We start from the raw sequence: 550,014 nt of genomic DNA, 5'->3' as shown, positions 1-550,014 counted from the left end.
GCCTGGGTACCCGCGTGCCATGGGTGTGGCTCGCTGTCCCTTGGAGTGGCACTTAGAGCCCTTAGATTGAGGCCTTTCTGCAGCCCGAGCCAGCTTCTAGCTCCCACTGTAGCAGCTTCTGCACTGAGCTCCAGGTTGCAGTCGCCTGTGGGTAGTTACAGCTGCCGGCTGGCTGCAGGCCAAGGGAATCTCTGCTCTTAGCACAGCCAGCCGAGCTCAGGGCTCAGCAGTACCCTGGGACTGACTTGAATGTGGGCCGGGAAGAGTGTGAGCTGGGCCACAGGTTTGCTCTGCGTCCAGCCAGTTAGGGCTGTCTTCCCCCTCCTCCTCCTCCTCCTCCTCAGAGCTTCCATGGGGGGGGGGGGGGGGCAATTTCTGTCTTCTTTCCACTAATGGTGGAGCTTTATAGTGGGACTGGGGTTATTAAACATGATTTATACAAAGGCTGAAGGTGGGTCTGTTGTGAAATGCCAGGTCCCTAAGAATACAGGTGTACACAGGAACAGACACTGCTGTTTGTATGGCTTCTTACTCTCTTGATCCTAGGTTATCTACAGTACAATAAGGAATAGACAACATAGCCTTTAGCTATGGTTAGGTGGTGGTCAGGTAAACAGCAAGGTAGAGGAGAGCTTAGAAGTCTGACTTGTCCTTCTCACTGAGCAGCAAAATGCTAAGTCCCTATGTGCTCAGAAAAAGGGTGGTGGGGAAGCATGGGCCATGTGCAAATTCATAGTGGCATTCAGTTTTGAAAGAATTAACAATGTGTCACCATTTCTCCCTGAATTTAGTATCTCATGTTGATCTGGTTAGCTTTTTTAAAAAAAAAAAAAAAAAAAAGGCCCCTGAACCTCTTGATTAATTGTAGGTGCTTTTCTTTAAAATACTGTCTTGTTTTAGAGATAATAGTTTCTCACCCCACACTTGTTAAATCTTGATATTTCCAATGTTTCAGTACAAATACGCTACCTTATATTGCATATACACTAAGTGCTTTTCCTTTAGGCAGCAGTATGAATAGAGCAGGACCTGCCTATGCATTCTGCATATTATATTTATTAATGTGCAGGCTCCCCTGCTGCCAAATTGCAATTTCTATCTTGCCAGTGATTTGATTTGTATTATGTTTCCCTTATGTTTATTGCACAATCTGAACTAATCCTCTTCATGCATTCCCACTCTCCCTCAACCCTCCCACAGTGACCTCCTGCCTTATTTTTGGAGTCTTCAGGGTACTCTTGCTATTCTTTCAAGGCTACAGCTTTTGGGTTTGGGGGTGCTGCTAAAATGTCTGGCATGTTCTACTGAAAGGTGGTGATGTTCCTGTATTGGTATCAAGCTGCCACCAGTCCAGATGGGTGATGCAATGTCTCAGAACTATGTCATCAACCTCTACGCACTCTTTGACACCTCCCAAATCTCTTTTCTTTCCCCACAGGACCTCACTTCTCTCACTCCCACCCATGATTCATTGCCATTCCCTATGGATTTAGCATTGCAGATTATGAACAGCCCTGGCAGGATTACCCATAGAAATGTTCATCTGGTACAATCAGTAATTTCAAACCCAGTTTATTATCTGCTCTGCAGAAACCCACTTCGTACCATGTCTCAGGTGCATTGCTTCATTAGGGGATATTCCAATGTTATAGATGCATCTGTTTGCCTTTCACAAATCATCTTAAACCAAAGTCTCGACACAGAGAAGAGAATAAATTCTAAAGATCATTCAGATTGTACAGCAGTTGAGATAAATGCTCTTTATCTAGTTTATAAGTGGAGCATTATGAAATCAAAAAGGCTGTGGGGAGAAGGTATTGTGGTGGTAGTGGGGGGGAAAAAGTATATGGAAAATTTCAGCAGTTACTTGATTACTCAACCTCTTGAACATGGCACATGTTCACTCACCCACCTTTTTTGTGACCTGTTGAAGAGGGTGTGTTCTGTGGTGGATTTGAAATATTAATGCATTGGGTCTTTATTTAGCTTGCTGTGTGCACTGCTATGTAGCAAACCTTTCTAGTAAGGCCATAATCATAGTAAATGTGTTATTTAGGAGCAATCAATTAAGCTGGACAAAGTGTGTATGCCATGGAATTGTTCGTTTCATTGAAAAAGCTGGGACACAATAGGATGTCTTCCCTTTTTGACTGCAGTGGCTACGGTGCTGAATACCTGCTAACTTTCATCTACTTAAACTCACTTATACCTTGTACTGATTAGTCAGTTTCTTCTGTACTCATAGGCTGCTCCATTTCTATTAGATTACTTCCAGGGTTGCAAGATCAGCCATAGAAACATCCTGTCCTGGTCACAGTGGTTGTATCATGATGACTTTCAGCTTTCTTGTGTAAATATTTCAGTTGCCTGTCTAGTCTGTGACATATCTTCATTTGACAATAACGTTTGTCCAGAGGGTATAACTCTTGATTTTTGCTCTCTTTTGGTTAACTCGTGCTTGGTTATCTCAAACAAGTCACAGGTTCTAAGAACGATCTGCACAAAGCACTGTGCTGGCACTGAATGCAAACTTCCCTGAAGGCATAGAGACACCTGAAATGCTGCTGAAAAACCCAGCCATCTGTTCCCTGAATAAGTGTGTTTGTATTTTTTATGCATAATTTCTACCTAAGTAAAAGAACTGAAGACCATAGACATTCCAGTGAGATGGAAATAAATATCTCTTGGGAACCATCTTTGTAATTACTTCTGCTTTCCCCATCATGCAAATTGTAGTCTCATAATCTCTGTGCAAACACCCTCCATTGCAACGGAAAAATATTCTTTGCCTCTCTGCTGAGACCAACATCCCAGCTGTTAATGTTATGCCGATTGTTGGGGTAGGTGATATTTATTGTTTGGACATTTAAGGTGTAATGTGCACAGGAATGAATGGGCCTAAGCAGTGGTCCCTGTAAACCGAAAGCTTGGTCAGCCATTCAGGAGAGATCCAAGTGCTACCTAGCTGATTAGCAAAGTATCCATGGTGCTGACAGCCAGCAGCATGTGTTTCTATTGATGTGCACTGAGGTATATGCAGATGTGCACTGCAACAAAATTTATTCTGTATGTGGATCAAAAAATAGAGGGAGCATTGGGCCTAAGCTCAAAAGTATCTAGGTGTCTAACTGCCACAGGTTTAAACATAGAAACTGACAGATCTCCTCTTCCCCATAATCTTGTCCCATCCAGGGCAGAGTTCAAGTACACTAATTGTGCCGTGTGGAGGAGTTTTCACCACAGCTACTCAGGACATCCTTTTTGGTGGGTAGCTTTTAAGTGTTGCCATGTGACTCCTTCCAGATCCCTAAACTCTCAATGTGGAGTAGATCAGCACTTGTGTTGGGGACCACAAGGAATGGATTGCTCTTCAATAAGCTACGGTGCTGTCACTGGTTATTGTCGAGAACACAGTCCTCTATTCCATTTTAGGGAACGTTGAGGATCACCCACTTCAGAAACCTACTTTCTCTCTTCTTCCTCTTCACCCTTCTCCACAATAGCCTGAGTCTGCTTGTGGCAGCTATTACAACTGTATTTTGGGTGGAACTTACTGTCTTAAGTTCAAGTATCCCTGTTGGCCACAGATTGTCAATCTGATGGTGTTCTGCCATCAGAAGGTTGCCACAGCTCCGTTCGGGAGCTTAATACAGTGCGTGAGGAGAAGGCTGAGTTAAGTGAATCGCATTGTAAATACTACCAGAGAGGTACTAGCAGCAGGGGGAAGGGAGATTTGCATCTGCTAATTCAAATGAGGTATCTAAAGACTAGAGAAACAAAGAAAGATTTGTGACTTTACAAGCTGGCCTTTTAACCACAGGGCCTTCTTTCTGCCCCAGCAAATTGATAAGACTGTCTGTCCAAGGGGGCCCAAAGCCTTGTTGGACAGACTTTGCCCTTCTAGAGCCCCATAAGAATTAAGAGTGACATCTGGTAATCTTTAGCATGCATACAAGACCTTTTTATTGTTCTTATATCTGCTGTGTAATGCTGTTATATTAAGAATAAATGTGGTTTATTAGAAAGAGCTATATGGTAATATACTGCTGCTGGCAATGCACTGTCCATAGCTCTTGGGAGAGAGAGCAAAACACAGACATTGGCCTTTGGGCAGATTGGATTCCTGGGGATATCACAGTGCAGCATTAACCCCTCCTCTCCCTCTTTCCCCTATGTCCAGTCAGAAGGGAGTGGAACAAGGGTCCCTATCCTGAGACGGGTGATAGCACGAGTTGAGACCTAGGTGTGCACTACTGGAGTGGACCATGGTGTGGCTAATGTGCAAATGCAATTGCCCTGAAGCTGTGACCATTAATTTTTGCAGCATGTTGCAAGATTTTCTATGTATTTGGGGGAGTTTGTATAGGAGGATTTGATGAGGTTGAGGTTGTGTGCATGTGGGTAGGATGGTGTGTAACTGCTGTGCTGAGGTCTGCTTTTGGTTTCAGCTTGTTATTTAGCTTTCAGTTGTTGTCAGACATGCCTGCAGTTCTATTTAAGTGGAGTCCTGCATAAATACAAAATTTGGATCCTCATATGCAACTGCAAAAATGACTTGTAGATACCCGTATGCCTATCAGCAGATGTAGGAACCTATGGATATAAAGCAGGTGTCTGTGGATTTGCCGGGCTCTGTACATAAACACCTTTTGTAGCACTGTAGAAAAGGAGTTAAGAAAATAAAATAAAATCTAGGAAAAGAAATTAAATGATTTTGCTAAATTCTGTACAGTCAATCCCCTCCCCACCCGCTAGCTATGAACATAAAACTCGGGGTACGTCTTCGCTACAGGGATTGGTTGATTTTCTGGAGTTTGATTTAGTGTGCTTAGTGGGGATACGTTAAATATAAATTATAGGGCACCTGCGTCAGCACACCAGTGCTCCTGCCTCCCATTAGGAGTAAGGGAAGTCAATGGGAGGCCACCCTTAGTGGAGATGGAATGGAAGCCCGAACTAAGGTACATTAACTTTAATGTCGCTAGAATTGCATGTCTTAATTTAACCTTCTCCTATGGTGTAGGTCTGGCCTTAGTGGCAAACTTAAACACTAGAAGCCAGGGAGGTTGCTTGAAAGTCAGAATTCTAATTTAAGGCACTAATTCAGCAAATATGTTCACACCTGCTTAATTTATTCCTCTTGGCTTGAGGGGAAATACTCAAGCCGTGTTGACACATCAGTGAGCTTCTGATGTGTAGACTTTGTCATGCAGTTCTGAAGTCCCTTCTCTCAGTTCTGCCACTGGGTAGTATAAATCGGTTGTATTTTGGATGCCAGTTTTGTCATTTTGTATCCTCCAACCTAGTCAGCTGTCATTTCCTTTCAGCTTGCCTAAAGAAGGTCATAAGCTTCAAGCACAGAGCATGGATGTGAAATGAACTCAGTAGTCGTTCATGTCACAAAAAATAGAATCTTCTAAAATTGTCACCACTTTTCTTAGGCTATGTCTACACAACAGTGTTATTTTGAAATAATCCATTTCAAAATAGCTATTCCAAAAAAAGCCTGTTTTGCAATAACACAGCTACACACAAGAATGCATTTCGAAATAGCACCACCTGTGACAGCAGTTCCCAATCTTTTCAAGATGGGGACCCATTTGACAAGTCAGTTAGACTTCGTGACCCAAGGCAATTCAAAACGGGCCATGGGGGAGGGTCTCCCCTGTGAAAAATGCACGCCCCACTGCACTGGCTTAAACCTCTCTCAGCCCCAAACCCCCACTACCCCCACTTCACACAAGCACTGTGCGCTGCTGCTGCTCCTTCGTTGGGCCGCTGGCGCCTCTGCATGGCTCCCCTTCTTACTCCCTTTTCTCACCTGCAGTGTGAGTAGTTCCCTGCCCTGCCACACTGAAATGGGACTCAATTTAACTGGCCTGATGGCCGGATCTGTCCTTCCAGCCGTTAAACCAATTAAACTGAGTTCCATTTCAGCACGGGAGGGTAGGGCAGGGACAGAGAGCTGGACAAGTGAGCAGCAGCGGGAACCACAAATGGTTCCTTGAACAGCCACATGTGGCTTGGAGCTGTCCTGCCAGTGACCCTTAGAAAATCTAATGTCAACACATAAGTTGAGAATCCCTGTGCTATAAGCTATTATGGCTTATTTCAAAAAAGCACTTTTCTGTATGCCTGTGTCTACACTTGCATTCCTCTTTCGGAAGAGGTATGCAAATTAAATTAAATGAAATAGGCTGTGTCTACATGTGCATTCCTCTTTTGAAAGAGGTATGCAAATGAGGCAAATCAAAAATGCAAATTAGGTACAATTTTGCATATCTGACACCTCATTTGCATATTCTTATTTTGAAATAGCTTCTTTCGAAAGAAGAAAACCAGTGTAGACACTGCTCTTTCATAAGTAAACCCCATCTTTGAAATGCAAGGGTAGACGCAGCCTATTTCAAAATAGCTATTTTGAAATAGGCGTTATTCATCCTGCAGTGAGGTTTACAAAATTCCAAATAATGCACCCTCTGTATTGAATTTTTTTAGGAATTGCATGTGCATAGTGTAGATGCTCAAAGTTATTTTGAAATAGCAGTTGTTGTTTTTAAAATAACTGTACTGTGATAGTGTCCTTTGGAGAGTATTGTTTCGTTTCTTGCCAGATGACCTAAGACCATAACACATGAGATTCTCCAGTGTGAGTGAATGGATGGATGGTAAGCTTTTTAAGGTGGCAAGCTGTTTTGCCAGTCAGTTATATTCTTTTTTACAGCAGTGCAACTCTGTGTTCTCCCTCATTATTTTCAATAATACATGCCATTATTGCCCTCAGCCAGGAGAAATGCCAAAGCAACAGTTAGATTAAAAACATTACCTGAAAGGCCCTCTGGTATGGCAAGATGCGGCGTACACAGTCTAGGGAATCTGTCTTGCCAGTACTTGGACTTTTAGCAATGATCTCATGGACTGAAAATGTAGGAATTTTTTGAAGACAAAACAACTTTGTTCCAAAAAAATTAAACTTTGTTCCAGCAATGCCATTCCACTTCATGACACTAATTGCTAAAAAAGTGCAGCATCACTCTAATGTGGGAAAAATAGCCTCACTAATTGCATCTCATCAAAAAATAATCTGTTAGATAACATTGCTGCACAATGATCTTTTTTCCCCTTTAAATATGGTCATGTAAATTGCTAGTCTCATGAAAGAATATTAATGCTAATGGAGTTAGTAATGATTGCAAACTCCATTGGTGCTGCTGATAATCTTTTTTCAGTTACGTGGCGGGGTGAATTTAATGCCTCTGAAAGGTGCCATACTGTGAGTCCTGTTTCCAGCTCTGTTACAGATTCCCTGTGAAATATCTGTCCATCGCCCCCATCACCATAGGTTCTGAGCACCTCACAATCTTTAATGTATTTATCTTTACAAGTGTCCCATGAGGCAGAGAAATGGAATTGTCTCCATTTTATGGATGGGGATCTCAAGTACAGTGGGATGAAGTAATGTGCCCAAGGTCATACAGAAGGCCTATGGCAAACAGGAAACTAAATCTGGGTCTTCCAAGTAACAGGCTGGTACCCAAACCATTGAACCATCTTTCTTCTCTGTGCTATAGAAGAAGTTGCTCAACACCTCACTTCCCCTAGGTGTAAAATGAAAATAATCCTTCCTTTCCCCATTTAGATATTAATAGTTACAGGACGGTCTCTTACTACATGAACAGAGAGCAACTAGCACAATAGGTCCCAGTCTTAGATCTAAATAATAATAGATACCAAACTACTAGCTGCAACAGATTGGGCAAATGACTGGGAGAGCTGAATTACCCTAGGGCCAAACTGAAGCCAGATCTACACTAGGGTTCTAAGTTGATTTCTAATATACAATTCTAGCCATTAATGTAGCTAGAATCCACGTATCAGAATCAATTTTCTTACCCTACATGTACTGGGGCTCTTCAGGCTTTCACCAACATCCCTTACTCCATGCAGTAGCATGAAGTACCAGGGTCAATGGCCAAGCTCAGAGAGATTGATTTTCACTCCGTTTTAACACAGGTGGTAAAATTGAACTCTGTAAGATCTATTGGGGTGGGGTCAATCTGAGAGCAAGTATAGATTCACCATAAGCAGGAGCTGGCAGGGGATAAAGAAGGGATTAGGAGGACATTAATAAAGACTCAGGCCTGTGTGCTTAGTACACCCTAAAATTAGGGGTGTTTTATAGGGTGATTAATAGGTATGCAAAAAATGCAGCTCCAGGCCTTCAATGTATCCTTGGAGATTTTTACCCCATGTGGATGCCCATTAGAAACAACAAGGAACCAGGTGAAGGCAATGACTTTGTTTTTGGAGACAAAAATTCTCTCAACTCTCCTGAAAATGAAGGCTGTTCTGAGGGCTGACAGTACAATATACTGTACTTCATTATACTTAACGCTCTTCTTCAGCGTATTCTCATTCCCAAAGGTGTAACAATGAAAAATTATAGATTCATATAAATGTAAGTTAAGAATGGACTGTTATGATCATCTGATCTCCTGAAGTACACAGGCTCAGCCCATCTTGTTTGGGAGTCAAATAAGGCTGCATCGTTGGCTCATCACTGTTTTGCATCATCATTGACGGCAAGCTTCAAGATGGCATGAAGATTGTCTGTAGAATGAATGGGAAGCTTTTAAATCTCAGGAGACAGAAGGTTAAAAGCAAGATCTCCATGACCTCAACCATCAAGCTCCAACACACAGATGACAACATGGTTGCTGTTCTTCTTCCCATAGCCCTTCAGACCATCTTAAGTGCCTTCACCAAGCATACAAGAATCTTGACCTCACACTGAATGTCAAAAAAACAAGGTGTTCCACCAATCCTTGTCACCAGGATAATCTCACGTACCTTCTATTGAAGTCAGTGGAGAACTGCTGGAAAATGTGGAGCATTTCACATACCTTGAAAGTCACCTTTTCGCTAAAGTCGGCATTGATTTGAAAATCCAGCAATGCCTGAGCTGTGCAAACTCTGCTTTAGCACATCTGAAACAAAGGGTTTTCAAAAATTGGGACATCTATGCCGAGACAAAGCTCCTTGTTTGCACATGCGCAGATTTGGAATAACCACTGTGTGGTAATCTACACAACATACAAGCATCATTTGAAGGCACTTGAACAATATCAATGCTGCACCAGGCGAATCCTAAATATCTCTTGGGAGCGTAGGCACATGAACGCTAGCATCCTGGGAATGTCGAATATGACCAGCATCGAAGCCATTATCCTTCACCAACAACATCATTGGATTGGTCATATGGTACTGATGTCTGATCAGCACTTCCCAAAACAGATTCTGTTTTCTGAGTTGAAGGAAAAACGGAGGAGCATTGGGGGCCAGAGGGAATGATTTGAGGACACACTGAAGGCACACATGAAAAAATGCAGCATCAGTGTAGATACTTGGCAGAACCTTGCCCAAGACCATCCCCAGTGGAGAAGGGTAATATGGGAGGGGGTGGCACAATTTGAGAGGTCCTGCTGCTGTGCAGACAAGGAGAGGTGAAGAAGAAGGAAAGAATGGCAAAAACTGCCCTGCGCCCCTCCAGCAACTACCACCGCCTGCACTTTTTTGATAAGACCTGCAGCTCCAGAATTGAACTGATCGGCCATCAGTGGACTCACAAATAGGAGGGTGACTTGAAGATGTGCTACTCATTATGGAGTGACTGCCCAGAGAGAGAGATGATGGCTATGCTGCAGTCTTCCCACTTTAAAACAAGTCCCTAACAGGCATCTTCCGATATGCAAGTTCTCTGCTAAAAACATCTGATGAAGCGGGTCTTTGCCCACCAAAGCTTATGCTCCAAAATATCTGTTAGTCTATAAGGTGTCACAGGACTTCTTGTTGTTCTCGAAGATACAGACTAACACAGCTACCTCTGTGATACTTGCTAGAAACATATTACTTATCAATATTAATAATCATTATGAAATGTATTTAAGAATAACACAACTATAGTGAAAAACTATGCTTTATGTTTGTGGCATAAGAGTTATTCACCAGGGAACTGTATGTCTCCATGATGAGCTGTTGCAGTGGGGGGAGTTGTGACCCTCCCTCAGCCAGTGGCGAAATGCAAGATTCAATTGTCTGTCCTTGCTCAGTACTTAAATGGTTAATAGAAAAACAGACAACTGCAAACTATCAATATCGCTGGGAGGTAAGAAAGGAATATTATAGCAGATGGGATTTTCCTTATCTGTGGAGAAAGACAAAAGACTGATTCAGTGGGTCAGAGGATGGAGAAACACACCTGAATCAATTCACTGATGAGAAAACACCTTGGGGAGTGGGAATGTTTAATGAAAGTTAGGCTCCTGATCCTTGGGAAGCCAGCCATCTCTGCCAACTGACCCAACTGGGGGAAACCCTTTTTGTTTGCATAAGAACAGTACCTATTAATAAGTGTGGGCCCTAGTTTGCATTTTTTTTATTTTGTTTTATATTGTAACCATCTGTTTCCATCATTCTCTCCTGTGTTTCTAATGGAACCTCCATTCCTCCCAGATAAACTTTCTTTTGTTATGAGTGCTTATAAATGCTGTTATACTGGAGTAGTGATCTAAGTAAAACTGGCAAAGAGGAGCACATGGCTCCTTTGGGAGCAGAGGAGCCAGGATTTCTGTGAATAGCCAGTGTCAGGGGCTGAATATCACAGGAGAAAGCTTCAAGGGGATTAAGGAACTGGGGCACACCTCTTGTTAACCTGAAAGACAAAGCCAGGGCTAGCATAGCCCGCAGAAGAGTGCTTGAGAGGCTGAAAGCTGGTAGTATTAGGGAGCTAGCTCCCACCACCATAGGCAAGTCTTCCTCTCATAAACAGCCAGAGTGATGAGGTGGCTCTCAGTTCCAGGTACCCTGAGAATGGTCTCAGAGATATTATGGAAAATGCAATTGGCCCATGAAAAGTGAGTGTGTTAAAGCTGGAATGCTTTTATTTGAATAGCTCCAATTCTCCTCTCTCACATACTGTACAGTAAACCCTCGAGTTATGCAGGGGTTGTGTTTCTGCAACCCTCGCGTAACTCAAATATTCATGCAAGTTGAGGGGAGACACGAACCAGGCTGCAGCCTGGTTCCCGGTTCCCCTGGGCTGGCAGGAATCAGGAAACTGACCAGCCCAGCAGGACTGGTCAGTTTTCTGGCTCCCAGAGTGGTAGAGAGCTGGGAACCAGGGGCAGCCTAGTTACCATCTCCCCATCTGCCACTTGCAGGACCTGGGAAGCGAACCAGCTGGTCAGTTTCCTGGGTCCTGCAAGTGGTGGGGAGCTGGGAATCAGGCAGCAGCCTGGCTCTCAGTTCCCCTTGACTTGCAGAGAGGGGAAACTGAGCAGGGCAGCAGCTTTATTCAGTTTCCTGGCTCCAGCTGCTGGAGGGGAGCTGGGAATCAGGAGCAGCCTGTCTTTTGGCTCCCCTCTGCTCCTTTGAGCCAGGAAATTAACCCAGGCTGCTGCCCTCCTCATTTTCCCCATCTCTGCAAGCAGAGGACAGCCAGGACCCAGGCTGCCACATGGTTCCTACCTCCCCTCTACTCTGGAGATTGGGAAACCGTTCCTGTCAGGGGTGACAAGGGTCAGGCTGCTGCCCCTGATAGGGGCGGTTTCCCCGCTACCATCAGGGAAGGCAGCCTGACTTGTGGCTGCTGCCCCGACAGGAGTGGTTTCCTGCTCTTGTCAGGGGCGGCAGTTGTGTTAACCCGAGACATGCACCATTTGATTGCTCTGTATCTTGAAGGTTTACTGTACTGTAAATCAGGTGTAATTCCTCTGACCCTAGCAGTGTCAGTATTGTCAAAACAGTGATCAAGAAGCTCTTCAGAGCCATAATAGCATGTAAGAATGGCCACACAGGGGCAGACCAAAGGTCCGTCTAGCCCAGTATCCTGTTTTCAAAAGGAGCCAATGCCAGGTGCCCCAGAGGGGATGAAGAGTGATCCATCCTGTTACCCATTCCCAGCTTCTGACAAACGGAGGCTAGCGACACCATCCCTGTCTATCCTGGCTAATAGCCATTGATGGACCTCTCCTCCATGGTTTTATCTAGTTCTTTTTTTATCTAGTTCCGTTATTATCTTGGTTTTCCAGCATCCTCAGGCAAAGAGTTCCACAGGCTGACTGTGTACTGTGTGAAGAAATGCTGCTGCTTGTTTGTTTGTTTTAAACGTGCTACTAACTTTATTTATTACTCCTAGCTCTTGTGTTATGAGAAGGCTTAAGCAGCACTTTATTTACTTTCTCTACCGCAGTCATGATTTTATAGATCTCACTTTTATCCCCCCTTCATCATCTCTTTTTCATGCTGAAAAGAAATTTACTGATTTTAACCCTGGGATTATTAGTATTCAGTTTAATAAAGAAAGGAATGGACTCCATTCATCTGAGCAGAAAATCCAAGACTGTGTAAGAGCATTTGTTAATGTCTCATGACACAGCAAAGATTTTTCTGCATGGAAGTATTATTCACTGGTGTAACTTGATGGATTCAGAATGTGGTACTATGGGCTACATGAATTCAGAAGAGGCCCAAAATATGGCCTGACAGAAGATTGATTAGGCTATGAATGTTTAATAATTGCAATTCTAATTAAATAAATAGACTCTCTTTTTGTGTACTCAGACATCAAACAATTAGGAAGTGACTAAACTTTGAGACTGATTAGTTGGTGTGATTCACAGTGTCATATTCTAACAACGATTAGTATATTCCTGTAGCTGATGTATTGTCGAAACCGACCAAGCTATGAACTAACCTGATACTACAGAAGGTGAGTCCACTACTTTTCTGTAGTTTTGATGGTTCTTTTGCACTAAGAAGACACAGGCATAAGAAGTGTTTTAAAATGATTAGTTGTTGAAAGCTATGAATAATTCTATAGGTAAGGGGGCCGTACCATTTAGCTCTTTATGGGAAAGTTGCGTACAGTAAATATCACCCCAAGCTGGTCACATTCACCATTTTTCATCACTGGGAAGCCATTCTTTTGCAGGACACTGCAATTTCACCTCCTGCTGCTTCCATAATGGCTAGCACTGCTCCACGCACAAAACCATGAGGGCCAGTCCCCCTATCCATTCCAGCTGCATCATATTTTATGTGGTTGATTTATCTATCCATTCGCATGGACTTATTGAACTTAAATTGGCTTGCATGGTTGTGTTTCCCCAGCCACATACTAAATTCGCCAACAGGTCATTTTCCACTTTGTGTTCTCTTGTTGCACAAACCTAGCTCTCCTCTTGCACTTTTCTGGCTTAACTCCTTGAGTTCCAATGGATTCGAGGTCATCACTAAGTGAAGCACTGCTCAGACAAGCCTCCCTTATGCACTGTTCCCCAAATGTATCCTCCCTTAAAAAGTATAGCTGTGGGTGATTCCATTGCCAAGGCTGTAACATATGCAATGTACATTCTAGGTTCTTTCCTCCCCTGGAATTAAGCAGCACTGTGGTATGAACCTTACAAAGATCATGCCCTTTGCTGAGCCTGTTCTGTGAACCAGGATTTTATCATTTCACCAGAGATGCTTGATTTTTGTTGCTGTTGTAATGGAGAGTTTTAGGGCTGGGCTTGGTTGAGGTTCCTCAGTTATTAAGATTGGAGGGAGGGGACCCAGGACTTCCCACTTCACAGGGTCCCAGTCTACAGTGCTGTGTATACCAGCCCCTGAGTAAGGTACTTTTCAGCAGGGAATCTACATCCAATGCTCTGGGCTACTTGTTGCCAGTGTCCCCTCAGTTGGGGGCATGGCCCCCGAATCCACATTGCTGGGGTGGCTTGTCTCTAGTAGCACCACCTGTTGCTTTGGACCATGGGCTGGGGTATGGGAACACTTTGTAGCATCCATAAGGGCGAGTGATAAGGAAAGAGAAGACTGAGGAGGAGGGGGAAGTGGAGCAGGGGGAGGGCCCCAGGCGAAGGAGTGAGTGGAGGAGTGGGGCAGGGTAGGGCCTTGGTTTAGGCACCTGTGGGGAACTTTTAGGGCACTTTTGCCACTCCTGCCTCAGTGGTGAGGAGAAGACAACAGAAGAGGGACAGAGCTGGGGAAAGCGCATGCTTCTTCCCCAGTGGACTATGTTTACCACCCACTGGATAGTTATGGACTTTGCACCACATCAGGCTGCAGGATGTACTCTGTCTCTACCCCTGTAAACTTTGCCAGGGACAGAGACTCTTTCTGCTTCAGGGGAAGCCTCCCCAAAGCCTCATATGGACTGAGTTTTTTAAAAGCACCCACCCACCTCCATCCGGGGCAATGCATCCCACATCTGTCACCCAAGAGAATATGCCTATGTACTGTGCTAACCCATTCGTACCACAGCTTGCATATATTTGGGGCAAAGCAAGACTAAGTATCTTTATTTACTATGTAAATTCAGTCTCTAAACATGATGCGATGTGAAATATGTAAAGGGTCTGCAGTTGCCAGGCTTGCACACTGTGTACCTGATCCCAGGGATCCCTGTCCTCCTCCCCCAACCCAAAGCTTGGCCACAGATTCCCTATCCCTTTGCTGCCTTTTAAACCCCTGCTGTAACTTGACTTTGAAACATTCGCCACAATAAAAGCCTTTCAATCTGCGTAGTAAAACATCCCTGGAAGAATTCCTGATACGGCTCCAGCTGTCATGCCTCCATACCTCTCATTCATCCATACAGCACTCTTTTTCAAGGTGATTTAGGAGCTCTGTTATCGCCTTTGCTTTAGCTTTCTTCCTTGTTATCTGTCCTAGCACCAGCTGTCTCACTTCCCTCACAGTTCCGCAAGCTTTTGTTAATATCATTTAAACACTCATCCACCCTCGTGTGTGTTCTTTCTTCAGTTGCTGCCTTCCATCTTATCTCCAAAGTCTTTGAATTCCACTCATTTCCTTGCTCTCTGCTTCTGTAATTCAGTTAGCACAAAGCCTCTGTGTGATTGCCATCCTCAGTTTGGCCCATAGCTAGTACCAATATTTTTTTCCTTCACAAGTAGTGCCAGCCAAGGTCTATTATCCCTCATTGCCCAATTTTATCTGGGACCTGTCATCATGTTCTGTTTGATACCTTCTCTGTTTCTCTTTCCCCTTCTCCTCACAACTGCCTTCTGTTTGTTAAATGCGGTTGAATGGCTTCACTAAGGGCTGGTGCACTCCAGTTTCGTTTCAAGCAAGAATCTTTGTTATGATTTGCAGCATTTTCCAGCTTAAGTGCTCAGATCAAAAGTAGCCTGAATGCCCACAAAAGCTTATGCTCTAAAATAGCTGTTAGTCTGTAAGGTGCCACAAGACTTCTTGTTGTTTTTCAAGTGTTTGAGTTTCGTTGGTTGGTAAACGGCAAAGACCCACTTTGTCAGATGCACGAGTGGGAGGTTCCAGAGGAGGGTCTTTGCTCACGAAGCCTTATGCTCCAAACTATTTTTAGTCTATAAGGTACCACAGGACTTCTTGTTGTTTTTGAAGATACAGACTAACTCGGCTACCCCTCTGATACTCAAACACTTGAGAGGGTAAACATGCTGAACAGCATAACAACTACAAGGTTTTGTCCTGTTCTGGGTTTTCTGAAAATACTGCTATTGGTTTTAGGCTTTAGGACTGGGAAACAGAATTCCAAGGATGAGTTAAAAAAAGGTACAAAGGAGGACTTTGTTGCAAATTACACAGTTTGAACCATTTAAAAGCAGGTCTGGTTAGCGTATGGATCTGAAGCAACATGTAAGGCTTGGTCTACATTAGACCTTACAGTGGACTGCAGATACACAATTCCAGCGATGGCAATTGCATAGTTAGAATTGATGTATCTTCAGTCAACTGCATTTCTCCCATCAACCTCCCTTACACCTCATGATAGCACGGACTACAGGGGGTGACTGCCAACCCTGGAGAGATTGGTCTTGTCAGTCTTTAGAGAGGTGCTAAATTGCACTTCTGAAGATTGACCCTGAATGGGTCAAGCTCCCAGTAAATATAGACAAGTCCTAAGACTGAGGCTGTATGCCGACCTTCTGCAGAACCCTGATGGGCATTTCGCATTATTTCCCTAATTAAAGTGTCTTTACAAAGATACAGACTATAGCCACACATCAAACCTTAGGGATTTTCATTCAAAGTAAAGTTCAAAATCTTCCTTTGTAGCTGTCATTTCACATCTCCCGCATCTCCAAATTTAACTCCTTACCTACAAAGACTCTGATGTAAGGCTAGGAGGCTGTGTGGATGTAGGAAACAGCTGAAGTAGTTCCGATGGAAATCAGTATAATAATCTGTTTTCCTCTTCACTATAGTAATGCATTAACAACAACTGTTTGCTAGCTTGTTAGGCACAAAAATTGGAACATCTGGTGGCTATGGCATGGTGAATGCTTAAATCATAATGTATGTTAGGCTCACTGCCTTTTTGAAAACTGTATATCTGACAGGAGAGCTGGGTGAATACTGTGAGAGAAGCAGCCATGAATATTCATTTGAATTTTTACGACAATTTTTCCTTGATTGTGTTTGCGTCCCTTTGGGTTCGCTTTTGAGTGAATGCTTTATCAAATGAGTTTCCTGGCAGGATTGTTTTCTTTAACAGTCAACATTATTGCAGAACATTGGGAGAAAGTGAACTTCAGGTGCACGACTGACATGTGTCAGGGGGCAACCAAGTTACTCTTTATTTTCAAAAACAACAAGAAGTCCTGTGGCACCTTCTAGACTAACAGATATTTTGGAGCATAAGCTTTCGTGAGCAAAGACCATGAAAGCTTATGCTCCAAAATATCTGTTAGTCTATAAGGTGCCATGGGACTTCTCGTTGTTTTTGAAGGTTCATGACTGTGAACATTTGCATCAGAAACCTGATGCTAAGAGATTATGCTCATCCAGTCTGGAGACAGGAACATAACATGGGATCTCAGTCTGTGTTCAGAAAAAATTCAGAGACCCAGGCATATTTTCAAATGTGTTTTTGGCATGAATGATCAGCAACTTTGAGATCTGAAGAAGTGTTTTGTATAAATGAAGGCTTGTCTCCTTCCCCAGCAGAAGTGTCTCCAATAAAAAATATTGCCACACCCATCTTGTCTCTTTAATAGCCTGAGACGAACACAACTTCAGCAATGCTGGACACAGTACACTTGAGTAAAATAAAAACCCAATCTATTCCTGGGCAATTTGCAAATCAAGATAAAATGTGAATGAATTTCTCACTGTGTATTAGAGGGGTAGCTATGTTTGTAGCCCCACAAATCACAAGCAGGCTTGTAGCACCTTTAAGACTAACAGATGTATTAGTTTGTGAGCTTTCATGGGTCAGATTCACTTCCTCAGATTATTTCTAACTGTCCACTCCAATAAAATGAGGAAGTGGGTCTCACCCACAAATGCTCATTACCTAACAAATGTGTTAGTCTCTCAGGAGCTACAGGACTGCTTGTTCCTTGTATATTATTTACCTTGGTCTAGCAGGCAGCTCTGTAGCTGCATTCTCAACCCCCTTATTTTTAACATGCTACCTGCACACAAAAATACCTAAGTCCGCATTGATGTAACTAGAATATATGCCACATGAGCTATCATTTTACTGGCAATTCTGAGACATTCCTTCTTTGCATGGTCTTAGCCAAGCCAAGCCAGGCTGCTTCCATGCTAAAGCTACTGCACCGCCCCCCCGCACTCATATAAACAGCTGTTTCCTAATTAAAAGAAGCCTGAGGAAGAATTTGGCTTCAATGGGATGTGTGTTAGGTTACCAAATTGGTGATTGATTGTATCTGCACCAAACCCATTCCTTCCCTAAAACTTGGGTTGTATAGAAAGCACCCATTGTTTAATACCTTAGCAAAGAGCAGCGTGCCAATGAGTGGGATGGAAATTTGTGTCAAAGGAAAGAGCTAATCAGGATCCCCTGGACACCACAGAAGATGGCAATAATGAGGATGCAATTTGTGCCTTGCTGAATAAATACATTGTGAAGCATCACTATAGCTTTGGGCTTGCATGCTCCTGGAGCTGAAAAGCCCTCCGTACATTGTAAGTGTTTAATTTTAAAAGCCCTCCAGAGGTCTGGCCTCTGACAGCATGAGGAAAATGAAAGGTTCTGGATTGCACAGAACAGAGGGGGGGAGGAGCACTAAACAAAGCACCTTAGAAGTCCCTGAGGGGCAGTTACCCTCTGTCACTATCCCAGCCTGAAGAGCTCAGACAACTCATTAACAGTCGATTCAAATAATTAACATCTGTGAGAACAGGCAGCTTTGCCTGAGGACCTCTGAGAAACAAATTCAAAGCTGAATGGGACAGTAGGTAAGCGCCTGACAAACCCTCATTATCAAATGATTAAGCTCAATTGTTAGGCATGTGGGTATTTATTTCACCATTGGATGCCAGTGTGATTTAAAAAAAAAAAGACATTGTCCTTCGATGAAATCTGGGACGTTATATTGAGGATGCTCGTATTTTAAACCACATTGGTTTCTGCTTACTGAGCCAAACTGGTTTCTGATGATCATAAGGAAAAACAGCCTGCAGCAGTAGTGACCCACAGAAAGGAAGCAAACTCTGCACATAAATAGCCAGTTCTGAAGCAGTGGGTCTGTCCCACAAAAGTTCATAACCTGTCAAATAATGTTTCTAAGGTGTGGCAGGACTGCTTGTTTTGTTTTGTGATGATAAAGACTAACATGGCTACCCCTCTGAGTCTGTACATAAATATTTATGAAGGAAGTTTATATAAAGGTCTCCTCGCTGCAACATCTGGGACTTCCCAGGGGTTAATCAATAATAATCAATATACCCTCTCCTCTGTTGGATTAATGGCTGAACCCACATGATCAATATCCTCGCCAGCTCTTTGTGGGCCTGACCCTGAACTTGGACAAAAGTCTCACAGGGACTGGGCCTTTCATTAAGAAAAGCCTGATAAGAAACATACATGGCTTATACTGTGCCAGAAGTCTGTCAACAGTGGACTCTAGCGAATACAGGGATAGATAGTATTAAACTCTGTTTAGTCTACCTCACCAACTTGCTGTGAGGAGATCCCTTTGCTTTGCTGAAGGGTGATACAGAGATACATCTCAGTCAGAAATGGGAATCAGCTCTTTCCCTCTTGGAGTGAAATCCCTGGAAAGGGACAAAGCAGAAGGAAAATCCCAGCATTTCCCCCTCCCACAGAATTCCTCCAAATTGTTCTGTCAGGGGCAGCAGGGTTTGTTTCTCTCCACAAAAGAATTCCTAAACCCCGTTCCCAAGTCTGGCTGGTCAAGGAGAACTGTGAAGTGGGCTAGTAACACCATGACAATCCCAAGACCCCAGTGCCTCCCTTCACTTCCTGTGACTCCACTGGAGACGCAAGCAGTAGGTCATGCAAGCAGTGGAAGGCACTGACCTGCCTAGGTTATTCAGTGGGACCTCTTGCTGTCAGCCAGAGGTGACTAGTGCGGGGATGGAAGATGTAGGGAGACATCAGCCATGTTCCCTACCCCACACCCTCCCACTCCCGCTTCACCTATGTTCTGACCCTTCCCTCCTCCACCCCCACCTTCCTTCTTCAATGGAAGCATTTGAGGGCAGACCCCCGCCCCTCCCTTGGAGTGGCGCTGCTGGAGAGCAGCAAGGGCTGGGAGGCTTGGGCTGTGCCACTCCAGGGGAGAGATAAGACCACCCCGCACTCCCCAGAAGTGGCACAGTGCTGATGGTGAATGCAAGAGGAGGGAAACTGATTCTCGGGATGCACCTGACCCACTGTGTGTCCCTCCCCACACCTTGCCTCTGCAGGCCACAGACAGTTTAGTGGAATTTGCTCAAGATGAACAGTAACCAAGTGTACCTCTCTGCGTGCTTGTGCAGTACCATGCAAGGCTTAGCACTGACAACTGCAGCATGTTGACCACATGACTTTCTGCACACCTGAATGACTTGGAAGACGGCACCTCAAGTGTTTGTCACTTCTACGGGTTAATGCTTCTGGGCAGATTTAAACAAAATGATAGACTTGAAAGAGAGAGTGTTTAGACGGGCTGTCAGCTCACGTGGAGCTCTGGCATTAAGGCTTTATTAATCAAAGTAGATACACACCGTTCCAGGCTGTAGCAGACCTGAAGGGTCAGAGAGCTGGATTCAGCACTTGGCCAAGCTATTCATCACTGTAAGCATGCAGCCTACTCATGGGCACTGTCTTGTGTGTCTCAAGCAAGCCCTGCAATTGGTTTTTTGCTTCAGTTTCTCTCTTCATTCTTCAGATGAACTCACTGCAGCCTTTGGAGACTATAAACAGCCCTTTTTCATGGGGTTATTATTACCTAGCATCCCAGTACTATAAATCAGACACACGGACCCCAGCCACGTCCAGAAAGTATGTTCATCCCAGTAGTCCAACACCAAGTTGGGCACCTCCCACCATACCTCATCCCAGCTGCCAGGCGAAGCTTCCACACCTCCCACCACACCTGTCTCCAGTCCTTCTGTTGAGGAGGTGTTTTTCCACCCTGTTTCCTTCCCCACAATGCTCCAGCTCTTGCCTGGTAAGAGTGAGCTCACCGCTCCAGCATTCACCAGACTTCAGCCCTCTGTGACTACCCCCCTCAGCACACCAGCAGTCATCTCAGGGGGCTACTTGCAGGTGTCAGCCATCTTTGGCCATAGCTCTCTGCTGGGGTAAACGTCCAGGTGACACCCCCAGCTGTCCTATTTTCTGCTTTCTCTTTCTTTTCTTAATTCTGGTTTCTGATGTTATCTCCTAAGTGCTCTCTCCATTTTCCTGGATTCTGACATCTCCTCTCAGGCTTCTGAACTCATTTATAACTCTTATGACAGCCTCCACCCTCCTGAGTGCACCAAACCAGGGCATTCCTGGACTGGAACAATTTCATTTAAGGAGCCCTCTGACAATCATCACATTGTCTGGGGTATGGGTTTTTTGTGTGCTGGTTTATTTTTTCTGTCATTCCCCAATGAGCAGATCAGGGCTCCAGAGCACAGCATTTCCTACTTGACTGAATAAACTTTCATTTGTGTGGTCATTACCAGAGAGCTGGACAAACTGAGCCAGAACCACATGGTACCAAGTGGAGTCTCTCTCAGGCTGGCAGAGTGAGCTATTTAAAAGCAAGTACAGGCACATTCATATCTGAACCTCCCCAAAGCCTTGCTGGGTGCAGTTTCATTCTGGGACCATCTATTTAAAAATAAAGCAGTTAAAGGAGACCAACAGCAAAAACGAGTACTTAATATTAAGGGCAACAGCCATATTCTGCTTCAGACTTAGTTCCATGGACCTATGAACGAAGGAAACATGACTGGCCTCTGCAGACACCTACAACAAACTGTATGGCCTTCAAGGGCTAGAGGAATGTGGCAGAGGCAGGTGTCAGGCACAGTAGGACTCTTCATTTCTAAATCTGTATTAAAATAAAGGTCATAGTTGGCAACTTTTGTGAACTTGCGTGAAATTTTAATGAAAGAGAGGCATCTTAAAAAGTCATGTATGTCAACTGGAGAGATTCTGCTACTTTAAGAAATGCCTTAAGATTAACTTACACTGTGGGAGTCTTTTTCCAGGTGAGAGCAACATGGCAAGTCAGGAAACATTGTACCCAGGGAGGAAACAATGTTCATTTCCTTAAAATCTGGCCTGGGCTAAGACTGGGAGACATGTTTCCTGTAGCATGTGCAACCTTAGGTTCTGAGTCTCACTGAGTCAATAAGTCTGTGAAATGAAGCTTTTAATCTTAACTACAGAGTAGACCTGTAGAAATACAAATTGCTCTTTGCATGCTTCATGATCATGTAAGGTAATAGAGAAGTTCATTTTCACTAGTTTGTGAGTGGTTTATGAGATGAGACAAAGATATGTTTTCTTCTTAGCATACTGTACTTTGCAAATGCTTGCAAGGTTAGGTAATGATATAATTTTCTTATTCTGCAGACTTGCAGGGGGTTAGAAATTTATCATAAGCTTCAAGGCCTTATTGTGTTTCTCAAATGCAATATGCTTCCTTTTTCCAAGTCATATGCATGCATCTGCATTTCATTCACCCAACATGTTTCCCATCTCCTAGTTGCCATCTGCTGATGACCTGTTTGGTCAGATGACTCAAGCATTTTTAATAAAGTATTAACAATAAGCCTGTGAGACTGCATTAATGAGAGCAGATCTCTGTAAATAGCTGAAAATTCATTTGAAACGGGGGGTGTGGAAGGTCTTTATAATTCTCAGTAGGGGACTTACAAGCTGTAGTGACAAGCAAACATCTCTTGAAGAAAGGAAGGCCTAGTGTTTCAAATAAGATATGAGATTAAATGATTTTTAATGATAACTCATCCCGATGGATTTTAGCAGACATGTATTTCCCGTGTAGCATTGCCACTGTGCAGCGTGGTGCAGTCAATATTACACTGTTCCAGACATGGGGAGACCATATTCATGTCTCTGCCTTTAACATTCTGTCTGACCGTAAGCAAGTAACTTTGTTTTCCTGACTTGCAGCTTCTCTGTGTGTAAAATGGGTGTAATTTCTCCTGTGTTAAGCACTTTGAGATCTACAATGCAGAGAACTGTACACAAGTTAGGTATTATTTGATCATCATGCTACCACGCACCACAAAACAATGCTATTCCTTAGATACATCAATGATATTAGCATCCTCAGAGGCTTTACACTCCTTCACAGATTTCCACCAGTGTTCCCTGCAAGCTGAGCGCATGGGCGGTCACCCAGGAGAGAGTCAGGTGCTGCCCAGCTGATTAGCAGAGCATCCACAGCTGACGGCATGTGTTTCTATTGGTGGTGCGCACCTACACATGCCTCAGTGCACATAAAATTTATTTCGCTCACAGATGGAAAAAATTAGAGGGATCCCTGATTTCCACCACAACTTCAGCAACCACCTCCCATCCATTAAGCTTTCCATGTAACAGTTCCCCATTAGCAGGCCATCCCTAGGGGGCACGGGGCCCTGGGCAACCAGTTTGTGCCCCAGGCCTGCCCCCGCCCCCGCCATCTCCTTCTGCCTCTACGCTGCCCCCACTCTACTCCCTTCCCACAAACCCTGCCCTTGCTCCAACCCAACCTCATTTCTTCCTGTCCTTGCTCTGCCCCCTCCTGCTCCTCTTGTTCCCCTTCCCCTAAGTCCCCTCCCCTGAGAAACACAACCTGGGTGGTTACTGGGGGAGTCTGGCATAGGATGGCAGCAGGGACAGGCCCCTTTGCCCTCACTGTGGTGGTGGGAGCCCCAGGAAACAGAGTAATTCAGTGGCCTGCTCCACTCAGCTGCCATCTCCCATCTTCTACTGCAGCAGTGGGAAGCAGAGCACCCCACCCAGCCCCAACCCACTGCACACATCCTAGCAACACATTCTTTTGCCTTAGACCAGAGTAGTCTTCTTCACCGCCATGGAGCTTTTGTGGGCAGAAAATGGCTCAGTTGCTTGAATCAAGCTGTTGTGAATGAATTCCTGTAAAGGGTTAAACACAGAGGCTGGGTCTACCTGGCACAGCAGCCTCGAAATTGCAAATGGCTGCTCATTAGCATGGTCCGGTGGCTCATTAGCATAGCCATGCAAGAGCTTGGTCTCAGCAGAGGGAGTGCTCACAGTAAAGAGGCCGTGTGGACGTGTCCCTGCCGGCAAAAAGCCCCTCTGCCGCCAGACCCTTATGCCAGAAAAAAGCAAACATGTCTTGAAGAAAGGAAGACATAAGGGCCTGGCGACAGAGGGGCTTTCTGCCAGCAGGGGCACATCCACATGGCTTCTTTACTGCCAGCACTCTCCTCTGCCAAGACCAAGCTTTCGTGCAGCTATGCTAATGAGCCATGGGACCACGCTAATGAGCAACCATTTGCAATTTCGAGGCTCCTCATTAGCATGGATCTGCTGGGAAAGCTGCACCATGTAGACCCAGCCAGGGAGAGTGCGTTCTTTGTTGACAAGCAGCCAGATAAGCCAATGGAAAGAGAGAGGGATCGTTTGAATTGAAGCAGGTACCTGCTGAGGGGGTATTTTCTTTTGTCTGGCCAGAGGAGAAAAACCAGTTTTCGAATCCCGAACAGGCTTAATGAAGCCAGGAAATATTCAGGCTACAACACAATCTGGGCATACAGATACGTAAGTAGAAAAGAAATGTTTAGTCAGATGAGATCAGGCTATTTTCTTTTGTTTGTTTGTTTTGGTTTTGCAGGGAGGAGCGGCAGTGTTGGTGCAGGACTTCTCAGGCTGGTTTATGCATCCACCCCACTCCCACTTTCTACCCCATGCCTGTACACTGTAACTTCTAACCTAAATCCCAGGTTAAATTCTCTGTGCTTTTGCTTTAAGTTTTTTTTTTTTTTTAAAGTGGCTCTGCAACTCCTTGCAATCAAGTATGCTAAGTTGATCACTTTATTGGTATATTTTATGTTTGGTTTTGTTAATAAATCACCTTTTTTTCTTTAAAGGCAATGATTTGATTCCTGTATCCTAGAGAAGGGTCTGTGTATACCCAGGCCTAAAACCAAAAGGTCATCTGTCAGATTCCAGCTTAATTTCTTCCTCTTTGTTTTGAGCTATTTCCTAAGCAAGGATTAAAAGCTTGGGGTTACCCCACAGGGAGACCTCCCAAGTGCATCTTCCTGGGCTTTGAAGGGGGTATTTCTTACCTGAGTGGTTGTAGCTACCTCCCAGGGTCTGGGAATCTGTGATCTTGAGAAGCTTTTAAAGCAGAGCCTATAGACATAAGGTATTTTTAAGGTCATTTGTGGGCCCCCACCTTCTGCACTTGGAGTGTCCAAGTGGGGATCAGCCTTCACACAAGCCTAAAGTGTGTGTTTGAGAATGATAAATAAACCACCTTTCTGCAGTAGTTATATGAACCTATTTGGAAATTTCTTGGATTCAGTCACTAGGTATTCTGTGGCTTAGCAAGGCCTCTTCTCTGATGCCAGCAGACCTAGGCATTCTCCACACACTGAGGTGGAGAGGACGACTGGGCTAAAGACTGTAACGTAAATGTGTATTTTTAAGGGTAATGAAAAAAATATTCCAGAATTACTACGTTTCCCTTCAGCCTTTGAGATCTATGACACTGGTCTTTTGGCTTTCAGTTTGGTACTGTTACTGGAGTGCTCTGAGCCTAACTATATGGAAATAGTGACCATAAAATGTTTCAGTAGGTGTGGCTCACAAATAAATTGCACTATTCATGGGTTCAGTACATGCAATAAAGGTCATTGTTGTGGTACATTGCTTAAGGCTCCCTTTTGCAGCTCTCTACATATGCTCTGAACAGCTGTATTTCATGAGTACAATATGCACAATAGGAAGAAGCAGTCATGGGTTACTTATTAGGGAAATAATAAAACACGGCTTACATAAATAGAGAGGGCCTTTCTGGTTACGAGCTATGGTGGTTAGTTTAGTGATGATGTATCTGTGATCTAACAATTCTCCTATTTGCGTGGTGATCCACTACAATGAGGAAGAGACAAGTGGCAAGGTGAACATTTGCCTTAATAGTTCATGTTCTTTTTCATGTTTAAGCATTTTAACATTTTATAATTTTGGATTTAGTTTAAGTTTTGTCGTAAATCTCTTTTGCCTGAGTCATATTCACAAGTGATTGATTGATGGCTACTCCAGGAATATTTACTGTTTTATCATTTAGCCTTTTTTTAGGATTTACTGCTTTGATGGCACTTCCTCTTTCCTAGAGCAGTGGCAGCTCAAAGAGCAGGGCTGCATGCAGAACTCCTATTGAAATTATCGGGAGCTTCACGTATTGATCAAGTGCCAATATGGACGCACAGAAAACTTATTAGTTGCTGTGAAGATGTATTTGTTTTCCAAGTTCATCTCTGTACTAGACTGAGGTTATTCCATAAGTTATATTTTCTTGTGCTTTGCCTTGCTCAGTTTTAAGTATCTAAGAATATATTTGGTTCTAATGACCCATCTAAAACTACCCTGTTCTTCAGTCTTAAACAAATAGAATACAATTAGCTTTCTGATACATCGTAACTAGGGTTGCAGGATTAAAAACAGCTTATTCTCATTCATGGAGGGTTCTGGTTTTGATCAGGTTTATTACTTTTACATTACTCTATTTTTTCTAAACTATATAATGGCAGTTTAATCAATAGACTGAAATCTTACAGGACTCCTTGCCCATAATTAATATCTTGCATCCTATATTTTACAACGTTGCATTCTGAGAATCATGCAAATGATTCAATTCAGGAAATAGCCATGGGCGTGTTTCAGACCGATCTTCACTATGATGCTCATGATTTATGTTCCACTGTATTTATGTCTCTCCCTCTGGCTGTTGTTCCTTTCATATGAGAAGTTTTCCGAATACTGTATCAGCTCTCCTGGGAAGTGCAGGTAGGGCCGGGTTCCCAGGGCTCTCCTGCATGCAGCAGGCACGTGAATATGGTTGGTGGGGGGCACACTCCATGCGGGTCTGAGACTGCCCCAGCCCTGAGCCCTGCACTAGGTGCCCTTTAGGAAGGGCAGGAGGGGCTGAAGCCTTTCTGCCTGTGCTGCTTGTTGCCTCCCTCCCATTGATCTCCAGAGGTGAGGGAGGCTAACAGTGTGCTGCATACCTCTCCCTCTGGGCTGGTGAGGGGCAGGGACGGAGGAGTCAGTGACTTTCCTATGGCTCCCTGACCGAGATGGAAAGGAAAGAGCAAGTAACAGCAGCATCAGTCGGAATGGGGGTGTGGGGGTTGTCAGCCCCCTCTGTGCCCCTTAAAGGGCCTCCTCGCCTCTCCATACTCCACTCTGCACGTCTCGGCACTGAGCAGTGTTGCCTCTAATTTTTTCCATTCAGGGGTAGAATAAATGTTGTCACGTCCACCGAGGCATGTGCAGATGGGCACCATGTGGAAGGGTCTCCTGCCCCGCCCCGCCTCCAAGGACTCTCACGCTGCCCTCAGGGCTCCGCAGCCCAATGGCCCAGTCAGTATTCACAGGCCCCATGGCCTGGTCACAGTTTACAGGCTTCAGCGGCCCAGTCAATACATGCCAGCCCAGCAGCCTAATCAATACACACAGGCCCAACAGCCTACACACGGTTCCCCCTTCCTTGGGTCCCAGGGGTGGGGGTAGGGGAGCTTGGGTCCTCCCTCTCCGCCAAGCTCCTGCCCAGGGCCCAGTCGGTGGTGGGTGTATCCTCCCAGCCACCAGCTCAGCAGGGATCCCAGGTGCAACACATTGAGCTCTAGGGTCCCCTCCCAGTTCCCTGCCCTGGGCTGTTTCCTACCCTGTCTCTGATTAGGTACCCTGCTCCAGCTCTGGTTGCACCTCCCCAGGCTACTGCTGCTGCTGCTGCTGCTGCTGCTGCTGCTGCAGTAAGTCCTTGGGAGCGGGGAGGCAGCGGCTGTTGCTGCTGCTGCTGCTGCTGCTGCCGCCAGACTCCATCAGGAGCTCTTTCCCCCCCATTGGCCAGCCCCAACTGACTGGCCTCCCTGGCCTTTATACATGGGCAGCAGTTGGAGCATGCCCAGCAGGGCCATGACGTGGCGGGGAGGGGAGAGCTTTTCCACCCAGCAATCCTGGCCCCTGCCCCTCTGGTTAGTGGGGGGCTGGTACACCCCATCACAACCATCAACACAAACGCATGCTGCCTGATATGGGCAGCTGTGGGTGCTCTGCTATTGAGCTGGGTGGCACCCACATCTCTCCTAGGCAGCTGCCCAAGTACTCCGCTTTTAGGGAACACTGTCCCTAAGCCCCCCACCTCAATTCCTGCACTTCTCCACACACACCCCAATCCTCGCGAGGCTCTGAGCTTCTCCTCACATCCCCATCCCTGTACCACCCACACATCTTCATACCCTGCCCTGAACTCCCCCTCCATACATATCCTCACCCCCTGTACTCCACCCTACACTTACAAACATTTTTTACTGTACTGCTGTCATATCACACACATGTACACAACTCCTGCCCTGAGCCCTCCCCTGGTGAGGGGCAATGCACCAGCACCTGTAAGAAATGTAAGTTACTTTCACTCCCGACTCTCACAGCATCACTTTAGGACAGGGGAGTTTCACATCCATGTTCCAAATGGGTAGATTGAAGTTGAGATTAAGACCAATGTTTCCAAAGAGACCACTACTTGTGGGTCTTTTCTGGGTATCCAACTGCAGATACCTGAGTCTAGGTCGGCCCTCAAAGGTAGTTAGACACTTCATGGGAGTTAGATACTGTGACGGAATGGACTAGTTCCTGAGGTCCCTTGCGAGAAGCCTTGTGGTCCTGCCACATCCCACCCCAGAAAAGGGCAGTAGAGAGGTCCTCCAAGCTGCCTAGAGCTGGTGTTTGTGAAGCAGCCAATTGGGGTTCAGAAAGTGAATATAAGGAGAGCTGCTGGGCCAGAGCAAGATCGGTTCTTTGCTGGATCCCCAGGCTGGCTGCTGAACTCCACCAGCACAAGGCCCTGAAATAAGTGAAGAAGGTAGGTCCATCCCTACCAGTGCTAGTACCTTACGCAGCCTGGCCCCAGCACCCTGCTCCTATGAGGGAGTGGCTGCTCCGCAGGGGAGAACTGTGGGAGCAGAAGCCGTGAGGGCAGGAGATTTCTCATTCTTCCAGATTGGATGGACTGGGTGCCATTTGCTGCAATGGCATCTGGCCTGGAAGAAGTGAGAAGCTTGGAGCAGGGTAAGGAGGGAGGGTGGCTCACCTTCAGCCTCAGGCCAGCAGGTGGGAGGTGTGGGCAGCAGTAGGTGGCATCAGGGCAGGCTGGAGACACATGGGGAAGTGGCCCAGGGAATTATAGCAGCAACACAGTTGTTGAAAGAGACGTTGCACACAGCTGCTATCTGTGGGGTCCCTGGGTGGGTTCCTCCCAACCACCCATCAGCCACTGGGGAGGGGAAAGTGGCCTGGAGAGTGGGAAAATAAGAGGACATCTACACTCCCCAGAAGATTGGCCAAGTTATGCGTCTAGTGGGGACACGCAGAATCAAACTATCTGGGGTCAACAGTTGACCTCGGTACTCCTCACTTTTGAGAAGTATCTCGGTTTGATTTTAAGGTCTAGTGTAGACCTGCCCTGAATTACAGAGACCCAGCTGAAGGGCTAGAAAGGCCCTGAGGGGTGACATGTCACCTCCAGGGAAGGAGCCCAAGGCCATGCTCTGCTCCAGAGTGGGGACAGAGATGTTACCAAGGACACTGAGAGAAGCTCCTGTTGGACACGTACCCTGGAAGAGGGTTGCCTTGTTATTTAAATCTCAGATTGTGTGTGCCTGAACATGGATCACCACCAAGCCCCTGCAAGCAGAGCGACCAAGTGCATGTGCACGCGCTCAGCCTGGTGGTAGGAGGTGCTCACAAGAGGTGAGTGCATCTTATACTGCTAAGGCCCCTGCTGCCCCCCCTTCTCCAGCGGTGTGCAAAGAAGAGCCAGCAGCTGGCTGCTTCTGGGAGCAGCGTGGGGCCATGGCCTGCAGCCTGCATGAGCCCTTCTGCACCACCAGCTGGGAGCTACCTACAGTAAGCACCTTCCGGTCAGAACCTGCACCTCACACCTCTTTCAGCACAGGTCAGAACCCCCTCCTGTGCCCAGACTCCCTCCCAGACCCCACACTCGCTCCAGCACCCTAATCTCCTGCACCAGTCCCGAGTCCCCTCCTGCTGCAAACTCCCTCCAACAGGCTAGTTTAGTCCCTCAGCCATTTTGTTTATTTAAGTCAGAATTTGCTTTGTCATCTGCTATAGATCTGTTATATCTGCATATGTGTGCAAGTAGCTTTGTGTGTGATGCCGCTCACCAAATATTTTGGTCAAAGACAAACACAGGATAATGACGCCTCTACTGTGAAAGGTTGCTACCCCCTAGCCTAGACCCCGGCTTTGCCTGAAATCAATTGGAGCAGTCAGTGCTCGGTGTCTCTAAAATCAGGCCGTAGGTAGCTCAAGTTCAGCACCTAAAAACGGTAGACAGGTTTGAAAGCAACTTATCCAAGGCCACATTATTCCTGGATTTTCTCACGGTGCTAACTGGCTAATTCCATGGTGTCCAATGCGGTCGCCACTCGCCACACATACCAAGTGGGACAGCACAGTGTGGCAATTCCAGCTATGGAGCTGCATGTGGCTCTTGGAGCCTTTAAATGTGGCTCCTCCTAGAGCCATATGTGTGTGCCGCCTGCTGTGCATGTGACCCCACCTCTGGCTGGAGCAGCATGTGGCGGCTCCACTCTGGCATCCCCCAGCCCCGATGGCAACAGCTCCAGTGGCTCTGGTGAGTCAGTGGCATTAATTTAGAATAGGAGGTAGGAGTGACTGGCTCTGGGGGAGGGGGAGGGTATTTATTTAGAGGGGAGCCTGGCTCTGGGCAGGGGGCATGGGGCGAATATAAAGAGATGATAACCACAAGTGTGGCGATCTTTCAATTCCCACTGGACACCACTGGGCTAATTTAAGGGTGTCTTTGAGTTTATTGGAGTTGACAGAGTGGACAATCTCATCTTTAGCACAATTGAAATCAATTCACATCATGGCCAGCTGCTAGCAATGGCTTGAGAAGTGGCAGTCAATACCTGCAATATCCACAGGCTCAGTGGGTCAATGCCAAATGAGGGCTCCATAATAAATAAGAGGTTATGTTAAGAAAAAATCCCCATATGTGTAAATAGATGACACAGCCATTAGATTTCATGGAGTATTAAGAGGAATCGTTCTAATGGGGACAGCACTCTGAAATGGAGAGAAGCTTTTTCTTGAAATTGATACTCTGGGATCAAAATAGTTGTTGTCTATAAGAGCTGAGATAAGAAACAAAGAACAACTCTAGGTGCTGACTCATCGCACTTGGAAGGAGAGCGAAAACATGAGGGTGGTTGAGAGCAACCTATGCCTAGAATAGAGGTGGGACTTGATTTTACTGCGTTAACTGCTGATGCAATATTTGACCATTTGGTCAACACTCTTACAAGTCCATTGGATTCTTTCAGAAATTTGTCAGAAAAGGTTGATCCCATTAACTTGTGCTTCTTTAAGCTGTGTCTACACGTGCACGCTACTTTGAAGTAGCGGCACTAACTTCGAAATAGCGCCCGTCGCGGCTACACGCGTCGGGCGCTATTTCGAAGTTAACTTCAACGTTAGGCGGCGAGACGTCGAAGTCGCTAACCTCATGAGGGGATCGGAATAGCGCCCTACTTCGACGTTCAACGTCGAAGTAGGGACCGTGTAGACGATCCGCGTCCCACAACGTCGAAATTGCCGGGTCCTCCATGGAGGCCATCAGCTGGGGGGTTGAGAGATGCTCTCTCTCCAGCCCCTGCGGGGCTCTATGGTCACCATGGGCAGCAGCCCTTAGCCCAGGGCTTCTGGCTGCTGCTGCGGCAGCTGGGGATCCATGCTGCAGGCACAGGGTCTGCAACCAGTTGTCGGCTCTGTGTATCTTGTGTTGTTTAGTGCAACTGTGTCTGGGAGGGGCCCTTTAAGGGAGCGGCTTGCTGTTGAGTCCGCCCTGTGACCCTGTCTGCAGCTGTGCCTGGCACCCTTATTTCGATGTGTGCTACTTTGGCGTGTAGACCTACCCTCGCAGCGCCTATTTCGATGTGGTGCTGCGCAACGTCGAAGTTGAACATTGACGTTGCCAGCCCTGGAGGACGTGTAGACGTTATTCATCGAAATAGCGTATTTCGATGTTGGCTTCACGTGTAGACGTAGCCTTTGTGTCAAGACGAAAACATGGATAGAAATCTAGCAACAGCTGTGAAGTACACCATAACAAATGGAAGCATCTTTCCCTTGTAATCCTAGACCAGGTCTACACTAGACCTTAAAGTTGATCGTAGGTACGCAGTTACAGCTATGACAATTATCAAAACAAAAAGCAGTCAAGTAGCACTTTAAAGACCAGCAAAATAGTTTATTAGGTGAGGTTTCGTGGGACAGACCCACTTTTTCAGACCAACTGGTCTGAAGAAGTGGGTCTGTCCCACAAAAGCTCACCTAATAAACTATTTTGCTAGTCTTTAAAGTGCTACTTGACTGCTTTTTGTTTTGATAGTGTATAGACTAGCACGGCTTACTCTCTGTTACTATGACGATTATGTAGCTGTATCTACGATCGGCTTATCTGGGTGTCCTCACAGAGGGAAGAGAGTTTCTCCCATTAACCTCCCTTACACCTCATGATAATGAATACAGGGGTCGACTGTTAACCTCTGCTAGTTCGATTTCACGCATCTCCACTAGGTGTGTGAAATCAGACCTCGGTAGATTGACCCTGACTGGGTCAGTCTCCTGGGTAGTGTAGATGTACCCTGAGGATCTACCAGACAGAGATGGCAGCACTGATATTTTTTTACTGTATGACACAGTTGGTAACAAAGCAAATCCATTATAAGCAATTTTAGCAATATCCCTAGCATGTGATGTACAGATACCCTGCAGCTTCACTAGGATGTACTATGCTGGCATCATTGCCTGCTTTGATATAGTATGTCAAGGTGCTACATTTCCTAGAATATGCTGACCTTACTACAATATTTTAAAACATTTAATGAAGGTACACAGCTCCAGTGTTTTTTCTGTTTGTAGGTTGGTGGTTTTGTTTTGACAGGAATGCTGGTACTTACTTTTCATCATGTAAACACAAGTGTCTGTTGCAAAGGGGGAGTACATTAACCTACTGCCTTAGGGTCTTTGCTGAAAATGAATATCATTCATGCTGCATCAAATAACACTGAGACTGCATTTATAGTGAAAAAAACGCCCATAGTATTTTGGTCTTAAAAGATTCTCTTAGAGTGTTTTGGGGAAGTACAAAGGCAGAACTGAAAGCTAGGGCTGGTCTCATAATTCCCATTAAAATTACTGTTCAGTAAAAGAATAGAACTTTCAGATCAAACTTTTTTAAGCAAAATATGTCTCCTTTCTGTGGAGAATTTCAATTTCTCTTTGAAAAAAGGAAAACCCAAAGCATTTCAGCTGACAAACCAACTATGTTGATTGTGAGAGGCACCCACAGAGCCTTAAGTCTGCGAGAGCCTTATGCTCCCGTTTTCTTCTGTGGGCCAGACTCCCACACCAGAGTTCAGTGCAGCTGTATTTCAGAATCAACATATTTCTGGTTTGGGTCAAAATATTTTGGTTTTCAATTTTTTGCAGAAAACTCAACGTTTTCCACCAGTGAGTTTGGGTGGGGAGCAGTGTTCTCTCTAATATTTTCCATCCAGGGCAGAATAAATTGTAGATGTGCACTGAGGCATGTGCAGATGCGCTGTACTTATCAGCTGAGCGGCATCTGAATCTCTTCTAGGTGGTCACCCAAGCACTCTGCTTACCTGGAACACTGGGGAGGAGGAAATTTTTACTCCTGCTTCTGCTGAAACCCCCCGAACTTCTCAGCATCCCCAAAAAGTTGCACTTGACAGTGAGATGCCATTGCTATACTTCTGAATACGTTACATCACCTTGCTTCAAATTCCTTTGCAACTCCATTTTATTCTCGAGTATGTAAGGTCCACTCTCATTGGCCTCCTTGGGAGTAGCATGTGCATAGCAGATTGCAGGGCATGAGTCAAATTGCGCAAAATAGAGGAATGGACCAGTCAAAATGCCTTGATAAAGCATGCGCCAGCAGCTCTGTATCAACAGAGAAATCTGGTTGTGAATCTTACATCCGACACAGCTTTTAACTGAACTGAAATTACGAGCTTGTTGTGCTCCCGTGAGAAACTGTCAAATGTCCTATTCTGCAAACTCAGCTATTGCTGTTTAAGCCAGGGGCACCACAAAACATCTATTGAAATCAATGTTGTAACTGATGGGCAGTGAAAGGCCTTTTTGGTTTACAGCATTATTTTAAATCCCGTCAAGCAGAGTCAACAAAACGTAAAGGATTGCAGAGATATGTCACAAGGCTGAGATTTGCAACCCCTCTGATTGTATATCACCTGTCCATTTTGGTTATATATTATTCATTGCTTCCAGATTATTCTAGCCTGCTGCCATTTGGGCAAATTTTATGTTTAAGCCTCTGGTGCAGAAGGGTATATTTTACACTTGTACTTTGTAGGCTTTGACATATGAAGAGAAAATTGTATCGTTTTAAGGGCTCTTGCACAATGCGACAACCAAGATGAAAAATGAGCACACTTGTCACGACGTCGTCAGCACATTCACTTTTGCTATGAAAACCAATTGTGTGGCTAATTTTAAAGTAAATTGCCACTGCTTCTGATGAGGAGATGTTTTGACATATACACTGGCAGTTACCCACTTACACAGGAATAGTTTGGCGATATTTGAGGGTAAACCAAGCCATGGATTTCAATGGCCTTCTTAACATAATTTCCACTAACACTTCTTTTTTTTTAAACACAGCTGATGTGGTGCTTTCTCCTTTGGGCATCCAACCAGAAGTAACTCATTATTTTTGGTGTAGATACAGCTTCCAATACAAACAGCAGCTTGTGGAGTTGCCAGAGGCAGAATGTAATCTGTCTCATAAAAAAAATTAGGTTCCCCAGAGAAAAAGGTTTTGTGCTTTGGCTATAACCTTTTTTGCTATTGACAAAAACAGATCCTTGAACACTTCAGGGGGGATTTTCAAAAGCTCATCACTGACATAAATCTGCTCCCATTGGGCCTTTGCCCTTGATACCTATGGGAGAGCAGTTAGTGCTTTCTTCTTTCTTTGGTCAGCCCATGGTTTTGGATGAAGAGCTGAGTACAAATGAGCTTTGACTTCAATGTATAGAAACTACTGTTTGGACAGGGGTGAAAGTAGCTTAAAATTTCTTACAGGCACTGTCTATTGTAACCCGAGTCCTTGCCAGCTCCTTAGTAGCTCCCTGTTGGCTTTCGCTTCCACTTGCTGGAGCTGCACACCAGGGTGCACCCGCTTTCTTTCACCTCTGGCACAGACCGACCAATACCCAAATAAAACCTCGGGGATGGCAACGGGAGTTTCATCCTTTCAGGTCAAGATTGAATTTGTCCTTTAAATTGTAAGACTCATGGTGGAAATCTGCACTCAAGAGATAAGTGGCTATATTAGAGCAAGAAGGGGTCTTGCACTTGATTCTGCCTCATTGTCATACGTGGCTGTTGCTTCTGTTTTTTAAAAAGGAAGTCCTTGGGTTTGTGGAGGAAGGCCATGCACATAAGCAGTATTAACAGTCAGTACCTGTGAAAGTGTTGTGAAAATGTACCTGGAAATATTATTTTATAACTTGGCTTGGTGTCTCCTTCTTAATGAGTATGGTCTCACTTCTTGACTTTGAAATATAACAATGTCTGGACTGTTACAGATTTTTAAAGATGTGAGCTCCTACTGCCAGAAAAAGATCTGGTTAATATTAGCTTTCTACTTCAAGCAACAAGGTATGTGCGCATAGCTCAATGAAAGCAAATTTAATAGCATTCTTCGCTATCATGAGGTAAACGCTTGGTCCACTGTAGCCTTGAAGGTGATATTCAAGGCGTGTTGAGTACTGAAAGTCTGTGTCACGCTTTGCAGGATCAAGTTTGAGACCATTCTAAAATTGGACCAGGGCTGACCCCCCAGCCCCCTTTCAGGCAGAGCCTGCAGTCACTCATCCCTCAGGCATGCTACAGCAGCCTATCCTGGAGCAGGATCCAGGTCAGGTGACCGACCTCAGACAGTTATTTCATTCTCGGCACCAGAATCACAATAGCGCCACTTGGCTAGAACTACCCTGCAGGTTAGCAGTGTTAGACGTCCTAGGCTTCCTGCACTTGATCTTATTCCTTCCCTAGTCTTTCCTTGTTTTAGCCCACTTCAGCCTAGACTGTACCTTATTCTGACCTCACTACAACCCTATTTCTTCTCTCTCCAGCCCTGAACTCCCCTCCTTATCTCAGATCCTTGGGCTGATTCCAAACTGGCTCCAACCTTCAGTCGGCACCTGGGCTCCAATTATGACCCTGATTTGGACTGTGGATAGATTCTTACCCTGGTTCTGACCCACAGCCTGTCTCTGGACTGCCTTTGACTCAGGCTATGTCTACACTACGAGATAAATTCGAATTTATTAAAATCAACTTCATAATGCTGTTTTTTAATTTGATTTTGAGTATCCTCACTTCCCACAGACTCCTGACAAATCCCATATATGGCTTCCACACAGAAATCATCAACCATTGATTGTTGCTGAGGTGCATTGTGGGAACCTATCCCGCAGTTCCTCAGCCCCACATTCTGAGCCAGGAGCCATCAGTTTCCTGGATCCCTGCAGCTTGGGGGACCTGGGAAACAGATAGCAGAGCAGCCCTAGTCATTTTTCGGACTCCTGCTAGTAGCAGGGAGCTGGGAGCCAGGAGCAACACATAGCTTTGTGGGATACAGGCGGGACACTTGCAGAGGCTAATAAATTCGCATGAAAGACATGGTGCTTCCACACTAGTGGCGCTTCCATTCAACATTTTAAACTTGAGATTGATGCTATATCCGTCCATTAATATCAACATTTTGTTATCCATATTAGGGCAGACTCAGTTGAGCTCATGACATTTACAGTGAAGACAGTGACGTTTTAATGTCAAGCTAACGCCTTTACATTCAGTTTTATCTCATAGTGTAGATACAGCCTCAGTCATGCATCAGCATCCAGCTTCAACCCTTGGTACCTGCTTTCTACCACCACTCCAACCACCAGGCCTGACAGTCTGGATCCCGGAGCTTGGAGTCAGGGCTGCCGCATGCAGGAGGTTGCTGTTAACTAATGAACAGTGTGATGATAAATATTCATAGCAAACCGTGTATACAGCTCACCAGGCAAGAAATATTTTCTGAAGATTTTTATACATCGGACAATAAATTATTGGTATTATTTGTATTATGATAGCACCTCCCAGCCCCATTGTGCAAGCAGATAAGGATCTCTGCTTACAGAGCTTGCATTCTAAATAGAAGTTGCAGATAAAGAAGAGAGTAAGGGAACACTGATCTTATTGTACAGATAGAGACCTGGAGAGATTGAACCTTGCCCATGGTCACACATGGAATTTGAAGTACAATTGGGCCATGAAATCAGAACTCCTGAGTCTTACTCCAGTGCCTTCATCGCAGCATCCTTCTTCTCAGTAAGGTTTGCAATCTCTTAGGCAATAGCTACAATGCAGCTCTATTTCAAAAACAGCTATTTCAAAATATCTTATTTCAAAATAACACAACTACACACAAACTCTATGTCTACACTTGCATTCCTCTTTTGAAAGAGGAAAGAAAATTAGGGAAATAGAAAATGCAAATGAGGCACAGATTTACATATCTTGAGCTTTATTTGCATAATCTGTTCTCGGAAGAGATTCTTTCGAAAGAAAGAAAGAAAGCTGTGTAGATGGGGCTCTTTAGAAAATAAATCCCATCTTTGGAAGAACCCTTCTTCCTGAAACAAAAAAAAAATTTCAAGTGTAGATATAGCCAAAATGTATTTCAAAATAGCACCCAGCTATTTCAAAATAGAATGTCCGAGTCTATAGCAGTATTTTGAAATAGTTCAATTGGAGCCCCTTATGGCTTATTGCAAAATAGCACTATTCAGTATATTAATTGTGCCTATCTCAAAATAGAGTTTTCGAAAGAGACGTTATTCCTCCTGCACTGCAGATTACCAGTTCTGAAACAATGTACCCACTCTTTCAAAATAACTCTGCAGTGTAGCATAGCCATGGCCTTAGCGACTAGTTCACAAACAAAGTGGAAATTCTTCCAAGGTTGGTGATTTATTGTTGTGCTCTGAAACAGGGGGTTTCAGTGTTACCTTCTTTCTGTACTCCTTGGTTTTTTGAAGGGACTTTTTTTCTGAGAGCTAGATAAGGGACTTGACCTTTCAGAGACAGATTTGTGCCAAAAGTATCTCTTGATGCACATTAGAATTCTTTGGTTTCTAATTTAGGGAAGACCCATTATCACTCAGGATGAAACGTCATGTTTTTCAATTGGCTTCATCTGCCAGCATTAATTAAGCAACAGCTAAAGGCTTGCTGCTGTGTCCATTGGGAATATGTGGTAACTTCATGACTCTATTTCCCTGCTGAACTGATGAATTGTGAATGCTCAGAGTCTGTCCTGGTCAGTTAAGCTGTTAACATTGAGTCTGTGAAATACTGGAGTGGAGGGAGAAGTAGCACAAAATCCTGAGACTTGGATTAAGATGTTTTCTGCTGCAAGCACCCCGGTAAACTAAGCCCTGGGGCAGCCACGCAGAAGAGAGTCGGAGCTGCTCAGCTGATTGGCAGAGCACCCACTGCCGGCAGTGTGTGTTTACATGGATGGTGCACATCCACACATGCCTTAGAGGAAATCAGAATTAGGGAGAACACTGCTTGCTGCACCTTTTTTGCTGGAAATTGGCTCCAGTCAATTAGGGCCAAATTCTCTCACCCCTGTACAAACAAGCTTCGCAGGGAAGAGCCAGAATCTAGACAGAAGCAGATACAGATGAAATCACCTCTCCCAGTCTGGAGATACAATGCACAGCAGTCACTGGGCCAGGGGTGGGAAATATTGTTTGGGTTGGGAAGAGCCACTGACCCACTTCCAGCCAATCAGAGTAGAAGGGGAGAATCCTCTCTAAGCAGCACTATGCTGCTGTTCCCCCAGCCAGGGAGCAGGTGGGGGAGCAGTGTGTGGAGCTACATCCTTCTCCCACCAGGCAGAGACTATGGGCCGGTTCTGGCCCTGGCTTGCCTGACCCCAGGATTCAAGGCTTGGGGCTCCACACCCCCTATGCTGCTGTGGACCAGATGTTGGGGAGGGGAGCCCCAAGGCTCAGAGGCCAGATCCGGATCTCTGGCAAGGGAGTTCCTGACCCCTGCTCTAGGCTGTAGTGGCCATAATCTGCTACGCTACTGGCACTGCAGTTTGGCCAGTGGATTCAAGTAGCTTATGTAGCCCATACACCTATGTGTGATTAACTGTCCCATGTAGTGATTCCTAGACCACTCCACAGAGAGAGACTATGTTCTCTACAGCCTAAGCTGAAAATCAGCTGGCCTTCAGCTCAAGCTGTAGTGGTGCCTGCCTGAAACTCCAGAGGTCCCAGGCTCAAGGCTGCTTGAGAACAGTTACAAGTGGGGGCTCATCCAGGATTTCAACTGGGTGTCTGAATCCTGGGATGTGCTTCCCTCAGCTAGGGGAAGTATGTAACCCACATACCTATGTGTGGTTAACTGTCCCCTGTGGTGGTACTTAGATCACTTCACAGAGAAAGGATGTGTCCTCTACAGCCTGAGCTGGCTGACCTTCAGCTCAAGCTGTAGAGGTGCCTTCATGAAACTTCTGAGGGTGCAGTTTTGAGGCTGCCTATGGGTAGTTCCACTTACGGGCCCTCCCCCATCACAATGATGGAAAGAATAGCCCTAGAGCAGTGTTTCTTGGTAAGCACAGTAATGGAACCTCCCCTTCTTGCCCCTGCACTGACTCCCTGGGCTCTCTCTCTCCTAATGCAGGGGAAATTCATCCAAGTGTAGCTAAAAGCACAGGCCTGTGAGTCAGGCTCTTTCAGTTCTATTGCTTGCCATGCTATTAATTTCCTGCGTGACCTTAGGCAAGAAGTCTGTATGCACCTCTGTTTCCTATTCTATAAAGCTTCCCTATCTCTGGGATGACTTGAATGGTGTCTCGTGCGCTCATAAGATCCTTGGGTGGAAGGTGCTATTCAAGTGCATGTACCTGAAAGACAGCTCTGTGTAGGCCCAAAAAGCTTATCTCTTGTACCCGCAGAAGTTGGGCCAGTAAAATACGTTACCTCATCCACCTTGTCTTGTAAAACTGCAAGACATTTTTGTGGAGGAGGAAGGGATGTATACATATGCAAGAGGAGGTGAAATATGTGCTTTAATTCCTTTGATACACCCAGATCACTTTCCCCTCCTGAAGAATTTGTAGTGCAAGCTCAAAGACTATTAAATGATGGAAAGATTCAGATTAAACTTTCGGTCAGGATTTTGCTCCTACCATTTGGTTAACATTTACTGATATTAAATCTATGATACTGTGACCCTTTCACATTCAGGTATTAATTTTAAATACTTTTCTATAAACAAGAGACATTCCTGGGTGGACTGGTATCTCTCTAGTCACTTCTTGGAGCTACTCCAGCTCGCTTTTCTACATTAATGCATCCAGAGTAAATAGCATCACCCACAGAAGACTAAAGGGGAAGGCGAGCAAAAGATTTTTGGTTTAAAACAGGAGAGAGAAGTTTTGTTTTTCCTTGACATGTTGAAAAGTCTGATCCTTTAAGGATTCTATCAGTTCACCAGTCGTAATCAAAACCTTTTTGTATATAAAATGGAAATACAAGATCTTGTCCCCATGGTTTTCTACATGATGAACCAAGACACAGATCCTTAAGGCTATTTTTGTGTGTAACTCCCATGCGGATGAACAGTGCTGTGTAACTGCACTGTACCAGTGTGAGTAACAATTGCTCAGTCTGACTCCTAAACTTTGGGCCCAAATTGGCTTAACAAGGGCGCTTCAGCAGAGTAATAAGGGGGAGGTGGCATACAAAGGTCACTTCCAGTTGTGCTAGCGGAGGCAAAGGTGCACAGTCATGAGAAGAGCAGCCAGACCTATTGTAGCTGAGGACAGAGTCAGGCACAAGGCCTCTAGGGCCATGTGGCAGGAGAGCCTTATAGAGAACCCCTCAAGATGGATCTGGAGGAAATATTGACCAGTCAGGAGCCAGGAGGCTGGATAAAAAGGCTTGCTTGCTTCTTCTCAGTGGCAGAGATGGGGAAGGCAGGGATGGACCAGGACCTCCAGCTCAAATACCTCCGAGCTCGGCCAGAATCTGGATAGGGCTTTCCCTTCAAGCTTTATTTGCGGTTGTTTCTTTATTTTAAGGTGCAGACAGCCACACTTTGGATTTATTTTGCTATCTCTGCTTAGAGATTGATTCTGAGCTTATAGCTAAGCCCACCCTGCCTCAAGCAGGCATCCCAGAATCTACAGACTAAAGCAGAGAAAGCTCAGTTGCAGAGAGTCACTAAAGAGCAGCCCCACCTGTTTCATGAGATCAAATGGCATGTTGCTAGAGTAAGGGCGATACAATCCATTCAGTCCTGCCAGGTAATCTACCATGGCAAAATTGTCCCTTACGAAATTTTAAATCAGCTACTAATTTCCTAGAAAAGCAGGAACTGAGGGAGAATTAACTGCACAAACAAGCCAGTGACCACATCAGTGACAAAATTATACTATAAGCAGTAACACATGGCAAAGGCCAATTCATAGCTTCCAATACTGTTTTCATTTCTATGGAAGCCTTCCATGAATCATCTTGACTGGATCGTATCTTTTTTTCAGGCCACTCTGTTTTATCAATGCTGCCCAAGGTAAACAAAATTCTGCCAGTGTAATGAAATGGCAACCTCTGCATTCCTAACCCCAATAATGGAAGAAAACATTTTTCTGTTGTGCAAGCAGAAAGCAATATAGCACAGCATTTCCCCCCTAGGAATAGCTCGCCCTCTTGCAATGTAAAGTGTTTTGAAAGCATTCATATTGATCTCCACATTTTTTTTGTTGCCCAAAATTCATAAATAGGACACTTTGCGGAGTTTGTACATCTGTTCAATACTGGTTATTCTAACACATTCAAAATTTTTAAAAAATTCCCAATATTTTGAAGAACACAAACCTAATTTTTTTCAGAAAAGTAAACAGATTTGCAGCATGTTCACCAAATACATAATGAGGTCCGATCCAGCACTCTTGAATTTGGTGTAAAACTTCTACTTTACTTCAGTTGGAGCTGGAATTTTTGGGAAGAGTTTAATTGACTAACTCACTTTTGACAAGGGGATTTAAGGTTCTAAATCACTTAGGAATGTTTGGAAATTATGCTGGGCCCTTTAGCTTCAGGAGGACCTATATAGTCAAGGGAGCTTTTTTCTGTAGCCATGTGTGAAATCTTTGTACCAATTCCTGAATCAACATTTTGCCTTTGGAGGTAGATAACATAGCAGGGATAGTCCTAATGTTTTCTACACTTAATATAGGAGATCCCACCAGCACCACTGTAACATTTATCCATTGTCACAACTGATTACTATTGTACAGAATTACTGGGACAATCTATCCATAACTGGAGTTGCGTAGGCTTGTCACAAGTACTTACAGCAAGATCTATTTCAGGTTATATCACCATGATGTTTAACGTAAAAGTGGACAAACAGGGTCCTGATGGCTACAAAACTGAGGAATCGTCATCTTTATACATCATATTCTAGTGTTATGGTCTGTGGTTTCTTATAAATATACCTTTTACCTCATGAAAGAAGAGGGTGTTAAAAACATTTAAATAAAGTCCATAACATAGCACTCTGAGAGCAGGAGACAGTAAGAGCTGTATTTTAGCTAGATATTAGTTACCATCTGATGTCAAGTTGCTGAACTTCCCCTTTATGTGAGAGCTTTATTAGAGGCTACCCATCTGCCAGCCTTCTTAGCTGTTGTGTCATCTGCAATGTCATTAGTATTCTACTCTTGCCTAGAAGCCGAAGGATCAATGTAATTAAAATGCAATGGGACGGTGCAGGACACATAAAAAGGGTCCTTTCCAAACAAAGTCTTTGCTAAACTCATGGGCATTTCTTTATCACTTACTTACGTTGCTATCTAATATTAATAATAAAATAATATTAGTAAAAGGAAGTCAGAACTTTTTCAATGTGATTTGCCAATCGCATTGTAATTAGTTTCCTGGCAATTAATATGCCATATGCTATGGTTTCCTTTATCATTATGAGAATGGGGCAATTGTCTATCTATTATTACATTTAGTGTCTGGATGCCCTGTGTAATGCTGCATTGGTCCTGAGCACATGCATGGCCTAATGCATCTGTTTCAATGCTGACCCCTTAAAGAAATTTCTGCAAAATAAGGGAAACAGGAGTTGTGAGTGTGGCAATCACGTAAGCAGCCAAAGAATATGAAGAGAGCCAGTAGCCCTAGTTCCCAAGCACAGAGCCTGAAGGAGACAAGCAGGAGAGACTTAGGATAGAGAGTTTCTCTACTGGGGAAGCAGGCAGAAGGCTTGTAGCAAAGGGACAAGGCAAGAGCTTAGATAGGTATGGGCAGATGGCTGAGGATCCGTAGAGGAAGGTGGTGTAGAGTTTTATCTTTCCTTTCATTGTTTTGGTTTTTTTTTTATCTTAAGGTGCAGACACACAGGCTCTAAGTTTGCTATTTTGTTATCTCTCTGTTTAGAGACTGATTCTGGGGAATTAGCACAGCCATACTGTTGTCGAGGGGATGCAGAGTGACCCTAGCCCAGACAGCTGAGCTGCTGAGCCTAATGGAAGGGCAGAAGGTGGAAGACAGACCCTCAGAGGAAGGCCCACACACTGACAGAACCTAAGGGGAAGGAGGATTTACTTGATTTGCGCACAACACTTGCATTATTGTTCTATTTAAGTTCGTAAAGAGCTGAACTCCGTGGGCTAGCTGGAGGGCTAAGGTGCTTCTGTGATATACCACACTGAAGGCTCCTGCATAGGAGCACCAGAGGCCTTGCCTCCTGGGAGTGAAATGCTGAATGAGAGAAACTGAGGCAATAACAGGCCTGCTGCCAGATGAGGGAAGTCCCTATTACTCTCTGCATAATTGGCAGGGGATTACCTTATGCTGTTTCCACATGAAACACACCATGTTTCTGTGCTTAAAGCTGTCAAGTATATTAAAAAATGATGATCTAACTGAGTGATGACATTTGTAAACACTGCCCCCGCAGCTACTGTACTGAACTCCCCAGGCCTTGGTTTGGTTCCTGACTTTGTCAGACTCCCTTTGTGTGCTTAAGCTAGGATTTTCAAAGGAGCCTAAGGGAGTGAGTGTGGCGCTAGTCAGAGGGGAAGCAAGAAAAAAACTGAGATTTAATTGAAGCACTTGAAGCATCCCAGATTCCTATTGATACTGGGGCAATAGGTGAAAACTCCATTACTGAAGAGGCAGATGAGGGAACAGAAGCCTCTAGGATCAGTGCCAACAGAATCATTGCAGGCAATAGTGATGACCAGTTCTCACCATGTGCATAGACAGACAGAACCATAAAATCCAGGTTGCCCAAATCCAGTAACCTGATCGCTGAAGCCACAAAAGAAGTTCTTCTCTGGCTGGAGGTGGAGTAGTAACAGTTATAAGCTGCTGGAGCAAGTGGTATTACTTATCTGTCAATGATTCTAGAAACCTGAAGAGACTTCTATCTAGCTGAGTGATCATACAGTTAATTAGAAAGTGCCATGCTGTCTTGCCTGATAAAACAGATACTCATTAGTTTATTAAATACCCCAGAGAACAGCAAGCCAAACAGGCAGCAGTCTGCATAGCAATTTGTCAGGCATTTTAGGCAAAGACCGAGAACACAGAGCTGATTTTCTTAAATTCCAGCAAATCTGCATAGAATCACTAATGTGTCTGGGAAGCATGAAGTGAGTGCAAAAAATGAACTAAGCAAATCAAGCTGGAAGTATCTCTGGTAATATTTGTAAGACTTCTACAATGGCCACGTCCCAAAGAGTTACAAAAACCAGAATCTTAACCATTTTGTTCACAATCTCCTTTTTACCATTAAGTCAATGCTATTAATATAGTAATGTGACTGCTGCAGAGGCCAGAGACCAACAGTTTGGCCAAACCATGGAAATACCTAGAGACACGGGAATGGTTCCCTCATATGCCAGCCTCTTCCTGGATACCTGAAGAAAGAATGTTGGGAAGAATGCAGCACAAAATTAAGGATATATATGAGCACAGCAATGATATTTTTATCCTCTGGCAGATGAGCTAAATTTTCTCATACATTAGCACCACAACTTCAGCAACCACTCTCCATCCATTAAACTCTCTCTAGAATGCTCCCACAGAACCATAAACTTCTTCGACACTACAATTAACTTTACAATGACTTTATATAGTGACTATATACATGACCTCCACAGATGCAGCAACTACTCAGATGCCCCAAAAGTCTGTTATCTACAGCCTGATACTCAGATACCACAGAATTTGCTCTGAAGAGAAAAGTCCATGAGACACGCATAAACACTCTTAAAACCACTGTCACTGAACAAGAACACTCCACCAGAGAAGAAGGATCACTTTACAACATGGGTCACTAAAATACTCTGGGAGAACCTTCTTTAAAAGCAGAAAAAACACAAAAAAAAACCCAACACATTACTTGCCACCTCCTGGTCCACACTAGAACCCCTACAGGGGTATCATCAAATAATTAAACCCTATAGTTGATGGGGGTCACATCTTAAAAGAACCCCCCCATCCCCTTATGGCCTTCAAACAACCCCCTAACTTGCCCAGCTCATCAATAAACACAAGCTCCATGCACATCAGGACGTAATCAACTCAAAGCAACATCAGACCCTGTCAGAATAACAAATACAAATCCTGTAAACATGACTCTATTGTCTTGACTATCAACCCTCCCCCCACAAAAACAAACCCTCAAGATCCCAGGCAGAGCCATCCTGTCCATAGGACAACATGAGGCGGCTGCTCCAGATCCCTCACAGGACAGAGGGAAGGTGTCCCTTTGCTGCTGCTTCCACCAGCCCCCCCAGCTGCCAGAATCCTGCCCCAGGTTGGTCAGGGACGTGGGTGGGAGTCAGCGTGGAGCAGGGGAGGGTCAGGGCCTGCAGTGCAGCTCAGCCCCGGCTCCCCTGGCCCTCCCCAGATGGCCCTGATCCCAGGGTCCTACACATATCTTTCACAACATGTGACACACCTCCTGAAGTGCATAAAGTGCCTCAACCACACTTGTGAGATGGCAACCAAACAGTCACTATGCTCAGAAAAATGTCAAAAGGCAAAACCATCCTCTCACCCACGGCCAAACTTTTCACACAGTGACGACTCCATACCTGACCTCTCATTCTCAAAGGAAACCTGCATGTTGCTTTTAAAGATGATCCTTTGACACTAAGGCTTTGTCAAAACTTGTAAGATTCAAGTACAGCTGTGTATGGCCAGGTGACCAGCACGGGGGGGGGGGGGGGGTGGGTGTGGGGTGTGGGGGGGTGTGGGGAGAGCTCTCTCAGCACTGTAGGTAAATCACTGGCATGAAGGGAGTAGATAACAGCACTGGGGTGTGGCTCCCACTGCTGGGATCCTGTTTACACCCGCACTTGACAGCACTGTTACTTGCTGTGCTCAAGGGCAGAGGTGTTTTTTCACACCCCTGAGCAAGAAAGTTACAGAACAATAAAGTGGCAGTGGAGACAAGCCCTTCAATTCACAAATCTGTTGGATACTAAAAGCTGTGAATTTAACAGACCCTGGGTTATGGTTCGTGACTGTGACGCCCTCTACAGTCTGCTAACCCTTCATTACCTCTTTCTTTTTAACTGGGCTCCTACAGCATGTATGAACCACTTCGGTTTATCAATCTGTCCTGCCTTGTATTTAGGTTGGACACTCTGGCCGGAACTGAGGAAGAGCTCTGTAAAGTTCAAAAGCTTGTCTTCTCCGCCAACAAAGTGGGTCCTATAAAATAAGTGAAGAAATATGTCTTGCCTCTCAACAATGTCAGTCAGCTGATTTCAGTGACACTTAAAATCACTGCAGATGTATGATGCCTTATCTTTGTCAGTAATAACGTCCATGTTCTGATTATTTCATCGTTTCCAGATGAGGTGCAGGGAGCTAGTACTCTGTAGAAGTGCCATCCATAGTTTTATAACCATGGGCAGCAGGTAAAGTAGGCAAAGGAAGGCATTGCTTTCCCAAAATTGCCTACATTCCCTGACCACCCAGAGAAGGCAGAGGCTATGGCCGGGCTGTCCAGCCAAAGGTGGGGCCAGGGCCTGAGGAGCAGCTGCCCACTGAGGTTTAGGAGCAAGGTCCCCTGCATGGCAACCTGGCTGGCTGGCTTCCTTGGGAGGCCTGGAACGTGGGCTTCAGCTGTCCAACTGTAACCCAGACACCTATGTGTCAGTAACTGTCCCATGTAGTGGCACCTAGATCACATCACAGAGAAAGAATAAGAGTCCTCTACAGCCTAAGCTGAGAGCCAGCTGACCTTTTGCTCAAGCTGTAGAGGCACCTGTACCAAGCTCTAGAGGTCCCAGGTTTGCGTCTGCCTGTGGGCAGCTACACAACCACCTGGGGCGGGGCTATGACCACAGCTGCTGCTCTAGGGTGGCCTGGAAAGGGCTGGGGCATGGCTGTCCGGCTGCATGCTGAGGGCTGGGGTCAGGGCAGCAGCAGCTTGGGGACTCTCAGAACCCAGGCTGCAGCTGTCTGGTCACCAGGGAAGTGCTGGGGCTGAGCCTGGGGCTGGAGCCCTGGCAGTCTGGGAAGGGTTGGGGTTGCATCTGCAGTTGTCCAGCTACTCAGGGAAGGCTGGAGTTGGGGCTGTGGCTGTCTGGTCACCTGGGAAGGAATGGGGGGAGGTGGTGCTGCTTGCTAACCAGGAAGGGCTGGAGCGGCTGGGGCTGCCTGACACCTGGGGATAGATGGGGGGCAGCACCTATTTGGCCACTGGAGAGGGCTAAGGTATGGGCTGGGCCAGGGCTGTCTGGTCTTCCAGCCACCAGGCACTGCAGCCAGCCAGGGAACTAAGGTATCAGGGTCTAGGAGCAGTAACCTGGGCTCAGGGCTGGGCTTGGCTCTGCGGGGGCGGAGGAGGGAGGGAGGGACACGGGGGTGGGGGTGGGGTTACAGAAGGGGCAGGGCCTTGGGCAGAAACCTGGGACTTGCTTTTCGCAGATGGGCCTTCACCCATAAATAGGTTTGTGCTGTGCACTGCACAGCCAGCTGTGAGAAGGCTTTGCTTTGCGAAGTGCTGAGCCTCTTAACTCCTGTCATACTAAGGGATTCTCCCAGCGATGTAAGCGAACCGTTGGTTATAAAGCTGTGTGGATGATCTCGTCTTCCTGCCAGAGCAGAAAGACATCTTCCATTGCAAGTACTGAAGGGAAGAGGTAACATTTCCCCTCTCGATCACTTTTCCTAATATAGTTTTGTATGATTTTACAAACAATACTTAAAGTTAGTGTCAGCCCGACAAAACTCATCAATTCCACACTGTGACAGGGTCAGGTCAGAGGGCTAATGAACAGAGGGATAATTCAGGGCATCCAGGACCACCTGACCTGGGGAAGCAGCCAAGGAGGGGTTGCTACAAATCAATGAGAGCCAGCTGAGCTCACATGAGGCTGCTATAGGACTGTTTAAAAGGCCTCTCCTGCTGGGAGAAGGAGAGGAGAGAGGAAGAGGAAGCTGGAGGGAGGTGGTGAGAACAGAGGAGGTGAGAGTTAGGAAGCAGAAAAGAAGACCAGCATTGCCAGAGACCATGGGGGCGAGGGGGAGGGAAGGGGAGGTGAAGTGAAGAGCTCCCACAGGGAGTGTTTAGACTTCCCCCCCCTCCTGGCAATCAAGGGGCACTACCCTAGCCCCTTCAGACAAGAGGCCAGGGCCCAGGGGTGAGGCTGACCCTGCCACAACACATACATAGACATCGATTACCAGACATCTCAGTAGTATTGGAACCATCCCAATACTAGGGGCTTTGTCTTACAGAGAACATTATTCTTCCCCGGTCCTCTTCCTCTATCCCAAGATTTCATCCTTGCTCTCTGGTCACCTTAACACTGCCCTATGTCCTGAGACTCAGAATGGACTAACACGTACCAGCTGTATTTACAAGCTATGCGGATTTAGAATTTGTTGAGATACAGGCCAGACTCAGGAAATTACCTTGCTAACAGCTCATTGACTGTGTCTGCGTATGGTGTTTATCACTGCTGCAACATATGAATTCATGGGAAATTGAATTATGTTCTCAAGAAGAAACAAATGGCTTTTTATCTATTAAGCACATGGGCGAAGTTTATTTCTGGCACGTGTCCTTATTGTGTAAAGGTTTTCAGTGCATTATTTGACCCTGAGTAATCGTGTTACTAAATTAAGCTGGAGATCTACATTAGCTCACTACATACCATAGAAAATATTGATAATTTCAGTTGCCTGAACCTGCACAAAGGGAAGATTTAAATATGAGCCTGTGGAGAGCTGTTTCTTTGTTTGTTTTGTCCCTGTGGATATTTTACCCCAGCGATGGTCAACCCAGGGGAGTGAGAGGGCTGCAGGAGTGGCCCTCCTTCATCTCAGTGGGCCACAGCAGCCTGTTCCGCCTGTGGCCTGCGGATCCCTTGCCTTCCTGACTCCCGCATGTCCCTTGCGCAATGGGGCCTTGGAAACCTGCAGTTCCTATTCTTCACCCTCCTTTCCAGCCTTTCACAACGCGATGGATCAGCTGATTTGCACTCTGTCTCTGCTCCTCTCCTCTCCGAGCTTGCAGCCACAAACAGCTAGAACAGTTGGCTGCAGGTTCTACACACTGATGGTTGCAAATTATGCAGTCAGCAATGGGCCTCTCGGCAGCCTCCCCCAGCCGTGCATGCAAATGTTCTTGGAAAGAAATTCCTGAAATAAAGTTTGGACTAGAATGGAACAAATAACAATAACTATCAGTGAGAAGGGTCAAGATGAGACCCACCAGCTAGCTATAGAATGTAGAATCTTCTTCTCCAACACGGGACATGTCAAAAGGCACCATACAGATGCAGGACAGGGTGGTCTTATTTTGACAATATAGTCACTTCCCTCGGTTGCTTGTTTAGGCAGAGGTACAGTACAGTCCTCAATCTAGAAGAGCTGAGTTATTTGGGAGTGGTAAGCAAGAGTAATGCATCTAAGGTTTTTTGCAAAACCTTTATGCATGTGCATGCAATCTGTAACCTGACTGGAAGAGATAAAAGGTGAATTTGCAACATATTGAGATGGCTATGAGATGGACACACAGGATATATTACTGCACAGTTCCAATGTGGGCCAGCAACTTCCTGTTCCTTTGATCATACAAACTAAGCTCTAATATTGCCAGCTTTTCCACATGGGGAAAGAGATTTCACTGGGGTTACACATGGGCCCCACGCAGAGAGACCAGCTTGCTGGGTTGGGGCTTGTTTTAATATATCTTTACCCCAAATGAATGCTGTCCTGGTATATAAAGTTTTAATGTTGTATAATGGATGGGAATTGGTCCATTTCACAGTATCTGGATGGGAAGAGGCTTCTGATAATACCACATACACTGCATCTGGCATCTTTACAATCACCCAGAAACTGAAGAAGTGATATCTGAACAGTGTCAGGCACTCGTCCCTCACAGCCATCCTTCTCCATAACATAAAAATGGTTGCCTGCTTGGAAAGTGGAGTGTCATGCTATGAGTATATTAAATCAGTATTCTGAGAGCTGTATTGACTGCTTCTGAGTTTCCAAGTGCAGTTTAAGGTGCAAAATTTGACCATTAAAGCCCTAAATGGCTTAGACCCTATGCCACACATCCACAGCTGAAACCAACAAAGGTGTTTGAGCAGAAGCCCTAGCAGTGTAAGAAAATTGCTACTGGCTAGGGGTATTTTGGTTTAATTTTCGGGGCCTTGCTGCATCGCAAGTCAGTCTCTGTTCTGTACCCAGTTTGTCTTAAATAGCTCAAATCTGATGACCTTTCAGGGAATTTGCAAAGCTTATCCTTCTCACACAGTTCAGGATGGGAGATGAAGAGGTTCTCTTACTAGATATGCACTGTGTCGTATCATAAGGTGATTATGTGACGGGGACCTCAGAATATGTTTTCAGAGTTTTGCAAGTCCCTTACAGAATTTGGGAAAGCCCTATTAAGTTCAGAACTATCTGATAGACTCTGAGGCTTGTTATTTACCAAAAGCTAAGATTCCTTTTACAAATTCAGTCGCTTGTTAATACCCAATGGATGTTCAAATGTTTTACTTCTCTGGTTTTTTTAACACAGCGATGTGTGTTTCTGACCCATCTATTCATAGTTAAAGTGTTGCATTGTGTGCTGAAGACCTCATGCCAAAGGTCACAGATGTGCCATAAATCATGACTATTTCAATTATTTCAATTTAAGCTTGGCTAAATTAGCCAAAAATCAACTGTACAACCTGTACCATGGAGACAGCTTGATTCCAAACAAGGCCTTAAAATGAAGATAATGACACAGTCAAAAAGATAAGGGTACAACAACGTTAATTCCTTGCAGTGAGAAAGCTCCTCTTACATTTCTGGACAGTTTACATCCTTTTAGGGTGAAATAATCACCTATTTAAGTGAGAATGTGAACGCCTGGTAAAATCAGATTGTGGCCTATGATGAAAATGCCAAGCTAACTCTGATAGTTAGAGTAGCTCCCAAAATATGCAGTCATATGCAAGAAAATCCAATGTTGTGCTGCTTACAGTCTGTCACACTTAATTACATTAATAATTTGTTTGAAAGTAATTGATGTTCCGTTCTCACTCTCACACTCTGGGTTATTTTCCAGCTTGGTTGATGCATTTACTCGGAACTGGAAAGTTGTTTGGAAAGTGGTTTAGATACAAAGCAAAGAATGCAAATCTGTTGGGCTGTTTTGTTTGTTTTGCTTTTGCGTGTTTTAACATGAAACTGCTTTCAGCTACTGCTGACAGATTTTCCTGCGCTGTTTTGGGCCAGGTAAGTTCACAGGATCAATCTTGAGTACGTGCTGCCCTCTGCAGCTTGTCTCTGCAAATGGCAATCATTTCCATGTATGTAATGTAGAAGATGAAATGTTTCACACCTCTATATTCAGAACAGTGGTTCCTAGGTTGGGAGGTGTGGCGGCGCATATTTTGGTTAGCTATTTTATGCTGGTTGTTTCTCCTTCTTTGCATTAAAAGACAGCTCAAACTATGTTAATGCTTTCTGACTATATGCTCCCAAGTAGCTGACATATGGCCGTCATTTGGTCACACGTGGGAATGGAAGTAGTCATGCAATCACAAAAGAGAAAAAGGAGAAGTATCTGCAGGACTATCAGTTTGTCCAGTAACTGTGAACTGTGAGGAGCTTGGGAAGAACAGGCATGGAACATATGTAGTGTTAGTGGATAGGTGATCAGTCTTCTCTAATTTAAAGCAGTTGAACGCCAGAATCAAAGGCCAAGTCTTCACTCTTAGAGGGGGGTCTGGACTCTCTAAGGATCATAGGATTTGGACCCTGCTATACCAACCAGCTTCCAAATCCTGCAAACATTTAGGTTATGTCTACACCCCCATGGCCATGAGTCCCAGAGACTGAATCAACTAGCTCAGGCTTGTCTTTCTTGCACAATGGGGCTAATAATAGCCACATAGAGGCTTTGGCTCAGACTGGAACCTATGCTCTGAAACCTGGTGATGCGGGGAAGGTCTCATAACCCTGGATCCAGCCCCAGTAGGAACATCTCCATGGCTGTTTTTAGCACTGTGGTGGGAGTCCTGTGAACCCAAGTCAGTGGAGCTGGGCTCTGGGACTCAGTTCCACTTTTTGTTTTTATTTTGTTTTTTTGCTGCATATGTGTAGCCTTAGACAAGGTGAGCTCAGTGGAACTACCTGCTTGCTTAAAGATAAGCATGTGTACACTGCTTTGTTGAATGGGAATAGGCTTATTTGCATGCTCAAAGCATGTGTGTGTGTTGTTGAAGAATTGACATTTTTCTACTTTCTGTCTTGCGGCACTTTTAGTGGGTGGGTGGGGTGGGACAGGGTGGGGGTGTGAACATCTACACCCAGTGCGATAACTTAAAATCTCAGTGCTGAACATCCTAGACCCTAGGACAGCTCAGACCTGAACCTTTGGATTTGTTATGCTGTTAGCCCTCTAACAACTCTTGAAAGTGTTTTACATTAGAAGAATGGCACTTTTGTATTTGAGTTGAGAGTCATTTTGAAGCCACTGTACAACCCAACTCTGCCCTGTAACTGTTTGCTTTCATCCAGAAGACTAAAAAATTGAACAATTAAATGAGGACCAGACCCATTGACGTCAAAAGCTGGATTTGACTTCACTGAGCTTTGGAGAAGACTCTATCCAGAGTAATTGGCACTTGAAATGGCTGTGCCCACACAGGTCTTTAAGTGAAGATAATTTGATGACACAGGGCTGCAATACCAGTCTTCCAGCTACCCAACAGGCAGTTTGGGAACGGAGCCTGGGTTTAATATTAACAAAAACAAATATGATATGTAGGGGGCACCTTGGGAAAGAAATAGGGCCATTCATATACATGAGAGGTTCAGGCACATGGCAAATCTTCAAAACTGGAGCCAGGGTTCCCCCTACAGACCATAAGAATGAGAAATGTTTAAGAAAGGATTGGAGGCAAAAGAGATCCAAGTCCATCCCACTCCTGGAAGAATAAACAGCAATGAACAGCTGATGATGAATTGGACATGATTAGCGAGACATTTTCTGGAAGGTTGCCCGGGTTCTCATGCTCTCTTGCACACATTCTCTTTGATATTAATAACCCGGCTATTTTCTATGTGAGCAGAGTTTGGGTTACTCTGCAGCTACTAAACAGATGAAGTGCTTGCGCTAAACTGTCTCCCCACATCCCATGAACTGGCCAGTTGGCAGCCCCAAAGCTGCAAGCACTCAAATGTACTTTGTCTAACTTGATCTTGCACATTGCCTGATATTGATAGTGGAGGTTGGTTCAAGTGTGCTCCCTAAAAAGTTGTGTGGCAAACACACCTGCCACCTTGATTACTATTTGGTGTTACTCTTCCCCTTAGATTGTCTAGGAACAGTCTTTCCAATGAGTGTCCCCATGTGAGAGAGAGCTAGTTTGAAAACTAGATCTGACTGGGGTCTTGTTTCTTTATCTCTCTGCAATAACTCTCATTCAGGGATTTTTGTCAGAAGCCCCTGTTAGGCAGACATTTTAGGACAGGACTTCATCAGAGCCCAGAAGACGGGGTGGAGAAAGGCGTACTAAGTACCAGAAGGGGAAGGACCCAATTCCCCATCCCCCCAGCAACCTATGGAGAAAGACAGTGACAAAAGAGGGATCTTTAAATGAGCTCTTCTTCTAACACAGCAGTTCTCAAATCTTATTGCACCACGATCCACTTCTGCCACCAAAAATTATGTGAGCCTGGCTGTGGGGGTGGTTGGAGACCGAGCCTGCTGCAGTGGCCCTGGTGAGCCCATTAAAATGGGGTTGTAACTGTAGCCAGACAGCCAGCCCCCTCTCAGACCAGCATTGCTGGGAACACAAGGAAGCCAAAACAACAGGGCACTTAACATAAATTCCAGCACAGCCTTTGAAGCTGTGAGAAGCACAGGTGTGCTGCTACAATGTGCCTATGGGAACATATACAACGATTAGGCTCACAGCAGACAGAGAAGCTGTGACAGACATGGCTCTTAGCCCCTACTAAATAACGTGATGCACACCCCCCCACATCCTAGGTGGGAAAATATTTACCCTAATAAAAGAATGTCCAGTAGTTGAAACTTATTGTTTCTCTCCCTTGCAAGTGTAAACTACTCTTGCGAGAGCTGGCGTCGCCCAGACAGACCAGCCCCAATTTGGCATAAGAAAGGAGAAAGAGAATAAAGGAGTACAGAGGTATAAGTATGGGACCTACAGCACCATGATTTTTGAGTGCTTTTCACTATCTATCTGCTGGTCAGATAAGTGACAGCCTCCCAAGGCTTCTGCAGCTAAGAGGGTCCCTGAGCCTTGTCCCTTATTCGTCTTTCCGCGGAATTGAGTGACCGATCCTGGCTTGGCACCGCTGGAATCGAGAGATGCAAGGAGGGTAAGAAGCACCCACACCTGATCTCCTATCTTTAGTGTACACATATTTTGAAATAGAGCTCTATACTTTGTTTTCTTTCTTTGGGATTGTGGCTTCAGCTTTGTAACTTGTTTGTGTGTGTGTAACATCTATACATTTAAATAAGTAGGCACTAGCAATTTTGTAACCACATGATTAGAATCTAGTTTAATAAATTTTGGTAACCATTTGTGCATAAGCCTGACTTGTTTCTCTGGTTTACTGTAAAGCAGCCAACACAATTAAAGAACCTCAGCCGTTTTGGCTATAAAGCCTGGCCATTAGGTGAGAGTACTAAGAGCCTAGCGTTGAGTTGTGCCGCCTCCACGGGGCAAACTCTTGGGGCGCCTGTCAGTCAATCCTGACTGCCCACTGCGAAGGAGCTCTGAGCTCTAGCAGTTAAAGTCACGGGTGTGGAAAGGCTCTTAGTGCTGCCATTGGGGCACCTGTCAGTCAGTGTTGACTGCCCACTGCGAAGGAGCTCTGAGCTCTAGCAGTTAAAGTCACGGGTGGTTAGGACCTTGGGGCATCTGTCAGCCTAGCCCGGGCTGCCCGCCGCGAAGGGACAGTGCGTCCTAGCGGTTAAAGTCACGGATGGTATAAAATGGGCATAGCTGGCACCTCACCAAACATCCTTGGCCATCGGCTAACAGTAACCCATTTTAGGGTCCCGCTGTTCTAATATTTAGAAAGAAGAGGCTGCTGTAAAAGGAGGTGAGAATAAGTGTGGAATTCTGACTGATTTCAGGGAACATTGTGATTCCACCCCACTCCCATTTTGATCCACCCCAGCAGGTCTACTAGACTCTCTAGCATGGGTACTCTGCCTTTCATAGTTGGAAAGCTCTTAGCACATTGTGACCACAAACAAAAATCCACTTGTGTACACAATCCTAATGTTTACTTTTGTGGCTGTTATGCTGACCTCCTGTTACATCAACTTATTCAGCTTCAGCACCCAAAGCATGTGGTCATTAGTAATCTGGTGAAAAACATAACAAGGTTTGCTTAAAAATAAAAAAAGGAAGTTATAAATAAATAAACTGAACATGAAGAAGACAATACAACATCTCTGGTTGGAATCAAGACTCAGTTCAAAAACAAGTGGGCCCAAAACAGGGCATATTTAATATTTTCCCTAATATGTTGTGCCCTTACAGGTTCCACCAGCTGGAGGAGAGCAAAACGATTGTAATAAAAGACCACATCGTTAGGTAAGATGCCTCAATTCGTAGTGTCACCTCGTTGCTTCTGCCCACACAACTTCCCTTTCTCAAGTCACAATGGTCAGGGAGATTTTGTTTTCTTTCACTTTCTCAATAGGTCATGGTGAGCTCATAAACAGGAGATTTTGCACTGGCTCACTTTGAAAATTGGAACTCAGTCAAGACTTTGTTTCTGTCTTTATATGTTTTATTTGTTCTTACTTCAGTGGATTCAATGAAGGGAACCTCTCCCTGTTAAGCTAATGATACCAGCTTACACTTCTTGCTGGAAAATGTGTTATGTGGGAGGATGGTCATGAGAAATAGTGACCCCCACCATGAGTAATTCTGACTCATAAGAGTAATCACACTGGCTTCACTGAATCCCAGGGAGATCAGAAGCTCAGAGCAGCAGTCTGCAAGTTCAGAATGATTTTGCTTTGGGCTGAAAATTGTGTGAAATAAGAGAACTAATGCCAGCAGCCCAGAAAGATGTTTATAGCAACACTCATATCTATACCGGCTTAGACCCACCTTCACTGAGATAAAATAGGCCAGGCAGATCTTTCCATATTCAGTGAAGAAATATGAGTCAAAGACTGCATGAAGTCAACTACAAACATTTCAATGGCCAATCTGTTAGTGGAAGCTAGCCCGGGGCAGTTTGCTACAAAACCCTGAGACAGAACTTGCCAATGGCACATACTTTTAGGGCAAAGTTCCAGATAATTTCCCACACATCAGGCAAGACCCCTAATTTTTCTGATGTTCTTGTACCAATTAACAACCCACTTCTTATGAAAACAGCAAAAGTTTCATAATATCCAACATCCACACCAATATCATGCTGACTCCGTATTATGGGTTGATGTGGTAAACAATGTTGCCTAAGCACTAAAGGAAGGAAGCACATTAGAAATGCCAGGATGGATATGATCTGAGGTATCACATCACTGATGTCTGAGAGTGAAAAATCAGGGCAGTTCAGTCCAAAATATGACTGGTGAGGGAGCCAAAATAGACTTGACTCAGATAGGAAATGACCGCAGTTAATCTCTTAAAAATGTTGGAAGAAAACAGACATGTGCAACATCCGTGCAAATCAGAATATGGACAATTAAATTGAGCTAAGAAAATGTATACTAAATGGAAGAAAATGTAAGTCAGATGAGCTAAACTGCTAAGAAAACCAACACACAACTCATAAAAACAGAAGGAAACTAACAGAGAAACATCCACCTAAAGCAAGTTTCACCACCTTTGAGCTCATTCCATTGTGTACAATCATGGCTTTCCAACCCACTCACAGTGGTTGAAGGCTCTGAATACTAGCTTCATGATAGGCTGATCTCATTCAGTGGAAAAGTCTGCTTGCTGCAAAAGGCAAATAGTTGTGGGTTGTTTTTTTTTAAAAAAAAGCTCCAGTGGGGAGATGTGGAGCTGCTAAGAGATGGACACTCACTCAGTGGAATGCCCCTGAAAGTCCTGATTCTTGGCTTCTCTGGATACTGCTTCATCCACCCACTTGACTCCATGCAGTCTGTAGGAACTACATAAGTTCTAGAGTAGTGTATGGAAAGGAGAGAGTTGGACTGAAAGCTCAGAAACTACTTTTTTCAAGCTCTTATGGAGCTTGAGAGCTCTGAAACAAATTGAGAATTTGGGCAGAGGAAAAATTAAGTGGTGATGGTGGGAAATCCTGCTTTCTATTCATCGTCAAGCAGCGTCTGGAGGTGAGAAGGCTATGCCCTGCATTATTGTCATAAGGTTATCAGTCTCACCTTACTCATGTTCAAAGTTTTCCAGTGTTAAAATCCATCTCTTCACCTACAGTTACCTTATTTTGTCAGGATAAATAATCTTTAGAAAACACTGCATTCTACTTCCATCTGCCTGCCCTCGAAACAGAGCTACAAGCCAGAGAGATCCTGATATTTTTAGGTTGGGATCCATTTTGGAGTTCTTCCCGGGCTCACTGACTATCCCTCCTGTCCTTGGCGGAAGTTTCTTCTGTCAGCCCAAAGATGTCACTCTTGTGAGTCCAGCTGCTGCAGGTATACAGTGATTGACTATGACTCCACGCCTTGGAAGGGAGTAACAGCCTTCTCTTGAAGTTGTAGGGAAGCACCTGCCCTCACTCTCTACAAATATGAAGGAAGTGACATGGAAGCTTAGGGACTGGAAGCTACAAGTGTGACAGACTCATAGAAATGAAGGACTGGAAAGGACCTTGAAAAGTCATCAAGTTGAGATCCCTGCGCTGTGGCAAGACTATGTAAACCTACACCATTCCTGACAGACATTTGTCCAACTTGTTTTTAAAACCTCCAATGAGGGGGATGCCATGATGACCGTGGAAAGCCTACTGCAAAATTTAATTACCTTTATAGTTTAATTTTTTTTCCTAATGTCTAACTTAACTCTCTCTTTCAGCAATTAAGTCCATTAGTTCTTGTCCTCCCTTCAGAGGATATGGAGAACAATTGATCACAGCCTCTTTTATAACAGCCCTTAAAATACTGGCGGGTATGACTATACAACAGCCTTATTTTGAAATAAACTATTCCAGAATACAGTGCTGCTACATACACAAATGCATTTCAAAATAGTACTTAGCTATTTCAAAACACAGTTTCTACACTCACAGCCTATGTCTACACTACAGAGGTCCTTCCAGAAGATCTTTTTCAAAATAAGGTCTTTCGAAAGAGTGCATCTACACACACAAATGCAGATCAAAAAAGTGACCTGCTCTTTCGAAAGGGAGTGTCCACACAGTGCCTGCTCTTTCGAAAGGGAGTGTCCACACAGTGCCTGCTCTTCCGAAAGGGAGTGTCCACACAGTGCCTGCTCTTTCGAAAGAATGGGCCAAGGATCGAAAAATCAGACCCCATGAGGACTGCTCTTTCAAAAAAAAAAAAAAGGGCCTGCAGAGTGTCTACACACCAGAATTCTTCATCTGGTTCATTCTACACTGGGTTCGTATTGGAAAGATGGTAGGCTCCAAAACAGTAACACCTGGAAGTAGTGGATTGATGGACCCATTTCAAATCTAGTAGCCATCTGGATCCAACAGGATCAGGAAACATTTGTCTGAATATTTTTTCAAATGGAATTTTAAGTTGTCTTTATATAAACAACGAAGTAAAGGATGGGAAGAAAACAAACAGGAACATTTTCTTAGTGTTCAGGATTCTAAATGATAATACAGACAAAACACAACAGCTTCAGGCTAACATAACAAGCTTCCCTCTTCTCCCCAGGCTTGTCCCTGAACAGCATGTGATCTTGCATCTCCTGTCAGGGCTGTGATCCCTGCAAGTGAAACTGACTGTGATTTCTTTGCCCCTGTGTTCGTGTAGTACAGCTCTATGGGGATTTGAGGAGGCCACTGCACAGTGAAATGGGTATAATGTACTGTGAGCTATGGAAAAGTCCAATGTCTTAAATGACTGCAGGAAGGATAGACTATAAACAACACATCCAAACACTTACATTTAATATGAATTTTTACACTATCAAAATGCAATTGCCTATAAAAATGTACTCCAAATTTTAGGTGAAGAAAATTCTAATTGTCTTTTTTAAACTGGGGTTATTAAAAACAGCACTTTAATTTAATCCAAGTATTGTCATAGCAAGAATGGCGCACCCAGGCCCACAGATTCGGGGTGAGGGTGGAAAAGAGGACAGTCGCACCAGGACCTGATAATTCAAAAGAACATGGGGCTCCTGGCTATTGCTACCACTATCCCCTACAGCCCCCTTAAATTGCCACTGGAGGGCTGTGTGGCACAGTCCAGATGGCTCTCAGGACTGTGCAGGGGCCAGCACAGTGCATTGTGGGTGGTGCTGACAGCTGGCTGCCCTGCCCTTTTCTCCAAGGCCCCCCGCTTCCGGAAGTGTGGAGCTGCCCACCCACCCATCTTGCCCAGCAGCTCAATAAGTCTATTGGGCCCCCTAGGTGCATCAATGTAAGGGGTACTTTGTGCAGGTAGTAAGGATGATATTTAATGGTATGTGATACTTCTGCTGAAACAGCTTAATGTGTGGTTGTTTAAAATGATCTATCTGCAAGTGGTACGGCATTTAAAAATGAAGCTGAAATATCTCTGAAGTGCAAGATCGAGGGCAGTCAATTGTTTTTGTCAAGGTCCAAATATCTTGGTCAAGGTACCATCCAGTTCTAGACTCCAGAGAATATAATTACAAAATTAACAATAAGCAAATAAAAAGATTTCTGAGTCCCTTCAAAAGCATCTGGTGACCACCCCTGGCCTAAGGTTGTATTTGATGCTATACTTTTGCCCTGATTAACTGCAGATAGAAGCACTCCAGTTCACCTTACTAGAAAATGACACTGCATAACAAGCTGCTGGCATCAACCGCATCACATGAATTGTGTTTAAACAGGGCAATATTTGGCAACGAGGACTGCAAGCCTCCTGATCAAAAATTCAGTGAAAAGAGGAAATGCAGTGGTTTTGTTGTTTCCCCAATGCCTTCTAAAAAAAAAACAAAAGAGAGACTAAGACTCAGGAACAAACTATGTCTTTAATAAGCATCACACAAGCTTTCCAGCGACTTTGCTCTGATCTCAGAAAGACTCTCCCCTGGACTCCTTAATGGGGTCTAAAGTGTATTTATAGCCAGCCTAGGACTGTGAGTCTAATTTGGCAAATACCCTACTGACTTAAAAGGGAATAGGACCGGCCCTGTGACTCCCATTCAGCAAAGTATTTAAGCTAGTGTTTAACTGAAAAGTTCATTGAAACTGCTGAAATCAGTGGGATATGAGCACAGGCTTAAAGTTAATCATATGGTTAAATGTTTCAATAGAGAGGAGCTGCACATTGAGGGCTGATAAGAATAATACTGTAAGCTTCCATGTTTGTTTTCAGTCAGTGATTTCCACATCACATGTATTAAGAGATGTATTTTTCCCTAATGTGTCTGAGCCTCCAGAGTCCACCAAAGCTATGCCATCTTCTGCCATGGTTATTAACGAAAAATTGGGAATCAACTTTATTGAGGATTGGGGGTGATGTTGGAGCCAGAACAGAAATCCGCTCACGCATTATTAATGGTCCTAGGTGCTACTGTAATAGAAACAGTTAATTATAGTTTCTATCTCCACTATATTAAGACATGTTTTACATGATTAATTCTTCTGACTGTATCTTTATTTTTAATGGAAAATACCATTTTGGATCCTTTGTGTTTTGTTATTTTAATCATTTTCAGGTAGAAAAATGATATTGCTAATATTTTCCCTCTGTTAAGAGCCCCTGGAGGAATAGAGTGAAACATTTTGATTATTTGCTGTGTATCTTATGAACAGTTTTTGCTACAGTTCAGTGAAAATATTTAGAACACAGATGTGATACCGAGATTGTTTTCTCAATGCCAAGAAGTGCCAGCTACAGTGGATTTTGCTATATATGGACAGTGCATAGAATTTCTATTGAATTTATTTTATTTTCTATTGGTTTAAAGTTTGTCATAATCTCTTCAGGGCCTGTCCAACTGCCTCATAAGGTAACAACCCCTCAGTCTGCTACCCCAATACACACAGTGTGCATGTTGGGGTGTGGAGCATATAGGCAATTAATTTGTAGAACTGTTTCCTGGTGTAACCAGCTGGTAAAAAGAAAACACGGGAATGGGAAAAAGGAGAGGAAAGGTTGTACCTAGATTCAATTTCTTATTATGGAAATGGCTGTTGTACATTTTTAATTATCTCTAGCACTCATCCACAGTATAGTCTTTTAGTCTGTCCTGCCACATTAATGGTGCTAACTTCCTGAAGACCAGACAGCATGAATGCCAAAACTTGGTGTCTTCACTCATGTAGCTCATCAGAAAGGAAGATAATTGATGTTATTCCACACATCGAAACAAGCAACCCAGTCAAACAACCCAGGCCATTCCAAACAGTCTGTCTCATTTTCACATGTTGGCCCATCAAGATGTGTGTGAATGGTTAAGTACACTTATTTATTTCATTGGTTCAGCATTTTAGAATCTTCTGCGATGGCCTAACCTTTAGCATGCAAAAAGAAGCCTTCATATCAGGGCTTATTATATTACTGCCAAAGAAAATCTGATTGTCTAAGCAAGCAACACCAGAGAGGGCTGCTCACCTGAGAATAATTGGCCACAAGGCCACCTGTTACACTTCAAGTTTATATTAACTATCCTCCAAGGTTTGGAGAGACCTTTACGTACTAGTGGTTGATAAGATGACAGGATAGAAAACAGCAGCTTCATTATCAGAACATGCAAGGGCTCTGTAGCAAATACTGTGAAAATTAGGGTTCAAACCATGACCTGCACACTCAGAGTTTATACATCTCAGAACTCAGAGGGTTCAGCCCAGGGATTTGGGTTGAGAGAATTACAGGCACAGATGGGCCATATATTAAATTTGGACCCAGACTTGGAGTTTGAATGGAGTTCCAGTACTCAGGTCCGGTGGAGTCTGGGATTCAAGTTCAGTTCAATTTGTAACTAAGCTATAACTAAGTACTGTTATTATTTTTATTTATTATTTGTTTTGTGGTAGCTCCTAGGAGCCCTAGTCATGGTCCAGGACTGTTGCACTAGGCACTGTACAAACAGAAAATAAAGACAGACCCTGACCCAAAGACCTTACTGTCTAAATATAAGATGAAAGATAGTAGATGGATATAGACAGAGGAGTTCCAGGAAACAATGGGACAATACCAGTGGTAGGTTGTGGTCTAGGTGTACCATCTGCTTAGCTTTTGTTAAGAGTTTTGCAGGCCAAGTTTTGTACTGAACTGTCAAACCCATTCATTGGAATTTAGACTGGGAAAAGGAGTGCTCTTTATTAATGAGAATGTGAATTCTTCCATTTTTATTCCAACTGACCTGACTAGTACCACATAAGCAGATCTTTAGATGTATCACTGGCTTGTGAAACTGGTGCCTTCCTTCTTAAATTGCTGGGGGCAGGGTTACACAAACCTACCTCACATATTTCAAGTAGCCTATAAGTCTTTCATTGGTCTGAGGGTTTTTTCTTTCCTGTCAAATCGTCTCCTTTTAGGAACAAAACTCTCGGAAATATTTCGCTCTAGGCAGATAGAGAGAATTGCCACAGGCTTCCATTGCCTCCAGTCAGATCAAACAGAAGCCAGCTGAGAGAAGAGTAAACATGTATTAAATCTAGAAATCTTCCTGACCTAGAAATGTATTATGAGTAAAAACACTTCCTTCACCTCTTTGAAAATAGTTCTCTGTGTAGACAATTCCACTTACAAATCTTGGACCATAGCCTAGCCATTTTATACCCATTTACGCTCAAGCACTGTGAATGTAAAATGCTAATAGCCTCTTCTTCTGTGTCTTATCAAGCACTGTGAATGTAAAATGCTAATAGCCTCTTCTTCTGTGTCTTATCTACTGTTTTTAAAAAATGTCCAAATGTATCCCCAGGGGCGCCAACTGAGGTTACTCAATCAGGGCCATGTTGCAAAGAATGGGGCAGGCAACCCTCCAAAACTGGTGGTTATTCCAGTACTTAGATTTACCACGCCAGCACAAAACAACTTCTACAATATCTTACTAGCTCCCCAGAAGCCAACAATGCAGTCTTTTAAAGCAACGTGGCCTTAGGCCTCCATCCAAACACCCAAGCCCAATATGATGAGACTCACTGAAGATCTTATTCATCATATAAGAAAGCTCTACCAATCTCAAAGGACTGGTCACATTACGTCCTAGGTTAATGAATATTTCACCCGTTATCCCAGATTTATGCTCACAGCCAATTCTAATTCACTAAATTAAATTTATTAAAAAAAGAAAAGAAAGTGAGTATTGGTTAACAGATTAGTGTACATACAGGCATGAGTACCATTCTGAGATCAAATTCATAGTAGGAATGGTGAGCTTTGTAGTTGCAAAGAGTTCTTTCAGAATTAGTCCATAGTTCCAATGTCCATATTCATGCTGAATCCAAGCAGGCACAGAGATCTCAAATCTTGTGACTTGAACTTTCCCTGATGAAGCTTAAGCAGATGTGAGCGAAAAAGGTTCATGCCCAAGGGTCTTTACAGTCCCAGTTCAGAGTCTTTAGGAAAACAGTAGGCAATCCTGGAGACTTCCAAATAGACCTATTTCCCAGGCATCACTGGGAATTATTTATATGGATTAACATAAGGCAATTGCTTTTCACCATTCACAGATGATTTGCTATACACTTCAAAGAGAGATGAATACAGTATAGACAGGAACCATTTGGTTACATTGTTGACTTCTAACAATGTATGTAAGCACAAAAAACACAAACATTGCCTACTAGTATGTCTCTAAAGGTTGAATCTGAGTCACTTATTTCTGCAAGCTGCTTAATCGTTTTGGCCATGTGTTACAGGAGTGTCACAATAAAAAGGGATTGATGTAATTTAGGATTTCTGCTGTCCTTCCTGCGAATGTGTCTCATATCAAGTTAAACTCCCTGGATTGTGACATCACAATGAGTTGCCGTGGAGATACTCAGGAGGGAACAATGAACAGGATTGTGATTTCAGGTGATGTCTTCAGAGATCCCCAAATCTATTTGAGCACCTAATGCACATTTATTTCAGTACCTTTAAGGATATGGGCCTTAGACTTCTGGGAAGGAACCATCTTCAATCTGTGCATGTACAGGACAATGCCCCGATCCCTGCCTTAGCACTGCAGGGCTACAGTCCAAATAATGTTGTTGTTGTTCATTATTTCAAACTCTAAGGCTACGTCTACACTAGCACACTATGTCGAAGTAGCCTATTTCGATGTAAGAACATCGAAATAGGCTGCTTCGATGCGTATCATCTACACGTCCTCCAGGGCTGGTGCCATCGACGTTCAACGCCGAAGTAGTGACAGAGAATGTCGAAAGGAGTTGCCCCGGCAGGAAATGCGGAGCGTCTACACGCACAAGTGCTCCCTGTCGAAATAAGGGGCCAGCAAAGCCCCAAGCCGCTCCCTTAAAGGGCCCCTCCCAACACACACGCCCTGCACAGCATGAGATCCACAGAGCTGACAACCAGTTGCAGACCCCGTGCACACAGCATGGACCCCCCAGCTGCAGCAGCAGCAGCAGCAGCAGCAGCAGCAGCAGCAGCCAGAAACCCTGGGCTAAGGGCTGCTGCACGCGGAGACCATAGAGCCCTGTGGGGGCTGGACAGAGCATCTCTCAACCCCTCAGCTGATGACCGCCATGGAGGACCCCGCTATTTCGATGTAGTGGGACACGGATCATCTACACACGCCCTATTTCGACGTTGAACATTGAAGTAGGGCGCTATTCCCATCTTCGGATAGGAATAGCAATTTTGACGTCTCACCACCTAACATCGATTTCAACATTGAAATAGCTCACAGCACATGTAGACGCGACACGTACTATTTCGACGTTGTGCCAGCTACTTCGAAGTAGCCGGCTAGTGTAGACGCACCCTAAAACAGATAAACAAACCAGACAAACAAACAAACCAGACAAACAAACTTGTAATGAAACAAGTTATGAAGTACAGGACATATACTATGTATCCAAAGAATTCCTTCTAAGTAGAAGTCTTTTCAAAGTTTTTACTGAAAACGTCCTTGGTTCTTCATCCTAAACTGTTCTGGAGGAGGTCTCACCTTCTGCAAATAGATTTTCAGGTACAGATTTAGACCTAAGTGTTGTTGATGTTAAAATGACATGATTTATCATGAGAGCTAAGAATAAATCATTTGAGAAAAGAACTCCATAGGGTGATTGGGATAAACCTGATTCAGCTGGTTGCTATAAGGCAGCTGGCCAATCAGAGCTGTCATTGGGGACACTGAGTCAAATCTTCATTCCTCTGGAATCTTTGTTCCTTGAGCTTGTTACTTGGAATGCTTACAGCCTCTCATCTATAGTACTTGTACCAGTTGAACAAAATCAATTTATAATTGTCAAAATTGTCATGGCTATTTTCTCATTTAAACGCAATCTATATAAGCTGGGACAAACACATAGGCTATGTCTACACTATGTGGATCTTGCAAAAGAAGTCCTTCAGGAAGATCTCCCTGAGAGAGCTTCTTTCCAAAGAATGCATCCATGCACAAAAAAGCAGATCAAAGGAGTGATCTGCTCTTACAAAAGACAGAGTCCACACAGCCCCTGCTCTTTTGAAAGAACAGGTGAAGGATCGAAAAATTAGGTGTCATGAGGACTGCTCTTGTGAAAAAAGGGCCCATGGAGCATCTACACGTTTTCTTTTGAATGAAGGCACTCTTCCTGAAATGGGGGTGGAAAAGCACTTTGAAAGGAGGGCCATGTTCTTTTGATTTAATTTTGAAAGAACGCTATTTGTGTGTAAACATTCCATTGGATATTTCAAAAGAGATCCCTTTTTTTGAAAAATATTTCAAAAGAACTTACTAGTGTAGACGCGGCCACAGTGTGGACACACTTAACCCAGTTTAACACTTGCTTACGTTGGTCTAGCTGGCACTGCAAGTTACCAATTTAAGCTAAACCAGTTTAAGTAAGGGTTAAACTAGCTTAAGTGTGTCTAAACTAGACATGTGCTCCAGTTTAATTAGACTGGTTTGAAATCAAGTGATAGCAATGAATAGGATAAATTGTTATAGCAGAGGTGTATGCCTCTCTTTGTTTTATAGCCTGCAGAAGTTTCATCTCCTCAGATAATGGCCTAAAGGTGGTGGGGATTCTCTATATTTTCCATATCAGGATTCTCTTTTCATACTGGGAATGCAGTCCTCAAAACTGTCATCAGGGTCAGGCTCTGGGACTTTCTTGCTTTTGTATAATGGGAAGACCTGGGAACAAACTTAAGGCTTCTCTCTCTCTCTCTCTCTCTCTCTCTCTTTTATTACAGACTAGAGTTGTTTACATTGGTGTTTATTATAGTAGAACCTCAGAGTTACGAATCCTACAATGATGAACTGTCCTGTCAACCACACACCTGTTCATTTGGAACTGGAAATGCATAATTATCATCATCAGAGGCCAATAAAAATATGCTATAGAGCTGTGTTAAATGCAAATTTCTAAAAAAAAAAAAGTTTTATAAAAAGATCTGAGGGAACTATTTTTGTTCTTGTTGCATTTAAATGTAGGCAGTTAAAAGCAGTACTTTTCTTCTGCGTAGTGAAATTTTAAAACTGTATTACATCAATGTTCAGTTGTAAACTTTTGAAAGAACCACCATAATGTTTCGTTCAGACTTACAGACATTTCAGAGTTACAACCAACCTCCAGGCCTGAGGTGCTCATAACTCTGAGGTTCTACTGTATTTGTTTTAAATCAATAATGAATTTGAGGCAGATCTCAAGCCAGTCAGAAAGCAAACAACATGCTCACTCCTGTCCATGAATCTGCTCAGGTGAACATACAATAAAGACTTAACCGTGGCTTCAGCGACCCTGTCACTTTTTTATGCAAAGGAGCAGCTGCAAAGATATTTATTTTTACCTTTGACATTCCCCGTATATAGTGCAGGATTAATACAATTCCTACATTAAACTTGACAATGAAATGTTGATAACTATTATGCTGACCAATCATGTTTCATCATCCCATTGTGATTGCCAGTTCACCTGGCTGTTTCCACTTGTCTAATAGATTGTAAGGTGTTTGGGGCCTGGACTGTCTTTTGTTCTGTGTCTGTACATTTAGCACAATACAGGCCTGGTTGATCCATAACCTGGGCTCCAAGGCTCTGCTGCATTTTGTATTACTGGAACAGTTTTAAAAGTGGGGGTGCCAAGAGCCATTGAACCAAACCGTAAACACTTTACATAATGGAAACCACTGCAAGTCAGGACCTGCTGCAGCCCCGCCCCCTTGCATCTATACTATGTCTACACTAGAGAGGTTTGGTGACAACCCGTGGAGTGTCTACACTAAAAATGAATTCTGAAGACAGTAAATCGACAGAATGTGGCACTTTTGTTGACAGCCTTCTGCTTCTCCCCCACAAGGCAGAATGGCTTTTTGACAGAATCTGTCAACAAAAAAGCCAGGTAGATGCTCTAGGGGGCCCTCTGTCAACAGACGGGGCCTCTGGGTCACTGGGCAGCCCTGTGTGCTGTGCTTCCAGTTGGCTGTTCTGTTGAGAGATTGGCTTGATAATCCAGCCACTCTCTGTTGACAGAGGAGATTGACAGAGCGATCTGCTTTCGTGTGTGGCCACGATCTGTCAACAGAAGTTTTGTCGTGAGGTATCTTCCGACAGTAACTTCTGTTGACAGATTGCTATGGTGTAAACGTAGCCCTAGTTCTAGCATCTATGTTAGTGCTGCAACCTCCTCGAAGGTGCTTATATTTATTCACGTAACAGTCATTCCCACCTGCCCTGGAGGACCAAAGTAGGATGTGGTCTAGTGAGTTGACTATTCGACTAAGAACCAGGAATGCCACAGTTCAGCTACCCCTCTGATACAGTTTTATGATACCCCCAACACTGACTTTAATGGCTTTGGCCAATTTGAGGTACTTCTGTCTAGGTTTTCCCATAGGGAAACTGTTTCACAGACCATTGGGAGAATTATCCTTTGTAATGTATTTTAGTCCAAACCTGCAAACAGTTAAGCATATTAGTTACTTGGGAGCATGCCCATTGTCTTCACTGGCGGACTCATGTGATGAAAGCAGCACACAGGCTTAAATGTTTAACGATTGTGACCATAGTGCAAAATCTGCATTAAGCATTAAGAGATCAGTGTTCTACTCTCGGTTCTGGCACTGATTTACTGCCTGTCCTTGGGCAAGTCAAGTATATCCCTTGTTCTGCTATCTGTCCAGTGATGGGAATAATCCTTAGTCACCGTCATAAACCATTTTGAGATCTATGGCTAATAGGTCCTAAGTATTAGTTATAAGTAAATCCAAAGAAGACAAAGAAAAAGTCAATGGCTAGTTCTTTGCATCTGTATCACCACTTACTATTTCCGTATTGCTAAAAATAATTCTTGCATTTTAAGGAGATCTAACTGCAACGTTGTCATAGTATAATTTACCTCCGGGAATCCTGTTTGTTCAGTGGTATGCTCAAGTATAAATAAGCTACTTAGACACAACAGAAGCCTTCCCCCTGAAAGGCTAACTAGTAGGGAACTATAAAACAAATAACACCTGCTGTATGAAGGGAACACGACTCAGCAAAACAGCACAAAGATACCTGATTATCCAGGTGCAATGAAAAATTGCCATGTGTTTCAGGGAAAAATTGAAACCATGTATTAGATGTAGCAGAGAAGAACCTCCTGTTTGTGCACCCAAAAATACACGAATATGCTTCCTGCAGCATCATGAAGAGTTCTGATTGTTTCCTTACCATGGTACGGAGCCTCTTGTCCAATGAAGAAACAGTGAATTAGAAACGTTTGCTAAAAACGTTTAGCCACCAGCCTCTGGTGACTCAGATGATAAATATTGCATGTGGTTCAATAATAGGGTACGTTTTATTTGTTGGGATTTTTTATGTTCTTTTGCCAAAAGCATCATTAGGGATCCTTATGTTAAATCCGTCGATGCCCACAGCCTGCCAATACAGAGTTTCACCCGGCAAGAAAGTCCTCCAATCAATTTAAATGATGCATTAATTAAGAGCCTTTATTATTGCAATCATCACAGACGGATAGGTTCATGAAAAATAATAATTACAATAATACTTAAGGGCCTAGTTCTGATACTCTTACTTGGTCTTGCTAAGACAAAACTCTCATTGACTTAAATGAGCCAAAGAGGTGGATTCTTCCTGCTGGTATGGCTATGCTATCCCAATTCTCAGAAGTGCCTAGGAACTCAGTGGGATCATGGACTTATAAGTGACCTAGTATTTTGAAAATTGTAATACAGAGCCTGTATTTGGTCCTTCTGGTTCCGGTTGCAAGGGGTGTGTCCAGAGTCTCCATTTTCTGGCTATTTCTAGCTGCCAGAACTGCTCTTGAGGACTGCTGCAGAGCATCACTGACAACTGCCCTGAAGTTACTCTTAACTTATCACTAGGGCCCAGGCCCACCGATGGAGAGGAGGGGAAATTGCCCCCAGGCTTGGCATCTGAAACGGTCTTGGAGCGCCAGCTACCACTGCCAAAATAGCAGTGGTGGTGGCTGAACTTCTGGGTCCCTTTGAAACGCTGTGGCTCACTCCATGCATGCCTCTGACGGAGCATGGGGTGGCGGGCAGGGCTGCCTGCCTGAAGCCCCACCCTTCTATCCTTGGCTTTGCCCCTTCTAGGGGGAGAGAGCCAAGCCTGCTCTCACCCATGCCCCCAGGCCCGCAGTGGCTATCAGCCCCACTGCTAGGGGCTGAATTGGATCACAGTCTCATTTCCTCACCCTGCATTAAGGGCCGAGAAAGCCATGTCACCTTCACTCTATTGGGCATGGTCCAAGTGTAGGGCTAGTATAAAAGGGAGCAATTTAGCTCACTTTGGGTGGGATGTTAGAGAGAAAGTATTTGTTGCAGAGTCAGGGAAGAGTCTTCAGGACTAGTGGAGCCCTGGGGAGACATGGGAACTACAGAACCCTAGGACCCTGAAACCTGATGGACAACTGTGTTGCCAGCGATGGTAGGAAGTGACCCAGGGAGGATGTGTGAGTGGTTCCTCCCACCCCAATGTTTTGGTGGGAATCCCTGCTGAGCTGGTGGTGGACCACTCCACCACTGACTGGGCCCTGGGTTGTGGTGTGGTAGAGTGTGTGTGTGGGGGGGGGCTGGGCCCTCCTACTGGGGCTGTTTCCCCACCCCTTCTGTTCAGCAACAGTCACATGGATTGGGGCCTTGCTGCCCTGCAAGTCAGGGTGATTAGACTGACCATGGACAGTAAGACACACCTGCACCCTGGAGGGCACATATGTAGGGCAGGATTGGGGTGATGAGCCAGAGATTTGTAGGCATGGTTAAATAGAATATGTATCTAGGATGATCTACATGGTGCTTGGTTCTGCTGTGAGAATGGAGAACTGGACTTGACCTCTTAAGGTCCCTTCCAGGCTAGTGCTCTATGAAGAGCCAGGGATTGTGGGAAGGAGAAAATCCTAATGTATTAATATTGTTGTATTTTATTTACTGTAGTGTGTAGGAATCTAGGTCGTGGACCAGGATTCCTGCCGCACTAGGCACTGTACAAACTCTGAACAGAAAGGCAGTCTCTGCCCATACACCATTACAATCTAATGGTTCAGAGCAGGGGCCCTCAAAGGGATAGGTGACTAAAACTTTGATAGGCTGTGAGCTAGTGGCATGTTAATGAAATCACCTCAGAAAACTGGTTCTGTTAGCATGGTTATAAGGAGAAAGACCTTGACGAGCTAACTGGTAATGGGAAGCTAGAATAAAACCCCGGTAGCAACAGATTGTGGCCAGAACAATTTCAGCTGACCCTTAGTAAATAAGTTTCCATTCCAACCAATTTGTGTTACTTTTGAAAATTGTGAACCCTGCCATTTCTAATACTCCAGGAACCAACCTGCTTCATTCCGTACACTGATCTGGCCATGAGCCATTGCTGATTACATCATCAGGAAGTTCCGAAGGTACTTCTACGCAGCACTCTATGATTAGGTGTGGGGCGGGGGTGCTTAAGAAAAGCTATTCCATTAAACATATTTCAGAGCAATATAGATAAAGGGACTCTACTCCCTTTTTTTTAAGCCAGAATGTGATTTAAAAACAAAATTAAAACAGATCTTTGGGAGATGGCCCCACAACATCAGTACAAACTGAAAGCGGCTCAAATGTGAGTCTGTTTCAAAGTTCATTTTTCTGGCCAGCTTTCCACTCCTAAGCATGGTCTTCTACTCTCACTATAAATTCATACATTTTAAGGTTAAAATGACCCCTACCATCATTCAGTTGGACCTCCTGCATAACAGGACCTGGAGTTATTCCAAGAGGTTCACACATCAAGTGAATCACTTTTGATTGAGCTAAAACATATCTTTTGGAAAGATTTCATAGCTTGATTTTTTTTAAAGACTTCAAGTGAGGAAGACTCCATCACATCATTAGGAAAGTTTATCTAATGGCTAATGGCATTCAGTGTAGAAAAAGGTACTCTTTATTATTTACTGTCTAGACTGTAAGTGCTATGAGGCAGGGACCTTGTTTTTATACATATATAGGACAAAGCAGTGGGCACACACCAACCATGTTCTATAAAAGAAAATCAATCATCAGGCTGGGCCCCAGGTTGTCAGTGGGATAAGTGGTATATTAAAAAGCACTACAAATAATTAAAACCGAGTTGTTTCCTAAAGGCTTATGCAATTTTAAAGCATTGTTTTTAAACCAATGGTAAACTTGTGAGCTGCCATATGGGTTTATATGAGGAATTTCTTTACTCTGTAAACTTCACTATTTGAAGCCTATCCTGGCATCACACACATTTACTCAGAAGGGATAACCTACACCTTGTTCTCAATTTGAGGCCTGGGGATCCCTGGGAAGCCTCAAGCATGTTTCAAGGGGGTCTGCAAAAATAAACCAGAGAGCAGGGCCAGCATTAGACTCGCTGAAGGTATGTCTGTATTTACTAGGGGGCTGGCGTCCCGCAATTGATCGTCCGAGGATCAGTTTTGCCACGTGTGTGAAGATGAAGCAAAATTGATCTCTCTGCGCTTGGCTGTCGACCGTGGTACTTCATTCTGATGCATAGAGTAAGAGACGTTGTCACAAGCCCAAAGATGCCCAATCTACACCAGGGAAGAAAGTAGATCCCGAAAAGATGATTCTAGCTACATAAATGATTTGGCTAGAATTGCATACTTCAGATTGACTTTGATCCCCAGTGTAGACCAGGCCTCAGGTCCAGGGCAGAAAGCCAAAGCCTGAGCCTTGGCATCTCAGGACTGCAAGTCAAATCCTGAACAATGTAGCTTCGTGGGGTCCCTGTGGTGTGAGGCCCTTGGCAACTGCCCTGCTTGCAACCAGCTAATGCAGGCCATGAAGACAAACAGTTGTGACACAGATGGGCCATGCAATTTTTATAGCATGCTGGGAAGTGGCAGGGTTCAGAAAGAAACAGGTTAAGAACTCCTGACTCACAGTCCAGGCAAAATCTGTTAGTGCATACCAGTCAGCTGTCATCTCCTCCAGGTTTTCCATTATGATGTCTTCATTCAGTTATGACTCTGGCTTTTACCAACCCTATGCATTCACCAGCAAGTACTTATAAACCAGCATAACTGATAAAGGAGATTCTCTGGGGATGGTCTGGAGCTGCTGGATTCATTCTTCCTGGCAGCCCACAGCTCCAAGGGGAACATTGACAGCCCTAATAGCAACTTATCACTGAGCTGCAGCTTGAACACCTGGATGCAAGAAAGACTCTTAAAAGTACTTTTGCCTTGCTTTCCATTTCTTCCCTGAATGCACTCCAGCAGGAGGGAGAACTAGGCAGCTAGCCATCATGCAGGATTGATTGGCCTCTTTTCCCTTTCATCATTTACAATTGGTCACACTGCACACAGTGAAAGCCACTGGTGGGTGGAAGGGGAAACTTTTGTGAGCCTAAATAAGCATTTCATTGCGCTTAATTGAACATTAACCACCTTCAGAGGGGTTGCTGAGTTAGTCTGTATCTTCAAAAAACTGCAAAAAGTCCTGTGACACCTTACAGACTAACAGATATTTTGGAGCACAAACTTTCATCAGCAAACAGCTGCTTCAATGAAGTCTTTCATGGTCTTTGCACACCAAAGTTTATGCTCCAAAATATCTGCTAGCCTGTAAGGTGCCACAGGACTTCTTGTTATTAACCACGTTGTACTGCAACACAATGTTTTCCTTGCTAAGCCAACTAACTAGGTAGCACCTGACACAAGGATTTTGCCTTTGTTTTTGTTATCCTGTTCATCATCCCAGTGTGATGCACCCCAAAAGCGAGCTCCAATATTGCTGAGGAGAAGTCTAGCACTTTAAAAGCTCATCACCGAATAAATTATTTTGTTAAGTCTTTCAAGTGCTCCTGGACTGCTTTTTCGTCTTGACAGTAGATCGCCTAGCCCGGCTTTCTCTCTGTTACAGTTTCCATCACCGACTGGGTTGTGAAGTAGCCTGGCTGCAGCACACGACCCAGAAGGCAGACCCCACTACAGGAGACCGTGCAATGGAAGTTTTAAAGGCCCTTTGTAGGAGGGCCGAAGTAACACCCTGGTGCCTTCACGCTGCAGGACTGAGGGGGGAACCCCCCCCAATCACACGCCCTTTGCACACCAGCAGCGGGTGAGGCAGCCGCGAGCCAGCAGGCCAAGCTCGGGCGCCGCTAGACCGGCCGCCTGGCGCTCCAGAGGTTCAGCCTCACCCCCGGCTGGCACCTCGGGTCGTGTCCTACCGCCCCCGACAAGGGATCACCTGCCCCCGGCTCTCAGCCGTGAGCTGGGCAGGGTCCCGGGGGCTGCAAGCCCGCACTGCCCCTCTGGCAGGCTCCCCCCCAGCGGCCGGGGACCCCAAGGCAGCCAGCCCCTCGGAGCGGGCGATGCGGGGGCCCAGCACCTCGCGCTCCCGGCGCCCTCCCTGGTGTGCGCGGCCGCGGCTGGGGGCCCCGGAGCGGCCTGTCCTGCACTGCGCGGCGCTGTGGCTGGCGGGACCCCCACGGGGGTGGCGCGGCGCGGGCGCAAACCAGCCAAGGCCCCGCGCGGCAGGCCGGGCGCTCGCTGAACAGCTCCCCGCCCCGGCCACCGCATCCTCCTGCCGGGCCTGGCGGGAGTTGTAGTGCGCAGGGCCCGGCGCCGGGCGGGCGGAGGCGGGCGGCCCGGCCCCCTGGCGGACTACAAGTCCCAGGCAGGGCGGGGGCGTATGCCGGCCGGGCGGGCAGCCGGGCGAAGCGGGCGAGCCGCGCACTCGCACACGCCGCCGGGCAGCACCGGCGCAACGCGGTGCCTCTCGCTGCCAGAGCCGGGGAGGATGCAGGCGGAGTCGGGGATCGTGGCGGACTTCGAGGTCGGCGAGGAGTTCCACGAGGAGCCCAAGACCTACTATGAGCTGAAGAGCCAGCCCCTGGCCAGCAGGTGGGGCAGCGCGGTGCCCTCCCTGCGCCCCATCCGCCCCCGTCCCCATCCTCAGCCCTTCTGCCTTCTCCCTGCGCCCCCGACCCCATTCATTCCCCGTCCCTGCGCCCCCTACGCCCCTGCCCTCGCCTCTTCTTCTGTCCCCTTCCTGTGCCCGCCACCCTGTCCATTCCCACTCACTCTGCCCCCTTTCTGGATCTCCTGTCCATTCCTCATCTCCACTCCCACCCCTCTCTGCCTTCCCTTCCTCTGCCTCCTGCCCTTCTAGTTTTCTGGTGGTCTTTTATTCCCCTCCTCTGCATCTTTCCCATCTTCTCTGTTCCCAGGAGAGATGCCCACCCTCTTGCTTCGGCCCTGGGTAGGAATGGGGAAGGGCCTTCCTTTCCCCCCCAGGCAGTGCCCCTGGGGTGCTGCCTGTGCCCTGAAATCACAGGGCCTGCCTGCATTTGAGCACACTGGAGCTCTGGGCAGGAGCGTGTAGGCTGTCACTGACACACAGCATGAGACAATGTGTCAAAACAGGGGAAATGTTGCAAAGGGTAGCCTGGTAATTAAGGGACAAGGTGGACTGGTGAAGCCCTGTGGGGGTGCCCTGATCTGGGGAGGTTATTTGTCATGGGGTGGGGTGGATTGCTGGTTTGTTTTTTTTTTAAACCACGTCTCTGGTTGAAAATTGTTACCGAGGGAATAATTGGGCAGCCATGTGTCTGCTGTTTGCATTCTGCACTGCTGAATCAGCCCATTTGTAAAGGCGAAACAAAATATATTGAAAGGAAACATCCTATGCAGTTGGGGATCATAAAAGCAGCCTTTTAGTTAGCGTTTCCTGTAATAATAGCAGTTTTGTTCAGAATGCGTTTTGTGGGGAGAGGGAGGGTCCAAGTTCTGTGTAGTATTATGTAAAGGGTATTGTTGGGCATTATCCAGTCCCGGCCAAAGGATATCACTGTCCTTGGAGAGGCCCAGGCTACCACTAATGCTTGACTGTGCATAAAGAAAATAAAAAACAAAGTGAGATTGACCAGCACCTGTAGTAGTGCTCTAAATGATTGAAAAAGCTGGATTGTTAAGAGTGCTCTGGTGGGCTCACCTACATAAAATTGGACAAAATTAACACTCTTTCCAGATCTGAAGAAGTGGGTCTGCCCCATGAAAACTCATCACCTAATGCATTATTTTGTTAGTTTTTAAAGTGCTACAGGACCGCTGTTTTGTTTTGTGAAAATTGGATAAGTTTGTGGAAGAATAAGGAGAAGACATCAGCAGATAAAATAAATGAGCATGCAACACTGATGGAGAATAATAGCTGTTTCTGCTGTTTGAAAATCCTTGACCTCTATTTCTGGGGTGCAAAAGCAATCATACTTGCTAATCGGACCAAGCTGGGTACCTGGGAATACACCATTTCACACTTGTACATGAAACAGGTGCAGTGCACAATTTGGGAATCAACCCTAAATTAAAGAGGTGTTGGAAGGATTGGTGGTGCTGTTTATTGCCTGATTGTGCTACTTGAAATCAATGAATGAATTTAAACTTGTGAATAGATATGTCAAGTTCTTGCAATGGTGTTTACCACAGTTACCTGCTATATTATCATCTCTATCTGTTATGCTATTTAGACAGCTTATGGGCTTGTTCAGCATGTTCCCAGTCCTCTTAGACCTGTATTAGGGCGTTTATTTCTTCTAGGAACTCCTGGAGGAAGAAAGCAAACACATCTAGTAGTTCAAGTCATCTGTCCCTTGTGGGCCTGGCATGTTTTACTCTGTCAGCAAAGTCTTTCTTTTTTTTTTCTTCTGTGGACTTTCTTCCAAGATGCTTTGTCAACAAGAAATCTTTCATCCTCATCACAGTGCTCTCTAATGAAATGTTTTTGCCATCTGTGTATCTCATGTATAATCTAGCCTATTGATAGCATCTAGTTTCACTTATTTTCAGATTTTAAGCGTGTTCTTTAGACACTTCCACATAATAGTGCATAGTGAATATTAAGTGGAGTCATCCCAATTTTATTAAGTCTAGAAATATGTTCCTTGTCTCTCAAAGTCCAAGTATATACATAGATATTGAACTGTGCCCTGCCGGCTTAAGTAAAAATTGACTTCTTTTGGACCAGTGAAGCCCTGCCACTAACATCCAAGCTTGGGTTACTTGGAGCTTGTTGTCATTGTCATTAGCTTGAGTTATAACTTATTTGCCATGTCCACACACTCAACCCCTTAGCTAAATGTAGTAATGCTTTTAACTTTATGTTGACTTGTTTGGATGCATGCTAAAACTTGAATTAGCCTGACACCCTTAGCAGCTAACTCAGCCACTGTATGCAGCTTGTGTTATTTGGCAGCATGGCTGCTTTCGCTTGAGCTAAGCTAACTTGTGAGCAGTGTTGACTGCACAGTGAAGTCCCACCTATAGTGTGAGGACTTGAATTTAGATCCACTGCTGTGGTGGTATATGTGGAGACAAGTGTTTCTCGTGTAGCTAGGACCTAGTCAATACAGGGCTTCAGAGTTCAATGTCAACACCTTAAATTGCACCTGGAAATTGGAGCAGCATATAGGGCATTAGTGTTTCTTATGATCTGTCTCCTCAGTGATCAAATGACCAGCTGTAAGTTTTGGTTGGTTGTCAAGAGTTGTCCTGTGTAGCATGCTGTACGTTATTATACAGCACACTTTTTTTCATATCTGGCATTCTTTCAGCTGGAACTCTCAAATAACTGGCATTTTAAGCTCAGTAAATTTTTGTTAAGTGCTCCATAGGTACACTATAGTGAAAGTAAATACAAATAAATACAGCAAATGCAGTGTACGTTTACAGTGTACATTACTACTGTTGTTCGTAAATAAAGTACTCTGCATACACTTTTGTTTCTTAATATCTAATCTTGTTTTTCAATTAGTGCTAAGCATTGCTAGCCTCTGTTAGCCAGAATATATGAGTATCTGGCAACCTTCTGGTCCCAAGGCTGCCGGATATGAAGGAGTTTACTCTAGTCTGTTTCAGCTGTCAGAACGAGGAATATAGGGTTTAGCTCCTGAGCTGAAGTGAATTGTTTTCACTTCCCCATCTTACACGCCCCAATGCAAATACAGTTCTTTAAGCCTCCAGGACTCTGGGCTGTAAATGCACTCCTATGCTGTGAACCTTTGTGAGGCTGAAGAGGGCAAATCTACTTGGGAATCATGACCATGTTCTCAGTGGCTTCCTGAAACTGACCAGCATTATATCTAGTTTACCTGCATTGAGCGTCAGCCAGCTTGCTGTCACTGAGTGCAGGTACTTACTTCATCTGAGCCAAGCACCTGGCATGCCAGCTCTGGGGACTATCTGTGTCCAAAGAAACAGAGATGGAGTCATCAAATCATGGTGGTATTGCAGTGTGGACCACGCCCCCATGTGCCCCAGCAGCTTCATGTCCAGATTCATCAGGAAGGGTGACGGAGCAGAAACATGCAGAATCTTTCTTGCACACCCTACATCTCTGCAGCATGAGAGTGTCCTTAGCAATGATTCCTCTAATTTTTTCCATCCAAGTGAGAAATAAATTTTATGTGCACCGTGGAATGTGGATGTGTGCACCATCCAATAGAATCATATGGTGCTGCTCGTGGGCAGCTGTGGGTGCTCAGCTAATCAGCCAGGGAGCATTTGCATCTCTTCTGTGTGGCCGCTCAAGTGCTTAGCTTACAGGGAACACTGGCCCTCAGGTAGAATAACTATTACCTAACCTGGATGGGATCTGTTTGGCAGGAAAGAATGGATAAGGTTGGCATTGACACAGCTAGTCCAGCATGTAGCCCTGGTCTCCTGCAGTGTGCAGAGCCCGGGGCAGGCCAGGCCAATGCAGGAAGCAGAGTCTCTGGTGGACTAAAAGCCTAGCCTAGATAGGGTCTACAGTCAGGGTAATAAAACCTAGGGGATAACAACAAGGGCTGCTGATAATCTAAGTTTAATGTTGATACAGATGTGCTAAGAACAGTGAAAATTGACTGGATTGGTCCATTAGATTCTTTTTCTTCCCAGTAATACAAGTCCATTTTGTTTATATGCTTGGTACAGTGAAGGCCTGCAAACTGTCAACTGTTGTAGCTGATCAGTTCAGTTTCATAAAAATTGCACTCAGCAAGAATTGCAAGCTTCTCCTCCCGCCCCTCTCCCCAGAGTATGTTACTTCACATTTGAGCAGAAAAAGATCAGAAGTGATACAGCAAACTCTTCATATCTGGCAGCCCCAGGACTGGGAGATAATTGTCCAGAATGTTTGGCAGAGAGGTATGCCTAGCAATGGGTAATACTAAAGAAAAACCAAGATTAGATATTAAGAAACAAACAGATGTATGCAGAGTGCTTTACTTACAAATAACAGTATTGTACACTGTGAGCTTACACTGCATTTGTATCTACTTTCACTATAGCATATGTATGGAAAACCTAACTAAATTTTAATTATGTTTAAAATGCTGGTTATTTGAGAGTTCTTGGATAATAGACTGTTGAATGTGAAAGAGTTTCTTAAGAATCATCCTGCAATGAAAACTGTGTTTAAATGGAAAAAAAGTTGATGGAAACTCAGTTTGCAGGGTGACTTTTTTTTTTTTTTTTTTAAAAAGGAGCTAATGCATATTATATTAGAAATAACTTTGAGACTTAATTTGTGACTTTTACTGAAGTTGTTTCTGCAAAATTATCATTGCTGTAGATAGTCAAGATATAATACATATATATTAATGTAAATCAGTATCTCGCATCTAGCCAGCATTCAGTTCTTCGCTTATTTTATGTCCTCTTGTGCTGCTCGCAGTGTTGGATAATGAGTGACCAGTTAAACGAATTTTCTGTCCCTTTATAACACTGTATATTATCAAGGTTAGTATCTAATTAGGAAAAACCCAAACCTTGGTGTACATATTTTTGTAGAGAATACTAACTGGAAAATGAACAGGACTGTTCTAAAGTTCTTTACCATTCCTCTGATAAAATCTAATTTGTAAATTAATTTTGCAGTGTGTTTTAGATTTAAACTTGATTAAGATTTTCAATATTGTGCTTGTTCTTTTTTTCAGATTACTGCTATTTATGGATCTTATTTCAAGTGTTTTATATTCTTGTAGAGTTCTGCAGTGCAGTTTGTTCAGGCAGTTTATATCTGTTCCAGTTGTGCAAGAAGTGGAAAATATCCTTTATTTAGAACGGGTCACGTGTGCTTACATCCAGGAGCAGTCTCAGTGTTGTGGGGAGGGGGAGTGCTTCTCAGAGGAAGAAATTTGAAACCACTTCTGAAAGGTATTTCTTTCTGTAGAAAATAATATTAACATAGTTTTAACAAAAAGAAAGTAAAGTGCACATAGACTGAAACATACAGGGTGAGATTTCCAAGCACTCAGCCTTGGAATAACTGGTCTTATTGGTTTAAATGGGAGCGGAGTTAGGCCAGTGCTGTGTATCTTTGAGGATCCCTCCCATAATATTTTTGTGAGAGACTAAACTGCTTGGTGGGGGAAGCTGTGACTTTATTTTTTTATGGAAATATGTTTTGACTTTGCATAATTCAAATATGCTTTATGCAAATTGGAGCATGAGGATTTTGAAGAGCTTATAATCTCCTGAATGTGTATTCTGTTTTTGTGCACATATCAGTCTTGTATAGCAAGTTAAAATTATGAAGTACAAACACATTTATGTAACTAGATGTGCTAATGAAGGCTATTAACAGTGCTCAGGAAGCTTAATGGCTGGGTGCTCAAGGCAATGATCTGTGACTAGTCTTGTTGTTCCTGTAAGCCTGGATTGTGGTTGGTCCTACAAGATATGTGACCATGTAACCTGGTGCTGGAATCCATCTCAAATTTTGTACTTTTTTTGCCGGAGTGGGAAGAATTGAACAAAGACTTGCTGCTCTAGGGAAATTCTGTATAAGCAATGGGAAGCAAACAATGATTGCCTTCAGTGGGGCCTCAGAGGCTGCTCCTTACCCCAAGAGGATACTCAAAAACAAAAAGAACTCTGACAGGGTTGAGAGAAGCTGCTAGATCCATCTAAAAATAAAGGTCAACTCTGGCCTGAGAAGGATGTCACTTAATTTCTCACATGAATTCTTATTTATGATTTGTAATGACTTCTTAGTGTATTAGGATTAGTTAGTGTGTTTTTGTTTTATTTTCGTGTAGTAACTTACTTTGATCTGTTACTACTTGCATCCACTGATATCCTACTTTATACTTAATAAAATCATGTTTATTATCAAAGCCACTGTAAATAATTATTAGCGGTGTGTGTGGTGACAGAAGCTGTGCATATCTCCATTTCATTGATAAAGGGGGCAAAAATCTTAGGAACTCACTCTGTAGAAACTTGATGTATAGTGAGAGCGATTTATTTGGGGTCTTGATCTCGGCTTCTGTGTCAAGTCCCTGTGACTTAGCTTTCCAGAGGTGAGTTGTTTTCAGTGTTTTTGTGTTGCTTTTCTGGGGATTGTTATGCCAACTCTCTGCATTTTCTGTGGGAGATCAGAACTTGTTGCTTAGCAGGACAGGTTGCTTGGGCAGCCCTTGAGGTGGGTAGGTGGGTGCTGATAAGATCTGCCCATCAGGTGACAGTCTCAGGGTGGGTTGCTGAGGTCCCCTTGTCACACAATCTTTCCACTGCACTGAAAATCCACATTACTAAACAGAGAATCTTAGCGCCAGATAATTTCATGATATATTACTTATTTTGGAAACACAACAGAAATAAATGTACTTTAATAATACAGTTCTGAGCTTTACAGAGTGCTTTTCATCAGATTTCAAACTGCTATACAAAGATGAGTGATTGTAACTGGGACATGAAAATCTGGAGAAAGTGTAACCATTTAAAATATAAAATATAGAAATTTGTAGTGGTGCTGTATTTTGGCACAGTTAATTTAATGCTCAAGGTTGGAAAATGAAGAAAATGTTACTGAAAGCCAAGTTGATTATAGCCCTTTTTGTTTAAAGCTTAGTGAATAAGAGTTATAGGGTGAAGAAAACAATATACTTGATTGAATTCCCATTTAAAAAATTAAATGGAAAACTTTTAAATCCTTTTCAAAACAAATAAGAATAAACCTCCTGCTATTTCTAAAAAAATTAAATGAAAGATGTGCATTCTTCTTTTTACTTGAAAAGAAACACACACCTTATCTGAATTAAGAACCCATGCAAATCTGATAGTTTCCTATCTAGAGAAAGCTGGTGGTGATGCTTCTATTTAGGTTGCCTGATCTTGTCCATTGTACAAGATTCCTGTGACCTTGTTTCTGAGAAGGTACCAAACCTCCACTGTTTGCTGAAGTCCTTTGAGATTTGGCAGGGGGCATATCCTTAGGATACTACAGTGCCTTTTCTTTGTTCCATGAAATTCTGTTCAGCTTCTACTGTGATGTAACTTTTAAAGATGATTTGTTTTTTTCCCCTCTTACTTGCATTTCTCAGGCAGACTGCCAAATTAGTGAGAATACATTCTAAGAGCAGGCTGCCAGTCCTGCCACCAGAGGATCTAGTGGGGAAGAGAAAGAGGCAGGGTATATATATATTATGTATAGGATACAGTCTTTAATGATAACATACTGATGTGTTCCTCCCGCCTCCCCACCGACACCTGGCTCATTTAATTTCCAAGATCAAAGCACAAGTGGGCAGACTTAAGGTTGCAAAGGCAGCTATGAATCTGACGTGCCAGTTTTTGGCTATGTCTACACTAAGGGCACTATCTATCGTGGGCTGCAGTGGTATCCTGAAGTAGCTGCCTGCGTCTAAGAAACATGCTTGCTGTCTTGAAACAGTTTTTGAGATAATGGGTGTGCTATTCTGGCATCCCTGTACATCTCATCACAGGAGGACTACAGGGATGCCTAGAAATAGCCCTTTATTTCAGCATGTGGCACCGCTTAAACAGTGCTACGTGCCGAAATAGTCTAATTCAAAATAAGCTACGCAAATTGCATAGTTTACTTCCTGGTTAGGATGTCATGTAGACACAGCCTTTGAGTGCCTGACTATGCAACTTAGAGAACATAGGTTACTAACAACTTGTAAGATTCTCTTTTTTTTTTTTTTTTTTTTTTTTTTTCATTTAAAAAACCCAAGCATCCTCCTCCTGGCACAAATTTGGTTGATTTCATGATAGCTGAAAATCTCCCTAACTTTTCCTCCTCTTACTCTCTGTTTGGATTCTAACAACATGAAATTGACCAGATTCTTGCAAATTCCCAGCAGCCTAGGGACTTGTGTCCAGGGTCTGATGCTGCTGAGGGCACGCTGAATAGAAGTGGTGGCGCGGAATCTGGCTTCATATTGCACAGTGCATCAGTTTACATTCACTCACGTTTAGAAGGTCATGTTCACAGCCCAAAGGGGAATGTCTCTCTCTTAATGTTTTGTTTACATTTGACACGATGTAGCCTCTCCTCAGATGTTCCTGTAATTTAAAACGTCAATAAGAAAAGTCAGAGATCTGCAGAGCACTTAGGTTCAAAATATATTTGCTCTCTGGATATGAATAACGTGTAGAGAGAAACCTATAGGTTTAACTTTTGGGGGAAATGTTACATTTGTCCCTGCATGTCAAATGAAACTACTTTTTAATTTTAAAAAAAAAAAAAAGCTGCACCTTTTTTCCTTAATTTCCAAAATACTGACTTTCCATGTTGACTGAGGTCAGTCTCTATTACCATCTGATATGTCAAAACTACAAGAAAAACTGGAACTTACCTAGCGCTCCCTACACTTTGTCCATAGGTGATGGTTTTTCTATTTTAGATATTCATATATTTTAACATGCAAAGTAATAGCCTGATTTTTATTATCCTTGTTGATTAAAACTCATTAAATCTTGTCAAACTAATCTGATAGCTTTCTTTGATAGGATAACGGGCCTTGTGGATAGGGGAGAAGCAGTAGATGTGGTATACCTAGACTTTAGTAAAGCGTTTGATATGGTCTCTCATGATATTCTTATCAAAAAACTAGGCAAATACAATTTAGATGAGGCTACTATAATGTGGGTGCATAACTGGCTGGATAACTGTACCCAGAGAGTAGTTCTTAATGGTTCTCAGTCCTGCTGGAAAAGTATAACAAGTGGGGTTCCGCAGGGGTCTGTGTTAGGACCGGTTCTGTTCAGTATCTTCATCAACGATTTAGATATTGGCAGAGAAAGTACGCTTATTAAGTTTGCATATGATACCAAGTTGGGAGGGGTTGCAACTGCTTTGGAGGATAGGGTCATAATTCAAAATGATCTGGATAAATGGCCTGAGGTAAACAGGATGAAGTTTAATAAGGACAAATGCAAAGTGCTCCACTTGGGAAGGAACAATCAGTTTCACACATACAGAATGGGGAAAGACTGTCTAGGAACGACTACAGCAGAAAGGGATCTAGGGATTATAGTGGACCACTGGCTAAATATGAGTCAACAGTGTGATGCTGTTGCAAAAAAAGCAAACATGATTCTGGGATGCATTAACAGGTGTGTTGTGAACAAGACACGAGAAGTCATTCTTCTGCTCTACTCTGCGCTGGTTAGGCCTCAGCTGAAGTATTGTGCCCAGTTCTGGGCACTGAAGTTCAAAAAAGATGTGGAGAAACTAGAAAGGGTCCAGAAAAGAGCGACAAGAATGATTTAAAGGTCTAGAGAATGTGACCTATGAAAAAAGGTTGAAAGAATTGGGCTTGTTTAGTTTGGAAAAGAGAAGATTGAGGGGAGACATGATAGCGGTTTTCAGGTACCTAAAAGGGAGTTATATGGAGGAAGAGAACTTGTTCTTCTTGGCCTCTGAGGATAGAACAAGAGGCAACAGACTTAAACTGCAGCAAGGGAGGTTTAGGTTGGACATTAGGAAAAAGTTCCTAACTGTCAGGGTGGTCAAACAGTGGAATAAATTGCCAAGGGAGGTTGTGGAATCTCCATCACTGGACATATTTAAGAACAGGTTAGATAGATGTCTATCAGGGATGGTTTGGATGGTGCTTGGTCTTGCCATTGGGGCAGGGGGCTGGACTCGATGGCCTCTCGAGGTCCCTTCCAGTCCTAGTGTTCTATGGTTCATGCTGACTCAGGTAGCCTTGTCAGAAGAAGGCTGTGTGGTTAGGTGCTGTCACAAGAGTTAACTTTATACTAAAACCTGTCACCTTGCATTATATTATTATTAGACTAGGTTATTGACTTGTTCCTTAGTGGTCAATGCAGTAAAACTGGAACAGTTGCAGGGTAATGATATTTCCACATAGGGCCAATGCAAGTAAATGGAACATATTTTGTTCTTCATTAATATGTATTCCTAGAACACTCTTGCTTGGTTTGCATATCCGTAGAATTCTAGATTACTCATCTAAGCATCTGATTGGAAATATATAGACTCCCTACAATCAAAGGCCGGGATCCGGGCAGGGTCAGCTTAGCTTGTTGCCCTTTTGCTCATAGATAACTTGAGTTCTTTGCAGATTACTATGTAGGGGGTCTTTTTTTCAGACAACATCCTAAAGTCCAACAACCTGTCTGCTTTGCGAAGGCATTAAAGATTCCAAGGTGCCTTTGGAACAGCAGAATTTGGTCCATATGTTCTTGACCAGAATTTCACCTTTTGCCCCAGTCCAGTGTTGATGTGTTCTGCACCCGGAGATGCATGATGAAGTGATTCTCTTGATGCCTTATGTGTTTACAGACCAAATCCTGTAAAGTGGTCCATGGCTACAACTTACTGACGTCTCCAGGACTCCATGAGAATCAAATTCTGAGCTGATAAATCACTCATTTTCAGAACACATTAAGATCCTTCAGGATAAAGTTTATATTGATAATACATGGCCTTTCAGTGTAATTATAGTATTGCTAGGAGTAGAAACTAATATTAAAACATTCTCATGTGTATTGCTGTATGCTGCAGGAGTTCAGCTGCCCTTTATTAATCACTAAATCTCTTTAAGTGCTTGTTACCTCTAGCTCATATTTTATTGTAACCAGTGACGACATTCTGATAACTTGTTCAGTCATATCTGCATCTTTCTATCCAACTTTCTGACAAAGATTCAAGACAGTCCACTGGTATTGATAACCGATCATACAGAAACAGGCTACAGAGGGTCCCCCCTCCCACATTGGTAGCAGCTGCTGAGGAACTAGAGCTGGCTGGTTGAGGCACAGAAATGTGTTGCAGCCGTATCCAATTACCTTTTTCAAGCATGAAGTGACAAATGCATGAAGTGATAATTGTTACGTTTAACGCTGTGTAAAGAAAAATAAAATTTGCCTTAGGAGTTCACATGGGCATCTTAAAAGTGCATGTCATAGCCTTTAACAACATGACGTTCTTTTAAAAAAAGATTTCCTATGAAGATTTTGCTTGTACAGTATAATGAGACAATACAGGACAAAGAGGAGCTCATATTAGTACATTATGTAATAGGTTATGTTGGGGAAAATAAAAAAAAATTGTGGGGGGGGCAATGAAGGATCAGAAACAATGGGATATTATAAAATGCAATTTAAAGGGTTGAATGCGCACTTCATATTCCACATAAATAGTCTTTACCAGCAGAGACATCTAAGTCAATGAGGGAGCTCCCTGAATAGGGAGTACAGCATCACGTCCCAGTTTTGTATAGCCTGTTAAAATATCCATGGACCAGGTTTATCAGTGTGCTCTGGGGATGCAAAGCAGCTGCAAACCTGGGTTAACCAGCTAGTTAGGTTGTTTTTATCAAAGTGAAGTCCTGTGGCACCTTATAGACTAACAGATATTTTGGAGCGTAAGCATTCCTGGGCAAAGACCTGCTTCGTCAGGACTTTTGTGCCACAGGACTACTTGTTGTTTTTGAACATACAGACCAACTCGGCTACCTCTCTGGTACTTTATTGAAGTGCTATGAAGTAGCCATAATGCACAGCAGCCAGACCATGTCAGGCAGTCTGGCCCTCTATCACCAATCATGCAGCAGAGTTAAAACATAATTACAGGGCTAATCAGTAGAACTGAACAACATAAATAAAGATATATGGGCCAGGAAGAAGGATCAACGTGGGTCACGTGTTCAAAGTTACCTGTAGCACCCATTAACTTGTAGGTGTGCAGAGGTGCCAGCATAGTTTTCTTTGCATACTCACTTTCACACAAAAATGACAGTTTATATGCATGCAAGCCTTATTTCTACTGGTCAGTTTAAGGAAAGGAACTTTACATGGTGTCTACATCTGTACGCATCATAGAAAATGGACCACTCAGGTTTGATCTTCCAGGGCACCGTTTTGTGCATGGGTGAACTGGTGCGTTCTGGGGTCAATGCCAACCTCGGAACTCCTTATGAGCTGTGAGGATTAAGGAAGGTTGATGGGAGGAGTGCTCCTGTTGATGTTCTACCATGAAGACAGGCACGGCAGTCAATTGCTGAAAAGTCGGTGGTTTTTTTTTTTTTTAAAGGTACACAACTGGCATACCTAAAATTGCCTATCAGCTGTTGACTTCCAGGTGAGTGTAGACAAAACCATGTACAAATGCAGCTTTGTTGTGTGCAGGCAAACCTTGGACAAAGCGTTAACAGATTTCTGTTTGGCTTGATGTCATTCCCGGACAGTATATGAAGAAGTGGGTTTGCCCAAACAAAAGCTCATAATTAAGAACACAATATATATTTTGTTAGTCTTCAAAGTGCTACAGGACTGCTTTTTTGTTTTGTGAAGATCCAGACTAACACGGCTACCTCTCTGTGACTAGGTCTCTTTTAGACTTCAGTGGTTCTGTAGGTGCTATTCTGATCTCTAGGGCCATGATATCCAGCTAGTTCTGAAGCAGTAATTACTATAGTGGCTATTCCTATAGTAAACTAGTCATGTTACCTTTAACATATATTTATTTTTCAAGCTGGTTAGGCACACTCAACTAGACAAATAGTCCCTCGTGGCTGGCGTCATGGATCCCACAGCTCTAGGGGTTAGTTAAAAATCCTATCTCCTTAAGTGTTAGTCTATCGAAGCTTGCCTGTGATACCCAGAATGCTGAGGTGGCCTTTACTTGCAGCTTATATTCCGAGTCACATTGCTAGTAGTTAAAATCTAGCAAAATACATTAGGATTCAGATAAGGACCTGGCAGAGTTTTGGATCTAATGGGATACGCAGGAATAGGAGCCACTCGAATGAAGGGCTGCAACTAAAAGAAAGAAATAGGAACAACTAGCATGGTCTGAATTAAGGAGGCAGAAGAATAGTAAAGGAATGATAAATATTTACTGCAAATATTGTAGTAATGCTGAAAAGGCTCACCAAGGGCTGGGACCCTGTTGTGCTTGCCCTTCTAACCTTTCATAGAAATGAAAATTGTCGTGATTACCTCAGTGGTAGCGCAGTGAAGCACACACTGGGAGTAAGGTGGAGTCAAAGCAAACAGGGAGCTGTTTCAGGGCAGGAAGACTGAAGCAGAAGCTGCGGGGGAACATTCAGGTTTGTGGGGTCAGGAGCAGTGTTTACACCTTTATTTAAAATCCTCCAGGTATGGAATACATTTTGTTATGTGCACCAAGGCATCTGTGTATGTGCACCACCCATAGAAACACATGCTGGAGGCATGGGATGCTCTGCTGCTGGGTGGCACCTGAATTTCTCCTGGGAAGCCGCCCAAGTGCTCAGCTTTCAGGGAACAGGAGAATAGGAAAAGGGGGGCACAGGAATCAATGGTGGCTCAACCTAGGGAGGGAAAACAATAAAGCTAGTGAGAAGATAAAAGGCGCCGTTGGGGTGTTCTAAATGGAAAGGCAGTGGGTGAATCAGCAGAGCCTGGCTAAACTTGTCTCATGCAGATTTTTAATGTATTTTATTGTCTTGACTTTCTTTTCAAGGTTTTTTAAGTGAGGGAAGAGCTTTTTACATGAATGCTCAAATGCAAGGAAAACTTCCAAAGCAAATAGCCCTGCAGAATAATTTAATGCAATATACAGTAGAAATTCAGAACAGAAAACAGTACCACTCCCCCTCTTTTGCTGTTTGAAAGGTTCAGCATGCCCTAATCACACACTGGTACAACCTGAGAGAATTTTGAAGTGAAACAGGATGATGCTGAGAGGTGGAATTCCATGAAGCGGGAGCTGCATTGTGCAAAAGAGCAGGCCAAAAAACAAGTTTTTTTGCAGCCTTCAACTCACAGGAAGAGTTCATTGGGAACACTGTAGCCCACAACGTGATTCCCTGGAGATGTCACAATTTGGATTTCTGCTCACTCTAGAGGGCATACTTGCATTCTTTATTCATTCAGATTGGGAGATTTGCCTTTCCCAAAACCTCAGCCAGACTAGGGGCATGCCTCTGCTGTCAGTTTATCTGACAAAGACTATTGTTAGGAACAGTTGTTGGGTGGTTTTTTGCTTGTAAAGTGCAGGCTGCTGTTTGTTTTTTTTTTTTTTACTGCAGCTCTAAAAAATGCAAGGTGGTGTTCCACTAAGTTGCTGCTTCTGTTTGTTAAACTTGTGCAGAGTGGGTTTGGAATACAAGATAACCTGTGTATGAGGTGCTGTATTGTTGGTTGTGGGGTGGGTTGTTGGTGGCCGGGCTAGATGATCTGGTGTTCCCTTCTGATCTTACAGTCTATCACCATCTGATACAAAAAGGTAACTGTCCAGAATGAGGATGAGGAACCTATGGCTTGCAGGCTGGACTGGCCACCATCTTACTTTGATCTGGCCTGACAATAAGGCTCGGGGCTCCTGCCCCCTGGCCCGGTGAAGCAAGCTGGTGCTTGAGTTTCATTCCTGTGGCAAGTCTCTTAGCTTTGGTGCTTGCCCTGTGGGGAAATGTGAGAGGAGTCCTAGCACCTCACGTTCAGTGAGATGAGTGTCTATCTTTTTTTGTGTTTCTCTCTTGTGTGTGGCCCCTGAATGACTTCTCTGTGGGTCACTGGTCCCCAAACAAAAAAAGGTTCCCCACTGTGGTTGAGAACTTTGAGGGTGGCATGTCGAAAACCCTGAATTCTGGGTTGTCTTGAAATAAGAGTTAAAATCTTTGAGGGTGAAGCTTACACAAGGAAATAAGAGCCAAGAGGCCTGAATTACTGCACGGTTGGGGGTGGGTAAGTTTCTTCAGAGGTGTTGTGGTTTTGACATTACAGCATGGTGCACATAAATTCAGGAAGCCATCAAGAGAAGAAAGAAAATCTAGAAGCTGGTGAACTGTGTGAATTTGCTGTTTGAGAGGACTTCAAGGTCAGTGATGTGGAGTGCTAGAGAGTTTGAGGAAGAGAGGCTTAGGATGCCCATATGTGAGTGGATTATTGGTGAGGAGTTGTAGGAAAAGATGGGACTCAAGCATAAGAGGTTTTTGAACTTACGCAAATTATGAAATCTTATTTCATGCTTGAGGTGTGTGTGTGGGAAGAACATTGATTGCTTTAGAATCTCTCTTTGAAATTTATATAATGACTGGTCTGTTTCTGACTGTTTAAAACAAGTTACAGGTTCAATTCAGCAGTAAAGCTATTCTGCCAGTGATCAACTGATGTCTGGGTAGTGTGGTGGCACCTGGGTACCAAGGTGGTGAATGCATTAGCATTGTACATAGGGCCTGATTGGTAGCTTATTGCAGTCAGTGAATGGGCTCCCGTTGGCTTCAATGGGCTTTGGGTCTTGACCATAGAGAGAGAATTTATTTTACAGCAAAAGCTATATTGTCAGACCTATTGATTCTGAATGGCGGTAAAGCTACATGCTGTATGCTCCTGGCCTAGAGCAATGACTTTCCACTCTTTCTCGTGTACATCAAATAAAACAGAGGTGCATGGAACAGTGCTATCTATTGCAAAGATCCTTATATATGCTGAAGTAAGTCTGGTGGCAATGATATTACAGCTCTTTCATACAAAAGCCTAGCTACAACAGTCAAAAGTTTGGTTTCTATTATGAATTCTAAGGGGCTCAAGTCACTCCAGTGCAGAGGGCCCTTGGCTCTATGCTCCGCTTAAGCCCCAGAGTTAGTTATGTTGTGTCAGTAGGACATAGGTCTCCATTTTAAAGCATAGGAAGGCTGCTCCTGGCTGCCTCTTGTGTACCTTCACAAGTGCTTAGCACTGTGAAACAAGGAGACCCGGGGCTGTGAGCTCAATCCTTGAGGAGGCCATTAAGGGATTGGAGCAAACAGATGTCAGGGATGGTGCTGGGTCCTGCCAAGAGGGCAGGGGACTGGATGAGATGACCTCCCAAGGTCCCTTCCAGCTCTAGGAGATGTGTATCTCTGATTACATAAGGGACTGTGGTGATCTAACCTTCCTATATATGATTGTAGTCATTCATGTTCCCCACTTCCCTGTCATAAGTAGGCAACAGTTACGGCTTGCTTAAGGAGAACTGCCTTGTGAAGGATCCTTTTAATTATCCGAGTATCTATTACTTAGCCTTCCTTCGGAAGGGTCTTGTGATGATTGTTCTAGAGCAGCTGTGGTCTCTTGGTCGTCTGTCCAGAAGCTCATTTTCTGAGGTGTTTCAGTGTGGCTTTTCTGCAGGCCATGTTAACTCTGCAGTGGTGAGTGTGTGTGTTGACCTCCTCTGTCTCTGTCTGGCATGGTACCAGTTTTAATTTTAGTTAGACCTCCAGTGACCTGAGTTTGATACTGTTGATCAAATGATCTTTATCTTCCCTTTGAACCATACAGGTGCAGGGTTAAGTTAGTCCATCGATAGATGAACACAGAAACACAGCCAACCATCTTGTGATTCTAAATGCTGTTGTAGTCAGCTCGGCGTATTTAACTGAATCTGTCATAGTTAATTAGGGTGGAATCCTGGGTGATTATTTTTGTGCCCCATTCACTTCAGCACCTTCAGCTTGGAATCTCACAGGCTGCCTGTTGATAAGCATGGGCCAAACCAAGGCTGTTGGAAGTTCAGGTTTGTATTTTCTCCCGCCTTCTTGTTTGTGCCTTTTTACTTACCAGGGTGTGTTTTCCCCACGTGTGGCGTTGAATGCTTGTTTCAGTGAAGGTGCTTTGGGTCAAGAAGATGGTGCACTGTGCAAGAGCTGAGAGCCTTCCATTAAAATGCCTGTGGTGTATGCCTCTCCCGCCCTGAAGCATTTCACTCTCGGGTACCTGTTGCATCGCTGTTCTTGTGATGGGGCTTAGAACAAGAGATGTTCTTTAAGAGCTGATGTTTGATTCCTGCTGTCAGTACCACATACATTTATTATCTTCTATGAGATGATCCGTATGATGTAGCCTTGGCTGTGCCATTCTGGCTAGCTAAAATGCAAAGTTGAATGTGAAATGAACAATCATTTTTTCTTGTCTTTTGCCACCACGATGGTAAGCTATGAAGGAGGCAGGAGAGGGAGAGAGGTTTGCTAGTTTATACTAAATACATCTACTAAATCTGTAGAGTCATTGAATGCTAGAACTGGAAGGAACCTCAAGAAATCATAGAGTCTCGTTCCCTGCCCTCTTGGCAGGACCAAACACCATCTAGACCATCCCTGGTAGGTGTCTGTCTAACCTGCTCTTAAATATCTCCAGTGATGGAGATTCCACATCCTCCCGAGGTAACTTATTCCAGTGCTTAACCACCCTGACACTTAGAAAGTTTTTTTTCTAATGTCTAATCTGAACCTACCTTGCCACAGTTTAAGCCCATTGCTCGTTGTGCTATCCTCAGAGGCCAAGGAGAACAATTTTTCTCCCTCCTCCTTGTAACCCTCTTTGAGGTACTTGAAAACCTCTGTCGTGTCCCTTCTGTCTTCTCTTTTCTAAGCTAAACAAGCCCAGTTCTTTCAGTCTTCCCTCAGAGCTCAGGTTCTCTAGACTTTTTAATCATCCTTGTTGTTCTTCTCTGGACCCTCTCCAATTTCTCCACATCTTCTTTGAAATGTGGTGCCTAGAATTGGACACAGTACTCCAACTGAGACCTAATGAGCGCTGAATAGCTCACACCACTCTTGTTTAATGAATCGCAGAATTGTTTCTTCATAAGTGGAGTCCTTTGCATTTGTCTTTATTACACTTGATCCTGTATACCTCAGAACGTTTCTCCAGTTTGTCCAGATCATTCTGAATTATGGGCCTGTCCTTCAAAGCAATTGCAACCCCTCCCAGCTTGGTACTGTCTGCGAACTTAAGTATACTCTGTAGGCCAATATCTAAATTGTTGATGAAGATATTGAATAGAACTGGTCCCAAAACAGATCCCTGCATAACTCCACTTGTTATGCCCTTCCAGCATGACTGTGAACCATTAATAACTATTCTCTGAGACTGTTTAGCCAGCCATTTATGCACCCACCCTATAAGTGGCACCATCTAAGCTGTATTTGCTTAGTTTGTTGGCAAGAAGATCACGTGAGACCGTGTTGAGTGCCTTACTGAAGTCTAGGTATACCACATCCACCACCTCTCCCTTATCCACAAGACTTGTTATCCTGTCCCCCCCTCCTCCAACACACACACACATTGGTCTGGCATGATTTGTTCTTTACACATCCATGCAGCCTGTCACCTTATTTTCATCCAGAAGTTTGCAGATGAGTTCCTTGATTATTTTGTTCCATCATCTTTCCTGGCAAAGAAGTTAAACTGACTGGTCTGTAGCTTCCTGGGTTGTTCTATTTTCTCTTTATAGATGGGCACTGTGTTCACCCTTTTCCAGTCTTCTGGAATCTCTCCAGAGTTCCAGGACCTATCAGAGATGATAGCAAAAGGCTCAGAAACCTCCTCTGTCAGCTCCTTAAGTATTCTAGGATGCATTTCATCAGGCCCTGGTGACTTGAAGCCATCTAATTTTGCTAAGTAATTTTTAACTTGTTCTTTTTGTATTTTTTTTCCTCTAAACCTACTCACTTCCCACGAGCGTACATTTGTTAGGCATTTCTTCATTGGCCTTCTTGGTGAAGACTGAAACAAAGAAGTCATGAAGCACCTCTGCCATTTCCAAGTTTCCTGATACTGTTTCTCCCTCTTCACTGAGTAGTGGGCCTACTCTGTCCTTGGTCTCTCTTGCTTCTAATATATTTATAGATTGACTTCTTGTTACCCTTTATGTCTCTAGCTTGTTTTGTGCCTTGGGCTTTCTAATCTTGCTCCTGTATACATGTATTATTTGCTTATATTATCTGTTTACGCTTTTTATATGACTCCTTTTTGCTTTTGAGATCATGCAAGATCTCCTGCATAAGCCAAGGTGGTCTTTTACCATACTTTCCGGGTTTCATATGCAGCAGTATAGCTTGCTTTCGGGCGCTTAATAATGTCCCATTGAAAAAATGCCAACACTCTTCGGGGGTGTGTGTGTGTGGGTGTGTTTTCTTTTAATTTTGCTTCCTACGGGACCTTACCTACCAGCTCTCTGAGTTTACCAAAATTTGCTTTCCTGAAATCCAATATTATGACTAATCTAATTACCAATTACTAGATCTAATACTATCGTTCTTTCCCTTTTGCTTTCTTATAGCTGCTGCCTGACTCCTAAAATGTTTAACACGACTTGTCATGTAAACTGATGAAATATACACTTGTGTGCTTGGGGGTGCTCTTGTCTTACTCACCAGTCTAGTCAGGTTTTCTGGTATGTGAACTGAATACTCTGCTGAGGTACTTTTGTTCATGTCATTATCTGACCAGTACTTTACCCCTTGTCCCCTAACCATACTTCATGGACTCTCACAGTTCCCTGGCTTTCTGCTAATAAATAAGACATTTATGAAATTAGTTCAGTTTGTGCAACTGCACTGCCTCCCTTTTGTTGTGCTTTTTCTCAGTAGGTTTTCTCAACGTGCACTGTTTTTTAGCTGTTCGGAGATCTCAGTTCTGTAGTCCTTAGTTGTTTGAGGACAGTTTTGCCATTACATAGGAGCACTGTTTGAGGACTTGTTACCAAACCCAAATCATAATCTTCTAAGTGCTGGGCTTACAAACTCATCACGGCTACGTCTACACGTGCACCCAACTTCGAAATAGCTTATTTCGATGTTGCGACATCGAAATAGGCTATTTCGATGAATAACGTCTACACGTCCTCCAGGGCTGGCAACGTCGATGTTCAACTTCGACGTTGCTCAGCCCAACATCGAAATAGGCAGAGCGAGGGAACGTCTACACGGCAAAGTAGCACACATCGAAATAAGGGAGCCAGGCACAGCTGCAGACAGGGTCACGGGGCTGACTCAACAGCAAGTCGCTCCCTTAAAGGGCCCCTCCCAGACACACTTTCATTAAACAGTGCAAGATACACAGAGCCAACAACTAGTTGCAGACCCTGTATATGCAGCACGGACCCCCAGCTGCAGCAGCAGCATTCAGAAGCCCTGGGCTAAGGGCTGCTGCCCACGGTGACCACAGAGCCCCACAAGGGCTGGAGAGAGAGTATCTCTCAACCCCCCAGCTGATGGCCGCCACGGAGGACCCCGCTATTTCGATGTTACGGGACGCGGATCGTCTACACGTCCCTACTTCGATGTTGAACGTCGAAGTAGGGCGCTATTCCCATCCGCTCATGGGGTTAGCGACTTCGACGTCTCGCCGCCTAACGTCGATTTCAACTTCGAAATAGCGCCCAACACGTGTAGACGTGACGGGCGCTATTTCGAAGTTACTGCCGCTACTTCGAAGTAGCGTGCACGTGTAGACGCAGCCCACAAGTGCATGGAATGCTTATTTCCCTTGCTGCATGGTTTTGCTTAATGGAGTAAGAAATGCTTGGACTGTTGGGACTTGGAAATGGAAAACTGATTGGTGGTAGTTTTTTTTTTTTCTTTGCAACAAATGATGTATTGTGTAACTATGTGCACAAATGTTTGTTTAGACTCCTAACTGCACAGCGGGTTGGGTGATGGAAGGTGCTACGAAATGCAAGATTGTATTGATTGTATTGCAATTTGGTTGGAACAAAAATACAATATGCTCAGCATTTACTCTCGGGCATTGTTTTCTCCTTTATTTTGCATATTTAGAAAATGCCATGCTCTGCAAACTGCTGACTCCGTGTTTTCTGTGGAATGAAAACCATCTGGACAACTTGACTGAATTTTATTTAAGTCCGTAGTAACAGTCTCTGTTTTGTTTGCTGGTTAGATCAAGCTCAGAATTTTAATTTAAATGTAAGTGGTTACTATAAATTTAAATATTCTCTATTCTCTGGACTTTTAATAGCAGCTTGACTATTGTAGTGATTTTTTTTTAAAAAAATATTAAAATACTGATTTTGTACATAAGTATTTGTCTTCACAGTCGCATTTATAATTTGCTATTGTAATACAGTTTGTCCCAGTTACCCCAATTCAGCAAAATGTTTAAGCACGTGCTTAGGTATCACTGAAATTAATGGGATTTAAACACCTGCTTAAATTAAAAAAAACACTTGAAGCCCTTGCTGTATCTGATTTTTTTTTTTTTTTATTTTTTTTTTTTAAAGGGTGGAGAAGATCCCAGTTCATCAAAGGACTTTAAAAAGGGTTAGATTCTGCAATGTGCTGAGTACACTTCTGCTTATCTTGCCAGAATTTAAGGAGATATAACAAGAAGTCCTGTGGCACCTTTTATAGACTAACCAATATTTTGGAGCATAAGCTTTCGTGGGCAAAAACCTGCTTCATCTGGTGCATCTGATGAAGCAGGTCTTTGCCCATGAAAGCTTATGCTCCAAAATATCGGTTAGTCTATAAGGTGCTACAGGACTTTGGTTTTTGAAGAGACAGACTAACTCAGCTACCCCTCTGATACTTAAGCAGATATGTAACTCTTAAGCACATGAGAGAGCTTCCTCATGTTTCAGGGTTTTGTTAGTCTGGTACAGGTGTGTTTTCAGCACTTGGCAGGATAAAGCGCTGAATGAGGAATGCTTTTGAAGCTGACGTTTCTGACTTGAGAACATTTCATTTTCATTGATGAACTCAAATTAAAAACAATATTGTCTTTGGAAGAGCATGAGATAGTAAAAAAGTAAGAAATCCTTTCAAGAGCACTGACATGGAATCTTGTTGCAAACACAGGATAAAAATGCTGTATAGCAGAACTTCACTACTATCTGTTTTAGGCAGCAAGTGTGCTACAAAGCAGTTGTTCAAAAGCACCTCTTGAGCTTCAGTAGTCTTCAATGAGGAAAGTATCTTGCTTTGCAGGGGGAAGAAAAAGTAGTTGAAAGGATGTGTTCTCAATACTGGATAACTTCATAGGTTCTGGAGAAGTGTAACTAGGTTTGTGCATGCTTAAGCTGGTGTTCAGTGATTCTCTGACACGTCAGTGAACGTTTAAAATGGACAATAAATTCATTCTCTGTAGTCTTGCACTGTTATTGTCAAACACTATGTTAACAGTCGGGCATTGGGTTTGATGTTCGAGCTGTGCAAAGGTCAGAGAAATTCCAGGTTACGTTTTCCAAAGCAATCTTAACTGTGTCCCACTTTGAATATGGATTGGTAAGAGAGTCTTCCATTAGGAGAGACTGCGACACAGAATGATTCAGGACATACTATTTGGCTACTGAAATACAGCAGCCTAGAAATGTGCTGCTCGGTTTTCATTGTTCTTTCAACAAGATTGCTTCACTAAGCTGAGTTTTCTCCAGTTTCTTGTCAAAACTGTGGTCTTCTCTGAAACCTCTTGCTAAAATCCAATTTTACTTGGGCCTTTATGGGGTAGGGTTGGGGCCTCGGTTTACAGGCCTAGCTTACAGGGTAGGCAGGAGAATTTGCTTGAAGCCTGTATTGTCTTTTCCCTCAGCTTGCAGAGATGCCCTTGTTTTTTAATGCTTGTGTGGCTTCAAATTTTTCTGCTCCAGGTGGTCGTTCAGGGCTTTCTAAATCAATTTGTTTTGTCACTTTGTTACAATGTGAAACACTATAGCACGACACTGTGTATGTACTGCATGACACCCTTACTACATTGTGGAGGACGTTCTCAGGCCAGCAAAGCTGTTTCTTTATAAGCAGTGCTACAAAGCTTTGTTCAATTTCTTTGCCAGCCCTCATTTTTTGTGATGTTATCTTACTGCTCCATATGTATAACAACTCAGTGTTGTTGATTAAAATGTTCCTGTGCTTTGATGCACCAGTGCTAACTTGTTTGTCATACCTCTGTACAGGAAAGCAGGAATTACTTTTAGAATGGCAAACGTGGACTTCAGCCTTTTGTGTGCTATTGGGATGTTCCAGACCAGTGATACTCCAATGGCTCAGGAGGCACATCAGCAATCAGAAGACCTAGAGTAATGTGAATTCATTATTTAATTTACTGTACACATATATGCATACTATATAAACTTTCTTCCAGAACAATGACTGATTTGGCATTATTCAATTGCAGTTGGCTAATAACATATCCTGCTTCAAAGAGGTACAGGAGATACTTTTGTATACAGGGGCCAGGAATCTTTCCAAGGCGGAGTGCCAAAATTTGACCTTTTGACCTGTGTGTGTTGTCTGAGTGCTGGTGATACTTCTTAAAATTGTCGATAGTCCTACTTGCATTAGCTTCATTAATAAATTAAGATGGAGGACTTTACTGTTAGTGTGTTTTTTTTTTTTGTAATCCACAGGCAGCATGGCTTTGAGCAAGCTCCCGGCTGCATATGGGGTGGAGGGGAGGGGGCGAGGCTGAGCACCTGCCTCATGTGCTGATGAAAATTGGCTCCCACACGAGTCTTGGCACCTGTGCTGGGGTTTGCTGACCCCTGTTATCTGGCTACCCTGGAGCTCATGAGCCTCAGGCTGCGTATCATCGTTCTAGACTCAGTATTGCAGCGTAATGTCAGCAAAACATGCCTCTTTGTAATTTGGGCAACAATTTCTAGGTCAGATGGCATAATGTTTGGCAAAGTTGCTTGAGGTTAAGCAACCCATTATTGCACTGCTAGAGGAGGACGGAGCTTTTCACATCCTTTCCCAGGTTCAGACTTATATAGGGACTCACTTCAACTTTCTTCAGACTATAGGTAAACTTCTAGTTTTGTGCCACCTTAGTGGAGTATGAACTAGACTGTCCAGAATGTTTGAAAAGTGAACAGTAAAGAAGCTGGTTCAGTTACTTCAGGGGAGGCTTTTACTTTTTCCAGTCACTGTAACTTGCCAGATATTGGAAATTCGACACAGATTTTTGGCAGCTTCCTCAGTTATCCCTGAAAGAAAAATCCAAAGAGATTGTATACCAAAGCACAAGCTAGTTTGCTGTTAGGAATGGATATGGAAGTATGTCTGCAGGGACTCTGCCTGGCATCCTATTAATGCAACTCATTGAGTGGCATGAACTTTTCTGTACACTCAAGCTCTGACATGTTGTTTGGTCGTCCTGGTCAGTTGCCCATGTCTGCTATGGAAAAGAAACATCAGATAGAGATCCAAGGTTTTGTTCTCTGCCATGTGCCAGTAACTGTTGAGAAACAAGCAGAAAGCTAAAGGTGTTTTGTTTTCTTCCCCAACACAGAACTGTTTAGGGGAGGCCCTGACTAATCATAACCAAGAAGCTCCCAGCAACAGTTGATAATGGGGAGATGCTATAATCTCTTTTCGCTTCGTGGGTTGAGATGGTATCTGTGTTTCCGTCCGTGAGCTGCTGGACTGTTTTCTTGGTCTCTCTTGTTTCTAAGCAGGAGTGTAGCTGTGAGTGGTAAGCATGAAGTTGCAGTTATCTGCAGGTCCTTCTGCCTACTTATCGGAGTGTTGTGAGATGCTTTGGAGATATATAAAAGTAATTACTAGTCATACAGTGCCCTAGTGATGGCCACAGGAGTATTCGGTTCTAGCCTTCCTGCGCATGATTAGATATAATGAGGATCTTGTTTCCTCTGAGTCATGCTTCTAATCTCGCTCCCTTTAGCCAGGGCTCAGCAATTGGTGTAAACGGAATGGCGGAAGAATGTTAAAACACACTGCAAGGCCCTTGATGCATACCCAGGAGCATGTCACTATAAACAAATGGCTTTGGGACTTAGTAATTCATGGGACTATTTGGACTCCAATGATCTTCTCTACACAAGGAAGTCAGGATTTATTCTGTAACTGGAACATAGCTGACAGGTGTGAGGGAATGTCCGCCCGTGCAGCGTAGCTTCCCTGCATTGCATGCATCCCGGGAGGAGTGTTGGACCCAAGAGAATCCCTGTACTTCACCCTAATCCGGTGAGAGAGCTTGCTCTCTTGGCAAACTGTGACTGGGAATGAGCCGCATTCTTCCTCTCCCTCATTTCTCCTCCACCCCACCCACACTGATAATACCGTAGATCTACCTGGAAGCAGTCAACCTTCCTGTTGTGGGGTGACGAACACCTAGGTGGTAATTACTTGGTTAATGATGTAATTGGAAGGCTATAAACTGGAGGAGCAGGATGTAAGGGAAACTCAGAAGAAGAGCGCAGGGATGAGTTTGGGCTGGGGAGTATCCCCTTTGCTTTAAGCTGCACTATGTTGTTACTTTGCAAGAAAAGAATAAATATATCCTCTTCCACCACTGTGTGTGACCTGATGTGTGTGACCACGAGGCCACATGAACAGGCCAGGCCAGTTGAGTGCACTGGATCACAGTGGATGTGCCCTGTGATGCTAACCTTAAGACTGTCATGGGCACTTGAACTCTGCAGTGCTTCATCGTTGTGCAATTAAGATTTCTACCTTTGTATTGCTGTAGGCTCTTGATAGACTTTTTTGCTCTCCAGTTAAGATAATGATGTAGTCATTGATGTCACTTATTTGCTCTGGAGTTCATAAGATGCTAGTTTGCAGCAGCGAATCTAATTCCATGAGAATTAGAACAGGAAAGATGTTCAGTAGTGGGTGATGTTGAAATAAGTTGGTGTAGGAATAAGATTAAAGGTAATGAGCATTGCACAACACTAGATAGTGGTGGAAAAGCTTTGAAAAGGAAATACCTTATTTCTGTATGTGCACGGGTAAGGTGCGTTCTGTTTCAGAATGGGAATTAATAATTTAGATTGTCACTTGTGTAATGACAAGCCAGTTTCCTCTCTGTTTATCACAAATGTGTTCAGGGCGTTTGGAGGTTTAGATATGTGGAGGGGGTATTGCTTATGAGTGCTGGAAGGTAAGAAGTATTGACATGGGATGGAAAGAGATTACAGTGACCCAGAGATGAAGGAATCCATCTGATGTATGTCATGAATTGACACCTGGATTTAACTAAGGGCCACAGGCAGATTCTAGGCCAAGTTACTGAGCTGAGTGCTGGGGAGATGGACTGAGGTGTTGAGCAGGAAAGAGAATGTTCCTTGTAGGCTGCGCAGCTGCTGCCTGGAGATGGAAGTAGCCAGCGTGGAACGTTGACCTCTCCCAGTGAAGGGGAACCAGAGGAGCTGCAGAGACAGAGCTGCTCCTCTCCTGTTGCAGCTCCTCTCCTGTAATTGCTCCATGATCCTACTTCTACAGTGTCCAATAACCCCCTTGCCACATGTGGCAAACAGGGAAGCTGATTGTGGCGAATGCAGCTCAGAAGAGCCACACATGTGGGCACCCCTCCAGCTGCTCTGTGCACACACCCCACAAAAGGGTGCGACAAGCCTGTGGCAGTTCCTCTGGTCCCGGTGGTGTGGCAGCTCAGGCGGTTCACGTGGTTTGTGTGGCTCGAGGGCTGTGGTGGCTCACACTGTACAGCTCTGGTAAGTAGTCTGGGGTAGCCTGGCTGGAGGGAGGGCTATGGAGGCCACACCTGGCTGTGGGGCGTGGCACCTGGCCCAGAGGGAAGGTGGCCTGTGGTGATCCAGTGAGTTACTTTCGGACATGTTCAGTTCAGTTCAGTTCTTCAGTTACTGCTGCTCTGAGCACATCCCTGCATCTTTATGCTTTCCCTGGCTTCTTCAGGTTTTCTGTAAAGAAGTCCCCGTCCTTATCTTCCCATTCAAGCCTTTATATGACTGACCCTACTTCCTTCTCTTTTGACTGTCTACCTAGTTCCCTAGATTACTTTTAAGCTACTTTTCTAGCACCACTTTTTCTCTTTCCTATTCTCTGCTTCATACCCTGTTAGCCGTACCATATTACCTTTTGTGCTTGGATAGACTCCCAAGCCATTTGAATTGAGAACTCGCCCTCTCCTTCAGACTCCTTTTCGTGAGCTCTTCCAGTTTGACTGTCCCCCCAGAAGGTCTGGCATAGTATAACAACTGGGAAATGAGTAAGCTACATGACTTTGTGCGCTTGCAATGGAGCTGAACCAAAAGAGGCTGTTAAAGGAACCAGGTAGGATGGGTAAAACAATGATATGCAGATTCTGAAGTTAAAAGCAAGGAATCTCTTCCTTGGTGAAAGCCCCCTACCTGGCACCATGCAGGCTGGGAACGATTTACTCTTGCAAGGCTAAGTGTAAAAGAAAAAAGAAGACGAAAACACCCATTCAGTGTGCAGCGGCAGTCAAAAAGCAAACAATATTGGGAATCACTGAGCGAGGGTTAAAGAATAAGACCAGGAATACCTTATTGACTCAATATAAATCCATGGTATACCCACATCTTGACTATTGTGTGCAGGCATGGTCACCTCACATCTTGGGGATATCTTGGAAATGTCAAGAGACCCTGGAATTGGAGAAGGGTCAGAAGAGTACAACAAAAATGGTTAGGGATATAGAACAGCTGCCATATGGAGAGAGATTAATAAGAGTGGGACTTCGCAGCTTGGAAAAGAGACAACTAAGTGGGGATATGTAGAGGTGTATAAACTCATGACTTGTGTGAAGAAATGGAATAAAGAAGACTTATTTACTCTCTTATCACACACCAAGTAGGGGGTCACCAAATGAGATTAACAAGTAGCAGGTTGAAAACAAGGAAGAGGAGGTACCATTTCACATAATGCACAATCTGTGGAGTTCCTTGCTGGAGGATGTTGTCCAAGCCCAGACTCAGAGTTCAAAGAAAGGTAAATTCATGATCGATATGTCCTTTACTGGCTATTAGTCAGAATGGTCAGGGACGGTGTTCCTATCCTCTCTTTGTCAGAATTTGGGAATGGGTGACAGGATGCATCACTTGGTTAGCTATTTGGTTCACTCCCTTTGGGGCATCTGGCATTGGCTGCTGCTGGAAGACAGGACACTGGGCTAGATGGGCCTTTGGTCTGACCTGCAATGGCTGCTGTTAGGTCAAACATTAGGGGTGTGTCTCCACTTGCATTCCTCTTTTGAAAGATGTATGCAAATGAAGGAAATAAAATGCAAATGAGGTGCATATTTGGCACCTCATTTGCATATTTTGAAAGAGCTTCTTTCAAAAGCAGAAAACCAGTATAGACGCTGCTCTTTTGAAAGTAAAGCCCATCTTCAAAAGAATCCTTCTTCCTGTTAAATAAAGGGAAGAAAGATTCTTTCGAAGATGGGCTTTACTTTCAAAAGAGCAGCGTCTATACTGTTTTTCTTCTTTTGAAAGAAGCTCTTTTGAAATAAGAATATGCAAATGAAGCACCAAATACATAAATATGCACATCATTTGCATTTTTGATTTCCCTTATTTGCATACCTCTTTTGAAAGAGGAATGCAAATGTAGATGCACTCTAGAAGACCCTGGCCTTAGAAAATGGTGGCAGTTGAGAGAGTGACCAGCGGCCCAGGATGTGTCAGCAGTAGCTGACAGGCTGTCAGGGAGACACATAAGAGGCAGCGGGAGCATTCTGTGAACAAGGCTGTCTGCTTTTTGAAGTCACAGAGGAGTTGCCTTCACTAAATAAAATGTATCTAAGCTTTCTGTGCAAGCTATAGGTAAGGGGTATATGCACGTGAAGACCTGTTTTTTGTTTTTACCCTTTGCTATACCTGCTTTGAGTGAATACATGCTGCTTTGTTTAGAAGGTGGTGTTTTTCAGTCGCTGTAGCCAGCTTTCTGGGCACCAGTCTGCAGAGTGAAAGAACTGATAGGTGGGGCTGTTCCATTAAAAGAGTAGGGGGGCCAGAGGAGCTGCAGTCCAGAGATCTAATCTGAGGGTTGGACCACAGGGTTCTACCCAGAGTGAGATGCAGGAAGCCAAGAGAGGAACTAAAAGAAGGCTGAAGGTGCTTTTCACTTGCTGTCTGTAACATAGAGCAACTTGTGCTTTCACATTTGCGTGGTGTTTTGCTTGTAGGTGGCTGTAAGGTTTTTAGTTTTTCTTTTCCTTGTTTTGTATAATAATTCCGTGGCTAGAGCCCTGCAAATTTGACCAGTGCTTTACAGGCCAATAAAAGGCCATGGGTAAAATCCTGGATTTACTGGCAGGAATGTGGATGTTGACTTGAAATGACCATGATTTCATACCATATCCTAAGAGCATTCAACTTCGGGATCCTACATCCTGGCTAGTCAATGGCAGTATGTGCATGTGTAGAGATCCATGCTAGCAGATCCTGATGCAGGACTAGGGCCCAAGGTGCAACGTGACAAGGGAGTAGTGTCCTTTGTGGTAGAGAAGGGATAAAGTGTCCATTGTATTGAAGATAAAGAAGGATCTTTATCGATGCTGCTGGACATAGACAAAGCCTTTTGAGCTCCCTCTGTCTCCCAAGCTCTCAAACGATCTAAACACAACTGCTTAGTGTTGCCTCACAGGGTCTCCTGGAGTCCAAAGGGAGTACAAGGCTTTCAGAAATAGGATCACGTTGTTTGCACTCTTTACTTGGGCACATGATTGAAGCTTGTGTAGTTGGAAGAAAATAGATGCTGTTACTATGATGGCAAGCAGTCCTCTAGCATCCTGAGCAATGGCTACACTATATTTGCTATTTCAGGATACAGTTGCATCCCAAAATAGCAACTCCATGCCTAAACACAGTGGTTGAAATAGCAGCACTGTTTCGAGTGTAATATTCCCCTTCCGGTATCCTTTGTTGTACGAGCGTAGCGGAAACTTTGAAACAGCCACTTATTTCGAACTTCAGTGCCATGTGAATGGCACCAAATTCAAAATAAAGTATGCAGTTTGCACAACACAAATTGCGTAAGTTTTGTGTTACAGCTACAGTAATGGTACCGTCTAACTAATTTATTAGGTCATGAGCTTTCGTGGGTAAGGCCTGCTTCTTTAGATTATTGGAGTAGACAATTAGAGGGAAGACTAAGGATTGTTCTGTTTCCAAGTATACTGTTCTGTGTGTTTAATTTTGTACCAGCTGCTATATCATGGAGGAAAAATGATAAAACAAAGTAATGAACACAGAATCCTTTTTTCAAAGCATGCAGTATGGGGTGGAGTAACAGGTATTGGCCTGCATTTTGATGTGTCTGTGGTCCGAATGCTTGCCCACAATGGAATCTCATTTTCTACCTGAAATCCATTTGGAATGGACATCATGCTGCATTAAGTCAATGAGAGCTGCAGGTGATCAGCCACACTTAGGATCTAGTCCCAAAAGTGTAACTGGGAGAGAGGAGCTATACAGAACACGTCAGTGCTTGTACCAGCACATCAGGTACTATATAACAGTAACACAGCAAATTTTATGAAATTCACCACACACTGTTTTTTTCCAGCTGGAGATTCAGGGTAAAGGATTGTTTATCTTACTGAAAAAGTATTAAATATCAAAGTCAGACTATACCAGGGTCCACTGATATTAAATGTAAGTTGCAAAAAAAACAAACAAACCACTTTTGAGGGTGGGGGCAGGGAGAGCGAAACCAAAAGAAAATGATGTTCATTTTAAGAAAAATAGAAAACATCTTGGATTTGTTAAATACAAAAAAAGCAAGGTTTTCGGTAGTTTGTAAAAAGGGCTAGGCTTGAACATAGATGTTGAAACGTACACAAAAACTGGAATTGACAAGATCCCTGTGTTAATATCTACTGATGAAAATTGCTGTATAAGTTAAGTATTATCATCATTTCCTTGAGCTCTCAGTTGGTAGGCTGTGTTCTGTTCTCCCCCACTTCCCACACAGATGTAGTTTTTCTATATATGAAGCATGTGTGTGTGAAGTTTGGAAGCTGGTTGGAGCAAGAACCTTTCTTGCTCCATTTCTTTGTACAATGCCTAGCACAAAGGAGCGACTTGCTGAAAGGAGTATTTGGTTAGTAGCTTAATAAAAATAACAAGGAAGTTAGGGCAGATTTGACACCCCTAGTTCCTTCTCATTTTATGCTGGTTTCAAAACCAGATCTGGAAGACGGTTTATTAGATGTTTGAACCGTTCCTCGAGGCTAGGGTAATGAATCATAGCAAATTCTCAGCATGTTGGCAGCAACATGCCAACCTGCTTCACATTCTGTTCTCCTGCCATAAATGGAAGAAACAGTTGGAACCGTGCCTGCAGAATCTTTCCAAGATTTTTGGGAATTGATATATAACCATGTCTCCATTTGCTTGTATGAGGCTATTTGGATGATCTCATGATACTCATGGTTGCAGCAAGGCAGGTTGTCATTGAGAAATCCAAAATTGCATGCCTGTATGCTGTTTGGGTAAATGAGCCATCTAATCCAAACTGATGGAAAAAGCGACTTTAGCTGGGACGTGGCATTCAAAGAAATATATCTCAATTCTGAGGCTGTGTGAAGGAACTCCATGATGTCTTGCTTTAGATCTAGTATTAGTCATCCTCTGTGTTACAATGGCTGGCTTTGATTTGGCATTGTCTCGGTATGTCACATGCAGCAGGAGGCTTTTTAGTATGTAATACTTCTGTACGTTGGATTGTAAGTGTTTTTAAGTAATTAGTACCTTCATCCAACATTTGTTATCTGTTTTTATTTGTCCCAGGAAGGTGTTTTATTTTGGATTAGCTTTTTTTTTTTTTCCTGACCCACATACTAATGCAGAACTTCTGTAAAGTGCTTTTTATACTTCTGCTCTGGAACAGGGAAGAACACTGTTCTGCAGGCACTGTTTGATCTTTTCGGTGCTCCACTGTGGAAGAGAGTGGGTGATATCACTCTTTTATGGGGGAATCTGGGGCAAAGAAGATGGGAGACTTAGTTGATTTCCACAAAGGGAGTCAGTGTCTGAGCTGTGATTAAAAATTAGTTCCTGACTTCTAATATTGGCTTAGATAACTGGAACATGTCTTTCTCCCTACCCTTCATTAAAGTTTTGTTAATCTAGTGGCGGGGCTAAATCAAAGGAAAGTTAGAGAGTAATCAGGACACCTCTAAGACACTCCAGGAATGTTCTGTCATGTTCACAATAATAAAAATATTCTGTGAAATGGAACATGGGGATACATTCAGAACATGAATATAGATGCTGTTCTGGTTCTTTTTCTGGAAGTACAGTACTCCTTTGCAGTTATATGCAGCAGTATTATCCCAGACCCTAGGCCTTAATTGACATAACCAAGTTAAAGCTCACAACCATGGGACTTAGTATTTAACAGCACATACATATGAGAGGGAGCAGAAGAATGATTTTTAGCATGGAATCCTAAACCAAGTACTTCTTCTCAGTAGGAGGGCTCATTACCATCTTGCACAAACATAATCTATTCTGTTTGCATTTTGGACAGGCTGCTTGATAGTCTGTGATAAGATTTTTTTTTTTTTTTTTAAATTTGTGCAGTGTCAGGAAGGAAAAGGCAAATCTGTAATCCAAGTGATACTCTAACCGTGGAAGTGTTTAAATTTAAAAGATGAAAGATTTCTGGTTGGTCCAAGTTTTTGTAAGCAAAGGAGATGTATTTGAAATGGTCAGAATTTGCAGTCCTTCCAGAGGCTTGTGAAATGTTTTGTTTATCTGTTATGCCAAACATTCTGGTCTGAAATTAAGCTTGCTGACATGTTCAGGTTACTGACTTTTTTTCCTTTTTTGACAGTTGTGAGAATGGATTAGCAGAAAAAAGTATTTTCTGTTTCTTCTAATATAGAATGATTTTTGGTGCCATCAGCTTTTAAACCAAATTCTGGGCTGAGTGCAGTGGGGACTGTGCTTTAAACATGAGTGCTGCAGTTGGCTTACCGGATGCGGAGATGGAGATTAATGTTCTCTGTTTTATATACAAATATTTCAATGAACTCTTGAATTGACTGGAAAATTGTTTCCTCAGTTCTTTGACACGTTGGCTGCCACAATCTACAGGCTGAGCCTTTCTAATCCGGCACCCTGGGGACTAGACTGGAGCCAAACCAGAGAATTTGCCAAACCACAGGAGGCCAGTGTTGTCTGGTAGCATTACCAACACTTACACTGGTTATTGGGCTCTTAGAAGACATAGAGGGGTAAGTTAGAGCTTAGTAACAGCACGGAACACTGACAGCCAAGACTGGCGGCTACACCAAACTTTATGGGACCACAGGAAACTTGGCCACACTTATCATAAGTGGACATCTGGCTAACTAAAATCAGCATGACCATGTATGTTGCCAGACCAGAGAGTACTGGACTAGAGAGGTTTGGCCTGTAGTAAAGTGGGGGAGATGTGCATTCAAATAAGTATGAACTGGCCAGTAATGAAGTCAATGAGAATTAATCTTTAAAGCCAGGGAACAGCCTCCTCATCACACTGTTTTTTTTGCTCCAAACTCCTCAATTTTCAAGCAGTTAGTTACAGTTTTAGGGCAAGTTTTAAAACCTTCATAAGTGATAGTGAAAGACGGGTTGCCAGGACACTAAGCTCTGGGTCTGTGCACTGGACTTGTGGAATCTGGCTGCAGCAACAATGTCTCAGGCTTGCTCAGGAGAAATCCATCTGCACAGATGAGACTAGTTCATTTTCCATGTCCATGTGCTTCTTGGCTTCTCTGATGCGGTGACTGCTGGTAACGGTCTCAGTGCCAGTTGTGCTGGTAGCTTGCTGAGGGAGGTGCCTGTCTGCTAGGAGTTAGGCTGAGACCAACTGATTTTGCAACAGCGACTATTGGGTTTGAATCAATGATCTAAATGTGAACTTTTCCTCCTCTACTGCTCTGAGCTGGTTTTCATAAGACTTTTATCATGCATTGCATGTTGCTGTGTGCTGTGGGCAGTGTTCTCTCTCCATTTGGCATGACCGTTGGCAGAAATAGTTTTATTGTGGTACCATCCAAAGATCTCAACCAGGGTTGGGGGCCCAGTGTGCTTGGTGCTGTACAAACATAGTCATGATGAGCTTATGATCTAAAGAATGTGCTTTTCCTATGATGGCTGAGTCCTTTGTCCAGCCACTGCCTTAAGTCACCAAAGGTGCCCCAGTGTGCTCTGAGGAACCCTTGGATTACACAGTAGCATTTTCCACTGGAGGGTGAGAATCCTTCTCTCTTACAGCCTTCTTTCAAAACTCTTGATTCTGTACCTAGCTGTCATGCAAAGTGGTGTCTCTAAGGTCTGCTAATATGTACTGAGTTGTTGGCCTCCCCTGTGGTTGTCCTTCATCCATAATCCTTGCAAAGGCCATATTACAACTGTAGCTCTCTGGTCTCCTCCTCCTGGGTGTGTCCATACTAGTGTGGCTTTCTCTCCTGATTCTTGGCTTCCACTGCAGGCGACCCACATTAGGCACATTACAACTTCATTTTATTTCCTGTCATGGAGTGTCCAACCATTGGGCTATCGCAACATTTTCATTTCCATAGTGGGGAGCGTACTGACTTGCATTCTTGTGACTGGCCTACCATGTATTCCATATATCAGGAAGTTTCAGATTACAATTTTTTAACTTGATAGACATTTTTATCGCAGAGAACAGGGTTCAACTTTTTCCATTTTCACAAGCAGGTTTGGTATGTTTGGGCACCATTGTTAGTAACTACTGATTCTAGGTATTTAAATTCTTTCACTCTTGCAAGCTTTTAGCCTATAATATCTTTGATGGCAGATCCTTCTCCTTCAGTTTTCAAAGCCAAAGTCTTACTAACGTTCACGTTAAGTCCTGCCTTCTCAAAACTGAGTTGCTACTGTTTTAAAGTTGGCTGGTAAGGTCTCACAATTGCCCATTCGTATCACTAAGTCATCAGTGAACTTTTGTCCAAGACAGCTTCCTCATATGTGCTCACTTATAACGCCCATGGCAACAACAAACACAAACACAAAAGAGCTCACACATGACCCGTGATGCAGACCAAAGTTTAGTAGAAATTCATGCTGGAGTCCCATATCGCTTTGATTAAGCCGAGCAATTCACTATACCTGTCTGTGTTAAGGCAGATATATCTTTGACATTTTTCTCACAAGTGCTACCAAACTAATTATCTTGGTACATCATTGTGCACCTTCTCCTGGTCCACAAATACCATACGATTACCAACTTTTTCCTCTGACCTTTATTCCTGAGTCTCTGTAGAGCAAATTATGGCATCATTTTTACTTCATTCCAGCATAAATCTATACTGAGCCTTCCAAATTTCAGCAGTCCCATGAAGATAATCCTCTGTCATACATTTCCTAGAATGTGATGTCTATTTTTGGGGCAATAGTTAGCATGCAGTATAATCTCCTTTTATGTTTTTTAAAATGGGCACAACAAAGCTTTCATATAAATAAAATTCATGAATTTTTTCCTTTCAATAACTATACTTAATGCAACATTTTAAAGAAACAAGAGCAAAGAAATAATAACATGCATTAAAATTATTTTACATCTAGAATGCCTGAGTTCAGGCAGCTGCTCGGCTGTTCCATTGCATCACAGCTGAGGAAACTTCCTATGTGATTCTCCAAAACATGCTTAAACACATTTGTGCTGTGTCCCACACTTTCCATCCAAGGGCAGCTAAGTACCTTACCATTCTTTAAAGAAGTGCCTGTCTTGAAGTATGAGTATTCACCACATTTACCATGGAGACACAGTAAAGATCATGTGTCTGTCACCCAAAGGCATTTAGGTTCCATTTTGGTAAAGCATTCAAGCACAATATTAACTTTCACCAAATCTTAAATTCCAGTGAAACCCAATCCTTGAGTTTTTAAGCATGTGCTTAAGTGCTCTACTGACTAGGGATAATGCACTTGAATCAGCGTCTCAGTGATTTAGTGACACAACCAGCAAAGAAACTCTTTTCCCCGCCCCTCTAATTCCCACTTCCAGACCTTATTCCTTCCCTGCTATTGGCATGGCAAGCTGACTAAATGCAGAATTCCCTTGGTTTGGTTGTCAGTTTAAGAGAACACCAACAGTTTGTTTACATAAATCTTGAGAGAAATTTTTTGATTGTTAAAACTCAAGTAAAAATGGTTGTTTTTGCACAACCATAAAGCATGCATGAGTTAAGGTACTTTTTAAATGCAGTGCCAGGGAAGCTAAACAACCAGAAACTACTGCTAAGAATAGTTTTGGGCACTTATCTCTCCACGCATTTTCTCTGCAAGCATTTGGTATATGCTTATCTATTCTGCAAAATATCTCTCTCTAGTTCTTCTAGGAAACAGAATACAGCTATTCTGTTCTCAAGACATTTATTTAAAAAAAGCACTTTTAAAAAGTTATACAGTTGGGTTAAATGAAAGACCCAAACTGTTATTCTGGAGGAGGGCCTGGATGATTCCGAACAGACTATTGCAGCTGAGCACTTTTTTTTATTGTTCAGTTTGAGCTATTTCACTGGTAAACAGCAACCCTTGCTGGCAAGAGCGAGAACAACAGACTATCCATTTATTCTCTCTGGGTTAGCTATGACTGAGTTCTTATGATGTTTTTGATAACCCTTTCCCTTTATTGCTACTGCTTCCCCACATTATATTGCTTGGTCAGAAATCAGTTAACCTTTTTAGCTAGAACGTGATAGCCACACATGAGACACGTCTTCATGAACAAGCTCACCTGGCATGGTAAGCGTTGAGCCACAGAAAAAATTAGGTCTAGAGCTTCTTTGCTTTAACTGAGGCAAGTTCAAGTTGAGTTGTTCCTACATACTTATTGTTCTGTTTAGTAGCTATTATATGAGCAAAACTCCCATTGATTGTCATGGTGGGAAGCCTTCTTGAGTAAGGAATAATGAACAGAGCTCTGAGTATTGTTGGCCAAACAATAAAATAAAAGTTTTTAGAAATCCCTATATCAGCTGTGCGCTTCAAGTCATAAACTGAACGAACCAAAACAATTCAAAGGGGAGGGGTCATGAGGAGGACAAGTGATTTTTCTTTTGCTATTCTGGGCTGGGACCAAGTCTCCCTGAGAAGTGGGGAGAAAGGTGATAAAATATTTTTTAAAGCCACCTTCAGAACACTGGGGGATCTAGATCCTGGCTTGTTTTGATCCATCTGAGTTAATTTCCTAGTGTGACAGGCTGGATCATTAAAAATCCCTTTGAGGTGCTGATCAACCCACGGATGCCTGCCTTATTTCCCTTTGGCACCTCTCACCATCCTGTCTTGCTAGGCTAAAAGCTCTGGTCTCTGCCAACCAAGGCAGAGTTAGGGTTACCACTCCCCTGTAAAGCAATACAGACGTGGAATCTGATGAAGTGAGTCTTTGCTCATGAAAGCTCATGCTCAAAACTTTTCTGTTAGTCCATAAGGTGCCACAGGACCCTTCGTTGCTGTTACAGATCCCTCTACCCCTCTGATATGGCTACCCCTCTGATATAGACATGGAACTGGTTCAACTCCAGGAGGTCTGAGCTATAAGGTCTTTGCCAATACCCAGGAATGCCTGCCCCCCAGCCCAAGGACCAAAACCCCAGATAAATTCATCTTATCCTGCATAAAAGTTTTACATGGAAAAACCCTCAAAGATGTGAACATCTTTTATCAATGAAAGGGAGATAGAAACAGTAGTTACTCCACCTTCCCTCTCCCCCATGGCAACAGTTATTTACACTGGAGATGAAGATAAATAAAATATTTTAACTATAAAAATAGATTGTGGTTTTAAAAACGTTACGTGATGCATTTTGCTTGAAGCATCTTTGAGTTACGCAAATTCATACTCGTAAGACAATTTTCATAAAGCACGGGGGGGGGCGTGGCACCTAGCACCCCTGTAGGTGTCAGATGCGAACAGGCTAGATTAGAACACAGGTCTGACTTTGACACTTTGACGATATCTAGATTACAGGGATTTGTCAGCAGAAATTTTGAGTTGGAAGATGTCTTGCGATAAAACTTAAGTCAACAGATGACATCCAGACCGCAATGCGGATCAAAAGAGCGATCCATTCTGTTGATAGTGTGTGTCTTAACTGCTTGGCTGCTCTCTTGGCAAAACGGCCACCTAGAACCACAGCAGACGTAGTTGCGTAGGTTCCTGGAGGTCTTTTTGATCAACAGAAGGCACTCTGGAATGTCCAGACCAAGGTTTTGGTGACAGATCTCTGTCGACAGTGGCATTCTTCCTCATGGTGAGCAGGATATACCTATTGATGAAAGCGCTGCATTCGGTCAATTTAGTCGACCGAACGCATTTGGCGTTCTGGATGCTCTGTAGGTTTTGGGGACAAAACAGCCATTTTGTTCACAAAACCCTGCAGTATAGACATAGCTGTAATGACTCTCTGCCAATCTCAATAGAAGAATATGTGGAGGGGGCTCTTGCCACACTTTAATTTTAGATTTAGCAGTAGAGATTGCACTATGACCCGATCACCTGCTTTCAGTTAGGCCCTGGATATTTCTTTAGAGGACGTTCTTCACCTAGTAAGTATATGCCAAGACATGTTGTTTACATCTCTGTGTAATACAGAAAAATCTGTGCCTACCTGTTCTGAAGTGACAGCTTTAAATAAGTTGTAAGGTTTAAGCTCAGGAGAGGAGCTTTGTAACAATCAGCCTAAAGTATCCCTTAGTTACAAAGGGCTGCAAAAAATCAACTGCTGCAGGGTCTGGGGGAATTGCCTGCTAAAGACTACTGTACTATAATGTCTTGCGCATCCAGTGTGTGGGAGACCCCAAGAAGTTAGAAAGGGAGTTGCAACCTGTGAAAATATGGACTCGACAGAGAATGTGCAAAGTCCTCTGTTAGGTTTGAAAAAAGCTCTAATTCCTTACAGTGCAAATGTTGCTTGAACAGCAGTGATTTGCTCTCTGTGGTGTGCTTCGTACTTTACAGAAATGTAATGTGTGCATCTCTAGTTTTCAGAAACACGTGTGTAAACAAACTGGTGTTTTGTGGCTCCCAAGACAGCTGAAAGCTAGAACTGTGTGTGCTGCACTTCAGCCTGGCTGGTAGCTTTGCTGAATGGCAGTGAAACGTTGGGATACCACAGAATGTCTGAGCATCTGGGGGTTTGATCGTTGCTTTTGGAGATCTCTGCTGTGGTTTTCAATCATGTGGATTATCAATGGATGTCATGGCGTATATCTCTGTGTTGTGGGTTTCTTTGTCTTTTTTTCTCTAGGCAGTTTTCTTTCTTCTATGCTGTTTTACACAAGAGGATTTTGTACATCCATAAACCCAATTCGTCAGTGTGTATCTGTCTAAGTACAGAAGTATAAGCTAGCTTTTTTTTTTTTTTTGGGGGCGGGGGCTGCACTTCCTGTCTTCATAACTGTTGTTTTGTCTTTTGCTCAAGTGACTTCAGCATTTAGTAATTTTGCTATTGGGTTCTATAGTATAAAGCTCGTTCTAGGTATGTACATTGACTCGGTACCACCCAAGTTCATTTTAATTGTTAGGTGAGATTTTCACACAAAAAGATTGAAAATATTGCATTAACACAGAAAGTTGTCAGCTGTCTGATCTCTGTACATACGTACATGGTGCATGGTGCATGATGCAATGGGGCTCTGATCCTTGCTCTGCAAATGAGTCGCAATAAATGTTTTTGTGATCCTGGAATACTGACAATCAGGTCCTGCCCCTTTCTATCTTCTCCTTTAGTCCTCTGTCTCATTTTCTTTTCTCTGTAATTCTGGAATCTGCTTTTTAAGGGCAACATAACATGTATTTCTAGTAACTGAAAAGAACATCTGTTGCTTAGCAGCAGTCAGAACGTTGCAAAAACTTCTAAATATCACAAACTTGCCATTTTGAGTGGGTTGAGTGCACACTACTTACCATTTATGTTCTTCGCTAAACTAAACCGTTCATGATTTAGAAACAGAATTGTGGATAAAATAGTGGATGTTGCTTCTTCTGTTTTGTATGATGAGAAAATAGGGTATGATATTAAAGGCAAATTAAAATGGGTGAATCTTGCTATATGTGACGGTATTTTTTTAAGTATGTGGAACTCACTGCTACTAGCTGTTGAGACTAATAGGTAGTGGCAGTGTCACACCTATGTGAGCTAAGACAGAATATCTTTTCTCGAAGGTATGCAAACTCACATTTGGATTCCCAGTCCAACCAATATACAATTGGGGTGGAGGGGAAGGTTGGGAAGAAGCTTTCTTTGTAGGTGGGTTTCTCTGTATTTAATAGTTTACTATGGAGTTTCTGGAACTCTTTCGTTTTGTAAAGCATCTGGTACTGGCCATGGTAGTGGGAGGATACTAGATTGTGTTGCTGTAGCAGTTTCTATTTTCTTAATCTAGATGTTTTGTTTTCCTGTTCTTGTTTCATAAGGTGCCACAGGACCCTTCGTTGCTTTATTCAAGGGGTGAGGGAGACTGCCAGAGATTGGGACTCTAATCCAGCCCAGCACTGAATCCCCTCTGCCCCCCTCCAGCACGGAGTGTGGTGGGATGAATTACAGAAGTCCCCGTAGGGTAGAACTTTTGTGTACTGATCTGACCATTGACACCCACTTTCCTGCTCTTTGAGGCACCCCACCACTCTGTCCTGCTGGGCTAGATTCTCTCATTTCTCCCAGTCAAACTACAGGGTTGGGGCTAATGCCCACCAAGGAAAACAACCCCCAAATGGGACTAAAACACCAAACAAATGTGTCTCTCACCAGGAGACAGCCCTTAAGGGGACTTCTGTGCTTCACCCTGCAGATATTTAGATCTGCTCCTCTGGTTCATGTCTGTCCCTTCATAAATGTCCCAAAGTGGAGTTTAGGAAAGTACTATTGGCCAAAGGGATAACATCTCAATCAGTCCTCCCTCATAGACTTACGTCCCTGAAAGCCGAGTGCTTGGGTGGCTGCCTGGGTGCTGCCCAGCTTGTTAGCAGAGCACCCACCGCTGCCAGTGTGTGTTCCTGTTGGTGGTGCACATGGCAAAATTTTATTCTGTTCATGGATGGAAAAAATAGAGAGAACCCTGCTAACATTAGTAGATTTAAATTGTGTAGATATAAGTTGCATATGTGTAACTGGGAGCAAAATTTGTCCCTAAAATTGTGTGGGATTTTCCGGTTTGAAAGGGTGGAAGAATATTGAGAGAGATAGGAGAGCCCAAGACTTTCTTTTCTTGTGGCTACTATAAACCACCACTTCAGGCTGGCTGGGTCAGAGAGCTTTTGTGAGACACAGTGGGGTGAAGTAATCTTTTCCAGTTCAATGTCTGTCTACTGATATGAGTTACAATACCAGCATTTTCTTTTTTTTGTGCCAAATACTTTGAGGTAAATGAGGATGAGAGGGCATAACTCTTCACTCTTGAAAATCTGCAAAGACCTTGAGTGTTTTATAAACTTCTCTAGTTCTTAGACTTGCTTGCAAGATGTCCTGAACACCACCTTTAATTGTACACTATGTGGATGATAAATACAGAGGCCAGAAACAATACTTTTGTCAATAGTATAATTGTTAAAGGCAAGCTTTTCTTTTTATAACAGCAGTGCCTGGCCAGCCTCCAGCTCTCTAGGTAAACATGATATTTTCCTTCTCCAACACAAGGCTGTTTATCTGTTTTGTTCTGTCAGAAACTGTGATGACACATGGTGATATTGATCTTTTGGCCTGCGTGCTGTAGGTCCAAGATAATGGTTTAAAATCTGAACATTCTTTCTGCAACATGACACATTTAATAATTTATGAAGAGCAGACCTAGATTAGCAATTTCTTGGTGAGTCACAAATTGCTCTGCAGCTCTTTCCTTTTCTTTAACGTGTCACAAATATTTAGGAAGCTCGTTCATACCGTATCGTTTGATTTCATGGATATGCTACATAGGGAACGAATTTATGAAATGGAAACAAAAAGGCAGTTTTATGGAAGGTCTGCTGCTATGCTCACATCAAAAGCCTAGGGCATGGGAGGAGGAGGTAGAAAAGTCTATTCTAGCATAATTTCTGGCAGAAAGATTCTTTGAAAATTATAAATCTCTTTGCATAAAACATACATTCGTTACACGTGGTCAAAAGAGCCATGGATAGCAGATCTGTTCTTCTGGTAGGAGGAGTACGAGGAGGCTGAATGATACAGGGAGGTGAGGTATCCTGTAGGGGGTTTGTTGTCACAGGTGAGCATCTGGTGTACTCCTCCATGCTGCAGCCAGAGGGAGGGGAAATAAAAAGGGACTGGCTTTGCAGAAATGGAGGCTAGGCAAATAAGCAGCTCTTCTAGGGCAGAGAGGAGGTGAGTGAGAAGTGACATAAAGGAGAGTTGTTCTGTCCCTTCTTCCCTTTGTTTCCTTCCATCAGCAACCTCTACACCTCTCTGCTGCATACACTCCTCCTCCTTCTGGGACCACACTCTTGTTTGGCTCCTGTACTCTAGGTCAATCTTTCTTGAACTATGTTCCGTGGTACATTGGTATTCCATGAGCAATTTGCAGGTGTTCTGCGCGCATTTGGAAAAATACTGGTGTACATTTTCTGTTTTTTAAACCCAAATGCAATGCTTCTACTTCATTGCTGTGACACTTGATTAAATCACTTAATTTTGTGTTTGCTGTATACATTGCAGTTTGGGTTTTTTTGGTCTGACAATTTTTTTTGGAAGAAAGCTTTTCACAGGTGTTCTGCATAAAAATGTTTGGTTTGTCCATAGTCTTAAAGAGCCTAAGAAACACTGTCCTAGGGTTAAATAAATGGCATGAGCGTGACCATCTCTTTCTCACTGGATGAAAGCCAAAAGGCATGGTGCAAGCTCTGCCTTGTGTCCTATTTTTTTTATCTCTAAACAAGTCTTACTACTTTCAGTCTTCAGCTCCTGCTCTACCCTCATCACATCCCCTAGAACTGGGAGGGACCTCAGGAGGTCATCTAGTCCAGTCCCCAGCCCTCATAGCAGAGCCAAGCACTATTCCTGGCATCTGTTTACCCTAATCCCCACATGGCCTCCTTGAGGATTGAACTCACAACTGTGGGTTTAGCAGGCCAATGCTCAAACCACTGAGCTATCTCTCTGCTGTCCTGTTTGCTGTTGTCCTCTATCTCTTCTTATGAGAACCCAGGGCTCTCTTCACTTTCTCTACCTCTCTGTCCATCATTCCTTCAGCAGCCCTACCCTTCTCTCCTTCAGCAGGACCCTCTTGTTCAGTAAAGTGCTGCTCACTACCATGACTTCCTTCTTTCCTAGGCCACTCCTAGGACACTGATTCAGATCTCTGTGGTTGCTGTTACGACAGATCCCCTTGGTCTGGACGCTCTCTGCTGGTCCAGTGGCACAGATGAGCAGGATGCTGGTGATTTCTCCTTGTGCAGAGATGCTCAATCAGCAGTGAGCTGGCTACGCTATATTCCTCATGCTGGGGCTGGCGTCTTGCACTCTAGCAATCCAGGATTGCTGGAACAGTGTGTGTGTGTGTGTGTGTGTGTGTGTGTGTGTGTGTGTGTGCGCGCATGCACTCATGGGGGGGGGAGGGGAGGCAGATGTCATTATAGCCTGCATAATTTAGGCTTGTCCTGAGGCTTTTTTGACTTACTGGCAGTCTTACTGCTCCCAGGATTGAGGGTAGGCGGAAGGAAATGTAGAGCCAAGTGCCACCTTTATTCTTTCCCGCAGACACGTTACTCTCAGGTCCTATGCTGAACGTAGGTATCATCCAGACCAAATGACCTGGCTGTTAGATTTCATCTCCTTAACTGAACCTTTTGTACCAGTCTCTCTCGCTTTCTTTGCTCTCCATTTCACTCTCTGTTGCCGGCTTTCCCTTGACTCCTCATTAGTTGTCTTCCTTATCATTTTATCTTTGTGTGTACTTTTCTATGACAGAAAGAGACAGGTTTTCAGTCTCCCTGAGATCCAATGCACGCTTTCCATCTGCCTCTGTCTTCTCTGTTTCTTCTCCAAAGTTCGTATTTCCAGCAGTTGAATTGGACAGTGACAATGTCATTTGAGATAGGGTTTCACACAGCAAGCTTTTTCCTCTTGAGGCAATCCATAGGTCAAGTTCTTTGAAGAAAGTCCTGCTGAGGAAGAGACCTTGGCTGAGCAGAACTTGTCCTTTAGATGCAAACACTTGTATGACGGCCTCAGATGAATGTGTCCAATAGTCTCTATCATGAGAAAAAGCTGATAGCTGACTCTGCAACTGTTTAATAACTTCTGTTTTTTGGCTCCCCCTTGCTTGAAATAGCAAACCGACCGCTGGCTAAATGTGGGGGATCAGCAATTTGGTTTCTCGTGACAGCATGCTCCATTCACCATGGAAGGAGATGATGTATAGCAATAGCAGTCTACTTAGGCTGTTGTCTGTATTACCCTTTTTGTTGGTAAAAACTTTTGTCCATCAGGGTGTGAAAAAATGATTTCCTGCCAAAATAGCTAATGCCACTTGCTGAGGGCGATTTAATTATACCAGCAGAGAGCGCTGTCCTGCCAGCAAAGAGCAGCTATGTGAGCCCATACAGCGACACACCTGCAGGAGTGCGGCTGTAAAGTCCATAATTTAATCATAGTCTTAGTTTAATATTAATGTAAATATTTGTATACAATCTCACCTTAAGTAGGCCACTTTGTGCATGTGTGCTACAAAAAGAACAATTCCATATGTAGCATCTTAAAACAAAAAAGCAGTAAAGTAGCACTTTAAAGACTCACCCAATAAATTATTTTGTTAGTCTTTAAAGTGCTACTTTACTGCTTTTTTGTTTTGATAGTATATAGACTAGCACAGCTTTCTCCCTGTAGCATCTTAAGTATTGTCTGATCTCTCCTGAAATACAACAGAATGCTTCGTCCACTGATGTGCCTTTTTGATCAGGGGTTGTGTGTTTGTTTGGTCACACTCAAAATATTTCTAAAGGGATTTTTCTTTTGCAAGTGCTTTACGAGCAATAAACTCCGTAGCACCCAACTGGGGTGAGTACATACTATAAATCCAAATGGTACATAGAGATAGATGGGGAGAAACATTTAAATGACTTGCCAAGAGTACTAGTAGAGCAAGTATCTGGGCAAGGAAAGGCAGCTGAGGAGTTTCCAGCTCCAAGATCTGACTACTAGATAACACCTCCTTTTAGGCAGCTTTGTTTTTGTTGGAGCAAGAAATAAGAAATAAATACTAATGTGTGCCAAAGCTGCCAAGAGCTTATAACATTTCTGTGCTGCTTTATTTATGTAAGTGTACACTTGTTTCTGCATTTATGCAAGCATCACGTGGGTTATATAGGGCCAGACACATCCACTACAACCAAGTGCCCTCCTAATATATGAAAGGAATATGTGCTACTGGAAACCAGTCTGTATATATTGGACCAAATATGCACTCACGTAACAGAATATTTTGAATAAGTTCACTTCTTTAGTGGAACACCAGATTCTCTCGTAATTGAGAGCAGAATTTTACTTCTATTTTACTTGAAGTGCACTTATGCATATTGAGTATTAAGTTAGTTGTTTCAGCATTGTTTTATTAGTATGGACATATTAAAAAGGGCATAAAAGATCTGAGCTGAATACAAGCTGGCAATTGTACATGACTTTGTGGCCTATAAATAATGTGGTTTTGATTCAGTGAGATTTACCTTATTATTTTTGGGTAGGAACATTATACAGTACAAGCAAGCTTTATTATCTGGCATTCCTGGGGAGTGAGCTTTGCTGGGCAATAAAATGTACCGGTTATTTAAACTAGGACTGCCAGCCCAGTTCAGCCAGCTTGGCTACCACTGGCCCCACTGCCATAGGCCCTGTCCAATCAGCCTGCTGCCTGGCTCTCAGCCCCAGCTGTTTAACTGAGGTGTGACAGTTATCCAAGTGGCGGGTAACACCGCTTTCCCTGTGATAGGGATTCCGTCAATGAGAAGTAGCAAAATATTAATACATTGCTGAATGTGCTTGCTCTGGCTTAGTTAGCTGTCCTCAATGATTAAAAACCCAAAAGCAACTGCTAATCACTTGTTTCTTAAGCTTTTCTCACATTTAATACAAGATGGCTATCGCCACACATTTAAGCACATGCATCTCTCATACTTGTAATAAGAATATTTTTACTTTGCGTTGATAAGACCTCAACACAAAATTAAGATATAATGTAGCAGTAAGTCACAAGTTATGACTTCCGCCTTTTCACTTAGTTGTCACATCTGGGGGGGCGGGGCAGGGAATGTATAATTTTACGCCATAAATAGGCGCAGCTGTGTCAGGAAAGCATATGAAGTTTCCTTGGTGGGGGGTTTTCTAATAACATCGCAGCTGCTTCAGTTCACTTCTGACTAATGCTACATAAAGATTGAGAATATTAAAGGTATTCCGAACTACATTTATTTTTATCTAAGCGAGTAATTGTTGATCAGAAAGGGTGAGTGTTTGTTTTTTTTGGGAAGTACCTCATTAGAAACTCTGTATCATTAAGCCTGATCTGTTTTTACTTAACTAGTTTCATTTCACATCTGGACCAGCACTGGAGGAAACTTTACATTTTAAGTAAGAGAGCATATGTCTCTCCATTTTAGACATAGCATTTACAATGCTCCAGTGGTAGTGGTCTGAACTGTAAACCTCAGCAAATAATGATGAACTCTTCACTCCACAAGCCATTAGGTGCATGACAATTTTTGTGTTCCAAACACCACAAAGCGCCAAATGAAACAAAACAATCAGGAAGTTGGCTAAAAAAGCAGTGGGACCCCTGGACGATAGAGATATAAAAGGAGCAATCAAGGAAGATAGTGCCATTGCAGAGAAACTAAATGATTTCTTTGCTTCAGTCTTCACAGCTGAGGATATTACAGAGGTTCCCAAGTCTGAGCTGTCCTTTGTAGGTGACAAATGTGAGGAACTGTCCCAGATTGAAGTGTCAGTAGAAAAGGTTTTGGAACTAATTGATAAGCTAAACAGTAACAAGTCTCCAGGACCAGATGGCATTCACCCAAGGGTTCTGAAAGAACTTAAATGTGAAATTGCAGAGTTATTAATCGTGGTTTGTAACCTATCCTTCAAATCAGCTTCGGTACCCAATGACTGGAAGACAGCTAATATAACACCAATATTTAAAAAGAGCTCTAGAGGAGACCCTGGCAATTACAGACCGGTAAGTCTAACGTCAGTACCGGGCAAATTAGTAGAAACAATAGTGAAGAATAAAATTGTCAGACATGTAGAAGAACATGATGTGTTGGGCAAAAGTCAGCATGGTTTCTGTGGAGGAAAGTCGTGTCTTAATAATCTATTAGAGTTCTTTGAAGGGGTTGACAAGCATGCGGACAGGGGGATCCAATAGACATAGTATACTTAGATTTCCAGAAAGCCTTTGACAAGGTCCCTCACCAAAGACTCTTATGTAAATTAGGTGGTCATGGGATAGGAGGAAAGATCCTTTCATGGATTGGAAACTGCTTAAAAGACAGGAAACAAAGGGTTGGAATAAATGGTAAATTTTCACAATGGAGGGGGGTAACTAGTGGTGTTCCCCAAGGGTCAGTCTTGGGACCAATCCTGTTCATCTTGTTTATCAATGATCTAGAGAAAGGGGTAAGCAGTGAGGTGGCAAAGTTTGCAGATGACACCAAGCTGTTCAGGATAGTCAAAACCAAAGTAGATTGTGAAGAACTTCAAAAAGATCTCAGCAAACTGAGTGACTGGGCGGCAAAATAGCAAATGAAATTTAATGTGGGTAAGTGTAAGGTAATGCACATTGGGAAAAATAACCCCAATTATACATGCAATATGATGGGGGCAAATTTAGCTACAACAGATCAGGAAAGGAATCTTGGAATTATAGTGGATAGTTCTCTGAAAATATCCACGCAGTGTGCAGCGGCAGTCAGTAAAGCAAATAGGATGTTAGGAATTATTAAAAAAGGGATAGAGAATAATAAGAAGAAGATCATACTTCCCCTATATAAAACTATGGTACGCCCACATCTTGAGTACTGTGTGCAGATGTGGTCTCCTCACCTCAAAAAAGATATACTGGCATTAGAAAAAGTTCAGAAAAGGGCAACTAAAATGATTAAGGGTTTGGAATGGGTCCCACATGAGGAGAGGCTAGAGAGACATGGGACTTTTCAGTCTAGAAAAGAGGAGATTGAGGGGTGATATGATAGAAGTATATAAAATCATGAATGGTGTGGAGAAAGTGAATATTGAAAAGTTATTCACTTGTTCCGATAATATAAGAACTCGAGGACACCAAATGAAATTAATGGGTAGTAGGTTCAAAACTAATAAAAGAAAATTTTTCTTCACACAGCGTGCAGTCAACCTGTGGAACTCCTTGCCGGAGGAGGCTGTGAAGGCCAGCACTCTAACAGAGTTTAAAAAAAAACTTGATAAATTTTTGGAGGTTAGGTCCATAAATGGCTATTAGCCAAGAGTAAAGTATGGTGTCCCTAGCCTTTAGTCAAAGGCTGGAGACAGATGGCAGGAGACAATTCGCTTATCATTTTCTTTGGTTCACATCCTCTGGGGCACCTGGCACTGGCCACTGTTGGCAGACGGGATACTGGGCTGGATGGACCTTTGGTCTGATCCAGAACGGCCATTCTTATGTTCTTAATCAGCCTCATATTTTCCATTCTGTAAATGCCATTGGAGAGTACAGCACCACTGACTCCTGCTTACCTCAGATGTCAGGTGAAATTCAGATGTAGCTGCCTTGTGGTAAATCAACCTATGCCAGTTTATACCATGTGCAAACTTCCCCTCTTGTTTTAATCTCAGAACTCTTCATCGTAGGAATTATCTTTGCTGCCTGTAGAGGACCAAGCATGATGGGACAATGAACAGTCACTGGGTCCCCTAGGTGCTACACTGTACAAACACATAATGGTAGTGCAAAAACTTTAACAGTCAAGTAGAACTTCAGATTTTAAGCCCTTTGAAAACACAAATGCTATTCCTAGCATGAATTCTACCAGATGCTAAGGCTGTTAGGCCAGCAGGCAAATTAAATAGCCATACTAATAACAGTAAATATACCCCAAAGCTATGGGAAATGGGAGTCTTCTGTGTCCATCTCACACACAGAGATTTCCCAGGGAGCCTGATCTTCTCTTCCCACGGCCCCATCTGCTGGGCCTGAGAGTTAGAGCTTACACTTCTTCCGTCCTTCTGGAAATTGTCTCAGGTGCTTTCAGCTGCTCTGCATCCCAGTAGCCTGCAAGAGCTAGGCAGGGGAGGAGACTTCCACTCCCTGCCTGGATTCGGGTGCCAGGGTTTGCAGCAGTTGAGCTAGGTGGGGGAGTAGTCCCTGTGTCCTACCCGGCCAGGCTCTCTCAAACAACTGCTGGGCAGGGCAGCAGAGCAGCAACCAGGAGGAACTGGTGTTAAGACTCCCTTCTGCTGCTTGCCTGGGCTCCTGCCTGCTCGGGAGAGTGGCAGAATGTGCTGGGAGGTGGGGAGGGCAGGTGCAGCAGGAGGACAAAGTGGCACTCCCCCCGCCAGGTAATGTAGGGTGGGGAAACCCCAGTCATCCTGGCCTGGGTCTCCTGCCCCATGTTATCTAAAGGGAGGTGATTTTTCGTCTTCCTGAGCCTGATGGAAACCTTTTGATTGGGCTCCTCCCCGCTAGGGGTGGGCACCAGTTGTATATGGGGTACCCTGGCCCGGGGAGGGTGTAGACCAGGGATGGGATGAGGTGAGATGGGGGTAGAACATTGGGGGAAGCATCCTAGGATGGAGTCGGGGAATTGAGCATCTCCTGGGAAAGACAGAAGTTGGCCCCCATGCTCCTAGACACGCTCCAGGGTGCAGGGGTTGCAGCGAAGGTAGCTGGGTCGGCAGGGGAAGCCCTGGCTGTGCTGGAAGAGCATGCCCAGTGGTGCACCAGTGGGGGCCACTGACTGTTCTGCCCAGAATTGCTGTTGTCGTACCTGAAGCCAGCTTAGGCACACTTGTACTTACCAGCATGCACTGAGCAAAGGCGCACCCCACTTCACTGTGCTTACCTTGAGTCCCTTAGGCATCATTCAGTCTTGTGTTGAGAGCAGGCCGATGGGCCCCAAAGATGTAGCTGACCCCGCTATGCACCTTCACTTTTGGTTCCTTCTGCTGTGTGCCTCCATGGGCAGCGCAGGGACTCCAGTCATAGCGACTCGCTTTATCTGTGTTGCCATGATAACACTCAAGGAGAATTTGCCAACTGAATTAGAAGTGGGAGCTTAACTACATGGAATTTTTCTTTCTTGTTAATAAAGGCTTCGTTATTTTGCCTTAGAAGCAATACGCATAACTAAGCAGAGACTGCGTGTATTTTAAGAGCTGGACCTTTGTAATGTGTTCTGAAAAACAACCTATTAATGTTTCTACAGTTGAAGTAACTGTTTAGATGAAAGCCTAATTGCTCTGTAACAGCAAGGGTTTTCCTTGTTATACTGCCACTGCCAAAATCTTATCTCTTGTGCTGCTGCCGCTTCTTCTCTCTTGGCAAGTTAGTAGAGCCTGAGTTTAACCTTACTTTAGATGTGGCCTACTGAAAAACTACTGGCTCTCTTTGTAGTACTACTTTTTAATTTAATTTTTAAAAGAAACTCTCAAAATTGGTAGGGCTAGAATGTGACCTCTTTTTTCCAGAATTGTGCATTATCTTGCTAAGCCAAACAGTAAAGCAACAAAGCAGCGTATGTGTGGAAATGGAAAGATGTGTGTCAGAAGGGGAAACGATTACAATTTAGAGCTTGGAAAGGATAAATAAGTGATTGATAGGGTTCTTAAGGGAAATGATCCAGTGTGGGGAAAATGCCTCAGCACAGTGCTGGGTTAAACCTGAGGGGTAATGTGTAGTAGACTCTCAGTTGTCATGACATCAGTTAGTGCAACAGTAAAAACAGGAAGCTCTAACAAGGTAGTATTAATTTGTAACTCGTAGGCAGATTCAGGGTGTATTGGTTTCAATAAAGGCGATTTTAAATCATGGATTTAAATCAAGTTACCAAAAAAAGCTAAGACTGACTGTGCTTAGAGAGCATTTAATTTTGGAGTAAGCTCCAGCTGAACTCACTGGTATGTCTCTTCTGTGAGAGAACAGAAATAGAATGGTGTTTCCTTAGAAAAATTGAGTGATGCTGAAGTAAAATGGGGAACAGACTTAAAGGCATCACCATTATGGTCTGTGGCCATGATGCTACAAAATAAGGGGGTTGCGTTATTTAATACATAATAAGAAAATGACGCTCGGGGCAAATGGCAACTCTAGGTTTCTCTTTCTGCATTGTATACTTTGGTGATAGTTTCTAAAGCTAGTTAACTAAGCAAACAAGCCATAAGGATTAGCTAAGCTAAACTTTTCTTTTCTAGCAGCAGCCAACAGCGCTAATAGCTTGCAACTTTAGCTGTCAAATCACACTGACACTAAAAGGCATAGAGCTATATCCACATGTTGATCCACATCGGTTTCTCCCCATAAGTAGTTTTCCCTTTGATCTTTACTTTTTTGCAACTAGACCCTGTATCATCCTCTTGTGCTGCTTACACCATGAATTGTGTCAGATTGGCTCTACAAATTCCTTAACGCATTTACATGGTACCGTTACAAGAAAACTGCCAGTGACCTAATTTGTGTATCGTTACCAAAAAGTGTGCCATTTTTCCAGTTGTACTGTAAACATTCTGTAATTTAACAACTTCTTATTTTAATGCCCATGAATGTCACCACTAATGGCTATTGCTATGCCTTACTTCATAACTGGAAGCACTAGAATGTGCTGTTTTGTTCCATGAGAGTGGCGTTTCTTTTGGCCATGTTCACGTTTCAGATTTTGGTCAATGCGAGTGACATTGGTGGGTGTGTGACTGCCAAAGGAGTGTGAGTTCCTGGCTGCTTGCATGGGTACTGCGTGTATTCACGAGGAACATTTGTGTCTGACATAAAGCTTGTATCCCTATTCCACGAGTACAAATACAATACAAAGGCACTGAATGTTGGCATTTTTTTTCCAGGCCTGCTGATGCGAGGAAGGTTTTGGGGAAGGGGGCAGTTGCCCTGTGGCCTGTTGATTCAAAGTAGCTCAGGGTTCCTGACTGCTGCTCCTTTTCAGAATGACATTCTGTGTTTTACTAAAGAAGAGGAGATAAAGCATCCATCCCCAGAAACCTTTGTGTGACATTTGCAGAGCCATGAGAGCTTCCTCAGGATATCTTGGGACGATAAAAGGCACATCTGTAGGCACTGCTCTGCAAGCCTCCTCTCCTATCCCAACAGGGGGGATGAAAAGCGTGTGCTTCTCTGCTCCAGTTCGTTGTGTGGACTGAGTGAAAAGATGTCGCCTTTTTGTCTTACCTTTGTGATGGGCCTGGTGTCATTTCTAAACTTACCTATTGTAAGGAAAATGCATGTGTAACTGCTCAAGGTGGATCCAAGTTCCCTTCCCCTTTATCAGACTCCTCTGCACTAGCTTGGCTAAATTCTGGAATGTCAAATGAGCCACAATTTATAAAAGCTGAAAAAGCCATGCCAGCCCATCTCTCCCCCACACCTTATCCTCCTCCGTGTTGGTTAGAGCAGGGATCTTTGTCTTGGGCTCTGAGAAGTATGTCATGTAGTTGATTTTAGAAGCACCAGGTCTCTGGTGCAACACAAAGTCTATTCTTGTGATCCCTATTGCATATATCCAATAATTTCTGTCTGCCACAGGCAGGCGTGTGTTTAGTAACCTCTTTGTTCATGGAGCTAACATGGTTGGGTAGTTGCACGTAATAAAGAAGTGCTGCTAGATGTGTGTTCCAAGGTGAGTAATCCAGGAAAAGGCGTTTGATAAACATGGAGGGTTTTTTAAAGCGGGGCCTGGAGTGGGTGAGACTTCTGGTCTCTGACCGCTAGTTAATGCAGTTTAAAAATGTGACCAGATTTGTCACTATTGCAGGAAATAGGACACGTTTTGGAGGACTGTCTGAGTTCACACAAGTCAGAGTGTCTACGCTCCCATTTTGTCGACCTTAGTAGGTTGTCCTTGACACTATACAGTCCGGGGAGTTTCTTATTGTGTCACTATGATGAGCTGCTTGTTGGCCAGAAAAAAATTTTTGACTAGGGGCACGTGCACAAATAGGTCAATGCAAGGGGACTTATGCTGACTTAACTTTGTAGTGTAGACTAGAATTTTGTGATTAAAATTTCTTTTGAAAAATTACAGCACATAGAATCATATAATACTAGAACTAGAAGAGACATAAAGAAGAGGCAGGAGAGCCTTTGTCTAGCCTGAAATGCCGAGATGCCTCTGACGCTCAGAAGGGATAAGATCAAACTAGATGGATGTGTGATTCCCCTGGACTCCTTTTTATTTCTCCAAAGATCAAGTAACCCTTCAGTGCTGCTTAATGGGACAGACAGTGGCTAAAAAATTGCTTTGTGAAGCTTGTTTTTTACATTTCTGCCATGTTGGCCCTGAAGGGATTAGATGAAAAGTTGTAGGTGTAATTCTGGGAGGTGGGGGTGTCTCAGGAGGTCTGAGGCTGTGGTTTTCTGATTCACCATGACTGGATTGCAGAGGGCACAAAGGTCACAGCTACACTGCAGTTTTTTTGAAACAGCTATTTTGAAATAACAGGATGACACACACAATGCATTTCAAAATAGCATCCAGCTATTTTGAAATACCATTTCCAGGTCCATAGTGCAATTTTGATATGGTGCCATTGGAACCCATTGTGGCTTAATTTGAAATAACACTGTTCCGTGTCTTAACTGCTGTTTTGAAATATCAATTTTGAAATAGGCATTATTCCTCTCACTTTGGAATAAGGGGGCTTTTGGAAGCTGGGGCGGGGGCGGGGGCGGGGGGAAGAGTTCCTTCCCAAAGGCTCCAGAAGTGAAATCTCATGGAACGATGCAAATAAGGTGTGAGATGATTTAAATCCATACCTCATTTGAATATTCCCCCTTGCTCATTAATATGCCCCTTCTGGAAGGGAGGGGGCTATGTAGATGCAGCCTTTGAGAGTTATCAATTTGAGAATAATGTACTTGCTATTTTGAAGTTATTTCTAAATAGTGTGTGCATAGTGTAGCCGACAGCTCCGTTATTTCAAAATAATTGCTGTTATTTCAAAATAAATAGGTAGTATAGCTATAACCGAAGAGAAGGTTGGACTCTGCGAATGTCCCTTACATACAAACACTGAAAAATGGTGCCTGCACTCTGCCCAAACCCAGGGGTCTTGGAAGCAGGTGGATCCACTTGCAACTGACTTTGATCCTCCAGGTAGGAGCTGGGCCTAGTTGTGACAGAGACCACTAAGAAAATTGAGTTTCTATAATGCATACACATACAGATTCAGTGGATGTGTTGAAAATCTACCCTTATATGGTATTTAAAGAGGGTAGTTGATACTTGAAGTGTCTGTCTCATGTTTGAATTTATGGGATTTGGAAGAAAATGGAGTGAGTATTGTGCTGGGTGTGGAATGGGTGGAGTAGGGGCATAGTGGGACTTCTATGGCTGCCCTGTGTAATTTTTTTTTGCTTGCTAATGTCTTCATTAACAAGTGCAGCGAGAAATATCCAGTAACAATTCTTTGTGGCTCATATCATGAATGGAACTTTTCTCAAAATCCTGAATGTCATTTTTTTCAAGCCAAAGTGAAACTAATTCTTCAAAGACTCAATTTCCTAAACTGTTAGCTAGGCTTATTTTCAGAATGCTTTGAAATGTCACTCAGAATTCGATTATTTACGCTCTGAAAGACTGGAGCATCTCCCTTTTAATACTTCTTACTGATAGAAAGGGCCATGCAGCTAGATGGGCTGTGTTGGCTTGGTATTTTATCTTTCTAGTGATGTGCTTATATTTTATGGTCAGACTTAAAAATTAGTCACAATAATTGAACATGGTGTCATCACCTGCTAATCAGGTTTTGATGCATCAAAGTGGGGGGAAAAATGAAACCATGCTGCAATCACTCATAACTTTTTTTCATGAAGCTTACAAATTTTAGGGGCAGAAATTTTCAGTGCTTGGTCTCTGCCAGCAGATGAGTTCTTTTGTAATGGTTGAGCCATTTCAGTCTTACAGACAAAACTGCTTCATCTTTAAAGGTGTCTTTTTGGCATGGAAATAGCCATCTTTGAGGAGTAATCTTTGACTTTTGCTTTCTTTGACAAGTGATCTTAACCCTTTGGAGATGTTGCAGTGAGCATGCTTTTTGTTAGTTTCCCTCTAGAGTCCTAAAAGGTCAAGCTAAGAGTCCTGCTGCTGGGAGAAGTGCTTTATTAAGGTTGTGACTTTCTGCAAGCTACAATGTTGTAATGCAGCAGTTCCCAAACTTTTCGGCACCACGCCCCCCCCTTTTTGCTTTTTGAGAAGCCCTCACGCCCTCCCCCACCTCCTTTTTTACTGCAGGTCAGCTCGCCAAGCTGCCTGTTAGCTGCGTGCCTGAGCCCCTGCCTTCTCCCAAAAGCCAGGCACCACCAGCCCCTCATTTAGCTCCATCCTCCTCATCCCCCTTTGCAGGAGGCAGCTAGCTCCACTTGGCCTTTGCTGGCTGCCAGCTTTTATAGAAGCAGTTGCCCATGTGAAATGACAGGGGCTGAGAGGCAGAAGCAGGGTCTGGCTTTTTCTTCGGGTGTGGGGAATGACTGGGGGGAGGGCTGAGTCACCTCATGCCCCCCCCTTAGAATTTTTTCATGCCCATCAGTTTGGGAAACCATGTTGTAAAGTCAAGCTTTCAGAAGTTAGCTTTCATTCCTTAAGGTCTGATTTGCAGCGATGTTGAGCGTGCACAATTGCAGCTGGAGTTATGGGGAGCTGTGCTTTGAACATATACTGTGCTATAAATGTACATACTGTGAAAAATTAGGTTGTAGGTGCTCAAAATGGGCACCCAAAATTAGTGACTCACTTGACTGTAATCTGCCTAAATTCCCCATTTTTCAATTCCCTGTGCTCACTCGTCTCACAGGAGCATTGTGAGACTAGATTCATTACTATCTGAGAGGCACTAAAGGTGCTGTAGTGATGAGCACCATTGAAAATCCAGTGAGGAAATTTAGTTCTGCCTTCAGTGCATGGTTTGACTAGGGTGCAGTAAACAGGCCTGGGGCCACACTTTGCAGAATGAAATGGAAAAAATACTGAATTGATGTTAATTCAGTGAGTGATGTCCTTTTGTCCTCACAAAGAGACCGGCACCCTGTGGGAAAGAATATGATGATGTAATTAAAGATTGTATCATACTGTGTATGTGCAATGGGGCTACATTAAGTTTGCTGTGGCAATTTCTTCTTGCATTTCAGAAGTTTTGAGAGGTTAAGTTTGCAACTATAATTTTCTTTCCGTGTAGGTTTTTTTGCGTATAATTTTCTAGTTTTAACTTCTCCCTTCCTCTGGAATAAAACCGATACTAGTGCCTGACATCCCACATGGTTCCTTAGTAGGACTGGAACCTTTAGATCCAAAACAGAGACATTTGTCATTTTATCAAACGAAGTAACTGATAGCTGTAGTATATTGTCATCTTTGTGGACTGGCACTCGAGGGGAAGGAGATACATTGCTAGATACTGTCTGAGAGCAGAGGAGTTGTGAGACTGGGACCTGGGTTCCGTTGCAGGCTCTGAAGGATGATGGCTCTGATAGGCATGGATTCTTTTTCCATTTCCCCTCAAGCCTGAACTTTTTCTGTCACAGTTCTGTGCTCTACCGCACCACTGTCTTCTCCTTCCAGTCCCATTGTCTTCCCCTAATTACTCAGTCTCTACTCATCAGTCTCCTTGTCTAGTGGGTCCTAATCACACCCCTCCAAGTTCCCAGTCTCCTCCACTCCAGTGTAGCCTGTGGCCCTTTATCTTCAGTCTCCTTGCCAGTCTCAGTTCTGTCCCTCATTCCTTGATCTGCCTCCCCCACAGTGTTTACCACTTAGCTCAGTCTCAGTCTCCTTCCCTGGGCTTCTCCATATCCTCTTCTCCTCCAGCTCCTTGTCTTCAGTCTCTTCCAAACCAGCTTCAGTTCTACTTCACACTCAGCTCTTCATCAGATGTTCCTTTTCTTGCCAAGCTCCTCTGGCTCGCAGTCCCCCACATCTACCCCCCTGCCAGCCGTCAGTCCCAGTCTCTGCCCGCCTGCAGGCTTTCTCCCTTGCCCACACTTTGTTCCATTCTAATCCCTTAATCCACCTCTGCAATGCTGTAGTTCTGGCTGTTGTCTTCTCTGCATTTGAAGCAAACGGCTTCCTCTCATGCTGCCTGTTTGCCAGAAAGAGGGACATTGAAAGCCCTGGAGAGATGGGCTCCCGGCTATCAGATCCAGTGCCTGGCCTGGAGCAGCCATTAGAGAAAGTCCAGCTTCATCCTGGAGCCCTGGGCTAAAGGGAGCATGCTCATTTTCTCCGTGGGGGTGACATATGCACAGTTTGCTCAGCTCAGTAGCTGTAACTGGTTCAGTCATGGTTCATGAGGCTGGAATCTTGGGAGAGTTTAGCTGTTAAGAGCTAGCCAATCTCGACTGGGCATGTCCAAGCTGTTTTTTTCATAGGCTTATAACTTGAGTGGATTTTCACAGGGATGCCAAAAGGCACATCCCTGCCACAAAGGTCACGTCTGCCCATTTGAAGTCCCTCCTCTGCAGTGTAAGGGCACTCAGGGTTTCCAGAGAAAAGGTGGCTAGAGAATAGAAACATATATGGTCTTTCACTAATCTTATTTTCAGACATGGATGAAAGGTTTTGACTGAAAATATCCAACAAAACTGCCAGAGATAGACCCATGGTATGGTCTAATTCAGCTCAAACGGTTAATGTTTGGCTACAGTATAAGGAAATGAGAACAGGTGCTTAGAATGGAAAATATTGGGCAGTTTTAGTAACATGCCCAGCTACTTAAAGAGTAACTAATGCCTGTAACATACAAGCAGGCAAAGAGTATGTTGCAACAGTTAAACATGTATTTCCAAACTTTGGAACACTTAGTTGTGCAATGGCTAGTCTGTTCATTTTATTGGTTGGTGTCTCGGTTGCCATAGTGTGCATGCTGTCCAGCCAGCAGCAATACTTCTAAAACAGCCGGTGATCAATAGCTGCTTTTTACTTCGGCTTGCACTTCATTTGATGGTGTGGTGAGCAGTGTCCAATGAGATGACTGTTCTTTGCAGAAATGTTGCAGAGACCTGCTGTCAAGATGGATATATTGCAGTAGTTGGTATTTTGAGTGATGTTGCCACATGGACTGTACGCTCAAGTGGCTCTGACTACTGGCTGGGTAATCACATAACTAAAGTCTGAGTCACCTTCAGGATTATGTGTGTGTTTGGGAGTTCATTTTTCTTTTCAGTTTCCAGAGCAGACCTACTGAACTACTATTAAAACACAGGTTGTTTTTTTTAACGTAATAAAACAGTTCAGCAACGCTCGTCGGATAAAAGTGCACTGTGAGAAATGCTCACCTTGTGTTGTCCTCAGATTGCTTCTTCGTTCTTCTGCTGACATGTACTGCTCAAGCTTAGTCTTGAACTGAAGTATGTAATTTAATATGCACATTAAAAGAGCATGCTGGAGAGTGAAATGGTTCATTTGTTTTTTCAAAATGCCAAAGGATATTCAAGGCAGGAATATCCAAGCTAGACTCATCAACAAAAATAAACATGACATTACTACACTAGAGGTGCCTGCAGTTCCGACTTTTGTAACTCAGGTTGTGTAAGCCAAACGATTAAAGCCTAGACCTGCTAAGGGTGTCTGATTCAATGTTACTGAAGATGTTTAAAATTCAGCTTCATGCTGCTTCACTGGTTAAGACTAGTCTTGCTCAGAGTGCAAGCACTTCTCTTTGCCAGGGATTGTATTTGTGTCTTTGCATCTTTTCTTTTTCACCCGTAAAGCTGCCTCCTAATCTTATGCTGCTACAGAAAACCAAATGCATATGATTTGTGAGTGCAAATATGCTCACTTAGCAGCCTAAGTGGCAATATCCAAATTTCGTTGGGAATGTATTAGGGTTGCTCAATATTTTCCACTTTAAAAATTTGTGACTAGTGCTACTATCTCCATTGTCTGCAGCAGGCCTTTGACATTCATCAGGGTCAAATCCCCGGGGGCACAAGATACCTTTATTTTGTCCCAGGAAATTCTATTCAGGTTTTGCTGAGTGTTCAGCTATTGAAAATTGCCATTTCCCTTCTCTGTTTGCATTTCTCAGGAAAGTGTTGGTTATGTGCCAAAACATGAACTGATCAGAGGCAACATATGGGGTTGCAGGGGCACATGGGGTCACATGCCCCTTGCCCCTCCTAGTTGCTACTTGGCTTGTAATGAGCTTGCTCACGGACAGCATGCTGTCCTAGTTAAAACCTGACTTTTACTGAAGCAGCTATGTCAGAGATGGGTATGGGCGAAAGAAGGATGTGAGCCCCCATGGGACCCAACCTCCTCGCCCCAAACAAAAAATGTGAGAAACCCAATGTTATTGATGCACAGCCATCACTTATGCATGCTTTCCATGTATGGACATAAACTATGTTGAAAGACTATTTAGGCAGGATGGTCAAATACTTGGGGGAGGGGGAAAAACAGGAAATGCCTGAGTTAAGTTTATCCATGAACCCTTAATTCTGACCCCTTGTACATAATAATATGGGCTCTAATTACCTGATGACCTTTTCCCCAGGACCCTTGTCTTGTTCAATGTGCAGTGTGGCTATGTTAAGGGATCAGAATTCAGGTTCAAAAGAAAGTTGTACATCTGGCATATCCTAACGGGAGTTCTTGATATGGCAAAATAACTACATGCTTTTAACAGACTTGTGTGTGTACAGAAAAATATATTTCCATAATGCGTATACGTAGACTGTCTATCTTAGAGGAGAGACGTGTTTCTGGAGCCACACCTACAGGTTGAACGTCTCCTGTCCGGCACCCTTAGGATCCGACCAGTGACAGATGAGAAAATTTGCTGGACCACAGGAAGTTAACATTGTCTTGCATATTACCAACAAGTCCACTGCTTACTGAGTGAAAAATGGGGTAAATTAGAGCTAAAGGACAGCAGAGAACACTGAGAGCCAGGACTAGGGGCCGTAAATGACTTTGTGGGACCATGGGAATCTTGGCCACACCCATAAGTGGTTGTCTACGTAACTTAAATAATGCCCTATTACAGATGTTGCCGAGTGAGAGAGCTCTGAGTTAGAATGATTCAACCTGTACTAGGAAGATTCAACTCTCATTTTTATTTTACCAAAATTAACTGTTTGGATTTATTGGTCAGCATGACCTTCCATTCTAATGCTGGTTAAGCTTTTTCTGCCTTCTGGAGAGTAGGCCCACGTCTGGATCTGTATTTTGCTGCATATACTTTTGTTGTGAAACAAATATCTACATGAGTTGAGAAGATAAAAATGACTTAGTCACGTATGGTATTAAATATTAATTTCTGCATTTGAAAATGTATTGAGTTCCTCTCTAGATATACTGAAACATGGAGCCATATGTGCAAATTTACATCCTATTTCTAGTTTGGGATCACTTCAAGGAGAAAGAGTTGAAAATGTACTTTTAAGGAAATACAACGAATTGATTGTGTTCTCTCTAGTTTTATGTTTCTTAACTAAGAAACAAAATTCTATACAAGTTAGTCTCCTGAATTACTTATGGCACTTGTTTTACAAAGCTGGCTGTTGCCAGCTGTCTCTATTCACGACTGTATGAAGAAACATCAGGCATATCTGGTCATGTAACTAGAGGAGTTCTGGAAAAGCCCCTGGAATACTTGGAGCACATTCTTACACTACTGAAAATACACATTGTGTCACATTTTTGTTTCCTTGTTCCTTTCTGCGCAAAGGCTAGCGAGTGATTATTGCTGGATAATCATTTATCTTCTGTGATAGGGTTTTAAAGTGAATTTAAGGTCATGACATGTGGCAGACTGGTAGTTGAGATGACTGTAAATCCTTTCCTTGACCTTAGAATATGTGCAGAATGGACAACAGCAATGCAAGACCATCTTGAATATCCCTGCTAGGACTGATGGGATGCAAAATCCAGGGAAAGTTTGTGATAACTATCTGCAAGACATCTGGAGGTAGAAAGGTCATTAATGCTTTTCTGATGGCCTGTGTTCTTACCTGTGCTGGCCCAAGCGTCCCTGTGTTTCTCAGCTGACTTTGGTACACTTGAATATGAGGGTTAGGGTTAGGGCCCGTCTCCTTACCTGATAGTGCTGTGTGAAAGCTAGTGATGTCCTTGTTTTCATAAGGAAGCTCAGTCACTGTATGTGTATGGTCTGAATGCACTGAAACGGAGTTCTGGCACCTTTATCGATTTAGAATAGCAGAAAAATTTTCATCGCTGGTCCAGCAGCAGCACGAGGACCAGGGCATTAAAACCAAATGCCCTAAGTCCTATGGGGTATCATTATTACTTAGTCCTGTTACCCCACCAACTAACCTGTTGAGCCTTGGGTGCTGGTTTTGGAAGTGGGCCTATATTAATTCATACGGTTATTGCATTGCGGAAACAAGGTGGGTGAAATCAAGCATGGTTTGTCTGATGCTCTTCCAGGAAGAAAATCTTGCAACAAGTGATGATTGAAGGTCCTTGAGAACGCCTATGCTAAGGAAGAAAACTTCTACCAAGGACCTCAGGAACTTGCAGAGTTTGTGAATGGGGATTTGTTCTGGTGTGGACCACTCTGGTCACCTGTTTACTTCCCACATTGTAGGTAATACCTTCCTGGTGGAGGGTCTGCTTTCTGTTTTCCTAGGTTTGCTGTAGGTTTTCCAGATAGTTGAATGCACTCTTGAGGAGGCAGTAGTGCATCTTGTCAAGTAAGGCCCCTCATGAGAAACTCAGTGTGGGGAAGTGGGATTAGGAGGGTAACTAGATTAGGTCACCAGGGTGAAAACAGAATGTCTGTGCTATGATAAGGAAATGGCTTAGTAAGCAAAAAGACTAAGTCTAATTAAAATAAGAGGGCAAACACCCAGAAAAACATTTTACCAAGAACACAGTAATCATGGGCAAGAGAAGTTGAGAGCATGAATGTAATATAAAGAATAAAGTCTAATATATAGTGAACGTAATAGTGTTCCTAAAGTAAGGGGATTTGTGTGTAAATTTGGTTCTATGATGTATACTGCATCTACCCCACCCCACCTTTGAGTCTGATCAACTCAGCTTAGTGTTGCTATATGCCAAATAAAGATACCCGAGCAACCATCTGCAGTTGAACTGAGTTCTTTGGAAGCCAAGTGGAAAGAGGTTTTGAAGGGAATATAACACATGTGGATGAACACAGGGTGTACATTTAGTTTCTGTGCGGCAAGCTTTCAATTACTTGTGGTGTGTGGGGTTTTTTTGTTTGTTTTCTGTATGAAGGGAGGTAATTTCTATTTGTTAGTGATGGAGCTGGAGACTTGGAAAAAAGTTCAGAACCAATATATTTTTGTATTTAGTTTAACAACGAATAACCACAAATATGCCTCACAATTCTGGATGTTCTTAAATTGAATTTACTTGCCACAAGGAGAATCTTCTTGCTAAAACAAGTGTACCACTCTGCTTTTTGCATCTACTCCATTTCCTTGCAACTGGTAAACAATTTTGCGGTTGAGCACTGTTCCTACATAGTAGGTGGGTACAATTCTCTTTTAACTACTATGCCACTGAACTAATATATTTGAGAAGGAAAGGCTAGATTCCTGTCAAGTACTCTGAAAACTGTGTTGCTTAAAAACTTTTTAGTTGCTTACTAGGCCTCTAGAGCTAGGTTGGTTTATAATTTGTAAGTAAAATATTTTATGCTTATCCTTCGGAGCAGGTATGCGGGAGACTTGAACAAAATGTTCTTATAGGTCAACCGTTATATTTTGACTTCCTTGATAAAATGTGGGGTTGGATTTTTTTTTTTGGCCACATAAAGATTTTGCTATAAGGCTTCAACATAGTTGACTGAGTTCTGTTAATGAGTTGTGAGTGGTGGTAAAGGAGGCCAAACCTGAGAGTCTACAAGTGATTAATGGTTCTAAAGATAAGAATACTTTAGCATGATACCTGAAGGGTTGGCCCTGTGAGAAACTGTCATGTGCACACAATTTTTGATATCTTTGTGGCTTTAAGTATACTTACATTGTTGACTTGCTACTAGTCAATATAATCTCTGTACAAATAAGGATTCTCAATGGTCACCTTGTTTTATAGGTAGCTGAAGCCTTTTAAATTTGGATTTATAAAATATTCCTCCTTCTGTGCTTCGGGTGAATGTATTAATAACTCAACACAAATTTTGTAAATTTAGACTGAGCTGATCTCCAAAACCAAACTTTATCTGCTAGCCCAACCCATTGTACCCAATCACTTCCCCTCTTGCCCTCTTCTCATCTCCTTTGTAAACACATGAGGGGACTGTCTAAGTAGTCCTTGCAGTATGACCTGAAGGTCAACAGTCTTTGGGAGCTGACCAGGCCTAGTGGAGAATCAAGGTCCAGAGCAGAGGGCCACTAGCTTTTGATTTTTGTCAGAGCATTTTTCCAGTTCCCCAAAGGAAAACCTTGCTTTCAAGCTCAGCAAATGTGATATATCTTGGCACAGAAGAAAAATTATTTTGGCCTGTCTCCGGGAGTTGAGTTTAGGTAATATGGTTATGCTTGAGAGTCTTTAATCAGTCACTGCTGAGCATGTGCTTCACTTCCAAACTCTACAGGACTGTCTGTTAACTCAGGAAGAGTGCATTGAAAAATGGAGCTGCTGTTGTACATCTTGGAAAATACAGAACACGTATAACTGAGGCCATACTCGGATAAGTTCATTATAATTGGTGTCCTTTTTAACAACTTCAATGCTATGTAGTTTGCCACATTCTTGATTCTGGAGTATTGACGCTATTTTTCCAGGACCATTTTTTTCCAGCTACACTTCGGGTTGAAATAATACAGGCTGTTTTTTTTTTTTTTTTTAATTGAAGCTGTGTCAAAAATAGGAGTTTATCCTCCAAAGAGGAAACAGATTTCCACCAGCTGTGAAAACTGAAGACTAATTTTTCAACCCTAAAGATCTCACTTAAAGGCCTAATACGCCACACTTCTGTGTGTGTGTGTTTCATATAGTGGATGTCCTAGCTATACGATGCCCTTCAATTTTTGGATGCATCAGAATAAAGTAGCTATGAAGCTGATGTAATTATATTTAGATCTTGGAAACATTGCAGTGTGGTTTTTTTTTTGGGGGGGGGAGGTTTATTTTGTTTTGGATCAGGCATGAAACAGTCTTAAGAGCTACTAATTTTTTTTCTTAATCTTAAAATCTAATTGGTAGAATCTCTGTGTTCGAACAGATTGCAGATAACAATTTGAGGCTTTGCAAAGCTGACTACAAGCTCTACAACGAACGCATTTTGTATTCTCTCTTGGTTGAGCCACTTGTGACATGTTCTGCGTTGGTTGAAGTTAATTACTTTCAAAATTAAATATGCCAAATGATGCAGCTGAGACAGTTGTTGTCATAGGCAACAGTTGACAAAATCTTTGCTTTTTTTCTCTTCAAACTGCAAAAGTTTTTCCAGTGTGTAAATATTATTCCCCAGTGCACAGTTATGTTGTTTCACCTAGATAATCTGTTTGTGGCAGACTATTTAATGAAGAATGTTTGTTTGTGGCTGTTGCAATAAAACCTGTGTCTGGTCTTGCCCTCTCCCCCATTGATTTTTATTGGGCTGAAAAGTTCACTTGGGCTTTCTGACCTTCAGCTGCCTGCTCTCACCCTTTATATACACTTCCTCCTAGTCTGAGTCCTGTCCATTTCTTCTGTGTGGGCTGCTCTTGTACTTTTATGCAATTTACCTCTGAGTCACTACAGTTCTTTAAAATTCTTGCTTTGTCACCCACCGACAACTGAATGTGGAGCCCCAGTCTCTTGATTGTAACTAATCTCAGAACATATTTCCAGGCCTCTTGACTCCTGAGTATATTTTAACTTTATCTTTTTAATTCACATAATCTTCCTCCATTTTTAATTCTCTGTCCCCGCCCACTTTCTGCATCTGCGAGTCCTTTTAGGGAGCTCTGTTAAGGTCAATTTCCATTTCACATTCGCACTTTGTGAAATGTTTTCAAGAGAGCTGGTTATCAAAGTATTCAATGGTTCATCAAATATTCAAATTTCAGGTTCATCAGAATCCAGTTTTTCATGGGAATATGTTGATTTTGATTGAAATAATTTTATTTAATTATTTATAAATAATTTGAACATATTCAATACAAAAGTTTGTTGAAAATAAATTGAAGCAAAACATTGCTAGTTCTGAATGAAAACTCTTTGGAACTTTCACTTTCCAAGAGATGTCTACATTTCAACTTTTTGTTGTGATCTGCAAAAAACAAAAATGGGAAATGCTGGAATTTCACCTGGAATTCCAGTTCGGACCTAAATTGCAGAAGGTTTTGTGAGGAAGGCTGCAGCTTTTTTAGGCATTCCCCCCTTCCCCTCCCCCCCCCCCAGGAATATCTTCAAATTGTTTTCCAACTTCAGATTAGGAACTGTGTGAGGAAAAGAAGGCTCTGAATGTCTGTTCAGATCTCGTGCTATCTTGTTTTTTAAAGCACAGCACAAAACATTTAGGGGCTAGACTGAAAGGCACTCGATACAGTAGGCAAATGATGACTGATGTGTAAACACTCATTTACGGGTCAAAATATCTGATTCTAACAGCTGTTGATCAATAGGTTAGATGTGAACAAGTGTCTACCCTTTTTAGAATAATTTCAGTACATGTTGAGCAAGCAGTCAGGTTGAACCTCTGAGAAGAACATCCTTGGTAAGAGGAATGTATATAACTTTATTCCCAGTATTGTCTTTCTCTGTGGTAATTTCTGTCTATTACTTGCTCATTTAATAAATTTGAGTAAATCTGGCTGGTTGATGGCAGTACCTTCCTCTTTTCTTTTTATGTTTTATGTTGAGTTGTGATGATTCTGTTGTTATTCATCTTGTTGGCTCTTCCCTTTTTTTCTTTTTTAGACACAAATCTTTCCCACACTAGTTCTGTTTCCAGAGTGAATAATGTGTCTCTCTTATTAGTGATTCACTTTTAGATTCTTGTACTATCATACCTCTGGGTTTTTATTGATCATATTTTGGTCAGTATTAAAAATAACTGTCTGCTATGCAAGTCTTATTTAGGTGCTATGTCCCAGCTGATTTTTTTCACCTCAAACAGATTATTGTAACGATGTCCTGGCATCTTATGTCTTTTTTTTTGTCAGCAGTCCATTCCCAATTATAGTACTGATTTGTTGGTTTTCTGAAATTACTGCCATTCTGTGCTTCCCCATTCATTTCTACAGATACCCATTTGTTGGTATTGTAAGACCTGAAACTTGAATTTAGTTCTTATAGTAACTAATACTTGATTGTATACCGAATATGTAATTTAAAAATCTCACCTCAGGAGCTAGCTGATACATTGCTATTGTTGCACTTCAGTTACAAGTATCGTGTAATTTGGTTCCATCCTGGAATAGATTTCTTTTTGAATACTCTTATAACAGCTTCCCTCGTCTGAAAAATAAATCCAAAACTTTCCCACTGCTTTTATGCTCTTTGTGCAGTAAATTTTTGGTCTGCATGTTTGGCTGATTTTTTTTTGTATATTTTAAAGCATAATGGGAGGTTTTGTTTTGTGCTATATTGGTAGTAACCAGTGAGCTAAATGCCTTAAGAAATTCATTAGGCTCCTGTGGAGTGATACAGGAATGCATTTGGCCCAATAATGCAGCTCCCTTTTCAACAGTGTTGCTATATTTTCTCATTGTACTGTTAAGCAACAAAAAAAACACAGTTACAAATGAATTCTAGAATCCTTTTATGCCTCAGTGGGAGTTTAGGTGTCTTTATAGAAGGTGTTTGAAGACAATGTCACAGTGTAGACATTGCACAAGTGTATTGCTATTTCCAGTGGTGTCCAATAGTAATTCAAGTATCGCCACACTTGTGGTTGTCACCCTTCCATATTCATCACAACCCCTCCCGCACCCCCGCTCTAAATAAATTCCTTTCCGCAGAGCCAGGCACCCCACCCCCCATGCAAATTGAATGCTGGTGACTCAAGCCAGAGTCCGAGCCGAGCTGTCACGTGTGTGTCCCACCAAGAGCAAAGGCTACTCCATGTGTATGGCTCTGAGGAGCCGCATTTAAAGGCTTCAAGAACTGCATGCTGCTCAAGAGCCCAGAATTTTCACGAGTGGTGAACGTATTGGACACCTCTGCACTATTATGTTGAACTGGAGAAGTATATATGCCCGGCTTGTGCATTTGTATTAATATGATGTATTATGGAAAAAAACAGTTGTATCATCTGTGCGTACAGGTATGTGGCTCCACCATTGCTGACAGGCCCCCTAGCAGATACATACCAGGTTATGTGTGGTTTTCTTTTTTTCTTTTTAAAAAAGAAAAAAAAAAGAAAAGGGGGGCGGGGGACGGGCAGCTGCATCCTCAGTGTGTTTTTCTTTGAGGTGTTTCTTCTGAAGGGAGTTTGTAGGTAAGAGCAGTGGAAGGTTACCAGAAGGAGAACAATAGAGGCCAGGTGACCAGGAGAGATTTTAAATGAAAAGCCACAAAGGAAGGAGCAGGGGGCAGAGATGAAGAGGAATCCTGGGGTGGAGGAAGAGCAAGGTCACAGCTGCTAAAGAAGCTAATAGCTTGTGGGGAAGTAGGGCTTGCCTATCTTCTTGAGCCCAGATGGCCCCCAAGAGCTCTGGACCAGCAAGAGACTTGGACATCAGCCCAGAGAATGCCCTGGAGTGGTAAGATGAAGGCAGGGACAGCTTCATCTCTATTGCTTTCCCTTGTGCAACGTTAAATTATAAACCAGAAGCATCATAGCTTTTTCAGGTGAAGCTCTGGGAGAGGGGGGTGTGTTGGGAGCTGGCATAGACAAGCCGATTTCAGGCAAGGGTTAACACACCAAGCAGAGCAGACTAGAAATAGAATGTTTTGGGCCAGTTACTCCAGGCCCTGAGCTTTGGAGACACACTGTGCTTCATGATGGTGTGGGGTGTGAGCGGTGCAGGTACCAGGACAGTGCTACTGGCCTCACTTCGTTTTCACCTCTCTGCCTAAGAGGGATGCGGGGCCCAGGTGGTGCAGGAGCTGATGGCAGTGCTTCTTGCCCTGCTCCGCTCAGCCTTGGCAGCTCCTGATGCCCCTCTCTGGAGAGGAGGGCTGGGGCTTGGGGCAAAGGATGGAATGGGGGAAGTGTGGGGTTGGAGCAGGGGTGGGATGAAGTAGGGCAGAGGCTTGGGGGAGAGTGGGGATTATCCCAGGCCTCCACACCCTGGTAGGCAAGGACAGTGCCTTTAGGAATGAGGCTACGGAAGGAACCCAGGAAATCCAAAGAGCAGAGGCTTGTATTCCTCTCGCACAAATCCTAAAGGGAGGCCAGGAGAGGGAGCTTGCTACCATCTGTGACAAATAGTGGAAACTTAATTAACTTTTAATGAAAGATAAAGGTCAACTGGATCAATAGTGACACATGATCTTGAGTGTCTCCACTTTCCACTTGAGTGTCTCCACATTTGAGAGACTTGTTTAAGTAGCCTGATCTTTCCGAAAATGGTGAGCATGTTCCTCTCAAAATTAGTCCTTTATAGAGAGTCAATCCGAGTCCCCAAGATGAGAAGTAGTTCTTAATTCATCTTGTTCAAGGGGCCTGAGACCAAAACCTGCTGCTGTCAGAGTCTTTCTGCTGACTGCAGGCACCTTAGGACTGGTCCCTAAAACAATGGTGGACAACCTATAGGCTATGTGGGGAAGTCACTGCCAGACAGGTTGTTCAGCTTGTGGCTGCAGATGTGGCCACCTGCAGCTCCCATTGGCTATGGTTTGCCATTAGCAGGAGCTTTACAAATAACATTTGGCCAGTTTGTGTGACTTGGGTGCTCAAAGGGCAGTTATGTGATCCATTGCAATTCAAGAGAATGAGTTTTGTACAGACCTGAAGGCGTGTAAGTATACCAGAAGTTTTCTCTGAGTAGATAGGCATGCACCATGTTCTGTCTTTATTTGAAAATAAAGTTAGGTCGATATGAACTCTCTGTAGTGTGCCTTCATATAATTGTGCTCCAGTGAGAGAATTGTTGTCTGTTTTAAATCCTCTGAAGAACCGTGAAGAGCAGAATTCCACAGCTCTAAGTGTGCCTTTAAAGCACTCCCAGTTCCCTAAAGGGGTCACAGTAACAGTCTAGAAAGACCACTTGAAGAGCTCCTGCCTAAACTGGGAAGGTGTCAAAAACTTTCAGGATGAATTGCCCAGGTCAGCAACCTTTCTGAGGTAGAGTGCTGAAATTTGACCTGTTGACCTCTGTGTACGGGCCGAGTGCTGGTGATACTTTTTAAAGTCACTAATAGTCCTTCTTACAGCAGTTTCATTAATAAACAAAGAAACTTGCAGAACTATACCATTTAGGTGGTGGCTGGTAGCACTAGCTGGTCTTTTGTTAATCCACAGGCACCATAGCTTTGAGCAAGCTCCTGACTGCATGGGGGAGGAGAGGTGGGGCTGAGCTGCCTTACATGCTGATGAAAATTTGGCACCTGTGCCAGGGGCTGCTGACCTCTGGCCTAGGCCAATAAGGGTTCAGACTTGTAAGGAAAAAGGCTTGCTTGTAAGGCACATCTGTTTTATTATACCCAGGAGTTCCTGGAACTGACTTGGGGATAATTTTGTATGGGTTGAATGAAATGTTTGTTAAAAGTGATGAGTCATACTCAATGTTTGCGTAAGAAGGGCTTTTGCTATGGTTTCCCCACAGTTGTATCACCGCTGCTCTTCTCCCTCTCCACCCCCAGACCCCGCATTTCACAGCTTCTCTCCTCCCCACCCCCGACTGCTTTCTGGTTCTCACACAGGATGATGATGATGATGATTTGGAGGGTGGGTTTAGTCACTTCAGTCTTTGTTATTGTTAGGCTGGACAAGGTGGATTAGGTAATACCTTTCAGTGCATCAACTGTTGTGTTCTGGGGTGAATCCAGAATGGTGAACAGTTATCTCTTACCTTAATTGTTATAAGTATCTTACAACTTTTCTACTGTAGCTTTTTGCCTGAAACACCCCTAGTACGTAACAAGCATGCACTTTACGTCTAAGCATTGGGCAGCACTGGTCCAATTCCTTTATATCTGGGAGCCTGACTGCAATGCAGTGTCTGGTAGGGGGATATCAGCTCACCACCTTGTCCGTCTGATATAGTGAAACCAGCCCAGTTATGAAAACATTGCATGGGTTGCTTTGTTGGAGAGTTAAGCATACCTCTTATGAGCAGGCTGGCAGAGTCACTTAAAATAATGCCTTATGTTTTCCTTTGAAAATTCATTATTACTGTTTTATGTGTATTATCAGTGTCTCGAAATTTCCAGACGTGGGGTGGGACCATATCCTGGTAGTGCTATATAATCTCTTTGTGGGATTCCAGGAACCAGAGGTGCCTGAGCGGGAAAGTTCAGATCTGAGGTTGGATTTTGCCCATGTTTATGGATTACTAATGGATGAAAACAAGAGTTTAAGCACATCCTTTTTTCCCCTCTCCTGTTATCCCTCAATGGGAGCAAACCCTAGTCAACGATCCAACGAATGCACGTGAAGTTAAGTATATGGGTAACTGATGTGTCAGGGCATAATATGGTCAAGGAAAACATTACTGTATCTATGCAAGCACTTCAGCTTCTAAACATTCTTTGTAGCAAAAGGAACAGAGCTATTATTAGTGATGTTGAGTGTGGGACTTTTTTATAAAGCAGCCATCATTACTCATCTGTTTTCATTTGCAGAAGTTTTCTAACACAAGCAGGCACAAATGTAACAGCAGGAGCTAGGAGGTGGATAGTAGGAGGGGAGAAGTGCTATCTGTTTTTGAGAGCTAGTGCTTCATAAGACCTTCCTGTGTAGCTTTGGTCTTTTGGCCATCAGAACCACAGCTCATTGGGAACTCTCTTGCTTCACTGGGCCAGACTATAAAAATGAATTTGCAGGGTAAGCGTTTTTTAAATTGTTTAAAATATGGTGCTTTGGTATCAGCTTTGGATTTAGGGGAAGCCATTCCAGCATGGTATTGGTTTTACATGTCTCCTTACAGTGGGTTTGGAGGAAATGCATTTAGAACTGGAGTCTGGCTTGTATTGTGTGTGGAGTTCAGATAAGGACTCAAAAGCAGTTTCTGAATGGAAAGATAAGGGTGATAAAACTCTCTTAGAGGTGCTTACGATTGAATTGGTGGCTGTTACGTAAGTAGTTTCATTAAACTGCAGATCTTTCCTCCCTCACCCTTTTTCTAAAACGAAAGTGCTCAGCAAGTTTGCACAAGACCTTTATATGATTTTAAATGATCAGCTGTTTGAGTTCCATGTTTGACTAGACATTCATTATTACTGCCTCCTAAGGAGGCATATTTGGAGAGATGTGGTCTTGGGTTAACCATTTCAGTGTAGACTATTCCATTATATTAGCTAAAAATTTGCATGCTGTATTAGTCAAAATACATGTGTGTGCATGCATACACAAGTATACCGAAGAGAACTGGTCTAGGTTATGGAAAAGGTGAAATACTCTCATTGACTTCAACGTAATTGGGCTTGGGTCTCGAGTTACTAGGTTATTTGCTGAACAAGGCACTGAAAGTTAGTTTTAAATTTTCCCCAGAGATTTGAATATAGGTTGTGTGAATCCAATAAAACAAAATTTAAAAAAACACTTTTTTTCTTTCCCTGTAGTAAAATTAAGGCTTACCTTGCAAATTAGATTAACCCATAGGGTTATTATGCCTTTCCTCATGAGAAAGTTACTCATTTTTCATGGGCAACATGAAATTTGTGAACTCATTGCTATGTTTTGTTTGTTGCCAATATAAATATTCTTTGTTTCAAAATGTCTGCTGAATTTTTGTAGTGGGGCAGAGAAGTGTTAAATTAGAAAAAAACAATGGAACGTAACAACTCTAAGGCTATGTCTAGATTGCAGGCTTCTGTCCGGAGCCCGGAGGTCTCCTGGCACAGGTCTGCCACTCTGGGAGCCTTCTACAGACATGCTAGTCATCCTCTTTCCAGGAGGAAGAAGGGATGTGTTGGCGCTGGGGGTTTTCCCAACCTTTGGCCCCATGTGCACTGGCTGAATGTCCAGAGAGCCTCTCCCAACAGAACTGTCAGCAGGAGATATGCAAATGAGTTGCACAATTGGCATATCTTTTGCCGACAATTCTATACAATTTAGACATAGCCTAAGAGGATGGTTCCTATTGTTTCTTGTAAGAACCTAATAGGTTGCAGTTACTATATTTAAAGTCTCAGCTAATGCCAAAAGTGCTACTTTTCTTTTCCTGCTAAAGAAGAAGATGGAGGAAAACTAATCAACGTATAAATCAGTAGGCCTGCTCACACAATTAGGAGGGCAGGATTTGGCCTGTGCTTATTGAACTAAGACCTCTTCCTGCTCCTATTTAAATCAGTAACAAAACTCCTGTAGACTTTTAACCAGCACCATTAAAAACCCTAACTAGCAACATTTCATTTTGATTGAAAAATGTCAAAGTGACAATCTTAAATAAATTTATTTTGTATTTAAACAAACACATACCTAAAATTGAAGTAAGTGCACTCTCATTAATAGCAAGCTGTTTTGTGTTTGGGAGCCAAATAATGGCTTGCTGGCTTGTTCCTTGCTTGCTAAACTCCAGGGCGAAGGATACTGAATGGTACAAATGTAACACTTCGTGACTTGCTGTATTTGACCACTAAAATACCTTTTCCCCCTGTATTCACAGCACTGACCTAATTATACATATAGATTTTAATAAGTCTAGGTCAGAGTAAGATGTTCAAAATGACCTGATTTCCTGAGTGAATGAAGAAATCTCTGCTCTCTGGAAACAGGAGTCTGTGCTACAGAATTTTAATTTGCTTGTTTTTCTCGATGGCAAAGATTTTAGGTTAACTCTGATGGTATAACTTGTACAAGCAAGATGTCAAATGGGGAAGGAGGGTTATTCCCAAGAAATATACTGTCAGTTCAATATTTCAGGGCATCATGTTAACTTCCTGCACTACAGTTCTCACAATTTTTTTCTAGACATATTCTTCTAGTTGTGGTGGTAGATAGTTAAAATTCAACTTTCCAGTGGGTTGGATTGAGAAAATTTGACTAATTACAATATAAGATGCCAGACTGGATGCTGTTCTAGTTAGAAGAATTCAGGTGATGCTTTGGGTATATTGTTTCTTGGTTACTACATGCATAAAATTATTTGTGTACCTCGATTTTGCAGGACCAAGCCCCTTATTTTGTATCTTGCATTTACATTTTTGAGTCATTACTCTTAATTTTATTTAAAAAAAGGTAGTTACGATTTTTTTCTGACTTTTCAGTGTAATACAGTTTCTTTAGTTTTAATCCCTCATTCCAAAAATATGTAAAGAATTTCAGCCAGTAAAATTGCCACTCTGCTCTAGTTAGGTGGGAAAAGCATTATTATAGAAAAGTGCTCTCCAAGCCACAAGTCTTATTTCACATGGGTGTGTGTGTGTTCTGACTGTAATGCTGTTGACCAGTGGATCTGTTATTACTGTAATAATTGAGAAGTGTGGAACCAGAAAACATTTGAGGGGGAAAAATCTATATTTAAATAATAAATTTAGTTGCCTTCTGGGCTTTTAGTCTCTAGGGGATCCCTTGGTTGTTGAGAAGAAGCTTGAAATATTTGACACCTGATTTGTTGTTTTAGTGAAGTCAGAGTTCTTATTTGTCACTTGTCTCTAGGAGCTGATGATTTAAATAAACCCAGATATAACAAGAGTTGATCATGTTAGTATGTGGTGCCTGTGTATTTCAAATGCATTCCCAGAACATCTTCATAATTTGTTTTCTGTGAGCACTTCTTGTTCAGGCTTTGACTCTGCAAAGACTTAAATGGGGCCTGATTGTGCTGTCATTGAACTTGGTAGAAGGACTTGCATTGACTGCAATAGTAGTTGAATCAGGCGAAAGGAGTATTCCTGAACTCTGTCTGAGTCTACTCACATGAATAAACATATGTGCCCAAGTGCTTTCTTACCCTAAAAGTATATGTTCCTTATTGTAGAATGACCTTTCATCACTTCTGTTTTATTGACATATGCTTCTGTTTCACTTTAGAGTGTAGAGGGAGAAACATAAAACTCCTAAGGAATTAAGATAAAGATTAATTAGATGTAATCTTTATTTCTAATACCAAACATTTTAAAAGAGCTGCCGTGCAATTAGCAGCACAGCTGCTATCATAGTTTTGTATGTCTTTGTTGCTAGTACTTGCTAATGCTTCACATGTAATTCTTTTCAAGGCCATTGCTTCACCATAGTCTTTGGCCCATAGAAAACGCTTTGGCATGTGAACTGTATTTTTCTGGCTGCTGCTGAAGTTGCAATATCCATTTACTTACAGCTGCTGGTCCTGCTGTTTTACCTAGAGCTTTTTTGCTCCTTTCTTTGTTTCGGGGAAAATTTTGCATTCAGTATTTCAGACTGTCCAGACTTTGCATTCAATGGCAGGTTGCAGTTGTTGGAAATACTTTTCAGGTTTTTTTTTTTTTTTTTTTTTTTTTTTTTTTAAAAAAAAACAATCCACATGTATACGATGTTGATTAACTGTATGGTATGCAAAGTACGGAACTGGAACATAGTTCCTGTAAGCAATTGGTTAATGTTATGTATCAGATGGGTAATTTTGTTAGTCTGTATCTGCAAAAACGACAAGAAGTCTTGAGGTGGGTCTTTGCCCATGAATGCTTATGCTCGAAAAAAATCTGTTGATCTAGAAGGTATCGCAGGACTTGGTTAATGTTATGTTCTGTTTGAAAGCTTACAGTCTGTATTTGACATCATTATTGCTCTGTGTACTAGCCTCATTTAAACACCTTTTTAAAAGGTGATTTTTATTTTGTAAATCAAATTCTTGACAAAGCTCTGACTGCAGTAGGCATGACTTTGCAGTACAGCTTAGGGGGAAAAATGCAGGTTCTTATTTTTCACTGTAAAGCAGAGGTTAGCCACCTTTCCAAGGCTGAGTGCTGAAATTTGACCTTTTGACCTCTGTGTATGGCATGAGTGCTGGTACATTTTAAGAAAGTCATTAATAGTCCTACTTACAACAGCTTAATTTACTAATGAAAATGCAGAACTTTGCCGTTTAGGTGGTGGCTGGTAGCATTAGCTGGTCTTTGTTTAATCCACAGGCAGCATGGCTTTGAGCAAGCTCCCAGCTGCATGGGGGAGGAGGGGTGGGACTGAGCTCCTACCTTGTGTGCCAGTGAAAATCAGCTTGCCTGCCACTCTTGGCATCCATGTCTGGGGTTGCTTACCCCTGGTCTAGATGTTTCCTCAATCACTGACTTTTAAGCCCTCACCTGTAAGTTCTGGAGACTAACTAGCGATGAAGCACTGGAATGTGTTACCAAGAGAGGTGGTGGACTTTCCATCCCTAGAGGTTTTTAAGTCCTGGCTTGAGATAATTATGGCTAGGAAGACTTAGTTAGAGTTCATCCTGCTTTAGGCAGGGGGCTGGACTTGATGACCTCCTGAGGTTGCTTCTAGCCCTAGAATTCTGTGATAAATCTCTTTGTCTGTGTAATGTACATCCTGCAGACAGCGAAGGCTTGCTCTTTATGGTCTATCAGTTTGCCAAAATGGGCTTTGGAGGAGCTTAAAATAAGAGGAGAGAGAAGCTCATTGTGACTGCTCTGGATAGAAGAATACAGATATTGTTGATTTTGTTTTGGTGGTGTAATGGCTTGGGAGGACTCTTATGCTGACCCACCCTGGTAAAGTGTTGGTGGCTTCACCTACGATTCGACAGTTGTGGTATATCTCTTTTGCAAGTGTGGCTTGTTAACTTTACCTATGGTAATGAAAGAAACGTGGGTTTGCTTCATGACTATGGAAGAAGGATGAACTTGTAGTTAAAACCCAGGGCTAGCACTACGGGGAGAGGTTAAAATCAAGTTATCTGACCTTGAGCGAGTCACTTGAAGGAGACTTTCAAAAGCACAGGTGATAGTGGGGTGTCAATCTCTCCTAGGATAGCAAGTGGTGCTGCAAACGTCTTGCAAATTTGCCTTGGCTCACTACCTGTAAAAGGAGAGCTAATTCTCCCTTTCTCAAACACGTCTGTCTAGTCAAGGTAGAAAGCTCTCTTGAGCTCAGGGACTGTCTCTTAATGTATGTGTGCACAGTGTCAACCACAGAGAGAAGCCAGTCTTGGAGCCTCTGAGCATGAGGTAATAAATGCAATGTGATGAACAGTAAAAATGTCAGAGCAACAGTCTTGCAGAGTTATGCATGCAAATATGACAAAGGTCTGAGAGTCTTTGTCATGACCAGGAAGAATGGACACTTGGCACTTTGTGAAAATCAAGGGTTTGTTTTAAGATGCCAACATAGTGCCTCGACTCTCTGTTGTCTAAAGCAGTGGTCCCCCCAGACTTTCGAGTGTTGAGCCCCCCACCCATACCTTGTCTGCACCACTCCCCTGCCTGGGCTAGCCATGGGGCCACAGCTGGGGGAGGGTGGTATGCAGACATGGGTAAGAGGACTGGGACTGAAGGAGGGGATTGGGTCTGGGAATGGAGCTGAGGCTGGGAGCAGGAGAGAGCCATGCTAAGGATGCAGATGGTGCCAGACATGTGTCTGTCAGGGGGGATCAGAGCAGAGCTGGGGTGGAGAGGGCTTTGGGTGATGCTTGCTTACTGTGGGAACTGGCCTTTGTCCTGTCACATGCCACCTGGACCTTCCTCCATGTCCCCATGCAGGGGCGCACTCCGGTGCTTGAGGACCTCTGCACTAAAGTTTCTGTGAACTCTAGAATATCTTGACCTTTATGTTTATATATAACCATTAACTGCAGAGGCAATCCCTGAATCCTGGCTGGAAAATTAGTGTCCACATGATTATATATAATCTTCTATCATGAATTTGGGTTTAAAAAAAAAAAAAGTAAAGATGCTAGAATTGAGGTGGAAGGCAAGAGTGTTTGCACAAATGTTTTGATGACAAAGACATAATGAAAATGTTTGGCGCCTTTTCTTTATTTTGCAAAGGAGGAGCAAGACTTGGTGACAGTTGGGAGGTGCTGATAATAAAACGTATAAAAACTAATCCAAGGTGGCAAACTACAGTGACAGAAAGGCTTGTGTGCATTCAAACTTCAGTGGAGAATTTTTAGAGCATTCCATCCAGTGTCTCACTGTCAGAAGTATTCTTGTGTATGGAAATATTCAAACATTGAACAGACAGAGAGAAGAGAGTATGACTTAGTTTCTTCCACAAACTTGTTTTGTTAATACCAGGGGAGATTACAGAAAGTATAAAATATAATGTGTCATTGTCTAATGCTGCTCTGTAAACTCTCTCCTTCAGGGAGAAGAATTCAAGTCACTTAATGAAATTTGGGAAGGTTGATAAAGTGGATAATCTTTGATTTGTTTCATTCAGTATTATTGTGCAAGTTATATAATGTTTAACACTTCTAGCAGCTTGATATTGAGCTAATGTATGCACAGACAGAACTCTTCAAAGACTAACAGATCCATAATCAACAACTATTATTAGTGCAAATAAATATTGGTATAGTTAAAAGTAAGTGATAAAGACTTTAGATAGACCCATCATATGGTGGATGCTTATTAAACTGTCATTTTATTTATTTATATCTATATAAATTAAATGTATATACTTAAAAAATACACTTTACCCAACCAGTCTTATGTAATGTTGGCCATATGGATGCGTTGGTGAGAAAATGTGACACCTGCTTGTTCCTACTGAGCTGTCCTTACAGGCTTCAAAGTTTGGTTTCAGTATCAGTTTCCCAGAATGAACTTGCTCATTGTGGCTACGTCTACACTAGCCCCAATACATGAGGGCTCGTCCCAACGGGGCTCCTTTTCGAAAGGACCCCGCCTACTTCGAAGTCCCCTTATTCCTATCTGCTCATGGGAATAAGGGGACTTCAAAGGAGGCGGGTCCTTTCGAAAAGGAGCCCCGTTGGGACGAGCTGCGCAGTGGCGAGCCGCGTCAATTTCCAAGCGCCGTGGACGCTCGCATGCTAATGAAGCACTGAATATGTATTTCAGTGCTTCATTAGTAAACTTCGAAATGGCCATTTTGAAGTTTGGGGCTAGTGTAGACATGGCCTGTGATTGAGGTTACCACACCAATTTAACTTCTTCCTGCCTCAGAATATTGAGGAGTATATCTTAACTTCAGAATGGATGTGTTTTGGGATATTTGCTGCTTTAAGAGACAAACAAACAAAAACCCACTGGAACTGCTCTTATCCTCCCAAGGGTTTCAGTTGATGGAGCCACAGTTATGTGGGTTGGTTAGATTGTTCAGTTAGTTCGTGTTATTGCTTGTGTTCCCTGATGGGAATATGATGTAAGCATTTCTCCTGTGAATACCCATGATGGAACGTCAAATTTGGCTTCTGTAAATAGTCACCAAAGTGAATGACATTTGCTTTCCAGTAAAGCCAAGTAACATGAGAGATTGAGGAAAGGAAATAAAAGGAAGGAAGTATTTAGTAAGTTAATATTTTAAAATGTGGGTGAACATTAGCCTCTTACCTTAAAATGTTTTTCTTCCTCTTTTTTCCAGTCCATTCATAGTCTGTTACTGTTAATCATAAATCACTTTAATCATATGAAACTCCCATTAAGTATACTCTTAGAAATGCTCATGCTTTAGTTCTTTGTATGGAAAATAATGTCAGTGGTCTTGTGTGGTTTAATTCCAGATTCAATATTTTTCATATTCTGATTTATTACTCACAGTCTGCGTTTGCAACTGCCTAATATTAAAGCGACATGGTGTTTCTTGACCAATGCAGATATTAACCATCCAGAAAGGCCCCATTGATAATGAAAGTGGCGAGGAAGTAAATCTAAAGATCTTAATTTAGGTGACCTTTATGAACTGATACAAATAAAATAATGGAATTGTGGATGTCCTTAGCATGGACAGCTAACGAAGTGGGCTTTGCCTCCTTTTGTGCTGGCTGGATTTCTTGTGCGCCTAAATGAGAGCTGAGATCTCTTGAAAAATCTTACCCCAAATGGTTACGTCGATATACATTCTCGCTGAAGTGCTCTTGCTAATGAAAACAGTGACTGTTCTTTTCTATCCAAACAGACATACACAGTTCTGCATATTGGTCCCAATATAAACTGCAGAAATTTCAGGTATAATCTTGACACAGTTAGTCAGAGAAAAGGAAGAATCGGACAAATCCAGTAATAATGAAGCAGTAACTAAAGGATTCACAGAAATCTGGGCACACAAGTTCTTTGTAAGAACAAGGTGTCACACTGGAGGTATTTTCTCCTTTGTTTCAGTTCAGTGCTTTTGATATTTGGGTCAGTCAGCTGGACTAATACACAGACGTACATGGAGCAGCAAGCAAGTCAACACGGAGAAAGAGTTAAAAGGAATTGCAGTACAGTAGATGTTGATGTTTTTCTCAAACAACATATTGTACCAAATTCTGTATAAATGTTCTTACAATCTTCCTACATTAATATTTCTACAAGTAAATCTGCATTTATTGTGAAGTCACCTAGTGCAATACTCCAGTCATGTGTTTCTCAGTTATTTTCACTTTACAGCAAGTCTGGAGTTTCATAAATGATGGAATAATAGAATTGCAAGGAACTTGGGGAGGTCCTCAAGTCCAGTCCCCTGCACTCATGGTAGGACCAAGCAACACCTAGACCAGGGTGGGCAAAGTCTGGCTGGCGGGCTGAATCTGACCCACCAAGACACTAGATCCAACCTGTTGGGACCCTCAGGCAGTCTGCCTCTCGGCTGCAGCCCCAGATTGCTCAAAGCAGTCTGCACCATGTGCCCCTTGCCGCGGGAGAGGATGTTGCACGCTGTCCCTGTCTGCAGCACAATCCTAAGAGCTCCATTTGGGTACAAGCAGATCCACATCCACATCATTTTCACTCAATAAGCAAAAAAGCAGTCCAGGAGCACTTAAGAGACTAACAAAATAATTTATTAGGTGATGAGCTTCCATGGGACTGACTTTTTGTTTTGACAGTATGTAGACTAGCATGGCCATCTCTCCGTTACCTCTCCATAAGCAGTTTTCCTTGTGGTGTCTCATTCTTGCAACTAGACCTGCATCATCTTCTGGTGCTGCTTATCCCTGACGTGTTTTCTTTTGTTTGCCTAGGGCAGGGTTTCCCAAGGTGTGATGCGCGTACCGTCAGTGGTACGCGCAAGGGTTTCAAGGGCTACAGGGCAGAAAATAAATTACTAAAAATCAGGAGACAAGCATTGGGATGGCACTGGGAGAAGGGGGTACACCGATAATAAGACTGAAGCCCCTAAAGGGGTATGTGAATTTAAGCTTGGGAAGCATTGACCTGGGCAATGAATTTCTTCAAAATATTCCCAGATATTTTTTTTACATTCAGAAGGCACGATAGTTTTTTCTGCGGCAAAAGTGTAGGGGAACATAGGAAGCTGTGTGTCTGCTGAATTAATGTCTTCCCTTTTTCTTTCTAGTCCACTCCACTGTTCCTTTCTATGTTGCCTCTGTCCTTTTTTATATATATTCTCCCTCTGTCTTAGGATAATATCTTCACTAACTAGTGCTGTGCTTGGCCAAGGTCCACCACCACATAAGAACAATCCATCTTATGTAGCAAACTAGAGCTATGAATTAATTTCTGTGAGACTGGATAAGTGTGCATATGTGGCACCTTTGCGATGAGATTTAATTGTAAGTGTTATTTTTAAAGGAAGAGAAATAGTATTTTAAGGATAATTTTTAAAATAAAGTTGAAGCCTGTTATATCCTCTGGTGTGTAGGGCAGCAATGAAGGTCCTCTACTTCTGTCTGTCTTTGGCCATTTTCTCCTGTGTCCCAGTTGTAGTTTGTTCTCTTCATGTCTGCCTCAACAGAATGCCACCATGTTGTCTTGGGCCTCCCACATTTCTGTCATCCATCAGGCATCTAGTGAAGTGCTATATTTACAATGACATCTGTCTCCCTTCTCATCATGTGCCCTATCTTTCTCCAGCATTTTTTCATGATGATAGTGGTCTTGTTCTCCTGGTGACATTTCAGGAGCAGGTCATGGTTGGAGGTTGTTTTCCGCCAAAAGGCGCAATGTATCTTGCGAAGGCTAGTAGTATGAAAGGATGAATGAGCATTTGGTAAGGTCACACTCTGTCACCTGCCGGCACGCCGAGCCATATAGTAGTGTTGATACGACACGGCTCTGGTGCCGATTAAGCTTGGTGAAGACCCTGTACTGTGTAGACATCCATACATGGCTCATACTTCTGAGACCATTTCTGGCCTTGCTGGGTCTGCTCTGGGTATTGTTCTTGGTGCCTCCATCATGGCAGATGATGCTGCCTAAATATATAAAGCTGTCTGTGCTGGGTAAGTCTGCATCATCTATCTTGATTGGTGCTAGTGAATCTACGTTGAGAGCCAATTTTTTTTTTGGTTAACTCTTAGTCCAACCTGGCATTCAAAGGTGCATTGGTGTTGTCTTTTGCTGCAGGTGTTGATGGGTGTGGGGAAAAATGAAAATAATAAAATCCTATTTAAATTTAAAATAATCTGATGTTTTTCATTAAATCATATTTTCTAGACTTTCAGTATATTTTGTTGCTCTTCTTTGGACCTTCTCCAGTTTATCCACATAATTTCCAAAATTCCTGTTAATACGTCCCAGAATAATGTTTACTGCTTTTTTTTTTTTTTTTTTGACTTATATTTAGCTTGTGGTCCACTGTGACTGTTAGATCCCTTTCAGCAGTACTCCTTCCTAGGTACCCATTTTTATATGTGCAGCTGATTATTCCTTCCTAAATTGAGTATACTGCCTTTGTCCTTATTGAATTTCATCTAATTTACCTCAGACTATTTCTCCAGATCACTTTGAATTAAAATCCTATCTGCTGACGCATTCCCAACCCCTCCCAGCTTGGTGTCATCCACAAGCTTTATAAGAGCATTTTCTATGCTCTTATCTAAATCATTGATGAAAATACTGAACAGAACCAGTCCCCAAACTGATCATTAAGGAACTCCACTTGTTGTGCCCTTCCAGCCTGTCTGTGAACCATTGATAACTGCTCTCTGGGAATGATTATCCAGCCACTTATGTATCCACCTTTATGGTAGCTCCATTTACTCTATATTTCCCTAGTTTGCTAATGAGAAGGTTGTGTGAGATTGTAGCAAATGCCTCAAATTCTAGGTATACCACATCTACCACCTCTACCTTATCCACAAGGTTTGTTATCAAAGAAAGCTGTCCGGTTGGTTTGACATGATATGTTCTTCAAAAATCCACGTTGACTATTACTTTTCAGCTTACTGTTTTCTTTGTTTGCAAATGGATTCCTCAGTTATTTGCTCCATTGTCTTTCCTGGTACAGAAATTAAGTTTACTGGTCTGTAATTCATTGTGTTGTCCTTTCATTTCCCTTTTTGTAGGTAGACACTGAATTTGTCCTTTTCTGGTCTTTTGTAATCACTCCGGTCTTCCATGACTTTTGAAAGATGAGAGCTAATGGCTCAGATATGTCCTCTGCAGCGTGTTCCACATAAACTGTGTGCTTGGGCAGCTGGTCGGAAGAGATTCATACGCTGACCATCCACTTAGAGCACTTACAGCTAGGTTTTTTGTTTCTACTGGTGGTGCACATTTATGCTGCTGTGCATATAAGAATTATTCAACGCATGGATGGAAAAGTCTATACATGAATGGAAATGATTAGAGTGAACACTGGTCCTCAGTCAGCTCCTTGAGTATTCTAGGATGCATTTCATCAGGCCCTGGTGACTTGAAGATCTCTAACTTTTCTAAGTAATCTTCCTATTTTAGCGTCTGAATCTACCCCATTTTCATTGGCAATCAGCATGCTAGGTATCCAATCACTACCAGCCCTCTTGGTGAAAACCAAAACAAGTAACTAAGCACCTCCACAATTTCCATGTTTTCTGTTGTTGTTTTCCCCTCCTTCATTGAGCAATGGGCCTATCATGCCCTTGGTCTTCCTCCTGCTTCTAATGTATTTGTAGAAAGTTTTATTGTTACTCTTTGTTTTCTAGTTAGTTTGATCTTGTTTTGTGCTTTGGCCTTCCTAATTTTGTTTCTACATATGTGCGTTGTTTGTATTCATCCTTTTTGTAATTTGATCTATTTTCTACCTTTTGTAGGACTCTCTTGACCTTTTTAATTTTTCAAAATTTCCTGGTTATGCCAGGATGTTCGTTTAATCATACTTCCCATCTTTCCTATGCAGTGGAATGGTTTGATCTTGGGCCCTTAATAAAACTGCCAACTCTCTTCATTTGGTGCCAATTCCCTGAGTTTGCTGAAGTCTGCTTCTTGAAATCCATTTTCTTTTAATTTTGCTGTTTTCCCTCCTACCATTCCTTAGCATCATGAACTCTGCTTCCTTCCACTTTAACAAAAAGGGGGAACTGGTTGAGAATTTTAAAATCAAGTCTAGACCAGCCTTCTCATTAGTTTCACTGCATTTATAGAGCTCATAGATTCCAGTTTCAAATTATTCTACCAATACATATTGTCTATCCTGAAATGTTGTGTTTTTTTTTTTTTTTTCCTTCGAGCCTAATCCAAAATTCATTCAACTCAATGGAAACTCTTTAAAATTTCAGATAACTTTTCCTGTACCTCACTGGGGGAATATGGGCCAAGCACATCATTAAATTGGAATGGTCTTTGGTTAATTTACACTCTGAATTTTCATGTGCAGACAAGGGGGTAGCATGTTGCCTGTGGTATTGGTTGACTTCAGATGACTTTGAGCCCTCAGAGGATAACAACCTGTCTGTTTTAGGGTACATCTGCTTTGCAGCTGGGTTTGTGAATGGCAGCTTGTGTAGCTGTCCGAAAATGCAAAGTGAGAATGGTGCAGCACAAGCTTTAGTTCAGGTTGCATAAGCAAGAAAGTATCTGGAGGGCTCACATGGGATTGTGTAACTTGGATTGATGTGCACTGCAGTGTGCCCCCGTCTCTTTTTAGCAAGCCCTGTGGCTGGCACAGGTGCATCTACATGAGCTGCGTATTGTACCTCGAACTGCAACATGAATGTACGCTTAAAAGTTTTGAGTAGGTTGTTAGAACGATCTCATTCACAAAGAAATTAACCCTCGCTGAATAACCAGTGTCAGTATGGTGTCGTCTTGCAGAACGATCCAGGTTTCATAAATTGTTTTAAATTTGTTGCCAGCTCTCAAACTGTTCTGGAATGTTTAATTTGTGAAATGAATCAGCTTGCACTTTTCCTCTGCTGCACTTATTTCTACATCCACTCATCAGCCAAGGATCCTGTTGCGTGCTGAAAAATCCTAGTGGAAGAGTGCCAACTGGCCAGAAGTTAGGTTGGCTTTGTTCTGCCATTTTCCCATTAAAACTATGAGATTCATGTTTGCATAGAGTGAACTGTTTGGTTTGTTCATAACATGGTTTTTTCCCTCCAAACGTGACTGAGGGAAGATTGATGAGGTACTGTTTCTGCAGTCTCGGTCAAACTCTTCATTTCTCACTTGACAAAATTCCCACTTACTTCCACCATAGCTCTTGGCTGTGAAATATTTGGCTCTGGGCATGTTAGCAGAGTCAAAAGAATCTCAAATGATGAACTGGGGCATAATCAATCCATTAATGGTGATTCTTCTTAATTTAATACTCAAGGACAAAAATAGCAGTGTTGGACAGAAACCAAAGTATTAGCACTCTTGAAACAGGAGACCCCGGAAATTACTAAGCACTCTAATTCTTCCTTGGATAAAAGATTAGAACAAATAAGAAAAGAATTGAGAGTGCTAATTCACTTAAGAGAAAAGGAGAGAGATGCAAACACAAGATGATAATAGCACAAACTAACTGTAGAGTTCTACAACATGTACTCGGACTGTGATGGTTTGTAGGTGCAGTAAAGGCTAGCTAGATAGTAGACTTGTGTCATCTCAAGATCTTGGAGCATTCTGTATTTCGGAAATGGGATCTGCTGTTGGATGCTACGAAGCCTACAGAGCAGTGCTGTGTTAAGGGTAACTTTTTGCAATCTTCAAAAAAAATAATTACTTGAAATGTGTGTTTTATTAGCTTGTTTTTTTTTCTTTTAAAAAAACACCCACCCCTGCTGAAATCCTACCCTTAGCAAGGTCAGTTGATATTTACCCAACTGAGTGTCTTCCTTGGGGCCAGGATTTTACCCCTCACTAGGACAAAGCTGGATACACTGCATTTACTCACTTCTCGCAGGGGGGATTCAGAGACAGAGCCATGCTACCCTGTATACTATCAAAAAAAAAAAAAAAAAAAAGGCAGTCCAGTAGCATGTTAAAGACGAACAAAATAATTTATTATATGATGAGCTTTTGTGGGACAGACCCACTTCTTCAGACCACAGCCATACCAGAGAGACTCAATATTTAAGGCACAGAGAACCAAAAATAGTGATCAAAGTTGACAAATCAGAAAAATATTATCAAGGTGAGCAAGTTAGAGAGTAGAGGGGCCAGGGGGCTGGTGGTGGTCAAGAATTAGATAGAGCCAGGTATGCATAAGAGCCCGTATAATGACTGAGAAAATTCCCATCCTGGTTCAAAGCACATGTTAATGTGTCGAATTTGAATATAAGAGAGAGTTCAGCAGCTTCTCTTTCCAAACTGCTGTGAAAATTCCTCTTCAGTAAGATGCAAACTTTCATGTCATTAACAGAATGGCCCATTCCATTAAAGTGCTAACTGACAGGTAGTGGAAAAATGTTTTTATAAATTTCTTGTCTAGTACACATAGTGGAAGTTTGGAAACTATTTTGTTAGTCTTTTAAAGTGCTACTGGGCTGCTTTTTTGTTTTGGGGAGATCGTTCACTCACTCCTCTTTAAGCCATTACACCAATGCCCCTCACCTCTTACCCCTGAAAAAATAGCTAAATGAAGTTTGACAGGTTAGATGAAATATGAAAGAAGGCTCCATCTAGTATATGAGAGTATGCAGTTAGACTTGGTTAGAATTCTTTTATCAAAGTCCAGAAAAACTCAAAACCAGCGTGGCCACCTCTCAGTTTACCAAACAGGATTAACTCTGGGTATCTAGTACAAGTACATTTAACAAATATGTGTGCAAGTATATAATAATGGAGTAGCTTTGCCTTATGGTATTCACTCATTATACACCATAGCATGTTTCATGTTCACTTTACATCAGTTCTACCTGTAAATAGTTCATAATAACTTAGTTAGTAAAATAAACAGGTTTGGGTATGAGAGTTGGCACTAAGTTACCAAACATACTAACTAAAGGCACAAACAGAAGGCAGAACGGCAGCCATAACAGCAGGTAGTGTTAAAGTGCAAAAAGACGTAGACACGTAAGCCATTTCATGGCACATGTGTACGTTTGCTAGTATAGTCTAAGCTATAATATAAGGTGGTAGAATGGGATTCCTCCATTTTACTTGCATTGTTGATACCATGGTTTGTGGGTTTTGTATTTGCTGTGCCAAGGGATGCTTGCTATTAAAAGAGGTGATAAACAAGTGGGAAAAGTTGTGGATGGTACACATACCAGCTGGAGAGAGATGAAAAATCTGTCATTGTAAACTCTTCATTGAACAGCCAGATGCATCCTTTATTAGAAGCACTTCCTTGAATAGCTAGTCAATAACACAAGCTGACAACAACCATGGCAGAGTTATAGGAGTAGCTTTTCCATAAGGATGAAAGATTTTTTTCCCCAAGTATTAGACAGGGACAGGCTGTTGAGCTACAGGCATGTTCTAATTCTTTTTTTCTTGCAAATATTCATAAATTGTAAGGCCAAAAGGACCATCATTATGATGACCTATTCTGACCTCCTGCATTTTTGTAGACAAATGAAGGAAGTGTAATCTAATTAGATGGAAATGCTTTGTCCCGCCTACAGTAACCCATCCCAGTCATGTAATACGGGATACTGTTATGAAAACATGCCTTTTTTTTCAGAAGAGCAGTGAGAGCAAATTGTGGTATTTGGTGACTGATGGTTTTTCAGGGTACGTTTTGGGCTGTTGAACAGCTGCCCTTTAGATTCTCCAACTTGGGGTACCTTTTAATACTGCTTTCACTGTGAGACAAACCAGTCCTGGTTTGCTCACATACAGCTTCCAGTGTGTAAATAATTGCTAGATATACTTTGAGTACTGTGGTCAGCTACTCTTGAATTACACAGCACAGCAGCACCCCAAATTTCCAGTCTCAGACTTTCCCCAAGAAGTATGCATCCTGTATTGCAGCTCTCTCCTAGACAACAGAAGCTCATACAAAATCTGTCGTTTCAGTAATGCAAAATGATATCCACAAATCCTGTTGTCTCAGATAGTTTTTCAGACACTTCAAGTATGTTGTTTTTCTATAAAACAAGTTGATTTACTTCAGAAAGATTTTTAAGTGATTCCAATTAGGGCATAAAAGTCAGAATTGGTTACGAAGAAGTAAAAAGATAAAATGTAACTACAGGTTGAACCTCTCTAATTTGGAGCTCTCTCGTCTGGCAACATCCATAATCTGGTGTGATTTTTAGTTAGCTTGGATCATCACTTATAAGTGTGGCCAAGTTTCCTGTGGTCCCTCTCACCACATTCTTCAGCAGTCAGACTGGCTGAATTCCTTATAGAAAGGTTCGCTCCCTCAGTCCAAACCAGTTTCTTTGCCGGCCTGGCATTGTGGCTGCATGGGGTAGAGAGAGAGGGAGGAACAGCTTGGGACAGTTTGTTCCCCATTCTTTATACTACTTATTATTTGGGTCAGCGCCATGTGAGATTCAGGAGGCAGTCTATAGAATGTGGACCTCCATTTGTATCTTTGCCAAGATATGAATTTCTCACTTACACCCTTTTTCCTGCCAAAGAATGGCTGCTTACCAGGTGGTGATCCAAGATTTCACTGAGACCTGAACAGGCCCAATGTGGGGGAGGGATCAGTTGCCCCAGAGCCTGATGATTCAAAAGGGGCTGAGGGCTCCTGGCGGCCTCTGCCACTCCAGCCCTTTGAATCACCACCGTTACGCTATGTGGTTTGCTCCAGGCAGCTCTGACAACTGGATTGGGGGGTGGGGGGGCGAAGAGTGGGAGGGAGGCCAACAGGCCACCCAGCCCCACCTCTTCCACCCAATGCCCTACCCCTTCCTGTCTTGCCCCTTCCGGGGACATGAAGCTGTTCTTCCCATTTTACCCAGGAGCCTAGCTAGTCTTTTGGTCTCTGCACCTGACTGATGCATCAGTTTGCCTTTTTCGCTGGGGTGTGGTTGCTTTTCTAAGCTTAGTATGTATCTCACTAATGTTATACATTAAAATGTTGCATTCAGCTTTGCTACACACATTTAACCATGGCAGTAGGGGCCAGCAAATCCCGACTGTTCAGATGATATTTCAAGTTTGTGATTTGTACAAAATGTCAGCCTTGAAAAAGGGGTAGTAGGCAAAGGGATACAGACTGTCACGATAACCATATCCAGTGATATTCTCATATCTGTGTTCATGGAGAGAAGATGAGGGGATTCTAGTTTTAGTCCTTCCTGCTCCTCTATGGCTGAGAGCAGGAAAGGATAGAAAATATAGGGATGAGTGAAGATGAGATCTAGATCTTGGATAGCAGAGTTAAGGGCACAATGTGCATACTAAGAAGATGGCAGCTGCTTTCCTGTCAGAAGGAGAGTTTGTGACGGGGAAGCCATGGGACCTTTATGACCTTTTCATGCTAAAACTGGTGCTTGCTTTTGCACAGAAATTAAGGTGTTCTAAACCCCAATTTGAGAGTCCCATGCTGTTTTGTGGCTGCTCCTGCAGATCATGAGCCTGTGTCCCAAGTGCGAAATGAACATGATTTAAATGATTTAAACTAGTTAACCCTGTTGTGAGAGTTCAGGATTTCATGATGAAGTCCTTGTGGGATTTACAGCTTTTTTTTTTTTTTTCCCCAAAATAAGTCCCTCTTTGCCTTTTGTCCCAGTAACTAAGGCAGATGTAAACTCCAGAGTCCAGTGAAGTGTTTTCTGGCTCTCATACCAGAGCTTTTGTTCTGGAGTTGACAACCTTTCCCTAGCAAATATACCTCTGACTCTGAATGGAAATAGACATTCAAAGGTGATACTGTCAGCAACCAGAGGATCAAGTGTCTAACAATAGGCTTGTCAGTATATTTTGTTGGTTTTGTTTGGCTGCTTTTTAAAACAGTCAGTAGCTGCATGCCCTTTGAAGAAGGTTGAGAAGACATGTTCCTGCTCCAAATTGGCTTCAGTCTGTGTAAACCCGAGAAAGATATGAAGACAAGCCTGAAATTGGAGGTCTTTATATTTTCCTAAATCTCCATGAAAGTGAATCAATACTATGATGAAACTGTTAAAATCAGGGTAGTTTTTTGCCTCATAGCAAGCTTATTTTTGAGCTGAACAGGAATATTTTGAAAATTTAATTTTAGTAATCAATTTTTTTTTATTCAGTGTGTTCTAAAGTTCAAGTGTTATAAGATGTAAACTTATCACACACATGCTCTGCAATCAATCTGTTTGTGTTCTGCAGGAGTCCCAGAATGAAATCAAGAAATTATTCATATACAATCCTATTTCTGCTTCACTGATGAGCAGGTGTTGTATAACTTTAGGATATCCACTTAAACATTTATTTTCTTAGGGTATATCTACACAGCGAAGCTATTTAGAAATAACAGACATTATTTTGAAATAACTTTGCTGGCATTCACAGAACACAACCGCTATTTAGATATGGCAGTTGGCTTATTTCAGTTAAGTAATTTTCATTGCACGAGGAATAGTGCCTGTTTTGAAACAGTGACTTCGAAATAGGGCTGCGTAGACCAGGGAATAGGAGCTATTTCAAAATAAGCCATAGTGTGTCCATAGATTGTATTGTATGCTATTTCACAATGCATTTTGTGTGTAGGAGCATTATACTGAAATAAGCTATTACGGAAAAGAGATTCCAGAATAGCCTTATTATGGAATAACACTGCTGTGTGACGTACCCTTAGTGTTTACCAGAAGCATAATTCAGAAACTTTGCTTTCATACACTTATTGAAAATGTGGTATTTCCTTTAAATTCATTGAGCCAGATGTGGGTCAAAATTATATTTTATAATTGGATGCAGTTGTCTTTGGAGTTGGTGTCTTCCTTATGGGTATGAGACTAGACAAACTCAGGCTAGAAGTTCAGAACAGTTACTTGTAGCCTTCAAGTCAAGACTTCATGACTCCCTGAAAGAGATCCCATTGTTCAAACAGAAATTACAGGTTTGCAAACTGACTGAGGATTTTTTGGGCTGTGTTTAGGCAAGAAGTCATCTGAACATGAGTCTGGATATTTATTATGGTCCTTTCTGGCCTTCAGATTTAATTTATATGTTAGCATGGTGTTAGGCAACATGGCTACTGTATATTTTACATGTATTTCTCTCAATGCAGAAAGTTCCGCTAACATCCAATGAAACTTTCATTAAATATATGGGAACCTGTTAACTGATTTGAATGGGAGATCGTTAAAGTTAATTATCAAAATGTATTTCCTTTTCCTAGCTTACCACCAAGGCCTTCTAGGCTAGGGCAGTTTCTTTGTTTTCCTTTTTGCCTCAGTATAAAAAGAATCACAATTTCCAACTTCAAACATCTTAGTTTTATTGGTTAGCAGTTGTCATCTTTTCATTGCTTTCCCCGCACCCCTCTTGTAAAGCACCTCATTAGTTCCTGCTATGGGGTAAGTAAATAATAGGAATTAAAACCTCTCCACAAAAAAAATTTTTTTTTTTGGCCCTATTCCTGCACCCAAGGCCCCTTAGCTAACTTTTGTGTTTTCTCTGTTGCTGTGTGAAAGATGCAAACAAATGGGATACAAGACTGTAGGAGAAACAATAAAGCTGATTAAACAAATGGCTGCAATACACTTAAAGCAAGCCAAAAGCATTATGAAGCTTTTCCTTCAGTCTCGTCCAGTTTATAAATATCTAACCTGTAGGAACATATAAGTTAAAGGAGGAAAGTTGCACACTCAGGTTACATTTAAGTGGATAGTGTCCCTTTGATGAAAGTTTGACAAGTAGATGCCCCAGAGACCTTAGCCTGATTCTGCATCTCACTGTGATCTCTCTGTCCTTTTTGGTGACATAAAATAATTGCTAAAGGAAGCAGATCTCCCCACAGTAGGAGCACTCCCCAGCTGGCACAAAGCTGGCTGAACCATATTATCAATGTTCTCCTGGTCCCCCTACAACCTTGACCTCATACAAGGGAAGGAGGATGTGTGACAGGTGCAGGAAGACCTGTCCAAAGTAATTTAGAGTAGTGTGAGGCTGCTATAATCCCCACTGGGCACTGAAACATACTCGCAGTGGCATCAGGTTTGCTGAGGTTCTACCCCCCACACACTCTTGTTTTTTGCAATAGACATAGGAATGAAAGGAGTCTCATACAGAGATTTAGAATTTGCGAAATTGCCAACTCAAATCCTTCAAAAGCAGCACCCCGACCCCACCCCCAAATCACGAGTGGCTTAAAGGTATTTTTTTAAAATAACTGGGTTACTTGTGTTTGCTGTCTGATTGTTTTTGTTTGGGTTTGAGTTTTTAATCTTCTTACCTTTTTTCTTGGCAACCAAGATAGAAAATTCTTGGTTTAATATTTTTTTCCTTGATGACCTGCTTGTATAATTGCTTGCCTCCAGGAAGTAGGACCTTAAGATAAATACCAAATATCATAGCTAGAGTTGACAATGCTGAGTTTGTATGTTGTATAATAAGGATCACTTTGACCTTAGAATTGTCCCTGCAACATGCAGAGTTTTTCTCCCTGAGTGTAACATGCATTACTGTTATAAGGTATACGTGTTTATGGGAAAGCAGACCTAAGAGTATAAGAGCACAGAATTTGCATTGTGATCTTTCATCATTGTGTTTATTTGTGATTGTTTACACACGTCTTATGTAAGTATTTTCTCTTTTTGCTTTTAAAAGTCCTGTTTGTTCAACATAGTTGAACCAGGATGTCATTTGTATAAAGAGATGAGATTTAGGGAACCTTTGAATTCTTTAAAAATTACCATCAAACAGTTGTAACAAGTAGAGTCAGTAAACACAGAATCCAGGATGAACAGAGGAATTTAGTTCCTGAATAACTACACCAGTGTAACTCTACCCCACATCCCCCCCCCGAGGTAATACGATTAAGTGAAAAATACGAGCAGAAGGCAACTTGAATTATTCCTAAATAACAAGAAGTCCTGTGGCACCCTATCAACCTAAGAAGTTTATTTTGTCATGAGCTTTCCTGGTTTTGTGGAGCTGTTTACAGGAGTGAGTTTACAGGTCCAAAGTGTCAAGTGATAATTAACATAACTTTCTTTCTTTATTATTATAATTAAGTGACATGAGGCCAGATTTCTAGGGCCAGCCAGTTGTAAAGCTGTAGTGTAGTGAAATTAACAGTTTGTCTACCTCATTGGCGACAGCATTATCTTCCTTATTTATTTAACTAGATAAAGAAGGTAAATTTTACATTACAAAACTCCTAAAGGTAGAGATTATCAAGGCAGTGTTATCTCCTCCCTGCTCCATTTTACCACCTTTTGACTTTTATTGTAGCCTGTCCTCTGTTTATTGCGAACAATGTTTTTTTTAAATCAGTAAGTACTGATAACAGGAAAATAGTGTCTGAACTGCTTGGAAAAGTTTTTGACAAGGTGACTAATAAGACTTTCAAGTGAGAGTCAACTCTTTAAAGCTAGCTCATATCAGCTACCAGTGAAAGCATTGTTTGCTGTCTTGGTGCATGGGCGTTAAGAATTTATTGGAGAATATTAAGTGAGCTAAATTTTTAAACTGTTTTTGACACCTTGCATTTGCTGGAAAGTTGGAAGCCAACATATATATTTAAAGGCCATCTTCCCACACCCAAGCTGCATCTGCCTAATGTTTCCATAGGTGGTTCTCTCTCATTAGTACAGTTTGGCCCAGGGTAGACACAAGAAGGTGTTCATCTCCCAGCAACCAGCAGGCTTACTGTTGCTCTCAGTTCCTGCGAAAATCTTAGTTGCTAGGAGAGCCTTTGTTAATCAGTGCTCGTGAACAGCGGAGTAAGGGAACATCTACAGTACCTGAGAGATTAACCGGGTGAGGGTTGATCTTCTGGGGTTTGATTTTTTGCGTGTCCCGTGGGGACGCGTGAAATCAATCTTTTAAGTATCAACACTCAACCCCCGTAGTCCTCATTCTTGTGAGGAGGAAGGGGGGTTAAAGGGAAAGTTTCTTCTGTCAACCTCCCTCAGTGAGGACAGCCAGATAAGTTGATCAGATATATCGATTCCAGCTGCACAATTAATGTAGCTGGAATTGCGTATCTATGATCTGAGGTCTATTGTAGACCTGCCCAAAGTGAGCATTGATGGTTGTGTGACTTGGCCACTAATTTGTGAATGGGATAGCTGCTTTCAGTAGCATCTCTCCTCTCTCTGCCCTCCCACCCCTAATATGTAGCTAAAGTTTAATTCAGGCTCGGTCTACACTAAGCCTTTAAGTCCATCATAGATACACAATTCCAGCTATGGCAATTGCATAGCTGAAATTGACATATCTGAGATTGATTTATCTAGCTGTCCACTCTGAGAGAGGTCAGTGGGAGAAATTCTCTCATGGACTCTCTTACTCCTTGCAATAGTGAGAATACAAGGGTTGACTGAAAACCCCAATAGTTGGATTCTGCGCATCCGCCAGTAGGCATGTGAAACTGAACCATGGAATATCTGCCCTCAATGGTTCAGTTTCCCAGGTAGTGTGTATATATGCCTGAAAGCGGTGGGCCTGCTCGCAGTGTTGTTACTTGTATGTAGGTCTTGGAGGATTGAATCTAAAAGCTACAAATCGTGTTTTATTTGTTCACGTTTTGGCACAGCAAATGTATCTACTGTTCTGGGGTGTTCTGATCAAATACTTCAAGTGCCGTAGCTTAATATGTTGCTGGTAAGAGATAAGTATATGTCACCCTGTGGAACCCTGACTAAATTTCTTCCCATTCACTTTTTTAAAACAAGACTTTTCACGTTATGTTAGTATTTCATTTTGCTGTGACAAGGAGCACTTTCCCTCCAGGTAGGTGCTGGATTAAACAGGTCTGTTGGTGCAGACTGACGCTAGGGCAGCATTCTGGCACAGAGCTCTGTTTGGATTGGAGTTGCCAGGGCCTTATCTGGAGCCACCCCTAGTGACATATCCAGGGCTTAGTTTGACTTTCACTCTTCTCCAAGGGCTTGCAGAACACCTTAAAGAGGTTGGGGGGTAGGAAGATGGAAACTCTTAAAGTTCAGATGTTCATGCCATGCTCCTTTGAAAGCTTCTATCTGTAAGTGACACTTTGAGAAACCACACTTTGAACAAATTGTATGATTTATTGTGATGGAGGTTTTTTTCAGAGAGTTAAAAATACTGTGTTGTTAACTTGTTGTCTACACCTCCCTTGAAGCTACAACAGCTGTGTCTGACTGGCTAAGACAGAGAGATCAATGTTCGGTAGGGGAAACCTAGATATGTTTTTTAATTATTTCTAATGACTTTTTAAATTTATATTAAACAAAACATGCTGGCTGGGCTCAAGTAGGGGTTGATAGAAGATATGCATGTATTGTGCAGGCTGGGATAACATGACTGGTTGTGCTTCTGATTTATTATACTGACACTCCTTTCTTAATGCATCAATACAGGGACATGTAGGGCACATTTTCCTTTGCTGAAATTCTTGGTTTTGTCTCTCTAAGCTTTTTTTTACTGACATCTTCTGGTTAAATTGAGGTATACCACATATATCTCAATGTAAAACTATCTTACAGTGGTCATTTTTAACCCGTATAACTGGAAGTCTTTTGTATGTATTTTGAACTTATTATCCTTCGAGCTTTTAACAGACAAACTATAAAATCCTTTATTACTGTGACCTTTGCAATTTCTAGGTACTGCCTCTTTACTTATACCTGGCTACTTAGATAAGGTGGTAAAGCTTTCTAAACCGTTCTGAAACCTGTGTCTCTAAGTGAATAGGCATTCAAGCAAATCAACTTATGGCATTTTATTAAGTCAAGACTCCTGCAAAAGCCACTGCCACGGCTTAATAATTATTTACTGAATGTGCTCAGGTCATGAGAGAGGTTTTCATTAAGATGGAAAAGCATTATGTTCAGCAGCTTGTGAAGGGGTTTTTTAGGGGCAGGTAGGGAAAAATGGAAAAATACCAAATAGTACACAAGTACTTAGTAGAATGTTTAATTTTTTTTTTAAAAATTCATATTTAACTGTTGGTTAAAGACAATGGAATCTTGTAAAGTCCATCCATTGTTTGTGAGACTCTTTTTTGTGTCTTTTTATAAAAAGTTATTTTGATTCACTTGCAGATTTTTCCCCCTCTCCGATGTGGATTTTCAAAGGTATTTTAGTCCTGTAACTGCTGACAGAACACCCAGGTGCATTCACTATAGAATGACCATTTTTGTTGCATACAGTCCTCAGAGTATATCCTGCCATTTGATGGACTTGAAATGGTATACTTAGAGGTGAGCAGCTCAGAGCAAGTGTAAGTTAGGATGAACTAGGAAAACACTGGAGGTAGGGGAAGGATATGTTCCTTTTGAACTGCTTGCTCCTGTATTTGCTTTGTTGCTATCTCCATGAACGTAGATCACTTTCAAATGTGGAAAATTTCAGTTTCCTGCATCAAAGCAGCAGGAAATATATGGTGTGCAGACCTATATCAGCCATTACAAGAATAATTTCGTCCGGTTTACTGCTCTGTCCTTGCCAGGAAAGGACATTGTAGAGTGCCAAGGGTTGTTTTTTCTTTTTGTCCCCAACCCCATGTTGGTACTTTAAGCCATGGCAGCCAATAGATTTATGGAGTGAAGTGTCACTATAATCCACAATCTTTTATTAAATTTTAGAAATTAAGTATAAAGAGCTACAGGGGTAGGTAGGCCCTTCTAATAATTTGTTGTATACACAATCACTCTTCAAATTATTTTCTCCATTATTTTAATTTTTGTAAAGTGCTTCCTTCCCCCACCCCCATGGGGTATCCTTCAGTATGGTGACCAACATTCACTGGCATTTGACACAATCAGAAGTGTCACTGTTATCAACAGAGTAGGGAATGGGTGGAACAGTGTTTGTTGGTGTGAGTGTGGGGCCAAGTCTGTCTGAAACATTAATGCTGGTTTTTTTATTTTCTTGTGTGGAGAGATGGAAACATACAAATTAATTTGTGGTGCTGAAGTTTTTAATTAATCAAAAAACAAAATCCCAGAGCGAAGTGAATGGGATAGGTTTTCAGTTCTCTTCTGATAAAAACCTGTGGCTGAAACAAAATAATCCAAAAATGTCCAGATTCAAATGGATGTATTTAAATTTGCTATCCAAAGTATAAATGTGTGAATATCTACTGTGTGCTGTGCTGATTAAGTACACAAGTCAGAGTGGACTGCCGAAATGCAAGATCTTCAACACCAGTTTTTCTAATTGTGCATTAGTGTGGTTTGCTCATTCTCTTACCTCTGGGCCTCAGAAGGAAACAAATCCTGGTAGATTTTGTGGAATGTTGCATCTTTGATCAGCTCTCTTGCTTTCTGTTGGCTTGATCCCTTGTACATTATGGGTACATCTACACTAGTGCCCCCCTTTTGGAAGGGACATGTTAATGAGGCAATTTGGAAGATGTTAATGAGGCGCTGACATGAATATGCATCTCTTTATTAGCATAATGGCAGCCATGGGCATTTTGAAAGTGCCGCTTCCTATATGCTTTTTGAATGAATGTCTTTCAAAGTCCTGGGGGTCCTTTTGAAAGGCTCCCATCTATGTGGGTGACCTGCGTTCCAAAATTAGCACTTTTGAATCGCACATGGCCACCATTATGCACATATTCATGTGAGCACTTCATTAGCATCTTCCAGACTCTCTCCTTCAGAAAGGAGGGGGCTAGTATAGATGTAGTTTATAAGTTTTGGCTAGGCTGACCGATTGAGTAAATGTTTAATGCTGGACGACTTTAAGTTACCACAGGAACACAGGGTGTGGCTTCACTTTGCGTGCGTGCACGCACGCACGCACGCATGCTCACTCCACTTAAATAGCTGGGCTTTAGTAAGATTTTTCTCAGGCAAGTGAGGTTCTTGAAAGCCCCATCTTTACTGTCCGGGTTTAAAAAGGGGCAGTAGCTTCCTGGTAAGCATGTGGAGTCAGATATTTATCCCCAAATGGGCTACCGATCAGTCTACCTGTGCTCATTCTCTGAGCTGTCGCCCTCCTGAGTCTTCTCCCTTGGTAGAGTAATGTGGCAGGGATAATCTTTTGGCATTTAGCCTTTTAAAGCTTTATCCTTTCTTTTATCCAAAAGAGTGCGGAGTAACATTTCAGCACGGAAACATGCTGGATATGTCTACACTACATTGTTAATCTGGATTAGTTTATTCCAGAGTTATTTCAAAATAAGTAGTTCCAGAATACAATGTCTACACTACAGGGGAGTCCCAAAAAATATGCAAAACTTACTCTGCAATAGTGTGCCAAACACACTATAGAGCCTATTTCAGATTAGAGCCCCTGCTTAGAGTGCTCCCAGGGGCTCTACTCTGAAGTACTATCTATATAGCAGCTTTATGTCAAAATAAACTATTCCAGAATAGCTTGTTTCGAAATAGCCCCTATTCCCTGTCTACGCAGTCCCCATTTTGAAATATGTACTATTCCTTTGGAATGAGGTTTACCAATTTCGAAGTAATCATCAACAAACATGGGCTATTTCCTTACCTCTTCTCCTAACCAACGCGTAGTGGCTTGGTTTCTGTAGACTAGCTCTGTGCCAATCTACTATTGCAACTACTCATTCTCTTTGGGGTCTTCCTCTCCGATTTGAACCTTCCATTATGCCAAGTACAAGGGTCTTAACTTTTTCATTCATCGTTCATTCTGCAGATATGTCTGAATAGCTGTAACTTTGTTTCTATAACCTTCTACAGTATGTTTTCTTTCAGCTGTGTCTTCCTATATAATTCCTTGTTGGTGACCTGCATCCATCCTGTTCTTGTGATCTTTCTATAACAATTCCGCTCTGATGCCAATATACTTCTCTTCAAATCTTTTGTTATCATCCATGTCTCACATCCATACAACATGCTGCTGAATACACAAACTTTCAAGATACTTTGCTTTTCCAGATCTTTATTCATCAACTTCAAACTCGCTCTTGCTTTCGCTCTTCTAGTTGCTATTTCTTACAGTTTAGATCATACATCATGTTGTTCCCTAGATACGTGAACTTCTCTACATTCTCTAGTTTGAACCCATTTACACTGATCTTCCTGTTTTCTTATGTCCAAATACTATTTTTATCGATGTTCATAACCTGTCCATACCATTTCCCTTTCTTGTTTAGCACCTGCACCATTCTTGCTAGCTTCTCTTCATCTTCCTTAATAACTACATCATCCTTGAACCTCAAGTTGTTAACTCTTATCCTGTGCACTGATATCCCTTCTGTGTCTTCCTTGATCTTGTCCATTGCTCTCTCTTGGTGCATGATGAAGATAGTCGGTGAAGTAAGCTGACCGCTATTTCAAATTATTTCCAAATAGCGGTTGTGTTGTGTAGACACTCGCAAAGTTATTTCGAAATAGCGGCTGTGTGTAGACGTAACTCAGATATACTTACATTGTTAAGAGGCAATGGCTATGCCACTACTACTAGGTTTTGCAAGATTCATGTTTCTTCGTTTCTATCAATCAGTTGCTTGATTTGAAGAACTGACAACTCAAGAGCCAGCCCCAAATTAGCCAGGCAGTCTGGAGCTATTACAAAACAGAGGGTGCTGCATCAAAAATAGGTTTATTTTTAATTCCTTGGCTTAGGGGGTATCTTCACCCAGGTTGATCCAAATTTTAAATATGAAAGGATAATGTAAATATTATGCTTGTAGAAGTTAGGGGAGCTCTTCCAAAATTCATGCACTCTAGCTTTTTTGACTCTAAATATTTTGCTTGTTTGGCTTTGAGCTCTGTACATGTTTCCCTAGAGCTGGGGTGGGGCCAGAAATGAGGGGTTCCAAGTGCAGGAAGAGGCTTCTGGGGAGCAGGTTGGGAGTGTGGGTGCAAGGTTTGGGCAGGGGGTATGGTGCAGTAGTCGTGTGGAGGAGGAGCGCAGGGTCTGGGTGGGAGGTAGACTGCAGGAGTGGGCTGGAGGTGCAGTTTCTAGTAGGATGGTTTAAGAGCAGGGTGGGCTCTTTTTGTGAGTAACTCAGTCAATGACTTGTCTTGAGCAGCTAATTAGTACGATTATTCCACAGCTGCATTAGTTTCACCACAAAGGCTTTCTCTTGTTTTATCAAAAGGATCAGTCTCTCTGGGAATGTTTCAACCTGACAGGTCTTAAATAGCAAGACAGTTTGTCTCTCTCTCTCATCCCCTTCCCCCCCAACAGCTTTTTTGGAAATTAAAATGAGCTTGTGCACTCTTGGAAATGTGGGTTTAATTTTTTTTAACCAAAACATCCCATTTCCCTTTTCATTTCTATGGACAAGAATTGAATTTTAATGTACAGGTTCTAAACATCGCTTGGCAGATTTGCAGGGAGCTCAGCTCCCACAAAGAGTCCTGGGAACTACTAGGTGTTGAGCTTCACATTTCTCAATGGGAGATGTTGGATCTCATGGAGCACTTCTGAAAATTTGCGCCTTTGCTTCCCCTCCTAGAGTGGATGCTTTGCAAGCTGTTGCTATTGATTGCCCTACTTGCACCCACATCCCTCTCCTCACTTCAGGCCTGCTAGTGCCCTTGTAAGTAAGTTGATCTTGTTGGGAATGAAGTTTGCCTCAGTGCTACTAGCAGGTCTGCTAGAACTGTTAATGTGATGCAAGAAGCTACTGCTCCAACACCCTTGAACGCCAGGTTAGCCAGGAGGCATTTCCATGTGCTTTCCCAGAGGTGAGGACGTGTGGTGTTGCTCTAGTCCCTACAATTTAACCTCATTAATGTTGGGAATCCTCCCCAGTGCCTACATAAAGGGTTTCATGGAGCTCTGTTAAACTTAGGAAGATATTAAATACATTCTTTTGATTTTTTTTTTTTTTAATTCATAAAGGTGTTGCCACTGTAAATGGGCATATGAAAGAAATACAGCATCCTATTGAGTTCTACATAACAGCACTATAATTCTATGAGATGTTAATGAGCATTAAATGTGTAAAACTTAAAAATTCCCTCTTCTACTGTTTAGAGATTGGCATTAAAAATAATGGCTAGAGGTAATCAGGTTACTTCAGTTTCTGAAGACCTAAAGTAGATGAGCTCCAAATTCCAATTTATCCTGGGCAGCACATCTCTTATGTGTGAGAACCACTTTGTTTCACACTTTGTGTAACACTGAAAAAGTATGAAATAATTATTCTAACCAGGGAAATTGAGATGTCTGTGGCTTTGGTCTTCCCACAGCAATTCCGAGCATCCTGGAGCTTCCAAGCCTCCCTTAAGCTCCTCCAGTATGACATCACGGATTTTGTTACGACAACAGCTCATGCGTGAGCAGATGCAGGAGCAAGAGCGTCGAGAACAGCAACAGAAGCAGCAAGCAGCACAGTTCATGCAGCAGAGAGTACCGATCAGTCAGACAACAGCCATCAACGTCAGTGTCCCTTCTAACCTGCCCCCTCCTACCCAGGTACCCATGGAAGTCCTCAAGGTAAGTGTGTGTGACTGTTCGATTCACTGGTTCTCCTATTGTCTAAATATAGTGTATGTCATGGTGACACTGTTATTGATGTTCATAGCAACTAAACTTCACAACTGAGCTGCAGGTCTTGTTAATTTTTATCTTTAACTCCGTTTCCCAGTACCAGGGAAATATCAGAGGTTTTTAACTTGATCTCAGAAGCAAGCATTACTTGCAAAATGAGTACAGATTTCAACTGAAAATCTTGCATGTATTTGGAGATTGCCTCTTAAAATAAGTAATATTTCAAACTAGCCACCCATTCAAAACAAATTAATTACTGATCAATAATTGGTTGAAACACTGAATCAAACCCCTTGTGAAAGATCTACTCACAAGGACTTAATGTGAAATTTGGTTGAATTTCTAGCCTTTTGCAACTCCCATTGTAATCCTTTTTTGCTCAAATGCTTTGACTGCTATTAGTAGCTTTGAATTCCTTATTAGACTAGAAGCTGTAGGAGCTTGTTAGTATCTTGTGCTGGAGACTACATCGCTTGCTAATTACGAGAAAAACTGCAACAAGAACAGACTAAGATTTTTACGTGGGGGAAAAGTTGAGATAGAGTAGCATAGCATGAAATTCCTTGTAAAAGGAATATATAAAATGATTGATTGAAAAGATAAATGAAATAAATTGACATCAAAGTAAAATTCATTATTTGCATGCTTTGTCTACTACATGCAACAAATTCTTTCTTATTATTACAATGTGAAGATTAGTAACTCTTCGGACAGTGAGCAAACAGCAGCCAGTAAATCCAAGTGAAGTTGGATACAATAGAGCAGTGTTTCTTAAATTTTTTGAGACCACAGAACACCAAACAGTAGTATTTTTATGCAGAATACCTATGAAAATTTTCCTTAAAAAAAATAACCTGCCTCCCCTTTCCTCCACACAAAACCCACCCCCATTTCTACCCTCTCCCCTCAAGAGCAACATATACAGCCAAAACAAAATGAAGTAACGTTGTATCTGATTTTAATAACAGAAAATATGTCCCATCTGTGTATTTTTCCAAATGCTCCCAGCATACCTACGAGTTGTTCACGAAACACATTAGAGTTCCGCAGAACGTAGTTTAAGAAACACTGCAGTCGAGTATTTTCAGAGCATGGTGTAGTGCTAGCTGTTTTGTGTATTGGCTCCATTTTAAGATTTGTTTTTTAAGAATAATTTGGTAGATTTAAAATAAATATTAACCCATGCATACGTAGTTTGCTTTATTCTACAAGTTTCATATGGGTGCTTTTAATTATTACTACATTACTGTGTATAGTAGTGGTTAGTATTGTCATGTTACATAAAAAGAATGTTAAAAACCACCATTATTGGAGTTCTGCATAAAATCAAATAGGATCAGATTTGAGCGCAGCATTTACATGTTTTGACCATGAGAGGGAAGGACCTGAGAGAAGTTATCTGAATTTCGACTCTGGCTCTAACTTCTGACTCTTTTCTCTAATACATACAGAAGCCATTAAAATGGGCAAAGAATAATTAATTTTCCAATGAGACAATTGTGATGAACAAACTCACTGAATTTCTTGCCTGAATGCTGCGGTGTACTGTAGTTATAATGTCACCTGATTGAAAGGTATAGACTGTAACATGAAATATTTTCCTATTAAATTTATAATTGAATTAAGAAGGAAATTATGATGCATTCAGTCTTAGTGAAAGAGCTGTATTTCCGAATCTCCATTGTGTGTGCAATATTTTATACCATCTTTGACATTTTATTATAGCCGTGTATTTGACTTATTTCTACTAAATTTCATCACTGCTGGAAACGTTTTTATTTCCTGTTTGTTATTTGACTGCCAGAATCATAGCAGTAAATTTAGTAATATGCCCTAGATTATTCTTGTGTTTGCCTTCTTCCATGAGAGAAGAGGCACTTGCTCATTTTTGGTGGCACCTCAAGCAAAGGTTCCAATAGAAAGAAGCTAATAGGTGGTAACTGATGGGTAGGTGTTAGATAACCTAAAACATGAAGGGGTAGCTTCTACTTGGTCCTCATATGTGTACATGTGGAAGATGCCTGAGGATTTTTAAGCAGGATATCTAGGGATAATGAAGAAGTCCTTGTGCTTGGAAAGACCCCCTCACCATTTCCCTAAGGAACACTCTCTGCTGCAAAAATGGTGGGAGGAGGGGTTAGCTTCCATCCTGTTTGCTAGCCCAAGTGGAGTAAGGCCCATCCCTATACCACTGTGTACCAGGAACTGTTCCCCTCCACCCACTGTGCACCAGGTCTCCATGTGGTGCAGGACATTCTACAACATCCCTTACTCTTGGCTATGCCTTGAAGGCATAGTCTTTCTCTAAATCACTAAAAGCAGTGGAAGAGGAAAACTTGTGTCTTCTAGGGAGACTCATCGCTGGAATCTTAACCATGATAAATCAGTCCGTTACATCTCAACAAAATAAGTATCTGTGCTAATACTATCTGCATGAGTTCAGCCATTATGCAAAGCCCTGTACTCTCAATACCCAGTGAGTGAAATGATGGACACTATGAAGAAGGTGAACATCTTTTTTTTAAATGTATGGAACTTGCTAGACTCTCATCAGTTTCTATTACTTTTAATGTGGCTTGGGCTCTAGACAAAAATAGGTGCGCGTGCACACACACAGAGATTCAGGCATGACATTTTGCCTCTGTAGACATCCATGGTATAAGTCCCAAGGATATCAGTAGGACAAGAATTTTATGACAGACATACACCTAATGTTTTAATGAAACAGGCAGATTTAACTGTGAAATTGACACCAGGATATCTTCAGATAAGAGAAACGGACAGTCAGGTATATATTGAGAAACTTTTTCCTTTGCTGCTTATTGGGCTTGTCTACACTAGCTCCCTACTTTGAAGGAAGGATGGTAAGTAGGATGTTGGGAGTTTATTAATTGAGTGCTGCGGTAAATATGTAGCACTTCATTAAGCAAATTTACCCCCCTCCCCACACACACACCCTGCAACAACTTTGAAGTGTTAAAATTTTGAGGACTAAAGGGACTTTGAAGTTGCCCAAGCACTTCAGAGTACTGGTGGGTGAGCTGCGGCTAGATGCGAGCCAGCATTTTGAAGTTTAACACTTTGAAGTTGTCATGGGGGGTGGGAATTTGCTTAACGAAGTGCTGCATATGCAGTGCAGCACTTCATTAATAAACTCCCAACATCCTACTTACCATCCTCCCTTCGAAGTAGGTAGGTAGTGTAGACACAGCCATTAGTTTGTTGGAGTTGATATTTTGTACTTCTTCATCTGTTTGGAGACGTGGACCTCCTTCCATAAGGATGGGACATAAAATTTAATTAGATGAGTAAGGCATTAAAATAGGTAAGTTTATTATCTTGATAGTCTGGGTTTAATGACCGAACAAAATGGTAGACTAAAATGGAACTGACGTGCTTTGATAAATGCTGATCTACAAAGTCATTTTTTAAGCAGAGTTGCTGAAATTGTAAAGTTTAAGCTAATAGGACTTGAAAAGTTAGTTTCTATCACAAAATACATAAAAAGATTAAAGTTGTCTTAGATAAATATTTGATTAAACATGTTATCTGCTTTACAGTGAAGTTTTTCTTTGTCTGAGTCACTTAACACCTATGCTTTATCCACCTAGTGAAAAAGGAAATGCATTTCAAAGTCACACATAGTGCTGTGAAATGGATCATTTTTTTTAAAAAAAGAATTGTTAATAAACAATAATACAAACCATTAATATAATGTGCTGTATCAAGCGCCTTCATAAGACAAGATGAGTAATTCATGTTAGCCCACTTTGTATACTGTAACATTCTCAAAATTGCATACTCTAATGTGATATGTTCACTACGCCCACACGAATAAATATGGTTTAATGTGCCTACCTATAAACTCCTAATTGCAGAGTTGATTTCTGAAGTGGAATAACTTAGTCTAGAAAGAAAACACCCATCAGAATCAAAATTTCTATGATTTGAAGGGTTATTAACTGATATTCTCTGGGAGAAGATATAATCCAGCTGCAGAAATCTCTTTTAGGGTACTTTGTTATAATAGGATTTGTTGTGGTATTCCATTATGCTCCTGCAAAGCTGAATCTGTCTGTACAGAATAGATGCAGGCTGCTTTAAATTTGCATGGGGAATGCATCTTTTAACCACTTCCTGCTATCTATTTCCCATTGGCCTGAATTAACACGGAGTGCTAAGACTGCAGAGACGTCAGAGTTACTTGAGACTGATGAAAAGTGATTTAGACGTACTGCATGTTGAAAATAGGACAAAATAATTTAAAAGGTGTTAATTAAATATGTTGTTTACTGGAGGATTTCTAAGGCCCTGAATTTCATACTATGTTAATGTCAGTTCTGAACCCATTTTTAAAGTGTGAAACACTAACTATTTTTATGTATAGAGAAACAGAAGTTTAGCATTTTTGCAGGCAAGTCTACATTTCTTAAAATGGTTTCAGTGTGTTTTGGCTAAATGGTGTAGATTTTCTTTTTTAATGCAATCTCTTCTTTCATCCCAGTGTTCTTTAATTTTGTATATCCTTTGATATGTTTTTTTCTTATTTGAGTGATTGCTTATATACATTTCAAGATGCATGTACTCATGTTGCGTGCATTGTTTCCAGAAGTGTGGGGGAGGGCAGTTTTACCCATGTTGGCATGTTCACAGCCTGGTACAACAGGAAGTGCAGCCAGTTCTGTTCTTTTCAGAGCCCCAGCAGTAACTGGAAGGCAGATACCTGCCATCTCTTTATGGCTGGACAGACTACTGTATACATTTCCCCTCCTTCTATTGATCCACAAGTTCCTCCTCAAAATCCATCAGGACGTCCTTATCATACCTACATGGCCCAGGCAGCACTGGTTCACCACACTTCTGACTCTATTGATGTACAGGTCAATGACTCTCCCTCTGCTCTTCGAACTCAAGATCATGATCAGCTACAGTACTTGACCTTGGAATTCCTTTGGAAACTCCATGCTCGAATAGGTTTGCACTGCCTACTTGGCAAAATGGAAATGCTTCTTAATTTGGTCTCTTCACCAGAGCAGGTCTCTGCAGCCAGCTTCTATCTCCTTGCTGCTTATCTTCTGTACTTGAAGCACAAAGGCCTATCTGTGTTATCGTTTAAAGTTCTCCTAGCAGCTCTCTTGGCATTCCATCTTGGCTTGGAAGGCAGATCCCCCCCTTTGGTAACCCAATTGTGAAATACACTTTCTTAATGATTTGGACAGACGGTACCCTCAGGTATGACGCACAGTTCCACAGTGGGATCTTTCTGTTCCTTCTGAGGCTCATGGGACCCCAATCTGAGCCCCTGGCTACCTGCCCCCTCTTTTACCTCTTAAAGTGGTTCTCCTGGTAGTCTCTTGCTTATACATAGATCACAAGCCCTTTAGGATAGGGCTGTCTTTCTGTTCCATTTGTACAGCGCCTAGAGGAATGGGATCCTGGTCCATGATTTGGGCTCCTAGACATGATGGTAATATAAATTAATGTTGCTACTGTTAGTAATAATGATACCTGGCACACTACGAAATCTGTGGTCTTCCTATTCCATGTTTGTCCGAATATTTATGCTAGCTGTCAGGGAGCTGAGAATGAAGCTTTCCTGCTGTAAGTTTTCTGGGCATCAGTGGATTCTTCCCCATCCCAAGAAGCTGGGTCCCAGGCCGTTTCAAGGGTTAATGGAGTTTCTTTTCTACTTGAAATCCCCCTGTCGAGCATTTGGGTGTTTTTTGCTACTGATTTTGTTCATTCAGTGGTTCTGATCAATTTCAGGGCATTATGCAAACAGCGTCCTGGTAACAAAACACGAACATCCCATCAGCTCCTTCATTCAGGTCGTTAAAATTGTCCCTTGTCCTTTTTCTGCCTGTTCCCGGAGAATAGGAACAAGCAGTTACTTTTGCTTTTGGAGACTAACAACAAACAAGATTCTTGGCTTGGCAGCATGCAAAATGAAATGGCTCTATTCATGGCAGTTTGAGGAATATACTCTCCTGCCTTTGGCTGCAGGATAACATATGTTCTTCCTCACCAAAGAGCACTAAACTTGAAGTGCTTAGTCAGTCATGTCTGCCACTAAGGGTACGTCAGGGCTAGTCTATGTGGCTGCAGCTTTGCTGCTATTGTGCTGGAGGCAGCTGTGTCTTTAGGGTAGCCACACCTATACTCCAGCTAGGTCTGCTATAGTCACATCTCCCATTGCATCCTGGCTGTATCCTGACTGAAACCCACTTAAAAGGCCATCCCTTTTATGCCTATTGCTTCAGGAAGTTACTCCAAGATAGAGCACTAGCTTTTTCTTTTTTTGTGATGCAGGTCCCCATAGTATGTGCATGTGAAAGGAAATTTCTTCCTGTAAGCTGTTGGAGATGTACACACTCCACCTTGTGTGATGTCCTTTCCTATTTTCAGACAGGGATCCAGATCAGCCCTTCCACATTCCAAGCACACTGGGATTTGTGCTCTACACAGCTTAGAGCCAAAATTTTGTGGCTTGAGGTCCCCCTCTCCCTCGTCTGCCCCTTTTTTTCTTCCTCCCTTTGAAGCATTCGCTGTTGGTTGCTGCTGATGCTGCAATAGATTAATATGTTTCCTATCCTAGCAGAGCGTGCATCCTAATACAAACAGTTGAAAAGATAATCTTGTAGCTGTGAATCAGTGATGGACAATCTAGGCAAGTGAGTGGGCCATACGGGAGGCTCTTCATCTCAGTGGGCCATAAGATTGTTGTAACCAAGGTGGTCTCCCAGGATAGGGTAATTTTGCTGACTACATTCGCATGCCTAGAATGTGCAGGATGTGCTGACTAAATAGATAGCTCAGTGGTTTGAGCATTTGTTTGCTAAACCCAGGGTCATGCATTCAATCGTTGAGGAAGCCATTTAGGTGTCAGGGCAAATAGGTGTCAGGGGGATGGTGCTTGGTCCTGCCAAGAGGGCAGGGGACTGAACTAGATGACCTCCCAAGGTCCCTTCCAGTTCTGTGAAATGTATGTATCTCCATGAACCATACCAGCACTTTGATTGGATGCATAGGGAGCACACAGCTCTTAGTCAGTGCTGTGCACAATCAGCATACAACTCATTTTATGTGCTCTTGCTTTATGTGCTTGTTACTTAAATAATACCAGTCAGGGGAGGGAGAAGGGGGGAAAAACAAACAAACAAACTTGTGGTCAGAAACCAGAAGAATAGGGCAACCCAGGGTGTGAGCAACAGTAAACAAAATGTCTCACGGGCCACACGGAAGCTCATCACGTTATAAATTATTAAAGTGCTAGTGGACTGCTTATTTGTTTTGGTAGAACACCAATGGGCTGCATGTGGCCTGCAGGCTGACCATTACTGGTGTGAATGCGAACTGAACTGCTAGCTGCTTAGTTAATCTCATGCCTGACACGCTGCCTACAGTAAATAATTATGGATCATACAGATTTTTCTCTGTTGCAGTTATTTTGAAAGTAATTATCGATTTACTCCAAAAGGTGCCCTTCCTTCTCATCTCTGAGGTAGCCCTCGTGTCTGCCTATGCATGCATTGCATGTCATTTAAATATGAAATCGTAAGTTCATTGGATCAGACACCAGGTCTGTCTTGGCCATTTGTAAAATTCTAAAACACCTTTTGGGTGGTACAGATGAACTACATTATGTGGCTGTGTAGAAACCGACAGGGTCTTTTACTGTTCCTGTAATATGCTCTGTACCAAGAAATTCTGTGTATGCTCTTAAGATGCTCTCTACTTAAGTGGAACATTGCGTGTCCCATTAGAAATTGAGAATTGAAACTGTCATGTGTTTACTTACAGGAGAGCTATTTTGCAACCCAAAAGAACGGGAACAATGACATTTTAGTGACTGCCATAAGTATTGATGCACTTGACAGTGTTTCCTGTCTTTTGTGTCTTATTGCAGATTAATTCTACAGCATGCATGACAGCAAGATGTTTTTGTGCATTTTGAGTTCCAGTTTTTATAGACGGTTTTAAGTAGTTAGGGCAATAAACATAATGGACAGTCTTGACATGAAAATGATCTTTTTGCCTGCTCAGTTAGTACAGAGACACAAATATAACTGTTAAAGTGAGAGACCAGTTTGTCACTATACCTCCAGTAAATTGTAGCAAGCTTTATCATAGTAGTTTGTGGGAGGGAAGGTAGGATTATTTTTTAGATAAACATCTCTCTGGAAAGAATGTTCTGCAGGCTTAATTTTTAATTTTTTTTTAAATAAAAGTGTCTGTCCGATTAGCTGTGGCCTGATATAATTAGATACTTGTGTCTTGGGCAGAGGTAATTGAAAAATATTCACTGAAGACTTAAGATTAGAACTTCTGGTTAACTTTGGAAACTGCTCCTAGTGGGAGCCCTTGGTCAAATGGTATAGAGAAAATACAGAAATTCTCTGTGGCAAACTGATCACTAGTGATGATAAGTACTTAAAGGTAAAATCATACACCCAAATTGCTGCTTGTGCAAAGCTTAAAAGTATAGGTATACACTTGACTTTGATCAGTTCCCACAACTTCTACCAATAGTAGCAGATACTCTTTTATTGCAGGTGATTCAGCTCTTTGATGAGCTGCAATTTTAAGAAAAAGCTGGCACTAACCCAAGACTGAATCTTACCATTCCAGAGCTGCTGTAGGAGTGACTTGGATGAAAACTCCCCTCTTTGGGGTGGAGGGAGAGAGGCACTGAAGAAAGGAGAAGATGTAGGGGACAGAATTCAGTGGAAAGCTTATTTGTGGCTGTTTGATTACTCTGATTCCTTAACCCTAACCCTAGTGTGTTAGAATAAATCCAGGGAGAAATAGCTGAGTGAGCAGAGAGAAGTTGAGGTGAGTAAAGGTCACATAATGATTCACACACGTGTCCCATAAAAGAATGATCTAATGCTAAATGTCAGCACAGTTGTGCTGAGAAATAGCTGGATCTACGCAATACAACCTGACAGTTCCAGATTTACCTGTGATCCCCGAATAACATCCAGAAGCGATAAGAGAAATTTGATGTTCTCACAAACAACTGCATAACCACCTGAAAGGCAAGAGCAGCTCTTACTGATAAAATGCCACTACTCCCAGATTCCTGTGTTCTGTGGCCACATGGGTTGGTGGCCAATAAGCATGTTGTAGTAAATCTGATTCTAGTTGTGGTCACAGGTGACTGGACTGAGTGAGATGTCCCTCAGGAAGAGCCCAGTAATTTTGCCTCGCTGCTACTTTAAAATAGAAGAGGAGGTAATTCACATCAGAATTGGAAGTACCTTCTGAAGCTGTGGATCTTAGCATAGAAAGGCTTCCACTACCTGACATTAAGTTAACTGTGATGCAGCAAGCCTTTGCTTCAGTCAGCAAAAATGTCTAAGCAGCCTGCTAAGCTGATAATGGATGAAGTGTGTTACAAGTGTATCAGTTTATGTACATGAACGCTGGTGGGCAGAATCAAACCTGGACCTCCAAAGCTTAGTGTACGAGCCACTGCAACATGAATTAAACGCCAACTGACTGGTAGCTAAGGCTGTAGAGCAGACTCATTATTCTCTCTCTAAGTGGGCTAAGTGCCAACAGATGGGACAGTCAACCACACCCAGAAGGTGTATGGATTACATACTTCTCCCTACTTGAGGAAGTGCGTCTAGACTACAGCTTCAGAGACATCCCATTTGAAATCTTGGACAAGCTCCCACTTGTAATGCTGGCAGACCCTGGCCATCTGTGAGCATAACCCACATCCCTTCTGGGTATGGCGCTCTTACTCCTTGCTTGTCTAAGTTCCCTCTGGGGCAAAATTGAAACACGTTTCCAGAAGAATCTGACCGCAGCACAGAAGGTGTGGATGAGGTCACAGGAGCAACAGTAAAATGACCACTAAGCAGAGTGAGTGATCAGGCATGTGGTGTTACGTGATCTGCACAACAGAAAAGACCAGAGGTAGAAGAGAATGAGAGGAGAATGAGGGTGCTAGAACTGCACAAGTAATAGAAGTGCCTGTGGAACAAGGAGAACACCATGAGGGATGGGGTCCCTGAAATGCATTGAAACCGAGGAAGAAACTAAAAAAGACAGTTTTAAAGCTTAAAAAGTAAGGGGAAGTTCTTCCTCAAGTGTCCCCGTGGGTGCTCCACGATAGGTGTCGGGCTCACCCTGGCGCTGCAGTTCGGATCTTTTCAGCAGTTTCTGCCAGGCCGCACATGCGCCGGCGCACGCCGCTCCCTTGCGCGCTCCCGGCCGCGTGCGCGATCCGGCCCCCACCAGTTCCTCTTTAACTGCCATCGGCTGCAGACGGAATCCGCTCAGGCCACGGCTGGAGTTAGCGTATTTAATGTTTTTAAAGCGTTTAGAGCTTCTTTTTCAGTCTTTAGCTTAACTTAGCTTGTTATTGTTTTCAAAAAAAAAAAAAGAAAAGAGAGTAAAAAGTAAAGTTTTACAGCCTTAGTAGCGAGCGGAGGCCCGGGGACATAAGGCCATTAGGCCTCCTGCCATGGCAGGCTGAGTCCGAGAGGGGAACAGGCACAGAGAAGGTGCTAAGTACCCTATTAACAACTCAAAGACTCACCACAATGTCCTCTTCAGGATTCAAAGTGTGAGTCATGCCGCAAAGCGATGCCGGCCTCCGATGGGCACAGAAATGCTCCTTCTGCGCAAAGCTCACAGCCAGAGCAAGGAAGGACAGAGAGATGCGGCTGAAAATGCTGCTCTTTGACAAGGCCCTCCAGCCAGACACGCCGGAGCGGCCTCAGCAGGAGAGACCCGCAGGGGCCCATAAAAGGAAAGCTGCTTCCCTAACCCCATCAGCGCAAAAACGGAGGAAGCTTTCACCAACCCGATCCCTGCCGGCAGCCACAGCGAGTGGGACGGGTAGAGCGCATAGCCCCCAGCCGCAGTCACAGCTGAGGGGCGGCGGCGCGGAGACGCACGTGGCAGAGGCTGAGCCTCCGATAATCGAACAGCCACCCCGCACCATGGGCAGGGTGGCGGCCAGGCAAGCGCCGGAACCGGCGGCACCGCAGCTAGTGGCACCGACCCCCGGGGAACCGGCGGTGCAGAGCTCACAGGCACACGGCCTGCAGGCAACGGGGGAGACCACCCGCGCGGCACCACAGCGGAGCGTGCCGAGCGCGGCCCAGACAGCGGGGCCAAGATCACCGACACGGAAAGGGGCGGAGCCAGCCCCACACGGGAGGGGAAAGGCAGCACAGAAAACCCGGCACCGCAGCCCTTCTCCAGACAGGGCTGCAGGGCTACTCGCTCTAAGCCCTCCACTTATGCTGCAGACTGCAACGAGGTGGCAGGGGTCATCTCCAGTATACCCTGAGCCCTCATCCCCGTTCCTACAGCCAGCATCACCATGGCTCAGACCACCATCGCCCTTCCTGGGCTTTGAACCCCTGGAGTACTGCCACAAATCAGTCTCTCCATTATCTCAATCACCCAGACGATCTCGCTCCCCCAGACGCAGGGGGTATGGGCCTCCAGAGTGGTCCAGGTCTCCATCTCCGGAACAGTGCCCGTGTTGCCATGGTCGCCCCTATCACGCAGGGCATAGACACCATAGGCATAATCCCAGGGACAGATCCCCCCAGACGTTTCAATATTCCCGAGGGCAATCGCAGACGGGGACGGAAACGCAGATATCTCAGGGGGAGTTGATTCTGGAACCTCGAGATTTTCCCTCGCAAGTATCTAGCGAGAGGATGTATCACCGTCAACAGGACCCAGAGGGGTCCAGAGAGGCTTCCCCTAGCGGTTCCTCGCTATCTTCCCCTGACGAGGCCACGGCCCCAGGGGACGTCCATCCTCCGGACGATCCCAAACAGTTCCAAGAGCTGTTTAAAAGGATGGCCTTCACGCAAGGCATCCAAACAGCAGAGGTGCAGGAGAAACACCATAAGCTCCTTAAAAACATGAGACCTCCGGCCTCTTCCAAAATAGCTATTCCGCTAATGAAGCAATCATGGAGTCCGCCACCACAATATGGCAGACCCCTGCGTCCACTCCGCCTATAAACAAGAGAGCGGATAAGAAGTACTTCGTCCCGACGAAGGGCTTGGAGTTCCTGTTCAGCCACCTGCAACCAACTTCTCTGGTGGTGGAATCGTCTCAACAGAGGTCGAAAACTTCTCAGCACAAGACAGGGGGAACGGACAAGATGCCAAGAAACTAGAGTTGTTCGGCAGAAAGGTCTACTCCTCCTCTACCCTACTGTTGAGAATGGCGAATTACGCAGCGCATCTAGCGAACCATATTTTTGACAACTACTCCAGGCTGACTTCCCTCATGGACTCGCTTCCAGAGGACAAGAAGCCGGTGCTCAAGGCCATCGTGCAAGAAGGCTACGCAGCCTCCAGGACAGGAGTTCAGATCGCCCTAGTCATAGCGGATATGGCAGCATGCTCAACAGCTACGGCAGTGGTCATGAGCAGGGAGTCCTGGCTCCAGACATCGGGTATCCCGAGGGATCTGCAGGCGAAGATCGTTGATCTCCCCTTTGACACGCAGAAGCTGTTTGCAGTATCAACCACAGTGTCCCCAGTACCACAGGGGCTACGAGCAAGGGCGACATCAACAGCACCAACAGTACAGAACTCCCAGGCGACGTTCTCAACAGAGCTGTGCGTCCTCGGGGCAGGGCCAAAGGCCACAAGTTTGACACACAGATCGAGGGCTGCACTATCACTACCATCACGCAATGTCATCCGAAGCTACTGTTCCACCATCGCCTCCGACCATTCTATGACCAGTGGCAAAAGATCACCACAGACAAATGGGTACTGGAGATCATAGCCACGGGTTACGCGATTCCCTTCCAGTTGCTCCCACCGCCACGACCTCCACCCAGACCCCACCTAAAGGACGCCTCCCACGAAGCGAGACTCAAGCAGGAGGTAGGCCATCTTTTATGCTTATAGGGGCAGTGGAAAGAGTGCTGGAGCAACTCCGAGGGAAAGGGTTCTACTCAAGATACTTCCTCACAGAGAAGAAGACAGGAGGCTGGAGGCCCAGCCTAGATCTTCGAGGCCTCAACCGGTACTTGCGCAAGCAACGCTTTTGGATGATCACAGTCGCCTCTATACTTAGGGCACTGGATGATGGAGATTGGTTCGCAGCCCTCGACTTACAAGACACGTATTCCCACATAACTATTCACCCGGCTTACAGGCGTTTTCTCCAGGTTATGGTAGGCAAAGAACATTTTCAGTACAAGGTTCTGCCCTTCGACCTCTCCTCAGTCCCCAGAGTCTTCACCAAGACCTTGGCAGTGGTGTCAGCCTACCTGCACAGACAAGGGGTGTTTATATTCCCATATCTGGAAAAAAAAAAAAAAAAAAAAGACTGCCTACTGAAAGGGGCCTCGAAGGAGGAGGTACTTCGCATGATACGCGTCACAGCAGACACGTTCTCTTCGCTGGGCCTGGTCATCAATTTGGCAAAATCAAAGATAGACCCCGCACAGGACATAGAGTTCATAGGGGCACGTATAAATTCCATCACAGAAAGGGTTTATCTACCAGATGCCCGCTTTCGCGCCATTGGTTACCTCGTGCAAGTCATCACCTTCAGCCCTATGGTGCTGGTTCTGACGTGCTTACAGCTGCTGGGCCACATGGCAGCAGCAACGTTTGTGGTACAGAATGCCCGACTGCATAGGCGCAGCATGCAGCACTGGCTGGCGAGCATCTACAAACCGGCAGCACACACCGTCCACAGGGTGGTGTCGCCCACGACAGAGGTGCGCAGATCCCTGCAATGGTGGGTGAACCCCAAGAACATGCTAACAGTGGTGCCCTTTCACCAACCACAAATATCTGTTTTTCCCACTACCGACGCCTCCCACATAGGGTGGGGAGCACACATGGGCAAAAAGGTGACGCAAAGACTGTGGTCCTCCACGGAACAGTCACTGCACATAAATATACTGGAGCTCAGAGCAGTGTTCAACGCCTGCAAACACTTTCGAGACCATATACAAGGCAAGTAGTCGGGATCAGTACAGACGATACCTCCACCATGTTTTATATAAATCGGCAAGGAGGAGCTCGGTCCCGTGCCTTGTGTGCGGAAGCAGTCCGATTGTGGAACTGGTGCATCACCAACAATATAACCTTGAAAGCCTCGTATTTACCAGGCACTCACAATGTAAAGGCAGACCAGCTGAGCAGGCGCTTCGCACTCACACACGAGTGGTAGATCCGTTCCGATCTGCTACGACCGATTTTTCACGCATGGGGATTTCCCCAGGTAGACCTGTTGACCACTCAAGACAACAAGAAGTGCCCACAATACTGCTCCAGGGCAGGACTGGGACGGGGGTCCCTGGGGGATGCATTCGCGATCTCGTGGAGGGGCCCCCTGCTCTACGCCTTTACTCCCACAGTGCTTATCCACATTGTTCATCAATGATCTAGAAAATGAGGTAAGCAGTGAGGTGGCAAAGTTTGCAGATGACACCAAGTTGTTCAGGACAGTCAAAAGCAAAAGGGATTGTGAAGAACTACAAAAAGATCTCAGCAAACTGAGTGATTGGGCAGCAAAATGGCAAATGAAATTTAATGTGGGTAAGTGTAAGGTAATGCATGTTGGAAAAAATAACCCAAATTACACGTACTACATGATGGGGTCAAATTTAGCTACGACAGATCAGGAAAGGGATCTTGGAGTTATAGTGGATAGTTCTCTGAAGACATCCACGCAGTGTGCAGCGGCAGTTAGTAAGGCAAATAGGATGTTAGGAATTATTAAAAAAGGGATCAATAATAAGACAAAAGATATCATACTTCCCCTATATAAAACTATGGTACGCCCACATCTTGAGTACTGCGTGCAGATGTGGTCTCCTCACCTCAAAAAAGATATATTGGCATTAGAAAAGGTTCAGAAAAGGGCGACTAAGATGATTAGGGGCTTGGAAAGGGTCCCATATGGGGAGAGGCTAGAGAGACTGGGACTTTTCAGTTTGGAAAAGAGGCGATTGAGGGGCGATATGATAGAGGTATATAAAATCATGAATGGTGTGGAGAAAGTGAATATAGAAAAATTATTTACCTTTTCCCATAATACAAGAACTAGGGCACACCAAATGAAATTGATGGGTAGTAGGTTCAAAACTAATAAAAGGAAATTTTTCTTCACACAGCGCACAGTCAACCTGTGGAACTCCTTGCCCGAGGAGGCTGTGAAGGCCAGGACTCTATTAGGGTTTAAAAAGGAGCTTGATAAATTTTTGCAGGTTAGGTCCATAAATGGCTATTAGCCAGGGATAAAGTATGGTGCCCTAGCCTTCATAACAAGGGCAGGAGATGGATGGCAGGAGATAAATCACTTGATCATTGTCTTCTGTTCTCCTTCTCTGGGGCACCTGGCATTGGCCACCGTCGGCAGATGGGATGCTGGGCTGGATGGACCTTTGGTCTGACCCAGTATGGCCATTCTTATGTTCTTATAAAGGCTTGCAGAATGCCAGGAGAGAGAGAGCCCGAATGATCCTAGTAGTCCCAACGTGGGATCTACAGCAATGGTTCCCCTTACTCCTGCGCATGTCAGACTGTCCACCGATGCTCCTCCCGGTGGTGCCGGATCTGCTCACGCAAGCCCAGGGGTCCATAGTGCATCCACACCCCCGAGGCCTGCGACTGCAAGCATGGTTAATCCACAGCCCAGCTCCCTCGAGAGCACGTGTACGGAGGGAGTGCAACAAATCCTAGAAAGTAGCAGGAGGACTTCCACCAGGAAGCCCTATAAGCAAAAATGGACTCGATTCACTGAATGGTGTTCTACCAAGCAATTAGCCCCCCTTGCTGCGCATATACCTGTAATACTAGAGTATTTACTGGACCTCAAGAGAGGCGGACTCCCTATCCTCGTTGAAGGTCCACCTTGCCACTATATCGGCTTTCAGACATGAAGAGGAAGGGCACACAGTGTTTGCCCATCCCATGGTTACCAGGTTCCTCAAAGGGATGGTAAACCTATACCCCCCTCAGAAACCGCTTCCACCTTCGTGGAGCTTGGACCTGGTGCTTAATGCGCTAACGGGACCACCGTTTGAACCCTTAGCCACGGTTACCCTCCGTCTCCTTACGATAAAGACGACCTTCCTTCTTGCAATCACGTCAGCTCGCAGGGTGAGCGAGCTTGCGGCAGTTATGGCAACGCCACCCTGCACAGTAATTTCCAAGGAGGCGGTAACCTTACGGCTGCATCCAGTCTTTGTTCCCAAAGTTTCTTTAGAGTTTCATATTAACGAACCTATAGTTTTACCCTTGTTTATCCAAAGCCTCATAACTCCAACAAAGAGGCGCACCTACACCTCCTGGACGTGAGGAGGGCACTGGCTTTCTATATAGACAGGACTAAGTCCTTCCGGAAAACGGATAGACTCGTAGTCTCTCTCGCTCCCAAATCGAAAGGAGAAGGTCTCTCTTCGCAGAGAATCTCGAAGCACACCGTATCCTGCATAAAAATGTGCTACAAACTTAGACTCCTTTACTGGCCCCGCCCAGGGCTCACTCCACTAGGGCGGTGGCGGCATCAACAGCCTTTTTTCAAGGGCATTGCGCTAAAAGACATTTGCAGAGCGGCGACCTGGTCATCCTATGACACCTTCGCCAAGCATTATGCCCTACACAGGGTATTCCAAGAGGATACCCGTCTCTCGACAGCGGTCCTCTCGGGGACAAGCTGCACGTAAACCGATTACCCACCTCCTATCTTAGGTGACTACCCCGCAGTAACCCATCGTGGAGCACCCACGGGGACATTCGAGGAAGAAAGAGAAGTTACTCACCGTAATAACGATGGTTCTTCGAGATGTGCCCCCGTGGGTGCTCCACCACCTGCCCATCCTCCTTGCTTCGGATCTCTGTTTAGTATTTTTTTAGGAGCATCCGAGGTGGTTGGTCAAGGAACTGGCGGGGGTCGGATCGTGCATGCGGCCGGGAGCGCGCAAGGGAGTGGCGCGCGCCGGCGCATGCGTGGCCCGGCAGAAACTGCTGAAAAGATCGGACTTGCGGCGCTGGGGCAAGCCCGACACCTGTCGTGGAGCACCCACGGGGACACATCTCGAAGAACCATCGTTACTCCGGTGAGCAACTTCTCTATTCAGTGCCATGTAATGAAACACACATAGGCTTGAGACTTGCATCCTGCAAGTCTCTCTTCACAAAGTAACCAAGGCTACATTTACACAAGTTCCCTGCTTTCAAAAGGGGGATGCTAATGAGACACTGTGGGATATGCTAATGAGGTGCTGCAATGAATATACAGCACCTCATTAGCATAATGGGAGCCACGGCACTTTGAAAGTGCCACTTTCGATCACACGTGGTTAGTCTACATGGGGTCCTTTTCGAAAGGATCCTGCATGCTTCAAAATCTCCTTATTCCTATTTGGTTATAGGAATAAGGGGATTTCAAAGTGTGCAGGGTCCTTTTGAAAAGGATGCTGTTTAGGTGAACCATGCGGGATCGTAAGTGGTACTTTCAAAGTACTGCAGCCGCCGTTATCATAATGAGGTGCTGCATATTTATTGCAGTGCCTCATTAGCATATCCTGAAGTGTCATCTCATTAGCATCCCCCTTTCGAAGGGGGGGTGCTAGTGTAGACATAGCCTTAACTTGCAAGAACCTACGAATACCAGTGTCCGCTTGAATTGTGCATTCCCTACCTCATTCCATGGATAAACTCCAATAAGTGGCTCGTAGCTTTAGAAAGGCCCTTTTAGACAGTTAGCAAGAAACACTTATCCATGTGCTTTAACCTTCCTTGTTTTCCTCACTCCCCTCCCGTTGGCCTAATTTTTATGAGTTTGAACCAATTTTTTTGTATTGGTGCTCAATAAGATGAGAGCTACTTCAAGTGAATGTACAAATAATGCTCAGCAAAGTAGAGAATTCTGGAAACAGAGCTCAATTGCTGGAGTTTCAGCTGAAAGAGGAAGGATTTAAGATGTAGGCAGGACTGGCAGTGACTGGTACATTTAAATACAGTTGACTTCAGCTACAACTGTGTGTGTGTGCATGCGCATCATTATTTAATATTGTAATTTATAAATGAAAATAAGCTCACTAGCCTACTTCTATGTTTAAAGACTAACGTGATTGAGCTGGTGATCTTTTGGCTGGGGCAAAGTGTTCTGTGCTGTGATACTGACCAATCTATTCATGGGTCTACCGTAGATAATCTCTCAGCACCCTATGGCAAAGCCCTGCCTTGTTTCATGCTGGTGAAGTGAGAGAAATGGAGTACAAGGAGCCTTTTTTCTTCGAGTGATTGCTCATGCGCATGCCCAGTTCCCGGAAGCTTTTTGTCCTAGTCGGCAAAAGTCGACCTTTGGGTCGGTGTGGCACCCCTTGGAGTGGTGCCCGTATGGCCACCTATATATGCACGGCCTGCCCTGCCCCCCCGGCTCAGTTCCTTCTCGCTGCGCTGTCGGTTGCTGGAGCTTAACTCTTGAGAGTTCGCTGGTAGCCTTTGTTGTTTTAATTAGTTGTAAATAGTTTAGTTTGTTATCTCTGTAGGAAGCTAGCACTTAGTAAGCCGAGGTGGGTCTTTAACCCCCTCGGCACCTGGCCGCCAGGCGATGCCTGGCTCTCTGGGTTTTAAAAACTGTTCTAAATGTGGCAAATGTATACCCAAGAGTGACCCACATAAAGCTTGTCTGGGCTGCCTCGGTGAGGCTCATCTCCAAGAGCTTTGCTCCATCTGCAAGGCCTTCAAATCAAGGACTCTAAAACATAGAGCTCAAAGAGTAAAAGCTCTTCTGATGGAGTCAGCCTTGCGCCTGGAGGGTTCTTCAGTGGGAACACAGAGCGCCACATCTTTGGTGCAGAGCGTTCTGGCACCATCGGTGCCGTCAGAGGACTCCCGGCACCGAGAGTTGGACTTCACGTCTAGCGTCTCCTGGTGCCACAAGAGCCAGTCTCCGGTGCCTCGCAAGAAGGAGAGAAGAGGGCGAAGACAGACATCTGGAGAGTCCTCCAGTTCGCACTATGAGCAGGGTCACAAAGTGCTGGCGTCGACTTCAGCATGAGGCAGGAGCCCACGCTCTCCCAGACTGCCCTCGATGCCAGAGACCTTTAGTGCTGCCTAAGTCCTCCTGCAATTTACGGTGCCGCTACAAATGCCACACTGGGAGCCTTTCTCATTCTTGTTCCAGACACCGGGTCGGCCTCCAGGGACCCCAGCACAGCTCCTGATGCCGGGGGGACCCCAACAATCCATTGGCACCGTGCAGATGGGACAGAGCCTGCAGGAACCAATGAGAAGTACGGGACCCTTGGCACCACCATGGTTGTCTGTTTCAGGGTCCGCTTCAGAATTGGACTCCCTTTACTCCAACTTAGTAAGGAGCGAGAGTACAAGGTCATCCCGATGCAGTGGGCACCGGCACCAGTCCTGACACCCCTTGGAAGGAGAGTGGCAAAGGCACCATCAGGGGGCACCACAGTGGCCCTTCTGGACCCCGTGGGCGATCCACGATGAGCAAGGGTGAGTTGCTGGACTCCTGTTCAGGGTGCCGGGCACTCCCCGGGTGCCAAGCTTGGCGCCGACAGCGTCTCTGGGAGCCCCACCGAAGGAGCAAGGGGAGTCAGCGGCACTGGCTCCGATGGCAGTACCAGCATCATCGTCAGCATCAACATTGGCACCGGTTCAGTTAGAAGCGACCCAAGCATGGGTGTCGCCCGTACAGGCACTGGGGACTGTGGTGCAATGGACACCGGCACCGACTGAACTGGTGCCATCCCAGGTGCAGAGTGGCCCTGGTTTCGTAGCACCACATCAGGGACCACTAGGGGGCCCTCCACCCCAGGCACCGAGTACGGTGCCACAGATTGTGGTGCCAGGGACTCAAGTAGCAGTGCCAGAATCCTCTGTATCAACAGGTTTGGAGGCTGTGTTGACCTCATCTTCATCTTCTCCAGATGAGGCATTAGCTGGGTCCTCTGCATCCCTAGTATTGGAGGATGGAGGCACATACCAGCAACTGTTGAGGAGGGTCGCTCAGAGCCTGGGGGTACAGGCTGAAGAGGTAAGGGATGAAGCAGACCCTGTCACAAACATCCTCTCAACCTCTGGACTGTCCAGGGTGGCACTGCCTATTATAAAAACAATTGCCAACACAGCTAAGACAGTGTGGCAAACCCCGGCCTCAGTCTTGCGCATGGCTAGGAAAAATGAACGCAGGTATTTTGTCCCGGCACAGGGAAATGAGCATCTGTTCACCCATCCTCCCCCTGACTCTCTTGTAAAGGATGCGGTGAAGAGCAGGGAGAGACAGGGGCTTCAAGGGCCCTCCCCCAAGAACAAGAATGCCAAAAGACTAGACCTGTACAGTAGAAAAGTTTACTCCACAGGTGGTCTGCAGTTGAGAATTGCTAACCAGCAGGCCATGGTGAGCAGATATGCATATAAGACGGCCAGTGCCATGGACCATTTCGCTGAACTGCTTCCACCGGACGCCAAGACAGACTTTACGGCCCTGGTAGTGGAGCAGAGGCTCATATCCAGAGCAGCACTGCCGGCCGCCCTAAATGCAGCTGATGCAGCCACTAGGGTTATGGCCTCGGGTATCGCCATGCGAAGGGGAGCATGGCTTCAGGTCTCAGGACTCTCACAAGAGATGCAGCGGTCCATTCAAGACCTCCCTTTTGAAGACCCCTGTCTATTTTCAGAGAAAATGGATAAGAGACTTCATGGCATGAAAGACTCTCGATCCTCGTTACGCTCACTGGGTCTATACGCACCGGCGACCCAAAGAAGGCAGTTTAACCCTAGGCCCCAGTTCAGACAGTTCCCCCAGCAGCAACGGGAGGGGAACAGAAGAAGGCGCCGCCATAATAGGAGGTGTCAGGGTTGCCAAACACAGGACCAGGGCCACACTAAAACCCCTTCTGGGTCTAGACGCCAGTTTTGACGGGGAGGTCAAGAGTGTTGTACTGCCCACTCCCATAGTTCCAGCCCAAGGTTTATTTTCACTCCGCTTATCCCCATTCTACCAGGCATGGTGCAGCATAACTTTGGACCAGTGGGTCCTCTGCACAGTAGAAAAGGGATATGCTATCCAATTTTCTTCTTACTCCCCTTCAGAACTCCCTTCTCTGTCCCTCTTCAGGGACCCCTCTCATGAGAGAGTTCTCAGACAGGAGGTTGGAATCCTCCTCCAAAAGGGGGCTATAGAGGAAGTCCCCCAGGAATTCCAGGGACAGAAATTTTATTCCCACTATTTCCTCATTCTGAAAGCAAAAAGGGGGCTGAGGCCCATCTTGGACCTACGAAATCTCAACAAATTTGTAAGAAAGATAAAGTTTTGTATGATATGCCTGGGAATAATTATCCCAATGGTGGAATGAGGGGATTAGTTCACCGCTCTCGACTTACAGGATTCATATTTCCATGTAGCAATTTATCCACCTCACAGGAGTTTCCTCAGATTGGTGCTAGGGAAGGACCGTTATCAATTTACAGTCCTCCTGTTCAGACTCTCCTCAGCCCCAAGAGTCTTTACCAAATGCATGGCAGTAGTGGCAGCCTTCCTACACAGGCGAGGTGTGCATCTGTTCCCTATCTAGACGACTGGCTGATCAAGGGTCGGTCACAAGGACAGGTGTCGAAACATGTACAGCTAATAAGAGCAACATGCGACATGTTAGGCCTCCTAGTAAATGGGGCGAAGTCTGTATTAGTACCGACTCAAGTCATAGAGTTTGTAGGCGCACGTCTAGACGCAAAGCAGGCCAGAGCATTTCTGCCACACAGCAGAGTCCAGGAAATGGCGGCTTGCATACAAGCTCTAATAAGGTTCCCAACCACAACCGCCAGGGGATACCTCAGATTGTTTGGGACACATGGTGACATGCACGTTCATAGTCCAGCATGCCAGGTTACGAACATGCCCCTTTCAGATGTGGCTCGCCTCAGTATACCGACCTGTCAGGGACAGCGTAGACATGTTAGTCACAATCCCCCCTGAAGTGTTAACGACACTACACTGATGGCTGGAGGACGGGTCAGTCTGCATGGGGGTACCTGTCAGTCCCCCACAACCCTCCCTCTCCCTGGTCACGGACGCATCAGACCTGGGCTGGGGAGCACACTTGGGGGACCGCCAGAGGCAGGCGCTGAGGGGCAAAATGGACGCTCATCTCCACATAAATGTGAAAGAGCTCAGAGCAGTTTGTCTGGAGTGCGAAGTATTTCAGCGTGAGTTGAAGGGGCACTGTGTAGCAGTCAGCATAGACAACACCACAGCAATGTACTATATAAACAAACAAGGGGGTGCACGCTCATCGCCCCTGTGTCTAGAGGCCCTCACACTTCGGGATTTCTGCATCCAGCACCAGATTTTCCTGAGGGCGTTCTACCTGCCTGGGACTTGCAACTCTGCCAGACCACCTCAGCAGGTCCTTCATGGACCACGAGTGGTCATGGCGCACAGAAGTACTGAATTCAGTTTTCCAGTGATGGGGGTGTCCCCAAGTAGACCTCTTCGACACGCATATCAATGCGAAGTGCAGGACATTCTGATCTTACCAGAACCGAAGTCCAGGTTCTTGGGCAGACGCCTTCAGCATCCGTTGGTCAGGCCTATTGCCTTTCCACCGATACCACTCATCCTCTGAACGCCGTTGAAAATTCGGTTGGACCGAGCGTCAGTAATCCTGGTGGCCCTGGCCTGGGCTCGACAACATTGGTACTCAGCCCTCTTGGAGATGTCCGCTCACACTCCGGAGATACTCCCGCTGCACCCAGACCTGCTGACACAGCAGGAGGGGAGACTGCGGCTCCCCAGTCTCCAAGCGCTGCACCTGACAGCATGGAGGCTCCATGGCTGAGACCGGTGGAGCTGGCCTGCTCCAAACCTATCAGGAAAGTATTGCTGAACAGCAGGAAACCCTCTACAAGGAATAGCGTATGTAGCCAAATGGAAAAGATTGACCATTTGGGCCACCCAAAAGGGCACGTCCCCGGGAGAGGCCACAATACCAAGTGTCCTAGATTACTTGCTGGCTCTGAGCCAGGCGGGGCTGTCAGTATCCTCCCTAAAGGTGCACCTGGCAGCCATTTTGGCGTTCCACCCAGGGGATGGGAGGTTTTCGGTCTTCTCTGACCCAGTGGTAAAAAGGCTTATGAGGAGAATGGAGAGAGTTAGACCACAGGTTCGGGCCCCCCCTGCCAATGTGGAACCTTAATTTGGTTTTGTCTAAGCTGATGGCTTCCCCTTTTGAACCTCTTGCTCCATGTTGTTTCTTTCTTATAAGGTGGCCTTCCTGGTGGCCATTACCTCAGGCAGAAGGGGGTCAGAGCTCAGGGCCCTGACGGTGGACCCAATTTATACGGTGTTCCACAAGGACAAGGTTAGACTCAGACCCCACTCGGCATTTCAGCCTAAGGTGGTCTCCCCTTTCCATATTAACCAAGACATCACCTTACCGGTGTTTTACCCAAAGCCCCATGCCTCCCATAGGGTGCAGTCTACACATGTTGGATGTACAGAGGGCACTGGCCTTCTGTATGGACAGGACCAAATCCATCCGGAAGTCGCAGCAGCTGTTCGTTGCAGTAGCAGACAGGATGAAGCGGCATCCAGTCTCCTCTCAGCGGATCTCCTCCTGGATAGTAGCCAGTATCAGCGAGTGTTACAAACTGGTGGGGGTTCTCCCTCCGCCAATCAGGGTGCACTGCACAAGGGCACAGGTGTCCTCTGTGGCATTCTTAGCCAAAGTCCTTATCCAGGTCATCTGCAGAGCGGCCACTTGGTCCTCCATTCACACGTTTGCAGCACATTACACAGTTACGCAGCATGCTAGGGAAGACGCTGCGGTGGGCAGGGCTGTCCTGCACTCCTTTTGGGGCTCCGACCCCGCCTCCTAGGCACTGGCTGGCATTCACCCAAATTGGAATGCGCGTGAGCGATCACTCGAAGAAGAAAAGACAGTTACCTGTTCCGTAACTGGTGTTCTTCGAGATGTGTTGCTCATGTCCATTCCAAAACCCTCCCGCCTTCCCCTCTGTCCGAGTAGCCGGCAAGAAGGAACTGAGCGGCGGGCGGGTTGGGTGGTACATATATGGGTGGCCATACAGGCACCACTCCAGGGGGCACCGCACCAACCCTAACGCTACTGGCTTGGGCAAAAAGCTTCCGGCAACTGGGCGTGTGCACGGCGCACACCCAAATTGGAATGGACATGAGCAAAACATCTCAAAGAACACCGGTTACGGAACAGGTAACTGTCTTTTCCTCTCTGCTCCTGCAACCCCTGTGCTAGTGTTAAGATCTTGCTTAGTCTCTAGGGCAGAAAAGCAGCTCATCAGCCTGATGTGATGTGTGGGAATGTGGGTGGGCCTGCAGGTTTGCTTGCTCCTTCATGGAGCAGTGATCAGGTGCTCATCAGTGATCAGATGCTTTTCCCTAAGCCATCTTGCGATGTATTCTTTATTTGCTCATGGCTGGCAGCATTGTGAACCAGTCCTCTTTTCACCAGCAGTATTCTTCTTTGTGCGTTGGACCCATGAGAGCAAGATTTTTCCCATTGTCTGCTGCTTATGATGCATGTCTTGAATTACTACTTCATTTTCAAACCTGCTGTATTTAAATAAATCACCTTTCAAACTTTGATCCTTCAATTAGGCATCTAAATGTAGAGTTGAGTACTTAGAAGAAAATAGGTACCTAACTTTCAGAAGTGCTGAGCATTGACAAATGCAGTCAGGCGACGGCTGCATAGCAACGTTCCCCGCAAGCTGTGCGCTTGGGCAGCCACCCAGGGGAGATTCTGGTGCTGCCCAGCTGGTTAGCAGAGTGCCCAGAGCCAGCAGCATGTGCTTCTACTGGTGGTGTACATCTGCACAGGCCTGGGTGCACGTAAAAATTATTCCTCTCAGAGATGGAAAAAATCAGAGGGAACAGTGACGCTGAGCACCACTGAAAAATCTGGCCCAAAATTAGAAGCTGCTTCATGAAATTAGGTCCCAAACTCTTCTTTACTAGCCCTTTCCTTTTCCTGTTCTCTTTGGCAAACATCAGTACCGTGGGTCATCACAAGTGAAAATGACATGGACATCTCTTGCATGCTCCATGTTTCACTCTGCCAAGTTGTGGAACTGAACTCTGCCTTTGGAGCTGCACACATTTCTCTTGCTTACTTCAGAATGCAATCTGGAGACTAGTGTTGGTAATCGGTTAACTGTTGCTAAAGAGGGAGCCAAAGAGCACATGTGCTCACAGACACACACACACACACAGAGAGAGAGAATAGACCTCAGAATATTGGTGGCTTAGTTTACTTTTTAATTCCTTGGCAGTGAGACAGTAGCTTTTAAAAGGGCCACCAGAGTGTAACAACTTTACTGTTGGATGGATTTTAAAATGTGAAATTTAGGGCTTACTCAAGTACTTTAAGGACTTATACAGTCTCTCAAATGTGATTTCTTCGCTTCAGTTACATAGCTGGTTTGGAAGCGTTAATTTCTTAAACCTGAACCTGTAGAGGGAATAAATGGAAACTGACAAGCTGAAGACATTCCTGCCATTCAAGAGAGGCTTAAGGAATTTGTTACTGGATGAATTTCAAATATGTAGCTTTTTGCCCAGCACTGCATGGCAATTTCAACCTGGCTTCAACCGTGACAAGATTAGGTTTTTTTTTTCCTCCCACTTCCTAGCAATCACATATATATAAAAAAAATTAGATTAAGTAGTACCAGGCAGAGATGCAAAAGCCTAAAAGTGGGTGGTTAAAAAAACCCACCTCAACCTTATCTTGAATGAGTCTGTCATTTGATTGGTGCCTTAATTAGCCCCATGTCCTTTAACCTCTTGGGAAATAAGTAAGGGATAAATTTAGGGATAAAGACAGACGCATAGAGATTTACCACACACCACTAAGTAATTCATCAAGGAATGTTGTTAATTAGCCCTGCCTCTTTCATTTCTGGCTCATTTAATAAAACCGGTTGATTTAAAATAATGCCTGCTGGTTCATGATCAACGAGTTTCAAAAGTCCATAACTTGGCTCTTAAACAAAAACAACCTTGTGTGGTGTCTGGAGGGGGGCTGGGTGTTTTTAATTTTGCTTTTTCCAATTCAGAAGTACAACTTCTAGTTTTGTCCTTATTGACTTGCTTTTCCTTTTGACAGTCATCTGAATAATTTTTAATTGTGATTTCTTATGTCTTCCACTAGAGAGGGTAATGGACAGAAAGGAGAGCAAATCCCGGTATGTTCAAGACTTACTGGAAGAGCTACCTGTCAGGTTTTATTAATTAAATATGGTTTGATGGAATTTAATTGACCACTTTAGTGTAGTAATAGGCACACTGAGGTAGTGGTTAGTCTCTAACTCTTTATTATTTGGAAATTGGATTGCAGCTTCAGATGTGACTTGAGTTTTAATACGACTCTGTAAATTATCTGGAATATGCGATTACTGAGTTATCTGGTGCACTTAATGGTAGTTATGCACATGCACTCAGAAAGAATACTCCTTTTCATGCTCTGATAATACCTTGTATTCATATCCACATAGCATTCCTCATCCAAAGATCCCCAAGTACTTCTTGAAGCCTCCCCATGTGACTTTCAATGTATCTGTCTGTAAAACTCAGCTGTTAAATGGGTCACTGGCAGGAGCGGTGTTGGCATTAGAACTCAAGTGTTCTGATTCTGATTCATGTAGTGGAACATCAGGCCTCTTACAACCACAGATTCCAGGGAGTGTAATCATGTCACCTTGGGATTCTAGAGTTTTATTAGAACCACTCGTTTCAGCCCTGCCTAACACTGAAAACTCTCCTTTTTGTGATGGCTCTTTTTTTTTGACTGATCTTAGGCCCCTTCGGGCCCTTGCAGCATCACTTGTGGCTTTGCTGCTTGTGTTATCTGCATTGCAGAGTATGACTGACTCCTTGTATAGTAAACTCACTAAAATTTGCATGCTAAGTGGGGTTGTACAGCAGTTTTGCTTGGGATGACTGCCCTTCAGGGAATCCCCACTTACTACAGAAACTGGTGCCTGATTCTCCCAAAGCATCTGATGTTCTGAATCGGTCCCAGCCATCTGTGTCGAGGAGGACACATGCAGCAAGTTAACATTACAAATGAGAAACGACAAGAAGTCCTGTGGCACTTTATAGACTATCAGATATTTTGGAGCGTAAGCTTTCGTGGGCGAAGACCCTCTTAGTCAGATGCACGAGTGGGGAGGATTTCTCAGGATTTAAAGAGGGAGCCTCAGTCAAGGGGAGGGCCGGAGCTGGCAAGGTCTATTCATTCATGGAGGCTTTGGCCCATTATCAGCAGTTAATGTGGAGTTGTGGACATCAAGAGAGGAGAGACTGAGTCAGTTCAGTCGGGGGGGATGTGGCCCATTATCAGTAGCTAATGTGGCGGTGTAAACGTCAAAAGCAGAGAAACTACTTTTGTGATGGGCCAAAGCAGGTCTGTTGACGAGGGTCTTTGCTCATGAAAGCTTATGTTTCAAAATATTTGTTAGTCTCTAAGGTGCCACAGGACTTCTTGCTTTTTTTGAAGATACAGACTGACTCGGCTACCTCTCTGATACTTAACGATGAGAATTAAAACTGAAGTTGTCTGATGAAAATAACTTGTGACTATTCAGAATTTGGCCAGGAAGAGATTGGTGGAGTTTTTGTAAACAGACGGTACTTCAATCAATTTCCCATGCTATTTTAGTTGATATTCTGTATTTCTAGATTTACCACACTGTGTTGTGTAGTTGTACTCTCAGTGGTTACTCTATGCTTCATTGCAGATGTAGCTCCTTTTCAGTAATGCAGGTAATAGGGGTGTGAAGTGCTCTCTGTGTACAAAGTTGTGTACTATGTTGTCAAATGCTTTGGAATCCTTTAGCCTGAAAGGCAAATTCATAGTGTGTGTGTGTGTGTGTGTGTGTGTGTTTTTTTAAGGCCAGATGAGACAATCATGTTGCTCTAATCTGGCTTTCTGCAAAACACAGACAATAGAATTTTACCCACCTGGTTCTAGCAATCCCACCTATAATCTCTGACTGAGCTGGAATGCTACTTAGAGACATTCAGTACTGACTTGAAGAGCTAAAATGATGCATTCACCACTTTTGGAGATTCCCCCCCCCCCCCAACTGGTTACGTATCCTTGCAGTTAAAACTTGTATTTTATTTTTAGCCTGTTTGTCTTAACTTCAACATTCAGCCACTGGAATATGTTCTGTGATTGTCTGCTAGATTAAAGAGCCCTCTTTATCAAAAATCATCTTCATGAGAAGGTGTTAGATATTACATTATCCCTCAATCTTTTGTTGGATAAAAACTAAACAGATTGCATTCTTTAGTATGTCCGTTGCTCAGTGCAAGGCAGTTTTTCCAGTATGTACTTTTCTCCACCCTCTCCATTTTCTGAATCTTCTCCAATTCCTCAACTTGCTTTTTGAAGTGTTCGCAGCAGAACTGGAGTTAATAACAGTCTGTCTGGGGCTGTATGCAGTAATAATAGCATGGATTTACTTCTACTTGATATTTCCCTGCTTAAATATCAAAGAATCATATTTATTTTTAATTGAGAGCTCATGTCCAGTTTATCCACCGTGACCCTTCAAATTGTTTTGAGAGATTACTTTAAATATAGTTGGTCACAATGGTAATCTAAAGTCTTGGTTCCTATATGAATTTGGTTTTGAATTTTCTTTACCAATATATGTCTCTGGCAAACTTCTTCCAGGCCATTTATAAAGACATGGGATAGAGTGTGGCCAAAAATGGACTGTTTTGGGACCGTACTCAAAATGCCTCTTGGAGGATGATTCACTATTTGCTGTTTCTTTATAAGCTATTAGTTAGTCCTGTGTTAATCAACTTAATGTGTGTCACTTTGCTTTTATTTGTATCACTCAACATTTTTTCATCAGATTGTTGTAAGTATTGAGTCAGGTGTCTTTATAGAAATTGAAATACACTGCTGTTAATACAGGTACCTTTGCAAATCAAATTTGTAGTATCATCCAAATGGTATCAAATTTGACAAAACCTGTTTTTCCCTAAAATCAGGTTGATTTGTATTCAATTATACTAATATTCCTTAATTCATTTATTAGTTGCATCCCATGTCAGCTTTTCTATGAATTTGCCCAATACTGATGTCAAGTTCACTGGACTGTAGTTATCCAGATCATGTCTCTTACCTTATTAAATACTGGCACTAATTATCTTTTTTACGGATCTCTGGGACTTCCAGCAAAATAGTTTAATTTCAGCATCAGTGACTGTGGGTTGCTAAATCAAGTCTTTTTAGACTTTTGGATGCAAGTTTTTTGGACCTGAAGATTTAAAACCTTCCAAATACAACATTTAAACATGGTTTGATGTTTGTTGAACTACGTAATATACTTTAGTTGCATGTGGGATGAGGACTTCAGCACATATAAGGATGTATTGGGTTTTCCTAAGATCTCACCAGATGGCACTGCATTTTCCACATAAATCTGTTGAATAAAGCCTTCATTTGTTGGTCTCAGGGGAGTAGCTGTGCTAGTCTGTAGCTTCACAAATAAGAGACTAGCAAATGGATTAGGTCATGAGCTTTTGTAGGTAACTGGGGACCGTTCCTTTCTCTTTAACACACAGAAGCTAGAATGGCCTGCTATAATTGTTGAATCACAGTTTATAAACTGCAGTATAAGTGTGTCTCGATCAGCTCAGGTCCCAGAGATGGTCAGACTGCTGCTTGTTGCGTGCTTGATCCTCTTTGAAATGAGACAATACTTATGTAAACACAAATGACATGGAGAAAGTTGAGGCAGGCAGGTATACAGATACACATGCAAAAATTCCAAAGGTATTGTTTAGAAGACTGCTTTGTGTGTCTTGGGATGGGGTGTGTATGTGGAAAGAGTGTGTGTGTGTTTTGACTCTGATTCTTCTGACTCTGTGGAGTCTGGGCATGCAGAGACAGTGGGTGGCCAGAAGGAGTTGGTGCATGGAAGCCCAAAGAAGCAGTAGAGAGTATCCTGGAGGATCTGTCTTGTGATGGCTGTGGCATTGCTGTGTGGTGTGGATAGTTTTGACTTGGACATGGTGACTGCGTGAATGAATAGTTACTACATCTGTGTTTAGTTTCCAGGGTTCTTTGCTAGGGAAGAAGTCTCTGAATAAACACAATTATACAATGCTGCATGTTCTGCAGCCCTTCCTGTACATAGTAGACTTTCCAATGTGCTGTGCCATTGAGCGAGCTGTAGCTCAACCAGAAGTGATAGGATTGATTTCAGGAATCCCTGGGTGAAAGTCTCTGGCCTGTGCTATCTAAGAGGTCAGACTAGATTATCATAATGGCTCCTTGTGTCCCTACATCTATGACATGACACATGAATAAAGAGGTTAAAGGGTTCCTAAAATTCCTTAAGGCTGCTCCCATCTTGCAGTGCTATGGCTCAGTTGATTCGAGATCTGGAAAACCTGCAATACAAGGAGTGGCTAAACAAGTGCAATCTACTTAGCTTTTATCCTGTAGAAGGTTAAGATGTGATGGTATCTTGCTTTATAAGTACCTGTATGGGGAGAAGATGTTATGCCTTTGTCTGCTCATTTAAAGAGCACACAAGATCCAAAGGGTGCAAGCTGAAGCTATGACAAATCAAGACTAAACATAAGGTCCAGATTTTTATTGTGAGAGTAATTAATCACTGGAATACATTGTCTAGAGGGCTAGTGAATTCTTCATCACTTGAAGTCTTCAAATCAGTACTGGATGTCATTCTAAAAGATCTTCTAGCCTGGTCCCCTGTCCTGGGCACATTGCCAAAAGCACTTGCTAAATTTCTGTGGCCTTTTCAGGAGTTCAGATTGAATGAGCGCGGTGGTACCCTCTGGCTTTAAAATCTGGGAATTTGCCTTTCCACTGAAAGGATCCCAAAGCGCTTGTGAAATGATTACATGACCTTGCATGCAGGGTTCATGTCACACCCCAACTGAAACAGCTGTACTTAAGGTGAAATGTTGAACACTGTCGAGGAGCTGCTGCAATACTACAACACTGTGACCAGCATAGAAATATGGAATCTCTGACAGAGATAATGACGGAATTTAGGAAAACTCGATCAGATTTTTTTAATTTAAGAATCCTGAAGGGCACAGAATGACTTTGGGCTTAGTGCTATCACTCCAAACCAAAAGCACAAGGAAATGTGTAGCTGCTTTACAATACTATATCCCCCAGACTGGTATGTTTGTGGGAGGAAATGTTGAGTTGTTTCCCACCCAGGGTTAACTGCATTATTTCTGTATAAATCCTGATGGAGAAGTTTAATCAGGTGCATCCTTACTCACACCTTTCTCCTTATGCTTTGCTAGGAGGAAATAAAATCTGGAAGAAAAGCTGGAGCTCCTTCTAAGAGAAAAAATTAATATGTGGGTTTAGGATTTTACATGACCTTAAAGTTATCTACTGCTGTCAGGAAGCTCCCTGCTTGAAGCTCTGGCTTGTGACAGCAGAGTTTTTGTTACTGACTTATTTTGGAATCTGTGCCATGCCTTTAAAATGACTACACTGACATCAGCAGAAGTGGGTTGTGTGTTTTTTAAATAAACCAGCATTTCAAAGAGCTGTTTTTCTCCCTTGGGGCAATGTACCCAATACATCTAGCTAACCTTTCCCCCCTTTGAATGGAAAGGGAAAATGAGCTGGTCTGTCTGCTGATGCTTTCAGACACCTTGATGATTCTATGACTTCCTAAAGAATGAAGCCACTTCAACTAAAACAGACCTCGGTAGATGCTAGTGTCCAGCATGGAAGTGGCTGGGCAGTGGCAGCTGGTGAGTGGATTTCTGTGGGGAGGGCACCAGCCAAGTGCCCCTGCTCCTCCCCTGCCTGCCACTCCTGCTGAGTGGAGGGGGAAGGAGGGGAAGGATGGTAGTCCCATTCCTTCCCTGGGACAGTGTGGCCCAAGAGCAGCATGAGCTAGGAAGCTTACACTGCTGTAGGCCAGTACTGCTCCAGGGGAGGGGCAGAACCATTCCCGCATTCACTGGAAGCGATGGTGAGTGCTGGGGGTTGCGGGAGAAGGGAGGTCGACACTGGGGGTGCGTGCATGTGGCCCCCTGGGTGCCTTGATGCATCACCACTATGGCTGGACTCCTTTGGATGGGAAGGACAGGATTAGTAGGGTAACCAGACATCCTGTCTTCAAAGGGAGAGTCCTGGATGTAGCCCTCCTGCAGAGGTCCCAGCTTCTTTATAAACAGGCAAATTGTCCCCTGTTTTCAGCCTGCCCCTTATCAGGACCAGCAGGTCCTGCTGCTGTCTGGATCCTTCCTTGACAGCTTCCTGCCTGCTCATTGGTGCTGAGTGGGAGCAAGGGCTCAGTGGCCGCAGATGGAAGGGAGGTGTGCCAGACTGATGGATGGTTCATGGTGCTAGGCCAGCTGTCCTTCCCTCCCCCCACCCCCCAATTCCCCCCATAAGGACTTGAGCAATGTCAGGTAAATCCTCTTGTACCTATAGAAAAGTGTTTGTGCTGGTGTAGCTTATTCTAATATGAGAACCTAAACAGAAGCTAGATTGGTATAAAACTCTTTATACTGATGGACTTGTGTCTAGAGTAGGGCTTTTTATCAGCATAAATATCTTGGTACAATCACACCCCTAACTGACATGTTTATGCTTGTAAGCCTTTGAAGTGTAGACATGTGCTGTTAGTAACTATCAGGCAATTCTTTGAACATGAAGGATCCTAAGCATTTTAATTTGAATCACTGGTGTAGGAAGTCCCTGATCATGATACTGCTGTTGAGGACTAAGTAGGTCTGAAAACATTCAGAGCCAGGGAAATCACACGGTCTCTGAACTTCTGCTCCCTGAGCATATTTCAGCATGGAGCTGAGGGCACTTAGTCCCTTACTGTAACAGAATCAGGTAAAATAAGCATGTAATTGGGATGCTCCACTTTGAACCCAATATATAGCACCATTTTCTTCTGATAGGAGCTAGAATACTGTACAGCAAGGCCTGTTCTGTGAACTCCAGATAACTCCTACTAGCTCTAGAATGGAATATAAAAGAGAGTTAAGATTCCTTTTCTGACAGGTAGGGAAGTAGAAATAATAGCTAAGGAGCCATTCAAGAAGTTTGAAGTACAGGCTGGCCTCATGTTCATAATGTGTCTGAGGCTTGTCATATTTTCGTTAACCAATGAAGGGAAGGGATGCAAAGGAGTTTGGATGCTACCCAAGTGTGCATGCGTATTTTCCTGGTATATCATCACATGACTGAATTTCAAGTTTCTTCACATAAAGCATACTATACTTGGTTCACTTATTGTTGCGTCATAAAGATGAAAGGAGTGTTCATGTGATGGAGCAGAATGAACAGTCACTCCAGTTCCAGATCTCGTAACCCTTTTTTAAAAAAGGAAGACTGGAACTCTCACACTAGACAGAATGAGTGACTGTTCTTGTATTGACACTTTTCTCCTTACCCGTGCCCACCTGTCTACAACCCTCATTTGAATGAGATGTCAGAGCGAGACTGTTCGGTCTTTGGAGCAGAGGTGATATCTTTACTTGTTTGTGTGGTTGCCTGTTACATAATTTGAGGCTCAAAAGTGTTACTACATCAAAATCTGAACAGAAGGAAGCAATATATTTTTTGATCACTCTTTAGGATTAGATCTCTGTTAAATGCTGTGAGATGGTCCAGAATACCTATAGGGAAAATAACTTCTCTTAAATTCTACCAGTGTTTGGAGTAATTTCTATAACAATCTATTAGGCTTCCGGTGATTTAACCCCTATTAAATTGCAAAATGTTGCTCAATAAGGGAAGAGGTTTTAATTAAAAACATGAAAAAGCTAATACAAATGAACATGGTTGCAGTTTTTGCTTAAATCTCATTTTTCTGTGGAAGTTGTTTTCTTTTTATTCACAGTTTCTTTGCTAAACTCCTCCACATCTGTAGATCACTTATGTTAAAGGAAATGGAAATTGGTTGAAGACCTTGGATAAACTGGCTATTCCTCAGGTGTCCCCTTAGACCAGAGCAGTAGGCTATTTGAGAAGCATTAGCGAGTGATAGGTATTTTGAAGACTGGAAGCAATATACATCATTTGCATTTCTGCATAAAATTCATGTTGAACTGGAAACTCAACAATAATTTGTAGTATCCTCATCACCTGTAATATTGCCGTTTCTATAGCATTTAATATGAATGTGAGGGGTGATATAGCTTACGCGGCTTGAAATTTACTGTTCTCTCCCTCAGTTTGTTTCTCTCTTATTCTGATTCTTATATAGGTTGAACCTCTCTTGTCCATTAACATCTGTAATCCAACATGATTTTTGGTTAGTCAGATCACTTCTTGTCATAGGTGTGGCCAAGTTCCTTGTGGACCCATAAAATTTGTTTCCAGTCACCAGTCCTGGCTCTCAGTTGTGTGCTGTTACTTAGCTGTAATTTACCTCTAAATGGCTTGTAAGGACCCAGTCAGCAGTAGAAGTGTTGGTAATGCTGAAGAGTACTGACCTCCAGTGGTCCAGCAAATTTTCCTGTTTGGCACCAGTCAGGTCCTGGGGGTGCCGGACTAGAGACCCCAGGACTAGACACTCAACCTGTATTTGTTGGATATGGCTGAAATCTATCCTTCGCCGCCTCTTTTTGTAAATATACATTGAGTATCATATCCACTTGCACCTCCCTTCCCCAGGGAAGCTAGGGTATGGCGAGATGAAAATAGACTAAAAGAAACAGAAGCAGAAAAGCATAAGTGGGAAATCCCAAGGACGTCCCAGAAATCACTTCATATTCAGGTCACCAGGGCTGCCAAGAACTTTTGTTTTCAGTTTAAATCTAATTGTAGAAGAGGTATGTGTGGCAGTGTGCCAGACTCCAACCTAAAGATAAAGCTGTTCAGTACATCTAATGGCTTTTGTGGTAGCCTACATTAGGTTCACTAGCCCAGTGGTGTCCAAAAGCAAGTTAACCAGTTGCCAAGTCCCCCCACCCCCAGCCAGGCACCCTACCCACCCACATCTCTGTTGACTTGCCAAAGCCGCCCAGCCCTGAGCTGCATGGCGCACAAGCCACCAAGCTGCTGCCTTGCTTCCCATAGTGAACAGGGAGCTCATGGGATGCCTTGGCCTTAGCCAGTGGCTTACAACTCTTCAAGACTACTGGACTGCTTTCAGGAATGTGATTTGTTTTGCATACCCCCAGGTTTCACCTCACTAGAAATTACTTGCTTACAAAATCAGCTGTAAAAAGTGTAAAAGTATCACAGCACCCTATTAATGAAAAATGTTTTCTCATTTTTAAAAATTACATTGCAAAATAAATCCCTTGGAATATAAATATTGTACTTCCATTTGTAGGTATGGTATACAGAGCAGCGTAAAATGAACAAGTTTGAACTGCCATAACTCCATGCTGCTTACGTAGCCTGTTGGAAAATAAGCAACTGTCTAGATGAGTTGATGTACCTCCTAGAAAACGTGTGTGTACCACTGTTCAGAACCACTGCCCTATCACACAGAGCAGTGTCATGCTGCCTCAGAGATGAGCTGTGGACTCAAACATCTTTAGCTCTAAAAAAAACAGATCACTTGTTGAGGAATGTGACAGCAAGGGGCATGCTCACCCCAGAGCCCAACACTATCAGTCTAGAATCTCTAATAACTCTGATTAACATGATGCCATTTTGGTTCAAAGCTTGTTTCTGTTCCTGCCAGTTACATTGAAGTCAGTGCTGTGAAGATGATCAAGGAATCCTAGAACTACTGCATCTAAGCCCACTGTGAAATACATAGTCTAGCAATGGAGGAAGCTCAGGTTTGCTGTGCTCTGCTGGCCAAAGACCCACATTTACACCCATCCTTCCCCCCCCCCCGCACAGAAGTCCCCAACAATATTGAGCCTCTTGCCTCTTAAGCTCCCTTTGCTACTAGAAAGGCTTGTGTTTTCATAAGGGCTTTTGCTCCTTCCCAGCCTCACTTTTTCTGCCTCCTCATTCGTTGTGTATAGTCACAAACATGCGGTTGTGCCATCTTGGTTTGTTCTGTATGTTGGGAACATTACAAACAGAGGCTCCAGTGGGATGGACCACTGAACCGTTTGCCCAGACTCATAAATGTGGGAAATGCTAACCTCAGGCAAAGAAAGGAGATGTGCGCTGCTGCAAAAGTGGAGGATTATGGGGGACGTGACATACAAGAGGAGCAGACGAGGAGGGAATGAAAGGTTTTGGTTAGGGCAACAATGAGTGGAGGGGCATGGAGTGATCAAGATGGCAAATTTTCATGCAGGAGCTGCTGTGAAGAAGAGTCCAGAATTGTTTTTGTAAAATGACGCTAATAAGTTTCTTTAGCTCCTGCCTTCCTGAACAGGTGGGAAAGATCCTGCTTTCCTCCTTGCGCTGTGTCTGTGCAACGCTGAATGGATGCTTCCCAGCAAGCACATTCTGGGGATTTCCTTGGCCGCAGGGACAGACAGACACTTGCTGCTTTACTCAAGCTGGCCGGCTGAAAGTGGTGTAGCTGCAGCACTGTGGGTGGTGGTGTGGTCTAATGACTACATTTCCACTTGACTCTGTGGGTGTCTAAACCATTGCCCAAGCCGCTGCAGCTGCACCACTATTAGCACGTTAGCTTCAGCAGAAGAGCTTGTGTTTGTCCATGCTGCTAAGGAAAGGTCCATTATGGGCCTGCTTGCATGGTCCTTTGAACAGAATGCAAGTCATTCATGCCTAACCTTTGGAATGCAGGGGGAATGAGTCTCTCATGTGCACACGCCCCTTCTTTGTGCATTGTGAATGTTGCCTCTCCTGGTGGTGGCAGTGATTTTGTGCTTTTACTTTTGGACTGAGCCATTACTAGAAATTCACCGAACACCTTTTTGCAAAGGTGAATTTGCCTGGTTCCTTTGAACTAAATCCTGTGGTCCACATGCTGCAAACAGATCAACGGAGGCACAACCCTGGCAGTGTTGGCACTGCACAGCAATAAGAACCCTATGCATGCATTCCTTTGCATCGTTGAGGTCTTGTTTTGTTGTGACACTCAAAATCACATCTAGGTGTTCCCATGGGGGCTGGGGAGGCAGAAGTTCTAAGATCAAAGTATTATTTATGATCTATTGCATGTTTGAGAGAGTTTGGCTACGTCTACACGTGCACGCTACATCGAAATAAGCTATTTCGATGAATAACGTCTACACGTTCTCCAGGGCTGGCAACATCGACGTTCAACTTCGACGCTGGGCAGCACCACATCGAAATAGGTGCTGCGAGGGAACATCTACACACCAAAGTAGCACACACTGAAATAAGGGTGCCAGGAACAACTGCAGACAGGGTCACAGGGCGGACTCAACAGCAAGCGGCTCCCTGAAAGGGCCCCTCCCAGACACAGTTGCACTAAACAACACAAGATCCACAGTGCCAACAACTGGCTGCAGACCCTTTGCATGCAGCATGGATCCCCAGCTGCCACAGCAGCAGCCAGAAGCCCTGGGCTAAGGGCTACTGCACACGGTGACCATAGAGCCCCTCAGGGGCTGGAGAGAGAGCGTCTCTCAACCCCTCAGCTGATGGCCGCCATGGCAGACCCCGCTATTTTGATGTTGTGGGATGCGGATCGGCTACACGTGCCCTACTTCGACGTTCAACTTCGAAGTAGGGCGCTATTCCCATCCCCTCATGGGGTTAGCGACTTCGACGTCTCGTAGCCTAACGTCGATTTCAACTTCGAAATAGTGCCCAACATGTGTAGCCGTGATGGGCGCTATTTCGAAGTTGGCACTGCTACTTTGAAGTAGAGTGCACGTGTAGACGTGGCCCTTGTCTGTTTGTATCACTCTCTGTGCATCCATCTGTCTGTCTATTCAAGAACTCTCCTAAAGAGTAGAGCTAGGACCACCAAATTTTGTATGCAGCTTCCTTTTATCACAGATTAAACCAAGGCAAGGGTTTGGTTGTGCCAGGAGAGCAGAACGTGCCTGGAATGGGATTGCTTCTCATAAAGCCTTAGTAGACAAAAGAGACAGCATCACTAGACAGGTGAAAGGAGCTTCCTAGGGGCATGCCTTCTGGCCCCAGCACCCTTTAGGGAAGGTGACAGCAGCCATCCCCCAATCTCTCATTCATATGAGGGTTCATAAAAAAACATCAGGAAAAGAGACAGAATCACCAGGCAGATGAAAGGGTCTGGCTGGAGCCGTGTGCCCTCCGTGTCCCCTCTTGCTCTCCACCCCGCCCCCCTTCCCCTAATCCGGGACTGCCCCAGCTCTGAGTCTCCCAGCCAGCTCTATATTCTGCATGTTAGTGGCTGGTCCTCTTGTTGTCTGACTATTAATAAAACATTGTGCTGCTGAGACTTCAGAGCTTCTTTGTTCCTCTACTGTATGTAGTTCTTGCATTGTAGGAATTTGAGAACTCATGTCATGTCTGTGCTATTTTAATCTGCACAGAGTTTAAAAGTGTACTCTTGTTTTGAAAGGCACTAACCCAATTGCCCTTCTCTGTTAAAGCGCCCCATTGCTCAAGGATTAGTCCCCCTTGCCAATGACTGGTATTAGTAGTGAGGTTATCAAATTGAATTTTGTGGAGGAGAGGCCTTAGATTTATAGGGAAACAAGCTGCTAAAATTAAGGGAGTCTGTGCTTTGTGTTACTTAGCTTAGTGACTTCAGTCTCAGGGAAGGCAGTTATTCACTTGCAATCCTGTTTGTTCAGGGTCAATTCTACAACGTGGCGTTAAGCCTGATATTGTATAATGTTGGCAGTGCTAGACTTTGTCTACATGTAAGTGATTTTCTTCCTCTAGCACTTTTGAAGATAGAGAGGGAGAGACATGGCAGAAAGGACTAAACCTAGGTGGAAGTAAGAGGGCAGGCAGTGGATTACAAGGAGGAGGGAGTAAAGAATATTTGCATTAAGTTGCAGCAAGGCTGTGAAGGGGGAAAGGGAATAAGGGTTGTAGCTTCAAACTGGATGATAAAATAAATAGAGGTGCTACTGTTGTCTGAGACTGAGGTGTATATAGTCATTGGTCTTTATACTCTACCTAACATGTAAGAAGGTGGAAGGAGGCAATCAGTACATACTGGACAGCAGTTGACTTGTTTTTTTTTAAATTTCATTCACTGGGGAGATACTGGAGTGCCTTAAAGGGACTGTTGGAGACCACAAAGAAAGGAGGTGGAGAAATGGATGAGATTTTCAGTTGTGGGGGAGTAGACATACATGGGCAGTGTTAGGAGGTTTTGATCAGCGGACATGTATGGAGGAGAAGTCTGAGGAGAAGGGATGAAAGGAGAACAGAGGCTGGTGTAATGGTTACAGAATCAGCTCGTGTAACCGCCCAAAGGGTGACTTGAGCCTGGGATACCCTCTGCAGCTTAGTGCAGGAGCCTCTGCAGTTTGAGCTATAAGCCAGTTGGCTCTCAGATAAGGCTGTGGAGGAAGCTCATTTGTTCTCTGTGTAAGTGGTCTGGGTGCCACTACATGGAGCCGTGAACCACACCCAGGAGGGGTGTGGGTTACGCTGGCAAACCAGGATCTTTGAGATGAGGATGTAGCGAGGATCAACTTAATTTTTTTGAAGATGTTCCCAAAGGAGGTCCTTTGATTCTCTCTGCTGCTAACTAAAGGTAATTGACATGTCGTTTTTCTTGATGTACAGCAGAGAGGGAGAAAGGATTCATGGAGGGGGCCAGAAAATGTACTCTGAAAGGAAAAGCTCTGCTTATAGGTAAGAGATATTGGTCAAAATGAAGAAAATCAAAAAGGAGCAGACGTGCATTCCAAACTTGCTGGAATTCCTAGAATTTGGCCTCTTCTGCTTTCAGATATTTAGAGGAAAGGCTCCTTTTACATCTAGTTGCGTGCGAGTCCCAGGACTGGGCTCTTGAAAGATACTGAAAACTTCCTGACAGGCACTGAACACCCTCAGCTTCCATTGAATGTGATTGGATGGAGAACAGTCTTGCCCCCACTGAAGCCAATGAATAGCAACGTAATGAGTGCTGCAGGAATAGGATCAGGCTCTTGTAGGAGCTGAGGCAGGGTTTGGCCCCCTCACTGTCTTGTTTCCATAACATTGTCTGCCCTTCCTGCATTACTAGAATCAACTAAGTCTAACTTATTGTAGTGCAGCTTTCTTTATCGGTAAAGGAAATCAGAAATAAAATTATGGACGCAATGTTCTTAATCTCTTAATGCTCTCCTTTAATTACTTGGCCATGGCAGTCTGTTGTCCACTGTGCTGTGAACTGTAGGGAAGAAATAAAATTCAGGAACGGCACTAATACAGCGATGACTGGTCTAATCCCAATGCTGGTGTTTCTGAAGTGGTATTTAGTTTAAAGTCTCAGGAGTCTAATGGCATGACTTATTTCCATGGCAAAATGTGATCACCATTAAAATTAACAGTAACAGAGGCATATTTTGGTTTTGATCCTTTATAGCATTGTTTCGGCCTGTTGGATAACTTTATCCTTTAGAACAGCAATTCAAAAAAAATGTTTTTGAATGATGGATGTTTTTTTCCATTTTTGTTTTGGCTTTTTTGGTGTATTATCTGAAAAACAGTAGCATTTAATAGAGCAGTTTAGGTAGTGGATAGCTGAGTTTGCATGAAGGTGACTTGGATAATTTTACTCTTAAAATGCTCGATCATCATGTTCATTGGTATTGAAACTGTTTTATTATATCTCAGTAGGTTTAACATAGGCATAAATAATCTCATAGCTCACTGATCAGAAGGATAAAATCAAGCAATTCAGTTGGAAGCCAGCCTATGTCTCCTTCATGTGAACTAAGTCAGTCACTTTTTTAAGGCCGTTCCTAATGATCATGTTAATAGCGTGATAAAATGAATGCCTTTAAATTGTTTTTATGCTACAGCTTATTCAACCTTTCCATATTCAGGCTGACATAAAGCCATTACAGGCTGTATCCAAAGAAGTATAAATTCCAGCTTACTCTTTTTATTAACTATGACGTCCAATAGCTCTGGGCACTTAAACGACACAGAACTATTTTGAATTAACAAAATCTTCATTCTTTGCTAAATTGTTCCCATGGCACTTAGTATTCATTGCAAAGTATGTAGCCTGAATACAGGCATATTTTAAAACAAGTGTTCTTTGTTCTGTGACCAGTGTTTTGTGAAACAATTTTCTTAAAGTAAAATAAATGGTACTGCTAAAATATATTATTTTTCTGTTATACTTCATCATTTCTTTAAAATGTTCCATTATTGAGGCTTAATAAATACGACAAGACATTCCTAAGCATGTGGAATGTTTTTTGTAGACCTTGGGAATTTTATTTCTATGTTCTGTTCTGACTACATATGTGACCTTGGCAAGTCTTCCGATGTGTCTATTCCTTACTTTACACATGCATATGGTGGCTATGGTCATACTTCACCATATCTTGTTAAACTCATATTCTCAAATCGACAGAAAAAAGTTGCAGTGCAATCACAAAATAGCTGAATTTACTACTTATGCCAAAGTGTGGATTTTTAGTTCAAGAAATCTTTTTTGTCTGCATGGTGTGCTTCTGGCTTGCATGCATAAGGGCCCAGATTTCCCCTCCCCCACAAGGGTCTGAGCACTTGTGGCTCCTGTGGACTTTGATTGGCATTTTGGGTGCCCAGCACTTCTGAAAAAACAGTCCAGGGAAGACATTCTATACGCTGAGGGGAGGGGTTCTCCATAGGTATATCATCTCCCAAAAGGTGGTAGCTCTCCTGTCTACTCTAGGACTTAAGTCAGTTCAGCTGCATTGCTCGGTGGTATGGATTTTTCATACCCCTGAACAATGTAATTATAACAACTTCATTTCCTGGGGCAGACCAGGCGTTTAAAAATGGCAAATATCAATAGCATATTGCCTTAATCCAAAAGCCAGGAATGTCCAAGGAGATTTCTATTGACTTCCATGGTCTTTGGTAGGACCCAGTATATGGCACTGCAAATTTATACACATACACAGTTACAGTTTAAATATATTTTACTTCTTAGAGCACAAGATTACCTCTCTTTTGGATAAAGTCTAGGATTCCACACACTTAGAGCAAACCAGAGAGCGTAATTCCTACTTGGCTTTAAATACTGAGCAAGTGAAAACCATGTACAGCCTCACATCTTTCACCCTTGCTGCTGCTTGGATATTTGGATTTCCTAAAGCTACTTAAGTATTTCAGGGAAAAGTCTGAGAGTGTCCATCAGCAAAAATTGGTGGCTGCTTTCTGAGGCCACCTAAAGTTTGTCCTGATAATCCCTGCTCTAGAAAGAACAAGCACAACTAAAACTCACAGTGTACTCCACTGTGCTTTAACCTAAGGCTCTGTCTAGATGACAGGGATTTGTCAGCAGAAGTTTGTGTTGGAAGGTCTCTTGCGACAAAACCTCTGACAAATCGTGGCCAGACTGCAAAAGCCCAGCCGCTCGATCGGCAAAACGGCCATTCAGAAGCACAGCACACAGGTTTGTGCAGTGCCCCAGAAGCCTATTCTGTAGACAGAAGTCCTCCCTGAATGTCCAGACCAGTATTTTGTAGACAGATTCTTTGTTGACAGTGGCGTTCTTCCTTGTGGTGAGCAGGGTATGGCTGTAAACAAAAGTACTGTGTTCTGTCAATGTACTGTCGCCGGAATGCCCTTGGGAATCTGGACATTCCACCACTTGCCTTTTCGCTGACAATTCCCTCTAGTCTACACGTAGCTAAAGATTAGGAAGGCAGGGGTTAATTCAGGCCTTGGCGCTTGAATAGCGGCTTTCTTATTTTAAAAATCATTAATAGCCCGAAGTAGCATTTTTTTTTTTAGCTATTCAACATTCTAGGCAAACAACGTGATATTGTTGCACAGGTGCGATTTTCATGGAGTATAGGTGAAGTCTTTGTCCCAATACCATTTGCGTTACTCAGGCTGTTTGATGTGAAGATTCTTATCCTGAGATAATTCTGTGCAATAAGAACATGAAGCTATAAATAACGTTCAGGGCAGGGGTTGGCAACTTTTCCAAGGTGGAGTGCCAAAATTTAACCTTTTGACCTCTGTGTATGGTCCCAGTGCTAGTAATACTACTTAAAGTAACTAACAATGCTACTTAGACAGCTTCATTAATACATAAATTAAGATGCAGAGCTTTACTATTTAGATGGTGGTTAATAGCCTTAGCTGGTCTTTTGCAAGCTCCCAGATGCATGCGGGAGGAGAGGCAGGTTAGTCTCCTCTCACGTGCCAATGAAAATTGGCTTGTGTGCCACTCTTGGCACCTGTGCTAGGGGTTGATGACACCTGATTTAGGGTTTCTAGGCCTTACAGATGGAGCTGCAATGACTCACTTGGAAAATTGCTACTAGAAACAATGTTAGATTGGAAATCTGACACACTTTTAAAAGTAATATGTCCTTTTTTTTTTTTCTTTACATTTCTCAGTTTCAGAGCTTACTCAGTCGTCTTAGCAACTCCTACTGTTACATCTTGGATTCACTTTCTTTTAGGTGTACTGGGAAAGAGTAGTACATCTCAGGTCAAGAAATGGCTATTAAAGTCCTTTAACTAAAAACATCTTATTACAAAAATCACTTAGTGGACAGTTGGTGAAGTTTTGAAATGAATCTGTGTTGCCACCTGAGACTGAGTTAACTATATAAACTTGCCTGTGATACAAATATAATTTTTAGTATAGTTTTCTTAGGTGCACCAATACAACTGTACGGAGCCTTTTTTTAGGAGAGGTCAATTGTGCCAAAAGTTAATACATATTACTATACACAAATTGTCTGGTCCCATCTGTCTGTTCCTGCCCCCTACTTCCTGATGAGAGGTAAAAACTTCAGTGTGGCTAAAATCTGTTACTTGGAATTCTGTTTCTGTAATTTTTGCTCCTCTGAATCAGTTTTCCAATGAACTAGACACAACCATCTTGTAGTCAATGTGGGTTTGCATGGCTTATATTATGGTGTCATTAAGTATTACATGTTGTAGTATTTTAACCTTTCTTTTAAAATCCCATGACATTTAGCTGTTTGAGCAACAAAAAGTGCCATTGAGCAGGGAAAACTAACTCAAAAGTATTTTATCCATAATTACAATCTTTAACTCCTCGGGCAATTTAAATGGAACAAATGCTCATTTTTGGGGTAGTGTTTATTTATTTCATTTCTTTAACTTGGCTAATAACTGTCCTCTGAACCTCTGGGATGTTCCTGTGCCCCATCTGGCCTCTGATGTACAAAGAGATTTTGGTTTTGCTTTATGAGCAAGATTCGGTGACATTTTTGAAGAGGAGGTTCTTTGTGTAACACACAGAACTCAGGTTTCTCCCTTCCTAGCTGATGGAGGCCACAAAGTAAGCCACGACACGTGAGGCAGAAAATCACATGGCTCACACAGAATTGCCTTTTGTCAATTGTCAGTGCTCAAGGTCCTGGATGAGAATCAGGGCACTTTATATGCTAGTTTCTCTATAGTAAATGGTAGACATAGTCTCTATCCTGAAGAGCTTATTGCCGTCAGTTTGTAAACAGGCACAACATTTAAATACCTAAGAATGTACTATCATCACAGAAACTGAGTTAAAATGAGAAGGGGAAAGAAGAAGGGGGGGTTTTGAATCCCCCAGTCCACTGCATATAGAATTGCACTAAAATGTGGAATTTCAGAACATGTCCTACGCATCATTCTGTTATGCTGCCTCTTGAGTAGTTGTGATGTTGGAATGCTGTATGGTGGTCTTTACTTTAGACTCGCACCCTATCTCATTTTCACTGGTATTCATTAAGTTTGATGTTCAATAACTACTGAAACTTTTGGTGAAAACTGAAACAAACTGAGCACTGCTCCTATTTTCATTTTTTATCATTGTTTTACTCCCTTCATTGAGTAACAAGCCTACCCCATTCTTGGTCTTCCTCTTGCTTCTAATGTATTTATAGAATGATTTGTTGTTACTCTTCCTCTCTCTAGCTAGTTTAATCTTGTTTTATAGCTTGTGTTGTTTATGTTAATTTTTTTGTAATTTGACCTAGTTTCCTCTTTTTGCGGGACTCTTTAAATTTTCAGATCATTGAAGATCTTCCAGTTTAGCCATAGTGGTTTCTTGCCCTACTTCCTATCTTTCCTACCTCCTGGGATAGTTTTCTCTTGTTCCCTTAATAAAGTCTCCTTAATTTCCAACTCTCTCCTTAAACTTGTTTCATGATTTATTACTTCTCCAGAATTCTAGCTGTATTGGTTTGTTTTATTTGGGCTCATAAGTCACATATTGTGATGGTGGTCTCTGAATGGAAGGGTATAACTTATAGATTGAGGTGTTTGGGTGGATATTTGAATTCAAAACTTGCTTTGTGGGAACAAAATTTGCTTAACTTCCCTTTCTTTGAATGTTCTTACTGGTCAAACAGTTTGCAAGACCATTACCTGGAAAGTGAGCATAGAAATCATAGAAATTTGTTTTTATTCCCCCCCTCCCAATTTTCTCTCCACCTACAGGTTTCAAAAATGTTGGGGTTTTAATAAAGGGATATCCATGTTTTAAAAAAATCTCTTAGGTACAGGAAATTGGAAACCACTATAAAAAGAGTGTCTTCGTGAATAGGCTTACTTTACACTGGTAGTGATTATGCCAGTCATGTCAAATGTTTCAGAAAAACAGCCAGTTGTTAAAGCAATTCTAAATGACTTAACAGTGGAGTTGGGCAAATAACAGGTTGTTGGATCAGTGGCCAACCCAAAAATGGTGCCAGGAGGGAAAAATAGTTTTGAATCAACCAAAACAAATTTTCTAAAACTTGTGAGAACCAGAAACCTTAAACAAAGGAGAACAAAAAATTGATTCCAGGTCAAATAAAATGTTTAATTGTTGTTGTCTTTTTTTTTTCCAACAACTTATATTTTTGTAGAAATTGGAGTAAAAGTAAAAAAAAAATTACAAATGAAAAGCCAAAATATTGTTTTGAACACTGATCACTTTTGAAGGGACAGGAAGCAACTAAAAATTAGTGGGTTTTTTCATTAAATATTTTGGCAAATTCAGTACCAATATGCAAAATATTGGTTGACTTGAATCTGAAGTATTTTTGACAAAAATTGTGTTTGTTGGGAAAAAAAATTCATCCAGTTCTACTTCAGAGATAAATAATAGTTTCAAAATTTAATTTTAGCAAGTAAATTTGTATGTGCAAGGATCATCATAAATTCACTCATTGAAACATGTCACCAAAAGAAACAAACTACAACAAATACATAAACTAAAAGAAGTATGATTAATAGTACAAGATTTATTAGACTTTTGCCTGTTTTAAAAGTTTATCCCAAACATTCCAAACCCTTTTACACTTCTTTGCCTTTGTATGGCAAGACTTTGTCACAAATGAGGAGCTTTGGAACAGAGCAGGACAAGAACCACTTGACATTCAAATTAATGGAAGAAAGTGGGGATGGTTAGGCCATATTCTCAGAAAATCATCCTCCAGCAAAGTCCATCAAGCTATCAAATGGAACCTGCAAGGGAAACACGAAAGAGGAAGACCTTGGACAATGTGGAGAAGATCTACTGAGCTTGAAAGACAACAACTGGGGTACTCCTGGGATCAGTTAGAAGTTTTGTCTCAAGACCAAGTGAAGTGGAGGAGACTTGCAGATGACCTGTGCTCCACGTGGAGTACAAGAGTTCAAGTAGTAAGTAGTAGCGTAGATATCAATGCCCACAGTTCAGCCAGTTTATAAACTGCCCTTTCATCTTTCTCTCTGAGATTAGAGACTGATGCAAACTAGAGTCTTCACTGCAGTAGTAGGTCAACTTAAAGTGTTCCCAATAGCCCCTGAGCCAATAAAAACAAAACTAATGGATGATCTAATTAACTCCAGCATCTTGATTCCTAGCAACTTTTAGCCACTTAGTTGCTGGATTAAATTATTGTGGAAAACAAATCTTTCAATTCAACATTTTGTCTTCCACATGACAGAAGTTATTTAATGAACATCCTGATTTCTGGTGAGGAAGGGATGGAAAGTGACATTCAGAAGCATGCCACTGTCGTCCTTCCCTCTAGCAGATGACCAGAAGGTCAGAGAAAAGAGAATGTCAAACAAGAATACTTTTACGTGAGGTTCTTATGTGGTCTATATGTGGGCATTTCCTCTAATTCCAATCGTCTTCCTGACATTTTTCAGGCTATTACTAGTGTCCATGGTATTACCCCCATTATCATGCTGTAATTTCAGCACTGCACCTAAGTCCATTTATACATGTTCGAAATTGCTCTTTAATCTCTTGTATTTATTTCCCTATTTCAGTAACTTTTGTTCCTTTTTAAGGTTACTGTAGTAATAAATCACTTTCAGACCTGGTATGAGGAAGTGTCCTCTGTGTCCCCATGGGAATTCATTTAGATTTGGTTGATTTACCAGCTATTGCTGTTGCTCAGTACAGAATTCTGATGCTAAAATCCTCTCAATGATCCTTCTGTATTGAGCATGCTCTTCAGCATCTTTCTTCATCCTGGGAAACTGAACTGCAATTCCCTGTCAGGACACAAACAAAATGATGTTTTTCTCAACAGTGTACCCAGAGGACTGTGTGCTCTGAGTGTAGAACCAGGAGATAAGTTTCAAATTCATTTCTTCTAACTTTATGTTAATAATTCTGTGTCTGGCATAAATATTTTTATTGAATGATCGAGGCCTCAAATCCCACTGAGATGTGACCCAGGCTATGGTTAGTAATATGGGTTCTCTTACAGCACATACAAGTTCCATTCATTTTGCCGTATTACCTTCTGGAAGGAATTGTACAAATGTTTTGTTATGCTATATGTAAAATGATGTTAGTGATTAATATGTTACTTAATATAATGCCTATCTTGTACAAATAATAGCCTATTGCTGCAGCCAGCTATAGCGCTTAATCCAGCGTTTCCCAAATAGGTGTTCTGTGAAAAAAGTTGATGCTAGCAATATTTTTCCTTCTAAAATAATAAGAAATTGTGTGTATCAAAAATACTAAGGTATTTGAATAATATTTAGGTAAAATGTATATTAACATTTATAATGCATTCATAACATAGTTGTTATGCAGCTTGTACAAAACAGAGGCAAAAATCCTCTCCCCCACAAAAGAAACCACCCTCTCAAATGTTACTTTTATTTTCCAACAGCGTTCTGTAAAAATAACAGATTGATAAAACCACAAAATTTACCATTTTTTACATACCTAATTTGTTTTGAGTTTTTTTCATAAAAATGTTTTTTAAGCTTTAAGGAAGGACAGTCCTTTTTTGAACAATATTGTCCTTTCTATTTTTGAACAAAAGAATGACACTAGCCATCATTCTTTTGGCTGTTTATATTGATATTTGTTTTGGGTTTGTACTTAATTTTTAATTGTTTTACTTAATTGTAAGATTGTAGGATTGCTAACTGTCCTCTTATCACAAGGGTATTAGTTCATTCAGCTGATTTTTCTCTTGTCATTTCTTTGGTTTTTGTAAAATAAGACAGCTAAAAAAACCTAACTCTTAAATCAACTTTTGAGCATTATGTGTCGCAATTTTTCAGTATGAAACCCCTCCTCCCCAGATCAGCATGCGTTTGTTCTGTCAATATATTTCAAGCCCAAAAGTATTCCATGGCCAGATTGGTTGGGGAACTGCTATCTTATTCCTTTAGTTGGGATTGTTCTGCAAGGCTGAAAGTTGAACCTAACACCTTTTCCTTCAGGGGCTGTTGTAACGATAGTGACTGCTGTCATAGCCTGTGGCACCTGGAAGTATATTCGGTATACTTAACATTAGCTGTGTGAATCTGGGAAACATGCTCAGTGGCAACTTGGAAATTGTTTGCACAAGATCTCTGACAAGCCTTACTGAGCATGTGAAAATGGCCACCCCCTTATTTCTCAATTTCCTGCTCATAAGTGTGGACGCATTAGAGCACCACAGACCAATAGTTGGAGAAAAAAAAAAAAAGGTTTGATATGGTTAGAAATAGTCTACTTTTCCACTAACCTCTTTCTCTGAAGTGGCTGAAATGTGTTGGTTGTCTAAAATGTGTTTTAGTTGTCCAAAAAACATTTGCCTGCAGAAGAGCACAAGCATAAAAAAATCAGCCAAAATGAAAATGCTTTTTATAATTAACTGAAAACAGAGCTTATAATGAAAAAGCTCAGGTAAACTTAGCTACATGTGGTGCTTTCTGATATACCTTTCTGTGAGCATGGTTTGGGATATACAAATACTATTGATAAGTGTTTCTTTTTAAATATGATTATGGGAATCCTGTGTGGTGGTTGACTTTCCATTTGCTGCTTTCATCTAATCCTGTGTACTCTGTGTAAAAGTAGAAATAATCCATCCCTATTTGATAGTTCAGACTGTCCCACGCAAGCTCATCACAGAAAAAAATCATTTTGTTAGTCTTTAAAGTGCTACATTTCTGCTGCCTTTTTTTTTTCTTGGGGTACAAACTAACACTGCTACTTCTCAGTTAGTTAGATAGCACTCTTTGACAGTCATTAATTAGTCTCTTAACTTTCCTTTCAGACTCTCTCTGATATGTAAGTCACGTGCCAATAAATGGTTTGATTGACAGACCTAGTTTTGCTTTATGCCAAGGTTTCTCAATCTGGGATCTGCAAGGGTACTCCGGGGGGTCTCCTGGCCTTACTGATCAGCTTCTCCCCATCCTTTCTACTGCTTCCTGCACACCTGGGAAAGTTGTTCAGCAGCATACAGGAGGTGCTGGGAGTGAGTGGGAGGAGCCAGGAAAGGGCAGAAAGAGGAAGAAAAGATATGGGACAGGATGGAGGAAGGCTGGCAGCAATGGGACTTTGAGGGGAAGGGAAGGGTGGCAACTGAACAGGGGCAGAAGTTGGGGATCCACACAAAATGTAATAGATGGCCGTGTTGGAATGGGAAGTGAGCAGATGAGCCTTTCCTGGGGTGGGTTTAGAATTAGGATTGTATATAGCCAGGCTAAGAACAGAGAGAGCCCTGCATGGATACACAATTTGCACCCACATCTACGTCCACAAAAATGAGCCACAGATATCTACTGAGGGGGCTCCCACCGTTATGAAGTGGATGTACACAGATTTGCAGGGTTCTGGGTACAAAATTTGTACCCACATCTGTATCTGCAAAAACAAGCCACAGATATCTGCATCCACATCTTCAGATGTGGATACCTGCTGATTTTCAGGGTTTTGCAGATTATGACTAGAGAAAAGATATTATAAAATGTCTTGAGATGGACACTTAATAGCATGATCAGGATTTACCTACAAATTCCTAAAGAGAAAATAAACAGTTGCATGCAAGGGGCTATCTTGTGAAGTGCAGACAAATGAGCAGTTCACAGCTTTTGGAAGCATATATAATACAGTGTACAACCAAGTTCAGAACAACCTCAAGGGGAGCTCCAGCAACTTGTCTGTACTAGAGCACCTCCATCCAACATGGTCCACATCAGGTCACCCATGTAATTCCCACCTACCACAACCAACTTCAGTATATACAGTACTTTCAGACACGTCTGTACAAGGCTTGTCACCAGAATTAGCACTATAATTCTGGACATACAAATTAACTTAATGGGAAACATATTTGGTTCCCTAAACCTTTGGAAAAAAATGGAACTTCTGAGGTGTCCCTTTAGTAATCTTGAGTTGGAGGTGTAGCTAGTGTATTTGGAGGAAACAATTTCCAATGTAATGTGCGTTACGTGTTTAGAATTAGAGTAAGCCATTAGGTAAGTATTTGGTTAACAGAGCTAGAGCTCCATCTCATTCTTCTCCTCTGGTTGTAAGAGCTGGAGCAAATGTATCTATGAACTTTCATGCTTTTTCAGTTGTGGTGGTGGTCAATTTTTTTCATCCATGGGCAGAATAAATTTTATGTGCACCACCTATAGAAACACATACTGCCCATTGGGGGTAGGTCAGCTGGGTGGCACCTGAATCTCTCCTGGGCAGCTGCCCAAGCACTCAGCTTACAGAGAACACAGGTTGTTTGTAGGATCTAGGGAATCTTGGAGCTTGAGTAAAAGTGCAGCTGCTTTGTTGGGTGTGGGTGTGGGGGGTGGTGGTGGTGTACTGAAGTACAAGTTACTGACATCCCTCTGGAAAACTGCTTAAGTAAAAGTGTACACATGTGCCTGTGTACATACATGAACACATACACACATCACATCTTTATTGTATTCAAGCACCCAGAAGTGAAACCAGCTGCATTTTTAGTCAAGTACCTCTTTGGATATTTTTCCACCTCTGTGTACAGGGTTGCTTCTGCTACATAGTAAAATGCAGACTTCGTGTACTTGCAGGAGGAAAAATCCAAACAGCAGGTACAGTCCCTAGCAATTGTTTGATTTGCCAATATTGAAAATAAAACAGTACTTCAGTGTCAATAAGTTTCTTCTATTTCTGAATGCCATATGATACATCTGCATTTACAGAGATATGTATGAAATCTGTCCCCCCGCCAACATTGCATGTGACTGCACGCTTTCCTTCCAGATGAGGCCTTCCTTCCCTTACACAGTTATTCATTTCTTTTCTTAAGCTATCTACTGCTACTTATTTCGGAGGAGCGGACATGCAGCAGGGGAAGGGGGCAGCCAGTCTGTACTTGCACATCCTGTTGTACAAAGGGTTAATGGTTTTGTTTTAAAGCTTCCTCTAATCCAATGTTTGGTGCTGTTTACCAAGGTACATCACTTACCCATCCTATCCCCAGTTAACTGAACCTTTTTGAGTGACATATTCATTTTACTGATATTGATAAGAGATCTCATTATTTCTTATCTAATCTGAAAGTGTCATTTGGTATGTTGTAGGTAAGTAATTACTGAGTTTCTCAAATCGATCGGAAGTATTGAGATTGTCCTTCATAGTTCAAGTCCTGGTCCTGGTAGCCCATCATATCAGCTCTTTTGCAGACCTGGACTATCTCTGTACCAGACATAGAAGTTGACCACTGATATGTGTATCTACAGATCACTTATCGGAGGTCAACTCCTGTGACTCCACATGGAAGAAGGTCGACATTCATGAGGAGTTCTGGGGTTGACTTTGATGCTGTAAAGCACCATTTTGCACGTGCGTGAAATGAAACCCAGGAGACTGACTTCAAGCTGGCTGATCTTCCACGGTAGTATAGACCTAGCCCCAGCATCAATAGGTATTAAACCTTTATCAAAAGTGGCTGACGTTCCACAGACACACTGTGGCACCTGCAGCTACTTAATTCTACCTGGGATATAAGGGAAATGGGAGGGGCCCCTCAGGAGAAAAAGGAACTAAGAATCAGGCCTGGAAGAAATTTGGGGAGCCGTGTCATACAGTCAGTTTGCTGAAATCGAGAGCTTAGGTCAGTGGTACCTTGCCATTAATTAAAAAGCTACAATAAAGGTACAGGATCTGCCCTTTCATACACTTTTTTTTTTTTCCTCTCTCAAGCGGTATATTCTTTTTGAGGCAGAAAGTTTCTTTTCCTACATTTGTATAGTACCTCACATAACAGTGCCCTTATCCCTTACAACGGCCAGCCATCAGTGGGGCTGACAGACTTGCCGGGCCCCTCTGCAACGCGGGGGGAGGGCTCCACAGCCTTGGACAGAAGGGGTGGGGTTGGAGCTATCTTCCACCAGGCAGCCCTCAACACAGTGCGCCACCCTTCCCTCAGACAGCCCAGTGCTGCCCAGAAAGCTTGAAGATGCAGCACTCCGGACGTGATTTATGGGCCACAGGCTCTGGCTGCTGCAACAGTGGCAGCCGGATGCCCAGAGCCTTTTTCAGTCTTCGGTCCCTGAGGCAGTTGTCTTCTTTGCTTGCTACCCTGTCCTCTGTTGGTAGGGCTGTCTGCTATACTGTCATGTAATATGAGCCGGTAATGTTTATGGATGGACAAGGAAAACTATGGATTTTGTTATAATAAAAACAATTACACCCTTGCCCCCCGCCCCCGACTCCATTCAGAAATGTATCTGTAAGGCTGGGAAGTTTTTCAGTATGCTTATCCAGCACAGAATAAGTTTAGGAGCCTAACTAATGCTGTGCAAAGGAAGATTACAGGAAATCTACTGAAGTAGTTTATGCATTCATTGATGCAACAAATGAATTTATGTGGAAAGCGTGTTCCTTCAAGTAAACATCTATTTTTTCCACCCTTGAAAATTCTGTTTTGCTTGGGCTATGGTTGTAGAAGTTGGTTGTAAAATTAATTTGATTGCATACTAAACCATGGAAATAATGTAATTAAATCACACAAGCATCTTTATAATACTATGATCTTCACACACAGGAAGTTTTGTCTTCTGTGTTTGTTAGTAGGGACAGAGAAGCTAATTGCACATGTTCAGATTTTAGTATATCCAGAAACAGGAAACATTTTTGATCCAAAATTGTTTTGATGAAAAATGCAGCTATGCCAGTCTTTCGATACAGAATGACATTTTGTTTACAAAATATCCTTACATGTTCTTTTTAAAAAAGTTTTAAAATGCTGAATTGCTCAAAATCAAAGAGAAACTTTCATGAAACTAAAACTCCCTCTCTTTCTCTGGCTGTGTTACATAACTGTGATCTGTCTACAGAAGTCGCTGTCAGAAGAGATCTTCTGGCAAAACTTCTGTCAACAAATCACGTCCACGGATAAAAACGGATTGAAAGAGCAATCCTCTCTGTTGACAGAGCAGCCAGACCACCCGGCTGCTTTCTGTACAGAAGGGCCAACTTGGAAGCTCAGCAGACAGGGCTGCCTGGTGAACTGGACTCCCTGTCTGTCAACAAAAGGTCCCCTGGAGCATCTACGTGGCTTTTGTGTCGAAATAAATTGTTGATAAAGGCAGTATTCCTCATCACGGAGAGGCAGAACATGATCGGCAGAAGTGCCAAGATTTTGTCACTGTCTAGAAAACACGATTTGTGTGTAGACACTCCAAATTTTGTCAACAAAACCCTGGTTTTGCCAACAAAACTCTTATGTGTAGACGTAGCCTGAGTGTGTGTGTGTGTGTGTGTGTGTGTGTGTGTGTGAAATGCATTTTTAAAATTGCCAACAAATTGAAAAATCCATTATTTGCATTGCTTTTCTGCCACTTGAACACACACAAGTGTATTTCTGTTCTTGGAAACCACGTACGTACTCACAGCATACAAGTTGTAAAGTGGAACACCTAGAGCAACTATGACTATCATAACAGATCAGAATTATTTGAGCACAACAAAGTATCATTCAGGTTAATATATTAAAATCCCACTTTCAGTGGAAGTTAAAAGGGAATAGTTTGACATGTTTGCTTATCTGTACAAACACAGAATAGCTCACTGCCCCTTTTATTTTCCAGTCAGTTTTGGATGCGGGCTGGTTTTAATGAATGATCATAAAATTATGTTGTGACTTTTCTGGTAATCTGGATTCTCCATGCCAAGATACAGATACTTACAGTAAGTTATCAGTTCTTAGGGGCCTATCAGACATGGGTTTGAATTATCTTATGCTGGTATTCGCTAGGCGCTGGGAAAGGAAGTATAAGGATGACATTGTAGAGTGTGGATGTCTTGCCTTTACCCACGTGCTTACAATTCAGATAGGGTTAGGTAAGGTTGGAGGAGTGTAACAATAAACGTAACTCATCGTAGGGTTAGACAACCACATACATTTGTTCAGCATACAGAGCTACCAGCGAATACTGCATAAGACTTGCAGCATTTTCTGGCAGCTTCCGTTTCTTACTTGGGACATACAAGTCTTAACCTTACCGCCAAAGAAAGCGACCATTGTCTGGTAGTACGACTGGAACGAAAGATGAATAGTGAGTTGGCCTTGAGCTAACTGTCAATCTAACTTTGAAAGCCCATCACTTAAAAGGTCCTTTTTATGTTCATGAAAAAACATGACGTCAAAGCTATAGAAAAAATTAATACCAATATTTAGGGCTAAACTTTCATGGCTTTCAAGAAAAGCCCCTTGTGTGAACTGTTTATTTCTCAACGTGCGTAACTAATTAGCTTGGCTTATTATAAGCCTGAGCTGTTGTAAAATTTCTTCCGCCGTTTCAGAATATCTTGATTATGGGGCATATGCATGTGAGCCTTTGAATAATAGAAAATAAAGAATAAATGCTAAACCATTTCCCTGGTTAAGCTAGGAACATATAAACATTATGCTGGAAATGCTTGAATATAATCATTATCAGGTGAGTTATCTTATGCTCACTTTACCTGCTAAATAATTTGCTGCAGAGGTAGTTGATAGGTGGACCGTGGGCCAATTCTGGAGATTCAGATGCTTTTGAATGGACTGCAAAGTCTTTGTTTACTTATTAGTTTCTCTAGAATTTGGACCTTGACTGTGCTTTGACCAAGAAATTTGGACTTTGACAAAAAGTAACTTACTGTCCATGTATAATGTGAAATTATTTTCATCTGTAGATTATCTGGTATATTCTAATTGTTTTCTCTTCCACAAAAATAGATACCACCTCTTTTTTTGTAAGTGTTCAGCAGCTGAAAATAATATGATCACAATTAACAAAGTTAATGAGCCTTTTCAGTATGATGATGTGTTTCAATATATCTTCCACTTTTACCAGCAGAAAGTGATATTGTTCAGTGTTGGATAATATAAAATTGCTCAAACAGTGGTGAAAATTTTGCTTGGAAGTATATTGTCTTTCTTTTATTGCTTAGGTGGTAGCACTCATTTCTGAGTGAATGATTTCATTAAAAAGTTTTTAGTGTTAAAAGGCTGCTTTAATACAAAATGTCCTATTAATGAAAATATCTAATATACTGAAAAGAGAACTAATTTTACTTAAATTTTCAACATGGAAACATTTCTTGTATCATCTGCTATTTCTAGCATATGTTTTAGAAGCTGCCCTAGACTCCTTAAAACTATGCCAAGGATACAGAAGTATAAATTTTCTATCTGCAAAGGAAAATGTAATCATGAATTTGCATAATTTTATTTACATTTGTTATTTGGCTCTTTTTTCAAAAAACTTGATGGCTATTTTTAAACCAGAATTCACTCAGCCACTGACCACTGGAGACCAACCTAAATAACTTAACCATTTAAAACGCATAGAATATTGGAAAAATAATTAGATCTGCAATTACTTGTACATTAGGCAACAAGTAGAGATCTCTGGCTATTCCCAAAACAAAAAAGCAGCCCTGTAGCACTTGAAAGACTAACAAAATAATTTATTAGGAGATTAGCTTTTGTGGGAGAGACCCACTTCTTCAGATCTGGAAAATTCTTTAAAGTGCTACAGGACTGCTTTTTTGTTTTGTGAAGGTACAGACTAACACAGCTACCACTCTGACTATTTTGAGCTATTGGAATTTGTCAAAACACAACTGATTTCAAGGGAGCTAACACAGATTTGCACTAGATGAGGAACAGGCCTCTGAAATATATCTGGGATAAACTTGCATCTAGAAAAATGTTATGTTGACTCCACAAAACAATGAAGTACTAGTTTTACTGCACACTTGCAGGTGCAGACTCACCTTGAAAATCCAACCAAGTACCACATTCAGCAAGCCCAACGGCAGCAGGTGAAGCAGTACCTTTCTACCACTCTGGCAAATAAACATGCCAACCAAGCTCTGAGCTTGCCGTGTCCGACCCAGCCTGGGGATCATGTCATGCCACCTGGAACCGGAAGCAGCGCACCCAACAGTCCAATGGCTATGCTTACACTTAATTCCAACTGTGAAAAAGAGGTAAGTGTCTGCAGCTGTACTCTATTCTGATATTTCTTACGTTTAACATAATTCTCACTTGTCTTCTGTGAGTAATATTCAAGCAGTGTCGCTCCTGATAGACTTAAGATCTCTATCATCTCTTGTGAAGTGTTGAGTTTAAAATTATAGTTGTCATTTCCAATATACAATATGTATAGCAACATAAAATATTTGGAGTGAAAAATCTGTCCCACAGTTTTTTTTAGCCCCCTTTATGCTTCTGTACTCAGCTTACACATCTTATTAAAGCCTCTTTTGTGCCTGGTCAATGCACAAAACCATGAGTAATGGACCTTTGGAGAATGCAAAGCCATTTCTGTTTGTTGGCTGTAACTTTCTGGCATAATGCTTTTGTAGCTCATTCAGAGTGTAGAAGTTGTTTGCTTTTAAGAAAAGTGAAAGCCATTGTGAGGAGAGAATTTTTGAAGTAAAATGAAATTTGAAATAACTTTTCACAAAAGCGATCACTCTCTAAATGATCTGTCGGTCCTCCTCAGAGGAAACCTGCACAGAACCTTGAAAAGACAAGCCTGGGAGTTTAAATTGACACCTTTTGTTAAGAATGTACTTTTTTTTTTTTTTCCATTTCTTTTAGCCGTTAGGTAACCCACTACCCCCTTCCTTTGTCCAAGTATAGGGGTCGTATCACCTTCAACAGGCCCTTGAAATGTGTGTGTTAACTGGTGATGCTAAACCCTCTTTTCTGCCATATATTTGGCTGGGACACTCTGAGAACGTTTCCCAAATCTGAACAAGCGCTCTGTGTTAGCGCAAAAGCTTGTGTCTCGCACCAACAGAAGCTGGTCCAATTAAAGATATTTGCTTACCCATAAAGTCTATCTTTCAAGTGATGAATTAGCTTCCCAAAATATCACCCTTTTTGTATCCTTTAAAATATTACTGCTTGGAATTTCACTCTCAGCCCTCCTTTGTGCACATGGAACATTTCACTTGCCTGATGCCAAAAAGTCTTCTGCAGCAGCATTTGCAACCAAAAACTACTGTTGCTGGTGAGTGTGTGTACTGATACTAATGCTTGTGTACAGCTGTAACTCTACCCAGTGCACATAAGTAGGTGCATATGTGTATGTCTGCATAGGTAAAAGGCCAGTGAAGACTTTATTAAAACAAATTTATCTTGGGCTTCTACTTTGATAGTGTAAAAATAATGAAATGTGCATGCTTTACCAGATCTGCTTTTTGCAGCTGTCACTTTGCACATGCCAAGAGTAGGGCATTCCCTTTGTTTTATGTCATCATCTCCTTACTTTAAAACAAATTAAAATAAAGTAGCTCTGTCCCATGATCATAATCACACTGGCATTTTTTTCCTCTAAGAAGTTAGTTTCATCAGGCACATGGGTGCATGACACTGGTTCAGCTGTACCCTTCTAGAGGAGAGACTATGCTGTAAATTCAGGTCCATGCTTTGCTTTTCCTTTTCCTCTTTATATTCACAGGGATTTTATAAATATGAAGAGCAAAATAGGGTGGAAAGCGAGTGCCCAGCTTTGAACACACACTCACGAGCATCCTGCATGCAGGTACTGAATGACATACGCATTGGGAGCACAGAAACCTTTATAAAGACAACCTGTATCCCCCCTGTTTTTTGGGTTTCTTTAAGGATAAGAGAGGCAGAATTACTATGTAGAAAAGTACCTTGCAGATTTGGCTTCTAAGAGGCTCCCCCCGCCCATCAGTATATCTAAAAAAGCTTCCCATTTCTTTCAAACTCCAATCTTGCCATAAAAAAAAAAGGCTGTGTTTTAAAAAAGCCTTGGGAAGATTGCATGCTGTAAAGAATGCTCCTGTATTTTCCCCTTTTCATCAGACTTCTGTGGAAGGGCAAAATACTTTCTAATTCTGTTCTGTCATTTTATTTAAGATGCTCTAATATGTTTTATGACCCTCTTTTTATGGCGATTAGGTTCAGATTTGATAATGAGACGAAGTCATTTAATATTTCCTTATTTGCAAAGGGAAGAAACAGATGAGGCCGAAGAAAGGAAAATTCATAGAAGTCCCACAACTTTCATAAAATTATATGGCAGTGTTTAAAACACAGAAATTAGCCTTGAATTATGCATGTGTCTTTCTGCTTGTGTTTGAATAGACTTAGGTTTCCATTCTCTGCAATGCACATGCAGTCACTGTTTACTTCTATCCCTGATTTTATATACCTCCAGGGGTGGGAAAAAAATGAGCTTGTGGGGCCATTAGCTGCAAAAAGTTGTCATTCAAACCTCACTCTGGTCATACTTCCCAGGAATACAAGAACCAGTCATAAGACAAGAACAGATTCTGAATTTACAGCAGAAACCATTCTGAAACCTTAGAATTGCCGACTGATTGGTGGGCTGGGAACAGCGCCCTTTTCCCTTGCCGTATACCACCAAAACCCACTTAATTGGGGCACTTCTGGTCTTGATTTCCCTGCAACTCAGTGTTGATTAAAGATCAGCATTGATGATATCTGAAGTCAGCTTACCCACTCCTGGGTTGGGAGAGTCATGATGACAGTTGTGAGGCAGAATTGGAGTATGGTGCAAAAAAAAAAGGTGGCGGGGGGGGAATAGGTTTCAGAGACCCAGTAGAGACAGAACTGATGAGGGGAGCTGTATGCGTTGCTGGATGTCATCTTAAAATATATATAATTAATTTAATATTGCTATTGTGTACAGCCCTATTACCAACTTTTGTTTTAAGTAATCTGCATTTTTTCCCAATTCACCTCTTTGTTGCAGATGGATGATGTCATTGATGACATAATTAGCTTGGAATCAAGTTATAATGAAGAAATCCTTGGTTTGATGGATCCTGCTGTGCAAATGGCAAATACGGTATAATAGTCGTTTCACTTCCATTTTACTGACTGCAAATGTCCTGTGTAGCTACATCTAAATTGCCTCTTCTTTAGAAGAGCTTCTAAATGAGAGCACGGCGTGTGTTGCTAGCAGCTGTGTCTGGTGGTTAGTAGATGGTATAATAAGCAGTAAGAATTGACAGTGGGAAAGTCACAACGTGGAAGTTGGTTTAACAAAATTAGCAGTTGCCATGGAACAGCAGTTATAAAGGGGTTGGATTTGTAAATCCAATGCTAGTTGCAAGGGAGGAGCTTTTTCCCCTCACTCCTAGCGGAAGGTCATCATGGTCACTGACCCGGTCCTCCGTTAGCAAAAGGTAAAATCATTTCAAATTGTCGTGTTCTTACGCTGTGCGATGGGACTAGCCCAGAGAAGTGGAATTCAGCCTGAGGAATTGGCAATCAAGACATAAAGTTTCCTGTGCCCCTAGATCTCTACATCCATCCGTAGCTTTACGTCCAGTGCATGGTAAGCAGATAAACATATACCAGGTTTAAACCCATTTGTGTTCACATGTGAAATAGCACAAATGTAACCAAATGAGTTTGATAGTGCATCTTTAGATTAAACAGTTTAACTCCTGTGTGTGTATAAACCCTAAGGATAGGCAGGGGGCAGGGGAAGGCAGGAAGAGGGGTAGGTGAGAGAAAGCAAAAAACAAAACCATATTTGAGGTCAGTTTAAAAAAAATGTTCTTCAAGTTCCCCCTGTGTAAAAAAAAAACAAACAAAAAAAAACAAAACAAAACAAAACAAACCAGAAGGCATGTAGCACTGTAAAGACTAAGAAAATAATTTATTAGGTGATGAGTACTCAAATCTGAAGAAGTGGGTCTGTCCCAAGAAAGCTCATCACCTAATAAATCATGTTGTTAGTCTTTAAAGCGCAACAGGACTGTTTGTTTTGTTAGAATACAGACTAACACGGCCACCTCTCTTACTATTCCCCCTGCGTGTTACCAGTGTACTGTGCTCAGAGGCACAAGTTGCACACATTTAGGTGATGTACTGGTGACATTTTTCTTTTGATCTTTCTTGGAGGGCGACACCAATAAATTGTTTGCTTAAGGCATTGGTGCTCGTAAATTTGGCTGGGCAGACGTGAGCCAGTGTTGATGTTTCTTTATTTCATTCGTTCTTTGTCTGTCTGTTTGTCTTAACTCAGTTAGTAAATAGTAAGGTCGTTTCAACTTGTCATGTCTTTACACTGTGCGATGGAGCTAGCCCAGAGCAGTGAAATTCATCCTGGGGAATCGGCTGAATTTATGTTAATTTAAGTTAGTGCTCAGGGAACTTACTAGGATTACTTACCATCTTTTTACTTAATATCTTTTTAAAGTACCTGTCCAGTGCTGTTGTTCTCAGGAAGTCCCGTACCTATCCTAGGGACATCCTCTGAGCTCAGAGAACAAGAAGAAGTCCTGTGGCACCTTATAGACCCTGGACTCGTGCGCTTAACTATAGAAGCTCTAGCTACATTGCTTATAGAAAAGTCCTCTAGGTAAATAACTTTTAAACAGTAATTTGAACTGCTGTAGAGCATTCTGCATCAGGAATTGAATTTCCTGCTAAATTCTATAGGGTGATTCAAAATACACATCTCTACTGGGCAATTCTATTGCGTGGGTAAAAAACCAAAAACCCAATCGCATGATTTAATACTAAAACCCCTAGGCAGTATAAAACTTTCTATTCAGGAGAGCATCTTTGTTTTAGAAGGATTTTTCTGTAGAATCCTGTAGGGTTAATCCCTACCAAATTCCACGGGAATTTTCCATAGGTGATTCCTACATTTCTCTTCCCCCTTGTTCTTTTACATGAACCCCAGATGTAAGAACTCTACACCCCCTGTGCTTGTCTTTGTTGCTTTAGCGGGGGAGCCATTTCGGTTATCCCATGTGTATATTTGCTCCCTCTCAGTAACAGCACTATAATAAGTACATGTGTCAGCAAAATCACTGTAAAGACCAACTACACTAACAGTAATTCATGGCTGTAATGGAGACCTCACGCTCTCTCATCTGCCATTCATAGGTCTGCCTGCAGGAGCAGAAGGTGTTCTTAGCTGTTGAGATTGATGATTTAAAAGAAATCGAAGTGAACTTGCAAGTCCAACTGTTGCATACCATTCATTGTTTTGTGTTCAGTTTGCAGCATAAGTAGCCTTAACTATTGTTAGGAAAGTGCTGTATTTTGGATTAATCCAATCAATTGCTTTCTTTAAAAAAGATGCAGGCTTTCTGCACTTGGCTGTATACAGAGATTATAACAAGACTGGCAACATCCGGGCTTCTTCGTAAATGTCATCAAAGTAAAGCTGTGCTGACTAGGAAGCTTATCCCATTCTTCCCAGTAAACTTCAAGCCATTGCTCTTCCAAGACTATGAGAAATACCACACCCTGTTATCTTGCTGTAAATTACTGTTCAAATAGTTTGATCTAGCCCCCCACTGAAGTTTTGGGAATTTTGCCATTGGGAGCAGGATTGGATCCGTAGAACTTATTGTCTATTGCTATAACATTGTAAAACATCTGTAAATTTACTATGATTTAACTAGAAGGTGAAAGAGCATAGAAAGGAAGCAGGCCTCAGAGACTCACAGTGTATAAATAGCTCAGTTTAGTTTAGACTATAACAAAGGCTCTGTTGTTCTGTTACAAACAAAAAAGAAAAAGGGCAATTTTCTACATGTTAACAGTGCTTAGTTGATATTCAGAATACGAGAGCTAATGGGAGGTTCAAGCACCACTTAAGTAAAAAGCATCAGGCTTTTTGCAATTAATTACAGCACTCATCAGTCTCTGGCTTCTCACCTGTGACCAAAACTCAGGTGTGATGTATTTGATCTAACAGTAAGAAATACTGGAAGTAAGAAACTGTTACAGTAAGAAATAACTGTTCGGCTAAAACCATGATGCTGCTTGCACTCTGTATTTGGGGGCAACCCAGCAGTGGAGTAGCTGGTGTTTTGTGCAGAATGCTAAGCTCTGATACAAATTAGGTTTAAAAAGCAGAACCGGGTGGGGAAGTTTAACTGTTGACTCACCAATACCTATAAAGTGTTTAAATTTTTTTTCTGAATGTTTAGCTGGACTTCCTTTAAAATCTGCCTTTTCGGCAAGTATCAAATCTCTTCTTTAGAGGAGATCCATGTTAATTATGGGATGATATTTGTAGGTCAGGAGGAATTTTAAGGAATGACACATTACTGAGGATGCCCCAGCTTTAGAAAGGGAGACCCTCAAAGTGTCATGGTGCTTAGTTGGTGAGAGACCGTTTTCTGTCTTGTTTGTTCAGAACTCATAATGGAAAGAATGTGGATGTTAGTTTTTGGGGAAGGAAAAGAAGGCAGCAATATGTGGTGAGATGGCTGAATTTCATAACCTGTTACCCAGTTTACCAAGAGACCCTTCCATTAGATTCACATACAACCGTCCTTTATTTTAGCTGGAAATTGACTTCTGAGAGCTGTAGCAGCTGAGGGATCTTGACCTGTTTCAACAAGAGTGACAGAAATTTGCCTTGCTACTGTACTCCGGGGCCCTGACAGGCAAGCGGGAGGGGGGCAAAAGAGGCAGCTTCCTGGGGGCCCCGTGGTTTAAAAGGGTCTGAGGCTCCTGGTTGCTGTTCCTGCAGTAGCCAGAGTCCCAAGACCTTTACATTGTCATGGGAGTAGACATCCCCTTCCTCCATTATGTCTCCTGGGAGGCTGAAAGTTGTTTCACTACTTTGGGATGTCCCGCATAAAATTCCCAAAGAGTGGAAAGCTGTCGGACTTGCAGTAAAACCAGACAGAAAATCAGATTCAAACAAAAAGGGCTGACGCACATTGGGTAACGGATTAAGTCTCAATTTGCCTTTGGACACTTTTAAGTAGAGATGCTGTCGCCCTCAGGAATGGATCTTTCTCTGCATCTCTCTTGTGCCTTTTAAGTTACTTTGATCTGTCACACTGTCATCTCTTTTGAAAACATATGCATGCTCTCCAAGGAGGCTATGGCAATTTGTCATGGGATGCCCATTCTGTTTCCCAGATCTATCCAGGACTATATTTGCTTCTCTGGGTCAATTTTGTCCTCATTTTCTATCCCTTATGCAGTTGAAGACTGTCAGTTTTCAAGTAATTCAATGGATGTGAGACACAACTTCTCTTATCAGACTCCTTAGTTCCTTTCAAAGGTGGATGCACCCAAAACTGTTTCCTAGACATAGTTCATCTTATTTTCAGAACTTTCCTAACTTTTGAATGCTTGACTCTGTGCCTGTAATTTTTTTTTTATGGCTGTCCAACACTTAAAAAAAACAAAAAAGGCAATTAATCATGAGATTGAAAAAAATAGGTGAATTATTTGCAGTTGTAATCACAGTGTTAAAATAGTAGAATACCAACTTAAATTCAGCATCAAAGCATGTCCTCTCAGCTGGTGCTCCATGCATTAAGGGGCATATTTAGCACACAAATCTACAGCTACAACAGTGCCATTCACATGCCTTGTCTCACTTTCAGGTGACACTTTAAATAAGAAGCAGGCAGCATTATCTCCTGTAAATGTGAACACACTTGTTTGTCTTAGCGATTGGCTGAATAAGAAGTAGGACTGAGTGTACTTGTATGATCTGAAGTTTTATTGTTTTATTCTTAAGTGTAATTGTATTAAAAAAGTCTACAATTGTAAGTGGCACTTTCATGATAGAGATGGCTCTATTGTACTTGTACAAGTGTAATTGAAAAATATTTTTGCAGTGCAAATATTTGTAATTGAGAAAAATATAAAATGAGCATTGTACACTTCATGTTCTCTGTAACTGAAATTAGTGTATTTAAAAATATACGACATCCAGAATATTTATACAACATTGAAATTGGTATCCTGTTATTTAACACTGCAATTAAAAGCACAAAGAATCATGAATATTGTTAATCTAGTTATTTTCTTTTGCATTAATCACTTGCATTAACTGCAATCCACTGGCCTATCATTAAAAGACAATACGCCTAAGCTTTTCTCTTTGAAAAGAAACTTAAAAAAAAAAAAAGTGACATTATGTTGAGCCCCCGAAGGTATGAGTAGCAGCTGGAGGAGTTTTGGATCGACAGCACAGAGCAATAACACTTGAGCTACAGAGCAGTCTGTTATCCTCTAGGTGGAAGAGCCAGTAAAAGGAGAAGAGACTCTTATTTTGTCAGTGGGGTTCACAAAAGTATTTGCTAGGCATCAGAGAGGTATTAATAAATGAGAATCCTGGTTTCAGAGTCAATCTGTGGAGGGCACTGTACTCTAGGTGCTATTGCCTTTCTGCCCCCGTCCTCCCACATTGTCCCAGTCAGTTGTGGCCCCTCTTTCCTCTTCTCATTTCAACCCTGCACTCTTACAACATTACCTTACCCTTGAATCTGCCTTCTCCTCCATGCAGCCTGGGCACTTGAAGAGAGAGATTGAGAGTGTTTGGGGAGAGATGTTTTGGTGCTCAGTTATGATGCTTAGTGCCACAGGAATCCTTTTCTAGGCTGGAGGAGCAATTGCAGGAAAACTCTTGCTCAGACCCTACAGCTCCCATGATTGAGCACACGCAGTTGCCCTCTGGGAATAATTTATGCACAATCCTGTCCACAGGTAGGAGCTGTCTTGGAATGGAGCATGCTCGGTGCAGATCAGTTCTTTGAACCCTCTATCAAATTATTGTTCAGCATGTGCTCCATTTTCTTTTCCAGAGGCTTGTAACTTGGCCAGCTTTGAGCAGGGTTTCACAAGCACTGCAGAAAGCACATCCCTGGCACTAGAGGCCCGCTGTCAGATTTCAAGGCTGTCCTCAAAAGCATTGAAGCACAAGAACGTCTCTTTTTTTCCTTTGTAATAGTCGTAAGAATTTTTGAACATGAGCACAAGAATGCAGTTCCCTTCCTAGCCTGGTACTCTCCAAATAAAGTCAGCCTAAGGCAGATGCCTGGTATGGAAAATTGGAACCTAAGTGGCTGAATTTCTTAGTTACAAGCAACTGAAACATGATCCTGTAATAGGAAACACTTAGCAATGTGAAATCTAGAGACTTGCTACCAGTGTGTGTATCGTATGCATCTTCTGTGGGCTTGTAATAAGCATTTTCTGCTCTGTGTTCTGGCCTCATGATCTTTTATGTTAACAGTGCTGCCTATGGGCTACACAGCTGTAACTGAGAGTAGAAATGGATAGACAGAAATAATTAGGTGTACTTCTGTTTTGCCCATTCCCCAAAGCCCTGCCCCTATTCACTCCATCCCCTTGCCCCTTCTGTTACTTGCTCTTACACACTCGTACTTTCACTGGCCTGGGGCAGTGGGGAGGGGTGCAGACTCTAGTAGGTAGTTTGAGTGTGGGTGGGGACTCAGGTATGGAGCAAAGGGTTGGGGTGTAGGAAACAGTGCAGAGTGCCAGTTGGGGTTGCAGGAGCGGCCCCTGTGAGTGTGAGTAGTGGGCAGACCTGCCTGGCTTCCCCTGCATCTAAGGAGGCAGACATGTGGGTGCTGCTGGGAGCAGTACAGATCCATGGCATTCAGGGGAGCCTGCTTATTCCCCACTACATAGCCAACTGGAGTTTTTACACCCCAGCCAGTGGTGATGACTGGAGCCACCAGCATCCGTTTTCGATGAAGCGTTCCAGTAAAAGAACTGGCCAACTGGCAGCTCTATCCTGCGCACTTTGGGGAGCTGAGTGTAGTTGGGTTAAGACTCTTGGTGTCACTTTTGACTATGTATTTCTCTGGTAAGTCCCAACATTTTTCAGACACACTGTTTTTGCAGCCTGCATCTTCGCTGTTGCATGATGACTTGACATTATTCAAGTGAGCTCCTGTGATCACAAGTCTCAAAGATTCCAGATTCCTCCTAGCAGACCTTCTGTACTCATACTCATGCAGGATGCAACAGCACTTTAATCCAGTGATTTGAGACAAGGACACGCACACGCAAAAGCTTTCATGTTAGAAGAGACAATCGCAATAGGTCTACCCGACATAAGTAGATCTCAGATCAGCTTAAATACAGTTGCCTTAAACAAGTCCATGGTATATGAAAGCGCAATTAATTTCTGTTAGGCAATTACACTCTTAAGCATTTATAAGGGCGTTTGGACTCCCTCTTATGGTCCCCCTAATACAACTACACTTAGATGAGTTGTTTAAACTAACCATACAGGAACAATATCATACGAAAATTCTAGTTGTCTCATAGGCAAAGGCCCTTTGAGGACCTAAGAGTAAACTTCCTGGATTTCCTTGTGTTTTGTCTATATTTCAAAATTGCATTGTCCATATGTTTTGTGTTATTTTTTGCTTTCTGCGTCTCTTGAGGTCATGCTTTGGGGAATGGATTGCAGCTTTCTCCTAGAACAATTACTTTTCATGTCCATGCTCATTTTCACTGGGCACATAGAACCCTGTTTGCACATGGAGCAGAGGTTTGCTAAGAAAGCTGCTATTGGCTTTAAGTGTGTCAGATGGGACATGGCAAGTGACCCTTCTCTGTTTTTATCTCTTACAGTTACCCGTGTCTGGCAGTTTGATTGATTTTTATGGAAACCAAGGCATGCCACCCTCAGGGCTGAACATCAGCAACTCGTGTCCAGCTAATCTTCCCAATATAAAAAGGGAGCTCACAGGTAAATGGTCTTTAAGCATTGTTCTCACTTAATGATCTGGCAAGAGGGTTTCCTTTTTAAGGCATGTTTTTAAAAATTCCGTTATGAAAAGGGAAGTTTGGAGGTGTCCTTTTCTCCACCTTGCTGTGTACTTTCTGGCAGGCCTGTTCGCTTCTACTACACAGGACAGTAACAATAAGGCGAGTTTCCTTTGCATAGATATGTAATCTGTTTGTTTTGTAGCAAACAAGAAGTGTACCATAATGTTGTGGAAGTCCAAGGGGTGACCTGCATAGTAAAACCCTGCAACATTTTAAAGGCAGAAAGCTATTTGCGTCTCTTACACGCCTACTCTCTAGAGCTGTGTCTACACTAGGGAATGCAAGTCAATTGCAGATATGCAATTCTAGCTACGGCAATTGTGCAGGTAGAATCAATGTATCGGCAATTGACTTACATGGCCATCCACACTGAAGAAGATCAACAGGAGAATTCTGTCATCACCCTCCCTTATTCCTCATGTCCCGTGAAGCTGACCCTGATAGGTTAATTTTATGCACTCCTACCAGATGTGAGAAATTGAACCGTGGAAGATCGACCCTTACTAGGTTGATCTTCGGGGGTGGTGTACGCGTAGCCTTAATAGTGTGTATTGTATGCTGCTCCAGCTAGAACTGTAATAGCACCTTGAATTAACACGATGCTTCTCAAGAGACCTCTGGGAGATGAGTACTGTATGTAGTGACTCTGCCAATGGGAGTGATCAGTAATGGTAAGAAAACAGTTTGTAATACAGTCGGGCTAGGAATGTGGGATCCCATAACAAGTGTCTATCGCTTGCTGCTGCATCTAGGTGGTCAGGTGTTGTGGAATGAATGGATAGTTGTTCGTTTGTATCATTAATCAAGGTGAAGAATGTTCCCAAAAAATTGCATCCCCTAAGTTATACAACAGTCTTTCCTTTCATAAGAAAAATGCTCTTTTACTAAACCTTTAGATGCCTTGGAAAATAATGGCACAGTAGAATCACTTTCTACTGCAGCTTCATTGGGTAAGATGTAAATTTGAAAAAGATTGGCGTTTAAACAAACTCCAAAAACCTATTCAGCTGTTTCAGTTACAGCCCTAGGCAGACCCAAACTAGAGTAAAGCTTTAAGACTGGACGTTTTTGAAAGGACAGGAAAGCTGACATTTTCTCACCATCTTAACTTCACTTTCATTTCGGAAATGACCCAACACAGCAGCTAACCACATTTAGGTGTAATCAGGACTGGCGAGAGACTTCCACAGGCCTAGGGGAAGGGGGCAGGGGTAGGCAGAGTGAGCCCTCAGCTCTACCCAGACTGCACCACTCAGGGCTGCAGCGGAGTTTTAAAGGGGCTGGGCTGCTGGCTTCTGCTGCTGCAATAACAGTCTGGGGTCCTTGGTCCTTTTCAATTGCCAAGCCCTGGGGTGCCTTCCCCTCCCCCGTTAGTGGTTCTGGGAATGATTCAGCCCGCTTGTTAAGCTTATGCACGTGAAGACCAAGGGAGACTTTGGAAAATCAGCTTTAAAGCACATTACCAATTCCTTTTAACAAGCGATATATACATGAAGAACAATTAGACATTTGAGCTTGAGACCTTCAATGGACATGCTAGAGGCACAGTTTCTTGGCTGCCGATATTCTTACCTCTTTGCTGTATTGGCGTTCTGCAAACTCACAGGCTAACAATACCACACCACAGATGTTGGGCCACAGTGAGCTTATATGTACTACTTGAACATTTCTGCAAGTGTTGACCATTCTGGAGGAAGTCCTGCCTTAGTGCTAGTGCTGAGGCATTTGCTTTTGACATGAAGCGACACTACACAAACAAAGCAACGCTTCTCTGTAGGCTGTTATAGGAGTTTGCCTTGGAAGGCCAGTAGGGTTGAAGGAGAGGTGTAGAGCTCCTTAAAAAGGTACAGTAACAGAGAGCAAACCATGCTAGTCTATATACTATCAAAACAAAAGAGCTGTCAAGTAGCACCGTCCACCTTGTTTACTGTTTTTGGTTCTCTGTGCCTTAAATATTGAGTCTGTCCTGGTATGGCTATGGTCTGAAGAAGTGCCTCTGTCCCATGAAAGCTCATCACCTAATAAATTATTTTGTTAGACTTTAAAGTGCTACTGGGCTGCTTTTTCGTTTTAAGGAGATACGTTACTCAAAAGCTCCCTCTGAAGGTAGTCTGATTGCAGACCGTAGGAGTGAGGCTCAAGATGTTCCAAAGTGGCAAAAAGTTAGCTGAACCTCTGTATGCACGTGAAGCACATAGTCTGATGGAACACATAGAAACCAGACAGACTGGCAGATGCACAGTAAAAGGATGTGGAAGACTATGGGATGTAAAGTGAAAAAGGATCTGTGGCTGAGGAATGCTCTTTCAGCTGGGGAGCTAAGTCAAGATAAATGTGTGGAATTAGGCAGGCTGACTGCCTCCCTGCCGCAATCATCCCTTAGAGGGGGAAGTTCAAAGCAATGGTTTGTATTGTGCAAGAGCAGAGGCTTCAGAATATGTGCTAGCAGCTCATATACAGGGTCTACTGCCTGGGTGTGGACAGTGCCTATCTTATGTGTGGTAAATATCTGAAGAATTTCCTTTAAAAAGCAGTGCTTTAGATGTAGCGTGGGACAGGGGAGTACCAGGCCAAATCAGAAAGGAGAGTTTTTCTTGAGGATGTCTGTTACTATAAATAAGAATTTTGTTGTCCCTGGTGTAGACACAGAAACTGAATTCTGATCTCTGCATCCCCAGGGTAGAAAAGCCTTTTGCTGTCCTGTGACTGAGGTCTGGAAATACCATGATAGGGAAAACGTGATTTGCTGATTTCATAGTCTGTAATACATTACATTTTCTTGGCATTTGCCTTTTTAAAATCTTCATGCCTCCTGCCACACATTTAGGAAGATGACCAAAAGCCAAGAAAACACAAATTTTAAGATTATCGCACTTTTCTTGTAACAGGAATGACCACAAGAGCACCACGTTAACTGTTGAAACATCATTCACCATGTCTATGTCTACACTAGAGAGTTTTGTAGATAAAACTCACAAGTGTCTACACACACAATGCTTTTTGTTGACAGAAACTATTGACAAAAAAAAGCTGTGTAGATGCTCTGAGGGTGCCTTTTGTTGACAGAGAGGGTCAAAAGATTGATCTGTTTTTGTGAATAGATAGGATCTGTTGACGGTTTGGTCAGAACATCTCTTCCAACAGCAACTTGTGTAGATGTAGCCCCATAGTCCACAAGTCCACTTTCTACAGTGTTGGTCACACAGACCTAATGCTTGTTTTTCATGGTCCAAGCTACATTAAAGCCAGATCAGATTCAGGCCTCTAGAAGTCTTCTGTACCCTTTTGAGGTTTCACACACCCACTCTGGGAGCTAGCACAGAACAAGAAGTACCATGTCACTTACCTGCCTACAACATGACTGTCCCTCCACAGTTAAGAGCAATAAAATGGTCAACTCCAAATCCTGAAAAGGAAATCCTTATTACCTTAGCACTTGTGGGCCGGACTTGAAATCCCCCTCCCACAGGCCATACAAGGAAAGTACACTGGAAAGACCCTTTGGGGGATCTGACTTTGTAAATGAACTTGTGATTCATAAATCACATGTTAAGTCTTCTCAGTTGAGCAGTCGCAGAGCTGAGCAAAGTTTATTGATTTTCAGTTTAGCCCGTGCCATGCTGGATTAGAATGAACCTCCAAAACCAGCGTATGAGGATGGAAAAGCATCTATTCCCATGGGAAATGAAATCAGCAAGTTCTGCATAGCTCCAGGGATATGTAACACTCAAACGGCTACTACTGTCCAAACACTCGCACGTAGCTCCTCACCTGGTTTACTCTGGTGATAAATGAGATGCGTGGGGAGCTCAGCAATCAGTGAAGCATCTCTGTGTAACTTCATTGTGCCATGCATATGTCCCACTCTGTGACCTTGCAGTTAGATTCTGAAAGTCACGAGCTGGGATGCTGCATATTTTTTGCCCTTTTAAAAAAAAAAAAAAAAAAAAAAAAAAAAAGTGCAAAATCCTGGTGAGGAAAATAAGAATCATTGTATTCCAGCAACGTCACTAATGACAGTGCTGTTTTTGTTCGTTATGTGAAAATAAAGGGCCCTGTATTGCTGTAGGTGGTAAGTATGTTACAACAGTGGGTAAGCAAAAGATGTACTACAAGCCTCTTATTATTCTGACCTATATATTGAGTTGGTTACTCAAATACTTAGTCATGCTGGTTGATTGAGTTGCTTAATTCTGGTAAATAAGACCACTGACTCCCCACCACTTATATCTCTATGCAGAGCAGTCTCTAACCTTCTTCTGTGGAACATGCCTATGAAGATAAATTTTAAATGTAGCTGTGGTTCACCAAAACCAGCATTTTAAAAACACACTTGATCTGGTGGTTATCACCCTCACCAGCAAGGGAAACTGACAACTTCACTGAGAGCCTTTTAGGTGGTTAAGCTTGTGGTATCTGCTTCCTCTGTGCTGGTCTCCTAGCACCCCATACTGCAAACCCCTACAAGTGTAATGCACAAGAATGGCTATACTGGGCGAGAACAAATGTACACCTGTCCCAGTATCCTGTCTTCTGACAGTGGCCAATGTCAGTTGTCCAAAGGAAAGAACAGGACAGATAATCATCAAATGATGCCTCCACTATCAGTCGTTGCCAGCCTCTGACGAGCAGAGGTGAGGGATACCGCTAGTATCCACTCTGGCTAATAGTCATTGATGGACCTATCCTCTATGATTCTGCCTGGTTTTTTAACCCTATTAAAGGCCTGGTCTTGGCAACATTCTCTGGGAAGGAGTTAGTTGACGTGGAGTTGTAGTCAGTGGTGCTAGTCCTGGGAAGAAAAATTGTTTCTATCTGTGTTTGAAGGATCAGGTGTGAGTTTCTCCAGTTGCTTTTATTAAATTCTGAGGTCTGTGTGTCTGTCTCTTGTCTGAGTACAGGGAAAACCTGTCATTATTTTCTGTGTTACAGCTGCTGCTTATTTGCTTTGTAACTTTGTTCCCATGTGGTAAATAAAATTGGTTGTATTTTAACAGGAGCATGTGTAATTGCAGATTTAGTGGTCTTAAGCATATGTTTCGCATCACCTTTACATGTGGAAATTAAACCCTTTGCTTGTCTGCACAGTAGGGCTGAGATGTTCAAGTCAGAGAACCTCACCATGATTCTTGGTGACTATGCAGATGTTTCTGTAGAATGAAGCAGGTCTTTGCCCACAAAAGCTGATGCTCCAAAATATCTGTTAGCCTAAAAGGTGCCACAGGGATTCTCATTGTTCTCATAGATACAGACTAACACGGCTACTCCTCTGCTACTAGAATTTGTGGGTTAACTTCTTCCCTGTTGTAACTGCAGTAGAGTCGATGAATTTTACTCAGGATGGATTTTACCTATGGTTTCTTAAACTTGTGAAGAAGTGAATTCTTTTTCTGTATTGCTGTAAAGCATGTTGTTGTTTCTTAGCTTTGTGCTTGGTCATTCAGGATTTTGAAGAAACACGTGTGATTGACATAGTTATGTTGCTGTAACCCTCAGTGTAGCCACAATGTTGATCGAAGAGTGCTTCTATCGGTGTAATTAGCATCAACCCTTTCTCGTCTCTATAGGCTTCCTCTGAATCAGGTGTTCTCAAATTTTTTTTTTTTTTTTGAGCTCCTTTTGGAAAATATTTCAGGCTTTGATCCATACTGGTCTCTCCCTCCCAGGGATAGCAAATTACTTCAGTGGTTTGGGCATTGGCCAGCTAAACCCAGGGTTGTGATTTCAATCCTTGAGGGGGGCCATTTAGGCGTCAGTGGCACGGGACTGGACTTAATGACCTCCTGAGGTCCCTTCCAGCTCTATGAGATGTGAACTGTGCATACTTGCAGGACCACTACATGTAATGATCATCCCTGCAGTCAAAGGCACTGAAGCCTCTCAACAAGCATAGAGCAACCCCATGGTGCCACCACACTTATTTCTGTTCCCTACCACGCTGTTTTCAGAGCTATGTAACCAGACACCAACAGCTGCTGCCCCTACCCTGCCCCTTGGCAGTGCCTTCGTTTGGGAACTTGTAGTATGGTAACCTGAGCACAGGATTCTAAAGGTTATCATAATATTCTTTTGTGATCTGCCCCCCTCACCCCCATGCAATAGCCTTGTCATCCCCTTTTGTGTCAGGACTGCCCATTTGAGAAATGCGGGATGGTGTTGTGTCAGCAAAGCTATGACAATGTGGCTTTATCAGTATGGTCTCTGTAGTGAGGTATATCCCTAGTTGAATGTTTATAAAGATATATGTGCTTTATAAATTGCTGTGTGGTATTCCTGAAATTTCCAAAATTCTAATTACTTCATTCACGTGCACAGCGTGTATTTTTCCTACAGAGTCCGAAGCAAGGGCACTGGCTAAAGAGAGGCAAAAAAAGGACAATCACAACTTAAGTAAGTTTGATTTATGCTTAATATTCAGCATTACTGTAATATTTTAATTTGATGGCTCCCAGTGGTGAATAAATGACAGTGATGACTATTAAGGACTTAATTATTTTTAAAAATTTCTGGAATGGAGACTTCTTAAAGCTTTGGGTGGTGTACTGTGTGATATTTACATGGTTTTGTTATTGGTTGTAGCCACAGATCAAATATCCCAAATACTCTCATATTGCTTGCTTAAACCAGCAATCAATATGTTTGCATGAGAACAGTTTTTTAAAATTTATTAGAATATGATCCAAATTCTGAATTCAGAGGGATTTCTCTTGCACTGAAATAACTGAGATTAGAATTAGGCCACTTGCCTTTACAGATAAAAAAGAAAAAAATTATCAGAAAATTCATTGCGGTTTAAACTGAAACTTAATGTTTGCAATGAATTCATTTCATCTTTAAACTTGTGTGCATAAGTGTATCTGTATCCTTTTTTCAAGGACCATACTTCTATATTTACTAACCATGAATCTAAGCCAGTCAGAAATGTATTTTACAAACTTAAAAATTCTAAAAAGACCTTTTAAGGATCCTCTCATATAATTAAGAAGCATTGTTTTACCTCCACATTGGTATCAGAGCTCCACATTGGTTTCAGTAACAACCTTACCTTGATGGCATAATATGGTTTAAGATTTTTAAAATTGATCATGGAGTGTTCCGAGGAAGTATGGCAAATGACTTAAAGAATGAGACCAGGACTCAGAACCTTATAGTCGTTTTTGCATTTCCACTGACAAACTGGATGACTTTGGGCTAATCACTCATCTTCTGTGTCTGTATTTATCCAGTTTAGAAGTGGGTGTAAGACCTACCTGTATTATGAGTACAGTAAACTGTTTCATATCCAGAAGCCCTGGGACTGTGAGGTTGCCATATATTCTGGATAACAGAGAGATATACCCACACATGCATAGCACTAAAAAAAAACGAGATTAGATATTAAGAAACAAACAAAAATGTTTGTAGAATACTTAATTTACCAATAACAGTAGTATTGTACACTATAAACTTACAGTGTATTTACTGTATTTATTTGTATTGACTTTCACTATACTATGCTTATGGAAAACAGAACTAAAATTTACTTATGGCTAAAATGCTGGTTATTTGAGAGTTCTGGATGATAGAATGCCAGTTAACAGAATTTACTGTGTTATAATGCTTAGGAGATGTATCGTGTGTGTGTGTGTGTGTGTGTGTGTGTATCAAAAGTGTTTTTGAAACCTTTAAAGACATAGGATTTTTTTTTAACTAATGTATATTTTTTTCCTAAAGTTGAACGAAGGAGAAGATTTAATATTAACGATCGCATTAAAGAACTAGGCACTTTGATACCTAAATCAAATGACCCGTAAGTATGGTACTGTCTCTTCAGTAATGATGTGTATGAATTTTTGTTGAAAATTTCTCCCAAATAAAATCTGTTCTCTTATGAGTGCCTTTGTGCTCAGTAGCTTACTGTACATTGGCAGTACATTAAGCTAAACCACACAGACACGCTCCCTGGGTGTGAAGAGTGCCCTTGGGTGGACATTTAGCACAGAGTAGCTATTGTGCTTGGAATTCCCTCCCTAGCTTATGCTGCACCATCTTCCTTGTGTAGACAGATTCCTGTAGGACCACATCACCAAGTCTCTTTGCAGTGACTGAAATTCTTAAAGATTTTGACTAATTTTTGTTTGTTCCTCCTGGGTATATGGTTGGGTATATGGTAATAGCTTAATGAACCTTATCAGGCAACAAGTTAGCCTTTGCAGAAGCATTAGTCTGACCTTCCTGGCCCACCCTTTCAGGAAAAAAAAAATTGGCTTTGTCTCAGTTTGCCAGATTATTGAATGCAGACTTGCCATGTGCACACCAGGGCTTGCACGTCCATGCAGAAGTAGCTTTATTAAATAATTTACAGTAATTAATTTGCCATAGCTAGGATAAAAATCTATGAGAGATCTAAAACCTTCATGTTCCAGGACTAAAGCCAATCACTACAGGCTTCAGTCATGTCCGTTGAAGTCCTTGGGAGTATTGCCATTGATTCAGTGTGTGTCTGATCAAGAACATGACACTAACTGTAGGGGAAACTTTGAGTAGGGGAAACTTTCCTACTGGCCTGTTGGCACATAACTGTTCCCCATGGAGGTTTTATATCTTCTGCTGATCCTGGCCGCTAAGAGATAAGGTACTGGACTGAGCGGATCATTGGTCTGATTGGTGTGACAATTCAAGTGGAAAATAATAATGCTCCCAAGCAGACGGACCTCTCAAGTCTTTAAAAAAAAAAAAAAAAAAAAAAAAAAGGCAAAACACAAGCCTCCTGCTTACCTCCTGTTTTAGTATATGAACTAGGTGTTCCTGGGTCCCTGAGGTGGAACCCAAATAGGATTTCTGCTGATTTCAGAGCAGAGCCTGAGGCTTTCCATGTTCCAGTGAACCTAAATCTTCACGTTGATTCTCCCACCATCCACAGAAGGGCAAAGTCACCTAACTGGGCTTATAGACAGGGGGTTAAAGTAACTGCACATTCCAGCCATACCGCTACCGTGTCTTCAGGCAATCCATGTATTCTAACCTTCTTGCAAGGAGCAGGCACCAACTAATGCTTCTGTTGGTTAGGCCTTGTTCATGTCGGGGGAAATTGACTGGCATAGTTGTTCTGTAACTCCTGCGTGCAGATGCTACTCTGAAGTAACAATGATTTTATTCTAGAATATTACTCCACTTCAGGAGCAGAGTAACTATGCCAAAATAAAAGTATCTGTTCTGGATGGGTGTCTGCCGAGGGAGCCATTCTGGAAGAGCAATTGCAGAATAGCTTAGTCAGTCAGTGCCTCCCTGCAAAGGCCCCTTTTTACAGCATCTCTTTTTTAATTTTTAGAAGAGAATTGTGAGGTACGCCCTTAGAGAAAGGACTCAGTTGTGTGCATTCCACTAAATGAAGACCGGTTCAGCAAAAGGATGTGACCCTGAAGAGTAGGCACTTGCCTTCATTCCCGGTCAACTCATTTAGAAAGAGAGATTTTGGGGTGGCTGCCATTCCTCCTCTTGCACTGAGAGAGCTACTAGATCTTACGAGTGGTACACACAAAGCAAAGGTCTGACCCACTGGACTCCTGAATGACCCTAGAGCACTTTTCATAAAGCTGCAGGTGTTAATCCCAATGTCTTAACCGAACTCCAGCTGGGATTCTTGCAGCGAGTGGAGGACTATTGATAGAGTAATTTGATTAAGCTGTGTCTCTTGAGATGACCTGCATCGATTTTTGCATTGCCACAGAACTTCACTATACACTACAGTTTTTGATTCTTCGATGAATGATGACTCAGAGAATCTGTCGGTTCACATTTCTCTCTGTGTACGTTCCTGGTATACAGATGGTGTAATCTAGGGACTGAAGACTGAAAACATTGTTCTATATTTCACTATTTACTTATTTGTTTTTGTTTTGTTTTTGTTTTGGGGTGGTGGTGGTTTGGAGCCATTTATCAGAGCCATCGACTAAGTTGATAAGACAGGTGCTAGGTCTGGGCATTAGTGACAAAAGCACTTATCAGGTGTTTAGATACCTCGTGTTTAGATACCTCGCTTGCAACCAAGTGATTGCAGTATTAATCAACAGAGCAAAGATCAGTCCTCAGAACTTCTTAAAGGATGTGCCCTGTAAGACAAAGAGCATGAAAATATACTTGTCTGTCCCTTTAACAACTTAAACAACAACAAAAAAGCAAAAATCTTTCCTTCTAGCAGCAGTATTTGGAATTTGTGCCCTACATGACACACACAGTCTCTTTCCTCTCCCCTAGTAGGGAACGCCTGGAAAACGCACCCTCACTTGCATCATCGTGGGGGTGATTCTGTGCCAGCCTGTTTGATCTGAGCCTTGCTACTGTGTGTACTCACACAGCTTGATAGTGTGATGAGACACCAGCAGGAAGAATTGGGCCCTGATCAGTGTAAATGGGAAAAGAGACACTTCTCAGTGACACTCTGGAGTCTAGTGTTCTGCCAGCCAGGCTGGGATTCCACAAGGGAGGCTCTTTGTGTGCACAGTCTCCCACGTGTAAGGGAGTAGCATGCACTCCTAGCTAACACAGCAAACCTGTGTGCTGGCTGGCGAGAGGGTTCGCCACACAGACCGTTTCCCTTTCCACCATCTTACACTGGCTAGAGCAGGTCACCCTGGGTGTGTCTACACTTGTGGCAGTATGAGGCATGGAGCTGCTGCGCACCCACCTAGCATATGTATTAAAAACAGTGTAGACAGTGTGGCATGAGTACAGTGTCCTGAACCACCTAGGTACAGTGGTTACAGCACTAGCCTTGTTATGCAGAGGTGGTGAGCCCAGTCCTTGTTGGGGCCTCAGGTGCATTTTATGGTAACAGCTTTCAAGTACTGAGAGGCAGGCTAGATGAACATCTGTCAGAGATGGTGCACTAGGTCCTGTTGTGAGTGCAGGGGACTAGACTCGATAACCTCTTGAGGTCCCTTCTTATTCTATTCTAAACTTGGTGGACTCTACACGGCTTTGGACATGTCCATATTGTGTCTCCTACCTCCATACTGCTGTATTTAGCAGTGTGGTGTCCTGCTGTCTCACTGTTGCTAGAGCCTTTTCCTGTCACAGCGAAAGGCTCTTGTAGTGGAGAAAGGCCCTGACGCTGGGGAGGCAGCAGAGAGAGGCTCTGGCTGAAGGGGAAGGTTATGCCCTGCCAGAACCTTTTCCTGTTTCATGTAGCTTCACATCACAGTGACAAGTGTGGACATGGCCTGCATGTCCCTGCAATGCATAACAATAGGGGTAGGGCCTGTACTCTCCACTGTGCTGTAAATGTAGAGACAGCCTCTAAGTGGTGACAAGTATCAGAGAGGTAGCCGTGTTAGTCTGTATCTTTGAGAACAAGAAGTCCTGTGGCACCTTATAGACTGACAGATATTTTGGAGCATAAGCTTTCGTGGGGCAAAGGCCCTCTTCATCAGATGCATAAGATTCATCTGATGAAGCGGGTCTTTGCCTCCAAAAGCTTATGCTCCAAAATATGTTAGTCTATAAGGTGCCACAGGACTTCTTGTTAGCCTCTAAGTGGGTGCGTTAGTGGCTTAAGATGGCAAAGTAATCCTGCATTGATATGGCATTCTGTGATCTCAAAGGCTCCCATGCCCTTTTCTCCCAGTCAATAACATGTTTCTGCTATCCAGGACTAGAGTTGGCCATTTGTGAATGGGAGTTTAAACATGTTGTTCCAAGATTAGAGTTGCAATCCAGCAATTGCTGTTAATCAGGCAGCCTCACAGACATCGCTGAAAGAAGAGTGAGTCCTCTCATCTTCAGCAGTTCTGTCCTTTGGTGCAAGTGCGCTAGAATGAGAGCTGTGCAAAGCTTGGCTCACTGAGTGCTGCAATTTCCCATCCCTGCAGTTTCATTCCTATGAGAAAGCAATGGTAAGCACACGCCTTCCTCAGTAATTACATGACTCCAAGTCACATACAGTAAGCTGCCTGCTAATGAGTTGCCCTCTGGCTCCCCCTAGTGTACTACACACATCTCTTTTCAATAGAAGCAGAGAAAAAGCCATGCTAGTCTATATACTATCAAAACAAAAAAGCAGTCAAGTAGCACTTTAAAGACTAACAAAATAATTTATTACGTGAGCTTTCGTGGGACAGACCCACTTCTTCAGACCATAGCCATACCAGAACAGCCTCAATATTTAAGGCACAGAGAACCAGAAATAATAATCAAGGTTAACAAATTGGAAAAATATTATCAAGGTGAAAGTGCTACTTGACTGCTTTTTTGTTTTGACAAACTTTTAAGTCATTAACAGAATGGCCCACTTCATTGAAGTGCTGGCTCACGGGTTTGTGGATCAGGAGTGTTTTATGTCTGTTTTGTGCCCATTAACTCTTTGTCTAAGAGAGTTTGAAGTCTGTCCAATATACAAAGCATCTGGGCATTGTTGGCACATGATGGTATATATGATGTTAGTTGAGGAACATAAGAATGTGCCCGTGATTCTGTGTATAACCTGGTTAGGTCAGCTCTGGCTCTCCCTCTTACTTGGACCCCACTCTTTAAATACCCCTCTGAAACAACCCCCCCAACTCATGCATCTGATGAAGCGGGTCTTTGCCCACGAAAGCTTATGCTCCAAAATATCTGTTAGTCTATAAGGTGTCACAAGACTTCTTGTTGTTCCGGTTAGGTCCAGTGATGGTATCTCCAGAACAGATATATGGACAAAGCTGGCAGCAGGCTGTGTTGCAAGGAGAAGTTTCAGGACTGGTGTTCCTGCGGTATAGACTGTGGTTGTGGGTGAGAATCCTCATAAGGTTGGGAGGCTGTCTGTAAGAGAGAACAGGCCTGTCACCTAGGGCCTTCTGGAGTGTGGCATCTGATTAAGGGTAGGTTGTAGGTGTTTAATAATGCGTTGCAGTGGTTTGAGTTGAGGGCTGTAGGTAACGACCAGTGGTGTTCTGTTCCTGCCTTTTTTGGGCCTATCTTGGAGTGGCTGGTCTCTGGGTGTTCATCTGGCCCTGTCGATTTGTTTTTTTGTTTCTCCTGGTGGGTAATTCAGGTTTATGAATATTTGGTAAAGATCTTGTAGTTTTTGGTCTCTGTCAGGAGGATCAGAGTAAATGCGATTGTACCTAAGGGCTTGACTGTAAACAATGGATCTAGTTATGTGTGCAGGATGGAAGCTAGAAGGGTGTAGGTAAGTATAGCGATCAGTGGGTTTCCGGTAGAGCATGGTACTGATCAGGCCATCCTTGATTTGTACTGTAGTGTCCAGGAAATGTATCTCTCACATGGAGTAATCGAGGCATAAATTGATGGCGGGGTGCAGATTGTTAAAGTCCCTGCGGAATTCTTCTAGAGTCTCTATACCATGGGTCCAAATCATAAAGATGTCATCAATGTATCTTAAGTAGAGGAGGGGTAATAGGGTATGAGAGCTGAGGAATCATTGTTCCAGGTCAGCCATAAATATATTAGCATATTGTGGGGCCATGCAGGTGCCCATAGCAGTTCCACTAATCTGGAGGTATAAATTGTCCCCAAATCGGAAATAATTGTGGGTGAGAACAAAGTTACAGAAGTCAGACACCAGATTGGCTGGGGTGACATCAGGGATGGTATTCCTGATTGCTTGTAATCTGTCTTCATGTGGAATACTGGTGTACAGAGCCTCTACATCCATTGTGGCAAGGATGGTGTTGTCAGGAACTTTTCTGATGTTTTGTAATTTCCTCAGGAAGTCAATGGTATCTCGGAGATAGTTGAGAGTGTTGGTGGCATAGGGTTTGAGGAGGGAGTCCACATAACTGGATAGTCCAGTGGTAAGGGTGCCAATACCTGAGATGATAGGTTGTCCGGGGTTCCCAGGTTTGTGGATTCTGGGGAGTAAATAGAATAATGCAGGTTGGGGCTAAGTTGGTGTGTCTGAGTAAATAAGGTCCCGTGTAGCAGCAGGGAGTTCCTTAAATAGTTGTTGTAATTTCTTTTGGGATTCCAAAGTGGGATCAGAGGAGAGAGGTCTGTGAAACGTGGTGTTGGAGAGTTGTCTGGCTGCCTCCTGTGCATAGTCTAACTTATTCATGATGACAACAGCACCCCCTTTGTCAGCTGGTTTGATTATAATGTCTGGGTTATTTTTGAGACTCTGGACAGCATAGTGTTCGGCATAGTTGAGATTGTGTCCCATTTGGCATTGTTTTGCATATAAAAGTAATTTTGTACTTTTGATCAAATGTGTACTCCTTTGTTAAATGCTCCTGCAACTCTGCCGTATGTTGCGGTAGTGTGCATGGGTGAGACTGATTTTTTTTCTTTTCCAAACACTACTTTTACAGGGACATGCGCTGGAATAAGGGTACTATTTTAAAAGCCTCCGTGGACTATATCCGCAAACTTCAGAGAGAACAACAACGCACAAAAGAACTTGAGAATAGGCAGAAGAAACTAGAACATGCTAACAGACATCTGTTGCTCAGAATACAGGTTTGCTGATAAAAGCATTATGAATGAATGGAATAGCTGTGTGTATCACTCCTATCTCATTGCTACAAGAAAATGCCAGCTTACTGTGTAACTTATAGGGAGCCATTGTGCTTCCCTCACATATCTCATAGAGCTGGAAGGAAGGAAGGGACCTCAAGAGGTCATCAAGTCCCGTCCTCTGCCCTCTTGGCGGAACCAAGCGCCATCCCTGACAGAGTTTTTTTTTAATGGATTCAAGTGATAACAAAAAGATCTGGTGTCACTGGCATCCTGGCTCTCTGCAGCATAAAGCTTTGCTGTGGTTGCTGTCTACGCTGTTGATCTGGATACCCATTGAGAACTTAAGCTGCTGGTGTGCCTGGAGACATCTGAATTGTATTGCCTGTGAAATTTGTTTTGGCAATGAGATTGTTTCTGCAGGGAAAGTCTGGAAGTGGTCTGCCACCACTGACTCTCTGCTGACTTTTAATTGGGGGGGAATTACTTAAGTAGTGGTGTGGAGTGGAAGAGGTGGGAGTGTGTGATATCAAGCCCAATTTTTGCAGCAGTAGTGAAAATAGGAGCTGCTGAGAGCCTGCTGCTGTTTATTTGTCCATCAGGAAATGCACATTAATGGTGTATCAGAGCATTACACTTCATTTCTGACTTCAGGTTTTATTGGTTTCTGTTACCACCTTTACAGGAACTTGAGATGCAGGCTCGAGCACACGGACTTTCCCTTGTCCCATCAACTGGCCTTTGCTCACCAGAAGTGGTAAACCGGGTTATCAAACAAGAACCTGTCCTTGACAATTGCAACCAAGACGCACTGCAGCACCACGCAGGTTTATCTTGTACTACTACCCTCGATCTTACTGATGGTACCATCACTTTCAGTGATAACCTTGGCACCTACACTGTCCCCACAAAAGTGGGATCCAAACTGGAAGATATTTTGATGGACGATACTCTCTCCCCTGTCACAGTTACTGACCCACTACTTTCCTCGGTGTCTCCTGGAGCTTCAAAAACAAGTAGCAGAAGAAGCAGCATGAGCATGGAAGATACAGATCATGCTTGTTAGCAGATAATTGGCATGACCTCTCACAAACTGCTTCTGTTCTTAATCAGTAGATTAAATCATTTACACATTCAGGTTTTTTTGATTTTCTTTTAATAATCTACTTGTGCTTCATCAATAGCCCAGTATATATATATATTTTGTGAAAAGACTTGTATATTCTATTTTAGAAGTACCAGTGCCACTGAAATGTTGAACAACTGTACAGCATTTATGAACTGGATTCACCAAGAACTTTGAACTGGTCAAATCTACTCAGAGCAATAGAATTACAAATCAAAACAGTCTGTTTCTATTCAGGGGAAACTTACAAGTTATTCACTTGGAAACTAAATGTAGATCTGAAAAAGGAGAGAGAATGTGAAGAAACCAAAAATACTCACTTTATAACCATGGGTTATATTGATTTAATAGTGCTGCCTTAAAGATACAGTATCCTTCAAACTTAGTTTGGTCTTTATATCACAAGATGTTTAAATCATTATTCTACTTTAATAGTAATAAAACTAGTGTTAACACATACTGATTGTGTTTATTCTGATGTAGAATGTTCCTGGTGATGTTGCTAGAAATGAAACTGTGGGGATGCCTGAATCTGTCTTGAGCTCTTTGGATTGTTGTTATTTTTACTCTCAACTGAGAAGGTTTTGCTTTTGCTCCTATGTTCAGCCTTCTTTTGTTTTTTAAAGCTTTTATTTTGGAAAGGAAACTTAGGGTTTTTTTTTTATCAGCAATAAAACAGGAGCACTGTAAAACGATATACATTTTCAGACAAAATTCAATACATTTTATCAACTGGGCACATTTTGTTGTATATTTCTAACTTGCCTTACTCTTTTTTTTAAAGTGTTGTACAGACTTTTCATTTGCATGGATTCTTTAGTTACCTTTTTGTTTTGTTTTAAATATAGTTGTATTTCATTTATAAGACTATGCCTCTTCATATTTCAAAAAATGTTGATGTTTAAAACTCACTGGAGGTTTTCTGCATTCTTTGTAAACACTTGAAAGGAAGATTTTATGTAGGATACTGGGTAGAGAGATTTTGAGAATATTTTGTATAGTACAGTCTCACTTTGGAAATATTTTAAAGCACAATTTAAAGTGTATAAATTTAGACTAGGTAACAAAATAAAAAGCTCTGTAGAGAAATTGAATTTACATATTTATTTTTAGTGATACAAAAAGAATAGTAATATGCTTTGAAGCCTAATAACTATGTAGTTAATATACCCATTAGAGTAATTAAAATGGTGTTTTTATTTCACCAGTATGGCTGGAAAAAAGTAAATTTACTGTATCTTCAAGTAACTGTTACTTTATAACCATTGTATTAATTTAACTTGCAACAATGTTGTAAAAGTAGTTTTGGTGCATTATCAACGCAAGTGTAGCTCTATGCAATAACCGTAGTTATAATTGTATTATATCAAACCTAGATGTTTTACAAAAATGACTGATGGTCTTAGAGATTTCTCAGTAGCAACCTACAGTTGAAATGTGTCAGAAAAGCATCTTGTTCAGAATGAAGTGCCTTAAATTCTAGTAGTAATCTTCTTGGACTAGCACTGACTGAAGTGTGGCATAGGAGAACATTTCAGGGTGATATTGCTTAGAAATCTGAGTATAGCTTGGGTCCCTATGCAGAAAACAAGAGCTTCCCATTTTCTTTGTGCTATGATGCAAAGATACACATAGTGTATAAAAAAATTTAAAATCTTTAGTGATTGAGTGCCAACATGGCAGACTTGATCAAGAAAACTTGGTCATGGCAGTTTAATATGGTTCAGAAATCAAATGTGACTATGGTGATGAGGAAAGACAGAAGACAAAACATCAGGAGTTTTAGCAGAAGGTTGGTACTGACGGATGCTGCCTCTTTCACGTACACAGTCAGTCAAGAAAAAGTCTTGAAATGACTGTTGCCCGATCCTGCTCTCATTGAAGTTGATAGGAGTGTTTTGCTGGACAAGGCGGATGCATGACTGGGCCTGTTTTCAGCTGTGCTGCTTTCTATTCTGGTACTTGAGGTGGATTGGGGTTTAGAGTGCGAGCTCTTCCATGTGGTCGATACAGAAGAATGTTCTGCTTTACTACGTAGTCCTGCCTCGAGCGCAGGGGACTGGACTAGATGACCTCGCAAGGTCCCTTCCGGTCCTATGCTTCTATGGCTTTATATTGTTAACATTCTTATAGTTGTACAGCCCTTTCACCAGTTAGTGATGCAGTTACTTGTTTCTGCTTGAGTAGCTAACTGTATATGAGCTTCGATAATCACCCGTTTTGTCACTTTTGAGAAGGGGCAAAAGTCAGCTCAGTGTGCAACAAATGCCTGGTTTTCTTAGCCCATTTTTGGACTGTTTCCTATATCTGCTAGATCAGTCGCCAAACTGTGGCCCAGAGGCATTGCGCATGGGTCTCCAATGCTACTTGTTACAGCTCATCTGTACAGTCAGCAAGGCAGCTGAGGTATTCCGATATCGTGGGTGGTTCTCTGCACAGCAGCTGTGCCACAACTCAGCAGCTATGCCTGCAGTCACTTGCTCATGTTGTTGTAGTATGTTCATGGTGACAGAGGAAGGAAATACATGAGCAAAAAAAGACTGGCTATAGGTCTATAGTATGGTCCTGTGCTCCCCTTCTAACTAAGTAAAAGGGTGAGCCGAGGCCAGAGAGGTGCTGCAATTTGACAAAAATGGGATGAATAAGGAAGGCCATTATGGTGGTATAACCATAAAAATCCATTGAAGATGGCCCCACAAGTGGACACCATGTTGGGTTCCACACTGTTATCCCTATAGAAAAGGGATGTAAACTATGCAAACAAGCATCATGCTTACTTGATCCCTGTGTGGACTAAAATGAAATCCTGATGCCCTGTTGCCATGCAGTTTGTAGATAGTCCTCATATGCTGTGATTTGACAAAAGTAGGATTCCTTCCCAAAATCTGGATTTCTCTGGATAAATCTTACTCTGGCCCCCAGCAGCTATATCAAGCTATATGTGATCTTCCATGCTGTACATGGTCTGTAGTCTATCCTCAAGATAGCACACTCAGCTTTGGGTTTTTCCTCCACTCCTCCTCCTCCTTTCTTAGGTCACACCCCATTTTTGGATATTGCAGCTTTTGTGCCAGGAGGAGATGCGGGCTTTTCAGGGAGTCACGTTCTGATGCTGTTGTTCTCTCTATGGCACATGTACCATGAAGCATGTGATCCTTTGTTTTACATGTGAAATAGTGACAAACAGGTGGAGAGTTAGCATCTTGAGGCAAGACATTTATTGCCCAAAATTGTAGTCTGTAGTGACTGCATGAATCCCCATGCCAACAACATGAGCCAGGCCTGTCTTACCTAACCATGTACACGAAATACCAAACGATTCTCACTTTGCCAAAACCATGCAACAAATATAAACATATAGAATACAATGAATTTCTTTTTCATTCCAAAAACAAAAGTTGTTTTTTTTGTTTTTATACTATAAAGCAATACCAACTCTGCAGCCTACAAACAGAAATAGGAAGTGTACAAGGAAAAAAGCAAAGCACAAAATAATGCACTTACATTGATGTTTTTTGACAAAAAATGCACTGGGAGAAGCAGATGTTGATAACATAAAATACCTATATTTCTTGAAAACGTGACATTAATTACTGCCTCTTGCTATGATGCTTGGTACTGTAATGTTGTTGATATTCACCTGCTGTTGACTGCAGGAATAATTTCTGTATGATCCATAGCACTGTAAATTATGGATCAATAGTAATGTATCCGATGAAATACATTGAACTGTTCTTGATAGATGGATTAAAGCATTTGGTTTTTCACATCCTCTGTGTAAGCTGCTTGTGTTCAGAGTAAGTGAATCTTGGTTTTAAATGTCTTTAAGGCTCAAAATATTATGTCACATTTGTGACTTAGTCATTGATAGATACACCAAAGCTTTAAAACTACAGTATTAAGTGATTTTAGTTCATCTGGTGTTACTGCTACTTTTGTTACATGTTTACCATACTGCAGAACTGTCAGTTTCAGTTGCAGGGCAGGATCCCATTGTGGGAGCATGGTGCAAAGAGCCTTCCTGTCTTGAAGATGTATAGTTGAAGCTGATGACTACAAACAACCTCCCCTTGGACTCTGACTTTTGCCATCTTTTGCCCCTTCCCTCTGTTCAAAGTAGAGTTGCGAAGCTTTTCTCCCTGACTTATTGCTGTGACTACTTCACCCTGTGAAGACTCCCCCCTTATCTTTAGCATGAAGTACAATATTTTTTGTCCTAAAATTCAATTCCTCTCTGCTCTACTCAGCCCCACATGACATATCTTTTTGGTTGTGAGGTTGCTATTGTTCTAACACTGCCAGACTTGAGCAGCTGCAAGCTAGTGGCTGTTCCTAATGGTGGCTCTGCCTCCACCCTCCTTCCCCACCCCCTCTTCAAGGACCCATCTCACAGGAGAGAGAAGGGTTGCTGCAGTGGAGAGGCAGTGGAAAAGGTTCCTCATGAGTATTGGGACAAAGTGTTCTGTTTCTGATACCTTTTTGATACCAGAGACAGGGTGTGGGCTGCAGCCTTGTTAAGGTCCCAAGTTCAAAGGGATGTTGCAGGCCATGTGCAGATCCTTTAGCCTGCTTATGAACAAAAAAAGTCCATCTTTGTTCTTGTGCAGGCGGTAGAGTTTATTGGAGTGGTACTTGACCCACTCAAGGACTTTCTGTCTTCCGGACAGGTTTTGTGGCCAGAGGAATATCTGTGTTTCCCCTGAGGATGGCCACAGGGTGCCTGCATCTGCTAAGCCACTTGACAGCATGCACATAGCTGATCTGCTGTGCCAGGCTCTGCATGTGGACCCCACATCGAGCTATTCTCAGTCCAGGGACCACCTGGAAAAGGTTGTCACCATTCCCCTGATGATGATCATCTCACTGTGGTGGTGGACCCAGAGCAAGAATGTCCTTGAAGGAATCCCATTTACCACCCCAGTTCCTTCAGTCAAGTTGATATCAGACACCTCAGGCCTTGGATGGGGATGTGCACCTCAGAAGACTACAGATCCAGGAGCTGTGGTTCCCAGAGGAGGTGGTCCTGTGGAGTTTTTCTACCTCGCCTGTTGGACGAAACGACGAGTCCTGATGGACAGCATGGCCTCAATGTTATGCATCAACAGGAAAGAGGAGAGCACACTCACTGGCACTCTGCCAGGAGGCCTTCTAGCTCTGGAACTTCTGCATCAGCCACATCTATCTGGAAACCTGTCATTTCCTGGGCGTTGGGAATACCCTGGTGGATCATCTTAAGAGAGACTTCACTCATTGCAAGTGATCACTGCCCCACCTCTGGAGGATAGCCTAGGTCAAATCTGGGTGAACTCCCCAAATACATCTTTTCACCACCAGCCAAAACAGAAAATGCCGCTGCTTTTACCCCCCCAGCAGGACCTGAGCAAAGCCACCGCCTCTGATGCTTTCCTTATGATCTGGCTGAGAAGTCTGATGTTCTCATTCCTGCTGATCCTGCTCATTAGCAGGGTCCTTGTAAAGCTCAAAGGGGTGGGGGAGGGGGGGAGGGTGCTGATTCATTATGTTCATAAACATAGCAGCGTCTTCTCCATGGCCTCTTTCTGACCATGGTCAGCTCTTGCACCTCAACCTCTAGTCCCTTCACACTTTGGCATGGATGCTCCATGGTGGAATCTGAGGAGTGCACTTGCTTGGAAGGAGTCCAGCAGGTCCTCCGGGGAATCAGGAGCATGATTTCCAAGCTAACTTACCTAAGTGGACGAAGTTTTCTTGTTGAGCATCGGAGCATAGCATTGCTCTCTTGCTTTCTACAGTGCAATCTGAATTATTTACTGCAGCTCAGGAACCAGGGTATAGTGCATTCTTCCATCAGGGTACACCCCACAGCCCTCTCTCTCCCCCAGCCAATTCAGGGACAAATGGTGCTTTCCCCACAGGGTGAGAGGGTCTCATACGTTCTGCTTCCCAGACTCCTTATACATGAAAGGGTGCATGTTACATTTATGTTCATTTCCTTTTGCCCTCTGGTGGATTTTGCTATTGCTGCAGTCTTAATTACCTCATAGCTGGCTATTGCACATTGTTGTAATTTCTGATGGCCTGTTACAGGTCACTGGATTGGGCAACTCTGAAATTTACTGGCTGGTTGATTTTAGGGAACCTCTCCCAATCCCTGTGCCTCTATTCCTTTCCCAGTCATTAGACTAAAAACCCTTTGGGTCCAGGACTGTCTTGCCTACATCACTTAGCACAGCGGGGTCCCTGGTGCAAATATAGTGAATTTACACACTTTTTTTCCTCCCCTCCCCTAGTCAATACCAGATGCTGACTTCAACTGCGCTGTGTGGTCTGATCCGAGTTCAACTGAGCCAGGTCAAATCAGAACCACTGGTCTGCTCCCAGTTGCACTAATTCCTGGAAGGCCAGTCACAGTTCAGCACACCCTGGTGCTAGCCGCTGCACAAGTAAATAGAAAAAAGATGATCTTGCACACAGTGCTGTGAGTAGAATCTGTTTCTTGCAGGTGTGGGGGAGGAGAGGGCACGTGACTTTCTCACAGGACCCTCCACATGACTCCTCCCCCCATAGTCCAGGGCACCTACACTTGCTCCATCTTCTCTCCAGGATCCACACCCATACTGGAACATGGTGATTCTGTCTCCTTCCCGCAGCACCAGCAACTTGGGAACCACAGCAGTGAACGCAGAAGTGGCTATGTCTCTGGTATAGCTCCACTGCCCCAGTCCCTCCATGCCACTGTGTCTGTCTGGGGTCTGTGCAGCAGCCTGGCTGGAGGACAGAGCTTGGGTGGTATACCTGTACCAGAAGAGCTGCTGGCATTCTGCTCCTCTCCCAGCTGCAGCTCCTGTGACAGCCCTGAACTGCAGGACTCAAGTCCCAGGAACTTCACTGAGAAAGGAGCAGAACACAGGGCCACCAGGTAGCCCCAGGCTGGCAGTTTCTCTGGCATGTTTAGACTGTCCCAGTTCTGTGCTCTCCTGGCACTGCTGTGCATATAGAAATGATCCTCAATGGAGGCGCTAGAGGTGGCACAGCTGTGCCACAGGAGCCCCTGGCATGGGGATATGTGGTGGCCACACATCCTGCTCCTCACGTCTCTTTCCTGTACTGGTATGGCAGACTGCTCAGTACCACCCTACTTGAACTGCTGTCCAGCTGTGCTGACAGCCTTGCCATACTCCTGGCAAGGTGGAGGAGCCCTGCTCCATGCCCCTGAAAGATATCCCAGGTACCAAAGATTTTCCGATTTCCCTTCAGCTTGATGGCAGTGACTGTCACCAGACAAATCATTACAGAGGGAGAGAAAAAAGCAAAACTTTATGGGGAGGTAGCCTTGATTTTCAGTGTGAAGGTGAATTTCTCTGTACAGGCTGAGATATGTATGTCATTTTGCCATGTTTGATTTCTATTACAGTCTGGCACTTGCAGAATTCCTATAACAAACGCGTAACTAATGTGACATCCACACACAACATTACATTAGTTCCGTATGATCGGTTCCATTCCAATGAAGACCCAAAAAATTCATGGTGCGCTAATGTGAGTTATGATTTAATACCGTAATTTGTAAGTAGTTTCATCTGAAAGTAGCATATAATTTACATCGGCAGTAGCAGCTTAAGACAGACAGACACCAAATAAACATTTAGCAGTCTGTTACAAAATATGTGTTAGAATTCTGTTGTGTTCAGTGATCATTTTACACTCCACTTAAATATTTTAAACAAATACCTCCTAGCACCTGCCACTGTTAGAGATCTGGCCTGGCTCTCATTTTCTGCAAGACACCTTGAAACACAGAGGGGCAGGGAGTCAGTGGTGGTGGCTGGGGAGCTGGTGACAGTGGAGGAGCAGGGACTGTGGCTGGAGGGTCGGGAAGCAGGCCACAGCTCTGGAGTGGAGGCTGCAGCCAGGGCCAGAGGACATTAACCTCTGGCGGGTCCTGAAGGTGCCAAACAAGGGAGGTGCAAGCTGTAATACGAAAAAAGAAGAATTTAACAGTTGATTAATACCTTCGTAGAGCATATACCTCATTACATTTTCTCTGTGGTTTAACATTTCATTGAAAGCAATAAAGAAGTGAGCAGGGTGTTTTTTTTAAGCTCTAGTGAGGATAATAGCTTCATTTGAAAAGCAAGGAGTTAAATCAAAGTTTAAGAAATGGAAAAAGAATTAAATTGGTGGTAGATATTAAAAAAATTGCAGAGCAAACAATGAAGAGTGTTTTTAAAGTAGTTTTATTAATACTTTCTACCTTCTTTCTGTGTGTGTGGGTTTTTTTTTTTTTTGGATGACAAGTCTGGCAGACACTGAAGCGATTGAGTTGCTGTCATGTGCCTTTCTTGATATATGTGTATTCGTCGCATAGTACTTCTATGTTTAGCATATTTTAGTATATAATTAAAAATTTCTGCTACTAAGCAACAAAGCCTGGCGGAGGTTGATCTCATTCTGTCACTTGGGAAGACAGAAGGGGGAAAACAATAATCACGTGTTCACCTTCCAGTCTTAATTGTACTCCTAGCTGCTTTGATATGTTGTGATACACATTATTTCCTAAAGACAGAGGTGTAAAGGGAGCATGAGCTATATTGGAAGGGTGAGTGCATCCGTGGAGTCAAGATGGTATCTGAACTAAAATGCCATGCATTTGGGAGCCTGACCTACATTTGGAGGAATTCCCACTGGTTTCTGTGAGCCCTAGACCAGACATTATAGGCAGGCTTTTCATACCTGTGGTCTGTCATTCTTTATTAATTTTCTTGTTGACAGTTTAATTTCCATGAGCTGAAGCACAAGTAAGTACGCAACTCCAATTTGGCTTTCAACAGGAGCTGGGCACATAAATGTCCTTTGTGCTTCTGAAAATCTAACTGTTGTTGTTTTACTTCTTACATATTTACTCAATTTGGCATTGGATGTGTAATGTTTCCTGTTGTCTGGAACAGAAACTACAGACTGAACCTCTCTAGATCGGCAACAGCCAAGGTCCGGCATGATTTTAGTTGGCCATACCCATTATAAGTGGACATCTGTCTAAGTTTCCTGGGGTCTCAGTGGTTTTTTTTTTTTTTTTTTTACAGCCACCAGTCATGGCTCTGTGTTCTGTGCTGTTATTTAGCTCTGATTTACCCCTAAATGTCTTCTAAGAGCCCAGTAAGCAGTGGAAGTGTTCATGATGCTGCTAGACAATATTGACCTCTCGTGGTTCAGCAAATTCTCTAGTTTGGCACTGGTCATGTCCCAAGGTTGCTGGAATACAGAGGTTCAACCTGTAATTTCTATACCACACAACAGGAAACATGTTGCATACTTTAAATTCCGCAGTACTTAGGGTGTGTGTGTGATTTTATGTGATGGCTTTTGTCAGTGTGAGTTTAGAACATCCAATTTACTCATAAGTCAATTATGCTGGTAATTCTGAACGCTCAGTATGGACTTTATACAACATTGTGGTCCCATAGTAACATCATAATTTTCAGTCCAGCTAATCCAGTATCTTGTCCCCACAGATGTTTCAATGGAAGGTTCAATAAACTCTAAAGTAGATGGGTAGGGGAGAGTCAGGCCCATGGAGCTAAATTATCCACCCACTTCCTAATAGAGGAAGGTTTAAAACTAACATCAGAAGATTTTATATCCCTTCCAATACTTGTTATAATATTTACTGTTGTGACTATATTTTTGATAGCTCATGTCCAATCCCTCTTAGAAACCAATCATTTAGCAAGATTCTGTGATACCCTGTGGCCATGAGTTCCACAGTCTAACAAACCAAGTAATGTCTAATGTATGCTGCATCAGTCACTTGCTTCAAAAAAGCTAGTTTACAGATTTTAGATGTCAGCTTTGGTACTCTGTACTAACAAAAAGACCAAGAAGCACCCCAGTGCTCGGTGCCTCTGGATGTATTAGTATGTAGGAGCTCAGTCCAAACTCCCAGCAAAATCACTGATTTATTTTCCTCTTAGCTTAATGGCAGTTGACTAGACAAGGCCCTTATCTGCCCCTGCTATTATGAATGCGCCCATTTAAGCGTACATACCTGTTCTGCAGTCTCAAGTCTGAAGATTTCTTACTATGCCGTTAGCTCCTGTGTTAATGCAATTGTATGTTTTTGTGGCCTAGCATAGGAATCATGTTTAATCAGATTTCACATGACAGCTTTGTCTCCCCCCATATTTGTCTAAGCAGTAGTCAAGAGAATGCTGTTTCAGTACAAAATGGGTGTCCATTTGGATGTGATTGTCAATTTGGGAGTTGATTGCTGTTGAGAAATCAGAGAGAGATGTGATTGTCAAAGCATCTTTGATTTTGTGCACTGGGTGTGATTTATGAGCAGTTTTGTGCTATCCAAAGGATTAGCAGCCTGCAAGAATGCCAGCAGCTCACTGGCTGCTAGCGGACAAGCAGGCAGGGGAAGACTGCAATAGCCTGGATGGGAAGGGTCAGCCACCATCTTCATGCACATTGCCCCGGGCAACCATTCTCTGACCACAGAGGATGCTGGAGTGGCTCATGCCATAGTTTTGTATACACTGTTACATGAAGAGGCAGTATTTTAGGGACAAATTGAAAGCCTTTGACCAGGTAGGTCCCTGGGAAGGTCAGATCCTCTGCAAAAATTCAGCCCTGCCAGTTTGATAGTCGGAGCTGCCCCTGGAGTACAGAAAACATCACATTTCCCTCTCTCTACGCTCTGAATAATGGGCACATTCTGGATCATTCGGACACTTTCCTGCTTATAAGGAATATCCCCTGCTTTTCTAAACATCTCAGATGAGGTGAATCCTTGTTACGGGTTGCGTTAAATCCTCATTCAAACCTTCATTTTTACCTTTGGCTTTACGTAAGGGTACGAGACAGCTAAAGGGCCTCATCTAAAACAAAGCCAAATACTCTGTCCAGAAACTAGCACCATGTGGGTTTGGGAAAGGGTCCCCTTGGCAGTGTGATCAGGTATGTGAGAGAACAGACAAGAAAAAGGGGAGAAGCAGAGGCAAAAAGGAAGACAGCCAAGCAGCAGCCTGTGAGTCCACATGTGAACCTGGATAAACTAAAGACAGTTTAGAGTCTGTTGGCTAAAGCAACTTGGGGCTGTAAAATAAACTTTAAAAAAAAAAAAACCCACAACTTCCATCTTAGCTGGGTGGCCCCAGATATCCTAAGTTCCTGACCATCTTCCCTTCTGGTGTGTCACAGACCTCGTGAGGGCCTGCTGAGTGCTCACGTAACATCGTTATTAAGAACAGAGGCAGCTCTGGGCAAAGTTGCCTCTAATATTTTCCATCCATGTGTGGAATAAATTTTATTATATGTGCTAAGGCATGTGCAGCTATTCACCTCCAACAGAATCACATGTTGCTCTGCTAATCAGCTGAGTTGCATCTGAATCTCTGCCAAGCCCTCAGCCTGCAGGGAACACTGGCTCTTAGAAACACTGTTCTCCAGGGGTTTCTCTGTCAAAAGCAGGAAGTAGCAATAGCATTGGACAGAGGGGTGGTAAGAATGCAGGAGTAATGTCTCCTTAGCCCCCTTTGTTTGGTGTTTGTACAGTGCCTAGCGCAAAGTGGTCCTAAGCTGGGTCTCCCAAGTGCTACTACGATAGAAATAAATTAAGAGAAGGAGAGGCTAGGAGTCACTTTTGGCTTCCCATCTCATGCAAGTGACAAGCTAACTGCTAGGGGACCTTATTTACTTGGTTTCTCCGTTACATGCGGAATCAGCAGAGGTGCAATGGCTGTGAACATCAGATGTGGCAGGGGAATGATAGGGTCATAAAATAGAGCAGTCCAGCCTTGGCTGGTATGCTTTGTGAGAAGCACCTTTCCATGGCTAGTGGATTGCTGCTCCCAGAGGAGCCTAAGGCCAGAAGCCAGGGGAGAACCTGTCAGACTTTTAGGATGGGGCACTGTTGTTTTCTTTGCATATTTTAGGTATCCATGCTTCAGGTGTCAAGAATAAGAGGAAACTTTGCTGGGACAGACTTCTTCCCATCCCTCCCACAAATGAAAGCCAAGGAGCAGAAAAGCAAATGTGGAGGTAAGACAAGGCAAGGGAAGCAGGTGGTGCAAAGGAGGCATTTCAAAGGCTGACATTTAGAGAGACTCTTCCAGCTAGAACAGAAATACTGGAGATGTATCGTTCATAAGTTCCTTCTCTCTTGCATGCATGTGTGTGCACAAAATTGTTTTTCTTTACTAACTGTATATGGTTAATGGCTTTTATTATTTTACCAAACATTGAGAAACCAATACACCAGCAAACAGTAAAATAGCAGATAAACTAGTGGATTAAAAACTCTATTGTTGAGTTCATTTTGCCTGCATCCAACTCCAGCCAAAATGACCACAGTCCTTTGTTTTCTATTTTCCTCATGTGATGCATAACATTTTTCTGTGACTGTCAAGTTACTGAGCTATGATGATTATGCAATTTGATGATATTAAACTTGTTTGTTGTTTTCCAGTTTCCAGTGGTTATTCTTCAGTGCTCATAGTTGCCTTTAATGTGAATGTTTTATGACCTCAGGCAAGTCAAATTCATCCACAGGGTAAATAGCCAGAACTCCTGCCCCCTCAATTTTACTGGGGAGCTACTCTTGCATGTACTATGTGGATTTGTCTCTACACCATATCAGTGTGACATGAATTGAAGTTATTTGGTTCACCCAAATTGAAGTTATTTGGTTCAAGGATTTCTGAACTTGTACAAGTTACAGAAGTAAACCACCAACAGACATTTTTGGTCAACCTAAACCCAAATGTATAACTTGCATCACAGCAGAATTTGACTAAATGTGTTTTGATATATAATTTTAAGTACATACTTCTAGCTAGTTAAGGGAAATGTATTAATCAGAATCACAGCTGTAACAAGTGATGCTAGATCATTTTTGAAGCCATATTGCTGCCAGTTTGCTCTTCCACTCTACTATACATGTGTTAGTCTTTTGTCCACTGTAGTTTCAAAAGTCCCAAGACTTGAACAGCTACTTAAAACATGCTGTTGCCTGTTTCTCATTGAAATGAAGAGATTTTGTAATCTGACACTATAAAATGGTTACTGGATTCAACTGTATGGTTCTGTACCTCATTAGAGTACAAGGCTGATATGTATATTTGCCTCAACATATTCAAACAGAAATGGAAAGTAGCTTAAAATGCCAGAAGTCAGTGTTGTATAGTGTATCATAGACATTTTACTTTCTTTAGCTGTTTTACATAGCATTTTTTCTGATATAATAAACTTACAATAGACAGGTTTTTTTCCACTTGCAAATGGTGCAATCTCATACCATAAAGACTGTTGTAAATAGAAAATGTATTTATTTGCTACATCAAACCCAACTTCTTTTATATACCTTATAGACCTCATGCTTCAGTCTTGATTCTGGAAACACTTCTATCAAGTCCTGTGATCCGTTGGCAGACAGGGGAGAGACGTCCATCTCCACAAGCTCTATTTTCGAACACATCGCTATCTGTGCTAGTGCGTGGAATGAAGGAAAAGGAATTGAAGATCTGCCAGCAGCTTCAAGGGGTTCAGCATTGTGCTCAGAGCCTAGTATGCTACATGTGTGAGAGAATTCAGTGACTGGGGTTAATTACTTCTTGAGCTCTAGCCAAGCACTGGGTGCTATACAATCCAAATGTGGCAACTGCAGACTTCTATTTCAAATTGTACTGATGTAAAAGGCGTAACAGATCATGCCTAAAACACCCCAAACCCCAACTTATGTGCTGATTTCATAAGCTCATCTGAAATGGTTCTCTATGAAATCTGGTCTGATCCCCAATTACAGCTTTCCATGGATACCATCCAAGGGGTAGTACTGCTTCTGTCTCATTCTACAGCCTTCAGTGAATCAGAAAGTCGTCTTCTACTGTTGTCTTACATTCGCTGGACCACAGTGTGAATGCTTTTTCTAGGGTGTCGTCACTGATATCATTGAATATTTCTGCAAAATAAGGTTGTTTTTGTTAATTTGACATCCTGCGAAGCTGCTTCCACCAACTCATCTCTGCTGAAACAGCTTGTGATGGGGTCAGGCTAGACTGCTTTCTGTTACTTTCTTGTAGTCAGTGTATTAGTCCCAGGTTAAATAAGTCTCTGTTGCCCTGGTAACCCAAGAAGGTCTGCTACTACTCATTAACGCTTATCAGAGAGGTAGCCAAGTTAGACTGTATCTTCAAAAACAACAAGAAGTCCTGTGGCACCTTATAGACTAACATATTTTGGAACATAAGCTTTCGTGGGCGAAGACCCGCTTTGTCAGATGCATCTGAAGAAGTGGGTCTTGGCTGATGAAAGCTTAAGCTCCAAAATATCTGTTAGTCTATAAGGTGCCACAGGACTTCTTGTCGTTACTTAACCCTTGTACTCTGTGTGGAGAATAGGTCATCTACAAGTCTGCTCCGCTTCACTCTGTCTTGGGACAAGACTTCTAGGTGGCTCCAGGGGTACCCCAGCTGTTGTCCAGGACATTTAATACACCTGGAGTCAATGAAGAACCTGCTAGGACTAGTTGAGACAGGTTTGACTGGGACACCTGGAGCCAATTTGGAACTGGTTAAAAGCTGCCCCTTGAGATGGTTTAGTGGTGTGTCAGGGGTGGTGGTACACTCAGGTACCTACTCAGGCAGAGAGCTCAAGGACGAGACTCACAAGTGGAGACAGGTGCCTCTCCCCCAGAGCTGGTTGCAGACTCTTTTGGATCCTCGGCAAGGTGAGGGGAAGCCTGGCTCTGGGCCCTGCAAAAGGGGTAGGGATTTGGGCAGAAGCAGCAGGGTGTGGGGCTAGCTTCCCCTGAGCATTCAAAACTTCCTGGACTGCATCATGCAGTACTCCAGCAGCATTCTGAAGAGCTCAGGTCTTCAGCTACTGCTTCTCCTGAGCACCAGTCCTCTTTACATTGCTAGGCCTCAGGGAAACTGTCCTCTTTGCCCCCTCTGTCGGCGGCCCTGCTCCTTCTGGGCTGTCAGGTGGCCTAAGCCACTGCCATCCCCCTCTCATCTACACAGCTGTTTTTAGTGGTGTAGAAGGCTGTTGCTGTCCATCTCCCAGAACCTTTTGTCGGCCCATGGAACTACACACTGCAGTGTAGATGCAGCTTCCTGTGGTGCTTAGCTACCTATACCTAGCCTGCTGCCCCCAGAGTAGAAATGGTGCCCAAATCTCCTTTGGGAACCTAACCCAGAGAAGTTGAAGCAATAGGAATTAGTACAGACTATGTGTAGACTGGTATATCATGAGCTGGTCCTATGTGCTGCTTTTTATTTTTATTTATATTTGTGCTATCAGTCCAGCCAGACATCAGTGTCATGGACAGTGTGTTATTTCATGTGAAATCCAGTAATTGCTCCTTTATACCAGCTGTCTTTTCCCAAGAGTTATTTCAAAATGTTTTCAAGTGCCACAAAAGAACTTTTACTGTTAATACCTTTTTTGTTTACATGAATACAGCACTATATTTAGATTGTCCTAACATAATGCCCAATATAGTTCATAATACATCGAAGTAAATTGGCCAAACTTAAGGTCACTTATTAGAGGTCAGTCTTTAAGTTCTGGTGGTCAGATGCAGAAGCCAAATTCCCTCTGTGTCCAGTATAATATCATATTAAGAGGTCAGTTAAAGCCCTACCAAATATATAACTGCGAACTGTAAGGGAGGCATGTTGTGTTGTGTTACATAGTGGGTGTAACAAGGTCCCCCGCCTTGAATGTTGCCAAGACACATTAAACCAAAAATGTTGACAAAATTCCATGAGAGAAGGTAATAGCCTCAAAAGCTTGACTGTTATAACCTGATGCATCTTGAAGTTGGTGGGAAAAACTCCCATTGAATTCAACAGGTATTTGATTATGCTCTCAGGGCCAGATTTTAAAAGGTGCTACAGCACCTGGTGGAATTTTCAAAAGTGCCCAGGTAATGGCACAATTGAGTGTAGATGCCCTTTTGAAATCCAATCATCTTTAAAAATCTGACCCTTGGTGAGCATGTCTGTGAATTGCACTTGGGATATGGGAAGGGTTGTGAAACTTCCCCTTTCTCTGAGTTAATGCTTATCTCATTAGAAGCTATGTTGCAGTACCTGCCATTCCAAGTCCAGTTGGGAGAGGCATTCTCATCTGGCCTCCACAATGTTTCAGCCGTTCCACCAAGGCCTTCTTTATTAGATGCAAGCTGCAGTCCTGGTGCCACACAGGGAGCTCCAGACCTTTCATACACTGAAGAATGTCGTCTTTTTCCTCTGCAGTTAAAAGCCCCCTTTCATAGGCCACAAAAGTCATAAATGCCATGTCTATGTTTACTGCTTCGCCATGCATCAGTGATGGCAAAACTTTCTGAAATTAAAGTGAAATTAGCTTTTCCCTGCTTATGGTAACTCATCTGGGTTTTCTTAATTAATCTGACTTTGTCAATAAAAATGATATGTGGCTCTTAGGAGCAGAATGAGAGATTTGCTGAATGTCAGCATCCTTTCTATTTCTGGAGAGTGGAGAAAATATTCCTGTTTTGCTCCTATTAATGGCAATGGGTGAACTTTGAATGAGAGGGAGGGAAGGTGATTGAGTTGCAAACACCTCAACTTAACTTCTTCATGGGGCCAAGTCTGTGTCCCACTTCTGAACAGCAGTCTGTCTACAGCAATACAGTCTGTAACCTGAACAGCAGTCTGCCTACAGCAATACAGTCTGTAACCTGAACAGCAGTCTGTCTACAGCAATACAGTCTGTAACCTGAACTCCCTGCTCTTTTTTACCTGTGCACCAATGAGACAATCACTGGCTCAGAATTTCTACCAGCAAAATAGAGACTGTGGCCAAAACTGGGAGGGGAAACTGAGGCACACAGCAGGGACATGGTGGTAATACATCAGGTAGAGTTAGGACTAGACATCAGGTCTCCAGACTCCCAGGCCTGAGCACTATCCACTGGATAATGCTGCCCCACAATATAATCAAAGCTAAAGCCTTCCAAGAGTCTTTTTACTACGATTAAAAACATGTTGATTTTTTCAACAGGACATTGCAATATAAACTTCACAACTTACCATTTCCAGTTCTGGGCTGATGAGGTGACCAAAATCGACCAATCTGTCCAGGTCATCCTCCCAGAGGTTAGGAGCAAGCTCTTCCAGCATTGTTTCTATGGCAAGCCTGGTTGTTTTGAGTGCAATATCACCATGATTGACCAACTCATTATGAGACTGGAACTTTGTGTCCAGCATGTATTTTCCATGGCTCTTGAGAAGATCAAAAAGCCCTTTGTGTTTCATGAGTGCCATCTTGGATAAAGAATGGAAAGAAGTACATGAAAAGGTAAATTATTGTATGAGCCTGTAATATAGAAAAAATACATATTGAAATACATACTATCCCAGTGCATGCATGAAAATGGTTGTTTACATATACCAGCTAGGTCTGTATGGATAAAGAGACAATCAGTGTAGAGTGTAGTTCTGTGGTATTGAGCTTGTGTGAAGAATCTTAGGTCTGGATAGACTGTGATATTTCATTGTGTGGATGACATGCCACTCTGCGGTCCCAGGTCAGGAAAATGTCGTTCCTTACCAGGGATGCTTTTCTCTGTTAGATGATTCATATGGGTGAGAGCTAGGTGGGTTTCTTGAGATGCAAAGCAAACAGGATTAAACTGTTGTCTGGTAGGGGGTGAAAAACCACTGAACAAAATGGCAGCGATCACAGCTGCATCCCAACAGCAGAGGTAAACTTGTGGTTGGTCAACCTTGGGAGTCTTGTTGGATTACTGGTTTCTCCTGGCTGTCTAAGTACAGGTAGTTCAAAAAGGATTCTTGCCATTTGTGCCAGGTAAGTGGGGGTAAGGTCTTTTTGGCAAGATACTGGATTCCCCAGGATAATCCAGGCCTTTCCCCCAGGTTTATTTTTAAAGAGAATTGAATACAGGAGAGTCTGAGCTGGTATAGTGGGATGCGGGAATGGCTTTTATTCTCTGAGCAATGACTCAAATTATAGAGATTTTATTAGTATTTCATGCAGGTGTCCAGAACAGATGCATTTTAAATACATTTAAAAAACTCCAGTAGTCATACTTTGTGCTAAGCTATATTGCTAGATCTCAAAGCTGATGAATATGCAACCGCAAGGGTGTAACAAGAGTCTTAAAATGAGAACAGAATTTGGCCCAAAAAGACTGAGAATCTTATTGGTCAACCAAACTCTCGATACATGTTGGGGCATATATAAATGGCCTTGAAGAATATGTTTTCAGTTAAAAATTACTAACTTTCCTGTTCTTCCTACAGTCTGGAAAAATCTAAGGGTTGTGTTTACTCTTACTGGATTGTGATCTGAAGTATATAGAAATAGACAGACTCCCATATAGTTAAATATATTTTGGATTGGGTCCATTATGAAAGTGTTTTCTTTGATCTCTTTCCTCTGTGGTTGACATCTGGCTCTATTACGTGTATCTTAAAAAAATTAACGGGGATCCCTAGAGACTGGGGGCTAGGCACACTTTTAGATTCTTAGATGCCAAAAAACCTGTAAGATACATTGGAAGCACAGTTTTCCAACTTCTCTAGGTGACTTTGAAAAGCCCACCCTTTGGATGTAGAAAACATTTTACACAAAGCTCTAGGCATACGCATGCATCCAATTTTTGTATTAATTGAAAAAGTATATTTATATTCCAAAAAGTTAGTACCTTTAAAATTTCCCCAAGACCATTGGAGATGTGTCGACGGGGAATAGTCTGGATGAAGGATCTGTCCAGAAAAGTAGCTACAGGAGGAGTGTAGCCCCCAAGTTTGTTCTTGCACTGAAGGAAATTTACACCATTCTTTGCTCCCACACTGGCATCAACGTAAGCCAACAGGGTTGTGGGGACACGAATATAAGGGGTTCGTCTCCTATAAAGTGATGCGGCGAGGCCAACGATATCCAGGCAAACCCCTCCACCAATTGCTATAATAGGTTCTTTACGCCGGTCGATGCCAAAGCTGTGAACTTCTTGCAAGATAGTTAGGACTAGATCCATGGATTTGGTTTCTTCAGTGGTGGTCAGGGAAAGGATTTTATAATGAACATTATTGGCTTCAAAGTACTTCCTCACTTTTGAGCCATAATATTCATCAACTATCTGATCCATTACAATAAAACGCCTTTGTTGTCTTTCTCTGTTGAGGACTATATCTAATTGCTGAGGACCTATGATATGCCCCAAAAGGAGTGTACTATTGGTAGGTTCCAGAAGATTGCATGTTTCCACGACTTTGTAGTGGAAAGAGATAGGAGCTTGAATTGTCCAGGAAATCCCAACATCTGAAACACTTTTGCCTCTGTCAGGGGTTACAAAATATGGTGAGAGATCAATATATTAGGAAACTTCTATGTCAGAAAGCATTTTGCAATGAAGCAGCTAGCATGCTGTTTGAAATAGACAAAATCTCTTTAAAGTCATTGAAACCTTATTATTTTCTGAGGTAACCAAATATTGTACAGACCTTTAAAACAGGCACTAGCAGTGATCCTGGGAATTGTAGAGTAGTTGGCCTTGCTTTAACGCCAGGAAAGCCGGTTAATGTGGCAATTAAAAATCCACTGAGGAAACACATAGGTGGTAAAGATACAACAAGGACTAATTACAGTAGTATGGCTTCTGTAAAGGCAAATGGTTCTTTCATATTCACTCATTTGTCTATAAGCCATCAGAGATGAGTGCTCTGATTATATAAACTTTGAAAAAACTTTGGACTAAGTTCCTTACTCATGGCTGTGAAAGGGAGACTAATTTCCGATGTGGCAAAATTTTACCAAGGGATTACCAAGGTATTAAGACTGATACTTCACACTTTTTAATGAGGTTGGAAGGGTAGGGGGTGAGAAGTGCTAAGATAAAACTTGTAGATGACACTGTTGTTGAGTTAGTTGAGACTAGGCAAGATTGTGAGGTGAGCTGGTGGGAAAGTGGAGCAGCAGGGACAGTGGGTGGTGATCAGGAATGCTAGGTATCTTACTGTGGCTCTCAATAGCCCCCTGGAAATGTTGAAGGAGCTGAGACCAGGACCTGCCACTTAGCGCATGAGCAGGCATGTGAGGGGTTCTGCCTCATTGGGAAGATTGGGGCAAGATTGGAATCCATGGGATAAGGGCCCTTACACCCCGTCCTCACCATCCCCTCTGCCAAGAAGTGGTCTTAGCTCTTGTGGTGTCTTCCCTGTGTGTGCTAATGGCCACTCATTGTCAGCATTTATCCCCTCTCCTCACTGGTCCACTGGACAGGAAGTAGCATAGTGGTCTGCTTTGGAGCTGGGCCAGATGGCCAGTGCCATGTGGTGACACAACATCCTCCCACTGGCCCACACACTGCAAGCAGCTGAATTAGCTGGATTTTTTCTAACAGCAGGGATGTGGAGTTAGGCATTCCCACATCTGCTTCCCCAGTGGTGGAAGAATTATGATTTAGGGCTAATTTCATGATTTCAGTGTTGTCCACCCAGGGCTTTATTTCTAAATAAATAGCTTTTATTCAGAAGTAAGAGCTTCCTAGAGGTAACACACATTTGCGCTGCACTTTCTCAGAGCTTTTGATCACTCCAAAATGGAGCACCATGTCTTTAATCTGATTAAATCCTTTTATTTTAAGCAGTTCTGCATCTGAAACAGCTTTCTCACTTCTGCAACTCAGGCCCAGATCCTGGATCTAAATCCCAGTCCTGTGTTGTGTCATGACAGTTTGGATTCACTGTGTATTCCCTTTTGAGCTGGAATTTGTTTTTCTGGGATGAAATAGCAGAGCTTTCCCAGTAGAGGTCAGTCTGTTCCTGATGCTGGTTCCCCAGTCTGCCAGAGCCTACCCTTGATTTTCAGGACAGAGGTTAAAGCTGTATTGGCCTAATTAGGTCTTTAGGGCTGGAAAAAATTGAATTTCCCACAAAATAGTTCTAAAAAAATGAAATGTTTTCATTTGTAAATGTTCTTTCCACAAATTTTTGATATTCTGTTACGATGATATAAAATTGTTGATTAAATTAGAAATTTGTTGATTCAATTAAATTATTTTCTTCCTTTTTCTTTATTTCTTTTTCTTTTCCCTTTCACCTCCTGCTTTTCTAGCAATAAAAGGCATCAGAGAAGGAGGGGAAAAAACAAATATTTGAATTAAAACAGTGTTTTGTTTTGATGAAAAACATATTTTGCAAAACAATTGTTGAAAAATTTAAAAATAGTTGAGAATCATTTTACACTGATTTTTAATTGAAAATAATTCAATCACATCTACCACTTCATAAATTGTTTTCTGTTTATTTAGGGGCAGATAATTCTTTGGCCTCATTTACATGTTCCCCCTTTGGTTTCAAAGAGAACAATAGTTAAGCCTATTAAATTAGATTGTAATATGGGGAAGTATTACTAAAAATGTCTTAAGACTTGTTGACATTTTCAGCAAATAGTAAATTCGGCAAAAAAAGTGCCTTGGCAGAGAGTGGGGCTGGAGGAGGCGGGTGAGAAGCACTGAAACTATTCATGAATTCAGGTCAAATTCAGTGCATAGTCTTAGGTAGAAAAAGGAAATTTTTTCATTTGCAAAAAAAGTCAAAATAATTCATTTTAATCATTTCATAACAATGATTTGACGTTTTCCTTCACAATTGTTTTGGGTTTAGAAACAGCTTTAGGCATTTTTTAAAAAGTTCATTTTTAGTTGGAAAAAACCCTGGAAAGGAAACAAAAGGAAAATCTTAAATCCTTCTAGGCTTTTATATTTTGTTTCATTTCATGTGTCTATTTTTTTAAATTCAAAGCAGTTTCTTAGTCCCCTCCTTTTCCATCTTGTTACTTCAGCAAGAAAAAACAAAACAAAACAAAACAAACAAAAATTAATGTTTGGTTTGAAACTATGAATTTTTTCCCAGATGCTTAGATTTGGTGCCTGAAGAGAGGAACCAGTTACATGCATTATTCAGAGGCCTGGGGAAGTAAATATGTGTTGCGGAAAATTTTCAAAGGATATGTCTATCTGGAAAAAAAACCAACCAACCAAACAAAAAAACAAACAACCCACCTCGTGGCACTCTGAGTCAAGTGACTTTGTCTTCTGCTGTGTGGCTTAAAATAGCAGGGTAAGCATTAGGTCTATATTTACACACAGTGTAAACTGGCTGGAGTGCAGACTAAAACCTTGTGTGTGTGTTTGGGTGTGGGGGTGGTCTCTGAGTCCCGACAGCCTGAGTCAATTGACAGTAGCTCCAAGACTTAGTTCTGTTCCTTTCCTCTGTAGATGTACCCCAAAACACCTAAGCCCAGATCATCAAAAGTATTTAGGCACATGCTTCTCACAGCCGTCAACAGGAGGCATGTATCGAAACACCTTTAACAATCTAGGTTGTAAATGCCTAACTTCTACTGAAATCAATGGGCTTTAGGTACCTAGGTGATTTTCACATTAGGAACTTATATGCCTTTTAGGGACATAGATGCCCGTCAAAATCTGGCCCTCGGTAACTTAGGCTACCTCTATACTGTAAAGATCTTTCAAAAGAAACCTTTCTGGAAGAGCTCTTCCAAAATAACTTCTTTCGAAAGAGTGCGTCCACACACACAAAAGAGGATCAAAAGAGCGATCTGCTCTTTCGAAAGAGAGCATCTACATAGCCCCTGATTTTTTGAAAGAACAGGCCAGGGATCGAAAAATCAGGCCCCATGAGGACTGCTCTTTTGGGAAAAAAAGGGCCAATGGAGCATCTACATACATTTTCTTCTGAAAGAAGCATTTTGAAACATAAGAACATAAGAATGGCCATACTGGGTCAGACCAAAGGTCCATCCAGCCCAGCATCCCATCTGCCGATGGTGGCCAATGCCAGGTGCCCCAGAGAAGGAGAACAGAAGACAATGATCAAGTGATTTATCTCCTGCCATCCATCTCCTGCCCTTGTTATGAAGGCTAGGGGCACCATACTTTATCCCTGGCTAATAGCCATTTATGGACCTAACCTGCAAAAATTTATCAAGCTCTTTTTTAAACCCTAATAGAGTCCTGGCCTTCACAGCCTCCTCGGGCAAGGAGTTCCACAGGTTGACTGTGCGCTGTGTGAAGAAAAATTTCCTTTTATTAGTTTTGAACCTACTACCCATCAATTTCATTTGGTGTCCCCTAGTTCTTGTATTATGGGAAAAGGTAAATAATTTTTCTATATTCACTTTCTCCACACATTCATGATTTTATATACCTCTATCATATCGCCCCTCAATCGCCTCTCTTCCAAACTGAAAAGTCCCAGTCTCTCTAGCCTCTCCCCATATGGGACCCTTTCCAAGCCCCTAATCATCTTAGTCACCCTTTTCTGAACCTTTTCTAATGCCAATATATCTTTTTTGAGGTGAGGAGACCACATCTGCACGCAGTACTCGAGATGTGGGCGTACCATAGTTTTATATAGGGGAAGTATGATATCTTTTGTCTTATTATCGATCCCTTTTTTAATAATTCCTAACATCCTATTTGCCTTACTAACTGCCGCTGCACACTGCGTGGATGTCTTCAGAGAACTATCCACTCTAACTCCAAGATCCCTTTCCTGATCTGTCGTAGCTAAATTTGACCCCATCATGTAGTACGTGTAATTTCGGTTATTTTTTCCAACATGCAGTACCTTACACTTACCCACATTAAATTTCATTTGCCATTTTGCTGCCCAATCACTCAGTTTGCTGAGATCTTTTTGTAGTTCTTCACAATCCCTTTTGCTTTTGACTGTCCTGAACAACTTGGTGTCATCTGCAAACTTGGCCACCTCACTGCTTACCTCATTTTCTAGATCATTGATGAACAAGTTGAACAGGATCGGTCCCAGGACTGACCCCTGGGGAACACCACTAGTTACCCTCCTCCATTGTGAAAATTTACCATTTATTCCCACCCTTTGTTTTCTGTCTTTTAACCAATTCCCGATCCATGAAAGGACCTTTCCTCCTATCCCATGACCACCTAATTTACATAAAAGCCTTTGGTGTGGGACCGTGTCAAAGGCTTTCTGGAAATCTAGGTATATTATGTCCACTGGGTGCCCCTTGTCTGCATGTTTATTAACCCCTTCAAAGAATTCTAACAGATTAGTTAGACACGACTTCCCTCTGCAGAAACCATGCTGACTTTTGCCCAACAATTCGTGCTCTTCTATGTGCCTTGCAATTTTACTCTTTACTAGTGTTTCTACTAATTTGCCTGGTACTGATGTTAAACTTATCGGTCTATAATTGCCAGGATCTCCTCTAGAGCCTTTTTTAAATATTGGTGTTATATTGGCCGTCTTCCAGTCATTTGGTACCAAAGTGGATTTAAAGGATAGGTTACAAACCACTGTTAATAACTCCGCAATTTCACATTTGAGTTCTTTCAGAACCCTTGGGTGAATGCCGTCTGGTCCTGGAGACTTGTTACTATTCAGCTTATCAATTAATTCCAAAACCTCCTCTAATGTCACTTCAATCTGAGTGAGTTCCTCAGATTTGTCACCTAAAAAGGCTGGCTCAAATTTAGGAACCTCTGTAACATCCTCAGCCGTGAAGACTGAAGCAAAGAAATCATTTAATCGCTCCGCAATGGCACTGTCTTCCTTGATCGCTCCTTTTATATCTTTATCATCCAAAGGCCCCACTGCTTTTTTAGCGGGCTTCCTGCTTCTAATGTATTTAAAAAACATTTTACTATCGTTTTTTGAATTTTTGGCTAGCTGTTCCTCAAAATCTTTTTTGGCTTTTCTTACTACATTATGACACTTAATTTGGGAGTGTTTATGTTCCTTTCTATTTTCCTCACTAGGATTTGACTTCCACTTTTTAAAAGCTGCCCTTTTCTCTCTCACTGCCTTTTTAACATGGCTGTTTAGCCATGGTGGTTCTTTGTTAGGTCTCTTACTGTGTTTTTTTATTTGGGGTATACATTTAAGTTGGGCCTCTAGTATGGTGTCTTTAAACAGTTTCCATGCAGCTTCCAGGGATTTTAGTTTAATTACTCTACCTTTTAGTTTCTGTTTAACTAGCTTCCTCATTTTAGTGTAATTCCCCTTTTTGAAATTAAATGCCAGAGTGTTTGACCGCTGCGGTGTTCTTCCCAACACAGGAATATTAAAAGTTATTATATTGTGGTCACTATTTCCAAGCGGCCCAGTAACAGTTACCTCTTGGACCAGATCCTGCGTTCCAGTCAAGACTAGATCGAGAATCGACTCTCCCCTTGTGGGTTCCTGTACTAGCTGCTCCAAGAAGCAGTCATTTAAGGCATCAAGAAATTTAATCTCTGAATCCCGTCCTGAGGTGACATGCACCCAATCAATATGGGGATAATTGAAATCTCCTATTATTACTGTGTTTTTTATTTTGATAGCCTCTCTAATCTCCCTTATCATTTCAGCATCACTATCACTGTCCTGGTTAGGTGGTCGGTAATATATTCCTAATGCCATATTCATATTAGAGGAGTGAATTGTTATCCATAATGATTCTATGGAACATTTTGATTCCTTTAGGATTTTTACTTCATTTGATTCTATATTATCCTTCACATATAGTACCACTCCGCCACTCTTCCTGAAGGGGACACTCTTCCTGAAACAGGAAAAGAAGAAATATTTCAAAGGGAGTGCTGAGCGTTTTTTGTGTGTAGATGCTCTGCTGCAACTTTCAAAAAAGCCCCCTTCTTTTGAAAGAACTTTCTAGTGTAGATGCAGCCTTAGAGAGTTCTGAAAATGGTACTCATGATGTTTATACTTCGCTTAGGCTGTGATTTTGTCCTTGTTTAAGTGAATACAGAAAAACCCTTCTATTAATATAAAATAAGTTCCAACATATAAATACCTTTCAGAGAAGGTTGTTACTCTGTGAATTTATTTTTGAAGCTTTGGCCACTAAAAAGACAGTGTGGTTTTGGATGTGAGATGCAGGATGGGATTGTATTTTAGATGTCACCGGTAACTTTGGCCACATGGCAGATAGTCCGGGAAGGAGAGAGCTTGATATGAACTGCAGAAGGTCTATGAAGTAGAGGCCAAACCTGTCTTTTGCAAGATATTTTATGAGAGTAATTTTCTTGTAGACTGGTCCTTAGGTCAATTAATTACGTTACTGACTATGGACCTGATCCTGGACTAAGCTCAGCACAAGCAGACCTCTCTGCTTACATAGAACTCCACTGAATTCAATTCAAATCTGCTCACACAGTGTCTGCTCCAGAAATTTATCTGTTCCTGCTAAAGCCAATGGCAAAACTCCTCTCAAACTCATTGGGAGAAGTACCACACTGTACCAAAAACCTACTGACCACTGTACTTACCTACACCCTTCTAGCTTCCATCCTGCACACATAACTAAATCCACTGTTTACAGTCAAGCTCTTAGATACAATCACATTTGCTCTGATCCTACTGACAGAGACCAAAAACTACAAGATCTTTACCAAATATTCATAAACCTGAATTACCCACCAGGAGAAGTAAAAAAACAAATCGACAGGGCCAGATGAATACCCAGAGACCAGCTACTCCAAGATTGGCCCAAAAAAGCCAAGAACAGAACACCACTGGTCATAACCTACAGCCCCCAACTCAAACCACTGCAACGAATTGTTAAAGACCTACAACCTATCCTTAATCAGGATGTCACACTCCAGAAGGCCATGGGTGACATGCCTGTTCTCTCCTACAGACAACCTCCCAACCTTATGAGGATCCTCACAAACAGCCACAGTCTATGCCCCAGGAATACCAGTCCTGGAACCTTTCCTTGCAACAAAGCCCGCTGCCAGCTTTGTCCACATATCTTCTCTGGAAATACCATCACTGGACCTAACCAGGTCCTAACTCACAGAATCATGGGCACTTTCTCATGCTCCTCTAATAACATTATATATGCCATCATGTGCCAACAATGCCCAGATACTTTGTACATTGGACAGACTTCTAACTCCCTTAGACAAAGGGTTAATGGGCACAAACCAGGCATCAAAACACTCCAGATCCACAAACCAGTTAGTCAACATTTTGATGGAATGGGGCATTCTATTAATGACCTAAAGGTATGTGTATTACTGAAAAAGAACTTTCCCACCGTTCTTCAAAGAGAAACAGCTGAGCTGGCTTTTATATTCAAATTCGGCACATTAACACATGGTTTAAACCGGGTTGGGAACTTTGAGTCACTATGGGGGCTTGTCTGCATACCTGGCTTTATCAAATTCTTGACCTTCCCCCTCCACACTCTGATTTGCTCACCTTGATCATCTTTTTCTGATTTGTCCTCCTTGCTTACCGTTTTTGGTTCTCTGTGCCTTAAATATTGAGTCTGTTCTGGTCTGGCTATGGTCTGAAGAAGTGGGTCTGTCCCACGAAAGCTCACCTAATAAACTATTTGGCTAGTCTTTAAAGTGCTACTTGACTGCTTTTTGTTTTGATAGTGCATAGACTAGCACAGCTCCCTCTCTGTTACTGTTCATTGGGAGAAGGATTGGACCCAGTGATGATAGAAGGAACACTCTGCAACTTTTGGAAAACTTCTTACATGCAGCAACCAACCAAGCCCCCACATTTGTGAGTGTCCTGTTAATACTTAATAGCAAAAAAGAGGCTCTGTATTCTGATGAAAAGGGATCCTTCTGAAATCCAAAGACATTTACGTTGGGAGACGTTCATGCAGAGAACTGTGTTTGGCCTTAGGGGAAAACTCTGATACTCATCTGATACACTAAAATGAGGAAGCTAGTTAAACAGAAACTAAAAGGTAGAGTAATTAAACTAAAATCCCTGGAAGCTGCATGGAAACTGTTTAAAGACACCATACTAGAGGCCCAACTTAAATGTATACCCCAAATAAAAAAACACAGTAAGAGACCTAACAAAGAACCACCATGGCTAAACAGCCATGTTAAAAAGGCAGTGAGAGAGAAAAGGGCAGCTTTTAAAAAGTGGAAGTCAAATCCTAGTGAGGAAAATAGAAAGGAACATAAACACTCCCAAATTAAGTGTCATAATGTAGTAAGAAAAGCCAAAAAAGATTTTGAGGAACAGCTAGCCAAAAATTCAAAAAACGATAGTAAAATGTTTTTTAAATACATTAGAAGCAGGAAGCCCGCTAAAAAAGCAGTGGGGCCTTTGGATGATAAAGATATAAAAGGAGCGATCAAGGAAGACAGTGCCATTGCGGAGCGATTAAATGATTTCTTTGCTTCAGTCTTCACGGCTGAGGATGTTACAGAGGTTCCTAAATTTGAGCCAGCCTTTTTAGGTGACAAATCTGAGGAACTCACTCAGATTGAAGTGACATTAGAGGAGGTTTTGGAATTAATTGATAAGCTGAATAGTAACAAGTCTCCAGGACCAGACGGCATTCACCCAAGGGTTCTGAAAGAACTCAAATGTGAAATTGCGGAGTTATTAACAGTGGTTTGTAACCTATCCTTTAAATCCACTTTGGTACCAAATGACTGGAAGACGGCCAATATAACACCAATATTTAAAAAAGGCTCTAGAGGAGATCCTGGCAATTATAGACCGATAAGTTTAACATCAGTACCAGGCAAATTAGTAGAAACACTAGTAAAGAGTAAAATTGCAAGGCACATAGAAGAGCACGAATTGTTGGGCAAAAGTCAGCATGGTTTCTGCAGAGGGAAGTCGTGTCTAACTAATCTGTTAGAATTCTTTGAAGGGGTTAATAAACATGCAGACAAGGGGCACCCAGTGGACATAATATACCTAGATTTCCAGAAAGCCTTTGACACGGTCCCACACCAAAGGCTTTTATGTAAATTAGGTGGTCATGGGATAGGAGGAAAGGTCCTTTCATGGATCGGGAATTGGTTAAAAGACAGAAAACAAAGGGTGGGAATAAATGGTAAATTTTCACAATGGAGGAGGGTAACTAGTGGTGTTCCCCAGGGGTCAGTCCTGGGACCGATCCTGTTCAACTTGTTCATCAATGATCTAGAAAATGAGGTAAGCAGTGAGGTGGCCAAGTTTGCAGATGACACCAAGTTGTTCAGGACAGTCAAAAGCAAAAGGGATTGTGAAGAACTACAAAAAGATCTCAGCAAACTGAGTGATTGGGCAGCAAAATGGCAAATGAAATTTAATGTGGGTAAGTGTAAGGTACTGCATGTTGGAAAAAATAACCGAAATTACACGTACTACATGATGGGGTCAAATTTAGCTACGACAGATCAGGAAAGGGATCTTGGAGTTAGAGTGGATAGTTCTCTGAAGACATCCACGCAGTGTGCAGCGGCAGTTAGTAAGGCAAATAGGATGTTAGGAATTATTAAAAAAGGGATCGATAATAAGACAAAAGATATCATACTTCCCCTATATAAAACTATGGTACGCCCACATCTCGAGTACTGCGTGCAGATGTGGTCTCCTCACCTCAAAAAAGATATATTGGCATTAGAAAAGGTTCAGAAAAGGGTGACTAAGATGATTAGGGGCTTGGAAAGGGTCCCATATGGGGAGAGGCTAGAGAGACTGGGACTTTTCAGTTTGGAAGAGAGGCGATTGAGGGGCGATATGATAGAGGTATATAAAATCATGAATGTGTGGAGAAAGTGAATATAGAAAAATTATTTACCTTTTCCCATAATACAAGAACTAGGGGACACCAAATGAAATTGATGGGTAGTAGGTTCAAAACTAATAAAAGGAAATTTTTCTTCACACAGCGCACAGTCAACCTGTGGAACTCCTTGCCCGAGGAGGCTGTGAAGGCCAGGACTCTATTAGGGTTTAAAAAAGAGCTTGATAAATTTTTGCAGGTTAGGTCCATAAATGGCTATTAGCCAGGGATAAAGTATGGTGCCCCTAGCCTTCATAACAAGGGCAGGAGATGGATGGCAGGAGATAAATCACTTGATCATTGTCTTCTGTTCTCCTTCTCTGGGGCACCTGGCATTGGCCACCGTCGGCAGATGGGATGCTGGGCTGGATGGACCTTTGGTCTGACCCAGTATGGCCATTCTTATGTTCTTATGTTCTTATCTATCCGTGACCCTTTTCTGATGTTGCCTTGGGAAGAGAACTTCCCCTAAAGCGTGTGTCAAATGCATTCTGGCTCTTGTTCCTGACAGTGATTTTAATACCTTTGTGTTTGTTTTTCCAACCTATGCGTTTCATTACCCCTATCTGGAAAAGTCTGTTACGTGCCCATTTTTATTCACAAGGTTATGCCTATGCATTGAATGAGCCCCACTGCAATCCCCCTAACCTCCTCTAAATACTGTTCTGGCATGTTAAGAACTCTTCCAAGCTTCAGAGCAGGAAATTTATACAATAGTCTAAAATTCAGAATGTGAGATAACAAGCTCCCCTTTAACTCACTCTGGCTACGTCTACACGTGCACCCAACTTCGAAATAGCTTATTTCGATGTTGCGACATCGAAATAGGCTATTTCGATGAATAACGTCTACACGTCCTCCAGGGCTGGCAACGTCGATGTTCAACTTCGACGTTGCTCAGCCCAACATCGAAATAGGCACAGCGAGGGAACGTCTACACGGCAAAGTAGCACACATCGAAATAAGGGAGCCAGGCACAGCTGCAGACAGGGTCACGGGGCGGACTCAACAGCAAGCCGCTCCCTTAAAGGGCCCCTCCCAGACACACTTTCATTAAACAGTGCAAGATACACAGAGCCAACAACTAGTTGCAGACCCTGTATATGCAGCACGGACCCCCAGCTGCAGCAGCAGCAGCCAGAAGCCCTGGGCTAAGGGCTGCTGCCCACGGTGACCACAGAGCCCCGCAAGGGCTGGAGAGAGAGTATCTCTCAACCCCCCAGCTGATGGCCGCCATGGAGGACCCCGCTATTTCGATGTTGCGGGACGCGGATCGTCTACACGTCCCTACTTCGATGTTGAACGTCGAAGTAGGGCGCTATTCCCATCCGCTCATGGGGTTAGCGACTTCGACGTCTAGCCGCCTAACGTCGATTTCAACTTCGAAATAGCGCCCAACACGTGTAGACGCGACGGGCGCTATTTCGAAGTTACTGCCGCTACTTCGAAGTAGCGTGCACGTGTAGACGCAGCCTCTATGTATGCCTAGGTGTATAATCAACATCCAGTTTGTGCAGCGCTACTTGTGCACAAAAAGATGGGAAACAAATCTGAGCCTTTACTCTGCTTTTTGGTGGTTTCACCACAGCAATATTAGGTGTTTTTCAGTGGCGTAACCCTAACACGTCTATTTCCCCATCAGTATAATGTAATATGACTAATCCAGATCAGACTGAGGGCAAGCTTGTCATCAGATCTTAGCGAGTACTCACAGCACATGCTTTGATACTTACATTTTGGCCTCTGAGATGGTTATCTTATCTTCGGAGTTGCGTAAGGCTTCCCCCTTCTGAACACGATACCAAGTGTTCTTGACCCTCACGAGCTGAAAATCCATCTGTCTGGGATCCTCAGGCATGACTGAGGCATTTTTGGCCAAGATCTCTTCAGAAACTGGCATCTTTTCAGCAGATGAAGTCTTTATCTCAAGAGATCTCACCCAAGTGAATGCCTTCCAGTCACTTTTAAAGGCTTCAGTTTGGCTGTAGTTTGGAGGAGGAGGTCCTGTTTTACTCCTCACCTGTTGGCAGTGTGTCTGTGTGTGTGAATAGGATATTATAAAACTGGTATTATCTAATCTGAGGACAGGCGTCAGAGGTGTTCAACCAGAGACACATGTTGGACCCGAGCTAACATTGTATAATGTTAGTTTTATAACACTTAAGAAATACAATACAAATTCAAAAATTAGCTTCTCACATGATGCCCTGCAGTGCAACAGGTGTTATGAAAGACAAATAATTTATAGGAAACCTTAGTGCTGTTGCACAATTTCCTTTGTTGGGCACAGCCTCTGATTTTTTTGATTGTGAGCCTCGTACACTGGGCAAGAGGGATCACGAGCATCAGTGAATGGGGATGGTTGTGCAGGCTATGTAGAACCCCCACCCTACCCCCAGAGTTTTCACCAGAAACACAAGGGAACAACTGAAAGAATACTCATTAATGCTAACAAATCACAGTTGCCCATTGTGTGGCTATTGGGAAAGCAAGTTGTTGGAGGTTAATCCTAATTTTCCATGGATCCTATTGTGATAGTGATGTCACATCAAAATGAGCGGTGGGCTTAAATGTTAGGACATGATTTTGCCTCTAGCTTGGGGCATTTAGATCCAGCGTTTCGGGTCAGCCTTTGCCTAGGTGCCTTGCTGAGTCTTCCATATAATAAAAGCAGCATTTGAATATCTGTAGCTAGCTGACATATTTAAAACTCTCCATTCTTTGCCATGCAAAATTTGAGGTGTTTTGTATGGTTTATAATCTGTAGGTTCAATAGCTACTATGCACTGCACATGGCTTCTCCCTTGCATTGAACCTTTTAGTGTTGTGTTGTGATGTTCTGATCCAACAATGCAATGTGAACAAATCAGCGAAGGAGGAGGTTGTCCTGTTAGACAAGTTTTTTAAAAAGCAGTGACTCCATTTCACTTTCCTGAAAAGAGAATCTCTTCTCTTCCTCACCCTTGCCCCGACTCAGATTGGGTCTCCACTTCTGGGCTGACTGGACTGTCTGCTCTCTCCTCCTCACCTCTGCTGGTTTCAGGGAGCCAGCTGGATGGCCTGCTCAGCTCTTCTAGACTAGCCCACTACAATTATATGGCTTTTGGTGGAGGTGGAAAGAGCAATGCCTAATTTTATTTATTAAACCTGCCCTCCTCCAGGTGTTCAGTGATGACAAATAAGGTTTGAACTAGACTTGACAACAGGACATTGAAGGGTGACTGGCAGAATGCTCTAACAAGAGCAAAATAATTATGTCAGAATTTATGCAATGTTGCAAAGCTGCTTTTTCTTTTCTTTCCAGAGGGATTTGTATCATGCTCATCACCGTAGAATCCCAGTACCTTCCAACAGGACATTAGGCAACAGGACTACACACCTGTCTTGTGTGTGTTCTCTCATCCTCTCTGCAGAAGAAGGGTGAGCAGTGGAATGTCTTGGTTTGGTAGTGTAAGTGGGTGGGAGTGACTCAAATCTAACATTGAGGCATATTGTCTATTCCCTTAATCATGCCCTTGCCTCTTCTCTGAATCTTCTTCAATTGATAAACGTGCTTCTTGAATTGTAGACACCAAGAACTTTGCACCATGTTGCAGTAGTGGTTGCACCAGTTCAGTACAAAGGTACAATATCCTCCCCACTCCTACCTCAGATTCCCATTTATGTATCTTAGGATCGCATTTGCTCTTTTGCCACAGCATCAAAGTTGGAGCAGCTGCTTATCCACCACGAGGCTGAGATCTTTCTTTGGGCAGGTCTACACTAGACTTTAAAATTGATCCTAGGTACACAATTCCAGCTATGACAGTTGTGTAGCTGGACTTGATGCATCTATGATAAACTTGTCTGGCCGTCCTTACTGAAGAAGGTTGACCAGAGAAACTCCTGTGGATGTGTGTTATTCCTCACAAGAATGAGGCTGGATCCGGATCAACTTGATCTCAAGCGTCCCTCTGCAGCTAAGGATGCTCTGTGAGGTCATGAAGGGTGCCTTAGGAGTCCTGAGAGTGGGATCCGACACACCCTGTCCAGGGTGCTGTAAGTTCCTTTGCCAGGTTTGTGGCTAGTCTCCAGCTGCTGGGCCTGGGCCTTACCCAGGCCAAAGCTCAGCACTCACTCGGAGCTGTCCAAGTGCTGCTGGGCTCCCAGACAGCATACGCATCTGCCTCGGTCAAGCTCCTAAATAGAACTGCCTGACCCTAGGCCAGCACCTTTTTATCTTGGCCTGCCAAGTCCTGACTGGCTGTCACTGAGACAACCTTTCTATCCTCCCTGGAGGACCTCATGTCTGCTTATTGTTGGTGTGGCAAGGCCTCTGGCCTCCTTTAGAGGGTGTCGAGGCTTAGACCACCCCATCACAGAAACATACAGAGGTTGACTGTTGACCCCTGATATTTAATTTCATGCATCCACACTAGACACATGAAATCATACCCCAGAAGATCGACCCTGACCAGGTCAATCTCCTGTCTAGAGTAAATGTACCCTTAATTACTGCTTCCCCATCATTTAAGTACAGCCTACGTTCTTTGTTTCTCATTGTGTACATTTTCCACTTGTCCCTTTAAAAACCCATATGGTTTGTGCCTAGTTTACCAAGTAATCCAAGTGACTCCACATTGGTGACCTGTCCTCTTTATTTATCATTCCTCCAATTTTTGTGTTGCCTGTGAATTTTATCCGCACTGAGTACGTATTTTCATCCCGATCATGGCTAAAGATGTTAAACAGCAAGTAAGTGAAAGGGCCAACTGTCTGGGGCCCCACAGGAAACAGACACACCATGATGATTCCTGGTTTACATTTACATTTTGAGATGTATCAGTTGGCCAGTTTTTAATCCTTTAAAGTGTGCCATGTTCATTTTATATTGTCCCAGGTTTTAACCAAAATGTCAGGCTGTTGAATGCCTTACAGAAGGGTAAGTATGGAATGTCAGTTTTCAATCAAACTTGTAAACTAAGAAGAAAATCAGGGTAATTGGACAGGATCTTCTTTCCATTAGCCCATGTTGATTTGTTTTAACTACATTACCTTCCTTCAGCTCTTTATTAATTGAGTCCTATATCAGCTGCTCCATTATCTTGCCTGGGATCGACCTGAGGCTGATGGTGCTGTTTGTTCCATTTACTCTATTTTACAAATTCACACATTAGGTTTCTTCCAATATGCTGGAACCTCGCCTGTTCTCCAAGACTTGTTGAAGGTGAGCAGCAATGATCTACTGAACTCCTCAGCCAGCTCTTTTAAACTAAAGCCACAATTCATGTCAAATTGCAAGTAGAAACAAAACCATTTAAATAGCACGGGCACAGGGAACATTATGCTAGCCTAGACAAAAAGGGACTGACTGCTATAAAGCAGTTAGCTGTGACAAAGGGAACACCAACAGGAAACTGGGGTTAAACCGCTTAAGGAAATGGACAAAATCGATGTGGAAATCATAAATAATTAACACAACTGAATGCACCATCTGTGTTACTAAGAAACTTTATTTTGGAGGAAAAAAATCAATTCTGCTGTATGAGATCGGGGAGTTGCATAGCAACTTGAAAAGCAAAGATGAAGAAAATTTAAAAACAAGCCTTAAAAGGACAGAATGTAATAAAACTAGTTTTTAAGTAGCTATAAAACAAGAATTATTTAGCATCCCAAAGAATATTTACAGCTCAGTGAAAGTCTAAATGAAATTGAAAACCATTTCTGAAATTTAGACCAGTAAACTTTGGGCCAGAAAAGGCTATTAAAATAGATTACGAAGTTTCCTAGGATAAAATGTTTTACAAAAGTTTGACCCTGTCTCACAGAGGACATTATTAATTATTATTAACAACAGCAAGAGCTGGGTCTCATAAAAATTTTGATCAGAAGCTCTCCAAGAGTTTTACAAAGGAAGTTAATAGATATAGCCCTACTTTACAGATAGTGGTATGAGGAGAAATGACATGCCAAAGGTCACTCCACAAACCTCTGTAGAGGTGATTTGTGGAACGTTGAAGTCAGAGTTGTTTTATTTGTTTTTCTTTTTATTATTTTGTTCGGCTCATTTTATTATTTATTTATATTTTTTCAGCTGTATTCCAGGAGGGCACGGAAATAAATACTTGGTGCTTTACTCTGAACTTTGGCAAAATAGCTCTCAAAAGTTGGGCTTCACGTAATGACCATCTACCACCAGGGACTTGCATTAGTTGACCTGTTAAATAATCTGCCATACCAGTCTGTTCTGGAAGAATGGAAGCCTTTGAGCAGTGGTGTCCAAAATACTTTTAACAATCACCACAGCCACTCCCAGGCAGGCCCTGCCCCCAGAGAGAGGCCTCCTACTTCATCCAGGCATCCCACTTCCACCACTGCCCTGAGCCTTGCTGGCACAAGCTTTCCCTGTGCTGCACTGCCTTGGGCAAGCAGACTTGAGCCGGGCAAGCTGCCCCAAACCTTGCTGGCATGAGCTGCCACTCCAATCATGTTGTCGCTTCACCAAACCGTGCTGTCCAGATCACCACAGTACTCCAGCTGAGGCCTAATCAGTGTAGAAAATACCAGTGGCCTATGTGTTATCCAGTCTTTTGCAGGCATCTGGACAAAGGATAGCTCTCAGAAGGGGTTTGAAAGTGAATTATTAGGTGGATATGTGACTTTTTACAGAGAACCTGTCCCAAGGGTTTAGAGTGGAATGCAAGAAAGTTTGTTTGGAAATTTAGCAAGTGGGCAATGTGAGGCAGGTACCCTGGGACATGTGGAGGTGGGCAGCCACAGCCTGATGGCAAATGAGAGGCCTGGCGAAGGCTGACAGTGAAGGGCCTTGAAAGGGAGGACCAGCAGAGTATGTTTAATGGGATGGAGAAGGGGGGCATGATGCATCAGAGGAGGGATTCAAAGACAGGGCTGAAGTGTTCAACTCAGCCAACAATGCTTCCACCATTATCCTGTTGCAGCTGATCTGCCACCTCCTCAGTTACCTTTCTCCGGAATGGGGCAATTCTGCACTGGCGAATACCTGGCAATACCACCAGCATCAGGCAAGGGTGTTTCAGTAGGTGGAAGACTTGGGAACAATAGGAACCCTGGTGCCTGCTAGAGACCCATTAGGAAACAGACAGCGGAGCATGGGGTTTCAAATTCTCCCCCGGTTTGGGGCTGCGGGCAGAGGTGATGCAGAGCTACTGATGGAGGGGGGCCCAGTTTAAAGGTTCTAGTGGTATGCAGCATGGTTCAGGGCAGGGGGATGTAAACCCTGGCAGAAATCAGGGGTGCAGGGAACGTGACCCTGTGTGTGCTCCCACAAGTTGCCTCTGACTGGAGCTGTAGTGCACTGCCTGAAGGTTGTGTAAGTGCTGATTTGCTCCCCTGCCCCCAGAGCTTTCCAAACCCAAGAGGTGATTTCTGCCCCGAGGCCAGCAAACAACTTACATAAAACAAATAGGTGCCAAAACTTGGCTGCTTGCCCTGTGGTGCTGTCCGCTCTCCCCAGCCCTAGTGCATTTAGTAGAAATGCCTGGAGAGAGGGAATTGCCCAGGTGCTGCTTGGTGCAGCTGGGACTAAGAAGCCCAGCCTTAGCCAGGGGCAATCATTCTGTAATCAGCAGCAACCTCAGGTTCTGCTGCCTCTGCCATGTGCTCGCCTGCCAACCCTGCCCCTCACGTGGAGAGGGATGCACGCTCCTGGCTGAGCACTGCACAGCCACAGAGACAGCAGCGAAAGCATCACCTTATTGAATCGGAGCACTATGCATTGCTTCCCAGGTAAACATTTCCTCTTGTTGCTGATCTCGGTCTGGCTGCCCTTTTTGCTGAGCTTGGGCTTTTGGAGGGGCTAGGGGAGCCAGGCAAGAGTAACAGGTCCCCACTTTTCACTTTTGGGAGGAAAGGCATTGGTGCTGGGAATGCATGTTAATGATTTAGTGGGGATGGGTGAGTGTCTTTTGTATGGAGTGGCAAGCAGCAGAGGAAAAACTAGGGATGCAACAGGTTTCGAGCTGATTCTGCTGGGTCCTGATTAGTTTGGGAATGTCCCAGAACTCTTAGCAATGCTAGCTGTCCTCAGCAGAGCTCTTCTGGGTTCACGCTCTGTAAGTCATTCTAGATTCTTTTGTAAGGACACAATCCTTTTTTTTTTTTCCTCTCTCACAAGGAAATAAGTCACACATTTGGCAGACAGAAAAATCACATTGTGCAGCTAACCTTGCTGCGCAAGGAAATGCTATCAAAGCTTTAGAAGAATATTATTGACAACATAGCTCAAAGAGCAGTGTGGTCTCTGTTTCATATAAGCACTTGGTATAAACTGTTCTTTGTTTTCTAGTCTGAGTCATCTTTATTTTCCGAAGCACAAGCACAAGCACATTCTTCCAGACTCCAAAATGCCATGTAGAAGCACGGCCCTGGAGGGGATTTCCAGAAGGAAGTCCTCCTTCCGCAGGCCTCTTCTTCCCAAAAATTTTTGGGAAGAAGGGGCCTCTGGAAGAAGGACTTCCTTCCAGAAGCCCCCCCAGCGGCAGCGCTTCTACATGCCTCATTTGCATCTTTCACTCCCTGTATTAGCATGCCACTTCTGTGTAGAAATGGCCCCTGAGATTGGATTGTTGCAGTTTACAGATTGCAAGTTCTGTTCTTTTTGCTAGCCAGGAGTATACATATCAGTACAAATTTATTGAAGCAATATACCTTATTAAAATTAGTGTTTGCTTAGTGGATCCTTATTAGACCTGTTGAATTGAACCCCAGAAGATCAATCTCAGGATCCTTGGGTGAGTATAGACAAGTCCCAAGTATGCAAGCAGCTAGCAAAACTGCCCTGTTCTGTGTGACTCACCTGGTTATGACCATCTTGTGGCCAACTGAGAAAGAGAGCTGTCATACAGCCCTCTCACTCACCTGGGTTACCCTTCCTTGGCTTAGAAGCCTCAACAAATTGGTGTCCCACTGTACTCCAAGCTATAGAAACAAGCAATCAAAAATCACTGGTCCTGCCCCAAAGCAATAAAGGAGAGGAGTAGCTGCTTAAATTGTTTCTTATCACTTACCTAGATTATGCAGAGTAGAGAGATAATTTAAAAGAATCAGAGTAGTATGTAGCCTTTGACTGGGAGTGAGCCATGAATTGGGTCCTGATCAGACTTGTCTGGGACTTACATAAACTAAAACAATTCTGACCTCTGCTCTTGGGCCTAGATATTGCTACTTCCTGGGGTAATTGTGTAATGTGTATGTACTGGAGGTTGGCATGTAGTTCTCACCATTTCTCTTCGTTCTATAATTCCTGGCACCTGAGGTTGGTGTTATGATAAAGGTGGGGCTGAGTTACAAAACTGTTGAGGCTTGTTTTGATTTGCAGGCAGATGTTCTGGAGAATTTAACTGAATCTGTGCTTGTTGCTCAAACTAAAATGTAACTAACTAACTGATTTTAAGTCATCGACTGGATCGCAAGCCATTTCCTGCATTGCCAGTAAAAATCTTTGTTCAAAACAAATAATATTTTTTTACAGAAGCTAAATCAGTGCTTTTATGCTCTCACAATACAAAACATAATTTAATTCCATTCTATTAAACTGTGGCTAAGCGAAAGCTAATCTTAGGGGAGAGATTTGTCACCAAACGTATAACTGGAGCTATGGAACTCATTTCCACAGGAAGTTGGTGGGGCCAAGAATTGAGCAAGATTCCAAAAGGAAGTGGACGTTTCTCTGGATATGCCAAGTTACAATGAATACTGTGCAAGGGATATTAAACCTCATGCTTCGAGTCTTAAGCAAGATCTAATGTGAGGTTAGATTATCCACATTTGCCTGCTGTGAAAGCTGCAGAAATAGGAAGAGCTAGACCTTGTCAGTGGCAGTTTAGCCACTAGGCCAAAGGGTCGGTGCTCGGGAGCCCTAGACAGCTGGGCAGTTGTGGAAGAAATGGGCTCCCCATGTCCTGACCTACTCTGCCTGCTTACCCAGTGCTCCTTGCAGGGAGAGGGGTTGCAGTGGTGCGTAGTGCACCTCTCTGCTAGCCTAGCATTCCTATCAGGGAGCAGAAGAAGCTCCCGTCCTTGCCTGAAGCTTTGCGTAGGCAGCCTGGGCAAGTCCCCTGCACGCCAACCCCAACCCTATCCCCAGCAGGCTTGCCAGGGAGGGGCAGGAGAGGACTGTAGGTGAAAGTGATGGGGAGGGGGTCTGAGTTGCTCTTGCCCATGGTCCCACAAAAGGGTAATCTGCCTCTTGCCCTCAGTTGTGATCCAATGTGGAAATTCCTGTGAGAAATGAAGTAAAAGATCTCCTTTCCTTTTGTCTACTTCCCATTTCCTTCAGTCTGTCTCCTCCAAAGAACGGTTTTCTGATCACTTCCAGAGTGACTCGCTTTAACCATGCACCAGTGCCAGCAGATCCATTCTAAACACCTGCTGGTCCCACCTGCTCCAAGACAAACGCTGGAATTCTGTGTGCCTGTATCCCACTACACAGCGCCAGGGAGAATGTCAGTCCTGGGGGCGGAGGGAGTGTGTGTGTGTGACACAACTCCATCTTGGCAGACACACAGGGTTTGACCCAGGACCATTTGCATGAATTGAAAAACTGAGGCTTCCTAGCTGAAGTTATACCCGATTTTGCCTCTGTAGATGGGGCACACAAAGGACCCTGTGAGTACTCATTCATGAGTGGATCATGTGCACATAAAATGCCCTTCATTGGCCGTTTTTACCATTAATGGAGATTCTCAGGTGTGAGGGGTCTGCATGTTTTGGAGCAGAAGGTCTTGATTTCTATGACAACAAGTTGAAAAATTATACGTATTTCCTGGGAACATTTGCAATCAAAATGAACAGTTTTTACTTAGTCTGGATTTTTTTTTTTTGTATTTTTGAATTGTTTGATTTTCATATGCTCGAAAAACAGAATTTAATTGTCAGGTTTCTAAAATTCACAGGAAAGGCGGGAGGAAGAGAAAGGGGGCAGCAAACGTCCAAAGCCCGAAAAGCAAATTTCCTCCCAGTTTCAAAAAAATACACAATGTTTTTCATTTTGCTGAAAACTCATTTTAAACTTTGGAATAAAGGTTTAAATAAACAAAAAAAAATCTGAGTTATAATTTTTCCACTCCCTAACAACCGTCAACCCCTGAGCAGTCACATCATCACTCTCCCAGTTACTGTCAGGTTTGGTTGGAAAAGTGCTTTCTTTTCATTTTCTTTTTCAGAAACGCCAATGGGGCAAATTGCTGAGAACCTTATGAAAGCCAGGGAAATAGCACTCAGTGACCCTCATGTTCCGGAGCAACTAAAGCATTATTTACAGAAAGCCCTGGATGTTGCTCTTGGACTGGACCCTTATCTGGACAAAATGGCAACTAGAGAGAAGTAATGAGATTTATTTGTTACTGGGTGTATTTTTCTCAGGGTCTGATCCCTATAGCTATAGATTTTTAAAGGCCTAAGAGATGATACTCTGAAGACTGCCCCAAAACTATGGAATGACTTCCTACGGAAATTAAGAACCATAACCAACCTCACCACCTTCCATTGGGAGTGCAAAATACATTTTTAACTACCCCTAGCATAAACACAAAGCAATGTGCATATGTATGTGCGAACACACACACACACACACACACACACACACACACACACACACACACACACACACACACACACACACACACACACAGCTACGTCCCAAAATCCAAACCAAAACACTCTCATGTATACACTTCCCTCGGGAGAGGATGAGAGACCATATCAAATGCAGACATTACTCATGTTCTTTAATGCACTCAGTGCAGTGATGAGGATGATATAACAACCTGAGCAGAATAGATCCTATGTACAACTCAAGCAATAGACTGTGATCCATGCACCCATATTGAGCCCCGTGACTCATGTTTGATGGAGAATCCACTGCTTCCATTTGGTATATGTACATCATGTAACTGTTTTCTTTTCTTTTAGAATTCATTAAAATCCCACAATGCAATGATTTTTTTCAATGGTTTAAGGACATCCAAGAAAGAAGTGACTTAACTCTTCTCTGTTTCTGTAAAACCAGGAAGTTTGAGTAAGCACTTGACAAACACCTGGTTACTATCTAAAGGCCCCATTTCTGCATTGACCTTCATGTGGACTTCACAGAGGCTCTGACCAGGCACAGGGATCCTCCTGTGTGGAGCTCCTACTAGTATTGATGCCTAAGAAACAATGTCAGGATGCAACCACTAATAACAACAAACTGTTTTTAACAACCTGCTACATTGGAGATCCTGCTAGAACTTGGCCATTGTTCTCTTTAAAATGCTGTTCTCCATTTGCTTCTGCTAGTTAGGCTTAAACACAGATGAACTTGCTATGTAAAACATGGACTAAGGATTCAGCCCAATAACAATAGCCTTGTATGCAGTAGAGCTTTTATCTCAAACGTGCTTTGCAAATATTAATTATGCTGCTAACTCAATTATTCTAGTAACTAAACTAATTAATTAAACTAATTTTAGGTATCATTAAGTCAGAAGTCCAACTGATATCCTCATTATTCCTCTGTGAGCTGCAGCATATTACCTGGGTGTGTAGGATCTGCTAAACGGTTCCCATCTATCAGCGTAAATTCTGATTTGTGGAAAAAGCTGGTTCTTTCTGAAATTGACAATGTGTAAACTGTTCCAGTCTGTGGATTACGGGAACGTTGAGCATTAGTTCTGTTGCAGAAATAATAGCTGATAGTTGTTTGACTTACGCTAGCTGTATGATAATAGCTATACATTATCTTATTAAAGTTGTTAAAGCATTTGCGAGGGGCAGAAAAGAGGTTATATGAAATGTTCAGCTCTTCAAGGCTTGGATTATCTGAGTGTGTCTGATACGGGTTATGAATTCTTTTTCATTTTACTGAAGGTTGGCAGGGGAAGAACAGTAAAAATAGCTACCGTGGCTTAAAATTCTGGCCTGCAGGAGTGTCATGAGCCTTCTGGGACTGACAGTTGCGGTGGCTGTTAATCTTCAGATGGGGAATCTGACTTGTCTGGTGGCTCTTGCCTTCAATATCCCATGCTGCCTTCTTCCCAAAGCAGAGCTTCTCTACACAGTGAATATCTACAAAACAGTTTTACAGCCCCAGCCCCACAAGCCCAAATCATCTGATGTAGGCCAGGGTGTTTAACTCTAGCGTAGATGTGCTTGTAGTTAGCCCCGTCTGATAGGCATACACTGTACGCTAGCTGGGCTCTCTGGAATAATATTTGACTACTCTCAAGACTATGATCAGGGAGTTTCTTGATGTCCAATGGACTCTTCTCTGTCTAGTGGGAGAAGGTAAAATGAGCGCCAACCCCAAGTAATTGAATCTGCTGAATGTGGTGGCTCTGTTTTGGAGTTGCCAGCCCAGGACAGCAATATGCCTATGAAGTCATCAATATAGTATTCCAAGAACAGCTGGGGAGGTGCCACCTATCAGCTCTCGAGGACAGATCTCCTTTCTCTTACCAATGTTCTGTTTTGTACCAGCCATGACCACCACCTACCTCAAGGATGGGGAACCTTTTGTGGGTCGGGGGCCACTGATCTGTAGACAAATCAGTCAGGGGCCACCTAAATAATAATAATAATTAAAAAAAATCTCCTTACTAATTTGTTTCCTGTCTGGGGGCAGGGGCAGGACTATGGGGTGTGGATGGGAAAGGGGGCAGGAATGGTCTGAAGGTGGGGGATGTGGGCAGGAAGGGAGTTACAGGGGAGGGGTGGGAGTTGGGTGTTGGGGGTGCAGAAGCAAGCTGGGGATATGGGTCTAAGTGGGTGGACGTGCACAGGAGGGTTTCGGGCATGGGGTCTGGAAGGGAGAGATCAGGGTAGGGCTGAGGAGTCTGGGAGGGAGAATTCAGGAGTGGGGTGCAGGGTCTGGTCAGGATGAGGGGGTGCAGAATGGAAATGTGGGGTCTGGGTGGGAGGGGGTGGAGAATTCGGTGTGCGGGGTTTAGGGTGGCGGTGAGGGTATGGGAGTTGGGAGGCAGCAGCAGGGTGGGAGGGAGGGTGCGGGGGGAGTTGGGAGGGGACACAGGAGCAGTCGAGGGAAATGGTGTCTGTGCGACTGGTGTAGCTTACCTGTTCACACCCAGATGCACAGGGCTCTGCTCCCCACCCTCTGCTTCGAGAATTCCAGCCAATCAGAACAGCAGCACGAAGCTCTGGCCAGTTCTTCTGTGGTTGCTGCTCCTGGCTGGGGAACACCAGCAAGCGGCAGCACAGCCCAGAGCTTCTTTCTGCCCCTGGCCCCCAGCAGAGCACACAATCTGCATCTGGACTGTGGCTTGCCTAATCCAGTCTGTTAGGCTCAGGGCTCCGCACACTCCACCCTGCCATGGACCGGATGCCATGGAGGGGAGCCTCTGACCTACCTCCTGCTTTGCTGCAGTAATTTCTGGAGCCTCCTATGCACCACATGTTCACGGAGTCTGTCTAGCTGTAGGAGAGTAGTTGCCGCTATGGCAGAGCTTTTTTTCTCTCTTTTTGTGATCCCTGCTGCAGAGCACTCTGGGGATGCTTGTAGTTCAGGCTATACAGATGCTGGAGCTTGGGGTGCTGCCAGCGCCACTGGTTTGAAGTGGTTTCCCCCATATACAGTGCTTAAAGTTTGGTTCAATGAGTTTCTCTACCCCCTTGCATACTAACAGTTCCATCTCCCTTACCAGTTGTTCTTCTGGGTCCCAATGTTCTTGCCTATCATTCCATGTTTTGCAGGCTAACCTATTTAGTACGTGGGATTTGCAGATTTGTATACAAAAGACAAAAACACTCAGATGATTTATTTCCTTTTCTTTTAAGAACAGCCTCACTTGAAGCCAAAGTTAAGCCTGATAAAGAATGTACCTCTGGCTATCTAAAAGGCAAGTCCATACTCACAAATCGTAATTAACTGATGCAAATTCTGAATGCCAGTTGCCAGCAAGAGCATGTTATCCATCACCGAGGGAGGGTTACCTTGCTGTGGGTGGACAACGTGAAAGTGTTTGGGATGCAGGGTAAAAAGAATTTCTCGGAGAGGGTTAGCTTCTTGAAAAAGCAGTTTTCAAACATGGCCTGCCTCATTCACAAATAATAGAGATCAGACTAGTGGGGTGAAGGGCAACTTTTTTTTTTTTTAAATGGCTGTTCAGCAGAGGTTGTACAAGTGTGCTTGCGGTGTGGCAAATATTGGTCCTTTCCAAACTAATGACACTTGGGGTTGTGGTCCTGTGCAAAGCGATTGCACTAAATCTATTCCTGGACTCATTCTTCCCAGATGTTGCCATCTTTTCTGTGATACATCATTGCAGTGAAGCACTCTTGTAATGTATTACACTAATACATTGTTCAAAGGACAGAGCCCATGATAAATTTCTTAAATGATGGTGCTGTCTAGGGATAATGACTCTAAGAGCAAATGCAAGGTAATGTGATTTTTTTTTAACCTGGTCCCAGAAAGAATACAGGAGACATCTTAAAGCCATTTTCTTCTGGGGGGAATGTTAAAATATGCAATATTTCAAGCACTATTTAACAAGCACTTAAACAATACCAGCATTGATGATAAAGACTCTACACTTAAAACCAGTATCTTTATTCTGTTGTCGTTAGCAGCATTTTAGATGAGATGCTGTCAGATGCTGTTGTTAAACCCCTCTTCTAAAGTGTTTTAAGATATGATTTTTTTTGAAAAGGATGATCATTTAAAAGTTAGGTTTAATATTCACTGTGAACAATGTACAGCATATTGTCTTCAGTGTAGTTTATTTTTTTAAACAGTTTGTTCTCTTCTTTGAATAGGCCAAGTTCTCAGGATGTTTGTTCATATGGTAGGAGCCAAGAGCATTTTATTTATTGGCAGTCTTAAAGGTTACAGTATCCTTGCTATGGCAGAGGCATTGCCAAATGATGGAAAAATCACTGCCTGTTCAATCAACCCATATCTTGGAGTGAAAAGCCAGGAAGTGTCAGATTACTCATCCCACGATAAAAAGATAAGTGTAAAAGGGGGACCACTGGCAGACACTTTGGAGGTAAACTCATTATTATTATTTATTATTATTATTATTAATTTATTCATTAGTTGCAGTACCATAGCACCAGAGAGCCACAGTAGCGAGTCAGGAAGCCTCTGTGCTAGGTGATATATAAACACAAAACAAAAAGGCAATCTCTGCCCTAACTGGTTACAATCTTGAAGAAGGGGATATTCATTTTAGAGCCGGTTGTGGTATTTATTGCAAATAAATTCAGTCCTGTTTCCTGTTTGCTGGGTGTTTGCTGACTTATCCTGATTTCTGTGTCATTTACAAATAGTCAAAAAAAAAAAAAAGTTGACTGCATGGATTGTTCAGGAACAGTTCATTTCAACCATTTGATTGGGACTATTTGTTCCTGGCATGCAACTGAACAGTTAAAGCACAAGGTATTGTTCCTGTTCCCTATCTAGAAGACTCAAACCTTTTAATTAGGAGAACAATTCATCTCTATATTCAGTAGACTTTGGATAAGGCCCATGAAAGTTACTTGAAGCCCTTCCACTGACTTCAAAGGACTTTGGGTCAAAACTGATGGTTCCCAGAGCAACACACAAGCAAAATATCTATGTGACATTTTGTGAGTGACCCCACAGAGCCTAGCTGTCAGGTACACTTCAGAGTTGATGGACTAAGTTCTATAGCTGAAGGGGTAGAGGTTTTTGCTTTGGCAATAATCCCTAGATATAGTCCTACTGACAACCCAACTGGAAAATTACAACACACATTTCCTACTTCCAGAGCGCTATGTAGCACGGTAGCTAGGTTGGTTTGGTCTTTTCCATTGGCAGGCCCCACAGAAGAGTGAAGCCTACCCCTTGTTCTCAAGGAGACACTCCTTTCTTTGACGTGGTAGCTACCGGCATGTTTGGCTCTGAAGGTTTTATTTCTGCTGTTGACCTAAGATAGACTGCATTAAACCAGGGATGTTTCCAGTACTAATGCCAAACAATTTAAACTGACAATATTGTCAGTCTGAAAGGGTGGGCTCAGGTGTCATATTATTTTCATCGTCAGGGACTCTATTTCTTTGTAAAATTAAGTGGCCAGGAGCTTTTTGACCTCTGGCTTTTGTGATCTGTGCATTTGATAGGAAAGAACCCAAGCACTTCGGCGTACTCCTGGAACATGAAACAATACAGACCACCTGCAATGGGCGGGGTTTAAAATCCTTTCTCCCTGTGGTGAATATGAAATTAATGGAATTGCTGTTGTTCTCTAGTGGTCATTCTGGGCAACTGACTTACTGTGACTGAATTAAAATACCTAGAGGCAGGCAGTGTACCTGCTGTGTATGGGTTAAAGAAGGGACCTAGATGGGAGTGAAGACATGAAAATTAAATCTTCGAAACCTAATTCAGCAACTGATTTTGTACCTTCTTGTTGTTTCTCATATGCAACTACCAACAAAACATTCCAGGCTCACTTCTTTCAGGGGCACAAGGCCTTGAACCCTATTTAAACTAGTGGGAGTCGAAGGTGTTCAGTTATGGTTGGACAGGTTCATTGCCTCATGTCTGTGGATTCATAGAATCATATAATCCTAGAGCTGGAAGAGACCTGAAGAGGTCTTCCGAGTCCAGCCCCCTTATGGAGAGACTGCAGAATTTCTGTATCCTGTTCTGCTGAAGTCAACGGATGCTTTATTGTAGCCTTCAACAGGAGCTGAACCACTCTATTAAATAGATGGGAATTTTGCTAGATTGGCTACGCTCTGCGGAACTCCTTGCCAGGGGATGCTGGAAAGGATAAACAATTCTGGGTTTAAAAAAGAATTAGATAAGTACATTTTGGTTAGGTCCATCAGTGGCTATTAGTCAGGGTGGCCAGGTATGCCGAACCATATTTTGGTGTCCCTAATCTGGAACTATTTGCCAGATGTGGGAACTGAATTATGGGATGAATCCTTTGATAATTGTCCTGTTTTGTTTGAAATATTGAAGCATCTGATCCAGTACAGCCCTTTTTACGCACATAATTATCTATTTTTTCACTGGAATAATATTGCATTTTATAAAGAACAGGGTGGGACTAGGTGCACAGGAGGTCAGACTAGATGATGCAATGGTCCCTTCTGGTCTTAAACTCATGAAGAGATGAAAGCTGAGCCCAAATGGTCTCTTCCAAAGCAGAACCCTGCTAAGTCAGTTTTCTTCAAGGGTGCTCCACAGGGTCAGAAGAGAGAGAAACCTCTTGACCCCCAGGTCACAGTTTCCCCAGGAACTGTACCTGTAACTATTCAGGAAATCTGGTAGATAGATCCACATAGATCATATCTATTCTACAGGCTTGCACAGCTGCCCTGATTTCTCTTGTCTCCAGAGCCTTCTCTGCCCCTGCTACAATGGAGCACCCAAGAAGCATGGCTGCAAAGCACTGAGGATATTTACCAACGTTCCGGCTTCCCAAATCCCGCCCCCACCCGCACCTGTTACTGAGATACACAATCCTAGCAAGTTTTAGTTCCTTTGCCAAAGGTCTGCACTACACATCCTTTTGTTTTCTTCACAGGAATCAACTGTGTAAACTCTGCATACCGCCAGTCTTCCCTCTCATCTTTTCCATCCATGTGCAGATTAGTTATGTGCACAGAGGCATGTGTGAATGTGCACCATCTGGAGTAACTAAAAACCTAGTGGTGCGCACTCTGCTGATCTGCTGGGTGGCATTTGAATCTCTCTTGAGTGGCTGCACAAGAGACCACTGCATGCCACCACTCGTGGGAAGATACATCACGTGTGCAAAGTCCTCTTCAATGTGACTACCTGGCATATTTTTGGAGCACTGTATATTCCTTTCATGTCTCCCAGCACTGCCAGTCTGGACGGTATTTAGAGCAGCACAGTGTTCTCATTGAAGTTAATGCCTCTATTCACATACTTAGAGTTAATCACGTGCTTTGCCAGATTGGACCTATCATAGACCTGCATCTTCTGGGGAAAAGCTGACTGTTTGTTAATGCAATTGGGCAACTACTCCACATCTGCAGTTCTTTATGGGTGGTACAGTAAAAGCTGTCCAATAAATGCAGCAGATACTTCAGAAGAGTTTCTCCTGGTGTGTAAGGCCTGTGTAACCCAAACACCTAGGTGTGGTTCACTGTCCAGTATAGTGGCACCTAGACCACTTAAACAGAGGGAGGATGAGTTTCCTCTACAGCCTTATCTGAGATCCAGTCAGCTTTTAGCTCAGACTTAGAGGCTCCTGCGCTAAACTCCAGAGTCCCATGTTCTCGTATGCTTGTGGGCAGTTAAATTTGCAGATGGCTGGCATATACCACTCATGCCATGGAAGGGGCATACTACAATAATGCAAAAGCCTTTTCACACTTGAATACTTGGCTCAAACCTGGTTTAGGTGCAGCTGAAAATGAGTTCAGTTGAAGTAGCAGTCGGCAGAGGTCGTCTTGCATGAGGTACTCTTGATCCAGTTGGCTGGATGAGAAAATAACCTCTTGTGTCCCACATCTGGTTCAGAAGAATTACCAAAAATGCATTGCTTTCCAAGTTAAAAGAAAGCCATGTTGCATCCAATAAGTACTAGAGCTTCTCTTTTCTGTACTCAGACTTAAGATGCTTACATTGACACTTCAGAGCCATTTCCGAACAAAGCCCTTTAAAACAAAATGCTACGTGTGGTAGTCTAGCTGAATATCATGCCTGCAGCCATTTGTGAGGCGTATGTATGTAATGAGCTGAATCCTGCGTACAAAACTCTCATTGGCTTATGAGGGAGCTTTTGTTGAGGGAAGACTGTGGAATCAAGCCCAATTCTGTGAATGCAAAGTGCAGGGGAAATTAGTCAAGTTTGTTATTGTGATGTTTCTATTTCAAAATCTAAAATACAGCATTAAAAAAAAGACAATTGTGCTGATTTGCAGGGCACTGTGCAAGCATGTAGCCTTCTCTCTTTCTCTCTCTCCCTCCACCCCCCTTCCTTTCTACCAGCGAGAATAGGTGAATAGGTTGAGTTGCAGATCTCATTTCTCCTGTTTTGCTGCTTGTGAAGTCTGCCAACAGAATCCACCTTGACAAAGTCAAGGACTCTGCGTTTAATGTTGAACTGAGTGAATAAATTATGCATGAAATTGTGTCGGCGTCTCTCGTGTGCAGAATTGCTCCTTTTGATATGAAAGGTTAATTCAGAAAGGAGTCCCAAATAGCTGGAAATTGTGGGGATAAGTGGATAGTATTCACTGTTGTGAGCTGTTATTACTAGAAATTGCATTCCCTCTTGAGCTTCCCCTGGGATTTAGCTTTGCCAGTGAATATAAACTGTACTCAATAGAATAGCATTTAGGAGTAACCAGAGTGTATGTCCACATACAGTAACAGAGTCTAATGGTGTTTTAAAAGAAAGCTGAACTTTTTCATCTATATCATGTACCCTAAGGAAAAATTACTATTACGTGTAGGTCAAGAACAAGGCATATCAAAGGTAATGAGTTTTGAGTTTATCTTTATTAGAATGTACTGACTTTACTATCCATAGAAAAGAAACTGGACAGCCATTCTGTTGAGTGAGTCTGAAGGTACCTGTTATGAGTGGTGGCTCCAGTCATGACCATATCCAATTTTAAATAAAATTAGGCAGAAGATTGATTAATTTACTCAGTCAGGGTGTCCTGTCTCTAATCTTTTGCCATAATCAGCAATAGCTTTATGCTCATTAATGTGTTGTCTTCCAATGTGCATTCAAATATGCTACACAGTTGTATGATTTTTTTTTTAAATAAATAGTTATTTGGTATAAGAAAAACTATAATTGCAGCTAAGCTAACCCTGGATTAAGGCAATTTTTCTTGATGCTTCTGTACCAAAGGGAGGGAGATTGCAGAGAAATAATTCCCATGTGGGTTTCAGCTGAATTTTTTGCATTCAGATGAATTCCTCCTGAATCTCAGCTCTCACCCAGCTCACTGGCAGTTCACTCAGAGCAGTGGGCCAGCATTCCCACTGTACCTACAGTAAGTCCATATTTTAGCAGTAACACAGTCCTGTAGTGCCTTATAGACTAACAGATTTATTAGGGCATGAGCTTTTGTGGATACCCATTATACCTAATAAAATCTGTTAGTCTTTAAGGTACTACGGGACTGCTTGTTACATGTGAAGCTGCAGCCTAACAAGGCTGCCCCTCTGAGACATATTTTAAAAGCTACTTCTGGGAATGGCAGTGACCGGAATCCCTCTCCTGTCGTCTCCTTTTTAGTACCAATATTTTGCACACTTGGTTGTCCTACCAGGGGTCCTGCTAAGCTCCATCTCTCTCTTTAAAGCTGCCCAAATAGAGAAAGACAATGGTGAAGGAATGACTTTCAGAGGATCTTGGCCACCACTGCTCCCTGCCCTAGGGACCTCACTTTGCCAGTGGGAGGGGATGAGAGACAGGATGGATTGTGGCAGCCTCTGCATCCTCTCTCACCCTCCAAAGCTTTCTCAGAGGCGAGCAGGGCCACAGCCTCCCCCGAAGGAAACAATCACTGAATGCTAGGCACAGCGGTGAGGGACCACAAAATCAAGCATCATCCACACCTTTTTACCATCTACTCCTATGTCTTCTGATGGTGTGCACTGAGAGACCACCCCAGGGAAGGCTGAGCATGAAGGAATTTCATGAAATCCTCTGGACATGAGAGAGGGTAATGATTACCTGTCCCCAGGGTCATCCTTGCCCATACAGTGCGTACACACTTGCATAGGGCACCTGAAAATTTGGGGCACCATTGGGTCTCAATGTCCACCCACCCACCCTTCCTATCCCTGTTCTGTGGCTGTTTCTTCTGGAGAGGGTCTAATTCACTGAAAAGTGAAAAAGCCTGTCAGGGCTTTTAGAAGAACACTGAATCTGTGAAAGAGCCATTCAAGTGGTAATGAGGTAATGTAATAGACATCTGCTGACCCCAGGTATGTACTCTGTTCTGAATTTACCACGTTAAGTCAACAGGACCTTAGTTTAAAACGTGCTTTACAAATATTTCATAAGTGTGTTGCTGAAGATTATAAAATCACATCTCTAAAATTATTTTTACCCCATCCCAGCTGCCTTTGGCCTAGGGGGTACCAATTTAATAGTACAGTCCTGCAGAGGGCCCTATAAAACCTATGAATGGCTGGTCCCATCCTTACGCAAGAGGAAACAGGCTGATCGTGTGATGGCAGGACCCTTGCTTCACGGTACAGACCCCCATCATTCTGACCACCCTTAGCCAGCTTTTCAGGATGAGGAGCTTCATGTGGCACAGGAGGGTGGTAAGGATGAGTGACTTCTGATCATCTCAGTCCTAGGCCTGTGCCTGCAGGTTTGGAGAGTCATGCGAGGAAGGAGTACATCCTGCTTCAGTCATATCATGTGATGGTCATTTCATAAATGAGCATAAGTGGGTTGTGGGGCTATAGCTTTGTGCTACAGATCCTCTGCCGGGTAGAATGTTCAGCAGGTTATTCCCCATAAAAGGGATCACAAAGCACATAAGTTGTCAGCAGGTCATGCTCTCAGTCAGGTGTCTGAATATCCAGGGAATAAGACAATCCCCAGGTGGACCTAATCCAGTCCAAAAAGCCTTTTCTTCACTAAGGAAACAGACCAGAAATCATCAGGAGCAAATGCTCTGGTTCAGAGAGTGCCAAATCCACTTCTACAGGTGTTTCTCTGTAGCAGGACAAATAATTTGAAGAATCAAAAGGAGGAAACAGTGGCCGTTCTAGTCAGCCCAAACAGCCCATTGTTCTCAGAATTAGCGGAAATTTTTAGGAGACCTCCAATCCATCCTCCTAGCTAGCTCTTATCCCAGAGATCAATCCTGCATCCCTATTCAGATTACCTGAACCTCGCAGCTTGGCTACTGTGTGACATGGCAAAACCAGATGAGGTACTTTTCCAAAGTAACAGAGACTGTCCTAACCTCCTGCAGGGTTTCCATCACTTTGGCCTGTGTAGGAGTCTAGAAGACGTCTCTTACTAACACTCATTTAGCAAGATCTGCTGGAGGAAGCCAGGCGACTCAGTTCTCCTGGATGTATGACAATATTGCTGAGATTTGGTCTTAAGAGCTCCTGCAATTGCATCTTATAGCTTAGCAGTAAACAGAGTTATAAATGCAGGCTCATGTATCTCTCTCTCAGACCTTCCAGCACTATCCAAGCATGTTACTAATAGTCTGCCTCTTCATGCTTTGCTCAGTCTTATTTTCCTGACCTCTGACTGGATCAGGGTGTGTGGAGCTTCATAACCTATCCATCCATCTGCACTAGAGCAATCTAATTTTCCATATTATCTCTCATAAATACATGCTTCTTAGTCTGAATCTCCCTTTTTGGAAGGGTTTCAGAAACCTCCGTTGGAAGACATGAACCTCACTGCTTGTTCCAGAAGGATAAGACAATACTTCATATTCCAAAGTCATTTGTTACTAAGGTTAATTCTTCCTTTCAAACATCATCGGCGATCACTCTTCCTCATTTTGCCCAAAGCCTTAACATGACAGAGAAAAAGCTGGAGATAAGACATGCTGTTAAGATTTACTGGGGTAGAAACAATCAGTCCGGGGCAATGTCATTAGTCTCCTTTTACTCTAAACACCCAGGCCTGAAAGACTTTAAATTTGCTCTAGGTACACGGGTGAAATGGTGCGTTATTGAAACACAGACAGTGGCTGACAAACTGGTCCCTGATGGAAATCTCAGAGCAGCTTTCTGGGCACAGAAGGCATCAACCATCAATAACCTATAAGGCCACCCACAAACACTGTTATACATCATAATAATCAGCATCATCTTCTAGAAGAATCACCCGTTTTAATGAGATGGCATATTTTCTGGTCACAATTCAGCTACTTTCACTCTTCAGTTTCTTCCTCACTTTTATGTGTGCGCCATCCAGTTGTGAGTATTTGATTCTTTTACAGGCTCTGTGCATGTGTGTCATTTTTTTCCATCTATGGCCAGAAGAAATGTTATGTGCACCAGGGCATGTACAGATATGTACCATCGGTAGAAACACATAAGCCACCAGCAGCAGGTGACTGAAGGTGCTTTGCTAATAAATCTCTCCTGGACAGTTTCCCAGGTGCTCAGCTTACGGGGAACACCCCTCTGAGCCAGTGCCTGAGTTCTTGATCTGTATTTTTTCTAAGTTGTACCTCAAGTATCCACCACCAGCTGGAAATGTGGTGGTTTAGGAGGTATCAAAACCCTGCAGGTACAGTTGTTCACACAATTGTGAGCGCTAGCCCTGTATGGGGGACTTCAAAGGCTTTGACCTAATGGTGTGATAGATGGACTGTAGATAGCCAAGGTGTATACAGAAGCATCTCAACCAGTTCTACCCTACTCGCTGTAAATCGAAAGGCTGCTCTCAAACATAAATGATCTTTAATTAGGAATATTACTTTAAAATAGTGTTTTCTGTTAGGTGCTTTTCATGTGTTTCGTATGGATGATGGCTCACTTTACCAGCCCCTCCTCCTACTTGGTAACAGCCCTCTTTTTTTCTTTCACATCATTTTTCCCCTCCAGGAATTAGTGGCTGCAGGCAAACGCTTTGATATGGTTTTTATTGATGCTGATCAAAGAAATGCTGTTAACAACTACAACTTTGTCATGGACAACCACTTGCTGAGAATGGATGGAGTGATCTGTGTGGAGAATACGCTCATGAAAGGACAAGTCTACCTGGAGACCATACTGGATGAAAACGTATTAGCTGTCAGGAAATTAAATAATGTAATTAATTCAGATCCTCGTGTTGAGCAGGTTAGTACTATTAGGTCATGTTGGTATTGTAAGTGTTTGTGAAATTGCTTTAGCGCTATTGTTTTATAAGACTCTGGAACGTGGGCTGTCTCACTCATGGCCTCTGCCCCTACAGTAGGGGCCATGCTATAAAACATATTTTTGTCCGTCATTATGTTATTTCTCCAGTGGAATGCTAAGAATGATTTACTAGATCCAAATGGCTTCATTCTGTGGATTGTCATAATCTGTTTTCTCACCAAGGACAGATTCCTTCACCTGCTGAAGGGGGTATTTTGCACTTTATCTGTCCAGGCCCTTAATTCATATTCTTAGCCACTAAGTCACTGCACATCTGATTGGGACGGTGGTGTTGGGTCTACAAGATGCTGTGTTATTTTCACTAAGGTACAGTTGCCATCCAGACAGTGGCACCAGGTCACTAGACCAGGAACACAAATCATAGTGAGGGAGGGCAAAATGCAATTTGTATCCATAGTACACAAACAGTAGTAAGTAAGATTGTCCAGAGAGTATTCAAAGTCATCATTATTAAGCTCCTAGAGCATTCTTGGTACAGATCCAAAGAACAGACCATCTCATTAGACAAAATCAGATGCACCAGAAGTCTCACTGGCAGTGTCTTTTTTATAACACTAGAAGGTGGTTTTTTTGGCATTTTTACTGATCTAGCCTTTGTGAAATTAGTAAGTTGTGAATGGGAATCTGAGGTAAGATGGAGGAGTGTCATACTGGGATAGCAAGGGACTTTCTGGAGCAGGCAGCAGTATGCAAAGAGGTAAGTCACCAGAAAGCCTAGCCCAAAGCTCCCTGAGGTCCACAGGGGATTCTCCCGTGTAGTTCGGTGGATTTTGGCTCAGGCCCCATGTGGTGTGCCCTGAAGTTGAAATGGTTCAGGGTTGATTTGGACACTGCTGTTTTCCAGGTAATTTTACCCGTGGAAGGTGGGGTGAGTGTCATCCGAAGAAGCCCTACTTCCACAGATGGGGTGATTGAATCACAGGTGTGTATTTTCTCTCCCTAAGCCATATGGGTGAGATCTTGCCCCCACTGAAGTTGATGGCAAACATAGCTATTGATTTCTCTCAGGCCAGGATGTCACCCTTTGTGTTCACTTTACACATTAGAGAGACCATCCTGTTTGAAGAATGTATCCTGCATGCATCACATTTCCCAGTAATTGCCTAACGAGTAAGAATTACAAGTATCGGTCTGAGGCATGTCATAAATTATAATGTGCTATGGGGAAGCAGCTGTTTTCTTTGTCACTGATTACAGTAAGCCTTCTATTCCCTGCACCCTACCCTAGCCAAGAGGCACCTGGACTCCCTCCACACTGTTCCTTGAATTAACACCTCCTACCTGGTAGGACCTAGAGCCTGAGGCAGAGTGCACTGCAGTTAATGGGGTAGGAAGGAACAGCTGCTGGCATATTCTACCCCCTACCCTAACACACCTGAGTATTTGTGGTGGGTGGGAGGGGAAGGCTCACAGGTTGAACATAACTGAATTTTGACCCTTGGCGCATCGTGCTGTTTTGCTACAGAAAGCAGTGGTGAAAGATGATGTCTTTTGGGGCTATAACGGATGTCGCATCCTCGATCGCTTGCGTTTGGATGGCAGAGTGGCCTATGTAACAGGGGGAGGCCAGGGGATTGGAAGAGCCTTTGCTCATGCATTGGGAGAAGCAGGGGCTAAGGTAGCCATTGTGGATCTGGTACTTGCAAAGGCAGAAGTGGTAGCTGAGGAACTCCGCCTGAAAGGTAAGCGGTATACGATACCCTTGCGCTTCTACATCCCTGTCTGGAAGGGCTGTGTGTATTGTAATGGTAAACTTCACAGGTGCCTTGGTAGAGAATATCTTGCCTTGAGTTTTGGTGAGGCATTGCTGCCTGGCACTGGGGATAGGGGTGTGTGTGTGGATGGGTTCGGAGGAAGTTTTGCGCTAGCCTTGGGTTGCGGAGCAGCAGCCGTTACTGATGGGCCTGGGGGTGCAGGATAGGGGCCAGCAGCCACAATGGGGGGCTGGGATCTGATAGGCGTGGAAGGGTGGACTAGCGCTTGCCTCCCCAAGCCCAGCCTTTACCCACTGCCCGTGACTCTTAGTTCAGTCAGGGACCATAAGAGGTGCAGATCACCTTGCCCTGAGGCAGTCAAATCTGTCACTATCTGTCAGGGATGGTCTAGATGGTGCTTTTTCTTGCCTTGAGTGCAGAAGACTGGACTTGACGACCTGTCGAGATCTCTTCCTGCTCTCATATTCTGTGATAAGTCAGATAACAAAATAAAGAATTTCCAAATAGCACACCCGTGCCACAATCTCAGAGCATGCATGCCTCATGAAGCCTCTTAGCCTTTCCTCAGCAAGCAACAGCCAGTGTTGCATGGCTGGCTTGTATTACCTTGCAGTGTCAGTGCTACCAGGACAGCAAATTACCCCACACAAAACTCTATATCTGGGGTACCTGGAGGAAAAATAGCATAGAATAAGACAGGACTGCTGGGTGCAGAGAATAGCACTTACTAGTTAGTGCTGCAGAACACACCTCAATCATCTAGAAAAAGAGCTGTTCCATCCATCATATCACATGACAGCTAAGGCATTAAGATTTAGCTAATAAGGGACACCCCGACACAGCCCAGGCACCCTTTAACACACTCTATCCGTAGCTTTTCTTTCATCCAGTCGCATAGCCTCAACAGAGGCACATAGGTTTCTGTTTCTTGTGGCATGAATCTATCTTCTGTGTATCCAATAATCTTGGGCCAAAGTCTCCAGGTCTTGTTTCAGAGATGGTTTTGCTTGAGAAAAGGGTGCAGGATTTGGTAGGCAGTATCTGTGTGATTTTTTTTTTTTTTTTACTTCCACTAGCTGCATCACAGAGTAGCCTTCATACAGGAATGATGAGCTAGTTACAAGTAACTTCAAGGATTATGCCAGATGTCAACATATTTAAAGCAGAATTTCTAGGAGTACTTGATTTTTGAGGGCCAAACTGGGGATACAGTGAAAGGCCTTGATTTTCAGTGGCCAAGGAGTCAGCACTTCCTGCAAATCTGGCCTGTTAATTTTTGGTTGCTGATCTTTTTATAGCCACCCAAAATCACCAATAGTCACTTTTGAAATCATTGGCCATAGTTCTTAACTGTGCATGAATGAAAAGCAGAGAGGTCAGATCGAAGTACATAATACTGACATATATGCCAAACAATAGGTGAAAACTTTTCCCAAACCACTTATATTTTGTGTTTTTATTCCTCAGCAGGACTTACCATTCAGTTCTTCTCCAAAGACGTGTGCAAATAAGTTAAAGCTAAAGTATATTCAGAAAGGAAACAGCCAATTGGAAATAGAGTTGTAATGAGAAATGAAATGAAGTATCACTCATTTTCTAATTCCTCTTGTGCAAGTATATCAAAGCCTTCTGCTGTGTTGGATCCTTCAGTGTCCCCAGTGATGTAGCTTCAGTCAGGAAAGTGGGATACTACCATCTGGGCTTGTAGTCCAATTATGTTGTAAATGGACAAAGGAACAGACTATGCACTATGGCAGGGAGAACCTTGATTAGCCTTTCAGGGTGCAAAAGCTGGAGTAGAAATTTGCTCTCTAAAACTAAAATTGGGTATGAGAAGCACATTTGCAGCATTGCAACCAAATTTGATTCTTGTGCAGAACAGCTGTAGTACAAGTAGTGGCTATAAAAGTTCTTTCCACTGTTCTGCCCACAGTGCCTCAGTCCATTCGCAGAGGGCATATCCGGTAAGACTGTTAAAGGCTCTAACTTTATTCAACACAATCAGGACTAAGTGATCTGAGGCTCATTTTACCTAGCACAGGGGTCGGCACCCACAATAACAAGAAGAGCCATTTTTTCCAATTCGTTAAAAAAAACTCACTATTTCAAGAGCCTCAATACATGTGAATATGAGAGAGTACTCAATAAAGAACATCAAGAACAGCACACACACAATGACTCTTGGTGCAATACGTGTTTTGCTGCAGCATGTCCACAAACTTTTTACATATTCTATTTCCTTACACTTCCCCGGTCCATTTGTACCTCTGTCTTTCTGACTTTCACTCTCAAACCTTATCTCTATCTCTGGGGGACATTGCAAGATCACCTATCATTTTCTGTTTAGATATGACTTGTTCATTTTGGGGCTATTACACGGTCAATGTTAATTGAAAATGATCAGGAGGGGTTTTTTTCTTCAATTTGCTATTACAGCAGAGGGAACCATTAAGAAGTCCTTAAAGAACTGAATGCAGCTCTGGAACCACAGGTTTAAACACCTCTCCTAGGTCACTGAATACCTGTCTAATGGTGAGGCTTTTATTACCGCATCTGGCTACTGGATTTTTGATTTTTGTAATGGGATCCAAAGCCTTTCATTTATAGCTCATATAGCCTTTCCACTTGTGCCTTTGGCTGGTTTAGCATGAAAGCTATTTCCATGAACTCTGCATAGTTAGTCCACAGGAAAAAAAAACAGTTGCAAGTTCACTTGTGTGTGTAATCCATGTGTGTTTCATGTGGCACTTGGTCCTTCTTTAATGGCACCTAGCACAGCTAGAGATTGATGAGTGTACTACAAATTTTGCTAATACAATCTGAACCGCTTTCATTTGGCACCCCTGGAACATGATTGGTGCTGGACAAGAGAATTTGTCGGACCATGGGAGATCAATATTGTTTAGCAGCATTACCAACACTTCCACTGCTTACTGGGCTCTTAGAAGACATTTAGGGGTAAATCACAGCTAAGTAACAGCACAGAACACTGAGAGCCAGGACTGGTGGCTGGAAACAAACTTTCTGGGACAACAGGAAACTTGGCCACACCCATAAGCGGTGCTCCCCCTAACTAAAATCATGCCAGTTTCTGGATGTTGCCAGACAAGAGACTGCCAGATTAGGGATGTTCAACCTGTAGTCACACGCTTTTAACTCATGAACTAGAGGCTCACACATTTAGCTCTAGCAGTCCCAGGTTCGATCCTGTCCACCAATACCTGGAATCTTTTGACCTTACACATACCGTATCATGGGCTTGGAAAGAATTCTGCAATAAACTGTCGCCTACCATACAATGCAAATACTCCCATGAGGAACTTTGTGTAATGGAAAAGTCCCACTGTCCTCAGGGACATTGAATGACCAGAATCAATAGAAGCTGTTCAGGTGCCTGAAATTACTCATCTGAACAAACACTAGGACTTAAATAGATATATTTAGCTTTAACTCTGAATTCTCCTCCGATGAAAGGCTCAGAACTGGGCTACCACTTCAAGATTATTTCCAACTGTTTAATTTTCCTTTCACCAAGTTATTTTAAGAGGGGAATAGTCCAGTATCTTTGCTCTCTCAGGCATTAGAGGAATTTAATGGATTAATGGATCTGAGTAGTTTTGGCTAAATTTTGTAAACTATTTTAATGACAAACCACAATTCAGTCATTCTCTGGATCTCTCCCATTAGTGTTAATGGCATCTGGGGAAAACAGATCTTTTAAATTCTTTGACGTGAGCCTAAAGGGGAACTATTTTCTCACTGAGGCATGTGCACAAATGCTGTTAACTTTAATGGGACTTACACATGTGGGACAATGGGAAATCAGACCCTGATTTAAGTGCAACTTTGATCAGGTCCAGTAATCATTAACACCTATTATCCACAATCACTACATCGCAGCAAAAATATTATTTGCTTTATTATGAAATTGTGCAGAGGGGAAAAAGAACTCTAGCAATGTTTCACAACACTAGTGGGATGTGGAATGGTGGAGAGGTTGCAAAAAAAGATGTGATGAAAATGATCTTGCTGAGATTCAGTGGTGTGTAAAACAGTGTGAACTAAGGGGAAAAATCTTCCTTGTACCTATAAATAGAAGATAAGGCCCCGATATGGCACAGTCTTATCTGTGTGGCTGCATCTCCACCTCATTCTCTCAGGCTCTGCACAAGCCCAGAGACTCCTCTTTATGCAGGATGAACAATAACATAGGACTATGTTTACATGTTGCAACATACATGTTGAACCTCTGTAGCTGGGCATGCTCTCATTCGGCAGCATCTGTAATCTGGCATGAGTTTAGTTAATCAGGACTGGTGGCTGTAAATAAACTTGATGGGACCATGGGAGACCTGGCCACACGCATGATAAGCGGTGGTCTGGCTAACAAAAACCACCAAGTAGCCTAGTAGTTAGAGGCATCACCTGCGAGATGAAAGGCCCAAGAGCCTCGCACAATTTGTTTTAAATATATTTTAGCCATGGTGGGTCAGTTTCAACAGGAGAGACTCACGGCCCCACCCCCGTTGACTATCCCCTAACTCAGTGGTTAGGACATTCCCCTGAGAGGCATCAGACTCCAGTTCAAATCCCTCCTCTGTCCCAAGCATACGGGGGTTGTGAACCTCGGCCTCTTATTGTCCCAGGTGAGGGCCCAAATCACTGGACTACAAGTTATGAGGGATGGTTATGTGGTGTAAATTCATGTGCAGGGGCATGATTTGGATCCAGGAGGCAAGTTCTGAATGTGTTCACCAGATCAGGCCCCTCGGGCAAGTCAGGTGAAGGAATGCTGATCCTGCTCCCCTACTTCTCCTTTTCATGTGTTGCTTTGGGACACAGGCCTCCAGATGCCTGGTGTCAGGCTGCCACGTACTTGTATCTGCCTGCTGCAGACATACAGACACCTTAGGAACTTTTACTGCAAAAATGTAGGTGCTGAGCAAATTTAGACACCCACAAGGCTTCAGGGGCAGCGGAGCTGAAGTTTCTGAGAATTGCCTGCTAGGACTGTAGCCCAGTGTCTCTTGCCATGTTGGAAGAAGCTGGTTTTACAAATGAGTCTAAGGTGATGTTCTCCTTGTAAGGGACAGGAACCTCATGGAGTTTTCTGCCTCTTCTGCCAACATAGATAACTGATCTGTGCTATAAGCTCAAATGGCTGCCTACACTCCTGTGAATTAATTCCCAGTTAAACAGAATGCGTGGGCACATGCGTAACTTCAAGCACACTTGCAGTTTCATTGACTTCAAATGCCTTGCTTTATGGGGAGCCTTAAAACTAAGGTCTTCCATTTGATTTAAAGCTGAACTTTCCAGGCTATGCAGGAATAAAAATGGAACGCAACATCTACCCTTGAGTAACTTCCTATTGAGAATGTACAAGGCAATATACGCAAAGCTGTTGATGCAGAATCAAAGTTATCAGTCACATTTCACATCCATAGGGTACTCTTACAGCTATTTATTAATCATATTAAATCTTGTGCTTTAACATGGAGCCGTGATGGTAAAGAAATTAGTTACCATGTGAGCCATAATTGTGACTGTTTAGATTTTCATGTTTAAATCAGAACTATAATTCTTGATAGCTTTAGCATATCAGAGATCAGAAATATAATATTGCAGTACAGAAATATGTGTCCTCCAAAAACTTGACTCTTAGAAATAGTTGCTGTTAAATTGAGTTGATTTCCGGGACATCTGAGACTCACTGTAAAAACATCTGTAGTTCAACAGATAAAATTATTCCTGTTTTATCTTGTTTATGAGCTAATAACTGTCATCAGAAAGTGATACATGTTATGATCCCTAGCACTCAGAAAATTGTTGGAATGACTATCACTTTAGTTTCATAGAGGTAGCCGTGTTAGTTTGTAGCTTCACAAAAAAACCGAGCAGCTATATACACCTTAACTGCAGTTAGACTTTTGACCAGAAGATGGTGCAGCTTTCAAAGATTCATTCAAGTGGCGAATCAAAGAACTCTGATTTTAAGTAAATTGGTTACGTGTTTAGGCCACAGTATATATGGTTTACAAAAGCTGAGCTTACAAACTTTGAAAAAGATTCCATTACCCAGTGCATCGTGCTTCCATAAATAGCACGTAACTTGCCGTAGTCAGTGGACTGGTGATTAAACTTGGTTTTGTTTAAGAGTTAGTAGCTAGTTAACACAAGAAATGACACTTTGTTTTCTGGGAATACCTCTATTTGTTTAATCCATCTCATTTTAATCCAGGGATAGAAAGCATTGCAATGGCAGCAGATGTAAGTGAACCTGAGGATGTGCAAAGGATGCTTGATACAGTTGTAACTAGATGGGGTGCAGTTCATATTGCCTGTAACAATGCTGGTATTAACATGAATTCGGCAAGTGAAGACACTTCATTAGAAGAATGGGACAAAACTTTTAATGTTAATTTACGAGGCTTGTTTTTGTGCTGCCAAGTAAGTATGAGGATCCGTATTATTTTCCACACAAATTTAGACATTTTCTGAACATATGACTTATCCAGAGGTTTAATAAAATTCTTATTGCTAATTATTACCTAAAACCAGTCATAGATTGATGAATGTTAGTAATATTTCAATTATGTATCTGTATGCTAAAACAGATTAGATTTTTATCAGGAAATATCAGTAAGCATTGATTTCACTGAACATGTGAAAACTGATGTCAAAATATTTCCATTCGTAACAACTGAAATTTACCAATAGGTAAAGTATGGAAAAATGTTGCCTGATGACTTATTTAGAGGTTACAAATATTTATTTTGTGTGTTCTGAAGTGATGTTGACAGTTTGGGTTTTAGTGGTTATTAACCTTTGACTTTTTAGAGTTCAGCATCTTCTGTCATTGAATAATTATTGTCTGAGCTCTGCAGTATTTGTGGAAATTGTGGAAAAAATGAAAATTCAATTCTAAGAATCAGATTCATCCAAGGTTATAAAACATAACTAGTGATTATTAGGTGTCCAACGTGAGACAACTTAAAAAGAGACTTGATTCTCAGAGGGTGGATGCTCTAAACTTACTGAAAATCAGTCCTTGCAGCAGTGTATCTGTTGGAGTATCCAATAGTAGAGGCAGTCAGTCTTACTACTCACCTTTTGAAAATTTTGGCAAGATGGTAGCTGAATTAAAATGATAGTAATTTTTCTGCCTCAGCCATTTTATGTACAATTTTTATATCAAGCACTTTTAAAAAAATCCATAAACTCTTCTGAAAAGTGAAGACTAATTTATTATCATGTAATTATTAGCACAATCACAAAAGGGGTCACTGGTCTTTCCTTTAATTTCTGTCACAGGCTGCAGGCCGCATTATGCTGAAGCAAGGATATGGGAAGATAATTAACACAGCATCTATGGCAAGTTTAATAGGTGAGTGATGAGATCTAACAGTTGTGCTTCAGAATCCATATTTTAATTACTACCAATGCTATTTGAATCAATTAAACCTGTATTGGGAAGGAGTAAATCACTGACATTTTGTATTAGAGGAAAATGTACTACAAATTTTTATTGGTATCATTTTTCAACATTTATCTGTCCTCCATGTTTTCAAGAGCATATTACCTTTTTATAGAGGAGGTGGAGTTACCCTCCTCAGATCTGACACTTTAATTATGGAATTAAGGTGTTGGTGTAATTCCTATTAATCTGAGCACAATGTACAACATTTCAGAAAACTGTGTCTTGATAGTGTTCACAAACTATCCAAAAGCTTTTCACTCTAGCCTTAACTGCAATACCAGTTGTTATATTTCATTACATTGCCAACAGGTGTCTCCACTAACGCTGCTGTATCTGCAGGGTCGTCAAAGAGCCAATAAACGATTGTTGGAACATATGGAATGAAATCCTGACTGCTGAGCTAATCTGGGAAGCAGTTACATGCTGGTGAACTGAAGCCCATGTAACAAAAATTGATCAATTACACAAATTAAGCATAAACATTTAGGAATTTATTTTATTGGTCTGGACATCTGTTGCAACATTGTCCAAATCCCAAAATCAAATGGTGCCTTGGGTTACCAAGTTAGACAAGAAAATCTAGTAGCTATAAAAGTACAACAAGAAAACCCCTATATTAATATAATCTCCATCTGCTGAACGTTACAAAAATACCCAGTCTTTTATTTTCCTGGGGAATAACATTTATTTTTATTGTGCCCAGTCTGACATTCTATGACATTCTGTTCAGTTTATCACATAATAACTTTAAACGTTTCTTCAAAAATGCATTATAATGTTGTTAATCCTTTTTTTTTTCAAGTGGCATGACCAGCTCTTTTATTTGTGGTTAAACACAAGGGTAGCCTCTTTCCCCAAGTACAGAGAACTACAAATTTGAAACCAAAATTAAAAAAGGAACCTCAGAGCCTTAAACATATGTGTTTTATATAGCACCCAATGCAATGGGGCCCTAGTACGTGACTCTATCTCTGAAGTGCTACCACACTTCATATTATTAACAACAACAATGCAAGACTCCATAGAAGGCATTAGACGTTTGTAGAATGTTCGACAACAGCTGTGAGGTAACTCCTTGGCTTTAAAGGAGTTGTGGTGATTTATACCAGCTGAAGAACTGTCCCATTGAGTGTCAAAATACCACTCAGTCTCTTGTTTTTGTTGTTCAGAAGTGTTGTCCATTATTGAAAGAAATTAGTGATAGTGCCAAAGAGAATATTTTAATTAAAATTCTTTTATGGAAACTACAATCTGAACGTCAGTGTATCGGCTGGTATGTAAGTCAGCACACCTTGCTTGGTTCTCTGTTGGTAAGCCCATTCTTATCAGTTAACCATCTGGCCCTGAGTTTGTTAATTGCATGTAGAAATCTTTACTGAAATACATATATAAGAGTGTTTCAAAAGTGAAAATAGTTTGGGGAAGGCAGCGTGAGGTTAACGTTCTAAATGCCAAAGAAAGTTAATCGAAGTGGGCACAGTAAGACTGGTTGCTAAGATAAGGTAGAATGTTTACTTCATGAACCAGTTTCAATCCTGGCAATAAAAAAAAAACTACCCTGAATAGTTATAAAAGTACAACTGGAAATCACGATGTTCATATCATGTCCATCTGCTGAATGTTAAATAAATATGTTGGTTGGTTGGTTGGTTATTTAAATATCTTGGCCAACTGGCATAGTATGGAATGTTTCTAGAAATATTAGATACTTTTTTTTTTTTTGTAGGTTGAATTCTTTCTGGTAGAGACAACAAAATGAGCAGAGGAGAAACTCAGGAGAGTTAATCTAAGTTGTTAGATTTTTTGACTCTGGTTTCCCAGATACATCACCTTAAAATTGTACAATAAAATAAACATAATCAGGCTGAAACTCTGCACACAGTTTTTCCTGTATACATTTTGAGTTTCTCCAGTAGCTTCATCACAGGTATTCCAGATATGTGCCAGTGTAACAGAGAGCAGATGCTACTGGACTTACTCTGCATTTCAAGCGTAACTGAGATCACTACTTTTTGCAGTGAATATCTTCAGTGATAAGTGGTCTACCCTCCAATATATATGTGTGTGAACCTCCAACTAATATTACAGGGAAAGGTGGATCCCCCTTTCACTAAGCAAGAAGCAATCACATAATGTTAGATATTAAAAATATAACTGGCTTGATGTTGGTGTCATTTTTACCCACCTCCATCCCTTTTGTGTGTGCAAAGCAGTAGATCATACGCGAGACAGTAGGGAAATTAACCCCCTTCCCGTGTCCCATCCCTACAGAGCTCTAAGAGAAGAGACCTTTTCTAAAGTGTTCTCCGTGTGGCTGGAGATAAATCTTTACAAATGTAAAGATGCTGCAGACAATATTTGATCGACAATTTTCTCTGTGTGTGTGTGTGCACGTGCGCTAAATTCTATCCTTGCATGCACAAGAGGGCCAGCTGAAGAGGACAGTAGTAGAGGGAACAGGATTTGATACTTTGCACTGTAATGCAAAAGCACTACGCTCTGTGAAAGCCAGCCACTTTGGGATGCTCTTTGTCCAGCTCCTGAGCGTTTTCAATTAGAAGGGCACTGTTCAGAAGTGTGTATCTCATGTTCTAAATTGTCTGCCTGAACCCTTTTTCTGAAGAGAGAAGCATTTAGATGGAATTCTCGAAACATCTAATGAGCTTCTGTCCCCAAATCAGCAGGCAGATTGCAACATCTCACAGGAAATCACTGTTTTATCTTGTGCATGCTGAAAACTGCAATCCCTTGATGGCAAAAGATGCAAAACCCCTTAACCTCTTAGGAAACTCCAAACTATTTGTTACAAACAGGCACACTGGGAAAATTTGACAACGGCTGCTTTTCTGAGGTGACAGGTTAACTATTAAAGTGGTACATAACGAGTTCCCACTAATTTTTTTTCCATCCATGGGCAGAATAAATTTTATTCTGTGCACCAAGGCATGTGTGGATGTGCACGACCAATAGAAACACATGCTGCCCACTGTGGATAGCTAGGGGCACTCTCCGAATCAGTGGGGCAGCACCTGAATCTCTCTTGAGTGGCTGTCTGAGTGCTCAGCTTACAGGAGATACTGGACATAACTTAAAGCTGCTGTACAGTAAATAATGGAGGAATTACATTCTACTCTGTTTCAATAGCCCACATGCGGTGCTGCAATCTTTGTATTCTCTCTCTCTCAATCTCTCTCACATACATGGGTTACGTCGACACCAGCCCCTTCGGAAAGGAGGGGGCATGGTAATGAGTGAGTTGGGAATGTGCTAATGAGGTGCTTCCAGGAATATGCAGCACCTCATTCGTATAATGGCGGCTGCACATGATTCCAAAGCACCTCTTTAGAATTGCATGCTGCCAGTGTAGACAGAGGCCTTTTGAAAGGACCCCCCCAACTCTGGACTTCAAAAGCCCTTTCTCACGGAGAGAAAGGAGAAATATTTGTTCTAAAAATATTCATGCTTTTGTTTTGGAAAAAGATAGTATATGGAATGAACTTGGGCTTGACTCAGTACAGTGGATTCTCTGACAAATGATAGATCTTTTGAATCTTGAATGCATACATGAAGAAGTGGCGCTATTAACTACGCCCCCCGATCCCCAATCCAAGTATACCAGAAGTCATACTGAAGTCAGTGGGCCTACTCACATGCATGAACTTAAATGTGCTTCACTGAAGAACTGGGGCCTATGACATTTCAGTATTTTGCATAGTGCAACAATATTTTTCTTTATTTACCTGCCTTTTCCTATACTTTAAGTTGCAACCTTTACAAATAGTGGGTTAGAGGACAATTGCAAGTTCAGGAACAGACTAATATAGCCCAGTATTCCATCTTTTTGCGGTGGCCAGCAGCAGATGCTTCAGAGGGAATGAAGAGAACAGAGCAATTACCAAGAGATCCATACTCCATTGTCAAGTCTGAGGCTATGCCTACACTAAGCAAAGTAAGATGACTGCAGATACGCAATGCTATCTATCGCAAATGCGTAGCTAGAATCTGTGTGTCTGTGCTCAGCTTACTTGGCCATCCTTACTGAACAAGGTCAATGGGAGAATTTCTCCCGTTGACCTCCCTTACTTCTTGCATCTTGATTGCAACCCCTGAGAGGTTGATTTCATGCATTCCTATCAGATCTGTCAAATTTTTGGGCTTGTGTAGACGTAGCCTGAGCTTCTGGCTTTCAGAGGGTTTGGAAGGGTGGTGATTGGTGAGGGGGCCACACCTTAAAAAATTCACATTTGTGCCTGCTTTTTAAAATACATTAATGCTATACTCTGTTAAAATATGTTTTGTTGCCTCAGTAATGGTATTTAGTACTGATTTCATTCCCTCAGTTAAAAAAAAATTACAGCTCAGTCATATTTAATATTAAACTGCACATGTTTAGATTTCACTGCTTTGGAATAACTCTACTTAAATAGGTCAGAATGGCAGCCGGGAAGCTAAAAATACTTAAGGAGTAGATCCTTAGTAGGCGTAAATTGCTATAGTGGAATTGACTTCTACTGATTGTGGTGGCATTATGACAATTTACACCAGCTGAGGCTCTGCCCTGAAGTAGTTTTCCTTGGAACAGTGTTAAGTGTGAGAGCTCAGTGACGGGGTAGAACTAGCAGAACATACAGCAGAAGCAAGCTTGAACATTATAATTAACAAGCCGATCATTTTCCTTTATGACTGACATGTGACATCTGTGAAACATTTTCAAAGGTTTCAGATTTTGAAAGTGGTAGGAGATCTGCATTTTGGGGGGACACGTTCCCATCCACGCAAATACCTGATGAGATAATAAAGGGAGGTTTATAGATTAAGCAGGCTCACTTGTTCCAGGCAGTTACTTGCATATGCGTATTGTAAAAATGTGTATGTGTGTTTTTGCATATGTTTATAGTTACGGGATTCAGTCAAATATTTGGAGTATATTATTGTAATATCTATTTTTCGTAGTTCTGAAATGCGCAGTCACTTTTTTGCTGTTGTTCGTTCATTTTCTTTTCAACTCTCCAGGTGTTAATGAAAAAATAGTAGAAGGAAAATATATTAGGAGAAATACAGAGTTAGGGGTTTGCTGCATTGCAATTCCTTCATGTTAACTGCCAGACATCAGAAAGGACAGCTAATTCATCTGTCCATGATATTATTTTAGCTTCCTGGTGTATATTAATACTTGAACAATCAATGTTTTGTATTTCTGAATTCTAGTCCCTCATCCGCAGAAACAGTTAGCATACAACACCTCAAAAGCTGGGGTCGTAAAATTAACACAGACATTAGGAACCGAATGGATTGACAGGGGAATAAGAGTCAACTGCATTTCACCGTAAGTAAAATGTTGTCTCACTTTATAATGTTCAGAAAGAATGAAGTGTTATAAAAAGTGTTCACTGCTCAAATTTTGAAAATTTAGGAAAACCAAGTTGCTAATTAGTAGATGAATTGCATCCATTTTTATTTTGTCTTCTGCTAAACAGAGGTTTAATCACTAAAACCAAACAAAGTGTTTTCCATGCCTGTATATATTCTAGGATTTGAGAAATGGTGTTAGCATTTGATGATAGGTTTTCCAACAACATGAAGGGTAGTTTTTAGCATTTCTCTTCCAGAGGAAATATTTCTTTAGTTCTGTCCAAGCATTCTCTGGATAAAGAAAAGGCTTTTGACATGTAATAGACAATGGTCTCCCTTTTCCCCTCCCTCCACCCCCTTTTACTACAGACATATATATAGGCACTTTAAAAGCCACATTGTAGTGCAGTAATTGAGACACCTTTCGGCTCTGGCAATTACAGAGCATCGAGGTGCAATTTTATCAAAATATTTATTACAATTTATATTTTACCTAATTTTTGAAATTGTAAAGACATTTAGTCTTTTTGGGTCAGATTGTTTGTTTGTTTTTATAACACAAAGTAAATGTTTTTGCCTTACATACACACACTTGTTCTCTTTATTAAACAATGTTCAGTTTAAGTTATCCCCAGATAATTATCCTCAGTTGGATAGCATAATTGGTAGTGGTTTTAACTCATAAGTTAAATGAAATGAATTAATGAATATTATTATTTTCCCATGAAATTCAGGGAAAAAAGTTAGATGTTTTAATGCATAAAGTGGAGATAAATATCCAAGAACTCAGTTGCAAATATCTTTTTGATTCTTGGCCTGGTGTCTGCTTCTCTATGCAGGTTCTGTTGATTATTATTATTGATTGATCACTACTAATAAGGATTCTGATTCTATCTTTAGCTCATTGTGATCTACAGATGATTAAAATGGTATCTTATTTCTGAAAGAGAATTTACTCATAGTGATACCAGCAGCTCAAACATTGCTGATCCAGTGTCTAGGTCCAGTGACTCTACTCCAGCTTCCAGGGCCAGATGAACTCAATGAAGTTAGCAAGGAGTCAGTGAGACTTAGCAAGGCAGAGCTAGTGTTAACAATAGAGGTAGGAGGCAGAAACACTGTTAGCTGCAATGAATTATTTTTTATGTACAAGTTGGAGCTCCTGGGCCTACCAGCATCAGAAAATATTGGTCACATTTCAGTATACCTTCTGGTTGAGAAATATATTGGCAGCCTTTATTAATATAGTTGGAATATCAGTATTGCATTCAGAATAACTGGCTGAAGAGGCACTTAAGTTTTAAGGTCCTGATTTTCAGGGGTTTAAATCTTTCTGCAAAAAAAATTCATTGTGCTGAAATGTCTCCTGCTTGTTAAATATATGAATTTAACAAGTGGGAGACATTTCAGCCCAATGGGTAATTTGATGCAGGAAGTTTTGCAGGCATGCAAATTTTTATATATATATTATATAATTTTAAATGGCTAACATTTTCGCAGAGTTAAGTCAAAGTTTGTGTTAGCTGTGTGTTCTCTGAGAATAGAGAAAAGAGATACTGATTCTTTGAGGAGAAAAAATTCCTTTCAGAGGCTTTTCTTCTTCTACTCAGGCTAGGTCTATATTAGGGAAATAAGTCAAGTTCAGATATGCAGTTCTAGCTATGGCGATTGTGTAGCTAGAACGACATACCAGAAATCAACAGACTTGACTATCCTAACTAAGGAAGGTCAATGGGAGCATTTCTCAGGTTGACCTCTCTTACTCCTCACGATAGCATGGAGGACGGGGTCGACTGCCAACCTTAAAAAGACTGTTTTTTGCGCATCTGGTAAAAACACAGAAATCAAACTCCAGAATGTAGACCCTGATTGGGCTGATCTTCCTGGAAGTTTAAGCATACCCTCAGTAACCAAGCTGGGTTTAATTTTAATAATTCTTACTTATCCAAAGCTTTGGTCCGTTGCCTGTGACGTCTATGTAGGAATCCCATTGTTATAAGGGCAACTTCAGTCCATTGAAGACTTCCAAATGCTAAGTGAGGAAGAGAGGTTTTGCTATACCCAAAGAACCCTGGTTTAGACATACTAGTTGTGAGTATTTGACAATAATGTATGGTCTGACTGAAAACCCACTTAAATCAACAGGTGTTTTTTCCACTAAGTTCTATGGCTCAGGCTTATTGTCCAGGTTTTTCCTTTATTTTTGTTAACAGTGTGCTAAAGATCTCTTGATACATACGTGCTGACAATTGCATGCACTTAAGACACTGTATAGTGAACTCAAATTCATTGTGTTAATTTCAGTGACTAGATATTCAAATTCACCCCTCTGCTGACATGGGAATGTGGAACACACATTTCAGCCTCATACTGTCCAGTAAGGCTCACATCCCCCTGTCTGATCTAACTTGTTTTTTCCTCTTTTGATAAGTACTATTAATACTGGGCCATTTCCACCTTGCTGAATAGACCTTGTCAGCTCTGGCCCTCCCTCTTACTGGGACCCCACTCTTTAAATACCCCTCTGAAACCACCCCCCCAACTCATGCATCTGATGAAGCGGGTCTTTGCCCACGGAAGCTTATGCTCCAAAATATCTGTTAGTCTATAAGGTGCCACAAGACTTCTTGTTGTTCTCAAAGCTACAGACTAACACTGCTACCTCTCTGATACTGTCCAGTAAAATACATTTCTGGCTTGTCCACTGATATGTTCATACAACCCCCATGAGTCAATTTTTTAGGCCTGTCTCACAGTCTTATTTTGCCAGCAGCTGAGCACCTTCAGTTCCAGTTGCACTCATTTTGAACGCTCAACACTTCACAGCTTCAGGACCTGCTTCTTTCTGGGGCAATAGGCCTAATGGTATTGCTGAATGTTTTACTGGTGGAAAAAGGTCTGAACCAGTTTTACAGGTTTGTCTGAACACTGAAATGAACCTTGTATAAAGTCTTTATTATAATTTGCAACTATTTCAATACAAAAGACACACCAAGCCCCAGAAATGTTTCTTTTTGGGAGGGATAGTGAGCAGGCTGTAGGGCAAAACTGGAGAGTGAGTGAAAGAGACACTAATTCCTGACTTGTAGCTTCACAAAGCAAATTTTCTTCAGCTTCAACCCAGATCACAGACACTAATAGCCAATGTGCTATCCAATACGCAGTGTGAAAAGTTTACTAACCCTTTATGTTGAATGCCAGAATCTTACTGTTATATTACTCTGCTCTCCAGTGGTGTTATTAATATAGGACCTTTTCCTGATACACAAGCAGATTTGGTCCAAACTCCATAAATTCAGAAAAATAAAATCACACTAAGTTAACCCATCTTAATCAAAAGCAGTGTACACAACAAACAATGCCTGATAGCTGCTGGACTGGCAAGATAAGTATTAACTTCCCTTAAGAATACGACATTGGGTGATATTAATTTGATTTCAGTTTGTAGCTAAATTGCTAGTTATGTAAACTAATCAAAGGCTTAAAGTTTGCTATTTATTTTTGTGCAAAGAACTGGCAATGATGCAACATGATGGTAATGAAAAATTAAAGCATTACGTGGTTGGGAAATTTTAAAATATTTCAAGGGAAACTTTTAGTAACTTCTTGTCTCAAATGCCTCCTAGCTGGTCACATTTTATCCTGGCCTAGACACATCCTATTTTGAGCCACTTTTAATTTCTGCCCTGTGTCCTGGTGGAAGGAAACCCAGCTAGAGAAGGGTAGGAGCAGAATTAAATGCTTCCCACTCCTCATTTGATGAGCTATGGGAGAACAACACATCCTTAAAACAGGCTGAGGCTGGCAGGCAAGAGAGAGAGACTGGTAGAGAAAGAAATGCAGTAATTCATCTGGGCAGCAATGAGTGGGACATGGATAGAGTCCACGTTAACAGCTTACAGGGGACCTTCTGGTGCTGAAACCCTGTGAGATTGTGGGAATAAAAATCTGTCTGGGACCATGCCCCCTTCAGGTAATTAAGCTACTTTGACAGTGCATTAGTACTACAATCAATAATATATGAAATTTTCTATTCAACAAGATAAATAGTGATAGAAAATATTGCATAAATATAGCATTGCAGGAGAATCTTTGCCTTTTTGGGCTACCCGGCCTTTGAGTGCCTGCGAACTTTAGATTGCACTAATCCTTTTTTTCCCCCAAAAAATTAATTCTAATTTGTTTTTAGAGAGTGAGTGAGTGTCACAGTGGTATTCTATTGAGTTAGGGCAGTTTTCATTGAAGCTTGAATTCTCAGGTGCTTGACCAGCAGCTCTGGTCAAACCATGGCTATCTGAACCCCAGTAAATCTAAATTCTCTATCAACTGGGGGTCTGAGGTGTTCCCTGAAGCTTGATTTGAAGCCCACATACTGCAGAGCTTCTGATTTGTATAGCAACCAAGTTGACAGAGGACTCCAGCCTTGTAAGCCTGTGCTATACAGGGCTTCTTTTGGCTTGCTCACATAACACCTTTTGTTCTTTTTCCCCTGAAGACCTTGTCAGTAGCTTCAGTAGAAGCCATCTGGTCTGAGATTCCAAACTACAAAGGTTACACATACAACTAACACCCTTGCCATACATATTTGGTCTCCTCCACTAATAAGCTCTACTCCATTAGTGGAATGTGCTTTGTGTCAAATCTAAGGCCCTGCAAAACCTTTAGCCTGCACCTTATACAAGCTGCATTACCAGTTTTCCCCATAAACTGAGCACTTGGGCAGCCACCCAGGAGAGAGTCAAATGCTGCTCAGCTGGCTGTCAGCATGCCCACAGCGGGCAGCATGTGTTTCTTTTGGTGGTGCACATCTGAACATGCTTTGGTGCACATAAAACTTATTACACACATGGATGGAAAAAGTTAGAGGTAACGTTGCCAATCACCCCCAGTTCCAAGGATATTAAGATTTTCAAGTTTATGATCTCTTGCTTCATTTGCAAACTAGTAAGCTCCAGAGCCTGTCATGCCATTGGCTAGGTGCATGGAGTGGGAAGGAGATACCATGTGCAGTGAAAGAGAGGCTGAACTACTGTTTGTCCCATGCTAGACTAGAGGCAGCTTTAAGATGTCCAATATGTAGAGTTGGTCTGAAATGATTACAAGAGGTGGTGAAGCAAATGAAAAAATTCTGCATGTGCCCCAATTATGGGGAGCCTACAAGTGTGAGATGGCAGTACAGGAAAGGGCTAAGCACCACTCTGTCACCCAAAGGCACCCCAATTAAACAGCATTACCATCCCCATTAAGCAGCAGTCACCACTGTTAAGTATTTTTGGATTTAACTGTAATTCCTTGAGAGTGGTCCCAATTAAGTGGATCTCCTGATTAAACATTTTCTGATTAAGTGGAGTGTACTTAACTCATTCAAATTAATAGCTCATCTGAAAGAAATCAAGTTATGCTGAGAGGGAAGGCTTTTCCCCCTCATATGGGGATTGAACGTGCATAACAATTCCAGTTAAGTGATTTATTTCCTCCAGTTTTTCGCAGTGTGGAGAAGTTTAAGGCAATTGTTTGGTTTTTTTGTTTTTGTATGTCTCAAATTGCTCCATGCATTATCAGTGAAATATGGATGGCCATGTCCAATGATAAGGAACTAGCAGTTTGGTAAAACATTGACATATGATGGAAAATGTTGCAAGGTTCAGCCCTGCATAGTTGATGAGGTAGGGAATTAATGCTCTGGCACTTGCCTTTGCTGGAACTGGTTAGAAGCCAACTGAAATCTGCCTCAAAGGGTTCTAAAACATTAAATAGCCCAACTTGGCACCAAACCTTTCCCAGAAGATGTGTAGTATCAATGCCATGCTTAATATTTATAGTATCATCAGCATGTCTGCAACTTTAAGTTGTGTGCTACATCTTTTTCTACTTATAAAAATTTCCTGTGATTTTGTTTTAAAAACAATCAGACTTTTTACTCTTGAAACAAATGTAGGAAGGGATTGAAATAGGAAGGGATGCTAAAGGCAATGGTTCAATGCTTTATAGTTTGTGCTGATTATATTCAATCTCCATGTTACCTGTTGGAAGTTGGTTGAAGGATATAGATCTATTTCTAAAGCTATATCATTTTAATTTTATATTGGAACAATATATAATTTTTCTTAATCTGGGTTCTCTTCTTGGTAAAACAAAATCTTCATTTGAAAAGGTTTGCTTCTCCTATTTTGTTAGTCTTTAAAGTGCTACATTTCTGCTGCTTTGTTTTGCTGGTATATAGACGAACACAGCCGCCTCTCTGTAACTATTTTGCTTCTCCTGGTTAGGGTATCAAAATACTATAGACTAGTGGTGCCCAACTTTTCTACTGGTGCAGACTCCGAGTAGTCCCCTCCAATCGTCCCCCAACCATAAACAGACCCCCATCAAAGCCAATTCTAGCCACTATTTATACTTCGTTAGATGAAAAAGGAAACCCCAAAGCAGATTTTCAGACAGCAATTAATAACATTATTGGAAGAAATTGAATTTTAAAATAATAATAAATTGTAACATTGCAATTTATTTCAATCTTATTTTCTATGATCATCTGTATTTATCTTTTATTTTTTTCATGGACCCATTGGGAACCACTGCTCTAGATGCATGGAAACCTGGAACCAGATCCTACAAATCATTGCCAACAGATACAGTGCTTGGTGCAAATTAAGAGTAACCCCACTGAATTCACAACTACCAAGCAGTCCTGTGGTGCCTAGGAAGCTAACACATTTATTATGCCATGAGCTTTCATGAGTAAAATCAATTCCACTCCACTCATTTGAGGAAGTGGATTGCACCAACGAAAACTCATGAACTAATAAATGTGTTAGTTTTCAAGGTGCCACAGGACTGCTTGTTGTTTGTGAAGCTGCAGACTAACATGGTTACACCTCTGAGGCCAATGAATTCAATGGATATAAACCAGTGTAAAACTGCTTACACTTTGGTAACTAAAACTGTGGTTTTTCTCTCCAGAAAACCAGCACTAAACTTGTAGGAGCGAGACTGTGCTTAGGAAAAATATAGACCATCTACAGAGTTACACTGGAATTTATTGTTTGTTTTATTACTTTGTGAGAGCTCAGTCAGTTTGCCCTTGCTCAACATTTCTGAGTAAATATGGTGTTTATTAACAATTATAAGCAAAAATAAAGCTGTCATTAAAGCTTGTCCTGTTAGTGAAAATGGAATTTTGTTGGGTGCTCTGAATTCTTTCCACCTTGTAATATGGTAAATTGAACATTTCGGACTTCCTTTAAAACAAAAGGTAAATCACATACCCAGAATCCAGTGTGTCTCTAAAACCTGTTTCCTTGGAAGTACAAATTGGGATGACGATGAAGTTTCAGAGCAAAATGGCATTTTTATACTTCATTCATTTCATATTTATCACTAGCTTGTTTGCTAATTTTCATTTGCAAGAGGCAATTCTTCCAGCTAACTGGGTGCCTCAATGGGCCACTGATTTCTTTGAAGTGACAGTCTGTAAATATGCATAAAAAAGAGATGCAATTAGCGTGTGTGTGGTTCAGTGCAGCCTGATTTCATTGGCAAGTTTACCCACAGTGTTGATAAGCTACATTATCTAGAAAATTGGCCGCTGAAAAACAGCACCTCTGATTGCCAGCAAAGGTTCCAGATAACAGGGTGCTGAAGAGAAATATAATTGAGGTTGAATATGTTAACCAAGGTGTCACATGCTCCTTAGAAGCGCTAATTTATCAGCATGTTGGAATTTTTATTAACATTTGGAATGCATTTCTACCACACTAATGAAGTGGAATTGGCAGTTCAGGTTTTAGTTATTGTCATTTTGAGAAGTTAAATGTAATTTCTCGTTAGACACAGTTATGTAAATATATTTGTTCAGGGACTGAAAAAATTATGCATTTCACAAATACAAATATGTTGTTAAAGAAGAGTGTGACAAATCAGAGCTAGTTAAAGTCTTAAAAGCCAGCCAAATATTAGTACCGTATTGTGCATTCTCTGCTCACTTGTAGGGCATTTGAGGGAAATGAACTTATGAGAATTTTAGTATCTTTTGTAGTTGGCTCATTAGTGTGAAACAATCCAGATTAGTACATGTTTTGCCACTGGTCATGTATTTATTTAACAAGGATTTGTACTTGGCTTAGTTTGCTGAACTTTTTTGCATTCCTTACCTCCTTTCCATCTTGAAGTGAATTTAGGATTGCGAAAGGTAATGCTGGATTTTGTTTTCAGTATTTTGGGCATATGGAAATTTGGGCTATTTTCAGTTTCTGAACTATATACAAACAGGTTGCGTAACATCAGGCTGTGCATTGATGAAAAAGAAATTTGGTAAAAGGAACCCATTTCCAAAATGCAGAGACAGACTGGTTGTGCTCATTTTGTTTCTACTACATGTTTGTTTTCTGTAGAGAAATGTAAATTGGGTACTATGGAAAGTAACCTGAGATAATGGGGTTCCTGTGTTAAGCAATGATACAAACTGAGTTATCTCTTTAACGATGAATTCCTAAGTCGATTTATCAACAGTGAGGGACAATCATGGTTGAAGATTGTGTTTGTAACTCCTTAACAGAGCTACACAACGTCTAACTTTGCAGGGGTGCTGGAAAGATTTGTGCAGTGGGGGTCCTGAGAATAATTGAATCAAACTCCAACCCCTGGATATAATGGAAACCACTCCAAATTGCACAAATTGTTCTACTACCTATGAATGTTGGCATCTTCACTTGTGTTATTTTACAATCTTGTTTTCACAACTTGTTTTATCATTGTAAGTGTTACAGATGAAAAATCTAACTGGTGCATGTGTGTGTGGTGTTTATAGGGGAATTGTAGACACACCGCTCATCCATTCTGAAGATCTCAAGCCTCTGGTACAGCGCTGGCTAACAGATATTCCTGCTGGGAAGCTGGCTCAAGTGACAGACCTGCAGGCAGCAGTAGTATACTTGGCCTCAGAAGCGTCAGATTACATGACAGGCCACAATTTGGCTATAGAAGGCGGTCAAAGCTTGTGGTAGAAAAGAACTGAGCATCTTTCTTCTTTGTCACATTTTAAGCACAAGAGTTGAAAGCTGACAGGAAGGATTTCTGATTCTCACCAGAGTCTATACCCAGACAATTCTGATTGCCTTTCACGATTGGGTTCTTTACGTTAAAAAATAAAATCTTGTCAAAAGTTCGTGCTTCAAACACTTTAGAAAACAGATAATAGGGTTAAACCAGTGCTGAATTTTGGCTCTTAATGTATAAATACCCTTTTACAACAAAATTATTTCTTCCTTGTTTGAAGGTCTGTCTATTCATCCCATCTAGTAATAATCTTTAGGGAAAATGTATGTAATCCTTTCTTTTCAATAGTTTTTTAAAGTTCTGCCTTCAAATCTCTGTTAAATTAGTACAGGTTGAACCTCTCTAGTCTGCCACTGTATCACCCAGCAGCATCTGTAATCTGGCATGATTTTAGTTAGCTGGGTGACCACTTATCATGGGTGTAGCCAAGTTTCACATGGTCCCATAAAGTTTGTTTGCAGTGGTCAGTCCTGGATCTCAATGTTCTGTGGAGTGAGTTAGCTGTAATTTATCCCTAAATGTCTTCTAAGAGCCCAGTGAGCAGTGGAAGTGTTGGTAATGCTGCTAGACAATCTTGACTTCCCATGATACAGCAAATTTTGTTGTTTGGCACCAGTCAGGTCCCCAGGGTGCCAGACTACAGAAAGTCAACCTGTACTTAAAAGAATGTAGGTACATTTACTACATGTAAGCAAGAGTTTTTGTTTAGTTTAACAGATTTTTTTTATTATTTGAGTAAACATTATTAGCTGGTGGTCTTTCCATTGTGTTTTTTAATTCAATGCATCAGTGACATCTGTGTTTTTAAAAAAAAAAACACATCCAAAATGTTACATGTGATATCACAAAATAAATTTGTTGCATTTGATCCTGAATGTTGCCATTTTATACATTTTTCTGGTATATTTAGTTTTGCGTGCGCGTGCACACACACACACACACTTTCTACTGCCTGAAAAAGCATTGCATGTAACAGAGAATTATATTTTGCAAATATAATGGCTCAGCTCCAAAGTCCATTGAATAAGCTTATGTTAGGTACATCCATAACCGTTGGCAAGATTGGTCTCTTTTTTTGCCTTTGGTGGGCAAAGGTGAGCCAAAGGCTTTGTCTACACTGCCAACTGAATGACAAAACTTTTGTTGTTCACAGGTGCTGAAACCACCCACCCCCATCCTTCCTCCCCTGTCACAAAAGACAAAATGCTTGCTGTGGCAAGTGGCATTGTCATCTGAAGTGCTTTCCTGTCAACAATGCAAATTCTGGCTATCGGGTGGGAAGATTTTGTTGGCGAAAGTGCCACCAACCCACGTTTACATTACAGGTACAGTTACACTACAGTGCTCTGTCAACAGAAGTCACTCTTGGGAGAGTTTTCCTGACAAAACTTCTGTGGACAGAGCGCGGCCACTCACAAAAGTGAATCGGAAGGATTCTCAGCTCTGTCGGCGATGCTGCTGGACTGCTCAGTTGCTTTCTCAACAAAACAGGCACTGGGAAGCACAGCAGACAGGGCTGCCCACTGTTGTGGATGCCCTATCTGTTGCAAGAAGGCTCCCGAGTGGCCACACAGCCTTTTGTCAACAGACTCTCTAGACAGCAGCATTATGCCACCAATCTTTGAGGCAGGATGCTGCTGGCCAAAATGCTGGGGTTTGTCCAGATACTGTTGGCAAAATGCCTTTTGTGTGTGCACGCACTGCAAGTTTTGTTGACAAAACTGGGGTTTTGCTTGCAAAATTTGCTAGTGTAATTATAGCCTACCCAACTTTTAGGCCACATCTTCATGGAGCTGTACTCCTGGCAGCTCCATGATAATGAGCAGTCTTGCAATTGCAAATTCAGGGATAAGGGACTGGCAACAGAGTGGGGTTTAACCGACAGAGACACATCCACGTGGACTCTTTACTTCTGGCAGCCCTCTCTGTTGAGTGAAATCTCATTTGGCTATGCTAATGAGCTGTGAGATTTATGCTAATGAGCACCCATTTGCAATTGAGAGACTGCTCATTAGCATGGAGCTGCCAGGAGTACAGATCTGTGTAGATGTGGCCTTTGTGACTCAGCCATGTTGACTTGGCCACATCTATAAAAGCCGTATAGTATAGACAAAGCCAAAGTTTTTATTTTAACTTTTTTTCTGTAAAATTGCTAAGAGATGTGAATCAGTAATATTTCCAATGATTTATGTGGTTATATCAGCAGAAAAACTGTATAGGCGAGAGAGTCAGGCTCATTGTGTAGAAACAGTGAAGTATGGCATGATGATATAGTCTCCCATTTGAGGACTTCTAAGTTTCATCTGTGTGACTAAAGCAAATTTATTTGCACAAATTCACTTGCAAATCCTTGTCATTTGTTTTTCATTTGGCAGCCATATGTTACAGTCTCATAAATAATGGCGGGTGGATGTCATTATTTTTATTAGTACTACACGTCTGCATACTGGCTACCCATTATTGCAGTGAATTGCGATATTTGTTTCAGACTTGATCTTCCCTGCCCTGTTGTTAGCTATGCATTTTGCCAACATGCTGGTGTCATGCTGGATGAAGTGTAAGAAGATACCTGTCTTTGTTTTCCATTAGACCACTGCTACTTAGTATTTCATGTTTCATGGAGTGTCATTTTTCTGGAGAGCGGCATTGTTAAATCTAGAGCTTTTTGGCTTGAAACACTTGCTTTGTGTGCATGATCTAATTTATTGACTATGCTCAGCAAATTCACAAGCTTACAGAAATCTTCATTCTAAGACAAACTGTCAAGCAAAACAATTAAAGACTTACACTTTTTATTATTTTTCTGGGCTCTCAAACCTCTGTCTTTTAGCTCCCACACTTGCCTCATTCTGCATCATATTCTGGAGGGCGTCATGCAGTTCTCATGTCTCTGGCTGGCTTTTCATCCCAAGGTGCAAACATTGGTGAACTCATCAGGAGCAAGTCCAAATGATTCCAGAGAGGCTTGTATATCATGACTTGGACCTCTGCTGAACAGCTTGTTGCAGCTCCTACTTAAAGGGTAAAATAGCAAAGTTCAGCTAATCTTAAGCACAAACTACTGTAACTGAGCTCCTTGTTTTCTGTCTCAGCAGATGGACCAAAGATCGAGTAACCCATGAAGACTGAACTAACCTTTCATGTCTAGGGAGGATCACTCCAGGTTAACATGGAAGCACGTTGCTAGGTTGTTATGGGAAGCTTGAATTTCAGCTTTATTTGTTGTGGGAAGAGGAAGCTTCAAAGCAAAATGGGTACCCTGGGACTTTTCACAAGTCACACATCCACTTTAAAAACAAATACCCAGACAACCAAAATGAGAGGCTGCATTTTTCAGAATTCAAACGCTCTCTTAATTAACGAGCTGCAGCTGGTTGGATTCAGAGCTTGTCTCCCTCCAACCTCTTCACCTTGTTGCTCTCCTTCTGAATGTGTGGGGAAGGGCAAGGAGGAAAAAGGTAGGGCATTTATCTGAATTGGTTTTGGAAATCTGGATTTTGAGTCTGGTACAACCTAGGAGAGCCCAGTTGTGTGGCTTCTCCAAAGACTCGCTCTAGACATCCCAGTGAGTGATGTCTGTGTGTCTACCTTCTTCAGGTAACGGTCAGTCTTTCAGAACTAACAGCAGTTCAACAGGATCAATGAAAAGTGTTTGTCTGATTTGCTATCAGTCTACAATACAGCTTTATAGACTCCAATCAGTGAAGCTTGCTGGTGTCAGGTGAGCTCCTGGACGGCGTAGCAGTTCTTTCCTGATAAAGAAAATCCCCTTTCCTTTTGTCCTCAGTAGCCTGTGACGGCTGGAATTGCTCATTTCTGAGGACCTCACATACACTATAATCATCACCAATTTTCAGGCTAGGTAGCTGGATCAAATGAGAAGAACCAATGTTACTTCTAATATTTCCAGCCACGTATGGAATTTTTTCCATCCATGAGCAGAATACATTTTTTACGTGCACCAAGGTACGTGTGAATGTGCACAACCAGGAGAAACAACGACCTACCTGTGGGCACTCTGCTAATCAGTCGGGCGGCATTGGAGTCTCTCTTGAGTGGCTGCCCAAAGGTTCAGCTTACAGGGAACACTTGGCAAGACCCTTCTGAGGTTTTTTGTTGCCTGCAGAACAAATAGAGGATTTTATGTCAGCTGGGTCTTTAGGTGATTAGGCTTCTCCCCAGCATTTCCAATTTGGTGCCAGGAGACACTGGTCTGTTATTGTGCCTTTTGAAAGGGACACTAACAATGCAGCACAGCTCAGAGGCTTCCTTTGAGTGGGGCAATAACAGGTGTCCTTCACATCAGTCCCTAATCTTTTCACTGGGACTTGTTTTCACTTTAGATGGTTGTTTCAGTGGTAAATTGATAGTAAAAGTGGCAGAGTATTTGCCTCAGTGATGGGTGTGGGTGTATTTCCATTGGCTTGGAGATGCATGAAATCAGAGATGGGGGCTCTTCCATGGGACACCTATGCAGCAATATCTTTGCCCCATCCCCTCCCTGTGTTCCTTGTACGCTGAGCGCTTGGGTAGCCATGCAGGAGAGATTGAAATGCTGCACAGCTGGTTAGCAGAGCACCCTCAGCGAGCAGCATGTATTTCGATGGATGTGCCTGCTTTAGTGCACACACCAAAACTTATTCTGCACATGGATGGAAAAAACAAACTCAGGGGGAACGTTGCCCACAAGACATAACTGAAGTGAATTGGGGGCCTTTGAACTGCTCAGGGCGTCACACAATTGCTTAGTCTGCAGCCCTACACGGAAGTCTCTTTTTGTCCTGAGAAATGAATCTTGTGGAAGCATGGGCAGGAAAGCTGCCCTGCCCCCACTGCATTATGCCACCACCCTTGAGGCCCTCCCCTCACTGCCCCGACACCCCTTCTCACTACCCTTGCCCTCACTCCTCGCTTTCTCCCTCACCCTGCCCCTTCTTCGCCTTGTTCTACCTCTGACTCTCAAAGCCCCGCTACTGGGCTGTCTCTTTTCTCTCAAACACACTTCTTCCCACTCCCCCTTCTCTGCCCCTCCCCCACTGCTCCCCTTTATGGCCAGTTAAAAGAAGATGGCCATGGGCCCCGATCCCCTCTGTTCCAGCACCCCTGTGCTACTGTGTGGGGCGCTCTTATGTGTAACCTGTTCATCTAAGGTATCTGCATTACTCTGTGTTCTGGCCTTGGCAGATTTCTTAAGTTTGTTGGTCCTGATGGCAAACGGTGTGGAAAATTCATGACAGGTAATAGTCGTTCTTGTGGCCTGAGGAGTAACTTGGTGAGGGAGAAGACCAATTTCTATTCAAGGGCTGTACGAGCATAATGCTGTGGTGCCTTTGTCCTGTTGTACCACTTAAAGATTGGTGTGCAAACCACCCTTTTCCCCAGTATTAGAGAAGTAGCCATGTTAGTCTGTATCTTCAAAAACAAGAAGTCGTCCTTTGGTACCTTATAGACAAATAGATATTTTGGAGCATAAGCTTTCGTGGGTGACAGGGGTCTCTGCCCACAAAAGCTTATGCTCTGAAATATTTGTTAGTCTATAAGGTGCCACAGGACTTCTTGTTCTTTTCTCCAGTGTTATTAGAAGGAGCAATAGTGGTTCCATGCAGAAGCCCTTAGTCGGGGGTGGGGGGTGGTACTGCTGAGGTGTACCTCATGGTCTGTTCCTTAAAGAGATAGGGTAGTGATTCAGTAGAACTTGGGTTTATTCATTGCGCACTCAATTCATTTGCTACGTGGTCCTGGGCAAGTGACTTAGATCAGTCTTTCTGGATAAATGGCCTTTATTACACAGGAGGTGAGTTCAAATACTCCATGGCACTTTGTGGCTTTAAAATCTGGTAAGGTAGCCCTAGGGTTAGTGGCAAGCCCATATTTTCTTTTGTTAGTGGGTGGGGGAGGGGGAACGAGCTTGAGATGGCTGATAGGAAATGTTTTTTTCCCTGTTTATTTTAAAGTGGAAGGCACAGAAGGTAGAGGAGCTTTTGAAAGAAGATGCCCTTATTGTAAATGCTGGTGAGCTTGCAAAATGAGCGCATCTGCATCTCAAGTTAGAGTGTTTATAAAATAAACCAATATTCTGCTCCCCCAGCATGTGTGGTGCTCATATAGAACCTGAATTAATACTTTCAGTCAAAACCAGATGGCGTTGTTCCTGATATTACCTCTAGGAGGAAACCTAAACCTATGTTGTGTCTGTAGTAAGTGGGTTTCCCATTTATCTATTCAACTTTTATATTGTATGTAAGTTAGTACTTTTGATATTTCTAAGGTTTTTTTTTTTTTTTTAACATTCATGTAGAACACCACATAATTGCAGAAAAGATAATAGTCACATACCCTAGGGCTTGGTGTACACTTATGTTAAAAGTACAGCTTTTATTGGCAACTAAAGTAATAACCTTTCCATGTCAAATTGCTTTAAATTAAACTTAAAAAAAACCACTGTCTGATACCCACACTTGGTAATTGTCAAACATTAGCATAATGTAGAATACGAAAGCTGCCTAAATCTTGGGCTTAAAAATAATTATTTACTTAGGTAAATTCTGCATTCAGAAGCATAATAGATTTTTTAAAAAAACCCCTACAATCTTCTCAATGTATATGATAAAATTTAGACTTGAACTTGAGATGAAAGTTGGATGGGAGATGATGCCAGCCTCTCAGGAAAGAGGGATTATTTCACCTCAGCTCACCCATCCATCCTTGGTCATATTTAAATATTGGGTTAGTGACACCAGTGAATGCTATAGGTACCACAGGTGACCTTGTATAAATCTTCAGCACTTTAGGTACACAGTGGGAGACATTTGAATATCCTGTGCAGAGTAGGAGAGGAGACAGTTTTATGGAACCTTCCAACTTCCATCATTTTCTTGTGCAGACAGAACAACTCCAACTTCAGCCCTGTGACCTTGCTGCAGTGCTAGACACTCTGAAAGGGTCCTTCCACCATATGTGCTAGCCAGGGAATGGAACCAGAGTGGGAGAAAGATGGTATAAGATTTGATCTCTGCTTCATACCCCATCTAGAGTGCTCTCACCACACCTGAGGCATTTTACCTGCCTGCTTGTCCCAGACTGGTGCCAGTGTGGTTTCCCCTCCACCTGGATAGCCCCACAGAGGAGAACCGTTTGAGGACAAGTTTGTGGGCAATGTAGTGTGTGACCACATCAAAACATGAATCACAGCCCACACAACTGTCAGCCTGCTTAAGGGGTGGGGCACTATGGTGAAGGCTCAAGTCTTTGGAGGAAGGGCCGGACACCTGAAGTAGCACTCCAGCCAGCAAAGCATGCCTACAAAAACAGGTTAGCTCTACACTTGAGAGCACTTACTGAGCTAGGACATTAGAGGGAGAAGCTGTGGGGAAAGGGACAACAAGGTGCCAAACCACCACTACCCTACATTGTGGGAGAGTTTTTAATCTTGGGTAGTCTATACAGTAAATATGTATTTGATTTCATGTTTTTTTCCAGGGCTGAATTTTGAAAGAGGATACAGACCTTTCCAGAGGGAACCATAGTGAGGTTCCCTGAACATGGTCAACGTTTTTCCAAATGTTGAAATGGCAATGCCATTTTTAATGACTGTTTTTCACCGTTTTTTTGGGCAGCTCTAATTTCCAGTCCTGTCATCCAGTTCTATCTCCTGCTTCTTTCCATCTCTCTCTCTCTCTCCAACAAGCCAAGTCTTCTCCTCCAATATCCCTCCCTCCCCATCCTCACCTTTGGTTAATGAGGTGATTTTCCTTCTTGCCACTCACCCACTGACACCAGCCTGCCCTCCCACTGTCATCAGTTTCATCTTACTTCTAGTGCCCTTCCTGAACCCTATGGTCACAGTCCTGGCCAATCTGTTGGTTCCTGCCTAATGGATGGGTCAAAAAGCTGGAGCTGGTGGGGCTGGATGGGAAAAGTATTCACTTGGGAGCAGTGCATAGGCACTTGTAAGTCTCATGTTCCAGCAGTCCTGTTCACTAGCCAGCATAGTTTGACTTCACCTGTGGAGAGGGCTATGGCAACTCCCTGTGCCTGGAGGTAGCACACACCTTGGAGACAATACACCACCTTCTGGAGTAGTATATCACTGTACCCACATACCAGAGGGTTGTGCCTTAAGGGCACCACCCAGCCCTACATTTGCAGATGCTGTCTGACAGGCCTTAGCGGCTCCTTATTTTAGGCACCAGTGTTCCAGGTCTAAATGTAGTTGGTGGCTTGAGGAAGCCTCATTAAGTCTGAGTATATGTACTGTTTGCTTGACAGGCTGTAACCTCATTTTAAGGAGCTGTTAAACCTGTAAATCAGTATTTTCCCCACTTTAATAAAACACACCGAAATCGGATTTTGACCTAACAAGCTATTCAAGTTCCAAAGGAAATGCGGCCATGCCCATCCATACATACTGTGGCATAAATGATACATTAACGTGCAAAAGAGACAAAACGTTTGGAACTTTTCCAGTGATTGAGGGCTACAATTAAAATCCTCACTATAATGATACTTTTGGTCAATAGCAATATGACAGGGACTGCTCCATTTCATTATAAATCTCCAGAGACAACACGTGATTTGTCTTGATCGATTTCTTCCTTCTACCATGTCACTCATCTAACGCTGATGTCACATCCTCATCACTCAAAAATGGTACCTCACCCTGTTCAGCTTTTGCCTGCTGACTTATCTGTGAGAAGGGTAGTTACCTTTAGTGCTCCAAGAGTACATCACAGATGTTTCTCATCAGACCAAGTGTTTTGTAATGCCTGATTTAGGTTTGCGACTGCCTTAAATATTTTGTTTATTCTTCAGACACGGGATATAACTGATCATCACCAAACTGATAGACTTGGGGGGGATCCAAAGCTACCCCATCATGTAAGAAGGACAGCTGAGCATAGTGGACTTCTAAAATTCACCACCATTTTTAATTCTGGCTACAGATTTCCCCAAGTCTTAAGCACAGAAGGTAAAAACTTCAGCACCAGACCTTGATATTTGGCCCATGAGTGGATTTTCCTTATTTGAGATGTTTGGTCTGAATGGTTTTCATTCTTTTCTCTTTCAGAAATTTTCCTTCCAGGAGCACAGGTAAGAATTTAGGAAGCTAATTTTGCAACAAGTACTAAATGGGGTGAGCGCAAGCTTGCACATGAGTGTGAAATTTTGAAGTGCAAATATCTCCTTACTAGGTGATTTCTCGTTAAGCTTTCCAGAAAATCTGTTTTTCCACTCACCTTCACACTGCCATCAACCAGACATCCTGCAGTCATTATTCCACCGTCCTCTTTGTTCCCTTCCTGACCCCTCTATAGTGCTCCTAGCCATCTGCCTCTTTCTGCTGCTACCTGTCCCACAGTTTGGTTTAGAACCTGTAGCAGTGGTGTTGAATTTATTCCAAGTTTACTTATCATTAATACTTTCAGAGTATAAGATTGTCTTTACTGAACAAACTGACCACTAATCAGTTTAATTTTTGGACTCAGACCTTATGAAAAGGCATGCACATAATTAGCTTGAAGCATGTGAGTAATTCAGCTGACTTCAGTGGGATTATTTACATGCTTAACTTTATACTTGTGCATAAAAGTGCACAGACTGATTCCTAATTCATTAAAATGATTCAAGAAATGGGATAAACAATAAAATCCTGGTTAGCCACAGGAATGTGATTAGATGGTCATGCAGCTCGGGAATGGGTTAGGTGTCTTCAAAGTCCAAATTAGCCTGGATGACATTTTTTGGCTCAAACATTTAAACTAAAATTTCTGAGGAAAAATTTTATTTAAGTAAGAATTTTTTTAAACTTTTTACTGGAAATTTAAATTGGTTACAGAAAGCAGTTTTCAAAACCAGGAAATTTTCTTTGAATTAGATCGAATAGTAAGCAGTATTTTTTTAGTTTCTTGATTGCACAGTAGTGGCTATTGTATGCTTTAGGATTTATTTGTGAAGAATTTTGAGGCTTTGCATTTTATTTTCTTGATCAAACCTGGAATTTCTGTCAGCTGATTTTTGGTTGCAAAAATATTTGTTTTGTTCACAAAAGTCATTGTTTCTAAAAATGTCTTTGGTGAAAAAGTTGACCACTTCTGTTTAACAGTTTTTTCTAGGGCAAGAACCACATAAAAGGAGGGAGGGGAGAGAGGAATAATGGATACTGACTGAATTTTATCCCTGGTTAATGAAGGGTTAATCGCTGAAGTTTTGCCTTGTTTCAGTGACTGATAGATACTGGTACAAGCAAATATATGTTTAAATGCAGTTATTGAAGTGGATCTATTTTCTCAATAACATATAGATCACATTGCTTCATCTGCACATAGGTATTTAAAGGAGCTTTCCAAAGTGTCAATGGACAAGGTAATGGAGTTTAAAAAAGGAGGTTGCTATGCAGCTATTCCCTTGTATGCGTTGGTAAATAGACACACTATATAAAACCCAAAGATGCATTTCTGTCATAAAAATTGCATTCTCTGTTTGTATGGGTAGATATCCTTTATATGCTGTTCATCATTATGCCTGATAAATTAGAAAGGTGTGTGTTGTAATGGCAGACCTCTTAGCAAAGTTTCTGAGAAAGGGGCCCAGTTATCTCTGGCATTTAGAAATCAACATTGGCTTGCTTTCTTGAGAAACTTCTGGGTTCTGATCTACTTACTCTAAACAAACGGCATGCTTGGGTACAAATCTTACACTCAGGAAAACTGAAAACTATGAGGTCATATCCAATCTTCCCTCTAATCTTTTTAATCCATGCTTGAATAGTTACCATTCACACGTGGAATAATTTTATATGCACTGAGGCATGTGCAGGTGCACCACCTGTAGAAACAAAAACCTAGCTGTGGGTGCTCTTCTAATCAGCTGGGTGGCATTTGACTCTCTCCTGAGTGGCTGCACAAGTGTCCAGCTTACAGGGAGCACTGGTTATGTCTACATTGCAGCTGGGTGTGTCCTTCCCAGACCTGCAAGTCAGATTCAAGCAAGCATGAGTAGCTTATCAAAAACATCAGTGGGGATGTTTCAACAGGAAATGCTCATAAAGTTAGCCACCTTCATCCAAATCACCTGGCCTCTTGGATCTGAGCTCTGGGGGCTAGCCTGGGTCACCCATGCCACAAATCCCCAATACTATTTTGAACATGCTATCTCGAGTGGCACTAACGTGAGTCTGTTTGCCATGGGTGGCGGGCTTCACAGGCAGGGGAAGGCAATATCTTCCCAAGCTGCCTCACGTGGCACTGCCCATGCTCCATTGGAGACTGTACTACAGCTCCATGGCTGCCTGGAGCTCCAGGGCCAGGACAGGCTGCAACCGTGCCACCTTTTGGAGCTCTGGGGCCAGGGGAGGCTACTTCCTGGAGCTCCAGGGTTGCACTGTCCAGTGTTGGAGGGCCTGCAGCCGTAGTGTGTGTGAGGAGGGGAGCAGGGCAGGGGCTGGACAGTGGCCACAGTGGAGGGTGGGGCCTTGGACGGAGTGGGGACTCAGACAAGGCAGGACTGGGAGTACTTGCCTCCCCAAGCCCTGGGGTCACCCAACACCCACGCTGTGTACTCACGCTGGGAAGTGCACATCCAACTGCAGCATAAATATACCTGAACGGTTTTGTTTTTCAGGTTGTGTTTGAAAGTAGAGCTGGGCAAAAATTTTTGTCTTATGCTTTTTCTATTTTTTTCAGCAAATATTGGCAATTTAATGACACTGTAACTTTTTAAAAAATAAGGTCAGTTTTGCAAAATTGTTCCTCTATGACAAAAAACCATGAAAGTTGAAACAGCCTGTTCAAAATGAAACATTTTGACTTACTGAGACCACATCTTTGTTTTTTAAAATGTCCTTCAATTTTATTACAAGTGTTTCATTTTAAAAAGTTAAAAAAAAATTTCAAAACCTCAAAATGAAACAATTTGTTTGGGAAGTTTGTGGTGATGGTCAGAAGAATGAGTTATGCTTTTTTCTTTCAACCTGCTACAGTTTTTAAACTTTTTGTTTTGGATTAACACCAAAATAATTTTTCCCCTTGATTCTTCAGAGCTGCCACCAACCTGAAGACCCTGTTGTATGCATATCTCTGTTTGGGATGTATTGCCATGTCATAGAGAAGAGCCCCAAAAGAAAGTTGTAAATATTCCTAATGAAGGTTACATAAATAGGATATGAACACATTTAATTGGGTGCCTGCATTCAGCAGAATGAGCTTTGAAAATGGAATGCACTTTGCAGGGTATTATCCTGATGCAGGCAAACAGGTGGAATCAAGCAACTCTACATCTTATGTAAGATAAAAGCTATCAACCTAATATAATTCCTTTATTTGTGCCTCAGGAGAGCTGCCCAAATTAATATATGATTCATGTATCTCTAAGGGTAGGTCTACACAGCAAAGTTATTTAAAAATAATAATTTCAAAATAACTATCCTAACATCTACACAATGCAACCACTATTTCAAAATAGCAGTTGGCTTATTTTGAAATTGGTAGAGCTCATTCTACGAGGAATAGTGTCTCTTTTGAAATAACTTATTTTGAAATAGCTGCTCTTAAGACAGGAAATAGTCTATTTCAAAATAAGCCATAGTGTGTTCAATGGCTGTATTTCAAAATACACTGTGTGTAGACACTCTATTTTGAAATGCATTTTTGCGTGTAGCAGCATTATTTTGAAATTAACTATTTCAGAATGGCTCTTGTGGATAGCTTATTTAGAAATACAGCTGCTGTGTAGACGTACTGTAAGGGTCCCAAAAAAGGTATGGAACTACATAGATATCTTGAAAAGGAAAGGTTGCAAAGTGAGAAACATATTTTCAATGCAATACAGTTTGTGCTGGCATTTCTTGTGCATGCAAACTGTATTACAAAATAACACAATTACATACAGAAATAAAAAACACAGATTAATGGCCAATGCCTTGTCCACTTGTAATTCAACACAAAACTCCCATTGATTTCAGATTTTTGGTGCCTTAATTTTTGGACATTGATTGTGTACATACTGTTGACAATAGTTCAGATAACGATGATGCGCAGTAGTGAACATACAGGACCTTTTGAAAAGGACACATTTAAATACATGGTCATTAATGAACCTGCAGAAGTCTTGCAAGGTCAAATGAGTATTCCAAACCATTTTAACTCCAAAAATGAAGGCTTGAAAACCCTCAAAATCTACAAATTTTTGTCTAATCCTAAGCCCATAATGGAGAGAAACAGAGTATTTTAGAAAGGGCAATCATAGAAATATGGCTTCAGGGTAGAAATACAGCCTGGGATGGTGACAGATTACTCAGAAACTGGAGGCAATATTGCTCAGGCGGAGACACTAATTTACCCTAGGGAAGCTTTGGTTTCTAACACAGTCCATTTTATTCAACATTGGCTGGGGGATTGTTTGAGATTTTCTGCTGGGGCAAAGCCCAGCTAGAAGAGAGGACTGATTGATGGCAGGAAACCTCTTCCTTTCCTCCTTGCCTTCTGTCTTCCTTTTCCTTCTCTTTTCTTCTCCATTGCCCTTTCTCCCTGTCCCCATACAAAGCAACTGGGTCACCCTGCTGGATGGATGCCTGAGAAGCTTTCTGTCTTGGTTGAGCCATGCCATTGTCTGTGCTCCCTCCCCAGGCACATGAACAAGCTATTCCAAGGGAAAGGGGCATAGACCCTCCACAATACTATTGCAATATACCATTATCAGTAGAAAAAAAGCCTCCTTACCAGAAGCGTTCCACCCAGCATCTGGGTTGGCCTCTGAAGCCACCTCTTGATTTGAGGGGATGGGGACAGGTTCTACTGGTTCCATCTTGATGAAAAGTTCCTGGCTTTCAGGGCATAAGTCTAAGCTGGACCCTCTATTGGCCACCAGTTCCTCAACATCATGCGTTTCAGCACTCCGTCCACGACCTGAGCTGTCGGTACCACTTTTGGAGGAAGAGGTTGCATCTGCCACCAGAATACTGTGCAGCTCATCATAGTATAGACATTTCTGGGTAGATGCCCCAGACTGACTGTTGGCTGTCTTGGATTTATGGTAGTTCTGGTGAAACTCCTTGATCTTCATGCAGCACTGCTGAGGGTCCCTGTTGTAAATTTTTTCAGTCGCACAAAGTGATATTTTGCCATAAATATCAGCATTTCTTGCCGGATTTGAGTTGGCTCATAATAGCTTCTTTGCCCCACACTGAAAAGAGGTCCGAGATCTTCTGATTTTTCCATGCTGGAGCCCTTCTGTAAACCTGGGAACTCATGGCTACAAGGTGTGCTAGGTGTGCTGCAGAGATGAGATCCGTACATCTCCTCACCACACTGGCCAGAGAAGAAAGGAAATCTACTCAAAATTCATGGGCTCCTGAACACTGCTTCCAGCTCACCTGCAGAGCAGCAGGGGCAGGACAATGACCAGAAAGGATACCTCAAGGGGCATTGTGGGATAGTTTTTGGGGCCAATAAAATTGATTTTTAAATGTGGTTAATCTATGCTGTTTTAGCTCAACATTGCAAATTTGATGTTTTTAGAGTACTTTCATTGGGAAGTAAGCAAGCAGTACAGCTGTTTAGAATGGACTTACTGAGCACTGGGGTGTAGCCGGAGAGTTTATAAAATTGACTGTAGAGTTTTAAATTCGACTTTATCGCTTAGTGTAGATCAGTCTGGGAGAGATGAAGCATTGATACGTATTTTTCAGGGATATCAGTCTGCTTTTTACTCTTCTAAGGTTTGGGCATAAGGAACCAGAGACACTAGCTTAGATGGGCACCCTCTTTTCTAAGCTGGTGCTCTCAGGAGTGTGGAGGTGGGGTTCAGAGCACGGGACTACTTCTTGTGGCTAATGTCATGGCTTCTGAGCCTGTTAAACCAGCCCTTTGCAGATGTCCACACTGAATGCTATTAGAGTGTTGTGTTTGATTTATTTCCCTGTCACATGCTCTGTACCTCTCTGAATCTTACCTTAGGACAACAACAGATGCTCTTCTACACTGCAGATTTGCTGTAAAAACTGTTGCTTTGCTTCACAGCTTTCCATACACACCTTTATGAGAACTGGATGCGCGTGGGTTTGTGCTTCTGAGGCTTCTGAAATCTCAAAGAATTATTGCCTGCATTTCACCTGATTTTGTACTAACAACACAGACCTGAAATTTAGATGGTGTCTACAAAAATCCATATAAATATAAAATCTCCAAATTTCATTTCAACTGAATCCAAATTTATGTCAAAGACCTATGAACTTAGAAGTTTTATCAAAGGCTCTTTCAGAAGTTTCAGGATATGAGTTTTCTTAACCTTTACCTCTGCACCAGACAGATTTTTCATGGTTTCAGGTTTTGGATCACCAGAAGGAACAGAAAAAAAATATAGATGAGAAAATATCTGCACTTTTTCTTTAGCAGTATTTGTGCAAATACGTCCATGTGGGGTATGACATCCTGAACATTTTGATGTTACTCTCCCTGCATTTCAGTAACTTGCCTGAGCAGTGTGTCAAGATTTTTTCCAAGTGAAAGACAAACGCATGATGAATTGGACAGACAGACTCCCATGTGGAAGAGTGCACAGAACTTTCTTATGCATGAAGCATTTTTAACAAATTGGACCCCATCTCAATCCCAATGAAACTTGATGACATTTCAACCTTATGCGTGAACGGGAATGCAAAAGCGCATTTTAGCTATTTATATGTCAGAACATCAAAAGTTATAATTAAAGGTGTCAGAGCAAATGGAAGCCATATTCCTCAGCGCAGCTCAGCTCTTCTCAAGCATCTTACTTGTCTTTCCCTTCGAGATTAGCTACATGCTTCTCTTTTCCTATAAGACTCATAGCAAAATAGTTTAATTTATAGCCAACGCTGAATACTTCTCTTCAGATTTTTTCAAATATTTTTATTTTCTCTGTTGAACAGAAAAGGGTAGTGAATTCCTGCAGTGTGATCAAACCTGGTGCTCCCTACCTGTCCCCCAGGTGCTGGCTATACTGTTAAGTCAATGCCTGTCATGTCATACGCTACTGTCAGCATAAAGAATTCTCACCTCGATGTTTGGAGCACAAATGCGGAGGGGTGTGCCTGGGTGTTGTAAATGACCCAGCCATGTCAATACCTGCCTAGTGAAAATAATACTAGACAGGGTAGAAATTTCCAAAATGTCTAAGTCAAATTCTGCCAATTTGAAGGGAGTTACTCCTTTTTGGCTTATTTTTTTTTTGTTTTTATAAGTCCACGGGGTAACCACCGTGTATTTTACTATAATACCCAATTTGATGTGTAAGAACAATAAGAACTGGCTTCTGTGCTGTGAGTTATTGCCTCAAAGAACTGCTTATTCAGGCTCTGTTCAGCTGCTCGTACAGCTTGTGCAACACCTGATCAAACTGTCTCCCAAGAAGCTTTACAAAAGCAACACCTAAGTACCTCATTCTGCATGATGTAAACAAAACACAAATCACACTGCCATGCTGAGGGGAGCAATTCTTGCTGCTGTGACATATAGGAAAGGGTGCATTGGAGAAGGCCATCCCTGGCTCTGCAGGCCCAGTTCTTACTAACACTACATTTCTTTCACACTGCTCTGGTTCTTAATATGGGTGTGCAGTCACCCTAGTGGAACTAAGAATCAGGCCTGTGAGTGCATTGCACAAGCAGAGCAACTAACAAACTCCAAACCTAAGGTCAATTCATGCCCATAACTTGGGATGGGTGTCCAAAGGCGAGAGGTGCGCGAGGAACCAGCTGTCCTCTCCTGCTTGGGCTGAGTCCTTCTGCTCAGGGAGCACAGTTGCTCTGCAAAGAACATCTGTAAAGAAGACAACTCACACCCCCTTCATTACTCTGCTGCCTGTATATTAGGCCAGGTCTACACTAGACCTTAAAGTCGATTGTAAATATGCAGTTCCAGCTATGGCAATTTTGTAGCTGGAATCAACCTATCTGCAGTTGACTTACCTGGCTGTCCTCACTAAGGGAGGTCAATGGGAGAAACTCTTCCATTGACCTCCCTTATTCCTTGTGAGACTGAGGAGTACAGGGGTCGACTGTTGACCCCAATTGGTTCTATTTCACATGGCCCCACTAGGTCCATGAAATCAAACCCTGGAAGATTGACCCTGACCTGGTCGATCTTGTGGGTAGTAAAGATGTACCCTTAATGGCTGTGTTCCTTGGGAGTACAGTGCTGCAGGCACCCTTGCCTGACCTCTAATGCAAGACTCTGGCTATATGCCTCTATTTACACCTTAAAGGCATAATTATGCTAATACGGATTCAGAAGCATTAAATGCCTGTGGGCACTGCACTGTGTTTAATTTTGCATTAGATGAAACATGATAAAGAAGTTGTTTTCTGTAATATATGGATTTAACTTCACATAGCAGGTGGTAAATGTTCCAACAAATACATATATTTCAAATCTGTAAGTGCCTAAATATTTATATATTTAGCCAAATAACGGCTGAAGGCTCCTGATGCTTCAAGAGAAGAGCGTTTGAGGGAAACAGGTTGAAAGGAAACGGAGTGCTTGAATTTTGGATGTCCGTTCAGAACTGATTGGGTTCAGTACAGGACAGTATTCCTAGTTAGCATGGGCCAGAAGGAGAGCAGTGTCTTCAGTCTAAATATAAATACCAAGCGGAACAGTTTTTTGAGATGGATACTGATGTAGAAACAAATGATTGCTTTGATTTGGAAGAGAGATTCCCACATCCCAGGTTAAGCAGCGGTGGAGATGTGGGAAGGAAAGGGAGGGCCAAAAGGGGGCCAGGCATTTCAAAATAGCTCTGGGCACTGTGGTGCTGCTCTGCGCATGGTGGTGGGTGCCTGTAGTGAGTAGGGGTGGCTACTCACTGAGCTGGAGTGCAAAGAGTCCCTCCCTGAACCCTGGTAGACATCCCTCAACTGAGCAGAAAGCAGGGGGTGGGACTACCTGTATAAAAGACCCATCCAGAAGTTCAGATGGGGCCCAGCCACTGGAGGAGCCACATGCTTATCTTGAGTTCCCAGGCTGGGAGGCTGACCCAGCCCTACAAGAAGCTGAAGACTAGCTCAGATTGGTGGGCCCACAGCTAGACCTCACCAAGGAGGAACTACCAGACGGGAAGGAGAGATACTCTACCATTCTAGGCACGTGCCTGGGTGGTCCGGCTTCTTGCCTTGTGAGGACCTTACACTGTGTGTTGCCCCACCCTGAACCAGGGCCTGGGCCTAGTGACTTTACACTGAACAGTTTGTTGGCCCACTCAGAACCAGGGTGTGGACTTAGTGAGGCCCAAGCGCTGTCTCAAGCCACAGAACTAAGCTTGGTGGCTGACAGGGCTCCAGGGATAATTGCCCTAAGCCCCACCCCTTCTATCATTGGACCCACACTTCTGCAGTGGTGGCTAGTTGGGCCCCCTCTCATCTTTGACCTGCACCTGTGGTTGTCGACAGCCTTGAAGGTAAGTGCCCTAACCACAGAGTTACAATTAGGACTAAATAAGGATTTAGGATGATCATCATGTTACAAAGGCTATTTCCCCTCTACTGGTATTCACATCTCCTCACCAACTGCTGGAAGTAATCCACATCTACCCAGAATTAGCCTCCTTAACACTGGTCCTATACTTGATAAGCATCTCCCCTCTTTTGATAAACTAGTACATCTCATTACTTGATAAATTTGTTAGTCTTTAAGGTGCTACAGACTAATCTGGCTAAACCTCTGAGACTATAGTACATATATGTATATCCCTGCCTTAGTATATCCACTCTAGTGCATCTAGCGAACAGGGTTTTACCCATAAAAGCTTATGCCCAAACAAATCACTTAGTCTTAAAGTACCACAGGACTCCTTGAAGTATTTGCAGGTACAGATAAACAAGGCTACCCCTCTGGGACTTGTCCCAGGATTATTTGCTCCTCTAGGGTTTGGTCCTCTTGCTTTGAAACTCCTTTCCAATCTGAACCTGAGAAACATTCCTGACAAAAGTTTTCTCAGAAAGTTTTGGGTTTGATAAATCAGTAACTTCTGGTGGAGAAAAGTAAAAAAAAAAAGAAATTCCAGTCAGTTCTGTTGAATACCTTTCTTCAAAGTGTATTGCTATGACTTACGGTACCTCTGGATATCCCTGAGATTATATAGATATTCACTCTACAATTTTTTTAAATTCTTGGTCTCAACAACTTCCTGCATTTGTGAATTCCACAACTTACACGTAAGTGTGGAAAAAGTATTAACCTTTATTGGTTTTGAATTACCTAGCTTTTAATTTCACTGATTGTCCCTTTGGTCTTGTGTTTTTTATACATGCAAAACAGAAGTTCTCAATCTACTTCTGGTAGAACATTCATTGTTTCCTGTATTTTTTTCTATATTTTTACAAATGTCTTTTCACATAATAGTTTTCCCAGGATCTTGATCATTCTTGTCAGTCGTTTGGAACCCCATCCAGGGGCTTCCTTAGTCTAGTTTTATGTATTCTCAAATATTAGTTTGTGTTCCATATCTGAAGTCATATATCCTGGAGGAAATCAAATAATTTTGAGAGACTGTGTGAGTGTGTGTGTGGGGGCGGGGGGGATGGAGAGAGAGAGAGAGAGAGAGAGAGAGAGAGGTTTTGTAGTGGCTTGTACTAAGTTCTAAAAATAAATTTGGGATGCAGAACTTACCACTATGCTGTGGCATCATGTTAGTACAACACACTTTTGTAAGAGACGGAAATCAGGACTATGATGTCTCATTACCTCTGTGGCAATCTTTCAGGTAAATTGCCAGCTGAAGACAAGAGATTATTTTTTGAGGCAACCTGATGGGAAAAGTTTTGCTAAGATTGTGGGGGAAAGGGAGGAAAGCTTTTTTCCAGAAAGCAAGGGAAAATGCCTTTTGGTAAACCAGATACATAAGACATAGGCAACCTCCATTTACCTGTAAACTATTTGTACCTAGCCACAGCAAGACTTTGAGATAAATTGCATTGCCTCTGCTGAGCCAAGAGTGAAAGAGAGGGGCTGCGTTTATGTCTGGAAATAAACGAATGCATTGCTGCATTCACTAATGCATGCTTGTAACTGAGGACTTTGCATTTATTCACATAGCTCACTTCAAGCTGCTAATATAATTCAGTTAATCTTTTAACTGCAGAGAAAAATGAGACGTCACCCCAATCCTTTGCTGAGTGTAGAGACTCTGTTTAGGCAGATTTGTGTCGGGCATCATGGCCACACGACCAGACCATTATAGCCTCCGTGATGCAGGAATCAGCCTCTGTGAGGACACCAACTTTGATCTGTCTGTCCTACCACATGATGCCCAATATTCTTCTCAGGTACTTTTGGTGGAATTTCTCCAGATCTTTTATAGGATGTCTGTAGAGAGTCCAAGCTTCAGCACTGTATAGCAATGGTGGGATGACTATGGCATTGTAGACTTCAATCTCAGTCTGCATCTTGAGGTCATGGTCATTGAAGGCTCACTTCTGTAAATTTCCATAAGCTGCATTAGCACTGGAAATTTGGTGGCAGATTTCATCATCAACCTCAGCATTGCTGAACTTATAGCTTCCAAGATAGGGGATGCTGTGGACATTTTGCAGAACTTGGTCATCTGCCATGATGGCTGGTTTGGGTAACAGTATGGTGGGGATTGGCTGAAAGAAAATTTTGATCTTTCATGTATTGAGAATCAGTCCCTGACAACAGTAGGCTGCAGTAAAAATGTTGATGATTCCTTGGAGACCATCTTCCAAGGTAGCACTAACCTCAGTGTCATCAATGTACTGGAGTTCTGCCACTGATGTTGTTGTGGTTTTGTCTTGGCTTTGAAGTGGCCCAGATGGAAGAGACTACCATCCATCCTGTCGGTTATTTTGACTCCCCTTGGGAGGTCATCTCCAGTAACCTGGAGAATGTCTGCCAGGAAAGTATTAAATGGTGTAGATGCTATCACACACACTTGTTTGACTATAGTCCTTATGTCAATTGGTTTAGCTGTGTCACCATTGTTGAGTATCACAGCCTGCATGACGTTGTGTAAGAGGTGTATGATGATGGCAAATTTTGGTGGGCAGACAAAGTGTCACACAATCTTCCAGAGAGCCTTGTGGTTGATGGAGTTGAATGTTTTAGTCAAAGCAAACAACGCCATATACTGAGGCTGAAGCTGACAGAACAAATATCAGTCATTCCTTGCCCTGGGTGGAAGTTGCATTGTGACTTCAGAAGAGCTGTGTCTACACGTGCATGCTACTTCGAAGTAGCGGCACTAACTTCGAAATAGCGCCCGTCGCGGCTACATGTGTCGGGCGCTATTTCGAAGTTAACTTCGACGTTAGGCGGCGAGACGTCGAAGTCCCTAACCTCATGAGGGGATTGGAATAGTGCCCTACTTCGACATTCAACGTCGAAGTAGGGACCGTGTAGACGATCCGCGTCCCGCAACGTCGAAATTGCCGGGTCCTCCATGGCGGCCATCAGCTGGGGGGTTGAGAGACGCTCTCTCCAGCCCCTCAGCTCACTGGTGGCTGCGTGGAGCGGCCCCTTAAAGGTCCCCTCCCCCTCCCTTCCTCTGCAGGAAGCTGAGGGAATGTGCAGGCTGCAGCCTGCACACGCGGCCAGCCTGCACCACTCTCAGCCCCACAGAGCTGCGATGGCTGCCCTGCAGCCCCCCCAGCGCCCCCAGGGGACCCCCCCAAGGGGAGCCAGGGCAGCCAGCCCAGCCAGAAGGGCAGCCAGGCTGGGAAACGGCAGCGGGGCCCCTCCTGGATGGAGGCCGAGCTGCGGGACCTGCTGGGGCTCTGGAGCGAGGAGGAGGTGCTCCAGGTAATGGGGAGCAAGAGGCGGAACGCGGATGCGTTCGCTCGGCTGGCCGACGGCCTGGCTGCCCGGGGTCACCCTGCCCACACTCCTGACCACGTCAGGAGTAAGGTCAAGGAGCTGCGGCAGGGTTACTCCCGGGCCTGGGATGCGGCCAGCCGATCTGGGGCCGCCCCCGTCACTTGCCCCTTTTACAGGGAGCTCAGGGACATCCTGGGCTCCCGGCACACCTCCTCCCCTCCGGCCACCCTTGACACCTCGGCCGACGAGCCCCAGCAGGCCCTGCAGATGGAGTCCGCCCCGGAGGCAAGCCCCACACCCCAGGGGCCCCCCCCCGGAGGCCACCCCCGGGACATCACGGCAGGAGGAGGAGGAGGAGGGGGGCTCCTCCTCCGCAGAATCCAGCCTGCAGATCCTCCTCCTGCCTTCGTGGAGCAGCAGCAGGGCCTCCGCCCCCGGGGATCTCCGGACCGTGGGAGCAGACCGACAGGTAGGTACCCCCCTCTGGTGGACACCCCTGGGCTTGAGGGGCAGGGGTAAGAGATATGTGTCCAGGGCCCCCCACATGCTCACATGGCCATGGCCCCAAGGACACCAGGGCCATGGCCCTCACAGCACTGCATCCATCAGCCCCTGCCCCCGCCCACCCCGCATGACCGTGCCATGCCCCATCCCCGGGCCAGGGGGGAGCGGAACCTCGAGGGGCCCCCGGGAGGAGGGGGTGGGACACCCCGCAGCAGCAGCATGTGATGGAGTGGGGGGAGTGCCAAAGGGAGGCTCAGGCTACATATGAGCAACAACAGCCGAATAGCTCCCAGGGGCAAAGGAGGATCCTGGGGCTACAGCTGGCAGGTGACACCTCTGCCCTGAACAAACAGGAGGGAGGAGCCGAGCTGGCTTGAAATTGGGGGGCGAGGGCGGGGCCCACAGGTAGAGGCTAGGGGAAGGGAGAGCTGGAAGGCAGCCAGCCTGAGGAGGGGGAAAGCTGCATCCCCGAGGGGCACCCCTTGGGGTCTTCTCCCCACGACGGGTTGGAAGGACTGTCTCTTCCGACAGCTGGTGCTGTCACTCCTGGCAGAAACTGGGCATCTGTGGCCTAAGAAACCTCTCCTGCTCTCAGACCCTGCAGGGTGAAGTGAGAGTCGCTCCCACCAGGGGACGGGGTGCAGGGCAGGGGGACCCCTGAACCCCATCCATCACAGCAGCATCTCCCGGGGATGGGGAACCTGCAGCACAGGGCTGGGGGGACAAAGGCCATGGTTCGGGGCCCACACTAACGCCTGTCTCCATTCTTCTTCCCCCCCTCCTCTCCTGTGTCCTGCACCTGCACCATCAGAAGGACCGGAAGAGAGCGCCGGTGAGGCATCAGTCGTCCCGGAGAGCCCTCCGGGACCATCGCTCCAGGGCAGCCCCTCGGCCGAGGACCGACCGGCCCCACGGTGGGCTAAACAGTGGACCCCGCGCCTCCAACCGCCGACGGCGACGGACCCCCAGCTGCTGGCCATCCACCGTCGGCAGCTGGAGGTCACGGAGCAGCACCTCCAGCTGCAGAAGCGGGCGCTGGCCTGGCGCCAGGAGGCATGGGGGGCCTACATGGACACATTTAATCGCCTGGTGGACTACCTGGCCCCCCATGCCGCGCCGGCTGAAACATCGCCCGCCCTGCCTGCTCCTGCAGCCCCACCACCAGCTGCTCCGCCCGTCGCCATCCCGTCCGCCGTCGCCCCGCCACCCACTGGCGAGGGCCGGAGCGCCGAGGGACCCCTGTAGCCACCTGACACTCGCCGGCCACCATACCTTCCGGTCCAGCCCGCTCCCACCCAGCCACAGACCAGGCTGTGGGCGCGGCGGGGCTCCCGGCCGGCAACGCCCAGTGCCGGGCTATAGGGGTGAGGGGCCCAGGACGTGGGCCCCCCCCCTTGTGTATAGTTGGACCCTGTTGTTTTCGGCCCCCCGTTTGGCCCGTCCCCCCCCATGTAAATAGTTCTCCCCTTTATCCTCCCTGGTTTTCTTTTTATTATGGCGGACAGTTGTTTCTTTGTATTGTTTTATTTTTGTACATATTGCTTTTGTTGAACGTTTGTACCTAGTTTTTGGTTTGTGGTTCACATATTTATTTATATAAAAAAAAAAAAGTTTCGGAAAGAAAAAAAAAAGTTTACGTTCAGCCACAAGTGCGTGCTGTCATTTGTCCAGGACAAGTGGGGGGGGGGGGCGGTGGGGTGCTCCATGGTGTGGGCGTTGGGGCAGGAGTGTGGGGGAGGAAGGGGCGGGAAGTAGGGGGGCCTGGGCAGAGTTCACCCCGCAGCCTGTTCATTGAAGTGGGCCCGCAGGGCCTCCCGGACCCGGGTCCCCTTGGGGTCCACCTGCCAACTGGGGGCAGCAGGTGGCTGGACGTGTGCCCTGGCGGCCTCCGTAGCCCAGCCCTGGAAAAAGGTCTTCCCCTTGCTCTCGACCAAATTGTGCAGGGCGCAGCAGGCACCCACAATCTGGGGGATGTTGTTGGGGCCCGCATCCAGGCGGGTCAGGAGACATCTCCAGCGTCCCTTCAGGCGGCCAAATGAGCGCTCCACCACCTGGCGCGCGTGGTTCAGGCGCTCATTGAAGCGCTCCTGGCTAGCGGAGAGATGGCCCGTGTAGGGGTGCATGAGCCACGGCCGGAGGGGGTAGGCCGCATCTGCGATGATGCAGAAGGGCATGGTGGTGTCCCCCAGAGGGATCTCCCGCTGGGGGATGTAGGTCCCCGCCTCCAGCCGGCGGCACAGGCCCAAGTTCCGGAAAACCCAGGCGTCATGGGTGCTGCCAGGCCAGCCCACGTAAATGTCCTGGAAACGTCCCCGGCTGTCCACCAAGGCCTGGAGGACGACAGAATGGTAGCCCTTTCGATTGAGGTATCGTCCTCCACTGTGATGCGGGGCGCAGATGGGGATGAGAGTCCCATCCAGAGCCCCGAAGCAGTTGGGGAAGCCCAGGGTGGCAAAGGCCGCGATGGTGGCATCTGGGTCCCCCAGCCTCACGAGCCTGTGCAGGAGCATGGCGTTGATGGCACGCACAACCTGCAGAGAAAGCACATGGGACAGCACCAATGAGGGGTGATCAGGGTGTGCGTGGCCTTGCCCTGCCCTGCCCTGCCCTGCCCTGCCCTGCCCTGGCCCCCATGCCCTGCCCTGGCCCCCCTGCCCTGGCCCCCCTGCCCTGCCCTGCTCTGGCTTCCCCTCCCCTACCCTGCCCTCCCCCCGTGGGTTCGCTTACCTCCATGAAGACAGCCCCGACGGTGGCCTTGCCGACACCAAACTGCTGGCCCACGGATCGGTAGCTGTCCGGAGTGGCCAGCTTCCAGACAGCGATGCCGACCCATTTCTGCACTGTGAGGGCACGCCGCATGGCAGTGTCCTGGTGCCTGAGTGCGGGGGTGAGCCACTGGCACAGCTCCAGGAATGTCTGCCGAGTCATCCTGAAGTTCCTGAGCCAGTGGTCGTCATCCCACTCCATAAGCACCAGCCGCTCCCACCAGTCGGTGCTGGTGGGGTAGCTCCACAGCCGCCGGCGTGTGAGGCGGGGGGTGGGGCGGGGTGCTGCAGGGGTAGGGGTTGAGCCCTGCTGCCCTGGGGGCATCTCCTCCCCTGGGGCAAGGAGGTGCTCAGCTGCCTCCCTCATGGCATGGGTCAGGGCAAGCCCTGCTCCTGCCGGGAGGGCTGGGTGGACCTCTAGCTGCTGCTGCTGCTGCTGCTGCTGGGGGTCCATGACTGTGGCGCCTGGGGTCTGTGTGCCTATGGCTCCTCAGACCGCGTGCTGTGCAGGCTGTGTGTGTCTGGGAGGGGCCCTTTAAGGGAGTGGCTAGCTGTTGCCCCGGAAGCGCTAGTCCGCCCTGTGACCCTGTCTGCAGCTGTGCCTGGCATCCCTATTTCGATGTGTGCTACTTGGGCGTGTAGACGTTCCCTCGCTGCGCCTATTTCGATGTTGGGCTGCGCAATGTCGAAGTTGAACATCGACGTTGCCGGCCCTGGAGGACGTGTAGACGCTATTCATCGAAATAGCGTATTTCGATGTCGCCACATCGAAATAGGCTACTTCGATGTAGGCTTCACGTGTAGACGTAGCCAAAAACTTCTTCGGACAGTGGAAGGAAACAGTTCAGAGGGAAGTGGGTGAGAATTTTACCTGCCATTGAAAGCAAGGGTATTCCTTTGTAGTTTCCACAGTGCATCCTCAAAGATGGTCAGTATGATGGCATCTCTGAATTTGCTGAATATGGTTTTCTTTCTATATCTATATCTATCTCATCAGAATGAGGGAATATAGCATGACAGCAGGGATGGACTTCCCTATTTGAATAGCTCAGTGGGGTTCCATCTGTGCCTGTGGCCTTGCTGTCTTTCATCTTTTTAATGGGTCCTTGGATCTCACAGATGGAGGGTTCATGATCCATATCAACATGGACAGGGAGAGTGGTGATCTGAACAGCTTAAAATGCTGTTGTCAACAGCTGTGTCATGGTGGAACAGGTGGCTGAAGTGATAATGCCTCCGGCTATTGGTGCCATCTTTGTGCTTGACAAGCGATGTCCTTTCTGCTGATCATAGGGGAGTGACTCCATTTTGACAGTCCATAAAGTGCCCTAATAGCATTAAAGAAATCATGACTGTTGGAGTCAGCATGGGCCTGTATTCCTTTGCTTCGTCTCTCCACCAATTATTTTTAATTACTCTAATTCTTTGTTGGAAAGGTTGTAATCACATTTCTTCTGCTGAGATATGGCATTGCTATGCCAGGCTTTGAATGCTCTGCGTTTAACTTCAGGTAGGTCCTGAATCTCCTTATTGTTAGTATCAAACCAATTCTGCTGGTTCCTTCACTTGGTGTAGCCAAGGGATTCACCACGTTTCCAGGGCAGCATTTTCAGAAAGGACCATGCCTGAAAACAGTCCTCTTTGTGGGTCTTGGATACCTTGGTACTAAAAACTTTGCTGGAAGATAATTCTCATTTCGTGGTCCTTAAACCACCCATTGTTTTTCCTCTTCGCTGAAAACATGTGTTTGTGCTAGTTTGAGTGACATAATGGAATGTATTAGCCAATGGTTGGTCCTGCAGTCATCAACACTGAGTATAGCACGAGTGATGCAGATGTCAATACAGTCCCAAGGCCGGATGATGACATAATCAGGTGCCAGTATCCAAACTCTGGGTGTCGCCAGGAGGTCTTGAAGCAATTCTTCTGCCGAAACAAGGTATTCATTGTAACAAGACCGTGGTCAGCACAGAGTGTGAGAAGATGATTGTTGGAATTCATTTTTCCTACACCTTTCCTTCCTTCTGTCTGAGCCAAGTGCTCAGCAACCATCTTGCAGCTGTCACCTCTGTGCCAGGTTGCGACTACAAGCTTCTGGTCTCATAAGCCTGCCCCCATAGTCACTTGTTGATTGCCAAAGGGAATGAGTCATGGGAATGAGAAGGAAATGAGATGGACGTGAAAAGAGAAAAATATAGAGGCTATTATCCAAGGAAGAGCCTGTGTGTGATAGTGTTATGGTGGGCAGAGGAAGCACAGCAGAGACATCCTTAAGAACTGCTTGGTAAAGTGTGACATGGAGGTTGACACCTGGGAGAGGCAGGTGTAGGATTGGGCAACCTGGAAGCCCACCATCAAGAATGGTGCCCAAAACTTTGAGCTCAAGCATTGTCACTATGAAGAAGACCAGAAAGCCCGATGCAAGAAGCATGCCTGGGCTTGCATTGGTGCAACTGGTGTTGGTGTTGATGGAGACAGACCGCATGTGTAGCTACTGCCAGAGAGTGGCCTAACACCTCACCTTCGCACTCATCAGTTATTGGCTTCCAGGGGGAAATCTTACGCAGCATGAGGGATCCCAGAGAGAGAGAGACACACACAAAGAAAACAAATGTAACTATAAAGAATTAGACAAAAGACTGGCGGAAGCAGTATTCCTCATAGGCACAAAAAAAAAGCTTTAAAGCTTTAATGAGTGAATAAAGCTGAGCAAATTACTGACTGTGAAATGATGTCACCGGATGAACTTCACATTAAGTTGTTGAGCATTAATATCAAGACTTGTCTATACTCAGGAATTGTTTTTCTAAAATTTTCCACTATTGATAACATAGGTTCAGCTTCACAGATATTGGGATCAGAAAAATAGATGGGCACAGACTTACTCCTAAAGTTTTAGGCCCAGTTTATTTAAGAATATGCATAACTCTCATTCAGGAGTGCACTAAAGCCAATGCTTTAGTTCTATTAGAAACAATAACAAGTCCTGTGGTACCTTGTAGGCTAACAGATATTTTGGAACACAAGCTTTGAAGCGCATCTTTGCCCACGAAAGCTTATGCTCCAAAAGATCTGTTATTCTGTCAGGTGCCAGAGGATTTCTTGTTGTTTTTGAAGATACAGACTAACACGGCTACCGCTCTGATACTTATTTCTGTTACATTCAGTGGGACTTATAAATGTGCTTAAACATGTGCTTAGGTGTTGTCCTGATCAGGGACACTTGCCTTAATTGGGATCTGAAGCGTCATGTCATCTCACCTTTCCAAAGCAGGTCTAACTGACATGCCACTTTTAACCGTGTTAACAACTTGTAGCTCTGAACTGATAAGGACTTTTTTTGCAGAATGTGCTTTGTGAACACAATGCTTCAAAGGGCAGAATTTGGCTCCGATCAGAGTTAAATTTGGAATGTTACTCTTGCTCGTAAGGGGACGGAGTCACAAGCACAGGTTTTTAAATAAACTTACAGAGAAAACAGTAGCTGGATAATTAATTAACCAGTTGTCATACAAACCTTAAATTAAAGCATGGGGATATGACTGGCTAATTAAATCGTTCTTTACTTTGTATTTAATTTTTGCAAATCTGGCTTCAGTATGAAAAGAAAAATCCTGGAATCCCTTCCTTTTTATTTTGATACATTCTACCATTTAATGAAGTTAAAATAAATTGGTTTAACAGACATTTTTTTCACATTTAAAAAGCTCTTGTAAATAATCTATTTACTTACATGAAAGAAAACGATTCCTAATGCAACCCAATGTAAATCTCTCTCGAAGCTTGTCTTGAATAAAGACTACCGTTTCTTATTTGGGCCACCTTTTATGCTCTGAAAATGGAAAAAAAAAATTTAAAACTAAATAAAATACATATCAGTATTTCTGGCACTGAATGTGAGCTCTTCCTTTTGAATAGACATATTTGAATGACTACTCTGTTTTGTTAGAAAAGTATATTAAAAAGTAGAAGCAGCTTGTGATTGAAAGAGAGGCATAGAAACAAAATATGTCATTGGAAGAAAAAGGGCATCTTATCCGACTGGATCTTGGTAAAACTTTAAATGGAAAAGTTACACTAATCAAAAGATTTCTGTGTCATCTTGGCTGAATAAAATACTATTTGGGGTTCATTTCAGTAACACTCACAGAGAAAGTATAGCTGAAAATTATGAAAGCCATATCTTCATTGTGTATTATCTTTCACACTTTTGATACTGGGCTATGTCTGCCACAGCTTTCGGTGTTTTTCAGAGAAAGAAAAATCTGTGGGCCAGTTCCTCCAGTGGAAGGAAATCAGGGCAGCTTCACTAAAATAATCTTACATCCACAAATCCTGCCTGTACAGCCAAATCCTAGGAACAGGTGTTAAAGTATGAATCATTTGATGATTACATGCTCTGTTAATTCTTCTGGAGCACCTGGCAATGGCCACTGTCAGAAGACAGAATGTTGGGCTAGATGGACCTTTGTTCTGACCCAATGTGACCGTTCTTGTGTTATCCTAATACGTTCATAATTTGGACAAATTATCTATTGGCTTGATGTTCTGGCTGAATAAGGAGAAGAAAGCAAAAACTAAACAAGGAGTTAAAATTCTTGCCCTTAATGAACTACTTTCATTTTCTAGGTGGGAAGAAACAAAAGCTATCCTGTACATTTCCAAAGCGGTGTGAAATTTTAGATGTGTTTTCACTAAGGGTGGTTTAATCGAGGCTTTTTAAATTGTTTGCACACAGCCTCATAGAGGTGTATAGTACTGCACAGAGATAAGCTACCTTTCTGAACTCAGGGGCTTGCACCATAGAGCTTTGATCCATCTTTGAGGTAGCTCCCCTTTTATTCCAGAGCAATCCTCACTGAAGTTCGTGCTAGTGGATCCTATCAATGGTACCATGCTAGCATCAGTGTTGTTATGAGATCTCCTTTGTGTTTAAAGAGCATATCCTACTTCATTTCTTGTTTCTCTCAAAGAAACTTAGGGACCTGCTCCTACAAACAGGATGAAGTGGGTCTTTGCCCATGAAAGCTTATGCTCGAAAAACTCTTGTTTTCTGTAAGGTGCCACAGCACCTCTCATTGTTTTTTGTGCATACAGACTAACATGGTTACTCCCTCTGATACAAACACTTATGAATGTACGGGAAATTCACCCCGGTTCAGAGCCCAGCACAAGACCAATGTACTGCATAAGATCTGCATAAGTCCTAATGGGTTACATGGTACCTAGGCTTTTGGCTTGGCCATCTGCACAAGGGCTAATTTCATGCTGAGTGAGTAATACAGACTGAACCTCTCTAATCTGGAATTATCTCATCTGGCAAATTTTGTAATCTGGCATGGTTTCAGTTAGCCAGATGACCACTTATCATGGGTGTGGCCAAGTTTCCTGTGGTTTACTGCCACCAGTCCTGGCTCTCCATGTTCTGTGCTGTTAGCTCTGTTAGCTGTAATTTACCCCTAAATGTCTTCTAAGTGCCCAGTGAGCAGTGGAAGTGTTGTGAATGTGCTAGACAATATTGACCCCTTATGATCTGACAAATTCTCTCATCTGGCACCGGTCAGACCCTGAGGGTGCCAGACAAAAGAGGTTCAACCTGTACTTAAGGCTTTTGCTTGCACCTTGAAAGAATGGCCCAATATAAAATACCTCCAATATCAGGGATCCATCAGAGATGGTGTAGGTCTGCAAACTGAGAACACAGAGCGGAACTAGAACTTAGGCGACATCCACCTCCCATTAGCTTGTGACTGCTAACCTAGGACACATTTATTTCTTTCATTCTGCCATGCCAGTTGCAGCTTCTGGAAGTACCACTCTTCTAAGACAAGCAGGTTTGTGCCAAATAGTTTAATACAGTTGGTTGGCCCAGGAATAACCCACAGATAGCTAGTACCGTATTCACAAGGATTTGTTTGCTGACATAAAACCAGTGCTTTCAGGGCCCTGATGATCTATTTCTTTGTCTACTCAGTGTTCAGTTGCATGCCCTAGGAAACTCAGAAGGATTTCTCTGTATTTTATATTTGATGTCAATTGGTCTTGTGAGGTTTATACTGTAAGATGTAACAAGAGTATACAGTAAGTCTATGGTTGTACAAGCCTGATGGGTTCTCTGCATCATGCACCGACAACAATTGGTGTTTTATGTATGTGAGGTCACTTAGTACAAAGGAAAATGGGATGTCCAGTCATTAGAGTGCAGGATGGGGAGCTGATGCTTTTGATTTTATTCCTGGTTCTATCACTGTCTCACTACATGACTTTGCATACACCACCACCAAATGACTTTCCAAAGGAGTCCCGCCTCTTTACAAAACCATGTGCTCTTTTGATAATACCTGGCATTAATCAATGTGCAAATGGAGCATAATCAGCTGCAAATGACTGCTGCTGAGTGGCAATTTACACACCCAAAACTGTAGCAGGCGTTTACAACTGTGGGACTTGTAAGTGTAAGTGTGCACAATACAAGACGACATCCATTGAAAATAATAGTTTAGGTCTTTCTATGCTTAAGTTTAGTCCCCTAGAAAATATAGTGAGTATAAGTTTAACTGGCCTGCAGAGAAGTACATTTGCATAGTACTTTCAGATCTCTGGAGGAAAGATAATGTATTATTGTTACTGCATGTTCCTTTTAAAGGAATAGTGGCCTTAGTAAAGGGTTGTGTTACATGGAAAAGTCTCCTGTTGTTGTCTGTGTCAGACATAACAGTCATCACTAAATTGTCAAAATTTGCTGAGACACTACATAATGACCACAGTTAATTTTTCTACTAATTACTGGGGACATGGTAGATTCTTAGTTCTCTCTGAGCATCTCCTTGAAAGATCTGGGTCTTTGCACCCTACAGTAGCTGTTGGGAAATTAAGTCCACCTGAGGGCAGTTGCTGTCTGCCACAGCATATCTGTAACCCTTTATCACTCAAAATCATATGACATGTTTGGTTAACAGTCAGGCCAGGCTGGTTGTTCACTTGATATTCTTGTAATAAAAGAACTGGACTGACATGCTGAAGTATGGAGACTTCTTGTGTGACCTTGGGTTAGTTGCTTAATCTCTTCGATTTCTTTCCCTTAAAAAAAAGGGAATAATGCCATTGCCTCTTTCCCATCCATTGTTTGTCTTGTTTTTCTTAAAATTATGTCTTCCAGGCAGGGATGGTCTCATGCAATATCTGTGGACAGGGCCTACCACAATGGTGCCTTGATCTTAGTTGGGGTCACTAGTCCCCACTGCAGTAGAAATAACATAGAAATTTTTTGCACATTTATACTTTTCCATAACAGGCAACCATTTCGGAGCATTTTGAGCCAGAAAAGTTTGTAACCAAGTATGCCTTCAACCTAAAACTTTACAGGCATTTAAGTGGGTTTGCTCCATGATGGTAAATTGGATTTTTTTTTTTAGAATTATGAAAAATGCCCATACGTATGTATTCCTGTCCCTGAACTGTTAAAAATACTCCTCTTGAGTGTTTTAAATGTAATGCATTTTTCAGAGACCATTAATAAATGTCCAGTGGATTGAGTTTTTTATTATTTTTTTTTAATTTCCTTCATCTGATCTAGGTCTTTGATAAATACTACAGACAAACTGAGTGCTGTCGGATCAGTCTTGACAGTTCTTCAATAAAAGGCTGTGTGGTTCTTCATCAGTGTCTTCCTTTCAGTGACAGCTGCTTTGTTCTTTTTCAGTCAGATTTTCTAGTTAACACATCAAAAGTGTATCTGTGTACATGCAGTACTGAGAAAACAGTTCAAAGAGGCAGAAGATTCACTTTTAACTATTCACTGCATCTCCCCTGCACTTGTAAGCGAAGATCACTCATATGTAGAAAGCTTCAGAACCAGGTGAGGAGTTCACCAAGGAGTCCTGTGAAGTCTAGCACATGCTGATTAGAATCTTAAGACACCAATTGGTCAGTCGATCCAAATTAGCTTGCTTTCCAGCCAGGCTGCTACACGACGAGAAGTTTGGAGTAGCAATGCCACACTTTGGGCACAAATAAAGCTGTATATTTGATCGAGTGCTGAAGTTCCATCTGATGGCTCTGACTGAGGTATCAATATTTTAAAACTAATTAAATTAAGTGTATCGCTCAGTTTTAAACCTATTTAACTGAGGGATTGTGGTCAGTTACTAGAGAACAGCAAACTGGCAGGAAAACTTTATTTGCATGTCATTTCCCTAATGATTAAGTCTAAAAAACTTGCAAACTAAGTTCTTAACTTATTTTTTCTCATTCATAATTTCAATAATTTAATAACCAACTTTGAGCACAGTCCATTCCTACTTGACAACTCAGCATCACCCACAGAGATGGCCAAAACTCTGACATAAGTTATTTAGGAAAATTTGTGATTAAGCCTATCCCAAATCAGGAAGGCAATTTAATCATGTGCTTAAGGTACACTGAAATCAAATAAAATTAAGCAGGTACTTAAGCATATGGCTGATGTGCCCTTCCTGAATAGGGGTGCTTTCCAGAGTCAGGGCTTGGAAAAAGGAAATGGTAGTGATCACTGGCCATTCAAACATGCTCTGTGGTTTGTCTCTTGTCTTGTGCTGCAGCATCCAGTTTAAATCTATTAAGTGTCACCTGTTTTCTGATGTACCCATCAGCCATCACGCTACAGGGACTCTTGGCTAGTTGATACAGGACAGATGCATCAGAAGCAGCACCGCTGGTATTTTGAGCGCTCATGTGCCTGTTGTATAGGTGAGTCCCTTTCTCAGGCTGTGTCTACGCTACAAGATAAATTCAAATTTAAAGCAGCTAGCTTGATATTACCAGGTGACCGTCTTCACCGAAAATACCATTAGCTCGATTTAGAGAGCACTAGTCTCGAGACTACAAAATTGCAGTTACCTGATGTGTATAGCGTCAAGCTCAAATCGAGAAGTTTGATTAAAGCCCAGTGTGGAAGCGCCACCTCCTAAAATCGAATTTATTAGCCTCTACAGGTGTCCCCTATCTATCCCACGAAGCTGTGTGTGCTGCGCCTGGCTCCCAGCTCCCTGCTACTATCGGGAGTTGGGAAACTGACCAGGCTGCTGCACTCCTGTGGCAGGGGCCAGGCACCTCGCGGCTGGGCTGCCTGAACTGGGGTGGGGCAAGGCATCCTCTGGCCAGACTGCTTGAGCCTGCTCTGGGGCCAGGCACTCCATGGCCAGGCTTTGAGCTGTCACTGGGGCCAGGTACCCTGCAGCTTGGGCTGCTCAAGCCAGCTGTGGGGCCAGGCACCCCACAGCTGGGATGCTCAAGCCACCATGGGGCCATGCACCCCACTGCCAGGCTGTTCCAGCCATCATGGGGCCAGGCACCCCACCGTTGGGCTGCTCGAGCCACCACAGGGCCAGGCACCCCACAGCAGGGCTGCTCCAGTGTGTGGCCTCTATCAATGATGAAGGTCACTCACTTTCTGCAGCTTTACACCCATGCCTCTCAATCTGCCTTAGTGCAAGGGACTCTGCTTTTCAATCCCCTTGCCTGCTCATCCCTCTCATATTTTCCCCCTCTCTGTTACTTGCAGTTGTCACAGTCCAGGGCAGCCACACCTGTATTCTCCTCTGTGGTAAGGCACCAACACGAGGCTAACCCAATCTGGCCATTCTCAGCCACATCTCTCTTGGGTGAAGTAGGCCAGGCTGCACAGTTCCCTGCCTAGACTGTGAATTGCTCAGCACTACCACCTAGGCAGGCCTGCTTTGTCTTTCTTTCTTAGAGGTTATAAAGAGTATCATTGCTCACAGAGAAGTTACCACAAAGCAATTTCAAAGCAAGTGCATTTATTCTTAAGGTCAGAGCATGACAGACAATATACGTAAAAGAGCCTCTACCTATGTTAACAAGCTTACCAAAGATCTTCCAACAAGGGATATGGTAGAAAAACAATCCTTCAAACCCCACAAAGGGACGTTGCTGTGGTTAAAAGTTCATAAACACCTTGTCTTAAAACAAACAAATCCATGAGCCTAATTTTTATGCTTCAGATAATCTGGGCCCCTGATCCTTAGAGATCAGGGATGAATAATCAGTTAGACAATGGTTTTCTCCTCAAGGTATAATTTCAAAAGGTTGGGTCTCAGGGTGAGGAATTTGCCTTCCATATCCCCAGGTCTTTGCTAGGAGAACTTGAATTTATTTACACCAAAAGTTCCCTCTTGTCTGGCCTGTTGTTTGAAAATAGGCCCTTGTATAGCTCATAGCACTTCCCAGGGTTTTAAAGTAGTTGCTACTCCCCCTGAGAGATGGTGCATGCAATCCCAGACTAATGCATCAATATGTGCATTTCCCCCCCAATGAACTGCTAAGATTCTTCACTTAATTCGATAGGGTTTAATTTAATTCCACCAAGGTGGTCCAGGATAGTGCGCAAAATTGCAATGTCTGTCCCTGAAGCACACTCCTCCCCTCCCGCAGCCTATCATGCTTAAGATACACATCACACCATATGCCAGCAGGTTGCTGAAGATTGGTGGGCTGTTCTGGCTTACCCTTGGGTTCTTTTTCATGACTTGTACCCAAGCACAGCTCACAGATTTATGCTGCTGAGCAGAGATTCACATTGAACTTCCTTGCTAAAGGTCTTGGCACATAGATCATGTGTTCACTTTACCATGAGCTGCACCCTTGTCCCCCTCCTGTACTCCAGATCCCTCAGTCCTAGCCTGGAGTACCCTCTTGTATCCCATACCCCATATCTCCAGCCCCACTCCAGTGCCCCAGCAAGAGTCCTCACACATTCCCTGCATCCCAACCCCCTGCGCCAACCTGGTAAAAATGAGTGAAGATAAGGAGAGCAAGAGATACATGAGAGGGAAATGAAGTGATGTGAGTGAGCACTCCGAGAAAGAGTGGAGTAGGAGCAGGGTCTCAGAGGAGGGTAGGATAGGGCAGTGGGCTGGGCAAAGGTATTTGGCCTTAATGGGTCAGAGCAGTGGTCCGTCTAGGCCAGTAGCCTGTCTTCTGACAGTGGCCGATGCCAAGTGCTTCAGAGAGAATGAACAGAACAGATAATCGTGAAGTGATCCCTTCCATCGCTCATTCCCACCATCTGGCAAACAGAGGCTAGGAACACGAACTCTGTCCCCATCGTAGCTAGTAGCCACTGATGAAGCTATCCTTCACGAACTTATTCTGTCTTGAACCCCAGTATAGATTTGGCCTTTGTATCTTTTGGCAACCTGGACCATAGGTTGACTGAGCACTGTGTGAAGTTTTTATTTATTTTAAACCTTTTAACTTCATTGTGTGACCCCTGGTTCTTGTGTATGTGAAGGAGTAAATAACACTTCCTTGTTCACCTTCTCCATCATTTATGATTTTATAAAACTCTATCCTATCTTCCTCCCACCCCACCCAGTATTCTCTCAAGGAAGCTGAAAATATCCAGTCTTTTTAGCCTTTCCTCATATGAAAGCTTATCTCTATCCTTAATAATTTTTGAATAGTAACAGAGATCTAATTCCTGACTCCCCGACACGACCCTCTACTCTCTGATTTGCTCACTTTGATATATTTTTTTTCTGATTTGTCAACCTTGATTACTGTTTTTGGCTCTCTGTGCCTTAAATATTGAGTCTGTTCTGGTATGGCTATGGTCTGAAGAAATGGGTCTGTCCCACGGAAGCTCGCCAAATAAATTATTTTGTTAGTCTTTAAAGCGTTATTTGACTGCTTTTTTGTTTTAATTTTTGTTGCCCTTCTCATGTACCTTTTCCAGTTCTCATATATAATTTTGGAGATGGGATTACTAGAAATGTAAACAGTGTTCAAGATGTTGGTATAAATTGGAGTTGATATAGTGGCATTATGATCTTCTCTATTTTATAATCCATCCCTTCCCTATTGCTTCACAACATTGTCTGCTTTTCTTCTCTTACTGCTGCTGAGTGTTGAGTGGACTGTCTAGAGAACTATTCAAAATGACTCCATGATCCATTTCTTGAGTGGCAACAGCAATTTACATCTCTTCCATTATAAGAGTAGTAGTATTGTCAGAATGTTGGTCCAGGATATTAGAGAGATAAGGTGGATGAGGTAGCATCTTTTATTGGACCAACCTTTTCTCTCTCACCAATTGAAGTTGGTCCAATTATAGATATTACCTCACCCCATTATCTAATTTAGATCCTGTCATTTTGTGAACTTTGAACTAATTGGGGGAAGATGGAAATGAGAAGGCAAATTTCATTTACATTATTCTCCTTTTTACAGCTGCGAAGGTCTAAGGTAAAGGTCCAGTCTCTTTCTGGTCTATAAAATATGGATTGCTATTTTCAAACTACATCAGTGATGTTAATTGCTATTATAGGGCTGACTAATGGGAATGACTATGTGATGCTATGAAATAATGACACGATAAAACAATGTAGCCTGGAGGTTACTGATAGGACACCCTTTTTCATTGACAAATAAATGCAGACTTTTGAATGTGCTCCTTTCAGCACCTGGCTACCTGATTGATAACATATAGAAACTTAGGGCTAAACTGTGGAGCCTGTATGCATCACTGGGAGTTCTAACCTGCATGAGATGTCCCACTGAAGTTCATGTATCTGCTCACCAGCATGAAGAAGGGTCATAGGATTCTGTCCATTAAAAGATTAGTGCTGAGTATTTTAAAGTACATCAAAACGGGAACTGTCCCTTGTCAGACTCTCTCTCTCTCTCTCTCTCTCTCTCTCTCTCACACACACACACACACACACACACACACACACACACACACAACATGCAGAGGTGCTGCTGTGACAGCTGCTGCAGTAATACCCACGAAGCAATTCTCCTTTGCCATTCCCACTGTCCTCATCCCCTTGATCACCTTGACTATTCTGTGTACCCACTGGAAAGAGGACTTGGCCCTTAGATGGAGCTGATGACCCTCCTCCACTTGTTGTCTTATGACTTAAAAACAGCCTTGCAATTAGATACTTAATGAGTTTTCTGTCTTCCAGATTCAAAACTGAGAGTAAAATTGTATTTCAAATGGCCCCATTCTGCCTGCTTCCTCAGTTATTCAAAAATTTGCATTTTTAAATTTCAGATTGTCTGCAATGTCTGTTTGATGGCGCACTCTCCAATCTGCATTATATCCGCAGAGTGTTTTCTATAAAATTTTATGTTAAGCTAAGTTCATACAGCGCTGGACTTTACAACAGAGGGGATATGAGCCATAACAGGCAGGAGGGAATATTGCTAACAGCTCAGTTAGTAAGATACTTTTCAACGGCATTAAACTAGAAATGATCAACTAAGGTTTTTTGTAGAGCCTCCAATTCAGGCTTAAATATCCAAGTAGGGGTCTGTGGTCCAACAGCTAAAATAGCCATCCATGTTCTGATTATTCCCTCTTTATTACTGTGCCCTCTTGCTGTGCTAGATACCTACATTGGTCCTTCCGTTCTATCCAAATTCCCCCACTGAGATCCTGTTCAGTGCATGCCATTCAGATCATTCACTCCCAGTCCTTGAATCCCTCCAATAACTCATTATCTATGGCTTCAAGTTTGCACTCACCCACAACTCATCCGGTTTGACCTCCTGTAGAACACAGGCCATAGGACTTCCACAGTATATTTCTTAGAGCAGATCTTGTAGGGAAAAAAATCTAATCTTGATTTTAAAATTGTCAGTGATGGAGAATCCACCAGGACACTTGGTAACTTGTTCCAATGATTAATGACCCTTACTGCTAAAAATGTATGACTTATTTCCTGTGTGAATTTGTCTAGCTTCAAATTCCAGCCATTGGATCATGTTACACCTTTCTCTGCTAAATTGAAGAGCTCATTATTGCATATTCATTCCCTATGTACATACTTAAAGGCTATAAGCAAGTTCCCACTTAAACTTCACTTTGTGAAGCTAAATAGATTGAGTTCCTTGAGTCTATCACTATGAGGGCTAGTCACAAAGAGGTAGCTGTGTTAGTGAGCATCTTCACAAAACAAAAAAGCAGTCCTATAGCACCTTAAAGACTAGCAAAAAACATTCTGTTAGTCTTTTAAAGTGCTATGGGACTATGAGGGATGTTATCTAATCCTTTAATTATTCTTGCGATTAGTATCCTGTTCTCTTCCTCTCGCTTCTACCTCATTGCCTTTTCCCACATGCCTTCCCGTCTGCCCTCCAGGCATGGAATAATGACTCCATTCTTATTTGCCAAACTTTCACCCTCTTTGCCTTTTCACGCTGGTAAATTCACCCTAATCCACCACTTTGGTTAAGTCCACAAGAAAGGAAATAACGTGCATGCATGTGCATGTGTACACGTACATGTACGCATCCCCCCCACACTACATATATATTTGCCTTTTCTCATCGTTTCGGGCCAGCAGGTCTTGTCCTTCTCTAGAGGGTCTTGTCCGAGTTACCTTCCAAGTTGACACCAATCTTGTTCGTATCCTACTCAAAACCCATTTCCAAGCCTTCGTGGTCTTTGTCCATAGACCATGCACTTGTGTTTTTCTCTGGCCAAAATACCTCACATCATCTTGTCTCACCTGACTGAACCACCTAGCTCCACTAGGTTTTCCATGTTTGGAGCTGTCTGCATAATGGCTCAGACTGTTCCACGGCAGAGATTAACACCTGTCATCTTACCCAGTATCCACCTGAGCATTCTCATTTTGGCATTGTGAATTAGTCCACTCTCTTTCTCTTTGGCCAGCTTTCTGAACTCTGTAATATGGCTGGCCAAATCAGGAGCTTATGCACTTTGCTCATTAGTTTAATTGGCATATTTTTACTGTAGAGAATTCCCATCAACATCCTCCTCTTATAACGCATGCTGTTCGGGCTTTTCCTATGATCTACAGCCACACTCCCAGCATGGCTCAACACTGAACTGAGGTATTGAAATTGTTGCACAGCTCTATGCTGTAACTCTAGGACATCTAATTTTATTGGTTCAAGTTGTCCCTCTCAATTCCATTTGTTAGATGATTCATAAGCAGTGTTTGTAAGCTGAGCCCGTGGGCGGCTGCCCTGGGGAGAGTCAAGTGCTGCCCATCTGATTAGCAGAGTGCCCAAAGCCATTCACAGGGGGCAGCATGTGGTGCTATTGGTGGTGCACATTTGCATATGCCTTGGTGCACATAGCAAAATTTATTCCACCCACAAATGGAAAAAATTAGAGGGCACACTGTTCCTAAGTCATTTACTTCTCACACTTCCCTCCATAGTCCTAGGTCCCTTTCCAGTTGTTATTTATCTACATGGTACATGTCCTCTTTGAAGCTGCTCCCTTTATTTTCTACATCCAGGTTAGGGTTAACATATTGGAACATTCAAAGAAAAGGACACTCCTGAGAAGGAATGCATCATTATCTGCCAACTCGTTTTGTATTAATGTGCAGTACTACACATTAATACAGCGTGAGTTGGTAGGGGATGCTGATACTGATACACTGCTTCTCAGGAGTGTGCTATTTTTTGGGACGTTCAAATAGGGTAACCCTAATCCAGGTGTTCATTGCAATCTCAAATTACAATGATTTTATGGCTAATCCTTGACGCAGACTAGCTGCAGCTGCTTCTGTCTACTCTAAACATGTTCTTGGTCAGCTCCACGATCATCAGAACATGTGTGTCTGGCAGAAAACTGGCAACTGCAAGCCCCATTGTAATCCTCCCCTAACTCTGCCACACACAGTGCAATTTATTGTTCTTCACTGACAATATATAGGTTATTAATCCTGCATCCATTGTTGACTTTTATGGCAGAGACCTGAACTGATTGTTGCTAACGGGATGCTCATGATCTTCCCAATGTATTTTCTCAATAATTCTTTTCAGGGATTTCACTGTGTGAATCGTTCACTTGAAGGATGGATGACGACTATATTTTTGCACACCCTATCTATGTATTGAAAGCAAAGTTGATGGACGTATGTATTGTCTTGTGTGTTAACCTCTTAGACTTAGCTCCAGAAATCACATCTGTTAGCACAGATCCCTGAATGTCCGTAGTGCCCCTGGGTAAAATCAGACAGAAGAGCAAAGACTTGTGCCTGTTATTCCTTATTACAGCTTAGAAAAGGAGGCTGAAAATTCACCACTCACTGCAGAATTTCTTCTAGACCACAGAAACTGCCCATATAAGTGGATATGAGTTGCTACTATCTTTGAAATGTCGATGTTCAGTCTTCATACAGTCAGACTCAGCACTCCAGATCTGAATGTGAGAGTAGGTCCTTGTGACAGAAAGAATGCTTTTCAGTGCTGGCATCTTCAGTGGGAATACAGTAGTTTATACTGGCTCTTGCTTTCCAGCAGCAGCTCCTGGTCTGGACAGAGCCACACAACAGTAGTCTGGCTCCTCACTCGATAAAATGGAGACCACTGGGCTGTTTTCCTTGCACTTCCTGGAAGAGAGCTGCTTCCTTCCTTTTTTTCCAACGCATCATGGGAGCTGCATTTTATGAGGTTAGAATGCAGCACACAGGATCATCCCAATAAAGGTCAGAGGCTCCTACAGTAAAATATGCCTGCATATGTGTTCCATCCACAGTCAATGAGACCTTGGAGTTTGAGGCAGATTAGAGATAGGAAGATGATTTACACACTGGGCTTTGTATCTGAGTGTCTGATTGCTTTGGAGCAGGCTCCAGATTTGATGGGGGCAAGTCCTCTTGAGTTGTGTTAGCACTAATCTGAGTATTGTGCATTCCACCGTGTCACTTACAAACCGCTGTGCCACACTGGAGGAAGTACAGTGCTATGCACCTGTCAAAATACAGTTTATAGCATGGGTGTCCAACCTTTTGGCTTGCCTGGACCGCATTGAGTGAAGAGGAATTGTCTTGGGCCGCATATAAAATATATAATATAGTTAATGTATATAAATCACATAATAATGTTAAAAGTTTATGATCTTGTGGGGCCGCATTACTAGCTGTCCAGGGCCACATGCGGCCCGCGGGCTGCGGGTTGGACAAGCCTGGTTTATAGCCTTGCGCACTCACTCAGGAGTCAATGTGTGGATAACATTGAGTGTAAGCTAGAATGTTAAAATGACCCCTCCCAAAATCTATCCTTGTATTACAGCTCCACTACAACAACAGAAGGCAGATCAACCATGCCTTAAGCTTAACTGGGTTCTTGTAGGAAGGAACCATTCGTGACTAGGAAAAGTCTATTTCATTTTTTTGCTGAACTATTTGCCGCATAGCTTACACCTGTCCCTTGACCAACTTTTGCCCTGAGTAGGGTTTTTAAACATTAAGAAAATATTAAAGATGACCAAATAGGACAAAACATTAAAGCAGAACATTCCTGGAGCACTAACCCAGTAAGACAGCCAAAATCAAGCCCTTCTATTACTACTGTTCTTAGTTGCGATGTTATAACCTAACTGTAAGTTGGACAAGTTCCCACTGACTTCACCAGAATTTGGCTTTGTCACTACGTTTTGCCCCTAAAAACTGGAATCCACATTTTTACCCAGAGATTGACATTCACCCTTGTGAAGAAGGCCTGCAGAAGAACTTATGTATCACTTACACCACACTCAAAGCATTTATCACAGGGCTTGAGCGTTCTAACTCCGAGAACAATAATTGGAATACCATGCCTGAAGTCTTCTGCTCACACCATTAGAGGCATAGTAGTCGTACATGACAAGCCTGTACTTAAAAAAAAAAAAAATTAGCCCCCTGAGGTTAAAAAAGTATTTAGAAAGGGAGAGAAGGGCCTTTCGTCGACTTCTCTGTTAGCGTGTTTTGCATTTTTACCTTGGTCTTTATTGTCCACATTATGCATTATTTATTAAAAATGGCAATCTATCCTGCGATGGGCAGCAAATTGACCTTTAAGGTAAAATGTTAATGAACAAGCATAACTACTGAATGGGAAAGAGGAAAGTTTGCATTTGTTTTGTTATCCTACTGATACCTCCAGCGTAGTGAGGGGCAACTAGTGGGCTGCATGAACAGTTCTCCTTCATCTCAGTGGACCGCGGCAGCCCGTGACCCACTGGGATACCACCTAAGGCTCGCGGACTCCCCTCCTTCTCCACGCTCCTCTTGTGTAATGGGGCACCGGATTCCCCCATTTCCTGCTCCTCATCCTCCCTCCCAGCACTTTTAGAGTGCTGCGAATCCACTGACTCATGCTCTGTCCCTGCTTCGTTCCCTCCCTCCCATAGTTTGAACAGCTGATTGCCCATCCACTGCTATAGAGTGTTGCGTGGTGTAGATGTCAGTTCTCTAGTCAAGAATGTAAAATCAAAATCTGATCACATGCTCCACCCACCCGCTGAGATAGATAGTGTCTCCTCAATATCTTTTTTCTCTATTCAGTGAGGAAAAGACCCTTTTGACCCACTCTTTTGCCAACATTAAGTGTAAGGACAAAATGAGTAAAAGGGCCTTTTAAATTTTTGCAAGCTGGGGTCAACATATAGACGACCAGTTTATTTTCTTCTTGACCATTTTTTATTAGCCCCACTTAAGCCGTTTGGCTTCTTATAAATTATGAGACCAGAGTCTATTTCCTCCCAAGCTTATTCATAACACTCTTGACATGCCTGAAATTTTCAATTTCATGATGTTTGCCAGGCTGACTTCACTCTTTTATTTATTATTCCCTGTCTTGTTTTAATATTCCCAGCCTGCTGCCTCATAAAGAAAGCTTTATAGAATCGGGGCCTGGTGGCAGTTTTGCCTGAATAAGGAATGTAGAATTAGGATTTCAGAAACTAACAGTTTACATAGGAATACTCAGCAGTTGATCTAGTCCAATGTCGTCCTGCCAGCCATGGAGGGTATGAGTGGCTTCAGAGCAAGAGGCAAAAAATACTGTAGTTTGCGGATTAACAAGCCCAAAGCAGAAGTCTCTTCCTAGCTTAGATTAATTACAGTCTGTCTTACACGTTGAGACATAAGGGTTAAATCACTTCCAAAAACATTGCACTAGTTTGTTTTTTTTTAAACCCTTTCTGTTGTAACTGTTCTAACTGTGAATGATTTTGCTAACCATACAAATGTCCAATCCTCTTTAAACCTTTAGAGTGCCTGGTTTCAATAATGCCTTGTGGCAATGCATTCCCTAGGCTATCTGATGTTGGGGAAATAAGTATTTCAGGTATATCAGTTCCAAATTTCCATTACCAAATATTGGAGCCTTTATTGTGTTTTGTGTGTATTGACTTGCTAGCAGTCTCTCAAAGGATGAGAATTCCTTAGACAGGCTGATGAATGGGAGGGGTAAGACCCTTTTCTGGACATTCCAGCCATTCAGTTAACTAAAGTCTTTTCACAGTGGTTAACTTTTGAAGCTTAACCCCAACTGTCTTGCCTGTAAGGGTTAAAATCATAGGCAGTGGGTCCTAGAGAGTATTAAGAATGCTAGGGAAGCAGAAAGTGAGTTGGCAGGAAGCTAGGAGAGCCACTGGAAACAGAGTGTGGGCTTTTGAATTGGAATCAGTGACCTTTATTCTCCACTGCAGAGCCTTGGAGACATGAACTTAGCCAGGGTACAGGCCATGGAGCATCCAGCGATATCCATGCCTAGCCAAAGACTAAATCTTGGCACAAATATGTGAGCAGAACAGGTCAGGCATGTCTACACTTGCATTCCTCTTTTGAAAGAGGAATGCAAATGAAGGAAATTGGGAATGTAACTAAAGCACTGATTAACATATCTCATGCTTCATTTGCATAATCTCTTTTCAAAATAGATTCTTTTGAAAGAAGAAGAGCAGTGTAGATATGGGTCTTTCGAAAATAAACCTTGATTTTTAAAGAACTCTTATCCCTAAAAAGAATTAGGAATAAAGTTTCTTTCAAAAATGGGGTTTATTTTCAAAAGAGCCATATCTATACTGCTTTTTCTTTCAAAAAGAGATTATGCAAATGAAGCATGAGATATATAAATCAGCTCTTTATTTGCTTTTCCAATTTCCTTCATTTGCATTCCACTGTCGAAAGAGGAATGCAAGTGTAGGTGTAGCCGGAATGTTTAGTCACATGCAATCAGGTTATTTTCTTTATTTGTGAATTTGTTGGACTTCTCTGAGATGAGTACATGTAACTAATCTCCTACTCCTTACACTGGAAATCTCCAAACTGAATCCCAGGGAAGCAATTCTCTGTGTTTTAATCTTTTCTTTTTCAGTTGCTCTGTAACACTTAGCAACCAAGTAAAGTTTTACCCAGTATATTTTGTTTGTTTTGCTAATAAAAATCACCTTTGTAAGAATATGGTCTGATTCCTGGATCCTAGAAGGCAGAATTTTCTGTATGCATGTGCCTAAGACTGCAAGGCAAACTATTAAGAAAAATTAGCTTTTTTTCCATCTCTTCCCAGAGGGAGAGTCAAGGAGTTTGAGTGTACCCCACAGGAAGGAATTTCCAAATGCAACTCCCTGGGCTTTTTGCATATTGGTTGCCATGGAATGCGTGACCTTGGCGAAATTTTAAACAGAAGCCTTTAATGGTAAGGTCTTTTAAAGTCTTTTGTGAATACCCCTTCCCCTGCATTTGGAGTGCTAGAATGGGGGAACAGCCCTGGCAGAGGGAAACCTATCTTGTTCACAGGGTGGGTCTTATAAAGGGTATAATTTAAAAGAAGGAATTTGAATGGGAATATTTAAGGGCCATATTTACATTTTATAGTTAAAAGAAACTGGTGAAATTTAGTGTGGAGTACAGAATACAAAATGAATTTCTGTACAACACAGACAAATTACCCTTTCTGTTCAGAGAAATAGAATTCACGTTGTTTTAAAAAAATTAAATTTATGACCCAAAATTTACTGATTGCTTCAAAATATACACTTTCTAAATTTGTATTTGCCTTGGTGAATATCCTTATTGTAGCTGATATAAATAACATTTATTTTTCAAAGCAGTAATATTTTCCCCATCAATTCTGACTGTGTTGAAATATGAGGATAAGGAAAAGTGTTATCTCAGAGCTGTTGTCACTTGCTTCTATGTAGAAATCTACATAATTCAGGCTCCTATTTTAAGGGGCAGAACTTATTTCTGTGCTCCTGTCTTCCAGCCTGATTATGTTGATGATTCCTTGTGATTTTCCTTTGGTTTAGGGGTAGCTTCAAGTATTTTTCTGTGTATCCTTAATATATTTGTCACTTCAGCTGGTGGGGAACAGTTTGTCCTCAAGTTTTGTGTCAAATAATGTTTGTTCTAAAAAATACAGGGCCAAATTCTCATTTATGCTGTGTTCATTTTTTGCCACTTTCTCATTGTAAAGTGGTCTTGAAATTTGTGAAAATATAATTTACATCCCGTTTGCAGAGTGTTAGAAGAGGAACTTACCCCAAATGAGACTCTGGCCCACTGCTTCAGTTTTAGGATTACACCATTATTTTCAAGACCTCTTCAGAAGACCTGAGGCCAAATCCTCAGCTTGTGCAAATGGACATAACTGAATTGACTTCAGCACTGCTACAGCTGGGGATGGGGACCTGAGTCCCCTCAGTTGTCACTCAGTGGGCTTTTCCCTCCTGTGTTTTGAATTCACACTGAGTTTTCTTTTTACCAGACAAAATCACTAGGTGACATAAAGTGAAAACAAATGTCACTATATCTGCTCAGAGCTGCAGGGAGCCTGGATAATTTATCCTTCATCCCAGGTAATGCTTGTTTTTTCATTCCCTGCTTCACGATCTCCCAACAGTACAGTACAAGACTGCCATCAGAGTGCTTTCCCCTCTGGGATATCATTAGAATAGACTTATTTTGTGTTCCTCACTTTTAGTCACTGCATTCTGAAGACAAAATGTTATCTGTGTGATTCTCCCTTCCTTCCCCACACAACAGCTGTAAGGGAATTAATTTAGCCGCAAGAGTGTTGCTTCTCCAGGTTGAACCTCTCTAAGCCAGCACACTCTTGTTCAGCAACATCCATAATCTGGCATGATTTTAGTTTGCCAGACAACCACTTAACAGGGGTGCAGCCAAGTTTTCTGAAGTCCCATAAAGTTTGTTTATAGCCACCAGTCCTGGCTTCCAATAGTCTGTGCTGCTGTTTAGCTGTATATCACCTTAAATGGCTTCTAAGAGCCCGGTAAGCTGTGGAACTGTTGGTAATGCTGCTAGACAATATTGACCTCCTGTGGTCCACCAAATTCTCTTGTCCAGCTCTGCTCAGATTCTGAGGGTGCTGGAAGAGAGAGATTCAATCTGTAGTATTTTTTAAACAAAGAGAAAGTAGTCTGTGATAGCTGTTCTCCACTGGGGCATTTTAGTGGAAATAGCACACTCAATTACAATAGAAATGTGACTTCTAAGCATATTCTCAGCCTTACCACGCCAACTGCAGAAAGCCTTACATGGCCTAACTTTCACAGGGGCTGGATTTTGAGAAGCAGCTTCCATTGGCTTCCACTGAAAGTGAGGGTGTTCAGCGCCTCTGAAAAACAGGCCTGGAAATTATCTTGGGCATAGAGGCTCCCTGGGCATGGCCAGTGTTCACTCCAATTTTTTCCATCCATGGATGGAATAAATGTTATGTGCACCAAGGCATGTGTGGATGTGAACCATCTGTAGAACATACACTGCCAATTGTGGGTGCTGTGAGTGCTCTGCTAATCAACTGGGCATCACGAGAATCTCTCCTAGGTGGCCACCCAAGTGCTCAGCTTACAGGGAACATTGGCCATGGCTGAATATCAAGGATGCGTCCCCTCCTTACAAGGTCGTCTCCTGGTTTCATTGACTGTATTGAATTCTTTATCTGGGTGGCTCTGTGATGATGGCAATGGGACCCTTTCCCATTACCTCCCCTGAAAAGAGAACTTCTCATACATTGACATTGTAACAGGAGCATTACTCTGTCAATACCATTGCCTTTGCGATGCTAAGGGTAAGAGTTAAAAAAAAAATCAGAAGGAGCTGTTACAATGTCAAGAGAAGACCATAATACACTGACATTATCTATGCTTTGAGGGAACCATCACAATGTCAATCAAGTGTCTAATGCCAAGAATCTTACAATGTCAAGGCAACTGGTGTGCAAAAGTCAGTGGACGTGTTCCTATTCATGTTTGGAATTTTTCTCTTCTTAGATCCTTACAGTTATTGTCACATTTTTGGTGACTATTCAGTAAATGCATATAAGGTACAGTGCTGCTGCTGGGTAATCGTTCTGCATTAGAAGCCATGTAAGAGTGAAAGACTTGTATACACTTGCTTACTGGCTCCTTTTGGAATAAGGATACTGTGAAGACAACAATCTGCTGCAGCACTAAGGTGCCACTATGCAGCTCTGGCTATGGGAAGGAGGTCAAAATGCCACCCCCCACCCCCCAGGAAACACACTTTGTTCAGATCCCTCCACTATGCCATCACTGCTCCCTCACAAAGGGACGAGCCTGCTGATGGTGGGGGGCAACTGCCTCCAGGCCCAGCAATTCAAAGGGCCTGTGGTTTCTGGCAGTGGCTGGAACACTGGGCCCTTTAACTCACCACCAGAGGTCTGGGTGGCCAGCTCTAGATGGCACTGAAGGCTGACGGTGTGAGGGAGTGATGCAGTGCAGTCTGGGTGGTGCTGAGGGCTTCCTGCCCCAGCTCTGCTCCTTCCACCTGAGGTCCCAGCCCTCCCAGGAGTGTGGAGCTGGCCCCCCTACCTTGCCCAGTAGATCTGTCGGCCTGTGGGCATAGGGAAGAGGGTGAAGAGAACATGTGATCTTGTTTGTTTTCCTGTACCCATGGGAAGCAGTGTGCAAATTAAGCATCCTTAAGGTGGCTCTAATTTACCATGAACATTGGGCAGGCATTGGAATGGTTCCAGATTATCGTCACCTTTCATTCACCTTTGTAAGCCAGCCTATTCTAGCTCCAAGTACAAGGAAAGCATAATTAAAAATCAGATGCTCGGTCTCTTTTTCAAAAATGAGTTACAATTCATATTACAATGTTTCTGGGACTCTTTCAGTATCGTGTACCCCAGTGCATAATGGATTAGAGTGTGTTAGTCTCTTGTAATTTTGCAAATGGGAAGTGGACTGCTTAATAGATTTAAACAGTCACCCACAGCTTCACAGATGCCCTCTACTGTTGGGTTATGATCCAGTGAATAAGAGGCAGTAAGGCTGGAATATCATTCCTCTGCCTGGTATAGCCACTGACTGTACCGAAGGAGGAGGCGGCAAAGCCATATTGGATGTTCAAAGATAATGACAGCACAGCAGTGCTAGGCAATAATGGAGAATGTATTCCTCGTCCTTCCTCTCTTTAAGACGGCCTTAGGTGATACATATTTTGGCACTGGCACCTAATCTAGGTCATTCCTTTTGTCAGGCTCCTCAGATAGTACCTGTCCATTGTTAAAATTTATGCTGAAAAAGCATTAATGCAAGCTTTTTATAAGATGAAGAATTTAACAGTATGCTGTGATCTGGGGATGATATATTTTATACACAGTAGACATATTTAATTAGCTTTGCAGTAGTCAAATTGGCTTGTGCGATAGCTGAGACAGCCTGCTCCCCTTTCGTTTTCCTCTCTTGTAATTATACAATGCAAATGGAGAGCGCATATTAACTTTTCAGGGAGCTGAGCTGCCTCAAGCAGACCTATGTATACATTACTACTCAAATATAATCTCGTGTCTGGAAATCATGTTTAAGTAAATAAAAGAGGGCTTTTTCTTTCCTAAAGTTTTCCCGTTAAGTAGCAATAAATTGGGAAGGAGAGGGCCACGTGCTCACAGCCTTTTGCATAGCACAGTGTGAAGAAGGAAGAGTTTAATTGTACACAGGGAGAGCTGTGAAGAGAGAAATTGCTCCCCATGTAGTCCTGTGCCTCGCAATCATCTATGGCTATTAGGTTGGAACTGGCCCTGCATAGCAAAGGGGTTTTACCAGCGGAGTACCCCTGGGCTCCGTCTAATACCGTCGGAGCAACGTGCTTACTCTGTTTAACCTGGCATGGTATCTGCATTATAAGTAGCTTCCACTTTGAATGCTGCTAACTGCTCCTTTGCAGCTTGTCTGCACCAGGGAGGAATGTGGACATGAGCCGAGTAGGAGGAGAATAGACAGCGGCAGCGTGGCCTATGGAGGTAAGTTACTGGGGAAGCCGAGGACACCATGGAAGCTATGAGGGATGTCCCTGTGGATCCTAAGGTTCAAAAGGCCTTGCTCTGGGCTCTGTCTTGTACCCCTTATACGCACAAGACTTTCATCAGTGTCATTGGGAGTTCTAGGCGTGGAAGAAGTCCACAGTCAGCCCACCCGTGTGATCTAAGCTACTCAGCAAGACCTGCCTCTCTCTTTATCCTGCTCAGCAGAAGGGTCAGTCAGTCTGCCGGCAATGGCGGCCATCAGCTTGAGTTCTAGGGGAAGGCAATAAAAGTCCCTGTCAAGAGGAAATTGTTATCCCTGTGCTGCTTGGACTTCAAAGAGAGGGCAAGACTTCTAAGAATATGCAGGGGATTCCTGGTTGCTTAGCTTGTTGTCACAGGCTTGGGTGGCCTGTGGTCCTTCTACCCCTGCCCCCTGGGTTCTATGGGGCTCAGGGCCATGAGGCCTAGCAGACAAAGCCAGTAGCAAATGCCCCTTCAGACATACTCTAGGGCCTTGCTGGTGGAAAAGTGTCTCCCTGCCCCTGGTTCAGTGGGGAATCTGACCACAGCATGCTGGGACAACCATTTTCCCCCGCTCCTCTGGGTCCCTTCCTACCCTGTTACCCGGGTCCAGCAGGTGCAGGCTGCTGGAGTCGCTGGGTGCATCTGGGAAATGGACCCTCTGGGCCTCCCTGAGCTCTGGGTCCTGTGAGCCAGCAGAGTCTTCTCACCCTGTTGCCTGCAGTTCTGTGGCAGGGGCCTCTGTTGGTGAGCCATCCCCTCTAGTTCTCTTCCGTGACTGAGCTGGGTTACTGCCTTTTATATTTGCCTTCCAGTGCAGCATGCGCAGCAGTGCTGGGGGGTGTGGCTTTCTCAGACCATATGATGAAACTAGCCCTTCCAGTGTCAATGTGGGGCTGGTACGCCCCTTTACACCTGGGTCAGCCTGAAACGACGGAGAGTTTGCACATTAGCAGCTTCTATTACTTTTTGAAGCCTAAGATTGTAATTTGTGTCTGTACGTGTTTACCTGCTTTAATCTTGTCCATAACTTCCTTCCTTCTCCTAGTTTTATAAATCTTTAGTTAGTTTTATTATAAGATTGGCTACAAGTGTTGCCTTTGGTAAAAGGTCCAGGGTACACTTGATCTGGGATAAGAAACTGGTTCCTTGGGACTGGGAGTAACCTGGCTATAGCGGAGATTTTTGGTATAAGGAGCAGGCTAGTATGAAGGCAAGCTTGTCTAGTGGTGAAACAGAGTACATTGCTCAAGGGATCTGTTTGTGATGCCATGTGTAGTGCTTGAGGAGTTCACACTTGATAGTTGGTTGATGAAATCTAATTATAGAATAGACAGACAGTTTCTGCTTTGTGCAGTATATCTAAATAGTCTGCCCTAAGGTTGACGGTCATGAGCCACTCCGTACAGCTTGACATTATATATGCCTTTTTACAGCCCTGCATTGACACTTTCTTTCTTTCTTGTCACCATCACCCACATTAAGTACTTTCCCGCTCCCCAAATGCAGTGGGTCCAAGGCCGTCATTCAGCAGAGCACTTAAGAACATGCTTAACTTAATTCAGTGGGAACATTCATGTGCTTAAAATTAAGCTTGTGCTTTAGCATTTTTCTTGAGTAAGTGCTAGCTGCAATTCAAACTGTAACTCTACAGTAAGAAGTTTGGGGTAAGAGGGTTAGACTCAGAAGCTATAGTAGCTGTTGTAACGAGGTTGTACCCATTGTCTATTTCTGAGCTCACTTCATCTGTAAACTCATAGAAGCAACTTGCCCAAACCATCACTTCTCCTTGCCTTAGTGGATTAAACTTCAAAGACTGGCAGTGTTTGATGGGTAGGAGGGGAGTGCATTTACTGTTTTTATATGTCAGCACTGTTTAACCACAAGTAGTAAATAGAGAGCAATATTTCTTGTTGCCAAAAATAAAATATTAGTAAAAACAAAAAAAAAAAAAAAAAAAAGACAGGCAACTTCTTTAGTTCTTCCATAACAGTGACCTATATGAGGCTAAATAGGTAAACAGGTTTGATTAAATATAGCCTTTTGTGCCATTAATGATGACTTTCCTGGCTGGGAAAAAACATAGGGAATCATCACAAACTGAGCTAAGTTGAATATAGTCTTTCCAAAAAACCAGTTCACTATTAAGATGTTGAATAACAGGCATTTAAAGAAAGACATAACTATGTTATTAAACTGATAAATGTAAAATACTCTGTGTGCATTTAGATATGAATATCACATTAGGGGTAGAAAATTACAAAAATTTAAATACAGTAGGAGGTTATTATGTAGGTAGACTATAAAAAACAGGCAATTTGGAATTCCTTTAAAGAACATAAACCCTAGATATAGCTGCTAGTTCCTTTGATAACGACAGGTCTCTGGCTGAAGGTTTGATGTTTAAAGCCCCCAAAGGTGTCTGAGCTTGCTTTCTTTAGAGGATTATATAAGATAAAAGCTTGCACTGTAACTCCCTATTTTGAGAAACAGAGTTGCTACAAAGTTGCTAATACGAAAGATTGATTGAGCATGCATCAAAAGTATAATTCCATTCACAAAACTAAGTATTAACCATTTTATATGGATTGAACTATTTGAGTGCCATACCTACTTCCAAATATACTTCATATAGGAGTCTTCCTAGCACTCACCCCTAAACCTGGATAGCCAATACCATTGCAGTTACTCCTACTACTGTCATCTCTACAACTGGGTTTCAACTCTTAGGAATATGGATGGTCTAATATTCATAGGTGTTCCTCCCATCAGAGATGATTCGCATCTTCAAATCCCTCAGCTATTCCTGCCGTAGTTGCATGTTTATTTTATTCACCCCATAGTGCCTTTCTTCATGACTTTTAGGTGTTTCAGGAGCAAAAGGTAAAAAACACAAGTGCATTGTTATTTGCAATGGGAGGCCCCAATTAAACTAAAACTACCACAATGACAAAATCAGCTCTGAAGGACTGGCTATCCAGCTGTTCAGAAGAAAGCATGATTCAGATTAGAACATGCAACAAGAAGCAAAATCAATCAACTCAATGCAAAACCAAACTTAAAAAAGGGAGCCAGAGTGTGCTGGAGCTTGCCTATCTTAAACCTAGTTGAAGCTCCAAAGGGTGGGCTTTCCAATGTGAAAACTCTGTCTTCAGTCCTGGGAAGGTCAGTGCCGAGAAGCTAAACATCTCAGCCAATCTTTAAGTGCCTATGGGCAGGTGTCTTGTGCTCCATCTGGAATTCCCAGGTAGATTGACAAAATAGGGCTAAGGAGGTGGTCTTAGAATTCTGTAGTCTAAAAATGTGTATGGCCAGAAATATGAGGGGACACTGTGCCATTGGAGAGGGGAGGAGCAGTAATGGATCCAATGGCACCCTGAGACTCTGGTCATGCATCTTCTGTAGATGGTGAGAATGCAATCCTGTCAACAAACTTCAGCACCAATAAATCTCTGTTGAACTGAAGTTAGTCTTCATTGAGATACATGCCACATTCAGACAATGGGGGAGGGAGGGGCAGGGTCAGATCCACAACTGGTGCACATCAGCATAACTGCATGGGATTCAGAAAGGCTTTGTCAATTTGCACCAGCTGCGGACTGGCCTTGGGAGCATGAAGAGAACACACAATCTGAGGTGGATTCAAAAGAAAATGAGAATTGATCATCATCTAGAAAATAATCAATTTATGGACTCTTCCAGTGGGGAGGGTGGTTAAGGATCTTACCTGAGTCAAGGTGGTCTCATTCTCATGGGATGATGGAAACATCTCCATGGGAATCCATATAGCAGGTTATTTTCATAAATGGAACACTGAGGTATTTCTTTACATGTTTCTGCCACTAATATTTGTTAGTGGAGACCTTTCTTGTCTATATCTACTGGAACTTGGACAAGAATTATGGCCAAAAACAACAAGAAGTCCTGTGGCACCTGTGGCCTGTGCCGCCTGAACCTCGTGATGCTGGGGCCAGCCACCCAAGCCTCATGAACCCTGCAAACCTGCCATCGAGCCCCGCAAGCTTCCCCACCTGAGCCCTTCCCCTCCCCGGAGCCAATCCCCCATCTAACCTCATCCACTTCTCCTTCCCCTCCCATCGCCAACTCACACTCACCCACCTTTGCAGGAGGCAGCTAGCTTCATGTGGGTCTTCGCTGGCTGCCTGCTTTTTATAGCGGCTGTGCTGGGTCACCCATGTAGAATGGCAGGGGCTGAGAGTCAGAAGCAAAGGCTGTTTTTTCTTTGGGTGGGGGGATGATGGGAGGGGGTACTGGGTTGCCCCCCCCAGAATTTCTTCACGCCCCCACCAGGGCACTGGCACTCCCCCCAGGTTGGGAAACCATGTCCTACAGGTTTTTGCATGTTATCGTTCCTGATGTCTGATTTGTGTCCATTTATTCTTTTGCATAGAGACTGTCCAGTTTGGCCAATGTGTGTTGCAGGGGGCATTACTGGCACACAATGGCACAATTATGGACAAGGATTTCCGCTGTTGTACATCAGTGCAGCTCCATTGATATCAATGCCCGAGCATTGTCGATGGAGTTATGCTGATACACACTGGCTAGGAATCTAGTCCTATAGCCCAAGCTTTGTTTTACAAAAACAAATTTGAGCTGTAAAATGAAGTAGGGAATAAGAAGATGATGACAGAGGGTGATAGCCTGCTCTGGAGTACCATGTTCACCAAGATTATAAATGATATGGAAATGCAGTTGATGTTTTGCCTTTAAAATATTAGTTAAATCATTCTGTCAACACATATTTTTTAATACATATTCTTCCTGTCAGATTTTACACTTAATCTTGGAGTTTGTAGACAGCTCAAGCAACGCTTTCAGTGGATGCTTCCTCATCAATGTCTCCTTTTCTGTTACATGCAGCTTGCATCCTTTTAACCGCAAGATGCTTGATAAATGATAGTGTCAAGCTTAAACATTCATAATCAGGGCTCTGAGTTGAGACCATGGAAACTACTGGCCAGGTGGTGCAGCACAGAAAAAAGAATCAGATGATACAGTTTGTCATGAAAAACCCTGGTCCATTCTGCTAGAAATGGGACTTTCCAGTACACATGGTTGACCATCTCCCTGATGAACAAAAAAGACCAGCCAAAATAACAGATGCTGCTAAAGAAGTAAGTAAAGGATGCAGTCCCACTCTTCCAGTCTTTCAATGCTGGGCATTACCTTCTTCAGCTAAAGTAGTGGATTTCACAGTGGGAGAATCACATTTTAGGTGCTGTTAATACTATTGTTATCCCTGGGCTTGAAGAATTACTATGAGTCAATAAGAGCCATTGAAACTATTAAGTCCGGAAAATGGGATCGTGAACATGCAATAGTGTTGGTGCTTGGGAGTCAACACCTTCAGGCAACTAATTTCATGGAAAACCCATGACAGATCCAGAAAGATCTGTTTCAGGTTCTGAGGTATTTAGTACAGAGGGGTGATGTGGCTATATCTGGGGGAGAAAAAAAAAAGCCCTAACAAAGACCCTGGCTGTATTTATGGGAGTAAACTGAAGGGTGAGGGATACATCAGAACAAAAGTAAGCGCACTAGTCATGGTTGAAATCTTCAGTCTCACTTCATAGTTAAGCAGTGCCACAGCCTGAAGAATTTGGCTTACTGTATGTGCTCTACATTCTCTGCCTGATGGTTTGGAGATCATAATGTAAAGAACATATATGAATCTGCCATAAATGAAAGTCCCAATGTTCCTTCAAAAGCTATTTTCTCACTTACATGTACAAGTAGAGGATCTGTTAACCCAGTTTTACATCAGTGTAACTCTTAGAGTTACACAGTTCTGAAGCAGGAGCAGTACAGTGGTAAATCAAGCCTTCTATTTTTAAACTAGACTTTGAGGAACTCGCCTTTGAAGGAAATTGGAGCAAATACCATTGCATCAAATATATTGTAAAAGCACACAATTTAGAATGATGTTCCCAGCTATCAAAGGAGTAAATGATGCTTTCTTCAAGGCAGGTTTGTTTGTTAAATGCTTTAGAATGAAGAAAAGTGTTTACACAGTACATATGCTGATTTAGCAAAACAGGTTTTCATAGTAACAATCTCATGTATATTTCACTTTGTGCTAGAAAAAGAACATTTATGAACATTCATAAAACACTGTATTTAACAGTGAGATGATTTTTTGTCAAGCAGTGAGTGGAATATATGTGGGATTTCAAAGTACAATCAGGTGAAATTGTGATATTTATCCTGGGTTTGATTCCATCAAGCTTACAGTGGTTGAAATTCACTCCCATGCAGCTGGCCAGCACAAGACTTACGTACCACTAAATCCCAGGTACATTTACCGAACTATTAAATACAAATTAAACTTTCAAACAGGGCCCCAAGTGAGGTGTGTGTAGTACACAAGTGAGATGTGTGTAGTACACAAGACTAAGGATTGCTGTCTGCCCAGGGATCTATTTCATCCTGTATTAGTGGCCCCATTGTAATTAACGCAACTGGTTACATAGGTCTTACTCAGTGGCTATGTCTACACTACAACAATCCTTCAAAAGAAGTTCTTACAGAAGATCTCTTCTGAAAAAACTCCTTTTGAAAGAGGGCATCCACACACAAAAAAGCAGATAAAAATAACTGATCTGCTCTTTTGATAGAGAGCATCCACACTGCCCCTGCTCTTTCAAAAGAATGGGACAGGGATCAAAAAATCCAGCACCATGAGGACCTCTCTTTTAGGGAAAAAAGGGCCTCCAGGGCATCTACCCATGATTTTTTCTAAAAGAATCTTTCAGAAAAAGAAACTCTTTCTCATCTGGGAGGGGAAGAGGGCTGCCAGAAAAAGTGTAGATGCTCCACAGGATTTTTCGAAAGAGCCCTGACTTTTTTAAAAAAAAAAACAAAAAAACCTCACTAGTGTAGATGTAGCCAGTGTGAATAAGGACTGTAGAATTTGGCCGTGGATAAAAAATGTAGCATGACTGATTTTTGTTCTTTGATACGAAGGGAAGACAATTTGTTTCCTAAAACAAGTTTTTTTTAGAGATACTTGTTGACTCTCCAGTAATCTTTTCAGAACAGCTCAATAAGTTCAGAACTAAACTCTTTTGGAAGTGCAGAGTTAGACTAAAACGCATTTTATGGGCGTACAGCACCTGGAGCCTGTTGTTGCTTTCCAGAACTTTGATTTGATAGGTAATTGATTTTGGCTCCAAGGTATATAGTCCATGTTCAGAAAAGATCATGCTCATGCTGAATACAATACAATCCAAACGCTTTAAAAATAGTAGGGAGTCATTGGCTGTAGCTACGGGACTTCAAATGGAGTGGAGAGATGTGCCTTACTTCCTAAGCCTTCCAAAAGCAGTTACCTGTATTAAATATTGGAATAACTTGATATTTTAAAAGCTTATATGCTCATCCAAGTAAAATGGGTTTAGAAGGCTTCTGGGACTTTCATTCTTTTATGACTAAATCAATATCCAGATTTATACCCTTTGGACATAGAAACTTAAATTTAATTGAGCAAATGAATCTAATGAGAATTGACATATTTTGTGCAGAAATACTTAATTTTCAACGTACCATTTGAAAAATGAACCAGTTATTTTTGATAGGCAAATGGCTTTAACTTTATAAAAGAATGGCAAATGGAAAGAAAGAGAGAGAGAATGAGTAGGCTATAGTAGTTAGAGGTTTAAGAGAATAACAGCTGCATTATTTTTATTCGTGAATCACTTCTATTAATTATATAGAAAAGCATGTTGTATTTCAATGTATACAGCTCAGTCGAAGGCATGAATCTGACTGTTGCAATGAGTAAGAACAGAAGAAATGCTGATTGAAATGCAGCTTAAGTTTATCTTATTTCCATATACATTGGCTATGTCTATATTACAACAATCTGTGGACAGAAGTTACTGTCGGAAGATATCTTCCGACAAAGTCCTGTAGACAGATTGTGGCCAGACAGCAAAGTGGATTGAAAAAGCAATCCTCTCTGTTAACAGGGAGCATCTGGACTGCCCAGTCACTCTCTTGACAGAATCCCAACCAGAAGCACAGTAGACAGGGCTACCCGGTGACCCTGAAGCCATGTCTGTCCACAGAGGGCCCCCCGCCCCCCGGAGTGTCCACAGGTCTCTTTTTATTGACAGATTCTGTTGGGAAAGACATTCTGCCTTGTGGGGGAGAGGCAGAAGGCTGTCAACAAAAATGCCCTGTTCTGTTGATTTATTGTGGGCAGAACGCATTTTTAGTGTGGGTGCTCTGCGAGTTTTGCTGACAAAATTCTCTCGAGTAGACAGCTTATGAGGAATAGGAAGTACTGAGAGTTTGTTACAGGCTTCCTACAATGAGCAACTGATGATGTTGGTAGAAAAGAGATGAGGCAATTACAAGAATTCATTTGACTAGACTTTACACCCTAAGTGGAATAAAAATATTAACTTCCACTCGAGCAAAACACTTAGGCTTGCACTTTATGCATCTTCCTAAGCCTGTAGAAAAAATATTCATAATACATATGTCCTGGACTTCTCCAAACCCCTTTTACCAAGTTGAAAGGCAGAGGAGAGCTAGTTGGAAAGCTAACAATGGTAGAAATGTAGACAGAGGGGAGGTATTTACAATTCATGTCAGTCAGAAAAAATAGTTCTTTGCTGAGGGTATACACTTGGGCAGAATTAAAGTAGTGGCCCTTTAAAAGGCAGATTTCACCAAATGCAGAGAATTGGTAGGTAAGATCCTAGGGAAAGTAAAGGGAAAGGTTCAGGACATCTGGCAGTCTTTTAAAAGAGACCTTATTAAGGACACAAATGCTTAGGAAAGTTAGGATGTAGAGTAAAAGCTTGGCTTCACTAGGCAATCTTCAATGACCTGAAACTTAAAAACGAAGCAGACAAAAAGTGAAACTATTTAAAATTGTAAGGGATGGATATGAAAAACACAACACAAGCATGTAGGGGCAACATTAAGAAGGCCAAGGCCAACATGAGATTAAATAACTAGGGAAATAAAATGTCTTCTAGTTGTCCTTTATAATATATTGAAAAAAGAGAAGGACCATGGAAAGGGTCATCCCATCACTTAAAGAGAAGGAAAAGGCAGTAACAGAAAATGCAGCAATGGCCAATTATTTTCTGTTTCAGTTTTCACCAGAAAGGTTAGCTCTGATCAGAGGACTAACATAAGGTAAATAGGGAAGGATGTGAGGCTAAAATAGTAAAAGGAAGTGAAGGATATGATCTTGCTGAGAAGGCAGGGAACTAGACTCAATGACTTCTTGAGGTCCCTTCCAGTTCTAGTGTTCTATGATTCTATAAAGAGTTACTGAGACAAGCTGGATATTTTCAGTTGGCAGGGGTTTGGGAAATATATCCTGGAGTATTCAAGGAACTGTCTGAAGGGAGTTTCTGTGACACTCGCAATTATCTTTGAAAACTCATGGGCCATTTCTACACAGGCCACTTTCTTCGAAAGTGGCATGCGAATATATGGCCTGAAATATGCTAATGAGATGCAGATGCAAATTCCATGTGCCTCATTAGCTTAAGGTCACGTGATTTGGAGTCCAGAAGACCTTTCTTCCGGACTCCAAAACGCTGTCTAGAAGTGTGGCCCCCGGGGGTGGGGGTCTTCTGGAAGGAAGTCCTTCTTCTGAAGGCCCCTTCTTCACAAAAATTTTTGTGAAGAAGGGGCCTTCAGAAGAAGGACTTCCTTCCAGAAGACCCCTCAGGGGATGTGCTTCTAAACAGCGTTTTGGAGTCTGGAAGAACGGTCTTCCGGATTCCAAATCATGTGATCTTATGCTAATGAGGCACAGGGAATTTGCATCTGCGTCTCATTACCATATTTTGGACCGTGTATTAGCATGCCACTTTTGAAGAAAGTGGCCTGTGTAGAAATGGCCATGGAGTACAGGAGTAATCTCAAGGGGAATAAGGATAATCCAGGGAATTACAGCCCTTAACTTCCATTAATATAATGGAGCAAATAATCAATCAATTTGTAGCATTTAGAAAATAAAGTGATAATGAACACATCACATGGATTTGTTAAATCATATTGGCTACATGTACACTTGCATTCCTCTTTTGAAATAGGAATGCAAATGAGAGAAATAAAATGCAAATGTGTGACTGATTTACATATCTCATGCTTCATTTGCATACTCTTTGGAAAAGGTTCTTTTTTTTTTAGGAATAAGGGTTCTTTTGAAGATGGGGTTTGTTTTCAAAAGAGCTCTGTCTACACTACTTTTCTTTCAAAAGAATCTCACATATAGACATAGCCATCATGTCAAACCAAGCAAATATCCTTCTCTGATAGGGTAAGAACAAGCCTTGCGGCTAGGAAGAAAACAGTAGAGTGCTATATCTCAACTTTAGTGAGGCTTTTGATACTGTTTCATGGGACTTTCTCAGAAAAATGGGGCACACAGCATGTCTGCCCTTGGGTTCATGCTTAGGGAAATATTGAGTAGGCTAGGCTGGCCATAGAGAGAATCCAAAAGGAGTAGCTGCAGCTACTTCTGTAAATAGCATCAGTAAAATAAATCTTGGTGCAACCCAGAGGTACTGAGGCCCCTGAGAAAGGGAGAGTGAACTCTCTGTGAAGGTGTTAAGTAAGTGCCAGATGGCATTTAGCTCATACTGCAGTGCAGCGATGGTCAATCAGGAACTGAGGGTGGGCTGCAGGAGTGGGCTTCCTTCTACTCGGTGGGCTGCAGCAGCCCATAGCCCACTAAGTGCCACCTGTGGCCCAGTGGCCCCTCTGTGTGCCCCCACCTCCATGTCTCTTATGAACCAGAGCCCCACATGTATTCATTCCTCCCTCTTCCTCCAGCACTTTCAGAGCACACAAATCGCCCAATTCTTATTCTGTCCTGGCTCCTCCCCTGCCCTCCCAGAGCTGGAACACTGTGAACAGCTGATTCACAGTGTTCCAGCTGGGGGAGGAGTGAGGACAGAGCATGAATCAGGCAATTTGTGGCTCCTCCAAAAGTGCTGTGGGGGAGGGGAATTGGAAGTGTGGGGCTCTGGTGCCCCAGTGTGTGAACGACACATGGTGGAGGAGAGCACACAGGGAGCCTTTCAAAGGGACTTGGTGTTTCGGCCACTGCTGCTGCTATGTTGGCAGTAGCAGCAGCCAGAACTCCATGATCCTTTGAAACGCCACTGCAGAGCAGCTCCAGCTGCCCACAGCTGTAGCAGAGTGGAAGAGGGCATCGCCGCAGTCTGGGCCATGCTGAGGGCTGACCTCACTTGGCCCTGCCCCATCCACTCATAGCTCCATCCCTTCAGGCCTGCAGCGCCAAGCCCTCTCACATCTTGCCCCTGGCAGCACCACTGGGCATAGGTTGTCCATCAGGGCTATGGGAGAATGTGGCTTTAGCAAGTAAGGACAGAGGTTCAATCCCACCTGCCAACAGCCTGGGTCTCTCAGCTTTACCAGTGGGGACTTGTCTGAGGTCAACTGCTGGGAGCTCTCAGCAGCTCAGGGCATACACGCTGAGGTGAGGGAAGTATGTAATCCACAAACACTGAAAAGGGGACAGCGAACTCTGCTCAAAGTCTTATCTAAGAGGCACCTGGCTTTTAGCTCATGTTGTTGCAGAACATGGCTTTAGCCTCTGCGATTGCTGGTTGAATCCCACGTGCTGATGACCCAGATCCATCAGCTGTATGTGAGGGTTGAATAACAACAGGCGGTGTGCTTTTTATCCATTGCCACTTATCTAGGATGACTAAAATTCTAAAATTGTGGAGCATGTTCCCCTGTTTTATACAAGAAGTGGAGTCTTGTTGAAGTTAATGGGATGACCCTGTTATGAAGTGAGCAAAACAATTTTGGCTGATGTATTTTTTACAGAAAGGGAAACATTTGCTCGTCTAGTCCCACCTCCTGCATAATACCTTGCTGTTCCTAATATGCCTTTGGATTCTATTTCTTACAAACAATAACTATGATACAAACTGGGGCTGAGCTCTATGACTATTGCCAAATGTCTGCAATGCATTTGCAAGTGCTGAAAATGTGAGCATTTTCACATGTTCTGACTCCAAAATTGTTCTTATTTTTTCTGGAATGTTTGCGCTATATTGTGCAGGGCAGCACCTCCCAAAGTAGAGCCTAGACATGAAAATTCACACCTCCTATACTGTGCGGAGTTTTGCTCCACACAGACTCCATCCCTGGAAACATGGATGGAATTTTATTGTAAGAAGGAGAAGGAATGTAACTAGTAGATCTGCAAATGCAACATCCTTCATATTAACTTCTGTACACAGGACCTGTAGTTCCAAAGCACAGGCTAGAGGAGCAATTCCTTTAGGTAACAGTAGTAGTAGGCTATTGACTGCTATTTTTGGCCATTCACTGGAAGGGAATATGGAACACATGTCACCAACTTGTTGCTAGTGCAGCCAACTCCAAGCATTCTAAGATCCCTTCCAAAAAACCCTGGGATTAATTTAAAATTCCTGAGATTTTCAATAAACGGTAAATTTGAAGTTCTAATTTTGGAGTGTTCAGGGTTAGCATTTTAAAGCTTTTCTTATCAACCTCGAGACTTGGAATTTTTATATATATTGCGATATGAAAGCTAATATTCTCGTATAATAACATGAATCCAGGAGCTGAGGATTTTGGGAAAACTCCAAATATCACAGCCATGAGAGTTGCCAACACTGTAATGGGACGACCAGAGTGGCCAAAAACCAACATTAGGAGATCTGCAGCGAAAAGCTCTGTGAAGTCCATTCATTTGACCTTTCTCCGGAGAAGGCAGCTTTAGCGCTAAGTGATTGAATCTATCTAGACTCTGTTTCAAAAATACTGCACTTTTATGTCACAGCCATAGCAGTTAGATTTTTGCCAACTGATTTTTTTTTTGTTTTGCAAGCACATTTTTTTTCTTCATTTTGTATATGAATGGGGGCCAGGTAAAATATTTTTAATTCACTCCAGTGGGATTTGTTACTGTGAAAAAATCTATTTTATTCTCCTTGTTGTTACCTTAATTAGTGTTCTGTTTTTAAAGTGGCAGGTTCAGCTTTGCCAAGTCTGGTCTCTGACTCATGCTAGAAAGTTTTTTATGGTCCCACCTGTAACTAGGGAAATTAAAAAAAAAAAAATAGCCCCTTAAAACTTTATTTTAAGTTAATGGATACACCTATCCCATTCCATTAAGCAAGTATAAGTGCCAGATCCCACCATTTCTATATTCCTCTTCTATGGGGCCCCAGTTCAAAGCCCATTGGGTTTTGAGTCAGACTTCTGTGGTGGGGGAGAAATGGTCACTGAAGCACTTTGCTTGTTTGTATGTATGGGCTCTTGTTTTATCAGGAGCTCTTAAAAGAAGCCACCTCCACTCACCCTCCTACTGTTAGAATGTCTTTGCTATAGAGCAGAGAGCTCTCAGTGGTAAGTGAAATGACAATTGTCCTGTGGAGCTTAATGGGTTGAGTTCAGAGTCATCTCTAAGAGGGGGGCAAGGGTTAACTCACCTCATAATTCTCTGCTCTTCTTCGTTTCCATTTCTCCATTTGTTATGCCACTGGGAGTGACCTGGGAGGCCATTACTGCCTCACTGGAACTCCTGCAACTAACATTGACTTCCACTGGGCTCTGAGCCTGAGCACAAAGACATACATGCCCACTTTGTTGTGTGGTTGGCGATGAGAAATTTTCATTCCTTTATCCCCATTGGCTTCGCTGAGGAGTGTTGCCATCGTATGATGATACAACACTGACGACAATGTACAGCCACCAAAATTGGTTAGCCCCTACCCCCACAGTATTTTTATCTGCTTTAACTGCTCTTGGCTAGATCCTTCCTCTATCTGCATAAGCATGAGCACATGACTGAAACCCATGGAGACAGACCTACTATTGAAAGCATGGAACTGGGTTAAAGGGCTAGCACCAGACACACACAAGTGCCCCAAGATCTATGCAGAATTCATGGGAGAGTCATGCAGGCACCAAGTTATTATGTGGAGACCCTGGGACTCTCTGCTGCTTGCTTTTGTGGATACTGCATGGTTTACAGGACTTCCCCGATGGCTTTTCCAAAGGGGATTAGGGGGTTCTGTGTGTGCCATGGGTCTCCCGGTGGAAATGAACAGTCAGTAATGTGCATGTAAACTCCCCACTGTTTTTCTTCTGGGGGAGGGCCATGGAGGAATTGTTATTATTTAATCTTTATATGGGGACTAGAGACCCTGTCTGGATTGCGCTAAGTGCGCTACTAAAACTGAAGCAGACATGGTCCGTACTTCAAGTGTTTGCTAGAAATGTCCTATGTGTCTTCCTGTGCATGGGTCCTCTGATAAGGCTCTCTGGAGCATCAAGAAAGGGGAAAGATAGTGCCATGAAGGCAGATAACGCCCCCCCCCCTCAGTTTCCACGCATTCCTTGGAAATCTAACATGTCGGGGGGGAGGAACTACCCCTTTCTCTGCTTTGAGTTGATGTGGCTGTGCTCACCCACTCTGTAATAAAAGCAACAAGCGACACCTTAAAGACTAACAATTTTATTCTGGCATATGCTTCTGTGAGTTGCAACTCACTTAGTCAGCTGCAGGGAGTGAAAGAATCAGATAGTAGGGCTATTGAGATGGGAGGGTCACAGCAGAGGTAATTCATTCATGTGGCCTGATAAGAGGGGAAGAATAGCTAAAGGGGAAAATTACTTATTGCAAGTATAGCTATTCCCAGTCTCTCTTCAGACTCATTCTGATAGGTGTCAAATTTGCATATGATTTACAGCTCAGCTGTTTCATAATGCATATAATGCAGCTTGGTTTTGAAGTTTTTTTTTTTTTTTTGGTTAAGAATGGCAACTTTCAAGTGCTGCTGGTTTTTGTATATTACCATCCTTGATGTCTGATTTGTGTCCATTTATTCTGTTGAATAGAGACAGTCCAGTTTGGCCAACATACACAGCAGAGGGCCATTGCTGGCCCATGATGGTGGATATCACAATATCAGATGTGCAGGCAAACCAGCCCCTACTAGGATGGGTGATGTCCTACAATGGCATCACTAGGGTACATGTGTGGACAAAGGTGGCAGCAGGGTTTGTAAAACTGATTGGTTCCTGGGTTAGTGTTTCCATTGTGGGGTGTGTAGTGGTGAGTATTTGTTTCATGTTGGGGGGCTGTCAACAAGCAAGGACTGACCTGCTTCCATCACTTTTGAATACAATTTTCTTTCATTTTGGTGCGAGCTGCCTATGGGTGTTTTAATACAAATGAGAGATGCCAGATGGGAGAATTGCCATCTGACGGGAGGTCAATATTTTCTAGCACATCACCAACGTTTTCATTGTTTATTGGGCTTTGGAAGACATTCAGGGGTTAATTAGAGCAAAAAATAATAGCACAGAACACTGAGAACCAGAGCTGGTGGCTGTAAACAAACCTTATAGGACCACGGGAAATTTGGCCACAACTATGAAAAGCAGTTGTCCAGCTAACTAAAATCATGCCTGATTATGGAGGTTGCCGGATGAGAGTTCCCGATTAGAGAGGTTCAAACTGTAGTCAAATCTCCCTTTATGGGCCTTTTTGTTCTGATTTTGCTGTAAACCAGTTACTTGGACATCACAACATCAAATGTTACCAAATGCCCTTTTGGTTTGTAATTTAATTGTGGGCAGAAAATGCTGGGTTCAGCAACCAAAGGTTTCTAGAGGACGTATCATTAGTAAATTCAATCAGTTTCTAGTTATGCTTCCTTTCACAGATGGCTTTGATTAAGTTGCCACCCAGGATGCTGTCTCCAGAAAGGGACCATGAAGGAACCTGGGGACTCTGCAGCAATTTGGTTCTTTATCTTTTCTCATCATGCTACAGGATCAGGACAGCAGTTTCTCTTAAACAGGATGGAATGGGTGATTCCCTTATGAATTCTTTGTCTGAGGGGACAAATCATGCTCTGGTTTGTCCCACTTCCCGGAACTGTCTAACTGCACCAGCAAAACAGCCGTTCCTCAGCTGTAACTTCATTCAGTGAAATATTGTTATATGACGTGCCCTGGCTGCCTGTCTCAGGGAGAATGAGAACACAGTCACCCTCATGTTTTCCATTGTTGAAATACTGGCATAAATCTTTCACTAATGCACTTCTGTCTTCCATTATAACAGTCACTGGAGCATGTCAGGGCTATGCCAGCATCAAAAGAGCAACACTGACCCTTCACAAAGGGCTGCCCTAAGCTCAGAGCAAACAAAATAGCACCCCACAGCCACTTTTAATCTTTGCTACCTGCTTTCAAGTCACAGCCCCCAGAGTTGATAATTGTAACAACAGGAGAGATGAATATTTTGGTGAGACGTGTAATTCTTTTTTTAAAGTTGACAGTGTCCCTTTAATTAATCCTCATGACAAGTTTGCAAAATAGGTATTAGTGCTAATTGCCAGATAGGGAAACTGAGCCAGAACACTTAAGTGACTCGTCCAAGGCTGCAGATGAATTTGCTATCAGAGCCAAGAGGAGGACTCTGGAGTTCCTGTTTTTTGTAGATGACACTAGAGAGACTAAAACTTTAACTTAGCTTCAGCCTGTCCAAGCTTTCTGCACATAACCCAAGATTAACTAAGTCATAGGGAGTGTGTCTACACTAGCAAGTACATTCGAAATTAGGATTGGAAGACCAAGTTCTTTCGAAAGAAGCCGTGGAGTGTCTACACTGACATGGCGCTCTTTTGAAATTAACTTTGAAAGAGCTGCCCCGTTCTTTCAAAGTTGGTCCTCTGCTCCCGGGATGGGAAAAGCACCCTCTTTCGAAAGAGAGCATGTGTAGACACTCCGTGACCACCTCTTTCGAAAGAGCAGGTCCTCCATGGACGTTCACAGCTAGCAAGCGGCAGCACCACTCACAGCGTGAGCTGAGCTCTATGCTCCAGCGTCTGGCCGCATTTCAGGATGCAGGCTCCCAGAAGCCCTCAGGCAGGAAGCCGAGAGTGTGCAGGCAGCAGGGAGCCTACGCTGCTGCACAGCCATCCAAAAAGGGCAATGCTCCAGCCCATCTACCGGCCTTCCTGGCACCATGGCCAGAGCCCCTGACCCCTGCCCACCCCAGGGGCTCCCCAAGGACACTGGGAAGCCCTCCCAGGAGGAGAGCCTTCCCCCAAGCACTGGGCCCCCTCCTGGACTGACGCTGAGCTGCAGGACCTCCTTGACCTCTGGGCAGATGAGGAGGTCCTACAGCAGATGGGGGTCCGGCACTGAAACGTGCCCGCATTTGAGCGCCTCACCAAGGGCCTCACCAGCTGGGGTCACCCCACCTGGACCCTGGACCAGGTGAGGTCCAAAGTGAAGGAGCTCCAGCAGGCCTACTGTTAGGCTTGGGACATGGCTGGGCGGTGAGGGGCAGCGCACACCAGCTGCCCCTACTTTAAAGATCTTGACCACCTCCTTGGGCCCAAGGAGGCGGGACCCCTGGACGTGTTCCCCGACATGGCAGACCCCCCGAAGGAGCCGGAGCAGGAGGGGGATGGGGACCAAGGGGGAGGACCGCCCCAGACCTCCAGCCACCCACAGGCGGCAACCACAGATCCCAGCCAGCAGTGATGATGAGGGCTCAAGCAAGGGGGCCCTCATCATCGAAGTCTTCTCAGGCCCATCCAGCCTGGCCCCCTCAGATTGCACCTCGCCCAAGCTCCTGGAGGGACTCACAGGTATGTACTGTGCATGCAGGCGGACACAGGGCTGGGGAAGGGGGCACACAATCCCTCCTGGGGTGGCCACAGCCCATCCATGGGGACATCAGCCTCATGGCACGGGCGGGCCAGGCGGCCCCACCACCCCAGCCTCACAGGGCCGACGTGGCACTCAGCACCATGTGGCCTGGACCATACCACAGGCCGCCAGGCTGTGGAGGGACTGAGGGGGGCAGGGGAGAGCCAGTGCTCCTGCAACCCAGACAGGGAACCCCGGATGCAGTCTCTGCAGGACCACCAGGATTGGGTGGCTGGGGTGGGGGGGCTCAGGGGGTCCCTCACCAGGACTAATGGCCTGTTCCTCTCACCTTATGTCTCCATAACTCCAGTTGCTGGCAGCCAGACCAGCCCTACAATGGGCCCGGGGAGCCCAACCATGGAGGGTGAGGGGGAGTAGCCCAGGCCCCGGAGGGGGACAGCATGGGGCCGCCACCGGTCACTCCGCTAGCACCAGCCGGCCAGGGAGGAGGAGGCAGGGGACACGGCCCACATGGCTGCCCTGAGGGAGCTGATGGGCATTGTGCGGGAGTGGCTTGCCATGGAGTGGCAGGCATGGGACCAGGTAGTGTTCAGCCTGGATGCCCTCACCCAGGCTGTGGTGAGCCACCTGGCTTCTGCCGCCACTCTATTGCAGGCCACTCCCGCACCCACAACCCCGTCACCTGTGCATCCCCTCCCCCCCAGTGCTCCCCCCTCCCGCACCAATCCCCCATCTCCCCGACTCCCCCACACCGCTGCCCCCAAGGAGGCTGACCTTGAGGCCCTGCTCCCTCCCCAGCCAGCCTCATCCACCTGGCTCACACCCTGCTGGCCAGGGCCGGTCAGCTGGAGGTTGACACCTGGCCCCCCACTCCCCCCATGCTGAGGACAGAGCAGGTGTGGGGACCACTCCTGAGCAGCACCCTCACCTCACTGTGCTGCTGGTTGCGGCTTGGCCCCGACAGGGCCCCTGGACCCGGGGAAGAAGGGGTGGGTGCGGGCAATGGGGATCCCGGCCATCGAGCCTCGTGGAGGGTGAGGCCCCCCACCCCGGCTCCCTGTTCACCCTTCCCCCTCCCATGTAAATAGTTCTCCTCATTCACCTTCCCCCACCATGTGTATAGTTCCCCCCACACCTGTATATAGTTCTCCCAGTTCACCTCCCCCCACACATGTGTATATAGTTCCCCCTGAATAATGAGGGGCACAGTTTTCCATTATAGTAAATGTTTATTTTTATGGTTTACCCTGTGTCTCTGTGCATGGGTGCTGGTGGGTGTGCGTGTGCGTGCAGGGTGTGGGTCGGGGGTGTGTGCGTGCAGGGTACAGGTGGGGTGTGGGTGTGGGGGGGGGTTACCATGGCCCCTGCTCAAAGGCCTGGCGCAGGGCCTCCCTAACATGCACTGTGTCCTGCTGGGCCTGGTGGCATGGGGCGGCAGGTGGCTGTTCATACCCATGCCCCACCTCGGCGGCCCGCCCCTGCATATCGAGATCGTGTTTCACCTCCACCAGGTTATGGAGGGTGCAGCAGACGCCGACCACCACTGGGACATTGGGAAGGCCCACCTCCAGCCTGGTGTAGAGACATCTAAAATGCCCCTTGAGGCAGCCAAATGCCTGCTCGACAGTGTTCTGGGCACGGTTCAGCTGCTTGTTAAAAAGGTCCTGGCTCGGCTGGGCATGCCTGGAGTAGGGCCACATCAGCCAGGGCTGCAGGGGGTAGGCCATGTCCACCACAATGCACAGTGGCATCATCGTGTCCCCAATGGGGAGCTCCCACCAGGGGATGAAGGTCCCCTTGGCCATATGATGTCCCAGCCCTGAGTTCTGGAAGACCCCCGCATTATGGGCGCAGTTGGACCAGCCCACGCAGATGTCCTTGAACTGGCTGTTGGCTTTGACCAGGTCCTGCAGGACCACTAAGTGGTAGCCCTTGCAATTGACATAGGCCTCACTGCTGTGCTCTGGGGCCTGGATGGTGATGTTGGTGCCATCCAGGGCCCCAAAGCAGTTGGGGAATCCCAGCTCCTGGAATCCCTGGATGGCGTCGTCCAGGTCCCCGACGTGAACCAGCTGTCTCAGGAGCACCTTGTTGATCGCCCAGATGACCTGCAGGGCATAGGGGGGGCGTGCTTGTGAGCGTAGGGTGGGGCGTGGCTTGCACACTCATGCCCATGCCCATCCCCATCCCTGCCCCTGGCCCCGGGGTGCCCACTCATGCCTGTCCCCATCCCCACCGCTGGCCCCCGGGTGCCCGCCCATGTCTGTCCCCATCCCCATCCCTGGCCCTGGGGTGCTGGCCCTTCTCCTGATGGTGCCTGTCACCAGGCTGCCCCCCTCCCCCCCATAAGCAGTCTAGGTGTGAGCTGGGCATGGCTTACCTTGATGAGAACAGCCCCGATGGTGGCTTTGCCCACCCTGAACTTGTGGCTGACGGATCGGTAACTGTGCGGGGTGGCCAGCTTCCTTAGGGCGATGGCCACCCTTTTGTGCAGGGGGAGCACTGGCCTCAGATGTGTGTCCTGGTGCTGGAGGACTGGGGCAAGCCGGTGGCACAGCTCCAGGAATGTCCCCTTTGTCATCTTGAAGTTCTGTAGCTACCAGTCATCACCCCATCCTCCAGCATCAGCCGGTCCCACCAGTCGCTGCTTGTGGGGAAGTTCCACAGGCAGCAGATAACCCGGGGAACTGGCTGGGGACGTTGCACCCTGAAGATGGTGTCCAGGAGGGGTGGCTATTGTGGTGGCCACCTGGAGCCACTGCAGCATGGCAGTCAGGACAGTGGCCAGTGCTCTGGCCATGGCTGCAATGGAGTGGGGGTGCTGGCTGGGGTCCATGGGGGACCGGGATGCCACCTCCAATGCCTCTTGCTCCTACACCTGCTCTCGCTCTCTCTCTTGAGCTGCCTGGGGACAGGGTTGCTGGCCCTCGGAGTATGCAGGCTGAGGTACGGGGGGCGTGGCCCTTTAAGGGGACAGCTGGCGGCAGCCCCGGAAGGGGTCGTCCACCATGCAACCCTGACTGTGGTGTTTCTTGTCCCTGCTCTGTAGAAAGAACAGACTGAACCTTCGGTCCCCACTGGTGTGTGTGTGGACGCTCCATTTCGAAAGAGCATCTTTCGATGTGCTCTTCCGAAAGACGTTCTTTCCAAACAGAGCTGTAGTGTAGACACAGCCAGGGAGAGGACCGCTCTGTTTTGGTTCTGCCTCAGAGAGAGCTGACATCAGAGAAGGTGATTACTGGCCATCTGGGAATACACTTTGACTTCCGGGCTATATGCAGGGCAGGCCCACTGACAGGAATTCCATGCCCCAAGGCTGCGCAGTGGGATCTGATCCTTTTCCCTCAGACAGACCGACAAGCCATCCCCAGCCTAAGGTAATCCTGAGCACCACCCCTCAATCAGAGGTCCCCCCCATGGTCGGACACAACCGTATCTGCCATCAGCTTGGAGGTGCCCCTTCCACCCACATCTGCCATCCCAGTCACCCTTGCACATCTCTCCTGCCAGTGTCCCTGTGCCAAATTCATCTCCTTCCCCTCTCTGTTCCCCCAGCAATGGCCTACCCAGATCTGGCTCAATATTCCTGTGCCCAGCTCGGTCCCTTTGCCTCACTGCCCTCCAGCCCACCTTTGCCCCACAGCGGTCTGGTGTCTCCCCCACCCCACTCAGCTTCTTTCTCCCAGACATCCTTGCCTGCCTTTGCCCCCACCCCTCTCTTCTTTTCCCTTCCCAGCCTGGCTCCTCCACCCCGCCTTGGCCCTTGCTGTCCACAACCCTCAGCTCTACCCCGAAGCTCGGCTCCCTCCTTCTCTTCCCAGCCTTGCTCCCCCTCCATTCCCAGCCCTGCTCTCCACTGCTCTCTTACTGTACCCAGACAAAGTCTCCCCCTTACAAGCCAGCTTGCTCGCTGCCCGCCCCCCACTGAGGAGCACACAGGGCACGGAAACGGCTGCTGACAGCACAGTCTTTGATGCCCTTATTGAGGCCCAGATGTGCTAGCTCATCGTGACCCTGAGAAGCAGAAAGTACAGATAAAAGGGCTAACAGGCCAAACTGTCAACAAGGGCAGGGGGAACCTCAAGAAATCGCCCCAGCTGGCATTAATGAATATGATGCACACACACATACCATCCCAGAAAAGGAATTCCCTGCCCACGCAAAAAGAATGTCCTGTACTCCTAAATTGCTTATCTCCTGTCTTACAGGTGCAAATTAAGTAAGAATTGCCCTTGTAACAAACTGGTGTCACAAAAGACAGACCAGTATGATCTGGCACCTTAGATAAGAAAGAGAATACGTAACCAAAAGGGGGTATAAAAGGTGGGCCCAGCAGAACTCTAACTTTGAGTGCATTCCACCAACTACCTGCTGGTCGGGTCAGGTGATTGCCTCCCGAGGTCCACAACTGGGGACACCCAACCTCGTATTCGTCTTTCCGTGGAATTGAGTGACCGATCTGGCTTGGCTACTCTGGTATCAAGAGACGCAGAGAGGGTACGATATACCCATGCTAGGTCTCCTTTCTTTTTGTGCACAGCTAAAGAATTAGAGCTCTGTAACTAGATGTCGTTGTATCAAGATATCATTGTGTTAGATGGTAACAGATATCTTTGTATTGGATTGTAACGTAACTTGTTAACACCTGTACTTTGCTAGCATATAAGAAGTAGACAATAGCCTTTTGTAACCGCACGCTTATAACTGTAGCTTAATAAACTTGTAACTAGTTAAGATCCAAGCCTGACCCTGTTATCCTTTTGTCACTACAACACAACCGACACAACAAAAGAGCTTTAACCGTTTGGTTACTACAGCCTGGCTGTAGGTGAGACTGCTAGCAGCTCCCTGCTCTAACAAAAAAAACTGGGTTGTTTAGGACCCAGGGGAATACCTCACCGCACATTACCCGGCCACCGGCTAACACTTACTCACGCAGTTATGACCTCCAGGCCCCCTCCTGCCCTGCAGCACTAAGGATCTGAGCTCCCAGGCTCCTCCCAGTCCTGCCACACTGCTGTAGGAGCACTATTTAAAAGGGCCCAGATAGGCTAGCAGCAGCAGTCCAGAACCCCTTAAATCCACCAGGCCCCTACGCGCTTGTCCCCATCCCAACCCTGGGTCTGCAGGCCTGCTGCAGGCTAGCATTCTGGTGCTCCCTGAAAGAGTTTGCCAATTATTTGGCATGGGTGCAAATAAACACAAAATGTCTGGCAGAATGTTCAGGAAATCTATCCTCGTCCTACCCCCTCCCCTTTTTAAAAAAAAAATTTTGCACCAAATGTTTTACAGTCTTTGTAAGCCTATATAGATGTCTGGCAGGTGAGGCTCCAGACTATAACAGCAGCTATTGGAGTGCAGCTGGCCTTTAAACTCTGCTTTATAAGCTGGGAGCTCTCTGGTTCCATAAAGTTGGGAGGGGGGCTTGATACTTTGATACGTGAACAGGTTTGGTTTGGTGGGAGTGGAGGAATTCCAAGGACGTATTGATCTATTCATTATTTTACAAATGCAAGTTAAGTCTTGACAGTTTTGGCTGAATCATCTTGCTTCCATAAGGCAATTTGTGAGGAGAGCCCACGATACAGGGCAATATAGTCCAAACTTTTTTTTTTTTTTTTTTTAAAAAAAAGGCTTTACCTCAGTCTGAAGTGTACCATAGCACAGAGATCTGTAAATGTTGGTCTCAGGTATGTAGTTATTTCTTATTAAGGTTGCACGTAGATCTGGTGTTAGAACCAGGATGAGAAGGGCCCTATTTCTGAACCTACCCCTGCCTGCAGGGGCTTGAATCTAGACTTCACTGAAGTCCATATTAAAGAACGCTGTCCTTACAAACAAGTGACTCAGCTCTGCAGAATTCAGGGGACAAGGTCTAAAAACTTGGTGTACCAAAACGAATTGGAACTGAGTTACTTTTGGAATGATTGCAAGGATGTTTCAACATTATTTGTGTTTCCTACTGTTCCTTCCCTCACCTTCCCGAAGACACAGTCATCCTGAATTCTGCTATGCCTTGCAATTTAGGCCCTGGGAGGGACTCAGGAGATTGGGGCACAGTTCCTGGTTTATCCCAGATTATGGTGGTTTTGGGGCCAGCCACTTAAAGAGGAGTTCTCAATCTCCCTGTCTGAGATTTTCATCTGTAAATCGAGAATAATGATACTCCCCTTGACTATTTAGATGGTCGGCTCTCCGGGGCAGGGACAGTCTCTTCCCAGTTGTATGTATGCAGCCTACGCCAATGGGGCCCTGATCTCCAGGTGCTACTGCAATGACAATAATAATTAATAATAAAGCAGCTTCTTAGGGCTGTTACCCAATGATCTTTGTCTTGGCTCTGCCTGATTTCAGCAGTTTCCTGATGCATAACCGTTATGATTGCCTTGCCCTCCAATCATTTCTTGCTGGTATGACCCACACATATGGAAAAATATGTAGCTCTTCCAAACGAAAATACACTTTTCTGGCTCGTCTAGGTAATCAAGGTGAAACCTCAATGGTTAATTTTTTTCACATGGATTGTGCAAGGAGCAAGTCAGATTTGACTTTACTGTGCCATGACAAACATTGCTTAGTATAACTTTTATAAAGGTAAAATACATTTTCCATGACTTCAACCTTTGTGGATCGGTGCTCTGCTATGGGTAATTAGATTTAACATCCCTGGAAACTCCTAAGGCATTTTAAAGGACTCTGTGTTTTATTCCAACTCTAGCTCTCAGACACTGAGACATTTTTGGAATGAGTTTTGATGGACTTCTGTGAAAATTTATATACCTAAGAATTGGATTTGATCCTCTGGAATATTAAGGATTATTTTTATGTTGGAATTACACAAGTGTGCAGAGCTTTGTACAGTTGGCTTCATGTAATTAATATATACCTTGGGATTTCCAAATGGATGTTTCCAGTACCCCTTCCCCCATATAATGACTTTACAGAAACATATCGGTGATAGACTATACAAAACTATGAATTTTATAATAAAAAGTGAGGATTTGGAAGTGGAGTAATTGTTGGTTATTGTACCATTGAAAGAATGAATCTTAATGTGTGTCCCTGATTTAAGCTCTGCTGAAATTAAATATTTAGAAAACATCTTTTACAAGGTGGCTTTCGAGATAAAATAGGAAATGAGTGAACAGGTCATAAAATAAGATAGTGAGAAAAGAAGTTGGAAATGGCAGGGCTTAGTGGATAGTACATATCCACAAAATAACATGTGGCTTTGCAAATTCTTCTCCAGAGCATATTTACCTGCATGATAACAGAAAAGGGTGGATATTATGCCAACATGAGACTTCACTACTGCTGTGCCAGGAAAATTAAAGATCACTTGCAATTTTTGTTATTGACTAATAACAATTTATACATTTACATATATAAACATTATCTGTGCGTGTATATTTAGTACAGCTGACCAAAAGACCTTTTACAATTTTTTTTTTTTTACTGTCAAAATGTGGTGTTTTGGCAAAGGTGAAATATTTTGCACGGGCTTATTGATTTGGACAATGTTTCTGACAAGAAAGTTGATGGGGTTTAGGGTGGACTACCCAGTTACCTCCAGAAAAAGGGAGCCTTGAAAAGAAAATCTGACTTTTTCAATCCAAAAACCAGTTGTTTTGATACAATTCCATTTTGTGAAAACCTGGGAAAGATTTTGTTTTCATTCCAATGCAGAAAGAAAAGATCTTTCAAAAACTTGAAAGTAGCCACAAACTGTGTCATTTTCCAGACAGCACTAACACAGAGAGAGAGAGAGAGAGAGAGAGAGTGTGAAAATCCTATATCAATTGATGAGTACTAAAACTTTGGGGACATGGATGAAGCGTATTTACTGGAATAAAGATGAACAAAGGATGTTCCTGGAACTCCAGCTGTGTACTTAACTACTAAGCTACAACAGGTATAATATAAAATAGAAGCATTAACAGGATGTTTAAGACAGAGCATTGTAAATACAGTACAAGATGAAACATATATTTTAACGCTATAAAACTGAAATCTCAGTTGTCTTCTTACTCCTTTCTCTGTACTCGGCCTTTTGTAAAGAGGACACGTCACTTCAGTTGTGTATTTTTATCATATTTATATTAGACTTAAATCTTGTCTTTTCTCCACTGTGCTGTGGTAATGGAAGCCATTCATGCTTTATACAGTGGATCTAATAATATCTTCTCTCTTCTTTGCTGTTATTTTCATTTCATAGAAAAACATGGCAAAGCTGTCAATATACATTGTGTACACAGTTTAACGACATTGATGATCATTTTCTTGTGCACTCATATGATTCTTTTTCAGTTGTGCCATGTTCGTTTAAATATAATGCTGCCTGGGGATGAACATAAGTATATTTCAATTGCAAGGTTTTCTGAGACAGAAGCACAGTTTCTCACGATTATTTAACATGTTCTGTTCTGGTATGCCTTCCTCAGAATGTCTGTGCCTTTTATTTTTATCAAGAGGCAGTATGATCCACTGTGTTGTGAACTGGACTGGAAGTTAAGAGAACTGGGTTTCATTTCCAGGCCTGGTGCCTCTGCAAATCACAAGAACATTGGTGCCTCAGTTTCCCCATCTCCAAAAATGGGATAATAACGAATGCCCAAGCATTCTGAGAGCTGGAGGTACAGCTGAAGTTTGATACCTCAGTCCTAAATTAGATCTCTGTTTACTGCCAGTCAATCCCATTGAATTTACTAGGGAGGTAGAACTTGATCCCTAGATTTAGGCATTGTTATCATCATTTTTTACTTTAATGTGATTATCAAACGCTGTTGCTGGAGAACAAAGCCCTCTATCAAGGGAGCTGATGCAATACAGGCACTGTTCTTTGTATTGTGCCTTGATCCAAGGCATAGAAGACCTACCTTAAGGGGATGGAAAGACTCTGTGTACAGTCATTCCTTGGCACCCTTGCTTAGAGGTGCCTATGACGACGGTGGTGCCTTTGATGTAGCACATGTCCATTAGAAATTGGCCTGAATCCACCATCTCATTTTACACAGGCTGCAGAACTCATATCTGATGCCAGTGATTCATACTCATGTGCAGCGTCTAGAAAATCTAGGTCGTTAGATGAGGTTTCATTATTTTGCCTATATGTGCAATGCAGTACATTTCTATGCTCTATGTTAAAATAATGTGCAGTTTCTCAATAGAAACCGGATTGTTTCGAAAAAACCCATGGGAATGGTACAACAAGTGTAACTATAGTAAGGTATCTATATTGCAGCGGGGCCTAAGGTTTCAAAGCAGCTCAAACCACCAATTACAGCTTGAAAGACATTGGTCGTCCTGGTTAAGCTGAGATAGTGTCAGAAGGTAAAATCGGCCCTGGAGCTCCAGGAAGCTGTAGGGTAACAGAAGGCTAAGGCAGCTCATTCTCCTCTCTCTGGCCATCCTCTTGGGCTGAGGTTGATGACACATCTCCTGGGTTTCTCTCCTGCTGTTCTGAAGGACTCAGATTTGTCATGGAGAAGCAGACACCCAGCCTATGGTCTGTGGAACAGGACTTAGTTTCAGTGCAAGGTCTGCATTTCCATGATGATGATGATGCTTAACATTCCTATTGCAGCTGCACTGAGGGATCAATCACATCAGGACCCCACTGTGCTAGGCACTATATCTACATAGAGTAGATATAGTGCCTTCAAAGTGATTGGAGCCTAATCCACATAGTGCCCAAAGGACCTTCTGTGAAGTGCAAGGCCATTTTCTCCAGGGACAGGGAATGGCAGAGAGGAGAATGAAGAGGAATCCTCATGAAGAGGCTCTCAGGGCATGTCTATGCTTACCAGAAGCTTGACACTCTGGAGATCAGGCTTCTGGGGTTTGATTTAGTGCATCTAGTAGGGATGCACTTAATCAAATGTTCAGGGTGTCTCCATTGACCCTGGTACTCCTTGCAGTCGCAAGGAGTAAGGGAAGTTGACAGGAGAATTTCTTCCATTGACCTCCCACTGTGGGGACAGTGAGAAAAGTCAACCTAAGGTACCTCGACTTCAGCTACATTATTCTCGTAGCTGGAGTTGCATATCTTTGGTCGACTCTCTCTCCTGGTGTAGACTTGCCCTCAGAGAGTTTGCCATGGATGGTAGAAGGGGAACAAGAAGTTCTTTGTGACTGGCTCTTTGCTAATCAAGCTATCATTGTTTTACGGATTAAAAATAGAGCTGTTGAAGAAAGGCAGAGGATCAGGGAAATGTTTCCATTTACAACCTGGTGATATTTTACTCCTTGTCGTAAAGAGTTGAAGATTCACACATTGCAGAGCTGACATTCACTTTGGCAGTACAGCTGAGTCTGACAGCTTGGACCACTGATGCCACCTAAACGCCTCCCCTTTAGACGAATAGGCCTTTCTCTAAGGTAAGCAAAAAAATACAGCTCTGAGCTGGTTCTAGTATCTGTGCTTAATCAGTCTGTACAATGTCTAAGATTGAATCTGATGAATGGGTTTGTGTTTGACGTATGTAAGTCAGGCAAGAGTGGGAAAGAGATGGATCTGTAAATAGAAAAGATAATTTCAGGAATATTTCAGGGAAAAAATAATTATTCTAGCCCACTTACTTGCCATCTGATCTCAAAGTGCTAAAGAGCTCCTCTGTGTCATGAGAATGCAGTCTGCTGTATTTTACAATTAACTGTTTTATGATGGAGGACAAAGGCATCACGAGCTTTTAGTTCTTTTGGTTATTAGGGTAACAAAGAGATGAAGGACATTTTTGGGGGTTTCTTAGTCCACACTTTTAGAGTGCAAAAATATTCATCTGCATTATAAAACAAGAAACCAAATAGCATTCCACCATAGCCACTAGGGGAAGAGACATCGCTGTACTGTTTAAAAGACTAACGTTGACTGTTGCAGTGGTTTACAACCTCTTCCACATGGGGAACCCATGTAACAACAGAAAAAAGTGTTGGAAGACCAGTCCCATGTAGCCCTCATGACAGGGATTCTTCTAGTTCTGTTCTCACCACTTGTCAACTTCACCTCATCCCACAGGGTTCCCTATGAGCTGAGCCCTTTGGTGGCCACTCAAATGCCACCCAGCCAATTAGCAGAGCAGCCACAGTGCCCACAGCTGCTGACAGCATGTGTTTCTACTGGTGGTGCACATCTGCACATGTCTCAGTGCTCATAACAAAATTTACTCTGCACCTGGATGAAAAAAAAAATGAGGGAACACCGCCCCCCACCCAGGTTTAGAAGCTGTTGATTCCAGTATGAAGGCAAGCTGGCTTTGAAAGATAATAGGAAACATGGGCCTAATTCTACAACGCCTTAATCACACAAACCCCCATCCTGCGAGGTAATGCATGTGGACAGACCTCTTTGTTCCTGGTGAATCTCATTGAGACCAGAGTTACAAAGATCCTCCAGTAAGCAAAAGATAACTTTGCAGTGTCAGGATCATTTGCAGCTCTCCTTACCCTTTTGTGCATGTGCACTGAAATCAGTGAAACTATTTCCATGAACAGGGAAAGGGCTGGCTAGAGAGAGTGAAGATTAACAAGGAGGAAACCCTCTGTGTCCAATTCACCACACTGAAAATTTACTTGCCACTAGGACATCAGCCAAAGATTTGGAAACACCCATTTTAATCCTTTAACTGGTTATAGTTGAGAAAAGCTTGACGCTTTAGGTGCAGGCAACTAAAACAAAAGATGTAAAGGGGCCTATTTTATTCTACCTGCAACTCAACAACCAGAGGCAAAGATGCAATCTGTTTTTATTATCATAAAAAGGTGTTGAATTTGCAAAGGAGAGTAAACGGCCTGAAAATATTTATCAGAGTATTGCAATCTAACATTTTTTCTATATAGCCTATTTGTAGAAAAGAAATACACCCAAGTAGCTGTTGTGTCTCTTTTAATCTCTTGTAAATTTCAGGTTTGATGCTCACATAGCATAGATCTGGGTAGATCTCTATTGTAATCACAGGGAGTGTTTGTAGCATTGTGGAGTGTGATTGCAGTTCATGTTAGCATTTACTGGAGCAGAGCCCTGGGTCATGATTTGTGGAGCTAGCCTGTGCTTGATGCATGTGCTACCAGAGCTTCACTGCTCTGGAATCTGAGCTAACTAGGATATGTGTACTCGGACTGTAATTCCAGTTCCTTGTAGTACAGCTGTACTGTCCATTATAGCCTCACCATTTTCAATGGAGCTTTGTTGGTTTGTACCAGATGAGAGCTGATCTTGTACACTTTCCAAAAGGAGTCCTGTTTTGGACCCTACAGGCACTATATTTCTTCTGTGCTGAAATCAGTGGGCTTGCTTGAAAATCTTGTAGAAGACAAATGCTGCCACAGAACAGGCCAGCTTCAGTATGTAAACCACCCACATAAATGAGCAACTTTTGTATTTTCCTTTTTGCTCAGTATGCAACTTCTCCACCCCTCGGTAGCTGAATTTGCGTCCTTTTGTTGTCATATGTGCAATGTACAATGTTCATTTCATTTTTATTAATCAGAGCCATTATCAGAAATGAAAAATACAGAGTTATAGATTATAATAAGTGTCTCATAGTTGGATACTGCCATTTCCTATCTTTTGCACATTTTTATCTTTTATGCACTCAAGTATGTTTTCCAGCATTGTTATTGCTTATACTAGACTGTTCTGTTTTAAAAAAAAAAACAAAAACAAAAAGAAACAAACAAAAATGGGGAAAAAACATAAGTGGCTATTCGCAGTGAAATTCTCCTCCAGAAGTGTGCATTCAATTTCTATTAATGCTAATTAGAATTTAGGAGCTCTTTCCTATATCTAATGAACAATAGGCATAAGCTGATATTATATAATGATAGGCACACACATTAATATGCTGTTGAATTGCAATACCCTCTTAAAATCTATCTTCTTCAAAATTCACTGGAGAGTTTATTAGGGACCTTTCTTGTAATAATGTCTAGCATGAGTTTCTGGTTCACTTATTTCTGTTTTTTTTGTTTTTTTTTTTACCTAAAATGAGCATATAAGTGTGTTTTGAGTGATTGTATAAATATGTCTCTAATTAGAAAATGATGTTATAGTAAACATTATTAATAACACCTAACCATGTGTAATACATGTTTATTTATGAATCCATTAGGTAGATTTGTTAATATGTATTATTCCTAAAAGAATGTCCTAATTTGTCTTATGTTTGTGGATGGAAGGAAATCCATGCTGAAAGCAACAGAGAATTTTATAAAAGCATGAAACTGATCTGGGTAAAGCAATTTGCCCAGCTGGTATTTAGGAATTTTGTTTTCATCTCTTGCAAGGTAAGAAACAGGTTTTCATTCTTTATTGGCATCAGTGGCTTGTGAAATCATATAAACAAAATTTTCTTTGTTAATGTTACACAGTACTTCCAAGGAAAATCACAGAATATACACTGCCCTGGTTAGCAAACACTCCAATTATTTTAAAACAATCTCATATCCTTTTTACAGTGTTGGTTTCCATTCAGACAGTTTGTGGGAATTCTGTCAATTATTTTCTGTTAGCGATAACAGACTTCAGAGATCTCCAAGGCAAGTTCTAGACATTCACTGGTCTCATGACAGGATTCAAAAATGCTGCAATCAATATCACAGTCACAGTTGCAATCATTGTTGGAGTGGTTTTCACTCGAGGTATGGTGATATCTATTGGATGGGCAGCAAACATTTGTCAACCAATTTTCACAGGCCTTAGGCAGCATTATAAGAAAGTCCCAAAACTGGCAGAATAAGCAGGCCAGGATAAGTGATGCACATTCATCTAAGAAGAAAGAAAAAGAATTGGACACGGGAAAGAGAGGGCTTGATTCGCTACTATAGTGCTCACGATTTCTGCTGATGTGACTACATTTAAATGAGACACCAAAGTCAGAGATCCCAGCAGTGTACAAGATAAGCATACAATATAATTTTGAAAAAATTATAGCAGTAAATGATATTAAATAAAATTATGTCCTGTGTCATTGGGTATGGATAGAACCCTCCTGTCCATATTTTAGATGAAATTATTCCATATGAGTGAAACTTGCCTTTGTACAGCAGGCCAGAGGGATTTGAGCAGGGCTGACACCCTGGGCTGACCATCTGGAGAGGAGTATCTCTAGTGTGATGCAAATAATTCCACTCAAACACAGCACCTGCCAGAGGCTACAGAATAGCTAATTTTAATTTTTTGGATAGAAATTTGTAATTCAATATAAAATTCTTCAAATCATCCCTTAGGCAGGCAAAACTGCCAGTAGGAATTTTGCTTCCATATAAAGATTTCAGGATCAGGCCAATGGTATTTAAATAATAATTTGCTGGGCTGTCAGCTCAACAAAGCATTTTAGAGACTGCTCTCATGCTCATTTAAGCCAGTATAAAACGTCCCTTTCACCTCATTGAGTATTGGATCAGGCCCTTAAAATCTGTTAAGAGCTTGGTTATTAGTTTTTCATATGGAAAAGATCAGTTAGGCTATGCCTACACAGCAGCATTATTTTAAAATGTTATTCCAGAGAATAGCTTATTTTGAAACAGCATGTACACACACAAAATTATTGTGTCTGGACTCCCTATTTTACATTGGAGCCCTTGGATGCGCTATGGCTTATTTCAAATAGGGCCTATTTCCTGTCTACACAGTCCCTATTTAGTTCAGAATAGGCACTGTTCCTCATAGAATGAGGGTTACCAAATTTGAAATAAGTCAGCCACTATTTTGAACATATTGCAAAATAGCAGTTGCATTATTTATATGCTTGCTGTTATTTCGGAATAATGGCTATTATTCTGAAATAACTTTGCTGTGCAGCCACACCCTGAGGCTGCATCTAGATTCGGTCCAGCTACCAGTAGTTTGAGGTAAATAAGGGCTCAAGACATTGCAAATGGTTGTTCATTTGCATATTCACACATCTTATTTGCATATTTACGGAAGACAACAAGCAGTGTAGACATAGTTCTGCCAGCAAAAAAGCCCTCTGTTGCCAGCCCTGTATCCATGATTTTTAGACTGTATTTGATGATGCATATCTGCATCACAGAATTAGCCATGACTTTTGGATGAGGATTAAGATTAATTTATGGGTGAGATCCAAACTCACTCATCGAATGGTGTAAAACAACACAGATTGAATCACACGCTTCTAGTTTCATTTTTATAAGAAGTATAATTTAATAGATTCACAGATTCCAAGACCAGAAGAGACCACTGTCATCTTCCAGTCTGTTCTGCTGTGTAAAACACACCATAGAACTTCCCCCAAACAATTCCTGGAGCATATCATAGAATCATAGAACACTAGGGCCATGTCTACACTAGCCCCAAACTTCAAAATGGCCACACAAATGGCCATTTCGAAGTTTACTAATGAAGCGCTGAAATGCATATTCAGCGCCTCATTAGAATGCGGGCGGCCGCGGAGCTTCGAAATTGACGCGCCTCGCCGCCACGCAGCTCTTCCCAACGGGGCTCCTTTTCGAAAGGACCCTGCCTACTTCGAAGTCCCCTTATTCCCATGAGCAGATGGGAATAAGGGGACTTTGAAGTAGGCGGGGTCCTTTCAAAAAGGAGCCCTGTTGGGAGGAGCTGCACGGTGGCGAGGCGTGTCAATTTCGAAGCGCCGCGGCCGCCCGCATTCTAATGAGGCGCTGAATATGCATTTCAGCGCTTCATTAGTAAACTTCGAAATGGCCATTTGTGTGGCCATTTCGAAGTTTGGGGCTAGTGTAGATGTAGCCTAGGACTGGAAGGGACCTCAAGAGGCCATTGAGTCCAGCTCCCTGTCCCAATGGCAGGACCAAGTACTGTCTAAACCATGGGTGTCCAACCTTTTGGCTTGCCTGGGCCGCATTGAGTGAAGATAGTCTTGGGCCGCATACAAAATATATAATATAGTTAATGTATATAAATCACATAATAATGTTAAAAGTTTACGATCCTGTGGGGCCGCATTACTAGCTGTCCAGGGCTGCATGCGGCCCGCGGGCCGCAGGTTGGACAAGCCTGGTCTAAACCATCCCTGATAGACATCTATCTAACCTGTTCTTAAATATCTCCAGTGATGGAGATTCCAGTACCTCCCTTGGCAATTTATTCCACTGTTTGACCACCCTGACAGTTAGGAACTTTTTCCTAATGTCCAACCTAAACCTCCTTTGCTGCAGTTTAAGCCCGTTGCCTCTTGTTCTATCCTCAGAGGCCAAGAAGAACAAGTTTTCTCTTTCCTCCTTATGGCTCCCTTTTAGATACCTGAAAACCGCTATCATGTCTCCCCTCAATCTTCTCTTTTCCAAACTAAACAAGCCCAATTTCTTCAACCTTTTTTCATAGGTCACATTCTCTAGACCTTTAATCATTCTTGTCGCTGTTTTCTGGACCCTCTCTAGTTTCTCCACATCTTTTTTGAAGTGCGGTGCCCAGAACTGGACATGACACTCCAGCTGAGGCCTAACCAGCGCAGAGTAGAGTGGAAGAATGACTTCACGTGTCTTGTTCACAACACACCTGTTAATGCATCCCAGAATTATGTTTGCTTTTTTTGCAGCAGCATCACACTGACTCATATTTAGCTTGTGGTCCACTATAATCCCTAGACCCCTTTCTGCTGTAGTTGTTCCTAGACAGTCTCTTCCCATTCTGTATGTGTGAAACTGATTGTTCCTTCCCAAGTGGAGCACTTTGCATTTGTCCTTATTAAACTTCATCCTGTTTACCTCAGACCATTTCTCCAATGTATCCAGATCCTTTTGAATTATGACCCTATCCTCCAAAGCAGTTGCAACCCCTCCCAACTTGGTATCATCTGCAAACTTAACAAATGTACTTTCTATGTCAATATCTTTAAGAAGAAACACCCACCCTTGATTTAACACTTGTCAGTGATGCAAACTCCAGTACCACACATGGCTAACTGTTGCACTGGTTAATTACTCACTCTTTTAAAACAAACACTTATTTTTAGTCTGAATTTGTTTAGCATCAACTTCCAGAGAAGTTTAGTGAATGCTAGTTTGCAACTCTAACCAAAAAGGGAGACAGAAAATGGATGATTTAGAGCAGAGTTAACACAGAGCAGTTTGGATCCTATGGTTCCATGGTCCCCATGCTCTCAGTTCACCCTCACTCCGAAATGGGCTTTTCACCATCCAATTCACATGCTTGTTAATTATTAAAAGGGAGAAAAATATGGAATAAAGTGTCAACCATGGAAGGTACATTCAAAAGGGAAGTTGTTTGCATTCCAACATTATGTAAGCTATGAACATGAGCATCAGCCCCAAAAGCACTTGCTCATGACTACAATACTTGTCCTGTAATGTTACAGGTGCTCTGGCAACCACTTTGTATTTATACTATATATGTATAACTAAATATATAACTCAATTCCCATTTGTTAGTGTTGAAGCCTGATAAGGTGTTCAGAGGCAAAACTGAACTGTCTGGAAATTGGGAGAGATGCAGTTAGAAGTGTGGTTTGTTCTGCCAATGGTTTGATATTTCAGAAACCAAAACATGATTATTTCCATTGCTCATTCAGCTTTTTGTTTCTCTTTCTATGTTGGTTGTCATCGTCTGGCTCTGGTTGTTCTGATACCAACTCAGGAACCTCACTCATCTGCACCTTGTAATACTATCAGCTAAGGTCCTTGTCTTGTGTTTATACTGAAGGGTCACTACAGTTAATTATATGCATTCCCATGGCCTTCACAGAGTCAGGACAATTATCTGTTTTCATACCACAAGTGGAAGTACCACTGCAACTCACAGGTTTGTAAATCTGGTTGAAGGGATCAGTGTCTGAACTTTTCAACTGTTTTTTCTTTTTTCTGTATTTTTAAAGGAAAATACTTTTCAATAGTGAGACTTGCTCTCATGGGTACATTCAGGGGAAAAAAATATGGGATGTTATCACATTTCTTGCTCTGGTGTGACAAACTGTCAGATATCTTATTCAGCTGCATTTGTTCTGTTGTGGCATGATCTCTATCACGTAACATAATGCAACGTGATCAGTGAAGTTAACTGAGAAGTTCATAGCCAGAAAGTTTCCAGGAGAAATATTTTAAAACCTTCTTGTTTTTAAAAAAAATCACTTCAACTTCTTAGATTTTTTTTAGAAAAAGTCTATTACAGCAGGTAGTATGTATAAATAGTATGTGATTGAAATTCTTTCCGTAAGTAGCGTATCATTGGCAATGTTATGAATTTTAATACTTATTTCAATATGTCAAGATCTATTTAAGTTCAGACAAGCACAACTAACTTCCCAGTCAGTTCTGTAGAATCACAATGACTAGATTTTGGTGATACTTAGCAAATTCATTCTTATATTTTTTTTGGAGTAAATGAACAGAAATAATTAGAAAATTGAAACATTTTATAAGGTGACACTGCTGCATTTAATTGTATGAAATTTACAGTGTAGAAAATGTAATCATTTTATCCACTAGTCCATGCTGTAATTAAGACTATTCTTTTTAGATATCTTATATTTATGAAATTTCCCCTTTTCACCTTGATAAGATATATCAAATTCAAAATAATACAGCAATTAGGGATTCTTTTCAGTTTACTTAAAATAAAAAAACCTCATTTTTTTCTAATAACAGATATTTTCATGAATTTGTTATGCTCACAGAATCTTAAGAGAATAGATATAGTTCTTAAGCCTCTGCCCAGGGAAGGGACCACATGAAAAACCCAAGACTTCAATAATAAAGTAATGCTTGAGCACAAAGTCTGTGATGTGCAGTAAAGATGCTTTTAAATTCCCATCAGAGCACACACCGTGAACTGTGCTAATGGTTGTAACACATCTTGCAAAATTCTGCATGTGTGAGGCTTTTTTGTCCTGTTTCAAGTGAGGTAATGTATATAAATAATAGATATTAGCAATTAAGCATCCATTCCTATGCATTCATGTATATGTTTGAAATCAAATTAGCCACAAACTGCACAAAAGAAGATGCAGTCTCTTGTTTTCTCCTCTCTTTTCCCTGCTGCTTTGGAGAGGCATTTATCTTTGTGAGAACAATGACCTCAGTTCTCAGTTTCTACATTATTAGATTAATTGCCACAAAAGAACTATTTTAATAGTGTTTTGTGTCCACCTTTGATCTACGTTTTCTTGCTTTTTATGGCTTGTAGAAGTTAATCCATCCTTAAATTATACTGCTGAGTCTGAATATGAGCCTGATCCAAATCTCATGGGCTACATCTACACTACAGTGATCTTTTGGAAATTCTTTCGGAAGATCTCTTCTGAAAAAAGACTTCTTTTGAAAGAGCATCTCCCCACAGCCCCATTTCTTTCAAAAGAATGGGCTGGGGATTGAAAAATCCCATGTTGTGACGACTGCTCTTTCGACAAATTGCCCCCTGGAGCATCTGCACATGGCTTTTTTCCAAGAAGATCTTGGTAAAAGGCACTCTTCCTCATCTGGGAGAGGAACAGGGCCACTGGAAAAAGTGCTGCGTTCTTTTGCTTTTAGATCAGAAGTGTGCATTCTGTATGAAGAGGATCCACGGGTTCTTTCAGAAAAGGCCTGTTTTTTGGGTTTTTTGCTAGTGTAGCTGCAGCCCTGAAGTCTGAGACATCATCTCCATTGACATCAATGGACTATGGACTATTTCTGCAAAGTGAGACATATTCTCCTCTCAATTACAGGAAGGTAACACTGCTGGTTTTGGTGGGATTCACTGGCTTGAGGGTTTTTCCATATGTGCACCTGATAATCAGCTACAATAACTAGTTAGAGTAAATTGAATGAAGTGTTCCATGACAAACACAAATCTTGAGTTTCCTTGGTTTTCTTGGTTTGTCTAGTTCTCAACATTATTAACAGAGGACAGGTTGTTTTTGTTAATGTCCTTTGCTTTTCACTTTTAACTCTGTGAAATCTCTTATTTGCATCACAGATGTAGCACTTGTATGAACCTGCAACGTTTTCTGAGACCAAATCTGCAATCCCTACATAGGTAAAACACTCATGTATGTTGGATCAGTCCCTTACAGTTACTTCACCTCTTTAAAGAAGATTGAATGCACTCTGATAAAGTATATGAAGCACTACAATTATTACAGAATCCGTGATACTATATATCATAATAGTTCCTTTGGAGCATTGTGGCTTATCATGTTGATTTGTACTTAACAGTTCTTGATACAAGGATCATTAACGTTAAATACCTGACATGTTTCAGCTATATTGAATAAGATGCTTTCCAACACTTTACTCTGAAATGCCCACATAAGGAACTTTAGTCTATGGCCTATGAGCATCACAGATATTTAATTGGGGGTATATTATGTCTATGAGATTATTCAGGGATGCCTCAGCTGCTTTAAATCAGCATAACTTCATTGACTTCAGGGTAGGGATATGAATGGTTAATCGGTTAACCAGTAAGCCTCACCCTAAATGGATGAAGCTTATTAGGTTATAGTTAGCCATTGGGAGCTGGAGAAGCTCTTGTCCACAATGGACTTGACCTGGCAGTGCTGTGGGATGGGGTGCTCCAGCTCATCCAAAGCCACCCTGGTCTGTGGCAGGACCAGGGCACATCCTGATCAAAGGTGTTTCAGCCAGGTCAGAGCAACTCCCATCTATGGTGCGGGGGGCACTCCCCAGTTTAATCAGTTAACCAGTTAAACTTAGTATTTGACTAGATAATTAAATTGGATTTTACATCCCTATTTTATGTACAAGGTAGTTTGTACTAAGTGTAAGTCTCTACTACAGGTTGGATCGATGCTGTGGCAATTGATCCAGGGCGGGGGGTGTTGATTTATCAGGTCTAGTGAAGACCTGCTAAATTGACTGCTGATAACTTTCCCCTTGACTCCAGTACTCCTGCAAAACAAGCTGAGTAAGGGAAGTCAATGGGAGAGGTTCTTCTGTCAAACCAGCAGGTGTGGACCCTGCAGCAAGCAGAACTAAGCTTCATCAGTTTGAGTTATGCTACAAGTAAAACTCACTTGTGTAGTTTAGATTGACTTGTTCCCATTGGGTAGACTGCCCTAAATCTACAGGGAGTTCTGCCTTGGGCTTAAACTATAGCAAGGGAGGTTTAGGTTGGACATTAGGAAAAACTAATGCTTGACTCTGCCTTGATGGCAGGAGACTGAACTCTATGACCTCTTGAGGTCCCTTCCAGTTCTAGTGTTCTGTAATTCTATAAATCTACAGAACCTGGGAGTTCTGCTTTAGTGCATAGTGAAATTCTTACGAAAACCAATAATTTGTGTTGGCACAATAATCACTTTTGTAATAATGAAACAGAAAGTAATAACTTGTTTTGTTTATTATTTGGGGTTATTTTTATCTTATGCAGTCAGAAGCAGTGGGTCTCACCCACAAAAGCTTAGGACCCAAATAATAGTTGCACGTAAATTTCAGACTAGCAGACTAGCGCATTCCTTCTTAGTGTAACATTTCTTTGGGTTAGAGTGTAACATTTCTTTGGTCATTGCACCCTGACCCTCTTCTGCCAACAGAAATTACTACATGACCCCAAGATGGGGAAGCAAAGCCTGAGTCTGCCCAAGCCCACTGTTCCAGCTGTCAGGAGCCAAAGCCAGCCCCTGATCCATTGTATCCTAGTACCCTGGTCAGAGGAGGGGAGAGTGGGCGTGAAGCTGAAGTCCTTGGCTTTTGGCTTTGGCTCCAGGCAGTGGGAGTCAGACTTCAGCCCCAGCAAGTATAAATCAGCCCTGGTGACCCCATTAAAACAGGGTTGTGATGAACTTTGGGATCCTGACCCACAGTTAGAGAACCATGGGGTTAGACATACACCCACAAAGTAGGCAAAAGCCACATAAGTTCTGTATTTTAACAGCTTTTTACAACCTTTTGTGTTCAAGCAGGTCAAAACCAATTTTTTTTTCAAAAAATTCAGTCACATAATGTGCTGATTTAAACAACAGTATGATGTATATATGGGGTCGTATTAGTCAGCAAAGGCAGGCCAGAATAGACAGCCTTAAGGACATACCACATGCCTATCTTTCAGCACAGTAAAGTCAGTGGTGCTGCTACCTTGCTTATAGCTAGGCAAACATTTAAGTACCATATTGACTCAGGGCTCAGAAGTATCAAAAGCAGGATGGTGGAATCTGTGTAAGGAGAGGCAGAACGTGAAAAGGCTTCTTTGCCACTGTCAGCCTTTGTAACAGACTCACCAAGGCAGGCTTGGGATTGAGTGGTATTAGGGCAGGTTTATGAATAATGGACCTCCAGCTGCCTACATTCAGGTGGTACACCAGGGTGCATAAGGAGAGTTTCATGTTCATAGGCCCCCCTGCAGTAGCAATTATAATGCCATTCTGCTGCCTTGGTAGAAGAATTCTGTTCCTCCAATATCTACTGAGCATCCTTATGTAAACTCTGTTTTCAAAGATACATGCACAGGTGCAGACATGTCTCCATTGGATGTGAATTCTTGTACTGTGGCCCAGCAAGAAGAAGCTTCATGTCATGGCCCCTTCAAAACAACGTCCCTGTACTTTCATAATTCTAGAGCAAACAGTCTTTAGGGCAGTAGTGGGAAACGTGTGGCCTGTAGACCTGCAGCCCTCCTGTCTGCCCCCTCCCCCTCACAGCTGTTCGTGGCTATTCAGGCTCTGGGATGGTAGGGGAAGGAGTGGGGATGGAGCACAAATCAGGAGATTTGTGGCACTCAAGGTAATGGGAGGGATCGGGAGGCATAGGAAGTGTGCACGAGAGGTACGGGAGAGAGGGAGCAGACAGGGCACCCACACCTCAGGTGGAACCCCAGTGGGCCATGGGCTGCTCCTGCCCACTGAGATGGAGGAGGCCCACTCACTCTTCTTTATTGCCTATCACTGCTCTAGGGCATCTTACTGATTGTTGTATTTCAGTTGAAACTCTCACTTAACCAGTAGACAGGAAGTTCAAGAATTTAAACTAAGCAATCTGTAAACAGAAATGATTTAGAAATATGCTTAAACTTACTCTGGTTTACAAAACATACCATCACTCTCTCTCTGATGAACTGAGGCATCGTTTTCGATGTAGGTGAATTGTGTCCTGCACTTCTCAAGCGAAGATAATGATGCTGTACTAGCATCTGACAATTTCTTCTCACTTTTGGAGTCCTTTGGTGCGTCTGTGATGCTGAATTCCGACACTGAACTCATAATACCTTTCATAGGTTTCTTGTCTTTATGTTTTTCACTCTTAAGCTGGTTATCTGGGAGAAGGGAATAAAAGGTCTAAATATAGTACTAAGCCAATGACCCAAAGGAATATTTTCAGAATTTTCCAACCTTCGGGCCCAGTCCTTTAAGCCCTGACTCCTGACAGTTGGTCTTACTTATCATAAGTGTCCCAATGACTTCAGTGGGACTGTTTGCCTGAGTAAAGTTTACTCATAAAGCCAGTGTTTGCAGGCTTATAGTCCAATGTACTCTCGACTGAATTCTCTGGGGCTATGGTTACCCTACAGTGATCTGTCAACAGAGCATGGCAACACAAAAATGCCAAACGGAAGAGCGCTCCGCTCTGTTGACAGAGCGGCCAGATTGCCCGGCTGCTCTCTTGACAAAACAGGCACCCAGAAGCATTGTCTATAGGGTTGACCATTGTTCTGAATGCCCTGTCTGTTGACAGCTGAACCCCACCCCCACCCCCTCACAGTGTCCACACATTTTTTTTGTCAACAGAATCTGTTGACAGCAGCATTATGTCTTGTGGCTGAGAGGCAAAACGCTGACAACGAAACTGCTGAGTTTTGTTGACAAACTGTCAACAAAACACATTTTGTGTGTGGACACTCCACCAGTTTTATCAAAAAAAGCCCATCCATTATTGTTATTTTGAAATAGCAGTTGTATTGTGTAGACTCTAGGAAAGTTATTTCAAAATAATATCTGTTCTTTTGAAATAACTGTGCTGTGTAGACATACTTTGGATGGAGAAACTACCTTTGACTTCAATGGGGAATGGCCCAGTTAGGGACAGCACGGATTGTTCTATTTCTGTGGCTCATACTTTTGGGAACCAGCTCATCTCTGATTAGAACTCTTACACCATCTTTCATGACTTCATTTTCATTTGTGCTGCTGACCTTGGTTGTCCTAGTTATGGTGACTAAAAGAGGGTTTGAGTTGAATGCTTGTAGAATAGGAGAGATGTTGCTTACAAACCAGGGGAAAATCATGACTTTCCAAATAGTTCTTAATTTTAAGGGCCAGTTAGGAAGTGATTTTAGAGACATCTGAGCTCAGGCTAACTTTGAGGAACTTCTCAGGCACTAGTAAACTTCCTCTACTCTCTGTTTCTACTTGCTCTGCAAAGTGACTAAAAGGCCAGAAAACTTAACTAATAGCCAGTCTCACAGGTATTGGGATGTTATAACCTCATCAACACTTATCTCCAATTGATTAACACCTGCACCTCACATCACATAGAGCCATCCTTATCTAATTTAAATCTCATGATATGCTTCCTCTTAAGCTGTTTACAGAAAATCAATCTTCACAAACAGCTCAGTTTTGCCAGCATCTAATTCGAAGGAGAGCAGTCAGGGTTTCCAAGAGGCTGGGTTGCCTTCTGCCACAAGGACCCAGAAAGAGGTCCTGCATATAATTTTTTTCCCCAAATACTTTTTCTCTGTGCCGTATAATAAAGAGCAGGTAAAAAAAAAAAAAGGCTGGTAGCTAGAGAAACCTTGATGATTATAGAGATTGCAGTAGCTGTTTACTTATAGAATTAATTAACAATCAGTTTAAATTATCACACATAGACTGAATGTAATTTTAATTGCCTTCACAAGAAGGAAATCATGGAGACAGAAAACTTGGGTAGAGGTTAGTGATGTATAAAAACCCAGGGAGAATATAAAGTTGAAGTACAGGGATACATATTTTACTTTTTAAGCGTGAGCTGTTTTTAAAGAGCTCTTTTTTCAAAGGAAGACAAGGTACACTGCGAAGGAACTCTGGAAAGAAATTCCCACCTCTGTCTACATAGGCTTCGAAGGGAGCAGGGCTGTGGCTGGTAAAATAATTTGTATTATTACAAGGGATGCACACTCCATAGCTTCTGTAGCTCTTTGCATCCCTTCATTCCCCCTCACCAAGTTTCCTGTGTGCCACCCTCCCATTCTCCTTCATTTCAGGATTTCCTTGCAATGCTTTCCCATATCCTCTCTGAGAGAGGGTCCATGTGCCCTCATTGTCACCTCACAACGTACCAAGATCGCCCATTCTCCCCCCTCCATATTGGCTTGTTTGTGTGCACCCTTTTCCCACTTACCTCCAGGCCAGAGGCTCTGTGCCCCAGGTCAGGGCACTGCGAGCCCTCCTTTACCCAGGCCATGTTCCTCCCATCCCTCCCCATCAGGATTTCTTTTTTCCCCTCTCTCTCTCCTCCACTCTTTCTCAGGTCCCCCGTTTCTCCCCTTGACTCTGTGTGACACCCCACAACTCCAGCAGCACCAACAGCTGCTAGAGCTGCTGGGGCAAGGTGGGAGGCAGGTCCGGCTTCTTGCCCTGGAGGGGGTGGTGCCGAAAGCAGACGGAGCAGGACCAAATGCAGTCAGCCCTCAGCACCTCCTAGGCTGAGGTGCAGCCCCCCACGCTCCCTCACAGTGGCATGCAGCTGGAGCAGTGCTGATGTGGTGTGTCGAAGGGGCCCAGAGCTCTGGCTGGCATCACTGCCAAAGTCGCAGCAGCAGCAGCTGGAGCTCTGAGCCCATTTGGAATGCCAGGCCCAGGGTTAATTATCCCCTTTGCCCTGCTTTGTCAGCAGGCCAGCCCAACCCACACTTTCCTGCTGTGCTCCCCATTCCATCCTGCTCTGCAGGGTACAAACTCAGAACAAAGGGCTTACAATTCAAGCATAACGCAAGAGACAACAGGTGAATACGGACAGAGAGCACAACAAAAGAAGGAGATGGTACACCTCAGCTTAGTGTAGGCAGTGGTCTCTGTGACTCTGTTTACCATTAACCATGGATTAAACAGAGACTGGGAGTGGCTTGCAGCTTACAAAGGCAGCTTCTCTGCTCTAGGTGTTAATAGCTCCCCATTAGACTTTGACAAAGGCTCACATCCCCCTGTCTGATCTGACTTGTTTTTTCCTCTTTTGATAAGTACTGTTGATACTGGGCCATTTCCACCTTGCTGAATAGACCTTGTCAGCTCTGGTCCTCCCTCTTACCGGGACTCCACTCTTTAAATACCTCTCTGAAACCACCACCCGCTCCCCAACTAATGCATCTGATGAAGCGGGTCTTTGCCCATGAAAGCTGATGCTCCAAAATACCTGTCAGTCTATAAGGTGCCACATGACTTCTTGTTGTCCTAAAGTTTGTTTGCCATTCCTGGCTGTCAGTGTTCTGTGCTGTTATTTAGCCGCAGTTTACACCCCTCCCTAAATTTCTTCTGAGTCCAGTAAGCAATGGAAACGTTTGTAATGCTGCCAAACAATATTGAGCTCCTGTGGTTTGGCAAATTCTCTGGTTTGGTACCAAGGGTGCTGGACTAGAGAGGTTCAACCTGTACTTGATTTGTGGGTGCAAAAGACATTCATTCTCACAGGTCACTCAGGCCTCAATCCAGCAAACAGCTCCATGTGGGCAGATCTCCTCCATATCCACTCTGAGACCCACAGATTCCAGCCTGTGGAGATCCAGAAGTCTATTCTATGCGGAGCATAGTTAGAATTTGGATTTCTGTCATTTGCATCACCATATATTGGTGATTACAAACCAGTATTTGACTTCAAATTTAGAGGCCAGGTTGAGAATTGGACCTTTTCAAAATTTGTCCCTGAAATCTGAGCAGAATTTTACTTTTAAATAACAAACGTGTCAAGTGTTCACTCTGCCCTCTTATTTAACAATCCACTGACCCTCGCAATACATTTAAGCTTTTGATGGAAATACACTGAAAAATTGGGTGGACATAATTACTGAATGCCAGTCTAACATTTGTTTAACCACAGATGGCTAGTATTTGTGCTTTAAGTCACATTTGATCCTTGAAGTGCTATTGAGAAATCAAAACTGCAACTGTAAACCAGAGAAACAAGCTGAATAGCTCAGTACTAAACCACCAAGCTAAAGAGTAACAAAGGTTTTGTTTTTGCAGAATAATACATCTTTGAAAATACAGTACAGTTGTAGTATCAGACTCTTAAGTTATGTCTACATGGCAGAGCTATTTCGGGCTACTCCATGCATTTGACATGGGCCAATTATTTTGAAATGTTATTCTGAAATAACAGGCGTGCTATTTCAGCATCCCTGTAGTCCTCATTTCAGGATGTTTCGCAATAGCACTACATTTTGACTTTTTGCACAGTTTAGACAGCGCCAAATGCTGTAATAGTCTATTTCAAACTACACTTGAAATAGGCTGTGCAATTTGCATTGTGCAAACTGTGTAGCTTATTTTGAGTTTAGGCTGTTGTGCAGATGTAGCCTTAGTTTGAAAATCTCCCTCTCCTCCCACACCAATAACATCTTGTGTAGCTAGAGCAAATCATTGGGTAGTCACCATAGCAAGCAATTAGCTATGACAAGTTGGAGCCTTACTTCTAGAAAATAGTACAATATGGGAGACTGCAGTGTACAGTTATAGGATCTCCATTTCATTTTTATGTAATTACCTGAAGTACAGCTATGGGTCTATCTGCATTATGTCTTTTATCAATTTAATGTGTGCACAAAGTGTCTAAAGAAATAAAGATTATGCTAGACCAGCATAAAAAGTGGTTTAATAGGTTGATACTATAATGGTCAGTAATAGGTTTAGTGCTTGGAAAAATAAATGAAGCCAAATAATCTTTAACATATATTATGTATCGTTGATGTTATTTATTATCAATTTGAAATGTGAATATAAAAAATCCTTACGATTAGAAATTGGCAAGAGGTCAAACCCCATTACTGCCTTCTGAATATGTGTGTAATATAGCTATCCCTTATAGAGGCTGAACCTCTCTAGTCTGGCACTTTCTGGTCTGGCAGTATCCATGGTCTGGCATGATTTTAGTCAACTGGATGACCTCTTGTCATGGATGTGACTAACTTTCCCATGGTCCAATAATGTTTGTTTTCAGCCACCAGGCCTAGTTCTCACTGTTCTGTGAAATTATTTAACTGTAATTTGCCCATAAATGTCTTCTAAGAGCTCAGAAAGCAGTGGAAATGTTGATAATTCTGGTCAGCAATAGTGACCTCCCTTGGCTGAGTGAATTCTCTGGTTTGGCACCAAGGGTATGACTAGAGACATTCAACTTGTATGCATACGTGCCTGTTTTTAACAGTCAAACTTCAATCAACTATCCTCTGAAACAAACCAGGAGGTGGGAAAAATGCACCCAGATGAAGAAATCTCTGTAGTCACGTAATTCTTCAGATCTCTCTGTGCAGCCATAGACTGTACCAGAAGCTTCAGAGGAATGTGTTAACTGCCTCTATCACCAATGTGCAATCTTGACATAACGTGCCTCTGAAGCAAATTTCTTCCCAAGACGCTAGTAGTTAGCTACGTCCTGAAGCATAAGGCTTGAGATCTCTCATACATTTTTTAAATACTAAAGCCAATGTTCTTTTTTGCTGTTCCCGTGAATGTCCAATCCTTTTTAGAATCAGACTGAGATTTTTGCCTTAATACCTTGTGGCAAAGAGTTCCACTGGTTAATTATGTGCCATGAAAAAAATCTTTCCATCTGTTTTAAGTATGTTGCTTTTTAATTTGATCGAGAGTCACTGTGTTCTTGCAACAGGATAATAGGTTAAAAAGGGAATGCCTGTCTGATCATCTTTAGCTCATTCATAATTTCATCTACCTCTGTCATTCTGTCTGTTCAATTCATCATGCAGCCATCACTGTAATAGCTATGTGCCACGTCCATTGAATTCCTAGATGAAGTAGGCATGACTACATTGGACCTGAAGGAAGGTTAGTTGTATTTTTAATGGTTTGAACTTAGCTCACTTGGGTCAAAAGGAGTCACAGCAACAATAAAACTAAAACCCATTGTGTGTTGCCATGTGAAAAGGTGGATCTTTCTAGCTCTTTTAACTGACTTGAGTTTGGTCTGGTTTCTCACCAGTCTAATACATAGTTTGTGTTGTGAACAGAGTAGGAGGTGGAACTGAGAACATAATTTTGTTCAGTATCACACTGTTTCCAGGACTGAATCTTACCTGAGTGGTCAGCAGTTTTCAGAATTACAGTGGTAAGCACTGGTGGAGGGAGGGAACTTGTGCAAATGGCTTGGTTGAAAAAACAAAAACAGTCCAACACAGAGGACCCCCCCACCCCAGAACAAAATATGGTTCAGCACATAAATCGGTCAAGTCACTTAATGCCAAGAGTTTATTGTAATGATCATTAGGACAGAGTGGAGGGAAGTATGGTTGCTGGGCAATTTCTAAAAGGAAAGTGTGTCAATCTCCCTGGACACTCAGTAGCAGATTTAAGGGTGGTAGTCCTGAAACAGACATTTCAAAAATCAAATGGAGAGAGAAATCTCCGAGCTGCAATTTATTTGCAAATTTGACTCCATTAACCAAGGATTAAACAGAGACTGGGAGTGGCTCGCACCTTACAAAAGGAGCTTCTCTGCCCTAGGTGTTAACATCTCCACATTAAACTGAGAATGGGCCATATTCGCCCCCAACCACCCCCCATCTGACCCATTTTTCCCTCTCTTCATACAGACTACTGATGAAGGGACTTTTCCCACCCTGACTGAATAGACCTTGTCAGCTCTGGCCCTCCCTTTTACTTGGACCCCACTCTTTAAATGCGTCTCTGAACCCCACCCCCCCACTCATGCATCTGGTGAAGCTGGTCTTTGCCCACAAAAGCTTATGCTCCAAAATATCTGTTAGTCTATAAGGTGCCACAGGACTTTTTGTTGTCCTTGAAGATAAAGACTAACATGGCTACCTCTCTGAGACTTGTGTCCTGTTTTGTTATCCTATATTTATGTTTTTCTTCTTTGGAAACAAACCAAAACCACCCTCAGAATCCTAAGGAAAAGAATTCAAAATGAAGGGTGGGGATAGAGTAATGTAAGAAGCAAGCAAGTCACAGCCTTGTGGAGGCAGCGAAAATTTGAAGGTTGGGAAAGGAGGAGGGTGATTGTGATGGAGGGAGGCTACGGAGTCTTATCAAGAACCTAGCTGTCACCCATTACCCGTGAAAAACGCCCAGTGAACTTAACTTGAGGTTCTGAAATGTTCAGCAAAGAAGTCTTTCAGGAGAGATGGGGATGGTGACGCAATTCTGCCTCCGAGCCCTCTGTCTCCATATTTTAGCTTCCATGGCAGGCCTTCTGACAATGTAGCAGAGGCCCTTTATCTCTGATGGCTTCCCAGTCACTGGAGGGGCAGCTGTGAGGAATTCCCCCACAACAGTTTTGACCAACCATCCTCCTCCTCCCAGTGCAGTCTGAAGGCTGGCTAACAAACACACTCCCTGCCAGCAACAAGACATTGGGTGAGGTGATCCTTCTCTTATGATCCTTTAGCTCTCACAGCATTTTGGTGCATTAACAACTCTGAACTTCCATAGCTTGAACTAGATCATTCTCTGGTTCCTTATTGCTACTGTGAACGTTTCGAAAGAACACACCTAATAGAACTTTTCTAATTAATTTCAAAGAAGGTGCAAGTGTGTGTGTTTGAGAGAGAGAGTGTAAGCAGTGAATGTGCACTGCTGCTGTTTTAAACCAAGCTGCTAAGGAACAGTATGTTCATGGCCATTTGTACTACCATTTGTCCACCATATTTTACTGGGCTCAGATTTTAAGATGCAAGGGATTTAGAAACTGCTTATTTTTGCAGCGTGGAAGCAAGCCATGTTGGACGTCTCATGATACCATGAAATTGTGCAAACTCCTGTCTTCTGATTTATGATGATGGATTAACAATTCACGGAAGCTTGGGGGTTGCCGGTTTTTGCTGTTGCAGCGAAAGGGCAAAGCTAATGGTGTGATCTCTTCCGGGGGGATTTTTTTCAACAGTGAATTTTTGACCCCATCACGTAAATTCTTAGGTCATGAATCAACGATCTGATAGACCATAAAGTCTACTATAGACTCATTATAAGCCTATCACGGGACTGGCTAAAAATTTTGGCCTGGATCCTAAAGTCTGACAGGAATGTGTTGATTGGCTGCATCCCATCCAGTTCCATTAATACTTACACATTATTTCATATATATATATATATATATATATATATATATAAAAGTTAAACTTTAACTGAAATTAGATTAACAACCCTTCAGAATTTTTCCACCTTTAATTTTTTTATTTATTAATTTTAATGTGATAATGGAAATTGAAGTTTCGAAGTTTTTTTTTTTAAATTATTGAAATCCATTCAACGAATGACATACTTTACTTCCCGTCAGCAACCCAGATCCAGGAAGTGAGAAGAGTAGGGCACAGAAACGGGAGAGGGGCAAATACAGAATAAGAATAAGAATAAGAATAATATAAGTGTGAGGACTAGATGGGTATAGATAGAAAATAAAGAAGAATGTCAACTGGGTTAGTACCAAAGTCTTCCTACCTATTGATATACAACAGCTTGTCTACACTAACCCTCTTCTTCAAAGGGGACATGTAAATGAGCCTGAGTGGAGAATAGCAATGCAGCACTTCTTTGGGCTAATTCTTGCCACGGGAACTTTGAAGTGAGCAAGTTTGAAGCACTGACAGGCAGTATAGCAGCAGGTGCTTCGAAGTACTGTTTTGGGAGTAAGGGAACTTTGAAGTTCGTCAGGTATTTCGAAGTGCCCATGACTACATGGGCTGTCAGAGCTTTGAAGTTGCTCACTTCAAAGTTCCTGCAGTGAGAATTAGCCTAATGAGGTGCTTCATATGCATCACAGCACCTCATTGCTATTCTCTGCTTGGGCTCGTTCACATGCCCACTTCGAAGGACCTTTTCTCCTCTGCATGGTCCTTATCTTGAAGAATTTTATTATGGATGTGCTTAATTTTATGCAGTGGTACTTGATGACAAGGTCTTTGCAGGATCAGGTCCTGTATTTACTCATAGATTGTCCCTGTCTCTATATTTTCTTTCTTTCTTTCTTTCTCTTTCCCCCTCCCACACCATCCATTACATGATCTTCTTCACATTCTTTTCCTTTGTTCTTTCTGCTCCTCTTCCTTCTTCATATACCTCTCATTCTCCTGTCACCTAGTGCATTTATAGTTTAATCCTATAAGTATCTGTTAATTTGTCATGTCAAAATCAAGGCACGCATTCGGAAGTGATAAGTACCCTAGAATAATTTAGCACTCCCTCGCGCACACTTAGATTCCTTTCACTGCCTCACATTTCCTGAGATTTACTTACACCAGCCTGTCAGAACATTGGGGGCAAGGGGGCATCACAGGGAGTGGAAGGTGGTCTAACTGGCCCCACCTTCTTTTTACTTTTCAATATGGTCCTAGGTCTTGACATAGTTGCGTGCTGATAGGAGGAGCATGAAGTGTGGCTATAGACCAGCAGTCTCCACAAAGTCTGAGACACGCATGACGATGGTCAGAAGTTCAAGAGCTGGGAGTTGAGCCTTCAGCCCTGCTCCCCCGGGCCCTGGCAGGTGTACCCCATAGGGCTGAAGTCTTCAATCTCCCCTCTGTGCTGGGCCGAAGCCCAGCCCCAAGACTCCTCTGCTGGGCTGAAGCACCCACCCTACTAGCCCTCTGCAAGACACAAAGGTCCTGAACTGTCCCCCACCCCTGCATTTGGTGGGCAGAGAATGAGACAAGGAAGGGCTCCATGAGCTGCACTTTAATGATAAAAGATCTGACTGTGGCTTGCGAGTCATAGTTTGGCCACCCTTGTTACATACCTTCCTGGCTATCCACACTATCTCTTCTGCAGTAATCCTCATGGAAATCAGTGGCACAAATTACATCCCTAGATGAGTAAAGGTGACAGAGTCTGGTCCAAAGAGTGAAATTGACTAATTGACACAACATGTCATGTAAGAGTCACAATCACAGTGGTACCACAGGGCTTTGTGCACTGTATTACACGCTGGCCGTGCCTGTGTTGGCATGGTAGCCGTTCCAGTGGGCAGATGCCAATGAATAGAGGTTTGGCAGGTTTCCCAAGCCTATCCAGAGATCAGAAGTAATGGCCTGAAAGGCACTTCCTACTCCTTACACTTGTATTGGGAATAGATTCTATTGCCAAGATTTTCAAAGTGATTAGTGATTCTTAGTGTCCAAAAAGAGACATCGAAGGGGTTTGATCTTTGGACAATGCTGAACACCTGCTCTCTGAGATATCTGAAGGTGAGCGCCAGTGTTCCCTGTAAGCTGAGTGTTTGCGCACCCGCCCTGGAGCGATTCAGATGCTGCCCACCTTATTAGCAGAGGACCACAGTCAGCAATGTTTGTTTCTATTGGTGGTGCACATCCACACATGCCTGGGTGCACATAGCAAAATTTATTCTGCCCATGGATGGAAAAAATTAGAGGGAAAGCTGGTGAGCTCCCAAAACCACTAGTCACTGTGTCCCTAACTCCATTTAATTGTCTGCGCTTAGCCTATTTACTTTGACTCTGTGCAGGATTAAGAATGGAATAGTTGAAGGTTGAATTCTGGTAATACGTGAAACGCTCTCTGAAGTAAATGGGAGCCATGTGCTTATATCTACGCATACGATTAGGCCCAAACTATGATTTTACAGCTGGCTCCAAGCTTCATGAATGCCAAGACCGTAAAAGGCTCTGACAGAGTGATCTGAACAACATTATATTTTTATTCTTCATTTAAGGCATACATGCAGTGGGAGCAGACTTTGTTTTCCTCACTCTTGAAATCATCCTCCTTCCTGGAGTTGATAACATCAGTATAAAATGTTGCTCTCATCCCACAAACGAGAGAGACAGCTGAAAATATATGTCAAATAAAATATACAACCTTATGTCTTTCTTACTCGTCAGCGGCTGTTTCTTTAAAAAAGGATTTGTTAATTTTCATGGAATAAAAGATTCGTTTTAGGGATTTCAGTAGGTGACATGAAAAATGTTAATGCAAGTGATCAAGACAATGGAGGTTAAAACTGTTTTGAAAATATGTTTCTTTTATAGATCTCAGCTGTTGGAAGAGTTACAGAATAAATATATGGTAGTGCTGACATTCAGTGCTGTTTCATCTTTGCAAAGGAGTTTTTTCATAAAGCAATTTCTTTTCAAGGAACATATTCTGCAGCCATTCTTTAAAAACAAAACAAAAAAAAAGAGTTTTCCCCCCTCCTAGTTTAATAAAATTAAAGTAATTTATGTCATATTGATATGTCGATATGTTTTTCAATAAACTTTCACAGATTTTTTTTTAAATTCACTTCACTTTAAAAATTATAATTATACATCTTCCTCCCACTTTGAAAATGGCATAAGGTGCTCATTTGCAGAGTTCTACCGTTCAAATCGTCACTGAGAATAGAAATGTCATGACTCAGTTAACAATGCTTTATTATTCACATTGATCTTTTTTTATAGTGTTCTTTATCTCAAAAACATTGTAAATTAGATATCTTCCTCCCACTCTTTTGTTCATTTGCAAATTTTTATTATTCTAGTTTAAGAAAGCAATGGAGTGTCAAGAGTCAGTGTATATTGTTTATGTTCTTTTTTGCTTTAAAATTACTTTTAACTATAAAAAGTAAGGCTGTACAGCCTGAAAAAATAAAAAAAGCTGAATTTAAATATGCTTCAAACAGAGCTTGGAAGGAACAGTGTGTTTTCATTTTGTTTTCTCATACAAAAGATAACTGTAGTTGTAACAGACCTTGAAAGAAGGTCGACCACACTTTTTATAGATGTGTTAATAAAAAAAATACCCCTCTAATATGTTGCCAATCTCGTATATTCACTTTTTGTGTATAATGTAGTTTTGGAATAAAAGTCTGGTCAAAACATTCAAATGTATTTTCAGCATGTGAACCAGCATAGATGAACACATGCTCAGAGGGCCAAATTTGCGAGTCAAATTTTCAAACCATTTCGGTCCCAAGCTAACACCAAAATAAGTAACCAGATATTATGGCAAGCGTAGCATGTTTGGTGTTGAACTCTTGTGAAGATCTGACCCTAAGAGTGCAGTGGCAGATATGGCTTGTGAGGGCAATAAGTCAACTGGGCATGCAAAGTAGCGGGTGGTTTTGGTACTGTGCAGAGGCTCTAGTCTGAAACTCTGGTTCAGGCCCTTGTACATTTCCTACCTGTACACTTTGGCAGTGGTGGTGCTGGCAGCTTGAGCTGTGTCTACACGTGCACGCTACTTCGAAGTAGCGCCACTAACTTCGAAATAGCACCCGTCGCGGCTACACACGTCGGGCGCTATTTCGAAGTTAACTTCGACGTTAGGCGGCGAGACGTCGAAGTCGCTAACCTCATGAGGGGATCGGAATAGCGCCCTACTTCGACGTTCAACGTCGAAGTAGGGACCGTGTAGCCGATCCGCGTCCCGCAACGTCGAAATTGCCGGGTCCTCCATGGCGGCCATCAGCTGGGGGGTTGAGAGATGCTCTCTCTCCAGCCCCTGCGGGGCTCTATGGTCACCGTGGGCAGCAGCCCTTAGCCCAGGGCTTCTGGCTGCTGCTGCGGCAGCTGGGGATCCATGCTGCAGGCACAGGGTCTGCAACCAGTTGTCAGCTCTGTGTATCTTGTGTTGTTTAGTGCAACTGTGTCTGGGAGGGGCCCTTTAAGGGAGCGGCTTGCTGTTGAGTCCGCCCTGTGACCCGGTCTGCAGCTGTGCCTGGCACCCTTATTTCGATGTGTGCTACTTTGGCGTGTAGACGTACCCTCGCAGTGCCTATTTCGATGTGGTGCTGCGCAACGTCGATGTTGAACATCGCCGTTGCCAGCCCTGGAGGACGTGTAGACGTTATTCATCGAAATAGCCTATTTCGATGTTGCTACATCGAAATAAGCTATTTCGATGTTGGCTTCACGTGTAGACGTAGCCTTGGTGTTTCTGACTGTAAGCTGTTTCTCTGGCCACCTTGAGACACCTTCTGTCCCCCTCTTTTTTTTCTTTGAGTTCTGTTTGGTTCAGCTGGTGGCAAGAAAACGCGGGTGATGTTTTGCTATGTCTTGAGAAGCAGAGAATCTCTGTGGTAAAGGGGCCATCTTTCTATTCACTATTGGTACAAGGCTCAGCACAGTAGAGTCCTGTTCCTTGAATGGGGCTCCAGGAGCTCCCAGTTACACACTAACAATATGAAATGCTGTATTACTTCATCTTTTGGGCAGGGATGTTCTCTGATTTGTCTCTTAAGCAGCATCTGTGTTTCTTTCACTTTAAAAATAAGCAAATATTTCTAATTTGGGTCTGGGGCAGAGAGCAGCAGGCATTTGTGGCATTTCACCTTTGTGGTAGCTAATCTTTGCCCCCAGCCTGTTTTTAATTAATTCCTGCCTGTCTGTGGCCCAGGCTCACTAGCATCATGCTAAACTTGGTCTGCACTTGAGAAGGAGAGCCCTAGAATGTAGGCCTCTGGTTCTGAGTTTGAAGCTGAGCTGCAGCATGGCTCTCTCAAGTGGCATAGCTGCTCTGTTCTGGGAGGCAGTCCCACGGGGCTTCTGCGATGAGTTGTGGTTATTCTGTCTGGGTTTTTTTGTTTTTAGTTTTTTTTTTTCTTTTTTGAAACTCTGCTCTTTTGATCTTTCTGTCCTTAGGGATGGTTGAACCGGTTCAGCTCAAGCGCACATCACCCTGAGCCATTGCCTGAAACCACATCACCAGCCTTTCTCGTCTGAACAGAGGTTTATATTTATTCTTATTAATAGGGCGTGCTGTAGGCTGTCCTGTGCACCAGTGCCAGGGAGAGAGAAAGAGGGCATGAGACTGCACTAGCTACCCAGATTGTGGGCAGCAACATAGTCAGAACCACTATTGTCCCTGTCGCTGGGAATGGGCTGGCAGCCTGTGCTCTTTAAATCTACCAGACAACAATAGCTACTACTGTACACCCAGGGACACATAGTGCACTGAATATAGGGCTGAGGCCACCTAAGGTGTCTTTGAAGCAGTAAAAACCCAGAGTTTGATTCTCTGTCAGAATGCTTCCCTGACTACACTATCAATAGCGCAGGTATGTGGTGTCCCACACTTGGGGCTTGTGGCAAAGCCAGAAGTTAAAGACTAACTGGCAATGTCTCATTCACAGTTGTCTTCACTGCAGATTGTGAAGCTGAAGGGTATGATGTCTCTATCTGCTGGTATCACTCAGCTTGCTAAACTTAAAAATATCCCTTGAAATGAGAGCTTTTGCTTCTGCAGCATTGCTGTGTTCATTCAGATGGCCTTCAGAGTTCTTTGTTTACCCCATTGATCGAGTTAGATGAGCTGCCAATATGATCAAGTATCCAAAACAAAATTTCTGACCAAAAGACAGGAGTCAAAAATGGGCATTATTAAAACACACAGGTTATGGGTTACACTCATGAGTTTTGTCGACAAAAAAATGTGGCATTTACACACATGATGGATTTTGTCGACAGTTTCTCAACAAAACCCAGCAGACTTGCCGACAACATTCTGTCTCAATGTCATGAGGCATAACTCTTTTGTCCTGTTGATGAAACAAGTATGTAAATAGCCTGGGGAAGGAGGAGATTTTTATCAATGGTACAGTCCTCCATGGTGCTGGCCATCTAGTGCATCAGGATGCCCTCTCCATGGCACTCTGACCTCTATGGTCAGTGCCTCTGGCCACTGTTAAAGAGACAGGAAACCTGAGAAACCCTATGGTGGGAAGCTGGCCCATGCAAGCGGCAGAGCTACACCCTGCCAGCTGCACATGCTGGCAAACACTCCTGGGGCATAGAAAAAATGAGTCTGGCCTCCCAAGACCCATCAGCCCTCTCGCAGGACAAGCCCTCAGGGTCCCAGGAACCACCCCGGGGTTGAAAAAGTGGGCTTCATCCTGGATAGTCCCTGAGCTTCAGGACCTCATTGCCCTGGGGTCCCACTCCTCCTCGGGGTAGTGGCCCTCTATCCCCACCCTAGACTGAAGCCCCCAACGTCCCCCGTTTCCCCCCTTGTACATAGTTTCTAATAATTACACATGGAACATAGTTTGGGTTAATTATGTTTATTTTAACCTTCCCATCCTCCATGCCAAGTCCCCCAAACCATGTTCAGATCCCTACTCCCACCTCTCCATACATAGTTATCTGTGATTGCCCTTTGTAAATAGTTTGCATTAGTGTTCTTTTTTAATACGTGTTTTCTTATGGTTGTTAATATAATGTTATTGTTGCACCGACCCCACACCCCTCTTCACTGGGGTGGGGTGGCCGGGTGAGGGGTCAAAGGGGGGAAGGTGGGGACCCTGGTGCAGGGTCCCCACGTGGACCTTGGGGGGTCATTGGGAAAAGGGTACCTATAGGGTCTCACTGAGGTGGACCTCTGTCCATGTCCACCTGGTGTGCTAGGGCCGCAGCCGGCTGCTTGTAGCTGTGGTCTGCATCCACTGCCCCAGCCCTGAAGGAGGACCTGCCCCTTTCCCTCCACTAGATTGTAGAGGGTGCAGCAGGCAGCCACCACTTTGGAGAGTGAGTCCTCCCTCCCATGTCCAGTCATGTGAAGAGGCAGCAAAACCTCACTTTCAGACACCTGAAAGCACACTTGACCATGAGGTGTACCCAGTTCAGGAGGGCATTGAAGAACTCCTTTGTGTCATCCAGGTGGCTGGTGTACAGTCGCATGAGCGGATATGCAGCACCCCACACAATGCACAAGAGCATGTGAACATCTCCAACTGCCACATTGCACTGGGAGACATACGTACCCACAGCCATCCTACGGCACAAGCTGGAGTTCCTGAAGATCCCGGCATCATGCACCTGGCTTGCCCATCCAACATAGGTGTCAGAGAATCAACCGTGGTGGTCCACCAGGTTGATGGAGTGGTACCCCTTCCTGTTTATGTAGTGCACCGCGCTGTGGTCTGAGGCATGGATCGGTGTGTGTTTCCGGTCAATTGCCTCAAAACAATTCAGGAAGCCCAGGGCATTGAATCTGGCCATGGTTGCATCCAGGTCACTGACTCAGACAAGCCTCCCCAGCAGCATGCTGGTGATAGCCCTCCCCACCTGGATGTGGAAGAGAGTGAACACATGAGGGCCCATGGGAGGTGGCCCCTGGATTATGGTGGCCTCCCCGCCCCTCCCATCCCCTGCCCCTGGCCCCTCCCAAGGCCCTGCCTGTGCAGTGGCCCCCACAGCCATGGGTCTCTGTGAGGGTGAGATGGCACAACCCCCTGGGGATGAGGCATCCCTGACACACCCCATCCTTCACCTTTCTTCACCATACCGAGACCCCAGGAGTGGCTTACCTGCATCAGGATGACACCGACAGTGCACTTCCCTACCCTGAATTGATTAACTGAATGGTAACTATCTGGGGTGACAAGCTTCCACAATGCGATGGCTACTCACTTCTCAACTGGGATGGCTGACCTCATTCAGATGTTCTGGCTGTAACATAGGAGTGAGCCAGGTGCACAGCTCCTGGAAGGTGTCCCTTCTCACGTGAAAGTTTTGGAACCACTGCTCATCGTCCCATTCCCCCGTCACTAGGCGCTCACACCAGTCAGCGCTGGTGTTGTCACCACACTCATGGTGGCATCCGGGGAGATGAGGGGACATGGGCCACTGGGTTAGCAGGGTTGTCCTCACCAGTGCCGAGGTCTGGCAGTCCCCCTCCAGGTGATGTGAAAGTAGTCCTGGACGCTAGGGAGCAGGACCTGCAGCAGCGAGGGGCCAGCCCAGAGGCTGCTCCTGGTACTTGCTGTGGCTTGTCTTTGATCCCTCAGGGGGACCTTGTGGGCCTAGTCTGTGTATGTCTCACAGTGTGTGCCCAGAAGGGATTCCTGGCCACGTGACCCTGTTTGCAGGGTTTCTGGGGCCCCGTTGTGTACAGAAAGTGGCTGGGCCGCCTGGCTGCTTTCTGTTAACAGAACGGATCACTCTGGTGAGCCTCTTTGGTGCGTGGCCATAACCTTTTAACAGGAGTTTTGCTGGGAAATATCCCCAATGGTGACCGATGTCGACAGAAATCTCTAGTGTAACTGAAGCCAGACAGTGTTGCTGAGCAATATATGGAGAACCATAGCAATGTTGAGTTGGAAGGGATGTTGAGATGTCATCAAATCCAACCCCTGGATCCTTGCAGCAAGAGCCAGTGAAGCTGGACAACCCTGCAAAGGTGTTTGTCCAGCCTAGTTTTAAAAGCCTTCAATGAGGAAGATTTCACAGTATCTCTTGGAAGCCTATTTTGTGTCTCATATGCCCCTATAGTTAGACATTTTACCTAATCTCTAAATTAAAACTGCTTGGCCATTACTTCTTGTCCAACCTTCAGTGGACATAGAGAACAATTGATCACAAACCCTTTTATCCTTTATTTGATTACTGTTAGTAGATCTCCTCTGATTTCTCAAGGTAGTTTTGAATTCTAATCTTGTCTTCAACCATGCCCCTCTTTTGTGTCTTCTGTACATTTTATAAGTCATTAATTAAAGTTAAATAGTACTGGATATATGATTGATCCCTGCAGCAGCACCTCTCTAGCAATGTTCTTCCAGCATGACAGCAAACAACTGGTAATTACTGTTAAAACAGTTGTTCAACCAGGTATGCACTCACTCTATAGTAATTTCATCAGGACCACAATTCCCTAGTTTGTTTATGAGAATGACATATGTGACTCTGTCAGAAGCCTTAGTAAATCAATAAACATCACATCTACTGCTTGTCCCTATAAGAGCAGTAACTCTGCTAAAGAAGAAAATTAAGCATGATTTGTACTTGAAAAAAATCCATTATGGCTATTCAGTATAACTCTATCCTCCTCTAGTGCTTACAAGCCAGCTGTTTAGTAGTTTCTTCCAGTGTCTTTCCAGATATCAAAATTAAGCACACTGGTCTGTTATTCCCAAGATCCTATTTCTTTCCCTTTTTAAAGATACCCTTATGTTCAGAACCTTTCTCAATCTTCCAGGGCCTCACCTATTCTACATAAGATCAAAACAAAAAAGCAGTCAAGTAGCACTTTAAGGATAACAAAATAATTTGTTAGGTGAGCTTTTGTGGGACAGACCCATTTCTTCAGACCATAGCCATACCAGAACAGACTCAATATTTTAGGTACAGAGAACCAAAAATAGTAATCAAGGTTGACAAATCTGAAAAAAATTATCAAGGTGAACAAATCAGAGAATAGAGGGTCAGAAGGTGGGGGAGAGGGGGAGATTCAAGAATTAGATTAAGCCAAGTATCTCACCCACAACCAGAGTCTATACCGCAGGAACACCATTCCTGGAACTTTTCCTTGCAACAAAGCCTGCTGCCAGCTTTGTTCTGGGGATACCATCACTTGACCTAATCAGGTTATTCACAGAATCACAGGCACATTCTCATGTTCCTCAGCTAACATCATATATGCCATCATGTACCAACAATGTCCAGATGCTTTGTATATTGGACAGACTTCAAACTCTCTTAGACAAAGAGTTAAGGGGCACAAAACAGACATAAAAACACTCCTGATCCACAAACCTGTTAGCCAGCATTTCAATGGAGTGGGCCATTCTGTTAATGACTTAAAAGTTTGCATTTTACTGAAGAGGAATTTTCACAGCAGTCTTGAAACGAGAGGCTGCTGAACTCTCTTCTATATTCAAATTTGACACACTAACACGTGGTTTAAACCGGCCTGCAAATTTTCTGGGTCATTATAGGGGCTCTTTTGCATACTTGGCTTAATCTAATTCTTGACTCCCCCTTCGCCCTTCTGCCCCTCTACTCTCTGATTTGCTCACCTTGATAATTTTTTTCTGATTTGTCAACCTCGTTTACCATTTTTGGTTCTCTGTGCCTTAAGTGTTGAGTCTGTTCTGGTATGACTATGGTCTGAAGAAGTGGGTCTGTCCCACGAAAGCTCATCACCTAATAAATTATTTTGTTAGTCTTTCAAGTGCTACTTGACTGCTTTTTTTGTTTGATAGTATATAGACTAGCATGGCTTCCTCTCTGTTAACTATTCGACATAAGGTTTAAATGATAATTATTAATAGGTTTGAAACTGATTTAAATTGTCTTCTCTGTCTAGTCTGCAAGCATATTTAAAAAATGAAAAAGTGGGAAATATTAACCCTGAATATATATAATACTTTGTGTTTAATTTTTGTACAGTGCTGCCTATTGAGAAGTTGAAACATGTAAATGGATCAGTGGCCAGAATTTATAGATTTTCCATTAGCAAGTTTGCACAGCCGCCTTTTCCTGTTCCTTGTTTTTTGGCAGTGGTTCACCTTCTGAATGACAAAGTGTCCACATCTTTTGAATATGCAAAAATTGAGCTGGCAGTTCAGCTCTTCTCAAAATAATTTACCCCGGAGGTTTCAATTTGTAGCTTGACAAAAGAAGTGATTTAAAAGAAAAAATCACAGTCTCTTATTAATTACAAAGCTTTGGGTTACATTTGGTCCAAGAAATGGATGACAATTCTGTGGTGTCTTGTTTCTTCTGCACTGTTTAGTCCTAACCACAGTTCTTATTTTTGCATTCTCAACTGCATGCCCTACTTAAACATACTCTATCTTTGGGTGGTGAGAGGAGGAAATACTGAATCATATGATAGTAGCACCTGAACCAATGCCCTTTGGAATCAATGGGAAGACTCCCATTAACTACAACGAGCTCTGGACAAGGCTCCAAAACAATTTTTGCCATTGTCCTCTTCAAATGATGTTTTCATTCATTTATAGCTCTTTGTACCAAGAGACTTAACAATTTTATGGCGAGACAGGCAAGGATGAACCATGTTAGCGTCATTTTTCCAAAACTCTCCAATATGGTAGGGTGCCGTTGAAAGCACAAATTCTATCACTGGGGCAGTCTACATCCATTTATTATACTAATCTATAATTTATTTTTCGTAAATGCTTTATTGGCCAGTCCATCCATGTCTGCACTGAGCAGGGAAGCCATTGTAACACCTTACAAGAGTTCTGAAGTAAACCAGCTGCTGACTACTGTACCGCAATTTAAGGGTTTAACGATCTCCAGTTTAATCACAGATCCAGAGGAGTGTAGAAGGTGCTGAAGAAATGCAAATATAAGTCATATTTCATGATGTATAGAAAAAAAAAGCTTGTTCAGGATAAAAGAGTGAAATAGGAAGTCATAAATCCCTGGCATTTGATGAAAGCTCGTTTGAGTACTACCTTGGAGACTTGAGCCAAATGTAGTTTATCCATGTGGATGCATACAATATTTTGTTCTGATTAATTGGATATATTTATGTGCCAAGAGTGTGTTTGGGTGCTACAGGCAGAGAAAAAAAGACAATCCCAGCCACAAGGAGGTTACTAGTGAAATAAGAGCAATCTTTCTCTGATGATAATGCCTTTTGCTGGCCTTGCTCCTACCCTTGAACTATCACGGTAATAGCATCAAAAGTATTATTGGCTTGATTTATTAGCTGTGTGGGCTTTGAAAGGTGCTTATAGGAGGAAGATTTCCAAAATCTAATTGATATTCAGTGGAATTTAGGTGCCTAATTCCTCTTGTGTAATTTCTGCAAATTTCATCTGTATCTGCTATTTGCAGAAATTAAGGGCTGGATCCTGCAAATAATTGCACATGTGTAACATATCTAGTTCACATAAGAGTTTGCGTAATGATTACCATTGGCCCTTGGCATTGAACACAGGACCTTCCTGGCCAAAAGCATGAACTAAACTGTGTTAGTGTTCATTAGTTGGTAAGTTTAGTAAACTCTCATCTTGTATAGACCAGACGCTGATGAGACACATGGAACACAGAGAACAAAATCAGGCACGCTTAATTTTGTCAAAGTGCATCCTCGTGTCACTATTTTTTTGTTCATTCATACCAATGCCCTTTTCTTCTGTCACCATTAGGATTTCTCCCCCATTTTGTGGATTTATTATAAAACTGAGTGCAAAAGACATAATCCAGTCTGGAACCTAACTGCGATCCTAATCATGAATGGATGAGCCACATGAGTCGTCTGGCTGAAGTCATCACTGAAGACCCATGTGAATGACTCCTTCCTAGTGAAGGTAAGAAAGTCACAACTTGGACCTTGGAAATGAATATTTAGATATCAACTTAATGAACACGAGTCTTATGCCAAAAATCAGGCAAACATCTAGCTGTAAGTATGCCATTAATCCTTCCAGATTAGGGCCCCTGGTTTATTCCTCTTTGACTCCATTCTGTATGCAAAGCAAGTACATTTTTTCTGTCACTATACCACTATTGTTAACAACTAGAAATGTATTAAAAACACAAGGGCATTTCAGTATGTGTATTGTGCATGAGAAATATTGTTACATGACAAGCTCCAATTGGCAAGTGAAAGAGGTTTTATTGAAGGAAATAGCAGAAGCAAACAGTGAACTATGCAGAATAATGGTAATTGTTCCTTTAACATTGGCAGCACACGTTCACTTAATATGACTGCTCCTCTGTCTCTGCCTCATCCAGACCCAGAGGACCTGTTAGACAAGCAGGCAGCCACCTCTCTCTGGGATCAAGCTGTCAATGCAAACTTGCTTTCTTTCTATTTCTCTGAGCTAAGCTATACCCCCAGAGCTCCCGAAGCTTTTCCTGAGTGAAAGCTTTAAAAAAGCTCTATTCTAAATTACATCACATGAGCTGTTCTCTTCAGAGTGACAGAACAAAAGAGGGGGAAAAATGCCAAAAGTGCAATCTGAATTACTTCTTAGCTACACTGAATGATTTGCCTCAGCGTGGTTGAGCAGCACAGATTAATGTTGCCTTGACCTTGCCTAACTGACTCGCAATGAGCTTCCTTCTAATTAGTTTCTGATCAAAGCAAGCTCAATCAAGTAGTGGGTAGGCAAAGACCATAAAAATGCAGCACAGTATTTACAGTATTCAGCTCACTTCAATGCATACCAAGGATCGGTTCCAGGGCCGCTATTGTTCAACATCTTTACTAATGACCTGGATGATGATGTAACTCAAATGACGGCAAATTTGAGGATGACACTAAACTAAGTTGAGAGATACATTTGTTTGAGGGTAGGAATAGGGTCCAGAGTGACTCTGACAAATTGGAGGATTGGGTGAAAAGAAATCTGGTGAGGTGCAACAAGGACAAGTGCAGAGTTCTTCATTGGGATGGAAGAATCACAAGTACTGTTACAGGCTGGGGACCAACTGGCTAAGTAACAGTTCAGAGAAAAGGACCTGGAGATTTCAATGGATGGGATGCTGGATGTGCATCAACAGTTTGCCCTTGTAGCCAAGAAGACTAATGGCATATTGGGATGTGCTAGGAGGAGCATTTCCAGCAGATCTAGAGAAATTATTTTTCCCCATTTATTCAGCACTGGGGAGGCCACATCCGGAGTATTGCGTCCAGTTTTGGGGCCCCCCAGCATAGAAAAGATATGGATGCACTGGAGACGGTCCAGTGGAGGGTAACCAAAATGATTAGGAGTCTGGAGCATGTGACCTACAAGAAATGGCTGAGGGATTTTGGCTTATTTGGTTTGTAGAAGGGCCAATTTGATAGCACCCTTCAACTTCCTGGAGGGCAGCTCGAAAGAGGATGGAGAGAGGGTGTCCTCAGGAGTGACAAATGGCAGAAAAAGGAGCAATAGTCTCAAGTTGCAGTGGGGGAGGTCTAAGCTGGATATTATGAAAATAGCTATTTCACTATGAGAGTGGTGAAGCACTGGAAGGAGTTACCTAGAGTTTTGGTGGAGTCTCCGTCCCTAGAGGTTTTTAAGTCCCATCTTGACAAAGCCCTGGCTGAGATGATTTAGTTAGATTAGTCCTGCTTTGGGCAGGGGGCTGGACTTGATGACCTCCGGAGGTCTCTTCCAACCTTAGGACTCTGTGATTCAATATCAGAACATTCTGAGCCAAATTCAAGTTATTACTATTATGATTTGTGTAGAGTGCCAGAAGTGTGCCTGATGCTTTAAAAACATGTTGCTAGATGATGTGGTTCTTGCTGCAACCAGCTTATTACTACAGCATCCCACAACGTGCTTGATGCACAATATTATATGCTCACAATCTAATTCTTAGATACAGAGAAGGTCAGGTCAGAGGTGGGGTGGAGTGAGTCAGGGAAGTGATCTTAAAGGCCTCAATAGCCAGATTTGTCTGAGGCATCTCATGCTAAAGGCTGTAACAGAAGTAGAGATTGGCTGGACATTTCCCAATCCTGCTGCTGGTGAATAGAGAGAGGATAAGCAGGCAGACATCCCACTCGTGCTTGGGACCCTTACATTGTGTCAATGGAGCAGAGTCAAGAAGTGGTCAGATGTGAGGAGAGTTCTACCATCCTTTCCAGTCCAGCACATGAATAAAGGTAGGGCAGAGGCAAGATCTTTTAAAATAAGAGCCAGAAGAATACTGGTTTAAGCAAAATACCAGCAAGATTCATTTGCCTGGAATTTTCAGCTTTGCACCAATGCAAAGTAAACTATTATATTTGGGCAACCGAAATTCAGCAAACTGAAGCAATCTGGTTTCATGCTGCAGCTATTCTGACCTTTGTAGATAATTATCTAAAGATCTGTCAAAAGCAAAGTGCCCAACTAAGGTAAAGTGAGTGAGAGAATATCATTTACTAGACCATCTTCTGTTGGTCTAAGTAAAGATATTACCCTAGGTTATGTCTACACGGCAGTGTAATTTTGAAATAAACTATTCTGGAAGAGTTTTCCAGAATAGTTTATTACAGAATATCACTGCTACACCCAAAATGCATTTAGAAATAGTGGTCAGCTGTTTCGAAATACAGCCTCTGCACACTATAGAGCCTATTTTGAAACAGAGCCAGTGGACACACTATGGGTGTGTGAAATGAGGTTTACCATTTTCAAAGTTAGCCAACTGCTATTTCCAAATTATTTCAAGATACCAGTTGAGTTGTGTAGATGCTAGCAAAGTAATTTTGAAATAAATTCAATTGAAACTTTAAAGGGCGCGATCCATAGTCTATGCAGGCTGAAGGATGCCTACTACTATAGACCTACCCTTGTCTCTCTCATATCCTGGGACCAATACAGCTAGAACAAAAATTGCAAACAACTCACATTAAATACATTCTGTGGTGGCCTACATACATTCCCCGCTCAGTCCTGACTTGTATATTTTATACATCTTAACCTGTCAGTGCACATAAATATGCACATGCCTTCTGGAGGTGGGTTGAAACCTGAATCAGACAGATCAATAAATAAAGCCAAACATACACAGACCCAGTTTCCTATTCAATAGTAAAGTACATATAATTAAACACTTTCTTCTGCATGACAGGTGCTATCTAAATGCTTGTAATTACCATACCATCATTTAATATTCTACAGAGAAAGGGCAGCTCAGACAGGTGGGGACGCTTACCCGATTCTGCAAGAGGCTGTAAGATAGGACTGGCCAATTCTGAAAAACAAGAATTAAACAGAAAATGTTGTGAGGCTGAGTGTTGTAGGGCAGGTTGAATCTCTCTTGTCCAGCACTCCGTGGTCCCGCAACACTTGTGGTCTGGCATAATTTTAGTTAGCTGGATGTCCATTTAGCCTGCGTGTAGTCAAGACTCCCATGGTCCCATAAAGTTTGTATATAGCCACCCTTCCTGGCTCTCAGTGTTCTGTGCTGTTATTTAGCTCTATTTTGCCCCTAACTATTATTTAAGACCCAGGTAGCAGCAGAAGTATTGGTAATCTGGTAGGCACTATTGACCACCTGTGGTTCGGCAAATTTTCTGGGGCAGCACCCGTCAGGTTTTGAGGCTGCCAGACTAGAGAGGTTCAACCTGTAGCACTCGTGCAGCCTGGATATCAATATTTTGGAAAACCCATGTATGCAACCTCCAAACCTACTTTTTAACTGAAGAGACCATGTCCTCTCTTGTACCACTGATGTGCAGAATTCCAATTGATTAGTACATGCTAGTTTGCCCTTTGTAGCTGTCTACAATATCTGTCACCTAAATGACCCCAAAGCACTTTGCATACAGAAGGATCATTTCATTACCAGTATAGAACAAAGAGCTTTCCCAATATTTTTAACTTCTTCATTCTCCGCACACACACTACAAAGTGTAAACATTTAGGACAGGTCATCAGGAGGGATATCTTAGTTGCACCTTTCAAGGTGGAGTACAGCTAGGCAGAATGAAAGGATATTTGCCCATGACACCTGCTCTAATATTCTGTGTGTGTATTGGGGTCACAGGGACCTGGAGAGAGGGGCCATTGTGTGCAACAGGTAGGGAATAACTGAGAAGGTGCCTTCCCCTTTTAAGTCCTCAGTGACTCGGAGGCAGTACAAACAACAGCACCTCTAGCAAAAGAAGACATAGTGAAGTCCATTCCAATCAGATACTGATACTCTTCTTAAAAATACAACTGAGAATTATGATGTCATAAACTCTTGACAGTCCTTCAAAGGTTAAATGAACCTGGGCTATATATTCAATTTCTGCGTGCCCCAATTTATCTTCGGTAAAATGGGGTCAACAACTCCTGTCTATAAAATGATGTTTTGAGTATGCCATAAATTAAAATTTGTTTCTACTTTGTAAAGTCTTGGTTTTGGTTGACATTTTCAGCTCCAGAAAGTTTAGTCTATGGTGAACTATGTCGCACATAATTAAATCTCTGTAGCGATTCAGTTTACGACTGCTGCTTAGCTGCAATAGCTAGGACAAACTTGACAAGCTCACAAATGTCTTTCCAGCCTGCAAGTTTCCTGTTTTTTTCATCAGTCTCATTTTTACACTTGCCAATACTCCCCCTCTTGCTTCAGAGCATTAGTAACGCCAATAAAACTCAATGTGCCCAGTATATTAGCTAAGTTGTTTCCATTTTAACCAGAGAAAAATCCATTTAATTTAGTATATTTGGCATGAGAGAGCTGCATTTGTATGTGGGTTGGGCCATGATAAGCCAGTTGTCTGTCAGAGGCATAGTGCATTATGTCTAATTTTGCTTTTAGCAGTACATTTACTGGAATCTCCTGTTCGGAAAGTTGGTATGAGTTTGGTAATCTAATTTTGGTCTGGTGGGTGGTGATGGAAATATGAACTATGGGAAACAAAAATGTTATTGCCATATGTGCTGGTTTGTGGTTTGGTAGCAGGAGTTGCCTATATGCAAGTGGTCATTAAAGCATTTCTAGGGGATGCCAAATATATTTCTCTTCAAAGAGTAAATAAAGGTACAACAGTTATTGTGACCTAGGTTTTCAGTGTGTTTCTGATTATCCTTTTGGCTGGAGAGCTGGGATTTCTAACTGTAAGATTAAGGAATCCTTTTAATCTATCTCTTGCCTCCTAATCGTGTGCTAGACAGTATTGTTTTCTGTGCCTTTTGTTTTCTGCCGAAGGAGACAATTTCTGGCTCATATGAACATCTTGTTAAAGTCTGTTGAGGCTTAGGGGGTGTGACAGTTTTCTTTCTGAGCCTTTTTATAGGGGATTTTTTTGCCTGCTTTTTCTGGGAGGTCTTTGAAATGTCTTCTGTGTAGCAATCATCTCTGTTTCCTTTGTTGTCCCAAGATGTTGAGGTTATATTTTCCTCATCTGTTCCTGTTTATATTTGGTTCTGGCTGGTTATAACACTTTGGCTTGAAACACTCTGTTCTTCTATCATTCTGCACAGTTCTGCCTCTCAAAAGTATTGCTCAGTGCCTTAGTACTGTAGCAGAGCTGATTTTTGTTTAGAGCAGATTGAGTTTTAAAATCCCTGTTGTCACTTTAAGAAAGGATTGAGTGAAAAGTCTGAAATGTTATGAAAAGATTCCCACAAAAGACTGCTGAGGAGAAGAAATACAAAGAAACCAGACAGATTTGCAAAAGAGATCGGAGTCTGATTTTCAAGTAGGACAGGTAAGTGCTCCGCATCTAATGGCTCACATTGTAAGTGTGAAGCTCAGCAGCATATTATCAAAACACCTCAGCAAAAGGGTTGGTTGAAAATTTTCTTCTTGGATTTTTTTCTAAGAACACAAGAAACAAGTTTTTCACACAAAATTTCATGAACAATTGATCCAGTTCTCTGACTAGCCGTAGCACTAACCAAAAATGCACCCCCAAAAGAAATTCAAAACCACATTTTGTTAAAATGTTCGTGAAAAATGTTGCCATCTTTTTAAAAACACGAGATCTACTCAGCTGAGTAGAAAATTGGCCACTTTGATCTGAAATGACAGCTGAGTCCTTCTGAAAAATCTGAATCACAATGTGGGAGCTGATGTTTGCAAAGTCTCGCCAGTCGGGAACTAAGGCTGCAGTCGCACAGCGAAGTTATTTCAAGATAACAGCAGCTGTTACTTTGAAATAACTTTGCTAGTGCTGCACTATGCACACGCTACTTCAAAATGAATTCGAAATAGTGGGTGCATTATTTGGAATTTTGTACACCTCATTGAAGGAGGAATGACACCTATTTTGAAATAGCTGTCTCAAAATAGATGCTGTTAAGAAATGGAATAGTGCTATTTCTGAAGTAAGCCATATTGGCATCCAATGGCACTTTTTAGCCTTTATGTATCCAGACATGCTATTTCTAAATGCATTCTTGGCTGCCTCTACACTGTCAATCCTTTTCAGAAGGGGCATGTAAATACAGCATATTGAAAATGCTAATGAAGCATTGATATGAATATTCAGCACCTCTTTTACATAATGGCATCCACTCGCCATACTGAAAGTGCTGCTTTCCAAATGCAAACTAGCTGTGTAGATGAGGTTCCTTCAAAAGGAAGCCCCACTTTGGAAAGCACCCTTTTTCCTAATTTGTTTTAGGAAGAAGGGTAGTTTCAAAAGTGGGGCTTCCTTTTGAAGGAGTGGCTATTTTGCATTTTGAAAGCAGCACTTATGATGTTGCGAGTGGCTGCCGTTATGGAAATGAGGCACTGAATATTCATATCAGTGCCTTATTAGCATTTTCAGTCTGCTGCATTTACATGCCTCTTCCAAAAAGGAGGGGCAGTGTAGATACAGTCCTTGGCCGTGCCTACACTAGCCCCCTCCTTTCAGAAGGAGCATGTTAATGAGGGATTTTGGCAGATGCTAATGAGGTGCTGCCATGAACATGCAGGGCCTCATTAGCATAATAGCAACTGCACACAATTGGAAGGTGACTCTTTCGAAACGTATGTCGCCCGTATAGACGGAGGCTTTACAAAAGGACCCCTTGATTTCAAAAGCCCCTTCTTCCCATTTGTTTTTGGGAAGAAGGGGCTCTCAAAATCAGGGGGTCCTTTCAAAAGGCTCCCCGTCTACACAGGTGATGTGTGTTTCGAAAGTGGCACTTTCAAATCGTGAGCGTCCACCATTATGCTAATGGAGCACTGCATGTTCATGGCAGCATCTCATTAGTATCTGCCGAAATCCCTCATTAACATGCCCCTTCTGAAAGGGAGAGGGTAGTGTAGACATGGCCCTTGTGGATAGCTGTATTATTTCGAAATAAACTGTCAGAATAGATTATTTCAGGATAACACCGCTGTGTAGAAGTAGTCTTACTGTGTAACCCAGTTTGCACTGTTGAGTACTTACTCAAGCTAGTAGTTCCACATCCTAGATTATATCTACAACCCCACAGGAATCCATGAAGAATTCAGTGTCTTTGCATGCAGATTCTGGATCAGGATTAAGTGTTGACTGACGTGAGCCACAATTGCCCACTTTAGTCAATAATGAAAGCATACTATGCTTCTCTAGTTTCCATAATGGGAAAATGGCTGCACCACTTCTGCCTTGCATAAGAACTGGGTAAAATCCTGGCTCTATTTAAGGCAATGGCAAAACTCCCATTGATTTCACTGTGGTCAAGTTTTCAACTCAGACTTTTTTTTCTGTATTAGCGACTGCAAAACTACCATTGATTTCAACAGGAGCAGGCTCATGTTCTTACTTGCTGAAGAAGAAATGGCAACCATTTAGCCACTTTCTTTTTGCTCTAGTAATTCCCACTTCACATGGTTCTCTTTTTGTTTCCTCTGCAAGCAATTTGGCCCACTCAACACACCATTCCCCTCCACCCACACATTTCATTTTCAGCTTCCCCAATTTTGCACCAGGTGTTGTGCCTTAAATAACCTTGTTTCATTTACCGCACTGCCCTGAAACCAGTCTGTTCCAAACCTGATTTAATCTTAGTGTGGGTCTACAATACAGAGTTATTCTGGAATAGCTTATTCTGGAGTTGTTATTCCAAAATGAACTGTTCCAGAGTAATGTATCTACACTATAACGAAACCCCAAAATAAACAAAACTTATTTTGAAATAGCGTCCGCACACAATCTAGTGTTTTTTGCATTAGAGCCCCTACACAGCAGCTTTATTTTGAAATAAGCTATTTCGGAATAGCTGATTTTGAAATAGCTCCTATTCCCTGTCTACATATCCCCTATTACAAAATAGGTGGTATTCATCATGGAGTGAGGTTTACCCATTTCAAAATAAGACAACTGCTATTTCAAAAGTATTTTGAAATAATAGTTGCATTGTGTAGATGCTCGCAAAGTTATTTCAAAATAGTGGCCATTATTGTGAAATAACTTTGCTGTGTATACATGCCCTTAATATATATGGCCAAACTGCATGTGTCTTATTAGTATATGCAACACAATGCGTATTGTCACAGCACCAATGTTTATAAAACTCAAGTTTCATACTGTACTTTTCCTATCAAATAACATAATTGAACATGGCACTGTTGCAGATTACTGTACTCCATTTAAAAACAAGCTTTATGTTTCTTTTTTTTTCACTACATTTTTATATCCCCAAGTTTAGTTACTTGGATTATAGAAATGGAATTCTTGTGTGGCCATCAAAAGGGCATTTGTTTGCTATTGAAATATCAATTAAGATAACATGCAAACTAATATAATATCAAATACACCCGATGGATAGCATAAACTTTTTTTAAAGATGCAGAGGCACATTAACAAATCTATTTGATCAGTATACAAGATACAAAAAAAAGGAAGACAAGATTGACTGATGAATAAAATGAAACTGACACAAATAGGCTGACAGCCAGTTGCAAGTCTCTTTAGGGCAAATGCAATTAACTCAGAATAATAGACTCAAATTTGATGGTTAGAAATGCATTTTTATTAACAATCACAGTTGGAATCATTATGTGCTCCTATGAATAAAATTGCACTTATATTGAGCATGTGTATTATATATGTATGTGTGTATGTGTACAAAAATAGACTTAACTGGTGGGAGTGCATTGTTTTTGAGTGCCAGAAAGAATAACAGGATTTGATTTAAAATAGAAAATCATCCACAACAGTAAATCTAAATATTTAAAGCCATGACATAAAACAAGTATACTACTGTTAAATATAAAGGCAATAAGCACTAGTCTCAGGACTGCTGGTCCTTTTGGGATGTGAAATTGCAATCAGGGATTTACAGATTTCTTTTTGAAGAAGAGAAGTCATTACTAGAAACATAAGCTCCTTCTCTTTACTTTAATAGCTATTTTAAATCATTCAGTTAGAAAGTACATTACCAACTTATTGTGTCGGCAATATGTTTCTATTGGCATTCAGTCTCCATGCTTTTTTCTAATCTTTTAAACAAATTATTGTATTAAAAGACTATTAGAATTAGCAGAATGATCCTACTCATTTCTGCAAATGCTACTCTTGAAAAAGATATCTTCCTGGTTATGAACTGATTTGAAGTTTTAAAATTGGTAAGGGATGGGAAGATGCTCAGTTCTTACTATGTCCTTTTTTCTTTTGACCTTCATGACAGAGAGTGACTGCTATTTGTAAATTACTTTAAACACTATTAGTTTAATTTAATTTCTGAATAAATATCTCTATCTTGCATGGCTTTCACAGGATGCAGATATGGAAAGAGATGCCTTGCAGATATGCATCTAATGACCAAATGTCCATTTTGCTAGAAATGCGTACAATATGCAGTACCATTTAAAGCACATACTTTATAGATATTAACAAATGGTGTAAAAGTCGGTGGGGGGGAGGGATAGCTCAGTGTTTTGCGCATTTGCCTGCTAAACGCAGGGTTGTGAGCTCAATCCTTGAGGAGGCCATTTAGAGATTGGGGCAGATAGATGTCAGGGATGGTGCTTGGTCCTGCCAAGAGAGCAGGGGACTCGACTGGATGACCTCCAGAAGTCCCTTCCATTTCTAGGAGATATATATTTCCAATTATATATGCATTATATTAAATCAACTACAATACTGAGGAAGCCACAGTGTTGAGGGCTAAATCAATGTAAACATGACTCGAAGACAGCAAGGAGTGCTCATAGAAAAAATAGGTTTCATACTTAAATTGCTTTAGGTCAAATGCTGTTCTCTGTTGTGTGGTGCAGATGAGAACAATGGACCAATGAATGGGCATTAACTCAACTGAAAGGGAAGTGACATCGGGTATGTCTAAACTATGCAGTAGATTGACCCAGTCAGGGTCAATCTTCTGGAGTTTGATTTCACGCACCTTGTAGGAATGCACAAAATTGAACTATCTGTGGTCGGCAGTCAACCCCAGTGCTCCTCAATATTGTGAGGAGTAAGGGAGGTAGATGGAAAAGTTTCTCTTGTTGATGCCCCTCTGTGAGCTGATTGTAGATAAGTCAATTCTAGCTAGGCAATTGCCGTAGCTGGAATTGTGTATCTACGATCGACTTTGATGTGGAGTGTGGGACCTGGCCTGAGTCTTCTCCTACCCACATCACGTATAAACCTCTCTGTACAAATGCCATGCAGTGCAGGCTTGTGGCAGGTTGACGGGCTGGAGAGAGGCAGCAGCTGTGCACCATTTCCTCTTTAAAGGTGGCTTTTATTCTCATCATTCCCAGGAAGGAAGTGAGCAAAGTACGGTTATACTGAGAGGCTTGGCCACATCACCTTTAGCAGTGAGAAGCCCGTGGGAAAAACAGAGAATACAGACCTGATTCCCATGTAAATCCTTAGGTTCATGTTACATGCCTCTTCCATGTAGACACAAACCTCTTTGCCCAGTGGTAAGAGTTTCTTCAAAATTCCTAAATGTTAAGCCTCATGGCCGTTTTTTTTTTTGTCAGAGGGCTTTTCCTCCTCCCATGATTTATGAGAGGGATAGTATGGCTGCCTAGCCTGTGGTTTCTTAAACCTTCTTCTGGAGCAGCTGACACCTGGCTACTGTCAGAGACTGGATGCTAGACTAGATAGACCACTGCTCTGATCCTCTCTTGCAGTTCATATGTGGCTGTATCATCACCACATATCTTGTGCATCTCTATAGATATAATAATAATGATAGTGTGGGGTGGCTTGCCATAAAGTTGTTCCTTTTAGAACTGGAAGCTCATGGTGGCTGTTCAGAGTTTGCAGTAGTAAGGGCTGTCACTAAGGAGATGGGTTTGTCAGCACAATTCAGGTGAAGTGGCCAAATCTGCACATTTCACGTAACTTAAGACGTGGCTCTTCAACTTTGTGTGGTTATTACCATCACCTGCTTATCTGTCATTGGTTGCTCGTGGAAAAAACCTTACTTGGTTGTGACGTCAGTAGAATGCTGTATTTGGTGACTATAGCATAACTGCAATCAAATTAATCATTTTTAAATGAGGGTAATGCCCTAAAACAACTTGGCTGTGGCTACACTAATCTCTGCCTTTCGAAAGGGGGATGCTAATGAGACACTTTGGCAGATGCTAATAAGGTGTTGTCATGAATATGCAGTGCCTCATTAGCACAATGGCAGCCCTGCGCCTTTCGAAAGTGATGCTTCCCATTTGGCTTTGGGAGGAAGGGGCTTTTGAAATCCAGGGGGTCCTTTCAAAAGGCCTCTGTCTACATTGGAAATGCTTGCTGCATATTCATGGCAGCACCTCATTAGCATTGGCCGAAGTGGCTCTCTAGCATCCCCCTTTCAAAACGTGAGGGCTAGTGTAGCCATGGCTCACATATGCAAAGCTTCAGGATGTAAATAAAAATAATGGGCCAGATTCTCAACTGATATAAACAGGTGAAACTCCCCTTAACCTCAGGGGAGGTGAATTAATTTATACCTGCTGAGGATCCAGTCCTGTAAGTTTGATTAGCCTTTCATTTAATTGATTTTACGCCAGTGTGACTCCCTTGTTCTCCATGCAGTTATTCCTGATCTAAGCTGAAGTAATTAAGAGGCGTATCAGGCTCTGTATGCTGATTCTTCACTGATATAATCCCTCCACAGAAAAAGAATGATTTGTTTTACCCATTAATGTCTTGGTCCTTGATTCAGGTCACATTTAAACTGGTTTCACACCAATCTGACCCCTCTGATTTCAATGAGTTTACTCCTGAATTACATGGATATCCATGAGAGGAAAACCCGGCTCTAAAAATCACATCTTAAGTAATTTCTTTCTTACTAATATCTCAAAATCACTTCACTCCAAAAAATCAAAAAGCAAGGAGGAGGATGTTTTTAAGTGCATGCAAGTTCTTTTCTTAACATGGTGTAAGCAAGAGCAATACACATCTTTGGTAAGTGAGTGTTTCCCTCAGTGTTCACGTTTTGTGTTCCCCTCATTTATTTTAAAACTGTGTTCAAGCTCCGAGTTTTTATATTCTTTGATGCCACTGACAGTGTTTCAAAGGGGATTGCAAGTGTGAAGGAAATGCCAGGGCAACACCCCAGTTGTGAGCCAAGTATATAGATGGCCTAGACATTTGCCTTTGTAAAGATTTTTAAAGAGGGAATCCTCACATAACTTGATTTAAAGTCTTCACAGAATAGTGGATTGAATGTAGAGTTTGGGCCAAGGACTGAAGAGTTCTCTTTTTAGTTCATTACAAGCACTTATTTTATTACTTCTGTCCTCAGTGAGTCTAGGAAGCAAAGGCAAATTCTTCCAGGTTCCAAATGATAAGGATTTTTGTCAATAATACACCTTCTCCATCAGTTATCCTGCTCCCCCTCCTCTTATTAGCATACAGTGCATGTGACTCTGAAGCAGCAAATAGGCAAATCATTTCAAAAGGCCCTTTATAGTAGTAGCTTCCACTTACTAGGCACATCACTTATCAGATTCGCTGAGTCTGAGTCAGCATCAGCCCCTAGGCTGGCTTCTACTAGACATCATGTTCCTTTAGTGCTCTGGGCACAAACTGTATTTTGAATTGGAAGAGCAATGCCAACAAGAATCACAGCTGATGGAATTGGAAAAGACCTCATGGGTCAACAAGCTTAACCCCTTTCCAAGGAGTGAAGTTTTCCTGTAGGCTTATACCTCAGGTGTTTTTTCTAGCCTCTTCTTAAACACCTCTAAGTGACAGTGCCTTCGTCTCTTCCTTAGGCACCTCATTCTATTGCCTAATCACCTTTGCTCTTAAAACACTGTCTTGCCATTTAAGCCATTTTTTTCTTTTCATTTAAGAAAAGAATATGGCATGTCTCCTGCTGTGGAAACAGAAGAATAAAAAATACTGTAAAGGAATTTTGGCAGGGAAGGGGTGGGGAGGTAGCCGGGATTGTGAAGAAGTAAAGTGAAGCTTGCCAGTTCCTGGATTTGCTTCTTTATTTTAAAATATATTGGACTGAATTCCATTCTCTCTCACATCTAGAGCAAGACACAAAGAGGTTCCACGCTGATGCAAGCAATCTCTGAATTTGGCCCCATGTTGCTAAGCTATGGTAGCTGTTTTATTTATATTAAGCAGGGCTGTGATAATAAAATAAGAGTGAAATATTATTTGAGTAGCTCTAATAAGACAGTTCTCAAAGATACTCAGAAGCTGGCACCCAAAAAAATCCAACTTGCCCAGTAATTATAGCACAGAAATACCTCCAGCAATCACCTGGTTGGTTTGATTTTCTAGTAAAACACAGCGATCAGGCATTTTATTAGTAGCAGTATTAACAACAGTGGCTAGATGCCCAATGATAGGAGCTCCATCATGGCAGATGTTGTATGTACACGTAGATGGAGCAGTCCTAAAAACTTACAGTCTGAATAGACTATGGAGCTATGAGGGTTTTAATACATGGGCACTGCAGGAGAGAGAGAGAGAGAGAGAGAGAGAGAGAGAGAGAGAGAGAGAGAGAGAGAAAATCATTTGCACAAGCTCACACAGGAAATCAGTGGGAAAGTTACTCATCTCTATGTCAGGCCAGAGCCTTAACCAGAAAATCATGAGTTTTCAATTTCACATAGCTATTTCATAAGATATCTTGGCACTGGAAAAAGTTCAGAAAATGGCAACAAAAATTATTAGGGTTACAGAACAGCTGCTATATGAGGAGAGATTAAGAAGATTGGGACTTTTGAGCTTTGTAAAGAGACAATTAAGGTCTGCGGGAGGTGGGGGAAGATATGAGAAAAATTTAAAAAATCATGACTGGTATGGACAATGTGAATAAAGAAGAGCTATTTACTCCTTTCCATAAGGCAAGAATTGCAGGATGAACCTCTGTAATCTGGAACTCTCTTGTCCAGCAACATCCATAATCAGGCATGATTTTAGTTAGCTGGATGACCACTTATGAGTGTGGACAAGTTTCCCATGGTCCCATAAAGTCTGTTTACAGCCACCAGTCCTGGCTATCAATGTTCTGTGCTGTTATTTAGCTGTAGTTTACCGCTAAATGTCTTCTAAGAGCCCAGTAAGCAGTGGAAGTGTTGGTAACGTGTTAGACAATGTTGACCTCCCATGGTCTGACAGATTCTCTGGTCAGGTCTTGAGAGTGCCAGATAGATGGTCAGAAAATGAGATTAATAGGTAGCAGTCTTCACACAATGCACACAGCCAATCTGTTGAACTCCTTGCCAGAGGATGTGACGGCACCTGGAATTGACCACTATCAGAAGATAGGATAGTGGCCTAGATGGATCTTTGGTCTAACCCAGTATGGCCATTCCTACATTTTTATAGTCTTGAAAATTATCAGCCTCCATTGGGTTTCCTAAATGTATCATTCCATTTGATTCACTAGTGAGAGAAAGAGCTAAGGTTTTACATTTCCTGTGTGTGATTTATACTTGAAAATGGCGGAAACTCATTCTATTATCTTCAGACAATAATACTAGCCACTTACAAGCAATATTTTCTGGTCACTGTGAATTCATGGCTTACTGAAGACCCTCTTGAATACCTCATCTTGCTTTTCAGACCTTGGGTAATTCTCTTTTTTAGGTTAATTTTTATTTTTGCAGGCAAATATTTGCTTACTTCCTGAAACTTCACTGAGAAAAGGTGAACCTGTAAAATCTCAAGCTATTCTCACCTTAAAACAAAACCCCAATAGAAACACCAGAAAGCAAAATGACAGAAGTCTATTCAAATCAAAACATAATACACCTATAAAATACTATTTTCCTGTAAAAATAAATAAGGATACAATTAGATATTTCTTATTTCCTTACAATTCAAAATTGTCTACCTAACTTCTTGGATGTGTACGGCCAGAACATCTGGTCTTCTATCACTGTATAACACAGCCACAAAATTTCATGCAGCAGTTCTTTCAGAGAAGGGAATTATTCTTGTTTACTACATAAGTGAATGCTCTCAAGTCCAAACAGACATTGTAAGGTCAAACAGGCTCCTGCCTTTAGGGCTAGATCCTGCTCCCCTAAGTGGATAGTTTTGCCGTTGATGTTAATGGGAGCAGGATCAAGTATTTTATCTTCCACTGGAGGAACATAGGCTGGAATTATACAGAATGATTATTTAAAATAGCAATGATGTAATATCGATGTCAATTCCATTATTTTAACAGATGTAAATTTGCTCTGATCTTGAACTCTGGTGAATTGTAATGGCAATATTAAAGAGACACTATTAAGACTACTTAAAAGAACTATTTGTAAAAATTGTCTCTGATGAAAAAAACAGTATAAATTGCTTTTTTATTCAGTTGGTGCAATTATTTATTTGAATGGGTTTGTATATTATTACAAATTAATGGAAATAAGCAGCTAAAAGTGTCATGCTAATAATCCTAGTTGACATTGGGTGCAGGAGAGCTTATACTGCCTTGAGGATGAAAATGGCCTTCTTCTAAAGCAACAGCTAGAATAACCTTAGCTGCTGAGCAAACACAGTTATCTCAGTGCACAGCATTCTGAATTGATGATGTAGAGAAGACACTGTAAATGAAAGTCTGCAGATTCAGTAGGATTAACTGATGAGGCATATTTGTGTGGGTCTGTGGGGCAAATGTCCACTCTACAAACAATTGTCGGGTCCCTTCTGCCTGATGTTGAGTGCCCTCAGGTTTCCCAGCATTCAGAGCATGGGTGCTGAGCTCCTTGCAGGATTAGGCTCTTACTTTCTGTAGCATGTTTATGAAACCTGTATACCAAAATATTAATGAGCTAAATAACAGAAAGAGAGAGTCAGACAAACCCTGAAAGGTATCAGAAAGGAGAAGAATGTGTATCTATAGCAGATGGTAGAAATGGACTGTACAGATCTAACCTGTATAGACCTCCTATGCAGAGAGGTCTCTTTTTCCATCCAGTTCATAAACAAACTTCCCTGTCTGAAAGTACTAGGGGCCAGAGCCAAAGCCCATGGAAGTAAATATGACCCCCAGCTGAGGTCTGAGGCAGAGAATCATGAGTTTTAATAATGCATTCTAATAATTCAGTACTGACAGTAGGTCATTTTGGACTCAACCCTGCTGCCACTGCAGTGGCAGTTTTTGCTCCTTGCGCTGTTGGGCCGCATTTAAAAAGAAATGACCAGTGATTTTGGGTGGCACCAATTTACAGCAGATAAGACCTAGCTGTCGAAGCATCTACCACTCCAAATGAAGGCCATGAGAGCTGCAGTGCTTGACATTTCTGAAATTCAGGTGCAAGATGGGCACTCTAAAAATGAGGTAAACAAGATTAGTGGCTGTTTCTCAATGTTTGCATTCTGTGCTACAGGCTCTCAATCTATAAAAGAGGTTATGGATAGAATCGAAGCCAGTCTAAAAAGTTTTGATCTGAACTTCCTCAGGGTTCGAGAAAGTTCAGCTTTAGGAACAACAAGAAGTCTTGTGGCACCTTATAGACTAACAGATATTTTGGAGCTTTAGGGTTTGCCATGGTCCACCGGAGAAATAGGATCCAGCCACGAAGTTCAGATCTTGAGTAGACCTTCACTCAAGTTTCCAAAGTTTTGATTCAGGCCAAACTTCCTCCCAAAGGTGTGAGGCTTAGCTTTTGAAAGTCAGTGAAGTGCATTGACATCTTATAGGCAGAGTGGTAGACCAAAGGCAGTGGGCAGTAAAAGCCTGAAGGAGGGCAGATACACTGGGAGCTGGGTGAATGGGTTTCTGTTCCCTGCATAGGAGGCACTCAGGGCTCATTAAGAGCCGGCCTGCAGCAGCAGGCTAATTAGTCCCCTGCAGCCTGTTAAGGCTGGCAGACTCACCTTAAAAGGGTTCCCTTGCGTGAAGGAGAGGAAGAATGGAGCAGAGAGGAAGAAGAGATGGAGAACTGAGGTTTGGAGGAAAAGGAAGACTCAGCTAGGTACCAGGGAGAAGGTGTTAGAGAAAAGTAATGGGAGAAGTGGCCCAGGGAAAAGCCTGCTGTAATTGGGGCACACAAAAAGCCCCATCAGCTGCTGTTATTTAGGGTCCTTGGGTCAGAGCCCAGAGTGGTGGGTGGGCCTCGGTTCCCCCCACCCTGGAGAGCTGCCCCAGCAGAAGGAGAAAGAGCCGGGACCACTGGAGAAGACTTGCAATGAACTAGTGACTTGCCTGTGATGAGAGTGTCTTGGTAAATGGAGACTTTCACCTCCGGAAAGACAAGAGACAGTGGGCATGTCACTGCAAGCCTCTGAGGCATGTGAAAAAAGCCACCAGGAAGCACAGGACACCGAGGGCACAACCAGAGCACTGCCACGAGGTAAAGCACCCTTAATGCTTTGTCACCTGTCCTATTGACAGAGTCAGTTCTGAGTTCTCTGTGCTGAGCCAGTAGAGCGATGCAAAATTACTAGGTGTTCCCCCCTCACTGAATATTCACGCGCACAGCCTGAGATTTTCCTTTTCACAATTACTTGTGAATTTGATTGAACCTGAAGTGCGTCTAATTCCATTAGCAAAGGCTTCTCTTCGGTGCAGATAAAGTGAAATATTGCAAAGGGCAAAATCATGATTTCCCTCTCCCTAGTTTGCCCCTTTGGGTGTACGGCAGTTTTTTATCACGCTAAAGTGACAGTCTTTTACTTGTTTAAAACTGCCTTTCATTTTTGTAAAAGCTGGTAAAAAAAAACCAGGAAAGATATAGGTATAGTTGAAAGCAGCAGATATGAAAAATGACTCTTCCTCTAGCAGCAGAACCCCACCTTGATTAGCACATTTTCCATCCAGAACCCCATTAAGGGTTTATCGATTTACCTGAAACACCCAATGGCCACTTGTTGCTAGTGCTTTTTGATTTTTAAGCTAATGGCTGCTACTTTGCCCTGATTTGATCTGACAGACCCAGAGCAGAGTGCTCTGATCTCAGCTTCTTTGTAACATATTTGGCTGGAGCAATCGGAACTCAGTGAGCACAAACTTTTAAAGGGGAGCCAAACCAAGCCTAATGGGCACTGAGCAGTGAGCGTGGAAGGGCTTCTTTGCCAGAATTCAAGCCCCTGATCTGCAGTTTTGCCAGTGTCCTAATCGTTCAGTCTACACGGTGCTCTTGAGAATAATGAATGTATAGTCCCATGTGCCATAGTCCATTACCACACTGTATTTCAAAAAGTTCCCATTAACAAAACAAAATACACAGAGATAAAAATATCAATGTGCCTCATTAAGGAGAAAAAAATGGTAAATATGTACTACACTAAGGCCAAGTCCTGGTCTGCTGGGCAAAGCCACAATGGATTTATGCAGGTAACCTTCTAAATAGAATGGCGGGACATAGATTTGTACTTCCTTCCTAAGAAAATCAGAGGGAGGGTGTTAAGTAAATGCTGCACCTAGGCCCTGGCCTCTACTACAATCTATTGGCGGAAATAATCCTCATAACCTTCCTCCTCAATACTTAAATATGTGCCTTACTTTAAATACACAACTTCCACTGAGTTGCACATCTTGCTGAATTGGAGGCTCTGACATAACTCTCCTTAAAATCATATTCCTTCTCTGAATGCCTTTCTCAACACTCCTGTATCCATTCACCATCATCCACTGCCTTGTGGTGTACAACTGGCAGTTGAAACTCTTGTTCCAACTCTGTTCTCTTGCCGTTATAACAAAAACTCTGTATTTCAACAGCATTTGGCACATTGCAGATGGCAGTGGTGTGATGCAGCTTTGGTCCCAAGGATGACACTCACCATTGTGCCTAGCACAGAGTCTTCAAAACAGAGCTTGAATGAGATGCAAGTATGCACCGGGCTTGTGTTGAGATGAGTTTCACCCTTAAACAGAGAATCATGACTAATCATTAAATTAGATCAGAACACACGCATAAGATTAAATTCAAACTTCTCAAGATCTCAAACCTTCATGGAACTGAGCTCTTCTCTGTCATCTTAACTTTTCAGTAATTTTTGAGATAGAGAAATGGGGTGGTGAATCACTAGAGGAGTGCCATAGAGAGTGCTATACGACATTGCTATTACCATCTTCACCAGGCAGCCTGGATTCATCTGTCTTGAATTATTGTATTTCTACCAACCGGCTTATTCCTGGGCACTGAACAACGGGTGTTCAGTCTGTGAGGAGTGTTTGTAATGTGGATAAGTGGTTATCAGGTGCTCTGAGATATTTGCATGAACTCAGAGAGAATTTTAAAAGTAGCTAATTCCCGGCTATTATTTATGAATCAGTATCCTTGTTTAGCTCCTCCCTATCTTCCCACCTCCTTTCCTGTCCCTGTTTTGTTCCCTCACTGACCTAGAAATAAATGAAGTAAATGCAGTGGATTCATCTGAATTACATTGTTTTTTTTTCTAGAGTTGTTTGAACCCAGGAGGCACAAATTCACAAAAAGTGACACTGAGCAGAAAACTACATCTTTCCCTCCATAGTCCACCATACTATACAGCTCTACCAATGTGGCTTCACCCTTCAAAGCCTGTATTAACAGCTCTGTACTAGCGCATTTCCAAGCATAAGAGATATGTTCGCTTCCTTTAAACCAGATGCCACGATGTACTTGAGAGTTATGCATCTTACATCTGCTGTGCTTCTCTCTCACTGAATAAAAATCTTTCTCATGTCTTCTCCATACCAAGCCACGCTGGGAAGTGTTTCTACCCGGATTGCCCTGAACCCCTCAAAGTGCACAGCGCTGACTATTTTACTATCAGGCAAACATCTGCCCTGGGCCTTCCTGTTACACATGTCAGAGGAAGACAAAGTGAGATAGGGCAACTATACGGGTCTAAACTGTGGTATTGTGTGTCATAAAGGGACAATGTCAACTTCTCGGTGAATTAATGGGACATAAGTGTCCTTGAGAAGTTATGCACATCACATATTTAATAATGAGTGTAACTAGCCATTTGAACAGATTAACAAAGGAGGGGTAAATTCTCTGTTTCTTGGAGTCTTTAAAATCTGATGAAATGTTGTTCTGAAAGCTATACTGTAGTTCAACATGCTGTAGTTAGCTTAGCAGCAGGAATTTCTGGATGAAGTGTATGGTCTATGCTCAGTAGGAGATCAGACTAGGTGAATATAATGATCCATTTAGGTCACAGAATCTCTGACACTATGTGAATGATGGTGTCTAGAAGTGAAAAAAAGGAATTGATTCATCCTGACTTCAATTTGGTTCATTCTTAATAGACATCTTGCATCTAAATGGTACTCAGTACCTTTACCTGATTAAATGCGAGAGAAGTCCAAAGCCCCTGAAAGCTTCCGTGTATCTCAGTTAATTCCTGCTTTTCATGAGCATTGTGGATTAAGTATCAAAGGAGTAGCCATGTTAGTCTGTATCCTCAAAAACAATGGGAAGTCCTGTGGCACAGATTTATTTTGAGCATAAGCTTTCATGGACAAAGACCCACTTTGTGTATTAAGTGGATTGAGTCCCCATGCATAGATTTGCTATTTGACTTCATTCAGATATTTACTGGGAGATGGAGAGAGACCCTCAAATACAGGAGAAACCAAACCAAACATGAAGGAAAATCTAGAGTGGAATCTGCAGTGATGGCCCTTATCCAGCCAGGACCTCTGGCCTGATAAGGCTGTTGCTTTGGTAACAGCTCCCCTAGATCCAGACCCTTCAAGCTGTAGGTTTGAGTGGGAGGCCCATATCTATGGACTTAAATCTCCCAGGTTGGAGAAATGAGGAGACACTTCTGGCTGCACCTCTAGGCAGGGCCTCTGTGAGTGAAGCTGTCAAAGACTTTAACCTGGGCATGGGGTAGATCCTGGGCATGGGGACACCAAGTGCAAAACCGGTGTACTGCAGCACTTCTTCCCCCTCCCACACTTGTACTTCCTGCACGTGAGTAACAGCTGCTCTTATTACGCTGCGTGGGGGAGTAAATCTCCTGTCCCCTTGCTAGGCCAGCTCAGACGTGCTCTCAAGCTTCTCCTTTTTTACAAGCAAATTGGCAGAAAGAGGATGGAGAACGGTTAGTAGCTGTGGGACCCTGGCTAGACAGCTTCAGTGAGCAGGTGTAATGGAGAAAATGATCTACACTCTTTCAAGGGCTGTGGTAACATATTTTCTTCTTCAAGAACAAGAAGAGGGCAGGGGAAGAGCACTGTCTCAGTGCAGCACTTATGAGACAAAATGCCTCCAGAGATTGTGCCTTAGCCCTTGCTCAGGGCTGGGTCTAAAAGTACAATCTAGTCCGATCCATTTTCCAGAGAAGATGAAGATCTGTCACTATATCCAGTTAAACATCTTATTGTTGCACTATCTAAGTATTTTGGTTGTCTGAAAATTATATACAGATAGAAAAACTTGAGGAAATTGTAGCATTTTATGTATAAAGCTGTCTTATTTAAAATCTAACTGAAATTATCTTAATGAGTTATGTTAGGTGAAATACTAGGTTTTGCTTTTTCTTTCTTTTTTTGCCCTGGACTCACACAGGCATATTAATGATTATTTGTCAAAGTCATACTGTTTGCTTACGAGGTATGAAGGCTTTTTAGACACCATAATGACAGCTTTTGATTCACTTGATAATATTTAGAATAAGCCATAAAAGCCAATCACTGAACGAACAGACCGTTTTTATTGGCTTTTAGTGCTATTACTGCTATCGTAAGTGGTAAATTGGCCTAATGCAAGTAATACTGCTGTGTCATACTGTAAAACCACTGCTTAGTTTTATATTTTATTTATTTTACATGAAAACATTTTAAAGCCTGGAGACTGTACTATCCTTTCATGCGTATTGGTGGTTCCCAGCAGGTTAGGGCTGGGACAATGTGGAGAAGCTTGCCCCTGCTACTTATGTTCTGTCTCTTTTGTTCATGAATTCTTGAGTGCAGATTGCATTGCTCAGGGCAAAATGCATGAGAATCAGGGACAAAAGCATTCTCATTGGAGGGGATCAAGCTGTGGCATGAACTTCCAGAGAAGATTAGACAAATCCAGTGTTTGAGCATCTTTAGGAAATACTGGAAAACTTCCTACTTAATAGATGTTTTTCACCATAAAGAGTGACATTTTCAACCACAGCTAATTCACACTAGGCACTTCAAAACATCCCTATGCCTGCAGATCTTGCTATATGCTGAAAGAAAAACACAGAGACTCCCTGAACTTTTTCATTGTTTATGCAGTCCATTCTTATCTTTTGACAATTCTTCTATAACGCCACAATTAAAAGGATTGTATCTGCGCTATAGTGAAGTGAAGTCCCTTGCTAATATCTGTAGCTCAGACACAATCCTTTTAATTACGGTATTATAGAAGAATTGTCATAATATAAGAATGGACTGCATAAACAGCGAAAAAGTATTGGAAACGATTGCAACTCAGAAAATGTTCATCGGAATCAGATGAAAAGAAAGATCCAATTTACGGACAATACATATGCTGTATGTTTGAAGCCACGTTGGTCCCAGGATATTAGAATGTTAAAGGTGGTAGAGGTAATATCTTTAACTGGATCAACTTCTGTTGGTGACAGAGGCAAGTTTTCAAGCTACAAAGAGCTTTTCCACAGTTCTGGAGAAAGTACACCAAGAGTCATGGCTTAAATGCAAAATGGAACAGATTGTTTAATACAGGCTGTTAGCACATAGTCTATGGGACCATTCAAGTTTGTATGGCCCATTAATAATAAAGTAACAAGCAGTCCTGTGGCACCCTGGAATAACGGATATCTTAGGTTATGAGGTTTTGTGGGTGAAACCCACTTCATCAGATGGATTTGAGTGGAAATAACAGAATCCAAGGTACATATAGCAACAACAGCAACAAAAAGGAAAATTAACTACTGCTGTAATTAGAAGTATCAGTTAATGAAGCAAATTAAACTGTACGGCCTTGTCTACACTAGCACAAATCTTCAAAATGGCCAAGCAAATGGTCATTTCGAAGATTACTAATGAGGCGCTGAAATGCATATTCAGCGCCCCATTAGCATGCTGATAGAAATAAGGGGATTTCGAAGTTGGTGGGATGCTTTTGAAAAGGACCCCCATCTGGCCGAGCCGTGCGGCAGCGAAAAGCAACAATTTTGAAGAGCCGCAGCCAGCGGTATGCTAATGGGGCGCTGAATATGCATTTCAGCACCTCACTAGTTACCTTCGAAATGGCCATTTGCATGGCCATTTCGAAGATTTGTGCTAGTGCAGACATAGGCCATGTGTCCAATATTAAAGGCAGGGAAATAGCCCTTGTAATGAGGAAGCAAGTTAAGATATTTATTCAAACCTAAATTAATGGGGTTAAATTGGTAAATTTATTCCTATTTGGATGTTTCTGCCTGTAACTGGGTGATAAAATTCTTTTATAGAAACATGACTTCTTTTAAATCCCTTATTGAACGTCCAGGGTGGTTCCTCTACAGGTTTGTGTATGTTACCATTCCTGATGTCTGATTTGAGTCCATCTGTCCTTTGGTGCAGAGACTGTCCAGGTAGGCCAACGTATATGGCAGAGAGGCATTGCTGGCACATATCACAGTGGTTGTGCGGGTGTATGAGCCCCTGATGTTGCAGCTTCTGTGGTTAGGTCCTGCAATGGTGTCACTTGTGTAGATATGCAGACAGAGTTGTCAATGGGGTTTGTTGTAGGTATAGGTTTCTGGGTTAGTGTTTCTCTTGTGTGGTGTGTGTGGCTGCTGGTGAGTGTTTGATTCAAGTTGTGGGGCTGTCTGTGGGTGAGGACTGGCCTTTCTCTGCAGGTCTGTGAGAGAAAGGGATTGTTTTCCAGGATAGGTGTAGATTGTGAATGATGTATTGGAGGAGTTTAAACTGGGGTCTGTAAGCAGTGACTGGTGTTCTGTTGTTTTCCTTATTGTTCCTTCCTTTCATATCTTGAAATAGGTGACTTCTGGGTACTCATCTGGCTCTGTTAATCTGTTTCCTTACTTCCCCAGGTGGATATTTAATTTTTCAGAATGCTTGATAAACATCTTATAGGTGTTTGTCTCTGTCAGTGGGATTGGAGCAGATCCGGTTGTATCCGGGTCTGGATGAAAGCTAGAGGCATGTAGGTAACAATAGTGATCAGTAGGTTTCTGGCATAGTGTGGTATTTGCATGACCATCACTGAATAATCAAATAGTGTATGTTGTACCAGTTTGGCACTCAGTAGATAGGCAAAATGAATATGCCTTCACAACATGGAAGAGTGAAGGATTATCTCAGGAAAAGCTACTGATCAGTGTGTGTAGGTAAATCAGGCATGCCTTTGCATTATTGGAGTGACATGAGAATGTGTCCTGGGCTTTTATGCAGCACCTATTAGTTTGGTATTTCAGCCTTATGTAGCTGAAATTCACTTCCATACAGAGAGCCTTCAGGAGGTTTAAATGGAAGTTAGCTGATGGATTGACTTTGTGCTGGCTCTGAGCACACAGCGGTAATTTTCACCCACTGGAATGACACTAGGAAAAAGAGAGATGGGAAATACCAGTCTGATTTTACATTTGGCTTTGGAAAGTCTAACTGGGTCCTTTATTAGTTTGCAAAATAAGCGGGGTTGGAACTCAGGGTTCAGTATTTGAATAACCAAAGGTTGGACAATAAAGAAATCTGCTTTGGGCCAAAAGGATAGTCTGTTTTAAATTAAATGAAATATGCAGGTCCAAAATCTCCCCCACATTGCACTGAAAATTCATTTTTAAAGGCCCTACTCATTAGTTCTAAAGACTGAATAGCAATTAACTGAGAACTATGCCGGCAGCTAATGCAGTGATTGTGTTTAATATAATTTACGTGCTGTATATAAACTATGGGAATAGGAAGAAGATTTGCAGATTCAAACTCTGGATTTTTGGCATCAAAATATCTGTGGGTTCCTGTAGGTTATGTGATCTCTTTTTTGCCACACACATTGTCTGTTTCCCATCTGCATAAGGCTATTTTGTTTTTGTTTTTCCTCTGTAACAGCTTTTCAGTGTGATATTTGATCCAGTCTCTTTTTTTTTTAGAAAATTGCCTTCTATAAATTACCAAATAGAGGGGATCTTTATCTCCTTAAATTTTATTCCTGATTGGTTTGCTTCAATAGGAAGAGATTAATAGGCCCGGTATTACTTTACTCTCTAGACCCCACTTACATGATCACATTGAAGCAGAGTACATATTTACCTTTTCATTATAGATGCAGTGATATTGCTAAACTGTGTTCCCATCACAGCTATTTAATCTCTAAAAACTTTAGAGAACTTGGCACCTGCATCTTCTGTTAATGTTGGAACAACATTTCCTTTCCTTTCAAATTGCTTATGGGAATATTTCAGCAACGATGTGGGGAAGCTTAATTTGTATTAGTAATCAACTCAAAGATGCACTGTCAGCATGGAAACCTTTTTATTTGGCTGGAGGAGGTCAACAGAAAAGAGTTCATCTACTTTTCTATCTCGAGTTTCTCAACACATTTGCATAGAGGTTTTTGTTGCACAGGTTTCTGGAGTGTGTATTTATAGCATGTGTGTGTGTACAAATAGGCAACATTTTCTTCTTAGTGCAGTCATGGGTGCATTAAGAAGATAATAAACAATCTATCTGAATTTCTCATTTACCTAATTTTGTGTGTTGCTTAAAAATATTCTTGCTATTAAATCCAGAAACAAGCAGGGAAATTGAGAAACCTGACCAGGTTGCTGCATTAAGTAGAGTGAAAATCAACTTGTGAGAAGGCCAGCCAAACTTAACCACCACTTACGTGGTACTAAAGTTATGTATAGGTATTATATTGTTTCTTTGCACAGGGATGAATTGCACCAGTGAATAGGGCCTTACTTTATTTTTTAAAAAGAGGAAGACCTTCAAACATCCATAAAAGTGTTTCAGCTCCAATTTATTTTTCAGTTTGGGGAATTCAGTCATGCCCCATTACTTTCAGCATCACGGCAGAACTCCTCAGAATGACTCATTACTTGACTCTGTTTATTAACACGTAATCTAGAAAAAACAAAAGCAATTTTCTGAAAACTGTAGCTGTACAAAAAGAAACTTTTTAACTATTTAAAAAAACAAACAAAAAAAAAACCCTTCCATGGTAAAAATATGCAGGTGTAGCACTGAAATACTTCCCTGCCAATGGATGAAAGAATAATTCCATTTGAAAAACTGCATGGGTTAATTTGAAATGTGTACCTGTTTATTTGCAGAAGGACTGCTGTCTCTAAACTCATTCATGAAGTGGGGTCCATCATGAGGTACATACAGTAGCTTACAGTAGGCTCCATCTTGCTCTAACCTTTGCTGTAGCTGGCATATTGCTGGTGTGAGAATCAGAATTACTACCAGCTTATTTAGGATTCCCTTTCAGCAGTTGCTGTGGACCCAGCTTTCCAAATGAGCCTGAAGCTCCAGCCACCGCCGCTGCACTTTAGCAGAGGTGACCGTTGGAGCTCTGGGACCCTTTGAAATGTTGCAGCAGTGCTGCTGTGGCTGCATGTGTCTTTGGATGGGGAGCTAAAGCCTTTGGCCCCACCCCATCTGGCGTGCAGATACAGACCACGCCTTCCCCCTTGCCTCAGAGCATGCAGTGGCTGTTGCACCACTGTAATAAATAAAAGATCAGTGACCATTCTCATTAACAGGAGTGCGGATGTAACCCACATGCCTACTGGGTGTGGTTCACTGTCCCGTTTAGTGACACTTAGACCACTTACAGCAAGAAAGAGTGAGTCTCTTCTATAGCCTTTGCTGAGCACCTGCTGTCTTTTAGTTCTTCCTGTAGAGTCTCCTGCCCTAAGGTACGGAGGCCCCAGGTTTGAGTCCATCTGTCAGCAGTTACGCAGAGACGACTTTTTCACAGTAGTAAGCCTTCAGTTATACACATAATTCATGTGACTTTGCTGGGCCTTATTCTCCGCTGAGATAAGTATAAATCAAAAGCTAACCACTAAAGTCAGTACAATGACTCCTGAGCACGACTCGTTTCAGTTATTCATTTTATTTCTATTGGTTAAGGAAGGTAACTGTATGCTTCCCTTTACCTTAGAAAAAAAGCCAGTAGGTTATTGGAAATAGCTGTACTAGAGTCAGATACCAACAAACTCTTTTTAGAGAGAGAGAGATCAGGATCGTGAATAATTCTATCGCGAGTCTTTTGCAAGATTCACCACTTTTATTGGTCCGGAATGTTCTTTCTAATCTCATGTAGTTATGGTGCCTATTCACATACATGTATCTCTCTGACTTCTGCTGGAGTACAACAGATCTGTTTCACATGTAAAGGTTCCTCACCAAGGTGAAATGGTAGAAATACCAAGCCACCTTCTGAATGGCATGTTTGGCTCTTGCAGTCTTCTGAATGCCTGGCTGTCTCTGTCTGCAATGTACAGAATCAAAGCTGGTTTCTAATGACTACTTTAAGAAGATATTTGGTCCAATTTAGATCAGCAGTAAGTCAGAACAAATCCGCTGCTTCAGTGAAATTTGTGACTGCTTCAGTAAGATCTTCATCCAGTAGCTAGACAGCACAGTTTAATATGCTGAACCAAATTCTGCAGTCTTTTATTGGTGATTTCCAAGATGACAAGAAATACGAGTTGGAGTCTATTCTGACTTGCACATCACCACGAAAATTGGAAACTAAATTGCAGCTATGGCACAGAATTCTGCCCTTGATTATACTTGTACCACCAAGGGCAAAAATGAAAGACAATAAAGTTGCACAGGCAAAGTTGTGAGCAGAATTTGGTCTGTAGAATACTTACTGATGCATGAGACCAAAGGAACAAAGCTTGTTTCAGATCTTGGCTTGCTTACCAAAATTCTAGTTAGAAGAATGAGTTTTTCCTGCTGAGTGGGAAACTTACTGGCAGGGAACCATTTTTAAAATTGACTTTCCAAGTGACTTACATATCTTCCTATTTCAGGAAAAAGTGTGCCTTCATGTTCAGGTACTGTACATTTTTACTGTATGAGTAGCTGATTTTTTGTTTCATTTCCAAGGGGTCTGCAGGGCAGAGATCAAGGACTACTCAGTTTATAAAACTGCCATGAGGAGCTGCAAGCTGGAATCATTCTACATTTCATAGACTCCATCTCCATTGGAGGAGAGTCTTTAAATCTACTCTTTTACAACTTAAAGGAAGAGTTGTCTTAATTAATTAATTTGGTCTTAGTCCTGCTGACATGGCACCTTCCAGGAATTCCTGCCCTCTGGGATCAGTAGAATCAGTTTTTTCATGTTGTCTTCTTCTTAATATTCTTTTTTTGGGTCATTTTCAGCTGGAAAGAGTCAGCCAAGTTTATATCCAGTCATTGTATAAGGCGTTAGGGTATTTTATTTGTTGCTGTACAAATAGGTCTGAACGATCCTACTTCTCTAGCAATCTTTGATAAAACTGTCTGTACCCATTACCATAATTCAAGCTATAAAGAGAGTGAAAGTGCTTCTGGACCAAATCCCTCAAATCTGGGTATGTGAGCAGATCTGAGTCCATTGATTTCTGAATCTTTAAGAGTCCTAATCTGTTTAATTAACCTCCTGAAGATAGTGTATATCTACACCTCAAACTAAGGTGTGATTATAGTATAGGTAGAAATACTGTGCTAACTTTAATCTAGCTAGCCAGGGAAACAACAGTAGAGGAGATGTAATGGCCTTGTATAAACCCATCAGGGGTACACTGGTATTGCTCTCTGCAGCAAAGTTCGTCGTGACACCTTGATTCATATTGTTACCTCTGTTAGCTGGCTTAAAGCCAGTGTAGGTACGCCTACCCATGCCACAATCACACCTTAATTTGCAGTGTAGTGTACCTTTCCATCAGGAAGTAATTAAATAGGTTTGGACACATTTAAAAAATCAGATGTCAGTGGACCAAATTTGCAGTACAGCCATACACTTAGACCGTCTAAGTTATAGTGAGGGATGCTTATCCCTCCAGGAATGGCCCAAGAAGCCATCTTAGTCCTACTCCAGGCTGTTAATTCTGTGCTGTCTCATTAAGTGATGCAGCACAGACCTCCAGCCCATGGACTACTTGTGGAGTAAGGTACTAATAATAGTAGGAAGCAGGCTTGAAGCAGATGCCCTTGCCTCAGAGGCCTGGTATGAGACCTGAGTGTCAGGACTGACAGCCACCACAGGCCCTGGGGTAGGTGTGGGTGTGGCTCTGGGCCCCTGGAAGGGGCAGGGCCAAGGCAGTCAGCTCTTAGTGCCGCCCAGACCACAGAGTGCCCCCCACCCCAGACTTCAGAGCTGCATGGAGTGGTGCTCTGGCACGCCAGTGGCAAGTCAAAGGGACTGGGGCTTGGGCTGCTACCACAATAGCAACAGCAGCAGGGAGCTCCAGGCCCCAGTGAATTGCTGGGCAAAGGGGACAATTGCCCCCTGAATCTCCACCCCCCAATGCACATGAACCCTGTCCTGGGCCTGAGGCCTGGGCAAAGTAGTGGTCAAACTTTGCCGATATAAAGCAAAATCAGGCTGTGAGTTAGAGGCAGGCCCTACTCAGAGTCTGACAAGAGCAGGACCCCTATTGCAGAAGCATTCCTAAGAGGTTCTATGCCCAGATCACTCATGCAAACATCTTCCAGGAGGGTAGTACGAAAATAACTGGATATCAGCACATTCCCTGTAAAAAACAGCAACACATGGACCCAACCTAAAGCTAAGCTCAGATGACATTGTGATAGATAGAGATGTACAAAGTAATGATTGGTGACATGTTATGTCAGAGGGTGTCAACTAAGTACATCAGAGGGGCCAAACATAACTCATTGTGTTAATGCATAAAATGGAGTCTCAGAGAGAGTGTCTCGGTCTGTGAGAATGGAAAGTCCTGCCTGATACTGAGCTGGTCCACTGTCCCAGGCAGACATGTGTTAGTGTACCTGTAATCACTGGTTAGGCACAATAGCATCATGCCTTATCAGCAATAAATCTGACCACGTTCCTTCCCTACAAACCACATCCACAGATTTATTGGGCAGTTCAACTGGAGTCTGCTGCACATGTTACCTGGCCAGAGTCAGTACGGCTTGCAAAAAGAACACACGCTTGCAATCGAACATCTCAGTGCACTGGTTGGTGTGAATAACATCATTACAATCAGGTCCATAATGAGAGCAAGCCTCACTTTTCAATTAACTGCATTCTTTAATGGGTTTAATTTAGTCCTGTGCAGAACTCTTTAGTTACTACTGCTTTAATCCTATTTTGTGGTTAAGTTCTGACTATCAGATCTGCTGTATAGGGATAAATTTCACTCTTGGGTGAAGATTATTGTTTAGAGCAGGGGATAATAAGTCAAGACTAGATACGTATACACTATTTGTAAGAAAATGAACACAAGAAAGCTATTTTTTGCCCAAATGTTACCAATATATAAGAATCTTAAAGTGGAAAGTCTGGAGGGGTTAGGAAGCCAGCTTTTCCCAAAAGTTATATTTGAAGGGGGATGAAGGTCTGCAGAGCTGAGTTGACTAAAACAGTACAGCTTTGTCTGAAAATGTGACTTTTACACAAAGAAAACGCTTCTAACGTCAGGGTTCCTGGGTTGTAGTCCTCGTTCTAATCACTTTGAATGAAACTGCTGGGGCCTACACATCTCTAAGTCCCTCTGAAGCCTTTACCACAGGCACATAAGTGATGCATAAACATGTGCTGACACAAGGGTGAGTTTCACTCTTGGCTACTTTGGGTAAGTTTCACATGACATCTCTGTCTTAGTTTAGCCAAACCGATATATAGCTACTTCATGTTCTCCACCTGTCATATTTGCGAAGATCTACAAGGACTTCTTTCTGGTTGGAACTTTCAACCAGGGCATCAACAAGCATGAACTGGTTGAAGTTTACTGATTCCCCTTTACCCCTCCAACTGAGCCTCTGATCCATACTGTATTAACACTAGATGGCTGATACAAATGAGACTTTGTGAGCCATTGGTCACTATTAATTTTCTCCATGCATTCAAATTTACAGAAGCATCTCCAGTGCTGCTCTCATATTGTCTTGATTCAAGTTAAACATTTAAAGAGTGTTCAGTAGCCCTCAGTATTGTTTCTTACCGACCACGTGATGGTCTGGTGGGTTGCACATCCAGATGGAGTACAAAACTGGAGAAAACCATAGGTTACAACCACTCAAAGAACATTTATTAAACAATATCCACAAGTTACATTGGTCTATTCTTACTCTTCCATATTTATTACACTAATAAAAAAATGGCATGATGGTGATACTGATTCATATTCTCTTTTGATGTAACTGACAAAAAACCCTGTTAATTTGGTGGAGTTGTATCTATTGTAGTTGGTCTATTGTATTTTTTAGAGAGAAGTAGATAAATGTGTTGTGATGAGTAGTATATGTAGTGCTGATTAGACCTCTCTAGTCCAGCATCCTCAGAACCTGACCAGTGTTAAATGAGAGAATTTGCTGAACCACAGGAGGTCAGTATTTTCTATCAGCATTACCAACACTTCACTGCTTGCTAGGCTTTATTTAGGGATAAATTGGAATCAAATAACAGCACAGAACACTGAGAGCCAGGACTGGTGCTATAAACAAATGTGATGGAATCACAGAAAACTTGGCCATGCCCATGATAAGTGGATATCTGGCTAACTAAAATCATGCCAGATGATGGATGTTGCCAGATGAGAGAGTGCCAGATTAGAGAGGTTCAACCTGTACATTATATATACTCCACATTTCAGAGAGTCTGTCTGTCTGTCTGTTTGTTTGAATTCCTCCTAAATGGTAAGAGCTAGGGCCATGAAATTTGGTGTACAGATTCCTCTTATCATAACTTAAAGCAAGGTAAGGGTTTGGTTGTGCCAGGAAAATGGGATGTGACTGAAATGGGATTGTTTCTCATAAAACCATACAGAAAAGAGTCAGAATCACCTGAGCTAGGACTGCTCCAGTCCCAGCCCTTCCACCCTCCCCCAGACACCCTTTGTTAGGGGGACATTGTGGAAGCTCCCTCCCTTGCAATTCATATGGGTATGCATAAAACCACAGAAGGAAGGAGACAACCACCAGCCGGGTGAGTAGGGATGGCTTGAGGGCACCTCCTGCTACCGAGACTGCCTTAGCCTCAAACAACCTCCCACCTGCTAGGTGTCCTTTAGTGAGGAAAACGGGAGGCATGGCTGTTGTTCCCCTTTGTCAGGAACTGAGGGGAAGGCACACAGTTTTCTGCATTCCGTACTCTGGCTGAGGAGTGCAGGGGGCAGACAAACGTGGACCTGCCCCAACCAGGGGACATGCCCCCCCCCCCCTTGGCTGTGCCCACTGGAGCTTTAGTGGCCGTGGAGTGGTGCTTCTCAGCTGGCCTCAAGCTGCTGTGGTGACAGAGGGCTGGGGTAGTCCTTTTTCATCAGGGCAACCTGAATATTCAACCCTGAGCCCCCAGCCCCAACCTAGAGCAATTATTGAAATGAAGCATGTACATTTTCATTTCATTTTCCAAAAACAAACATTATTTGAGTTAAGGATCTGAGCAAACACCAGGTAAATCTTTACATGTCTATCTCACTCATTCCAACTGAATTAGGACTGCAGAGATTCATCAAAGCACCTAGAAATAAATCAGATTTCCTGCAAACTGAAGGTAAATGACACGTTTGTCGATTGCAAGATCAGGGGCTTATTTATATTGCCCTAAGCTTTTTCCAGGGGCCAGATCAGTGCCATCTAGCTTCAGGTTGAAGAAGCTAAAATATGTCTTAGAAACAAGTTTTCCCAACGTTTCAACCATGTTCTGTACTGATAACAAGCAGTCCTGTAGCACCTTAGAAATTAACAAATTAATTTACTGGGTAATAAGCTTCAATGGGCAAGACCTGCTTCCTCCGATTTGTACTATACTGTGCTCCTGTACTTTACCCACTTCCTCAGATTTCCATTCCTGTACTGAATTTGCACACTCATTATGAGACTTTACAACATTACGACCACCGGGAATAATACAGTATAGTTAAAAAAAAAAAAAGCGGTGGATTATCCAAGAGGTATATGAATGTGTTAAGATCCTTTAACAGGCTTGCAGGGCGGGGTCCCCCATTAGCTCATTTATTTCTCTTTAATTATTCTATGTGAATTATGATAGTGCCCACAACATGCGAGATACGCCACAGACACAGGGAGAGGCAGTCCTTGCTTTGAAGACAACCTTATAAAATGAGCAACCTACAAAGCATGAGGGAAGAAGTTAAAACGTATCAATAGGGTCAAAGTTATCACAGGTGAACAAACCTCTGCATCTCTACTGACTGTGTTTGTCAGATGAACATCATATATTTTTCTAGTGCCATTAAGGCCCATTTGGTGTTTCTCTTGTTTTGTGGCCTGAGGTTTCACCCTCAGTTTAGGGCTTTGACTCTTATCCAATGTTGATGCTATACTCCAGAGTCAAAAAGGCTCCAGTTCAAAGTGCCATTCTTTTGAGTAATTTAACACCAAGATCCTTTCAGTTACTGACTGACAAGCTGGAAGTTAAAATATCCTTTCCAAACAGTAGAGAATAAATAAGGCTGCTATTCACGTCACCACTTCCTGTCAGTTAAACGGGTTCCAGTATAAGGTCTAATTGCACATGATGGGTCTCTCATTTGCATAAAGAAGCAGTGCCCTACAATACATACATTTGTGCTTTATAAAGCACTTTGGGAAACCTGGTGTGTGAGACACACTATATAAAACCAAATTCTGTCCTACATTATGCGTATTTCTGCTATTGTGTGGTTCATGATTGTTTTTTCAGAAGGAACAAATAATCAATACAAAACCGTGAATAAAAATAACTTGTCTTTAGAAATGAACGCTAAAAGAACATACAGCATTTTACTCTTTCTAAAGACAACTCATTGTTTATTGGGATAGAGAAAGCTATGTTATTATTTTTTAAATATTTAAACACAGAAGTTGAGCTACGGCTGCAAGAGCTTTGGTTTGCCCCAAGCTAGAATCTGAAGAGATACACAAGTATTTAAAATTGTTTACATAAAAATACATAAAATCCATTAATAAAACACTAAAATAATTAGAAATAACAGAAAAGTAAAAATATCTTTTTCTTCCCAGAAATATCATAACCATATATTTTACTCAACCACTGTGAAAACCTTTCAGAGCCCAGTTCTGCTCTCTGTTACACTCCACAATAAATTGACATCAGAGGGTATAATTCAGTTTTCCACCTCCAGAAGAGGCTGATTCTTAAGATAATGTAAGAAAAATACTATTTATGCCATAGAAACATTGGACCCTGGCCTGCCTTATTTTTCATCAACTAGGCATCCCTAAAAAAGCACTCCTCAAGTGAATGAAATAGATAGATAATAAAACAGTCGTAAATTCTAAGGCCCAAAGGAACCCTGTGATCAGCCAGTTGACCTGTATAACACAGACCTTCCCCCAAAATAATTCCCAGAGCATATCTTTTGGAAAAAGACCCCCAAACTTAATTTAAAAGTTGATGATGATGGAGAGTGACCGTGGCCCATGGTAAATCAGTTGAAGGGTTAATTCATTTACACGTTACTTCCAGTCTGAATTTGTCTGGCAGCAGCGTCCAGCCATGGGATCTTGTAACTTTCTTTGCTAGATTGAAGACCCCAGTATCAATTATTTGTTCTCCATGTGGTTATTTATAGACTGTAATCAATCTCCTCTTAATCACTTTAAGATAAGAAGATAGAGCTTGAGTCTATTATGATAAGTAATGTCTTCTAATCCTTTAATCATTCTCATGAAATCATAGACTTGAATGTCAGAAGGGAATATCACTATCTGCACATTTCTAGTCTGCCCCTCTGCACATTTCAAGCCCCAGAGCTTCTTCCCGCCTGGAAATAGACCTCTAATCTCTGTCTGAGTGACCAAAGTCCTCAAATCATGATTTAAAGAGTTCACATTACAGAGAATCCACCATTTACACTAATTTAAACCTGCACATGACTTCTGCCCCATGCTGCAGAGGTTAGTGAACCCTCCCCCACATGGTCCTTATATTCCTTCACAACCCCAAATATGGACATCAGTTAGACCCTGGGAAAGTGTGCAAGATCCTCCAGGCAGATACCTGGGCAAAACTCCTCTGTAGTTATTCTCATGGCTTTCTTCTGAACCCTTTCCAATGAATCAACATCTTCTTGAATTGTGGACACCAGAACGGGACACAGTATTCCACCAGCAAGCATATCAGTTCCAAATACAAAAGTGAAATAACAAGTCAACTCCTAGCTGAGATTTCCCTTTTCATGCATCCAAACATCACATTAGCCCACGGCATTGCAATGGGAGCTCATGGTCAGCTGATCTCTAGAATCTTCTTTGGAGTAACTTTACAGGCCAGAACGTATCATCCCATAAGTATGACCTGTATTCTTTGCTTCTAGATGGATACATTTACACCTGCTATATTATGCAGATATTGCACCCAGTTTACCAAGCAAGCTGGATTGCCCTGTACCTATTTGACCTATTCTCTTAAATTATTGGACTCCCCCAATTTTTGTTTGACCTGCAAATTTTCTCAATGTTGACTTGGTTTTTTTCCAGGTCATTGGCAAAATGTTAAGTAGTGTAGAACCAAGAAACAGTCCCTCTGTTACCCAGCTAGAAATCCATTTGCTTGATGATGGTGTCCTGTTTACAGTTGGAGGACTTAACTGGGTATCCCATCTTTTTAATCCATTTACTTTGTTCCACATTAATTTTATATCATTTTAGCTTTTTAATCAAAATGTCACATGGCCCCCTAACCAAGTCAAATGCCTTACAAGAAGGTTTAGTATTTATGCAACATATTTACCAGCCTAACTTGTAATTGCTTCACATTTTTTTGACAAATACTGAGAGTCATCTGCCCATAATACAGAGATATGCAGATCCAAGAGACAGAATAAAGCCATCGCCGTGTGCCAAAAAATTGGTATGACCAGGGTCAGAAGATCCTAGCTCCACTCACCCCTTGGGTCTTTGTATGAGTTAGGTTAATCTCTTAACTTCCCTGTGCCTTTGGGTGTGTCTTCACTACCTGGAAGATTGACCTGGTCCAAGCTGATTGTCTGCATAGGGACACATGAAATCAAGCTATCGGGGTCAATAGCTGACCCCGGTACTCCTCAGTATCATGAGGAGTAAGGGAGTTTGATGGGCAAGTTTCTCCCATCGGCCTCCCTTTATGAGGATGGCCAATTAAGTCGATTGTAGATACATCAATTCTAGCTATGCAATTGCCGTAGCTAGACTCACATATCTGTAGTTGACTTTAATATCTAGTGTGGACCTGGCCTGAATTTCTTCATCAAGAAAACTGTGATAATGATGCACCCTTTGCCTCATGTCAAATTGTGTGTTATGCTGAACTAGATTTGGTCTCATTATGTTGTGGTTTTGATGTTACAAGTGCTAGTGCAACATTGTCTTGTTGCATCAGAAACTTCTTTGAGTTTCTCTGTCAGCACTACTGCTTTCTGTGACTTTAATCCTGCAAACCTTGTATTCACAGACTTCCTCCTGACATTGGATTTGTGTAGAAGGAATTAAGTTGTAACTATTTAACCAAAAAGAGCATTTATGTTGCCTAACCAGTATTTCTCAGTGTTATGACTTTCGTTCATTGGAAGTGCTGTCTCTATGATGATCCTGTCAGCACAGGGAGGGATAAGCAAGAGAAAAACCCTCAAATCTTGTTCTATGTGGTTGCAGGGCCAATTACTCCCAATGACTAGACTTACCATTCAGTTAACGTGCAATAGGAATAAAAGAAAAATAATAAAGTTCATTGTATAAAGCTCCACTTCTAGGAGATGCGTGTATCTCACTCTCAGGTCCAGCAAGATCCATAATATAATCATTAATATAAATAAGTTCATCTTTCTTAGTTTAGAAAAGAGAAGCTTTAGAGGGGACATGATAGATGCTTTCAAGCACCTCAAAGAAGGTTACAAGGAGAAGGGAGAAAAATTGTTCTCCTTGGCCTCTGAGGCTAGGACAAGGAGCAGTGGGCTTAAACTGCAGAAAGAGAGGTTTAGATTAGACATTAGGAAAAACTTCCTAACTGTCAGGGTGGTGAAACACTGGAATGAGTTACCTAGAGAGGCGGTGGAATCTCCATCACTGGAGATTTTTAAGAGCAGGTTAGGCAGACACCTATCAGGGATGATCTAGATGATGATTGGTTCTGCCAAGAGGGCACGGAACTGGACCTGATGACCTCTTGAGGTCCCTTCCAGTTCTAGTGTTCTATGATTCTATGATACAACCCTATGCATCTAATATTTCAAAATAGTAACTATCTCTTTTTACCCCTCCTACAATAGTTAGAATTAAATTTTATGCAATTATGATGAAAATAACATAATCCTATGGGCATTTTCCTCTTACATGGTTTAAAACAAATGATATATTTGATAAAAGATGCTTTTAATAATTATTAGAAATTGACTTCTTTCTGAAAGAAAAATTTCTCAGTCTCTTATTATGGTTCCTCTCTTCATTTTTCTTAACATTGGTGCTCTTCCTTATACGCAAAAAGAAAACAACACTAACAGATAAATATTGGAAGTAGATTATAATATTGTCTTTCCCCTAATATAGATAATATAGGGCAGAATCCAACATACGTACTTAATTCTTACCCAACTCTGTGTAACCTGTACAAGCTTTGATTCACTTCACTCATAATTTGATTTAGTAAACCTTTGGAAAGGACCTTGGAGTTTGGTCCATAATCCTTTGTGGTTGTATCCAGCTAATAAGAATAAGAATAAAGCTTCCCCTATGAGTCCAAGCTCTTTTATATAAAGAAATCAAATGATTGAGTAGGTCTAAAATCTGGCAACTTAGGCCATCTGTAAAAATAAACAAAATCACTTGCATGTAGTATAGATTTCTTGCTTGAAGATTGACAGGGTGAAGCCCTGGCCTTACTGAAGTTAATCAAAGTTTCATCCATATGCATTTTTTTTCTGCAGTGAGTTTTAATCAATCAAAATAATTATATCTGAATATAGAGATGTAATAAATAACAATGCAACTTACCTTCATTCAACCAAGAAATATTTTGCTTGTCATTTTCAAAGCTTTCAGTTGCTCTTATTTTTACTTTGTCTGTCTTGTCTTCTGACATCTGTTCGGGAAAAGAAATTTTGGATGTATAAAGTTTCTCTTAAAACCAGGCTTCCAAATGAGAAGTCTATTATCTTCTTAGATTACTGATATTATGTAATGAACTGTGAATACATATATTATTTTTTCCTGATCCCTGATATATTGTATAATCTCTTTCATGATAAACTAATATAGTCTTTCTAAATGCTTTATCAATATTAAATGATTATTGAGTGTACATGCAGTCTTTAGTAATAATATAATAAATTATATTATGAAATGCATTAATAATAAATTCATAACTCGGTGGTAATACAAGTACATTAGAACATATAGCATAGATACACATCTAAAAATATCCAGTCTGCCTATTTAATGCAGATATAAAAGATGCTATCAAAGTAAGCTATAATTAAATAAATACAATGAAGTATTTATAAAGGGAACTTTAGCAAGTAACCAAAAAAAATCTTTACTACCACTTTCAGCAATTTATTTGCTCTAAAGATAGTCATCCAACCCAAAAGCATGCAAAGGTACAGTACCTGAGGGAATTACATATACGGTAACTATTAGACTGTACGCTGTGGTTTACTCTCACTGTTTGCTCGGGATAAAATTATTCTCTCCAGTCTTCTGTTGGTTTTTTTTAATTCACAAAGTCCAGGTAGCTAAAGCATTTCAATGGTTTTACCTGTGTATTCTAATCAGAAGAGGTAAAAGTAGTAGGGTTTGGAAGCAGTTCAGCAGTTCTTCCTGCAGCCTCCTTTGTTGTCTGTTGATGTCCAGCATTCCTTTACACGGACAAAACTGAAAGGATGAGCAATGCGCTCTCTTCCTCCCTGACGTGTGGTGCTAGATTTGTCTTGCTGCCAGAATCAACCAACTTACCACTGTATTGGTTTTTTTTCAGCCCTCCCTGCCCCCTCAAGCCATGCGCTATCAAATGTGGGATGTTAGGGTGTGGGAGAACAACCCTTCAGCCTTGCTGGAGTTGCACAAAAACATCTTTGCAAGTCAAGAATTGTTTGGGAACAGGTTCCTGCTGCAGTTCATAATTTAGTGAATCTACAAAAGAGGGGGAAAGAACCAGGAAATTAATAACAACAGATCAGATAAATGTACCTGTATGGTTTGACTAAATGAAAGTTAAAATTATAATGGTTATGCAAACAAGTCCATAAGTGCCCCCTTCAGAAAGCACTAACCTAATTCTACGAAGTGATCTGCTCTTTCAAACTCCCAGTGAGCTTCGTAGCCCATTGTAGTCAAGGGTGCCAAAGGGAGTAGGCCTGGATTACGTAGGATTTATTCTTAATTGCAATGCTGCAATACAATTAACAAAGAGGTTTCTGTCAGGGACAGGCCCCATCCCAAAGACTTCACAACCAGCAGAGGCGTAAAAAGAATCCCAAAAGTTACTTGAGTAAAAGTACAGCTGTTTTGGGGGGAATAGAGTTAAGTGCAAGTTATTGGTGGTCCTCTGGAAAACTACTTAAGTAAAAGTACACACACCCACACACACGTCACATCTTGCTTGTACTCAAGTATCCAGAAGTGAAAGCAGGTGCACTTTTACTCAAATAAATTTTGGGTACTTTTTTCCACTACTAACAATCAGCACCTCATAGGTTCGGCACTCTTTCTGTTTGGCATGTTTTGTGAGGTGCTTAGTGCTTTCATTAATGGGCCATCTAATGCTCTCATCAGAATCATTGGCAATATTCCCATTTACATTACTGGAAGCAGGATCAAACCCAACGCTAGTGGGATTTGAGGGTGCTCAACTCACAAGCTTTTGTTTCCAAAAAGATACCTAATACACAGCAAGAAAGCAAAAAAGCCGTTCAGTTCCATGGCTGATTTTTGAAATGATTTATTGTGGAATAAATTCAGAGTTATCCAGTTATCTTACCTTTTCGCAATATTTACAACATTTCAGGCACTATTTGGAACGAGATACTGCAATCCAAGATCCCAGTGCTTTAGTGGGGCCAATAAATAATAACACATTCCCTTTGTTATGACAATATCTTCCTCTACTCTCCCATCACATGTCATTCTTTCACACAGGGAAGAATATTGTTTCTCTCTTTTTTTAAAAAAAAATCTCATGCGCCAACATGACTGAGACTCTTCTACCATTCTTGGCTAATTATGAAATGCTTGTTAGGCACATATTATACAATGCATGATGCAAGCATTGGACTGGCAATGGTTTTAAAGAACATCATTTAAACAGAGTCATTTGGGAATGACTGCAACAGCTTGGTGGAGAATGTGGAAATATAGAAGACTCTGTCCACCCAGATGTTTTAATATCCTGATGTTCTCCTCCTGGTTGTAATGTTGGCAATCAAGTGTTCTCACTCCCTGGCATCTCCCTTTAATGTACATGAATCTTTTTCATTGGGTTACACCTGTGACTTTGCATGGGGAAAAAGGCCAAATGCTTGATATCTACAAACAGTGGTGCTGGTACCCCAGTTGGCTCCACATTGTCGCAGGCAGACAGGCATCTGTGCGTATTTGGAGTTCAACTGAAGTTAATAGGACTCCAAAAGGTCTGCTTATGCAGGTCTGATTGTAGTACCAGGGCCAGTGATAGTATCCTATCTGAAAGTACCATGTCAAATGAAGATACTGGTTGATATAAAACATATTAGAAACAGACCCATTTAGATGTATCCATTCAGGACCTGCTTTTGCAAGGGATTTTCTCAAGATCCCAAGGCCAACACAAAGTTCCCTCCTTGAAAGTGTTCCTGGGAGGCTGTTATCTTATAGAATCCAAAAAAATTATGTATTGTTGCCAGTCATGGGCATTCCATTAGTAAATTTCTCCTTCAAAACATTTAAGATTTCAGTTTGTCCAAAAACAAAAACCAAAAAACCAACCAAACAAACAAAAAACCTCAGTCACGTGCTCTGTAATGGAAGAATGAAAAGAATCGCCTCTGGTCCTCTAAATAAAAATGTGGTCACTTTCAAAATAACAGACAAATAACAGAGAAATATCTGCCAGACATGAAACTTATGTTATGGATTAATATGACATAAAGGAAGAAACGTCCAAACTAGTTCGGAAGAAGTTCAGACGAATTTCCTGATCAAAGTGATCTCCATTACTGACTTTTTATGACTGGTTCTGGTATGTTTTCTATCCATGAACATTAACTGAAAACTTTTGTTATCTGATCAAGTCTTGTTTTCAGCTTAGATCTGATCCTCTGTGCTATTTTTGGCATCATTTAATTATTTTGGATGAATGCATCAATATTTCAATTTCCTAATCATTCTTAAAATAGTTAGAAGGAAGGCCTACCCTCATACATTCTCAGCAGCGTCAGGCTTTGAAGAGGAGAAAAAAAAAACTATTAAGCAAGAAGGTAGTTAATATATTGAGAAACTTGTTTCCATTAAAATGGTAATTGCATTTTTAAAGCCCCCTAGCCCATTTTAAGCAACCAAACTTTAGTTTATGGGTTGATAATTCATTTCATTTTTATTTTATAGCTATTAAATAGCTATGGGCCATCATTTGTTCCTTTTCTTCCAGATTGTGAAATAGGGCATTTATATGGAGGATAAAAAAGTAATCCACCTGCCAAAATAGACATGATGTCAATCTGTTGCCAGATAAATGTATGGCATCAAATGCTTGTTGAAATTTTGGAGTATAAGAAAGTTTATTTTTCTGGTCTGTTCAACTAGGATCACATTCAAGGACTTAATAGTAAACAATCCTTTAATATGCTGTAACATCCCTCAAATCCAGAGAAAAAAATTTATCTCAATTCCAGTCTTAGCAAACCTCCAAACTGTCAGGATTGCTTTCACATACTTAGTGTTAGTTCAAATGTTCAGGGCCATAGGCAGTCTCTGAATCTGAGTGAGGACTGAAGATCTACCTCAGAGGGTAGGTTTTAGCCTGGGAGGAGGGATAGCTCAGTGGTTAGAGAATTGGCCTTGTAAGCTCTCAGTTGTGAGCCCAGTTCCTAAAGGGGCCTTGCAAGGTTAGATTTGAAAAATAACTCTCTCAGGGATGGTGGTAGGTCCTTCTGTGAATGCAGGGGACTGTACTTAATGACCTTTTGATGGCCTTACAGTTCTATGTGTTATGTATATCTCCATGTTTCAAGTCTCAGCTGAGGGCACCTAAGTTTATCTAAATATATAAATTATATCCCTAGTGATTTCATTTCCAGGAGAGGTCCTGTAAATGTTGATATCTGCACCAAGAGCCACGTGAATGTCCATAGTGTAGCATTTGGTCTCTTTTACATGTTACTGACAAAATGGAGTCAGCTCAGTGTGTTCTGACAAGTGGTGCTTTGTAGCTTTGGAAAATTCCACGTTACAGTAAATTTGCATGAGAAGCTCCATGAGGAGACCATCCCTCTTAACTTTCTCTTCCACCCTGGGGTGATCCTTTCTAATGTGGTGAGTACAATGTGATGTGCCCTATCAGAGTTAAGGATTCTCTTGTTCATCACACTGCTGGAGGTAGAATATTAAATTGTGGGAATATGAAAACGTACAGCCAAATTATTCTGGTGATTTCACGTATCGTGTGTGATCTTTAGAGCCACACCATCTAGTCTTGTGAATGTTTTGAATGAAAGCAGCTTGTTTATATGGACCACTTCAAATTAGGGGTAGCAAAAAAATTTCTATATTTTGCAGTTTCTCTGAGCAGTACAAAGAAAATAAGGAGTTTGAGGAACTTCAAAGAGCTGATGAGATCCAATTTTCTATATAGCACAGTTATGCCGAAAATCTGTGTATCATCCTACGAGCTATGAACTTCATTCTACCTTGTTACTTACTGGCACAGCAGATTAGTGACACATGTGACACTGTGTTTAGGGGTTTCCAGCGGAAGTTTGGCCGGAGATTATTAATGATGTAGATCAAACAAAACAAAAAAGCAGTCAAGTAGCACTTTAAAGACTAACAAAATAATTTATTAGGTGATGAGCTTTCATGGGAAAGACCCACAAGATCTGAAGAAGTGGGTCTCTCCCACGAAAGCTCATCACCTAATAAATTATTTTGTTAGTCTTTTAAGTGCTATGTGACTGCTTTTTTGTTTGATAGAATACAGACTAACACGGCTATCTCTCCATAGATGAAACAGACAGAGTAAAAATACCCCATTATAAAGGAAAAATACCAACTGCTTGTCTACACAAACATTTTATTTACAGCAATCTGGGATGTAAATTTACTCTGCACTTGCCTGCTGTGCCATGAATGTACCTGTGACATGCACTAACAATTCCTTAGGCCAGGTCTACACTGGGCATTAAACTTGATTGTAGATATGCAATTCTAGCTAGAACAATTGTGTAACTAGAATCGACTTAGCTATGATTGACTTACCTGGCCATCCTTACAGAGGGAGGTCAATGGTAGAAATTCTCCCATCAACCTCCCTTACTCCTTGCAATATTGAGGAGTGCAGGGGTCCATTGATGACCCCAGATAGTTCGATTTTGTGTCTCTCTACTCAGCACGCAAAGTCAAACCTGGAAAGATCGAGCCTGACCTGGTCGATCTTCCGTGTAGTGAAGACATACCCCTATTGTGCTTTGATCTGCTCCCATTTGTAGGTTGAGTAGATCAAACTGCACTAGAAAACTGTTAGTGCATGTCAGTAGGGTCCACACAGATAGTTCATGTATAGAAGCAAACATGGATTAGATTCACATCCCAGTTTGACTCAAGCTAAATATTTGTGACCCCAGAGGCCATAGCAGCTGTGGAGAGCGTATGTCTTCTTAAGTGCCAAGCCTTGATTTCTTTGCCACCAAGTCCCTTTCTCTATCATTTATCGTTTGAATCACAGAAGTATCTAGAAGCACCAACTGAGATGGGGCCCAGTGGTTCTGGGAGTTGCAGTTACACTCAGTAAGAAAGAACGCCCTGTTGTAACCAGAGTACAGTTCAAAGAGATAACAGATAAAGAGTAGGAGGGAAAACAGGGGCTTAGAAAAAATGAATAGATTTGCCTACAGTCACACAGCAGGTTAGTGGTCATGACGGGAATGAAATGTAGGTATCCTGACCCACAGTCCAGTGCCCTTCCCATTTGCAAACACTTCCCCCATCCCTTGGTTTCGTGCGTTATTTCTTCCTTGCTCTTTCTCTATTATCTGGCCTTCTTATTCTTCCTCTCTCCTAACATATTCTATTTTAATTACACTTTACAGCCATCTCACCCTCCTGGCTAGTTACCCTCCAGGGGCTTTTCCTTTCTGCCATGTTAGCTTGAGATGTAACATTAGTGTTGCACTCAACACAATTTCTATCCACACAGAAAAATCTCCAGCTCTTTAGACATTAACCCAAACTTAACTGGTCTATCTATCAGTATGGACTGGAGGTTGGAACATGTCCAAGTTAGCCCTGCAACGAGGACACAGCTGTATGTTATGCTAATCCAGTCACTCTATGAAGTTTGAAAGTTTGTTTGGCAGTGTGATGGCTTTAACACAAGCTAGGCTAAGTCAAGAGGAATTAACTAATGTTTTGAGAACTTGAGATAACTCTGAAGAGAAGGCATACCTTATGTTGTAGTTCCAGTGAAAACATTGTGATTTTAAACTGGAAGAAAATAAAACCTAAACATTTTCCCTAGCCCCTCCCACTGACCTTTTTGCACTTTTATCTAAACTACTTTCCACAAGTCCAGTGGAAAGTGTTTAAATGAAACTAAACTTCAAAAAGGAAAATAGTTTTCTGGTCCTTTTGGCTCCTAGAACAGGTATTTATTCTAGCATTTGATCAGCTATTCACAAATGATGTCTCTGTATCTTTAAAATAACTGCAAATCAAATTTAAAACTGGAAGCTCTCGTCTTTAATGTTATCTACAGATAAGATAAAGCTTTGAAGCACTAACAGAGACTAATTGGAGCAGAATACCAATACAAACACAAATGAATGGAAAACACTAAAAAATGTGAGGGGGTCCATGCTTTAAATTAGCACCATTTATGCTCAAATGTTACAGAATTTCGGAAAAGAAAGTTCAACTCATTCTCTGCTGTACAGATGAAAGACCAGAATTCCCTGATTCAATGTATACTGCTGCATACTTCAAAAACACCATGAGACATATAAAATACAATTAATACAGAACAAATCATTTTACATAACTATCAGCCCCTGTCAAAAATAAAACCAACTGGAGCTGTACAGAAGGAAAAGTGTGTGCTACAGGTAGAAATGGTACCAAATTTCTATTCTTGTTAGCCTCTGAAAACTGGCTCCTTTTTAGGTTTTATGTTGATTTTAGGAATGGATTTCTTCCATGGAGATGATCCATAATTGTTCAAAATTGCTGCAAAAAGCAAAATTGAAGAGCCATATAGAAAAATCATTCACCAAAGATAAAAATGGTGCAAAATATATTTGGTATCAGCTCTGGGACTTTGACTTCCAATAAGTAAATAATAGAACACATCATCAATTCTCAGAATCTTTCAGTGATAGCAAGGAGACTCAACTCTGCCTCAAGGTCCCAGCCTAAATTTTCTTTGCCTTGGCCATAGTTCTGCTGGTTCTGCTTCCCCTGCCACAAGGGGTCTTCCAGGAGCAGGGGGTACATGTGTCAGGGCCAAGAGGGACTGGAATCAGAATATGAGGCACTCTGGGGAGTCATTATAAAAATGCTGGTTTGAGTTGGATCAGTCTTGAGGTGCTTTAACATGCACTAGGGGCTGCGTTGGCCAGTTGTGCTTCCTCTGAGTATTCAGGTGTTCACAAAGATGGCTACTAATGTCCATACTGCTAATTGGTTTTTCCCAGTAAGCTACGTGCTTGTGAAACCACTCGCAAGAGAGTCAGATGCCACTCAGCTCGTTAGCAGAGTGCCCACAGCTAGGTTTTTAGTTTCTGCTGATTGTGCAGATTCACACATGCCTCTGTGCGCATAAAAAATTATTCCACGTGTGGATGGAAAAAAATTAGAGGGAACATTGCTCCTAACTCCTTTTTAAACTGCTTTCTTCCTTTGGAAAAAATGTCTTTTATAGTTAAATGTAAATATAAATTTTTCCCCTTGCTTTCTCTCTAATATAGATGATATATAAAAGAAAATAAAAACCTCAATTGTGTTAAAAGAATATTTAGACTGCAAAGTCAAGCACCAGAAATTAGGAAATGCCAAAATTAGGTTGCCCAGGCAACCTTATTTCTGCTCACTGATAAGTATGCAATATACTACAGTCTTTACATAATATGAACACCTCAATTTTTTTTCCACACACTCCTGCCCATATATTGGGTTCAAGTTGAGGGCCCAGTCTGACTCTCTATTCAGAGAGTAGAGGGTCAGAAGGGGTGAGGGGGGAGTCAAGAATTAAATTAAGCCAAGTATGCAAAGGAGCCCCTATAATGACCTAAAAAATTCCCACCCCAGTTCAAACCACATATTAATGTGTCAAATTTGAATATAAAAGAGTTCAGCAGCCTCTCTTTCCAAAGTGTTGTGAAAATTCCTCTTCAGTAAGACACAAACTTTCAGGTCATTAACAGAATGGCCCACTCCATTAAAGTGCTGGCTGACTGGTTCATGAATCAGGAGTGTTTTTATGTCTGTTTTATGCCCATTAATGCTTTGTCTAAGAGAGTTTAAAGTCTGTCCACTGTTACAAAGCATCTGGGTATTGTTGGCACATGATGGCGTATATGATGTTAGTTGAGGAACATGAGAATGTGCCCGTGATTCTGTGAAAAACCTGGTGAGGCCCAGTGATGGTATCTCCAGAATAGATATGTGGACAAAGTTGGCAGCAGGCTTTGTTGCAAGGAAAAGTTCCAGGACTGGTGTTGCTGCAGTATAGACTGTGGTTGTAGGTGAGAATCCTCATAAGGTTGGGAGGTTGTCTGTAGGAGAGAACAGGCCTGTCACCTTGGGCCGTCTGGAGTGTGGCATCCTGACTAAGGATAGGTTGTAGGTATTTAATAATGTGTTGCAGTGGTTTGAGTTGAGGGCTGTAGGTAATGGCCAGTGGTGTTTGGCCCAAAGTTTCTTTCTTTGATGAATTCCCAAGGTCAGTTGCAAACAATGGAAATGTCAGAACTTCTTTTGAAAGGTTGCTGGAGCCTTCCTATATTTTTTTCTCTTACTATATCAATTTGCTCCCGTTAAACATTATCCTGTATTATCAACATGCAGTAAACTCTGATATCTGGCAACCCTGGGAACAGCAGGTTGCTGGATATTCAAATATTCCAGTTAAGGGAGAGCTGATGGGGGAAGGCACAGGCAGTGCCCCCCCCACAATAAGAAAAGTCAGCTTTTCCCTCCATCCAATGCCAGCTCCTGCTCAATTGCTTCCCTCTTTACCTTTTGGTAAAGGTACATCCATGACTGTAAGGAGCCCCATGAGGAACCAGTTGCAGGATGGTGGGCACAGCCATGCACTGTGAGGAGCTGCTTGTTGGGTGACATTGCCATGAGGGTGCCATGTGGCACGAGGAGTTTGGAGGCTTCTGTTCAGCTGGGGTGGGGGGAGTCTTACACAGCACCTTGGGGGAAAAAAAATGGAAGCCACATTTGCCGGCATCATGCTGGTTATCTGAGAATTCCAGTTGATCAACAAGCAGGTTTACCTGCATATTTTTGAGTGTTTCTACCTTTCTCCTTCATTATGAGATTTTGTTTAAAAGGTACATGTAGTTTGTTAGGCTTTAAGGAGGAAAATGTGGTGTTTGGCGTGGAGGAACTTTTGTTAATTCAGTGATAGCAAATTGCTTAGGGTAAGTAGCAACCAATTGGAATACGTCACTGCACAAACAAAATATTTATATGGACTTAAAGCTAGGAAACTTCTCTATGAAATATGGATTCACATTCTGAAACACAAATGAAATATTCAGAACACATACAGTCGTACTGCAAATTTGAATGTACACCCACAGAACACACACACACACACACACACACACAATCTTTAAAGTACTGATTAGCGCACTGAGAAGTTTTAAGAAAGGTATATCTCTGATGTAATCTGTGTAACATGCAGAAGTAAAAAGTGTATGTAAGTAGCTAAGGTGTACAACTCAGGCATGGAAAATGTCCTACTGTGGGCTTCTCTATATTGGGAAGTTAACTCAAGTTGTAACATGAGTTTGGGGTCTAACCTGACTCCCATATACATATAAAAACCTCTAGCTTGAGTGTGGTGACGTTTTAAATTTGAGCTGGTAGAGCTTGAGAGCTGCTAATATTCGAACTATTGCTAGCTCTGTAGATTCAGCTAGAGTCTACTTGTGTGGTGATGGTCTCTTGATGCCTTTCCAAACTTCCGCTGAAGCCTTTGTACTGTCTACTTACTTGTTCTGGAGCAGTGGCCTTTTGATAGCTGTTTTATTGCATTTTTCAGATAAAAGGACATCCAAGAGAATGTCCTTCCATTGCATAACTAACAGACCTTAGGCTGAAACCAGAGCTCTGGTGGACCTGCGATATAAGGCCATCAAACCTACAGTATTGAGTTTCGGACCAGAAATCACAAGTCTTATGATGCTACCTCTGTGAAGCCACCTGAGAAGGAGGTTGCAGGGAAGACTGGTGCAGAGATGCTAGTATGCAGTACCAGCATGTACCACCACAAAAGAGGCCCTGCTGGGATGTATGTACACAGCTGACATCTCTGTTCCTGTCACAGGAAATGACTTCCATAGGATTGACAGGAATCTCAGCCAAGATGTGGATATTTTGACCACTTACTTCCACCAATAGAGACTCATTTTCAGATAATCCAAGAAACTGGCAACTATTTTCCATCTAAACAATGATCTTGCCAATCAATGCCGCTTCATCAACACACTAGAACAGCTACTGCCATTCCAGTCAGCTGTCATATGTTTGGGAATAAAACTCGACCATAGTCTGACATACCCACCTCATCTGCAAATAAATATCTTTCCACACTGCTATCTTTCCCTGATATCTAAATTAATCAGTAACCTCCCTACCCTTCAGGTCTTTGTGCTTCTGTATTGACATTACTGTTTGCTCCAGCTGAGTACAGTTGTGCAATTTAGATTCAGCCATCATGTTCAGCTGAATTTGAACATGTATATTATTAGTAGCAGCTTGACCAACCTCCAATATGTATGTGCTAGCACACATAATTCCACTAGAGTTTTGATGAGATGCCATTACAGATATGTCTGTCTGGAGAGTTATGATGAGTTAAATCTATTTGTTACATCTCTAGTTAACTTAGGCCCCCTTTTCAGATAGGAAACATGCAGTGCAAAATCAAACTGGATTTTCAAGGGATGAATCCAGCTCCTGAGACTGGAATGTGGCCCTTGCCTGATGGCTCAACAAACCTTTGCTATTGTATGCTACTGGCCCTTTAGCATGCATGGAGGAACAGCACAAGATGGGGCTGAAAATATTGTTCTTACAGGCTACGTCTACACGTGCAGCCAACATCAAAATAGCTTATTTCGATGTTGCGACATCGAAAGAGTCTATTTCGATGAATAACGTCTACAAATCCTCCAGGGCCGGCAACGTCGATGTTCAACTTCGACGTTCCTCAGCCCAACATCGAAATAGGCGCAGCGAGGGAACGTCTACACGTCAAAGTAGCACACATCGAAATAGGGATGCCAGGCACAGCTGCAGACAGGGTCACAGGGCGGACTCAACAGCCAGCCGCTCCCTTAAAGGGCCCCTCCCAGACACAGTTGCTCTAAACAACACAAGATACACAGAGCTGACAACTGGTTGCAGACCCTGTGCCTGCAGCATAGATCCCCAGCTGCCGCAGAAGCAGCCAGAAGCCCTGGGCTAAGGGCCGCTGCCCATGGTGACCATAGAGCCCCGCAGGGGCTGGAGAGAGAGCATCTCTCAACCCCCCAGCTGATGGCCGCCATGGAGGACCCGGCAATTTCGACGTTGCGAGACGCGGATCGTCTACACGGTCCCTACTTCGACGTTGAACGTCGAAGTAGGGCGCTATTCCTATCTCCTCATGAGGTTAGCGACTTCGACGTCTCGCCGCCTAACGTCGAAGTTAACTTCAAAATAGCGCCCGATGCGTGTAGACGCAACGGGCGCTATTTCGAAGTTGGTGCCGCTACTTCGAAGTAGCGTGCACGTGTAGACGCAGCTACAGAGTGGAAGCATCAGTGGGAAAGAGAGTCGAACATACTCAGTAAATTTAGGAGTCCATTACTGCACCACCACCACCTTTGTTCACTTCATCATTGACCCTGGAACGTGCTCAAGTGGCAACTCTCTGTGCGGATTTATGGGCCATTTTGTTAAGCCTGCAAGGTTCTTACTACCATCCAGCAACCTGGACAGAGCAATGGTCAGCACACCCTACATCCTGGAGTACCAGTCATCATGGGAAATGACTCCTCCTTTGATCTCTGATTGCCAAAAATGTATGACTTAACCCTGGAAGGAGCACCAGGAAGTAGTCTTTACAATAAGGCTGATCCCCTGAACTGCTGCTGAGAAAGACCCTGTCTTGTTCCTGGTACCTGATTCCTCATCTTTTTTCCAACAATTTATCACTTTGTTGGAGGATCAGGGCACGCCCTTCATGCAGTGACAACTCCAGGAGGAAGGTGGCCTTCCTCACAGGGCTATCCCAAAGGAGGTGCATGGCCTGGAACAAATCAGCCTTCCTGCTAGTCTTCTCACCATCAGTCTGGTGTGCCCACCCGTCCGGCTGCTGCTTGCATCCTTACCATCCTGCCTACTCGCCAGCTGCTGTCCTTGCCAATCCCCTGCCTTCCTGCTGCTTGCATCCTCACCCACCTGCCTGCTGCTCGCCACGAGTTTCCTTGCCATCTGTTATGGCCGCCACCTTTCACCTTGCCTCCCTGCCCCCTTCTCTCATCTGAATAATGAGAAAAATGACATTCCAATTGTACAAGGGACAGCTCTGCATATATTAACAAACTCTACAACAGATGAAAATCCCAGTTAGTTCTGGAGTTTCAATATATGCACTCAGTTTAAGGTTACATGCAAACGCATGCTCACCTTTACTACTATGACTAGTCCCATTGAAAACAATTCTCTCCGGGCAGCTGGTTGGTACTATTAATTTCACTGATGGATAAAAGAAATTTTTAGGTCCCTTCAGGGGTATCAGAGAAGTGAGCCATCTCCTTTCTTAACATCATCACAATAAAAAATCCCAATTGTCTGAATTTGCAGACGACTATTGCCTGCATAAGGCAATAGCACAAATCTGTATTGATTGAGTGCTGGTATATTATGGAATTTAAAAGAACAAACTATTTCTTGCTCATGATTTAGGGTAAATCTCCTGAAATCTGTTGCAGAGGCTTTGCAATTAATTTGTGTTGTGACAGACAATACAATATGTTTGTAGCACTTCATGGATCAAAAATCATATGTGAGGTGAACAATTTAAGTTATATATTGACAAGTTGGCATGGCAATTACAATCATTTAAATCTCTCAGGGGCAGAAGGCTGGGTACAAAAATTGTTAGAAATTGTTATGGAGTTGTATCGTTAAAGCACATAAGGGGTTAATGTAGACTCCAAAGCAGCAAAAAGTGGAGTGTCTGGTTAATTTCCTTTCAGCACTGTGTCAAATCTGGCCCTAGTCCTGAACTGTAGCATTCTAATTTGTACAACCCTAATAAATACTGGGAAGATGATGTGTAAGTGCTGCCCATGGCCACAGGATACCCACCCCCACATCTGGAGTATTGAGATTCTCAGTTGAACTAGTTATTTCCTTCTCTAGATCTTCCCAATAGTGACTTTATTTTTGAATATTGTCAAAGTGGAAATAATGTGAAGGTTTGTAGATGTGTGGTCAAAGCCCCAAGAGTGTAATTTGAAAGAAAAATTTGGATATACCATTTTTATTCTTATATACTCAATTTTCTTTTTAGAAGCAAATAAGTCCTCTTGTGTCCCAGTATTCTAAGGAGTAAACACAATAAATACAGTTGGTTGATTCAGTGTCTGTTGCTTTTTCTCTCGCTGAGAATGTGGAAGCTGAATGTTGCAATTCTGTTAAGTGCTTGTTTTCCCTGATAAATATTCTGCACTCTTACTATATTTCAGTTGTTAGGTTTCTCAGGGGACAACAGCATAAAGAAAGAAAATGAATAAACAGCTCAAAGCCTGCAGAGTCCAAAATACTGCAACATCTTGCTTTGAATCATAGACAATTGAGACATTTTATTTGGATACATTTGATCACATCTAAAGGTTTTTATATAAATCTATATAGTCTACCATTCTTTCCCTGTTGCTTCAAATATTTAGACAGCTGAGCTTTATGGTTTTCTTCTGTTCTACCAAAAGAACAAGCTTAAGAGTTATTTAAAATTAAAGGAGGCCTCTCCATGGAGTAGGTTTACAGATGCCCTGCAAAGGAAACAAAAATGACTTCTGGCCTCTCCAGTCCCAATTTATAATGTGGGGTTTTAGTTTGGTTGGTTTTTTTTTGTCTGTTTGTAATTTACCTTAAAATCAGGAGTGTCTAATTAGTGTTGCTTGGTTTCTCTGCAGCACTCTTTTAAAATCTCATGGGCTATGGAAACTTTTCTCAGCCGTTAACTGAAAGGGCTAGAAATGTTGAATCTAAGGGGCCAGAAAAGGGAAAAAAAAAAAAAAAAAAAAAAAAGACAGACAGTTCTTCTACCAACTGTTTATTGAGAAAATGGAATTGTACAGGGCTTAAAACAATCTGCCCAAGTCAAAAGGGTTTAAACAGTCTGACTAGATAGCTTTCTCTGTTACTCGGCACCCAGTCTGAAAAGCAGTGACATGGGTGGAATTGACTTGCATGGACATTGGAAAAGGCTCTCAAGAGGTTTCATTTTTATGGCATTCCTTGTGTCAAAATCCATTCCATTCTTCACTTTGCCCATAGAATCTAGACCGGGGTCAGCAACCTCTCCAAGGCAGAGGGTCAGAATTTGCTCTTTTGGTATTTATGTGCAGTTCGAGTGTTGGTGACACTTTTTAAAGTCACTAGCAGTCCTACACAACAGCTTCCTTAAGATGCAGAGCTTACCGTTAGCTGTGACTAGTGGCAGGAGGGAGAGCCCTGCTGTGTAGAAGTGGGGCTGGCACATGCTGGGGGCAAGCCAGCTGAGGAGAGGAACTGGGCAGCCTTGGGGAAGCAGGACCTCCAAACACCTCACTGGAATTAACCACCTGCCCAAAGGGTGATGGCAGCAATTGGTGAGGTAGCAAGACAGGGTGGAAAAGGAAAGCAAAAGGGCTCACCTGGCCATCACAGACAGAGGTGGTAGCAGATGGGCTAAAAAGTCTTGGCCTCCTGGCAGATGTCAACGGGAGGCAGAGGGGCTCAGTCCCTTCCTAGGGGGTGCAGATGGACAATGGGGGGAGTCAGAGAGGTTCAATACCTTTCTCTGGGCAGGGGAGGGCTGACAGCAAGCATGAGTGGGGAGATGGGCTCAGTCCCTGTCCCTGGGGAAGGTAAGGGAAGATGGCAGAACTGGGCAGTCAGAGGAGCTCAGTACTTGTCCCTAGGGAAGATAGGGACAGATGGCTGGACTGTGGGGTCAGGGAGGCTCAGTCCCTGTCCCTGGAACAGGGAGGGCACATGGCAGAGGGTGGGGAAGGGCAGAGGGGTCAGTCCCCATCCCCAAAGGAGAAGAGGTCAGATGGCATGGGAAGGGGTTCTTCATCTCCTCCTTACTGGGCAGCTCACGTTCTGGTCTTTCCTTAGCAGGTCCAGGGCTGGGGCTCTGGCCTGGCCCCACATTCTAGTGAGGACCCTGTGGCTGGGGCTCTGGTCCCAGTCCCAGCCCTGTGCTGCTGCAGAGGCCCCACAGATGGGGATCCGGCCCCATACTGCAGTGGGTGCTGTGCGGCAGGAACTCAGCCTTAGTGCCATGCTCCAGTCCCCTCCCCTGCTGCATGGGTGGGAGGAGGTGTGGAGCTGAGCTCCGGTTGGTGTGCTGACCAAAATTGTCTCACATGTAATGAGAATGCCAGGGATTGCCATCCCTTGATCTAGAAAAACAGGGTACACAAGACCTAAATGTCTTAAATGAAAATCCAAGATGGAAAACACTTCACTCGTGCCTTCCCTTCCCCTCAGTACAAACAAATAAGTTGATCCCTGTAGAATATCTCCTTCCTCCTTTGTTCCTGTTTTCCCATCTTACTTTGGTCTTTTTGCTCTAAACTCCATTGAGGACTCTGGGAATCCTTTCACTGGCATCAGAGAGATGTGGTTAGGACCCTTCAAGGCACTCACTGGGCCACCTAACTTATCTAATAATGCTGATTCTCAGTAGGTGGGCAACTTCTAGGTATGCATCCAAGAATATCATCTTAGCTTGCCTAGAAGTCCTTAATAATTAATGAAAATTCAGAGATGAGATATATTGATCACTTATACTATCTGCTCTCAAGTTTTCCAAAGCAGCACACTTACTATCTAATTAAGTTTCAAAGAATTAATACTGCTCCTTTCACTGGACTGATTGATCAAGAACTTAACTGCAAGCCATTTTTTTCAAATGAATCCAAAGTGTTCTGCTTGTTCTTATGAGGTTTTCACTTTTAAAAAATCCCCCACAACAAAACTAGCTCACACAGAGTAGCTCCTAGCTGTCCACACCCGGTAGTTGAAAAACCCAGATGTAAATTCACATTTACACTCACTTATTATTTTACACGCTTTCAGCAGAAGAATTTTCCATGTTCAGATATGCTAGCATCTGGTGTGACCTGTGTTTTCTCAGGAACAATAAAGCCAAAAGGATTCAGCCATCATTACTAGATCCACGTCTTCATTGCAAGTGACTGGGATAATTATGCCTTTTACCTCTTGTGGATATAGAAATTTGATTTTAAGGTTATATCATTAATAGAAATTACTCTAAAGGGTTATGAGTTCAGAACAACTATATCTCAATTTTACTGTTTTTTTAAAGAGTCTTATTTTGGCGCAATGCACAATAATCTCTATTCTATAATTATTTAATGGTTAAAGGAATCTATCCTCCTAAGTACATATTCAAATGCTTTCTTATATTCTACAGAAGACAACTAGCAAATAAATACTAGTATACATCATTTAAAATGAGAATGCTCCTGGCATACGTCTAATAAATTCCAAGGCCTAACTCACTTTGTCGTCAGTTATAAATCTTCCAATCCATTGGCTTCAAAAGTGCAGGATTAGTTCTTTAATACTAATTGTAGCCAAATTGTTTCTTCATATTGTACAAATTGGTTCTTCCAGTACTTGCCTAGGCATATGTACGTTCTGCTGTTGGTGTACATGTTCCCATTACACTTGAACTGAGTTAGGGGCCACACCTGAACCCTGTGTGCTTGTGACTGTGACTGAGAGACTAAAGAGCACAGCAACTTCAGCCACCCTGCAGTTCCTTCTCACTACCCAGTTCTTCAAGTTGGGACTTGTGATGTCTTTAAGCAATGTGTGGCTTATTCTTTTATGACAGAACACAAGTCTACGAGCTTTAAAATACCCCTTCATGCAAGGTTTTAATGCTTCTGAATGACAGGCATCTCAGATGTGTGCTGCGTTTGGGTGAGGGGCCCATAACTGAGAGATACGCCGTCCATAACACTTATAGGGCATCTGGGCTGAAAATGTTTCTTCTAGAGAAATCAGTGCATCACTTGTTAGACTACCATATCCCTGAGGCAGAAGTGTGTGCACACTTGTCATCTAAAAGTTCTCCAGCTGCCTCTCCTGGGTATGGAGTTAGAGTTTTACTTGCACAGTAAAATCTCTGGAGTAATGGGAGGAAAGGGCACTGAGTCACCAGAGGGAAGAGAACTGAGTCTCCTTTACAAGGTTCTTACTCAAGGAGCCATACATCCTATAGACCCCCCCCAAATGGCAAAGGTAGCGGTAGGATCCCTCTGGCACCCAATCAGGCACCAATCACCTTGTCTCTAGACCACCTCCTTGGTGTACTGCATAAACTGAGTAGTACTGGCCCCCCAGTACTGATGCCATAACTCGTCTCTTCTTGGCACTGATGTATTTGGTAGCAGAGTCCTATCCTATCTGGCACTGAAAGATCTACTGGTTCCTTGACATTGGCCATACCACGATGAACACAGATGAAGGTGCATTCTCCATATAGACTGCTGCTGCAGCACTGCTACCAAATCTAGGGTACCAAACAGAGTACAGTCTGAGGGCACTTCCTGGCTGCAGCTGGAGCTGCACTGCACTACTGCCAGATCATCAGATTGGTCATGGCTCTGATATAATCTGTTCTGGCTCACATATCACCATCATTATCTTTAAGTGAGGCTGTGGCTCCTGCATCATCAATCTACAGTACAGGAGGATACAAAATGTTCCAGAACGTGTTACATGGAATGGCTGATACACTGAAGACTCCAAATGAGGTATTCCAGGAAAAATCTCAAAGCTTCCTGGATAATCCTGCACATTTCCAGACCAGGATTTCTTGCGGTGCCCATCCACAAGGGGCTTTTAGAGCTGGAAAAGTTGCACTGGCAGATGCTTACTTTTCTGACACTAAACTCATAGGCTACGTCTACACGAGCCCCAAACTTCGAAATGGCCACGCAAATGGCCATTTCCATGTTTACTAATGAAGCGCTGAAATGCATATTCAGTGCTTCATTAGCATGCGGGCAGCCGCGGCACTTCGAAATTGATGCGCCTCGCCGCTGCGCGGCTCGTGCAGACGGGGCTCCTTTTCGAAAGGACCCCCGCCTACTTCAAAGTCCCCTTATTCCCATCAGCTCATGGGAATAAGGGGACTTCAAAGTAGGCGGGGTCCTTTCAAAAAGGAGCCCGTCTGCACAAGCCGTGCAGCGGCAAGGTGCGTCAATTTTGAAGTGCCGCGGCCGCCTGCATGCTAGTGAAGCGCTGAATATGCATGTCAGCGCTTCATTAGTAAACATGGAAATGGCCATTTGCGTGGCCATTTCGAAGTTTGGGGCTCATGTGGACACGGCCATAAAAAGCAGACTATTGCTACAAAGTGCCTTCCTGAATTTCAAACAATTTTATGTGCATCCCATAACGAAGTCTTTAATGGGTACTGAGGCAAATGAGAGGGCAAGACAGAGCCAATAGAATGCAACACCAAAAAACAAGGAACTCTAAAACTATGTTGCCAAGAATTAGGACTTTACTTTCTGAGTGGGGCCTGGAATAGGAGACTCAGCCCTCAGGTCTATTAGTGAGCATGGCAGGGCTGTGAGATAGTCCTAGGATTGTCTCACCTGCCCAATTTGCTGCAAGGCATCAACAGGTCCACATTGAAGCTCATCCGCAGTGGCAGATAGCTGGTTGCTCAACACTTGTGCTTACACCTATGGGGCACTCTCTCCTTTGCCTGCCCTGTTGCCAGTCTTATGCCCTTCCTGCTCCATCCTGGTTCATTTGCCTGCTCCTGACTCCAAATGTGACCACTAGGCTGGCCTCAAGCTCTAACCACTCTGTCAAATCACTTACTTCCTAGTTCCTGACATAGATTGTCTTGGCTGAAAACAAAATTATTCTCCATCAAAACTCCAACTGAAGGATCAGCAGTTAACAGCCCTTGTTGGCATAACTGGATTATTTGAACTGGGACTCCACAAGACAACAGAGGGGACTTCAATGTGCTAATCCCTGAATGTCAGTTTGTGCATGCTACATGAAGACGTTGCACTCACTTTATAAAATTAAGCATTCCCACCTGTGTATTTAGGGTCAGGGTCTTAGAAAGCAGTGTTGGAACCATGGGTCCTTCTTTGGGGTGAATCTATAGAACAACGTACAACTGAAAGGAGAAAGTACTGCTATGGAATATGAGACAACAGAAGGTTGAGGGAGGAGAAAAAGGGCAAGTGCTGAGTTTTTTGATAAGCGAGGGTGAGCTGTAAGGGGAGGGTAGCAGTGTCAAAAAGCAAAAAGGTCAGTGTTTAAAAAGCAGGTAATTATTTTACATAGTGATTATACATCAAACCAATCCTCTCTCATTCAAGACCCTTCCACACTTGTGCTGAGACAGGTAACCTCAACTTTGGAGACAGCAGTGTTTTCCTTAGATAACAAGGATATGCAGATAGGACAAAACACTATGAATAAATTAGCTTAGGACTCATTTTGAGGGCTCTGTTGATGCTTTTGGACATGAATATTGTGATGTATCTTGTAGAAGAAATTTACTATTTTCCCCCAGGTATAATGAATTTTTGACCTTCGCCTCCTTGTTGTGAAATTCCTGCTCCACACAGGGGTGCAGAATGAAAAGGGCAAGAAGGATGGTTTGAGTTCAGACAACAGGGGGAAAGATGCACAGCAGTGAGAAAAAACTTACATTTCCAACAAGCTGGGGCAGGTAAGATACTGCAACCTCAGCTCTGCTGTATCTTATGCACAAACAAATTATGCATGAGTTTGCTCAAGGGACTACTCAGCTACTCAACAATAATGGGTAATTGCCCTAGCAAACTTATCCTCATATCACTCATACACACCAACACTTACACTAAAAAGAAAAGACATGAAGAACAAATTTCAATGTAAAACACATTATTAGTATGAAAATGGCACATTTTCATTTAACCCTTTGTCGTTAAGAGAACTTGCTGCAAATCTCTGTGTTCCCAGGCGTCAGGGGCTTGGAAATTTCAAACCTCAGTACTAGTGTTTTGCTCTTGGAAGGCAAAGTCAAGATTATTTTACTTGGCACATTCATTTGTAGCAAAGGCTTGTGGGTAGCTCATGACACCCTGACAGAATGGCATAGAAATTTGGAACAAAGTCCCTATTTTCAATACAATCCAGCAGATTCACGCCATATGGAAATCCTGCTGTTTAATGTAACACCAGTAAAAGCCACATATTGCTAAATTCATCTTTCAAAGATTTTTGTTAAAGTTGCAGGAATATTATTTATGAATTTTAAATCTTTACTCAGACACTAAAGCTCTCAGTGACAAATATACATTTCATACCTCGAAATCAAACTACTCCACACATTGTAGATGTTTTGATTTGTCCAAGGCATCTAGGAAATAATCAGGTTGTCTTACCCTGTCTTACACTTACCCTTTGGCCATGTCTACACTAGCTCCTGCCTTTCAGAAGGGACATGCTAATGAGCCACTTTGGCAGATGCTAATGAGGTACTCCCATGAATATGCAGCACCTCATTAGCATAATGGTGGTCGTCCATATTTCAAAAGTGACTCTTTCAAAAGGCACACCACGCATGCAGAGGGGGATTTTGAAATGACCCCTGGACTTTGAAAGCCCCTTCTTCCAATTTTGTTTTGGGAAGAAGGGGCTTTCAAAGTCCAGGGGCATCCTTTCAACAGGCCCCTGGTGATGTGTGAAGCTACCATTATGCTAATGAGGCACTGCATATTCATGACAGTGCCTCATTAGCCTCTGCCGAAGTGGCTCATTAGCATGCCCCTTCCAAAAGGTGGGGGCTAGTGTAGCCACAGTTTTTTTGTTTGTAAAAGGAAAATACAAACCCAGCAATAGGATCAGGGCAGAATGTAAACAATGGCTACAATTCATTTAGTAAAAATATGCTGGAATTACTGTTCATTTGTTCTCCACCTCTTTACAATTTTGTTTCACCCACCTATTTTCTTCTGTTGTAACCAACTTTTCTATACTGTAAACTCATTGGGGCAAGCATTGTTTGTGTCATTAGTGTTTATTTAGTGTCCAGCATTGAACTATGATAGGAGCTTTTTGCCATTATAGTAATACAAATAAAAATAATAAACACCCCAACATTATTTCCCCTACAATCATTTGGGTCAAACCAAAACAAGAAGTCTTGAAGCGTTCACTTAAGGCCTAGCTAAAAGAGCTGTCAGCAAGGAACTTCTGGCATCCCTACAGCTGCCTTAATCATACAGTCACATGCATTCAGGCAGCCCCTCCCACACATGTGGATCTGCATTGTCTTCATGGGATTGCGCACACACACAAAGATCTGCCTGGATGATCAGGTCCAAAAGACAGTCATAGAGTTTAAGGCCAGAAGGGACCACCACATCTTCTTTGACTGCATACATACCACAGGCTGCCAAAACCACCCAGTCCCCTCACACTAAACCCAACAATTGAAATTAAACTAGTGTGATACAGTCCACAGGCAATGAGACAATTACGTGCAACTGGGAGAAAGCTGCTTCAGTGCATGAGGACCCTACAGTGCCAGAGAAGTGATTAAATATGTGATAATGCTGGCAAGTGACCCACACCTATATACTGCAGAAGGCAAAACCATCCCAAGGCCAACGCCAATCTGACTTGAAGGAAATTCCCATATATGGCAATCCGTTAGAAGCCAAGCATGTGAGCAAAAACCAACCAGTGAAGCTGTGACAATGCTCTGCGCTACCTCAGAAGCCTGTCTCTCACCATTTTGTTTCCCATCTCCAGCCATAGCCATCACAAAGGAAAGAGGGAGAAAATAAATAAAATTCCAGAATACATTGAGAGTGAGGAGAAAAATCCTGTCCTCGCTCCTGGAGGTGGCCAACTGGAACTGCGACACGTGGGCAAGAGGGGATTGCTGAGGCAGTGAAGCAAACCTTCCACTGTAATATTTGTTATCTTGGAGTGATTGAAATAGCTACAGGAACTTCCCCCAGCCATCTCAATGGAGCATTTATTCTGAAGATTAATAATGTATATCCCAACATTAACTATTTTGCTTCAGAGAGAAATGACTGCTGATAGGATCCCCTGCCACATTCCAATACATACATTAGCTGAGGCGTCTACGCTTCCTGTTGATGAATTACCTCCATTTTCGCGGTATTTCCACCAGCTGGATACAGAGTCCCTGAAGAAGAGAGATTTCCATTGTAACTCAATCAAAAGAGTTTGGGCCAAGACTAAAACTAGCTGAAGTGATTCAGTAACAAGTAGAATTTCTCCAACTCAGACAAATTTGGTATGCATCCTAGAAGCTAGTTTCAACTTTTCCCTAATCTATTTTGGTTACCAGTGCCAGAGTTGTAAATGGCATAAGATTTGTGGTATCTGTAATCATGATTCATGGACAACTCTTGGCATTATGCTGTTCCTCAGTGGAATACTGTACACCTGTCTGGTGTGTCATTCACCTCCCAGTATATTGGTTGATGTCAATTGAACTCAGCCATGCATATTACCACAGGCATGCTGTGCCTCATGCTATCTCTGGCTATCAGTTTTGAGCAACATAGCTCCTTCATATAATTATTGAAGAGCCTACAACCAGACTGGTGGAAAAACTATTTGCCAGGCCAGATCTCCTATTGTGCATGGATATTTTCAGTCACCTCTGAATATGACTTAACTCCAATCATCCACTGTGGTCTCAACTGCCAAATCAGAGTCTGTCAACAAGTGAACGGTAGACTGAAGGTGTCTGAAATTTTTTTTGGCATGATCCAAACATTCAAATGCTGGGCTTGACCTGCCACATTAGCTCTGGACTCTGCTAAACAGATGTCAGATTGGCCAAGACATATGTACAGCCAGCCTCTACACATGGGCTCTGCACAACGACCCAATTGTCACAGTGGTCTCCATCACTCAGTGGTGCATGTTGTTGACAAATGTTAATAGACTAGATTTCATGGTGGCCTTAGGACCCTTCATTCTGCTGAGGAAGTTGCTAGTGGGTGGCTTGGCAAGCACTGCAACCACTAGAAGAACAGACAACCTTTCTGAGTAGCTCATTTGTTAATTTGATGAAGTCTCAGATTATTGCTTAACTCAGTCATTGGCAGCCCTCTAAAAACAATGCTTCCACTCCAGAGCTGCAGTGAGAAAATTAAGCTAACATTTTCAAAAGAAACAAACTGGCTTTTACATCTCCTTAGGGATATAACCAGCATAACGCCAAACAAGCCATATGAGGGAAAGGACAATCCTTTGAATAAGCTCATTGGAGTCTGAATAACAACTCAAGTAAAAGACAAGTTTTGGATGTAGATGCTTTCTCAGTCTGCCTAATGCAGTTTCAGCAAGCTGGCTATATGTGTCTTTTAGGGGAAGCTAGTGAAGCTTTGTCGGAGGGCTGGGATGAAACTTGAGTGTCTCTGTTATATTTATTTTAATGCAGAGTACTCATGTGGCTCTGGAACATAATTTTTTCCTTGTAGGTATGTAGAGATTTAAGTAGGTGAAAATGTGTCCACAAAGGACCATAAAAGAGAAAAGGAGTTATAAAGTAATGCAACGAAGGTACTGATGCATGGTTATTGCAAGTAAAAATAGCTAGCAAAGTAGCAGGAGGTACCTAAATGACTGCGAGCCACTTTCAAATGTGTCCTTCCCCCTTGCTCTTAGCAATATCATGGAATATAATATAATATTTTATTTATACTGCTTTGTCATTGTAATTTTTACAAGTTGACTGCCATCTTAAAACAAACTACATGGTACATGATAATTAGCACGCCGACATTTGTATAAGTCTCAAACAACAGTAGACCTGATCATTTTCCTTAATGGTACTTTTAGGGTGCAATTTTCCAAAGCTTTTATAGTTGGCTTAATTTCCCATTGGAATTAGTGGACAGATTTCTGTGGGGTTCTGGTCAGGTGCAGAGGTCCATTTGTGTGAGTGAGCTAGGCCATTGTATCAACAAGCAATAGCGCTTGAGTGCATGATGTTTCCTCATGTACAAGTTGAGGAATGTTTCTCAACTATGTTTTAAAGTACACAATGATGCAAGTTTTGAACATTGTGAAATTTGCCTCTCCACTCAGATTCCTCCGGCGCGTATTTCCTCAGGTACTCATGTCTTTCAGATTCCCTGTGCTTGTTCTATCTCACCTATTTCTAACAAGTTTAATAACTGGTTCTTTACTAGTATTCTCTCCCCAGGTCCTGTTGCTTGGTTGTCTTCCTTCTGTGGTTAGGAGCATTTCTGAAATAACAAGCAAACATCTTTCTACCCCATCAAATGCATATTAGAAAGGTAGGAAATGGTTAGCCCATCCCAAGAGAATTTTTTAACATATTGAAATGTTTTCCTATCCCCAAAGTCAAAATCTGTTCAGACTTCATCCCCATTGTACACACAGCCCCTAGCTACTCTGTGCCAGAAGTTCTGGAACAATGTGTATAGTGTGGGGTGCCGAGAGCCATTTAACCAAATTATAAGCCTTGTATATAACAGAAATCATTTCAAGCCAGGGGCTGCAGCAGCACATCCCCACCCATCTCTAGTTCCAGGATCTGCGTTCTACGCTTCAGTTGCCTGGCTTTACTGTAAGTACCTAAAAGGATGTTACAAAGAGGAGGAAGAAAAATTACTCTCCCTATCCATTGAGGCTAGGAGAAGAAGAAATGAGCTTAAACTGCAAGAAATGGAGGTTTAGGGTGGCACTTAGGAAAACTTCCTGTCAGGGAGCAATCAATTGCCTAGGGAGGTAGTGCACCCTCTGTCATTGGAGATAATTAACAGCAGGTTAGACAAACGTCTGTCAGGGATGGTCTAGCAGCTTGATCCCGTTGTGAGTGCAGGGGACTGGACTCAATGACCTCTCAAGGTCCCTTCCATTTCTAGTATTCTATGATTTTGTGATAATAACATTCCTTCCTCCTACCCTCTGTGCATCTCTTCTGGTAAGAATGTTCTCTTCAGGAAAGGGACCATGTATTTGTCTGATGTTCAGTACACTGGATTCTTGAAGTTGGTTGGGGGTTCTACATACTGTACTAAAAACAAACAAAAAAACAAACAAACAAACAAAACCCACCAAGCTACTAGGGCTGTCAATGCACATTAATACCTGTAAGTAATGCAGGGCAGATTTAACATGTTAAAAAATTAACACGCTAATTGCAGGCTTTGACACACCTTAATTAACAGCTGGGGCTGCTGGCAGTGCTCCCTGCCCCAGCCAGCTCCCAGCCTCGGGGCTGCCCCGGCCAGGATCCCAAGGCTGTGGGGATCCCAGCAGCTCTGTGACTCTGAGCAGCTGGGGCACAGAGTCCTGCAGACAAAGGAACCCCATCTGGTGCCAGGGAACCCAGGCAGCCCTGCGATTACTTGCGATGAATTTTTTTTAATTGCTTGACAGCCCAAATATAAAATAAATAAATAAATAAATAAAAACTTCAACAGCTCCAGCGCTCAGGAGGAAAAGCTTTACCTTCTAAATGGGAGTAAAGCCCTCCTGTCCCCTCATCAGCCATCACTGAGTGGCGTCCTCTTTCCCTATCTGTACAACAAGACGATTTTTTGAAATAAGTGCGTGTGCATGTGTGAGACAGAAATGGGGATGAGGGCATTTTATCAAAGAGTTTGTAATCCTGATTAGAAAATCTATTTAACCTCTTGTCAATTAACTGACTTGATGTGCAAATCTGTCTGAGTCCTGTGAGACTGGGAGGGCAGCATCCCAGCCAAGTTTCATGCAAGAACAGTTCAATTGAGAAAGAAACATGGGGAAAGCAATGGGAAGCAGAATATTCAATAAGTGACTGGAAACCCTCAGCAAAGGGTAAAAAGAAAACCATGCACAAGCTAGGTGTAATAATAGCTACAAAATTTTAATTTTGAGGCACCCCCCACAGCAGCTTCAAAAATAAAATAAAGGGGTTGTGACTAGAGGACTGGAGAGCTTGGTGTTACATCCACAGGGCTGCTGAGGCTGTTATTAAAGTCCTGCCAGTTGTTGCAAGTGGAACAGCTGGTGTTTCAAGTGTTCACAAACAATTGTTTTGTGTTCCAAGCACTTCAGGAGCAGGTTTTTAAAACTAACCTTAGACTGATAATTACCATTTCTATAAAAGCATCCTTTGTGCAGTAGCTTCGCATGTTGTTTACAGGTTAATACAGAAAGTTAATAGAGAAACATGGTTTAAATCAAAATTAGGGATCTGGCTTTTAATATTATAACCTCTTCATACAGTATAAAGCCAGTGAATCTCAACACTACAGATAACCCTTGGTTTAGGGGGAGTCCCCATGTGGTTTAGGACAACTTTTCTACTCTAGAATTTGACATAATTATTCTGTAAGTTTGATCACTTGGAAGCAGACTTTAATATTAAATCTTCCTTTGATAAAGAATAGTCTGAGAGTAGCCATGTTAGTATGCATCTTTGCAAAATGAAGCAAGTAGTCCTGTAGCACCATAAAGACTAAAAATACTATTTATTATTAATATATTATAAATAATATAATTAGTCTTTAAGGTGTACAGGACTACTTGCTTTGTTTTGTGATAAAGAAAGGGCATATATTTGTGTCAGGAAGCAGAATTATTCAGAGCCTGGAAATTTACTTGGTAGCACAGAAAAGTTGCTTCTTCCTCAAGGAGAAAGCTGTTTGCTAGTCTAAGAAATTTATAAACTCAGACACCAGAAAATTTCGTTTCCCTGGGGAGCTGTGAACAAATTCAGTACCTGCATTCCAGTGAAATTAAGAGGAGGTGCATAACTGATGGAAGTACTGTAAGAATGGATGGGCAAGGGTCAAACTGAATAACTTTAAATATTAGGGTGCTATCTCAGGTCTGATTCTGATCTCACTTCTGCAGATGCAAATTCCATCCAAGCCTGCTGGTAAGCATGACATCAGAGATGTGAAAAAATGCTCTGCACTGCTTACAAAACCAACAACCCATCTTCCTTCACCTGGTCTTTGGTATTTGTTGATTATTGTCAGAGAGGTAGCTGTGGTAGTCTGTATCTTCAGAAACAACAAGAAGTCCAGTGGCACCTTATAAACTAACAGATATTTTGGAGCATATTCTTTTGTGGGCAAAGACCCACTTCATCAGATGCTCATGCCACAGGACTTCTTGTTGTCTTTGTTGATAGTTGCAATACCATGGCGAGGATCTAGTGAAGCGTGTTGCTTTTTAGAGACTCTGTTGCTCCTGATTGTCTAAGGTAAGTCATAATTTTGGTTGATCAAGTTGAGACCTGTCAAAGAGGCCTAATTTAAAGGGGTGGAAGCTCAACACTGTGTAAAAATCAGACCCCTTTTAATGTTTCTTGCATAGAAACACATCTCAGCTAATGCCCGTTTAATGTAAAACAGCCTGGGAGTTGGAGAGCTACTGCAGCACATCTAGTGTAGTATCTATCTCATATTAGTTAACAGTCACATTAGTTTCTTTAAAGAGACCCTTCCAGTTTTGTCACTGTAACTTTCTGATTTGAGGAGAAGAGGCGGGGAGCTAAATTGGCTGATTTTATCCTCAATCTGCTAAAAAAGAAATTTACATGGGAGTTCATCTGAATATTATACACATTCCCATAGGAACGGATTAAATGTAACTTTTTGAAATCTACCTTTGTTTTCATTTCATAAAATTATTTGGCACCCAGTCCCTGCAGACACATAAATATGTAAGTAGCATCAATAGGACAGTTCGCATGAGTAAAGACACAGGTTGAACCTCTCTAATCTACACACTCTGGTCTGGCAATATCTATGGCCTGGCATGATTTTAGGTAGCTGGACATACACTTCTCATGAGTGTGATCAAGTTTCCCATGGTCCCATAAATTTTGTTTACAGCCACCAGTCCTGGTTCTCAGTGTTTTGTGCTGTTATTGCGCTGTAATTTACCACTAAATGCCTTCCAAACGTGGAAGTGTTGGTAATGATGCTAGACAATATTAGTCTCCCGTGGTTTAGTAAATTCTCTGGTTTGGTACCAGTCAGGTCCCGAAGGTGCCAGACTAGAGAGGTTCAACCTGTACTCATTAGCAATACTGTTCCCAGGACTGGGGACTCATATGCAAACCAGAAAGCATATTTAATTGGCAGTTCCTTTTTTGTAGCAAAAATTTTGCTCTAAGATTCCTTTAAATCTGGAAATAACTGCTAGAAGAGAATTTGAATTATATTGGGGAATAAAGAGGGCAGGAAAGTTATATAAACATCAGTCACTAATTTTGTTAATCTGGTTCTTAATATAGAAGTGTTTTATAAATATCTTGTCTGTTATCTTAGAAATACAGTGATTAATACTCAGGTTTAGAGAGTAAGTTAAGTGTGCAGTGAGTTGGCCTGCCAAAGATACATTTGTCAGAAAAGAGCACTGGGATATTAATTTGATTTGGAAAATATCAGGCAACGTCATAGTTTCTAGGCTTAAAGAGAAATGATTATTCTTGCTTGACTGCCCTCTGCTGGAACTGCTGTTTTATGCATTTCGTTCAAAAAAGACAAAGGTGGGTATTTAAGGGCTAACTTAGCAATTAACATGGGCAAGTTTATTACAGCGCATGAACATACAGTAGGCCAGGTATGGGCATGGGGCATTAAAACTGAGCTAAATATATTTAAATACAGTGGAGAAATGTTGATTTTATTAATCATGAAAAATAGCATCCCTGTGGGTTAAAGATTATTATACCTAATGGATGAAATGAAAACAATTGACTTTAACTGAACAAAAGGACTGCTGTGTTTCATCCAAAAGATATACTCATTGCTCAGTGAGGTGGAGGGAGGGTGAAAAAGCTCCTGATGAGATTTATCTAATTAATATAAAATAGCTGAGGCAAGGGGACAGTTTATGACTCAATACAGTAGAATTTTTGTCTGTAATGATGACTGAAAAAAATGTAAGCATTATGATTCTCCTCATTTGCAAGTTATACCAAAAATATGTAGAAATAATAGTGGGTCTGTTGTGTGAAAGGATGCATATTGTTCTACTTTTGTTTTTTTTAACTGTCTCTGGTTGTATTTATCCCACTCAGGAGAGAGTTTCTTCCTATAACTAATTGCAGATTACCGCTTTGGGAGTTTTTAAAGTGACAGTACACGGTGTCTCTTAGGAGGATGGCAGTATCTGAACTTATTATCGACTCTACTATTTTCCCTTGATATTTGTGAGGTCCTATGCAGTTAAAGAATAAATGCATTGAAAAAGGAGCAGCAAAATTACCAGCAAGTCCCCCTTTGTGTCTGATAGTTCTCATCTTCTACAGGGGAATGAGAAAAGGATTAGGAAAGAACTGATGAGAAAAATAAACAGACATTAAAGTGCCTTCACTTTTGTTCTCTTCTTCAGTATTTTCCCAACTCCTCCTTTTATTTCATTTCTCTCTTTTTCACTCTTTCATATTTCTGACCGCTATCTAACATTCACACTAACCTGAATGATCAAAGCATTCTTGGCCCTTAAAACTTCCTTCCTCTGTTACAGTTATATCAGGAACATTATTAAATCCACAGATAGAATCAGAAGTCAACGATGTAATGCACAGCAGCATCTCTGTAGTCATCTGAATTTTCTGGGTGTAACTTGAGAGCAGAATGTGTCCAGGATATCAAAAAGGAAGATATTTTATATAAAAAAAATCTGCATGCTCTTAAGATGTCACACATCATCTATACTGTGTGTCTGTTCAGTGTCACAAGCTCATTTACATAGGCTGTCATGAATTTCAAATTGCACCTCAGATCGGTGCCAGTTTAAAATTATCTTCCAGCACAATGCCACTTTGCGTTAAGAGTTAATGTTATGGGCTCTGCTACGTCTGGAAATAGCATTGGCCTTCCTATGTCACTTCTGGTTCGTATTTATCAATCCACTGCCCCACATACACTTGTAGTGTTGTGGCACAAGCACTAAGAAACTGCTGTCTAGCAGTTATCCCTGAACCATTTTTTAAATAATACAGAACAGTAAACAAAGCTTCTGTGTGATGGATATAAAAAAAACCTGTTATCAGTGAGGCCACATCACTAGTCAGAATGAAAATTTTGAGTGGGGTGTGCTAGATGCTTCCTAATGGTTCTGTTTTGCCAGGACATTCAAGGGTTAATTGTCATAAATCACGTGGGGATTATACTCCAAGTGGTAATAATGACTAAAGAAATTTAAGCAGACTTCTATCAACTGTAATTATTGTATGCAATGGTGGTGCAACTGTCTTGGTCCCAGGATATTACAGAGACAAGGTGGGTGAGGTAATATCTTTTAGTGATACATAAAAAAACACATTACCTCACCCACTTTGTCATTCAACTGTGATATTGTTGAAGTTATCTAATTGTGGGACATTGGAGATACACATCTCCTAGAGCTCAAAGGGACCTCAGAAGATCATCTAATCCACTCCTCTGCTCTCTTGACAGGGCCAAGCATCATCCCTGGCATCTATTTGCCCCAGTCCCTAAATGGCCTCCTCAAGGATTGAACTCACAACCTCATGTTTAGCAGGGCACTGCTCAAACCACTGAGCTATCCTTTGTTTGCACAGTGGCTTCAGTTTGTCATTTTCAGGTTCAATGCAAACATAAAAAGCCAATTTCATCCTTGCTGTGCAACTACATTTCCCCCACTGGAGTTACATAAGTCATCAACAGAAACCACAGTGTTTAGGCTAAAGAATTTCTCCTTGAACTGGTTTGGCATGGAGGCTTATCTTGCTGTCTCATGCATTTGATGCTCAGTAATGGTAACAATCCCTGCAGTGGTATCTACTGGAGTTAGGGGAAATAGCTGCAGTTAAGAAGGCATGACAAAATGAGGATTAGAGCAAGATTCCAATGGCAGCATTGAAGGCTAACGACTATATATTCAAAAAGAATTAAAAAAGCACTTGGATGGATGGGGGAAGGAAGTGGTATATTACCGGATAGACGTGCTGCATGCATCTTTATTTCCTATTGGCCGTTTCTTGGTCCCTGTCTCTATAATGTGAATACTTAGAGAACCCAGTGGCAGCATGGCTACACTTTGTAATGCAGACAGAATCTAAGTGATGTTCCTTATCTCACTCATATTTAATTGCTTTTATTACTGTAGTGCCTAGAGATGCCAACCACAACCAGCACTAGGTTTTCTACAAGCACAGGGCAGAAGTCAATCCCTTCCCCAAGGAGTTTATGATCTATATCAATAAGACCTTCAAAGTGTGGTGAAACAGAAGCACACTGGGGAATCCTAGCAATTTGCAAAAGAGTAGAGCCAGGAATGGAATCCCGACCAGCTGAGTCCCCCGCTATAAATGGACCATTCTGTTTCTCCCAATTACGCACAATTACATGTGTTATAATTGCCCTCCATGGCTTGCTTAATGTTGGAGATGGCCCCTCATAGCCAGGAGATGAACCCTAAGCTTCAGATTGTAGAAGGTTTGAGCATTCATGGGTGAGAATGGGGAGCACCAAGGGCAATAAGAGTATAGTGATGAGGGCCATGTGAACAGTGATATAGAATGGAGCTTTCCAAGTGAGAATAGTGGCTAGCAGGTTCATCTCAGATGCTAGCCAGGAAGGGAGGGAGACACCTTATTCAAGTGTTGATAGATATTTGCGATAGTAGAAGGGGGTTCCAGGCTCCTCTAGGTAGGCAGCCAACTATCAGGCATGTTGTCTGGGTGTGGTACCAATTAGCCCTGTAGATTCTGATTGACAGGCGAGCACATATGTGGAAACAATAACATCATAAAAGCTGGCGTTTGCCTTTAGAAAACAAATATTTTTGCGAGTCCTTGTGAGCAACCGAACGTTCCCTATCATCTGTCAGTGAATACAGGCAAGCACTATATGTGAAGCCCAGTGTCTTGTGCACGGGTGAATATCATGAAAATCTCTGCACACGTGCCTGTACAATTTAGAATTGTATGAGTCAGGACACACAAGAATGTGTGTGTAGCATGTACCAACCTGCCATCTACCAAAGGCTGTATCAGAGTACTTGCTCTGTGAATGAGTCAGCCTGGGAACGTGTGTGTGTGTGTGTGTGTGTGTGTGTGTGTATAAAACTCTCATACATGAGTGTGCAAATACTGTGTGTAAAGTGACATGATGGCAAAGATACACTTACATCTAGTACAGGTTTTTTTGGTGAAATTCAGCCCTCTAGGCACAACTCTCATTTCACCTGAATTTGCTTCAGGTAGAAACATCTTTAAGAGAGTACATATCCCTAGTCACTTATGTTCCTCCAACACCATATACAGGTTTGACCAGAAAACTGTTGTGATGTCTTAGCTAAATTCTATCTTAGATATCGGTCTATACTTAACTCCTTCACCTGAAACTACAGGGGGAAATATCTTTTCTTTTCACTCTACTCCTAAAACCTGGAATACAGAGATGAAAGCAGAAAGGCTGTTCCTTTCCACCCCCTGAGTTGGCTGGTGGGTTAAGTAAAGCCTGTCTATAGTAAGTGTAGCACTTTGGGGAAGCTCTGGATATAAAGCGCTATATAAATGTAAGGTATTATTATTAAGGTATTATTATTGTAACTTTGCTGCAAGTTACAACAAAGCTGTAAAAATTACCTTGAAGCACCTAATACGGGCATGGCTGCAATCTAAGCTTTTCTTGTCAATATGGTGATAATTTGATCTGGCACTTCTGAGTAATCAAACTAATCTAGGACATGCTTAGTCTCTTGATTTAGATTCCCTTAATGGAAAAGGCACTAATGACTGAACCAAATAAAGCTGCACCCCTCTGGCATCCAGAGAAAGGAAAAGCCTGTATAAAAATCGGCTTTGGTCACACTGTGCTTAAACACCGCTCACTTGCCACCATGCTGATTTAATCAATCCTTCTCAGGTAACAAAAGATAGAAACTGGAGAATAATATGCCTTGTAATCTATTTTAATCAAATACATTTAATGGGAAACAAAAGTTATGTGGAAGAGACCCAAACAAATCCTTACAGCATGACAAAAGCACAGAGTATATAAAGTTATAATGCCAAGCAATGATTTTAAGTGTGACCACCCTTAAAATGCTTCAAAGGAAAGGACACTATTTAGAAGGGATCTGGAATCTCTGTGAAATTCTAGCTGTAATCTGAGAAGTGATGGTAGTAAGGGTTCCTCTAAGGTGTAATTGAGGCATGCACTTTAAGGTGGCAAGATTGTAAAGAGAATTTAGCTACAAGTTCTGTTGACACATGTGAGCCAGAATGGGATCAGTGGTGGTAGCCACCAAAAGAGATAATACTGTACGGTTCGCTACACTTGGAGGTAATGTAACTGTATGTGACTATCTGATTATTAGTAACACACTTAGCTCTTCGCAAGCACATAAGCTTCTGTATGTGACTTGCTGCTGCTGGCTCTAGAGCTAGTCAAAATTTTGCAAAACATTTAGAGGAAAAGTTATTTTAATATTTTGCTTTATTAAAAATAGGTCCTAACAACCACAAGACTGTGATATGCTCCCTTTTTTCACAGTGCTTCAATATTAACATAAATAAAATAAAATAAATAATAAATAATGATAAACCCCATAAGCCAGATATTCTACTGGTGTAAAGCCACATATACTAGTCAAGTCAGCTGAGGATCTGCTCCACAGTTTTTCTGAGAACAGTCATAAAAATGTCTCTCAATCCGCACAGGGAGCAGATCTTTTGAGTAGGAAGGTGCCATTTTTACACAGTCACTGTTCAGACCATAGTCACACTTTAAACCAAAAATAGAAAATGTATTTTAAAACTTGTTAAACCAAAAAAAAAAATCCTCTTGGAGACTTTTACATTCTCTGACTTTTCAAACTTCCAGGTCTGTTATCCTGATTGCACAACTTCTAGTGGATGACATGTCATCAGCTAAAGATGGATTTTAAACACAAGTCTTGTCAAAAGTTTCATTTAACCTCTTCAATATAACAGACGGCTGATGGTTTACATTTCTGACAATCGAGGTAAATTAATCTCTGCTGGGTGCTTGGAATGGGGAGAGGCAAGAATTGAGAAGAGTGAAGATGAGGTAAAAGGGTAACCAGTGAAGATATAGAACGTCTTTTGCTGTGTGATGAAGGGTGGGTCGGAATGGGAGTGTGTTAATATGATTAATATAAAACATATCTACATACAGTATATGTACACAGTATTTCTTTTATATACATATATGATATGGTTTTCTATTGTTCTGGGCAAATTTGATATTTGATGAGGAAGAATATTTCCAGATGGGTTGGAGATATTGGAGAATAGGGAATGGGTTATGATTCGGCTAATGAAATGTTAATTTTTTGGCAGGTGGAGAGGCTTAGGCATAAATCAGTTAAATCCAGAGATGATTAAAAAAGGGATTTGTGAAACTTTGGTGTAGTAATTATTATTAATTCAGGCCATGACCAGTTTACATGAAAAGGTAGTGTGCCCATTTCGCTGGACAATCAGCTTTGTTGGGTTCTTCTTCTTCCTTTTGGGGGGCTGTAACAAATTAGGGAGGGGATCTTGTTAGTTAGCAGCCCCAAAGGGCACAATACCAAAAAACCTTAACACAGGAAACTTCACCTATGAGACAGCTGATTCCTCAATTTGGAGGTGCTTTGGGAAGAAATGGCATCTTGCCTTCTCCAGGAGGACCTAGTAATAATTCCTACTATTCATGAACAGATGTCTAGGTTAGATTCCCTAAGTGTATCTGAATTCATTAAAAGACCTAGGGAATCAAGATATTAATTCTAAATCATTACATATTATAGTTTTTTTTCTGGAAGAAGAGGAGGCAAGAGGAGGTTATAGCAGAGCTGTTAAGTGATGTTCAAATAATATTGTCATGCCCTTTCCACTTTTAGGCTGTTCCATGTGTGCTGCTTGTTAGCTACTCTAAGGCTATGTCTACACTAGCACACTATGTTGAAGTAGCCTATTTTGATGTTCTTACGGTGAAATAGGCTACTTCGACGCATATTGTCTACACATCCTCCAGGGCTGGTGCCATCGACGTTCAATATCGAAGTACCGATGGAGAACGTCGAAAGGAGCCGCCCCGGAAGGAAATGTGGAGTGTCCACACACACAAGCGTTCCCCATCGAAATAAGGGGCCAGCAAAGCCCCTAGCTGCTCCCTTAAAGGGCCCCTCCCAGACACACTCGTCCTGCACATCACGAAATCCACAGAGCTGACAACCGGTTGCAGACCCTATGCATGCAGTATGGACCCCCCCAGCTGCAGCAGCAGCAGCAACCAGAAGCCCTGGACTAAGGGCTGTTGCATGTGGCGACCGTAGAGCCCTGCAGGGGCTGGGCAGAGCATCTCTCAACCCCTCAGCTGATGGCATCCATGGAGGACCCCGATATTTCAACGTAGCGGGACGCGTATCGCCTACACATGCCCTACTTCGACGTTGAACGTCGAAGTAGGGCGCTATTCCCATCTTCAGATAGGAATAGCGATTTCGATGTCTTGCCGCCTAATGTCAATTTCAACATCGTAATAGCTCACGGAGCATGTAGACGTGACATGTACTATTTCGACGTTGTGCCAGCTACTTCAAAGTAGCCAGCTAGTGTAGACACACCTGAAGTGATTTGGTCAAAGAGTGAAATGTAAGTTCCATGGCTCTGCGGGCTCACTTGCACATACAGCTTGGGGGGGGAAGAGAAGGAGAGAGAGCCTTCTGAAGGCCAGATCCTCCGCTGGTATACATGAGTGTAACTGCTAATTTCAGTGAACACTGGCCCATTATACTGAAGCATACTGTAATAGACAGGCCATATTATATAGCAAATTGAAGTTATCGGATAGGAAATATTAGTAAAAAAGTAACCTACCTGGATTTTTGAAATTGGACTGACATGAAACTCTCCCTAATCCTCGGTTGTCAGTATCTCCATAGTATAGCACTGGATGGTAGATATAGTCTTCCCTGCATAGGTCACTTGTGGTTCTTAAGTGATTCCTTCTTTGCTGGCTGAGCTTCTGATTGACCTGGAGGCCTTGATGGCCAGGTTGTTAGGAGAGGGAGGAATGGCTACACTCAAATCATAAATCAAGAAGACATATGAGGTCCACATGGTAAAACTCTGCTCCAATATTCTCTTTAAAATGTGTGATTCTTCAAGTCTTGTCAATGGGAGCTCAGGAAAAGAGTATTAACATCAAAGGTTTGTAAAATGACTTTGAAGCCTCTGGAAGAGTTAGACTGGGGTTGAGAAATACAAATTATTACAGTTCCTTATTGAGTTTGGGCAAGGGAAAGATTCTTTTCCACTTGATGTATCTCTTTCTTTCTCTCTTTCCTTCTAATCTCATTCCCCTCATTTTTTTCTCCATCTCTTCCTACTCTTCTCACACAGTTTCCCTTTGCTCATTGTTCATTTTATCCGGGATATGAATAAGGCTAACAAAAACCCAGATGACTTCCTCTCAGGTCTCCTGAGTGAACATTTTGTCCATTCTTGAGTCCTTGATCTTCCTTCATTTGGAAACAACCTGAAGCCATCATAGGGGGCATCCAGCCCTCATTGGCTGCAGGCTCTTTCTCAGTGCTGAGTCAGGATCCAAGGTTACTGGTTTATCCTACTCACTAATCTTTTTCAGTTTATTTATATTCTCCTTTCCTTACCAGTTTTCCTTTTTCCTTAGTACCTTTTCTGTAATGGAATCAGTATTCCCACTGCCAATAACACAAAAGCCGTAAGTGATGGACAGGCAGGGAACACTAATCTGTGTGTTGGAACTTAGTCTGTTTGCAGACCATCTTGCAAGTTCCTCTTTATCTATCTCTTATAGTGTATTTTATCAATGCTTCAGTGACTTAATCTCTTCAAGAACAGAGAATCTGCATTACTTGAACTGAGCACCTGAAAAATTCCTTCTATCAGCCGAGATACTTTCTCGCATATGCTACACCTACATGAGAGGATACACATGGAGCATCTACGTGCAAAATGTGCTTTGTTGAGAGTTTGTCAACAAAACCTGGCACATCTGCCGGCAGCATCATAGCTCTCCCATTCAGGGGTAACGCCCCTCTCGACAGTGTTCTGTCGACAAAACAGCTGTGTAGACATTCTGGGGCTCTATTGTTAATAGACAGGGCTTCCAGTTCAGTGTGCAGCCCTGCTTGCAGAGTTTCCAGTCAGTTGTTCTGTCTGGAGCGGGATGGTCAGTCTGGCTGCTCTCTGTTGACAGAGCAGATTGCCCTTTGGATCTGCTTTATGTGCAAGTGCGTTCTGTCAACAGAAGTTTTGCCAGGAAATACCTTCTGACACTGACTTCTATTGACAGAGGCTTCTCATGTAGACGTAGCCATGGTGTTCAATGGTCCAAAGCAGTACTGGCATTTCTTTGAGGAGGAAGTGGTTACTTTTTTTGCCTTTTTTTTTTTTGTTTTTTTTTTTTTGCACGGCTTCCAAAATGATGGAATTTTGTAACACATAAAAAGCGTTTGGATGAGTATAATTTTTCAAGTTGCTTACTGGCTTCCCCCTCTTCCCCTTGCACAACTGTATTGCAACAGACGACTTCAGCCAATTCTGATAATAGTTTTGAGTTGCATTCATGTGTGATATTTGTAGTTAGTTTCTTGGAGTAATTGTAATTCAGAAGTTGTCTGTAGTCCTGTGATACGTGCACAATTGTCTCTGTCCACTGTAACCAACAGCACCTTTTGTCAGGAGGATTGATGGTAATGTTTTGGTTCCTTTTTTAATAATTAATTGCTGTTCCTTCCAATAACAGGGGATTGGAGTGGAGCTTTTGTTGTTCTAAATTTAAAATCGTAGGTCTATAGAGATGTTCCCAGCAGGTATTTTCTTAGGTTTAACGTGCACTCTAACTGCAGGTGTTGCAGCATCAAAGTAATAACCAATATGGTAATTTCAAAATAACAGGCCTGTTTATTGTTACAGTACATCATCAAGAAAACAACAACCACCTGTCTTTTGCTGTATAATAAAATTGATGGGTCTTTAGTCTGTGCTAAATGGTATGGTAATATATGGATATGGAAAATAATAATAGAAATCATAGTTTTAAAACACATTGGAGTTTTAAGAAAAAAAACTGTTAAAAATCACCCTTTAAAATTGGAGAGTTTAAAAAAATCCATCCTATATTGATGTTTCCTTGTCTGTCATTGCTTGATTTTTCTTTTACCCCATATGAGAATTTCCCCTTTGAGTAATTTTGAAAGGCCACATGTTTTTGTATTCTTTCCCTATGTGGTCTTTTGTGATCCTTTCTGTCGCACCCCCACCATCTCCCCCACCTCAGCTTCCAAAATATGCTTCTTTCATTGCTACCCTCAGATATTCATATTTTGTTAATTGTCTCTTGCTTCTCCAAGCAACAGCTACCTAATTAATAGTGACTCAGGAAACTTTTTTCTTACCATCTTCTTTCTCATTCCACCTCAGAGGCTCATGTAATTCTCAGAGGTCCAGTCAGTCTGGAGAGATGAGAAGCCTCTAGGCAGAACCTTGCATAACAGCATAATGTAAAACTAACAACACAGCATATCTTTTCAAGAACCAAATGCATAATAAAGTTTTCTTTTAGATCTAACTCTTGCCTCGCCACTTGGACCTCCAGCCTCGGACTACTGGGGACACCAAACCCCAGGGGAGTGGGTTTCCTGATACTTTGCTCACCCTCTGGAAAAAATAACGTGGGAATCCTGTGATACCCACTATAATGACACCATATTTTGTTCCTAAGTGAAGCCTATGTAGGGCATCTGCTTTAGGCCTGTTTGAAAATTGCAACTATAAAGAAGTTATGAAAGTTATCTGAAAGCCACTCTTTCTTTCTTCCTACTTGTAAATACACAAGAGAGTATCCCTGCATCTCTGAAACTTCTACTTCCATAATTTCTTTCCTTTTAGGCACATTTTTATGTGGGCATCCTTCGATTATCTATGGTTCTTAAAGCAAAAACATGTCTATAAGGGGTGCTTTCTGGAGCTACGTCTACACTAGAGTGATCCGTCAACAAAAGTTTGTCAGAAGATATCTTTCAACAAAACTTCTGTCGATTTAGTGTCAGCAGAACACCTGGAGAATGTGGATGCTCCCCGGGCTTTGTCATCAAAATGCCAGTCCCTCTAGCGTTGACATAGCCTGAGTGACTGACTTCCTATGGGTAGTAGATTGGTATTTTTGTAATGATAGTCATGGACTTATTATTCTTCTTGCAATAGTTTGTTTTCAAATTGAGTTGTTGAAGATTAATGAAGCATATGCTCTTTACTGTGCAGGTAGTTAGAAAGATGCATTTTCTTCAATGGAGTTGTCTGAATGAATTAATGCCAGCCAAGTGTACTTTGCAGGGATTTGTGTGGCTGTTCTATCTTTAGGCATTGTTTATGAATTTGGCGGTGTGAAAGATGGAGTTGTTATAGCCTATTAGCTAATGTGTTTTAAATTGAACAATAAAATTACATACCTGTGTGTGAGGCACACAATATTGTAAATTGTCTACTGTATAACATAGATTTGGGGATAGCATGCAAAAAATATGTTAGTCATTACTGTTGAGTAAGGAATGTTCCAATAAACCTGACACCCCCTTTTACACAAAAATGGACCACTGCAGGTAACAATAGCCACCTCTAAAGTGCTTTTTTGGGATCCTAGGACAAAACACTAATACTAGTGAAAAATACTATTTTTATCTATTTTGAAACACTGCATTTCCTCTATTTCCATTTGCAAGGCAACGTTGTTCATTACTTTGCAGACACTGCTTCTCTTCCAGTCTCTCAGTGGCTCTCTAGAAAGAGTAGGGTCAAGGCATTTTAATCAGTTGTATGATGAAAATGGTACTTAATTATGTTAGGGCTAGAGACAATAAGGCCAGCTAATTGGGACTGGTTGTGTGTTTAAAGCTTGACACATGTGTAAGTGTTTGCAGGATCATGACCTAAATGTCAGTTCACAATAAAGATGAGCAAATATACTGCAACGAATAAATTAGGTGATAAATTTTTGCTCTTTTCATCTTATATATATTAAAATTCTTTTTTTTTGAAATCATGGACATTTCTGAAAATTCAAAAGCATTTTGGTTTCTTTTTCTTTTTTTTTTGTATTTCTTCCTAAATTTTACAAAACAAAAAAATTAAATTGAAAGATTTTTATTACTCATTGGAAATATTCAAAAAGGACATTCTTACTTTTGGAAAATATACACCCAGTAACTAAGCTGACCAATCAAAATTAGCAATGCAAAGGCCTAAAAATAATAGAATAAAGAAAAAAAGAAAAAGAAAACCTAAAATAGATCCTCCAATCCGCAGTTAGACCTATCAATAAGCTAAATTATTTTCCTAGTAGGATAATTTGAAAAAAACCGAAGGATTATCCTGAAAAAAATCTTTTCCAGAAGGTCAAATTTTTGAACCACAAATCTTTGTTTGAATGTATTCACTTGCTTTTATATTCAGTATCTAAAAATACTGACATATGTTTACACATGCAGATTGTGTGCAGTTAATTGTAAATATTCATGATTCTTGCTGTGTTGATTGTTTACTTGTCACTTCATAATGTTTGTGTTTGTTTGAGATCTGATTTATTAATGAAGCCCTTGGTCCCAGAAAGACATATTCATGTTAGATGCTGAAGTCTCTAGAACTAATCTCAGTGTGTAAACTTAAGTGCTTGTGTAAGTCTGTGACATACCTTCCAAATGTCATGCATCTCATGCAACATTTACACATGTGGACCACCCCGTGTGCATTGCTGCAGTCCTGCCTGAAGGTCATGTATCTAGCTGGACTGTAGAAATGGCCTGAAAAGGTGGCTTTTGATGCTGAAAGGCTGTTGTGACAACTATTGAGCAGATGGGTGACCTTTGTTTCACTGCAGCTCCTTATGGATCTAGTGGGTTGGAAGAGCAAAGAAGTGGTTATGGTAGAAGTGGTGGCAGCATAGAAAGGGAAGTGGCAGCAGAAACAGAACATGAGCAGTCCTAGCATTCTCCACGCAATAACCAGCCCGTATCCCACAGACTCACTCCTTTTCAGTGAGCACCCCCCTGGAACAGGTCCCAGTTTCTAGCCAGTCCTCAGCCCCTCCCATCTTTCTCTTTCTGATCCACTGCAAATTCAGCTGTCCCCAATTCCACCTCCCTCCTCAGACTTCTACCCCATCTTTCCTCTCCTGCATAGGCCCCCAAGCAGTGCGTCCTGGAAGCTGAGCACATGGGTGGCTGCGTAGGAGAGATTCAGGTGCTGCCCAGCTGTTTGGCAGAGAGGCCACAACTGCCTCTAGCCAGCCGCATGTGTTTCTATTGATGGTGCACCACTGCACCTGCCTCAGTACACACAACAAAATTTATTCCCCACCTGGATTAAAAAAATAGAGGGACTATTGTCCCTCTGCTCAGCTTCCCTGAGCTACCCCTCCCCAAGCATCCTCCTACCACTTCCACCCTACTAGCTGCATCTGGCTCTCCCAGCCAGTCCCATACTCCACACAGACACCCCACAAATGGATGTGCCAAGTCTTCCCACTTGTCCCCACACACCCTTTAACACCCACTCACCTATCGCAGTGGCCAAGCTTTGTGCCACTCCATCCCTTGCCCTCACCATTCTTTGGGTGTATTTAAGTTAACTTTTGTTATCATAAATGTGCCTCTATTTGCCACTTTATGCAAATTATGTTCTTTTTGAACTGTGGCAGACCAGAAGTGGCAGCTGGCAAATGCCTGAGGCAGTGCGAACCTTTTGGGTGCTGGAGGAATGCCTTTTTGTTCCCCTCCTAAGTTTCCAGAGGGGGCAGACCTGCAGGCTGGATAGGCAGCTGGGGCTTGTTAAGAGTCAGCCAGCCACTGCTTGTAATCAAGCACTTGCAACGAGGTAAGGCCTCCAGGCTCCCTGTAAAGGTTTTCCCCAGGCAGCAGGAGGGAAACCAGTGCCCAGAGAGGAGGCTGGAGGGCTGAGAGAAGGATGGAGCAGGACAGGCCAAGGGACGCCAGCCACCAGGTACCAGAGGGAAGTGGTGGGTGCAGAGGCCTAGGGAAAGGTCGCTGCCATGGGGCATGGGCGACAGCCCCACTAGCTCCCTTTCATCTTAGGGTCCCTGGGCTGGAGTCCAGGGCAGTGGATGGGACTGGATTCCTCCCATCCTTCCCCTGGAGGGGGACCCAACTCGGGCCAAACCCGGGCAGCCCAAGTCCGGTGGAGAAGATCATACTCCACCCTCACTTAGGACTGGCCTGTGATGAAAATGGGTCAGTAAAGGGAGACCCTTGACTTTGGGAAGCCCCATGGCAATGAAAGGGACTCTCTGAATCTCTGAGGCATACAAGGAGCCACTCAGAAGCACAGGACTGCTAAGGGACACACAAGGGGTTTGTCACAGAACCTAGAAGTTATTTGCATAAAATGTCATGTGGAGCTGCACAAAATGTGGAAGCTATGGCAGGATCAGGGCTCTTCAGCTCATAAATTACATATTGATGTGCAGAGATGGGCAGAGGGAGTTCAAAACTCATGACACACCAAAACAGCATGTAATTTTAAACATTAATCTTAATCTTAAACCCTCATGATCTGAGGGCCAATCTCATGATTTCTTGGGGGTCTGATTCATGATTTTTGAATGTTGTGGTTAGCAATACAGAGTTAACAATATTTTGCCAATATTTAGTTAATAATGCCCTTTTTTGTGCTAGGAAACCTGAGTGTTAGGATGTTGCTTATGAGTGAACAGAAAAGTCAAACCAAAATCTCCTTTCAAATTTACATGAATATACGTGGACAACTTTTCAATTTGTTTTACTCACAATGATGGGAATTGCATGACTTGCAGCCAGAAAGGGAAGGAGGAAAGTTACTACTGTGTGTTAGTAGTAATGTAATAGCATTTTCAGGCTTCAGCCAGTGATTAAGTACTGTTCACGCACAATGAAAAAAATGGTTCCAGTCCCAAAGGACCTTGTTCCTACAATTCACTACCTATGGGGCAGTCATGTCCATGTGTACATGGAACTGCCGTTCAGGGTCTAATTATGCTGAAACACAACAGGAGGGCACAACAGACATGCAGGGAAGTGCAAGGATATGGTGAGACAATTAGGATTAGTTACAGAACATAGGTTCTTAGCTATTGTCAAGTGGTTTGTAGGCATTACCACAGAAGTGAATTTAAGGAGAGATTTGAAGTCAAAGCTAACGTTGATCCCAGTTCAGGGTTTGATCCAAAAGCAACTGAAGTCAGGCTTTTTTTTTTCTTTTAAACTGAAATTCTTACTTATTTATTACCTCTTTTTCCACTGCATTCAATATATTTCTCACAACTCAGCGCCTTTTGGAATGCTGTGAGGTAATAATGTATGACAATCAGGAATTATATTTTAGGCAGAGCAGGAACTTTGGATGAGAGGATATTCTGTTACCAAAGCTAAAATCATTGCAAGGACCTTCACCAATCCAGACACAGTAGAACTTTTATATTGCTTAGAACATGCTTTGTCTACATTCTGCTAACGTTGCATGTGTTAAGTATCAGAGGGGTAGCAATGTTAGTCTATATCCACAAAAACAAGAAGCCTCACTTCGTCTTTGCCCGTGAAAGATTGTGCTCCAAAAAAAAAAAAAACTATTAGTCTATAAGATACCACAGGACTTCTCATCGTTGCTGCATGTGTTGTATATTTCCTTTGTACATGTATAAATAGCATCTGGAAAGAGGGACTTTATTTAGGAAAGATACTAATTAAAATGACAGTAGAAAATGTGAGAGTTTATATTTCTAGAATTAGAGACTGGTTATTTGATAATAAAATAGCTCTATCATTATCAGTTTGCAATCCCTCCTTTCCATTGTCTGCCACAGTTATAGTCTTGTTACTCATGTCTCCTGTCTAAACATGGTGTCATGTTAACACTGTATATTGTTTGCTATCCCTTTGTTACAATAGCTCCCCACCTCTGGAGTTTATCTGGCAAAGAAAAATAGGAGAAATGGTCTTTCTACATTAACTTTTGATGGAATAAAATATGTTCTGCACTCGGTGCACTTTAGGAACTTCCTGCTAGATATTGTGTATTAGCATCTGATAACCCTAAAAGGTGAAAAAGCTTGATCCAAACTTCTCTTAACCATGAGTATGTGGTGTATGCTGTATTGGATGCATCAGTTAGGAGCATGTTTGCTTAGCTAAAGGGAAAACTTGGTTGTTGGGCAGTTGCCAATGCTAGTCACTTTATTTAGGCATATGTCTTCACTTGGCACCACTTCTGTGACTAAGGCAAGAAGAGTTTGGGCCTGTATTAGTAACTATAACAAAATACTTGTTGCCAACCTGGTGGCATAGCAACAACAGTGCATAGGCCTGAGCTTAGATAAAGCAGTGGATCTTCTACTACCCAGACTAGTGGAGATCTCATGTATACTGGAGAGATGGGTCAGATTTAGCTCCTTAACATACATAAGGCATAATGGGTGTGAACCCTCTAGCTTTGGGTCCTTTGCTAATCTTGGCTTATAGGGGAACTTGACTTGTGAGCAGGACAGGTGAAATACACATTTCTTCTCATAGAACTGGAAGGGACCTTGGGAGGTGACCTGACAGCAGCTGATGTCCCTTCATGTGCAGCAGCTGGTACTGGCTACTGTTGGAGAAAAGATACTGGAATCAGTGGACTATTAGCCAAATTCATTTTAGCAGTTCCTATGTTCCTCATTGAAGTAGCTTCCCTCTTGTATTTTTTTCTCTTTTAAATGCTCTTCACCTGTCTTCTGCCCTTGATGTTTTGGGGTGCAGGAGCTGCCATTGTGAATTGCCCAAGCAGTAGCTGCAGTAAACATACCTTCTGAGGCATATTGCATGTGATGTGGTCAACAGAGACTGCTCTTCTGTCAACACCAGCGACTTATCTCATCTTGCTGGAGTAGCGGCATTGATGAGGGTGAGCTTTCAGATCAATTTATTGTGTCTAGAGTAGATGCAATAAATCAATGGTCAATGGCTTGATTACTGACATATTGATCCACTGCACAGTGGAGATAAGGCTACAAGGTGGGCACCAGGGACCATAACAGGGGAAACAGAGAGAAGAAGACAGCAAAAATTCACAGAAAACATGAAAGAAAGGACTCAGGAGGGACAAAAAAGATAAGGCTCTAGAAACCATAAGAATCCAGTGCTGTCAGCTGAAAATTGAGGTGACCCCATTATATTAATGACAGGAAGATCTGCCTTACGCTGACAGGGCTCCACGCAGCTGCTGTGGAAGGAAGGTGACTGGAATGTGGGTGAAAATATCTGAGACGCCGTGCATTTGTTCCGTAGAGACAGAATTTAGACGGGGAGTGAGAATTCATCTGTCATTATCATATCCTCTGTCAAATGTGTGTTGCCCTTGGCAATGGGTACACCGTTACTAATTTAATTTTTGTTGTTCAGCAAATCTGTTTTCTTCCTTGGTTCACTTAGCTACTGTGATTAAAAAATAACTAGATTAGAAAATAAAATGTAAAAATATCTTTTGATTCCTAGTAGCCCACATCAACTGGCACTTAAAATGTCAAGTGCAAACAGATTGCATGTTACTTGCTATACAGTTACATAAAGACAGCAGGGAGGAGACCTCACCCACTGTCCCTGTTACAACTGGAGCTATATATCTGGCTCTGACAAAAATCTGTCAGAATTTATGTAATAGCGATCTCTAACCAGCAAAGTGAGCCATGCTCCAGGGGTTGCATTTCAACCATTTCTTTCCCATCTGCATTTAAAACCCTATTGATAATTTAATATTCAAGATAAGGATATCAGGCTTTCCTTCCCTGGATTTATGTGCCCCATACAGTTGCAACTACTTCTGGCCTTGCCACCACTCTCACTTCAAGTTTGGTTCTGGTTTTGCTTCAGGATAAATCCCCAGGGAACTCTACAGTCATGATCGTACCTCCAAAGCCCCCAAATGTGAAACTTAATGTATGAAGGCAGGCTTCTGTGCTCATGTGAATCTCCATGCAGGATCCAGCACATGAACTGCATACCCTTTCAAACACTGCGTTTCCCAAGACATGTATATGTAGGAGTCACACAGCAGCCTCTAGGGCAGGGGTCAGGAACCTTTCTGAAGCAGAGTGCTGAAATTTGACATTTTGACCTCTATGTATGGTCTGAGTGCTGGTGATATTTTTTAAAGTTATTAATAGTTCTACTTACAATAGCCTCATTTAATAAATAATAAAGGTGTAGAGCTTTACCGTTTATGTGTTGGTTGGTAGCATTAGCTGGTCTTTTGTTAATCCACAGGTTGCATAGCTTTGGGTAAGCTCCCAGCTGCATGGGGGAGGGGGAGGAGGAGCAGGGCAGAGCTCCCGCCTCCCATGCCAATGAAAATCAGTTCACATGTGCCAGGGGTTGCTGACCCCTCCTCTACGGTGAGACTGAGCACACAACGTTGTGCAGAACAGAATGGCCAGGTTATAATTTTAACCAAAGCTGCTGAGGGCAACATTTTTCTTTTAAGAGTGAGAAATTGCAAGTTGTTTCAAAGGCCCATTCCACACAACCCACTTACATTGACCTAGCTCCGACACACAGAGTTGGCAAAAATCTTGCATTCTAATCTCTGCAGTGTGGTTAGGTCAAGCTAGCTCCCACAGTACATACAGCAAGGTTGAGGAAAGTATACCTCTTAGAGAGGGGAGTTAATACATTGATGGAAACCCCCTTTTCATTGTAGAACATGTCTAGGCTACTGTGCTGCAGCTGGGCCTCTGGCTGTTGTAATGTAAATATGGCCTAAGGTCTCACCTGAAAGACCCTTGCAGAGTGAATACCTGGGAGCTGACTTTGTGTAATTTAGGAAAGCAGTGTTGATTTGACTGTGCTGAGATTTAATCAGATCACATGAGGACATCTTTGTCTTTTGAACCAACGCTCACCTCACTAACCCATCCATCCCCTATAATTTCACAAGTGCAGTATTATCTAATAAAAGGGACAGGGCTAAGGCACTGGTAAACAAGCAGTAAAACTTCCTTGGAGCATAAAAACCAGACAGACTTTCTCTAACTTTGCTTTCCTTCTATGTTGACTCAATGGGAGGAGCTGAAATAAGTGGAGTGTGGTGGGATACAGAATTTTTCATGATCGCAAGCCAAGTTTTTAAGACTGTAAAAACGCCTCAGCAATTTAAAAAAATGCCATTGATCTGAAGTAAGACTTTCTGTAAACAGACTCCCATCTCACTGAACAGCACTGATTTCAAAATGTCTACCCACCCAGCTGGCATATGTTGAGTGGCAGTGAGTGATTTCATGAAAAATGCTCGCTGTGCACTCTGTTTGCAAAGTTCTGCACTTGTTCACACCAGTTTCACACAAATGTAATCCTGATGACTTCAATGACATGGTTTTTGTTAATAGCATCACAGGGAGCAAGGAAATCAGGGTCTGGAGGTTAGCTTCCTAAAACAGATGCAACACGTTGGCTTGAAAAAGTACTGCATGTATGATCCCAAGCTCACAGCGCATGTGAACAGCAGAACTGGGAATAGAACTGACTTCCAGCTCAGTACCCCATCCACTGGGTCATGCTTTTTTTATAGTGCTTTTTTCTATTGATGACTGTTTGGGGCAATGGCTGTCACTTTCCATTATAGTATAGGTATTCGGATAGTGCCTAGCGCAATAGAACTTCAGTCTCAATGGAGATCTGTAAATGCTATCATGCGATGAGTAATAATATCACAGGCTGACTTTCAGAGGTGCTGAGCAGCTTCTGTTCCTGTTGACTAAAAATCAAGGCTGTCATGTATTTGCATTTAGTTAAAATTAATTGATGGAACTAAACAGAAGAAAACTATTGTAAGCATAATACCCTAATCATTAATTGTAGAAAGCACATATGGGTGTGCAATGCTGTTCAAAATAGAGCAACATTTTTAAAAAAGCATTTCTTCTGTTCTTTCCAGTCATTTAATATTTTAAAGGCATAATAAACAACACTGCTGGGTATGACTGCAATAACATGAACAGTTCTTAGGTATCTTAAATACTTTTCTTTGGCCTCCTGCCTCTCATGATGACTATAAGTCATGCCATGAGCTATTACACGTACTGTACATAATTTCCAGTATCCATTGAGATCCAATCACTTTGATAAAGTAGTTTTCAGACCATTTCAGTGGTGCTTACATAGCTGTTTCTGTATGTGTATGTAATTTATCTGTTCATTATAATTCTAATAATTGAAAAGAAAGTGGAGTGCTATTTTAAAACCCAGCATGGTAACCAGTTTGTTGTTATCACTGACCATGAGAAGCATTCTAAAGCTTGCCTTTTGCTTAGAGGTAAACATCACGTTTTCAGAGTTGCATGGGATTTGGCCGTGGACTCTGATGAAGATCAGGAGCAGGAGAACTGAAAGTGTTAAACCCTAATCTTGCAAAGAGCTTAAATGCATGTATAATTTCAAGCACGTGAGTTAATCTGTTACTGTCCAGGGACCTACTTGCATGCATAAATTTAGTCAGGCAAATTGAGGCAACTGTCTAAAGCAGTGTTTCTTAAACTTTTTGAGACCACAGAACACCAAACAGTAATGTAATTGTTGTTGGGCCACAAGAAAAAAAATCCAAACATATGCATCAAAAATAAAATGAAGTACTTTAATCAGGTATCCTAGAAATGAAGAAATAACACTGTATCTGGTTTTAATAAGAAAATGTAGACCATCCGTGTATTTTTTCAAATGCTTGCAGCACACCTGCAAGTTGTTCAGAAAACACCAGTATTCCAAGGAACATAGTTTAAGAAACACTGGACTAAAACCTAAAGCATCATGAGTAAGATGATCTTTATTTGATTCAGAATAGAAGTGAACTTTATCTATGTACATTGTCTCAGAAAACTAGCTGTATTAATTTGTAACTTCAACTACAGCAAGCAATCCTGCAGCACCTTACAGACTAAGAAATTTATTAAAACATGAAAGTTCATGACCTAATACATTTCTTAGTCTTTAAGTTGCCACAGGACTGCTTGTTGTCTATGTACATTAGTTCACTTTAAAGGCAGGAGAAGAAATTTTTATTTTTAAATTATGCATACAAACAAAAGAAAATTAAAATGTAAACTAATGTACAAGTATTTGTAGCAACTATACCTTCCAGGAGAATTACAAAAGTAATTTGATGGCTTATACAGGATTATCAATGGGAACATTTCCTCAGTAAGTGGTCAAATAAGTTTCTAACACTGATGGATCTGAGCTAGGAAAAGTATTGGATTTTTCTTTGTCATTAGCATTTTTTATGAAATTGCCTCTTAATTTCCCTTCATGTCCAGTGCATAATGGTATCTGTGTGTTTGAATTTAATTTATATCCCAGTAATGTTTTATGCATTGTCCTGTCTGCATCTCATTACTGTCATTGATGAGCACACCAATACATCTCATTACAAGGTTAATTGGGACAAATTTAAAATCTGTCTCCCTTTATATTGTAAAGGTGATAATTCTTGACAGTGGATTCCTCCTGGAGGGACACAAAGTTACCTGTTTTCTTAAAGGTTTCCATTAGATATGCTAGTTGCAGTCAGCCACCAGAGTATACTGTAAATACAGCTGTGTGGGCAATTGTGCATGCAGTACAAGCTATATAAAATGCCTTTTTCATAAAATGGGGTGAAATCCAACTGAGTACAAAGGCCTGTGCAGTTTGTAAGCCATATTTTGAGGGCTTAAATAGGCCTAAGTGGTACATAGTTCTTTGCTTGGAAATTAATTTCACCCTTTCTGAGTGAACATGAAAGTCTCCTCTTCACAAGGTCCAGGTATGCACATATGCATGAAGTAAAAAAGTAGTTTTGAAAGGAAGAAATTGCTTTTGCATAGTCTCCAAAACACAGCTCAGGATCCTTCCCTCAGGCCACTGACTGAACAAGAGCCTGTCCACCGCTGGTGATCACATTTCAAAATAGGCTTGCAAATGCCATTTTAACTTCAGACAGTGTAATCTCTGGTTTCATATTTTGACAGACATGGGAAGCCCATTCAAACATTCCCTCTGTGGGACCAGGAGTGAAAACTGGAGGAAAGTGGGCAGATTTTGATGGGATCTTCATAACCACCAACACGTTCCCTTCTGTAGACCTCAAGCCAACTCCCTATGTTACTCAGCAGAGTCCAGACAAAGTCTAGTTTCTATGGTGGATAAAAATGCCTGATCTGAATGAGGGGCTTTCTGTAGGTTTCACCTTCGTCCACCATAGTGGTGAATTGCAGAATCCCTGCACTGATTCAGTTTACACAGAAGCAAGAGAAACATTCACTGAAATTTGAGGGCAAAGGTTTAAGGTCAGGAATTTCATGAAGATGTCACTTCCACAATGTGCAAGCACACATGCCCACAAGATACAGTCACAGAAATTTGCATGTGCTTCACAGCAAAAAGGTCACATTTAGATGCAGGGTACATATCAGCATGACAGTTAATCTGTAAAGACATGGTTGGCCTTACCTGCTAAATCTGAGGTACACTGAGTCAATAGAAGCTTTGGTGGAGTTGTATATCAGGAGATTAATTCCAGGTCTATGGATAAAATTAATTTCTAATCAAGGATCTGCACCAGGCCTATGTGCAGTTTAAGACCTGCATAGCCCCTCCCAAATAGAGCTCAAGCAGGACTTAAGGGTTCTTCCAGTCTTGTACACTTTTCTCTGAGCAAAGTTGAATTTTACCTTATCTGCTTTATTTAGATGTTCCTGAACCAAATTACCGTCAATGTACAATGAGAAACTAAGGTGTAGTTTGGAATCCAAAACCATGTCCAAATTTAGCAAATGACTCCTATTTTTATAACGATCAGACTCCAGCCCTCATCTGGCATTATAAACTCTGTGTGGTTTAGGCCCATCTCCAATTCAGTGAAGTGTTTTCTGGAGGACAGACCTGGGGCTCACTTGGAGTAAAAGAGATGAATACTTCCAGAACACTGTTGCTAAAAGAGACATTGGAATGCAGGAGTATCACTATGGGAGCTTCTGTTTCCAATTCAAGATGGGGCAACAGTAAACAACATTGGAAAAGGAAGCTAGTAAATTTTCAGTTTGTTAAATAATTTTTTTTAAAGTTCATTGCAGGCCATACGTTAGTAAAAAAGTCCAGTTATTTTCCCATGTTGTAGACTGTAAAGTCTCACGTCCCCAAGCATCAACTAAGTAGCTTAGCAGAGCTGAATAGCTTAGCCCCAGTTTAATTGTAACTACAAACAAGCCATATTAACAGCTATTGTCTGTGTACTAGACCCTAGGCAACAATTAATTCTGTGTGTCACGCCAACAAATATTTCATTTGGTTTCTGATATGTCATTGCCATCATAACAACTTATGTAAATACAATATTCTAATAAAATACATAAATTAATAAAACCAGCAGCTGCTTAATATGAATTTCTGACAAGAAAAATAAGAGAAGCTATATATTCCAATATGCTCAACTGACTTTGCAAAAGCATTCTGCTAAACAGGAAGGACAATAATGTAAATTAAAATTTCTAGCTAGCCTAGATCAATCCTACCTTATTGTCTGGATAATTTCTGCAGCTGTTTCATGGTGCTATGCAGGGCCAATCATGTAGGTGCTGAGTGAAGCCAGTCCTTCTGAGTGGGATTTGAGGGTACTAGAGCCCTTCAAGATCCCATAAGGAACTTGTCTGATTCACTCCTAAATGCCCTGTGCTCAGCTGGTGACATGCAACATTACAACCCTATAGAGGTACAGCTTGGTTCAGCAAGGCAACCAGCAGATTCCTATGTCTGTAAAATCTATGTTGATGTTCTTCTGAGGTTCCCACCACTTCCTGCCTCCAGTTCCAGACAGATTGTAGCAGTGTAGGAGCACAAAACTGAAACTAATTATTTTTCAACTGACCTCTCTAGTTTCAGGTCCTGTTAGGGTTTGGGTCAGGGTGAAAGTAAATACTGGGACATACCAGTATGCACCCTGGAGCAAGTGGGATCCTGAGCAAGGTGGAGGATGACTCTGGTCTCCTGGAAGAGGTGGAGCCTTGGGCAAAAGGGGTGGGGCTAGATTCCCTCAACCAGCCCTTCTTGGCTGCTGTTGCCACAGAAACCAGGAGCTCCATGAGTGGTGACAGTAGCTGGGAGTTCTGGGGCTCTGGCAGCAAGCTGAAGGGCCCAGAGGTACTGCCGGGGCTCCAGCCTCCACTGCTTCAGTAGCTCAAAGCCCCCAGCCCTTTTAAATCACCAGATCCTGGGGCACCTGCCTCTTATGCTCCCCAACCCCTGCATCAGCAGCCTGGCTAATAGGGTCTAATAGCACTGTCAGACCCTGCCATCAGGGCCGCCAATGTGGGGAGCAAAAGGAGCAGCTACTTTCTACCACAGCAACACATTAATGTCAGTTGTGCATGGACTGGTACCGATGGCCACTTCTTGTCAGCATGGTGTACCTGCTCGGACTGGCCTACCTTCACCTCTTCTTTAGGTGAACATTTGGGTTCATTTTTTTTAACATGGTTCCACCTATCCCAACTGTCAGCCCCATGAGGAGGGGAGGCTGAGGATTCCTAGCCTCATAGAGCATTGATTTCCTCTGCCTATCATGCAGAACAAATTCATGGTCCATTTTGGCCAATTTCACAGTCATTGGATTTATAAAATCCCGTTTCATGATTTCAGCTATGTAAGTTTGCAATTTCACCATGTTGCGATTTCAGGGTTCCTAACCCAAAATGGCATGGTGGAGAGTAAAGGGGTACAAGATTATCGTAGAGGGGAACAGTACTCTTACCCTTTCTTCTGTGCTTTTGCTGGAAAAGGCAATGCCTTCAGAGCTTGGCAGTAAGAGAATGGTGGCTGCTGCGCAGGATCCCAGCTCTGAAGGTAGAACCTCTGTTAGCTGCAGAGCAAAAGGAAGGATGGCCTGATATGGTATTGCAGCTCTAACTTCTTTGTAGCTGCCTGAAGAGCTGAACCCTCAGTTAACAGCTGTTGCTCTCTGGCCACTAGCTGTGGGGACAGGAGTAAAGGTGGTATGGTATTGCCACCCCCACTTCTGCACTGCTCCTGGCAGGTGCTGCCTTCAAAGCTGGGCACCCGGCCAACAGCTGACATTCTCCAATCACCCAGCTCTGAAGGCAGCATCCAAGAAAGGTTAGCAATACTACAATCCCCCTAAAATAACCTTCTGATTCCCTTGCAACTCCCTTTTGGATCAGGATCAATATGAGAAGCACTGGGCTTCCCCCCCGTGTTCATTAAATCTGTGTAACATATAGTAAAAGCACACAAAAGACCAGATTTCATGGAGGGAGACCAAATTTCATGGTCTGTGACATGTTTTGTGTGGGCATGAATTTGGTGGGGCACTATTCATGAGGTCTGGCTTAAAGCCCATCCATTACCCCTTGTCTGACAGCAAATAGGTCATGTGGACCTCAAAGGTTGCAAAAATGAGCAAAAGGATCTTTAGAGCAGAGTGCCTTCTAATTTTTCCATCCATGCACAGAATAAATGTTGTTTTGTGCACCAAGTCCTGTGTGGTTGGAAACAGATGACAGGAAAGAGATCGCTTTGGTTATTACCTGTTCTGTTCACTCCCTCTGGGGCGTCTGGCATTGGCCTCTGTCAGATGACAGGATATTGGGCTAGATGGACGTTTGGTCTGACACAGTATGGCTGTTCTTATGTTCTCTTTATCTTAGTCACTGACTTTGGAGAATAATTGCCTTCTGGAGGCAACAGGAGCACCTTAGGTGGAAGGCTATTGGGTCATTCCCTACACAAGTTTTAAAAAATATATATAGAGAACCAGACTTATTATTTTATTGCTGTTATTACCATTGTCTAGGAGCTCCAACCAAGGGTAGGACCCAATAGTGCTAGGCACCATGTATGCACACAACAAGAAGAGCTTACAATCTAAGTAAAAGACAAGAGGCAACAGGTAGATACAGATGGATAGACAGGAGTATAAGGTAATAATGAGATTATATTAGCAATACAGACAGCAGTATCAATGGACCAGTGAGCCACCTGTTGTCGAGTTTTCTGTAGGTGTTACAGCAAAGGAGACACTTAAGACAGTTTCTGAAGGAGGATAACGAGGCACCTTTGAGATGCGTATAGGAAGTTCTTCCTAAATATGGGGGATAGCATGGGAGAAAGCACAATGGCGCTTGTTTGAAAATTAAATGAGTGCGCAGTGGAGTGACGTCATGGGTAGTCAGAGCTGTGGTCAACATTTCAATAATGAATGTGCTCTGACAGAGCATGAAGGGCCTTTGAAAGTGAAGACAAGCCATTTATAACCTATGGCTTCAAGTCTGAAGAAATTGGCTTTGGGTGGGATATGTGCAACTTCAGCTTCATGAGAAGCAAAGATATTAACACTTAGTGAAATCAGTAATCAAACTGTCCTCTAACTTTAGAGCTTTCAGACACTAAAACAACGGACCATCTCAAATACAATAATTCATAGATGTTTATTCCATGTGTGAAGATAATAGCACATAGCTTAACAGCCTTAACATACTGGCTGCAAAGTCCATCAGCCACTTTCTTCTGTCTAATTATGAATTGATAGAATTCCCTTTGCCCTAAAATACATATGAAGATTTGTTGATGACTTTAGCAAGCACGGTTGATTTCCTGTATTCCTCAAGTATAAAGCTGAAGTGTTCCAACATGCTTAAAAAACCTGAAGCACAATGAAGGGGAATCCAGATTTTTGAGTCTGAATCATACACTTTGTAATATCTAAAATAGTTAAATCCACAGGGTCTTCAGCTAATACAAACCAAGTAGCCTATCATGTCCCAAACATCCAAGTCCATAGGCAGACACTAAATATTTTACATGAATAGGGTTCTGTACTTTATAAAAAACGCTTTTCTCATGAGAAAAAAAAAGTTGGAGATAAATCACTACCTGTTCCTAAATCATCCTTGGTCATTACCATCCTTCGCTTTGCACTTGTTACCTATCCCTGCAGATGCGATTCCCCTCTTACGTTGTTTGCAAAATATTCCTCAGGTAGTGTGAATTACTAACATTTGGGTTCCTTCTCAAACAAGCCAGGGACTGGACTTGATGACCTCCAGAGGTCCCTTCCGTTCTGTGAGATGCGTCTCTCCATATTTGATTGATTTTTGAAGTCAAGGCTACTTCATTCTGACAAGTTGTGTAATGAGCTTCAGGCATGGTGTAAATTCTACTTCATTGTTGTTTCTTACAAGAAGGACACTGACCTTTAGGGTGGATTGAGAGATCTGTGGACTGATACACTTAGGACTTCTCTTAGTGTTTTTCCTAGTAGACTGTTAGTTCATTATGTTTAACATTTCAGTTCCAGAAGCCTTTGTCGATGAAAAGTGGCATTCGTGTATTACACACATATAGAATAGTGTGTCTCTTCCTCACCAGATAGCATCTTTCTGTTTCTAGATTGCTATCCAAACAAAAACAAGGATTGCATGTCTAATCAGTGATAGTATTTTAATTTCCCTCTCAGCAATAAGTGCTGTAAAACCACCAGCAATCAGCAGGGGAAAAAATAGAACATGTTCTCTGGCTCTATTTTTAAATGCAAGTAATTGGCATCTTCCTTCTAACACGAGTTCTGGGTAAGCACGGTACAAATTGACCTCATCACACAATACTCCTTGGAAGAGGGGATTAAAATAGGGGACCAAACAGCTGTGATTTGTGTTTATCTCCATCCCATTAATTCCTGATGCAACATCTAGACTCTTGGCACGTGAAACAACAGCCTCTACTTCATCAACTAAACAAGTACCAGCTCCAGTTATCCAGATTGCAGAGGGGCTGGGCTGGCTTAAGTAGGTTAGCTATGTTCCAGCAGAGGGCAGTGGTACACATCGCAGTTGTGTGCAGCCTGAAGATCTTTCCAAACTAGCTCAAATACTATCTCCTATTTGACCATCTAACTATTCCAAACAGTGCATCCATTTCCCACAGTCCCCCTCAGGCTTCCTACCCTCTCCGACCCCAGGATCCTATTCCCCCCAGTTGGCTTTGAGACCAACCTTTGTCTCTTGGGGTGTAAAGATGCCTGCTCAATGGAACTTCCTCAGACAAATATCTTTAGGGGGAGCCTGTTGCCTCCTTAGATCCAGAAAAGGGTCTTTAGGACATAAGGGGTGCATGGAAGCAACGGCACCCTAACACTCAACTGAACCTCACTGAATACCCAACCTTTTACCTCAGCTGAAACATTTAATATTTAATAGTCAGCATGAAACAGGCCATTTCAAATATGTCGAAATAACAGAAGGGAGGGTTTCTTTACTGTTACTGTGATGCTGCATCAGCCAGCTTTGCCCTGAGACAAACCAAGTCCTTTGGTGGTAGCAGCTCTGCCTGAGGCCCCGAACAGCAGGGATACCATGAAGAAGACCAGCATCTCCCTGGGTGCAGGAAAGCAGTGTAGTGTTGCAGGGGCCATTCTTGATCTCTGTTTGAGAGTGTAGCCTGTGGGAGTTGTTTCTCTGTGCCTCATCTTGTAAAACACTTTTGTGAATTTGGGATAGGAGTGAGCAGTTTTGTCAGGTAATCCACTCCAGGTGGCTTTGGATTGAATGGGCCCTCAAACAACAAAAAAAGCTGGAGGAGAAAGCAGGAGCAGCCTCCAGCCATGAAGCTCTTTGGTGGCTTCTGACTCATATTCCCACCACTGCCAAAAAGACATCAAACGTAATTCCCCCTGTACTTGGGGACAGATGGGGAATGTCCAGATACCTGGATCTTTGGCTTTAAATTGCATGTCATCCAATTGCTACTTTATATGTGTCTATCCTTAACATGTTTCCTCACACCCATGACGGACACCATTGATACAACCAGCACAACCTGCTACTCAACTGAGTTTGAACACATAGCTCCATTGTCTCAATGTTATGTTATATTAGTAAGAATCAGAGAGGTAGCTGTGTTAGTCTGTATCTTCAAAAACAACAAGAAGTCCTGTAGCACCTTAAAGACTAACAGATATTAAGCTTTCATGGGCAAAGACCAGTTTCATCAGATGCATGAGTCTGATGAACTGGGTCTTTGCCCATGAAAGCTTAATATCTGTTACTCTATAAGGTGCCACAGGCCTTCTTGTTGTATTAGTAAGAATATGAGTCATCAGTCTCATACTTTTTCTAGGTGTTTATTCTTTACGTTCCCCTGGACGTACTCCATGTCAGCACTGCAGCCAGACTGCAGTCAGCTGTTCCTGGGTCACTTCCTAACTGCCCCTCAGCATGTTTCTGGGCCTGTAGAAAGTCTCTCACATTATCAGGGCAGGAGGCCTGCAGCAGTCCTGGCAGCACCTCTGAGACTTAGCCAACATGCATCTCTGACCAGTCCTCAGCTCCACAAGGGCCTGTGGTAGTCTCCCAGCTCACGAGCAGGCAGGATGTGTCTGGGTCCACCAGTAAATGACTGAGCTGCCAGATATGTCTTTTGTATTTCCTGTCCCACCCACTGATTCCCATTGGGAGGGATTAGCATGGGTGGCTCCACTCACCAGCGCTCGATGGGGGATTCCTCTCCCTGTGAGTCCACGGGACACCACATAGCTTCACTATACTACTGCTATGCATATTTCAACAATAAAAATGTTGAGTGTTTCACACAGCTCCCGTGCTTACGCAGCAAGATGAGTGTCCATTTAAACGGTATAAAAAACCTGGGACTTATTATTTCATTTCATAAGAGCTTTCCAAGCAAAAAAATCAGATTTCCAGCAGAATGGCGTTGATTTATTCAACACGTATTAAAATACAGCAAGGTGCTTGTCTTCCTCACCCATTCCATTCCAGTATTAGGAGAAGCTATATGATCTGGTAAACCCAGTCTCTCCTTCTACTGACCATTTCAAACAGTACCGATCAGAGATCTTTCCTGTCAAAAACATAGGCATATTATTGTTTATTAGCGACTAAAGGCTAATGAATGTGATGCAGCTGAATGGTGTTTAAGATCAATGAATCAACAAAGGCATCTGCATATCATTACCATCTCAAAAGCTCAGCTATTCATTAAGTATTTCAATTGGTTGCATGCGTTGGATTTTCTTCAGCTGAAACATATAGTAGTTAATAGTCAACATGAAATAGGTAATTTCAAATATTTGAGGCTTGATTCTGCTACAATCCTGTACCATCAACACCAATTGTTCAAATTAGTCCAGAAAATAGATTCCTAAATCTACATGGGACTCTATTGATCTTAGTGGTATCAGTGGGTAAGGTGCTGCTCAGCACCAGTAAGGGAAGCTGAATTGGGCCATCAGGCAATGATCCTACCAAAGTTTAAGCATGTGGCTAAGTGTACTCATGTATGAAGCTAAAGGCATACATGTTTTCAGGATAGGGGCCTGAATGTCTAGGGAACGTCAATTGAATAGTCTGTAGCCTAATGCATTTTAATGGAGAAAACAATAATTAGCATTATATAAATAGCTGCATGTTTTGAACATTGTTATTTATACTGATGTATTTATAAAACGCAGATGTAATTTGAAAGACGTGTGTTATGAGCATTGATAATGTTTCATTGCACACATGCTATTAGATATATGGATTAAAGCCATTACCATGGCATACTAGTACAAATCTATAGTAAGGCAATTGAATTGACTATAGGCAAGGAATATTGCTAATGGAATTTGAATTTATGTGGCAAGTTTGCAAACATGATATTGCACAATGTACAACCTGGGATAAGACAAGATAATCCTTCATTTCATGAGCATTTGGTTATATATAGCAAGGACAGTAGTTCTCCCTGTGAAGTTTATGTTGGCTGAAAGCATAAATTCTGCTGATGTATGTACAGGTTTCTATTCCCAGCGGTGAACATTGTTACATTTACAAAAATGAAAAGATCAATGGTAATAAACTGAAGATCAATTTAAATTTCACATTTAGCTAAATGTTTTAGAGTCTGTGCAAAGTTTACAACAAGCATTGCTTCGTGTTTAGGAAAGGCAGATGAATACAATTATTGCCTATATCAAAGGCTGTTTGCAGCAGTATTTAATCATTTGCAGAACTTGCAAGTTGAAAGAGTCATATATGTATTGCAGTGTTATTCTGACCCACCCTTCTTTGCCCTGTCGGCAGATTGTTTTCTTGATCTATTGAAGGCATTATAGGATGACCAGTAATTAGCATTATAAGACTAACTGATGGTAATATTGTGAGCAATCCAGGCTTTCTAAATTGCTAATTTACAATCCCATTCCAAAATAGCTGGCACTATAAAATCAGGTCACTATAAAGACAGGAATCTATAAATATAGTGCCTATGTCATAGCCCATCTTCTCCAAAAGGATCATGCTCTCTGTTCAAAACCAGTTTACATATTCCTTATAACACATGTATGATAAATTAAGCACTCCTTTCTAGACCTCTTTAAATGGAATACACTGAAAACATAATAATGATATAATTAATTACAGTCATATTCGTATAGAAAAATTACACCTTTTTCGATTAACATGAAATATAAGTGTCAAATCAGTAATAAAATCCTGATCAATAAAACAATAATAACTATGTTGTTAAAAGCAGACCTAGAAAGGTGTTCATGGCAACATATTTTAGAGGTTAGAAACCCTTTTAAAATAAACGGATTTCATCTTTACACTATGTCATCTAAATCATTACAATGTTTGTGTATACAATTATCATCAGACGATAAATTGCAGCTATTGAATGGATTAAGTCTGAACTTCTTGACCTCATAAATCTGAGTTTGTCAGAGCTTTAGAAAATGCTTGTGTAACAATCACTTGATTACATGGCAGGAGCAGATGTATGTATGTTAACTGGAAAATATGAAAGGGGCAGGGTAATTCAAAGTTCATTTCTAGAAGTTTATAAAATTTGCCTGGCAATCTCTTCTGTTAACACTTACAATACACTTTTCTAGTTGAAAATTGTTTTCTATTTTGATTTCTATTTTGCTCCCTATTTTAATGCTATGGTTACAATCTAAGTAATGTAAAAATATAAACAATATTAGAAAAAGTACTTCACGTTGACACAGGTGCATTGCTATAGAACCAAAGATCTTCAATTGCTCCACTGAGACTTGGACCCAGATAATATGCAAGTGGGATGCAAGGAATTGATTTTTCAGCACATAAATTAAATAAGCCCCAGAACCCAATAAAAATATTTTGATAGCAAAATTGGAAAAGTTCCTAACTGTGAAATAGCAATTAACGAGACAGTAAATGTCTGTGGATGCAAAAACATGAGATTTCTGAGAACAGTCTTTTTGTGGATTTCCAGAGAATTCTTCTGAATCTGACACCTGGATCATGGATACAGCTTGTTTACATGTCAAAAATTATTCGTGTAGGTAGGTATAAGAAGGATAAAACTGCATTGTCAAAGTAATGTTCTAGCTCTTCTCTTTGCAAATTGAGCCTGTACTTTCCCAGTTAGTAATCGTGCTGACTGATACTTAACTGATTTCAATTATACACATTTCAGAGTGTTCTCTGGACTCTACTTTCTTTCATGATTTGATTTCCATTAAATAAAGGGAAGAAGGATTATTTCGAAGATGGGTTTACTTTAGAAAGAGCAGCATCTACACTGGCTTTCTTCTTTCAAAAGAAGCTGTTTCAAAATTAGAGTATGCAAATGAGGTACCAGATATGCAAATTATACCTCATTTACATTTTCAATTCACCTCATTTGCATACCTCTTTTGAAAGAGGAATGCAAGTATAGACACACCCTGGTGGTGCATACAAATCCGGGAGGAGCCTTGGTGTCAGTCATAGAACTGGAAGGGACCTCAAGAAGTCACCAAGTCCAGTCCCCTGCACTCATGGGTACAAGTTTTATTGCTAAAGTTTACTATCCCTTAGAAGACTGTCTTAGCAGGCTAAGCATCCAGTGTGGGAGAGCTAGATTCCCTGAGAACCCAAATTCAGAGCCCATGAGGGGTTAAATTTGTTGCCCATTCTTCCAAAGAAATGGTGTATGCCCAATACCATTAGCTTATCTTTGAAAGTCACCTGCAGCTGAGCCAGCATGTCCTTGTTCAATATTCTCCTAAAGCTGCCTTCATGCACTGCTTTTTTGGTCATTGAACATCTGGCTGGCAGCTGATTTCAGAGATTCCATGTGTGAACGTATATTGGGAGCCTTCTGGATAGAACAGGAAACATTAATTGTGGCCTTTCCTAACTTTCGAAGGTGTGACTTTGCAAGTTTCATAGACCATGGCTACACTAGCTCCCGCCTTTTGGAAGGGGCATGGTAATGAGCCACTTCAGCAGATGCTAATGGGGTGCTACCATGAATATGTGAAGCCTCATTAGCATAACAGTGCCCACAAGCATTTCAAAAGTGCTGCTTTTGAAATGCACGCCGCCCATGTAGAAGGGGGACCTTTTGAAAGGAACCCCTGATTTCAAAAGCCCCTTCTTCCCAAAACCAAATGGGAAGAATGGACTTTCCAAGTCTGGGGTGGGGGGTCCTTTTGAAATGCCCCCGTCTACATGGATGGTTGCACTTTCTAAATGCATGCATCTACCATTATGCTAAATATTCATGACAGCTCCTCATTAGCATCTGCCAAAGGGCTCACTACAATGCCTTTCTGAAAGGTGGGGGCTAGTGTAGCCATGGCCATAATGTTCTTTTAATGCAGGATTTTTTTTTTCAAGTATGGGAGGTGGTGGCTGTTGTTAATGGTTTACTTGAATGATTAATTATTATAAACCCCTTTTATTATAGTACTACTAGATAACTGTGTCTTTTTTTAGGAGTTCAAGACTCTACAGGTTGAACCTCTCTTGTCTGTTACCCTTGGGACCTGATCGGTGCCAGACTAGAGAATTTGCTGGCCCACAGGTGGTCAGTATTTTCTAGCAGCATTACCAACATTTCCACAGCTTACTGGGGTCTCAGAAGATATTTAGGGGTAAATTGGCCCTACATAACTGCACAGAACACCGAGAGCCAGGAGTGGGGGCTGCGAAGAAACTTTATGGGCCCATGGGAAACTTGACCACACCCATGATGTGGCCACTTGGCTAACTAAAATCATGCCGGATTATGGATGTTGACAGAGGAGAGAGTTCTGGACTAGAGAGGTTCAGCCTGTACTTGCTCCTAAACAGCACTTCTGGGGCAGATCCTCCACAGGTGTAAATTGTCACAGTTCCACTGAAGTTACATGATGACTTACTGAGGAAGCTGTCCCTGCGTAACACTGTGCAGCACAGTATGCGCCCATCTGTGGTATACATTAAAGAAGACTATGAACATA

The 550,014-nt window shown here is 42.7% G+C and overlaps 4 protein-coding genes across 8 annotated transcripts; 2 read left to right on the top strand and 2 right to left on the bottom strand.

The window, feature by feature from the left end:
- The first annotated feature begins 74,561 nt into the window (after positions 1-74,561).
- On the top strand, positions 74,562-262,276 carry MITF (melanocyte inducing transcription factor). 4 transcript variants are annotated; one of them, XM_075004955.1, is made up of 10 exons: positions 74,562-74,856; positions 175,322-175,568; positions 232,121-232,348; positions 233,830-233,913; positions 235,117-235,212; positions 242,754-242,871; positions 249,267-249,341; positions 250,665-250,740; positions 257,237-257,384; positions 258,067-262,276. In XM_075004955.1, the coding sequence occupies exons 1-10, from the start codon at positions 74,645-74,647 to the stop codon at positions 258,445-258,447; spliced, it is 1,665 nt and encodes a 554-aa protein (XP_074861056.1). In that variant the 5' UTR covers positions 74,562-74,644; the 3' UTR covers positions 258,448-262,276. The 4 variants fall into 4 exon arrangements, with proteins under 4 accessions (XP_074861056.1, XP_074861057.1, XP_074861059.1 ...); XM_075004956.1 differs by having other exon boundaries at positions 74,563-74,856; positions 249,285-249,341; XM_075004958.1 differs by lacking the exon at positions 74,562-74,856 and adding an exon at positions 169,126-169,197 and having other exon boundaries at positions 249,285-249,341.
- A 10,069-nt stretch (positions 262,277-272,345) lies between these two features.
- Positions 272,346-289,981, bottom strand: LOC142018799 (2-epi-5-epi-valiolone synthase-like). Its single transcript, XM_075004896.1, has 5 exons — positions 289,815-289,981; positions 277,184-277,817; positions 275,547-275,780; positions 274,584-274,836; positions 272,346-272,446 (listed from the first exon to the last, which is right to left on the bottom strand). Exons 1-5 carry the CDS (start codon positions 289,979-289,981, stop codon positions 272,346-272,348), a joined length of 1,389 nt encoding a protein of 462 aa, XP_074860997.1.
- A 9,291-nt stretch (positions 289,982-299,272) lies between these two features.
- Positions 299,273-336,576, top strand: LOC142019291 (uncharacterized). Its single transcript, XM_075005947.1, has 10 exons — positions 299,273-299,424; positions 302,872-302,933; positions 303,853-304,085; positions 312,605-312,841; positions 313,767-313,844; positions 314,388-314,604; positions 320,879-321,087; positions 321,952-322,024; positions 327,326-327,443; positions 336,276-336,576. Exons 1-10 carry the CDS (start codon positions 299,273-299,275, stop codon positions 336,469-336,471), a joined length of 1,575 nt encoding a protein of 524 aa, XP_074862048.1. The 3' UTR covers positions 336,472-336,576.
- Positions 336,577-417,853: 81,277 nt separating this feature from the next.
- Positions 417,854-487,053, bottom strand: MDFIC2 (MyoD family inhibitor domain containing 2). 2 transcript variants are annotated; one of them, XM_075006177.1, is made up of 4 exons: positions 486,966-487,053; positions 451,783-451,821; positions 427,333-427,551; positions 417,854-418,113 (listed from the first exon to the last, which is right to left on the bottom strand). In XM_075006177.1, the coding sequence occupies exons 1-4, from the start codon at positions 487,051-487,053 to the stop codon at positions 417,854-417,856; spliced, it is 606 nt and encodes a 201-aa protein (XP_074862278.1). The 2 variants fall into 2 exon arrangements, with proteins under 2 accessions (XP_074862278.1, XP_074862279.1); XM_075006178.1 differs by lacking the exon at positions 451,783-451,821.
- Positions 487,054-550,014: the final 62,961 nt, after the last annotated feature.

The sequence above is a fragment of the Carettochelys insculpta genome, chromosome 11 (genome assembly GCF_033958435.1).
Source record: "Carettochelys insculpta isolate YL-2023 chromosome 11, ASM3395843v1, whole genome shotgun sequence".
NCBI classification, from domain to species: domain Eukaryota; kingdom Metazoa; phylum Chordata; order Testudines; family Carettochelyidae; genus Carettochelys; species Carettochelys insculpta.
This window is presented reverse-complemented; position numbering and strand designations above follow the sequence as displayed.

What these genes read in the sequence shown, in the direction of transcription:
- MITF (XM_075004955.1), top strand. Translation starts at nt 74,645, where the DNA reads ATGCCGGCCGGGCGGGCAGCCGGGCGAAGCGGGCGAGCCGCGCACTCG. An exon ending in CACGAGCATCCTGCATGCAG is followed by an intron (nt 233,914 to 235,116) that starts GTACTGAATGAC and finishes TCTTTGTTGCAG; the next exon opens with ATGGATGATGTCATTGATGA. An exon ending in TATAAAAAGGGAGCTCACAG is followed by an intron (nt 242,872 to 249,266) that starts GTAAATGGTCTT and finishes TCACGTGCACAG; the next exon opens with CGTGTATTTTTCCTACAGAG.
- LOC142018799 (XM_075004896.1), bottom strand. Translation starts at nt 289,981, where the DNA reads ATGCCAGTTTCTGAAGAGATCTTGGCCAAAAATGCCTCAGTCATGCCT. An exon ending in TCAGCCCAGAACTGGAAATG is followed by an intron (nt 274,837 to 275,546) that starts GTAAGTTGTGAA and finishes CTTTAATTTCAG; the next exon opens with AAAGTTTTGCCATCACTGAT. An exon ending in AACTGGACTTGGAATGGCAG is followed by an intron (nt 272,447 to 274,583) that starts GTACTGCAACAT and finishes CTTATTTTGCAG; the next exon opens with AAATATTCAATGATATCAGT.
- LOC142019291 (XM_075005947.1), top strand. Translation starts at nt 299,273, where the DNA reads ATGGGGCAAATTGCTGAGAACCTTATGAAAGCCAGGGAAATAGCACTC. An exon ending in TACCTCTGGCTATCTAAAAG is followed by an intron (nt 302,934 to 303,852) that starts GCAAGTCCATAC and finishes TTCTTTGAATAG; the next exon opens with GCCAAGTTCTCAGGATGTTT. An exon ending in ATCTATGGCAAGTTTAATAG is followed by an intron (nt 322,025 to 327,325) that starts GTGAGTGATGAG and finishes TCTGAATTCTAG; the next exon opens with TCCCTCATCCGCAGAAACAG.
- MDFIC2 (XM_075006177.1), bottom strand. Translation starts at nt 487,053, where the DNA reads ATGTCAGAAGACAAGACAGACAAAGTAAAAATAAGAGCAACTGAAAGC. An exon ending in TATTTCTTGGTTGAATGAAG is followed by an intron (nt 451,822 to 486,965) that starts GTAAGTTGCATT and finishes CTTGTTTTTCAG; the next exon opens with AATTGGCCAGTCCTATCTTA. An exon ending in TCATCAGAGAGAGAGTGATG is followed by an intron (nt 418,114 to 427,332) that starts GTATGTTTTGTA and finishes CTTTCTTCTTAG; the next exon opens with ATGAATGTGCATCACTTATC.